The sequence below is a fragment of the Acanthochromis polyacanthus genome, chromosome 10, assembly GCF_021347895.1.
Source record: "Acanthochromis polyacanthus isolate Apoly-LR-REF ecotype Palm Island chromosome 10, KAUST_Apoly_ChrSc, whole genome shotgun sequence".
Taxonomy (NCBI): domain Eukaryota; kingdom Metazoa; phylum Chordata; class Actinopteri; family Pomacentridae; genus Acanthochromis; species Acanthochromis polyacanthus.
The window spans coordinates 22,248,774-22,752,588 of record NC_067122.1 but is presented as its reverse complement, the minus strand read 5'-3'; the positions used below and the strand labels follow the sequence as shown (position 1 = coordinate 22,752,588).

Below are 503,815 nucleotides of genomic sequence, written 5' to 3'. Positions count from 1 at the left end.
CCGTGCCTGATTCACTATCCACAGTCACTCTTTCTTCTATCAGGCTCGTCCTTATCAGGTATTCTACATATCTGAGCAGTAAAATGATCTAAACTCGCCCTCGTGAACTTGGCTGAGCTTTTTCAACTCTGACTGAACTCAGACGGTAGATTTCAAGCAAACTCTTGGAACTCCCAGAGCAGTTTTTATGCACAGCACTTTCGAGAAGGCAGATCTCTGTGTTTCTCATCACCTTGGAGAATAAAACATCAGCATCAATGAAAAGCGTGTACGATTTACTGACTGTGAAGCGCCTTTATGATCCTCCGAGGTCTGTTAGGTTTAAATTAGGTGGCGGTGCGAGGTGTGCTACGCAGTCCTGATGTACACAGACCACTGATTTTTAAACATGCACCAAGAAAACTTTGGTTCTCTCACTTTTTCCTCATTTTCTTTAAATCTGTGGTTATTGAACGTGCTATAAGACATTAAAGAGTTTTTATTTCTCCAATGACAACTAAACTAAAGTATACAAGTTTATGAGCGATGATGGTGTGGTGGTAATTAGAAGCCAACCTTTGCGTGTTCATGTATTTGACCCACTTTTACTGTATTGGTTTAATTAATTTGACTTTTTTTTATCTTCTGCACAACATTTGATTGTTCTTTATTATTCCATGGATGTCTGTTTCCTTCTATAGCAAGCATTTTCAAGCTCAAATGAAGCTCTCCCCTCCAGGCTCTTGTGTCTGAGGGCAGCACTCAGGAGAATTGGTGGTTTTATGTTCTTTGGTAAGCAAATCTGCAGCCCTGAGTTAACATGCACCTGCAGAATAAAGACACCATTTGTACAGGTTTGCGGGGATCTCACACTGGCTCACATTTTTCCAGAAGAAGCATTTCAATAAGTCAGATCACACTCCAGCCCTGTGAGTCACATAATCTCATACAGATGAATGATTATAGAGCAAAAAATAAATAAAAAGAATCCCACATACAGTGAGTAAGTAGCTCTATATGTCAGGGATGAGGCACACGATGCCAGTCAGTAATTAACGAGGACGTCATGAGGCTGGCGAGTCACAACAAACACCACAAGGCATTATGATTTTGTCAGCCGTCACAGATTTCTCTGTCCTGTTTATTCAGAGATTGTTCTCCCGTTAACATGTGTGGGTGTATTAGGACATCGTGGACAATGTTATTAATCAGTCAGCAGCACTACTGTAGAACTGATCTTTGTGAGGGAATTTGTTTTCTGGATCGGCCCAAAAACATTTCTGGAGGTTAGATTTTTCAAGGCCATCTCTCAGTTGACTGTTGCAGTATTGTTTTCTGACATAAAATTATGTTTAAACCACCTTAGAATTCCCTAGAATTTGATGAGAATGCATGAAATCATGAAACTCACTAATAGAGATGAACAGAAGTGATCGATTCCAGCACAAAATCACTTAAATGTCAAAATATTCAGTGTTGAATCACCTCTCAGTCGAGTATTTCCTCTTATGAACAATCAAACATAAATACGCAAAAGAGATTACACCGAAAATACAGGCTCCAAAGTAGAAACTCAGTGAAACAAGTGTGAGAATGACTCGTGAACGCCAGAGCTTTCTCAGTCTTGGGTTTATGAGCCGTGTCTATCTGCATGTCTGCATCATGGCTCCACATGAAAAAGAACTGCCAAAGGAACTGAAAGATTCAGAGCTGTAAAATGACACCACAGATAGTTCGCTATTTGGGCAATCTAGCTCTGAAAAACAAACAGGCTACTGCTTCAGACTTGGCCCAGGGGTTATCAATGGAAATCAGAGTTTCTGTGAGAGCTCAGTGAGAAGGACACCAGCCTCTAAATAAAAACCTGCTAGTAGCTCAGCGCTAAACTACAAGATGAAACTTTACTAAAGAGCATGAAAAGTAGCCTGACGAATACTGGGGGCACATTATTTGCTCAGAGCAGACCAAGATAAACTTCTTTGGCTCAGATGTGGTCCAGCATTTGTGTGCACTTGGCCAGGTCTATCACGGTGAATTCTTGGTCCCGACAGTGAAGCACAGAGATGGAAATGGGATGATAAGCAGCTGGATGAGTGCAAAAGGTGCTGGGAGATTACATTTGTAGGTGGCACCATGAAAATCTGTGGATATACCAAAATACTGACTGACAAGATGACTTTCAATGTGCAGAAAACTATCAAAAGAAGCCTATTCAGGAGTGATAACACTCCAAAGATAATGCCAAACTGAGCAGAGAGGTTCTAAAGAAGAAAAAAGTGAAGAGTATGACGTGGTAGAGTGTGCTGGGGTGGGGCAACACAACTCCTCACAAGAGCAGCTAAAAATTAGTCTCTGAAGAATGGTGGAATATTTGTCCAGAAATCTGTGCAACACTTTTCTCCACCATGCCGAAGGTAATTAGATCAAGAATAAAGGTGGACAAAGGCATGGAAAAATAAAACACCTGAATATTATTAATGATGTGTTGCAATCAGTTCCTTTTGATGGCCAGTGTTTCTACTGTAAGTTTAAACTCATATTTATTTTTATTTTAGATAAGCGCAAATACCTATAAGTAAACCAAAAAGTTGTGCAGTTAATGTAATGTGTTAGAACTGTGAGTCATTTGACATTTAAGTGATACTATTCACTTTGTTAGATAAACAGACACAAACATTGGTGTTATGTTGCCATGCCATGCTATCTTTTAGATTGTAAGTGTAGTGCAGGTTTCTAAGACTGGGAACATTTAAATAATGTTAGACACATCTTGTAGTTGTAGTTTTTAAATAACAACAGCTGACCTCAACCCTGCTGTTGTCTTCATTTTCAGGCACCAAAAAAATTTGTTTCCTTGTCTGAAAAAAAATCCAAAAATTCTGCAAAAAAAATCCCCCAAATTTCTGAAAATTTGCAAAACTTCAGGAAGAAAATTCCAATAATTCCTTTAAGGTTTCCCTTGAAAGTTTTATTTTTTTAAAAAAACAACAAAATTTGGCAAGAAAATTCTTGTAAATATTTTCAGAAAATTAGTAAAAATCTTCCAAAAAATCCTGAAAATATCAAAAGTGATTAAATATATATCAGTAAAACTAATATTTTCTTTAACCACATTCACATGAAACAAGAAACTTTTTAACATTTAGTTTATTCCACCACAAAATGGTCAAAGATTTCTCAAAAATTCTGAGTATGTGGTCATCAGAAGTTTCACTGTGAAAATATTATTTTTTCCCACATTTTCAAACTTTAAAATGGGCCAATTTTGACTTGCAGGACAACACCAGGGTTAATTTATGAGAACAGACACGCTGTTAACAAGTCAATATGTATTGTTTTGTGGTTAATATCCCCTCTTATAGAGCTGTGGAGGACTAGTCAGGGTCGTTTCACTGACCTCACTGTGCCCTTGCTTCTCTCGGGTTGCCTCTCCTGCTGCTGATCTTCCCGACTGTCAAACTGCCCCTGGCCAAGGGCACTGCGTACCGGGCCGGCCGCGCGTTCCTGCCAGGCCCCGCTGAGCTCTGGAGCCCCTCCAAGAGACGCACAAGCAGGAGGTTCGTGGGAAGCTCCTCCACCGTCCAGGCCGGGACAGGAGCACGACACTCGGGAGTGCAGCTGGGAGTTGGCCGTCCTGCCTCTGCAAACAGGACGCGCAGAAAGTGTGCTGGCAGGGCAGCACCTTGGCTGAGGCATCCAGCTGCTCCATACACAGAGGACATTCCAGCAAGGCCATGAGAACCAACTCCTCCATTTTAGAAGGGCCACGGCTCTTTGGAACTAGAGCTTCTGGTTCACGTGAGACACTGTAATCCACCATCCTGAGAGAGAGAGGAGCGGAAAGTCGGTTCAGTCAGAAAGGCTACAGTGACAGAGTTGCAACACTGAGCAAAGTCCTTCACCGGGCTACAACAACCAATAAGGCTCCATGTAACGTGAAGAGTGTGATGAAGGTGGAACGAAACACAACTCGGTAGTAAAGAGTTTACTACACGCTGCTTACTTGGCGCTTCTTACAGGTGTCATGTCGGCTCACCTGCACAGGTAAGACAGCAACAGGAGGGGGGAAACCCCAGGAAGACGAATTTTCCGCTAAATTTATCTGAATAACAAAGAATACTGAGATATTTAGTACTTACACGTGTGTGTTTCTGCTGCCACTGTGATATCCCAAAAACTCCTTTTAGGAAATGCGTAACTTCTTCGCCTCCGTCGCCATGACGCAGTGCGCACGGAGGAACCGGACCGTACAGGACGCAGGAGCTTCACGTGAGCTGTGCCAATGTTTGTGACGACATGAATGAAGACTCACCTGTTGAAAACGAGACTTTAAACAAACTGGGAGCGGGTCCGAGCCACAGCCAGGCTCATCCATCAGGAGCTGTATCGGATTTCAGTGTCGTGTCAGTTTAACCCTTAACAGCTCTTGCTTTCACAACAGCTTAATGACAGAAAAAAAAAACATCACATTAGTAAAATAGATCTACAAATGTTTCCTTCTTGGACAAACTCTTTCCCAATTCCTTTAAATTCTTGATATTATGGATTAATTTAAAAAGTTTGGGGTGTTTTTCTTTAAGTCTTGAAATAGATTCTGCTCCATAATTCAGTCTAAAAATATTTTAGGTGCCTTATTTATTTAGTTAAATGTTTAATATAGAGTATCTTCACCTTTATTGTTTTAAAAAGTGCAGGAAACTGTAAAAATAGCAGAAGCAGCATTCACAGCACTGTCATGTGTCTCCCTCTGCTGGTGCATTCAATGACCGGTTCAGCAGCTTTTATTTCTCCATCGCCTGCAAGTGTCAGCACATTAAACCAACTGGAAACAAGAGGGCGAAAGAAATCAGACATATACTCTACCAGAACCCCATTTTGCCCCATTTCCCCCCTAAGAATATTGCAAAGCTGTCAGAGATGAGTCCAACCCGCTGGTTTTTCATCCATCAGTTTAATTGTTTGGATTTCCCTGGCACAGTCGAAAAGCCCAAATCCCATCACAAGTTAAATAAATCCATACTGGCTCTGTACCGAAAGTTCAGGACATCAGCTTGAATTTTTTAAACAAACATGAATCTTTCATTTCTTCTTCACGTCAGCAGAACTCGGGAATTCTAAAATGTACATATGGCTTTTACAGAGAGGCAACACACAGAGACAGAGAGAGGAAGGGAGATTAATGACTTATTTACATTTCATATCAGTGTTGATTCAGGGCCTTCCTCTCAAGCCTTTCTCGCTAAAAAAAAGAGAAAAAAACTGACCTGATTTTATTGTTTAAATGGGTTTTTCTGGACTGAACTTAACATCCTGATGACTGTAATGCTTCCATCTTGAGCGATGGATCTTCTGTCGTGCTTTCAAAGGAGAAGTGTTGCTGTTTAGAGAAAGACGTCGGTCATCTGGCCTCCACTGCTGGAGCCTCGTATGTTGTGGGATGAGGGCTCGTGATGCTTCTGATATATAGTCTTGTGATGGAGAGGGAAGGTGTCCCCAGGGATACCTCCAACTGGATGTGCTGTCTCTCACAATCTCATGCTACAAAGTTCTGTATATAGAGGAGTGCCTTCCTCCAGCTTTCATGTTTTAAAAACCGTCTTCCTCAGTGAGTGCTGCTAACTCATTGAATGTGATCTGTCTCAGCGTTGCCTTTACTCTCCCCTTTTTTTGGACTCCTGTTCTCTGCCCCCTGTGTGTGTTTGATCATTAACTGTGTATATGTGCACGTGTGCTTCAGAGTGGATGGGTGTTCAGCAGTTTCATTTGAACAGGTGTCATCAGAATGTTAATCCGTGCAACAGTTTGGTGAGGATAGCCGCAAATCGACAGCACTTTAGGTGCGTCGAAGTCACATAATTAACTTCTCCTTTCAGAGGGAACTAATCCTCCACCCAAACTTAGCCACTGTCAGAGTTGCTGCGGTTCCCAGGTGCTGATTAGGTGACTCATTTTCCTTGTTTTGCTTCCCTTTTTTTTTTTTAGAGATGTATCGACCAGTTTCCATAGAAGTTCTCTCACAGAATAAATATGTGAGGTGTGTGTTTGGAGGAGAAACACAGCGTTCCAGTCAAACAGGCTCAACCAGAATATCTGCAGGTTTTTTGGACTTGTGCTTCTGTGTATGTGTAGACACCTCTCTCATTGTCTGACAGACAAAGTGCAACTGACAGCAGAGTGATACGTTCATGTCCTGCAGCGTGTTGTCACTTCAGGTCAACTGACTCAGTCTTGATGGCCTGAAAGCCTGGGAATTTAATTTAAAACTGAAAATGTATGCAGAGCAGCAGGCTGCCCTCAACCAGATGGTTTTTTTTTTCAAGCCCCCATCCAGAAAGCAACTTTTCCACCTACAGTTTGTTCTGCTGGTCCTCCTCTGCCAGCAGATTGAATCCTATAAATATTTTATATTTAATAAATAAATGAAACAACCTCTTTTCTTACTTCTGGGTAGGGCGCTAAGTTGCTCTGCTACCTACGTATGCAGGAGCTTATTACCGCAGCTCTGGCATCGTCTCAGTCGTTGCCTAAATGAGGTTCGGCTCAGGGACATTTTCATTTATTTTTCAAATGTGCATCAAGTGCATCCATTCAGCCGGTAACAACAGAAACTGTTTTTTAAAGAATAGGTGCTCCTGTTTCAGTTTGGAGCCTGTATTGAGGTGTGTTTTTTCCTACACCATTTCATGAATTAAATATTTGGTAACAGTGTCTCAGTATTTCTTTAGGAAAACAATAAATATGCTATTTATGTGAATAGCTGCATTGCTTGTCTGGCCTCCCAGCAGATACCACAGCAGCATCACAGCCCATCATGTCATTAACAACCTCCTCTGACTGCTCTCTCAGTCGGCCATGTCCCTTCATACATTACTCACACGGGACACGGGCTATTTACAGATATCTTACTTGTCAGGCTGCAGGCAGTGCATCAGCAGCACTCTGGATCATGTGACTCTACGCTGCACCTCACCTTTGTGTTTTTTCTAACTCTAAAAACACAACCTGAGGGAAGTGGCGGTAGAGAGGAGGGACTTGAGCTTCAAGCCAATGACAGCTCAAACACCTGAGCCAGTCTGAAGTTGAAACCTTCCTGTTGCAGAAATGATGAAGTTTTTCAGTGTGCGAACGCTCCAGCAGCTGTTTGAGCTGGAGATGTGCACGAGGGAAACTAAAAATAGGACGCACACACCTCTAAGCCAGCTGCCTCTTTGCTGCCTTTGGGACTGACTTTGCGTCTCCCCTCTCTCTTTCAGTCCTCTTGCTCTCCTCCTTCTCTCTGAGTAGCTGTTGTTACTTCGCTCTCTCCATTTTCCTACTTTTGTCAGTCCCTGAATCAGGCTTGTGTGTCTGGCCAGTCCTGTGCTGGCATGAAAGACCTGAAACAGGACACTGCCTCCCCTCACTGTGGTCCATTATACAACCTATGAGAAACTAGAACACTGTGGCTCAGTACTGAAAATGTGAAGTCTCTGTCCCATGAGTCTTGGATCCAATTATCTGGGAAGCAAAAAGAAAGTTTATAACCATCCCAAATACAGAAGATCCTCTGTTAAAAAATTATATTAATATCTGATAATGTGTGCGTGAAAAGGGATCGTAGAAAATGCCAAATATATTTGTGCTCCAAGTCTGGCTGGACATCAAGCACGCCTTGGTGCAGTTGGAGCTGCATCTTTATACTCTTTTGCTATTTAATAATGGAAAAGCTTCTTTCCACCAGACACACTTTTCATCTGACATCTGACAGTGGTCATTTTGGCATTTTCATGCATAATGTGTTCCGTGTAAAAGAAAAACGCTGGCGAAACACTTTTCTAAATTGTCAGCAAATTTCCAGGAAAAGCAATACTGGGTGAGCGGCTGAGTTTCCTCCCCTGTTGTCCAAAACTACTCAGTGCTGCGGCACCACTGAGCTGCAGACACGTTTCTTTGGACAATATTTCCAAGAAAAATCATCAATGTTAAACAATTCTTGCAAACTCCCTCATTGTATTAATTTCCAATCATTTTAAAATCTTGCCTTCTACAACGTATAATTTTTTTCATCATGAATTTATCTGCTGGGCATTTTTTTTTGACCAACTGTTAAAAAAACAAAAATGCACATTCAAATTTATATCTCAGTTTACAATGCGATAAAACAGAAAACACAGATTTTTTTAAACAATCTTCTTCTTAACACTCTACTATGTGTATATCTGACAGAAATGGTCACTTAAAGTCTGATTTTTGCACTCAAAACACAAAAATAGCATCTAAAATAGGATTTTTGTTTTAATCTAAGCAACCCTACAGTTTGGGTACAGCTAAAATAATTAAACAATTGTAAGCTGACACCTAATAAGTTAAGCAGAATTTTAGAAACCAATGTATTAATCAATTAGTGGAAAAAGTAATCAGCAGATTATTTGTCATAAATAAAATTCTTAATAGTTGCAGTCGGATACAAAGTGAACTCCACTTCAACTAACGAAGTTAGTTAAATGCATGTCCATGATCATGCCTACACACACTGACTTAAGCAACATTTACAATGCAAGACTTACTTGTACTTTCACAGTGTGGTGTTATAAAATAAAAGCAGAAAATCGCCACATTATAAAGGGGAAATGGATTATATTTGACATTTTGTTGCTATATTTAAAGATAAATTGATTATCTTAATAGTGGATGGGTGTTTTTGATTTATCCTACTACTTTCTGTAATACACAAAAGATCCTGGTTAGCGCAAAAACAACAAAAAATGCATACATAGTTGGACAAGTTTGGCAAACTAAAACTTCTCCTCGTTGCTGCACATCCTCCCAAACCCTCACTACATACAGGTCAGACTGAATCCTGCACTGACTGTTAGAACTGCATAGAAACTGTGCAGAATTGTCCACCGTACATGTGATTTAGTGGAATATTTTGTATGCTGTGAGGTGCATCACATGGTTCTCAACAAATGTGCCTTTTATATTCATCCAGGCAGAATAATGTCTCCTGAGAACTGAAGTGCTCACTTGTGTTTGGAAATAAAATGAAAAGTGCATTTGCAAAAAAAAATAAAAAATTATTTTAGTTTTGATTTATTTTCCCAAAGCATGTTCACTCTTGGGAATATCAATCAAACTAGTGTTAACTGATTCATTTTAAAGATGGCTTTTATCTGTGTGTGTTTTTTGCAGACAAAATCTTCAAATAAATATTGGTGACGTGTTTTTAAAGATTTACATTTTCAAATTGAACAAATGGCTTTAAGCCGAAACAGGATAGGGAAGTTGGAGAGCACTGGTTGGTTTTTCTCTAGAAATATACATGAATATACATATATAGAATAATACCAGCCTTATCCTTTAAGTCGACGCCAAAAGGCTTTTAGGCTTTCATTCTGCAGAGCATCAGTTCAAAGGTGAAGCAGCACAACAGAGCGAGATTTCACTCCTTTCCATGATGGGGGGGTCAAGTTGGTCTGTATGCATGTATGTTCAACAGCCTATGAATAAGAAACGAAGTAGCCTCTGTTTACCATCCCCCAAGACTCCTGTGAACAGGAAAATTCTCTTTCACCAAGTAAACCCAGTAACATGATTATTATGGCCTGCCGTGTGTGTGCGGATGATGAAAGTAATTCACATCTGAAATGACTGGCTGAGTTTCTTTCACTCATCTCCTGTGGAACAAACCCCCTCAATCACACCCTTTGATGTGCCTTTGTGTGTGTCTAATTCCCATTCAGTAGGCAGATACATGTGTCACACTGTTTGCTTCGTATCAATTTTGGAGACAGACTCGGAGCGTTGAAAATAGGTTATGCAACCTCTTCCTTTCTCTCTCCGCCTCATCGTTATTCATGCACATTCATTACCAACGAGCATCTGCGATGCAGCGCTCAAATTAAACTGTTGTTCAGGAAAGGACCTGTTGGGCCAATCTGGGAAGGACAAATGGCAAAAATGAAGGTTAAAGACGGAAGAAAGATGTGAAAATCCACGTTAAGATGCTCTGTCGGTCAAGTCTCACTATCCTGGGACATTCCTGGTGGACGCAGTGATGAAAAGTGTGTCAGTGGTGATTAAGGTGACACTGAATGCCATCTAGAGGCCAGATCACAGCTCCTGTTAAACCATGGATATGATTTGTGTGGTGGACAAAACCGAGAAATGTCACCAGTCCCTCGGAGGGGTTTATGCATTTGCTCAAGGCTCCGACACACACACACACACACACACACACACACACACACACACACACACACACACACACACACACACAATACACAACATACAACACACAGCGCACTGGCAGAACAGAGTGTTGTCATTCTATTTTTCTGTCTCGTTTTGAATGATTTCCACCATGTTTTAGCAACAGATCTGAACGGTCGTCCACCACATGACTAAATCATGGATTCACCCTGTGTGTGCTGCAGGAGTGTTTCCTTCATCATCCCACATGTAAACCTTGTCTCTGTTTCCTTGAGGAGCTCTGATCCTGCCTGGTCAGGTCTGTAGCCTCCTTAATCTAAAGTTAATCACAGAGCAGGCCTGTCCCTGACTCGTGGCCGGCGCCCAAACCGTGGATTTATCACACACACGCTCCCATGGCAGCTCAGTATCCCCCATCGCCTGCACCCTTCCCTGAACTCACTCATCTTCCCTCCACTTTCACCTTGGCTTCACTTTCTCAAAGTAGACTTCCTGCGTCTTAAAGGGGAAAAAAACGACCATCCAGATGTCGACTTTTCACCCAGAAAAAAAAATCAGATTTGAGGCAAATGATAGACAGCGGCGTAGTGCAGATTTAATCAGCGTTACTTTTGAGGCTAAGCCGTGGTTCAGCTGTGTAAGAAGCTTGTAGGTTATAAAACCACACGAGTAAGCTCTTTGATTGTGGACTGCGATAGACCGCGGGCCGTCTTCGTGTGGGTGACTAATTAACAGCATCCTAATTTGGAAATCAGTCATTCTTTGGTGTAGGAGCAGGCTGTGATTTAACGCCACAATCAAAATCAAACCCAATTACCCCGGCTTTCAGGGTCTGCGGGATTATTTTTGAGTTTGTTGCCATGGCGATCAAGTTCATCCCATAGTGGCATTTTGCAGAGTGGAGTGAAGGATTAGATGGTGATGTCAGACATCTGTGTCAAATCCTTCCCCGGCTCATTTCAGCCTTTCGTCATGTTCTTGGGTGACAGATGACAGTCTGACACTTGAACAGGGAGTCACCCAGTTTTAAGCTCTTCTTAAAGCTACACTTCCGGTTCCCGTCTCCTGCCTTCCTAACTCCCTCCCTCCCTTCCTCGTCCCCTGAGGTAATATGGCCTTTGAGGTAAATACCATTTGTTTTGTGGCTTTCCTGTGATGGCTGAATAATGGCTTGAAGTGTGGGGCTAAATGAGAGTCTGAGGCCGGGGATGGGAGTAATCTCTCCTTTCTTTCTGAGCGGTGACACGGGCCAATAGAGATTAATGAGGGTGCAAGGGTCTTAACACTTTCACTGCAACAAGAGAAGCAGCATCTGCTCGGATTTGTGTTGTTTACACTTCTGCACTCCCCAACGGCCATTTACTGCTCCTACAGAGTTGCGCTATATTACCATCAACAAAAGTCTGGAGAGGCCTCTATAGCCAAGACTTCAGAAACACTCAGATCAAGAGTTCAAGTTTTCCTCTTTAGTTTTACAGCCATGTCTCCAGAGAAACTCTGGATCAGACACCAAAGTATATTCCTCAGTTATTGTTGGCTTATATTGTCTGGTCTTTTTATTGCACAATTGGCTAAACTTCTAGGAAGAAAGTTTAGGTGGGGAAAAACAGAATCGTGTCTGTCTTGTTGACTTTAGAATATCCATTACCTGGAAAAAATCAGCGTAGAAATAAGTTGTGTTCATTCAACCAAGAAAAGACAAATAAAGAGTACATAATCTCATTGTCCTTTGTGTTAGCTAAGGCCAATAAAAGTCTGTTACAACAGACAACCCTGTACTCTCCATATTTATCATTTAGAAGCATATATGAAAATAAACTATTCAGAACAAATTACAGCAGCAGTTATAAGTCCATTTTAGTGTTTCTTAATGTAGAGTATTTGTGATATTTTTATGACTACACTGTGTTTTATTATATTATCATTTATGATCATTTTACATCACCCTCCTTTTATAGGTGACAAGAAAGATTCCTAACAAATGCTCTGATTACAGCACAAAACAGCCTGAACTCACCAAAGTGCTTTACATATTAAAAGGGGTACAACAACAGAAATATGTGCAAAAAGCAAGACAAAGACTTGTAAAAATCAATTTGTAAAAAACAAAACAAACAAAATAATCTAAAACACTAAAAACAAGGCAAAACAGGATGAAAACTTGTTAAGTAAAGACCTAAAATAAAATGGAGCACTGAAAGATTAAGATCATCAAGAGCAACCGAAAGCATGCACGTCTCGAGAGTTACCTTAAAAATACCGACAAGGAGGAAGATTTCATTTGATTTGGGGCTCCTACTGCAGAGGCGTGACCTCCTTTACCCACCAGCCTCTGTCGTGGAACAATTGAAAGCAGCTGTTCTGAGGATCTAGGAGGCCTTAAGGCGGAGGTTCATCTGCTTACAACTACATTATGGTGAGATTCACACTAGTAAAGTATGCAGATGTGATCCTCCTGCATGACGGGAAGCAGAAACAGAGGCTTTTTCCTCATCAAACACCACTTCAAAAAAAAGGAAGCATCCATTGATCTTAGAAAGCTGCAGTCCTCTAAACACTACATTCATCAGCAGGCAGCCGATACAACTTGTTACAAATTCCAAGTGCCCTGGCATTGTGCTGAAGCCTAAATAGGCCCTGTGGACTGACCAGATAAGCACCAAGACACAACAAAGAATGGACTTTTTAAGGAAATTATTATCCTTTAATGTCCAGAGGAAAAGGCCTCAGATTTATTACTGTCTGCTGGTTTGTCAATGCAACTGAGGCAATGAAAAAGAAGGTTAGAAGAACTGTAAAAGTGGCCTTTAATCTTTTAGGGATTATAAGAGTGGAACATACTTACAGAGACAGAGTGATAAATAAAGTAAACGACCTCGCAGGTGACAGCAGGAACTTGTCCTTGTTGCTATTTCACCCACAATGTTGCCCCCTTGACTGACTAAAACTGAATTATACTGAACAAAAATATACATACAGCATGATATACATCATTAAATACCATCCATCCTTTTAAAAATGGGGTAATATGTATTGTTCCAGTACATACTATTTCTACAACAGACCGAACAGCATGAAGCAAGCGAATACAAACTATGTTGGAACTTACACTGGGCAGATCAGTAGTGAGGTCATAAAGCAGATATCACAAGTCAGTGGTGGCGATGTTTGATGGGTGACAAGTCTGTAGAGCTTCAGCAGAAGGGCGGAGCACTTTCTGGTGATATGAGGATGGTTGTTTTGATAAAACATTACGTGACGGCAACAAATCACAAATTTTACCATGGCTGTAAGGATTTCATCTTTGGCGCTGAGATCATCGTGGATAAAATTCAGACGTGCCACTTGTTCATGGCATATCTACCTCCACATCATCAGTCTTTCACCTCCATGGGCAACTATGTTCCACACTGACGTCTGAATTAAACGCAACATCTGCCATCTGCTCTGTACAGCTGAAAATAAGATTCAACGGTTAAAGGTGCGTCCTCCATTTTCCTGGGTGTCCAGCAAACATGAATGGTCACCAACTGGAGCTGATAATGCTGCCCTTCTGCCACTGGCTCAAGACCTCGCAAACCAGCTTTCCTCAGGAGATTCTTCACAGTTTCAGTAGATAGTCACGAGCTGTGGACTTCGACAACTTCATATGTGCTCTCTGTAGCTGATCGCAAACGACTTTACAGATGGACGAGCCGGGTGTGATGTCAGAGACAATTTTTCTAAGATGACAAACGGTGGCGATATGGACATCCAAGTGCCTGGTTCTGCTCCTAACGGTCAAACAGCACCCAACATGCCAACAGCCTGTTCCCATCTTTGTCTTGTCATCTGTGACAGCTTGTCATTTGAATAAAGCTGCATTTCACGGTGGACTTTTACATAGTCACTGGTCAAAGGAGTGTCTTTGTCAGTCCAAGAAGAAGAGCATTTGCATGCTGTAGAAGTTATCATTTTTTCCTCAAGCTATTAAGTTTGATATGTGACACATAGACCAAAAAAAATAGGGTGTCCTGCTGACACTTATATGGGTGATTTGTTTGTTGTGATGAAATGTCATGTGAGTAGCTTTGTATCACGACATTTATATAGATATGTTCAAAAAGGGCGACTTAAAAATAAGTTGTGCCAAAATATTTTAATGTAAGAAGAGTCTGCAGTCGTGCTAACCGCTCAGCTACTGTAGCTGAAGCTGACACTAATGTCATTTGCTCTGTAGGTATTTAGTCATAAACTGAGAAATTCTGACCTGATGATGTTAGTTAATGAAATGAAGAGTTCATTTGCAAAAACAGATAACTCCGTTTTGATAAATTTTCAGAAAACTTTTTTTTTATTGTTTACTTGAGATAATATCAATCAAACTGAAGTTGAGTGGATTTGACTCAGTAGAAAAATACATGACAAAATAGAGATAAAATAAATTATACGTGTTATTATTATTATTATTATTATTATCTCAAGTAAACAATCAAAAATGAGTTTTCTGAAAACTGAGTTACCTGTTTATGCACATGAACTCTTCAAATTCACAAATTATTTTATTAATCTACAAAAAACCATTAACCAGATGGTAAATGTTGTTAGAGAGTACATTCTCTGTAAAATGTGACATCTGTTTAGTTGGATGTTATTTGTTCTGACCCCACATGCAACAAGCTTGGCCAAAAGTCCTCTGTTTGCAATATAATTTCAGAAATCTTCCTTTTTATCCCACTGTTGTTGAGCTCTGCGCCGCATCATTACTATCCGTTTTCATTGTTGTTATTGCCAAGTGCTTTAGTTCAGCCCTTCGCTGAAAACACTCCAATATTCATGTGCAGGATGTGTTCCCTGAATTTCATATTTTCAGGTTTCAGATGCTTTTAAGTAATCTGTTTGGATATGTTTAGTGCGCTGTTGATAATCACAGAGCAACGGTAGCAGGTCAACTGATGTGGACGCAACATGCCCACCATCTGTGTGCAACATTTAATCTCTGGAAGGATTAATCTGGCGCTCCATGGCAAATATGCACGTTTTCTTACATGCATAATGTACTCAGTTTTGCCAAAACAGTGCATAATAATAGCCTTTGTCAAAATAAAAAACACTCCAGTCCTGCATATGAAGGTGACAATGAGATAATTATTCCTCCAGAGATTTAATGAGCGTAGCTGGGAAATGAGTGTATTTAGCTTTAATACATTGCTATTGTTGTGTCCTTTAAAGGCAACAGATTACCGCTGAAAACAGGCTGGATTACACTCAAAGAATCTTCTACATGATTGTCGCCTACCAGCTATGATGAATGATTTGCTTCAGTATGAATCTCTACATTTCAATTGCAGGGAATTCTGTAAAAAAAAAAAAAGAAAAAAAGAAGAAGTAAAAAATCCTTCCAACCATATTTTTCCTTTTGGTCTATCAGTTAGACGCTCCCACAAGTCATGTGAAGGATTTGTTTTAATTAAACCTGCTCCTGCTCCATCGCCTCGGAGTCAAATTGAATGCTCAAATTTAATACCGAGATTATTTTCCTTATACAGTAATAGCTTTGTAATGTATTCAGAGAAGGGCTTCTCCCAAGGCGCTCGTTAAAAGGCATGAAAGAAATTAACAGCCAACAGAGTCTTTATCTCGCTCATACACTAAAACGGGCTACACATAAGGAAAAGTGCTCTGAAGCTATTTGAGGATGTTTTATAAAGCAACGACACCTCAAGGTATGGTTCGGGCATGCAATTCTAATTGCACAGCAGCGGGAAAATGTTGGAGGAATTAAGACACTGTTCCCCTACTGATTATTTAACAGGCCGACCCATTAGCTGAGCACAGCATATTTTGACCGTATACGAAATCTGTGAAATCTTTGCTGCTGTTTCATAACATCGTGACAACACTCATCATAAAAGTCAAAGTACAAAAACTTCTTGACATAATTTAATAATCCCGAACAGACTGTATATAAGGTGAGTAAGTCCTTGTCCATCCTCCCATAACATCATAACTGTTTACCTGTCCTGCTGTATTCATTGTCTGATATCACCCCTCGCAGACGATCAGTGATTATTTTCTGGATTTATGATACGGTGTCCCACAGTATTTTATCCCCTGCAATAGACTCTGCACTCTTCCTTTGATTTATAATAGCCTCTGCCCTGCACTGTGGTACAGTATGCTTCTTTACGCTGTGCTATAGCAGCGCTGATCAGTAGCCCTTGGAGGTGATTTATGAGCAATGGGATTTCCGGTCAGAACAGCTTAATTGAGCCTGTATATTCTGCAGAGCAGTCCTTGAGAAAGGGATAAGGTAATGAGGGGGAAAATGACGAGTGGAAGACACTTTGGCTGTAAATCAGCCTCCTTACATCTGCCAAGAGGAAACGTTTAAAAAAAAAACACTAAGTACACCTGCACCAACGCCGTGAAGCTTCAAGTTCACTTGAATGACCTCCTGACAAGTCAATGGAGTGGCTTTTTGATTGCACCCTCATTTTTCTTCCCTCTCGTCACCCACTGGTGGACTCTTTGTCCCAGGAGGGAGCCCATGAGCCTGAGCATGCAGGCAGCTGCCTCCATCGTTGCTCCTCTACTCTTCACTCAGGACCCTTCGATATTCTGCCTCATTAGGAGCTTTGCACCTGGATTCAGAACCTTGTTTTGCGCAGTGCACGAGGATGAATGGATCCCACAGGGAGCTGGAGGAATACTGAAGACTATGTGTGGAGCTGTACAGAAAGTACAGGTAGCGGCTGTAATGCTGACAGTGGGAGTCTGAGGAGGTGAATGATTGTGTGTTTGCTGCTGTGCCTTGGTGCTGGCGCCAGAGCAGAGAGCTGAGGGAGGAGATCGGGCGCCGAAGAAGTGCAAAAGTAGACTCACAGTGGACTCAATGCCTGCTGAGGTCAGCACTATTGACTGACACCTGTCACTGCAGGATACTGTGTTTGTGAGTGTGAGTGTGGCCTGACAGAAGACATTTAAAGTGTCAGAAATGCAATAAATCCAGCCATGTTGGTTTTATTTTCATAAACATTGCATTTCTAATATTTGCCCACAGTCATATAGGTGGTAGACAGAATATTGGAGATAGCTTTAAAAAGAAACAAGCCTCCAAAATGTCCCTAAATTGGAATCAACACCTTTTAATTTCAATAAATTAACTGAAAATAAACTAAAAATATAACCTTCATTAAGACTATAAATAGGGGTAGCTAAGTGTGCTAAATAACTGACAGCAGTGCTTGACCTTGAGGCTTTCAAAACTCTATTTTTTTATTGCCAAAATGAGATTGCATGTGTTGAGATGTGTCAGACAAAGTTTCAGTTGTGTCTGACTGTCCAGCATTTTCACATTCACCTGCACTATAAAGACGAGAAACCTGTAAAGAAAGGGAAAATCTGGCAGAAACTGTAAAAGTTGTTAAAGTCGCAGCAAATATTGATATTTTTAGCTGGCATAAATACAGTAAAACTGCATAATTTTGCAGAAATACATTGAAAATTTAAGAATTGCTCTTTGTATTTGCATGTACTCCATTTGTCCGGTATTTGATGTTCACATTGTCAACATGTAAATGAAGCCCCCTTTTTCTGTGATTTTACAAGATATCTTAATTTAACAATTACAAATAAAGGTAGGTATGTGTTAAATAACAATATTTTTTGCTAATTTAAAAATGGGAAGAAACCGTGTAATTTTACAGTCAAACATTGCAAAAAAAAAAAAGAATGACTTGTAAAAGTATTGATTTTTGACATGGACATTATGTAAGTTTACTAAACAAGATAAATTGGTGGAATGTCAGTAAATTGTTTTTAAAATGTCACAGTTACAGTTTTAAAAAACTTTGCAGATGTTTTACTTTTACTTGCTCAGCTTCTGAGATTTCCCATTCTGAGACTTTGGGCATTGTTTCCATAGAAATAAAAGGATTGGATTTTTGTTTGCAGTGCGCCAAAAATCAAACATTCACATCTTCTTTTCAGAAGCTCCTTATCTGAATAATCTCCGCAGGACAAAGAAACCAGCTCACAGAGGAGTCTGAGGCTAAGTCTGGGTTTGCTTTTTTTTGGAGAGATGTGGTTGCAGCAGGCATTTAAAATATATGAAAGATATCTCAAAACCTGTGCAAATAACAAGCCTCTCCTATTAATGTGGCTGTCTCTCTGCAAAGTTTGAAGTTGATCTTAATATGATTATGATAAATTAAGTGTCTAAAAGTCAAAGCTATGGAAGGGAATTAGCAGAAAAGTAATGTGTGGAATAGTATTTTACGTGTTGATAAAGAAGAGATGGGAGTGAGGTAAAAGCAGAAGGAACCGTGAAAGGCTTTGCAGTTTTTTCCTCCTGTTTACCCACTAACACACACACACTAGTGGCAATAGAGCTGCTGTGCAAGCTGCTCGTCTATATTCGGATTCACTTGGGGCCCGGTGTCCTGCCCAAGGGCACTTTGGGACAAAAAGACTTGGGGATTGAACCGACAATCTTGTACCTAACAGACAACATGCACATGAGTCACAGCCGCTCACGAGGCCATGGGGAGGAGTACAGATCTAATCTGAATGTTTGTCCCTCCTTGTAAGCCTCTTTTGTCAGTGTGTGTGTTCGGGTCTTCCTCTGTCTGTGTTTCCATTCCAGCTGGGCAGTCCCACCATTCAGGGTTTTTGCTCCCAATTTTCTGCCAGGGTTACGGTGGTGACATTCAACATCATTTTGTCATTTTTCTGCTAGGTTCATTTGTAATTTGTTCCATTGGTATTTCTACGCATTGGACTTGGCAGAATCAGGCCAGAGTAAGACCCCAAATGTACTCTAAAGCTGTGAATTGGCTCCTATTTCTCCAACTACGTCCCCACAGGCTCCCCATGAATGTGTACACAGTATGTAGGTTTAGTGTAATCACAGCTTGAAAGGAAAAACTGACCCTGCGAACAGACATTTTTTTAAAAACTATGAAATATAGATTTCTTATCACGTAATTAAGCTCATGATACTGCTGAGAAAGCCAGGGCCCAGAGTGGTGATGCCAGAATGTAAATGCTTTTCTGTGATTAAGTTGTCTTCCCGTTTTAAAAAAAAAAAAATTCACAAATGTATCTCCTGGGCAAACCGCTTTTGAGCAGCTGCAAGATTTCCAGCAAGCCAGAAGCATTTGCACATGATCATTATCTGGCTTTTTCTCATGAAAATTCAAAGTGCGCTGTGGCATAATCCTGGGAATACCTTCCTCTGCCATGGCGATGAAGACATATGCAAATAACAAAGACGTGAACCTCAGGAGAAAGATCTTAAGTATATCCCAGTCATTTCCACTCACTTCCCCGGCGTTCATCAAACTCTGAGATGTCAGTCATCTAAAATTAGATGAGTGAGCACAAAAACATGTTTTTCTTGGGTATTTTTGGAAACGTGTTGCACGCAGCAAGACCTCCTCCAGTAAGCGTTTGGGGGTTTTTTTTTCAGAGGAAAGAGATACGTTGCATAAGTCATCTTTCTATTCCAGATGTCGGGCCTGTCACAAATTACCCTTCACCTGCTTTGTTGCACAGATCCAGACATCTTCAATGCTGCAACAATAACATCAGTTATCAACTCGGATTTGGAACATAAAGGAAAAATGAATTACAGTCTCTTCCAAACCTCGTCTAATGCTGTGCCTAATCCTTACAGCCACTGGATGAAAAATGAAATCCCGTTTGCCTGGTTTTACATCATGCTTCTATTATTTCATGTGTGAATAACAGTCTTTTCTGGCCTCCTAATATCTGATAATCTGGGTAATTCTCCCACTCCTGAATCCACATGGGCTTTGCAGTAATTTTCGAACACAAGGGCTGTAATCACGCTGTCAGACCTGTCTCGTGCTAAAAGAAAGCCGCTGTTCGTGATGCAAAGACTGCAGGCAACCCTCTCAGATAACTGAGGGCAGTTATAGATGGCAGAGATGTTTTTTGATTGAAGATTTATTGCTACTTTGCATCCTTGAGGAGGATGTTGGTTATCGACTGTCCATAAAGACTAGAAGGCCTTGGCCAGGATCTGAGGCTATTGATTTGGAAGGGAAGTGAAGCCGTAACTGTTTGTGTTCAGGTGGTTCCGTGGGAGAGGCCAGCAAGGTCATCTAGGCCAGGCCAGGTCAAGCTGCACCGTGATGCTGTGCACATTTGATATGCAAAAAAGATTAATCGATTTTCCATCGAGGTATTAGGATTCAGATTGTTCGAGGTGAAATGTCATCCAAAGCGGATCTGGTTTTCAAAGACGGGGGAAAGGAGCATTGGATTTCGAACTGAGACATTTCATGCTGTGTTGCTGCTGAATGGTGGCTGAGAGGTACAGAAATGTGTAAAGGAGAGGAAGAACAGCTACCATATCCCGAACAAATTCATTATGTCACAGTCTCCTTCCATTTTAAGCTATTTCACTCTTTGCTGGGGTATTAAGAATCTAATGTGATTTTTTATGAGTTTCCAAAAGCCTATTCACATCCAAACCCATATCTCTTTTTAGTTAAATAGCAGCTAAATGGAGTTACAAAGAGCACTGAGAATTTTACTGACATATGGTTGTAGGCTGATGGTCTTTTTGACCAGGATTATAGGTTTTAGATTGCATTTATGCCTTAGCTGGCAGCAGTAGAAGAGCTGGAGGGCTTTTAATCTATTGTCGCATGCATTTTTGTGTGTAGAGCAAAATCACCAAGTCCTAACAAAGCTTTTTCCTTGGAGCCTGTGCTGGAGGACACTCAGTGCCCCAGGAGAGAAGCAGGTCTTCATCTATTATCACATGCACTGTTTTTTGGGGTTGCAGTGATACAGTCCCTGAGCTTCGCTCCTCACGGATGCGATGTGGGGACACTGCAGAAGGCTGGTCGCTAAAAATAGTGTTTCTCTATGCTATATGGTTCTCTTCCCCTTTCCCTGAGATCCTCTCAAGAGGATGAGGCACACATTAAAATGTCAACAAGAAGGGATCTATTTCACTTCCTAAATGAAGCCAGTTTTGTGAGGAGTGGACCAGTGATGGTGTCACAGAAGGCAATGTGGTTTGTTTCCATCTGGTCAGGCTTCCGTGAAAAATGAGTATGACATCTCTGACTGGAGAAGGATGGGAATATGTTACTGTGACAAGTAAAGAGCTTGTTGTCCTGTGAGTATAACAGACATGGAAATATAGCAACCTTGGATAAGCAAGACAGAGGTTGTAGAATTCTGTTTTCTTTCTGCTTTTAAACAAGTTTGCAGTATAAAAGTAAGGAATCTAAAGGCATATAGCCAAGTGCATGATAAAAAAAGAAAAGAAAAAAATGAATTAACAAGAATATTTGGGTTGAACCTAAATCATTAAGTGAACTAGAAACAGCTGTGGGAATAAGTCTGACTGCAGAGCTGCCATGCTGTAAAGATGAAGTTGCTGAAAAAGACATGGTTTTGTTGTTACAGTTTTTAAAAAATCATGCACCCTGGAAAAGCAAAGCATAGTGACAAGCAGCAGAAAAAGACACGCCTCAAGCTGATTTTCCCTCACAATCCGAAGAAAAAAGACAGTAGACCCTGGACATTTGAGCTGAACTTAAAAATATTTGGATCTGGGCTGAAAAGTTTTACAAGGATACAGGCTACATTAAAAGCAAGGTGAAGTATCTTGGAGGTTTGGAGCTACATTTCTGCAAACAAGGTTGAGGATTTGGTAAGAATTGGTGGTTTTATCAGTGCAGAGGAGCACATGTACACTCTGATCCATCATTTCATACCCTAAGGGAATCATCTGACTCATTCTGCAGCGGACAAACATACAGTCAGAATCATAAACAACCAACCTCAATGACAAAAAGTATAAGGAGTTATGAAACAGATGGGAAGGCCTCCACTGAGGTCGGATGTCAACATCATAGTCAGTCTGTGATTACATAAGTACACATGAAACACTGAAACAGTTCTCTAAGATGCTTGACACAACTTAACTGACAACCAAATTCTGCAGAAAACTAAATATGTTTTTTTAACAAAACACTACAAATGATGGTGTCCAGCGAACAACATACGGCCTCGCTTTGGAAGCATTACTTGGTTATAGCCGGCCATGCTAATATATGTGTGTAGAGGCAGAAACATGCACAAATAGAAAATGAATTGGATTCTTTTATATTTCAATTTGAGTTGCCTAACTTAAACTATTGTAAAAAAAATAAAATAAAATAAAAAATCTAATTTGCATCTCATATTTTGAATGTGAATTTGTCACATTGAAAATGAATTCCAATCAACTTGAATTTCTTGAGTAATTCAAGTTGAGAAACTTAAATTTGAAATCTGAGATTCAAACTTAGATTTTGATTACAAGTATTAAGGTTGACCAATTCCAAATCAAGTATAAATGATTCAGATTCAGCTTCTCGTTGCACAAATTCATGCCTAAAGAAAACCCCCGCCTGGAGAGTATTCCTGTCACTACAGCTCCATGTACACACTACCATCAAATGCCACATTTATTCCAGACATGAAACTCAAAAATTTCCAACCTTCAGGCCTAAACAATCCAAGCTGGAGCTCAAAATGTGGAATTCAGGCTGCTGTTATACACAGCTACTTCACTGAGAGCCCAAAGTAACTGAAAATGAATGAAAATAGTCCATGAATGACACGTTTAAGGTGATATAATCACTTATAATGCCTAAAAGCACAGTGTGATGGCTGCACTTACAGCCATCCCAACCATGAATATTGGTAAACTCAGTACCAGCTTTAGGTTGAAACACATATTGTACATACAAAAACACATAAACAACAACACACTCACAATTTAGTCTTTTAGAAGTACTTATGTTCTGTTTGCAGTGAACATATTTAATTTCTGTATGTTGAGCATTGTTTTAACTTGTACTAATCTTTGTTCTACCTGTTTTGGGATATCTGGTCTTCAGTAGCCGTGGATATCTGGATGGCTTTTGGCAAAAGATGTCGAAGTGGAGCAGCAGGCTTTTATACCAGAGCTGCTAATCAGACCACACCAACTGCTGCCACTTCAAAGGGGGGGCAGGTTTATTTGATTCCAATATTACTTTATTCATTTGATTCGTGTTGTACAATTAGGTATGTTTTGTGTTTATCTGTTACTATTCTTTTGATAAAGTAGCTCAATTGTACTATTTTATGCTCCATGTTGTTATTTTAGGTTTAGGTGTTGCAGGTTTCCCCTATTGTTCGTAACCGGTGTGATCAGCCAGTATGTGCATCCTCTGTAGTTCAGCGGCTTTCAGGTCTGTTAAGAGTTTGTTTGTTTGATGCAAATGGTTTACTGTGTTCATTTAGCTTCTTTTATGGGCCTAAATTTGGTGTTTTTGGTTTGTGCAGCTTCATTTTGAAATTTTTTGGCTGAAAATTTAAACCCCTTTGAGTCCTCATGCTTTGCAGCTCGGTCCTTCAGTCAAAGTAAGTAATGAACTAATTACATAAATAGAATAACATCAGAATCTTTTGTAAATGTTGGAAGCCTGTTGCAATGGAGAGCTATTATGGAGCACTATTACTCAGTGCTGTTGTAAATATTCTGTCTGCCATAAGAAGACCTTCTTGCTGTCAGCCATGTTGTTTGTTTACATTTGGTGTAGTTTAACAAAGACATTTTAGGCTGATCTACAGTATTAAGCAGTTCTTAAATGGGCTCTGAAGTGAGTTTAAAAGACATATTGGCATTTTTTAAGCCTAACACATTAAGCACCGTGCTCTTGGGTTAACTAGATCCTGTTTCCAGGGCAACACCCCTTTACACAGCTGTAAAGTTTCTTTACCAACAAAGAAACTGTCCCGCTAAAGAGGCTGTTAAATTAAAACCTGATGATTTCATTTGAAAAAAAGTCTTATTTTACCCAGAACCAATAGCAAGTTATTCCTACTAAAAATAGTCAACATCGACTGGTCGAGCACCCAGACCAGGCCGAACCCTCACTGCAGCAGGCTGGTTTCTGATTCCAGTCCAGGTCCACTGGTGCTTGTCATCCTCACTCTTCTCACCTCCCGTCTTGTCTTCCTTCTGCTGTCCTTATAGTAAAGACAAAAAAGCTTAAAAAATATTATTTTAAGAAAAGACTGTCATCTAAGCCATAGTCAGAGTTTATTTTGTGAAATGAGCTTCTGAAGACTCAATCTGAAGCCACAGATGCTGCAAGAAACTGGAAATTCTTATCACCTGACCTGCCAATTTTAGCATAAAGGGAAGTCTAAGAAAGCTATTAGTTGGAGTTTGAAATTTTCAGCTTAGAAATTTCTACCTAGCTTGAACGGAACAAAGCTTGAAATTTCTCTCGTACCTAACTATGGTTGCCAAACAGTTGAAAAAGAGGAATTCCAAATGTCACAAAAAGGTCCACTGTGATTACATAGAATTCTAACCCATTTATTGACTTTTTTTGCACACTTACAATCAAGGATTAGATCAATATCCATTGTCATTATATACTCTACCTACACAACATCATCTATCCAACACATAATGACAACATTAGACAAAAAGTTTCACAATGGCAAACAGATCTAGGCAGTGCTTTCCTCGTCAGTCTCAGTCATGATGCATCATTTTTACCCATCACACGAAACGGTGAGTCAAAACTTTGTTTGATATTGCATAAGTATGCTAAGGGTGAAATGACATGCAGTGCCGTTATCGAAGCGTACTATAAGTATACGTGTTATCAGTGAAGTATAGTGATAATTCTTTGCTATCTCACAGTACCTTCTGGGTACATCCGTTTAAAAAACAGCTATTGTGGGCAATTGCACGTACAGTATGTGATTGGTCGATGAACTGAAATGATGTTGCCCCTGAGGTTGCTATGTTGTTGTTAGTTATGTTGTAGCCTTTTCCCGTGTCTCGAGTTCTCTGAGGCGAGAACGGGGGGAGTGTGACGTAAGCCCCGACAGGAGTAACCTGATTTACACATGTGCATATGACACACAACACTGTGCATACACTTTACAAGTCAATGACTCACACTGCCTTTTACTGTGTGTGCTTCACTAGTCATCCTGGCAGAAAAGTGGCCATACTTATTTTCTATATTCTAGTACAGTGTGTGTCTTAGGGTGCAGTGTATTGCCTATGCAGTTTAATACTCTTCCTTGGTGGTGGCTTGATACTGCAGTACCGTCTGTCTCTCGTCCTTTTGTGTCTCTTCTTCTTCGTATTTAGAGACGGTACTTTCTCAGAAGCTCCGATTGCCACATGTACTTCCTCTCTGGAAAGTGATCGGGAATCCTAATGCGCCGGAAGTCCTGGATGCATTTCTCCAGCTCCTGCTCTGGAGTCATCTTCTCCTTGTTCCCTTTCCTCTTTGCGGCCTCTCGGTCCCGGACGCCGAAGGTTCTCACGCGGAGCATGTCAGTTTTGCGGCGCATCTCTGCCTGCTGCAGCATGTGAACCGGTCCTTTGGGCATGGGCCGGTCCAGCGTCTGGATCTTGGACTGTCGGCTCACGGGGCCACAGATCACCGTCCCATGAGGGGAGCTGGCCTCCGAGTGGGTCTCGGAGCAGGAAGTGGAGAGGTCGTTGAAGGAAGTGCCGCTCTCTCCCTCGCGCTCACTTTTGTGGCTCTTGCAGCAGCAGTCGCAGTGAGAGGACGACCACCGAGAAGGCCCACCTACAAGAAAAACAACCCACAAATGCAAATGTCAATTGTTTTGACCGCATGGAGTAAATTCTCTGTCGCAGCAAGGCCCGCCTCCATGCAGAAAACCTCTAATGTCCCAGCTAGTTTTATAGAGACAGATTCCAGCGCTAATCAAAAGAAGCAGTTGTAGTGATGAAGCAAATGCTGACAAATGCCTATACAGCAGTTTCAATGTCATGCAGATATCTTCAAATGAATATCACATGGGTGTGTGCGGGTATTTAGTGGGGTAAAGCATGTAAGAACATGCAAGTTATTGGGTCTGACATTTAATTGGTGAATTTCAAAGAGCTGGTGGGCTGTGCGCATTGCTTCCTCTGATAAGGAGAACCCCAGAGCTCAGTGCAGCTCAGTACAGCTCCCTGAAAGACCTTTCCCATTTCCCAAGGCAAAGCTTGTCTCGGCACCAAAGCAATCTGGTTTGCCGTCGCAGTTTCTTATTAGAACCGTAACCTGGCTGCCAAGAAGGTGGTGTATTATTTTTGTGCTTTTAGATCACTCAGTCAAATAAATTGGGGGATCTGATTTATACCTTTGGGTATATAAAAAGCAGATAAAGATGGAACATCCTGGTTTGGCGAGGGAGTTGGGGTAGTGGATAGTGGAGTGAATTCCTCCAGAACCTTTCCCGATCTCCTGTCATGAAGTTGAGATGAGCAGGTTTTAGTAGTCTTTGTCTTTCCTCTTGTACCGTCTCCTTGTCTCATCTCACTTCCTCCTACACAGCTAATTATGGACTGGAGATACTGTACAGTGCTGCCCGCTGGCTTGTGAAGCGATCGAGTAAAGACACTAAACGCTGTCTTTCATTTCCAAAAATAACTGAACTGCGGTCCCATTTAGATCTGCTAATAGGTAGAAATGTGCAGCATTGAGAGCTGCTGTGTGTAAACAACAGTGCATGAGAAATAAACTCATGGTCACAGACTCTACAAACCTCTTAATGGCTTTTCTCCACTGTGATGATTTAGACTCAATAGCAGTGATATCTCAGAGGGAGCAATAATTTGCCCATTGCCTCCTTCCAGTGCATGCACCAATTTAAACTGAGCAGAGTTCAAGGGGGATTTTAACCTCTCTGCGCAGACTGTAATAATGACCTTATCTCTGGTGCGATGATTGCATTGAGCTGATAGTGAGAGAGTCGCTAACAGCTTTTTAATGGCTAATCCATGAGTAAAGAGGCCAATCAGCACACCAATTTCCCCCCGCAGAAAATGAATCTCGCTGAATCCCGCAGACGAGCAGCACCAACGAAATGGATGCAGGCGCTTTAGCGAGGAGGATCAAGAGGAGGAGGCTGAGCATTGTTTCTAAATGGATGGATGCTGTAGTCCAGAGGGGCAACCGTTTTAGGAAACCGGCCAACACCCAATAATAGCAACATAAAAATTTCAGGCCATGTAGGAGAATGAACTGCATTAAAGCCATTGACAGGCTGAAAAGCACCTGGGCTTTCACGGTGTTTGCTACAGCAGTCCATCTTAATGGAGCACGGAAGTTGCCATGTAGGATATAAATGGTATAAATGTGTCAAGGCTCGCTGTCGCCTTCAGGACAGAGACAGGAAGCGACTAAGAGCCTTGTCAGGAAACACAGTCATTCTCAGGCACATTTAAACAAGTGAGTGGGCATGATACACTTTGGTATCTTTTCAGGGAAGCCATTGATTGCAATGTGTTTTTCTCAGATCTATACAGCCTGTCTAAGAGATCATATTCCAACCACATTAAAAGACTAGAGCCGGTCCTCAGACTGGACTCGGGCTGTGTCTGCACTTCTCATAAATAACACAAAGAGAGGGAGTCGAGTTCTGCACAGAGGCATGCCAGCGTGCCACACAGGGCATCCTCCAACTCCTCTCCACCTCTAATGAAAGCTGGGGTGTTTGTCCTCATGCCTGGGAGAATTCGGCTTTATGGAGATTCAGCTGCCTGCATTTTAGATAAAAATAACAAGTTTTGAAGGTTGTAAATGGCAGGAAAGTAGGACATGATTTGGATCGAAGGCAGAGTTCTCTGATAGACTCGGATTCAAAATGTCAGTGGGTTTCTTGCCAGACATTAGCGGCTGTTTTATTTTAATTATTATTATTTTTTAATATCTGTGCTCCCAAACTGACTCATCAAAGGTGTCTGATGCTTTAACGGAGATTCGGTCCTGTAATCTGAGAGAGGCTCTGCACAGTTGAGAGGCAAAGAAATAAATAGAGCAACAAGAAAGACTCATCACTCGGCAATTTCATGTTATTGCTGCACATAACCAGGAGGCCATAACACAGTTTATTTCAAAGTCAGACTTGAATGACCCAAAGCTGTCTCCTTCACAAATCTGAGTCTCAGCAGGGCAAGTGAACTGTGCCCTCAATCTGAACGAATAAAAATACGTTTTGAAGACAAAAGCAGCATTTTCACATTCAAGCAGCCTGACTCAGAGCAAAAACACTTAACTTGTGAATTCCTGAAAACAAACATGTCTGCTCTGTTCACTTTCATTACTGTCTGCTGTTTGCCCAAACACAGCAAAACCCTGCGAGACTGAGCTGTATGAATTATGTTGAAGTGCTTCAGCTGCTGCATGGCTCTGCTACAACAACATTTTCCGGGCAAGAATATGGTTTGGTGGAAAAGAGCTTTATGCATGGAGAGCAATTTGGTTTAGCAGGTTCAATATGCTCCAAGTCAGCCGGTGAAGCTCATATGTGTGCAGACACACTCTTACATTCTCCAGCTCCCGTATCCGGTTACACTAATATTTTTTTTATTCTCTCACTGCCTCAGGAGGACTGTAGTTTACATGCATGTTAGCTCCCAAATTAGGCCAGTGTGTCCTTGCAGCAGCAAAAAAAGGCTTGTCTTGCAAAGGCAGTGACCGTCCTTACAGAGCGAGGCAAATCCATTTCACCAATCTAGTCTTATTTGCTGCAAAAGTATCACTTCAGCAGTTTGTGTCCGGCCACAGCCAAGCTCCGCCAGGTATAATAGTGTCTCTAATATCTGCATACATTTGAATTTGCCAATATTAATTACCTCCAGCCGGCCGGCCTCCTCTCCAGAAAATCAGCAGCAGTGATTAGAAGGAGCTGGTGACAAATAAGTCAGGGTAGCTCATGGACTCCCAACAAGCGTTACATGACCTAATTCAAGGACACAGAGCATGTCTTATGGACTGCACTGCCCCACATTATCTGCTCTCCACAAGGAAAGTGACAGCTCCACTGGCTGATTGTTAATGACAAGCGGGTGTCGCGTCCTCCAGAGTCAGAGGGTGGCTGTCTGCTGAGTGTCTCCCTGACAGGGAGATGAACAAGCAACGCAGGCACATTGAAACGTCTATATCAGCCTCTCCCTGTGGGCCCGTCCCCTGACCCAGAGCCACACCCTTCCTCTGATGAGGCAGCGTGAGGATGTCCCAAGTATTGCAGAGATCTTGTCATCGCCTAAATGATGCCTCGAGAGACCTGAGGAAAGAAAAGTGGCAACTCTGGTCCCTCGCCCTGTCAGGTTGGTTTTGCTCAAAAAGTGACGGCTAGAAAAGTGCGTGTAATCCAGAGCATCAGATCCTCTTTGAATTCTCACAGACAAACTTCATCAATTCACCTACAGAACAGTAATTTACAAAGGTCTCATCCTGCATGCCAACACAGGGGATCCCCCCTCAGAACACACTCAGCCCTGCCCATAATGTGAAGAGTTTCACATTCAAGTAGGTATTAAATGTCTCTGGAGGGATCATTAAGGTGTCAGATGGAAGGAGAGCTGTTCTACCTGTTTTCCAGCAGCTTCACTGTCTAGAATCAGGGGCAGAAATAATTGGCGGAGTTTAAAAGACGGCTGAACAGTTTCATCAACTAGGACCTATGTTTATCTTTTTCTTTTATTGTTTTGTTTTATTTTTTAAGGAACATACAAGGATTTAATTGTTTTAGTTTCTATTTTTTTTAACCTGCAGGCTCTATTTTTTCAATAAAGTTGTTTTTGTTTTTAAAAAAAAACATTATCATTTGTGAGCTGCAGTCATGCAGATTTTGGAAAATGAAACCCCAGAACTTAATAAGCAGACAGTGTGAGACATGTAGTGTGAGTTAGTAACTACAGAAAATGATAAACGTAGCTAATAACTAAGCTTGTAGTCAACTCTGATGAAAGAAAGGCGGCTAAAATGTTAATTGTAGCATTTTAAGTAACTTCCTCAAAGTTAATCTTTTTTCTGTAGTGAATTTAAGTGAAGCCAATGGCCTGGAAATATTTTTTTTATATACGTATATAATTAGTCATAATTTGGACATTTTCCCAGTATCTTTCACAGAGTAAATCACTTTAAAAAAATTCTGTTGTTCTATGTATGTTTTTTGACATGATAGACATAGTCAGAATTTTTCTTCTTTTTCTAAAATTTATTGACATTTTCAGTCATGAATTCTGATCTTATATCTATAATTTTTAGGTAATAAGTCATAATTGTGATTTTTTTTTTCCATTATTTTGACTTTTTGTTCTAATCTGAACATAGGTCATATCTTGACTTTATTTTTTAGAATTTGTACATAATAAGTCACACTTTGACATTTTTCTTTAAAATCTGTCATAATTTCGACTATTCATCACATAGCTTTTAGTTAATGTTTGATAACTTTGACTATTTATCTAAAAATCTTTGACTTTTGAATCTCACACTCACACTTTTAAAAGGAACATATAGTAGGATTTAATTATATTTTGTTTTGATATATTTTATGACATATGATTCTGTTTAAATATAGTTGCTTCAGATGGATAATTGATCAAATTCCATTTTCAGTTGTATGTTTTTGTCAAAAATTCATCATAATTTGTAAGTCCTGCATATTGCTGGAAAATTAAACCCTGAAATTTAAAAAGCAGGCTCACATGTAGGATGAGATAGTAATTATTAGTCTTAACCATTAACTAAACATGCAACCAACTACAAAAAGAGATGACAAATGTTGAATATGACATCTATTTTAAGAAACATTCTGAAAGTTAGTCTTTTTTCTGTCATGAAATAAAATGAAACCAATGGCTGCCTGGAAATCAATACAAAAGCTTGTAGTAGTAACATTTTGAGAACATGTAGCAGTGGCCGGGTCATGCTGCTTTCAAAAAAATATATGATTGCTTTCAAAAACTACATTTTTCCTTTTGCATTAGCAGCTTTTCAATAAACTCAAATTCACTCCCAAGGTGGAGCAGATTGTCTACTTGAACTGATTTAGTGCACAAGTTTCTGCGGCCGTTGGAACGAGGGGGAAAAAATGGCTCAAGCACATACACTTCGCCTTACTTCTGACCATTTTTCTGCCCAGGTGATCTTTAAAGCCTGTATGAGTTATTCATGGGAACACCATTCATCTCTTGTAGGCATTGCCAATCCATCCAGACTCCAACCAGGCTCTGTGGGAGCTCAGGGACGGCCCAATCTCTGCCTCCATTACACCCAAGCAATTGATTACTTTCCCCCGTCTCTCCCTGCCGCTTTGTGGCCATTGTTCAGGAGCCATTATAGCCACACATCATCTCATTTCCAGCCCAAATGAAGACTGCACAGTCATATTAACAGAGCACACCTGGCAACTATAATCATTCTCCATCTTTACTGTACACGTCTCCCATTTTGACTTGACACCGGCTCATTCAGAGTGGGAAAAGGTGAAAGTGTTTCTGATGTCGGCAGCTCCAGCGTTCGATGGTAATTTGCTCTGCCGCTGTGATGTGGAAGCAGGAAAGTCGAAGTGGGTTATGATTTTGTTCCAAGATGACAGCCAGTTTTCATCTATGAATTGAGTTGAAGTTGTACCATATGATTCATAGTTTCAAGCCGTCTTTAAATTAGTTTGCAAATCATCTCACAGTGGATGGCTAGAGACGAGGAAATATTTTGGGATCACAGATTGCTTTTTAATTAGCCGACACTCTCCTCTTTCCCCAGAGATAATTGGTAATAAGGAGCCGGGTACCAAACACCGGCTGGGAGGTTAGAGTCCTTAATCACTACAGCAATGATGTTGTCACTGCTCATCAGAAAACCAAACAACCTGCATTTCTGCGGGTCAAATCATTCACTTAAAAATGCTGTCTGTGCTTGTTTTACATTAAAACTTTGTGATATTACAATTAAAATGGGCTCATTAGAGTAAAGATTTTCACACATCAAGTCAAAATTCTCCATCTGTACAGTGTAGAATTTAGCTATTATCACACATTTAGGTTCATATTTTAAAGAACAATTTTGACACAGGAAGTCATAATTCTAAATTCTGTTATCTAATCATTTCTACTCTCTATTCAACCATTTTGACCTTTTTCTTAGAATTTTGTCATAGAAAATGATATTGTTTTTACATGGGAAGTTGAATTTTTTTTCAGCATTTTTTTGACATACTCCGCTGCAATAATGTAATCTTTTGTCTTCTGATTTTGACATAATGAGCTATAATTTAGACTTTTTAAAGTTTTTTTTTTTACTTTTTTCTTAAATTGTTGTCATTGTCAGTCATAAATTTGACTTTATTTCTGACAGTTTTAGATAGTAAGTCATAATTGTGTTATTAGTCTAATAATTTCCACTTAGTAAATCAGAATTTTGACTTTTTATACTAATCTCAACATGGTAGGTCATATTTTGGCCTTATTTCTTACTATTTTTACATAGTAAGTCATCATTTTGATATTTTTCCTTTTATTTTTACTAGTAAGTCTTATTTATCGACCATTTCATATTATTGACATTTTATCTAATACGCTGGACTTTAGAATCTCACACTAACAATTGGACTTCCAATTTCAAATGTTTTGCTTTTTATCCCAATAATTTTAGCAGTGCTGCCTCAACAGTTAGGGCTACTGTTTAGAAGGTTGGTTGTTCAAATTCCAGCACTGTCTCCTGATGTTCTGGATTTTCCTTCTTTTTTTCCAGTAATGTCTTATCAATATTTTATATAATGCAAGACAAAAAGCAGAAACATGTATTTTAGAAAAACAAAAACCTAAATAGACTGGGATCAGCATTGAACAAGGTGATCCAGAGAACATAGAGCTGCCCATCAGTCCACATCAAACCTTCCCCATGTTTCATACAGCAGCGAGCTACAGGCCCTAAACTGGACCGACTGAACTAATCTCAGTCCTGTTTCCTCTAATATGTGCTTGTTGTCTGTACTGATGTATTTCTCTCTTATTCAGTTGTTTACTCAAGAGGTGAACAAGTCGCACTTGATTAAATGTGAATAATTCATCATGGCCATTAAAGCTCTTGTTCATGATGAATGCTCGGACACTGTGGCCTTCTGAGGGGAATGACCTTTTTCTGCAACTATCATTTGTTTTCGTCTGCAGAGGAACCAACAGCAAATCTTCTACTGAGAGTACAGTGTGTTAACATGATGCTAACGCAGATGAATCCATGAAGGAAACATGATCAATCTCTGCTGTGGGCATTTTGGAAACAGGAGACGCTGACAGTCAAGGGAGGTGTAGAAAATAACGGAGAGCAACGTGGATGATGCTCAAGGAACTGACAGGCTGGGAGGAAGTCTCCGAGTTTGTGTACTGCAGTGGATTGCTCTTTTTGCACTCTCAACAAATGCAGCCTCCCTCCTGCCATTATCCGTATGAGCCTGTGGTTGGATGGGGATTGGGAAAAAAAACACAGTGCAATGTTTCCCTGAAAGCAACAAACAACCGTAAAGCACATCTGTTTCATGTCCCCCCCCTCCAAAGCTGCACTTGTCTACATGCATCCTTAGTTCAGGACTACCTGCCCAAGGCCAGCCATTGTCCCACATTCAGAGTCAGGTTACAGTATTAGTTTTGAAAGTGGATGTGGGCCGCTGTGCTGCTGTGAAGCAAAGGCCTCTCACGCCTATCTACCTTTGATGTGTCTATCCATCATCCTGACTAGGCCTCTGTCTGCTTATGCTTGCGATGTATGTGTGTTTTCCTTTCACCCTCACCTTGTCTGCTCTGTGTCTAATGAAAACCCAGTCTCTCCCTCTGCTTCCATGTCTTTCCACCCAAAAATTTTTTTTTCTCTCACTCGCTCTCTCTCCTCTCCGCTGCCTCGGACTCAATGAACTTTCCTGTCTGATCCTCACTTTAATCTATTTTTGCGCCGGCTCCCTCTCGCTTCTTTCTGCCTCAGTTCTTTCTCCCCATGGCCAGGTCTCATGCAACTTTTACTCCCTCATCCCTCCTGCTCAGACGCTCTCTCCTCCATCTGCTTGCCTCCCCTTTTCCTTCTCTTCCCTTCAGCTTGCTTCCTTAAACTCCCCCTTCTCTCTTTTCCTCTCCTCTCTGTGCTCTTCTTAGTCACTCTGCAGCCTCTTCCCTTTCATGCTGCAGTTTCTTCCTCGAGTCTCTTCCCGCCTTCCCATCCTCCTCCTCATGCTGTCCCATGACTTAGTCCTGGGGCAGTGTCTGTTAATGGGGAAGGGGGTGAACACCTACACCATATGCTCTGCTCCAGAACCTTGAGTGACACTGGAATGTGTAGCTGGATGTTATTTCAGGTCAAGGCAGACCCCTCTGTAATAATTAGCCTGCATTAGCACTATTGGTGAATCATTAGCAAACCATATGTCAAGTCCTCCTCAGTCCAGCCTCCTGCACCTCCAACCTTGACCCACCAACTGCGTTTTCTTCCGCTCCTCTAAAGGGAGCCATTTAGAATAATGAACAAAGTGCTTTTTAATTGGCCATATGGCCCAGCTCCTCCCTCTGTAAAGGAATGAGCCGTATTTGCAGCTAATTAAGTCATTTTCTGACGAACCAACTTTTGTCTCCGAGTAAGAAGCAAAGCTGATTACAGACAGCACAGCAGCAGCATTCATGTGTGTTTTTTCTTCTTTTTGCTGCCCACTGGTGCTATATTATTCATAACCCAGCGGCTGGCAGAATCTGAGCACTAAGCCGTGTTTACGCATGACGCATGTGTACTTGAAGCGTAGCAGCATTGTGACTCAACTCCCCTGAGGCCCGTAGGCAAGTTTGCCTCTTATCTGGGACCCAAAGCACAAGTTTGGAGTCAGCCACTGCAAGGGATGCAAAGATTTAGGAAGGATAATGCTGCAACCCGACCATGCCTCCTGGTGGTTTCAGCAAACATACGCTGTTTTTACGCATCATTTGTATATTTATGGTAGCAAATTAGATGTTTTTTTTCTTTTTTCTTTTTCTTTTTTTTTTTTTTGGGGGGGGGGTATGAACTTTTGTCGTTTAATAAAACAAGAAGTTGTGATGGACATTGTACTATTTGGTATCACTGATATGATGAGCCCCTAAGGTAAAAAGGAGGGGCACTTGGTTCTTTTTTCTCTTTTTCGTTAGTTTTTTAGTTTAAATTTGTTGCTGTTTGTGTTTTATTTAGCTATTGCTTGCATTATTGTTACTCCTGGAGCTCATGAAGCTTCCAGTTCATCTCACATCACTTCTAAGAAAGCAGAGTAGGAACAAATCTTCACTCACGGTAGAAGATGTACTGTGCGTAATTGGACCAGACCCTGTCATCCGCGTAATGACCGATGGAGGACGCAGTCAGGGACGAGTTGCAGGCTACAATGTGAAAGCCGCTCTCTGACAGCATGTCAAAAGCTCTCTCCAGGTGCCTGAACTTGAGGTAAAACCTGCAAGTGTACCGGTCCGATGGTCTGTCCATGTCCCTGTTCTCATTCAGGGCGTCTCCAAAAACCTCCTTCGCCAAACTAATTCTGCTGCTGATGAAGATTCTAGGTAACTTTTTGGCCTTGGAATCAGTTTGACTTTCTCTGCCTCTCGCGGCGCAAACGCCTTTGAAAGCGACCGTGATGTAGCCGTAACCCCTGTCAAAGGAGTGAGAGGGATAAAACCTCTGGTCGCTGCCTTGAGATACGTCGTCGAAATCACTGTAGTACAAGTCGTCTGGGAAGAGTTTTGACTCCTCGGAGGACAAAAGTTTGGCCAAATCTGGCAGCTGGAAGTATTCCGCCTCTCTTTTCAACCTTCCCCTCTCGGGAAAGTGATCAGGGAGGACAACTTGCTTGTCTCTAAGGTAATCCAATACATACCGAAACAGAAAGCCATCTCTGTCAATAAAATAGCGTCCTCTGAAGTCCCGGGACAAGTCATTCGAAGACCCCTTCTTGTTAGAGAACAGCTTCCCAAGTAAGGAATTTGGGAAGCTTGTCAAGGTGGCAAGACGAGTGTAATACACCTGCCCACCCACGTTTAGCTCAAGAACATCCGATGGAGGGTTTTGTACTGAGCCTTGTTCTTTTGCAGGTTGCGTTTTGCAGTTTTCGCTCAATGCCATCGTTTTTATTTTTTCTTCAGATCTTGGATGAAATCCGAGTCTCGATCACGGAGCGCAAAGAAGTTCAGGGTGTGGGGTGTAGCTGCATGGTGCTGATGCACTCAGACCCAAAGCACAGGCTTGATTCAAGCTGCAGTCCTCCCATCCAGTGTCTCATGACAAAACAAATCCCAAGGTGCGTCTACAGTATATCCTTTAACCCCATGCGTAAATGTGCCTGGCCACGGTGCATCCTTTTTTGCACGGAATCGATTATCATAACCAGCATTATGTTACACACATCACTGCGATGGGTCGTCAGTGGGACTTCAAAGAAATAAAATCCTCACTTCACTTTGAAATCCCGTCCACCATTAAACAAAGTAAAAGCATTTCTACACAAGTTTTCTGTGGGAAGATTCACCCCGTTGCGCCCGGCTCCTAGTTCAGCCACAGAAGTCCGAGATAAACTAAAAAATGTGCCAGCATCTCATCATCCCGCTACTGAGCGTCGCTCCCGACTGCTGGGATGCTGAAACATGCTCCGAGGCGGCTCTCAGAGAGGAGGATGGAAGCGGTCCTCCTGTGCGCATCCATCTCTCCAAACTGCTGAGTGCGGAAACGGCTGGATCGGCAGAAGGTTTGAGATAATGTTGCTCCAAGCTGTGCAAGAGAGAGAGAGAGAGAGAGAAGAAAAATCGTCCCGTGAAGTAGGCTAATGTCTTACATCATCTTAAAGGAAAATGACAATTTCAGCCGATCGACATAAAGAGGACTGATGGGGTTGGGGAGGAGGAGGGTGCATCTGTGCAGTTTTTCATGAAATTCTGATCCGGCCACGGGCGATGTGCAGCTGGCGATGAGGATTCAGGTCTAATGCAGTTTTAACATCCCAGCGTGGCGGATTTTAATCCCTTCTTCTGAGTCTTCACTGAGGCTTTCGCATTTACATTTAACGCTTTTAGCTGACGCGCTTATCCCGAGAGACTGGTGATGGGTTAGGTGCCAGTGTCTTGCTGTAAAAACTCATCGACTGTGACAACTAGAGCGGGAGAGCTGGTGGTCTGAGATCCCACTCTTAACTCCCGTATTTCTATCCAACATCACACTGAAAAAGAAATCAATAAACTAAACAAACAACAAAAAAATAGCACTCTTGCATGTGAGCCTTCTGGCACCGGTGTCACTTCTTTCACACAGAACAATCTGACTGGACCTGAAAACTGATCTGTTCATCATCGATTTGACAGACTGGATTCTTGTTTCAGCACCGCGGACAGATCTCGGCTCAAATCACTGCTGCTCAGTGCTCCATCCACTCTGATGTAGAGCTATATCACTAAACAATGCATTTGTTAATAACTCCTATTTGTTCTGTGCTAATTGAATGTAATGCAGCAAAATGAGTGCAATTTTATGGCGGAAAAACTCACGGATCGTCATCACTGAGTCATTTTATTCTGGATTATAGTGGCAGAGGGGGCAGGGCTTTGGGACTTGTGTATTATTGCTCAGGGCTGCACTGTGAATTTGTCACAGAGTCATCAGTATAGACTACAGCAAAGTAGTGTAGGGCGGAAAATCCAGTTTGGATGAAGTGAGATGGCTGAAATTTAAGGACTGACAGTGCATGTCATCATCTGTATGTGCAGCTTTATGTAGGTCACAAGCTATAGGTGACCAACAGGGGATGACTGTGGGCTCCAAATCAAATCAAGCGTTGAAATGTTCATGGTCTGCTGAATCTGAGAGGCTGCTTTATACTCATAGACCGTGTTTGTTTGGCATGTGCAGAAGTATCAGGTCCCCTCTGCATGGATACCACCTGTCCGTGTTTCAGACTGTTTTGTTTGCTTTTCAGCTTGTTTGTGTGTGTTTTTTGAAGCCGTGCTGTAATAAATCAGAAGCTTTTATTGCTGCAGTGCTGAGAGAAGGCGTTGATGATGGGAGAGCACCCTTGACTCGTGGTTTTGAAGAGGCAGCGGTCACGCTTTACCCTGTTAATTCAGAGTATATTGTGCTGGAGAGGGGTTGCTAAGCAGCCGCAGGGGACTGAGTGGGATTCAAACAGTGGGGATTTAGAGCTACAGTGAGCATACTGATCTCTTTTTCTGTGATGTGAGGCTTTTGCTGCTTACGTTGTAAATGATATAATGTTTTGTGGATTGTGTGACCTTAACATTGACACCTTCGTGGAGAAAGTGTAACACCGTGACACGTAGTTTGCATGGCTGTTGTTTTTACCTCACAGATGAATGTGTGGCGTTGGAATTGAACAGCAGTAAGACTTGGAGCTTATTCTCTGGAAGTTATTTGTTTTGCATTGACTCTCTGTAAACTTATTTCTTATTCATGTCACTCATCCTCCCATTAGAGTCAATTTCCCTGCGTCCTGTCTTCACTTTATTTCCTGTTCATGCACAACTCCCAGGTTAGATTCTATCATTTGGAAGGGGTTGAATTTCATGCAACTTCAGCATGAATAATGTAAGACAATATAGCTCCCAGCTGAGCGTGAAGTAAGAAATGTATGTGTAACATTAAATTGTCGACTGCGGCTTTTGCTGCCTCTTGCATTATAATCCACAGTGTGACTTTGGTAAAGATATTAAAATATTCTGAGGCAGGTCAGCGTACACTACATGAACAAACTATGAATCTTTTAAACAGGAAATGGCTTTGAATTAATTTTGAAATCTCAACCAACTGACAAGAAGTTCTGGCCTACACTGCTCTTGTGGTGTGGAAGTCTGTAACTGAATGTAATTTACCGTTGAGCAGCCTTGAAAGTGAAAAATAATACCAGTCCAAACCTCCCTGCAGTTATTTTCCCTATACACATACAGCCTGCCTTCCCCTGTTTCCTCTTCTCCCACTCACTTTTCATCCACTCATGTTTCCAGATAAAAGAGGCACAAGTGCGAACTGCCATGTTTTGTGAGACAAAATGTATTTTGCAGTGGTCTGCTGAAAAAGTGAGATTGCTGTAGTTTTTCATGTAAATTAAGTCACTTCTACATTGTTGTCCTTGAACAAAGACCTTTTTTTCTCCACTTTTAACTACTTTTAAGAATAAGCTTTTAGGCTACTTCTCTTCCTGTTTTTAAGGTGAAAGCCACCCGTTAATTGCAGCCTTTCTGTTAATAATTTTCCAGTTTTAATTCATTGTTTATTGATGGAGGTCTTTTTGTGACATTGGCATTGAACATGATCTTGAGTGCACCAAGCAGACAAACAGTTGTATCTCAAAATATTGGTTATTGATTCATAGGATTAAAAGATTTTTTTTATTGTCATATGCAGCAATAATTATGTTTTGTGTGCTCACTGTGTCCCTGGTACTGTCATTAACCTACTTACAGAACCATTTTAAGTGTAACTGATCAGCATTGAAATCTCAAACACTTTGCCCAATCTAATGTCAGATATAACTTATTTTAGGTCATGGATTAGCAGTTTACACAAGTTTAGAATGATTTACGTTAAATACCAGGAGGAAGCTTGGGTTCTACAAGAACATTCATTGTAAACTGATATTGCAGTGAGTTGCAATGCATGTTATTGCATGTTGTTTACACCAACACACCAATCAAGTCTGGTGTTGCATCATGCCTGAGTCTGCATAAGAATAAGCACTGTGACTTCAAATGTTCTTGCAGCCACGTTTACTCCTAAAAATGACCAGAAACAGAATAATATGTATAATAAAATATCTGTATGCTAACCCCATTATCCCTTTCTTTACTGCAACATCACAATAATGACGTTTTGTCCCTGGCAATGCTTCAGAGCTTATAATTTTATGTAAAGGGATCTTTATTTGCTGATCTATATTCTAATAGAAGCTAAAAGCCAAATTAGTTTCCACTGTCCAGCCTACGGATTATAATAATATTGTGACTTCTTAAAGGTAAATCTACAGAACTATTCCCACAACTCAATCAAATGCATGGTTGCAAGATACAACAAAGAATATTTACCATGAAAAAGCATTTGCAGACATTGTTTTGATGGGCTGACTTGACAGTGATGTTAGGAAGGGCATCAGCTTCATTTCTTTTTATACACACGTGGACAAAATTGTTGGTACCCCTCAGTTAAAGAAGGAAAAACCCACAATTCTCACTGAAATCACTTGAAACTCACAAAAGTAACAATAAATAAAAATTTATTGAAAATTAAATAATCAAAAACAGCCATTACTTTTGAATTGTTGATTAACATAATTATTTAAAAAAACAAACTAATGAAACAGGCCTGGACAAAAATGATGGTACCTCTATAAAAGATTGAAAACTATTTGACCAGAGTGACATGATTAACTCAGGTGTGTCATTTAATTGACATCACAGGTGTTTCCAAACTCATAATCAGTCAGTCTGCCTATTTAAAGGGAGACAAGTAGTCACCCTGCTGTTTGGTGAAAAGGTGTGTACCACACTGAACATGGACAACAGAAAGCGAAGGAGAGAATTGTCCCAGGACATCCGAAAAAAAATTATAGACAAACATCTTAAAGGTAAAGGCTATAAGACCATCTCTAAACAGCTTGAAGTTCCTGTGACAACAGTGGCTCATATTATTCAGAAGTTCAAGACCCACGGGACAGTAGCCAACCTCCCTGGACGTGGCCGCAAGAGGAAAATTGATGACAAATTGAAGAGACGGATCGTTCGAATTGTATCCAAAGAGCCCAGAGCAACCTCCAAAGAAATTAAAGGTGAAGGCTGCTTTGCTGCATCTGGCACAGGGTGTCTTGAAAGTGTGCAAGGTACGATGAAATCTGAAGACTATCAAGGCATTCTGGAGAGAAATGTGCTGCCTAGTGTCAGAAAGCTTGGTCTCAGTCGCAGGTCATGGGTCTTCCAACAGGACAACGATCCAAAACACACAGCCAAAAACACCCAAGAATGGCTGAGAGAAAAGCGTTGGACTATTCTAAAGTGGCCTTCTATGAGCCCAGATCTGAATCCCATTGAACATATGTGGAAGGAGCTGAAACATGCCATTTGGAGAAGACACCCATCAAACCTGAGACAACTGGAGCTGTTTGCTCATGAGGAGTGGGCCAAAATACCTGTTGACAGCTGCAGAACGCTCATTGACAAATACAGAAATCGTTTAATTGCAGTGATTGCCTCAAAAGGTTGTGCAACAAAATATTAAGTTATGGGTACCATCATTTTTGTCCAGCCCTATTTCATTAGTTTGTTTTTTTAAATAATTATGTTAATCAACAAAAGTGATGGCTGATTTTGATTATTTAATTTTCAATAAATTTTTATTTATTGTTACTTTTGTGAGTTTCAAGTGATTTCAGTGAGAATTGTGGGTTTTTCCTTCTTTAACTGAGGGGTACCAACAATTTTGTCCACGTGTGTATGTAATTTAAACCAACATTTCTTTGTTAGTTGATTTAAAACAAATTCTATCATTCTATCTTTACATGCCTGGATAATCTCAAACACTTAACACGGATAATAAATGCTACCTTTGATTGGAAAGGAAAAGCTAATTTTGTGGTTGACATAATTTCATTAGATGTCATCATTACTTGAGACTTTTTTGGCTTGTTTTTTTTTCACCAATATATTATTTTTAGATTGCACTGTCTATTCATCATTTCTCCCCCCGTCCTCTGCCGCTGATGTCAGTTTGTCTAATGTCCTTTAACAGCTGCAAGACAGCAGAACGACACTCTGCATGAACAATGTAAGAGGAGACAGATGCTGACACAACGTTTGTCCATTGCTATAAAGAACCTGTTCCCTGGATTGCGACACTTCTGCCATAGTTAGATAGCACATTAAAGATTACGAAGAAAAAGTAAACATACAAGTTATTTTGTTGCCATCTTTGCTATGTAGTTTATATCATTTCATTTTTACTGGGAGTTTTTTGGCCTTGAGGTTTAAGTGAGAGTTGTTTTTTGTTTTTTTGTTTTTTTTGTTTGTTTTTTAAATTTGAGACTGCATAAAAAATATCAGAAACAATGTTGTTACTAGTCACTGTGAAAAGCAGTCCACTTACCATATAAAAAATAATTTCTTTTTAAGCAAGAAAAACAATGACATCATGTAAACACACTGGTATTTAAAGAGTTAAAATCCTGATAAGGAATTAATGTCTAGTAGTTAAGATTGTGACTGATGTATGGAAGAAAATACTGAAAAACTATAATAATACATAACATTTTTATGGAATGTTTTCTGAACAAGGACATGTTCATCCTTAAGATCATAAATGTGAGTGTTGCTTATTTTTATTTGTTTATTTATTTATTTATTTTAATGTTGCACAAAAATAATACTGCATGACAATCAACGTGGTTGCTAATTATTACTAGAAAAGCACTCAGAGAGTGCAGACCTCCGCCAAGGATAGAGAGGAAAACAGGACCCATGCAGTAAAGGATCATGAGCTGGAATCAAACCTGCGTCTCTGACACAGTTGTGTTTACGAATCACCTTCTTCACCAGTTGAGCTATCTGGACACCTTACTCCAATTTGTTGGACGATATACTAACCTAAGATGTGTTTGTCATATTTTGGACCACATCCTAAAACATACTTTAGCACTGAGCGGCGACTTAAGGCAGGAATGACGAAGGATCTTACAGTTAGCACACCATACTTTATTGTCTCTACCACAATAAGCACTTCAGAACTCACAACGTACCGGCTCGCAGGCCAACGTGACTCCTCCCGTAACCTCTCTGAGCTACGGTACACATGAAAACAACAAACACACAAACGAACTCAGAACACAGAACTGAACTAACTAAATGCAACCAGTAATTAAAGAACGTCTGGAACAAACAAACAACCCTGTAAAACAATTCCCAAAGAACACATAATTCCCCCATGATGCCTAGCTGCCCCCCTACCCGGAACACAGTCACAGCAGCCCCCGCGGCTGCTACAATACTAATAAAAAATTCAAAATGATCCAGGATCCTTTCCGGATTGCCACCAAATTTAAATCAGCTCTTCCTCTTACCATAGTCTACATCCCCTGAAAATTTCATGTGAATCTGCCCAGCTGTTTTTGAGTTATCTTGCTAACAGACAGACGGACGGACGGACGGACGGACGGACGGACAGACGGACGGACAGACAGACGGACACACAAACGCCGGGTGTCACATAACCTCCTTGGCGGAGGTAAATATAAGATCACCAAAAAACTAACAAAAAATGTACCACTTATTTGATGTAAATAATTATTTTTTTTAGTTTTTTGTGTATTTTGTTGCTAATTACCTAATTGCTAATTACCCTTGATAGTGGTATTTTAAAAATCCACATGTAAGAATGAAAATGCTTAATTTTGTAAATATTTTCTTTTTGACATCATTGACATCATGTAATAAAACAGTTAAAGAGGTTAAATTCTCAAAATTATTTATTTTTTTCTGGTTATGATCAGGACTGTTGTTGGGTCAATGATGTACCTCAGTGAAAGTGAAAATAGTAATAAAATGGAAGACTATCTGGGAATTGTTTTTATCATAAACATTTCTGTCCTTAAGATCCCAAATGTGTGTGTGCGTGTGTGTGTGTTGCTGTTGTTGTTGTTGTTGTTGTGACAACAGTACATGGTGCAAAAAATAATAATGCATTTTAGTCAATGCAGTTGCTAATCACTGACATTGATTGAGGTGCATTACTCATTGTTTCATTATTATTATTATTATTATTATTAATAATAATAATAATAATAATAGCAAAACATTTTCCACTTTGTCTGTGTAAAATAATATTTATATTTATCATTGATAATAATGCATCTGAATCAATGCAGTTTCTAATCACAGACATTGATTAAAATGCATTATTCATCATTGTATTATTATTATTATTATTATTATTATTAGTAGTAGTAGTAGTAGTAGTATAAATAATAATAATAACAATAAAACTTATTCTATGTAAAACAAGTCATTTAATTTTTTACATTTAGTTTTTCTTCATAAAAACGGTACTGACATAAAGTAAACTCACTGCCATTCAAAGGGTTAAATTCCTTAAAGGAGTGCAGATTTATTACACATCAGGGCTGATGTTGGGGTAGAAATCTCAGTGAATGTGGAAAATGATATCTATATATACTGTTTATGCACGTTGCATTTTTTTCTCGTCTGTGTAACTTTTACAAATTAACGCCAAAGGGTTAATAATCCTGAATATTTCGCTGTAAATCCTCAGACTGATGGAGGTTTGTGTAGACCGCCACAGACAGGTGCAGTTCCCCGGCGCGACCAGCAGCGGGCAGGGCTGCATGTTGCAAACAGGTCAGCCACGGGGCTGTCATGCTCGGTTCTCCATTTTGTATGTTTTACCTGGAGGTTAGCGCCTACTTTCCTAATGGCTAGCCACAAATCCACATAGCTTAGCCACGTTAGCATTTTACTTGACGTGTTTAACAGCTAGACCGAACCGGGACACTGACAACGGATCAGACGCGCTCGGTTCGCCGTGTTTTGTCGTTTTTAGTCGTCATGTAGCCTCGATCCGACGTCTGAGGAGTAACCGAGTCAGTCAGCGTGTTGTGAACTGCCACTTTCAACCATAACAATGTTGACAGACGACCTGTGGACACTTATCAGCAGCCAGTCATTTCAAGGGTAAATATGACACTTTATTGGCATTCGAGTCGATGCATATTTTGTCTGTGGACGGTAAACTTGCACATTTAATGCTAAATGTGCAGTTATAAGGGCTACGTTAGCAGGCTGGCTAACGTTAGTGTCAACGACATTCGAGTGAAATGTAGGGACGTAGCCACTCTAATTGTTAGCCACATTGCTACCTAGCATGCTAACTGTTAGCACCAAGCTAACGTCAGCATATTTCAGACTTCTGCAACTTTGTTGGACTCTGTGTGTAACATGTGGTCGGACCTATGTTATTTGTTTGATTAAATTATAACGTGTAAAATCTGGATACGGCTGTTCGTGCATTCCTGTGGACACTTTGTTAACTGGAGGACCTACCGTAGTTGGCTTGCTACCTTCAGCTTTGCTAACTATCAAGCGCGCTCAGGGGGGCATGCTAGGCAACTTTCTCCAGTCTTATGTTGACTAAACTATAGCTACCTGGTCTTTGCATGAGCGCAACTCGAAACCACCGTAAAGCTTATATCACATTATAGCAGTACTAGCTTTTCTGCACATTTTATGATCCCTTTCAGTGTTTTAACGTGTTTTCTCTGCACTATGTAAACGATCTCTTTCTCTTTTCCCCAAAAAATAACAAGATGGACAAAGGTGGAGTGAAGAAGATAGCTTACAGAAGAGATGAACATTTAAGCAAACTGGTCTACACTGAAAGCCCAGAGGAGGGAGGTCTGTTGAAAGTGGCTCCTCGCAGTGCCATGTCCATCACCTCTGCCACCTCTGTCGTCCTTCCATCCAGCTCATTGATGCAGCCAGGACAGGTGCCCAACGGCCTCAGCAACAGCCCCCTTCCAGAGGAACTCACCTCCACCTCTGTCACTGCAGGCTCCCTGTTAGACGGCCCAGAGACCAGGGGCCTGACCAAAGATCAGAGGTTGCAGCAGCAGCAGTTACTTCAGACACAGATTTCCACCACTTTTGGGCGTCAAAACTTGGCAGACAATTTGCCCCAGTTGGAGGCCAGTATAGCGGACATTACCCAATCCTCCATGGATTCACTTATTGGAGGATCAGATCCCAACTTCTTCCATATGAAAACAGAGGATTTCTCCATGGATAAAGGAGACCAGGACCCCATTGACCTTGATCATCCCTTTGGGATTGGGAAAGATGTGGACGTGAACCAGAAGTTGTTCAGTGACAACGCTCTGGACCTGCTTCAAGACTTTGACCTCACTGGGTCCCCCTCAGATTTTTATGTAGGGGATGATGCCTTTCTGTCCACTCTGACAGATGATTCTTTGCTTGGGGATGTTAGCTCAGAGAGGGACATGAAGCCTGCAGTGGTTGAGAGCACTAACACCACTCTGGCAGTCACTGTTGCCCTCAATGGCAGCAACATGACAAATCCAGATCAGTCCAGCTCCTGCATATCCACGACTGCTTCCTTAACCTCCCCAACCACTTTGTCTACTTTGGTAAAAAAAGAAAAAGATGCCAGCTTCATTCAGCTCTGTACCCCAGGTGTGATTAAACAGGAGAAGACGTCTGCAGGCCACAGTTACTGCCAAATGAGCGGCTCGTCCTCTGCAGACATGCCTGGCACTAACTCCATCTCCATCTGTGGGGTCAGTACTTCAGGAGGACAGAGTTACCACTTTGGAGTCAGCGCCAGAAACAACGAAGCTCAGCAGCAGAAGGATCAAAAGCCAGTAACCAGCCTGTATCTCCCATTAACGACCATCGGTGGGGCCTGGAACAGAGGCCAAGGTGTTGGGGACAACTTGACGATGCACAGGGCTAGTGAGGCTTTCTCAAGCTCTCCGTCCTTCCCCTCCACCTTTGCCAGGTAAGGCATGGTCAGCTGTTTGATCTGACTCTTCATTAGTCTCACTAACTTAAACTTACATTTTGATTTGTTCATCTCACCTTATTTTATCCTCAAATGTCCAATATTCTTTGGTCACCGACTAGATGTGTTACTGTTAGCACAGCAAATCTGTGGCCTCCAGAATACTTGTCGCAAGCCTGGTCATGAGCTTCTTGACCACAAATACTCAATTTCAGTTATTCAATTTTTAATAATTTATCAATTTGATCACAAGCCAAATGTTCATTAATTTCACTTTTATACCTGATTTTTAATCAGCCATTGCAAACTAGATACTTTATATCTGTTATAAGATGAATAAATGTTTAAGAGTTCTCTCAGTCAAGTTAGATGCAGTGTTTTTGTCACAGTTGTCCCCTTGAAGTAGTGGATAATAGACATAGAAGGGGAGACTATAATTTGTCATTGTGTAAATCCAATGAAACTTGTGTGGAACTTCTAGCAATCAGCAGCAGTTACATAATTAATACCTGACAAGTTTCACAAGTCACTCTGTGCAAGCAAAACCTTCAACATGAATGTGATCCTGTGCAATCCTGAAATGAACGTGACTCAGGACCACTTATAAAACAAAAGCTGCAGTAGTCCAATACAAAATATTTGTTGGTAATGTTGCTAATTTTAATCTCAGTTTTCTATTATAAACATTGCAGAAGTAGTTTCTGAGCATAGCAGTTCTCTTGAATCAGTTCTTACGTATTTTTATCTCTTTAGTGACTAAATGTCTTTCTTGTCTTGCATGAAATCAACAGAGGAATACTGTTGTGGCAGCAATGTTTGCACTGTTTTGCACTACTTCGACAGCTTCTGTTGATTCTAGCATACGCAATACTGACTGTTGAATTCATTTTTTAATTCACCTGCATTCAGAGAAGTAGTTCACCTGAGAAATATCAACCCTAAGAGGTCTGGCTGACGGATGTTCGGTTAAGGGGTAGTTATAAATTAAAGCTGTTGGCTGCTGAGTGTTTGTTTACGCAGCTTTATTGTACACCTGCTTCTAACCTTGCGTGTTAGGAAACGGTTTCGGTGTAGTAACTGAGGTCACTTTGATATCTACTATAATCTGAGCGCAGTAAACAAAGGACCAGAAAAAGAAATGGGGTCAGTCTATTTCAACAATGCTCACCTTCTGCTTTGAACACGTTACTGTCATTTGACAGAATTATTAATCGGCACTGAGAATAATTAACAGCTTACACTCTGCTCTTTTTGTTGTTGCACACCTTAGGCAGACTGTTATCTGGTTTCACTGTGGCAATTTGGGATAACCGGTCTGACAGAGGTGATTATCAATTGTTGGTTTTGGTCCAAGATTTTCCACTTTATGATTTACCCACAAACAGCTACTCACATCTAGTATCACCAGATAAAATGCAGGCACGAAACTGCGCACGTAATGGAAAAGATCAGGATGGAAAGACTCAACAAAGTAAAAGATAGACTTTACAATGTCTAAAACAGAGGAAGATGTTTATAAGCACCCAACCTGGGGTGACAGAGCCTTCTCCATAACTGCCCCTACCCCAACACATCAAAACCCACCTGTTCAGAAATGCTTTTAGTGCGTAATACAAATTTATTTTTACGATGTGTTTTATGACTTGTTCTATGATGTTGCTCTGTTTTATTGTTTGCTGATTTTATAATGTAGCTATGTACATTGTCTTTGAGTATTTTGAAAAGTGATATTCAAATATCTAAACACTTCCACTGAATTGTTTTTATGACTGCGTTTAATTAATGCTACGTAGACTGCATTGAGTATGGCTAAAAGTGCATGAAATTGCAGAAATGTGTAAATGAAAGGTCTGAGATGTGATGGTAGAAAAATGAATTAGCTTCTTATCAATGAAAAAAAGGTTTCTTTCCATTTCTCTTCACTTCTGGTTAAAAAGCTGGTCAGTTCACACTGTTGGAACACAGAACATAGGTTCTATAAAAAGAAAAAAACATTCTTATATAATCGAAAGAACATTTTGTGAGATGTTTGCCTATGAGGTGCAGTATTTTGGCCTGCTTGTGTGAATCTGTAGGAATGGTGATTCTCACAGTTGATGTATGAGGAGGTGGACGTTTTATATGTTTTGATAAGCAGGAACAAAAACTGCTCCTTGCAGGTTTGGTTTGCGGTGGTGGTTACCATAGCAATTAAGCCCGATTTAAAATAAAGCCATCGTCCTGGCAAAAATTCCTGGGTTAACCCCTTGCACAATTAACCCTCTAATCCTGCTTTGTGAGATGGGCTCATGCACTCCACAGGACATGGCTGCAACACAAGCAATAAGCGCTGAGATCTGGAGAAAGGATGTGCTGTTTTAAAGCCTGGGGAATTCCACTTTTATCCAAGTCAGGCAGTTGATCTTTTTTCTCCCCGACTGCACAAGCCTATGCATTAATTTGTGTGTTCACGGCACATTGCACTGCTGCTGCATGAACAACAGTTTGCCGTTCTCAGATTTTTTTATCCTAGAATCTTTTACTTTCCAGTTTACCAGAGTGTTGTCTCTGCTGGGCCACTCAGTGGGGGTTCATGAGGTTTGTTTTTTGGCATGTCTTCCAGCTGCGCTATACCATAAATAAACCTGAGATCGGAGCTGTCTGCACTTGAAGCAGATGCGTCCCCGGGAAGCGGCGGAGACCGTCCATTCAACAATAGAGATGAATGAAACGGGCCCGTAGTCAAAGTTAAATATCTTTTGGGATAAGTGGGAAAGGCTGTTGTTCTATTGGTCAATCTTGTTCTGTGCATTCTGAGTTTTAGCTTCTGCTGTCATTTGCTACCGGTAAGCTCCCATTCCAGGGAGTGAGAGTATTGAGCTACAGTGTTTGCATTGCACATGGCCCCACAAAGTGTCTTTTGTACAGTTATTACTTTCTGCCCTGTAGGATTTTACGGGTTCAGCTGTGAATGTGGCTTTGGGACCCAGTCATTAATAGTGGTGTGACAGAATCAACTGTCTTGGAGGCTTTCTTGTTTGTCTCTCATTTACATTCACGCCTGTCTGATTCTGTATCTGACAGGGAGTGATCGGCTCAGAGATTGGCATGCACAAATGCGTCATTTCAGCCAAAGCACCGACGTGTATTGCTTGTGCAAATAATGCTCGGTACCATCTTCACACATGTCTAACGGTTGTCCGATTGCTTGGGAAGCAAGGAACAGATGGGTAGAAACATGAGATACACCTCATCTTCATTTCACATGAGGGTCTAATCCCCCGGCCTTTGTGTTCTGTAGAGGTGTGTGTGTTTAAGCATAAGATTATGTCTGTCCATGTGGTGTGAGGTCAAATTATTTTGTGGGAGTGTGTGGCTGTTTGGTCGCTGGCTTACCGGTGTGTAAGCTGAGCATTTCACTGTGCATGTCTACCTAACGAGTGGGCGTTTGTTTTTGTCTGGTGCTTGTTCGCCTCAACCTGTGACATTTAGTGGCTTGAAATTAGCTTAGCGCCAGGCTCCAGTGGTTCAGTGCTGTCAGGCAGCTTGCATCAGGTCGAGATCTTCTCACGCAATGCTGCTGCTGCTGCTTCCTGCTAGATGTGTGGCTCAGAGGACCTCGCATTGGCTCTAAGGAGCTGACCCTGCAATAACCACAAAAGTCGCTGCTTTTCCTCTGCTCCGTGCACAGCTTCTAGCATTAGTCCAATGTACGAGTACTGATAATACCCTTTCATACCCTTTCTGTTAATTTTATGCATCGCTGTTTCACAATTAGACTCAATTTTTTTTGTTCTGACTCATAAAGAGCCTCCTCACACCTAATGAAGAATGCATCACCTTCAGAAATCCTCGGCTTTGTTTCTATTTGGGAAACACACACACCCTCATTGTGTGACAACTGGTTTGACCGTGTGAAATGAACTGATTATTACCGAGTTGCCCTGAAAGAAAAACCTACGTTAGATTGAGGAAAAATGCGGAAACACCATTCCTTTGGTAGATAATACTGAATGCTGTGATTCTGCCCAGTCTTAAACCTCTGGCACTCAAAACCCACTAGCAGATGTGAAACACATGTAATCTTTCACAAATTAACCACAGAACTCCAGAGCCAAAAAGTGAAAGATTTTTTACTACCTGACAATCCTTAAAGTACCCATCTCAAATCTAAGCATAAAATTACAATGTTTAATCAGAATTACTTTTTGCTACATGTCTCATTTAAAAAATATACAATAGTTGCAATTTCTGTGATGGTAAATAATCCAAGAAATACAAGTTCTTTTCCATTTTTTTGCATAATTTATGGCATCGTAACTAGGGATGGGAATTTCGACTAATTTCCGAACCGACTAATCGCTAATTTTATTGGCGACTAGTCAATATTGGCGCCCGGTCGGGGTGGGGGGGCACACTAGCGTTTAACTGACTAGTAAAATACTAAATGTTTAATAAATGAGTCGGCGGTTAAACAATTAAACGACTAGTCCGCACATCCCTAATCGTAACTATGCCATGCTGCAGAATAAGGCACTTTTGAATTCCCTCTACTTGTAACTATGGTTGTGCTTTTTCCATAGAGGTGCAGGACTTTATTGCAGTTAAAAATTACCCTGGGGGGAAAAAAAACAGCCAAAAATGCTTAGAAAGTGCCTACTGTTTCCAGGATTTAACGGTGAGGCAGCTCATCAGTGCTGAAGTTAAGCTTCTACTCGACTTTGGTTAACGAAAAGGCTTACACAAGCCAAATACACGGTTCTGGTGCCCAAAATCGTCACAGCCAGTCTCAGACTAGTCGACTAGTCCAAACTCAAATTTCTGTTTCATCGACGGGAACATTTGTCAGTCATCATTAGTTTTTAGTGGGTTTTGACTTGTGGCTCTTAAAATTCTAAATGTTGTGGATCACATGAACTTTAAGTCTGCTATTTACGATGCACACAGCAAGTTTCTGGAATTTCTTGACGGCTTTTTGAATCAATTGTGTGTTTACTGGAGGAATGCTATTTGCAGGAGTAGTAAAACTGGCTCACTGAACAGAGCAGTTCTCACATGCAAACAAAGTGGTGTTGTGCAGCTTCAGCCTCTAGTTTTTCCTTTATGTGCATATTTGAGTAATGTATGATTCAGGATTTCCACACACATAAGGAGCATTTATTCAGCCTTTCCCTCAAGTAATGTCAGTGGAGATGGATTCATGACTTTAGATCAGATTTTTGGTTCATGCAACAGATATAACTTCTTTACAAAGTCAAGTCAACTATTTTCATACTTAATATTTTGTTTAAGTCACTTTTCAGGAAATAATACCAAACTTTGCTCAGTTTAGCCTTCTTACATGTGAGACTTAGCTTCATTCCTTTCTTGCATGATAGCAAACGGAATATTTTCAAGCTTTTTTATTGTTGGTCGGACAGAACTAGCGATTCAAGTGTCTGCCCATGGCCTTTACAATGGACTGAGATGGGACAGTTCTCAAATATTCACTGACTGATTGATAATGCCTGAGCACAGTTTAGCAGTTAACGCTGACCTGAGCCTGCTGTGCAGCCAGGATTGCGCTGAATGAATGTGCCTGGGCAAGAGCACATCCGACAGTGATCTCACCAAGGTGGTAAAACTCCAGAGAATTTCACATGTGGCAATACTGAGTCTGCTTTGGAAACTGTCTATGACTCACTGCTGAACAAATCTCTGAGAGAAAACCGTCTCAAAACGGACTCTCATCCAACCCAGTAAAATGTTAAAGCAGTTTTCTTACTTCTTCTCCGTCATAGCTTTCATTATCTCCTCATTAAGTTCCCTCAGATCATACGTAAGATAAACAATAGGCATATTTTAGAGGCAAACTTACACAACTGTCTTTGCTATCATCTCAGGCGGTACTCTGTAACACCTTGTTGGTATGGTTTGTGCCCCTGTGGGGGTGTTTGGCAGCTGCAGATGCTTGCAGCACATTGTAGAAATCTGTTGAACATGTGAGTGTCCTGATGACTAACTGAGCTTAATAGTGGAGCTGGGTGTTTACCAGGTAATAATTCTGTCTCAGTTCAGAGCACGGAGACTGAATAGCCCTTGCAGTGAGTGATAGGCCCTCATTGTAGGGCTTTAACTAAAGACAGACTGTAGATTCAAGTGATGCTGGTGGAGCAAAAATGGTGTCTATCACAGCTGTCAGATGTATCAGCTGTGATTTGGTGCCTGGTTTGATACATGAGTAGTTTATGGTCTGTAGTACATTTATATATAGCTGTATATATTTATACACAGCTTATATTCAGCATCTTAATATTCTCATCTCTCTCTATGCTCGGCGTTTAGACAATAGTCTTCAGTCGGTGCTCAGACTTGCTCTGACACACCCCTCACCTCGCTCGACTGTCCTTTCTCTGGCTCACTCGCTGTCTGTCTGTCTCTCTCTCTTTGTCTGTCCCTTGTTTTTGCTTCCTGCAACCAAGGCCAGAGACCTTGACTGTCAGCAGAAGCTATCAGCTGCTGTAAATCACCTTTTATGACTCCACATGTGTGTGTGTGTGTGATGTCTGTGTTAGATTTGTGTATTATGCATGAGTGTGGAGGTGTGCGCATGTGTGTGCATGTGGGTGTGTCATGAGCGCTGTGGCAGGCAGGAAGGCGGACCACAGAGCAATGCCGTGAAGCGCTCACTCTTCTGACCTACTTTCTCTCCTGCCTCCCCACATCTGGCGCCGAGTGAATGCACCAGATCAAATGCCTGCCATTCCAGTCGCTTTAATGTTATTACTGCATTCCCCTGTAACCGCAGTTTTGCTTTTTCTATATTTTTTTTGTTGTGTTTTCACACTGAGCAGGCTTATAGGAATTTCCCATATTGAGGCTAAGAGGATATCTCTAAGTTTGTGTTGTTTGTGCTCTTGTTACTTCTCTGCACAGTTGCTGAGTCAGCAGAGTCAAACTTTGGGAGTGGGTTCCTCCCACATCTAGCAGTATCCAGCTAAAGGTATTACGGTTATGCACACAGTAGCAGGAGCCAGCCTCCAATTCATTTTACAGGCCAGGAAGCCACCTCCCACCTACACACAGTAGCGAACGGCTCCTATTATGGAAACTAATATGGAAACTCAAGTCCTTTGGGGCTGTTTTTCTTTCGCTCAGTCATGACTTAGGCTTAGTTTCCTCTTCTGGTGTTTGAAGCCAAGTAGTACTTACTGCTTTGGGCTACAAAATATCACTGAAATTGAAAAAGGTTTGTCAGTGTAGCATGAAGGAAGACACAATGGCTCTTTACAGACAATGGCACTGCTGAGGAACCATCCAAAGTATCACATGTTTCTCTCTAATGGCCCTTATAATGAACCTACGCAGTGGCCATAAAAACACTTGATGTTGATGCAAGACTGCACCAAAGGGTGGTCTGTCTCCATTGTGTTAGTTTGCTGTGACAGTGTGGCTCATGAGTAGAGATGTTACACAAATGTAATGTGTCTATAAAAGCATACTGGTATAATTGGAGAGCACACAAGGCAGATATTTTTAGAGAAGGCCTGCCCAGTAAAACCCAGTCTGTCCACTCCCTCATAGAGCGTGTCTTGTTGTTCTGCGTGTGAGAATGATTCAGAGCGTGCAGACCAGTTCTCCTTTCTATTTTGGTGGCTCTTACCTCGGGGAAGGAGCACTTCCTTATACTCTTCTCCTGCTCTTCTCCTCACGCTCACAAATTTTTGATGAAGATCAGCAGATGTCTGCAGATAAACTGCATCAGTATTTGTGATTACAATCGCAGGAACAAAAGAAATTTCAGTCGGATGTCTCATTTGCAATGGTTGGCTCCAATGTAGGTCAAGTAGGTCATTATGGGCTAATGTGTGGAATAAAGGCACAAGCACAAAACCATCTGTCACCTTACAAGAACAATAGCTGGGCATTGTACGAAAAATGGCTTTAACGGCTGCTCATCTGAACTGACAAAGACAAAAGTGGGTTCTGTGGAGTAGGGGCCTGCCCAGCCACTCACAGCGCTCACGGATGAAAGGGGATTATGAATTGTTAAGCAGGGCACTGGGACACCGGCATTATTGTGTGTGAGTGACATGGGCTGCCTCATTAAAACCCGGGCTGATTGATCACACACCCAGAGACTTAAGTTGTTAACTTTCTCCGTGATGCTCTTGTTAAAGTCGAGGCCCATCTTGGGGTGTCTCTGCCTTTGTGCTGCGGTGGAACTCTGACCGATAGTAAACTCAGAGGGAATGCGAGAACTTCCTGTTGATAGCGAGCACTCACTTCAACAGATGGTTTCAGAAAGAGGAAACCACATTGCTGTGCAGTTCTGAGTGGTTTGTGTCTGACAATCCACAAAAACAGATTTGTAGCTCGTCTTATGCCGTATCCAAATATCATCAGCTGGTTCCTGATTGAATTTCTTTGCACCGGACAGCGGTGACTTCATTTCAGGCTTGTTGTTGTTGGAAACATATAGTAGCTGCAGTAATTGGATTTAAACCAGTAGTCTAAATGCTTCTAGTAAAGCTGTCCTGCTGACACCTTTTCAGTGGGCCAGTGAAGGACAAGCTAGTTACCCCTCCACACCCTCTTACATCATCACCATCACTTGGAACTAATTATCCTTCTCCGCCCACCCTTATGGTCACCACGCCCTCCCTTTGGGGCTCGATGGGCTTTTGAATGGGTGTGTACATGCATGCAGTAATGTGCAAGGAAAAAAGCTTTAGACACTTAGGTTCTTTTGATTGTTATCCATAATCAAGTACAATCAGGAGCACATTCGATTGGTCCCAAATTCATTCTGTGACTCAAATCCTAAATATAGTCTTGGTCATTGCGAACTATCTTCGGTGAGTAGAACGTGTCCAACCACAGATGGTATAGGTAACAATTTGAATGTTAACTCAACAGTGAAGAACACACTCATGCATAAATTACATGAGTAAAATGAATAAGGATAAAGGAATTATCATATTACAAGAAAGAGAAGTATAATCTACAGCCGTGTGGACAGTGGCCAAAGCAAGCCTGTCACAGTGCACTGAGGTTAAAGTTTCAATTGGCTGGCCAAGACTAGGTGTCACCAGAACCCCACACCGGCCTTCATGCATCCCCTAAAATAAAGTCTGTTAGCAATAAAGCCGGTCAGTCAGGGGAGGTCAGTGGGCACAGATAGATGTGATGAAGCTCTAAGGCCACCCGGACTCGGAGTAGCGCACCTCATCCAACCGGGAGAGAAACAGGGACCAGCACACTCCATTATCAAGGGATATGATGGGCTGTATATGAGCGAAAGATGGAGCATGCTTTGGGTTTGTTCATGCAACTGTCCTTTACATTATCATGATGCCCTTCCATCGCCGTTTGCATTTGATACATTGACATTTTCTTACTTCTACTTAATGAGGCACATATTGCAATAGTTTTATCATATACAGTGGGTACGGAAAGTATTCAGACCCCTTGAACTTTTCAACCTTTCGCCACATTTCAGACTTCAAACATAAAGCTATAAAATTTTAATTTTTTGTCAAGAATCAACAACAAGTGGGACACAATCGTGAAGTGGAACAAAATTTATTGGATATTTTAAACTTTAACAAATAAAAACCTGAAAAGTGGGGCGTGCAATATTATTCGACCCCCTTGCATTAATACTTTGTAGCGCCACCTTTTGCTGCAATTACAGCTGCAAGTCGCTTGGGGTATGTCTCTATCAGTTTTGCACATCGAGAGACTGAAATTCTTGCCCATTCTTCCTTGCAAAACAGCTCGAGCTCAGTGAGGTTGGATGGAGAGCGTTTGTGAACAGCAGTCTTCAGCTCTGCCCACAGATTCTCCATTGGATTCAGGTCTGGACTTTGACTTGGCCATTCTAACACCTGGATACGTTTATTTGTGAACCATTCCATTGTAGATTTGGCTTTATGTTTTGGATCATTGTCCTGTTGGAAGATAAATCTCCGTCCCAGTCTCAGGTCTTTTGCAGACTCCAACAGGTTTTCTTCCAGAATGGTCCTGTATTTGGCTCCATTCATCTTCCCATCAATTTTAACCATCTTCCCTGTCCCTGCTGAAGAAAAGCAGGCCCAAACCATGAGGCTGCCACCACCATGTTTGACAGTGGGGATGGTGTGTTCAGGGTGATGAGCTGTGTTGCTTTTACGCCAAACATATCGTTTTGCATTGTGGCCAAAAAGTTCCATTTTGGTTTCATCTGACCAGAGCACCTTCTTCCACATGTTTGGTGTGTCTCCCAGGTGGCTTGTGGCAAACTTCAAACCAGACTTTTTATGGATATCTTTGAGAAATGGCTTTCTTCTTGCCACTCTTCCATAAAGGCCAGATTTGTGCAGTGTACGACTGATTGTTGTCCTATGGACAGACTCTCCCACCTCAGCTGTAGATCTCTGCAGTTCATCCAGAGGGATCATGGGCCTCTTGGCTGCATCTCTGATCAGTCTTCTCCTTGTTGGAGGTGAAAGTTTAGAGGGACGGCCGGGTCTTGGTAGATTTGCAGTGGTCTGATACTCCTTCCATTTCAATATGATTGCTTGCACAGTGCTCCTTGAGATGTTTAAAGCTTGGGAAATCTTTTTGTATCCAAATCCGGCTTTAAACTTTTCCACAACAGTATCTCGGATCTGCCTGGTGTGTTCCTTGGTCTTCATGATGCTCTCTGCACTTTAAACAGAACCCTGAGACTATCACAGAGCAGGTGCATTTATACGGAGACTTGATTACACACAGGTGGATTCTATTTGTCATCATCAGTCATTTAGGACAACATTGGATCATTGAGAGATCCTCACTGAACTTCTGGAGTGAGTTTGCTGCACTAAAAGTAAAGGGGTCGAATAATATTGCACACCCCACTTTTCAGTTTTTTATTTGTTAAAAAAGTATAAAATATCCAATAAATTTCATTCCACTTCACAATTGTGTCCCACTTGTTGTTGATTCTTGACAAAAAAATTAAAATTTTATATCTTTATGTTTGAAGCCTGAAATGTGGCGAAAGGTTGAAAAATTCAAGGGGGCCGAATACTTTCACAAGGCACTGTATGTACACGTCTCTCTACATATACCTAATGCTGCATTGAGCAGACATCAATGATGGTAGCTGATGATGTATTTCAGACACCTTCATTCAGGCCACCTGATCAGTTTCCAGTCTTGTCCTATCTGATCCACATCCATCCTGAAGCTTTCTCTGCTCATTCTGACATCCTGCCAGTTTTTCTTTTAAATGCACTAGTTAAGCTGTATACCATAAAACAAGTTTTAAATACAATATTGACTTATCAGCATAAAACCGTCTACTGTGCAATACGGACTATTCTAATGTGCAATATCACACTGACCATGCACTTTTATTCTTTTTAACTGTTTTAACTTATCCTTTTTTGTGATTTTTATTACATGTATCTTGCACTGATGGAGATGCTCTAAATCTCATTGTACTTGTGTATAGTGACAATAAATGGCATTCTATTCTATTCTATTCTATTCTAAAAAGCTGCTAAAAACAGTTGTGAAATTCGAACAGGAAGCATGTTGGAAAACGGTGGCTTCTTTGCACACCCAGTAGACACGAGGAACAACATTAATATTTATTTGGAGGCATTTTTTTCTAAATCTTGACCCTCCTCTTGGTATTTTTTTTTGTCATCTTTGCTTGGTGAGGGAAATAAATGTATCTTTAGCTCCACTATGTTGGTCGAGGGCAGGGAGCACACAGTGGGTTTTTAGAGCTGTTTTACTGAGAACGGCTACCAGCTGCAGATGAGTGATGAGTGTGGAGAGAATGAAGCAATTTATGAAGTACAGAAAAGTTCTGAAACACTTTGTAGTTGAACAACAGACTTGAGTATAGGTTCTCAGTTAGACTATCCCTGTTAGCCACTTCTTTCACGTTTCATATGAAGATTTGATTCATTGTCAATGTAAAAATATTGATTAGTTTGTCTTAACATGTGTATAGCAAAACTAGTTTTTGACGTCTGAATTGCCAAGAGAAGAAATAAGAGAGCACCTGTTTGTCTTTACGTGCACAGAATCAAAATACAGGCATGTCGTTTAGTGTTACCTAACGCCCTTCATACAATCACATTTTAAAAACACTTTTTATTGATGGTTTCCTCTATGAAACTTGGTTTACGATTTCATAATGAATGATGCAGATAAAGTACCAAAGATGATGCTGTTGGGTTTGTTGGATTTTGGTATTAATCTTGTATTTGCTGATTCTACTTCTATGAATGACTGAATGATGCCATTTCTGTATGTGCAAGTGATATACTTGCATAGGTTGTTTTTTTTAGTAAGAATGATGAATTAAATTTTCAAGTCTAAAAGAAAGTCTTTGATTTCCACTGCAGCTATAACTAGTGATAAAATTAATCTTTTTGCACAGATTGCCCTCTTCGCACAGTCATAAATAAAAAAAAAATGGCTGAGTCTTTAAGATACATCTAGACTGACTGAATAATGTTGTTTTTAAAAACTTCACATCTCAGCAGAGTGTTCTGTTTTTTTGGTTTGTTTTTTTACAGATATCCATCAGATTTATTAGAAACAGTTAGAATAGTTGCTGTGTGTTCTCAAGTAAGTCTGCCTCAGATTTCACCTTTCACCGTGGACCAGGAAGGAGGTGTTTTGTGAGCACCCCAGGTTGCAGCATCCACATTTCCCAACCAAAACAAGACGGGGGGCTAAATGTTCTGTAAGCTATAGGAAGCAATGTGGTAAAACACACTCAGGAAATGAATGCTCACAAACTACCACCCAGTGCTACTGAATATCCATAATGGACAGACTTATCGACCACAGCGTGTTTGCAGTGGAGTGCAGAAAGCTCTCAGCCCCGTCACAGATAGACAGCATGCTGATGTTTTATCTTCTTTTGTCCGGCTGCTGAACGTGTCAGGACTTGTTGCTTTGATGTTTAAGTCAGGTTTTCCCCATCATGTGACCTTCGCTGACTGTAGGGACCTGGCCTGCTTTCATGCTAATGTCCTCTTGTTGTAGGAGTATAAGGGCGTTAGTCTGTATTAACAGTTCACAGTGGTTCCTATCAAATATATCCGTTTGTTTTTTTTGCGGTGGCAGATGTGTCCAGACGTGGACAGACCGACACAGTTATTGCATGTCTCGGCCTTAATATCCTCTCCGAGTGGGCGTTGTTGTTGTTGTTGTTGCTGCTGTGGCCACTAGGTTACAAAGGGGGTGTAGACCTTTGACGCATGGATGCAGCAAAGCCTGACGTCCTCTAGTGGCAGCTGTGAGAGAGTGCATTTCTGTCCGGTGTTGACTGGGTCTGGAAACGTTTGTGGTTCAATCAAAGGAAGAAGGGCTGTTTCATGACAACCACTGGGTTTAGGAAGTGACCACAGATCCTGAGATAATTTAGGCCTTTAAAGCCCAAATGAGCACAATGAGACTCACTATTCTTCGCCCATGGTTTTGAAACTGAAACCTAAGTTGAGGAAAATGCGCACAAAGAACACATTCAATCTGTATGTATGTACGTGGAGTGTACTTGTGCAGTTAATTTATTTATTTAAAGGTTGAATGCCAAAGTGTAAATATGAACTGCATCTGAACCCTTAAAAACTCAGAGGCTGCTTTTAGGAACACGGCTAAGCTGTCAAAAAGGAATCCTGTAGAAATACACTGTTAACCTTGATATGAATTTGACTAAAATGCCTTCGCACCGGAGTGATAATATGAAGTGACGCTTTTGTCATACAGTAGGATTTTGGTTGTGTCAGTGCATCATGTTTTGTAAAGCATCTTTCATAAAGTGTTGCATTTTATGCTCTTTTTCCACCTTCTCCCTCCAGTTCTACCTCCAGACAAGATGGGGGCATTGCTGCATCCTCGGCACAGGGGAAGAGCGGGGGTCATAAAATCTGTCTGGTTTGCTCGGACGAGGCTTCAGGCTGCCACTATGGCGTTCTCACCTGTGGCAGCTGCAAGGTCTTCTTCAAGAGAGCAGTGGAAGGTGCAAAACCATTTTTATCAAAGTTGGTTCAAACACTGGAGTCATTATGATTTTATTTTAAACCCATGATCAAAGTATGTGACTGTATCTCGTTAGATTTTCCCTCTGCAATGTTTGGCCGAGCAATAACAGTAAATAACAGACAAATCTTTCACATCTGTGTGCCTCAGGGCAGCATAATTATCTGTGTGCCGGGAGGAACGATTGCATAATAGACAAGATCAGGAGGAAGAACTGCCCAGCTTGCCGCTTCCGCAAGTGTCTGATGGCAGGCATGAACCTGGAAGGTACATATTAACCGCACTGATTATCCAAAACGGGGAAGCCTTGACTTGTGTTAATTGCTCCTTCCTCCTGTTTGCCTTTTCTCTCTGTGTGACTAAACTCTTCCCCGCATGTTCATTCCCGTTTTCTCTTTTGAAGCTCGCAAAACCAAGAAGTTGAATCGCTTAAAAGGCGCCAACATGAGCAACCCGCCCGAGGTGACACCTTCTCCGCCGATCGAGGCTCGTTCCCTCGTGCCCAAGTGTATGCCTCAGCTTGTCCCGACAATGCTGTCCCTGCTGAAGGCCATCGAGCCAGACACCATCTACGCCGGCTACGACAGCACCCTGCCCGATACCTCCACCCGCCTCATGACCACCCTCAACAGGCTGGGTGGCCGGCAGGTCATCTCTGCTGTCAAGTGGGCCAAGGCTCTGCCAGGTTTGTGGCGGGAAGTGTAAATGATCAGGTTAAGTTTATACTGGTTAATATTTTAACAGAAAACGTGATGCATTGAGGTGAATCTGCAGCAACTACAATTTTTTGTCGATTTATACCTCTCGAAATGTAAATTTCAGTATTTAAATGTAGAATTTGATTTAAATTTTGCCCCCTACAAGTATGTGCTTTGAAGCATCATTCTAACATCTCAGATTCTACTCAGATTGTTCGAGTTGAGTGTTTATTTATCCACTTGACAGCATGTTGTGCGCTCGTTGTGAGAGATGAGGTGAAACCTGAGATGAAGTGAATGCTCTTTGTTGTCGACTGAACCTTTACCTACAATGGACGTGGCCTTGTGGGTAATCTGTGTGTTGTGTAGATCCAGCGTGGTGGGAAATAAGTGACTCTTGTGTGTAAGGAAGCAATGTTGCCACCACATAGCTTCAGCCACGGTTAAGTGCAGTGCAACCGGGGCAATTACCGGTAGGTTAATTGTCGGCCATTAAGTGTTGATGCAGGCTGAAGATTTCAGCTTTCTAAATGTTCTTCAGTGTTTCTGGTGTCTACACCTTATCACTGGAGAGCAGATCCAGATCCACTTATTTATTTTTATTAATATACAGCTGATTTAAAGTGAAATTTAAAAAAATAGGCTTAAAGAGCTTCATTTAAATAGAAATATACGTATGGCTTATTATTCTGACAAATCCATGTGGTCGCCCAGAATTTCATGTCCACAAAACATAAAAAAGAAAGTCATCATAGTAAAATTCCAAATACGATCCGATGGCCACATTCTCATTCAGGTACATCCCTTTCCTGTTTTTATTGTTTTGCATTTCAGGTTTTTTGTGACACCACCTACCAGCCTAAATGCAGCTGTCATGTGCAGTTACATTTTATTTTGACAGAAGCTCTCGTCCTGTGTTGGTGCAGTGAAAAACCGGTGTCTTGTCTGCTTTGATTTGTGTAAACTGACACTGCATCTGGATCTGCTCCACCTGGCACAAAGCTGACACATGGGCACATTCAGCAGACAAGAGTTCAGTAGGACAAAAAAAATAGTTTCAAATGGGTCAAATGTAGTTGTATCAATCAGATTCTGATTTTACCAAATACATTTTAAATTGCCTCTACACACATTACGACTGTATTAGCAGCTCTTTTAAGCATTTCCACGTCCCTTCTTTTAGGATTCAGGAACCTGCACCTTGATGACCAGATGACTCTGCTGCAGTGCTCCTGGCTCTTCCTCATGTCTTTTGGTCTGGGATGGAGGTCTTACCAACAGTGCAATGGCAACATGCTGTGCTTCGCGCCAGACCTTGTCATCAATGAGTATGTATTGTATTAAGTCTGATCCTTCTCGTTTGACTTGATACCAAAAGCAGGACTAGACTATCATTTCTGAATTAAGTCGACTCCACTTTATCCAAGTGATGTGATCTTTCCCAGTCTTTGATATTTTTTACGTCTTTTTGAAGTCCATAAGTGCAGCTTTTTGCTCTCTGCCGTGCACCGTATCTCCCAAGAATCAAACTGTGTCTGTCAGCTGTCGTCAGTAATCAGTGTTTCATCCTTCTTATAGACCCGATGACTCCGCTCTGAGTGCAGTGAGCCGTCAGCACAGCTACCACACTCAGGGCTGTAATAGGCCTTTGGTGTTTTTTTCCATTTTTTATTTATAATCAGAAGCTGAAAGCTAACGAGATCATAATTAACACCTGATGAGTTTATGTTCTCGATTTGTCAATCATCCTCCAAACAAAATGCAGCTACAGCCTATGTTTTGTCAGATTGGTTTTTTTTTTTGCGTTTAATCACAGCAGACAGTTTGCCATTGCCATTTTTGGTGGTTTAATCAAAATATACTTCATTAATCCCAAAGGAAATTGAGGTATCCAGAATCCTTGAGTATTGGTCAAGAATCTTGTCCTTGAGGTGACACTGAATTCTGAAGGAATGATTTTAAGCAGGATCCACAACTTTACATCCACAGATATATCACAGAGAGTTGCTTCATTGCCAAAGCTGAGACTACACAAGCGTACGTACATGTTTTTTGAGCTGTTTCTGTCTGAACATACAGGGAGCGGATGAAGCTGCCCTACATGGCCGACCAGTGCGAGCAGATGCTGAAGATTTCTAACGAGTTTGTCCGGCTGCAGGTTTCCCACGACGAGTACCTGTGCATGAAGGTCCTTCTTCTGCTCAGCACAGGTCAGACGTTTTACAGACTCCTTCCTCTGTTGCATGCTCAAGGCAGGCCTGTGTTAATGGGATCATTGCAAAAGCCATTATTCCAATCCAATACTGTCTACAGTTGCTATAATGTTGATGTTAATGGATGTACAGGGCGATACATCACATCGCAGCACTTGGCCAACTGATTGACTGGCATGCAGCTATCATAAATATGAAGTCGATTACCGATTGAATACAGAAGTGGATGACACCTGAATCATGTTTTCTCATAACTGCAATCTATTACACAAGAATTAAAAATGCCAACTGGGACTTAAAAGTTAGATTCAGTCAAACAGCTTACAGATTACATCGCTGCCTTCAGTGTGCTGGTTTTGTTTTTTGCTGTGTTTTTTGGTTTTTATCCTAAAGCTGGTAGTGTTGTGTGTAAAATGTGAAATATTGGCACCCAATATTCGAGCGCGTCCTCCTCATGTCAGTCTCAGATGTTAATGTTGACTTTCTCCTCTCCCGCAGTGCCAAAGGACGGCCTGAAGAGCCAGGCGGTGTTCGATGAGATTCGGATGTCGTACATCAAGGAGCTGGGCAAAGCCATCGTGAAGCGCGAGGAGAACTCCAGCCAGAACTGGCAGCGTTTTTACCAGCTCACAAAGCTGCTGGACTCCATGCATGAGGTACAGAGACCCTTTCTGTTTCATCAGCAGTACAGGTTGTCGCTGGCAGCTTTCTCAGTGAATCCTTAAACAGTGACCTGCTGTCTGTGATTAATCTGATTAGTTTTAGTTTAACCCTCTAAACCTGCTGCTGTTTGACAGGCGGTAATCTTTTATAAAATAGGAAACATTACACCATTTAGCAGAGCTAGAATCTATAAAAACAGATACACTTGATGGATTTTGAGCTCTCCAATGGTCCGTGAACTACTCATTTGTGGTAAATTTAACTAAATTTAGCTCAAAATCATTCCATCAAAATACCTTATTCTACATTTCCCATGTTATGATCTGATCCATAAGGGCCACAACAAAAGGAGAGACACACCAAGTATAACAAGTAAAGATTGTTTTTATGAACTTAAATTAAAGCCAGACAGTATGGGGTTGTGAGAATCAGTAGAGGCTATGGTATATGTGGTTTATGCTCACAAAACCAACAGAAAACTGGAGCCACTCTCAGGATGTCCTCAGGGGTCAAAAAATCTGTTTGCACCAAACAGATTCTGTGAAGCATTTTGTGCTGCCAGTGCAGCTCAGAAACCTTATTTAGTTGTCCCTTAGAGGGCTAAAACGATTCCTCGAGGTATCCGAGTAATTTGATTACTAAAATTCCTCGAGGCAGAATTCTCTGAATCGAGGCTTTGTTTAATCCACTACATACTAGACCTCGGGTCACTAAACGGCATACCAAGTCTGGACCCAGACTTCATCTTATACAGACCTGGATCTATGATCAGTAAATCATGAGGGGATGTTAAATTTGACAGGATGCTTCTATTTTAACCAGTGCAGCTTCTCTCGTGTTTACAGCATTTAGCAGATCAGAGGCTCAACTACAAAGACAGTTTGACATAGTCAGACTTTCTTTGTGTGAGTTGACTCGACAAAAACTAAAACCTCAGAGTTAACGGGTATGAAGTCTGTTTTCAGCTTTCTTTGTTAACTCAGACTTTCTGCTTCAAACTCGTGACACAAACAGGATAATTTAACGCAACATTTGACTCATTTTCAAAATGAAGCCATCAGAAGCAGGTTGTTTTTAATGGAGGACAGTGAAGAATGAAACATTTATGACTGTTAAAAGCTACGACTGGAAATTATGTATGACAGGAATGCAGTCAGAAAACTGTTTAACATGTGTTAATGTATTTATTTTGCCGGTCAGTGCAGCTAATTGTTTCTAACAGACAGCTGCACAATTCATATATTCAAACGTGATGTTGTATTGAGGTGCATGTAGGTCTGATACTGCCTTATAGTGAAGGAAATCTCTTTAATTTGTGACCAAATCAAAGTGAAACTAGTGTTACTGATTGAACATTCTCTGTAAAAAAAAATACTAAAACTGATCAACTTTCTTATTTGTGTTCTATCAGCTGCAGTACCAGTAGTTTAAACGGACCAAACATAAAAACAGATTTATGTGATTTCTGCATCACCAGCTCAATACATGCAGGTTCCCATGGCTTTAGAGTTTTAGTTGAATACACCTGTACTATACTGTATATGTACGATACACTCAGATGTCTGCCCGTGTTCTGCCAGGACGGTTATTTCTGTTGCACGATGCATTTACTTCTGCTTTTGATGCTGTAACACGCATGCAAAGCGTGGAATCTTAATACTCGATTTATCGCCAAAACAATGGATAAAATACTTATATACTAATATGATTGATAGCTGCAGCCATAGTTACTTAAAAGACAAAAATTATCATCAACATTGCAAAGTCCTCAGTGTTAGCATTTGTACATCTAATTGACTTGAATTACTCTCTGGATCCCATACTGCTTGTAGCTTTTCTTTGCTCCTGTCACATTTTCTCTCACTGTGGACTCATTTTTCACTGCAGTATCAAGTCCTGCTCCTCTGTTGAAACGGCACAAGAATGACTTGAACTAGAACTTAGAAGAGTCTCATGTGCAGCGAGGTTGTAGTGCCATAAGAAACAGAAAAAAGGAAGACAAAATTTTATAAGAATTGGAAAAAAAAAGACTGGAATGAGCTGCCACAGGTGTTACTAATCCAATGAGAAAATGTTGGTTCTACATACTATAGACATTTTGCTGTTTACGTTTTTAATCTGTTTCCTTTCTGGACTCCTCTCTGTTCAAACAGCCTGCAGTTCAGCTGGAAAGTTCCAAACTTTTTGTCACAGTTCCAGTTGAGTCAATAACCTGCTTGGTGCAAACAGTTTATTTTTGACAAAATTTAAAAGTAGAGGTCGGACGAAGTGATTTTATCCTCATCTTGGATCTGGTCGTTTTTCCCAGTGAGATTGAACATTACACATGATTAGTTTGTGATTGTCGGAAAGCTCAAAATCCCGTCATTCTCTCTGCTAAGAGGCTGCTCAAATCTGCCGGTGGGTTTTCAGGTTCAGAGGGTTAAGTGGTGGTTCCGGTTGAAAGCTGTGTGTAATTTCTTCTGAGATGTTTCCTGTTAATTATCTGCTAATCCACTCTCCCTCTCGTGTGTCTGCAGCTGGTCGGGGGACTGCTCAGCTTCTGCTTCTACACCTTTGTGAATAAATCTCTGAGCGTGGAGTTCCCGGAGATGCTGGCGGAGATCATCAGCAACCAGTTACCAAAATTCAAGGCCGGAAGCGTGAAACCTCTCCTCTTCCACCAGAGATGACTGATCCCCCCCGTAACGGACACAATGCCTTAAAAATCCCACCACGCCACCTCACCTTCCCAGCCCAACTCACCCAGCCACCCCCTTAGAAGAAGAGCGACGATGAAAAGGACTGAGGATCCGAGGCGAGGAGTGAATGATGTTTTTGGGAGCGAGTGTGCAACTTGGCTCACTGCTCTGTAGGAATAGAGCAGAGATGTTTGTGTAGATCCCAGACAGCGAGCACAAGACGTTTTGTTTTGTTGAACGGTCTTAGATGTAGTGAGTAACAAAGAGTAGGAAACGTCTGGAAGAGAAGAGATAGTCAGAAAGAGGAACAGGCTAACATCAATGTCGTCTCAGGTTTCTTACCTTCGAATTCAGAACGATATCTAAAATGGATAGAACAAATATCTATGTACAAGTTCTGATAGTATTTTCTACATTTTCAAATTATAACAGTTTATACAATTTTCCAGGTCGCTATTGCCTGAGGAGGTAACAAAGCTTAATACCATGCTCTTAAGTAGGCTTCTAGACTGTAAGCTTCACTTTTAGTTTTTATAGGAGGTTATAACTAAATGTTTCAGTCACACGGGGGGGGGGGGTCTGTTTTCTAGTTATTTGAAAAACATATTTCGTTGCTTTGATGGAGTAACTTTTGACGTAAAAACAATTCTGTGGAACTGTCAACCGACGTCCACCATTCAAAGGACAGTTTCTCCCACAAGCCACCTCTTCCAGGTTTACACACGTCTATTATAAAAGGGAAAAAAAACGTGCCTTTTTTGCTTCAAATATCATCTTAGCCATTTTCTTCCTTCCGTACTTTACCCTGTCACGGTCTACCTTCTTCATATGTTGATTGTACTTTTTATAATACATGCAGTTGCAAGTTTTCCTTTTTTGAAACGGCCGTGTTTATCTTCAGAAGCAGCGGCTCAGTCCATCCTTCATGTGTAGAAAAGATTCTTATTGCTACAAAACAATATTCAAGGACTACTTCCTTTCATGTGATCTCCTGCACACAAGCCCTTAAGTGCGATTTGAGCACTTTGTACTCTGCTAAAGGCTTTAAAAGACTGTGAAGAAAGGCTGTTATACTGTACCAGTCTTTACTGTATGACTGTAGATGGAAGTTAGAACTTTTTCTATTAGGAAATAGCCCATTTTTTGCTGTCATTTTTAGCACCCCACTCCTGCCCCAGTAGTCTGGTAGTGGAATGTGATGGATACCTAAGTGAGAGGACGTATTTTGTTGTTTGCGAGATGGTCATTTTTAATTAATCGGGAAAACTAATTTCTATGTTTTTAATATGGCTCAAACTGGTTGGAAAATTACCGTCCTTCACATTTAAAAGTCTTTTACAGTCTGTGGTAAAAATGCAGCCGTGATTCTGCTACTTATGATCCTTCTTCCACAGTATTTCCTTGCTCTTAAAAAGCATCTGCTTCAGATAACTTCTTTGTTTTTATTGAAGGTTTAGGTATTGTTGTATTGCTATGTCTGTTAAAGGAATAGTTGAACATTTTGGGAAATACTGTGCCTCAGTTTTCTTTTGAAAATTCTGATATTTGGGGTCGGCCAGTCATGGTGCTGATATCAACACCAATTACTAGATGCTTGCAATCAATTTGTATTTGTAATTAGAAACGAAATCTGGGAGTCCAAAATCAGAATAGTACAAACTGTACTGTAAAACTGCCTGTATTTACGTTTTATATACGTTTAACCTAAAGACGACCTTTTGACATCCACCTGTCGGTGTTGGCAGTGCAGAGAGGGAATCAGTTTTTTTTAAAAATCCCTTGAACAATACATTAAATGATACCAATAATTTAGAAAAATGCTAAACATCAGGTGTGATAACTGGCCGTACCAATAATCGGTTGACCCCTGATTGATGCCACTGTCAGATCTGTACCCTTCATGTTGGGCAGTGTGGCTTATCTTACCTCAGCTTGAAGACTGGAAGGAGCTCGGTTCTGTTGAAAGAAAATTAAATCCATCTACCAGCTCAGTAGCCCGTAGAAGCTACAGTTCAGCCTCTTTCAATATACCGGACTATTTTATGACCAGCGCTAGTTGTCACACAACCAGTGGAGGCTTCGAGCATGTAACTTCGCCCAGCCAAAAAATAGTCCGCCACAAAACCCTGCTGAATGTCGCAGAAGATTTTCTTGCACAGTAACGTGTGCTGTTGAGCTGTGGAGGTGCCAGTCAGCAGATTTTATCTTCAAATAGCGAGCTCAGTCTTCATGCTAAAGCTAAGCTAACCAGCTGCAGCTTCATGTTTGTCGTACAGACCCAGGTGGTATGGATTTCTACATCTTGCAAGAGTATTTGCCCAAATGTTCACGTGTTCCTCTTAAAGTCAACAGTTTGTATGATAGAAAGCTTGTGTATACGGCACTTTGGTATCATGCGTTGGCAGATTGATTACCCTGTAAACCTCCCACAGCTGCTGATACCCTCTGACCCCCTCCTGCTGAGCTCCTTCAATGCCCTGTTGGCTATTTGCCCTGATGTCTGTGTGTCTTTAGTACATTTGCACGTCTGTTTGATTGTCTGTTCGTAGTCGAGCCCCAGCGTTTGAAAGCACTTATCGCTCACCTTCTAGAGTCCCGTCACAGTGGAAGTGAAGCATTGCTGCCTGGGGAAGCAGGCAAAATGGATCCTTTATTCTCTGGGAACTATGTCAGTGCCAAACTCCTGTTTTGTCTGTTTTCGGTGATGCTGAAAGTTGGTCAGTATTTGTGTGAAAAGAGGAAACAAATCCACGCAGCGAAGCTTATGAATTAGTGTGTTGATTGGAGGGAAACGTCCTGAATCATGTTGAGTTTGAGCCCACCGGATTGATGTGGTTCTTGAGTGATAACCGAGCTTTATTCATAACACAAAGGCCTTGTGTAATCGCACACATTAATGCAGGTCTGTCTCTGTCTGTGTGGAGTAAACAGGAATTTGAAATGCATTGCAACATTTTCATCAGTTGAGATCGTCGCCCAATGTGTGTGTTTGTGTTTAAAGCGTCAACTAATCCAGGTTTTTATATGAATGTGACACGTATTTCATTTAACTTCAAAGAAAAGTTATTGACAGATAAAGGGTTAGCGAACTGTCACTTATAAATAATTGGATATGTATGTGAAGTGAGCATCTGCAAAGTGCTCAGTGATAAACTTGATACGAGAAATGGTGCAATTCTGTCCCAACAAGAACAAAAGCACTTATTATGAATTTTAAACTGCTCCTGTGCTCAGGTTGTTTTTGATTCACACAGTATGTAGCTGTCCACGTTTAGTTCTGACAAAGAGAACCAAAAACTGTTTGGATTTCCCCATGTGTCTACTTCTGTGTTTTATGGGGTTTACTTGTGCGGGATAAAAAGCAAAAGAGAAAAAAAAAAAGCTAAGTTGATACATCAGCAAAGTTTGAAGCATCTGCTGCCACCGACGTCTTGAGTCTCATACAACACACTCGTTATTTTTCTTTGAAATTTATTCAAAATTGGGGAAAACCATCCTCATTATCTGCAGAGGGGTTACTCGTGGGTTACTTTCACATTCAGTGTATCCAAATCTCTGCTGCTGCTGCTGCTTATTTAGAAAGATATCTCTATATATATAACTATATACATGAAATCGCACACTTGCCTCTTCTTGCTCAAAAATGTATCCTGTTTACCTTCTTGTACATTTTTGAGGAGGACAAATGAATATGCAATAGAAACACAGATAATCTATCACCATCACATAACATTTATGTGCTTACTTCTCTTACGTATTTCTTTTTTTTTCTGATATAAGCTATTTGCATACAGGAGATTCACGTATAACTTTACCTCTGCAGGCCAGACTTTTCAGGATATTCAGGAAACGGTAACCGGTCCACCCAGACTGCACAAAAAAAAAAAAACCTATTTGATGTTTGACAACAAGGTGACCAAAGCAGATACACACAGATTCAGCATTATGTCAGCGTCAGCTAAGGAGCTCCTATATGAGAAATGTACAGTTCATTTTTTTAAAACACATTTTTTGTGTGTATTTTCTTTTCTTATTTCTTTCCGACAGATTTTTTACTCTAACGTGACGGCTTTGGTCAAATTGTGTAATACTGTGAATAGGATAGGAGTCGGTCTTTTTCACACACAAACTGTTTGTGAAAGTAATCAACCAGCTTGAATCTAAAAATATTTGCACTACCCAAATATTGTTTGAAAATCTGTTTTGTATAAAACATATGCAGACATTTACTTTTGAGAATTATCAAGGGCGGATCATGTTTCACTGGTATATGCTTTCTCTAAGAAGCTTTTGTTTCGCTTAAAAACAAGTTTAATATGTACATATAATCCATTGTAAAGAAAATGTGGTGTATTTGTCTCCGAATAATAGTTCTTCAGTACCTACCCTCTGTATTATTTCTCCTCTGTTGTGTGACTCCTGTTGATCTTTTTCTGCATTGATTAAAGGTCGAACTGTACGTCTTTGTGTGGTGCTTCTCCGGACAACCAGCGCTGATGTTTGATTTGATTTTAGCTCCATGAAGCTGACCAATGGAGAGCAAGCATGTACATGAAATAAATACACATTTCTATTCTGACACCTGGTTTATTAAAGGGAAACTTTGTTTTTTTTTTTTTTTCGACCAGGGGTCTGTTTCCATATGTAATTTCATACATGTGAGTGATGGAGAAATGAATTTTCGACATAGCTCCAGTATTTAGCCAGGCAGTCAGCTCAGCTAGCAGCTCAGCTAGCGAAAAGTATGGGGCAACTTGCCCCCCCCCCCGCATCAAAGTCCACCCTCACGTGCTTTTTTCCCCACACTGACCGGCTCAGATAGTCTCAATGAGTGTCCCACAACATACTGGAGATGAGAAGTGAACAAAAACCTCCACATTACCTGGCGATCGCTCTTTGTTGTGGTCTATATCCAAATCTCAGGACACTAGAAAGCAAATTTTGGAACGAGATTTGCATTCTAGCGTCCTGAGGGGAAAAAAAGCACGTTAGGGCGGACTTTGACGCGAGTGGGGGGGGGGGCAAGTTGCCCCATACTTTTCGCTAGCTGAGCTGCTAGCTGAGCTGCTAAGCTGCCTGCCTGGCTAAATACTGGAGCTATGTCGAAAATTCATTTCTCCATCACTCACATGTATGAAATTACATATGAAAACAGACCCCAGGTTAAAAAACGAAGTTCCCCTTTAACTATTCAAATCCAACCAGTGTTCATGACTTGAATATTGGCTGAATGCAGCAGCTCTGCTCATTCAAAAACAACAAACCTTAGAAATATGAGAAGTTTAGATTTATTTATTTTTATTAGTTTCACATTTTATTGTTATGAAACAAGTAGGTCTTTGTTTCAGATATGCTTGAGAGGAGTGATGCTCAAGTCGGACTGCTGAGCAAAGTCTCCTCCAGAACATCCCAAAGATTCTCAGTGGGGCTGAGGTCTGGACTCTGAGGAGGTCAATCCATGAGTGAAAATGACGTCTCATGCTCCCTGATCCACTCATTCACAGTGTGAGCCCCACGAATCCTGGCATCGTCATCTTGGAACATGTCCATGCCAACAGAAAAGGAAACACTCCACTGATGTCATTCAGTATATTCAGGTAGTCAGCTGCCCTCATTCTTTGGGAACATAACGTTGCTGAACCTGACCAACCCCAGATCATAACTCTAACCCCCACAGACTTGTAGGCACTCGTCATGAGTTCATCACTTCATCTGCCTCTATTTCCTTGATGCCCCTATCACTTTGGAACAGGGTAAATCTGAACTCATCAGACCACATTTCTTCCTCAAAGATGATGCTTCACCACTATTCTTCGGGTTTTAATAATGTGTTGGACAGTTCTGAACCTGATTTTGTTTCAGAAATCTCCTTAGTTGTTTTCTTTGCTCGATGCAGGCCAATAATTTGGCCCTTCTGAGACAGATCAACGTCCTTTCCAGAGGATATGTCTTCCAACGTGGTTGTTAAAGAAATGAGAAGCTCCTCACTGCATCAGCTACGGTTAAATACGTTGTTGCAGCTGAAATGTATTCATCACTGCAGTAATTATGGTGGTGACTTTTTTGAACAGGCAATACATAATGTCAGCTCTAAATCACACGACACACAATGGACCTCCCTTACGACAATCACTCATCAGGTACTTAAAATGCAGTCCAGAGATCTCTCCCTGGTAAGTGTCCTCAACAGTAAGTCAGTGCTCAGCTAGCACTCTCAACTTTTACCACCCTGACTATCCAACTAGGTCTTCATTAAGTCAACAAAAAAGCCTTGAAAAAGCAACCACATCATTCCTTTTTCAGCTGGTGTGTCTGAGAAACACAGAAGAGTTTTGTCCAAACACTAAATACATTTTTGTTCATGATGGTATACTATTAACTAGCATAAACAAAGATCAACACTAACTGACTCTTTTTGGGGCAAATCCTAACTATTTTTAAATAACGATGTTTCCAAACAGTGGAAGGCGCTTCAGTAATTCACCTGTGGAAACCATCTGTGGAAAGAATAATGATAAAGAAAGTCCCACCCTGCAAGTTGACAGGATTGATTCCTGAAGTTTATTAAGTATGAAAACATGGAAGTCTGAAACTATGTGACTGTTATCAGTTCACTGCAGCTTCAAAGTGGAAAAGATCAGCCATGCTGTAGACTGTTCTACCCATGAGGGCTTTCTACGTTAAAAAAAACCCAAAAACTATTGGACATGTTAAAGTAAAAAAAAAAAACAGCAACAACTTGATTTTTATCATATAGGAATCAATGAATTGACCTCACAGATCTGAGGGATTTTTGCAGTTTTTTTTGACAAGTTAAATGAGTGTTTTGTAATATGATAAGTAAATAAACATTATAAGCCAACAACTACAAATGACAAGAAGCAGTCTAATGTTATATAAGTACCTTGTCAACACACTATGGAAGATTTATTAACTCTTCAGGGCTTTATATATATATATATATATATATATATATATATATACACTGACAGTCATTAATTCCACTCCTTGTAAACACTTAATTCCGAATCAAAAAGTTAATTCTGAATAAACTTAATTCCGAATAAACTACCTGGTTTATTCAGATGTTAATTCCGAAAAGACTAATTCCTGTGTACGTTCTATTCATGTATACAGTTAATTCCGCTTTAGTTATTTCTGGTCATTCTGCGCATGCTTGGTTCCTCACATAGCGATGCCGTAGCGACGTACACGTTTCGCGACCTTACTGATGCAACAGAAGTAGTACGCCATTGTTGAGTTGCTGTTTCAAAACGACAATAAAAAGCAAAGCGAAAAACGTGCTTTTTAGTTGTTCCTTCATTTTGTTGGGGAAAAGAAATGCTGCGGCAAATGGAGTTTGTTTTCTTGCGGTAAACAGGGATACGTCACGTCTACTCCCTGTCCAATCAGAATCCTTTCCAACGCCCAAGCATTAAAGCGGAATTAAGGAAAGGGAATAAACGTGCGGTCCATGTAAACCTTAATATGGAATTAATATTTCCATGGAAACACGAACCACAAAACTTTAATTCCAAATGACTTAGTTCCGAATTAATAATTCCAAATTAAAATATTTCATGTAATTGTGGCCAATGTGAAGTATGGTGGTGGCAGTATTATAATATGAAGCATGGTGGTGGCAATATTATAATGTTAAGCATGGTGGTGGCAGTATTATAATGTTAAGCATGGTGGTGGCAGTATTATAATGTGAAGCATGATGGTGGCAGTATTATAATGTTAAGCATGGTGGTGGCAGTATTATAATGTTAAGCATGGTGGTGGCAGTATTATAATGTGAAGCATGATGGTGGCAGTATTATAAAGTTGAAGCATGGTGGTGGCAGTATTATAATGTGAAGCATGGTGGTGGCAGTATTATAATGTGAAGCATGATGGTGGCAATATTATAATGTTAAGCATGATGGTGGCAGTATTATAAAGTTGAAGCATGGTGGTGGCAGTATTATAATGTTAAGCATGGTGGTGGCAGTATTATAATGTGAAGCATGGTGGTGGCAGTATTATAAAGCTGAAGCATGGTGGTGGCAGTATAATGTGAAGCATGGTGGTGGCAGTATTATAATGTGAAGCATGGTGGTGGCAGTATTATAATGTGAAGCATGGTGGTGGCAGTATTATAATGTGAAGCATGGTGGTGGCAGTATTATAATGTGAAGCATGGTGGTGGCAGTATTATAAAGCTGAAGCATGGTGGTGGCAGTATTATAATGTGAAGCATGGTGGTGGCAGTATTATAATGTGAAGCATGGTGGTGGCGGTATTATAATGTGAAGCATGGTGGTGGCAGTATTATAATGTGAAGCATGGTGGTGGCGGTATTATAATGTGAAGCATGGTGGTGGCAGTATCATAATGTTAAGCATGGTGGTGGCACGATCAGTATCATGGTGTGGAGATGCTTTTTGGCAGTGGGACCTGAATCCTTGAAAAGGCAAAGGGCCAAATAAATGCAGCAAACTCTGGAGAAATCCTGGAGGACAACCTGACTGACGCAGTCTGCAAGAGAACTGCAACTTTGGAGAAAGTTTGTTTTTCTAACAACACAGGTCTAAATCTAATGGGGAGACTTGAAAAGGACTCTTTACTGGGAACCTCAATGAAACAAGTTAGCAAAGAAATTTAGGGTGAAATTGCAGTATCCAGATGTCAATGGCTGACTGAGACCTATCCACACAGGCTGGATGCAATGATTGTCATTAAAGGTGGCAAATACTGACTTTAAAGGGGTAAATACTTATGCAACCACATATTCATATTTTTAAATAAATGAATTTGTAGCGATCTGTTTTCATTTTGATATTAAAGAGTCTTTTTTTGTAAATCCATGTCAAAAAACCATGATTGACCATGATTAAATGTTGAAAAGCTTCCAGGAGTGGGTTAATATTTCCCATCGGCACTGTATATGATGTAAATAGGGGTAAAAATCAAACACTACAATGGCAGTTCGTAACAGTTGCCTCAGGGGCTGTGAAATCATTATGAGGAGAAGAAGATGCACGTTGTACTAGAAAACTCGACAACGTGCAGATGATCAGGTAAATACATTTGTATGTAACCATATTAAACCCTTATGCATCCTCTCACAAAAAGTGTCATACGCAGTACTATGGGACAAAAATGTCCAAGTCAAAAACTGTAATAACATTATTATATAATAATATCATTTTCCTCTTACATAGTTAGATTTTTAAACCATCAGTCCAGATAATAAAAGTTTTGATTGAACTGATCATTTTCAGAGTATAAACATTTTCTTCATTACCTTTAATTCCCAGTTCATTTACATTAAATCACTATTGTTTATTGTGAAAAAATAAAATAAACTGAGTTTTACCCATCCATCCATTGATTCATCTATACACCGCTGTATCCTCACGAGGGGCGAAGGCAGGGGACACCCTGGACAGGTCACCAGTCTGTCGCAGGGCTACATATACAGACAGACAATCACACTCACATTCACACCTACGGGCAATTTAGAGTAACCAATTAACCTCAGCATATTTTTGGACTGTGGGAGGAAGCTGGAGTGCCCGGAGAAAACCCACGCATGCACAGGGAGAACATGCAAACTCCATGTAGAAAGATCCCAGGCCCACCCCGGGACATGAACCAGGGATCTTCTTGCTGCAAGGCGAAAGTGCTAACCACTACTTCACTGAGCAGTCCTTTTGCCCAAACACTTAATGCTAAAGGAAATATTTAAAACTAATGCAGTCTTGGATGTATTAGTGATGAGTAACAATGATTGATTTTGACAATGATTTTGTTTCCATCATTATTTATTTGTGGATAATTTGTGTGAAATGAAAAACTCACACTCAGTCATGTGTGCATGACATGACTAGTAAAAAAAACCTTCTGATTAATGTTGACCGTAATAAGTCATTATTTATGATACTTAATGTGCTTAATTTCTTTCTGTTTCCTGGCAACTAAAGTTTAATTTTTTTCTCTTCTGGGGCTGGTCAGAGACTCCCTCCCTACTGTCAGTGAAGAACATCACAGCTGTGTGCCTCAGCAGCAGCTGGCCAAGAAGTGCCACACACTGGGACCAGATGAACTACAGAGGATAGCTACAGAGGTGAGATCAAAGCTGAGGCTCTGGTAACTTAGTATCCTACGATATGTCTGTGACTGTTGTCCTTCCTGTTGTTATTCCTTTCTATAAATATGTGGATGTCGTCTCTCCCTGAAGTTGATGAGTGGTGACCTGAACAATCAAAACTTTTCTCACCACTCATCAGGACACACAGCTTCATAAATAAATCTAATATCAAGTGGCAGCGGTTCCTCCTGGCCTTACCAATCTGAACAACATGGCTCCATATAGCGCTGATAAACCTGCTGGACAAACTGCCACATGTAGATAGCAGGGCGTTTATGAAACACAGAATTCAACTGCACAACAGCTGCTAGTGCATACACATATGTCAGCAACAATAATTGATTATCTGTGTTGAATTAACACTGGTATTCAAGGCTGAATCTGTTATTTTCCTCTGTAAAATAACATGTTAGAAAGCTGCTAAATTAAAGAGGGACATGAGGCTGTCCACAACCATATTCCCAAACCTCCAATTTCTCCAATAAAGTATATGCTATTCTGTTGGAGATAAACATTTTCCAAATAAAATTCAATAATATGGACATGACCTGAGTGTGTTGTATGGTCTTTTACAGTGTTATAATCATAGTAAGCTGTTATGTGAACAATTGGACAAGACACTTTTATGTCGGTTCTGTGTGATATAATGTGTGTCTTTCTTTATAGGTTTGTGACACAATCCTGGGCCATGCAAAAGAGAGGTTTGCCTTCACCAAACACCTAACCAGTGCTACACTGCTTCAAGGAGACAGATTCCAGGAGTATGACAGTCAGTTCCCTGAAGCAGCGCTCAGCACCACCATGGAGGCCTATGGTGAAATGCTGCCTCACTCTGTGGACAAAGACCGAATCCATGGACCTCTTCTGGAGTTGGCTGTAGAGCATGTCCACATGAGGCATGATGCAGTGTTAAAGCTCCAGGAAGAAGCAGAAGGTAGCATCCTCCAGGAGTCTCACAAAACCTCCAGCTTCACGGACAGTGGTAGGATCAAAGTCACCTGAGTCCCTGATGGTTTGAAGCACTGAAGGAGGTCGTCTTTGTGCTCAAACACAGTGTTGACAGCACGGCTGTGGAAGTTCCACCTTACTGTGCTTGCTCTTGGAAGGCTGTGTGCCACCACTCTGTCAAGCACACTGGTTCTCTTGGGGGATCTTGAAAAAAATCCTGAGAATCCAGCTAGGTCAGAGAAGAACTGACCAACTTTTGGGATACGGGATGTCACCTGCTGCATGATAATGTTGAGCTGGTGAGCATAGCAGTGGACATAGTGTGCATTTGCATACACATCGCTCACTTTCTTCTGCATACCACCTGTGGCTCCTCTCATGACACTCGCACCATCATAGGCCTGGGAGATGAGCTTGCTATTCTGGTCATCAGGGAGAATGAGGCTCAGCCTCTCCAAAAGTGCTGTGGCAATGGACTCAGCTGTGGCAGATTGGAGAGGTATAAACTCAGAAAATCTCTCCTGCACTTCATTCATTTTGTCGATGGAGCGGATCACAAGAACAAGCTGACACTGGGTGGAGATGTCCATTGTTTCATCAGCCTGGATGGATATGAAGTCCGCACACTGAACTTCCTCAATAATGGACTCTCTCAAAACTGCCAGCATGCAGTCAAGGAGTTCATTCTGCACTGTTTGAGAGACAGCAGGTCCCATTTGTGGCACTGGCAGCTAGCAGTGACACTTTTTGTGGCACCGCCGGATGCCACAGTTAATATGCCACTGTTTAGGCGAGATGCCACTGCCGCAGCGGCATTTCCAGTGGCCTCTGGAGATGCCAACAGAGATGCCATGGTTAATGCCACTGTTTAGGGAACATGCCACGGTTAATGCCAGTATTTTTACCGCTGTTTGGGCGACATGCCACAGTTTATTCCCGCTGTCTGAGGGAGATGCCACGGTTAATGCCACAGTTTGGGAGAGATGCACGGTTAATGCCAGTACCAGTACTTATACCGCTGTTTGGGGAAATGCCACGATTCATGCCACGGTGCATTGGGATCTTAAAGTAATTTTTTCTTTAACCAGCACTCCAGCAACTCTGCTATGAATGGCGATCAGCGTTTAGCCCCCTCCCTCGTCTCCATGCTGTTCTGAAGAATTCTCATCAGAGCCTCGCACAGAAATAAAGTTGTGCAATTAAAAGCAGATGAAATTTAAACTGATTAAATTGAAAGTAAATATTAGTTACTATTAAAATTTAAATACAATACAGAATACTAAAAAGTAAATGAGTAAATACAGTAATAAACGACAAAATATAAGGTGTGTGTATCATATTTTTCATGAACAACTCAACCATTTTAATCCTGAGGGAAATGTAAGTGTTCAGCAGCTTACATACGACATAAAGTAACAAGAAAAGATAAGGCAGGTTAGTAACATTGACAGTAAAGGTTAGTATATAAACTATTGTAATTTAAGATCAATAGGGTGCTAAGTGAAATTTAAAAATTCAGTATACAGTATATACTTTTGTCAAACATTTGGGCAATATTCTGTTTGAAACATGGAACAGCGAAGACAAAAAACTATTGACTATACTTTTGGCAGCCAGTAAGAAATCTGTTATGAGAAAATGGTTGAGAGTAGAACGACCCACCATGGATGACTGGATTGATGTTGTGTATGAAATATATGTCATGGAAAAAATATCTTACTCTCTTAAGGTTGAAAAAGAAAAGTTTTATAGAATCTGGTCCAAATGGACTGGGTACGTAAAACCAATCAGATCTGAATTTACTTGAATAAGCTTTTGTTTTGTACAAACCTGTCGACTGTCCTTTTATGTATATTTGGATATTTCGAAATGGTGCGCTCCCTAACTTTGTTTTGTTTGTTTTTTAAAGTTTTTTTGTTTGTTTTGTTTGTTTTGTTTTCTAATTTTTCTTTAAGAAAATAAGGGTTAGTCCGAGGAAAAACAAAAAACTAGAAAGGCTGTAGGGAAAATTCCTGTGAACGGTATATTTTCAATTATTTTTTCTCTTTTCTTCTATCGGTTCTTGAACATCTAAGTCTGTAAGATGTATTTGATGGAAACTTGCCGTTCTAAATAAAAAGATAATTTAAAAAAAAACATTTGGGCATATTTTCTCATTGAAATGAATGAGAAAATGTGTCCAAACCTTTGACTGGTAGTGTACAGGAGACAGAGTTTACTTGAAGTCATCAATCAGCTCAGATTAAATGTGTTGGACTGCAGAGAAAACAAAATGCACAAGAAGAGCACTCAAAGAGCACAGTAGTCCTCAGTCTTTGTGTTAATTCTGACAGATGAAATCTTTAATTTAAAAAAATGACCTTGCGCTGAGCACAGGCGTGGGTTATGCATGTGTACATTATATATGGATACCAACTCACGTGACTTAAATATGTCGCAGGTGGTGGGAATTGATTGGACTTGAAAAACACCCCCACAATTTATTTAATTGTTCCTTCTATCATTTCCGATGGGTAAGTACTGATAAGTCCGCAGCGTCAGATTGCAATCATGTGATCGTCAGCAGGCAGAACGCAATGTTCATGTTGTCACAGTTACAGTGATGCTATCTTGCAATGGGATATCCTGAAGAAATCTGTGGATCCGGACTATAAGCCGCATCACTGCCAAAATGTAATGAGGTGGTCCTTGTGTCATTTTCTTACCTTGCCTGAAAATTTCATCCAAATCCGTTATTCTGTTTTTCAGTAATGTTGCTAACACAGACGGAGTCACATATGCCTTGTATGATTTCCGATAGGTAAGTCCCGGTAAGCCCGCAGTGGTAGATTTGTAGTAGGGTTGCAATCATGTGATCATCAGCAGGCAGCTGATGCTGTGTTCACTTGTTGTCATAGTTACAGTGATGCTGTGTCGCTATCTGGCAGTGATTCAGAAATATTTAACAAATCCTTGGATCCAGACTGTAAGCTGTGTTACCCGCTAAATCTAATCAGCTGGTCCTTGTGTCATTTCTGACCTTTCCTGAAAATTTCATCCAAAGGCAATATTCCGTTTCTGAGTAATATTGTGCACAGACAGATGGATTCACAGAGAAATGTATACTCATGGTCACATAACACTGCCTCGTTCCTTGGCGTAGCAATAAAATAAACTTATGCAAAAACATGCATTTTGTTTTTTGCAATAACTCCGCTCACTTTGTCTTGAATACATGACCGGAGCCTTCTGGTAGTTATTTTAAATCAAGGGTGAAACAGCATCAGGAGCCCATTAGATTCATTTATGTGTCTGCTATCTCATTCAAAGCAAACTGCATCACAAACAAATACATTTTCATTAACATAGAGAAAAAAGCTACCTGAAGGTTAAACCCAGACACTCCTCTAAAATGTAGTTATGCTGTTCCTTGAATGTGGCAGTGAGGAAATCTTTTTCTGAAATCCTCAAATTCAAAGCAGTGTTTCTACAAGTCATACTCTAAGAACTACGCAGTAACCTTCTCCCAAATTCAAGTCAAATATTTCTCTTTTTAACCTTGGATGTGTGTTGCAAACAGATGACAACATAAAGCTACGATCGACTCTAACTGGTGGCCTGGCATCATCACGTGAAACATTGCTGCTGCAGTGGTCATCCCTGTGCATGCAGGGTATAGACAGGAAAAACATTGTCCACATGATCACGCTACCCTAGATAAAGCATAAATGACATCTTTGTGTCACTTTGTGCTGCAACAAGGGCAAGGGCAAGCTGAGAACTGAACTGTCGCTCGTCTTCAGCAACACAGAGTTCAGGAATTGCAATGGTGCTGTGGCTCTGTACCAGCTCTTCATGAGCAACAATCTTCAGGACACCTTCTCAGAGACTGTGTCTCTCCTGAAGATCCTCATCACGACTCCAATGACGACAGCTGAATCTGAGAGGTGCTTCTCAACGCTAAAAAGAATCAAGACCTTCCTCAGGGACACGATGTCGCAGGATTGTCTTAATGCACTGGCCATGCTCTCTATGGAAAAGAAACTTGTCAGGGAGACCCCAGATTTTAACCATAGAGTCATTGAGAAATGTGCATGTGTCAAAGGCAGAAGAGCAAAGCTTGCATACAAAAAATAACACAGATGTAGAGGTGCTGACTTTAATCTCTAAAATGTGAGGATTTACTTTTTTGTCATTTAATAATGTAAATAGAAATGTTAGTTGACACCAGTGGCACTTTAGACTGAAAGCCTGTTGATTTTCATATGTTCTGAAATCTGAGGAATTACTGTTTTTCTTTATTTTCATTGTAAATATTTAATGTTAGTTGACAGAAGCACTTTGGGCTCAAAGCCTAAGATAAGATAAGATAGGTTTTATTTGTCACATGCACAGTTATAGTATAATGCCTAATGGTTTCAGTATTTTTTTTCAGGCAAAGTGACAAATTTTTATTGCTTTGATCTTAAATATGCAGATTTGCTGTTTTCTCATTGTCATGTAAGGTTGTTAATGTAAAAGTTAGCTCACAGAAGCACTGTCTGCTTTAAGCCTTATAGTTAGGGTTTGTTTTAACAAAGTGTTCAATGTTTGTTGGTTTCACAGGTATGGATTTGTTTTTGTTTATACGAGTATGTAAATATAAATATGTTGTTCCATAGATTTTGCTGGACAGAAGAAGCACTTGGCACTCTTTGAAGCTGGAAAAATGAATTGTTTCTTTTGTTTTACTTTTGAAGTAAAAAATAGATTTGCATATTTATACATTCTTAATTTGTTTAATTATAATAAAGGAGATTTTAAGGGTTTGTGTGTACCAATTACACCTTATCTGGAGCAAATCATATCAAACTGGGGAGATAAATTCAGATTCACTAGCTGGTAACATTTACATGCATTTAATGCGAAGGAGCAAAGCAAGAAGAAAAAGAAGAACTGCTTCCAACGCATCTTGTCTTGGATGAAGAAGACGTTCTGCTGCTGCTGTGTGTCCGATGTGATGGACTGAGCAGCACCAGTGGCCTGCATTCACATTTCAGTTTCACAGGTCTGACCTCAGTATTCTTCGCTGGGTTTATTGTTCTCTTGTGTTTTCGATCTGTTTTCTGTCTAATATCCTGCTCTCTCTCTCCTTTACCCTCACTCCAAAAGGTGGAGGCAGATGACCGCCCTCTCAGAGCCTGGTTCTGCCGGAGGTTTCTTCCCATTTCAAGTGAGTTGTTCCTCCCAAGTGTCGCCAAGTGCTTGCTCTAAATGGAATCCAAAGGATTCGTTGGGATTCTGTCTGTAGTTAATTTTTAATGGACTAGTCCTCATTTTATCATGTAAAGTGACTTGAGACATCTGTTATGAACTGACAGTATGTAAATTAGGACAGTAGTTTTAAATATTATGTACTTAAATAGTGCAAAGCACAAAATAGATCAAAAGAATAATTATATATATATATATATATATATATATATATATATATATATATATATAATATTTTTTTATTAAAATATGCAAGTATGTTATTTGTAAATATAATATGCAGGCTATACAATACCCAGTTTGTGTATTGTGTATACATAAAGTCAGACAGACAGATGAAGGCTTACTCCAAATAACATAACTTACTTGCTAACATAGAATTCAATTCAATTCAAAAAGCTAAAATGATTTATTAATAATAATAATAATAATAATAATACTCCATTTTATTTGTAATACACTTTTCATTTAAGCAAAATCTGAAAGTGCTACATTAAAGATATAAAAGGATTTTTAAAAAGTAATAAAAAGAACAATAAAAATACTTAAATTTAAAACACATGGACCAAAAAATCAAAAAATAATTCAAAGGGAAATGACACATGCTTGTCTTTAGCATAGATAGTGCGAAAGTATATTCGAAAACACTTTGTCTCAAGTCAACTTTTAAAATGTTGATTACATGGCAGATATGACCTATTTATTTTCTGATTTTTACCACGTATTCCAGCAGATGATTGGCCGTGATGAAGAGACGTCAGATTGTACAGAACGGTGTTATGGAGCGGACATTATGGAACTGCGGTTCCTGGCCTCCCCTACCTTGAAGTGTTTGTTGTTCTCTTGTGCTTTCTCTGTCTTTTTTCTATCTACTGTCCTGCTCTCTCTCTCCTTTACCCTCACCCCAACCGTTCGAGGCAGATGGACGCCCTGTCTGAGCCTGGTTCTGCCGGAGGGTTCTTCCTAAAAAAGGGAGTTTTACCTCCCCACTGTTGCCAAGTGCTTGCTCAGACGGGGAATCCAAAGGAAATTATGGATTTGTTGGGTTTCTCTCTATAATTTTGTCTTTACTTTTCTCATTGAACTGTTTTGAGATGGCACATTTGAACTGGTAAATAAAATGTATTGAAACTGAATTGAAAGCTTCACCCAAAAAGTGTCTGGATTTTGGTCGCATGGTTGTTGCTCACAACTGGCCTGAGTCAGTCATGGCTTCTCAGGTACCATGCAGAGCAGAGAATCTTTTGGGGTTTTTAAAAAAAAAAAGTTCATCATTATTTTTGGTGAATTTTTGAATCTGACATTTTAAATAAAGTGACTACAATGAAATCTAAACATTTTAAGCTTATTTTCAATATTTTTTCTCAATGTAACCACACAAAACTGATGGTATTTATTACAAACAGTCGAAAAGCTGAACCATTCTTTCCATTTTTACAGTTTGTGGCTCTAAAAAAAACATTTGTATTTTGGAGATTTTTTCAAAGAAAGCATGCCTTTTAAGCGCAGTAGTGTTAAGAGGGTTAGAAGTGGCAAACATGTCTCATTGCAATGAGTGATAAAGTTATTTTTCCTGCACTCCGCAACTTACAAGTCTCCAAACTATCAATCCAAACTATTTGTAATCCTTTACATTGGATATCTCCTTTCACAGATACAAAATCACAAAGTCCTTTACAACTATAATAAAACAAAAATAATGTAATAATAAAATATAATGATTATTACCACCAGACCTTGTTCTCTAATATCATTAAAATAAATTCCATTTCGAAAATAGAAGACGAATAAGTTATTATTAGCAAACTTTATAATGTGTTTTACTAATATGCAACATATTTTAACATACTATTATGTTATTTTAACACTAATAATAACATATTTTAACTATAAGCTTCTGTCAATGTTCGCCTGAAATTTCTACTGAAGATGTACGGAAAGTAAATTGAATGCTGTTCTTGAACTGTTTGGAGTACAGGCATGGTTGGGGTCTCCTTTGAAAGCTGACAACCTGAATTTTCCACCCAGTGCAGTCAGAATTACTCTAGGTGCTACTGGCACAGAGTATTTTATGTTGGAACACACTGAATTAGGATGACTTTTATTCTCGCCTAAATTTTTTCCCTAATAAAACACCTGAAAATAAGTGTGGCAGCACTGTGACAGCCTGAAAACACAAAAAGGCAACAGCCTGGGGTCTTACATAGTTCAGGTCAAAATTTCAGAGCAATACTACAAGAAATGAGTGTTTCACACATGTATTTGTACTGCTATGGCCAGGCGCTGTCAATTTTGGACACCCTCTGTACATCCTCTGCACACCCTGGGCAAAAATGGTATATGTTCGTTTTTCAGCCCGTTTTCACATTATTTTCACTCCAAAAACTCAGAAAGAACTCAAAAAAGGCACTTCAGAGCAGCTCCAGTGTGGATCAGACAGAGAGACTGGGAGGGAGAGACAGAAAGGCTCCAGCTGCAGCCGGAGCTGAGGTGTGAAATGTCACACAACCCTGCTGGCAGAGGCTCTATTTATATCCTGGTATTCAGCAGGCTCATTGGCTACCAGCCCTTTCAGTGAAACGTTTCCTCCGACATGATTTGCTCAGAATTTACTGACGAAACGAGGTAGGTCCAGATCGGTCAGTCTCGGCTACGGTTGGCCGTTTAGGGCTCGGAGGCAGGCCAGAGTCACTTGATTGGTTGAAACGCGGTGTAAACATAAAGGAAAGACTTCAGTCGCCATTTTGAGTGCAAGACCGCATGGATCTCTGTACGCTGAATAAAAATATGGACATAAATACAGTGAATATGAAACACGCAGCGCCGCCATGCGCCGCCATGCGCCGCCATGCACCGCGTGTGCGCGCACAGAGCCTAGCTATTAGTGGATTATTTACTTATTTCAAGACATGTTTTGGACAAAATATTATACTTGCTGGTATTGTATTTTCAACATAATTTTTATTTTGAAGCCCGAAACTGGATTTTCTTCATATGAATCATTTGTTTAGCATATTGGCATACAGAAACAAAAATCCAAAGTTTCAAGAATGATTTCAAAATAAAGAATTTCACAAAAGAAAACGGCACCTGCCAAACACAAAGTCACAACAGTCAATACCGAGTATGGCCTCCATTTGCTTCGATGCAGGCAGCAATCCGTCGGCGCATGCTTTGGACCAGGCTTCTGATTGTGGGTTGGGAACAGCCCATACGCCTGGATACATCACTGTAGCTCAAACCGGCCTCCACCATACCCAGTGCCCGGAGACGTTGTTCATGTGACAGACGCGGCATGATGCTGTTCACTGGACTAACAATGGTGGCCTTTTATGGGCCTTTATATAGGCCTTCAAAACCCATTCTCAAATTGTGCAGATACTCACTGAGTATTGCTTGGTGTGTATTTGGTTCACTTTTGCAAAGTGACCAACCCATGTGCAATGAATCATGACAAAATGACAACTCATCATTATCTCAACTACCAGGGCACTAGATCATCAGTAAATCCACAATGAATCATTACAACCCCCCTACAAGTAGAATTCTGCGTACATTTCTACCTCAAAGTTTCTATTGACTGTCAGTATATATATAAACTGTGACACTTATTAATCACGAATATTCAATTTTCATGATTGTTTACATTGTAGATTCCCACTGAAGGCATCAAACCTGTGAAAGAACACATATGGAATTATGCAGTAAACAAAAAAGTGTGAAATAAGTCAAAATATGCTTTATATTTTAGTTTATATTTTAGTCTCTTTGAAGTAGCCACGCTTTGCTGTGATTACTCCTTTGCACACTCTTGGCATCCTCTCACTGAGCTTCATGAGGAAGTCACCTGAAGTGGTTTTCACTTAGCAGGTGTGCCTTTTCAAGGTTAATTTGTGGAATTTCTTGGCTTCTTAATGGGGTTGGTATCATCAGTTGTGTTGTGCAGAAGTCAGGTTGGTACAAAGTTGACATCCTTATTTGACAGCTGTTAGAATCCATATTATGTCAAGAACCAATCAGCTAAGTAAAGAGAAACAACAGTCCATCATTACTTTAAGAACTGAAGGTCAGCCAGTCTGGAAAATTGCAAAAACTTTGACTTTATCCCCAAGTGCAGTCGCAAAAACCATCAAGCGCTACAACGAAACTGACTCACATGAGGACCGCCCCAGGAAAGTTTCTGAAGTTTTGGTGCCTTCAGTGAGAATCTACAATGTGAACAGTCATGAAAATACAGAAAAACTATTAAATGAGAAGGTGTGTCCAAACTTTTGACTGGTAGTATAACTGTCATTTAGACATTGGGAAGAAGTGTCAAACACTTATTTCTTGCATTCTGGTGAATTTTTATGCACCAAATTGTTCCTTTTCTGCATCAGTTTATGCTATAAATATCTTAAATTATGTGAAATGAAACAATACTAAACTCTGCTGCCAAGTGACAGTTCAAAATACAATGAAACATAATGCAGTGAAGCTCTCAGGCATTCTGCAGCACCTTTAAATATTAATTCTGCTGTGCATCAGGTTGTGTTATTTAATGTTATCCCTGCCGAGTCAACACACACAACTCAGATCTTCTGCTTCTGCCTCATATTTTAAGAGATACAGTACCAGTCAAAAGTTTGGACACACCTACTCATTCAGTGGTTTTTTTATTTCAGTAATTTGTAGATTAATACTGAATACATATAAACTATGAAAGAACACATATGGAATGATGTGGTAAACAAAAAAATGTTAAACAAATCCAAACGTGTTTTAGATTTTAGATCATTAAAAGTAGCCCCCCCCTCCCCTTTTTTTTTTCTTGCTTTGATGACAGCTTTGCAGACTCTTGGCCTTCTGTCAATCAGCTTCATTGAATGAGAAGGTGTGTCCAAACCTTTTACTGGTAGTGTACACACCTCCTGAAATCTAATCCAAAGAATCAGCTACTGAAGCTTTTAGTCATTATAGTGAGCTGAAGGTGGATGGAACAAAGTTTAGTAATTTTCTTGTGTCAAGTATTTTGGCCATTTAGTTCATAATCAGCACTGTTGTGGCTGCACATATAAATGCGTGCATTTAAAAATGATTTAACCCAAACCTCACCTGCAAAATTCTACATGTACATCTGTAAACTCTTAACCAACAGGCCAAGTTGTGTCCTAGTTGCACCTGCTGTTGTTTTCCTCCTCACCAATGAACTGATTATTTTTAAAAAATTAGCAAATAAAAAAGAACATTGTAAATTTGTAAAACTATATTTAAAATAATTTCTCGACCGTAACAAGTTGTTTCGATCATGAAGTAAAATACTGCTCATTGTTCTTTTGTCATTTTGTGTCTCTTTTACAAAATATTTCGTCTTGTTTTTGCTGTTTATTTCCTTTTGTCTGACATTTGTTGCTTGTCTCACGTTTTTGTCGCTTAGTTTCTCACTTTTGTCATTTTGTATCTCTTTTATTGTAATATTTTGTCTTGTTTTGCTGACTTTTTTTCTGACTTTTGTCATTTTGATCATAAAATAAAATACTACACTGTTCAGTTCCAGATCACTAAATGTTTTGTGCTTTTGTAGACATTTTGTGATCTGTAAGTTGTAATGTGTAAATGATAAACTGAGGCATAATATTTTTGGAATCGAACTTAATTTTCTTCAGAAATTTCAAGGTGTTTATAATGTTTAGTAACAAAAAAGCAATTCCTAAAACGTGAACATTTTCAGAACGTACTTTTTTTGCACTAAAACAAATGACAAAACTGGTTCTTTATAGGTTATTATGCTATGATTTAACTGGTCCGGCCCACTTCAGATTAAACTGGGCTGTATGTGGCCCCTGAACTAAAGTGAGCTGTTCCACATCACCACCGCTGGAGGTGAAGGCCAGGACTCGGGGACGCGCATCCAGCTGCCTGTGTGGTCTCTTCGCGCGGTCACGGCCACTTAAACAATCCTCTGATTGCTGCAGGGGACACGCACGAGCTCCACTGGGAAATAACCCCATCTGCAACAACAATCCACCTGCTGGTCACTGAGCGGAGCTTCCTGGTGCAGGATGGCGGATGGAGAGATGTTCGCACTGCAGCAGCAGACTGCGGGCTGCGGCCTGCTGCTGCCGGACTACCGCCGGCTGACGCGGCTCTACTGCATGAATGGCGGACACCACCTCCAGATCCTCCCCGATGGGACGGTGCAGGGCCAGAGGGACGACGGGGACGCTCACAGTAAGACATGCTACCCGCAGGCCAGGCCTGCTGTGTGTGCAGCTAGCAGACAACTTGTGTCTGGAACAGATCTATCAGACTGAATGTGTTTACTGAAGCTGTCTGTGTGAGGAAAGCATGCAGAGGCTTGTTTAAATTAGTTTTAAAAAGAAGTTCATCAGCAGGACACGTTATATTGAACAGTTTTCAGTCTGTGGTGCAGAGATTTGGTTTAAGTTGAGGCCTTTCTGCTCTTTAGAACTGGTACAGGCATCATAAAAATATGGGCCATCTCATGAAAGGTTCTGCTATAAACATGTCAGCCCAAGGATGAGCTGTCCTCTGTCCCCTGCAGCTCGTTTTCTCTTTATGACTTAACTTTGTGTTCCACTGCAGGAGGATTTTTTATTTTATCCAACAGCAAACAAAATGTAACAAATCCATTTACTTATACACAGTTTAATGCACTGACATTTAGTGTTTTGTGCCGCTTTAGAGTGGCGGATCTTCTGTGGCGACACGGGGGGGTCAGTGCCCCCCCCATGATCTGATTGGCCACCCCCAAAAAAATTTTGGTTGGAAATTTACATTACTGACACTCCGATTTCCGACTGCACCTGAATGCACCAATGACGTTAGTTTGATCTTTTGATTGTATTTCGTTTGGATTTGAAGAAGCTTTGAAGACGTTTCCTGATGCCAGAGGAGAAGACCAGCAGCTTTGTACCTTTGCGGTAAGAAGACTAAGGCCGTTTCTCAGTACGTAACTGTCCGTACTTGCGTTCTCACGTACTCGTGAAACATCATCATGGAGACTACATCGGACCGGACTAGTGTGCATAGATATGAATCAGTAGATAGATATATATATCTATGGCTGCAGCTCCAAGTGAACAGGAGGATTTTATTAGAGGAAGTCAGACACAGTCACTCAGAGAAACATTAGAGCTCACACTGAAACGGAGCTACAGCTCTGTGTCTTGGACAGGATTTATTTTCAAAGCTAAATGCGTTACGGTAATAATCTGTGCCAGAACAGACCTCATTAGCACTTCCGCTAGGTCGGCTAACTTCCGGTCACTCCATGGATGCTGTTGTCGGTGTCACTACCCGATCCGTCCCGGAAACCTGATTTGTACTGCGCATGTGCGCAAATTACGTCACTTCCGCTACTCCCGAAAAAAAAAAGAATTTTTTGTCAATTACTTAATGATTCAAGAATTATAGGGTTAAGCTAGTAGTAGGAACCTTTAGTAGTAAAACTGGGCGCCATCCTCCTCACTACAGCGATCTGCTTCTGTCAGAGGAATCACTCCGTTAAACTGCGGCCAAGTGAGCCGCTGGGCGTTGCGCGGCTATTCTGCGTAATACCGTAATGTTATCACAGGTGCTGGGCAGCCAGGCTGACAGACGTCCGCTGCAAATACATGCTGTTATTCAGATTTTGACTTTCAATATCTTCAAATCCTGAGGCGGTGACAAAGATCTCTCACTATGGCCTTGTCAGGGGTCATCCCAGCTAGCACCTGCACAGTATCACCTGATTTTACTGTAAAATTTTAGAGAAAATTAATGTCAAAGTATGCTGAAATTTCAATCGTCCGGCTGGCCAACGGCAGATGGGCTGGCCCGTATGAGAGAGGTTCTGCTTAAGGTTTCTCCCTGTTAAAAAGGAGTTTTTCATTGCCACTGTCGTCTGAGGGCTTCCTCTGGGGGTTTCAGGCCATATGGGTTTGTAAAGCGTCTTGAAACATTTTAATTATAATTGGTACTATATAAATAAATTTAAATTGAACTGAACTGAATTGAGAATCAGCCATTATGCATCAACACAACTGAAATTTCAGCATACTTTGACATTAATTTTCTCTAAAATTTTACAGTAAAATCAGGTGATACTGTGCAGGTGCTAGCTGGGATGACCCCTGACAAGGCCATAGTGAGAGATCTTTGTCACCGCCTCAGGATTTGAAGATATTGAAAGTCAAAATCTGAATAACAGCATGTATTTGCAGCGGACGTCTGTCAGCCTGGCTGCTCAGCACCTGTGATAACATTACGGTATTACGCAGAATAGCCGCGCAACGCCCAGCGGCTCACTTGGCCGCAGTTTAACGGAGTGATTCCTCTGACAGAAGCAGATCGCTGTAGTGAGGAGGATGGCGCCCAGTTTCACTACTAAAGGTTCCTACTACTAGCTTAACCCTATAATTCTTGAATCATTAAGTAATTGACAGAAAATTCAAATTTTTTCGGGTTAAAGGTTAAAATGCTGTAAAATGCATGGAAAAACGAGTAGCGGAAGTGACATACTTTTCGCACATGCGCAGTACAAATCGGGTTTCCGGGACGGATCGGGTAGCGACAGTCGGTAATGTAGCCAGAATATGGATAAATTTTTTGTTTAGGCTTGACAAAGACGAGAACAAAAATATTCAGAGCAAGTGGAGCAGCTAGCTAACGCTTATTACAGTTTGTTTACATTTTCAAAGTCCCGTTTTTGAAATCATGTAATTTTCCCGTAAAACAAATCACGCTTTTTATTTTGTAAAAGAAACCTGGAAACGTTGTTTAGCCGTAATTCCGCTAACTTGACTGAACGTGGGCGGCAGTTCCCGATATTTAAACATCAATATGATGTATAAATGCAGATGGACTTCATATATTTCACGATGCAGACATTTTTATTGATGTCCAGTATATTTTGTAGACAGACATGTTTGATAGAAATATTAGAAATGAATATCTGTTTCCTCATAATAATTGAGTTAAAACTTGTGACCATGAGTCTTGATTTCACATTTAGATCATCCATCTGAGTTCTTCTCGGACCTTCATCTGTGGGTTCTTTAGAAATCCTGAACAAACTTTGATTCTTTTCACTGAACAGTAAAGTTTGTGGAGATCAGAAGGTAACATTAGTTTGCTCGATGCCTTCAACTAGTAGACTTTATCTGGAAAACAGTTTTCTGAAATGAGTTCTTAGTAAATCTGTCCACAATTAAACCAAGAACACAGAAAGAGGAAATGTTTGAAGAAACAACTTGTTTCATTTCAGACCAGAAGAGGATTTAAGGCCTTTATCTGTTTTTGCTCTTTTTGATCATTTTATTGTCTCTTATGTTTAATTTGATCTTCTAAAGTCTAACTGGTGTCTTTTCAAATGTTTTGTCTTCAGTTTGATTCTTCTTAAATGTTTAGTTTTGCTCTTTTCTCACCTTTTATTCTTTTCTGATTTCTGATGTCTGATTTGATTTTCAAATGTTTTGTCTTTTTAATGTTTGTTGTTTTTTCAAATGTTTTATCAGCTTGTTTGAAAAATTTCCTTTTCTTTCCCAATGTTTAATTTTTCGATTAAATTCTTTAAGGTTTTTCTTTTTAAATGCTTTACCATCTTTGAATGCTTAATTTTCTTTTTACATGTTTTATTATATTTTCTGTTTAATATAACTTCCTAAAGTTTTGTCTTTAAGATTTAATTTTCTAATTAAATGTTTAATTTTTAATTAAATGTTTTGTCTTCTTAAAGGTTTAATAATCTAATTAAATGTTTTGTATTTTTTAAATGTTTAAAATTCTTGTTTAATTGTCCAAAATATTTAATCTTTAATGTTTAATATTTTCATTTAAAAATGTTTAGTTTCATAATTACATGTTTTGTATCTTTTGTTTAATTATCTAATTAAATATTTTGTCTGTTTAATATAATTTAATTGTATTTAATGTTTCTTTCTTTTGAAAAGATTAATTGTAATACATTTTTTTTCCTTTGATTTAATTACTTTTTTAATGTAGTTTATTTCTTTAATCTTTTTTTCTGTCAAGATTTTAACCCCAACCAAAAAATGAAACAAACCCTTAAATTAAAATAGTTTATCAATTCAACTTTATTTGTTTAGCACCTTTCACACAGATGACAAAACTACACAAGCAAAGAGAAAAAAAACTATGATTAAAACTCAAACACATTTTACAAAAAGATTTAACATGGTCATAAAATCTGTTGTGTAGAGGGGATGGAGGGAGTTTATTGAAGTCTTCTTGGGCTCACACAGTAAATCATTTAAAATAGAAACTTGATATTCAGTCTGAGGAAACTGGAAACTGCAGAACCAACAATATCTCCTGTTTTCTCCTTTAACGAGTCGACTGGAGTTGTGTTTTCAGACCAAAGAACTACAGACTCTTCACAACCTGCTCAAACTCTTGGTACAGGACCTCACCACTCAGGTCAAGAAGGTTTCCTTTCATTTCTACTCTGAAGCTCACCTTCTCCTGCTCAAACTGCTGACAAATGTTTCTGCTGCGCTAAAGTCTGGTCTCCAGAACTTCCTAAAAACTCTCAAAGTCTCTTCTGCTGCAGGTTGCTTTGTAGAACCTTTACAGAAAACCTCACTAAACCACATGGAGGGACCTCAAGATAGTCGTCCAAATGAAACAGTACAAAAACCAAGCTAGCACAACCCGGATGCTGAAGTCTCCTGCAGCCTACCAGAGAACCTCTTTAAACAGAATCAGGACAGAAACTCTTACCTTCTGGACAACCAACATTGGTTCACAAACAAGAATACAGAATGTGTCTGACCAAAAACCTCTGAAGACCCACTACAGCCAAGATAAAGACACAACTCAGCTGCACCAACTCCACTAATCACTGCACACATTAGCACCATGTGCTAACTGTGGCTAAAGAACCACATTTATCAAGACAACTATCCAGTACAAAGCACTAAAACACACCAAGAAACACATTAAAGATGATTTTACTCCTGGAAGCTGCAAGTCAACGTCTAAAGAACAAACTAAAGCAACAGAGCCAAACCTGGTTCAGTGAAGAGAAGCAGAGGAAATGTTTGACTTAAAGCAGGAAGACACTGAGCTGCTCAGGTGTTCCTGATAACACCAAGCAGCCACCAGCCAATAGGAACACAGCTTACTGGAAGTCCAGAGGGCTGGCTTAGTGAAGGTAAATTTAGTTTAAAGTTGAAGCAGAAAGTTAACAAAGAAAGTTAAAAACCACCTCCTGATACCTGAAATCTCTGAGTTTTCACACATAGAATGCCTGAACATGTCAAACTGGTTCCATAGTAGAACCATCATTGTAAAAACGTCCTAGTATGGTGTGTTGCTCAAAAAACATTACAACCGGCTGTCTAGGGTCGCAGAGGAACGACACAAAAACAGGACAAACACTGGTTTCCAGGAGGTTAGGAGGCTATTTATTTGAAAGAGTAAGTTTACAACAACACAACATGTGAGCAGAAAAATCACAAAGTCTGTCTTTAGTTCAGCTGAAAATATTAGTTTTTGTCTTTTTATTGACCAAACTTTTCAGGAAGTAGATGAAGAATAACTAAAGCTCTCATGTAGAAGTCCAACTTATTTTGGATCCTAATGGAGAGTTTAATCTTAGAGTTTGTAAAGCTGTTGAGTTTTTAGAGTCACATGGATTGTTTTGACATTTAATAGCCGAGTCCTGAAATAAAATTACAGTCGTGGATTTCTGCCATTTAGTCTGTTGTTTATAATAATATATCAGTCAGAGGGACCAATCCAGAATGCTTCCTTTAACTATGTTTTGCTGCTAGTTTACTTTTACAGTCTTTCATGTAAGATTGTAATCAAGTATTGGTATTTTTACTTAAAGTCTTTCTCAGGTAAGAAAAAACAATAATATTCGAGTTTTTTTCTTTTAAAATAATCACCTGGTGCTTTAAAATGGCTGAGATCTGACTGGATTGCCTCTTCAATACCATGCATTTCTATAAACCTGTTTCTCACTCACTGTAGCTCAAACACACCAGCTCACACACTGTTGCGTTCAAACACCATGAAACTGTTCTAAAGTACACAAAGGCAAGTTGTAATATCGGAGTAAATCCAAATATGGAAACAAATCCTGAAGAATGAAACAGGAAGTACTACGCTGCAAAGATGACAGGATTGGTTTCGTTAGTTTGTTTCACATGAAACCCTGGAAGACTGAATCTGTGCTTTTGAGACTCACTGATAAACAGCATTTTAAAGTGGAAATGTTACGTTATTCAACATGAAAAAAAAAACGCCATATGGATATGCAAATAAAAAACTTGATTTTCACTGCAGGAGTCTTCAATTTCCAGTAAACAGGGAGTTCTTCTGCCAATACATCTGTCCCTTTTATTTCTTAAAAATTGAATAGTTTGTACTTGTTTGCTAACCTTGCCAGCAAGTTGATTTCTCACAATATTTGTGAGTTCACAAATCTCTCAAGAAACCATCTTGCTCCGCTCCCGCCTTAACTTTTCGTACAGCACCAAGTTGGTTCGGGCCAATCACGCAGCAGTATTCGTGTGTGGCATGGGATAATGGGCGGGATATCCGGGTGTGACGACGACACCAAGCGCCAGTAGATCAAAACAAACATGGCAACGGAGGACAACGATCATGTAGATGCTGCTATTAAGTCAGTTTTAGCTGAATCTCCTATCGCTTCTTTGAAGAAAGAACAACGAGAGGCGCTTTGCGCATTTCTGGATGGTAAAGATGTTTGTGCTTTTTTACCTAAGGGTTTTGGTAAGAGTTTAATCAACCAATTGGCTCCGCTCGTTGTGAAGATCCCGCGATTGGCTAAAAACAAACCTGTCAGAGGCGGGACATACTGTTGCATTGTCCAATCCGTGCCTCTTTCCTCCGAACGGATTTACATGGAGCGGTCCCAGATTGATATTGTGGAGTACTATCAAGTACTACACAATTATTAATCTGGCTATTGCCAGGTTACTTGTTTGCATGTGGATAGAATAAAAGACAGCAAATTAATGTGTCTGATCAAAAGACATTTTCATTAGTTTCTACACAGTCTTTCACCTCAGCTACCTGTTTCTAAAATCATACAACTGACAGTAATCTCCCATTTGTGTTTTTTAGGTTTAACTTGATGTTTTTCTCCTTTCAGTTGTTTTGAAGCTCAAAGCTGTGAACATCGGCGTTGTGGTCATCCAGGGAACAGAAGCAGGACGATATCTGGCCATGAATGATGAAGGGCGTTTGTACGGCTCAGTGAGTATCTGATGGATTCTAGATTAGCCTCAATGATACGGCTATATGTAAATTTGTCAATACATAATTGAGGGACTTTTGAAGTCCATGGGATATATCTTGCATACATTTTTATTAAAAGTAAAAAAAAAAACCTAATGTTTTTATAATCATTATGATCATGTCTTTACAAATTCCATAATTATTTATTATGGAAACAATCACTAAAATATGAACTAAATAACCGTCCAAATTTAATAACAACCACCCTCTAATTAGCTAAACAATAATAAAATGAGTTTATTCAAAAATAGTTTGGATTGTGTTTGTTTATTAAGCTGAGATAATCATGACGGATATTTCTTTTCTGGCAATATGTCAAATTTCATATGGAAAATAACAAATGGTATCTGTGTCCAACAAATCACTTTCAGCTAAGATACCCATTGCAAAAACACCTGTAAAGGAAGTGTGTTAATTCCAGATCACATGACCTGCTCCACATGATGTCATTTCCTCCTGAAGAAAAGACTGGCAAGAGTGCAGGGCTTTCTTAGTTATTTCATATAAAGTAGTGTGTGAGTCAAGTGTGGATTTATCACATGTCAGCAGGTTTACTACAATATCTTTATAAATAACTTAAATATTACTCAGTTGTATATTTAATATTTACAAGAATCTTTCTGTAAAAATGCCATATGTTTGGTTATAGGCAGCCATGTTGATTTCAGGCCTGAAAACAGCAAAAATGTCAACAATGATACCTATCAACTATATATTGACCCAATTATACCATTGATGATGTCTGTTATAAATACTTAAACTGCTGTGCATGCATCTTTAAACCTTTAATCTCCCTTTTGGTGCCTGTTTTGTGTTTGCCTCACAGCCCACAGTAACGGATGAATGCTACTTCCTGGAGAAACTGGAGGAGAATCACTACAACACATATCAGCCGCAGAAATATCAGGACCAGAACTGGTACGTAGGTCTGAAAAAGAATGGAAAACCTAAACTGGGTCCAAGGACCCACATTGGACAGAAGGCCATCTTCTTTATCCCCAGACAGCTGGAATGAAGACCAACAAAGTTATACCTCGACCGAAGGGGACTGGACGCTGCTCATGGATGACTTTGTGAACATACATCAGTCAAAATAATGAACGAGACCAGAAGTGGAATGAAAATGAGGTGAAGGCTTGAAACTTAGTCATGGCAACAACAGGAGGTGAAGCCGCAGCCTGTTTAGCTCTGATGTGTGACCAGCTGCTGTTCAGCCCCCACACTGATCTGTGTCTTAATAAAAACGCATCAGAGCTAAAACACAGCAGCCTTCATCTTCCACTAGTACAGCATCCCATTTTATTTTGCAGCAGGTCTTCAGATCGCACAGAATCAACAGAGCAACCGCACAGAAAAATCGCTGTAAATGTCGTCCAATATATGCTACAGAGCCAGCTGTATTGGGTAATTCAGAAACTGTGTCGTCACATCATTTGTCCAGCAGAGCGGTGTGACGCAAATCTGACACAACCAGGCTTTCTTTCTTTCTTTGCTTAGCCGGCTTTACAAAACCTTAAACCCATCAGAGATAGTCGATATCACAATGGTGGTTATAAACTTTCTTTGATACCTGGGTTTTCTTCACCAGTCCGTATAAAAACGCATTGTTTGACTCTTCTTGTGCATAAAATAGACCAATGGTATCTTCAGTCAAGAGGAAAAGATGTTACAACGGAAAGCAACAAGGAAATGAAAATAAAAATGACTGCAAATGAGAGGTAGAAAACTGTTCATAATCTAAGATATTTATTTCACCACTCAGTTTGCTCTTAATGCCTGCTGCTTGTTTCTGAAGTAACAGCTACACATTCAGGCTGTTAAACTTCATACATTTAAATGTGATACTCAAGACGGATATCGCTTTAGTTTATAGCCGAATCAAAGTCCAATTAATGTTACAGGTTGAATGCTTTTTGTGATAATAGAATATAGAAAATAGAATAGTCAGTTTGAACTGGGAAGGAAATCAGCACCAAACATAACAAGAATGTCCTTCCATTTTCTTCACGATCAGTGGGATGCTAATAATAATAATGTATACATGTACACTGACAGTCAATAGAAACTTTGAGACCATATTTTTCAACATAATTTTTATTTTGAAGCCCGAAACTGGATTTTCTTCATATGAATCATTTGTTTAGCATATTGGCATACAGAAACAAAAATCTAAAGTTTCAAGAATGATTTCAAAATAAAAGAATTTCACAAAAGAAAACGGCACCTTCCAAACACAAAGTCACAACAGTCAATACCGAGTATGGCCTCCATTTGCTTCGATGCAGGCAGCAATCCGTGGGCGCATGCTTTGGACCAGGCTTCTGATTGTGGGTTGGGAACAGCCCATACGCCTGGCTACATCACTGTAGCTCAAACCGGCCTCCACCATACCCAGTGCCCGGAGACGTTGTTCATGTGATAGACGCGGCATGATGCTGTTCACTGGACTAACAATGGTGGCCTTTTTTGGGCCTTTATATAGGCCTTCAAAACCCATTCTCAAATTGTGCAGATACTGAGTATTGCTTGGTGTGTATTTGGTTCACTTTTGCAAAGTGTCCAACCCATGTGCAATGAATCATGACAAAATGACAACTCATCATTATCTCAACTACCAGGGCACTAGATCATCAGTAAATCCACAATGAATAATTACAACCCCCCTACAAGTAGAATTCTGCGTACATTTCTACCTCAAAGTTTCTATTGACTGTCAGTATAGATTCCCATGGCGACACACAGTTTGTCTGATGTACCTGCACAGCTTCCTTCAGTGGTATTGCTAACTTACAGTGCCACAAGCTTACAGATAAAACTTTCGCTTTGCTAAGAGTCCATCTCTTGTGGAGAATTGTCAGAAAACAAATTGGTAAGAGGTCGGTGCTTCCTACAGTCAATTTAAGTCTGAACTGTTCAGGATCAGTTACCATGGTGATCTAGCAGGCTAAACAAAAGCCACCTTTATGATTAAAAATCCTGGTTATAGGCTCAAAAAAACCACACTAACTTATTAATTGTGCTTTGTATTGCACTACTCTGCTCTTATTTCATTGTTATACATGTAGCAGAGCTTAGCAGACATTGGTGTGGAGTCAAGCTGTGTCTTCGTGGTGAGTTATCGACAAGTTCATCAAATATGCTGCTTGAAAGTTAATAAACAAAGCCCGTCATTTTTCCTTCTCAATGTAACTCTAAAATCTTCATCAGCCCCAAATATTAAGCTCTGTGGGGCTCCAGTTTTAATAGGGAGTGTTAATTTTACTCATTTAATCTGAATTTGTTGTTCACAGGGAATTCAAAATAATATTTTTTTAATGCCACTGAATTGTTTTTTTTTAAGTTATCCAAAGTGTACATTCCTTTAAAAACTGCAAATTAAAGGCAAGTTAGAGGTATAAAGAAGTAACTTGTTGCTTATGTGGTTATGGATCCAGAAACAGTTGCTTATCAAAGTCATTTGAATGAAAAATAACACATTTAACTCCCTGAATATCTTGCTGGCTTGATGAAGGTCATGTGCTGCGAGTCTCATTTAATGAAAAATTTTTGTAATCTATGTTTTCCGCTTACGATATAATGCCTCAACAGATTAGAAATGTATGCACCGACCTCTTCAAAATGCTGCTGTCAGAGTGCAAAGTTTTAACAAATACGATTGTTTCCAACAGTTACACCTTGTTGCCACAAGGGGCCGCCTTTGTGCAAAACGAAGCTACAAAAGCATTTTTCTGCTGCAGACTCGTGCATTGCATTTTAATGTCTATAACCCCCTGTGTCAGTATATTCCTAATCTGCAAACTGTACTCTTTATAACCATTACTGATTGTGAGTAGCTGAATGTAGTACTTGTGATGCGGCCTGTCTTAACAGCATAATGTAAATATCAGCAGCACTAGTCAACAATCCAGACGACCCAAAAGACGCATTGAAAGTGACATTTATTGAACACTAAACATTTTCTGTACAATTTCATAACAACAAAACCCCAAAAGGCTGCAGCTCTACATCACATAGAAATAAGCATAATTGGTCTGTAATCAAAGCCATGGCGGAAATATGAAGTTAACTGATGATTCAATTTGCTATTAATATGAAACAAACATCCTGCTCCACTTTGTTGTTTTATGTGTCTGTGACTGAATATAATGATGGAACATCCTCTGGGTTTTACTGGTTATGTTTCTAAAAGTGCACCTGCATACAACAATCTTTGATAGAACTGATACCAGCAAGATAGCTAACGTCTTACACAGGATGAAGAATTTCTTACAAAAAAAAAAAACACTTTCCAGATTAATTAAATCTTAAGGCAAAAACCCACCTGGAAGAGGAATCTAAGTTATTTTTATGCTCTTAGATAATGTGATCCAAATGTCAGACTGAGCTCATTAACAGCTGCAGTCCAGACAGCCAACACGCTCTTCTATATTCACACAGCTTCTCTAATGACAGTGAATGGGATGTCGAGTGACTCCCTGAGGAGTCGCAGAGGTCACACGGTTACATCTATGAATGAAAGTCTTAAATTAAGGACGTGGAACACAAAATGCTCATACACCCATAAAACATCGTGACTTGATCTGATTTGACTTATCATCAGAGTCCTCTGCCGTCACTGTCCAAACATTCTGCGTCGTCTTGCTGTCAACAGAGCAGCTCTGGGGTTTGTCACTTGACATTTGTGGTCATCCAGTTTCTGGCTGTGGCTTGTTTAAAAATGCTTCTAAGACCATATCTGTAACTTGAATTCTGCTTCCACGCTGGATAGTTTCACCTGATTTAACGTGCAAGAAAACATCTGACAGGCCAAATCGTTACCTCTGACACATGGATGTAATTTAGATGTGTTCCACCGACACTGTGCTTGAATTACAAGCATGTTTTACTATGAAAATGCCCTTAATGAGTAATAACTGAGAAGCTGCAGACTACACTGCCCCCTCCTGGCTACAGGAAAAACTGGCAACACCTCTTAAAGCCAACAGGTGAGTGAAACACAGTATGTGGGAATGCAGATATTAGCATTTTGCTGATGAAAGCTTGCTTCTTTTTAAGTAAGCAGTATCTAAAAACAGCCTAATAGAACCATGAAGTGAGACTAGTGCAGATTACAAAGTGTGCTGCATGCTATGGCAAGTCTACAGAGTGTTGTACTAAAGTTGGCTTCGAGTGTCACCAACATCAAACTCTCCCTATTTATTGACTTTAAGGGCAGATGCATGCTCATATGCTACCATCAAATGATATAAGGCATTACTAATCCATACAGACAGATGTAAATAGCACTTAACATTCGCCACTAATGAGTACACTGAGGGACTATTACTGTTAACTTTTAATTCCATTAATAAAGTTTCAAAACAAAATAAAACAAGTGATATAGTTCCTGAATATTTTATTGTCTTGAGTCGTCGTCATCGTCTAGAACTTGTCGATTTCTGGTCAAGTGTCTTCAATTTTAAACTCTTCATCTTCTTCATGTCCTTTTCGTCCTCATCCTGAGTTCAGATGTACAGATCACATTTAGAAATGTCTTCAGGTGTAACTCCAAAGTGCCACTTATTTACCTATTAGGTTATTAGAGTATTGTGTGTAGACGTAGTAGACATGGACGTTTACTTGATGCTTACAGTGGATTCCACTGGAGTCGCTCACAGAATTACTGATACTCGCTGAAATATTTTTCCTGCAGTATTTTTATCAGCACTTTTAGTATAAAAGGACAAAAACACTAACAAATCAATCAGTTTGCTTGTTTAGTCTCACAAAGGCTCAAGTTTCTTATCAGGGCCTTGTGACATCATTTTAATATTATGCTGTTTAACCGCCCAGGCAACAGCTGGCAGAAGCTGCTCTGTGGTATGTAGCGGTGGGCAGGTGCCACATGAAGCAGCAGGTTTTATGACTGTAGATTTAGGTCAGCATGAGCAGCTGATATCTGAGCTAAATATTCAGATGCTACAGCAAAGTGTAACGTTCAACCAATCAGTAATCAGTCTAACACAGACTCAAAGAGTGAGTGACGAGTGATGATGACCTGGACTGTTTTATTGAGAACAGAATACGCCCTAAGCGATGCACTTTGAACAGTTCAGTTCTACTGTTGTCTGAATCTCATCTCTAGTTGTAACTAGAGTGCTTTCTGTATGCAGTGTGGCATGTATAATATAACTTTAAACTTACCTCTAATAAATGAAGAGTACCCTCGTTCGTGGAAGAGTGGCATAAGTGGGATCAGCCAATTTGCGCACTCTGGAGTAGTTAACAAATCCTCTGATGAACAGCATGAAGCCTGGAGTTCACAGAAATAACACATAAACAAATTAACATTACATAAAAGAAAACAATTAGTGGAATGCAACTGTGGGAAATGACAGGAAATGTTACTTTATCTCGAACACGTCTCTCACTCACCCAGAGCCAGGAAGACCCACCACAACCAGTACTGCCCGTCAAAGTAACCAGGGAAGTAGGTAGAAAACTGCAGAAACACCAGAAGTAACGGCTGTAAGGAGCTGCTTAATGAAAGTATAAGACATAATCCTACAAAGTTTTTTGAATTCCTCCTGCTGAACAAAACCACAGTAACTCAGTGGATGAACTGGTTATTCCACATATCCGGTAAGCAGCTCTCACCCTGACGATGAGAACCCATTTGATGAGAGACAGGCCGAAGCCAGAGATGGCGCCGTATCGCCCGGCGGCTGATGTGGTCAAACAGAACGACAAGAAGAAGCCAATCCAGTTGAAGAGGAATGCCACTGGTGACAGAGAGAGAGCCATTCATAAAACAAAGTAAACAAACACTGGTTCTTTTAGAGTTATCACACTGACTGGCACACATTCTCCTTCTCCTTCAGCTCTTGCTAAACTGAATGAGTGCAACTTCTCCATTTTTGTGACAGGACTCATTCATATAAGTTCACTCTTAGGGCATCTTAGGGCACAAGCCAACTGTTTCTTACTGAAGAAAGTGAGCATGAAGATGCCGTCATTTCCTATTCGCAGCTGATCCACATCTTCAAAGTCATCTCTGGCCACAAAGTCTTCCTCCTGTAAGAAACATGCACATCAATAACTTGTTTTCTTCAGGTCTATTTTAATGTTTTGTGTAAGATAAAACTCAAAGCCATCAGAAATGAGTGCAGAAGAAGAAGTACCGTGACTCTTCCGGTGACCAGGGGGATGGCAGCTTCTGCTTTGCTTCTCTCAGCTTCATCATAGGAGGGCAAAGTGGTGGCAACATTGTAGGATGGAGGGTTGGGGAATCTTCCTCCATCTTCTTTGTACTCAAAGAAAGCTGAGAATGTAACAAAAAAAAAAATTATGATGCATTTTTGAACAGAGGTCTGCTAAAATCAACTCCTCTAACTGTAAGAAATGCAGCACAGGTGACATTCTGCAAACACGTCATTGATTTAATGAACTTTAAAGCCAAAAAAGACCCATTTTTATTGTTGAAAACTATAGCAAAGCTATTTTAAATTTTAAATTCAATATTCAATGCCCAAACATCAAAAACTCAATAATATTTTAATTAAAATCTGCCCCAGACTTAGATGTTCCCACCTTTTCTGTACCCTTACTGCAGTGTGGTTCGGCTTTCTGCTCAAACATCATTAACTGTCATCACCCTGATGTAGGGTCAATCATCTGAAAATAAAACCCATTCCCAAAAGACTCTGTCCTTTTGTGGAATTTCTTTTGCAGGTTTTTGACACGAGAATGTTGTCCTCCAAACCACGATCCCTCTGTAGCCTCGATTCAAACTGTCTGTGAACTGAATTGTTTCTGGTAATTCTCGTTTGTTCGTTGCTGCTGTTTCTCACTAGTTTTTCATGATTTTGCTCACAGTTGGGCAAGTCTGCCTGAGGAGTCATAAGTGTCACAAGGACGAACAGAGAGCAAACATGCTATCCTCGCCTTTTTTTCTGAGCTCAATTCAATGAGCAAGTGTATGAGCTACAAGCTCAACTGTGTGACAATCAGATGCTCAGGCCTTCTAGCAACTTTTCCCAGAAATATTTTGCTTACAGTTGTGCTAAATTTAATTTAGTATGACTCAATACCATTTTATCTAAATAAAGCAAACTTCCACAAGATTAACTATCCAAATACTTCTGGGGCCACTGTAAACTGAAAGTGAATTTACACTAACAAGCAGACAGGGTCATAGATGGCAAAAAGCCTATCTATTAAAAAAAGACAAGTAAACATTTAGGTTTCAAGTATGAAAACAAATTTTATCGAAAGAATGTTAACAGCAAAACAGAAAGTCAGCCACTTTTGAATCATTTACTAGCTGACTGCTGACAGACCAAAAAAATCTTCTTTCACTTCTTCAAAAGAGAAAAGCAGCAGCCAAGAACTAGAAAACCCACAGCAGGGCCGGGGTGAGCTACAACAGGAAGAAAACCATTAGAGGTATACGCGTCCATTACTGTTTATGTTCTCCCTACACAAGCAGAGAACTTCATGTGGGTCGCTTGGCTGGGATCCAGGAACCCTCCTTTGAATTGTTCAAACACTAACAGCAATGAAACAGATCAATGGACTCGTCCAGCAAGAGCTAAAGGCTGCACCCACTTATGCAACACACTGACCTATGCCCTCTTTAAGAAGTGAGACTAGAAACATGAGAGCTTTCTTACACACTCTGGCTGCTCTGCTCTACAACATCCATTCTAACAGTTTGGGATGAATTAAAAACTACAGATAATAAGTCATGTAGTTAAAGTACACTTGAATTATGGGATCTGTGTTTCACTTCATTTTGGTTTTAGATTTCAGTGGGAAACATGGCATTTTCTTTAGCTTTTTACTTTTCAGACTAAAAACACAAGATGCACGTAGAAGATCTGAGCTACTATTTAAAGTCCAAACTGAATGGCAAAATATAACGCTGTCAGAACGGCTTTAACATTAAAATACTCTGTACAGGTCCAGGTAGGGAAAACGAAGGAAGTGACTTCTTCTCAAATGCAACACACAGCTGTCCGATACTTTGCAAAAAACAATACGACATCGTGAAAGGAAATGTTGTTCTGAGTAGCTACTTTGTTTAATTTCTACACTCTTAATACTTTTAGATGCAGGATTTTCACTTTTACTGAAGAATCAGTATGTAGTGGCACTAACACTTGAATTTAAATGACTAAAAACTGAGTCAACTGACAGTGTGTGACAAAGCTGTTCAGCTTCCTCACCTGCATTTGCTGCAGCAATGCTACTGTAGGGAGGTGGTGCGTCCTGGGCAGGGCCCTCTTGGGAAGGCTGAGCTGGCTCCTCTTCATTCACCAGCTTCAGAAATGTAAAGAAAATACAAAACAACATGGGTCGCACACAGATTACACCATTTTGGAAAACGTGCTGGACATGACGCATAAAATTCTGAAAAATGAATGGTGTGGAATTTGGGAACAGGAACAATACTGCCATCACTTACGGTTAATCTACAAAATTATATTACCTACGCTTTCAGATAGCAGATATTTATAGCATGGTAGCCAGGGGAGATTTCTAGTAGTATGACCTTTGTACTATTATACATCTGCACCTTAATAAACATGCTGCTGCAAAAATACTGACAAGAAGAGACAGCACATTACTCCAATCCTCAGGCCACTGAACTCGCTTCTAGTTTAAAATGGAATTACATTTTAGTCTCTAATTGTTGTTTATAAGTCTCTGAATGGCCCGTTACAAAATATATGAGATAAGTCTGCTGGTCGGACTGTAAGATCTGCAGGGACTGTTCATTTAGTGATGTCCAGAGGAACTTACATTTACCCCAACGGTAGTCATTTTAAACATAACATAAATACAGTTTATTTTTTCTTCCACTGCTTATAATTATTCAGTTTTGTTTTATAAAGTCTGGTCTAAACTGCCTACACTTTAATCTACATAATTCTCTTTTTTTCTATCTCATTGTAAACGTCATCTTATACATGTTTTTATTTCATTATCTATTGTCATGCAGTTTTTAGTATTCTGTAAAATATTTGACCATTACATGTATTTTAACTTGTGTGTACTGTCTTTTTGATATTATTAACTTAATTATTATATCCTGCTGCATTGCTGCATTGTATGTTACACCTTTGCCCCTAAATCACTTTTAAGAGGGCACAGGGCCATTACAAACAGTTATGTAACTCGTTTCAAAGGATAGCTTTATGGCAACACTGGATCCACATTCATAAATATGAGAACAATCTTCTTATCAGGCACAACACAGACATGAAAACCAGTTATGAACTATGTAAATACGTCCTCATGTGTGTTTCTTAACCAACAAGCCCTAAACTGTACACTTACGATTTCACACATGATCTGCATGTCAATTTATGACGGGAGCTAAGCAGGCTGCACCTGTCTATATTGCTCCTCCCTGGTCTCAGGAGTTTAAGTTATTAACGAGGAGGACTGGTCATTGATCCTGCACGGTCAGGCAGCATGACAGCGACTGTATTCTCAAGCCAGTTAAGACTAGCTAACATTAACCTAACTAGCTGCTAAACGACAACGGCTAACACAAGCTTCAGGTTAACTGGAACAAATGTGTGGTTGTATATGTAAAAGTTTGAAGAATTCGCTCTGGCTCGCTCTTTATATATCTATCGACACGTCGGTCTCGCCCGTAAAACAAATGTCGGTTGAGCTCGTTGTTTTGTTCCCGGTGGCAGCTGATGTTGACTGTTAGCCGACAGCTAGCCGATAGCTACGTTTTTAGCGTGCCAGCAACCTGTTACCTACCTCCTGATATCTGACGTTGCTGTTTTGTTCTGCCATTGTGGAAGAAGAGCGAAGTGTCTGAAACGTCCTCTTCCCACTTCAGCCGTGAAAATGTCAAATCTTAAAGGTATTTCGCCGACGAAGTAGCAAATGTACAGCTGCCTCCTAGTCGGCCATCTCCTTCCTTCTCCCCCTCCTGGTCCGGAACACACAGCGTTTCTGCTGCTGCCTTCAGGTGCCGTTTGAAACTAGAAAACTCAACTTGTTCGAACTGGGAAAAGCGAACACAGTTTACAATCTATGCTATCCGAGTAAATACGGAAAAAGTAAAAATGACACTTGGTTAAATAGACTAGTTGCAAGCGAAAGCCTCGCAATGAAAACAAGATTTATATATATATATATATATATATATATATATTAAAAATAGGAGCAATATATTGGCAACATCCACATTATGTATCAATAGTAAACATTCTAAAGAATCCCTCTTCCAAATTATTATTATATATATTACATAACTATTAATGTGCAAATACTGTATTGATTTTGACTGTTTGGCCAAGTTCATCAGACATTTTAGAAGTAATATCTATAAGAGTAAATTAAAAATAGCCTGCAGCAAAAATATAAGAAGCAGTACATTTATAAAACTCTGCGAAGTACCTCAAAATTTGTGTCATTCTAATTTAAATACAGCCAATGGCTTGTGCACAGTACCTAAGCAAATGTACTTCCTTGCACAATTCTGAAACCTTCCAAGGAGCACCTAAATGCAACATGAGTTGTTCCATGTTGTCATGTGATTAACAATACAGGCTGAAAACCACAGCACTGACACAAAACAGACGATATGTACAAATCAAGCTCACTTTATTACAAAGAACAAATGAGAATGACAGCTGTGTGAACAATCAGTTGAAAACTTGACAGTCTGCTCTAGATCCGCACTAATTATGTCTATGAAGATGAGTTGTGGTAACTCCAAGCACTGCTTGATCTCCACCAAAGGAAAAAGACAATCATTGGAGTGTAAACTCTTTTTAGAAAATGCCTTGAGAATCCATATAGCTTGTAAAAGATCCCCTCAGTTCTTCTTAGGCTCCTGTGGAAGGGACTCTACCAGCTTGTTGTGCACATGCATCATCCCTGTGGAAAGAAGACTCAGCATGTTTTCAGTGATTCATTTTGCAAATGTTTTTCCTTAATGTCTGTGTAGATTCTCAGTTATTCAGGTCGTGGAAATCCTAAGAGTTTCAGCAGAATGCAGCTGGACTTTTCTTTATTTGGTTCTTGAAAAGAACCAAATAAAGGTTCTTGAAAAGAACCAAATAGGAGGTTTCTTCAGTTCAGTTCAATCTCAAAACTGAAGAAATCTCTTCAATAAAAAGGTGAAACATCTTCAGTAACCAAAAAGAGAAGTCCAGCTACAGTCTACTGAAGGATTTTTTTCCTAATGCAAGTTGGTCTGCAATTTATGATGACAGAAATATATCTAGTTCATCCTTGGTAAGCACAGTAACTATGTATGTTGCTTTGTGATTTATTTTTTCTCACCTTTGAAGTACTTCACAGTTTTGACCCGCAGCTCCAGGGTGGCATCTTCATCACAAACAAAAACCGTCTGCCGGTGCTGCTGGAATGCAGACACTGTCCACATGTGATTCACACCTTCCTCTATAGCTTTGTACAAAGCAAAGGCCTTATGCGCTCCAGTGATGAGAATCATGACCTGAGAAGAAATTGAAGATGTGACCTGTGGCCTGTGTGATGGAGCAACTTGCTGTTAGTGTTTATTTGCTGTATCAGAAAGATGAAAAGATCCCTGAGCAATGTGCTGTTCTGCATTTCAGCACAATCTGGTCGGAAAGTAACTGTTCCTTACATGTGGTACATTTGTGCTTTTGCAGAAACACAAAGCAACAGAAGCAAAACACAAGCAACAGGACACCAGGCTCAAACCTCTTTTGCATCCATGACAGTTCCCACTCCCACAGTCAGCGCCATGGTGGGAACCTTGGAGAGATCTCCATCAAAGAATCGGGCGTTGGCCATGATCGTGTCCTTTGCCAGGGTCTTAACTCTCGTCCTTGAAACCAGGCTGGAACCAGGCTCATTAAAGGCAATGTGGCCATCAGGTCCGATACCTGAAACGGCGCAGGAGGAGCGGTTTAGTTACATTATTGATTCGATCAGGACGGCATCATCAATAAACACCAGAGCAACACAGAGCACAGATCTGAAATGTGTAGTAACTGTGTCACTGGTTACAGTATTTTCACTCAAAGCCCTGTGACCTCCTGACCTCCCACAAACAGCTCAATCCCCCCGGCAGCTGTTATCTTTTCCTCAAAGGCTTCACATTCTGCTTGCAGGTCGGCTGCGTTGCCATCGAGAATGTGGGCGTTTTCTGCTTTTATGTCTATGTGCTTGAAGAAGTTGTTCCACATGAAGGAGTGGTAGCTCTCAGGGTGATCTCTGGGAAGGCCTGTCAAGGAGACGATGGCAGTTACTTCTGCAAAATCACAGCTTTAAAAGAATCCTCGGATGTGTTGAGATAAAGACCGATTAAGACTTACCAACATATTCATCCATGTTGAAAGTCTTCACATACTGGAAGGAGATTTCTCCATTCTTGTAGTATTCAATCAGTTTCTTGTAGCAACCTAAAGGAGTGCTTCCTGAAGACAAAGAAACTTCAAATCAACACAGTGAAAACTAAGTGCTCATTTATTCAGGAACAGTACTTCTGCTCTGTTTTGTGACATTACTCTACTTTTACACTATAATCTGTTAAACTCAGGACTCTTTGCAACATAAAGTTTGAATGCAGAACACATAATGTCATAAAACCTAAAACTCTGGTGTTTATGTACTTTAAAACTCCCAACCTGCAGGGAGACATGAGACAAACTAAATAGGTTTTACAGATATGAGCTTGTTTTTTGTGTTTTACTTTGTGTAGAACAATCTAGTCCAGATTTATCCCATCTATATATTGTAGTTTTAGCTCCAACGTGGTCTAAATGTGAAAATAAGAAGTGAAATCTTCCTTCTGCTGCATGTTTGCAAATATAAAAATGGTTTCAAATATCATAAATTGTGTTTTAAACAGTCTTTAGCCTCTGTACTCCAGATCTGACCAGTCCATTGATTGTGATTTTAGATCACGACCTGCGTTAATGTGGTCCAAGGACTGCAATTTCCCCTTTTTTAGCATTTTTGCAAACAGAATTTTGGAAACTTTTGTCCCCAGAGCCTGTGTTTAAAGAGTCTTTAGTCTCTTGGGGAGAATCTCATGCAGCTGTGACCCATTAAAGTACAGTGGTTTCTAGATTTGGACCTGCTGTAATTTGGTGTGCATGTGAAAAAATGCACTGGAATCTTCACTTTTTTGTTTTTTTACATGTTCACTAATGTAATGAAAGTTTCACAAATCGGAGAATATCTTTTTAAGACTATTAAGTCCTTGTACGAAAATGTAGTCGAGATCTGAACAGTTTATATGCAGTCATTTTAGCTTTAGGGTTTAGCTTTAGGGTTTTGTAGGACAGACAGGTCCAGATCTGACTGGTCCAAATGCAGTGGTTTGGATTTGGACTTGGTCTAATATGGTCAAGATTTGAAAAAAAGAGAGTGCAATCTCCTTCCTTTTTTTGTTGGTTGTTTTTAATGTGGCAACCATATAATGTCAATAAATCTTAATGTCTGGTACATACTGTTCAAAAGTTTGGGGTCACTTGCAAATGTCTTTATTTTTGAAAGAAAAGCAGTTTTTGTCAACAAAGACAACAATGAATGAATCATAAATACAGTCTAGACATTGTTAATGTGGTAAATGGCTATTCTAGCTGGAAGTGGCTGATTTTTATAGAATATCTCCATAGGGGTACAGAGGAACATTTCCAGCAACCATCACTCCTGTGTTCTAATGCTACATTAAGTCAGCTAATGGTGTTGAAAGGCTGATTAATGATGAGGAAACTCTTGTGCAATTATGTTAGCAGATGAATAAAAGTGCGAGTTCTCATGTGAAAACCTGAAATTGCCGTGGTGACCCCAAACTTTTGAACGGTAGTGTACTCTTTAAACTCCCAATCTGCATGAAGAAACGAGACACTAGCTTATTTTTGTACTTTTGGTGAAATGGTAATAATCCTCTTAGTAATATTTATACAGAAATTCACATTTGTCTATTAAAGGATTAAAAAGTTTTCCATTAAGGGATTACTCAACACTTTTCCTGACACTGAATCAGCAGATGTGGGAGGAGACATGTGACTAGAGCGAATTCACTGAAATGTGAATAAAGATGGATTATTGCTGCTTTCCTCTTACCTGTGGGGAGTCCCAGGGTGAAATATCTGCTGGGTCCAGGTCTGAACAATAAAATCTTGTTTCTGATGTACTTTGCAGCCCACTCGCTCGCCTGGTCGTAGTCGTTGAGGATGATCAGCTTCATGGTGCTGCAGGAAGACAGAAAGAGACACGGTTCGCTCGTCTCAGTGAGTTCAGCCTGCAGGTAATCGGCATATAAGCACACCTAAACCAGACTTTAGACTCATCAAGATAACTAGATCACCCAGAAACAGGAAAAGAGAAGCGCTGTCAGAAGACAAGCTGAAGAAAACACTCACAGTTTAAACAGACACCGCACAGCTTGAGCACTACTGTGTGTTGCTTTCCTGAAAAGAAAACACACAAAAAGTACTTAATGCAGACAGCTTTTAGTCGGAACAGACAGGATCTGGACGGATCATGTGACTTCTGTAGGATCCAAACAGCGAGGGAGGCTGAAGTTAGACTCAGATTGAGCGATTAAGGGGGAAGTTGAGGGAAGCTGAAGTTGCAGCACTAAGTGGCAGATTCTCTGTGTTTTATAACATTTTAATGGTCTGAAACCGTTTCAAACCTTAGGGGTAAACCATTAGTGCTGTCTAACCCCACTTTCATATTTGAAATTTTTCTTCTGATTTGTGAAGATGCAAAAATGGAGATTTCACAGCTGTTTTTCTTACACATCGGGAACACATTAAAGCAGGTCTGTAGACTAGCCAAAGCTGGTCTAGATTATGCCAGAAAGAATAAATAGTCTTTCAAAAGATAGTGTGCACAATGACAATCTGTTTCAATGTAGGTATGAAAAAGCAGTGGAATGTAATTCTTTTGTATTTTCACAAATACAATAAAGGCTTCATAAATCTAAGACTAAGACTGACTTTATTAATCCCCGGAGGGAAATTAAGTTGTTACAGCAGCATGGATAGTCAATAAAGGGGTAAACAATAAGACAACATGGAATACTATAATATAAATAGGAAGAAAGGTTTTTAAAATGAAACTGGGTTTCATAGGACTGATTAGAGACAACGATGAATCAACCTACAGGGTCAAGGATCTGCGGCGATGGTGTCGCCATAACAACCTGAATCTCAACACCGGAAAAAACCAAGGAGATGATCATGGACTTCAGGAGATCAAAGCAAACGCAGAGGGTAGAGAGCACATCTCTGTGGACTTCACATGGTCCACCCACATCTCACACCAGGTGTGGAGGGCGGGGGCCTAACAGAGACTGTACTTCCTCAGGAAGCTGCGTGAGGCTCATCACCCCCAAAAACTGCTCACAAACATCTATCGCTCCACCACTAAGAGCCTACTGACCTACTGCTGTACTGTGTGGTTTAGCTGCTGCATTGCAGAGGACAGGAAGGACCTGCAACCAGTGGTGAGAGCAGCAGAGTGGGTGACTGGGACCACACTACCTCCCCTCAGAGACATTTACAGTGGCAGACTTCAGAGGAAAGCCAGGGGAATCACCAGAGACCCCTCACACCCAGGACACTCTCTGTTCTCCTCCCACCCCTCAGGTAGACGTTACAGGACGCTTAGAGTCAAATCCAGCAGACTCAAACAGCTTTTATCTTCAAGCTGTCAAATGTCTGCTCCTTCCCCCCTGAATGATCATATCACATGCCTACAAGTGCAATGTTTATGCTAAATTATAATATTTATCAATCAAAAACAAACTTTATAGAGCACTTTTTCTACAGTTAAAAATGCAACACAAAGTGCTTTACAACATTTAAAACCCATCCCTCCCTCCCTCCATATATGTACATATTTGTGGTTTTATATTGTTCATATCTGTGGTCCATATTTGCTCTTTTGTATATATTTTGGTTATATGTATTTTAAACTGTGTTTATTATTGCTTTATATAATTTAGATTTTATTGCTGCTAATACATAGAGTGCCAAACTGATCTTCATTGGGGTTTTTTTTTTTGTAACGGTGACAATAAAAACCTGTTCTATTCTATTTTATTACATAGTAGGGTAGGGTATGAAGTGAAGGTAAAATAAAATGAAATGAAAAATATATTAAATAGAATATAGAAAACAATCAACAGAATATACAAGAGTGATACACAAATGTGCAAATGAGAATGTGCTTAAATGTGCAAATTACACAAAAAATGAATGATGTTTGGAATGTAAAATGTCCAGTATGTAAAGTAGTTTCATCAGCAGTGATGGAGATCTGAGACTGTGTTTTAAAGAATCTATAGTTGGGATTTGATCTGTCTACATGTAGCAGTTTTAGATCTGGACCAGGTCTAAATGTTCTACATGTGAATTTTGCATTGTAATTTGTATTTTCACAAATGTAACAAAGGTTTTTCCAAATCAGAGACTCTGATTAGTTAAGATTTGATCAGTCTACATATAGTGGTTTTAAAACAGTAGCTGGTCTAATAAATGTAAACTTCTATTTTGCATTTTCACAAACAGTAAAAATGTCCAACAAATCAGCAGAGACTGCTTTTGTAGAGCAGTCTAGTCCAAATTTGTCCAGTGGGTGTGAGGCGATTTTAGATCGGGTCCTGGTGGAATGTGATCCACACAGGAAAAAGAAAGAAAGAAAAAAAACCCAATGATATCTTTGTATTTTGCATTTTCACAGCAATAAGTCTTTACCTCCTGTAGGACAACAAAGTTCAAACTCAACCAGTATAAATAAATTTTTAGCTCTGGGTCTGGTCTTTAAGGTCTATATAAGAAAAAGAAATAACAGTAAAGTCTCCTTTTTTGTATTTCCACAACCATAAGAAATGTTTTAACAATCGATTATGTTTTAAACAATCTTTAGTCTTTCAGGTAAAACCTAATCCAGATTTAACCACTCTATTTTGGCTGTAGAGGTCTAGTCCTGGTCGGTCCAGATGTGAAGGAAAACGATGCACTTTGCAACATTTTCAAAAATAGAATCAAGGTTTCACAATTTCAGGATGGGTTTCAAATAACGTTGTGGATTTACCGAAGATGTCAGAGGCAGCATGTAACTGTGGGGGAAAAGGAGACTCCCGTTGTTTTTCCACTCGTTTCCCTTAACTTTTGCTCTTCACTGTGAATCAGAAGCTAACTTCAGCGTCGTGCTCACCGCGGAGATGACGTTCACCCATAAAGCTAACTAGCATTAGCTCTGAAGCTAACAAGCATTAGCTCTAAAGCTAACTAGCATTAGCTCTAAAGCTAACTAGCATTAGCTCTGATGCTAACTAAGTGGTTTTTTTGACTGGAGGACTGAAGGCACGAAACGTAGCTGCGCCCTTAAGGCGTATTTAAATAATGAAGAACGCCTTGTTGGATGGCTTACAGCTTTCGGCCGTGTGTCTTTGTACAAACAAGTTTGAACGTTTTTAGAGGCTTCTTTCCCATAAACTCCGCGCTTCTAGCCTCGGGTTGCTAGGCGACAGCAAAGGAGCACATTTTCAGTAAACAGTCCTGGATGGTAACCGGAGGGGTGGTTTGGATATGGAAACGTTGTGGACTTAGCCTAGTTCAGCCTTTAGATCTAAACCTGATCATTGCAGCATTTTCAGGTTCTTTCAGAGTACATTATTGTAAAACAATTAAGAAGAGTGAGACACTGGCAAGTTAATGTTATCCCACATTCTTCATGTGTTTAGCCCATAGGAATAGCAGAAATAACTGTGGAATTAGACTAATTTATGATTTATAGAGCTATAATCACGTGAAGGTGTGCCTTGCAAATACTAGTTTCCATCTATGTTATTTAACTGTAATGTTGGTACCCTTCTGTAAGTGCTGGTTCAGGAAAAAGGTTCACAGATAAAGTCACATAACACCCAAATTAAATAAGTAATACTCACACCAAATCTGCTGTCTCTGTACCTTACAAAAAATCTGTCCACAGCTTAATGATAGCTTTACCTAACTACAGCAACTTACAGTAAGGCAACAGAATGTGTGTAACTTTATGCTATGTTCTGATAATGAGGTTGTGTTCTGCTTGTATGCCTCAATACACACAATAATGTCACTGCTGCATGTATCCTGTTGTGAGACTGTGAAATGGAAAAAAATCCCAGTCATAAAACCTTGACCTTACAGAGATCTGTTTATGCATTTTCGATATGCATAAACAGATCAGATAAACAGTACAATATCTTTTATATGCGAGTATAGGTTGGAATGACAGATGAATAGTTTCAGCGCGAGTCATAAAAGGGATGTAGCCTTAGATGTCCAGGACTGTAACTCGTCTTTTACAAGCTCATCCATAATTTTACTTACCCGTATATTCAGTGATAAGATCTACTTTATTCATCCTAGAAGAAATTATTATTCACATGTAACTTAAGTCATTTATCAAAGACTTAATATGAGTCATTCAAACTTACTAGACACAAGGCCTGTAGTCAAGATTTTAAAACATGGGGGGAATTAAGTCCGAATGATCTGAACCATAACCAAAGTCAGATGTTTATTACATCAGTTATGTGTACTACTTTGTATTGTACAGCATTTTATTCTGTTAAATGAATGACAGGGTCCTCTTTATGGCTGTTCCTAGGATCACAAGTCTGAATTTCACTTGACACGTATAATTATTTACCCATGTCCTTAAACTTTCTGTCCAAAAGTAGTATTTGTCTGTTTGTATTGGTTAATTTGTCATTCTATCAAACCCCTTAAATTCCCATAGGTGCGACAGATGAAATGGAAGTCTAGTAAGAGTTTGCGGATGAGGTTTGGGATCAAAACAAAACATCACTGAACAGCCACTTTGACAACATCCCAGGCAGGTTTTTCAGGCAAACAAAATCTGGTACCCATTACAAAATGTTGAGAACCCTAACTGCAATTTCTATGGTCACTGAGAAAGAAAGATTGCATGCACAGAATTTTCAGTCAAATATGATGTGAAAAACACTTAAAAGGTTTGCTTTGTATGCACAGTTTCATGACACCATGCTTGTGTCAGTGTGAGGACATGATTGGCTGGTTGTTTCCTCATTATTCTTGCTTATTCAGCACATTCTGTAGAACTAGACAATTGGCTTTCTTGGAGGAAGGGGAGGAATGTGTCATACAACCGCTATCTATAGCGTTATGCAACTCTCCTATGAATTTCCGTTCAGCATTCTTTGAGTGGCGAGTCTCTGCTTTAGAACATCTGTGTCCAGAACCTAAGATATTGGCTTCAGATTCATGATGACATCTTTGTTGTGAGGGAGTGTCTATAAAACAGGTAAAATGTTGAAATAAACTGTGGAGTCCACATGGACATCAGCTGAACTTTGGTAGAAACTCAAAGCATCTCCTCAGAAAAGCAAATTTTATGCAGAATTTGCAAGAGTTACCCAAAACCGTGACCTCCCAGACTTGAGTATTTGGTTCTGTGGGCCACAAATGGAACTGGTGGGCAAACAAGAACTGAACCGGTTCTCTGTCAGACAAAAATAAACTCCCATTATTGGTAGCTGCTGCACTGCCAGGCCAAAGTAATAAAGATGGCCCAAGTGAATTTCAATAACTTTATTAAAACCATATTGTGACACAGACCAGAACACTTACAGAGCACACAACAGAAATAAATACCATCATGTGTACAGCGCTCATTGTCAAACAGAATTATTGCAGCTGGCTTTTGATTTATGTCATCCAGAAAGAGAGAGGGCATGCTATGTCATCAGACAGAGATACCACCAGGAGCTGGGCTCAGGGTGCTAAACACCCTGCCTGCTTTTAGACTGTGTAGTGCAGTTCCTGAAACACTTCACCGGCTCTGTTAAACAGCCAGGCTGCATCTCAATCTGAAACAATCAGCTCCCATTCAGCTTTGCTTCAGGGGGCGTGAGGCTGCTTTAATCAAGGTCCATTTCAGGCTTGCTTTCTGTGGTTTCTGAGGTGGGATTGCCTGTGCTCTCGGTGCCCTTGTCTGCAGTTTCTTCCTGGGGTTTGTCCTGTCCGTTGACAGGCCCGTTCTGCTCTGCAGGCGTGTCCTCTTTGGGAAGCTCCACCTTGGGCTTGGGCTTGGTCACGATGGGGTTGCAAGCAGAGAACAGCTCCTGGAAGTTTATAAAAAGAATAAAGAATGAAATACTTGGTATGGTTGCATGAAGTTTTTAAATTCGGAATTATTAATTTGGAATTAACTTGTTCGGAATTAAAGTTTTGTGCTTCGCATTTACATGGAAATATTAATTCCAAATTAAGGTTGACAAGGACCGCACATTTATTCCTCTTTCTTAATTACCCTGCAACGCTTGGATGTTAGAAAGGATTCTGATTGGACAGGGAGTGGACGTGATGTATCCCTGTTTACTGGAAGAAAACAACTCCATTTGCCGTGGCACTTCTTTTCCCCAACAACATGGCGGAACAACTAATAAGCACGCTTTTCGCTTTGCTTTTTATTGTCGTTTTGAAACAGCAACTCGACAACGGCGTACTACTTCTGTTGTACCAGTAAGGTCGCAGAACATGTATGTCGCTACATCATCACTACGTGAGGAGCCAAGCATGCGCCGAATGACCGGATTTAACTAAAGCGGAAATAACTGTATACATGAATAGAGCGCACACAGGAATTAGTTTATTTGGAATTAACATCAGAATAAACCAGGTAGTCTATTCAGAATTAACTTTTTAATTCGGAATTAAGTGTTTACATGGGCATTTTAAAGCGGAATTAACTTTAATTCCGAATTAAAGAGGAATTAAAGGTCTCATGTAAGCGTACCGAGTGACTTGTTCCAAAGAAATACTGACCTTGCCCACTAAATAATTACAGTACAGACAGCACTGATGCAAAGAACACTATAGAATGTGAAGAATCACAGCCATCACATTCATATTAACTCATTACTTCATGTAGACCAACCTCTGAGGGAATTATTCGACTATTTCAATTCCTGCAAACATATCTGCCTTGACACTTCAGAAATCTCGTATACTGCTTGTGCACCTGAAGCTAGTTTATCGTTATTATTTGATAAAATATGTGATATTTATAGCTGATTTCACAGCAGCTGTCCAATTACATTCCAGTTTAACAGCAGTAACAGAATGTATTCACCAGCCACATGCAGCGGACTTCTAAAAACCTCCATTTTAAACTTCCTGCATTCGAGTTCACCTACACATTCTTACCCTTGTTTTTGCTTGAATGTCTTTGACCTTGACGGAGGGATCCACAGTCAGGCTCTGCTTGCTCTGCTGGTTCATGCTGCTGTTCATCCACATCATTGCATCGCTGGCCAGTTTGTCCACTTTTGTGACGTCTGCCTCATCTAGATGGTCATACTGCTCCTCCTGCAAATGAAAGTGAATCGCAGACGCAGTGTTACCATTTACTGCAACGACAGGAATCATCTCGATCAGTGCTATTCTGATGCAAAGTTCTGAGAAAACATTTTACCTTCATTTTATAGGCTTCAACAAATTTCATGTACTGCTGGATTTGCTTTCCCAGCTCCTCAAACACTTTAGGTCTCTCCTCAGCTTCTGCATACCTCTCCTGGATGGGCTGGCCAAGTTTCTGTAGAGCACAAAGCACATGTCAGTGAAACAGATCAAATGAGCAACGAATCAAAATGACGAGATAAAATTGCACGGCCGCTATTTACCTTTAACTCTGCCAGTTTGTCAATGTACACCTGTTTGGGTTGGTCCTCTCCATCTTCATACAGCCAGTTTTCAGTGTCCTCCAGCTTTAATGACAAAGCATCTCGGTCCTACAAGCAGAGGAATAATTTAACATGTGAATTAACATTGAATTTGCTGTGCAGTGATGAGAAGTTTTCTTTTCAAGACGAGTCAGAAGTGACTGTTCACTCACAGATTCACTGACAAACTTCTCCAGCATCCCGTGTAGTTTGTCCCTCATGTCGTACACGTACTCCTCTACGTTGTTCTTGGCGTCATTCCTCTCTTTCTCCAGCTTGTCCTGCATGATCATCTTACCCTGAGGAGAGTCCAAACGGCAGTTGTCAGTGCCGAATAAGACGGCAATCTGAGGGCAGGATTTATCGTGTTTAAATATATTCACCTCATTTTCTACAAAAAGGTTGAGCATGTCGTCCGCTAGCTGCCACTGTGGACTGTTCTCGATCGGAAGCTCCAGCACTTTTGTTTTGACTTTGGGCTTTTTGGCTTGTGGGGGCTGGTCGGACTTCTTCTCGCTTTTGCCCTCTTCTGTGTTGGTCTGAAAAGGTCAGAGAAGATTCAAAGTATCACGGACGCATAAATATCTACTTCAAGGCTTCTCAAAGTCCACATACACGTCGGTTTGCAAGTCCATCTAGACCCAGCTGTATCCAGCTTTATGAATGTTATGAAGGGTAATGTTTTCCATTTTCAGACACATTTTCTATTGATGTTGAATACACAGTGGAGCTGTAGATGAGGGTGGTTTTATTATGGCTTATTTCTCCATTATTGACATTGTTGTCATGGCAACATTAACAGCTTCACAGTGCTGCTGCTGCTGCTGGGTTCATGCAATAAAGTTACACCAGAGAATTTGCTATGAGCTCCTAAGTTGCAGATACAGAATGTCTTCTCTTGTCCAGTATGCAATTTGTACAACTAGCGTAAATGGAAAAATGTGTCAGAGTGGGCTACACTGGTGTCAGTTTTGCAGCAGTTCAGTTAAGAGATACGAAGCTTATGGTGAAATCGGGGGCCGCACTGATGCAGCTGATTACAAACCAACAGTCCTCTTTGTTCTGCTGGACTCAAATGTATTCTGACTGTCTTGAACTTCAATATAAGTTTATTTGAAATTACCAGTAAGAGCTGACGTCTAATCTCGGATAAAGATAAGTTTGAGAACCTCTGATTTACTTAATCTGATGCGTTTTCTCTGCATCAAACAGATTTTGGTCATACACAAAATTTTCCTTCCAGATGCAATTAGGCGCCAAGTCACTTCTTTGTGAGGCAGTAATTGGTTGTGTTAATTGGTTGTTGTGTTTCCACTGTCTGTCTTAAATCACATACATAAGGATAAAGACACACATTGAAAGTTTTGCGAATATAGATGTTATTGTGGAGTATTTTGTTGAACTATTAACTGCATATTTTATACAAAAAGACTGAAGAGGGTTTTTGTCATATGTACACAAACCAGTCAGTTACACTGTACAATGAAATTCTTACTTTGTTGATACTCCTTAACCAAATAGACACAATCTGAGAAAACTAACAATTCTCAATAAACACACCTCAGCTGACAGCAGCAGTGCATTATTGTAAACCTTGCTGATTATGGCAGTGACAAAGGGGCTCCAGAATGCATTTTGCACTGCAGTAAAAACTTCTACAGTCACAAACATAAAGGTAGCAGCAGTAATTGAAAATGTAATGAGCATCGTACCTCCATCTCTTCATTCTCACGTGGTGCCTTCTCCTCCGTCTCTTTCTGAGCATCTCCCTGAGCCTGCTGCTCATCCTGATCAGTCTGCATCTTGCTCTGTAGAGGTCCAAAACAAAATCAGACATGTTTAAAGCCTCAAAGGGAAGCACAAACAGGAACATGGTTCTATTGCGGCTGAAGTACCTCTCCGTCTTTTTCAGTGGCCTGTTCTGTTTCCATGGGTTCCTCTGTCTCATCAGACTTCTGCACTTCAACCAGGGAGGCGCTGGACACGCTGAAGATACCGTGAATGTTCACCCGCACCTTAACCTTCACCTTGGAGCTCTCTCCAGATGCCTGCGGAACGACCTTCTGGATCAGAAACTGACCTGAAAGAAAACAGTAATAAACATCAAGAAGGAAAAACAGCTCGGCTGTACCTTCTGATGTTAATATTAGCACTTTAAGTCAGTAAGAGGTCAGTGAAAGAAAGAGAGAGAGAACACTGGCAGGCAAACCAAAACATAACAGGATGCTAAACTCGCTGTGTTTTTTGGACACGTAAGCAACACATTATGGACTTCTTTCTACCTGCTGGGGGTTTGTTTCTTACCAATAGTGGGATCAGGGTAAGGCAGCTCATTAGGGCAATTGTAGTAGGCCTCCAAAGAGAAAGGCTCTTTCCGGTAGAAGGTCAGCACTTTGGAGAAAGGTGCTGCATGGTTCTTAGGGAATACCTCACAATCACTGCAACATAACATTTGAATTCCATTAAATAATAACGACTTAAGACGGTGGAAAAGAAAGCAAACAAAAGGCTTCTCCTTTTTACCTCAGACCTTCCTCTGCAGCAGAGTGCCACTTCAGAGAGATGGGATATGGAACGACATCTGTGATGGAGAATTCACGGACTTTGAAGGCAGGAGACAGTATAGCACACTGTGGAGAAATAAACATTGTTTTAATTAAAGCTGCAGTGACAACTTTTAAAAAGACTAATTAAAAAAAAAAATCTATCTCCAGGTGTAAACAGATGCTAAAAATTATAGCAAAAGATTAGCAGGATACACCAAAGAAGGGACAAGCTGCTACATGTGGGCTTCCTCTTAATGATCCAGCTACGACATGTCAACATAATAAAGACATTTTAATCTAAGGAGTGCCCTGGTTTGGAGAGGTTTTTTTCTCTCTTTTTTTTTTGTCCACAATGCTTTCCCTAAGCAACATTTAGCTCGATATCTTTATACTGGAAAGCATATTAGTTTTTTTTAATACGTTAAAGTTGTCAGTGGTGAACAAGTGCTCATTTCCTGGTAAACCATGAGAGGAGTGGAAACCAATTTTAAAGCCAAATTGTGATATACCTGCAGAGCACATCCTCTTGCCACAGCTTCATCAGCATTCAGTGTGGTGCTCAGTTCCTTCCCGAAGAATTTGCTGATTCTCTCTTTGACGGCTGGGATCCTGGAAGCTCCACCGACTATCTCAACTGCATAGATGTCTTCCTTTTTCAGTTCTTATTGGGGGGAAAAAAGACACTCGGTCACTACGGCACACAGTGTAAGCCCGTTATGTTCCTGGATTACGCCAACAGCAAAGAAAGGAACAGAAATTACAATAAATAAACTCACTGGCATGTTCCAACAGACTCTGCAGAGGGGGCTCTACTCGGGCCAAAATATCCACACACATCTCCTCAAAGTGGCCCCTTGTGCAAGAGGACAATCAAACATGAGTTGAGCTTTAAATGGGAATGCAAAAATAGCACGCAGCAGATATGAAAGATGAGCACAAAATGCAGCATCTTATTTCTTGTTGGTCTACCTGTTCAGCTTTCCAGAGACATCGACGTCATTCATGAAGCACTCGATGTTAAGCGGCAGGTCAGACGAGTTGGCACTCATCAGCTTTTTCAGTTTTTCACACTCCTGGTAGAGCCTGACCAGAGCCCTGGGCTTTGACTTGACATCCAGCTTGTACTTCTTGCCAAATTCCTCACAGAAATACTTGACCAGTACCTCATCAAAATCCTTTCCGCCCAACTCTGGGTCACAGGCTGTAGCAAGGACCTGAGCAGAAGCGAGAAGAGGTCAGCAGATAGTTGTGGGAACGAAGCCAAGCCACTGATCTTGTTAAAGCATGTGTAGCGTGAAGATCTGATCCACTCACCTTAAGTTTGCCTTTATTAAAGGCACACACTGACGTCTGGTATCCGGAATGACCCAGGTCCACAAACACCACATTCCTGGCCTTTTCCTCAGGAGCAGGGAGATCCTGTTTGTAGATTCCATACGCCAATGCAACTGGAGGAAAAATGATAAATTATTAATCAAGTACAGGATGAAATCAATTTTAAACATGCAGTTTATGACTAATGTTAGTCTGAGCAGAGCCATTATAATAATCAGTAATGTGTGCTTCCTCGTACAGACCTGCAGTTGTCTCATTCATAAGCCTCAGGCAGTTCAGTCCAGCAATCTGAGCAGCATCTACCACAGATCTCCTCTCAGCATCAGTGTAGTAGCAGGGAACCTGGACACAACAAGAGAGCATTTGAAATGGATTTTTTAGGGACAATTATCGTGACTGACTAGAACTCTAGTGAGCTCAAAGGTAGGTGGAACCACACTGCTGATTAGAGCTGCACTGATGCGTATCTACTCATCTTTATTAGCGCATAAACATCGAATGATAATTGGAAGAAAACAGTGGCCCTTGTTAAAGATGAGATATCGCACGGTGAACTAGATATCAATATGATTAGTGCCATGGTCTAGCAACTCCAGAGGTTGGACTCAAACTTAACATTTATTCATGTTAATCATCTCTTCGTAATCAATTATCTACAGAGTCGGCCAAAAATATTGTATAGACATATTTTTGCAAGCTTGTCTTTTCCTGATGTGTGCATATATCCTTTTGGCTGACTCTGTATACGTTTGCTAATTTGTGGAGAAACAAAATGCTCATTTCGGGTTTAATCTGACCACTGCTCACAGTGTGGCGACATGCGCAGGTGTTACACGAGTAGGACTCAGGCCTGGATGAGGAATGTGGTTCCAGTCTGAAGAAGCTCCTTTGTCAACATAAAGAATACTGATTTAGAGTTTCTGATATTATCAAAAGAATTCCATTGGTTAAACTTGCTGAAGCATTCGAAACAAAATGAAACCAAAAAACTGTTTTGTGCTCACTGTCATACTATAAGTATGCTTTCTTTACTTCTCCGAGATGTTGGACAAACTCTGCTTTTCTTCCTGTTGCAAAATGTTGAATCACGCATTATAAAGTCAAATGTGACATCATGTTAATTTCATTCAATCATGACTTCAAAAAAAAAATCAAGGTCAAAGACTGAACTGTCCAGCTCAACATATTTTGTCGAATTATATAGATAACCTATTTGCAATTTCCGATTCACAACTGAAAGTCGTGTATTCCTGCGAGGACAAAATCAATTCAGTGTATTTTATGTTTACATTCAGTGATTCTCTGCCGTTTCTCTCAGACTTTCCGTGTTATTTTCTTAACTTGTTGGAGGAGCTGTCGATTTAGGACAGCTTTAATGAGGCAGCATAAATGGAAACACCAGTCTGGGTGGAGCAGGGGAGTGTAGGCGCTCAAGGACGCCATACTTACAGACACCACACAGTCGGCCACTGGCTTCTTCAGTGCGTTCTCTGCCGTCTCCTTCAGCTTGGTCAGCAGCATGGCAGTCACCTGTTCAATGCTGAACACCTTCTCCTCCTCCATGTACATCACCTTCAGTCACAGTCACATCATCACAAAAGGATGGTTATTGTGTTGTTGGAGATGGCCTCTAGCATTCCAGCTCAAAATTAGCAGGAGTGAATGACACTAGTTCTCATTAAACATAACTTATCTGAACTATGTCTAAGTCTGTCAATGACTAAATGTAAACATAATGTAATCTGATCGATAATTGAAATAATAAATCATGTATAGTTTGACTTGTTTGTGTCATGTACTGTCTATAGCTAACATCTCCCCAGTTGATTACTCCTTTCACTTCCACTGTACTATCAGACCTGCATTTTGAACTTTATCTGAGCTCAGCTTGTGATGACACAGACATTTCACAACTCTACGCAGCACACGTGCCATGTCACAGGTGCAATAAAGAGCTGTTCTTCTGCATGATTTTAGCCACTGTCAGGTCTGATGAATGAATGAACAATACATTCTTGTAATTTTTTTTCTAGTATGCTATTTTCATAGAGTAACAGATTTAAGCAGCCTCTTTTTGTTATTTCTACTGTGATGAGTCACTAAGACGCTGAACTAGTCTGTGTTTTAAACCCTTCATATGCCCAACGCTTTTACAGCACCTGATGATGGTTTTGCTTTTTTAACAGGCTGTTAATTGCTAAGAACAGCCACATTGGAACAATTTATGGAAACCACTAGTATTACAGATCACTGAGAGCGAGAGCAGAGTGAAATTCTAATTAATTATGCAGTACATGCAGTGTCTCCGTCTGTGAAAAGATTACTAAACATAACATTTCAATTTAACGGCAAGTGCTCTTCTCTTACCTTGATGCCTGTTGTTCCTGTAGGCATTTGTGCAATATCATAGACCAGGCTGTTTTTGAGGCACTGCACATAGGGATCTGAAAATGCCCTGCCATGAAACCTCTTGAACCCTTGGACTGTGTTCTTGCAGTTTGTGACAACCTATTTATCAGAGAAAAAGAAAGATACGCTGTTAAAAGCATGCACGCCCATGCAAAATGGGAATTTACGACTTGTTCTATAGACCGTGCACTATGGAAACACTGATCCAATTATACTTCTTTTTGGTTCTAACAAAGAAAAGTCCAGTTGCTTTTTCCTGAAGATCTAGGAATTGCCAGGACCCGAATCACCGACAATCTACACAGACTGATGAAACACAGATTCCTCTTTAGTCAGGTTCATTAGTGATCATCAGCTCCTCAGGAAAACCTACCTGGCTTTTTGCAGCTGCACCAATTGACCGATTCCGGGGTCCAAAAGAAACACATGCTCTAGAGACAGAAAACATAGGTCAGTTCTCTCATCACAGCTGGTTTTCTACTGTTGTGTAGCTTTGTACGGGCTAATCAAACCTATAAAACTTGCTAAGTTACCATGGTGAAGACCATTTAACATGCTAGAAACCTTAATATGTGTAAATATATATTTTATGTTCTCTTTTTGGTGTTTTTTGGTGACTAAGGGTGTGAACATTAAGCACAATGGACTGATCAAGCCGTTTTGACAGCCAGGATCCGGCCTCCTCCCATCATGCGCCCATTCATGCCCGCAGTAAAACATCCATCACCTGACCGGGCAGGTCGGTAAACGGTTTCTTGGCTATCTCGACGGTATCATTACTAAAAGACACCATAAGACGTCTCTCGTGTTGAGAAAAGGCACGGGCATTTTTGTATATCCAATAATTTCAAGACAGCTAGCGTTAGCTTTAGCACTCACATGCTGTTTCCTGTTGTGAAATCAGCTAGCATGCTAACTAGCAACGCTAGCTTCGCTGTGTATCATGATGAACAAAGGTGGACTCGTTTCCGCTGTGTGTCCGCTACCGGCGCAGACACAACAGCGAAAATCACACATTATAAAGCGACCAATCGGACTTACGGTGTACATCGATCGCTGTATTCGTTGGCGACAGTTTCGATCCCTCCGGCTCTGGCTACCGCTACATAGCAGTTCATAAAGCCGACGTCGAAACCTACGACTGACATCCTCGCTGGCTAAACTCAACAGCGTGGAGTTACAAGGAAGAACAGAAATACGGTTCAGTGCTAAAAAGTGACAGCAGCAGCAGCTAGGGAGGCTTCCAGTCAGCGGACGGTGATCCACCCTTGTTCTTGTTCCATGAAGCTGAGCAGCAGCATGCGGTGCGCCGGCAGATGCGTGAGAGCCTTCAGGAATTTTCTCTCCGTCCGCCGACCAATAGCATCCGACTGCGGAACCGCTAGAGCCGCTTATCCTGCACCACCTACTGGCCACAGTCATCGTTACACCGGCACGTATATAATATCTAATGAAAGGGTCTAATAAGGATAAAAAAAAATAGATATATTAAAGGTATAGTAAGGACAGTGATGTACAAGGCAGGATGAATTTATATGTGGATATACAATAATAGAAACAATATCAGACCACCCTTGTTTTCTTCAATTTCTTGTTCATTTTAATGCCTGGTAAAACTAAAGGTAATTTTTTTGGACAAATATAATGACAACAAAAATAGCTCATAAGAGTTTAATTTAAGAGCTGATATCTAGACATTTTCCTTGGTTTTCTTGATAATAACTAAAATCATTTTAGTTCTTCCATCAATAGCTATGGCATTGTACCTCCAAAAACAGCTTTTATTCATTCCATGTTTTTTTTTAATCTGTTTTAGTCACATGATCCACACAGGAGTTAGTACTTTATCATATAACTATTGTTTTTGAGGACTGCAGCCATGCGCCTTGGCATGCTCTCCACCGGCTTCTCACGTTGTTCTTCTGTCACAGCAGCCCATTCCTGTTGCACAAATTCAAACAAATTTGCTTTGTTTTTGGGCTTGTGGTTCTCCATTTTGCATTTGATGATTTTCCACAGGTCTTCAGTTGGATTTAGATCTGGTGATTGAGCAGCCAAGACATGGTTCCAATGTTCTGGTTCTCCATCCAGGCTTTAACTGATCTTGCCCTGTGGTAATGGGCATTGTCTTGTTGGAAAATCCAGTCATTGGAGGCAGGAAAGAGTTTTCCAGCTGATGGAAGAAGACCGTTTTCAAGAGTAGCCCTGTACGTGACCTGGTTCATTCGCCCTTCGCCCTTTACTGTAGGGAGGGGCAAGACAGTCTGGTTTGTAGGTTTCTCCAGGCTTCCTACTAACCAGTAAGTTGGCTGGAGTGGGCATCACCTGAAAATTGGATCCATCACTGAGATCCCCAGCAAAGAGTAACCAGGCTTTCCTCTGCCTTTCATTGTTTAAGGGCTTCTTCCTGTCCTGTGTGACTTCAGACCAGCTTCAAGAGGTTGGTTTCCAACTGTCCTTGCTAAACAAGTCACATTTGTCCACAGTGTTCACTCATTTTTAAGGTCCCTGGAGGTCTGACGACGATTCCTGACACAAGAACGGATGAGTGACGGTCATCTCGTGGGGTAGAAAGACGTTTCCTGCAGAGACCAGCTATCACTTTGGTAGTACCATGTTGGGCTTGTTTTTTCTTAGTGAACTGTCTTGAAAATCTTCAGTTTTTTTGTTACCTGTCTCTCACTCATGCCAATTTCCTGCAGTGTCAAGATGGCTGCCTTTGTGGCTTCACATAATTCTTTTCTTTTAGGCATTATGTGAGAGCTGACATCGGAGTTGTGCTACGGCTTGAATGTAAGCAGGAAACCACTCTAGGCCTTCACATGTGCAGTGCTGCTGATGACATGAAACATCCTCTTGTATACTCTGGGAAAACAATTGAGCCTAAACATGTTAAATAGGACAAAGTATAATCAGCTGCACTTTTGTCATGTTCATTGTTTCTTCAGGTCATATATATTAAGTGGTACCAGGCAATGCAATGAACAAGAAATTGAAGTAAACAAAAATGGTCTAATAATTTTGTCTATGACTGTATGCTACTGCTTTTCTACTAAATACTAGTTATGTGCCATTTTGCAGTTTTTAGAGCAATATTTTGCACAAAAAATGCTTCGGATTAATAAATTCTCTTACAAATGATTCAAGCAATTCAATATTTTTTGTTGCTTAACAAATAAACCCAGCATTGAATTTGGATTCTAAACTCTCAGTTGTCAAATCAGTGTTGCAGTTTTACAAGGTACAGTTTGCAACCCAAAGCCGGTAGATTGTTCGCTCTGGGATGGAGGCGAGTTGCTGCCTCAAGTGTAGATGTGATGGGACAATAAAGCGTGAGATGGGCAGATTGGTGCAGGGTCAAGAGTCATGTAGGTTTTGTACAGGACTGTTGTGTTGCTGGGACAAGGGACATCTGGAATGACCTGCTGCCACCACAACCTGATCCCAGATAGGCGGAAGAAAATGAATGATTTGACACCCAAATTCAATCAACACTGGCCCAACCAAGAAGAGATGGCTCAATAAAATCAAGCAGGTCCAATGTCACATAAATATTTTCATCTTTATTGGTTAAACAGACAGCGTTGGAATTAAGAACAGAGGACAAATTTTAGAAAGATGGCAGCAGTTTATTCTTCGTTCTCGTAGTCAGCAGGATTCTTCCTCTTGCCCTGCTGATGGACGCTGTTGCCCCAGCTGTAGGTCAAGTACATGAGGGTCATTGCTGCAAAAACAAAGATCAAAAAGGAAAATTAGCACCATTCTGAAATGAATGTAGCTCCACATTGCTGTCCAATAAAGGCATCGAGTAAAACCTTTAAAATAGTTAAATATGACAATTCATATTTGTAAAGATCCTGAAAAAAAAAATCAGTAACAGGTTTTGTAACTTAAAATACACATTTTTTTCTACTACATTCAACTACAGACAGCAAAGAATACCAAACTCAATGTAACAAGAAAATATTGTATGTGTTATGGTAACTTACTCAGCATAAATTCAGCCCCAAAAATAAGCCATTTCTTACAGGAAACTTATAAAGTCGGGTTTTATTAACAGTCTTTTGAAGCTTAGTAAAAAAAAAGGTTGTAGCAGTACTAGGCATATAACACATCTTTCTGCCACCCATGGTGACTTGTTATATAAACCCCAACAGAAGCTGGAGTCAAACCAGGTAACAGACCTAGTAGGTTATTGGGAACCAATCCAACTTGACCCAAGTGGCAGGTGAAGCTAAATTACACGAAGCATTAGAGCCTGAGATCTAAAGGCAGCAGGCTCAAACCATGCACACATATCACATGTTCTCTGACAACTTCATGATGATAATAATAGATTATAGTTGGCATCTAGACTTTGTGTAAATGACTTCTGTAACTACATAATATTTTATTTTATCAGCTCCAAATGTAAAAAATAGCAACAATGAATGGAAAAGCAAAAACTCACGGGGTGCAACTTTGAAGAAAGACGCTGTGACCCTTCTCCACACATTGGGGATTCCCTTGGAGAAATAGTTGGGGAAAGCCCTCTGTTCAAAGGGGGACAGACTGTATGTGATCACATGCCTGACCTTGGCCAAGTTTCCAAAGTGACGTCCCATATTCACCAGAGAGCTGATCTGAAAACACAACACGATCACACAGGGGTTATGATTTGGAATAATGCAAAAATTCAAAATCAAATACTATGAAAATGTATCAAATGGCACACAAGCACATATATCTCTGTACATCTTTGTAGAAAGAGGAAAAATCTTCACATTGTATTAGTTTCCAGTAAGTAATAGGTAAGAAAACACTGTCATGCATGTGATCATTTTAAATTATACCACTCAATTCCTCGATGAACTGTATGGACTATTACTGAATAGGAGGTAAAATAATAATAATTTCCATTTGCTCAGGCTGTTTTTATAAATAACTGACCAGCAGCTGCAATATTGCCATAAAAACAAAGTAATAGACATGATAAAAGCCTCTAGTGAGACATTTAATTTCAGCTGTGATTTTTAGGGTTAGTTGATAAATATTGCACAATCATGTCACCATATGTTGCATTAAACTGTATAACTTCCTGTCTTGTTCTAAATCTGTGCAGTTAGTGTAACAAATACAGTAGGGCAACACAAAGTAACCGAAGTATTATGCTTTTTACAACAGTTTCCCAGCTAAAAAATTAACATGTGCAATGGTATTAAACACGTAATAACGTTAAAACGGCTTTCCACCGATAATCAGGAAAGCAATAAATAAATAAATAAAATACTAAGGTGTCAAATTATATATGTGATTGCAAGTGATGAAACAATAACGTTGTCAAAGTAAGACAGGCTGGGCTCGTTAGCCGTGCTAAATGTTAGCATCAACTAGCTCCAGGAGGCGAAGTGCTAAAGTACAAACAGACCTTGAAACGTTAGCGTGACACATTAACATGGAGATTTGACCGAAACAGACCCAAAGTAGCTCAGGCCTTCTCTGAACACACATTAAGATCTGACATATATCGACAATAAAACCCAGCAAAAGCGAAAAACACAGCGATAAATTCGTGACATTGAGGCTCACCGTTCTGCTTCTCCACAGTCTTTCCTGACGCAGTTCCCGTGTCCGTCCTCTTTATTCGGGCGCCGGCTGTCTGCTCGCACTGGGGACGGTAGCGCCACCTGACGGACCGGAGGACTTCCAAACTGAAGACTGAGGGAAGTCAAGCCCTTTTTCTGGGTCAAGAACTCAACTTCAGGTCCTCAGATATTCTTGGAGCCATTTCAGGAACTTGTTTGAATGTTCCAGTGACCAGTTATGGTCACTGGAACATTCACAACCTCACTACTTGTCATTTGAGAAGTCAGCAGCATAGTAAAATAATTTTGCCACAATTGCTTTTGGATTTGCATGTCTGATCATTTCAATTGTCCTCAATAAGGTCCACCAAGTTCACCCAGCCCGAGAGTGAGACAACATCCAAAACCCTGCATCGGGAACCTCATTAACTGTGCATCGCAGATGTTTTGTTACCGATTTCTTTTCCACGATTCCACTCTTAATCTGTTACTTCCATTATAGTGTGTAATCAACTGCTTCATGATGTCAGTTCTGTTGTAGAGATGCCATGCATTGAAACAAATAGTTTAGTAAATACTATCCTGCATTTATATTTTTGTTCATTACAGTTAAAATTGGGGTTACTTACCCATGTAATTGTTCATGTACAAACATAGATAACTGTACTTGTAGTGGAGCATTTTTCTGCAGCATAAGTAATGTTACTTTTAATGCTTTGGGCAAATTTTGCTGATGATACCGACATAAATTACTTTCAATAGGGCACCATTGAATGCAAGACTTTGTAGTGGAGTATTTTTACAGTCTGGCATTATACACCTACATATATAGAGAATCTGAATACTACTTCTACCACTGGTGGTATTTAGTTTCAACGTGCCCCTGACTGTCCAGTAATCAGCAAAACACAATCAAAGATCAGTATCAGAAACATGTAGAAGAAGCTTGAGTTATGAAAATCATATTTTCTAGTACTGTATCAGATAACTCTGAACTAGTCTCATCAGTGGTCTCCCTCACACAATCTTAAAGTACAGTCAGCACATACTGTAAAGTGCATTTAGGAGGGCCAAGTGCACTTGACACTCTTGACAGCACAAAAGCTATAACAATAAAAATCTGTTTGTGCACCATTTCAGACAAGGACAACATTTATGCATGCTACTTTTAATTTTCCAACTTTTCTCAGAATGTCTAGATATTTTCGTTCTTCTCAATATTAGCTGAGCACAGACACACAGTGAATTCATTCAATTTGCATAAATAGACATGACATGCACATTCAACCAGTACAAATACATAAGCATGCGGTTGGTTCACATGTATGCAGTCACTCAGTGACCAGACGTAATAAATACACACTGAAACCTTGACAATTTTCATTCTGGACATTATAGAGACAGCTGCCATTCAGACAGCTGTCTGTAATCCCCAGGAATAAAACAATATGTAAAAGGTTTGATACCAGTTTGTGTCTGCTTTTTCCATTTTTTGTTGTCCAGAACAGGGTGAAATTTGGCAATTGTGTTAAAGAATGACAGACAACCCACACAAAATAAGTTAACAAAAAATGAACTTAAAATAAATACATCACACATTTTTTCCTTCAAGTGTGTTATATTCACTACCATATATGCAAACAGTAAGCTGCACAACAGGGTACATTTGCATCTTTTTTCATGCCTTAACAAAAAGTAAATAAATGTCACGCATCTACCTTATGTCATGTTAAAATACTTTAAGTAAACACACCTGCTCCAGATCAAACTTCTTTCATGCACTTAATAAATTCATGAAATCACTGAGCCTGGTCAAAATATTTGATTCTTGGAAATAGTTCAGCTGTAATGACTGATGAGGAGGTTATCTGTGACGTTCTATTCAGCCTGTAGACAAGAAAGAAAAACAAAAGACCTATGTTGGTAGCCAGCTTAGCGACACGTGCACCTGGTGGCAACCATGTCTTCAAACTCCTTGTAGACGTAGGAGCCGTCCTCTTCGAAGATCATGACACTGAGGGGGCTGTAGTGGGAGGGAACACACGAGGGCCGGGGCACGGAGGAGTCCAGCTTCTCGTAGATGATGTTTTGCACCATGGTGTGGACAGGCGACCCGTAGATGAAGCCCATCGTCCTAGGGCAGATGCCTCTGCAATATCTGGGGTTGTACTTTGGTGGAAAAACAATCCAGTGATCCAGTTTGAGCTGACTGAATCGTACCCTGAAATCATACAAGGCACAGTCACCTGTTGGGAATTCAGAGCTCGGAAGCAGCTCAGGCAGGTGGATGTCCAGGCTTTTATCACCTCGTTTGCTCTTTGGGGCTTCCCTCTTCCATCTCCTCTTGCGCCTCTGTTCTGGTTTAAAAACCATCTGCTTCTGAAATGTATTCGATGCAGTGGGTGGCCTTTGACCTGCTTTGGTGTTCTCCAGTAACCTCTGGTGGTCGATTTTACTGGTGTCACTGAGGTAAAGAAGCAGAGGAGGGGACCTCAGGATGAACTCCAGTGGGCTTCTGTGCCCGTCGGCCCTGGCCCTTTGCTCGTGTGGGCAAGTGATGTTGATGAGCAGGTGGATATTCTTCTTCTGGAACTTCAACAGAGGCTGAAGGAAGGTGGTGACATCGATTTCCACCCAGCTTCTCCACCTCCCCCCGTCAGCACTGGCCGTGAAGTTCACTGCGCGGTGGATGCCGGGACACAGCTGGCACTGGTTCCACTGCTCCTGCTCCTTGATACTCAGGTAACACACAGAGCTGACAGGTGTCGAGTGGGCGTGGTTGAAATTGTAGAGCAGGGCCGACTTTAGAAGCTGCTCTTTTCTTCTTACTTGATCAAGGCTGTAGGACAATTCCTGCATAAAACTTTCTGAGGGAAAACACAAGCCAGAGTGACACCATTACATGTTGGTCTCAGAAAAGAAGATGTCCACAGGCTCATACTTACACTAAATTTTAATTGGCCAGAGAAAACGTGAACATTGTAGACATATTCATTTAAGTAAATGATGTCACAGGTGCCTTTATGTGACTTGTACTGGGAGACAAGTATAAACATTCATGTTGATGAATTTAGTGAATTTAAGTATATCAGCTCCCTTCAAAGACTATCATTTAAAAAGTAATAATAATAATAATAATAATAATAATAACATGAGATGTACTCGTTTGTGTTTCTTGAATCATGTCTTTTTAGAATGACCTAAATGACTTGGAAAAGGTGCTACCATGACAAATGATAGAGAATTCCTCAATAGGAGTCAATAGTTGTTTTTTAAATAAAATGACTGACTTAACAAGCATGTTCATTTTATTTCCATATAGTAATATGAACTATTAGATTTTTCTTAAGTCATAATTCACGAACCTAACTGCTAAAAATGTCACCCCTGACACCAGTTAGCATCAGAGCTGAAGAATATAATAAGCTGTATTTATAAATGACTTTTCTTAGCAATGTTTAAGTACTGAACAAAAAAATCAAATAAAATCAGACTGGGCAGCAGTGGAATAGTGGTTAGCACTTTCGCCTAGCAGCAAGAAGATCCCTGGATAGCGTCCCGGCTTTCCCGGGATCTTTCTGCATGGAGTTTGCATGTTCTCCCTGTGCATGCGTGGGTTTCCTCCGGGCACACCAGCTTCCTCCCACAGTCCAACAATATGCTGAGGTTAATTGATTACTATAAATTGCCCGTAGGTGTGAATGCGAGTGTGATTGTCTGTCTGTATATGTAGCCCTGTGACAGACTGGCGACCTGTCCAGGGTGTCCCCTGCCTTCGCCCAAGTCAGCTGGTATAGGCTCCATTTGTTTCAGACAGAAACTATATGGCACAATATATTTCCTCAACAAATATTGCCAAGTTGCCAGAACCACTCCACACGGTAAATGAGGGTCTTGAGGTACCTGGGATCCCAGAGCAGTTTGTAATCTGGTTCATTTTGAAAAAGTGACTTAAAACCTTTCTTCACAATGTTTGGTCACTGTAGTTGTATCATGGTCATTCCTTGTCAATTCAGCAAAGCTTACTTTACCATCTCAGAATCTGTTTAAACTTTGCTGGAATGATCTTTGGCACCTGAAACTGACATCTGCTCTCTATTTTTTTTGTGTGATGAAATTCCATCATTTCCATACTTTTTTTGCCTAAGAGAAATTTTCAGTAAATCTCTCACGTTTTAAGGACTTGGTCGGTTGAATGGAGAGAATCCAGCAAATACTGGCAATCAAGACTCATCTTTCTGCTTAAGAGCTCTCACATTCAGGATTTGTTCATAAATTGCAAAGAAAGTAGATTTTACTCTCCATTCATCAAAAACTTATGAACATGTCTTGAAAATGTGAAAACTCCAGGACATACTTCGAGATATATGGACATCTGAAAGTGGCATCTTATTTAATTTCAAATTCGCAGATGATTTACTGAAAGTTTCCATTGGGCGAAATATTATAAAAATGTTGGAATTTCAGCTTTTAAAAAGGCAGATGTCCGTTTCAGACGCCAGAGATCATTCCTACAAAGTTTTAAGCGATACTGAGGTGGTCACGCTACTGACCTCCTCTAATCGGAAAACGATCGTCTTATCTGCTTTTTCATTGGACTGTAACCTCAAGCATCCGACCCTAAGCAAGTATTTTTGAGTGTCATATATTTTCAGTCCCAGTTTTAATAATTTAACTGGTGCTGGAGTCTCAGTACTGTGAACATTACACTGTGTGCACTCCAGCAAGCGGAGAACGTTCCCACAACACTCGTTAACATTACAAGTTCTAACAATGTTAATCTAATGTTAAGAAGGTTTAACCAAGAAATATGGTTTCCTTGTCTGAAAAAAAACAAAAATTTAGAAAAAAAACCCCCAAATTTCTGAAAATTTGATTAAGTTTCCCTTAAAAAAAAATTTAATTTAAAAAAATTCCCCAAATTTGGCAAGAATATTCTTGTAAATATTTTCAAAAAGTGAGTAAAAATCTTCCCCAAAAATCCTACAAATATCTAAAGTAATTACATACACACATATATATATATATATATATATATACATACATACATACATACACGTAAAACTTCCAATATTTTCTTTAAGAACACCATGACTGAATGGGTGTGAAATACCATTAAAACTTAAGAAAAACAGGATGCATGTTTAACATTTGGAAGTGGATGTCCGTGTGTGTGTCCGTGTGTGTGTGTGTGTGTGTGTGTGTGTCCGTGTGTGTGTGTGTGTGTGTACGTCTGGATGCAGGTCTGAGCAACTTTACATGTGTATGATTTTGGGCAACATAAAATGAAGACATCAGTTTTGATGCCTTTGTCAGGAAAATATCATGAGCGCATTGATGTACTTTTTAACATAGGAGGCTACATAATTGATCACATAAACAACTGGAAAAAATATGAGCTTGTGGATACTTTTATCGATTCATTCTTTTTCGATGAGCGGCCTTGAAGCAGTTTCTGTGCGGCACAAAGTACAGGTAGATGTTGCTAGATGGTTGCATCCGGGGGGGGGGGGGGGGGGGGGGGGGGCTCTGACTATCACCATAATTTGGCATGTGGTCAACCATGTCAAACTGCACTTCAAATGAAAAAAAAAATTATCAGGGTTTAGCTATGGCATGCTCACAGATACTCCATAACTTCGCATGTGACACTAAATAATGAAATGTTGACCATCATCACCCAAATTACCCATTTATAAAAAAATCCTGGACTTAAAAGCCATTAAATATATTCAGAATAATTTAGATTCTTAGTGATCCAGACCCTTAAATGTCATTTCCATTCCAGTGGATGCAGGGTCTGAACTAACTTACTGAAAACTTTGCAGAACTTTGATCAGAAGATAAGTAGTTCTAGCTGGCTGTCAGCTGCTTTGCTCACCGTCATTACTCTGTGCAGGACACTCGTCATGGGGCTTGATCAGTCGGACGGTGTTGTAGAGTTTATTCCCGTCCACGCTCCTCTGCACCCGGGATGGCTTCTTGTACACCTCGGTCAGATATTTCATGTACCTGTGCTCGGGCTTCATTTTCTTCTTGAGGCCCGGGTTCCACCTGGAACCTCCGTGTTCCGACAGGGCTTTGAGCAGCGGGGAGAAGATGTTGCCGTACGGGTAGGTGAGGTCCCCCAGGGCGGGCAGCGCATTGGAGGCGGACGGAGAGGAAGTGACCAGCGGGCAGCTGCAGGCGACCAGCAGCAGCAGCATCACAGTGCGGAAGAAGCGAAGGGCGGCTGACATGAGCATTTGTTTTTCCATCGTAAACAACGAAACCGGTCAGAACTCAGAGAGACTCTCTGCCGAGAGCTCGAGGTCAACGGCACCACGCACGTGCCGCCGCTGATCAGCACGCGCAGGTGTTAGCAATCAGCCCCATCAGTCATTTCCCTGTTGGAAGAAGAGACTTTATATGAGATGAGACCAGCACCTCCAGGCTGCTGCTCAATGTGGAGCACTGTGACTGAACTGAACGATCCTGTAAGTCACCCAGTTTATTATCGAACTGTCAAATACTTGGTAGCATGCACTGAAAAACTGAAAACTAGCAGTTCCACGTTATTTAAAAGGATTTATTGTGTGTCACAGTCTTTCTGAATTTCCAAGCATTTTTACTATTAACCTGCTCCACTTAACCTATGTTTTGTCTTTTCATGTAGTGATTTTGATTTATTCAACAACAAATTCAATTCAGTTCAATTCAATTCAATTCAAATAACTTTATTTTTCCGATAGGAACTTCATTTGTGCCAGAGTATCTTGTGTGTGAGTTGTACATGCAAAAACAAAAAAAAAATTGTATACATAATAAACACAAGCAGCATGGTATACACACAAGACATCCAACATACCATAGATAGTAGATAAGAAGACTGATGAAAAAATATATAAAAAACTTACATGTTATCCTTACAAAAAGTGAAATACTAAATATATAAATAATTAAAAAGATTTTTTTTAAAAATAGTGGACATTTTTATAGATTTTTTATTTATTTTTTACTGTAGCTGTGTGTTGAAACAGCTTTAAATGTTGCTGACAAAATCAGTTTAGATTTCACAAATATTAGTTTGATGCAATTACTAATATTAGGTCAACCCATTAGCGATATCAAAAATAATTTTTGAAACTTAGGTTTCTCTAAAACTATGCATTAGAAGTTTTATCTTTTTTCTTTGCTGAAGTTACAGACTGCATGCAGTATAAAACCTGCTTTCATAGGCAAATAAAAATATTAATTAAAAAAACATAAACAAATTTTTTCTGCAACTTCCACCAGATTATTGTTCTACATGTCCTCAACTACCCCAGTGATAAATTTCAACTAATTTCTCTGTAGCATTTTGAAGTAATCAGGTGCTGAAGTTATAGACCACATGCAGTACAATACCTGCTTTCATGGACAAATTAAAATATTAATTAAAAAACTTAAACAAATTGTTTTCTGTGACTTCCACCAGGTTATTGTTTTACATGTCCTCAACTACCTCTGTGCTGATTTTCAACTTGTTTCACTGTAGCATTTTTGGAATAAACTGTGCTGAATATTATCCGCAGTATACAGTATAAAACCTGCTTTCATTGGCAATGTAAAAAAAAAAAAAATTCACATTATTTTTTACATACTCCACCAGATTCTTGTTAAATGTCCTCAACTACCTCTGTTGTAGTTTTCAACTCATTTCACTGTAGCATTTTGAAGTAAACTGTGTTTGAAGTTATCCACAGTATAAGACCTGCTTTCATGGGCAAATTAAAATATTAATTAAAAAACATAAACAAATTGTTTTCTGCAACCTCCACCAGATTCTTGTTCTGCATGTCCTCAACTACCTCTGTGGTGATTTTCAACTCATTTCACTGTAGCATTTTAGAGTAATTTGTTGCTGAAGTTATAGACCGCATACCGGATACCAGAAACCACTATTCGGGCCAGCCCTATATTCATAGTAGGTTAACAGCAGGATGTTTGAGAAATAAAACTTACCAGGATCAGGACTGGTGGTCTGCATGGCAGACTCGTAGTGCATCAACTCCAGCTCGGCTGTGTCGTTCAGGGCCCTGGTTGGAATCACGGTATGCAGCTGGTCAAAGTGGGGGCTGTTTTTGGCCGACCACTGCTGCGTCCCCTGGAGCCGATGCATAGTTAGTGAAAACACAAAGAACTGGTGTCAAGTCAGACACTGGCTCCGAATTTGCACTGGAACCAGCCGGCTCGAAAAGCGTTTTGTTTATGTGAAAACTGTGCCTCTTGTTAAGCACTGCTTGAATGTCTTTATATTTTAGGCAGATTTCAAAATAAAACTCAGTTAAACTGTCGTAGGGGTGGGTGTCCTCTCCATACTGCCAAAAAGATAAGTATATAAACCTACAGTTTTGCGAGATCTCACGAGATCCCTAGAAACTTTTGCGAGAATTCGCTGGCACATGGGCCAGACCAGATATTGGTACCACCTCAGGTGACCAAACCAAAGTGGTACTAAAATGTACATTGGGTGTGATAGAGTGAGACACTCTGGAGTACTGGGTGAGAGCTCCTTTAAAGATGGGGGCTCCGGTCAGAGAGCAGGAGGCAGAGAGATACTCCAAGATGACTTTAATGATGAAGAAGGCTGGACATTACAGGTGAAAGTGGTATACGCTGGCAGGAGACATTGGCAGGTAGGCATATAGGAGTTTACGTGTGTATGTGTGTGGTTCTAGTGTGTGTGGTTCTAAGGAAACAGAAATGAAATTTACATTATTATTATTTTCTCAATAAACTTTCATACATACATTTGTGTCATTTATATTTATCCAAAATTATTTATCAAACGATTAAATAAAAGTTATAACATAACTTAGCCTTTGGAGCATGGTTTTAATGGCTAATACACTGAATATGCATTCAAACCCGGGTTGGCAAATAGGAACAATATTGTGGTCAATGGAGACATCTCGTGGCGGAAAAGTGCAACTACAGCGTCTGACGGACGTGCAAACTTGCCGTGACCATTGCGGACATTTACATTAATCTTCATCACAATAAACACAGATGACCAACATAAACATTCAGATGTAATATGGTAGCTACCAGGCCACATAGCATTTGACCAATACGAACAGTACTTTACATGGAACAAAGCAAAAACTCACGTTTGGGCAGGAACGCACACAACTGGCATTTAACACAATGCACCCCTGAACCATGTGATGGAAAAAGCATGGTAATACAGGAAGTGATGTCATCATATTTCTTAAACCAAATAACAAGCACTAAGTGCATAAGTGTAATGGGAAAACATAGACTTTCTTACACAGCCGCCCCTAAATTTAAGCATTAAATTTACACTTTATATAGGAAAGTCTACACATGACTGTATTAGGTGTCTTCCTCATCTTCCCAGGCTGGGAGCTTAATGAGTCCAGCAACAGGTCGAAGATACGTCTGACCTTTGATCTTCACTTCTGCTGTTCTGACCCGACCGTCTGCACTTGGGCAGGTCTTGACAACCCTACCGATTGGCCACTGGGCCCGAGGTAGTTGAGGGTCAACCACCATCACGACTTGTCCAGTAGTAAGATTGTCGGCGTCCCTTTGCCCTTTCGGTCGCTTCTGTAGGTCTGGTAGATGGTGACGAATAAAGTTGGTCCAGAAGTGATCAGCTAAGATTTGGCTGTGTCGCCACCTTCTTCTTCCAAGTAGATCACTGAATGCGCAGATAGCTTGGGGGAGCGAAGCATCCCGACAACCCATCAGCAGTAAGTTTGGAGTGACCGGGTCAGGGTCCGCCATGTCGGAGGAGATGTAGCCAAGGGGCTTTGAATTGAGAATGCCCTCTACTTCTATCAGTACGATCTGTAAAACTGTTTCGCTGAAAGTTTGGTTCCCCAGCACCACCTGTAGAGCTGCTTTAACAGACTTTATCTCTCTCTTCCAAGTGCCGCCGAAATGCGGTGAACTTGGAGGGTTGAACCGGAACTCAATCTTCTGATCAGCCAGACGCTCTTTGAGGGGGCTTCTAGAGATGTAAAGGCTGCATGTAGTTCGGCTGCTCCACCACGAAAGTTGGTCCCTCTATCGGATAGGATCTTGTAATGCTTCCCGCGGCGTGCAATGAAACGGCGCAATGCCATCAAAATGCGTCGGTGTCTAGATTCTCCAATAGGTCGAGATGGGCACAGCTTGTTGTCATGCATTTAAATATTATCCCCCATCGCTTCTCTGTACGTCGACCCACTTTGATGTTGTAGGGGCCGAAACAGTCCACTCCTGTTGACCAAAACGGTGGTTTGTACAGCCGGAGACGTGCAGGGGGTAAATCTGCCATCTGAGGGATCACAGGGCTAGCTCGCCACCGCTGACACCCAGTACAGCTGTACTGGTGCTTCTTTACTGACTCTCGGCCTTGCAGGATCCAATATCTCCTCCTTATTTCCCCAAACACTCGTTCAGAGCCAGAATGCAAGAGTTTGTGGTCATAGTCTTTGATTAGGAGGTTTGTCACGTGGTGTTTTGGATCCAGGATTATGGGGTGAATAGCATCTGGATCTAGGGTTTCTGCTCTCCGGAGTCGTCCTCCCACTCTTATAAGTCCAACAACAGAGTCATATTCAGGGGCAAGTGTCATTAGGCGACTATGTTTGGCCACCGGCTTGCCAGCAGCGAGAGCTTGCACCTCTTCTGGGAAACTATCGCTTTGAGCTTGTTTCAGGACATGCAGCTCTGCAGCAAGAGCATCTGCTGCTGTCATAACGGAAGTTTGATCTGTGGCCGCCCCGTGCAGGAACTGGTGAGTGGCCTTGATGAGCTCATCCCAGCTGTCGATGTCGGTGATGGGCAAAGTGCTCAGATTACTATGTTGACGTTCCCACAGAAGACAGTCTTTCGTAACTCTATCTCGTCTTCGTCTTGGCCGTCGATTCACAAAGTTTGCCAGGTATCTGGGTGCTGGAGAAGAAACTGGGGGCCTTGACTCCAACGGTTTGTGTGAGTTAGCTCAAGAAGGCTCTTGCATGGGTGAGGTCATCGGCTGGGTTATCTGCGGTGCTAACGTACCTCCAACTTACGGCTTCGGTTAGGTCTTGTATTTCTGCAATCCTCGTGCCGACAAAGACCTTATAGCGGCATGAGTCCGACTTGAGCCATGTCAGAATTGTTGTTGAATCAGTCCATAGCGTTACCTGACTGGGAAGAAGAGACAGCTCTGTCTCCATGACTTTGGCCAATTGTGGTCCAGCAAGAGCTGCACATAGCTCGAGGCGAGGCATGGAGATCTGTTTACGTGGGCTGACCCGGGACCTTGCCATCACGAATGACACATGGGTGTTACCGTGGTGATCCTGCAGTCATAGATATCCCACCGCACCATAGGCCCGTTCAGAGGCGTCACAAAACACGTGAGCCTCCCTTTTGAGTCCATCTGTTTCTACACTTGGTGGCACATAACCTCATGGTATCTCCACTTGTGGGAGGTCCACCAATTCGGCTTCCCACTGTTTCCATCTGTCCAGTAGGGCCTTTGGTTGGATCTGCTCATCCCAACCTACTCCTGCCTTCCAGAGGTCTTGAACGAGGATTTTGGCTCATGTGGAGTATGGAATGAGCTATCCCAGTGGGTCGTACTGTGATGCCATCACTTTGTAAACATTCCTTAGTGTAGGTGATGAGTACTCCACAGGGCGAAGTCTGTATCCGAGGCGATCGGTGAGGCAGTTCCAACAAAGACCCAGAGCTGGCTCCTCCGGGTCTTGGTGGTGTTGAGAAAGCCACAATTCCGTGCTGGCAGCTCGAGCCTCCGCAGGAAGGTGCTCTATAACTGATGGGACGTTACTAGCCCATTGCCTTATCTCAAACCCTCCCATAGCCAATAAGTGGCGCATTCGGTCGATGAGGTTCTTGGCTTTGTCTGGGCAGGTCAAACTCTGCAAACAGTTGTCGACGTAGAAGGCCTTCTCTACGGAAGTGAGGATGTCCTCGTTGCCTTGATGGTTATCCTTTACATGCCTCTGGAGGGCGTACGTGGCGCAACACAGGCTACACGTAGTTCCGAATGGCAGAACTTGCATTCGTACACATTTGGCTCCTTGTCCCTCTTCATGGCTCTCCAAAGAAAGCGGAGTAGGGGTTTATACTCTGGGAGCAGGCGAATTTGGTGAAACATCGGCTTGATGTCACCACTAATGGCTACAGAGTGTTCTCTAAACCGCAGGAGGACACGTAGCAGCGAAGATCCCAGAATCGGGCCTGGCAAAAGCTGGCTGTTAAGGATTTGTCCGTCGTATTGGTACGAACAGTTAAAGACGATCCTGGGTTTTCCGTTGTGGTAGACCACATGATGTGGCAGATACCACGACTATTGGGAAGAATCTACTGTCTCAGGAGAAAGGCGTTTGACATAGCCTGCTGCCTCCAGTTTGTTCACTTCTTGACAGTAAACTTCAGCTTGTTTAGCATCTTTTGCTAACCGTCTTTTGGTGCTATGTAGCTGAGGTAGCAGTGCTGGTTTGGGAGATGAAGAATAGGGCTGTCTTTGCGACGGAGTAGAGGGGTTGCGTATCTCGTCACTCCGTCTACCTGTACCTTAGTAGTACGATATTCTAGTAGCTCAAGGGCCTGCTGGTCTTCCTTAGAGTGTGTAGCCTTTTTCACATTGACATACAGAAAGATGTAAATTTTCCACAGTCTTTCCACGTGTTGGAGAAGGTCAGAGGTCGGGGAGGTGGTGAAGAGACACTGTTGCTCCTTAGCAGGAAGATGAGCTATTGTAGCTGGACCTTGAAGTGCCCATCCAAGGGAGGTACAGACAGCGAAGGGGCTCCCAGGAGGACCAGATCGTACCGGCTGTGTAGGAACAAGCAGATGGACGAAGTCAGAGCCAATCAGCACCAGTGGATGCACTTTGTCTATTGACGGGAATGATAACCCCTGCAGGTGTGGGTACTTCTGCACAAGTGCTCTTATTGGATAACTGTGTTCTGAGAGGCCCAGTTCCTCGGCGGTGAAGGCGTGATGAATTTTATATCTCGTTCCAGGGTTCTGCGCTGGTGAGATTTCGAAAGAGACAGAAGCTCCTCGCAGGTGGATCACATAGTGGCGAACAGTTCGTAGTGACATTGTCTCTGGCTCCTTTTCCAGATGAAGGTGTTGAACCGCTGGAGGGAGGATGATAGTCCGCTCAGAGCCATCATCTAGTACAGCGAAAGCATCAAGTGAAAGCTCTGCATTGTGCAGCTGAATCTGTACTATCTTTAGCATAACCTTCTGAGGACGATTAGGGCAGTCGATGTAGACGGTGTCTGGAGTAGTGCTGACCATCAAAACCTTCCTGGGTTCTTGCTGACAAACTGCTTGCAGCACTGTGAGGTGTTGCTGCTTACAGACTTTGCAAGGCTTCTTCAGGGTGCATGCTTCAGGTGTATGATTTCTGCCACAGACCAGCAGCCTTTGTCTTTAATCCACTCTATTATTTGAGTGGTGGACAGGGTCTTGAATGCAGGGCACAGACTGAGATAATGGTCTCGCGTGTTACAGGGACAGTAAGCCTTTATCTTGAGCTTTGGGTTAGAAGTAGATGGGCTGGAGCTGGAAGATGGAGGTGACACTTTATTAGCTTGACTATCTGCGTTGTAGTACACGATGGATGAGTGTCCTGGCACCTTCTTGCCTTTCTTAACCTGCCTAGTCTGGTCATGAAACATGTCAGCAGCTCAGCTGGATATACGCTTGGCTTGTGATTTAACCAGCAGCCATGCGGAGAAGTCAGGCAGGGTGTATGTTAGGTCAGTTCCAGTTCGCAGTATGCCATGGCTCAGACTATATTCAACGAACCCGTCTCTGTAACTAGCTGGTAACTTGCTCAGTAGTCTATCTACGTGACAGCCACACCGTAGTTCGTAACCATTTTCACCTTCTAGTGACCGAAGCATGCCTACTAGTGCATGAACTGACAGAGCAAAGTTATCAAAGGCTTCTGGGTCCCCTGCCTTTATTGGTGGTAAGTTCAAGATGGCGCCAAGCTCAATCTGAACGAGCTGGCGGGGCTGTCCATACGTGTCCTGAAGAGCTTGAAGAGCAGTAGTATATGGCTGGGGGTCATACATACACACGTGGACAAAATTGTTGGTACCCCTCAGTTAAAGAAGGAAAAACCCACAATTCTCACTGAAATCACTTGAAACTCACAAAAGTAACAATAAATAAAAATTTATTGAAAATTAAATAATCAAAATCAGCCATCACTTTTGAATTGTTGATTAACATAATTATTTAAAAAAACAAACTAATGAAATAGGGCTGGACAAAAATGATGGTACCCATAACTTAATATTTTGTTGCACAACCTTTTGAGGCAATCACTGCAATTAAACGATTTCTGTATTTGTCAATGAGCGTTCTGCAGCTGTCAACAGGTATTTTGGCCCACTCCTCATGAGCAAACAGCTCCAGTTGTCTCAGGTTTGATGGGTGTCTTCTCCAAATGGCATGTTTCAGCTCCTTCCACATATGTTCAATGGGATTCAGATCTGGGCTCATAGAAGGCCACTTTAGAATAGTCCAACGCTTTTCTCTCAGCCATTCTTGGGTGTTTTTGGCTGTGTGTTTTGGATCGTTGTCCTGTTGGAAGACCCATGACCTGCGACTGAGACCAAGCTTTCTGACACTAGGCAGCACATTTCTCTCCAGAATGCCTTGATAGTCTTCAGATTTCATCGTACCTTGCACACTTTCAAGACACCCTGTGCCAGATGCAGCAAAGCAGCCCCAAAACATTACTGAGCCTCCTCCATGTTTCACCGTAGGGACAGTGTTCTTTTCTTCGTATGCTTGGTTTTTGAGTCTATGAACATAGAGTTGATGTGCCTTACCAAAAAGCTCCAGTTTGGTCTCATCTGTCCAAAGGACATTCTCCCAGAAGCTTTGTGGCTTGTCAACATGCATTTTTGCAAATTCCAGTCTGGCTTTTTTATGAGTTTTTTTCAGCAGTGGTGTCCTCCTTGGTCGTCTCCCATGAAGTCCACTTTGGCTCAAACAACGACGAATGGTGCGATCTGACACTGATGTACCTTGGCCTTGGAGTTCACCTTTAATTTCTTTGGAGGTCGCTCTGGGCTCTTTGGATACAATTCCAACGATCCGTCTCTTCAATTTGTCATCAATTTTCCTCTTGCGGCCACGTCCAGGGAGGTTGGCTACTGTCCCGTGGGTCTTGAACTTCTGAATAATATGAGCCACTGTTGTCACAGGAACTTCAAGCTGTTTAGAGATGGTCTTATAGCCTTTACCTTTAAGATGTTTGTCTATCATTTTTTTTCGGATGTCCTGGGACAATTCTCTCCTTCGCTTTCTGTTGTCCATGTTCAGTGTGGTACACACCTTTTCACCAAACAGCAGGGTGACTACTTGTCTCCCTTTAAATAGGCAGACTGACTGATTATGAGTTTGGAAACACCTGTGATGTCAATTAAATGACACACCTGAGTTAATCATGTCACTCTGGTCAAATAGTTTTCAATCTTTTATAGAGGTACCATCATTTTTGTCCAGGCCTGTTTCATTAGTTTGTTTTTTTTAAATAATTATGTTAATCAACAATTCAAAAGTAATGGCTGTTTTTGATTATTTAATTTTCAATAAATTTTTATTTATTGTTACTTTTGTGAGTTTCAAGTGATTTCAGTGAGAATTGTGGGTTTTTCCTTCTTTAACTGAGGGGTACCAACAATTTTGTCCACGTGTGTATAGGCTTGTGCTAATGTGTGAGCACTAGGTAGTTGAAGGTGCTCCAAAAGCACTTGGTATTTGAACTGCTCAGTGAGGTGTGCATGACCGTTGAGCAGATTATCCAGAGCCATTTTGAGTAGTGCGAAATCAGACTCCTTTCCACTGCAAAACTGAGGTAAAGCAGTGCACTATCCGGAGCAGGAAAGGTGAACGGTGTATTCATTTGGAGTCCTGTTGATCTTCGGATCCCAGTGTTTGCTCTACATTCATTCAGCAGCGGCGGGCCACCATTCCTAAATCCTAGCCGTCGCTCCTTCAAATTTCTTTCTTTTTTATTGTCGCAAATACACCACCGCCGCACGTCTCCGCCTTCACAGCACTACATTTACAGATTACTGCAAACTCAAAGTTAATTTGTTGTGATTATATTCAATATTTTAAAACTTTTTGTAAACTCAAGCACCTTTAGCATCTCGAAAAGTGGTCTATAATGGGATGGATACACCGGCTTGAAGTGCTGCGGTGATCAGAAAACTATTTGTTGTACAATTTCCAAATAACCACGTTTTTATCCAAGCTGCCATCAGGAAGATTTTTAAAAGAAACTTTCTGCTCAACACACTCAGAATGTTCTCGTCTTCAATCACTGTTCACCAAACTTTGTTGTGCGCTGACAGTGCATCCTGTGAATCTTCCTCACAGCAGGAAAACAGACTTTAGGTTCATTAGCGCTACCTACCTGGCTGGAGTGTTCATCAGTGTTATCGGTGTGCCAGAAATTTGGGAACCGAGAAAGGTGCGGTTAAATACATTATTTTTTTAATGCATTCAAAATTAACAAGGGCATAGAGGTAAAAAAGTGATATATGCAGTGTTGTCATCATTTTAAATGCCAAAAGGTTTTTGGTTTTCTTTTCTGTGGGAAACGGGTCGAAATGGCTCTTTGAGTCGTAAAGGTTGCCGACCCCTGGTCTAGACTGAGACTGCTGAAGCCTCCATTTTTCTCCACAGGCATGGACTGTTTCGGGCCCTTCACAGTGAAGGTTGGGCATTGCCACGAGAAATGGTGGGGCATATTGTTTAAGTGTCTGACGACGCGTGCAGTACACATAGAGGTTCTGTCTAGTCTGGACACAGACTCCTTTCTAATGGCCCTCCGTCGCTTCATTGCACGAAGAGGCAAGCCAGCTGAGCTTCTGTCTGACCAGGGTACTAATTTCAAAGGAGGGGAAAGAGAGCTTCAGGAAGCCTTCCAGGTCTTGCATCCCACACTCTGATCTCATCTGGCTCAGCATCAGATTGAGTTTCAGTTCAACCCCCCCAGCGCACCGCACTTTGGAAGTGTCTGGGAGAGAGAGGTTAGATCGGTGAAAGCTGCATTATATGATTATTTAGAGAGGCTCTGGACCTGCAGGTTGGTGGAAGACAGCAGAGAGGGGAGAACAGAAACATTATCCCCTCAGGCTTTACTCAATACATTTTTACTGTGCATGTGTACATGTGTGTTATGAACTGTTATACTATGCTGCTGCCATTTTATGCAGTGTTATCGTGGTAGAAACATACTGTGGTATTCTCATAGAAATCATTGAAGTCAACTAAAATTTCCATACAATCCACTGTCAAAAAAATAAGAGTGCATTCTATGTCAATCATTTTGTTCTGTACACTTAAGACTCAAAACATAACTTAACATTGTAAAATTACTTCATGCCTCAAAACAGCCACAAAAAAATATTCACCTTAAAACTTTCAAATATATAAACTCTTTATTTGATATTTGTGAGGTTGTACATATCAAATATTTGAAGTTTTATATATCACAAAATATCTATGGCTGAAAGAACATCGAGCAAGAAATGTCCACAAGTTCACTCTGAAACTGTTCCAATTTTGAACCCCGTGTAGTAAGCTGAACACACGTTTTACTGACAAACTATAACAGACAATTTTCCAAGAAACTTTTAATTTGAGAAAATTTAAGTAAACTTTTAGGTACAAATCTAACCACAAAATGATATCAGTTTAAATACAGCATATCCTTTTCTGTGAGGATTCTGCCCCAGTCTCCCTTTTGTTGTTTTATTCCTTTGGCTCCCTCTGTCTGCTGCACCCTGCCTACTGTGTTCTGTCAGCTGATGCAATCAAGCTCAACTCATTTCACCTGGTCCCCTGCCTTGCTATTTAAGCACTGCCTTTCCCCTCAGTTCTTCGCTGGCTCATTGTTATACACACACACACACACACACACACACACACACACACACACACACACACACACACACACACACATGTTTGTACTTCTATCTTAGTGAGGACATCCATAGGCGTAATGCATTTCCTAGAGCCTTACCCTAACCTTAACCATCACAACTGATTGCCTAAGCTTAATCCTTACCCTAACCCTAACCAAACCTCAATTCATACCTGTTCTCTAAAAACAAGTCTTCACCCTCAAACATGGCTGTTTCAAAGTGAGGACCGGTCAAAATGTCCTCACTTTGTAAAAATGTCCTCATTTTGATAGTTAAATGCAGAAAATGGTACTCACCATGTAGCAAGTACAAGAACACACACACACACACACACACACACACACACACACACACACACACACACACACACACACACACACACACACATGTTTGTACTTCTATCTTAGTGAGGACATCCATAGGCATAATGCATTTCCTAGAGCCTTACCCTAACCTTAACCATCACAACTGATTGCCTAAACTTAATCCTTACCCTAACCCTAACCAAACCTCAATTCATACACACACACACACACACACACACACACACACACACACACACACACACACACACACACACACACACACACACACACACACGCTGTTTCGGTCGTCGCTCTCCTGCTTTCACTACTCTCTGGATTACTTCAGTTTTTGGACTTCTCCGCTTCCCTCCCCTTTGTGGATTATCCCTCTGGACTCAGTAGTTTGTTTGGACCTCAGCTTGTTCTTTTGCTTTAGTCACTTGTTCCCTCATGTGTGAGTATCCCTCTGTAGCACTGTTGTTTCCTGCCGTTTAGTTTCCCTTTTGCCACTTCAGTCCCGTTTTCAGTTTGTAGTTTTGTTTGATTAATAAACCTTATTTATTATTATACCCAGCTGCCTGTCTGTTTGTGCCTGCGCTTGGGTTCTCCACCCCCAGTTCCTAACATTTTCACATCATCAAAATATAATCATCCCTGAAGAGGAGCAAAAATTTAAAGTCTTGTATCATAAATCTGAAGGATATACTATCTCTGTGACTGCACAGAATTTTATGAAGGTAACACTACTCGAGGGATACAAGTCATAGCCTTAAGGAATGTTTAATTAATGCATAATTCACGATGAATTACTAATGCACTAATAAAGACAGACAATTCATGTTGCTCACAGTTAACAGGTTATAAAGCCATTATGACTTTGTTATTAATTCACACTTAATAGATCCTAAATTGAGGATTATTAATTCACAGGTACTTCATATGTTAATTGATATTTTACAACATCAGCTTGATTTCCTTAGTATAAAGGTTTATGGACAACATCTGAATCTTTATGGCATTAGGCCTAATAGAATTTGTTGGACACCTGATGGTATTATTTTGTTAGAAAATAAATGTTCTTTACACTCAAGGCTTAGGGTTGAGACTGCTGGGCTTAAAAATGTCTGATCATATCATAATCCACCTACTGTGTTGCAAATCTCTCCAAAAATACAATCAGATCTATTCTCTCTGAAGTTTTAATGGAAATTAAGGTATTGCCCGTCAACTTTTATACTAAAAAAAAAAAATCCTGCTATTCTATTCTTTTTAACCAATTTTTATGTATAAATTTTTATGATTTAGAACAACATAACAACAACATAAATCATACAGACAAACGCAACAATAAATGCCCAGGTCCCAGAGTTCATGTAGTTAATTACCATTTCACATTCTGCAATACCATTGGCTAAATATTTGCACCATTTTTCCCAACGCCTTTCACCTCGTTCTTTTTGTAATCTTATTGAATATGTCATCTGTTCCATGAAATGCAACTGTTTAACAATGTCTACAAATAAAACAACATTGGGGCATCTTTTCTGAAGCCATAGATTTGTGATGGCCTTCTTACTGGCAACCAATAAAATCTTTAGAAGGTATACGTCCTCTCTGCTGAGTCCATCAGGGATGAGTCCAAGGTATAGGGATACAAAAGATGTGCTGATACTAAAGCCCAAGAAATCCTGCTAATCTTGTCAAATATCAGTCAACATATGAAGTAACTGGACTAATAGTCCTTGAATGATGATCTACTAAGTGTGAACAAATCACATTAAGTTTGGCAACAGGAATCGTTCATCCTTCATTAGTGCATTCATTATGAATTATGCATTATTTAAATATTGCTTAAAGAAATAGTTCACTTTAAAAGAGAATTTATTCATTATCTACTCACCCTCATGCTGACAAGAAGTCCAGAGTAGTTTTTTTAAACACACAAAACACTAAGCTTTCAGGATTTTTCCAAAACAATGCAGGTCTGTAGAGGAGGGGAGTGTTTTATTATGTTTTATTGCTGATCTGTATATACTTCCATTGTTTTGGAAAAAAATCCTGAACACTGTTTTGCTCTATAACTCCAGTGTTTTGTGGATTAAAAAACTACATCAGACTTCTTATCAGCATGAGGGTGGGTAGGCAATGACTGAATTTAACTTTAAAGTGAATTATTCCTTTAAGTGTATGAACTGTTTACCTCCAGTTAACTGTTGGCATTTTAAGACATTCCTGCAACTAGCAAGTTTACCTCGACATCATTAAAGTACGACACCAGTGCAGTAAAGCTGAACCCGTACAAATAATACCAGACATCGTATCCAGTAAAAATACATACATTTTGTAAAACTTTAGGAAATTTAACTCTAACAACAAAATACCTGCAGTGTATAGTATACCACCCAGGGTACCTTTTATCATATCATCCCTCAGCATCACTGGAAGGTCCACTCATGGTCAGCACGGTCTGAGATGAGAGTGAGATTATTAAATACAGCATTTAAAATTGATAAACACACAACTTCATGTATTAGGTGTGACATGAGTGCCATCCAGTGGACTTCACTCTGTCTGGCAGATGTTCTCCCTACCTTAACCTGGTTCTGCTGGAGACTTATTCGTGTTAAAAGGGAGTTGTTCTTTTCCTCATTTGCCAATGTGACTAAGGAAAAATAAAATGACATTAAAAATGATATAGAATATAACAAAAAAGCAAAATATTACACATACAAATAAAGCCTGCTCATAGGAAATCTTTGGACTTGTGTTTTCATGCATGTTTTTGTAGATTCATAACTTTCACCAAAAATTCAGAACACTGTGGACCTCAGCATTAATACACATTTGTACTTAATCCCATTTTTGTAAGGTTTTAATACTTAATGTTTACTCAAAAACAAGGTCTTAACCTCAACATTTAAACTTGTTTGGTTAATTCCCAATTCTTCCTTGAACGCTCTTTGGCACAAACGCTTTTGTTTTAAATATTCAGTATTTTTAAAAAACGGTGACTTCAGTAAATAAAACTCCCTCAGAGCAGTGATGCGTTCAGTGCCAGGCTGTTGTAATGTCGCCCTCCAGCACAGAGGGGGTGTTGCCTCCAAGTAGCCATATTGAGAGGAGCAAGTCCCTGCGTAATGTGGAGAGCAGGTCTGGCTGAACGCAGATAAATCCTGCGCACAGAGACTTGTGACGATGGCGGCCAGTGAGGTGGATGTTTTCGCAGTGAGTACGATGGTCCAACCGTCTGCGGGCTTCGGAGGAATAGAAACGGGAATTATTAAGGGCGGCAGGCGATCATTCAGGTGTATGTCGGAGCAAGGTGATGGTGATGTGTGGAGAATGCAGCAGGAGGGCTGCGCTCATGAGAAAGAAAGCCTTGTTGTGTGTGTAATGAATCGGGATGAGAGCGAGCGCAAAAAAATTCATCGTCGGTTCTGGTGAGTCAGTCTTTGGAGACATGGAGGATAAAAAAAAATGCACTTCAGCATCCAGCATGAAACAGCACGGAGCCTGCGCATCAACACTTTCCTGTTTACCGCGTCAGCACCTCTGACAGGTGTCCTGAGTCCACAGAGGAGAGTCTGAATGAAACACAGGACAGCAGGCAGCGATGACTGAGTTAAGAGGATAAACCTAAGTGGTAGCTTCGTCTTGGTTGTAAGTAGTGGCTGTAGTGGCTCCTCAACCTTCAGCTTTGCTCAGCGAGAATTCGAGCGCGTGTCAACCAAGCGTGCAATTTGTGGCGATGTGTTCATTAAAAATCCATCCCAGCTTCACAGCACATGTGCCCAGCTTCCTGTGTACAGGTTGCATTGTGACGCTTTGTTAAATTAATGTGTGTTTGTCTAACTGAGAAAGGGAGTTGTGGGTACCAAGGCAGCCAGCAGCTTGGATATCCTCCCACACTGTGAAATAACATCCAGATAAAGAGGTCTTTGTGTGTGTGTGTGTGTGTGTGTGTGTGTGTGTGTGTGTGTATGTGTATGTGTATGTGTGTGTGTGTGTGTGTGTGTAAGAGCGGTAGAAACGGATGATTGTTGTATTAAACACATCCTGGTCCTCATGTTGAGGCTTTTACAAGATGCCAGGGTCCCAGGGTGAATCCGGTAAAGGAGGAACAACCTCACAGCATGAGGGTTTCTCATGGTTGCCAGGGCAACATGCAATCTAAACTGAACAAAAAATGTAAACGAACTGTGCAATATATTATTGAATTCTATCCATTCTTTTTAGTGTAGGAGAGTAAGTATTTGTTGTTCCAATGCATGGTATCGTACAACATCATGAAACACTCAATACTGGAAATGGGATTTGGGTAGATTGAGAGTGGTCTCAGAGACCAGAAATCTCAAGCCAGCAATGAATGTGTCCACCATTTGCATAGTGTAGAGTTATGAGGTTGTCGATACTTCTTGTTGAATGTTGTCCCAAAGGACTTGGTGAAGCTGACAGACATTTTTGGTTACAGGATCATGTCCATTCAGAGTATCACAGGTTACAAAGTGACCACATTGAAGGACTGGAACATTTTTAGGTGCTAGAAGGTCAGAGCATATTCTGGCAACATGACGACATGTTGTTTCACTGAAATATGAAATTATGGCCGTTAGTAGACCAGATAACCATGGGTGTTAAGATTTCACCTCAGTGTTGGTGGGAATCAAGATTGCCATCAAAATGTTCTTGACTCATCCCAGACCATCACTCTTCATCCTTGCGTGGATCACTTTCTGTACAACACTGACATCTGCATCGTGTTCCACAGTACGACGCCAAGCACAATGTCTGCCGTTTTCTCTGTGCAGCAGAAAATGAGATTCATCAGTGGGAAAGGACCAGCCTCCATCTTGCTAGTGTCCAACCAACATGAGTGGTTGCCAACTGGAGACCATTGCGAGGCCACTCTGCTGCTCAGTAAAGGCTTTGATGTGGATGACGAGATCACAAACCAGCTTTCCTCAGAAGATTCTTAACAGTTTAAGGGTTACAATTTTACCAATAGGCTCTGTAGCTGACTGCAAACGATTTCACCAATGTGACGATCGTGGGCTCAGGTGGTAAAATGTGGTTTGTGATCATGTGGCAGATTTTCTGACATACCATGCTGTTTGATTTCTCAGATCACAAAGAGTGAGGTTGTGGACATTCAAGTGCCTTGTTCTGGCCCTAAGTAGCATGCCAGTATTCAGTATGCCAGCAACACGTTCTCATCTTTCTTTCGTCATCTGTGACATTTGAAGAAAGCTGCATTTTGAGGTGGCCTTTTAGAGTCACTAGTTGAGTGTCTGTGTGCTGGCCACACTATCTGATCATCGTCATTTGGAGCCACACCTGACTAGGATGTTGATGTTTCAGTCTACAAACATGAAAAAGTTGACATAAATCAGCTAATCAATGCTAGGCCACAGAAAAAATAACCATTTTGTTTCACAAATTAACTGCTAAATCATTTGTCTAGCATAAAGTTGCAATCTTTCAAATAAGTAACTAACAGACTAATCAATAATGAAAATAGCCAGCATTTAGCTGAAGCTCTACTGAACTGTACTATTTGCAGTGCTACAGTTAACAAACAATTACTGTTGTACTCAGCACTCATCCAAAAACTCCATAATACAGACTTGCAGGATGTAATATGACATGAGTGGTGCATAATTCAAGTGATTCTCTCGCGTGTCTGTACTGGAGGAATTTGGCTGGTGATATTCAGGCGGAACCTTTTTATAGATCGGACTATTCAGGGTGGTAAGTGGAAGAGAGAGACATGACCTCATTTGCAAATAATGCTTCAAAGTTTGAACGCTGAAAGTAGAGATGGACGTTTTTGACCTCATCATCGGATATTTCCTGGTATCAGGTGACTATGTGACATATTTTGAAAAGCAACTCATTCTTGACGCTGCCTGTTTCCACACGCTTTAGAACGAAGAAAAGCGAAACCTGGAGCTCGGAGGCCATGTGGGGTTCGACAGTCTTCCAGACCAGCTGGTCAGCAAATCGGTTGCACAGGGATTCTGCTTCAACATCCTCTGTGTGGGTATGTCTGAAGTTACTTTTATGATCATAATATGGATTCATTTGGAGGGTAGAGCATTAATACATCATTGCGTCTTTCAGCTTTCTGTGCCATTGTCTCGTTTTTCAAGGTGAGACAGGGATTGGCAAGTCAACGCTGATGAACACTCTTTTCAACACGACATTTGAAAACGAGGAAGCCAGCCACTATGAGCATGAGGTCCAGCTGCGTCCACAAACGTATGATCTGCAGGAGAGCAACGTCAACCTCAAGCTGACCATCGTACATACCGTAGGGTTCGGAGATCAGATCAACAAAGAAGAAAGGTACAGATTGTTGGCGTGACTTTTAGTTGGACTAAATGACATCCAGACTGGAAACGTAGAACAAACTGTCTGGCACGAAGGAAGAAACATTTAGAAGACATCTAGAAATTTCTCTTGGTGAGCTCAGTGCCAGCTATTAATCATTTCCCCCTTTCTCGCTCTTGTACTTTGGCCAACACACTTTCTGATTTTGGAACTGAGAATAAGCTCTGCCCTGTTGTTGGCATGTGAACTGTGAGGGAAGAAAGGGAATAAGGGGATGACTGGTAGAGCAAATGCAGCCTCAATACCCATTTGAGTGCTGCAACAGCAGGAAGCATAAAACTCTAGCATTCTTGGCTGCAAGACTACAGAGTTTGTAACCAGGACATTAACATGTCTCTCACACAACAAGGAAAGCAATGTCAAGTTTAGATTTCATGCAAGTACGGTTAAAATAAAGATGCTTATATTTGTCAACTGTTTTTTCTGTGCAGCTACAAACCCATTCTGGAGTATATCGATGCCCAATTTGAAAACTATCTTGAAGAGGAGCTGAAAATAAAGCGTTCCCTATTTAACTACCATGACACAAGAATCCACATCTGCCTCTATTTCATCGCCCCCACCGGACATTCCCTGAAGTCCATCGATCTCGTCACGATGAAGAAACTGGACAGCAAGGTGACAAGACGTTCAAAGGGCTCTGCGTGTTTTCAGCAGTTCTAGTTTCTGGTTCCTCATTGTGTCACTCGTATCGTTGTTTTCCATTCAGGTGAACATCATCCCGGTTATTGCCAAGGCGGACACCGTATCCAGGAGTGAGCTGGACAAATTAAAGATCAAGGTGATGAGTGAGCTGGTCAGCAATGGAGTGCAGATTTACCAGTTTCCTACTGAGGATGAGGCTGTTGCAGAGATCAACTCTTCCATGAACGTGAGTCACAGAAACACAGAAACACACATACATGATAAATTACATGTGCACTATGTATTTTGCATGTAATGCTTGTTATCACATGTACTAATTTAACCTAAATCAGTCTTATTGTTATGCTTTTGACAAATGTAGCATTGAAATTTGTAATATGATGATCCTGGATTTGACAACAGCATATTTTGAACCATATTTTAATAATCTCAGTCCTGTGTGTTCCAGACTCATCTTCCATTTGCTGTGGTTGGAAGCATAGAAGATGTTAAAGTAGGAAATAAGATGGTGAAAGCAAGGCTGTACCCCTGGGGATCCGTGCAGGGTGAGTCTGCTGAATTGATTTGACAAGCATCACAAAAGTCCCCCAAACAGTGGAGCTGTTTAGTCAGATGCCTGCTGCCTAAACTATTATTAGTTTTTCGGTAGTCTGACTCACCAGATGGAGACTGTGAGTATAAGCTTGCCATTGGCCGAATATCTCACGCGGCGCTCTCCTTCCCTTCTGCTACAACAACAAACCTCCGAGCGAACAACCTACATGCCGAAAATGGCAAGTTGTGAGGAAGATTTGGGTCGTGCAATAAGGCCGGCCTGCTTGGTTCTTAAAGTGAATGGTCGTATATATGTTCAAAGAATATGTTTGCAATATTTGCCGTGTATCATGGACAGGTTTGCAAGAAACTTTTTCATGTTCCCCCTTGAAATGATTTTGCAGCAGCCTGGCCACAGCGCCAACAAGACAGTTGTTATCGCTGAAAGAACTACAAACAAGCCAAAGCACTGTTTTCCCCAAATGCAGAATGATAATGAGATGCAGTTAGACCATTCTCCAGAACTATGGAGGTAGTAGCTCTGGCTGGGCGAGACTTCTTTTTCAGTCAACATAATGTCATGATTCTCTGGTTTTATGAGCACAGTAAGCACAGATGTATCATTTCAGATTTTTTGAGTGCAAAAGCAAGAAGGTTAAAGGACTTCTATTTTTTCCCAGTGGAGAATGAAAACCATTGTGATTTCGTGAAGCTGAGGGAAATGCTGCTGCGTGTGAACATGGAGGATCTCCGGGAGCAAACACACGCTCGGCACTATGAGCTGTACCGTCGCTGCAAGCTGGAAGAGATGGGCTTCAAGGACACGGGCCCTGACAGCCAGTCGTTCAGGTGAAATTAGGGATAGCGTTGATGTGATGCATCTGGGCAATGTATTTCAGCTAAACTTTATTCATAAACAGCACATTAAAATCCATGTTTTTACGATATGCTGAGGTGTAAGTAAATCAGTGCCATCTGAAAATAATTCAGATTCTATTAGATTTACCCTGAAATGCTAATTTCATCCAGGTCTGTGTCCATAAAGAAAACACTACTAGCTGATTTCCGTCACACTCAGGGAAATGTCAATGCTTTAACCAACCACATAAATCTATTGTGACCTCCCACTACACCTTAATTCTTACACAACTGTAATAGTACATTAATTTAAACCTGTGCAAAGTGCAAACAACTTTATCAGCTATCATCAGCGACATATCCAAGACCAAAGTGTCCCCTGGACATGCATTGACACATCTGTCTCATTGCCATATAAGTAGGAGGACGATAGGAAATGTGATGAGGTAGAAAAGGGGAAATATTTAATGTGGATAAAGGAGATATTCATCATGTGCTAAAAAAAAGTGAAAATAGTGAGTTAAATAAACTAATAAAAGAAATAACAGTAACTAGTTAAGGATAAATGGAAGAGTAACACAAACATATAAATATATTAATTTACTGAAGAAAAATGTTTGTTTTTTACTTTCCACTTTAGCGTAAAGGAAACGTGTATTTTATCATTTAACTAACATCATATGTAGTTGATTTATTTGATTATCATTTATTTAGACCTTTCATACATTCCTCCAGAGATTATCCACTCCAGTCCTTAGTGTTGAAAAGTTGTGTTCATGAAATTAGCTTAATTTGATCCATTAAATGGAGCCTAGGACTGAGTTAAACCAGATGTTTATAAATTTGTTTGTCCTGCTTAGCTAATTTGTTTGTTAGGTAAAATCAGTAACACAGCTCAATCAAAACATTTTGTACTTTGGACATATTATTTTATTTCATCATATATAATTTTAAATCTTTCCATAATATATAAAATATAAATAGCATTTTTTGTGGCCTGTATCCATCACCTGTGTTGACTATATATATTATTACCATTATAACTCAGTGGGTCAACTAAGTTAATTATAAAGTTACACGCAGGTGGTGCAAATAACTCCTGCATGCTAATCATGTCAATTTAGGTCAGTAAAGTCATCTTAATTTCATCTTTACCTTGATGTTCAGCCTTCAGGAGACGTACGAAGCCAAGAGGAAGGAGTTCCTTGTTGAACTTCAGCGCAAAGAGGAAGAAATGAGACAGATGTTTGTTAACAAAGTCAAGGAGACAGAAGCAGAGCTGAAGGAGAAGGAGAAGGAGGTGAGAATTTACATCATCATAAAAGGACTTCTTATTGATAATACCTGGTATGTCTCACTTTGCACCCTGTCTCATCATCATTTCTAGCTTCATGAGAGGTTTGAGCAGCTCAAGCGGATGCACCAGGAAGAAAAGAAGAATCTGGAAGAGAAAAGACGAGAACTGGAAGAGGAGATGAACGCCTTCAACAGAAGAAAGGTTGCAGCTGAGACACTGATGGGACAAGCGCTTCAAGGCTGCTCACAGCAGCCGTTCAAGAAAGACAAGGACAAGAAGAAGTAAGTACTGCGGTTGTCAGCACAAACGGTAACGCCACCAAACAGTAACAACACTAAGACCTCTAATACTATTCAAGCAGAATCTTTTAAATGTCACACATACATTATTTTCACAAAGGACAAGCATTATCTAAGCCAGCTTATGTGGAGCTGATTGGAAGGGGGAGTCTCAGAATGTGATTAATGACACAGTGTTATCTTCCCAGAAGCCATGTTGGCTCAGAAACTGATACTAGGACAGATTCAGACTGACACCGTGTGCCCAGACACCGTAGGACGGGTCACAGCTTGCATGACACAGCCTGATGCTTATGTCTCTGCAGGCTGACCTGCCAGACTGTATCTCAGGCAGGGGCACTTCTGTTTACATTCGACTGGTCTCATCGATGCTCACACCATGTGCAACACAGATGATACTCAGACATCCCACGTAGAACTGTAATCATTGTTGCAGGTGGAAACATTATCTGTCAGGTTGAATTATGTATGCTCAGAGCTCGCACACACAGTTTGAAGTGAAGATTAGCCTTGAAAATCCATAATCACAAAGCTGTCATAGTGATTGGCAAAACAGAAGCAAATATGTTGTTTCTTCAGAAAATGTCACTATTAATAGTAGCTTGTCCTGGCTTTAACATCCTACTATGTGGGTGAAAATGTTAAAGACTGCCACAGGCATTAAGCCAGCATAATGCCACACATGGCTGGACATGTGGTTTCAACAGGTTTCTGTGTATGTTTTGATGCTTTTACTTATTATTTAAAACATACTTTAGGAAAAATCAGTAAATTAGTTTTGCATATTAAAAAATACAAGAAAAGCTGCATACACAAATACATACATACAAGCTAATTAATAAGATAATGTACATTTTTATACTTTGTCCCAGTGAAGGAAGTGAGTAAGCTAGAACTTTATAGAGCCCATATAATGCACAGTTGCAGGGTTTTTAAATTGAGAATGAGAATATGTTCAGGCTTTTATTGATTGTGCTTTTTTACCCTCATATTGTAAATTGCTGCAGCACAGCTAACATTGTAGTCATAGCAGAAGCAACTGTAGTGAGGCACTAATAGAGGACTGAAGGAAGGATTTATTGTGTTTTTGGCAATTGTGTTACATGGTGGCATGAATAAGCAAAAGAAGTAAATCCTGTACTCTAACTGAGACATTACAGGCAGGTATGGTGCAGGGGTTTCTGCAGGAAACGATAACTCCTTCTGTCGTAGGGTTTGTGTTTTGTTTGCAGACCATTTACATACGCAAAAAGCGGCTCTATAACAAACTTAACTAAAGTTAAAAGCATTATATGGGCTCTTTAAAGTAAGTTTTTGTTCAGACTTGCTTTCAAATGATCGGCTGGTTTAATTTCTCTGTTTTGATTGTGTCCAAAACTGCAAACTGAAGTGTTCATAAGTGGAGATTTGTCTGAAATTCACTGCTGCAGTAAAAAAAAAAGGCAGCTTAAGTAATGTAGTGATAGAAAACATTGATTTTTATGTGGAAGTTGTGGACTCATGGTCAGTTTGTTATGATCTAAAGACTGTGTCGGTTTCGACTGTTGAGTGATCACACGAACAAATGTCTCTATAAATATACTTTTATGGTTTAAATCTGATGAAGATAAATTGATTTCAATGAGGGTTTTTTTTAAACAGATTTGATATGAATGTTGAAATGTCAAAGAAAGAATTTGAGCTGCCATTCTGACTACTTAAATGAAAAAACTAGATAGTTGCTTAAAGAAGTTAGTCTAAACACTGCTGCATGCCAGTTTCATTCACTTATTATTTTCATTTGCACCATGCCTCATGTCCTTCATTTTTCCCTTTTGCCATATGTTGTCTTATTTCTTTTCCCCTTTCAGTTGATTTATGGATCAAACATCCAGGGAAACCAGGAATGTGTCTGCCGTCAGCATGGGAAAAAGAGACTGTCATGTCTGATATTTCGTACTGACACTGTATGTGTGGACTGACTGTGCACGTATGTGAGCGTGAACAATGTGACGGCTATGAGCCACTGTGTACTTATGGATCAAAAAGGTAGCTTTGCTCAGTGTATTTAATTTGTCCCTAATGCTGACTGTGCTCGACACATAACAACAGCTCCATGGACTGTTTTCATTATCACGCAGCTTGTGTTGTTTTATGTTCTTGCCATGAATCTGTGTTCATCTCATGTAGTACATTTAAGTTTCTGGTTCTCAGTGAAACACTAACAGGACTTAATAGAAGTCAGTTACTGACTGAACTGATGGTTGTGTTATATATTAACATGCAGTAAGCACTTGTGTGTATTTATACTTGCAGTTATTCACAAACAGTGTTTAATGTATATACAGATATTAAGAATTGTTTTTTTGTTATTTTGAGCTAAGATAACTTAATAGTGTAAACGCTATTCTATACAAAGTTATAAAGAACATAATTAAATATAATTTCAGTGAGTGTGGAAGTAAGCAAATATTTTGCTCTCAGTTACATTTAAATAAAGATATGGAAAAAAGAAATAGAGCATCAGTTCATCTGTCACCTGAAGTTATCCTCCTTTGATTTCATCAATGTTCTGGACTTTCATCACATCGGCCATTTGTAAGATTCAAACCATTTCATGTTGTCTTCATGGCGCATACAGTCACATCTGATACTTAGGATGAATTAACAATGGTGCTCTTTAAAGCCACTATCTGTTTAAATACAGCTTCAGTTTTGTTTTTGCCTTCAGTCAGTGGCAGCAGACAGGACACATGGCAAAATGCTTATTAAGCTTTTATCAACATTTGCACTAAATGTTTAATATTTCATGTGTTGCTGAGGTTTGTCTAATGACCCTAATGACTGCTGCTTGTTTAAGATAAATGACACGGTTTCTCTTTCCTTTTCATAGCTTCTTTAGTCTTCCATCTGCGTGCTCCTTAACCTCAGGAAGGAATTTGAATTAGAAGACTTTCTACCACATCAAACGATCACAGACTAACAATCAAGTTTATTATTTTTTACAATGTTAAATACAAATTTTATAGAAATGAAACGTCCTTGGAAGTGAGTCAGCCTGAAGTCTTCCATGTCTACTAAACTTTGTCCTTCAAGCTTTTAAACAGCGCTCTGTAGCATGGTCTCTGCATGGCTCCTAAACCTCATTCCCACAAATATTAAAAGCTTTCCATTGCCAAAATATATGTTTTTGTACTAATTGTGCTATCTTGTGTCATCTGCCATACTCTGCTTGTAATTTCTGACTGATGACGATTTACACTGTGAAATATATGACATGATGTTGCTGTTTAAGGTTGTAATGATTGTGAATCATATTGTGATTTAGAAGCACTTTAACTTAATAATAGTAAAAATATTATATTTAATCATATCTATAATCATAAAGAGTGCCCTGTCATACTAACATGCCAGCCCTTATGTTGTGTCTAAAAGATATAGATAGAAGTATTTCATTGATTAACTGCAAAAAACTATATATTCTGTTGTTACACAAAATACTCTAGTGTAAGAATTCAGGATTAAATCTTTTAATGTCAGTAGATCTATATGGTAGGTCTGTGTGGGCCTGCTTGCAGATTTGTAATTCCTAATGTAATAAAGAGTTGCTTTATTGAAAACGTGTGTTGTTCTCTCCACAACTGCACTTTTAGACAAAAAAGACCAAAGAAGCTGACAGAGGACTGTTCATGGTGAGCTGCAGGTTCATCTTTCTTCTAGATTGTTCCAGAAATCTGCCAGTAGGCCTCAGTGTACAAAGAAGAGACAGCATTGTGTGCGAAAACATGAACCATGAAAACGCTTTTTTACATTAATTTTTATTGACAGCCTGCACACTTTAATGCAAACTGTAGAAAAAGTTCTGTTTTTTTTTTTTTGCTGTGATTTATCCCTCTTAAAATGTTATACATCTTTACATGGCTTATGCTTTAGTGAATGCTATTTTGATTATTAAAGCAACTGCGTCAGCTGACATTATATAAATCGTGGTATTTATAGATGATTTGTTATTGTTGAAAATAATTTTAGCCGAATATAATTCGTCTACATACCATAATAAGAAAAAGCAGTAGTTCTATTTTCGGACATGTTCCGCCTTCTGATTTTGATTGGTCCTTCTACTTATTTGGGGCGGGACTTATACGTGAATGTCTGCATATGTAACCAATTGGAATGCAGAATCGTGAACGTCACTGGTCGAGGGCCAATGGGAGCTCAGCTTGTTGGACATGGGCTTGGTTTTATGTCTGTTTTAATACCTAAACTGTCCTTTTCCCCATCGCCTTACGCCAAGGGTAGGGGGTGTGCATAGGCAGAAATTAACCTATGCTTAAAACTTTCTTTAGCGAAAGTTCATACTTAAACCTTTTTGTGTTTTAAACCTCATTTCACTTGCTTATTTCAAGCTTGTGGAGGCTTTCTTCAACTGCATTTTTATTTCGTAATATCAAAGGCAGCGTAACTATCCAAGGTAAGTAAACCAATATTTTCTCCATATCACATAAACATAACTTAGATATATGTTTGACTAATAGTATTCGTGGTTCAAACACCGTAGAAACACTTTTTCTGTATCTGTAAGCCAGCATAAAAAATAAAATACAAGCCTTCGAAAATGATTTCAGCTAGCATTAGCGGTTTAGCTAGCCATTGCCTCTTTAACGGATGATTAATGTGTCATTTTATCTTTCACCTTCACGAACTAACGGAGTTTAATTCACGCGATGATGCAGAGTTGTGTGTCGTAGTTCAAGCGACAGTTTTGCAGTTTAAACTGTGTTGGCTTCCTTGGACTTGTTGTCACTGGGCTCTGCGTTAGCTTTCCGTCGGTATGTGTTGCAGGGACATGTCCAGACATGACGCAGGTCCTGCTCCCAGTCATCAGGCCTGCTGCTTTGATTACAGCTAACACATAAAGCTCTGCCCAGACTAGAGAAATGTCACTAACACTGCGCGATTCATGCATTTTAATAACCTCAACGTGTTAAATAATATTAGTATAAACTGAGACACTTTGTTTGACATGTCCCTGTGTTGTAGCAGCTCCTGTTTAGTCCAGTTGATCCTGGGTCAGTGACAGCTGGTAGAGGACGGCTTGTGACTGGATAACTTTACAAATTTGGAGGCGTCCTTTCATCTCAGAAACTCCTGAGCAAGACACAACCAAATCCTGAACTAGCCTCAATAATAATCTACATTTATTCTTTATTCTGACTTCTTTATGCATTTGCATTTTAAACATTTTAACAAAGAACCAACCGATATTTGTCTGTTGTCGCAGATTCAATGGTTGTTTTTACCTGCCTAGCTACCATCTACAACATTTTTTTTACACACATTTACTTTAGTCATAGCAATCACACCCAAAGCTTTGGAAAGAATTGTTAGACCCCCTGGTGTTTTCTTTAAAGGTCTGCACAACAGGCCTTGAACACTGATAACTTTGTGTGAATGTTATTGTAGTGGTTAAATGATTACAGCATCTCCTCAAAGACATGACAGAAGTTTTAAAGTTATTCAATACATGCAGTAAAGGATGATTTTGAAGAATTCACACTTGGTAGCTGTGAACATTTACACATTTTTGTGCTTGAGATATATAGATAAAGTGAACAGATAATCCACACAAAATTATCATTCAACAATGACTACAAGAAGAGACTTGTGAGATGGTGAGAAGACAGCCATCTTTCTGCTTCATGTAAAAGAAATAAAGAAAGGCAGCCATTGCAGACTGGTTTGAAATTGGATTTTGCCCCTCACTTGTATTTACTAAAATCCTGATGACTGGACTTGTCATAATTAGGTCAAGGGCAATTTTTCAAAAGTAGTGTAGTAACTATTTTCAAGGCTTTTGTAGTTGTGTAGGGTAAGGTATTGAGGTTATTGCTTCATCTCAAACATATGTAGAAATGGCAAGTTTAAACTAGAGATTAGAGTCTAAACAGTTGTGTTTTGAGTGATTTTTGTCAGTAATATTCAGCTCGATTTTTCCTGTTTGCAAAGATGATTGATGCGGTGGCAGGACCCAGAGCACAGCCCTTTGCAGTTCAGCTGAAGGCCCTGACAGATCTGGAGGGCCGATACCAACCAAAGCTGAGCGGCTTGAGGCTTATAGAGAGCGCCCAGGACAACGGCCTCAGGATGACAACCAGACTGAGAGAGCTGGAGGTGAAGGACCTGCTCTCCCTGACCAGGTTCTTTGGCTTCAGCTCAGAGACCTTCTCACTGGCCATCAGCTTGCTGGATCGATTCCTCTCCGTAATGAAGGTTTGTAGATGCACCAGTGCCTTTCATGCACATCTTCTTGACAGCCTCATTAAGTCATGAGATTTACTCCGTCACTTTCCTCGTCTCTGACAGATCCAGCCGAAGCACCTGTCCTGCGTGGGCCTTTGCTGCTTCTACATTGCTGTGAAGTCCTCGGAAGAGGAGAAGAACGTGCCTCTGGCCAATGACCTAATCCGCATCAGTCAGAATCGCTTCACTGTGTCTGACATGATGAGGATGGAGAAGATCATAATGGAGAAGCTCTACTGGAAGGTGAAGGCCCCCACAGCCCTCCGCTTTCTCCGCCTCTTTCACAGCCACATCCAGGAGCAGCTCGACGCTGAGAGGTAAGGACAGACGGTCACATTAACCTGCGGGGCTAAACCATGACTCAACAAGATTATATTTACTCTGCTAAAATGTGTCTTCTCATATTTGGCTTGAAAGATAAAACTAACCAGAAACATTTTGCTGCTAACAGGCATAGTATTACTTGAAATCATGTGGATTCTTAGACATTGACGGTGAAAATGAAAATCCCTCTTTTCAAAAATTACCAGTATTACTGTGGTTGTTGCATTTCAAAGTATATAAAAGTATATGTGTGTGCATTTTGTGGTCACTAAGTTGACTGAAGCAGATAGATTTCTGAATATAGTGAGCTGTGCCTCCAATGGATTCTACATATGCTGTTGCAGTTTTGACACTAAAAGCATTTCGTTTTCGCAGCAAGAAGATACTGAGCCTTGAGAGACTGGAGGCACAGCTGAAAGCCTGTCACTGCTCATTTGTCTTCTCCAAAATAAAGGTAGGTCAAAATAACTTGTCTCCTAAAACTTTAAATGCTGCTAGTTCAGATATAAAGTAGGGCATCTGTGCTTTCTCATTTTAAAACTGTTTCTATAATTTAGAGGTGTGTTTTCTTAAACAGGCATAATATTTGCAGCATTTTGGGAATAATGAAGTCTACTTTTGTGTTTTTTGCAGCCATCTCTACTCGGCATGGCTCTCCTGTGCTTTGAGGCTCAGGAGGAACATGACCCTGAGCATGTTGACAGCATATCCGAGGCCCTGAAAAGTCTGCAGCAGCAGCTGAGTGTAAGTCATAATTTTAAATATGTCCTGTACTTAGTAATTAGAAAGAATTTCAATGATTGCTTCATTTTAGTATTTGTGGAAATTTGCATACAATGAGGAGCTAATAATTGGAGCATGCATGTTTGTGACTGATTGATAATCCTCCTTGGTGTGTTAGCACAACGATCTGATTGTGTATCTGTTCTCTGCAGATCAAAGATGGGGACCTGGTCTGTGTGCGGGAGTTAGTTGGAAAATGCTTGGCTGAATACGCCACTACCAAGTGCTCCAAGCCTAACTGTCAGAGACTTCGCTGGACTATTTCGGGAAGAACTGCACGTCAGCTGAAGCACAGCTACTACAAGATCGCTCACCTTCCCACCATACCTGAGTCAGCTTGTTAAAACTGGGGTGTACAAATGGGTGACCTTAACTGCTGAGAAAGATAACGACTGTCCCCATGGTTACATCCTTGTTCTCTGACTGAGATGTCACTGTTGGGTGATTTGCTCACAGTATGGTCACCCACTTCCAGCTCCGCTTATTTTCCTTACAGATCTTCATCTGTGATGATGGATTTCTTTAAGGAAAAGTTAAAAAGTCACCATTTTTCAGTTTGTCATCATACATTAATCAGACACTGTATTTTCTGTCTCAGTGACAAAAAGTTTCACCTACTGCCATCCTGCCAAGTTTTACTTTCCTGGTTGAGTTGCTTGCACAGGTGTATAGTATGTTCTTGTTTAAATCCGTACCAAGGTGTTTGGTATTTCCTGGAACGGGTTGCTGGTTTTAAGCTAATAAGTATAGAACCACCTAGGTCCTCAGTCCACCATGTGGAAGAGGAGGGAGAAGGATTTTGTGAACAGCAAAAAAGGAACCAAGAAATCGGGCCCAAAATCCTTAACTCCCACCCTAGGTTGCTAAACTGTCCTGAATGCACACTCCTACCCAAGGTGATTTTTTTTTTTTCTTTGATGTGGCGAGGGAGCCCTGGTTTGCACCAGAAAGTGACGCTAGTGACGATCCTGTCATGTATGGCTAACCACTGTTTGAGCTGAAATATCAGCGGTTACAGATGAGATGTTTTCACCAATTCTTCATTTGTGGACACAAGAGTGAAGCACCACAACTATTGATTGATTTCAGTTGTCAGTTATGCAGAGAACACTAAATAAATGTTCATTGCAGTGGAAATGTGGATTGGATATTGCATTTTCTTTGCCAGTTTCCCTGTCTAGTAGTTTTCTTTTAGTAACAACAAATAAATGTGTTCTCAAATTCAAAATGGCTGATTGAATACACCATCTGATTAACCTATGTTCGTGTACCTTTCAATAAAACTTTATTGAAAAGCTATTGCTGTGTGCATTGTCATTATTGAAAGACAACACATTTAACAGGCTTTTTGTAAACAGTTCCCACTAACATCCTCCAGTAAAACGAGCCTTGCAACTTGCCAAAACGGTTAAGCAAGGTCAGTTCATCACAGCAGAGACAACCAAAAGAAAAAAAGGGGGCTGCTGTGGAAAGTCTCTAGTCAAAGTCTTAAGAGTACAGCCAATATTTGAGTTCTTTAGAAGGTAGATTTTCTTGGACTTCTCATCGCGGATGACCTCATAAAGCCACTGTTCCTCTGCAGGCCGTAGATGAAAGGCAGACATGACACCTCCAGCATGTACTGATTTTCACTTCATGGCGTCGGTCACTTCTGTAGGCTGGAAAAGTCCGGACCACCACCAGCAAAATTCCCAGAGATCTCTGCGCCGCTGAAGTCGAATCCGGGATTCTAACAAAGAGGAGTGCAATTATTCAAAAGCAGTTGTTGCAGGAGGAGGGAAATTTTGGGATTATTTTGCTAATTCACACTTAAAGCTTCAGTGGTACTATTTGGGGATGTCAAGAGGATAAATTCACACTTGAGTTTTCAAAGCAATGCTTAAGTGAACAAAAAAAAAAAGCGGGTTTCTCCTGCCAGGGAATGTATAGCTGCAACAGCATTTTTATCTGCTGTTACAACTTCCTAAGATGATGAAATAATGGTTTTAGTAACCCAAATGACTGAGTAACATTTAATATAAAAAATTAAAAGCCATGAACAAGAAAAAGCTTTTGCCTGACTGAAAAAGGCTGCAGACTATCTTAACCCTCCTGTTGTGATCATTTACAGGCACCAAAACATATTATTTCCTTGTCTGAAAAATTCTGCAAAAAAAATTCCCCAAATTTCTGAAAATTTGCAAAACCTTCGGAAATATTACAGTTTGTTAAGGATCGGATATTCGAGTCCAGCCTTAGTTGTAATATTATTTTCTGTCTACTGAGCCTGTGCAATTTGGAGGGAAGTGAAATACAGTGTATCTTGTCACTGGACTGCACAGTTCAAGCATACAAATGTTACCTTACTGCAGGTAGAACATCCTCTGCTGTGCATCATTACTTACCATGGTGATCTAGCAGGTTAGTCACCTTAGTGACACTAAAAACTCTGGCTTTAAGCTCAACATACCAGGCTAATCCACTAATCTCACTTCATAGTACACCCCTCTGCAGTCCTGATGACTGAAAACCTTTATTCACAGCTTGATGACAGCTATAATTACAAATCTGATGAATTCCTACAATGAGAAAAGATGCTGAGTATCTCGTGATGGATTTTCTACATTTATACCAGAGAAGGATTTCTCATAATATGAAAAATGAGTTGTGGTTAATGGTTTATAACTAAAATAATTAGTCAGTAATATATTAACTAAAGTCATTAGTTACAGCTTATGAGCCCTTTGTAAAGAACTGTGAGGGTTCCTGATTAGAAACTGGTATCTACTGGACTCACAAAGTTGCAGTGATGTGGCCATGTGCAGAGGAAATGTACGAGAACACACAGTCACTGGTGTGCAGCTTATAATACAGTCTTGGCAGCATAAAGTATATTTGATGCCGCTTCAGGTGGCATTGAATCAAACCAACCTCTCGCTGAAACCTCTCCAGAGTGAGCTTCCTCTGCATCTGGTCCTGAACCCAGGCATTCGCACAGTATTCCCCCTCCAGCAGGGAGGTCCAGCAGTTCCCTGCCTCTCTGTTGGTCTTCATGAGAATGATCCGGATGAGACATTTATCCTCTGAGGAGAAAATCAGCAAAACAGAACAGACATGAGTTTTGCACATTGAAGTAAAGTCTGAGCGCGAGTCTTAGAGGTGTGCAGCCTACCCAGGGTCCATGTAGCCTCATCAGACACGGTTGTGCCAAACAGCTTTCCCTGACAGAATGTAAAAAGAAAAGTTAATATTTAATCATGTGTATTGGTTTTTAGACACTTGATTAATAGCAAGAAGAAATTAGTTCAACAGAACGTTCAATAGTTTGACTTAAATGTTCTAGACATAAAACACCATTAAAGCACATAACAAAAAACAAAAGTTTGTGTGAAAGTGAGGTCTTTCTTTATCCTTATTTATTTTTTTAGTGGGTAAATGTATTTATTTGTGTGCGTTTATCATTGCTGTGTTGACACTGGAATAATATCTATTATCTATGCACCGTGATAAAAAGGTTGATTATATTCAAAGTTAGGTGAGCTAATTCAAGTTTTTTCCTTTTGTTTTTGCTTGTTTTGTTTTGACCAATGGGTTCCTACATCAACTCAAATTAAATACAGCAGCATGATCCATTTCTCAACTCTGGCCAAAGCCCAGATTTTGTATGTGTGCACACAGCAGTGGAATGTGTCGTGACATTATGATTTAAGGAACGGCTGACTGTTACAAAATTATAATAATGTTATGATTAAATGCTCTTCATGATTTAAAACTACTGCATAACTGTGTGACTGTGAACTCATGTAACCCAAATTACTCAGTAAATTTCCATGATCAACTTTGACCGGGAAAACATAATAAGTTGGTTCTGCAAGCAGCCGGTTGAAGCTAGCTGCTCAGAAACTGTTCCAGCCACTAAGAAACAAACGACCAGAAACTCATGGTAACGTCACCTGTTTATGTGCCTGCTTAAAAGCTAAATTGTTTCTTTAAATTGTCGGTCACTTGTCCAGGCTGTGCTCTGTTCATGTGGTTCTTTGCCACAAGTAAAACTTAGCTTTGACTTGGCCACATCTGCAGCCCAACTCAGTCAGGATGGCTGTGATTTACATGCCCTTTGCTGTCGTGTGTTTAATGTAAACATGTAACTCTTGCTTTGAAACTATAAGTTGAGTTACTTGTCTTGTTTTCTGTAGCCTCTCAGTGGTGGTTACTAGTATCTCAGAGTCTACATGTGTTTTGAGGCACTCGTTCATTTACTTATTCACTAACACTTATTTGTAAGTTACTTTTGGCACAGGGGTATTGTTATTGTGTCTTTAAGATTTTCTAAGGAGTTTAGCTGTTTTCACTTGTTATTTCGTCGCAGTAAGTTTTACAACTCTGCTAGCCCTTGTTTGGTTTTATTTGGGCCTTTGATTTAGCATTACTCACCAGCTCACTTTTCTTTGCAGTGTTCTCACCTTCTCTTTAGTTAATTATGTTGCTTAGCAATAAATTGCTTTACTTAGCCAAAAACATTTGGGTTGTTTTCTTTTGCTTCCTTCTTGGTTGATGTCCCAGCTCACCATAGAGAGCTGGGTTTTAACACATATAGGGTTTAAAGTCTGTTTTTAAAAAAAAATCCAAACAAACCAAAAAACCCAAAACACCGAGTCTGAATCACGAGGACCTACATGCAAACAGACGGGTTTTCTGCCACATTATGCCTGTTGGTCATTTTAGTCACTGAGTGAGATAGTCAGATTTCATTAATCACATTTTTTATTTACTGCTACCTAAAGGCAGAGCAAACTTTCTTTTTTTTAAATTAAGGGTGCTGATTCAAATCGGACCTCTATTCTCTGTCAGTAAAACACTGTACTACCTGGTGGACTCACTTCATTGGCTTACCTTGAACACCTCCTTCCCTTTGACGTGCAGCTCGATGTCTCTGGTCCCTAAATGGCATTTGACCTCTTTAGCGGAGGTCCCGTGGGGGACATTGACTTCGATGAAGACCTCCTCCATGGTCTGGTACCAGGAGCCCCAGGGGGTTTTGCAGGGGACGACGCCGCTCTTCTCCTCGAAGTGCACCGACATGCTGCGGCTCCACACCGGCTCCCAGGTCGGCTAACGTCTGCTAACTCAAGCTAGCAAGGAACTTATGCTAACAGCTATGCCAGCAGTTTGCTCGGTGTTTTACCTTTACTGCTGTTGATGTGCTGCCACCTTAACAGAACTGTTATTGAGAGTATTTTCAATTCATAACGTGTCGCTACTTGTTAGTTTTATTATTCTTTCGCTGTGTTTTTGCCCCAAACTACTACTTCTTAGTCTGTATTCTTCTTCTTCCGTTGGTTTCCCTGAATGTCGGTTTGACTGCAGCGCCATCTGCTGCCTGTCCGGTGGAACAACAACAACGACACCTGCTCTGAAACGCATGGTACAGTGTGTTAATTGCTCTTTATTATTGCTGTATTTTCATGTGTTGCAATGCATCTTTATTTTTCTTAAGCTATTTTAATTTAGCACCACTAAATAAATCCACTGTTTGTCTAAAAGTGGAGTGGATTTGCTAATCTGTTAATTAGATTACTGCTCCAGCCTCAGTGCCTTCTGTCTTCTTTCGCACACCTACTAGTCACTTTAACGACACATGAAAAGCACTCTTGCTCTATTCGTTCCTCTACTCCTTTCACTTGCTGTTTAATATGGTATGCATTACTGGGGAAGTTGACTGATAAGTTGCTGCCAAGGATGTCCATCCACTCGTTAGCTTTGGTTGCTTTTATATGCTGGATAAGGTGAGTCTTCTCTCTGTATTTTAACATGAATCAGAGTGCAGTGATCCTGACATTTTAATGTTTTTTGGTTTTTCCCCTTAGTCTAGGTAATGTTTGGGGAAATGAAAAGATATTCTCGGACAACATCACTCGCATTTTGGACAGACTGTTGGATGGTTATGACAACCGACTACGACCTGGTTCTGGAGGTAATTCAGACTTTAAATCCTTGAAAGACTTCCCTATTTAAGATACATTAGGGACACTGTGCTGCTCTATTTTCACGATATACCCTCTTAATTACTGTTTCAGGTGGTGTTACAGAGGTGAAAACAGACATCTTTGTCACAAGCTTTGGACCTGTTTCAGACATGGAGATGGTATGATCTGTCTTCTGCAAGGACATGTATATGTGCTGACTGTGAGGGATAATAGTGCTTCAGTGACGAGCCTTATGGGCAATCTGCCATGAGACCGTCTAATGAGCGTTAATCTGTTTGACCAACCTTATAACTCCGTTATTGATGGCCTCTAAATCAATATGACAACATGTCAGACAGAGCGAATGGCTGAATGGATTGATTAATGATTATCTGGGATGAGTGGCATCCATCATTGCCTCGTCATCTCTCCTCACCTTTCACTCCAATTTTGAAATGTCTCTCCAGTGTTTTGCATGCTGCTGAATGAGTGGACAAAGGTCTAAATTTAAACGCCAGCTTTGCAGAGTGTTTGTCTTTGCATCCACTTATACGCTATGTTCATGCATCAGGAGTACACCATGGACATGTTCTTCCGTCAGATGTGGGTTGACGAGCGGCTGAAATTTGAGGGTCCCACTGAAATCCTCCGGCTGAATAACCGCATGGTGGACAAGATCTGGACGCCAGATACTTTCTTCAGAAACTCCAGGAAGTCTATTTCCCATAACATGACCACACCCAACAAGCTCTTCCGCATTATGCAGAACGGCACTGTCCTCTACACCATGAGGTGATCTTAGAAAGTGTTGCTTAGTTGAGAGGATGTTTTTCTAGTTCCTCTTTTAAATAAATATCTGGGAGTGATCCATGTGTGTCCTCTGGCTGTCAGGCTGACCATCAGTGGAGAGTGTCCAATGAGGCTGATGGATTTCCCGATGGACGGCCACTCCTGTCCTCTCAGGTTTGGAAGCTGTGAGTATGGCAAAATGACATCCAGATCTATAAATGTGACTGACTTTTAAACAGTTTGAGAGTTTTCTTAAACGATTTTCCATTTCAGATGCGTACACCAGCAGTGAAATTATGTTCACCTGGAGGAAGGGGCCCATAGACTCCGTCGACTGTCCCAAAGAGTCCATGAGTCTTTTGCAGTACGATCTTGTGGGACAGAGTTTGTCCAGTGAGATCATAAAGTCAAACACAGGTAATGTTCACTTTTAGAGGGATACAGTTATGCAGAAATTTAAAACTGACAAGCAGATGAATTTTTGAGCAGAAAGAGGTGGGATGAGTATCCTCGGACTCTGCACTCGTGTCCATTACTCCCCTGCAGCAGGCTGATATAAAAGCAAAGACTTCCTTGAGCAGCTATCTAAGATGCTTAAGTGGTCAGGCCTAATGCGAATGGTGTGCCTTAAAAAAGAACTACAAGGTTTAAAGCCCAGTGGATGCACTGGCAGAGAGGAGGAAGGACGGAGTAGTGTGTGTGCATGTTCTCTTTTGAGCAGAAGAAAGAGAAGTGCTTCCCTGCTGTGAGCCCAGCACATCCCTGGAACAGAGAGGATGAGGCACATTTGGGGAACACAGAGCGAGAGAGGGAACATCTGTATGTGTGTGTGCATGATTCAGCATGTTTTTGGTCTGTGAGCGTCTGCATGCATGTGTTAGGCAGAGCAGGGCAGTGTTACGCAGAGTGGCACTGCGAGCTCTCCTCCAGCCCCCACCTCACTGGCTTCTTCCTCCTCTGCTTGATTTTATCCCAATTTCAAATGTCTGCTGTGCTCCTTCCCTCCTCCTCTTTTTTTGTCCCGCTCTCTTCCTTCCTCTCCTCTTCGCTCTCACATCTTACCTCACTGTCAGCAGGCTACTCCAGTCCTCAAAGCATCAATGTATCTATACTGTTCTATCAGCAGCTATTCTATTTCAAGGGCATGCAAGGGCATCCACTCTGTGTTATCCTGCGCCGTCCCTCGGGGGGTTGCTCTCTTCATACATGGTGTTTATCTTGCAGGTCACTACTCTGTGCAGGTGGTCCATTTCCACCTCCAGAGGAAGCTGGGATACTACCTCATACAGACCTACATCCCTCTTATAATGGTTGTTGTGCTGTCACAAGTCTCTTTTTGGATCAACAAAGAGTCTGTTCCTGCACGCACAGTTGCTGGTTTGTTCCTCTTCCCAGCACCAATTAATGTGCACTAATCAGTTTGATATTATTCTATCTGTGTGTGTGATTCGTACACTCCTGGCTCTCCCTCAGGTATCACCACAGTGCTGACCATGACCACCTTGAGCATCAGCGCCAGGCAGTCTCTGCCCAAAGTAGCCTACGCCACCGCCATGGATTGGTTCATCGCCGTGTGCTTTGCCTTCGTGGCGTCCGCTCTAATTGAATTTGCGGCGGTTAACTACTTCGCCACCTTGCAGGCCAACCGTCTGAAGAGGCAGAAAGCCAGACAGGACAAGCTTGAGGTGTTGGCCACTGGCAGCGATGATGAGGACACAGTTTCGGTAAGCAGGTTTGATTATGAAAGCATCATAGCGTTTGGCATCATTGGGCAAAACGTGACAAACCTACAGAATTATCTAAACTACAGATTTACCTGATTACATTCAATTCTAATTTTAAGTTTCTGCAAAATGTTATATATTACAAATTACCGTGACTGTTTTAAATGTTTAGTTTGAAAAGCTGCAATACTATGATTAAATTAAATGGCTAATTCAAAAATTTATTTTAAGACCCAACAAAATATAACATGGAAAACCCAATAAATCAAAAGCTTTTTTATGAGCTGCTCCTTGCAGAACACACCTAAATCAATGAGATGATGATGTTGAGTTGCATTGTGGGTAATGTCACTACACTGTGACAAGGAAGGAGAGTCCATTACTAATTATTATTATTATTATTGTTATGAGTGTGCTGCATTGATTTTGACACTTTTTAATCAGTTTATCATAAGTCTGTTACAAGAGAGCAATGCTGAATCTGCCATGTATTCTTTATTACGTACAAATGAAGCTAATTATTTAGGTGTTAGTCCTATTTTTGCAAAACAAAGACAAAGCAAAAGATATATTTTAAAGGTTAGAGAGATAATCCGGAATACATTCCTGCAACATATTTGATTTAGACGCTGTAAAAAAATTGCTGACCGTAATTAGAATGTTTTGGAAAATTTACTGTTATTTTCCTGTTTTTCCCTTTTAGTTAAATTACAGTAAAAGGTAATATTACAGAAAAAATAGTAAAAAATAGTAAATTACATGAATGCTAATGGCAATAAACATTGTTCTTTTATGTTTGAAAATTGCACAGATTTTACGGTATTTTAATCTGCGAAAATGTCATTGTTATGTTAAAGATTTTCTCTCTTTTATTAAGTTGTAGAACCACATAAAAAAAATCTGTATTTTTACGAACAGTAATTTGTTCTGTTACAATGTGTGACTGTAAAATTGTGCTGCTTTACTTTAAGTCTGCTAAATATGTCATTATTTTATAGACATTTGCCATTATTTTCCCAATTTCTTGCAATTTTTGAACATTATTTTTATTCCACTATTTTTAATACATTTGTTCTGATATTCTTGCTGCCAAATTTTTTAAAAGTTTTTTTTATTTTTTTGGAATGCATGAGAGTAAGACCAAACAATACATACAAATAAGCTATGGCTAGCTATAAAAAAAAAAAAAAACCACAAGAAGAATCTTTGAATTAAAGTAAAATGAAAACATCTAAAATCTACATGTTTTTCTATTAACCTGACTGCTGTAGCAGTTCCAGGAGCTCTTGGATTCAATAGATGGACTACATGCATCTGTGGTGCCAGATATGAGTTCATAGAATAGGTGATGTCTTAAACTTTAAATGAAAACGACCTGCTCAGAAACACCATCATTTCAACGCTTTAAATGCATTTAAATAGCTAGCAGTGAAAAACAGAGGAATGGCATCTCTTAGGTGCTGCAGAGAGTTTGATGCAGTGACGAAATCATGCCACAGATCGACCTTTTTCTATGCATTTCCAAGTAGTCGCCCTGCCTCCTTCGTTCTCCTCATTCAGGGCACAGCACACATTAAATAGTAATACGTGCCGTTGTAGTGCTCTCATCTCTAGCTATATGCTTTATGCTAATACAGTAAGCCACCACAGCGTCCTCCTGGGATCCGTCTCACGTGTGGAGCTCATGGTTAGATGCTTTAAAAATAGCTTCAGTGTGAGAACAGAGAACAACTCCAGCTCTCCTTCCTGTATAATCTCCTAACCATCCTATGGGCATCCAGCAAACTACCCGCTGCGTTGTGCAGAGATGCTGCCATACCATTGAGAGAAGGCTCCTGTGGGAACAAACACGACTTGCAGCCTTTTATGCATGACACAAGAATGTTAAAATGATCATATAAGAGGTTGCAGGGCAGAACCTCCCCTATGAAAGCACACTCTAACCCCACCCTCACCTCTTCCTCCCTCCCTTCCAGCAGTCGGACAGCAACCCTCGGGAAAGCCTGAAGAAGAGAAACCACTCGGTGTGCCGCAGTGAGCCTGGAGAGGCTCCCGCTCTGCCCATCTTCCTCCAGCAGGGCTCAGCTTTTCCTCCAGTCCCACAGCTGGCCGGCACCAGCCCCATTGATGCATACGCTCGCATCCTGTTCCCCTTGGCCTTCGGCCTGTTCAACCTCACCTACTGGTACAGCTACCTGGTCAAAGACACCATGGAGAAGGCCAGGTAAACATCCCATACTTTAGTAAGTTGGTACACCTGTCTCTAACTGTCTGGTATCAGGGTAAAATCCATGTACTTAAAGAAGATACTGTATCTTCTTTACTATCAAGAAATCTTACAAAAATTGTTCATTTCTACAAATATGGTCTCTCAGCTTCAGATTTGTGAGCTACAGAGCTTTATTGTTGTCCAGATGCTATTACGAATGTCATTAAGTCACACTGCTAAAGACTACAGAGTCCAGCTGGAAAATTCTGGGTGTTTTTTGTGCAGCAGTGAGGTGAGCCAAAGGATTGTTGCTTGTTGTCTGAACATGAAATTTGTTAACCGTGAGAAAAATCAAGAGCAGTTGTTCTTCTACTGTAGGATCTGGAGGTTACGATTAGCTTATCCGCAGATGAATTTTACAACTCCACAAACTCAACCGAAGAATATTCTTTCCGTAGCGGGACTCACCGGCTGTGGATTGCTGGTATGAGTCTGATAATTGGCTGCACATTTCTCCTCCCCTTTTACCCATCTACCAAAATTCACATCACTACATTGGATACATAGTAATATAAAGTGATACGATTATCCTGTATGAATCCCATAGCGGGGAAATTTGCATTATTACAGCAGCAAAAGGGGAACATTTCATAAATATCAGTACAAAAATAAAAATACACAAAAAATACATGCAAGTACTAGTTCAGATACATATCAATGTGAAACGACAGTAACAACTCACCACACTGAAAATGTTAAGCTTTGCAAAAGATTTGGATTGTTCAATAAGGCAGGCCTGCTTTTTTTTTCTCTAGTGAATTAGCCATTTTAATGGCAGTGCTCACCTCCCTACACGCCTCCAAACAATTCCCCCGTTGTTTTGAGGGAATACAACAGCTGTGATTGGTTTAAAGGAGTTCAAACGAGCAGGGCATTTTTCCTCTGTGCAGTCGGACAATTCTGTGCCAAACTACACAATAGACAATTAAAGATGAATTTGATTACTAGCATTATTTATTTCTGTAGATATCGTGATATATTGCAATATTGTGATTTTTTTTTTGAGAATCATGCAGTGAAAATCTGTTTTTTATTATTTAAAGGTCCAATTTGCTCAAAATGTCCATATCAAATTTTTTTAAAAGAAGCAAAAATATATACAATTTTTTGGGTATATTTTAGTGCAGACACTCTTAGTCATGTGTGACAAGGCAGCAGATCCAGAAAGCCTTTCATGAAACATAGTAAAAGAAAATGGCTGAGGCAGACTTGGAAAGAATCCAGAATTCTTACAGATGAGGCAAAAAAGGACACAAAAAAAGTGTGACAATGGACGAAGAATGTATATGCATACTTACTTTGTATCTCAAAGAGCCACAATCCGTGTCTCACTTGGCTCTTATGATAGCTTCAATGGAACAATAACTACCCACAGTTTTTTGTCAAAGACTTTTATCTCGGCAGTAAAGACATCAATAATTTCTAATGCTGAAACAGCCGCGGGAGTTGGAGGCGAAAAAAAAAGAAAAGAGGAGAATGATGTTTGGTGGTGTTGTTGCTGCATTGACGCCAGCACTGTGGCTTTTATCACCATCATAGATTTACAATACAAAAAGAGGCCTGGTTAATTTGAGAAGGAAATAAATGCATCCAGCGCCTTTATGCGAGGTTTACCTGGGGGGCTGGTGGAACCCAGTCGCTTTATGACGGCACTGTCTCTCCGTGGGGAAACAAACCAGAGCTCACTTTGTACGTTAACCACACGAAGAAGAAGAAGCGACTATTCACTTCCCCGCTTATAAGTGAGCCACTTATAAAACACAAAGCTCCATGTCCAAGAAGCAATAGGAGAGATCCAGCGCAAAAAAGACAGAGAGAGAGGCAGAGACGGGGGAGAGAGAGATCTGTTATGTAACGCTGGGGAGTGCAAATCTGCTCATCATGCTTCTCATGTTCCTGTCAGAGAATTTTTATGGTTGTTTTGTTTATAACGTTCTGCAGAATAGTGAGAGAGACAAGATGGAGAGCATGACAACAGCTGCATCACACATCTATTGCCTTTTATATTTCCCTCACTTCATAAGGAGACGCAGAGGAGGATGGGGGAGCACAGTAACAGTTTAGGCTGTGCAGTATGCTGCAGAGAGAGCATCTCTGAATGTGGAAGCAGAGAGGCTTCTCTAAGCTCCGCTCACATTTCTGGCTTCTGCTCTTGCAGGGACGTGGATGTTGAAAACTGAGAAGACCTGGTAAAGGGCACGTGCTGCCTGAGAGACCTTCAGCATCCAGCCGGCCTCACCTCACCCTCCTCCCTCTGCAAACAAGCTCTCAGCATTCGCTCTGCTCTCATCTGACAGAGGAAATGAATCAGAAACTCATTTATTCTGCTGCTGCACATCCATTCATTTCACAGGCTGTGACCACTGCCCACTTGTGTTGTGATCAGTAGCTGAAGAGCTGCCCTTCACGGGCTTCAATCACTTTAAACCCCGCCACGTTCACACGACAAACTTCTCACAGACCGCCACACACATACAGTATGCATGACGCTCAGATGCACAAACCAAGAAACACATCAAAAAGATGCGGATGATATAATCTATGATGGCTGTAACTGGTGGTGATGCAACAGTGAACCAATGCTTTCAGAAGCCTGCCCTCTACAGAAGCACGGCTCCCACTACAACAAGATCAAAGACAGTTTAGAGGAGGCTCGCATCCCTCCTCGCAGCTTCTAAAAAATGCACTCAAACCTGAGAAAATGAATTGTGGGAATGTGTTTTTCCAGCCCACCTTTCTGCTCTGGTGCTCCCTCTGCATTTTCAGATGTGCTGCAGGTCCTGTGGAAACATTGCAGGGAAGAGTTGGATGTGATCCCCATGGGTTTAGATGGCTTGTGTTGTCTATTTTTGTGTGGTTGGGGCATAATTGTTTAGGGGGTGACATGTTTGTGTATAAACCTGTAAGAAATGAAGTGCTGTATCCACTCAGAAAAGAAAAAAAAAACCTGCAGAACTTGCTGATAACTTAATTTCAACCTCACAGTGCATCCAGTAATTTGACCTTGTCAGGATGTAGACAAACTCATAAACCTAAAGAATAAAAACCTCAGAATGAACATCGATGCTGCGTTTTTCACTCCTGGCACAAATGCTTGTTTCTTCATTACGCACATTCACTTGTCCCTTTAATATTTTTCTCTGCAATGGAAACTGCTCATCCACCATCATCAGTCTCCACTCTTTGATCTTGGGCTGGCTGCACGCATGCGCCCCTCATTGGCTCCTCTGCACTGTCTGGAGTAAGTTGGATGTGCGCTCTCCTCACTCGCATCCAGAAACCACCTCAAAAACTGTTGCGATGGGGAGGATCAGGAAAAACCACTTTGGGATTTTGACTTTTTCCTTACTAGTGACTTTCGTCTGGGCTCAAAGGTAAACGTCGTTTGCGTGTTTTTCCCCCTTCTTCTCCATCCTCCGTCTTGCAATGCCATGTATATCCTCTGTTAAAGCGTGCCTGGCGTGTCATATTAACAAGCTATTTTGCATTACACCACCTTTTTTTCTTCCACAGCGTCAAGGATATCAAAGATCCGAGCAATATGCCTCTGGTAAAAGAAACAGTGGACAGGCTGATGAAAGGATACGACATTCGGTTGAGGCCAGATTTCGGAGGTAACGAGCAAAAAAAAAAAAAAAAAAGGAAAAATTGAAAACGGAATGTCATGTTTTCACGCCCCTGCTGACGCGCGATACATGTGTAATGAATCGCAAAATCTGCTTTAATTTACATAATCATCCCTTCTCAGTCAAATAGGCCTTTCCAATTAGGGCTAAGAGAAATGATGTGCATGTTTCATCCGGTGAGAGGCTTTTAACGTGATCGATACCGCTCATCAATGTTTGATTAGTCCGCTAAATAAATGAAATTAGCGTCATTTGGGCTCATCTGTGTGTCAAACATGTAGGTTGGCGCTCTTGGTGATGCACAAGTGGGGATCTGAGAGGGAGCCGGAGCTCAGCGTCACGAATTTTGGTTCAATTTACATGATGAGGAGGGAAAAAAAATACTTCATGTGTCCCGTTTTAACGCCTCCTCTCCTTCACAGGTGCGCCGGTGGCCGTGGGGATGAATATAGACATAGCCAGCATAGACATGGTCTCTGAAGTCAATATGGTAGGTGGATCTTTATTATCATTATCATTACCGCGCTAAATGTGGCCCGATTGTACTTGGCACTGATGCGCCTTTTTTTTTTTTTTTTTTTTTTTAATTTGTATTACCTCTGAAGTGGGCTACTTTATCACGGGTGTGAATCTTGTTGGGGAGAGAGAGAGAAAAAAATGTCAAGGCTCCCAAACACCATCATCGCCATCCTCTTCTCAGTCTCCGCATTTGCAGCTCTGGTGTGTTGCTGCATTTGAATTCAAAACACACACTCACTGGCGCACTCGGACGTACAGCCCCGGCTGCGCGCACGGAGAGCTGCTTGCTTGCTTGCCTGCGTGTGTGTGTGTGTGTGTGTGTGTGTGTGTGTGTGTGTGTGTGTGTGTGTGTGTGTGTGTGTGTGCTTGCTTCACGTTGTCAAGCCTCCGTGGTGTAATTTTGTTGACACACACACACACTAACCCTCCTTGCAGTTACCTTCATAATGAACCAAAAAAGCATCCTCTCTCCTCCCAAACAGGCATCATTTTTGCTCCTTTCTCTTCAAAAAAAAAAAAAAAATCCTAATTCAGCGACCAATCACATCATCACAGTCTACGTAAATGATCTTCTCCCTGCTTGTCAGATGACGTAAGCATTTTTAAATAATATTATTGCTATTAATACACGTCTGGTCGCACAGAAAATGGGTCTGAGCTCTGGTGCGCAAAGATGAGCTTGATGCGCGACTTGGAGAGGACAGGACAGGGGGAAAAGTTCAGCAGCCCATGCAAGAGCACCACCTATTGATCCGTGTGACTGACAGACAGATAGAGGGACAGATAGCCTGACCGCAGCCCACATCACACTGATCAGACTTCAGCACATTAGGTACACTCTGTTTCTTGTGTAGAATGAGTGTTTTTCTTTGCTGGTGAGATGATATTTTTGGTGCATTCAGGGAAATGTGAAGATCAGCGTTCCCTAAGTGTGAGAAAAGAGCATTTACAAAGCAGCCTCTCCATGGAGCAACATAATAGAAATGTTATATAAGAGCACGAAAAACAAGTTTGCCACTAGGAATGGAAGCGGATGTGTTTTCGATTATTAAGTGAGTTGGTTTATTTTAACGATCTTGTTTGGTTAATCTTGCTGGATTTTGATCTGAGAGCTTGTCATGCTACCTGTTTGTCTCTTTTTAAAGCTGAACGAGTGCAGCAGCTTGCGTGAGTTTGCTTTTTGTTGAGGAAAAAGACACTGAATGGTCAGAGAGCTTTGATGGAAATGATTTTTTTTGGTGGACGACGCTGCCAGAACGGAAGTGCCTTGGGGGTCCTTGGAGATTTGAAATAGAAACCCCTCACCGGCTTTTGTCTCTCTCTTTTCTCTCTTTCTTTCTCGCTCTCTCCTCCATCCTTCCCTCCCACCACTTTGACTGGATCCCTGGCTGTGACTCTGGGCTCAGCAGCCATGTAATCCACCTCTGCCTTGCTCCAAAGGGTTATCTTACTTAAGAACTAGGCATCTATGCAAGCATTCATCTGGAAAAAAACACTGCTTCGTACATCCGTGTGTGTGTGTGTGTGTGTCTGCAACAAAACACAAAACCGTGCACAAACAGTGAATGGCGACTGACGTCATGCAGCTCCCTGTGGCTATGGGAGAGCATTCATCTCTCTCATTTCTCAGAAAAGCTCTCGCTGCCAGATCTGCACAGGCGTCCCTCTGACACGACAGACAAATTTAGACAAAAGTTTGAAAAAAAAAAAAAAGACCAAAAAAATCACCCAGTCCTCATGGACTTGAGTTTCACACGTTGTTGTTACCTTGTGAAAAATCCTCCCTGTGACTTACATAACAGGTTGGAATCTCCTCCTCCTCCTCTTCTCTTCATGTCCAGCTCTCTTTGGTGCAATAGAAGATAACAGCGGTTGACGAGATTGATCTCAGAGAAATCGATAATATCACCGTGCACCATGATCACGAGGATGGAGTCGGTGACCGGTACTTGGTGCAGGGCCACTTTGATCTGCCTCATCAGGGGCAGCTGCTTTTAAGATTAAAGTGCTGAGAGGGAAAACAACACAGAGAGGCGAGGATGAAACTGGTGAGGATCAGGGTGGGAGAGAGGTGAAGGTTACTGTGATCGGATCCAACATCTCCTCTAATGATATCTGCATAGTGAGGGAAAGTTACTGCAGATCTGGAGTCTGTTTTAACCCCTCAAGAGGGTTTTACTTCTCACCACTGAGAGGCCTTTAAAGCTGAAAAATCATCTTGTTCCACACTTTCACATATATGTTCTTTATTAGCTTCATCTGAAGCAAAATAGCAAAATCCAAGACTTTATTTTTTGTAGGGAAACCATCCCATCTAATGGAAATGCTCTACTTTTACCCAATATTCAGCATTACCCATTTATTGTTTACAAAAACCTTTGACATGTCTGCAATAACTTAGGTTAAACCGTAACTTTGGACAGGACAGTATTTGTCTATAAAACATGAGTTTGTAATAACTTTAGTGCCATGTTTGGGATTAAAATGAAAGCTCTAATTTTGTAACAATTAATTTCTCAATTACTCAATTTGTTTTTTGATCTGTAAAAAGTGAGAAAATGATAAGAAATGTCAATCAGCGCCTCCAAAAGCCCAATCTGACACCTTAGAATGTCTTGTTTTGTCCACAGTCCGAATATATTCAGTTTATTGTCATAGAAAAGAAAAAAAAAAGAGAAAATATTCACATTGGAGAAATTTTTTTGATTTTTTTTTCTTATAAAAATTCTAATTAATTGATTCATAGTCCTAATAGTTGATGATTAACTTAAAACTTAACAATTGATCGATTAATTGGTGCAGCTGTAGTGACATTATCCAAAAAAAACTTGAATAAATAGAACCAAAAATATTAAGTTTGCTCTTTCAAGCAGCTGAAAATGTCCCAATATGAGAATCTGTAGCTGGTGATTTGCCTTATTGATCCAAGAGGGGATATTGCTTATGTTACACTTGCTCCCATTTAAAGTCTTAGAAATATAAGCAGTGTAAAAAAATATATATAGAGATAAACATAAGTTGAAAAATATGTCCTAAAAATACAAGCATAAGTAGAGGTGTAATAAAGTATAAAATGTGCATTGCTCTAAGAAATAAAAATGTAAGCATACAGTGTTATAAAGAATTGGCTATTGCAATTGCACTGATTTACTAGGGTAAAAAAGAAAAATGAAGAGATGTTGGGCTTTAAATGTTCTGGAAGCTTGAGGCTGATCTCAGAGAAGAAAATGTTCTTGTGGCATTTTAGTCAGAGCAAAGCAGGAAATTCTATTAAAAGCCTTTATTTAGTTGGTGTTTTGGTTAAAATGTAAGATGGTTTGGATCTTTTAGGGTCTCGATCAGAGCAGGATCGTAAATATAAAGAAAATTCTGGTTGTTTTTATTCCTATAAGGAGCTTATTCTTTTTGATAGTCAGCAGCTAAATCCCAGGATGGCTACAAATGAACACAGCACATGAACCTGAAGGGAAATGGAGGAATTTGGAGTGGAAAGAATACGAGTGGATCTGAAGTCAGTGTTTGTGTGCAGGCCTGCCGTCGTGGCGGTGTGCAGGACTGGGTTGTAGACAGCTGCTCGCTCCTCTAATTAAAGATAAAAATGCCTCTGGTGGAGAATGAACTCTGCGTTTTGGTCGGGGCTGATTGAAGCCATTGTGGCGTTTTTGTTCTTCGCCAACATGAAGGGCATGATGGCTGTTGAAGTGGCGTTTGAGTACGTGGTAGGATTTGTAGTTCTGTTCCTTCTCTCTGCGTGTAATGCTCATGTAACAGGCCTCGGTTCACATGTGTACATGCCACGGTGGAGTCTTTTTGTGTGTGTGTGTGTGTGTGTATTCTTCTGTGATCCACAACATCAGCCCGCTGAGGCTCAAAGGTCAGCCATGTTGTCGGGCAATAAAATGTGCAGGTCAGTCGGCACCGTGGTCGCAGCCTCGCCTGCATGACATTACAAATGTGCTATTTTGAGAGGGAAGTGTCCTCCGAGTGCGAGGTGTGACCACACATCCTCGCTGGGTGGGCTGTGCTGACTCACTGGGGTTAGTGCAGAATATGGCATAGATATGATATCATGGCTGAGACCCCCACTCTGTCTGTCTGTGTGTCTGTCTGTGTTTCTGTGTGTTTGTCTGTCTGTCTGTCTGTCTGTCTGTCCGCTGAGTGCCGACATCTCGCTCCGTCACTCATCTCCCTCACTTAGCAGCTGAAGTTTCATTTGCATAATGCTGTTTGTTTTTGCTGAAATCACAGATCCAGGAACCAAACCCCGGTTACGGTGCATTAAAAAGTGTTCTGCACACAGTCGGTGCAGCTGATTAAATACAAGTCGAGTCTGTTGTCTCAGCAATGCATCAGTGCTGCATAATAATGTCTTCAGCATGCAATCCATATGTCGGGTAGCTGCAATGTGCACTGCGTGGCAGGAATAAGCAGGAGAGTAAATGAGTATTTCCACTCCTCGTCTTTTCTTCTCCTGGCTCGTTAATTACATGTAAAATACCTGAGGTTGGTGGTTGTTAAGAAGCACTGCCTGTACTATAATACTGCTCTCTGAATGTTAATTAGCTGGCTGTGAATTAAAAGATTTAAACAAACCAGCTGTGGTGGCTTCTGGGATGGAGGAATTAGTGGGGCGTGAGCGTTCCCTTTATTAAGATCATTATCCCGACAAGCGCTGGTTTCTTTACATGAGTAAGGGGATCTGGCCGTCGGATAACGGCGGCCGATGACCAGAGGGGGAGGAGACGCCGGCCTCCACGTTACAGTACGACCGACGCTGCTCCATGTGTCTGTGAATTAGCAACCATTTTGATCTTGTTTGTCCAAACTGATCCTGTTCCATTTTATTTTCAGCTTGTGGAAAATAAGCTTGTGTTATTTTTACTCAGTGTTGCCATGACAACACAGCCTTTTTTCAGTGGATCTAGGGAAGTCAAGGAAAAGCAAATAAGGACGCTTCTTTCTTTTCTTTTTTTTCTAGGTACTTTTTCAAGGTTTTTAACACTTATTATCCAGATGAAGGTTGTTCTGTCTTTAAAGATGCCAGAATATTTTTTTTTTTGCGTGTGTGTTTGTTTTTGCATTTTGCTATTATTTCCCTTTTCTAGCAGTTGCTGATGTTACTAGGAATTTCCCAGAATGTTAATGATGGTGTCTGATATAGGGAGGCAACTGCAAGAGCATCTTTCATTTATTTAATTAGCATTTAATCTGTAAAATGCTAGAAAACAGTAAAAAATTTGCTTTTTTGTCCAACCAGCATTATGATGCCTCAAATGTTCTACTTTTTTACTAAAAAAAATAGAGCTAAAACAGCCAATAGTCACTTTTGAGAAACTGCATTCAGCAAATTTTTTGAAATTTTGACGTAAACAATAACTTGATTATCACTGCTGCTGAATATGTTCTGTCAGTCAACTAATTTCTACATGGAAACACTAATCAAAGCTAAAAGCATGCACATTTCTATATAGACTTGTAACGTCTGAACACAAGAAAGATTTTGTTCTGTCGTTCATCCATTGCAGCTTTGCTTCTGTCTCCTCTGTTTGCTCTGCTGAGCTTTCTAAAAAGCTTAAGACGAGAATGCAGGTTGTCCAGAACAATGTCATTAGTTATGCTGAGTAACAGATTAATATGGTCAGCAGTATAATTACAGCACAAGAACAACACTTAATCCTGCAGCTTTCTTACATGCATGCATGCTGGGCTCTCTGCTTAATGTTTAGTCCACGGACGCTGTGCTAAACTGAAGATAAAACCACTTCAGGGAGACCATGAGCTTTTAAAAACAGAAATACACAACAACTGGAAGTAAAGGAAGGATTTTAATACATCCAACTTTACAGTGTTCACAGGAAAATGTGCTGAAAGTGTGCATATCCTAAATATTAGGCATTAGAATTCAAATAGCAAAATGTTTTGATAGCACAATTGTAAAATGAGTGAGAATTTTCTTCCAGTGCAGCTTCTTAAAATGGATCAATGAGGTTTAAAATAATTAAATAGAATTCCTGCTTTTTATATTAGCTGCTTTGTCATTTGCTCTACACTTACCCTTGCAGAGTTTCCCTGCAGGAGAAAACTTATGCCAAGTTCAAACTGGTCATAATCTTCTTTCATTATGGCCAGTAGAGGGAACTAAAAAAGACAGTGCATCTTAAAACAGGGCGTAAGTTATGCAGCTCCATTAAAAGCCTTCAATGTGCTGATGACTCCTTTAATGATTCTGTCAGGCACTTTCTCCGCTGAAGCTAAGTAGCTGAAAATGACCCGTTGGAAAGGGAGCCATAAAGGCGGCCATGTTGTTGTCACTTCCTTCGGGACGTGCTCGACTCATTCAGGAAGCACCGACTCTGCGCTTGACCCCGAATATTTAATACGAAGCCCAGGAACACAGACAGCACAAAAACACGAATACACTCAGCGGATCAGTGTTCAGTGTTCGAGGAGCAAACAGACAAGAGGCTGAGACGTCTGCAGACGAGCTCGTTATTGCCCAGATGTCGAAATGTCTCCTCGTAGCAGACTTTGTTATTTTCAGCAGATTCCTCCCTGCTCCTCCTGCAGCGCTCGGCAGCAGGACGCAGCACATGAAGGTGTTAGCAATACGGAGGATGTCTGTCCGATGCTGTAAAGCTGCAGAGAGACGAGGGAAAAGCACTCGTTGCCGTTTTTTCCCCACTGCTGCACCTGTAATAGCAAGAATCATTATTATAACACATTTTAATGATGCAACAAAACCGAAATAACCACATGCTGGTCTTGTTATGGCAAAGTATTGAAGCATTTCATCGATGTATACCTGTAAATATCATATACAGAGATGTTTAGACAGAAATTCATTCCAAAAAAATCGAATTTGTTTTGTTTGCCACCACAGAAATAACCACAAGCCAGCGTTGCTTCGGAAAACAATGAAATTATTTATTTATTTATTCATAGAAATATCATATACACAGATGTTCAGACAGAAATCTGTTTAAAAAATGAAATTCCTGTTGTTTGTGTGTAAAGGTTTCTAGGATATTTTGATTTTGCTTCTCAGAAAGTCATTCACAAGCTAAAAACATCTCAACATTATGATGTTGCTCGTGTTTGGGGTCAGTTAGACCCCAGAGAAGCCAACCTCCCGGTTAGTTCTCACAAAAACAAAGAAATACTAATAAGCTTTTTGGGGATTTGGGAGTGCTGCATAAAAACTACAATTAGCACCAATTACAGTTTTGATGCACTGTATTTAATCATGTTTTACAGCTGAGACCAGCACTGGTTTGTAGCTACATAATATGTTTGCTTTTATTGTTTTAATTAGAAATGCACATGTACTATTTACGGATGTGTCTTTTCATCGACATAAAAGACAGCCAGATATAAATAGACATGTGATGGAATCTTGAAAAAAATGCAGAATGTCAGCTGTTTCTTTCGATCTATATTTACAAAGCAGGCGGTATGTATTGCGTTAAGCTCGTCCATGTGCAGCTCCCTCCCATGCCGCTTGCGACAGCTGATGTAGTTGTAATGGAGGACTTGTAACAACCATAGTCTGTCAGATTTCCCCTGGAAACACAAATGCACTTCTTGTCACTCTGTCAGGTTCTTAATGGGGTTTGTTAGCCCAGAAACATATCTGCTGTGAGGCACTGTCACTGAGCACCCAGCCTTGATGTTTTTGAAGTTAGCCGGGCCTTGTTTGTATCTTTATCCCGTTTATATATTCAGTGCTGTCATGCTTTTTTTTTTTTTAAATAAAAAAAAATGTTGGTGCTCTCCACAAGATGTCTCCCTCACTGATGCTCACTGCTCTGTCTGTGTGATGTTAATGGAGTTTCTGAGAAGCGTTTGTGACAAGGAGAGTGAAGGTCGCTTTGGAGACCAGCGCTCCAGTGTGGGACGGTCTGACTCTCAGCGATCTGCAGCTGCTTTTTTTGGACGCTGTAAGCTGCAAATCCTCCTCACCTGCCTCCTGTGGCGTTTTTACTTTCCACTTATGTGTGAAGGAAGAGGCTCAGCTCTTAGCACATTGCATTATTAAACGTCTTGTTTATCGCTCAGAAATTATTCTCAGCTCAGGAGAGAAAAAAAATCAAGGAAGATGCATATGGGATTCTGACGTTTATATTCAGGCTCCATCTAGTCCTGCAGAAGCTCGTGGTGACAGACAATGTTTTGCTAATTACCAATTAACCTCCCATGCCTGTCTTTGGACTGTGCACCCACAAAAACCCACACAGGCACAAGGAAAACATGTAAACTCCAATTAGAAAGATCACAACCGAGCCGAAGATTTAAACCCAGAACTTCGTAGCTGTGACTGCTAAGGGAATTTTTGACTCATTTCTGCTGTGTTTGCACAAAAACACCTACTTTTCTGCACTGCACATGTGGAGCAAAACAAAACATAATGTAACCCGCTGCAGTTGACGGAGCAGATTTGGGTTCCTTTGAACAATAACTCCTAACTGTACAGAAAAGGAGGGCAGGCAGCTGTAGTTTGTGTCCCTCTCTGAGCTCAAGCGATGTCCGATTCCAGGTAAACAGCACCATCTGTGAGGCCGTAATTATGCTGCCATTTTAGCAGCGCAGCCAGGAGGCAGCATGCAGGCAGGCCCAGGTGTTACTCTGTGCAGATCTATACTGTTAAAGCCCCGAACGTGCACAGCCAGGCACTGCACACGTGCAAACACAAAAATGACGGCAGACATCTTGGATCTAAGCTAACTTAGCAAGAGACGCGTTTCAAAATGTTTTCCTACAATGAGAAGTTTAAATGTCTACTGCAAATCTGTAAACCTTTTAGTGTCAAACATCTCATCACAGGAATATTCCCCAAAAAGACTGATGCATTACATAGATGCAGAAACTGAATCTGTGCGTTTTGGACAAACATTAGTGATTCAAATTAGAATTTTCTGTCCATTTTTGAGCATCTACCATCACAAGGGTTTATTTTTGGATGCAGCCTGTTTTCAAATCCTGCTATTGCATAAATCGTCAGTCTTTTAATCAATTAGCCGACTGATGGAAAATCAATCACCAAACCATTTTAATTAATCGAGCCAGTGAGTCATCCATTAAGCAGACGTGAAAATTTTGCAGTTTCCAGCAGATCAAATGTGAGAATTTGCTGCTTTTCTCTTTCATATTCTTGCAAATGCTTTAAATAGCTTTTCAAAGTCTGAATTTCTGGGCATGTTAAAGACTGCACAGTTAGTTGAGTAACCTGTAAATTAAGAGACATGAACACAAACATAGAATTCCTAAATGTGTGTATGGCGCACGCTCGTGACCTTGTTGTTTTATCCACCAAAATGTCAGAGGATGTTTCACTCTGAAGAAGGCACCATGTTAACCCTCATGTCGTCCTGCAGGTCAAACTGACCCGTTTTAAAGTTTGAAAATGTTGAAAAAAATATAAATGTCTTCACAGTGAAACTTCTGATGTCCGCATTTTCAACATTTTTGGGAAATTTTTGAACATTTTTTGGTGGAAAAAAAAGAAATGCTAAAAATGTTTCTTTAAGAGCATTCAGAAAAAAATCAAAAAAAAAAAATCAACCAAAATACAGCGAAATTCGCTGGATTTTGGTTGATTTTTTTTCTGAATGCTCTTAAAGAAAATATTAGAAGTTTTACTGATACATATGTAATCACTTCAGATATTTTTAGGATTTTTTTGGAAGATTTTAAAAACAAAATATTTACAAGACTTTTCTTGCCAAATTTGGGGGATTTTTTTTTTAAAAAATAAAACTTTCAAGGAATTATTGGAATTTTTTTTCCTGAAGGTTTTTGCAAATTTTCAGAATTTTGTGGAATTTTTTTGCTGAATTGTTGGAGTTTTTTTTTTTAGACAAGGAAACAATATTTTTTGGTGACCGAAAATGAGGACAACAGGAGGGTTAAGGGATCGTTGCTGTTCAAACCGTCACCGCAAGATTCTAGCTCATATAATTTTGCTGCGCTTTTCTAATTTTGCCACAGAGAAGTTTACAGTATTTTCCTCTACGGCGATTCTAGCTGGGATTTTTTCCTTGCTCCTTCATCGATATGGCAAAGGATGGTGCTAAAGGCGTATTGCAGGAGATGCTGCCTCAGCGGGTGATGCACACGAGGCCTGCAGGCAGCAGCTAACGATCCCAAAGGTGATAGAGATATCCGATCGACAGGCTGATAATGAGACAGAGAGGGAGCGAGTGTGAGAGGGGGGTTCAGTGGGAACTCTTGTAAAACAGAACAAGGATGCAGCTGTCCTCGCTTGACTTTTTGTTCCTAAAAAAAAAATTAAAAAATCAACATGGCAGAAGCTTGTGTATTTTTAGATGCCCTTTTTACGCAATATTTTGGTTGCGCACACCGCATGCAATGAATGATTAAGAGTTTTCCGGGTGAAAGTGGCAATTGCTTTGCAGAGTCACGCCAATACGTGACAATGGAGGAGGGGGGAGACAAAAAAAAAAGGCTGGGAAACATAGAAACACAGTGATAAGTAACGATGATGGCTGCTTGGAGTAAAAGCTCAAGGGCCTTGTTTCACGGACCGTATTTTTAAATTTGTTTTCCCACTCGCTGATTGCACTGCAATACACTGTAACCAAGCAGATCCGACTGCAGTGCTGTGTTTCACTGTGGCTGTGTGGGTGTGAGTCTTTTTTTAAAGCATGAGAAGCAGAGAAATGAGACAGGGAGAAGGAGAGGAGGAGGTACAGTTTACTGCCACATCTCTGAGCATGTGTAAAAGCAAACTGTACAGTATAAATACAGGTCTCTACCCCCACCTCACTAAGGCTAAATCTGGAAAATTCTCCTCAATCTCGGTTGTTCTGATTGTTCACTATGCAAAAGCGGGCGGTAAAAGAGGCAGGGAGGGAGCCCCAGCTGCAGAAATGTGCTGTGCAGTTTGCATTAGCGAGAGTATTGTCTCTGTAAAGCAGAAAGTGTCTTCATTCGTTCAAGTGGAAGCGGATATTTTTAGCGCGAGACAATAGTCAGCCAGCTGAGAAAGTTCCCCTCTGGTTATGGTCTCAAAATTAAGTGAGGATAGTTGAATATTAACCCCCGCAACCCCGACCATCATGGCCCCTAGTACAGGCTGTGGCCTTTCAGACCACTGCCGACCTTTTGGCTGCCCTTCTCACTATGCAGAGTCCATACAACGCGCTGTGACGGATCATGTTCAGATGATGAGCGTGAGACGATATGCTGTTGGTGCCTGATGATGGTGCCCAGCTGAGATGGAAAAAAAACAGATTCCTGCTCACCTGAGAGATGTAGCTGATGGATTTGACAACTTGTTTTTTGACCTATTAATATTAGAACATCGTTGATCCTCTGTGTAACATTAAAGTTCCACATTAACTGTATCCCCCTCTGTCCTGCAGGACTACACCTTGACAATGTACTTCCAACAAGCGTGGCGGGACAAGCGTCTGTCCTACTCTGAGATCTCCTATAACCTGACTCTGGATAACCGAGTGGCCGACCAGCTGTGGGTCCCCGACACCTACTTCCTCAACGACAAGAAGTCCTTCGTTCATGGTGTCACGGTGAAGAACAGAATGATCCGTCTGCACCCTGACGGGACGGTGCTTTATGGACTCAGGTAAGCCTTTTACAGCTGCCCTTCCTGTCACAACGTAATCAGAGGATTGATCATGACGCATAATGGAGTAGTATGATTGTATCAGGTGCACTGTATCTGACTGAGCCTTTGTAATGAGTTAAAACTGTGGCGGCTCTTAATTTTGTGTCTTTAAGCGATTGTTCTAATTGGTAATGGGGAAACAGTACTCAACAAATGAACTTCTCAGGTAGTACTGGGAACAGAGCAACATGTTACCAAGAAACATGAGTGGTCAGATGACGGTGAACCTTAGAGGTTAGTCAAACTTTCTGAAAGAGAGAATGAAAGCAAAACTTCTGTTTCAACTTCTGTTTGCAGCGCAGAAGTTACACTTTCATGTGCATTGAGAGATTGTTATGGAGACATCCGTGTGTTTGCATTGCGTTTAAAAAGAAGATGACGCTGCTTTGTTTGTTTCGCACCTTCAAGCAACAAAGCAGTTCAAAGTTTTTGACGCAAGAAAGACATTTAGACAAATTATGGAAGGTACACGGAGTGAAACAGATGATGAGACAGAAGACAGGGGACTAAAAATAGGATTTTTGCAGGCAGTAAGAGGTTTTTGAGAAAAAATAATGAACATTTATCAGTTATTTTTATTCTGAAGTACTATTAAAGACCTGATAATAATGAGGGAGATGAACTGATTTTGAAAGACATTGTCAAACTTGTTGGAGAGGCAGGTGACCTGTGAGTGTGAGGAGTCATGAAGAAGATTTTCTTGATGATAAAATGCTCAGAACTAGTTGTTCAGGTAATCTGACTGCACTGTTGACTTGTTTACAACCGCTGTGTTTGCCTGACTTCTCTTCTTGTCACCAAAATGATGCTGCTGTGTTTCTAGACATCAGCTGTCATCAAAACTATGGTCAAAACTATGAAAATACAGTCCAGGTTTGTAAACAGGCAGAATTGTACTAACTGGCTGTGCATAGAAGGAGCTATAGGGCTTAATATTGTAGCATTTTATATCCCTTGATGATCAACAATGTCAATAATTGATTGGCCATGATCAATAATGAAGCAGGGTGGTACAAACAGTCAAACCGAGTGTGATTGCGTACAGTGGTTCAGCCCATCTGCACGACGTCTCTTTGTGGTGCTGGACTGTGATGCCTCTGAGGATGCTGGCATCCATAATTGATAGCTCATAATCAATAATGTAGCAGTTCAATACAAACACTGGAACTGTATTTGCACTGATGCATTTGACTACACAGGCTAAACCCGACCCGTCCATCACTGCGCTGCTGCCTCCTCTGATCTGTCACCCCCTTTTCATGACTCTGTGTGTGTGTGTGTGAGATTAGTGTGTGTGTTTAAACGCTGAGGTTATTGTTGCTAATTCAAGATGTTGCAGTGTTCAGTCATTCTCTCTCTGGACCGAGATGCCCTTCTTGCGCAAAGACTGCTTAAAAAATTTAAGTATCTGCACTGCACCAGATTATTCATCGCTACATTTTGTTTCAACGGCCGAGAAAATGTAATTTATAACACTCTCACTCAATTATATAAGCCTAACACATATTTTTGCACAACAGCCAAAAAGCAATGGAGGCTCGTGGAGTTGTAAAAAGTGTTGTAAAATTTGAGGGGTGCGTGCAGCAGAGAGTTGTGGTTGTTACCTCAGATACGCTGTCCTTGTCAGTGCCGGTGCCTCCCGGCTCCTCCATTATTTGGTTCGTGGGTTTGGTCCAGGTTTTATTTGATGCTAGCAAGTCCAGACACAAGCTGCTGTCAGAGTCAGCCCGGCCAGATGCCTGTGCGCTCTGAGCACACTGACACATACCTGTAGAGACGGGCCGGCTGGTTGCAGCAGCAGGGCTTCAGTGGATGTGGAGGAGATGGCTGACTGAGAGGAGACGGAGAGTCTTCAGGATGGATGTGAGCACACACCCTGTCAGAGCGTCTTAGTTTACGTCTGGCTCCTTCTCTGCTCAGCTGTGAATTCATCATGAGCAAAAAGTAGAAGGAAATTAAGCACAAATTAAGCCGCGGAGTTGTGTTACATAATTTAATTATTTCAAATAGTTATTACTGATGCGTTAACATGTACACTTTATTGGAGTATTTGCTCAAGATCCTGCTATTTTTAACTACGTTACACAATGCAGTTTGATCAATAACAACGCCTCTTGTTTTCTAAACTTACTGTAGGTAAGAAAAGATTTTTAAAAAAGTAATTTGTAAAATAACTCATTTAACTGCCTAAATGTAACGAAGAAAAAATGTCATATTTACCTATGAGCTATAGTGAAGTAGAAAGTACAAATTAACGTCAAATATAAACACATCAAATACTTCAAAAGTGTCCTAACATCAGTACATGTAGTGAGTTACTCTTTACTATGGTAGTTTAATCTATAATAATGCAGCATTTTTAAAATAAATTGCTGTCATGTTTTGCATGTAAAACCTGAATTTTTAAAGTAACTCCAGATGTCAAATAAATGTAGTGGAGTAAATATTGCAGTATTTCCTTTGTGACATCATTCACAAATTTTAACTATTCAAGATCTCATAATTGAAATAAAGTACAACACTTGAGTATTGTCTGGAGTTGTCACATCACACGTTTGAAGCATTAAAATATCTCAACTTAAGCCTCCTGTTGTCTTCATTTACAGGCACCAAAAAATATTGTTTATTGTTTGAAAAAAAAGTCCAAAAATTCTGCAAAAAAAATTCTTCAAATTTCTGAAAATTTGCAAATACTTCAGGAAGAAAATTACAATAATTCCTGAAAAGTTTCTCTGATAAAATTTCTTTTAAGAAGTCCTCTAAATTTGGCAAAAAAATTCTTGTAAATATTTTTTTAAAATTTGTCAAAATCTTCCCAAAAAAACTCCTATGTATCTATCTGTCTCTCTGTCTGTCTGTCTGTCTGTCTATCTATGTATCTATCTGTCTTTCTGTCCGTCTGTCTGTCTGTCTGTCTGTCTGTCTGTCTGTCTATCTATCGTCTGTCTGTCTCTCTGTCTCTCTGTCTGTCTGTCTGTCTCTCTGTCTGTCTCTGTCTTTCTGTCTGTCTGTCTGTCTGTCTGTCTGTCTGTCTGTCTGTCTATCTATCTATGTATCTATCTGTCTTTCTGTCTGTCTGTCTGTCTGTCTGTCTCTCTGTCTCTCTGTCTCTCTGTCTCTCTCTCTGTCTGTCTATCTGTCTGTCTGTCTGTCTGTCTATCTATCGTCTGTCTGTCTCTCTGTCTCTCTGTCTGTCTATCCATCTCCTGTATCCATCTACTGAGTCCATCTATCTATAAAACTTAGAATATTTTCTTTAAGAACATTCACAAAAAAAGCCACCAAAATCCAGCAAATTGCGTTGGATTTTTTTACGATTTTTTTTTTAATTTCTTTGTTTCCACTAAAAAATGTTGAAAAATTTCCCAAAAATGTTGAATATGTGAACATCAGAGTTTCACTGTGAAAAAAAAAAAATTCCCTCACATTTTCAAACTTTAAAACGGGTCAATTTGACCCACAGGACAACACAAGGGCTAAAATAGTCACTTTTGCACTTTTATGTCTAAATAAATGGATTTGTAAAGAAAAAAAATATCAAAATTAGCTTGCTCCTCGGGTGGATTTAGACAGCTTGTGCAATATCTTGAGTGGCTCTGGAGAAATGACTGTACTTAAAGCTGAACGGATCCGTGACGTCACCCATAAGTTTCCTAAGCGGCAGTTTTGAAGCTCACTGTGGTGTCTCCAGCTGTTGCCACCTCGGCAGTGGTCGTCCAGATTTCTGACTAATCCAAAAATGAACAAAGGGATGAAGCGTAACATATAACTCCACCTAATACACAGTCATCATGAGCTGAAAATGAGCTGAAGAGACCAAAGCTTGTTCTTGTACCAGAGTGTAAACTTTTTTATTTCTGCTGTAAAGCTGGACATTTTAAAACATAGTGCTCTGTGGCGACTAACTCATTTTTGGAGTCAGTCTCAAGTGGCCATTTGAGGAACTGCAGTTTTTGGTATTTCTGCATAGACTTCATTTTTCAGCCCTGGAGGTTGCAGCTCTTTGCGACCTTTGCAAAGTCTGAGCAACCTCGATGAGACTTCACATTTTTACAAACCAAAAGCTCTCAGCTTGGAAAAAAAAAGGCATTTACAAACTTAAAGATGCTGATGAGTTGCATTGTGGGAAATGTAGTGACTCAATATATAATTGCAGGACTTTTTGTATCATAGTTGACATTTTTGCTGTCGAGCGTAAAATCAACGTGGTCGCTTATAACCAAACATATGGCATTTTTACAGAAAGATTCTTCTAAATATTATATATACAACTGAGTAAAATTGAAACTGAAAGTTATTTATAAAGATATTGTAGTAAACCTGTTGACATGCGATAAATCCACACTTGATTCACACACTACTTTATATTAAATAACTAAGAAAGCCTTGGAGTCTTTACAGTCTTTTCTTCAGGGAATGAAACAGGAGGAAATGACATCATGTGGAGCAGGTCATGTGATCTGGAATTAACACACTTCCTTGAGAGGTTTTTGTAACGGGGAACATAGCTGAAAGTGATTTCTCGGACACAGATACAATTTGTTATTTTCCATATAAAATTTGATATATTGCCAAAAAAAGAAAAATCTGTCATGATTATTTCAACTTAATAAAAAGAACAATCACAATATTTTTAATTACCTCATTTTATTATTGTTCAGCTAATTAGAAGGTGGTTGTTATTAAATTTGGACATTATTTAGTTGACATTTTAGCGATATCCAGTCATTTTTATTCATAAGTGATTGTTTCCATAATAAATAATTCTGAAATTTGTAAAGAAATTATCCTAATTAACAGAAAAAAAAACAGTTATTGTTTTTACTTTTAATAAAAATGGATGCAAGATAATCCCATGGACTTCAAAGTCTCTCAGTTATTTATAGTCCCTAGTCAGGATATCTCAGCTTCTGTTGCTGCAATTGTGATGATTCTTTTTAAAATCTGTATCTTCTGATCTGTCCAATTTTCAGTAGGTGTAATATGAAATCACTGCTTTTAATGCCAGACAAGAAGTGGAACTGCTCTGCAGCGTATTTAGCTATGAGCTAAATTTTTAGAATTGAACTGACAAATTAATTAAATCCAAATGGATTATACAGTTACTAATATATTCTCATTAGTTCCAACTATGCACAAAGTAAACACTTTGCAAAAACTCAACCAATCACTCTCAACAATAAGCAATTATACAGCAACACATGTTTAAAATAAACCCATCTGCACCGTTTCGTCACTGTTTTCCTTTGTTTAAACTTCTGTTAAATATGTCATGCTACGCAATATCATGTTGTCTTGCTAAATCCTTGCATAATGAGCGGCAAAAGTAAACACATTACTGGCCTCAGAGGTGAACGTGGATTTGTGCTGAACTAACTGAAATTAGCTAACACTGTACCTGGGGAACTCCACTAGATTAGCCTGTTGTTTGGTTTGCAGGAGGCATTAGATGCTTGTGTGTGTGTGTGCGAGATCTGTGTCTGCGGGTGGGCGTGCGAGAGTGGGTGAGTGTTATTTTGGGGTGCATGAAGAGGAGGAAGGGTGAGGGTGTTGTTTACTCCTTATTCTCTGGATATATAGTGCATCCCAATCCTGCCAAATCCTGGTCTTCAATTACCAGGAGGAGCAGAAAATTACAACAGTGCTCCCAACTGTCACTTTAGAGCTCGGTTCGACTCTCGGGGAGAAGCAGTCTGATCTAATTACCCAGCCTCTGAAAAGGCTCAGCCAATAACACAGATACCGCCCAGGCTGCGAGAAAAGAGGAAAAAAAAGAAGGCAAGAAAACACACAGACATGCACACACAGCAGCAAAACACAAACTCCACTTAGCTTCTCATTTTATGCAGGAAAAAAACAATCTGAGTCCTGATGCATGTCGCTCCGAATTCACCAAGAGAGAGACGGAGAAAAGAGGCAGTGCCAAAGAGAAAGAAAGAGACGTGAAGGTCAGACTTCATTCAAAATGGTGAAATTATTAAGATTCTCCCTCCCTCCCTTCACCCTCCATCCCCTCTCTCTGTGAATATTGTAACTCCTTTTGTGAGAGGACACATCCTTCTGCTATGGAGGCTGACGTCGTCTTTTGTCAGGGCGAGGAGTGTTCCACTGCTCAGAAGATGAGCTGCCATAGCCAGGAGGAGAAAGCCGCCGTCCTCTTCTATCAATACCGGCTGTGGGATCACCTTCAAAGATATTGATATCCCTCTGAAGTTACTGATCAGCCAGGATAGTTTGTATGCTGCATGTGTTTGGATGTGCCTTTATTTTGAAATGAAGAAGCCTCTCTTTTGATTGGCCAGGCTTTGGCACACATAGAAGCCTTTCTTGTTGTGACTGCAGACATTTTATTTTCAAATCTGGCAACAATGCCTGAGCAGGGAGAGAGGATCTTCCTTCAGCTCGACATGGGCTCTCTATCCAAAATGGAGGAAGCTTCTCCATCTTAATTTAACTTCTGAAATCATAATGTCATTACGGTGGCTGTGTAATAAAATGTCAGTTTAATTAAAGGCTGCACAGGTTTGCAATGTGTGAAAAAAGAAAAAAAAATCTCTCCCCCTCTGTGTTCAGGCTCTGCTGTGATGCTCCCTCGAAATGAGATTCTGTCTGGGAATTCGTGGTGGTTGTGTTATGTCCGTAAACAAGGTCATTTGGAATAAAGGTGCATAGCCTGCCTTAGGGGGGCCCACACTCACAGAGGGAGAGAGAGAGCTGAACTGTGCGGGAACATGCACACACAAAAAAAACAACCTTTTTTAGAACTCCGTGTCCTATTAGCTCCGACGCAGAGCAAATGTAGCGTGTTTGAATCGGCGTGATCTGCTAGAGCGTGGCCTCTCCGCCGGCAGGTTGGGATGAGAGAGAGGGACCGACCCTGATGTTGATGAAGAGCAAACAAGCCTGTGCTTCATGATCACTGCTGCTGCTGCTGCTGCTGCTGCTGCTGCTGCTGCTGCAGAGGTCCACGGCAGACTCTCGCTGCAGTGGAGATGACGAAGAGGAGGAGGAGGAGGAGGAGGAGAGGCAGAGACGGGGAGGGAATCCTGCAGAGAAAACCCTCATCCTTTTCTCCTCCTCGCTCATTATTAGCCTTTTATTAATTGTTAGCATTGGGTGCCGGACATGCTAGCCCGGCCGGGGGATGCAGATGCAGCTCTTGATCTGTGAGTCTCAGATGAAAAAGCTTTGAGACTTCTGCTGATGATGATGTAGGTGGGCTATAAATAGGCTGTTATTTTTACCCCTGCCATTTTGGCCTCATTTCTGCTTTTCCCCTGTGCTCCCTCTGTGCCACCAGGATGATTTAGTGGTGGCGATGGTAATGATGGTGACTGATGAGTGATGCCTGGTGAGCGCAACATCCCAGTAAGTTGTGACCATAAAAGGGGTAAACTAGGACAGAAATGAGTCTCCTGTGTTAATCCCCCAGTGCACCATGGCCCTGCTAACTGGCTCTTACATAAGAGAGCAAGAAAAAGGAGGTAGAGAGAGAGACGGAGTGCGAGAGAAAGGCTGCGAGTCTCTGCATCTCGAAAAAATGAAATCCCAAACTTGCCAGGCGAGGCCCAGGAGGGGCCGCACGTCTTATGTAGGAAGATTTCAGATCAACTTTTGCTCTTAATTATTTAGAACAAAGCACTCTTCGAGATTGTAGATATGATGAAGTTAACAGAGGGAGGATATTGTGATTTCGTTTTTACTGCCACAGTGTCCCTCTGGTCTGTGGGACAACGGTTTGTTCTTATTTGCTAAGCAGGGAAGAGAAATGTTTCTAAAAAGGGGGAAACTCAAAGAAAAAAAACTGCCTTGGCTTGAAAATGGGCACAACACATTCCCATAGAAATTTATTTATGAGCCTTGAATTAATTAGTGTTTTTGCTGTATATATATTTCAAAAAACCTCTTGGACTCTATTACAACACAACCATCAGACAATAGAAACTCCTCCACTGTCTCAGATTCTTTAGACCTTCCTTTTAATATCTATGGATGTAATATTGATATTTATATATATGATATGATGATGTTAATTATTCAGTGTCAAAAATACACTCGTGCTCGACTGTTTTATTATTTATTTGATGAAAACAGATTCAAATAGATTTTTGGAAAACTGGCTATACAGTAGATAGATAGATATTTGTCAGTCCTGCATTCATAAAACACTGTGGTAAAATATTTGATCCGTATTGCCCTTTTTGCCAAGGTGTTTTTTTTGGTTGTATTTATGTGTTAAAACAAATGAAAAAAAATGTTCTGCATACAAGACAGAATAATACCATGTATAGATAAACAAGCAAACAAATAAATAAATATTATTTCATGGTATTTTATTCATATTGTATTATTTATAATCATCTAAAATAAATTTTTATGGTATTAATACAGTAACATTATGTCATTCTTTAATGTAAATTTTTAGCTGTTAGCTTTGATAATTTAACACAAGTGTAATGGTGTCTGCTGGTTGGCCAAGTGTTTGTGCTCAGAGGCTGTTTTCATTGTTGTGTATGAATGAATGGACCACAAAAGCAATAAATTGACAAAGTGACAGTAACCAGCTCTGACAAGGGAAACCCGCGGTTACGCCAAATGCTTCAACCTATACTGGGAATTCTCCCACAGGCTGCTATTATTATTAATGGTTGCATGATGCTATCATGTTTTATATCAATCAGTGTGTGTGTGTGTGTGTGTGTGTGTGTGTGTGTGTGTGTGTGTGTGTGTGTGTGTGTGTCTGTGTCTGTGTCTGTGTCTGTGTCTGTGTCTGTGTCTGTGTCTGTGTCTGTGTCTGTGTGTGTGTGTGTGTGTGTGTGTGTGTGTGTTGGGGGGTGGGGTTTGTCTTACAAGTCGAGGATCCGACATTTAGTCCTGTAGTTAAACTGCGTGTCCACTTGCTCTCAGACGGCCTCGGGGGTTTGGCTCAGCCGGGTGCCAGCCCGTCTCAGCCCTGGCCAACTTGTCATGTGTAACAGGAAGTGCGTCGCTCTGAGTGAACCTGTCTGACGCGACTGGCCCACACTCACTGCTCTTTATTACAGGGTTGCGTGACCAGATGTTGAACCCTGCTCGCTTTTATCTCTTCATGGGATAAAAATAAAAGGAGCACAGTATCCCGGTTCCATAGCACACGCTGTACTAGCTGTTTGCAGTAATTTTAATAGTATGCTGCTCCTGTGATTAGTATTCAAGAGATAAATGCACTTAACCACTTTGTAAATGATGCAATGCAGGCACTGCGTGTTTATGCAGTGTTTTCTCCAGATATTTATTTACCGGTATGTCTTTCCTTATGGAGGTAGATATTTATCTAATATCTAATGAGCAAGTCCATTTTTGTTTTGGGGAGCCGAATAAATCAGCAGCACACTTACAAGAAATGAAGATCTTGCATGATCCATGTACTTTTGTGTGCTTTGCTGTGCATAACTTTTCAAGTGGAAACACACAACTTGCTTATGATTAGCTTGCAGTTTGGACTTAAGACAAAGCACAAGTGTTCACAAGCTATGTGTGCTGCCAACCTGAACTCAAACAGTGCCACAGTTCAGGTCTTAGAGGATCTGTAGATGCTTGTTGACATCTGGAGTTCTCTTCGGTAAACAAGCTGCTACATGTGAGAACCCTGTGTGCTTATGGCAATAAAAGCAACCCAACATTTATACAGACAATAAAACTGATCTAACTGCAAAACGACACTAAGGATACAACGGTGAATTACCAAAATCCCGCCATGTATAAGAGCCTCAAAATGTAAAACAGAAAGAACAAGTAAAGCACTCAGAGAGCGCAGCACTCCGCCAAGGCCGTTCATTCCTCCGTATGGCATTGTCAGAAATTTTTTTCACAAACTAACATCGAAGTCACTGATTGATTTGTTGCTCCATTTTTTTTAATCTGCTTGAAACAAACGGCATGTGTAGTAAAGTGATTTTGATGTTTTCTAGTGATTTTAAGCTTAGATTTGCTTTAATTTTCCGATGACATGGCGTATCACAGATGATTAGGTCAAGGGCCTTTGGAAAGTTAATAAAAGTCTTAAAAAATCTCACAGTTCTGTCTTTTTTATGAATTCCTGGCTCTGACAAATGGTGTCATTTTGGCGACTTTAAAAAAAAAAAGATAAACTGCCTTTCTGAACCAACTGTCAGGTTTTGGGATTCGGAAAGCTGATCTTGATGCACCAACCTGATGGCATTTTCCATTCGAACTTCTTATTTTTGGACGAATGCTCCTTAGTTGAACAGGTTCCTGCTGGGATGTGTACATCGTACTCTGCGCTGAAGGTCAAATGAAATGAGCCGGGCTGCTCATAGCCGCTCTGTGATGAATCCTATATTTTATCATCCCACTCTGTGTGTCTAGGATCACCACAACTGCTGCCTGCATGATGGACCTGCGCCGCTACCCTCTGGATGAGCAAAACTGCACCCTGGAGATTGAAAGCTGTAAGTACCGTTGTCCCTGACAACCAGCTCCCACACCCACACGCAGACGCACACTCGAACGTATCCCACGTACACATGCAGCTCTGAGATCCTGTTTGAAAACAGTCTGCCGGCCCAGTGGCACCAAGGTAGAGGGAAGCTTGATAAGACTGGATGTAAAATGCTGAGGAAGGCTGATGAGATATCAAGAGATGCGCATCGAGAAGAGGAACATCACTAATGGCTCAGTGACTGATAACATCCAGCCTAATTAATTCAACTCCAACTGCAGTGGCTTCCCAAGGCGTGGAGGAGCCTGATTAAGTCCAGTGTTTCAGGGGTGTGCTGATAGTGGATGTTGTGTGCCGCTTTCTCCCGAAACTGCCTCCATGTTTGCACAGTACAAAGAGCTCATTTCACATGGAGTTTGTAATTGTACGTGATCCAGTGCTCTCGAGTCGAGGGAGCGAGGGAGGGTGGAAGAACATGAGAGAGAAAGACGACGTCCTCTGCGTGTTTTATCTGGGTCCCCGGAGAAAAGGATTATGGGGCTGGGATGTGGTGTAGGGCTCAGTCTTTCCGGGTTTGATCACACCATTGCCAGCAGTGTTAAGCAGCACAAAAACAGCTCGGGTCAGAACCGCCCCTCGCTGCTCCTCTCCCATTATGCTCGCCATCTCTCTCCCCATCACTCTCTCTTTCCGTTTCTCATCTCCTTTCTTTGCACAGTCTCATCCTCTTCTTTTTTTTCCTCCCAGCCTTTTTATCTCTCTCTCCATCACTCATATGCTCTTTTTTTTTCTCCTCCTCTCTCAAGCAGCCCAATACAAAATGCACACACAGTCTCTCACACAGCTCCAGTTTTGATCACCCGGCAGTATCTGCTCTCATATGGATTAACTGGCAACGGTTTTAACGCTGGAATCGCTTCATGCCAGAGCATGCTATTTTATTCAGACTAATGAGCCCAGAGAACTCTCACTTCCCTTGATAAACTTGATGCATTTTTAACAGACACACGTCTTAAAACCCCAGAACCCCCGATACATCAGCGGCTCGCCACTGCAGCTCAGGCCACTGGTCTCACATGCCGGGCTGCACTTAGCAATAATTGATTTCCACCCCTCTAATGCCAAAGATCTATTACACAAATGCAAACACACGCCGACATATGTATGCATATCCTGCTGCATCGTTTCTGTTCGTGCCTTCTTCTGGGACTGACATGACGGCCCAGGATGAGTGCAGTGATGTAACACGCTGACGTCTTTCCAAAAACCCACACAGACGATGATCCGGAAGTAATGGAGCTACAAACTGACCGACTGGTTATGTGCAGACCAGGAACTTTTCCCTTACAGTCCTGACTGATCAAAACTAGACTGAGCTGCACACACACTGGAGAACCTTCCATATCTGCTCCTGCACAGATTCAACCTCGACCCCTTTATGTTCTACAGCTGCATTTAGCTTCACTGTTTTTTTTTGTTGTTGTTGTTGTTGTTGCAACAATTTAAAAAGTGACTCGTCAACCAAAAACAAATGATGCTACTTGCAAAAAAAAAAAAAATAGCCAAATGAAAAGCATTTATTCTGTAGGGGCTGGTTCTTTACATCTTTATGTGGTTCTTTAAAGCACTAAAGGTTCCTCATTTCTGTTGGAGGTATTTGGTTTGGTGGCAGGTAAAACCATTAAATTAAAACTGCAGCTAAGTATTATTTTTGTCACGGATTAATAATTTGCTCAGTGAAACATCAGAAAACAGCCACAAAATGCTCATCACAGTTTCCAAAATCCCAAGTTGGCATCTTGTAATATGTGTTTCCAAAATATTAGCTATATTCCAAACAGGGGGATCCAAAATGTGAAAAACAAAACAAATGCTAGCTTAAAAATGAATAAAATGATTATGAAGTCCCTTTGTAAAAATAGAAGACGGTGGGTGCACAAATGAACTATTTTGAAAATGGCCCCTTTGAGGACCCATTTTAGCTAAATTGCTCTTATTTATTTGTTTTAGGGTTGTTTTGGGATTTGGCATTTGTTTTATTGTAAAGCAACTTTGTTTTCGAAAGGTGCAATACAGATAAAGTTATTATTGTTTATGGTGCCTAAAGGAACCATTTTTTGGTGGGTTTTTTTAGGCAACTTTGGGGGCTCTTTAAAGGTTATTTGTGCAACTAAATATAGTTCTTCTATGGAATCACTGCAACGAACCGGTTCCAGTTGGCACCCACATTTTTCCAAGTGCAGAAAAAACAAGTTCATTCTTCTGTGTCAAAGAGCTCTTTGCGAACATTGCACTGGTTCCTTCATTACCATGAACACACACTGGTGTTTATTTTGAGTCACTGCCACAACCTCCGTCTTGCTGCTGCTGCTTTGGAGACTCACTAGAGCACCAAATGTCTAATAATCCCTATTTGAAACCTCAACAAATTCAGAATTTATTCCTGCTTTAGCTATGTTGGCCATGAGCTCCAAGGCGCAGCTTTTTAGGAGTTTATTTACATGATCATAAAACTACATATTTGTGCCTCATTACCTTTAACTTCAGAGCTGGAAAATGTACATCCTCAGAGCAGCACCAGAGACAGAAGCTCTGGCAGATTTTGACACATCACCGTAAGAAAAGTACAGGCATGAATAATAAAATGAATAATGGCTTCTCAGTTTTAGAGCCCGGGTTTTGTGCTGCAAGTTCCTGCAGAAGGAAGCCAGTGCTGATATTATTAGTAACACCTGTGCTTCTCCTACTATGACAAATCAAAATGTCTGCTGTGAAAAAGGCCTGTGGGGGAAGCTGGCTGCCTGTCCAGCCAATAACAACCCAACATGAGTGCCATGACTAACTTCACCTTGAATGTCAGCGCCATAGCAACAAAGAATTTTGTGTTAATTTTTAAAAATCAAAGCCTCAGAGTTTAATTATTCATCACGTCTGAATAGGTCACTGCTACTATTTTGAGTGTGCGGCAGACAAAGTAGAAGTCAGAGCAGGAAGATGGCTGCTCCCCGTTTGCCTGCGACGCTGCTCATGTCAGAGGCAGACAGGCTGCAGCGCTGCAGCCAGCTCACTGCCGCTGCACTGGTTTCCATCAACAAACACACAAAGTTCCTGATACTGAAATGGCTCACAGTGGAAATAAGCCCCTGTTGTGAACGCAGTGAGGTGTAAATGTATTTCTGCAACACCTGAAGTTCATTATGTATGCAGCTATGCAGAAATGAGCTTTCTTCTTTACACTGAAATGCTTCAGGGAAATTTCAAACCTCTGTACTCTTCAGCGACTCACAAGTCATAATTTTTTTTTTAATGTATCGCTTTTTCGAGGGGCAAGGCTTCATATTATTGCCAACAATCCTCCAAAGCATGCAACCTCATTTTATTTTAGTTTCCTTCTTGCAGTTACAGCCATACTTCAAGTTGATGTAAGTAGGTTATGAAAAGAAACCTGCTTGAGACAGCAATCCATCACAGTGAATGTGGAGCTACATTTTTTATTACTTGTTTGTGTTGGTGCAGAAGGAGGGCAGAGACCTTTTCTAAAACTGAAGGATGCTCCAAGATTTTCAAGTTTGTTAAGCAGTTTTGCATTTAGCTCCCGGTAAGCACTTGAACACACCATCAAAAGATATTTTTTTAAATGCATTATCACGTTTCACATTATCATGGAGCTTCAATTTTAAGGTACAAATATGATATTTAACTGACTGGGAGGCCTTTAATGTGCATATTCACCGGTTTTTAGCGCTTTATGTACTTTATTAAAGGATTTATTGTCACGTGCAGCAAATAAATAAGTTATCACTGCAGAATTCTAGCTCACTGTGTCTCTACCTTGTGCTGTGATTAACCTATTTACAGATTCACTTACATCTACTGACACACGCTGAGTTAGACAAGTGGGTCATTCCAGGTGAACTGACCAGATATTCCTTGGGGGTGTTGCTGCACCATTTTCAAATTAGCCCTAAATTTGCATGCCATTAGATAGTCACAAAAGTACTTTCTATGCAAAATTGTAGGCCTGTAGCTCAAATAGTTTCTGAGTTGTGGGGGTCTGAAATTTTCAGAATTTGGGCTACAGAAAGCCTCGCCAGCGTTTTCTGCATCTTTAAGTGGTTATTTCTCAGCCTCTAGACATACCAGAGAGCTGTGAGTTGGTAAACAAGGCCTCTGCATGTAGCTAGTGCCCCACAAACATTCTCAGGTGTTTCCCTACACTCTGCAGGCCATGGGGGCTTGTTAAAAATGCTAAAAAATTAAGAGATACCTACTCACGAGTGGGGTTTGGGACCTTAAAAGTACTAGAAATACTGCACAGAAGTGTTCTAACACCCCTGGGTTCCATTCTATACAAACCTGTGTGATAACTTAGCAAACTGGAGCTTTCTAGGTACCTCAGTTTGGAAAATATGAGCTCCCAAAGTTGGATGAGATTTTTAATTGGCTATTTTTGGTGGCAAAAATCTCAGTGTGGGACAGGTACCAGAGACCCCAAATTTTTCTACAAGACAGTTCCATCTGTCGTCTATCACTGTACAAAAAAGCAGCAGGGTTATATTTGTAGTTACTGAGATATTCTTACTCAAAATGGCACGGGTAATGTCAAAATCATTTTTTGCTTTTCAGTACTTTAAACTGGGATACAAGTATTAGTAGTCATTCCAATGGTAGTATTATGTATGTTTTGTTCTTTTTGAAATGTTAGTTGTTAAAGGTGACTACCTTCAAAAAGTGGAATGGTATACCTAAGTTATAACTTAGGTATAGGTTCTTTTGCTTGAAACATGACATTGTACAATTAAATTTAACATGTTTAATCCCACTGCCCTGATAAAATTCAACATTATTGTTGTTATTTTTTAAATTAATCAACCATAAACTACTACAGAGCTCCCTGAATTCAAGTTAGTACATGTAATTTGTATGTGTATGTTATAATTACATGTATGCATTGCAAATGGGTGTCAACATGTCATTACACTTTTTGAAGGTATTCACCTTTAACAACTAACATTTCAAAAAGAACAAAACATACATAATACTACCATTGGAATGACTACTGATACTTGTATCCCAGTTTAAAGTACTGAAAAGCAAAAAATGATTTTGACATTACCCGTGCCATTTTGAGTAAGAATATCTCAGTAACTACAAATATAACCCTGCTGCTTTTTTGTACAGTGATAGAAGACAGATAGAACTGTCTTGTAGAAAAATTTGGGGTCTCTGGTACCTGTCCCACACTGAGATTTTTGCCACCAAAAACAGCCAATTAAAAATCTCGTCCAACTTTGGGAGCTCATATTTTCCAAACTGAGGTATCTAGAAAGCTCCGGTTTGCTAAGTTATCACACACGTTTGTGTAGAATGGAACCCAGGGGTGTTAGAACACTTCTGTGCAGTATTTCTAGTACTTTTAAGGTCCCAAACCCCACTCGTGAGGAGGCATCTCTTAATTTTTAGCATTTTTAGCAAGCCCCCATGGCCTGCAGAGTGTAGGGAAACACCTGAGGATGTTTGTGGGGCACTAGCTACATGCAGAGGCCTTGTTTACCAACTCACAGCTCTCTGGTATGTCTAGAGGCTGAGAAATAACCACTTAAAGATGCAAAAAACGCTGGCGAGGCTTTTTATAGACCAAATTCTGAAAATTTCAGACCCCCACAACTCAGAAACTATTTGAGCTACAGGCCTACAATTTTACATAGAAAGTACTTTTGTGACTATCTAATGGCATGCAAATTTAGGGCTAATTTGAAAATGGTGCAGCAACCACCATCTGGTGAAACCACACGGAATGACCCAAGTATTAAATATACAAGGAACAGTGCAATCTAAAAAAAAAAGGAGTATGTGCAATAATTATGTTGCAAAAGATCAAGACTTGCATATGAAGCTTGAATGGGCAGTATGTTTTGGTATCACTGGGCAAAAATTAATTAATAATACCAAATTAAGTGGACATATTGAAACTAAAGGAGTGTAAAAAGGAAACCAGACTTCTGCACATCCACTTGGTTTTGTTTTTCAGCTTTATAACATGTAGCTGATATCAGGGCACTTTGGACAATCTCAGTCACTTTCACCCAAATGGAGTGAGGGAGTGTAAACAAATGAAGTCCCCAGCTGGTTAAAACAATGACTTTCCGTTCAGGAGAGAGAAAATGAATGTTGACATTTTACATAACTACTTTTGTGCTGTTTTTTTCCCATTTATTTGCTTGTGCTTATCTGACGGAGTTGGCTTCGGACAAAGAGAGCGGAGGGAACTGCTGCAGGAGGAGGGCTGTTGTTGCAAATAGTTGGGGTTTTTTTTGTTTTTTTTTTTACCTTTTTTGATTTTCTGCCTACTGCAGCTTTAAAGTCAGGTTTCAACACCTCTTTGAAATGTAAATATTTATTTTTGACTTTGACCTCTTTAAGCAGAAAACATGGTTGAATAGTCTAGAGGCCTGAAAAGCTTCAAGTATGTAGATTTTTGACCCCTCAGATGGAACCTGGGTTGCTGCAATTACTGACATTTACCATTACTGTATGTTGCAATGACGTATTATAGACCTTTAATGGATGAAGATAATGTTTTTGTTTGCTCTGGCTTTCCTCTGCAGATGGATACACCACAGATGATATCGAGTTTTACTGGCGAGGTGGAGACGGTGCAGTGTCCGGTGTCGACAGAATAGAGCTGCCACAGTTCTCTATTGTCGACTACAAACTCATCTCCAAGAACGTGGTCTTCTCCACAGGTACACAACAGACAACCAAGTCTTTTATCTGCATGGGCCTTTCCATTAACCCTCCTGTTGTCCTCATTTACAGGCACCAAAAAATATTCTTTGTCTGAAAAATATTCAAAAAATCAGCAAAAAATTCCCCAAATTTCTGAAAATTTGCAAAACCTTCAGGAAGAAAATTCCAATAATTCCCTTAAATGTTCCCTTAGTTTTATTTTCTTTTTAAATCCCCCAAATTTGGCAAGAAAATTCTTGCAAAACCTTTCCAAAAAATGAGTAAAAATCTTCCAGAAAAATCCTAAAAGTATCTATAATGATTACATATATATCAGTAAAACCTCTATTATTTTCTTTCAGAACATTCACCAAAAAATAACCAAAATCCAGCAAATTTCACTGGATTTTGGTTAATTTTTTGTGAATGTTCATAAGAAACATTTTTAACATTTTTTTCCCACCAAAATATGTTGAAAATGTGGACATCAGAAATTTCGCTGTGGAAATATTTTTTTCCTCCCTCATTTATAAACTTTAAAATGGGTCAATTATGACCCGCAGGACAATATGAGGGTTAAGAATATTTATTTAAATATATTTTACCATTACAATTCAGCAAACAGTCTAATGTATTAGAGACATATAAGGCAGGCTCCCTAGTGTCAAGAAAAATTTCGTTGGCATCATTGAGGAAATTCTATTTCTATCCCACTTCCTTTGTCCCTGCGCCTCCTTCAGGTGCCTACCCCCGCCTGTCCCTCAGCTTCAAACTGAAGAGGAACATTGGTTACTTCATCCTGCAGACATACATGCCTTCCATCCTGATTACCATCCTCTCCTGGGTCTCCTTCTGGATCAACTACGATGCATCGGCTGCCAGAGTGGCCCTGGGTAGGATCAGCTCGCCTCTGCTCAACAGTGACCCTGAGAAATAACCCAAAGCCAAATGATAACAGAGCATGAAAGGAGCCATTTGACACACAGCCTTTTACATTTGCTTTAGATCTATGCATTGCTGTGTCTATAATGAGCTGGATGTTTTGACTTTTTATTTTCCCAGCATTTACTTTTTTTTCTTTTCTCATTAGCTCTAAGCATGTGTGTGATAGCAGAGTGTGATAGGCTGCCTGGCTCAATGTCTGTTGTTCAGAGATGACTATATGCATGACTCATGCAGAGCGAGAAGCGCTGCAGCTCGACCTTGAAGCGTGCTGTCTTTCTCTCTGCCTGTCTGTCTATCGGAGGCTCTTGCTGGCCGGAGATCCCAGCTCATCACAGTCAGATTGAAGCCAAATTACAGCCGAAACAAAAGGTGGCAACGTCTCCTTAAACGCACCTTAAACATTTTTACACACAGTGTCAAACTAGCAGCAGAAGGGGGATGGCTTTGAGCTGTGTCGCTCTCGTCACACACCATTTGCTTTTCCGAGGTGGGACGCAAGCAGGTTGGAGCCCCAGACGGTGCGTTCAGAGGGTAACGTAATTTAAAGATGTGCCTGCCCTCAGCGTCCTGCAGAACGTGCAGGGAGAGAGTGCAGCCAGTGAGAGGCGAGGCTCTGCGCTACAGTGACACTGCTGGCTGCTGGGTTATTTATAATACGTGTGAATCTGACCAAATGCAGATTGTGCAGGCAGATGACTAATGTATCAAACACAATGCGAGCATGTAAATGTAGAAAACAGGTGAATCGTGCTGTGACTAATAGCAGATGTTTACAGTAGCAATGTGATGCTTTTCAAATGGCCTGCAGTTTGTTCTGTGTCCTTTTGGATACATGATCGGTTATCTTTCTATGTTATAAAACACTCGTACTTGCAGTCTCAGGAGGTTTGGACAGATTGTTTTAACTATATGTTCTCACATTCTTTCTGGCTTTTCTATTTGCTATAAATATATATTATATAATGTACGTGATATGCATGAATGCTTACGTTGCTTTGAAGATGAGCACCTGCTCTCTGCTACTTTGATGTAGAGAATATTCCAATCTAAGACCATTTAGGTTTTCTTTTATAGCAGACAGAGTTTTCTCAGCAGGTAGCAGCTTCACGTATAGTAGAACATGCCATTTCAAATGATTTTGGAATCACTGGAGCACAGTGGTGCTTTGGGCTAAATGCTAATACAGTGAAATCAATAAATGGCCAAATATAACGTCTTCATCACCGTAGTTTAGCACGATAGCACTGTAACTCTTAAGTACAGCTATGCATGATGGGAATGGAAATAGTTTTTTGAACACGGTAGGATTCATCCTGAGGGGAGCACGAATGTTTGGAGCAAAGTTTTAGTTCAGTCCGACCAAAAGTTGAGACATTTCATTCAAACTCACAAATGCCAACCTGCTCGTGATACAAGAGGACAAGTCACAACATCTGCAAAGTTAAAAGTGTTCATCCCCGAGGAGAGTAAACTTTCAAAATTTTCCATCTAACAACCGTTGAGATGCTTCAGTCTGGATGAAAGTGGTAGACACTGCAAACCTTGCTTTTAATTGAATTTGTGTAAATTTAACATCCACTTTTTTGCAGCACAGATGATGGTAAAAAAAACAAAAATGTGTCACAGCGTCTAAAAGTCTCTAAACGTGTGACTCCGCTGATCTCCAGGGATCACTACGGTGCTGACCATGACCACCATCAACACCCACTTGCGAGAGACGCTCCCTAAGATCCCCTACGTCAAGGCTATTGACATGTACCTGATGGGCTGCTTTGTGTTTGTGTTCCTGGCCCTGCTGGAGTACGCCTTCGTCAACTACATCTTCTTCGGTCAGGGCCCCCAGCGGCAGAAGAAGGCGGCTGAGAAAGCAGCCACGGCCAATAACGAGAAGCTGAGACCCGACCCCAACAAGGTGCGTGTGCAGGGGTGAAAACGTCCTCTTGAGATATCTGTGCTGTCTGTTAATGTGTGTGTTTGTTTCTGTGGAAGCAAATGACTTCTTCTCCTCTCAAGGTCAATGTGATGCTGTGATCAACGCTTGATGTCCTTTACCAGCACTCTTTACTCCTGCTCTAGCTCTCCATTTTCTCACTGGTGTAGCCTTGTGTATCAACTTGATTATTCAGACTAGGATCTGAAAGAGTGAATGCAGAAGCAATGACTGGCTTATACTTTATCTCCATATTTCTGTGTCTCCCAAAGGGCAAGGCGCCTCGGAAAAATCACTGGCTGCGGTGCCAAAGCCTTCTCTTTAAATTTTATTCAGCTGCTAAAGTTAGCAAGAACAACAGCAACGTAAACAGAAAAAATAAAACACCCTTTCCTTCTGAGTGTGGCAAGCTACGATTTCCCCCTAAGTAACAGTGCTGATTTTGTATGCTTGCAGTGGCTGGTGGGAAATGTAGTTCAGAGAGATGATGCTCTGTATGCCAGAATGAAACAGAGGGAAATTGACGCATATGACTCGATGTGGGATCCCATCTTTGTGGACGATGCCGCATTAGGACTAGGCGAGCAAAGAAATAAGGTACTGGAGGTTTTGAAAGTCAAAACTAACAATGTCATCAATCTGAATCAATCCAGATCAGAGGAAAATGCTGTAGTTTTTGTGCATTTCTTTGATTTTTATAGAGTTTTAAGGCAACCTTGATCATCACTCCCACCATTGTGTTTTTCCCTCTCTTGGTTTGCTCTTCATGCATTTTCCTGACAAACATGGCTCAGCAGTTTGATTTCTGCAGGCATTAATTTAATCTTAACTTGGGCTGTACATCTGAATTAATGGGAAATGGCAAATATGGCAAGAGAAAAAGAAAACATCAGTAGCTTCTCCTAAGATAATATCATCCAGATACAAATATTGCACAATCTTTGAGGCAATTGAATAATCTCTTAAAACAAAGTGAAGCAACTGGGGAAAAAAAAAGAATCGTCAGATAAGAGAAATAAATCATTTGCAGTTTGATGAGTAGTACCAACTAAGTGACTTCGATTCAAAGTGAGTTACACAAAAACAACAAAATGCATCAAGCTGACATTTGCAGCAGGACGGGATTGGATTATAGGGATGTTTTCCTCAGAAGTCAGGCTATGGATGAAGAAATGTTGATCCGAATTCACTTCCCACAACGTCCTTCCTGACCTGCCCCGAACCTTTTAGCCTCTCCTCCATCTTTGCAAAGTCCTTACTATTTCTCTCAACCTTCTCCTGTCACATTTTGTTTCCTTTGCTTTCTCTTTTTTATTCAGTTTGTCTTGTGAATCGGCAGAATTTTAACCACACTCTGGTTGAAATTCTGAGATGACAATGAAGATTTCTCCATGAGAATTAGTTTGTGGAGTGCGTTGTGCTCTTCCAGGAATGTTACCTCATAGTCTTGTGGTCGTATTATCACTCAGATATTGATTGACAAGATGATCAATGATATATTTAGTGCTTTTAAAGTGCTTAAAATTTTTTCTTCACTGTAAGTAACACAGTTTTTTGACTCATTTGCATTACCCATTCTAGCACCTCATCAGTATTTTTACACAGTGAATTTGCTTACTGATCATCATAGCTATGCTTGTTTTGACTAAAAAAACGCTCTCAGATTTCCCCTTGGCAGTAACTTCTCATGGCTCCACCTGTTTTTGCACCTTCACACAGATGACCCCCGACGACAACATCCTGTTCAGCACCCTGGAGATGAAAAATGAGATGGGTGGTGCTGGGGATCTGTCCCGGGGACTGGGAGCGCCCGGAGACCCCCGCAACACTATGCTGGCCTATGATAGCTCGACACTGCAGTACCGCAGAGCAGCCATGGCCCGCCAGAACTATGGCCACAGCGCCTTGGAGCGCCACGCCCAGAAGAAGTCGCGCCTACGGAGACGGGCCTCCCAGCTCAAGGTGAACATCCCAGACCTGTCCGACGTGAACTCTATTGACAAGTGGTCCAGGATGATCTTCCCCACTGTCTTCTCCTTCTTCAACGTGGTCTACTGGCTCTACTACGTCCATTAAACCCGGCGGAGTCCGGCCGCCAGCTCGTGGCAGGCATGTAAAGGAAAAAGGGGGTGGGGGTGGGGGGGAGGGCAGAGAGAGCGAGGGGGGGGGGGCGCAGGGGAGATGAGTGGAATCAAGAAAGAGAGATGAGGTGAGATGAGATGAATTAGAGGATGAACAGTGCACCAACTTTTTTTAGCTGGTTCGTTATAGGAAAAGTGAGGAGAATGCAAAGACTTTTAGATGGACTGCAGCAGCACCCAACACTTCAGTCAGCAGTGACTCTTTTAGGATTTTGGGAAACACCTTAAAGCGACTGACAAGCACTCGAAAAAAGAAGAGTTTTAAAGAGACAGAAATGGTGCCTGTTCCAGAATTTCAATATATCACTAATATTTGTCATTCGTAGCTTACTCTCTGTGGATCAAATATTTATGCTTGTGTTTGCATATACTTTAAGGATTTCTTTTGTTTAGTATCTATTTACTTCGTAGCCGAGCTGTCTGCATCCAGGAAAGCTTTATAAATGATTTTAAAGGAGTCATCCTTGATAGTCTATTTTCCTATAATTACTGTATATCAAAAACATCCTTTAAAAGCATGCTTATGTTTGATTTCATTTGCATCTCAGCCATGATGATGACGGAGCGCAAAGCATTTTAGTTCTTACTAGTTGAGGTTATTCTGTCAGCTAAAGTTTGCAGCTTTGGCGTGGCTCGGCTCAGCTGGGTGGAAGGTTTGAGCGTCGCTGGATGACAGCGGGTGGACAGCAGGGGGCGCTCTCCTCTCTGGATGTCCTGTGGGATTTTAATGGTGCCAATGCTAAACAGAAGAAGAAAAAAAAAAGCTTCCTCAGTTTGTTAAAGGTCCCACATTATGTTGTGAAGGAGCAGAACTATGGACACTGACGCTTTGGCCAAGTTTATGTTTTTGCTTTTTCGCTGTGCTGACAGAATCAAGTCCATTTCACCACGTGTATTTATTTATTTACTTCTTTATTTATTTTGCTTAAAGAGAACATTCGACTCCGTGCTTTCTGCCGTCGCGTGGAGGAGCTTCAGAGGCGGAGAATGGCTTTAACACGACTTAAGCTGGTGTAAGAACTTTTCTGATGAGCTGAGTTTCGTTGCGACCAGAGTTGCTGCATAAATATGGCAATCCACAATCATCATTATCAGTAGAATTGAATGATAGAAGTATGATGCGTTCCATTGTGATTAGGTTTCTGTTTTGAAAAACTGTAGATAAACATAAATCATGTTTAAAGAAAAAGAGATGATTCATTTTTATAAATCAATACTCACATTATTGTGTAAATATTATGGATTTATTCTATTTAAATGGGTCTTTGTTGTTGTTTTTCCAGTTGAATTACAGATCAAATGTTCCATTCAGTCAAAAAAAAAAAGAAAAAAGAAAAAAGAATAGAGCAATTTAACTGAGGAAAAAATGAAAACACAATTCACAACTTTGCTGACTCTGTACTTTTGGGACTTTTCTCTCTCTCTTTTTTTTCTTTTTAATGGACTCTAAAAAGCATCTACTTGCTGAAACTAAAGCACTTCCAGACACCAGTGACTCTTGGGTCAATGTTTTGCTCTCCAGAAACGACTTAACAAGGACCCCACTATCCAGGCATTGAAGTCAGGCATATTTTGTATAAAGTTTCTGTAAATTCCAATTGTAATATTTCATAATGACTGTAAATATCTTGTGTAATGATTGTCAGCAATTATGAAGATGTATCTAAATTCAATTAAAACTCAATTCAGTCTATCACTTCAATAACAGAGTACATGGGTGGCCGTTTAATGTGTCCCGAGTGAATGCGAGGCTGATTGCTGGCTGTCGGGCTCATGGCTGATTGAGTGTCTGAATGAGCGAGTGAACAACTAAACCCGACACAGCGGATGAGTAGGCGAGCGAGAGAGGCGAATGTTCGGGGTGAACAGGGAGATGCGAGCGCTGCAGCTGGGGACTATTGGCTGCATAATGGATGGAGAGGCAGAGGAGCTGGAGCGAGAGGCTGCGGTGGTGGCCTGGGCTGAGTGTGATGGGTTCGGCTGGGGTTGGAGCAGGAGCTGAGCTCGACCCCGGCCTCGGGGGACATTAACGCAGAGAGCCATAGATATGGAGGCACTCTGTGGACCCAACTGCGGCCCTCTGGCTGCAGGGGCTGGAGCGCCTGCTACAAAAAAAAGAAAGGCAGGAAGAGAAAGGAAATAAAGGCCAAGAAAGAGAGCATGTCCATCCGAGCAGCCATCCATGCCTCGACCTCTAACTGCATCCTCCCTTCAAGTCAGCAAACCGACTCACATTCTGCTCTGCACTCGCTTCCTGACCTGACCACTTAAAAGGAGGCTGGTGAATATTTGATGGTGCAAAACCCTGAATATTTAATATTTTAAAAGGGATTTTGTTCTATCGGGGACTAATGTGCAGCTAATGTTTGATTTTTTAGAACTTAGAAAACCAAAAGAACACAATGAGGAAATACCCGACGATGAATTAGAAATAAAGGAAGGTTGGATTTCGAGTTTGGCTTAAATACACAGAAAACCTTAAATGTTCACTGGCAGGCTTTTCAACAATGAACATACAACAGAGAGAGAGAGAGAGAGACTGCTCATGTTTGAGTGTTTTAGAGCTGGAGTTTGTTTTAGAACAGAATCATGCTCCGGGTAGGGCTGTGCGTGTGAGGAAATGTGTTAATGTGATGCTTCTGGGAGTAAAAACTATCTAAAAAAGCATAATAGCTGTAAAAAGTGATGTAACGTGACACGAAACCTTGTTCCTGGTTCCTCCATGCATTGGTAAAAATCAGCTCTACACCACTGTTGCCCCGCACTATAACAGATGTATTATCTCACTACAGTAGACAGATGGTTTGTGCTAAATTAGCCCTCTCTCTCTCTCTCTCTCTCCTTTCCTTTTTCTCTTTTCAAAAGGGCATTAGTGTCGACATGTAAGAAAGAGGGGGTGGGGGAGGCAGATGCTTTCTGCTTTGCAGTGTTTCCATGTCACTGGCGTAATTAGTAACGCACAGACCTCTGCTCTTTGGAATCATGCGTAGTATGCTGCAGTCCGAAGAATGCGCTTTGTTTTTCTATGTGTGTGTGTGTTTGTGTGTGTGTGTGTTGTGTGGACTCACAGCTGCGCCACTGTGAAGTCAGTGTGGCAGCCAAGCCAAACCCAGCCAGAGCCGACTGGGACGGGTGAGAGGGTGAGTCTGCCACACTCGCATCACGCCACTCCCCTGCTGCACTCCTACTTGATGGAAAAACACGCTGAGCTACCAGGGAGAGGTGCCGTCTATTTACAGACAAAGGAGAACATAATTAAAAACTCTGATTTATAATAAATCACCTGCAAGATGCGTGGAGTTTTTAAAAATCCAAAGTGAAGTTCCATCTGTCTCTAGGCGCTTTACAACATAAACCTTCACTCCTGTTACTATAAATAAGCTTGAAATTAAATTTAAGCACAGTAAATGACTGACCCGATGCGAATCAGACCTCTTCAAACAGGTTTGGCAGCTTGCTCTGGAAAAGACAACATATGTCAACATGAGGAAGTGGAAAGCATCCTACATGCATGCCATCTGTGCAAGAAGCTGCTTTGTTGTAGTCCATCAAACGTAAGAGTCTCACACACACATGCACGCGAGCAGATTTGTTCACCCCACTTCTGCCTGATCGACGAGATCGACTCTCAACACGCGAAGCTGAAAGCTTTACAAGCGTCTGTCCTCCTGAAGTGGTGACGAGAATTATTCCAGCTGTCAAAGCGTCTGACCTCTGACCTTTCTGAGGAAACAACTGCACAGCTGAGAACCACATCTCCATGTAAAGCACCAATAAAGAGCCTTATTATTTTATGTGTTATTATGAGGAACAGCTGAGTTCGCGGTTTGTTTATAACAGTGTGACCTGCATTCTCCATCTGTACACTCCTGTATCTGGTATGTGAGCTCTCTCTGTTCATGCAGACTCTTCATGTATGTTTGCCCCCAGCAGTCTGCTCAGAGCTGTGTTGTCAGTTCACATCTCTTTATGACCCACGACACCAATTTTCTGCTCTGCCACTATCAGATTGTCAGCTCATTTGTGGGTTTTATTTTGTATATGCTGTCATAGTGTTTATTGTTTTTTGGTGAAACTGACTAAACCACGCAGGTATCAGCAGGCCCGGGGTGGCTAATAGGGAGAACCGGGACAGTTCCCGGTGAGCCGGTCTGGTTTTTGGGCTGCGAGAGCCGCTGTTCAGTCATGGCACTGGGGTGGTCATTATGCTGCTACCGCTGTTCCTGGACCGCCTCCACTGGCAGCTTTTTTGCTTTGCAGACGCACCGTGACGTAACACGTCCGTGCACGCGAGGTGTTTGAAACATATGGTTTGAAAGATGGAAGACAGGAAGAGCAAGAATTAAAAAGAGGAAAGCTCTGGAAACAGACGCAGCCGAATGTGCAGTAATTGGGAACTTTTTCACTAAAGCTCGCAGTTTGAAATGACAAATGAGTTCGAAGAAACGGATACGGACTTTGTTGAACTTTGCAAACCACCGTTCAAGTTAATTATCAAATCAATTAATTGTGTGTCATTATGACATAAAACATAACGTTATATAATTTAAATAATTGTATGATGCGACCACATAACTGGGAAACTTTGTCCTGTAGCCCCTCAGAGTCAGAAGAAAGATCCAGCACCAAGCAGCAGCCAAGAGCCACAAGTCCAGAGTGGGAGGTAGGATTGTTCATTGAGTGAATATTATTAGAATGAATATAATGAAGAGTCTGGTGTAGAGCTACTCTATATGAGAAGTGCCCTGAGATGTGAGATGATTCTGCTCTACATTCATGAAACTGACCTGACGGCTTTGTGAAAAGTGGAGATTTGTGCTGAGAATTTTGACCACTTTAAAAATGTGATTTAGTGTCAGAGGCAGAGCCAATAGTGATGAGGGGAATAATGCTGTCAGTATGGAAGGAACAGGTGAGCTGTTGGAACAGAGTGAACAAGCAAGCATTAGTTCCAATACTTTCTATGCCCAAACGATAGTAGTGATCCATTTTATTTTTTATCATTAAAAGACAGTAAATACACAAAACCCATAATTGAAAGGGAATAGGATGAGATAAAAACATTTACTTTCATTAATGATGTCCAGTTTTAATAAAGTTCATGCTGTTTTTATGAAATGATGAAAATGAATAAATGGTATTTCTGTGATCTGTGTTTGATTTCTGCCTTTTCTCCTGTCATCCAGATGTTCAGAGGGAGCTGATGCCACATCTGGTCCAGCTGATGGAAGGTCTTGAAGTTCTCTGACTAAAGATGGTCCTCTGACTGGATTTAAGGTTCAGATGCTCAGGAACAAACTCCACCAATGAGCCAACAGGGAAGCTTTAGATTTGTTAAATGTCGCTATGAAGGTATCGCTGTTTTTCTTTGTGATTGCAACGTGCTCCAACTGAAACTTGAACTAGAACTTAGAAGTAGAACCTTCCATCTGACAGGCTTTAGTTGCATTAATAACCTCAAAACATTTTCATTTTTATTCCAGTCTTGGTTGGAAATAGAATCTCTGCATTGATTCAGGTAAAAACTGAACTTCACAGCATGTTGGAGCAAAACAACCAGATGAAAAGTGTGATGGTGTTGGGTTGTCAGACTGTAATGTTGAATCTCAAATCAGCTTTTCTATCTCAGTTCATTCTGACATTCAGCTCTGAATCAACAGCAGATCTAGTTGATGGTGATCCATGCTGTGGAAGTCTCACATCTCCTCATTTAATGGAGCTGCTTTGCACTTTCTACACTGTTTATTCACCAACACTTTATTTAATAAAAGTCTCATCTAGTTTTTATGAGGAATGTGATGTTTTAATTTCTCTGTGAATAACTGTAGTCTAATGGAACAGCTGGAACTGTAACATCTGTCCTGATGTATTGATCAGAATACTTATGGTCAGAAGTCATCCCTGAAGTTTTACATTCAAGTCTTTACTTTTGTTGTGAACTTTGGTGAGAAGCAGAAACTTCTGCGTTGCCATGGATACATGAGTGTTAAATTCTGTCTATGTTTCATTTTGGGAACTGCAGTCCAGCAGATGAGTTTTTTACTGACAGCCAGCATTCAGTCTGAGATGTTAAGAATAAATAAATGTTCATAATGTGGAAATTAACAGATTTTATTTTTATTTATTGCTACAGCCAGAATGTGGAGGAATTTAGTCTCACAATCATAGACAAGAAATATTATCTGAAAGTCGTGTTATTGTTGTTTATCAGCACAATACAAAAAGATTCATGTTAGAAATATTCCAGTTAAGACTCTAGAACATCATGATTTCTGTGAATTTACCTCAATAATATGCATGTTCAGGTTAAGATTGTGCAGTGATATTTATTATGCAAGTTTAGCTGATGAAAGTTTATGACTCTGCACTACAATATTTTTTATTATTTAAATTGACATCATTATTATAATATTTAGGGTCAGACCCTACAGTATTGAGATTAAGAAATCAAATATTCTGTAAAATGTAAATACAGTGAACTAATTTGAATATGTTTAAGTGAGACTCTACAATATTATTTAACTCATATCTATCTAAATCAAAATTTTAATCATTTTTACTCCAAACATTTACTGGACTGATTTAAATACTAAAATCACTCCTTTCTAATCCTCTGCTGTACGTTCAAACCTGAGGCCTGAAATAGAAACACACAAGTATCTGATTGAAGGAACTTCTGCACAGTCCTGATTCCAGAAAATGATGAGAGAATTATAGACAAACTTTAACAAAAGCTGCCTGAGAGTTTACAGGTTTTTATGTTAGATTTCTTCAGCAATTCAATGAGAGTTATCAGCAAAAATCAAGAGTCCATTTGAACTTCATTTCCTAAAACATCCAGATTGGAAGCTCATATCTTTGGCAGCTGTAGTTTCTGCTCCTTCAAAGTTCACAACACAATGAATTAATTCCTGAAACACTGTCAGTGCTGGAGAGCGTTTGTGATGCTGAAGCAGTGACCAGTTTTTCTGTTTCTTCTCTGGAGATGCACAATGAGGGACGTCTGCAGCGACTGAGAAAGAGTCTCACCACATTCTGACACCAGGAAAAACACCTTATTGAAGACGACAATGAGGAAAACTATCAGACAGCAGACGGCATGCATTCAAGGTGAGCTCTGAACATCTGATCTGGAACAGGAATTCAGTAACAGCAGCATGAGCTTCATTTCAGTCTGTAGCTGCTGAATTCATGGATGAATCATCTGCCACTAGAGAGGAAGACCATCAAACAGCCACGTCAGCTGATGGAGGTCCAAGAGTCTCACCAAACAAACAACATACAGAGTGAAGACCTCTAACCTGATTGGACGGCCTCCTATTCAGCCACATGTATGAACAAATGCCTCTAAGTTGATTTGTTTTTTTTTTAAATAAGTCTCGTTTGAGTCCTAATCTATGCCTGTGTGTTTGCTTCTTTACACCACTGTTAACAGTTTAGGCTGTTAGATTGTTCCAGATACGACAAGTACAAGATACTTCAGCGCTGTTCTACCATGAGCCTGACAGGAAGAACTCCAACAGCTGCTAAATGTTCCTGTGGTCCCCTCAAGGCTACAGGAGGAGTCCTACGAGGACGAGCGGTCCACCTGATGCCGGCCAGTCGCTGCGGTTCAAAGTCGACACCGACTACGTGGACTTCTACTGGACCACATGGAGGCCTTCAAACCAGACAAACAAGTTCACTGACTCCCCGACTCATGGGTCTGAGGATGCTGCCAAGCCTCGGCCCAACCGGGTGCCTGTCTGTGGGTGTTTGAATGCTGAGAGGTTTGTGGATGCATGTGAACGTGTCTGTGTTGAAACAGCAGCTTTTGACTCAGTAACGCTGGTAAAAACCAAGAGCTCCTTTATTTGTGACTTCCACTAAAAAAACTGATGAAAATAATAGTTTAAATATTCCTTTAGACAACCCTTTTAGATCTACATTTCCTTTACACTAACTTCTTGGTATATGTACAAGTATTTTGGGTGGATTATACCAATAAAGGGGAACTTCGGTTTTTTTCAACCTGGGGTCTGTTTTCATATGTCATTTCATACATGTGAGTGATGGAGAAATGAATTTTCGACATAGCTCCAGTATTTAGCCAGGCAGGCAGCTTCGTAGCTCAGCTAGCGAAAAGTAAGTTGCAACTTGCCCCCCCGCATCAAAGTCCGCCCTAACGTGCTTTTATTCCCACACTGACCGGCTCGGATAGTCTCAACGAGTGTCCCACAACATACTACAGATGAGAAGTGAACGAAAACCTCCACATTATCTGGCGATCGCTCTTTGTTGTGGTCTGTATCCAAATCTCGGGACGCTAGAAAGCAAATCTCGTTCCGAAATTGCGCGATAGCTCACGCCAAAACACCGGTGGGGGAAACAGCTGTTTCCCCCACTGGTGTTTTGACATTGTTTAATGACTGATTCACATGTTGTAGTACATATTCCTGCAGTGTAGATTGGAAAAATAACCTCCCAGAATATGTCCAAAGTAATGATGAACACTACAGTTATTATATTAAAATTGCACCACAGATAAGATGGATAATAAAATCCACTCCTCGCTAAAGTGACTACAGGCCTTTCTGTCTTTCAGTGCTTGGAAAATAAATATGACAGAGGAAATCTTTCCAGGGATACTTTAAAATGAACCTCTGCTGTTGATGCTGACACTGACGTCTGTCTTCATCTCAGGTGTGTCATGTTCACTGTGAGGATCTTCTGAGTGAAGCCAACAGAAGGAAAACCTCATCTGATTGTGAAGAAGGAGACTGAATGGACGACATCCTCAGTGAACCACTTCCTGTTTAGCTTTAAAGACCCACCGAGGAAGATTTTAGCTGAAATGTAGCGTTGCTTTGGCAACGCTACATTTCCCGTGAGCCTCAGCGTGCACTGTCGCAAACCGTCGTAAACGAGCGAGCGAGCCTCAGGAAAGCCGGTGGAGTTGAAATCATTGTTGAACAATGGCCACCGACGAGGTAACGTATATCTAACAAAGAGGTTATACACTAATAACGTTTTGACAGTCTATATTGTCTGGAATTTTGCATAGTTCATACATTTATCCGTGAAATTTAATGCAACCAACTCTCCGCTCTGCTACTGCTAAAAACAACTAGCTCCGCTCTGCTACGCTTCGTCAGCGAACGCGCACCGTATTTGCTGTAAATCGCTCCGTCTCTCACAGGAAATTCTAGACGAGTCAACAAAAAATTAATAAAATACCAATATTTACAAAACCAAAATGATTCATGAATCGAAAATGGGGGCATTAATAAGCGTAAATAACGAAGATTCATCCACATTAATATGAGACTTTGTTACGAGCCTAAAAATCTTCCTCGGTGGGTCTTTAACTTACAGAAGGACAGACCAACTGTTTCAGCAGTTTAACATTCTCTGTTCAGCAGACAGGTGTTCTGCTTTGGAGTGTGACGATGTCATCGGTGATGTGTTGAAGTACAGACAGTTAAATCTGAGCTGTCGGTCAGTATTTCAAACATCAAGTCTGACCCAGCTGCTCTAAAGCACGCTGTGGGTGAAAAGGAAACTTCAGTCTCCACATCACCGACGACATCGTCACACTCCAAAGCAGAGCACCTGTCTGCTGAACAGAGAATAATAAACTGCTGAGACAGTTGGTCTGTCCTTCTGTAAGTTAAAGCTAAACAGGAAGTGGTTCACTGAGGATGTCATGACAATGTTGGGAGCAAAATTAAAATCAGCTGAGTCACTGAAGCACTCGCACTGACGTTTATGGGTGTAATTAGTTGGCTTCCCCTAACTGATCCAGCGCAAGGAATGTAAACACACCTGTCAATGCAAGGGGCGGACTCAGAAGAGGTGTGCTGTCACTTGTTTCAACACACAGGCCTCACACATTCATGAAGAAACACTAAAAGGAGGAGCATGGGCCAGAGGAGAGGCTCTTTAACCCGAAGGAGCGGTGAGTTTTGAGTGGATGGAAAACAAAAGTTAGTGAGAAGAGGAAAGGCAAAAAGCAGAGCCATGACGTGGAGGAGCCCCCTGGCCCTGATGAGGGACGCTCTGCGAGGTCAGAGGGCCCGGGACAAGGAGCTCCGCAACCTGGTGTCCAACCTGCCTTATGAGGGACTGGATAAAGCGAAGCAACCCAACCGCCACTTCCCATCAAACGCCATCAAAACCACCAAATACACTCTCCTCTTGTTCATCCCCATGAACCTCTTTGAGCAGTTCCACCGTCTGGCCAACATCTACTTCGTGGGGTTGGCTATTCTGAACTTTATCCCGGTGGTGAACGCCTTCCAGCCTGAAGTAGCCCTGATCCCCATCTGTGTCATCTTGTCCCTGACGGCCATGAAGGACGCCTGGGAGGACTTCAGGAGGTACCAGTCGGACAGGAAGCTCAACAACACGCCGTGTCTCATCTACAGCAGGTAACTGACCGGAGACACAGCGCTGTGGTGTTCATGCATGATGTGGCAAAGTGGAAATCTGTCACGGTTAACGGCACCTCCACATATATGTTTGTGATTCTTATCTTCCTGCTGTGTGTAGATCTGTGCGATTGTGTGCTACGCCTGCCTCCGTGTGTGTGTGTGTGTGTGTTTTTCCTCCTCTGTGTTTCAGCGCCCCGTGGGAATTTTTGACTTAGAAATAGAAAATGTGTGGGAGATTATTCCTCTTTTAAAGAGCCTCACAACAATATGTCTCACCATCACATTGTGCACATTTGATGAAATCCTCATCTGGGGTGTTGCGTCAGCAGAGACAGTGAGGTTAGCGGTTATCTATTTTTGAATCGCTGGTGAAAAATAAATTATTTACAAAGGAGGATAAACACTGTCATTTTTCAACCTGTTTACTGCAGTGATTTCGGAGTACAGTGGGTTGAGGAGGAGGAGGGTTTCCTGTGGATATGATGTGAGGCTGGAAACACCTCCTCTGATGATGAAGCCTCATTCTCTAGAAGGGTTTATCATTAACCAGCCTGCCTTCACATTTCCCAAGAAGAGTCAGCAGGCATCAGATGGAGGAAAAGCTTGCATCGTGTGTGTGTTTATGTGTGTGTGTGGTGGGTGCAGGTGGCCTGAAGTGTGGACTCCAGACGCAGCATTTCAAACACTTCAGAGAACATGCAGGTCCCTGTGGGCCTGTTAGCGGACACAAGTCGCCGCTGCTTCACACAATCACATGTACAGTCATGGTGAGCAAGTTCTCATGGGCCTCTTATGGCTCGCTGGGTGGGAGATGATGAAGCCTCATTTTGGGCTTGTAAAGATTAGAGAGCAATCGATTGAGTGGGATTTCTTTGAAGTGTTTTCCAAAGAAGCTCAAGAATAAATTTTCGGCTTCTACACGCTTCCCCTCCTTCTCTATCTAGGTGAAGTTTATCTACTCAGCTGTCTGTGATGTGCCTTATCTTTAGGGTCATCTTCCATATCTCGTCTCGACGTGAAACACTTGTCAATCCGCCTGCGTTCAAACATGCCAAACACGAAACACGCCGGATTTTAATCACATTGTCTGAATGCCAAGTCGTGTTCCTGTACTTGTAAACATGTATTGTTGTACTATCTGCTCACTTAAAACAAAGTCGGCACCTCACAGGCGGATCCTGTCCGCTGCTTTGAAGAGTTCGTGTAACTGAATCTGTGTCTAAATGGGGGTCATATCACATCTTTTATCAGTTAAACACTGATTTAAGTGAAGTGTCTCTGTATCTCTGAAGAATACCTGTAAAATACTACATATTACGAGGCATTATCACAAAGACACACCAGAGCATTGAAATGTTCTTTTTATTACTTTAAGGATTAAAACTCTTCACTTTGATGACTGTGAGTCTTAAGGCAGAAATTCAACCTTTTTTGGGATATGATTCAACCTTTTTTGGCCTGTCAGTGAAAAAAAATCACCTGGCAGCATCTTTAAAATTCTTTAATAGACATGCTTGATTAAGTGTACAACAACCAAGTCCTAACAATGACAGGCTGCCATTTTAAGGGGGGTTATGTAGCTGAGTATTGTCATGTTTGGGCAGAACAGAGATGGAGTGGCATCAGTCCTCTCTTCAAAGCAAATTAGCTTAATTTATAGTCCCAAATTGTTGAGCTCATCTTTTATAACATGATGAATGGAAGTTTAAAGGCCTTCTGATTACGTCTGGAGGGTAAACGCCTCCATGCAATGTCAAAATAAACCTTTGAGAAATCGACCTCCCATAACTGAAGTTATGTAGCCTGACGTAGAGACAACGTACATCCCATAATGCTCTCCAGACATGAGAGGAAATATTGCTGCAACCTGATGAGAATAATCTCAACACAACATGCTAAAAATACATAATCCTCCCCTCCTGGCTTTGTTTGGAGCGAGGTGTGGTGTTCTGCAGCAGCTACCCGATCAGGTCCTACATGCAGGGCGGCATACCTGCAGCTCTGTGTCACTGCAGGTGAACCAGCCTGACGTGCAGATTAGCACCATAATGCATGAGGCTGTGTGGGAACAGCCACACTTCATAATGCGCAGCAGGGCGGCTTTCTCTAAACATCCTGACTAAAAGTTTCCTCGTTCTGAAACACACAAAACACATCTGGGCCGCTCTCCAAAAACAACAGCATTGATTTTTCTTTTCTTTTTTTTTAGTTGGCCTGTGCTGTTTATTGCCCAACCTAAGCAGGTGCTCTGACTTTTTTTAAATCCACGACAAGTAAATCAATATCTCATTTGATTGCATAAACATGGACAAAATATGGCCATGATGCCAATAACCCAGCTAATAAATGCGAGTAAAATCAATCGAACAGCCACCTGAGGATTTGTGTGCCTTCAGAGCAGGGATGTCAAACATGAGGCCTGCGAGCCAGAATCAGCCCCCTAGAGGGTCCAATCTGGCCTCTGGGACGACTTTGTGAAATGTAAAAGTAACAAAGAAGGCATCAACTGCAATTTCCACATTTTTTAAACTATACATTTAGAATAACTTCAAGAGCATGACAAATTGTTTCAGTGATAAAATAGAATACTATATTGTTCGTTGTTGTTTTGTCATTTTGTGTCTCATTTTTGTAATATTTTGTCTTGTTTTTGTTGATTTTTGTCTTTTTTGTCTGACTTTTGTCATTTTGTGCTTCCTTTTTGTCTCACTTGTGCTTTTTTCTCTCATTTTTGTCAGTTTGTGTTTCATTTTTGTAATATTTTGTCTTTATTTTGTTGTTTTTTCTCTTTTTGTCTAACTTTTGTCGTTTGTCTCACGTTAATGTCATTTCATGTTTCCTTGTTGTCTCGTTTGTGTTTTCTGCCTTTTTTTTGTCACTTTGTGTTTTGCTTTATTTATTGTTCCGAGCATCATTTTGTTGTTTTGTGTTTTTCATCTTTCCTGTGTATTCTGTCCATTTTTGTCGTTTCGTTCCCCCTTTTTTTGCCTCATTTTTTGTCTTGTTTGTCATTTATGTAATTTTTTTGCTTCATTTTTGTGATTTGTCAATTTTTTGTCACTTTGTATTTTTTTATCTAATTATTTCTTTTTTACTTTATTATGTCATTTTTTGTCATTCTTTCTCATTTTTGTCATTTTGTGTCTTTTTTGTAATATTTTGCCTTGTTTTTTTGTCTTTTTTTCATCTTGCTTTTGTCATTTTGATCATAAAGTAAAACACTACATTGTTCACTTCCAGATACCTGTGACTAAATGTTTTGCGTCTTTGTAGATAAACTGCAATCTGTATGTTGTAATGTGTAAACGGCAAACTGAGTCATAATGTTGTTAAATTGAATTTATTTTTCTTAAGAAATTTCAGGTTTTTAACTGTTTTGTTAAAAGATAGCATTTTTGCACTAAAACAAAGGTATGCTCTGATTTTACTGGTCCGGTCCATTTGAGATCAAACTGGGCTGATGGTAGCCTCTGAACTAAGATGAGTTTTACATCCCTGCTGTAGACAATCGTCTGTAATGATGGCTGGTGTCTGATTTAGGAAGGAGAAGCAGTTTATGGAGAGACGTTGGAAGGATGTGCGGGTGGGAGATTTTGTGAAGGTGGTTTGCAATGAGATCGTCCCTGCAGATCTGCTTCTTCTCCACACATCAGACCCAAACAGTGTGTGCCACATAGAAACAGCCAACCTGGATGGAGAGACCAACCTGAAGCAGAGGACGGTGGTTTCTGGGTTCCTGGTGAGGAAAATAAACTACTTTTCTGTTTTATTTGTTCTTTCCTCACAGCTTTAAGTCTCCATTGCTCCCCCTCTTCCTACTCCTTGTGATTGAAATTTAATGTACTTCAGCAGAACAACTTTGACGTGTCCTTACAGAAACTGCAAGTCATTATTCCAAAGTGAGCCATGACAGACAGACAAAAACAATGTACCTGCTGGTTTACATACCTTCAATGCATTTATTTCCTGTGTGCAGAAATCATTAAGTCATTCTCGAAGCACAGGTTTAGCCGCATTTGGAAAGTTTCCACTTTTACCGGAACGACCTTTTGTCTCCTTTCATTTCCTAGAATTCTGCATTCGAACCCGAAAGCTTCACTGGCGTCGTGGTGTGCGAGAAGCCCAACAACAACCTGAATCATTTCAAGTGTTATGTGTGAGTATCAAATACACAGATCACATGGATTCCCCAAACTATCAGAGCAGCATGGCTAAACTAATTCCAACCCACTTGCTGGACTTTCTGATGCTACCAGAGGCATTACTGGGGCTGTAATAGACTAAAATCGATTTCCTCAGGCACCACCGCTCTTACAGATGGTCTGCCCATGCTGTCCAGCTATGGCCATAGAGCAGAACACAATTGCTAATGGGGAATATATAAGCGCTAATGAATATCTAACAAGATCTGACAGTACAAAGGAGGTTTCTCACTTTCTCCTGCTGCAGAGAGAAACCTGATAAGGAGAGGGCAGGCGCTGGGATCGAGAGTCTGCTGCTGAGAGGCTGCACAGTGAGAAACACAGACCATGCTGTTGGCTTTGTGGTTTATGCAGGTATAGTCTTCATCTGCTCAGCTGGTTCACTACTTTCATCCTCGATTCTTGAAATACTGAGGTCATAGCTGCACATTTGTTGTCTCACTATCAATCAAACTCTATCAAATTACCAGTTACTAAGTCTAAAATCACATTATTTGACTTTTTCTGCACATGTAGTCCCTAGTTGTTCCCTTCATGTGGTTTGCTGTCAGGTAACTAATTATGATGGAGAATTTCACTTTATTTAAAGGGTTCGTTTGGAGCAACAGTTTTTTCCTTTTTGATTTATTCTCATAAATCATGCTTTTTGTTGCTTGTTAAAAATATGCACTCCATGGGAAATCAATCAATCTAATGTCTGTGCATTTCCATAATATCTCTCTCATTTTTTATATTTTATCTCATTTTTTTTAAACCTAAAACTTGCAGCATGCAAAGTTTACATATGAACATGATGACATTAATCAATTCACTCATTCTTTTTTAAATGCAGTGCTACATGGTTTTCAAGTAACTGACAAAAAATCAGCACAAAAAAATAATTTAGAGACTAATGCACACCAGATTAGTTAAATATTATCAAGTACAACATTGGGAAAGAAGATAATAAAAGATAAATAATTCATAATATAATCAATAAAAGGTTTAGCAGATATGATGTTTGCCACTTGCTTGATTTCATCCTAGTTTAAAGCTGCTGTCCGGAGTTTGAATCGCAGCGTCTCCCAGAACACTGTTGGTCCCTCCCTCTGATTTCGCCCCTTTATTTGTGCACGCGCGCAGTACATGAGAGGAGTGCCCGGAGTGCTGCAGCATCTCGCCTGTTTTGCTGTTTTCCACTCTTCTACATTTAGTACATTTAGTAAATAATAAAGGAATTACGTTAGAATGCTGTATTGAGTCTAACTTGTCCTAATACCAAAATAACATGAATCTGTTAGGACGAACTAGTAAAGTTTCAATATGTGATTACACTCGTGTATCCCTCTCAATGACGTTGTTTATCAAACTTAGTGCATTTACGCATGTATATGTGTTACATTGTTTATTTATTTCTATCTAGAGTTCAGAATTGAATGACTCCTCTGACGAAGAGTATGTCCCAGACGCCCCAACATCTTCCTCCAGAGGTCGGGCATCTAAACGAAGCCGTCAGGCGGGCTATGGAGGCCGTGGTCGGGGAGCGATGCGAGCACCCCGAGCCAAAAAACGTCCTGCAGTCTCTTGGCCTGACAAGCCGTGGGATTGGTAACTTTTCTGGAAGTTGCTGAGCCCTGATGCTCTCTCCTCCACAAGCAAAACAAATGTGCGCACGGTTGCGTAGTGCGTAGCTCGCCCACCTCTGCATGGGCTTGCTTGCTGTGCGCATAACCGTTGATTGACAGCATGACAAAGCTGAAGCTCGAACTTGATTGGTCGGCAGCAACCGGCGCTTTTTGGAATAACATGGGGGTCTATGAGAGGAAGGCGGAGCTCAGGAATAAATTTTCATATCGCGTTATTCTAACTTTATATTATAGTATCGAACTAGACTAACACATTTAAGCTTTGTTAAAAAATGATACATAGATTGAAAACAAACGGAAACTCCGGACAGCAGCTTTAACATGTTGGTTTTAATAAATCAGTTCTAAACACAGAGTATCTCTGAAATGGGGTTGGTTCTGCAATCCAATAGTTTTTTCTAGATGTTTTATAAAAGAAAAAGTGAAAAAATGGATAAAAATACACAACCGTGCTCCTCTTAAAACCATAATAAACCACTAAAACACTTGACCTCAGTATCAGTATGTTTTTGTACTTTCATTTACTGACCCAGAGTGAACACATGTTTTATTGATTTCCTTTGGTGTTCACTGACCAATGAAGTGTCTCAATCAACACTTTCTCCTCCAACCTTTAAGGGCATGAAACCAAGTCCATGCTCAACAACAACGGGTCTAGATACAAGCGCAGCAAACTGGAGCGGAAGCTGAACATAGACGTCATCTTCTGCGTCATTCTGCTCTTCGCCATGTGTCTTGTCGGAGCACTAGGTCAGTAATGAATTACATCACATAATCTTACAACCACTACGCAGACTGATTCATGATTAGTACATTTAGATTTACGAGGGCACATTAAGTTTCCAATAAAAAAAAAAAAAGACTCATTTTGGCCACAGGCCCAGACACATAACTGAGAGAAGAGGGAGGAGACAGGCGAAGGTGTGGTGCCAAAAATAGCTTTGGTCTCTTCTCGACAGTCAGTGTGATTAATCCTGCTGTCCTCATACATGCAGGTCACTTCTTATGGCTGCAGGCGCTGCCCGGCATCCCTCCTTACCTGGTCCCCGACAGCAGCGGTCACCTGGACGGTCCCAGTCTGTCTAGTTTCTACACGTTCTTCACCATGATCATCCTGCTGCAGGTGGAGCCGCCTGACTGTCTGACAGAAAGTTGGGAGAGTGTTTTTATTCATTTTGAAGTCATTAAACTAATCTTCTCTCCTCCTGTCTGCTTTCCTCTCGGGGTTACCTTTCACCTTTCCCCCTCGTTTCCTCTTCTTCATTCTCTGTTTTTATCAACATCTGTACTTAACTCATCTTTACATTTGCCCTGCACTTCTGCTATCTCCTGTAACTACATCATTTTCGTTGCTTTCTTCTCTGTTGTTTATGCCCTTTTCTTTTGTCCTTCATCTCACTTCTCTCCACTTGACATATTTACTTTCCTATTCTTCTGCGTTCCTTAACCAATGTGTCTCTCTTTTTCATTCCAACACTGCTCTTCTTGTCTCTCCTTTTTCATCTGCTTTTCCTTTCCTTCCTCTATTCTCTTTTCCTCTACTCTCCTCCCCAGATCCTGATTCCCATCTCTCTCTACGTGTCCGTTGAGTTGGTCAAGATCGGTCAGATCTTCTTCATCACTAATGACACTGACCTGTTCGATGAGGAAACCGATAGCCGCATGCAGTGTAAAGCTCTGAACATCACAGAGGACCTGGGACAGATAGAATACATCTTCTCCGACAAGACTGGAACCCTCACCGAGAACAAGATGGTGTTTCGGCGATGCTCCATCATGGGCACTGAGTATCCACACAAAGAGAACGGTAAACCTCTACAGTGACACACAGAAAGCCCTACTTTAATGTTACTTACAACATTGTACATAAAATTGTGAGTAGCTGTAAAATAATAGAACTACATCACAGAAAATGATGACATTTTACAGACTGGGAATACAATAATAATGAATAATTGTGTAATGATTAGTCCACATATTGACCACTGTCTTCATGATGTTCTTGATTAACTCTGAATCAGGCACAGAGCAGCACAAAACTAGTAACCACTCATTAATCGCTCATTACCTGATCATTAGTCACCATTTTTTTGTGACTCACCTACATCCACCAAGCAAAATGACACCTCGCACTGAGTAGTTATTAAGCAGTCTCTCATTACTTCATGATTAGCTAACCATTACGGCTCCTTTTAGTGCTCCCTCAAGTAAAGTGTTACATTAATAGTTCTGGACTACAGTATATTCACTCAGGAGTGTACTGCCAGCTCTGTGATCAGTGTTGCTCCAGGAATTACGATGTGAGTCCGTTTGCCAGTTTATAACTTCAATGAAAGTAAATTACACATAAAAAGAAGTTGATGTTCATTGTGGCACACTCCCAGAAGTTAGCACAGAATGGAGTCTTACTTTAGTCATTAGCGAGGCATAATTTTACCAATAACGGGGCACATTTTCCATTTCTCTGATGCTTCATTTCATTACAAGAAAGCTGAAAAATACACTCATGGTTCACTTCAGTGGTCCAGACATTCCACTTAAGTGCTGCAACACACTGACATACTTACATTGGTGTATTAACGTGGCAGCTTCTGTTTGTAACATTGATGTGATTGTAGATTTAGCTCAATTGAAGGCTGATTTATTTACGTTAACTCCTGATCAACTGTATTTTTTGTCAAATGAGTTGTGACAGTTTAAGAATAGTCAGTTTTATTTTCCTTTTTGTTGAGGTGTCATAGAGCTTTAAATTAATGCATAACATATTTTCATTCAGAGGTGTTTATTACCGGTTCGCTTTGTACGAACTTCCTAGCTGGTATTGCAGGTGCAACTTATTTCCAGTTATGCTGAGTTGTTGTTGGAGCTTTATCTGACTCAGACATAAATTGAACAGAAAGATATTTGCTGAACATGAAAAACTAACAGTTTAGATGAACTAAATTAAAATTTCAGCCTCTCTGTAGGACCTCAATGCAACAAAAGTCAGTATACATTTTATTTTTAGGACAGAATCCGTCCATGATGGGGAGGATACCAGATTTTAGGAGGGATTTTCTACCGTTCTTTAGAGACTATTGTTTTTCAGCTACTATTTGCTAGAGGGGTTGTGTTTGTCTACCTTTCTCTCTAAAATACTTCAAAGGTGTTCTCTGGATTCAAGTCAGATGACATATTTGGCCAGCTCATTGTTTTCATTTTCTTCTTTCGACACTCTTGTGTGCCTTAGGGCAGATGAGTACATTGCTGGGATATTATTCTTGTGCCAGGTTTCTGCAGTCATCTTGTTAGCCAGTATTTTGGTATCTCCATAGACATTTATGGTGCCATCCATAAATGTAATTTCTCCAACACCTTTTGCACTCATGGAGTCCCCAATCATCACACTCCTACTTCTGTGCTTCACTGTCGGCACTATGGATTCACTGTGGGAGTCCTGGCCAGGCTGATGTAAAACTTGCTGGACCACATCTGAGCCAAACAAGTTTATCTTTGCCTCATCTCACCAAAGAATGTGCTTCGAATATTCAACAGACTTCTTTTCATGTTCTTTAACAAAGTCTTATGTGACGTTTTTATGCTAAACATCAATCTGGGGTGTTTGTCTTGGTTGTCACCCATAGATCACACCATCTCAGCTCTCACAGAAGCTTTGATTTCCACTGATAACCCCAGGGGCTGCACAGTGGGGTAGTGGTTAGCACTTTCGCCTTGCAGCAAGAAGATCCCTGGATCAAGTCCCGGGGTGGGCCTGGGATCTTTCTGCATGGTGTTTGCATGTTCTCCCTGTGCATGAGTGGGTTTTCTCCGGGTACTCTGGCTTCCTCCCACAGCTGAGGTTAATTGGTTACTCTAAATTGCCCTTAGATGTGAATGTGAGTGTGATTGTTTGTCTGTATATGTAGCCCTGCGCCAGACTGGTGACCTGTCCAGGGTGTCCCCTGCCTTCGCCCGAGTCAGCTGGGATAGGCTCCAGCAGAAACAACAACAACAGAAATAAAATAAAACAGAGACAACTATTGTTGGAAATGAACCCTTCACTTGATCTGATGCAGGATACAGTCAATATATGTGTCAATGTGTTTCTTGGGATTTGCAGCCATCCGCCTAGCTGTCCTTGGTGAACCAGAGTCAGAGGAGGAGGTCATCTTCAACCAGCGTCCACAATCCCTGCAGACTGGTTGGTCCCTGGATGCTGAGGACACAACCCCCCGAGACACCACACAGCGCCGTGGCAGTCGACACAGGAGCAAGGTCGCGGGAATTGCTCAGAGCGATGTGGCCTTCAGCAGTCCACTGGTATGATAATTGCTCAGTCGAGAAGAAAAGGAAGATATATATTTATTTATTTTGCCTATCTTAATATTATAATCACACGGGAGCCTAAATAAATGGTGACAGTGACTTTAGGTAATGAACTGGAATAAAGCTGCAGTAAAGATTTTGAACTATAGATATAGACTGAGCTGTAGTTTATTGTCATCCAATCCTTACATGACAGGGCAACATTAAACAAAATTACACTGCATGGCTCAAGGTAGTATAAATAAGACTATATACCCTCCTATAAAACAACAAGGTGCTAAGATTTTTTTTAAGTGTCTTAAAACACTGCAGCAATAAATACAAAAAGACTTCTAAAAAGAATAAAAGAATAGTGTATTGCTTAGGGAAGAGTGCCCATACACAGGTAAATCACTTCTCATAAGCTGTGTTGGTTGGTGTTTAAGGGATAAAGACCAGCAGATGTGAGGCATGAGTGCAATCAGACAATTAGCTGAGAGTCCATCTGTGTCAGGTAACATCTCACATATGCAGCCGACAGTGACAGTCAGATAAAACCACTTTGGCAACCATTTAGTCACACTTTCTAACTGTTTATGCTCTAAACTACAGCTTGTTCAGAGTCAGTGAGTACTAAAATTTATTACAACTCGGAAAAGAATAAGATACATCCAAGACCGATTAGCCACTCTCTGTTTTTACCTTTGAATCATTTTAAATAAGGATGTCCTTCCTCACCACATCTGAATCCACACTTGGAAGACTTCAAACTGCCATTTGTTTACCCAAATCTGACCCATCCTTGTGTCAAAAGGCCTCATGGTCCCAGTCCCTGCTGCAGATGGCCGAGCTGCTAGGTGTCAGTGATGAGCACATCCATTTTGGCTCAAAGTTGCCCCTGTGTCTGTGACGGGACATATGGTCATGCTGAGCACCATTTGGCACAGACCACCGATGTCACATAAACTGTAAACGTGCGCTATAGATTAGTCACCGTCGTCTTGATATACAGTACAGTATCTCCGTGCCTATTTTTGTCCCTGGGGCAGAGAGCAGAGGCCAGGAGATGCAGGCTGAGACAGAAAAAAAGTCTTGTGTTTATTCCAGAAAGGCAGCCAGAGCCCATCTTTAGCGTTCTTCATGCTGCGTCTCCAACAGAGCATAATGTTTGTATGAATGAAACCTTCCTCCCTTCCCTCTGTCCTTCTGTCCTTACTGTAATCCCTCCTCGCACACAGGCAAACAAAACTGGACGAAAAGTTTGAAATCTATAAAACTTTCTGCAAATCCCCCACAAGTCAAATGCGAGCAGGAAACAATTTATCAACACAAGCGTTTTAATTAACAAACTGATTAACTTTTACTCCAACAGGAAACTGAGGTGATTCCAGACAAGAAGCTGCTTCAGCAGATTAGCAGGGCAGAGAGCAGCAGCGGCAGCAGGAAGACAGATCCCTACCTGGACTTTTTTCTGGCTCTTGCCATTTGCAACACAGTGGTGGTTTCCATGGCAACAGCTCAGAGACGGAGGGTGAGCGTTTTGCTGTGGATGGGAAGTGGAGATGGAGGGCACAGTCAGGAGAGAAAAGATGGAGGAAAGATTTGTCCTATTAAAATTTCCAGCATCCTGCAACTTTGAACATGTAAAACTGACTGCCCGAAAACATTTTGCAGAATCTGTTAATGCTATTAGTCATTATCTTATGATTTCTATTCCTCTGCCAGCCTGCTGAATGCCTATTTAAGCTGCAAGACTACAGAGAAATCCATGTAATTAAATCAGCAACAGACACAGCAGAAAAGTTTAAATTCTCCTCAGGTATTCAGAAGTTGCATCTGCTAATTTCCCTTCATCCTTAAACCCCCAGTTTTAAAGATTCTGGGTCTTCATTAAATTTGCCACAGAATTAAAAGAGACTTGCGGGAGCAGTTAGGGCATTTGCTGCTCCCGACTGTCATTTTAAGGTCTGGCAGATGGGACAAATCTGTGTGTTTTGCCCCCTTGAGTTTGTAATTTAGGGTAAATGCACAAAAAAGAAACAGAGTGGAAATACATGGCAAAGTTGTATCACCATATGTGTGATGAGATAAAATGTCCTAATGTACCAAATTCCTTCTTTGTTTTCACTTTTTCAGGTGAGTGTGTCTCCACGCTCCTGCCACGGCACTAATCTGCTGGAAAGGTTGTCCAGTCTGGTGAAAAACTCCAGCTCTTCATGCCTTTCCTGCTGCAAGCGCAAGCCCAAGAGGAACCGTACCTTTTCAGATAGCTCAGTTGTAGAGGAGGACCATTTTCAACCCTCTGTTAAGAAGGAGAGGAATGGAGGCAGCTATGCGCTCCAGACATGCTCCCTCCATGCTGCATCCGAGAGCAACAAGCCTGTGGCAACCTCAGATAATCTGAGGTATGAGGCAGAGAGTCCAGATGAGGCCGCCTTGGTTTACGCAGCTAAGGCATATGGCTTCATTCTGCTGGCCCGCACCCCTGACAGTGTGACGGTGAGGTTGCCGTCTGGGGAGGACTTGGTGTTCAAGGTGCTGGACACCTTGGCCTTTGACTCCAACAGGAAGAGAATGTCTGTTTTGGTGCAACACCCAATCACCAAAGAGTATGTGCTGTACACTAAAGGAGCAGACTACGCCATCATGGAGCTGCTTGGTACACCTTATGCAGGTATGTGGAGGTGAAAGTACAGTGAAAGTACATTTAGACTACATTTATTGGTCACTTCATAATTCTGATCGTAACTATATGAATATCTGTATTATATCACCTCCAGAGGCTCTCAGTGGTAAACAGAAGAATACAGCAGCTGATACTCAGCATCACCTTGACTGCTATGCCAAGGAAGGGCTCCGAACATTGTGTGTTACAAAGAAGGTAGAACATCTGATGTGCTGTTATTTGTCAGCGTTTCATTTCCTCATTTGACAAGAACTCATTTTCACCTTGTTCCTGCATATGTTGCAGGTTGTGAGCGCGAAAGTGTATGAAAGCTGGTTGGTGGACAGACAGAGAGCGCTGGCTGCTATAGATAACAGAGAGGAGCTCATCATGGACACTGCAGTGCAGCTGGAGACAAACCTGTCTTTGCTAGGTAACACACATCCTTCACAACACTTAGAGCAAAGGTGGGCAAACTTTATGTCTCAGGGGCCATATTGACTTTTGAAATTCGACAGACAGGCCAGACCAGCATCAGATGGTTTGAGATTGTGCAAACTAATATAAATCACATGTTAAAGACAATACTGACAAAGTAAAGAATACTCACTTTCTGTTTCAGTGGGAACAGTGTTGTTGGTCACCCTTTTCTGCCAGTGCAACAAAGTCTGGTGTCAGTTTGGTTGTGGCAATTCTCAGGATTGATCTGAGGTGTTCATCAGTTAACTGGGATCTGGGCTGTGCTTTGTTGATGGTCATCACGCTAAACGTCTGCTCACACATGTAGGTAGATCCAAACAACACCAGCATCCTCTGTGCCATCTTCTGAATGTTTGGAAACTTGGCTTCACTTAGTGAAGCGTAAAACTCATTCAGTTTAGGGGAGCTGAACTTCTCCTTTAAGACCGAGTCACTTTGAAGATCGATCAGTTCCAACTGCAACTCCTGAGGTGCTGTTTCTGGGTCTTGTGACAAAGGACATGATACCAGCTGAAGTGTCTTGTCAATTTTTTCAAAATCAGAGAACTGACGGCAGAATTCTCCATGTAGGTCTTCTAGTGATTCCTTATATTTCATCACATGTTGACTGGCCTCTGTCAGTGTCACCAGTGTAGGGAAATGAGCGAAGGATTTTTTGACATTTGTTTTTAGAATAAAGTCAGTTTGGCTTTGAAGGCTGTCACATTTGTGTACATTTCGTGCACAAATTGACCTTTCCCTTGCAGCTTCACGTTCAGCTCATTCATGTGTGTCAGTATGTCCACGGCAAAAGCAAAATCACAGCCAGTCTCTGACGCGCAGATCAGGAAAATCATCGGTTTTCCGATTAACTCCAAAAATGAGCTAATCTCACCTTTGAGCTCCCACACTCCCTGACATACTTTCCCCAAACTTAACCAGCAGACATGAGAGTGGTAAAGCAAGTCCTTGTGATCAGCATCAGTTTCTTCTAGAAACTTCATGAACTTACAATGCTGAAACCCTCTCACTGTGTAAAGTCGATGAATGGCTTCACGACATGATCAAGATGCAAAACAGACTTGCAGAGCGCTTCCTGGTGGATTATGCATTGTAAGAAAATCACATCCAGCTCAGGGTTTTCCTCCTTCACCTTATCCTGGATTCTGTTCAGCAGTCCGACGTTTTTTCCTGTCGAGTTTGATGAGTTTCCACCACGGCAGCTTCATCCTCTGGATGACTCCAGACATTCTGTCCTACAGTCCTCTCCACGTGTTTTCCCCTTCATGGATTCCATTGTCAAAAATTCCTCCGTTGTCTCAAAATGTTCATTAATCCCTCCAATAAAAATTAAAATCTGAACAGTGTGTTTTATGTCATTGTTTTCGTCTAGTGCTAATGAATATAGCTTAAAGGACTCCGCTTTTTTGTTCAGTGAGCTGGCTAAGTTTTCGTCGATTAGTTCAACACTGTAACTAACTGTCCTGCTGATAAACTATTTTTTTCAAATTTGTTTTTGCTCTCTGGGCACAGGAGATCTGCTGTCTCTACCATGCATTCTTTCAAAAACTTCCCTTCGGAGAAAGGCTTGCTAGTCTTTGCTATTTTGAATGCTAGCAAATAGCTTACCTTCGTGCTTGACTCTTGAATCGTAGTTTGCAGAAAAACGTATTTTGCTGAGTGTGTAAACTGGCTGCCAGCCTCGCTGACTGGTTGCTTAGCGTAGTTAGCATGCTTCGTGGAAAAGTGCCGGCTGACATTGTATTCTTTAAAAAAACGCAACCGTTTCATTGCAAAAAAGACATACAGCCTTTGAATGGACTTCAGCGAAAAAGTATTTAGTAGTCCACTCCTGAAACACTCAACACTCACCGTGGACTTTTCTTTTCTTTGGTCCATTCATTGTTACGGCAGGGCAACGTAGAAGAAGAGAAAATAAACCAACAAAGGTCACTTGTGTCTGGAGCACGCCATCTATTGGGGACAACAGAAACGTCGGTACTGCAGGGGAAGGCCAAATGAATGTGGTCTTTACTGTAATTTCGTCAATTCTAATATTGACAAAATTATTTCGTGGGCCAGATTGAAAAGCCTAGCGGGTCGTATGTGGCCTGGGGTTTGCCTATGTCTGACTTAGAGTATGTCTGTGTGGTTAGATCAGTGTGTGAATGAGGCCTGTCTGTGGCTGTGTGTCCTGCTGCAGGGGCAACAGGCATCGAGGACCGACTCCAGGAGAATGTCCCCGACACCATCATGGCTCTGAGGGAGGCTGGGATCCAGGTGTGGGTTCTGACTGGTGACAAACCAGAAACAGCTGTCAACATTGGCTATGCCTGCAGGCTACTGGAAGAGGAGGACCTGGTGATTAACATGAGCTGCAGAAGCAAGGTGAGCGGAGCGCTGTGTGCCTCACTGTAGGTTGGCCATTTGACTCAGAGCTGCTTATATTCACTGCCTTTTTGTGCAAAATGATAGAATTAGTGTCAGGAAATCAAACAATGAAAGGAAATGGTCAAGTACGTCTTTGCCAGGGGTTCAGTGGGAAACCTGGGTCTACTCTCAGGTCTTTATGGTAAACGTGTAGTCAGAACTAGCAGCAAAGTTCATGGTTTCAAGTCTGCTGCTGGTTGTATCATAACATTTACTGCATAGATGCAAGACTATAGAGCTATAAAGAAAAAAAGCCAGTCCTGATTTGACAGAATTTGTCAAAATAAAATTAAATATCATCTGCATAAAGCAATATAAAATTTGAATGAGGTGTGGTTCACAGTCCTGTGATTGCCAAATAACTTATGCTATATAGGTCAAGAGATAAATCAAATATTAAGAGGGAAGGAGGGAGGGTAACTTTGATAAGAAGATTTACCCTTATATCAAATTTAATGATGGGACTTTTACTGCCAAATTACTTTCCAACTCAAATTACAGGATCATACTTTTGCTTTTTAAAAGAATGCATCATTCAAAAATGATTTCGTGGTTGTCAAATATATACCCTAATATTTGAACAATACAGTAGGACATACCTGGAGCTTTAGTATCTAACGAGTATCAAACCGTCTATTGAACGCTGGCCTTTTTAAACAGATTAAGATTGAGACTGTAATTTTTATCTCACATATCATATACAGCTTGTTTCAGAGGGCAGCACTGACCTTTTTAATGGTCACCCGTGACCAGCTGTGTGTTTTCCGAGCAGCAGCTTCAGGAGGTCTCGCCTGTGAGGTTGTCTTCCTCCAATTTAAAAGACTGAACCTTTTTGACCACTTTTACATTTTAGCTAAAGGTCAAACCCTCACATTTCCATCGGAGAAAGATAAGGTGTCTTGGTGGGCCCTGCTTCTCTGAGGTCATTAAAGATCTGGTAGCACAGGAATGAACCCTTCATAACAACCTCACCATGTCTAATCATCCTCAGCCTCAAATGGACCAAAATTACCTGTCGGCTCTAACGGATACACAAGGAACTTTCTGAAACAAAGGGGCTGCAGTTCTCAGATGGAGTAGTCACTGATGATGAATGGAGTTAGATACTCCCAACACAATAACTAATGCTTTCATATCTAATTACAGTCTAATATTCAACCCTCAGAGGAAATACCCTTCCTCTCATAATCCAGAGTGGAGGCATATTAGTAATGAACTATTTTTTATCACCGTAACTCGATGACCACCTGAGAGATGCACTCCCACAACCATCATCCTACAAAGCCTAATGAAATTTAGCTAGTATTTGATAGATGGAGTGAAACTAGGGTACAGCCTTTTTTTTCCTATTTTATCATGTCAGTTTCCTTTTCGCTAAGAGACCGGAGTTATTTACGCATAACAATGACGAGCCTGGCCGGGACAGAGCCTTGTAACTGCTCACACACAGATATCATGAATGTAACCAACAGCATTGTAATGTTGTTTATTTTACCAGCACATACTCTAATCTGTACCCTGATGCGGGGCTATTTCTATTTATTTGCTCCATGTGTTTTTTCAGTTGATTGTTCAGTTAGTTGTTTGTTTTAAAAATGTCTGAAAATTAGTGAAAATTGTCCATAACAGTTTAGAAAACTTAAAATGACATCTTCAGAGTGTTTATTTTGGTTCAAAAACTGCTCATAGACATTGAGTTTGCCATCACACAAGACAAAGAAAAGCAGGAAATCTTCATTTTTAAGAGGCTAGCATGAGCAAACTGAAGCATTACTGTTTAAAAAATGACTTAAATCATCAATTAACTTTTCCACAACCACCACTTTCAGCTCATACTTGAACATTTTTATCAAACGGATAATATTAATGCTTCTCCTGGTTCTCCAGCTTCCCCCCACAGTCCAAAAATATGCTGAGGTTTATTGGGAATTCTAAATTGTCCATAGGTGTAAATGCTAGTGTGATTGTTTGGCCTGTCCAGGGTGTCCTCTGCCTTCACCCTAAGTCAGCTGGGATAGACTCCAGCCCTTCTGCAACCCTAATGAGCGCTAAGCAGTTTATAGATAATGGATGGATGGGGTATAACAATGCCATCAGCTAAATAAGCAGCTGTGGGTTTTCAGATCACGTGCACATCCATCCTGGACTGCACCCTGGAGGAGGTGAGGAGATACGGCGAAGATCCTCGTAACGTGGACACCCGCCCAGACATCTCTCTGGTGATTGATGGACGAACCCTGACCATGGCTCTGTCGCCAGACCTGCAGGAGCGCTTTGTGGATCTGGCCAAGCGCTGCCGCTCTGTGCTCTGCTGCAGAGTCACACCTTTACAGAAGAGCAGAGTGGTGAAGGTGATCAGGGAGAAACTCAAGGTCATGACACTCGCTGTGGGTAAGAAAGAAACTTAGATTTGGTATTACATCACATTGTATTCTAAAAGAACAGTTTTTTCTTTCACTTTTTCTTCACTCCGTCACTTTGCATTCATGTGCAGTTTGTTCAACATAAAACACTTTCACAACAAAATACTTGTATAGAAACAGTAAGTTTTAAGAAAGTGTGAAGTGACTGAAGTCTGATATATAAAATACATTAACAGTAAATAACTAATAAATAAATCAACAACTTTATAATACAGAGGTTTAATTAAATTAAATGTTTCATCACATTTAACTTCCAAGTACTAGTAATTTTAGTCCACTTTTATCAAAATTGACCATTGTTGTGTAGAACTGGTTCTGTGTTTCTCAGAAGCAATAAAAGAAAAGTAAAGTAGTTCCAAAATCCCTTCAAGACTATTGTATACTTAATCTGTTGGGAAAATATAGGCTGTGTTGTCTTACATTTGCATGACAAAGTCCTGTTCTTGTAAAATTAAATAAAATGTTACTGAAAGTAACAGATTTTCTGTAATAGCTATATATCAAATGTGACAGTGTAAAAAAAAAAAGTTCCTATCTAGTGATGAACGTTCTGCAACTTTGTTCGCTCTAATCCCTCTCATAACATCATATTTGGCAACAGCAGTCTTGTGTTTTCAGTGAAAAAACTCTAAAAACCCACCGCTTGTTCAGCAGAAAGATGTAGTTAGCAACTAGCTGGGAACAAAGTGGAGCATTCATCACTGAATGAGCCAGATATTTATCTCAGATTGAGGTGGAGACCCAAATGGAGCTAAAAGGTGGTGAATATTGTCAATAAATGTCATAGAGAAAATATAGCCATGTATCGAATTTGCAATGAATTCCCAAATATATATATATGCTGCAATAGCAGTAAAAATGCTGTGAGTCTTTTTCAAGGCTCTATACAGTTATATATTTATATAAATATTCCCTCTGTGTTTTCAGGTGACGGTGCAAATGACGTCAACATGATCCAAGCAGCTGATATTGGCATTGGGATATCTGGTCAGGAGGGGATGCAGGTTGGTATTCACCTGTTTTAGCTTCAAAGATGTGTTTTCTTCTACAGTTATCACTGCTCCAAACATATTCTGAGTTGTCTTTGTCATTGCAAGGCGGTCATGGCCAGCGATTTTGCCATATCTCGCTTCAGACACCTGAAAAAACTTCTCCTGGTCCACGGACACTGGTGCTACACTCGACTGGCCAACATGATAATTTATTTCTTCTACAAGAACGTGGTGAGTGTTTCAGCTGCATTAGAAAGCTCTGTTGTCTAAATTGACCTTCTGCACTGATTTCTCATGTAATCAGCTGTGGTTTAACACGTTTCTCAGGCTTATGTCAACCTGCTGTTCTGGTATCAGTTCTTCTGTGGATTCTCCGGCACGGCCATGATCGACTACTGGCTGATGATTTTCTTCAACCTTTTCTTCACCTCTGCACCTCCCGTCATGTTTGGGATCATGGACAAAGACGTTTCTGCAGAGCTGCTGCTGGGAGTACCTGAGCTGTACAGGACTGGACAGGGTGCAGGGGTCAGTGATACTCAGAAACAACAGCGCAACTCTTTGTTTAAACAGGGAAAATCTAGTCAGTAGCTGTATGTTAACAGAGCTGGCTGAGCTGGAATAATCTTTATATATTTAAACTTGTGGCTGTGTTCTTAGGCATACACATTTTCAACGTTCTGGGTTTCCATCCTTGATGCCTTCTATCAGAGCCTGGTGTGCTTCTTTATTCCATATTTGGTAAGAAACACATTAAACTAATCCCTCTGCTATTACTCTTTATTGGTCAGTTACTAGTTAACTCTATTTTTGCCTTCAATTTGACAACATACTTCATTTGTCCTCAGGCTTACCAGGATTCAGACATTGATATTTTTACCTTTGGAACTCCTCTGAACACAGTTTCTTTATTTACCATCCTGCTGCATCTGTCAATAGAGATCAAAGCCTGGGTGAGTACTGAACAGATAGACGTCTACTTCTAGATACAATCATATAGCTTCAATGAGTCAAAACTCTTGAGTAGTGTCAGGTAGTGTGTATAATTACTGCACATAATAATGGACCTAGACAAAATCGGTTTTGTATGAACTCTCCTGTTGTCCTCATTTACGGGCACCAAAAATATTTTTTCCTTGTCTGAAAAAAATCCAAAAATTCCGCAAAAAAAAAATCCCCACACTTCTGAAAATTTGCAAAAACCTTCAGGAAGAAAATTCCAATAATTCCTTAAAAGTTCCCCTTAAAAGTTTTATTTAAAAAAAAAATCTCCCAAATTTGGATAGAAAATTCTTATAAATATTTTCAAAAACTGAGTAAAAATCTTTCAAAAAAAAATCCTAAAAGTATCGAAAGTGATTACATATATATCAGTAAAACTTCTAATATTTTCTCAAAGAACATTCACAAAAAATCAACGAAAATCCAGAAAATTTCACTGAATTTAGGTTCATTTTGTTCTTAAGTAACACTTTTAACATTTCTTTTTTTTCCACCAAAAAATGGTCAAAGATTTCCCAAAAATGTTGAAAATGTGGACATCAGAAGTTTCACGGGGAAAATATTTTTTTCCCCCCACATTTTCAAACTTTAAAACAGGTCAGTTTTGACTCACAAGGCAACACAAGGGTCAAACTATTACCAGGAATCTTGTTCTACTAACAGGACTGTTACCAGCTTGTTTTGTTGTCTGTGACTGTCTTGTAGACGGTGGTCCACTGGGTGATTATGCTGGGCAGTGTGGCGTTGTACTTCGTTGTGACGCTCGCTTACAGCGCCATCTGCGTCACCTGTAACCCTCCATCCAACCCGTACTGGATCCTCCAGAGCCAGATGGCCGACCCCATGTTCTACCTTGTCTGCCTCATCTCCACAGTGGTGGCTCTGCTGCCCAGGTACCATCAGTGCTCTCCTCCTGGTGTCTGTCAAGCTTTAAACCCGGCGGGGGCAGAACTTTAATGTGTTACAACAGAGTCTCTTTATTGAGTACTTTCTAATATAGTGATTCTCATGTCTCTGTAGATCTTACAAGCTTCATAATGTGGCCTTCCCTCCTTATTTCTTTCATTTTCTTGCTATTTATATCTCAAGTTATATGAACCGTATATATGTATATATATATATATACTGCCGCATGTAAAAAAAACAGGAAGGAAATGTCAACAAATTTTGCTTTGATGTCTATAAAAAAGTGAAAACAAAACAACAGATACTGGAGAAAAGTTTTTATTAGATAGTGTACTGAACTGCACTGGGAAAAGTAAGACTGAAAATGAGCAGCCTACAGAGCTATGCGGTGAATTTACACTCAGTCAGGATATTAAATTTTAAATGTGCTCCAAACCTGTTTTTCTTCATAAGACAACCTACGAGAGAGCAGAACCTGTCTGCAACTGATGATTGTTTTTCTTAATCAGTTTGCTGTTTTGCATTTAAAAGGTCAGAAAATATATATTAAAAGCCTAATGTCTAAAAATAGATTTGCACTAATACAAAATGACGACAACAAGCAATGACTTTTTGTCATGTTTCCTGAAAAGTGATGCAAACAGATAATTAACCATCAAAATAGGTTCGGATAAAGACTAGAAAGTTAAAGTAGTCTTTAGAGTTATAACTTGAAGAATCATGAATGGCAGAGATCTTCCTGTTTCTTCTTCATTTCTACTGTATACTTTCTGTTTGAGTTTTCTAGTGCAGTAGTTTCCAACAATAAGCCAGAGAGCTCTCAAGATTTATAAAGGAATCAGATGATGTGACTTCTCTCTGATGTTACCCTTTATTTTGGACTCCAAAAATGCTTTAAAAAAATCTGAGATGGGAAATCACCTCTGCACTGAGGCAGCTAATAACCTGTGATGAGGGCCACAAGTAGATGCACCTTCCTAGTCGACTTTCCACGTGTTTGAACATCTTCAGTCTGGTTATTATTTTATTTGGCAGATCTTTAACACCTATGAAACTGTGTGCTACACATATGCTCTGGTCTGATTTGTAATTAGCTAATGTTAATTGAGAAGGTCAGGAGCGACTGCACCACAGCTCGGTCTTCATCTCTGCTGCTGATGCATCTGAAAGTGCTGATATTTAGAGAGAATGCTCTGATTTACATCAAAGAGACGCATATTTTTCTCTGGCCTACTTTCTCACCACTGCACACTCTCCCCCAGGTACACATTTCACGTGATGAGGAACTCTATCGCCCCCTCCCCGATCGTACAAGCGAGGCATCTGGACCGACTGGACCCCTCGGAGAGAGAACAATGGATCAAGGAGTGGAGGAGCTTCAGAGGCGGAGGCCAAGTCAAACGCTCCAGGCTGTCAACCCCACCCTCTCCCAGCCTGGGGACCCCTGCAGACCTTTTTCCAGAGTCTCCCACCACCGCTGAGATCATCGGGGATGATTTCACACTGAATGTCATCAGTGAAAACTATCAGAGGCCGGTGCACACATAAGAAATGGAAGCAACTTGATGGATAAAAGAGTACTGTGATTATTTATTAGAAAAAAATGTAAATATGTGAACTGACTCATGAGAGGATGTATCCCAGGACAGAGTAATGTTTCATTTTGGAAAGGAAGTCAGAGAGAAATGCTCTTCCTCTATGACTGGAGTCTGTTTCGCAATAAACTACTCACAGGCCCTCTTCTCCTTCCTCTCCTCATAACAAAGTAACACATAAGCCTGTTACTTTCCTGATGGGTTTTCAGCACACAGTGGTAACCCAATTAGTCATGCCACCCACCCCTCCAAAAAGTGGCACTTTTCCAGGACAAAATGCTTAGCTGGTTTAATATATTCCTCTCACCTAGATACCCTAACAGGCACACAGGCAAAAACGTGTGGTTTACAGATTGTCTATTTAATTTCCCTGCATTATTTGCCTTTTTTCTGGGCTGGCCTGTGAGTAGTTTTTGTGTATGTTGTGTATATCTGTAAAAAAAAAAAATCGATGGAAATACATTTTATTTTCCACTAGTGTGTGTTTGTGTGTGTCAAGCTTTCAGATGGAGCGTCTACATCAAACAAGCAAAAAGGTAAATTTAGAAGAATCACAAGAAAAGGCTTCTGAGCTATAAAGTCTGGTGCTTTTATATGGAAATGGAGTGTGCACAAGCGAATCCACTTGTAAAAAGGGCTGAGTTATCATTGGCATACTTCATTATACAGTAGCAGCTTTGCTTATATAACCTCCCACTGCCTCCAGTTAGATCACTGCTGCCCTCTAGAGCTGAAAATGAAGAGCTGCAGAAAGGTCAAATGGGACAAAGTCAGGAAAACAAGCGAGCAGCTTTCAGACTACACTGTATTTGAGCCTGAAAGACACACAACATTAAAGTCATGTAAACACCTTCACTTTTTATTAAGAATCAAACACAGCATAAGAAGAAGAAGTAGCAGTTGCAAATAATCACATTTCTTCCATACCTGAGCTAGCTTGTTACTGCTGCACATCAATTAAAAAAACATGTAAACATACCGGATAAATGACTGACAGTGAATTGACAAATTAACAAAAACAATGCAAATCTTTACAGCTGTATTAGTTCATCATATGGTACAGTGTGGCACTGGATACTGTGGGCCTGTAATGTTAAATGTGCTATTTTGCACAAAATAAAATTGTATGACAAAGTAAAAATACATCACAGTAAAAATTACATAATAAAATATAATATAAAAACTGTAGACCTGGACTCTTTAAAAGAATGGTTTCACTATTCCTAACTACAGCTGATGTTCATTGTAACACAAGACTGATTTTTGTTATATAGATTTGCTTTGTCTTAATCTTGAGGATAAATGTAGACATCATCTCCAATGCATCAGCAATGTATTCTCATCAAATGTCACCAAACGACTACAAGATTTTTTTTTTTAAATCAGCATTTAAAAAGGAAAGTTAAAGCCACCAGGCAGACAAAATCAGTGCATGTCTCAGTAGAAGAACAAAACCACAACATCTAAAGATTAATTCAATCCATTACACTGAATAACTGATGTTCAAACAATTAAAAACCAACTCAAAATGCTGCACTTCGAGGTGTATCTTTAATAAACACAAATATCCGTTCTGTTTTACTAAGAGGAGTGACTCAACCAGAACAATCTGATCTGTATCGGTTGCACTAAGTTCTCTTAGCTTGAGCCTGAGCAATGTGCATGCTGGGAAAAGCACCAACTCAAGCAAGAGTAGTTGTTTTTGAGACTATTCCGAAGAATACAGGGAGAGAAACAACATTTGATGAAGTAACCATAAGCAACCAGCAGATGGCAGATCCACATCTTTAGTGGGTTGAGGGTTACTGCAGCTCATCATTTCCAGTCTGAAAGAAAGAAAGAAACACCAGCATCCAAAAATTCACATCACAACATTAGTGCATAGAACGAAGATGATAGATGGAAATAGATAAACCAGTCTGTCAAAATCTTCTTACGTCAATCTGACTGCAGGTATAATTACAGGAGACAGCATCAGAAACTTCCCATCTTCTCAAAAGTGGACCAAGAACATCAGGTGAAACTTTAACCAGAGTTAAAGTCGGCCTTGTTCTCAGTCAGAGTTCATCAGACTCAAGTATTTCATCAACGGCCCTCCATTCTGACTTCATGTCCACCTACCAGGTGGGCATCATATCAGGGAACCACATGCGGCCAAGGTGCTTGGACACCTCACTGTGGATCTGCTCCATGTTGTAGCTGCTGTCTGGGATCAGCACCTCCTCCATGATGGACAACTGAGTCAGCCTGCCGCCACACATCTTCACAAACTCCACAAAGCCGCTGCAGGTCACCTCGCACTCGCCCAGCCCGATGGCCGTCAGGCTTTTGCAGCGCTCTGCGATGCGGATCAGCTCCTCGTCCAGGGGCTCCAGGCCGTTGGCGCACACGACCAGCTCCACCAGGCGAGGGCAGTTCAGCCCGATGCGACCCAGCATCTCCTTGCTGACCGCCCGGCCAAAGTACAGATGGGTGACCGGGGTCTCCTCACAGAAGAAGGGCTCGAATTCCTCCTCATACAGGAAGAAGTACATGACGATGTTGACCTTAGGTGAGTGTCGGACCAACGCCTCCCAGCTGCTCCTCTTGATGGTGTGAAAGTGCGTCTGTCCGGGGTTCTCGCTCACCACATCGATGCGCAGGTGCTCCAAGTGGACGTGCTTTTCAGTCGACAGGGCGAGGAGGAGCTCATCGCTCAGGAGATGGTAGTTCAACGCCAGCTCCCTGAGGCCGTGGCACTGGTCTGCCACGCACAAGATACCTGAAGGAACAGAGAAGAACATCTGAACTACTGGTTACAGAAAAAGCAAAGAATCAGCACAATGGTGAATGCAATGTTGGACAGATGGTCGCACCACCATGTTGATCCAGTGAAACGTCTCAACAAGCATTGGACAGACTGAAGAAGACGAATGCTCAGCAATGATTTCTCCTCTATGTGTTCACAGTAAATAGAGCTGATCAAGCCACAGTCCACCTGATCATGTAAGAACTGCTCAGATTTTCAAAACCTTTAAGTCTCTGCTACAAACCCACCATTTCCCTTTGGCATTTAATCCAAATAGAGCGTAACACCCCGACTTCATCTTATATTTTCATGATTTTATTGTGTAGTTAATCAGATTTGTCTTTAAGTCATTCCATTTTACTGCATCTTATTGGTGGCTATTTTTCAATTGCACAGCACATGTTTTCTTTTTTTTTAAACAATTACACGCTATATACATTTGACAAACAGTTTATTCCTCCTTCCACTTCACATTTACAGCATTTGTTGCAGTATCATCATGTCAAAGTGACACTGTATGAACAAATGATGGCATTTCCCATCAGCCTCAGCTGGACCTCATGTTTAGTGATAATTAAATTCGCCATGTTAACACTTTAAGCTGAGATTAATAAAGATGGTAAACATCTACCTGTTAACTATAATGTAAGTGTCTTACATTCGTAAAGGGCTCAAAGTACCACTGACTTAGAAAAACATCTGCAGCAATGTTGGCTGCTTGTAAGTCTGCCAACATTGCTGCAGATGTTTTTTAGCATTTTATTTTTTAAGACTTATTGGAGTTACATGTGTTGTGAGTAGAAACAAAGCAAAGTAAAATGGATCATCCTGGTGATTTGCAGGGATTTAACATGCTGGCAATGTATTTTTAACAGCAATCAAATGATGTTATTTTTTTCCCTTACCAATTATTAGGAATCGACAGGACTGAGGACAATATTCAGAACTAAAAAATCTTTGTGTCAAACATTTAAATAACACAAATTCTGTTAAAATGCCTTTTTTTAGATTTATGTTTCACCTAAGTTTAATTGATCAGATTTTAAGAACAATTGCTGCTCTATCTTACAGCTTTATATTCATGAAATCTTAGCCTGATATATTAAATATTTTCTGAGATTTAAAAAGAAATGCTTAGAAATTGAACACGGACCCACTTTCACCTCATTTTTTTAAACATTGAAATTTGAGGCTATGTTTAGATGACAATATGTGAAGAACTAATGAAGTTAAAATCCAAAAAGTTTTCACAGGTATTTCTCATTATGCTTTGATTCAGAATCTGAAAAAGTGGACAAAAATGTACAGTGTCATTAAATGCCTTTGAGTACATATTAGCAAAGAAGTTGAAGATGCATACATCAGACGATAACTGCTTGTTACAGTAAGACAAAAGCAAAACATATAGCATACTTTTTAACATGAAACATTTGTCCACAAAAATGACAAGACAGTTATTTCAGTTAACCTTTTATAACTGATTCAGCGGATATGACAAATTGTACCACAAAAGCTAAAATATTGCTCGATAGAATAACTACTCTCTGTAAGTATTTGATATAACAATTTAAATTTTATAGCATTTAAAATATCCGTAGTTTATGATTAAAAAAAGTTTAAAGTAAATCAGAGATGTTCAAGCAGAAGAAGAAATTGATTTTAGTGGAAATATCCATTTATCTTTCAGTGTTGATAGGCAATAAGCAGCGATGGCTGTAACCAATCAGATGGATTACATTATCAGAACTAAGTTAAAACAAATCAGATTCAGTCAGACACTGATTTGTAAAGACTTCCTCTCCTTTCATTTCCTGTACGTTTTCTGAGAAAGCAGAACCAGGAAAATTAATCTGAGGAGTGCTGACCTGCCGGGGAGACATGAGGACAGCTGCTCATCTTCAGCAACTTAAGGGTGTCGCTGTTGTTGGCAACCAGCACCTTCAGGGACGGATCGTCCACAGGAGTGTCATCAATCTTGATAGAGGACAGAGACTTGGAGTTGACAAACACCACCGTCAGCGCAGACACAAAGTGGGCCTGGGGAGGAACAAACAAAGGGGATTAAACTAGGACTTCGTATGATTGTTATTTTGGATGAGCGAGTTGAAAACAGCATATATGTGATGTGCACATGAAGCACAGGCTGTCTCTTACCTGGGATACGTCCATGAAGCTGGGCCGTGCTGTGGAAATCAGCCCCAGGGTCTTAATGGTACAGTTCACCAGCTGGGAGAGAATGTCACAGGCCGCCTCTGCAGATTCTGTGCAGCTGTCCACCTGATTTACCAGCAGTGATTCACCATTTTGTGAAAAAAAAAAGATGAAAACACACATATAAATGAGGGGTGGAAAGACGGAGGTGTAAGAATCCTCTCAGCCTAGTAGGCCGACTAATGCCAAGACAGCTGATGTGTCATGATCGATTGTGCAGCAGATGGTTCGGATTAGGGAGAGCGCATATTGTTTTTGAGACAGCTGTGTTGTGAAAATGGAGGAGGAGGAGGTGAAAGAGGAGGTGAGTGACAGCAGGGGAGGCTCTTACTTTGAAGCTGACGTACTGCAGGTGTTGGGCGTGCTTCTTGATGATCTGCTGAATGAGGTCAGGGTGAGTGGAGCGCAGGTAAGATGTGGCCGGCTGATTGAGCTCAAACTCAAATCTCCTCCATAGGTCAGGGGTGTGAAAGACGTCATTCCAGCACCGGCAGACTGACGAGGCTCTGGCCCGGTCCACCAGGGACAGATGCTGGAAGATCTGCAGGACGACGTGGTGCGGCAGATTACCCCAGTCCTGCCCCGGGGTCAGAGAGAATCTGGACGCCACCCGCTTCTGTCTCTTAACCTTCTCCTCATGGGAGGGGAAGGCCTGGCAGATGGATTTGAGACCTGTTTTTCCTTGCTTCATTCTGAAGCAAATCAGTCCCCTGTGGCATCATGAGAAGTAGGAGTAGTTGAAACAATACTGCAACAGCTGCATGTGTGCAGAAACACGTCTGCAGTATCTTATTTTATCTAATTGATATCTTTTAGTTTTCAGAGTGATATCACACTGGAGTGAAAAAATGGCACTGTGCGTTGAAGAATCAACATCTCTGGAAGTCTGTTGTTAATCCCCATTTAACCAATCCATCATCTATACACTGCTTAATCTTCATTAGGGTCACAGGGGGCTGGAGTCCAGCTGACTTAGGGCAACACCTTGGACAGGTCACTAGTGTAACGCAGGACAAATCACACTCGCATTCACACTGACAATTTAGAGTTACCAATTAACCTCAGCATGTTTTTGGACTGTGAGAGGAAGCCGCAGTACTTGGAGAAAACCCACGCATGCACAAGGAGAACATGCAAACTCCATGCAGAAAGATCCCAGAAGGCAGGAACGTGAACCCGCGATCTTCTAGTTGCAAGCTAAAAGTCTTAATGACCAAGACACTGTGCAGCCCTCCATTTAACCCCTATATATGAAACTGCATGAACTTCATATAGCTTACTGAAAAATGATCATTTTAGATGTTCATTAAAACACTGGTTTGTACTGATTCTGAATAGTAGCAATTATTTGGATCCATCTAATAATAAACCCATTTGTTCCAGATTGGCATTTACAAATCTTAAATATGCAAATCCCATTTTTTATTTACAAACCAAAATGCACAGAAATGTAAGTATGTTAAAAAGGCTTTGATAATTCTGAGTAGCTTGCAGACAGTTTCAAAATCAATCCTCCACTCAATCCTCCGATCCTCCAGTGCAATAAATTCTTCTCTTTATCAAATCTCTACGTTGATTATTGCACAAGGTCTGCTCTCTGTATTCTCTGGTTGTTGAACAGGATTCAAAACTAGTTTTTAAGATAAGAGCAGCTGCTCATCTTAAGCTGAGGGATCAATAAGCGTTGCAGAATGAGGTAAAGTGGAGAAACAATGATGGTAAATGTGTCTAGAAAATATGGCTGATGCTGAAATGTATACATTTTCCTGAAATGTGCCACCAGTCAGCAGAAGCATATTTTCTCCCAGGTTGTGCATGCAGTAATTTAACCACCATTTTAAGACCTCTTTTCCATACAACAGCAGGTTTACTGATATTTTTCACAGCATTGCAGTGTAAACCTGAATGCTAGCTGATGTTCCTTTTTACTAAACAGTGATCACTAGCTTCTGTTTATCTATTCTAAGTAAAAGTACTGAAACCACAGTCTAGCAATTTCCTGTTAAAAGAAAAAGTCATGCATTTGAATTTAAAGTTAAGTAAAAGTGCATAAATATCAGCATCACAATATACTTAGAGTACAAAAAGCAATAGTTGATGCAGAATGGCATATTTCAGAATAATTTTATATTTATATATTATATTATATTGATCACAATTAATCTATAATGAGAGTGAGGAAGGGTAGTTGAATTTCCTCTAATCCATAACATGATCAGTGTCTGTTTGTTTATCCTATTACAATATGAAACTATATCTGCAAAGCAACTTAAGTTATCAAATAACTGTTAGTGAATTGCAGTGGAGTAGAATCATAAAGTAGCATAAAGCAGAAATTCTCAAAGTAGTTGAGAAAATGTACTTTTAAAAATTACTTTTCCTTAACAAAAGCTGTTCTGAGACTACCTACCATAAATACTGAGCATGTGAAGGCAGCTCACACTGACATGGCTCGAGCCTAAAAATAACAATTTACAACTGAGTTGGGAGCTTAATTAGTTATTAAAATCATTCACATTATCCCTATGCCATTAGTATTTACTGTGTTGTTGTCATATATTGTGTTGTTATTATTGTATATTGGCTGCTACAGGTTGAACTACATCACCTGTGGCTGCAGGTGAACACATTTACAGAAACCTAAAGTCTTTGTCAAACCCAGCTGTCCACTTCACTGCACTATTCCAACCCCTGAAGGTGCTTTCCTCTCCCGCATTTCCCAGCCGATCTTCTCTGACACCTGAGCTGCAAATGAAACACATGATACTTGAAAACACAAAAAGGAAACCGCACGTTACTTACAGTAGCTTCAGAAGCAGCACTTTCCTACGGATTGTGTGCCTTGCAGATGGAGGAGGCAGCGTTCACTCGGAGCCATGGCTGGAGATGACTGGAGAAATGCTGGCTGCTGCTGATATAGGACAGCAGGAGCAGCTCCCATAATAAGCTCTGTGCGTTTTAGCGACAGCTTGACGGGCGCAGCCGAGCAGCCGGTACACGTGAGCGGAGGAAAACATGGATCTGCTCTGCTGCTGCTCACCAGCATCATGCATGCAGGAAAACACATGAATAGATCCGGATCAGCAGGGGGAGCCTCCGTGTGTGCACTCATTAATAGTAATTTACCTTCACTTCACTGATTTATTTACACCACTGATCGTGTGTGTGGTCACTCTGCCTGCGTGTGTATGTGTGTGTGTTGTTGTTGTTGTCCTGATCCACGAGCAAAGAGCACGAGATACTATGGGCACGCGCACCCAGGAAAGTAGGTCAGTGTGTCAAAGTGTGTGTTAGTGTGATCTTGTGAAATGGTCATTTAAAAATCACACATGAACACACACACACACACACACACACACACACACACACACACACACACACACACACACACACACACACACATCTTTTTTACATTAACTTATTTTATCAGAAGGTTACAGATTGCTCTCACAAGCACAGACTAAATTTATTATGCTGAATACGGTAAGCTTACACTTTTGAGAAAATTTATAGTAATGAAAAAACATTCTTATGGCTGGACTTCTATGAAATCGCACAATATTTGGCTCTCAGGTGGTTCTTTGAGATTAGTTCTAGAGCAACAGATCTTATCATTGCAATATTTCACATCGATTCAAAATGATCTGAAAGACGAACTTGGACAAACATAGCTTTTATATATTGATAACAAGGCTGAGATCATCAGACTCACACTGGGGTGGTACGATGTCTCATTATTATAATTTTTATACAGCCAGGTTCTATATAACAAAATAATTTTTAGTCTCTCAGTCAAACAATTTACTTAGGCAGGAAATACAGCCATGTAGAAGTAAATGAGAACTCAAAGCAAATCAGTTTATTAATGTAATCCTCAGCTGATTAAAACTTGGAGTGGTTCCTCAAATTATGCTTTTTTATTTGTTGATACAGTTTTTATGCTAAGTACACTTTAACTTACAGAAGATAATGTTTGACACTTATTGCTACTCACTAGTAGACAGATGTCATTACGTTCACCCAGCCTTTTGTTTCCTGGTCTATGGCCACTCCAGAACTGATAGGCTGCTCGTCAGGTTCACTAAGATGTCCAAGATTCAGTGAATGCAACCACTGTGTCCCAGTGCAAGTTAGAGAGGCATCAAATGACAAAGCAGCCAGTTCACAGAGCTCTTTATAGAGTCTGTATAAGAGTGTCATCAACATCAAGAATTAAACCGAAATAATACATACTTTAACAACTCAGAATGTTTTATTTCTATACATTTGCACATACAAAACATGCATTTTTACATTGCCAATACATTCCACAATGGCAGTAGTAGAAAAGCTTTACATTGCTTCAAAACTGTTGTGCAGCATCTGCAGTGACAGGTATTGGTTACTTCATTAATTCTTTCTGCCCACTGAAGACATGACTATTGTTTGCGCTTCTATTGATGCTTGCCGAATGTTTTGTTGATGAATGTCTTTAATTGTGTCTGGTGCATGCTGTGCACACTGACTTGGAGAACCACTGGAGGAGAAAATCTGCCAAAACTTAGCTGCATAATTATGCAATGTACAGACTTTTGGCTTCTGTGATAGACTGTTGTGTTATTTCAACCCCTCCATTAACAATCACAGTATAACAGGATAGTTATACTTTTTTTTCTTATCTGTGTGATCATGGTCTATATCACTCTGATTGCAGAATGACAGCACGTATCTCATACAGATTCCTTATCACACTTTTTATTGATTTATAATGTCAACAGTTGCTCTTTTATTGACCTGCCAGCCCTGATGTTGTCTTTGTCTGTTTTCCAGTTAGAGAACTTCCTAGGCTAGACATAGAGGTGTTATTGAGTTAAACAGCAGCTTCCATCACGTTGACCAGACCTGAGATCTCATTGGTCATCCTTATGGGCATTCCAGAGCTGATAGGCAGCTGGTCAAGTTCACTGAAATTCTGATGTCCAAGATTCAGTGAATGCAACCACTGTGTCCCAGGGCAAGTTAAAGAGGAAAAGTCACAGAGCACCATATGTGTTGACTTTTGCTTCATTCACACAAACTGAATGTATTATAAATATTTACTGCAATAAAGACACAAAGTCTCTGAACAAGTCAGAATAATGAGACTCACCAATGCTGAATGTAATTTAGATTTTTACAAACCAGCAAAAAGAGCTGTTTGCAGGAGTCTTTCCTCTGAGTTTATTACATATCTGTTGATTTTTTTCCGAATGTTCTTAAAGAAAATATTAACTTTTACTGATTATATGTGTAATCCCTTTAGGTATTTTTAGGATTTTTTTTTTGGAAGATTTGTATTCATTTTTTGACAAATATTTACTATTTTAATTATTTATTTATTTTTATTTTTCTTTCTTGCCAAATTTGAGAATTTTTTTAAAAATAAAACTTTAAGGGAAACTTTTAAGGAATTTTCTTCCTGAAGATTTTGCAAATTTTTTAGAAATTTGAGGATTTTTTTGCTGAATTTTTTGATTTTTTTTTCAGACAAGGGAACAATATTCTTTGGTGCCGTAAATGAGGACAACAGGAGAGCTAATTACACAATAAATAGTTGTTAATATCAATATTGTAACACTCCTATGTGATATCAATTTCAGTGTTCAGCTAGCAGTGCCTTTAAAAAAAATAAATCCTAACACTACAACTGAGTTGCTGCTCATCGTCTATCAGTCAGGCCTTCTATGGGACGTACAAACCAATGTTCTATAAAAATGTCTAAAATGATAAAATATCAGACATATTCAGTAAGCTATATTGGATTTATTCTGTTTCATATATGAGGATTAAAGGAGAGTTACAAGCAGAATTCCAGAGATGTTTATCCTAAAGCACACAGTTACAGTTTTTATTTGCAGTGTGATATCACTCTGTAAATAAAATCTCAACATACAGAGAAGAGAAAATAAAAGTACTGCACATGTAATGTTGTTGCAGTATTGTTTTAACAATTCCGACTTCTCATGGTACCACGGGGGACTGAAAATGGCTCTCAAGTCGCTGCTGGCTGACATATAGCCCTAATAAACTGCATTTCCGTTACTATGCCATAACTGTTCTGTTGTCTTTCAACAAAAATGAAAGTGTTACAAATGAGAACAGCTTTATTGTGAATTTGACCGTGTTAAAATGCAACAAGCAGTAAATGCATACAGCAAAGGAGAAGCACACAGCACAATGAGTCACATTTGAACACAGCAACCGGTCATTGTTTATTGGTTTAAAATTGGTCTTAAAGCTTCCACTGCCTCTGAATGGTGCTCAGCATTACAATTTTCCACAGAGGTCTGGTCTATCACATACAATCAAAAGTAATAATAAAAGTAATCCACTGGGTCTTCAGTTCCTCTGATTCTGAGGAAAACTCTTGTGTTTGTTCTTGGAGCAAACAGCAAAACATCTGATGACATGTTAGAGTTAACAGAAGCTTCTCTAGAGAGCAAACAAACGTGGACTGAGAAGCAGCCGCTCACTGTGAGTGGTGAGGGGGTAGGAGTATGCCAAGTTTCAGTTTGATGACTATTGATCCTAGCAGCTCAGTAAAATTGTCACTGCCTTGTCGATCTGGGAGACTTTTTAGGCATGGGATGGCTTGAGAAAGGACAAAAGTAAATGTCTTTATATCTTACCAGCTTTTACTTTCTACCCCCAAGGTTAGAAGGGCCACAAAACACAATAAAAATGGATTTGCACTATATGGGGCCTTTAACTCATATTGACACAGTTGCCAGCATCTATCCTACAACAGCTTAATGAGATTCTTGAAATTTAGTTATGTCTGTTGGTTTTATTGTGTCACCCAGAGGTGGCCCCATCTGATCAAGTGAATAAGGAAACAATTAAGGAGACGAGGCCTCTCAAAATAAATCTATTTAATTAGCCCCGAGCTTTGTCTGCTAGGCTCATCTTTCTCTTTAAACTGTGTCTGCTTCAAAAAATATATCAGAAACTATGCCTAATGTGCAAATTATAATATAATAATATCCAAGCACTCCTTATATAACAGATAGTTACTAGTTTAGGATAATAGCTGTAGTAAATATAGCCTTTACGGGCAATCCAGGGTAAAAATACCCAATTATTACCATCGCTTCCCCGTACGGAGCTCCGCCTCCAGACACTGACGCACCAGCCCGTCAGTCACCTCGGCATGAGGAGAAGCAGCAAAACTGCTCCACATAGCTGCGTTTTGTGATAACAGTGGGCTAAAACTCTCCGTTCAACACTCTCCGCTGTGCCACACGTTCAGCACGATGCCAGGACGTGTCCGTTCACTGGACCCCAACGTAGGATGAGGAGAAGATGCTAGCTAGCTGGCTAGCTTCTTTTAGCCACAGTGACAGCTAGCTTCGGTAGCCTGTAGCTAACTGGTTTCTCCCGTTCAACAGTCCAGGTAAGATTTGTGTTTTTCTTCTCTCGCTAACTTTTCCGACAGCCGTGATTTTAACTGAATATTTTTTTTCTCGACGTGTAATTGGTTGTTTCTTGTTGACACCTTAGCTGGCTTTAGGTAAAATATACATCGTTTTGTGAGTTTAGCGATAAGCAAACGGCCGCTAACAGTTACAGTTTCTGCGGTAGCATGAAGTTTAAGTTATTAATTAGCCTAGTCAAGCTAACTATCTGGTAGCTGGCTTAACCTGAGCTAAGCTAAATACACGAGTATTAACAACTCAACTGTCATAAAACACTAAACTAACGTTACAAAATGTATATAGTGAAGTTTTCCTGTACTTAAATATATCTGTTAGATAACCGTATCACCCTGGAGAAGGATTAAAAAAACACCTTAATGTTTGGATTGTTAACGTAATAGTGACTGAACTGCATTTGTCGTGTCTGACATTTCATTTGTCCCTCGGTGTTTCTAGTCGAAACCCAGTTCTTTCTGGTTGTATACCAGGTCTTTTGTGACATTCCTGTGTCTCAGATGAAACTGTTGTCGGATCTGAGGAGTGTTTGATCCATTATTTATTATTATGTTTATAGTTACAACCAAAACAGCTATTAAGATTGATATTGAGGTCTTAGGTGGCCTTGTGTTGGTGTGGCAAGTGTTACTCAAAGCCCAGGATAGACTGACAAAGATCATATTTCAGCTGAGCTGGCCCCTTGCCACGATTTTTAAAGACAACAATGTACCTTACAATCTTCTTGAAACTGTATATTATCTGTCAGTTCAGTATTGTAATGGATGGATGGCATCAAGTTTTAATCTTGATAACTGCAGTTTGAAATTATCCCATGCAACCAAAAAAATATTCATCTTTCTCAGTTGTTAAGAATTTCTTACATTCTTATACAAAGACGCCTTGTTTGCTTCCCGTTTTTTTTTTTTGGCAAGTCACTGTGCAGAAGTGCAAGTAGTGGTTACAGTTTACATTCATTTGTTCAGTTTGATGCCTATGTGCAACTCCAAGTTTGCTTTGTCCTGTCTTTCTTTGTAGCAGCTTATGTGATATCAGATATGCCAGTTTGACCCTTAATATAGAAATGGTAATAGAAATTGTATTAATTCCTTTTGAAAAGGGTGGGGCATTCTGTTTTCTTTTTTGAAATGTATTTCAGGAGGCAGCTTTTTTAGTGAAACGCTTTCTCACAGCTATTGAGTCCCACAATTCCGTAATAAATATTATAAAGGTTTTTTTAACAGGCTCATGTGTATTACAAATGTATATCATGTGTTGTTTTTTTATTTTTTCTGACCATGATATGCTTAAACAACCAGTTTTTGGTCTTGAGGGAAGAACTTACGTGTGTCTTTGACCACTTGCTCCTGTGATCTTTTCCCTCTGTGTTCTTGTTTTAAAGCTAAAGACTTGCAGCTGTATGTTTGACAAAAGGTTTTATTCTTCTTTTGTGCTTTTAGGCAAAGCAATCATGACACAGACAGTCAACCTGTGTTCAGTGTCCCTTGGGGTGGAGGGTATGACATGTGGCTCTTGTGTCCAGTCCATAGAGCAGCGGATCGGGTCCCTACGTGGAGTGATGCATATTAAGGTAAATGACTATAAAATTAATTATAAACTTACTGCCATGCAACAATAAGTTTTTCAAGAAATGTTGAAGTGCACTTCTTAAAATCTGCTGACTTAGACCTTCTTGCACGGCACTTCCAGGTTAAATGTAAGATTTGATATTCCCACAGATGTTGTAACAATGCAGTCTGTATTTCACAATATAATTATAGGATGCTGTGGACAAGGCACATATGTACACATTATTATATTAACTAAAAGTTTCCACCCACTTCAGGTTTTAATAAATGCCCAAGTCTTACTCCCTCGGGACTTGCTGGTCCGATTTACAGCTAAGTAACATCAATCTACCCATGAGAGACGACTTAATTGCAATGGTTGTGGTCTGCTGTTTTGTTTATTGTGTGTTTACCCCTCAGGCTGAGGTTAAATGAGAAAATAATGCAATAGTGTGTTCCAGATAGTGCTCTGCCCTTTGCAGGACTGTGACAGCAGGTCGATATATGCTCTGTACCCAAAGGAAACGTCATTGTATCGTAAGCGAATTTAGTGTCTGGATTGTTTTATGTTGATACAGACATGATCTTCAAGTAGTGAATTGATTTTTCATGGTAGAAGTCATTGTCCTCTCATTCGCAGAAAGAAAAGGTTAATCCAACAAGCAGTCAGCCGCACTCACTGCTAAACCCCCACTGTGGTTTATAACTTATGGCTAAGTCAGGTGATCCTTCACTGTGTCACATGTTTCTTTCTTGCTGAAGGAGGAAAGCTGAGGGTCATCATTCTGACGAAACATGCTGAAATCTTACCCAAGCCACTGACTCATTTTACCCTTTTTTGTAATAAAGGTTCATTGATAAGACGGCAGATTCACAGTATAAAAGTAAAATGGCATTAGATAGAAACAGGAGTGGATATGATCACATAAAGCAAGGATGTCCTTCCTTTGTAAATGATCTAAAAACACTTTGAACTGACAACACAGTAAGTTATAGTAACATACTGAACCCACCCTTTTTGGTATAAGCTAGTAAACCAGTTTTTAGGAAAGAGAAAGATATCTACAGCATCTTTATTTTTAATTTATGTAATTATTAGTAGAATAATAAACTCAGCTTAGATATAACTGTTGACGGATGAACTTATTCATCCTATCTGATTTTTGTTCTTCACGTTTTATTAACATGCTCTGTGTTACAGTCAAATTTTAAACCATAACTTGACATTTATTTTATAGGTGTCATTAGAGAAGAAGAATGCTACTGTCATATTTGACCACAGCCAACAAAGCCCAGAGTCTCTGTCAGAGGCCATCGAGGACATGGGCTTTGAGTCAAGCGTACCAGAGGGCACTGAAGCCACACCCATTTCTATAGATACCCAGCTGATCTCCACCTCAGGCCTGACACCTGCCGCCCAACAAGAAGCTTTGGAGAAGCTATCACAAATTCAGGGAGTCCTGGATGTCAGAGAGCACCTGCCCCAGATGGGTCTTGCTGTCACCTTTGTTCCCTCACTGATTTCCACACAGCAGCTGACTGAAGTGGTGCCCAGTGTAACACCTCTGGAGGTCCCTGCTCCCAGAAGCCCTATACATAAAGGCCTAAGCCTCCCACCATCCCCCACCATGGGAGGTGGGGTGGCATTCTTGAAGTTGCGTGTTGAAGGAATGACGTGTCACTCCTGCACTACCACCATTGAAGGGAAGATCGGAAAACTGAAAGGGATTGAAAAGATCAAAGGTGATATCCTCGTCCTTTTCGCAACTTAAGGGATATATGACTTCACTGTCTGAGTTAGGAGAGATGTTGTAACACAGCTGCTGCTTTCCATGTCTTTTATATACCACAGGTGTCATGTCATTGTCTATCAGTCAGGCTCTCTGTAGCTTCACTACTGAGAAGTGCTTAGTCGGATTTGACTATGACTCATGAAATCTGTCCACTGGTATTGTTGGAAGGAGTGACAAGTAGACAGATAGGATTATGTTTGCTGAGTGCAGAACTGCCATTGTGTTTAAAGTGCCTGTGTGTGCAGACAGCTGTATGCTGTGTATTCTAGATACATGATTTGGTCAGACATTTTTTGCTGGTACTGGAAGGCATATGTCAAAGACATGGAGCCAGAAGCTGATCTTGCAGTTTTGTCTTGTTCACATTCCACATTAAACCTGCCTAAAACTATACAACAATCCTTGATGTTTGGGTTGATCAGAACCAACAGTCTCTTTATAACAGACTCCAAATTGAAATTTATAATATTTCATTATTTCAGCCAGCATGAATTTCTTACTGAGGTTGTACTAGAGTTTTGCAGCCCTGAGTGCTTCGTGCTAAAGCTCTTCAGGATCCTAAACTAACAAACTTGTATGGCACAACTGAATGCTTAAGTTGTACAAATTTTATGAATGTTCTAATAGTGAATTAGAAGTTGTATTTTATGTGCCTGATTGCTTGCTAACATCAGTGTCTGCTATTCATACACAGTCACTTCCTGTTCTTGTGAAATAGTCTTTGTTTGACTTTGTGTTTGTATTTTAACTTTACCCGTGTTTTTTATCTTTCACAGTTGTTTTACAATCTCAGGAAGCTACAATCGTGTATTTGCCTTACCTCATTACTGTCCAAACCATCATCGATCAGATTGCTGTGGCGGGCTTCAATGCCTTTGTCAAGTCAAAGCCACGCCCTCTGCAGCTGTCTCCCGGTGAAGTCGAACGTTTTGTTGATTCCCAAAAACCAACAATTTCCTCACCATCAGAAACATCAGAGGAGACAGAAATCTTCATCGACACAACACTTGCCATGCTCAAGGTGAAAGGCATGCACTGCCGTTCCTGTGTGGTCAATATTCAAGACAATATCTCAATGCTGCCTGGTGTTTCCTCTGTGGAGGTCTCCCTGGAGAACGAGAAGGCCTCCATCTGCTATGATCCTCTCAAGGTCACAGTGACTCAGCTGCAGCAAGCAATTGAGGCACTGCCTCCAGGAAACTTTAAGACTCAACCCTGGGGCGCCTCTGAACCTCTCAGCCCTGTATCCACATTGCCTACGCCTGCCTCATCATCATCGCAACCTACAAGAGCAACCCAGGCCAAACCTGCTGCCTCCCAGCCTTGTTTTATCCAGCCTCTGGCATCTGTAGTTCATATTCACATTGAGGGCATGACATGCAACTCCTGTGTCCAGTCCATTGAAGGCATGATCTCCCAAAGGAAAGGTGTGACGTCAGCCCAGGTCTCTCTGGCTGATCATCAGGGGATCTTTGAGTATGATCCCCTCCTGACCACACCAGAGGAGCTGAGGGAGGCCATAGAGGACATGGGCTTCGATGCCTTCCTTCCAGGTAAGGGGATGGATTGTGTGGTCTTGAGGTCAGTTGATGTTTTCTGCCTCCACATGGTCAGACCAATGCGGCCTTTGAGAACTTATGCACACATGATTCTATTAATACAACAATAGGCACTCGTTGATCTGCTAAGCCAGGGGTCGGCACCCCGCGGCTCCAGAGCCGCATGCGGCACTTTCGTCCCTCTGTTGCGGCTCCCTGTAGCTTTGGAAAATGAATAATCAGCAGGCTATTTAATTAAAATTTCTTTTATTTTAGTTTGTTAGTTTTAAAAATTTAATTCTAAATTTGAAGATTATTGTGATCTTGTAACATCAAAATAAAACGTCTTAATTTTTGTCTGTCAATATGCGTCCCAGCCGTCAATCTCCGACACTCGCCGGCCTGCGTGTTGTTATGAGTGTGTGTGGCTCTATTATGAGAGAAGGAGAGAGAGCAGCGTGTGTGTGTGTGTGTGTGTGTGTGTGTGTGTGTGTGTGTGTGTGTGTGTGTGTGTGTGTGTGTGTGTGTGTGTGTGTGTGTGTGTGTGTGTGTGTGTGTGTGTGTGTGTGTGTGTGTGTGTGTGTGTGTGTGTGTGTGTGTGTGTGTGTGTGTGTGTGTGTGTGTGTGAGGGAGAGCGAGATGTCCGAGCGACCCTGAATGCAGCGCTAGTGAGGAAGATGACAGTCGGTTCGGGGTGTAAGAGAGAAGAGGTGTGTAGCTGCTGGGTTAGCGCAACTGTATGGTTCAGCCGCTGTTAATTCGCAATAAAGGCTGCAGTATTCTTCAATAAGGCCGGGCTCCTGTGTCTTTGCCTTCTACGACTGCTGAGGAAGTGAAGGGGGTTAACCCCGAAGTAACAACAATAACTTCGGCCCTGGAGAACTGTCCTCCCCTGGGCCTCCTGACCACGGTCGGGAGAGCTGAGCAGGAAAGGTGAACAGTGTATTCATTTGGAGTCCTGTTGATCTTCGGATCCCAGTGTTTGCTCTACATTCATTCAGCAGCGGCGGGCCACCATTCCTAAATCCTAGCTGTCGCTCCTTCAAATTTCTTTCTTTTTTATTGGCGCAAATACACCACCGCCGCACGTCTCCGCCTTCACAGCAGATTCCTGCACAAGAATATTTCATTTATATTTATCTGTCTATTACATTTACAGACTACTGCAAACTCAAAGTTCATTTGTCGCGATAATATTCAATATTTTAAAGCTTTTTGTGAACTCAAGCACCTTTAGCATCTCGAAAAGTGGTCTATTATGGGATGGATACACCGGCTTGAAGTGCTGCGGTGATCAGAAAACTAGTTGTTACACAATTTCCAAATAACCACGTTTTTATCCAAGCTGCCATCAGGAAGATTTTTAAAAGAAACTTTCTGCTCAACACACTCAGAGTGTTCTCGTCTTCAATCACTGTTCACCAAACTTTGTTGTGCGCTGACAGTGCATCCTGTGAATCTTCCTCACAGCTGGAAAACAGACTTTAGGTTCATTAGCGCTACCTACCTGGCTGGAGTGTTCATCAGTGTTATCGATGTGCCAGAAATTTGGGAACTGAGAAAGGTGCGGTTAAATACTTTATTTTTTTTAATGCATTATTTTTTTTATTAATTAATTAGTCAAAATTAACAAGGGCGCAGAGGTAAAAAGCGATATATGCAGTGTTGTCTTCATTTTAAATGCCTAAAGGTTTTTGCGGCTCTCTGTGTTTTCTTTTCTGTGGGAAACGGGTCGAAATGGCTCTTTGAGTGTTAAAGGTTGCCGACCCCTGTGCTAAGCAGTCACATTTCTCATCACACTGACATGAATAAACACACAGGGCTCCTGTGGACATTTCTAAACGGCTGGCTGTGACTTTGGACTTCTTACAGCATATAGCAGCTCCTTACAGATTACACTGTCGCATCCTGTCAGTGATTGTTGTTGAGGTGTGTCGTGCACAGTGGACAAACATAGCACAGGCTTTGTGGAGAATTTTGAACTTTTGTTGCGTTTGGGTACCATTAATTAAAAAGCATGTACAAGTCTTATGTCTTAAACACCTCCAACAACTTCCTCAGTTACAGCTCTTTTAAAGTAGTAGTATGTACATATAAAACCATAAAAGTGTTGATGATAGAGGGTGCACAGCTTCTCCTGATAAGATGCTTTTGTTTTAAGCATCATTTGTTTTCCCAGTTCACATTTAGTCTGCGGCCTTGTGGACGATACATGTGGTCAGATTTTAGGCTGTGTGGATGTAGACCCTTGCAAACTTAGGTAGCTTACAAACATGAATTGGCCTTTATAGTCAACTACTTAGTATAATGGATATAACAGTTTTGTCTAGTGACTTGTTTAGAAAATTGCTAGATTAGATATTCTAAAGTTAAACTGTGGTATCTGTAGATTTACCTACAAATTTATGCTTTCCTTTAATACTTACAATTTCTTATAAGCAGAGACCAACTCTCTGCTGCCTGCGTCAGATCCCATTATGGCAAAATCTTCAAGTACGCCACCAATCAAAAGTAAAGAGCTGGATAATGACCTAGTCAAGGAAGCCACCCAGGGACGCAGCAGCGGTGAGGTGCACTCTAAATGCTACATCCAGATTGGAGGGATGACCTGTGCTTCTTGTGTGTCAAACATTGAGCGGAACCTCAAGAATGAACCTGGTGGGTAAATTTTGTAATTTTATTCCAACACTTTCGGTCGTATCTCATTGCTTTTGTTAGCAGCTAAAGAGAAAATCTAAAATGTTGCGCAGGTATCAACTCTGTTCTGGTGGCACTGATGGCCAGTAAAGCAGAGGTCCGTTATAATCCCGACGTCATCGACCCTATGAAGATAGCTGAGTGTGTGAGAGAGCTGGGCTTCACCGCCTCCGTTATGGAAGACTATGAAGGTTCAGATGGAAACCTGGAACTAGTGGTGAGTCAGTGTGATGCTGCATTGAATTTTTGTTGTTGTATTAAGAAAGCAAGATGTGTTCAGCAGTAGTTTATTTCCACTATATAAAAGCCATAAATATACATTTCTGTAACTACCTATAAAGAATATATAAGCTTGCATTTAGCAGATGAAGGTTATCATCTACTGAGTTACTCACTCCAGACCTTCATGACTATGTTTCTGCTTCTTTATCTACTTCACTGCTTCTTCACCTTCTTTCAGGTCAGGGGAATGACGTGTGCCTCTTGTGTTCACAAAATCGAATCGAGCCTTATGAGAGAAAAGGGGATTATATATGCCTCAGTTGCCTTGGCAACCAACAAAGCACACATAAAGTACGACTCAGAAATTATAGGGCCACGAGACATCATCAAGCTGATCGAGGTACCGCTACTGCTTCTGTTATTTGTGCTCGAATCTGTGAAGTCATTTCATATATCTGAAGTGCTTAATCACAAAGACTTGAGGACTGATCTGCAGTTTGACTCTTGTTTGTAGAACCTCGGGTTTGAAGCGTCTTTGGTGAAGAGGGACCGTACTGCCAGTCACCTGGACCACAGCAAGGAGATTCGACAGTGAGTAGCATTTTTTCTATATTCTCTAATCCACATCTTCAGTTCTAACTCTGTTCATGTGTTATGTATGTTTCCATATTTAACTGGGGGTTGAAGGTACTTAAATGGTGACTCAACAATTTGTCTGATTTTTCTCAGAAAAAGCTTCTGTTTTTAGGTCTGACTAAAAACACTTGTAAAGAGTTGGGATTGCCTCCACATTACTTAGTCAACTCTGTTATTGTAGCAACCACTTTTTCTAGAATGTAGTACTGCTTTGACCATTTGTGCTCTTCTTTAACACTATAAAAGTTGGACTCTAGTTAGACTAATGTTTTGAAACATGAAGATATATTTGGCCATGTGGGACACTGATAGCGCTTTATATAGTGGTATATCTGAAGGGCTGCCATGATCATCAAATTTTAGTTATCAATTATTTGTCATAAAGTAATTTTGATTTAGGATTTAACCCTTTAAGCTTCAGTCAATTCCAGCCGTTTTCAGTACAAAAAATCGCTAATATTCTATTTTTAAATAAAAAAATTATGAAAAATACGGGGAATATTGGACGCGCATCGGGAGGTGCATTTCCTTGAAAACGACCGATTCGGGGATTTTATACCGACTTCAGGACATGTTTTGGACAAAATAGTTTACTGGCTTGTGTCATCTGATGTAAAAGGTTGGATTATGGCCGTTTTTTGTGGAATCTTTTTTTTGTGTGTAATAATAAACCCGGAAATGTGAGTCGCGCTGTGTGCGTTGAAGCCGTGTATAGAGAACGGATGGATGAATATTTGTTTTTGTCGGACAAATGTGTTTTTCTCACCCGCTGTGGTAATCGCATCTGAAAGTGGTTTATACCGGCGGATTCATGAGAATCTAAGCTTTCCATCGGTGTATAGTGTTTGTATAATCGCGTTTGCACCCGTCGGACATTCTTGAAATTCCTATGCAAATTAGTAGGTGTACCGCCGGCGGTACACTGAAGCTAAAAGGGTTAATTGCTTTTTTATATTCAAGTTATGTATTTATTAGTCTAAGATTAGCGAAACTGGCACCAACGACTTTTAGATGCTATCCCGACAATTTGCCCCCATGAATTTATAAGAATCTCATTTTTCGCTTTATTTTAAACCAAAATTTTGCCTTAGCGATGCTGTAAGTTTTGACATTGGAAAATAAAGACAACAAAACAGAGATTGAAATATGATATTTCTTTGCTTCACCCAGTTGTGTACAGGTGAATGGAAACAAGACTATTCTTTATTCAAAATGATTGTAGGAATTTAGATAATTGTTACGGGCTTAAATGTGTAGATTTGTTCAGTCATGTATATGTACTAGTTGTGGCTTAATACTTTATTGCTTTCCTCCTCAGTAAGGAGAATTAAACACTGTATGATAAATGAAATTAATCTATCACTGACACACAAATGTCTTCACTCTCTAAGATGGAGGAAATCTTTCTTCGTAAGCTTGATTTTCTGCGTGCCTGTGATGGGAATGATGATGTACATGATTATCATGGACCACCAGATGAATGTTTCACATCAGCACAACTCAACAACAGAGGACCTCAACCATTACCACTCTACCATGTTCCTGGAGAGACAGCTGCTCCCAGGCCTCTCCATCATGAACCTCCTCTCCTTCCTCTTCTGTGTACCTGTTCAGGTAAATCACCAGGATTAACTGCACTCCCAGAAAGACGATAGGGAAATTTTAGTAGCACGTTTGTAGATTGAAAAGAATGGATGTTTGTGGTCTGGTGAATGCAAGCTTTTCTGTTTTCCCTCTCCTCAGTTTATTGGAGGTCGCTACTTCTACATTCAAGCCTACAAAGCAGTGAAACACAAGTCTGCCAACATGGATGTTCTGATAGTTCTGGCCACCTCCATAGCTTTCAGCTACTCACTGGTCGTCCTAGTAGTGGCCATGGCAGAGAAGGCAAAAATCAACCCCATCACGTTCTTCGACACGCCGCCTATGCTGTTTGTCTTCATCTCTCTGGGACGGTGGCTGGAACAAATAGCCAAGGTTCAGCTCATTGCGTTTATTGACGTCTATAACGTTTCGAGTAACTTTTTAGAAATCTACCACCTTCATAGTATGCGCTAGTCACCATTAAATTATTTTTTCTGCTGCCTTCCAGAGCAAGACCTCCGAGGCTTTGTCCAAACTGATGTCTTTACAAGCTACTGAGGCCACAGTCGTCACTCTCGGCAGTGATAAATCTATTCTCAGGTATTTTTTCTCTCTATATTCAATTCATTTACAAGAAACTTTCATGTCTTCGGTTGGTTTTGAATGCAGCTTATCTAAATGATTGCAGTTAAAATGTCAGATAAAAGATACAACATAACCAAAGCTGCAAAGAGAAAGTAATGCAAGCATACACAAAGTCTCAGCAAAATATCTCGATATGGTAATTTAATGTTTTTTCAGGATTGCAAGCCTAGTTTGTCTATTTTATGCAAAATGACACTGGTCTTTATTTAACAAGTAATAATTATAGTACCAGTAATATTTACACTGTTTTCTGTTCATGTGTGTTCCAGTGAGGAGCAGGTGGATGTTGAACTGGTGCAGAGGGGCGATGTGGTGAAAGTTGTTCCTGGAGGGAAGTTTCCAGTCGATGGGAGGGTCATCGAAGGACATTCCATGGCCGACGAGTCTCTCATCACAGGTCGACTACATTGACTGAACTAAATATCTCCTCAGTGTTGTTTATTGACTTGATATAAGTGTTGACAATATGCTAAAAAACCTGTTCAGATGACACTATGTAGCAATAATAATACATAATACTTATGCAGTGACATTTTACATAGTTTGCAAGAACGCAAAAGTTAACTCATCAAATGGAGAAACGATCATATAGATAGTGATTAAAAACTGTGGGCAGTGTTTGAAAGATGCATCTTTATGGATTTCTTGAAGATGGAGAATGGGGAGAATTCACTGATGCTTTTGGGGAGTGACTTTCAGAGGGTGGGAGCAGAGATGGAGAAAGATTCAGAGCAGAGGGTTTGAGTGGTTTGCCGGTGAAGGAGTTGAGTCAGGTAGTTGGGAGCCAGCTTGTGGAGAGCTTTGCAGGCGATGAAAAGGATTTTGAACTGGATTTGCTGAGGGAGGAGGAGCCAGTGGATGAACTCGCAGTGGTTCTCTACATAGCAGGGGCGAGAGTCTGCACATGTTGAACACCTGCTGTGATATGTACCAGCAAAAGACACATCAGAAGCAATAAAAAACTGTTTGATAGTTTCCCTTAAATACTGCACAGTGCCATGAAAATACATAACAAAATGCAAAGTTTGGTTACATGAACAAACCCCACGTGTCCCCCCCCTCTGACTCAGTGGCTCTCCCTCCATCATGCTTCCCTTTGCCTCATGTGCCTCCGTCTGTGCCTGCAGTCTCCTCATGGTGGAGGCTGCAGCTGGCAGGAACATTGTGGTGGAAAAAAAAACCACCCACACCCTTGTGCCTCCCACCACTTTTATGTGAGCAGCACACGCCCAGCAGTCTGCTCCCACAGCTGATGAATTACGTTCAGTGTGTATGGAGGCCGGTGCAGTAAAAGGTCTCAGTCTGGTGACACCTGGTCCAGCCACTCCAACCTGAACCTTGATTTGCTGTGGTGGCTTCACCCTGGTTGGCCTCCTGTGCACCCAATGTTTACAGATCACTTTTTTATTGCACACATTTTGTAACATTTTTTTGCTAATAATAGTTTGTTCGTTGCCTCTTATTGATGTTGTGGTCATCTTATCTGAAAGTTGATTTTACTTGGTTTCTTCATTTAATGTGTATCAAGGTGAGATCATTCTTTTGTCTTCTACTTTTTAATTTGTATTTGTGTCTTTTTAAAATATTTTTCTTTTGTTCTTTACTAGAATTAAAAATTAGGCCATTAAAAGTTACCAGAAATGATCAATATCAACTGACGTGAAACAATATATCGTGATAAGATGCAGCTAAATCACTCCACCCTACCTGTAACCCAGATGACTGATATCGTAAATACTAAAGTTAAACTCTTTGTGCTATAGTTTTGTGCATGTTGTTTTTCATTTTTCTTTAGTTTCATGTGTCTTGTATTGTCTTCCACAGTATCAATGTTGACACAGTTAACCACAACAGTTATTAACCTTCACTTTTTGTATTGTTAGTATCTGTTTTCATCCACAACAAAATTATAGAATGTCAAAACATGAGTTCCAAATAGTAAACAGTTTTTAGTAATTATTTCAGCTTTGTCTTCCTCTAAGGCAGCAGTCCTTTCTCCCGATGACCTGCTCCTGTTTCTTACCACCTTGCCCCGCTGTTTTTCTGATCAGCTGTTGCTTTGTTGACTCCAGGGGAGGCCATGCCTGTGACAAAGAAGCCCGGGAGCTCAGTGATTGCAGGCTCCATTAACCAGAACGGCTCTCTGCTCATCAGTGCCACACATGTTGGCATGGACACCACACTGTCTCAGATTGTCAAGCTAGTGGAGGAGGCTCAGACTTCAAAGGTGAATTGTGTTGTTTGGACTGTGTCTGACAGCGTTGAGGGTAAAACTCAACAAGAGTTACATTTTTCACATTTTATTTTTCAGGCTCCCATCCAGCAGTATGCTGATAAAATCAGTGGCTACTTTGTACCTTTCATTGTTGGCATATCTGTTCTCACACTGGTTGCCTGGATTGTCATTGGGTTTTTGGACTTCTCTCTGGTGGAGATGTACTTTCCTGTGAGTTCTTTTCCATCTTAATGTCGTCTATGAAGTATATCATGGAATTACTACCATTAGTCTCTATTGCTAATTTAAATATTGCAGACCACTAAATATCCCTGCTTTGTCATAACATCTGGTATTGTTGCTTTTTGCTGTTATTTACCAACATTATTTTCTTCACTCAAGGTTAAAGTATTTGTTAGTAGCTGGGGAGAAACGCTAACAGTTCTGTTCATTGCCTACAGGGTTATGACAAAAGCATTTCCAAAGCCGAGGCAGTGATTCGCTTCGCTTTCCAGGCCTCCATAACAGTGTTATGCATCGCCTGTCCCTGTTCCCTTGGCTTGGCAACCCCGACAGCTGTCATGGTGGGCACAGGGGTCGGAGCCCAAAATGGCATCCTCATAAAGGGAGGGGAGCCACTCGAGATGGCACATAAGGTGTGTTAATGATGATGTTCTGTCACCCCTGTAGAGTGAGCCAATTATCTACAGACCTGCTGTCAGTTGAAACACATTGTGAATGTTCTGGTGCCTTCGGTTACACAACTACATTAGTCAAGATGTTAAACACGATTAAAACATATAAATTCAGCCTGATCGTCTGTGGTTTGAGATTTTTCTAATGTTTTCTTTTGTGTGCAGGTCCAGTCGGTGGTGTTTGACAAGACAGGGACCATCACTTACGGCGCTCCGAAGGTTATCCAAGTCAAGATAGTTGTGGAAGGGAATAGGATGCCTCGCTCTCGACTGCTGGCTATTGTGGGCACAGCTGAGAACAACAGTGAACACCCTCTGGGGTCAGCTATCACCAAATACTGTAAACAGGTTGGTATTTATAGCCGATTCAACACCTGACAATTTGCTTTGGTGAAATTTCAAATGACCGGTCCTTTACATGACTTAAATTTGTACAATGTTATAAATCGATCGCTGTTTGCGTGCAGGAGCTTGGCACAGAGTCTCTTGGCACATGCACAGATTTCCAGGCAGTGCCAGGCTGCGGCGTCCGATGTCAAGTCAGCAACACAGAGTCTCTGCTGAAACAGGCGGACAGTGACAGCGAGGACAACAACCAGCGCAACAGTGTCCTCGTCCAGATCAGTGACACCAGGACGTCCACCAGCTCGCACCCGCTCATCATGGACCCACAGCCGCTGAGTATGTTGACAATTTCAGCTCTAACACCTTGTTGTGGTTACAGCAGGGTTTCTGCAGGGCATTAAAAAGCATTAATAGCCATTACGTTGATTTTGTGAAACTTAAGGCCTTAAATGGCATTACAAATCATTCAATTTGATTCTCAGTGGCATAAAAAATTCTTTCTGCAGTTTTAAAGAAAAATATTTGACAATAATAATATATAATTATAGACTACGATTCGTCAGATATGTGCATCTGTGTGAACACGCTGAAGCATTGCAATAATTGTTGCGCCTGGTCGGGTATAATTGCCAAAAGCTGGATGTTTTTAAAGTGGCCGGCAGGCTGGAGCAGGTGGAGGAGAGCTGGGAAATGCAAAATTTAGCAATTCTAGGGAATGACTATAGCCTGTGAGTGATCAAGGGTGGTTTCTGGATTCAAAAATGGTGAGATGTAGGGACAGATTTCATATAAAAATCATCTTTACAAAAAAACCCTGTAATTTGTTGAGTTCACTGTGGTGGCATTAACATTTTCACAGTACAGCAATAAAACGGTATTAAAAAGCATTAAATTTGACTGGCTGATTTCTGCAGAAACCATGTACAGTAAAGTTGTCTTTCACTCACTCGTGTTTTCTTGCCGTTGTGTGCAGGCCTGGTCCAGACAGCCACCTACACCGTCCTGATCGGCAATCGAGAGTGGATGAGGAGGAACTGCCTCCAGGTCAGACCTGACATTGATGAAGCTATGATGGAGCATGAGCGCAGAGGACGCACCGCTGTTTTAGTAGCTGTAGACAGTGAGTAGTCATTTTTATATGATATTTACCTTTTAAAGTTGCATGTGGAAAACGCTCTCTGCAATGTAAAAAATGTGTTTGTCCACAGACCTGCTGTGTGCGATGATAGCCATAGCAGACACAGTGAAACCAGAAGCCGAGCTGGCAGTGCATACGCTGACCAACATGGGTCTGGAAGTGGTCCTGATGACCGGAGACAACAGCAAAACAGCTCGAGCTATCGCTGCTCAGGTATGGAAAGTGGTTAAAGAAAGACCCGATGATGTTATTTGTGTGTTTTTGTCACTAGATATTGATATCATGATGCTAGTTTGAAAGTGATAATCTGTCCTTTTACACAAACTATAACTCATAATTTAAACCAAACTGGTTGTGGTAAAGGAAATATTAGCCATGTTGATAAAACATCACAATGTAGCCAAGACGCTTTGCTTAGGTTTAGTTTCATACTTTGGAAAGCCGATAAATGAATGCTGAATCCGTCATGATTTGTGTGTTTCTGTGCCTTTTCCAAAAGGTTGGCATCAGGAAGGTGTTTGCTGAGGTTCTTCCCTCCCACAAGGTGGCCAAAGTGGAGCAGCTGCAGCAAGAAGGAAAAAGAGTGGCCATGGTGGGTGACGGTGTCAACGACTCGCCTGCTCTGGCCATGGCTGACGTGGGCATCGCCATAGGAACGGGGACAGATGTGGCTATAGAGGCTGCTGATGTGGTGCTGATCAGGGTGAGAATTACGGCTTGTGGGATTTTTAACGTCATTTCATGCATTGGCGCTTTGTTTCTTAATGTGAAAATACCAACCATGACACTTGTGCCCTGCAGCTTGTCTGAATCACTGCATCCCAGTATGCTAATGATACCCTGACATGCTGACTGTTGATACAGGAGAATCAAATGTAGGCGATTCTTCAATGTGGCACATTTGCACCCCATTATATTTATTCACTGTGCTACGAATAGTCACATATTTTGTCTGACTTTGTTGTAATGTGCAACAAGACGTTAATGTCTTCAGGTTTACGGCCACAGATTTCAAATATTGCAAATCCTGAACAAAGAAGATGCTGCAGTATCTCGGCTGGCATGTGGTTTAAAGTCCTTTTCCAGTTTGTCACTAATCATAAATGATCTGATATTGCTGCCCTTCTTATTTAGCCTCTCTTGTTGTCTGGTGTGCAGAACGACCTGCTGGACGTGGTGGGCAGCATCGATCTCTCTAAAAAGACAGTCAAGAGGATCAGGATCAACTTTGTCTTTGCTCTTATCTACAACCTGGTTGGAATTCCTATTGCTGCTGGTAGTTACAGCACCATTTCAGCGTTTACTTGATATTACATCACCATAGTGACAGCAGTGGCTCAGATCATTTTGAGCGCAGCAGCAATGTGATTGTGGTCTGTTCACAGGTGTGTTCCTTCCTATTGGACTGGTGTTACAGCCGTGGATGGGCTCTGCTGCGATGGCGCTTTCATCTGTCTCCGTGGTTTTGTCCTCCCTTCTACTCAAATGGTAATGAGATGTTTAATGTTTTGTCGATTCCTTTTGTGCGCTTTGTTTTTCTCTCTTCTGAGCATATTCATATCAAACCTTTATTCCTACTCTTTCTGTTTGTCTTTGTGTAGTTACACTAAGCCCACTGCTGAGAAGCTGGAGGCCAGACTGGGTAGTAGCAGGCGGCAGGGCAGCCTGTCCGACGTCAGCGTCCACATCGGCATGGGCGAGCTGCGTCGTCCCTCCCCCAAACTCAGCCTTCTGGACCGCATTGTAAACTACAGCAGAGCCTCGATCAACTCCCTGCGCTCCGACAAGCACTCACTCAACAGCTTGGTGCTCAGTGAGCCCGACAAACACTCACTGCTGGTGGGGGAGGCGCTGTGTGAGGAGGAGTTTTGCTGAATATGTGGAGCTCAGATGGCCGGCAAAGACTTTTGTTTGCTGAAGTCGACAGTAACTGCATTTATTCAAGGCTAGGCCACACTGAGCTGAAAGGGTTACATTGAATAACGGCCCATCCATCTGCTGTAGGTGCCCCCAGGGCAGCACTGTTTACTTGATGAAGGCTTGTATGCCCCGTGTTTTCTTTTAGCTCAACCAGCTGATCGCATGCACTTCAGAGTATGCTGAGGTGATTTTGTTGAGGTCACTGCTCTTGGAGACACAAAGGCTTCAGCCCTTTGATCCTCTGACGCCGTCTGTTCAGGGGCATGAAGCTTCTTCAGAGCGCTGAGGCAGGTGTCCACATCCAGGAAGCAGAGTTATGATCTTCTCTGCCACTGTGGTCATTTGCTCTTACAATCTCTACCATCTATCCAAAGACTTCTACACAGTGGTGCCACTTGTAAGAGTGACCACCACAGTTATCTTTTATCACATTTTCCTTAACTGGAAAATTATAACACTGTTGTATAATTCTATTCCACACTATTTATATCATCATTATTTATCTATTTTTTTCATTATATCCTTGGTGACAAATGAAGTTGTTGAATCCAAATGCCAATATTTGTTTTTAATCTCCCAAAATGTTTAATTACTGAGCAAAATTAAGCTTAAGAAGTCAATCTAAGAAGCCTTGTACAGAGCTGCAAACCGATTGTTGTGCAAACACTAGTGGAGTGAGTGTGTGTGTCAGTGTTACCCAAGTGCCAACTGAAGTGCCGCCTTGGCAAAGTCCAACACATTCCAAAGATAGCAGTGTACAGAAGTTATCTTGGACTTAATGTGCACTAAGTGTGAACAGAGATAAATGAGGTCATAGATCGACTATATACTGGTTTTATAGTTGTGTGAAGTCTCTGCGCCTTCGGTCAATGATACAAGATGTCTGTCAAAGAATGTGAACATTATTTATAATTCAGCAGAAGCTGTTACATAGATGGCATTGTGCTTGGATTCCTGTGTTTGCCTGTTGCTTCGAAAAGGCCAAACTTCAAAAGCATTTACGTCCTGCTTGTCATTGCAGTAGGTAAATGTGGAGTTACTGTTCCTCAGATTTGTTTTTTATAAGATTCTCACTGTAGCACTTGATTAAAGACACATGTTGAAAGCCAGGGGAGCAGACTAAACATGCTGCATCCCAGCAGGTCCACCAAACAAGTTACTGAGAAGCTAATGCTGATAAGTCCAGTAGGTTGCTTCACAAAATCCCGTTGAAGTTAAAGTGAGATCGCAGCAGTTATATTTTGCAATCGTAGACGGGCTTTTAAGCTGTCCTGCTTTATTTTTTCTTCTATAGCTTCTCTATTTTTATGCGCATTGTCAAATCAGCTGAAAAATTCCTACAATCCAGCTATTCCTTAAACTTTTGTGTCACAATCTCTCTTGTACTTCTTTTAGCTGATGAAACGGGGCATCAGTTTGTCCTGCCGCCTTCCCATGATGCACTATGTTCTGTAGCAGTTCTGCAATGCTTTGTTGAGACGTCCATCGGGCTTCAGATGTGTGTGCAGTCATATTACGCAAGTCCATTTGTGCTATCTTCTGTAGTTCTTCTGAACATTGTGTGCCTTGGAATAAAATGCTTTTGTAACCTCGCTTTGCTGTGTCTGCGTTGCACCAGAAGATGGCGCTGTGGAGTTACGATTCACAAACACCAGCTGCAAGATTTTTGTCAAGTTTATTTCATCCAGTTAGTCTAAACATTACATCAACCCAGTGTACTACAAAACAATCAAGTGCCATTTTTTTCACCCTTAGTATTTTAAAAATAATATTTCAATTAACACAAGCTATAAATGACTTTTTCCTCTTGAGTTGATTTGTGTCGCTTTGGCTGTGGTGACATTTGATTTGGTAGACTGAAGCTTGTGAAGGTGTTATTTATTAGGGAGGTAATTTTGGAAAATTTCGTTAAAATATTAACGAGGACTTAGCCGTCACTACACGAAGGGCAGGATCATCTTCTCTCTGCTGATCAAGGATGTACAGAACATCAGTGTGGTCCGGAAACGGAAACAGGCTTAACAAGTGTTTAAAATGTGCAGCATTTGAAGTCCATAACAACATTGTGCTTTTCTAGACTAACACACCGTCAACAGCTGGAATTGGAAAGTGCTACATTCAGTGACCTTGAACACTAGAAGAACAGATTTCACGTCATATCAGCTAGGAACAGCTCCAACTCCACCACGTCTCTGGAAACACCGACAGTCTAAAAGAAAGTTACTTACACAGCAATATATGTAAGGAGATTACAGCGTGTTAAACATTAAACACCTTACAAAAATTACACAGCGTGATCAGAAAAGGATGCAATAAAATGTTCACAAGCATTTGATGTGTTTCGATTTAAGATGTAAACCTGTGCATTGAATGGAATGAATGATTTAAATACACCGCGGTTTCCTAAAAATACATTTAAAATCATTTTTAAATGTCAAAATGAGGATCGGCTGGTCAAAGGTTTAAATACTTCTTGCGGCTTCAAGTCCTTCTTTTTTCTCTCTCGTCCCTGATTTTAAAATGTCCAGCGATAACTCGGGTATGTTGCTATACAGATGTGAAGTTACAGCAGCTGTTTATGTGGACACAAAGATGATCGTTTAATGAACAGCAGAATGAAGAAGGTGGCTGGATTAATGCAATCTGGCCCAAACGAGAGTTTAACCCTCCTGCTGTCCTCATTTACGGACACCAAAAAATATTGTTTCCTTGTCTGAAAAAATCCAAAAATTCTCCAAATTTCTGAACATTTGCAAAACCTTCAGGAAGAAAATTCAAATAATTCCTGAAAAGTTTTATTTAAAAAAAAATGTTGTAAATATTGAGTAAAATGAGTAAACATCTTCCAAAAAAAAAATACTAAAAGTATCAAAAGCGATTACATATTTATCAGTAAACTTTTATTTTCTTTAAGAACATTCACAAAAAAAATCAACCAAAATCCAGCGAAATTCGCTGGATTTTGGTTGATTTTTTTGTGAATGTTCTTAAAGAAACATTTTTAACATTTCTTTTTTTCCCCACCAGCCTTTAATGCTCATTTTCCCAAAAACTTTGCAAATGTGGACATCAGAAGTTTCACTGTGAAAATACGTATTGTTTCTCCACATTTTCAAACTAAAATGGGTCAATTTTGACCTGCAGGACAACACAAGGATTAACTGTGTCCAAGGACATTTTGTCATCTGAATACTGGCTGCAAACGGACAGAGTTGTGAGATCAGACTGCACCTGCTTCATCAGCTCACTGGACTTTATTGCTGTGATAGCATGTGTGCTGATCCTCTCTCGTGTTATCGGTGACACATAACGAAACAAAAAGCAGGAGGTTGTTGCAAAAGATTTCTTTTCCACGTTCCTGAGATCAGACTGCACCTGCTTTATCAGCTCACTGGACTTTATTGCTGTGATAGCATGTGTGCTGATCCTCTCTGGTGTTATCAGTGACACATAATGAAACTAAAAGCAGGAGGTTGTTGCAAAAGATTTCTTTTCCACATTCCTTAAACTCACCAAAGCAGGTCGATTTCATGCAGCCATTAGTCAGATGAATCCTTCAGTGTAGCATCATAACTACTGCTATCTTCAAATCTACCACGCCACATGTATATATAAAAGTACTATCACAGCTTTTAAACAACTTCCGTGTGGATTTGAAATGTGCCACTCTGTAATGAAGCCGGTGTAAGGCATGGATGAGTCGTTGAATTTGTGCAGATTCGGCCTTATGGAGGAGAGAACATCGTGGAAACCTTTCGTTTTTTTCTGACTGCAGTCTATGTTACTAAAAAATAACTATTCAGAGCCCACGGTCAAACCCCGTGACGCTCGCGTGAGGACTGGTTTGTTCATGCGTGTCTGGCAAGCAGAATAAATAGTGTGATAAACATAGATTATTATTATTAAGACATCAAATAGCACCGTGTTGGCCCGTCAACGGCTGCCACCGTCACATTTTATAGGTTGGATCCCTGGAGAACTGTTTCATGATTAGATGTCAAGAGGCCTCGAAGCTTATTTAACCCTCCTGTTGTCCTCATTTACGGGCACCGGAAAATATTGTTCACTTGTCTGACAAAAATCCCAAAATTCAGCAAAAAAAATTCTGAAAATTTGCGAAATCTTTAGGAAGAAAATTCCAATAATTCCTTAAACGTTTCCCTTAAAGTTTAATTTAGAAAAATCCCCCAAATGTGGCAAGAAAATTCTTGTAAATATTTTCAAAAAATAAGTAAAAATCTTCAAAAAAAATTCTAAAAATATCTAACATGACTACATATTTATCAGTAAAACTTCTAATATGTTCTTTATGAACATTCACACAAAAAAATTAACCAAAATCCAATGAATTTCGGTTGATTTTTTTTTGAGAAACATTTTTAACATTTCTTTTTTTTCCAATTGCCCCTGGGGACAAATAAAGTTTTCTGAATCTGAAACCCAAAAAATGCTCCAAGATTTCCCAAAAATGTTGAACATGTGGGCATCAGAAGTTTCACTGTGAAAGTAATCCCCCCCCCCCCACATTTTCAAACTTTAAAGCGGGCCAATTCTGACCCGCAGGACAACACGAGGGTTAATGTTACTCATCTGGCAAACTGAACTGAATTTACGAGGCAAATCTGTCTTTGAGACAAATGTAGGAGGTTGTAATCGTTGATAGAGGTCTAAAAATGTGTGAGATTTGGAGTGAGCTATATTATAATCAGATCTGATTCTGACTGGTTAAAATGCAGGTAGGAAATGAACTACCTGCCCACCTTATGTAGGAGGGTATGACAGCGTTTTTATGGCGACGTATGATCAACAAGTCACCCATTTAAGAAATACTGCACAGAAATAATGTCCACTTTAAAACAATCTTACACGGGCCACTGTACATCTGTCATGATAAACACTGAACTTTTCATCCGGCCCAGTCGGACAAAAACCTTCTCTAGCAGTTTCAATAAAATCAACAATCACATCGACAAAAGCAAACATCTCGGTACAAAGAGACTGACTGAGAGAGGGAGTCCTCGGTCGTCCGTCTGAATGCTGGAAATGAGGAGACAAAAACTTAACTTTGGCACACTGAATGAGGAGAGCTGGCAGAGAGGTGAGGACCGAGCCTGCAGCCGTGTTATGGCAGTGTTTGGATGAGGGGGGGGGGGTGCAACACTCATAGCCCTTTGTTGAAGTAGACCCTCTCCACTCCCGGGTGGTTGGCCCGGATCTTCTCCTGCAGCTCCGGCTCCAGGCGGCTGACTGACATGGAGCTGGATCAGAGGGAGGGATGCAGGGTTAACGGGTCACACGCTTCCACTGATTACGCAACTCGTCAGGCAGAAAAGAATCCTGCACACTCTGCATTTACCCAGAGCAGGACTACGAACACGATCAGTGGGTTAGTGAGGAGTTTTCCGTATCATGAAGGTGGCTCTTTAACCCTCCTGTTGTCCTCATTTACGGGCACCAAATAAACGTGTTTCCTTGTCTGACAAAAATTCTGCGCAAAAAATTCCCCAAATTTTTGAAAACTTGCAAAACCTTCAGGAAGAAAATTCCAATAATTCCTTAAAAGTTTCCCCAAAAAGTTTTGTTTTAAAAAATCTCCCAAATTTGAAAGAAGATTCTTGTAAATATTTTCAAAAAATGAGTAAAAATCTTCCCCAAAAAATCCTAAATATATCTAAAGTGATTACACATATGTCAGTAAAGCTTCTAATATTTGCTTTAAGAACATTTAGAAAAAAATCAACCTGATTTTGTAAAATCCTGCATTATGGGGCAGTGTCAGACCTAAATGCACTTCAAGACAATATCGTGTAAATACATGAAGCTTAAAGTTTAACTGTTCTGATGTGCAGCTGGTAGTTAGAAATAAGTCTCTGGATGATTGGTTCAACAAACGTATCAAAACATTAACAGTTTTCTACCAGCATTCCTGTCTTGCAGCACTTTTAATGTCATCACCGTAACTATTTCCAGATGTCCTCCAATAAAACAGCGTGCTAACTGAAGCAGCGGCACATGATCGCTTCATTTTGTGCCAAAGAAGAGTCACACGACTCCTTAAACGTCCATTTTAAATGAAGGTGCGGAGAGTTTGAAGCACAAAGCCTGAATAAACAGAGAGTTGATAACCACCTTCATGATATTTGTTAACTCTGACTTACACAGAAAGCCCGGCTCTGTCAAACTTGCTTCATAGCACAGCCCTCTGCTTCTGTGGCTACGACACACTATTTACTGTTATCTCAAGTTTAAAAGAGTCACCCACCTCTTCTGAGGGAACAACGCGCAGCACAGTGGAGTGGCAAACACCAGGCTGAAAGAGAAACACACATCTGTGAGACATGCATGAAAACCTGTCGACTGAATCCTGTCATCAAATCAGAAATACTGTAGAGGTCCAACCAATGCTGCCTAAAAACACTAAACAACCCGTCTACCACCTCATTCTCTCCGCCTGGACAGCTACGACCCACAGCGACTCGGCTTAATGATGCAGCAGCAGCAGGACTCCACTTTTCTCCAGAATTCAGTTTATGATTCTCCTACTGTTAAATCTCTGCATGGTCTGGCTACATCTCACAGCTTCAACTGTTTTTCCTGCACCTCAAACCCTCAGATCACAGAATGTTTTGCTGATACACATTCCACAGTCCAGGCCTAAAACAAAGGAGGAGCATGCTGTCGCTGTTTGACTCCCTTTTAAAGCAGAACAGCTGGCTCAGCTCAAAAAGCTTTAAAAAGAAAACACCTGTACAGTCAAGCATTTGTATATTATTTTATAGCTCTATTTAAGTCTCTGTTTTTATGTTTTACTGCCTACCAAGCTTTTATGGTCTTATTTTGGTGTTCCATTGACACTTTTTAATGTTTTATATCTAAAGCACCTTGTAACTCAAATCTTGAAAGGTGCTATAGACATGCATTTCTTCTTCTTCTTCAGTCACTGTCATTTGTCAAAAAGAGACTTGCTGGACATAAACAAGGATAAATACAATTGTATACTAATATAATGCGCAGTTTTGTTTTATTGGGGGGGGGGGGGGGGGGGGGGTCCACTCCTCTGCAATGGCTGTGCGAAGTTGCTGGATATTGGCAGGAAATGGTACACGCTGGCGTTGTGCTGTGTGATAAGACTGCACCTTTCAGAGTGGCCTTTTATTGTGGGCAGTCTAAGGCACACCTGTGCACTAATCATGGTGTCTAATCAGCGTCTTGATATGGCACACCTGTGAGGTGGGATGGATTATCTCAGCAAAGGAGAAGTGCTCACTATCACAGATTTAGACAGATTTGTGAACAATATTTGAGAGAATATTGTGTATGTGCACAACGTTTTAGATCTGTGAGTTCATCTCATAAAAAATGGGAGCAAAAACAAAAGTGTTGCGTTTATATTTTGTTGAGTGTATAAATAGGAACCAATCTTTGGCCGGGCAGGTGTTCTGCCCGGAAGGAAAAAACAGTTTTGACCGCCGGAGAAACCGCTGAAAGACAGGTGCATTGTTTGTTTTGAGATGAAAGCTGTTTGACTGCAATTGTTGGAACCAATAAACCGCAGATTATTGGAACTGCAAGCATGGGTCTCGGCTCTCTTCATCAGAAGCGGTCAAGTTTGTCGGCGTGTACTCACTTTTAAATCCTGGTGAAGCACCTCAGGGGCTTCAAGCATTGGCTGAGCCTCTATATTTAAGTCAAAACTGTTTGGTGAAACGCTGGACTTTTGAAAGAAAGTGCGCTCATGTTTGACGAGCGAAAAGGAAACTTGGAGCCATATGTGGAGCAGGCTGTGAGCTTAAGCAGGCTGGGTAGCTACACCTGTCTGCTCACCTGCTGGAGAGGAGAGAGCCAGCGGAGCTGAGTGAGGGGCCAGTCGCGTGGGTGTTTCGTTTACTGGCGTGGACAGCTCAGAGGACGCCGAGGGATTTCGTTCGTATGGAGCAGCATTCTAAAGGATAAGGTATGAGCAGCGCTACCATAGATCTAAATGGCCATAAAAGTCTGTGTGCACATATAATAGCGTAAATCCAATGCACTGGTTGATGAAGAGGATGAACAAAACACAACGTTACGTCATTGTTTTGATGTAATTGACTCTGTCAGTCTGTTTAAATGGAAGAGCGCTTTGCGGACAAGCCTTTTGGTGTGGGTGTGTCCACAGATGGTAAACTGGACACAGTGGCCAGCTGTAGTGACACACAACAGACTAAAAGAGTGAGCAAACTCTCTGCTGAAGCTCTTGCGCAAAAGTTAGAGAGATTGCAACATGACAGATAAACAAAGCTGCTCATTTAAGAGAAAATGTACAATATTTCATGCAAAAATGCAAAGGGTCAGATGTACAAAATGGTCTTGAGGACTTCATTAAGCTATGTGGTGAAATAAGGTCCATTCATGGTTTTGTTTTGGGTTTGTTGCCACAAGATAAGATGATGTTCAATTATGAGTTTATTGTCAACACAAAGGGCTAACCTCTCTAAAGTCTGTAACCATCCCACGACTGGAGCTGACAGCTGCTATGTTAGCAATCGGAGTGGATGTCATGTTGAAGGCAGAGCTGCAACTTGAGCTCAGTCAGTCTGTGTTCTGGACTGATAGTACTTCAGTGCTGAAGTATATCAATAATGAGGATAAATGTTTCCACACGTTTGTAGCAAACAGGGTTTCAGCCATAAGAAAAGTTTTAAGCCCTTTCCAATGGAGGCACATTGGCTCCAAAGAAAATCCGGCTGATGTTGCATCAAAAGGAATCAGGGCCTCTGGCTGTCTCCAACATTCAAGCTGGTTTAAAGGGCCTAGTTTTCTGTGGCAGCCAGAGGACTGGCCAACTAACTATGGTTGTGACATCACCCTGGATTGTGATGATCCAGATGTCAAATGAGACACCTTGGTTAATGTTGTTGATGCTCCACTTAATGCCATTGACCATCTCCTGACTTACTTTTCAGATTGGAAGAGACTTAAAGTGTCAGTAGCGTGGTTTCTCAGGCTGAAAGCAGTTTTGTTGGAACTCCGTCATTGGAGACGGGATGGGAAAGCCTCTAACAATGCACAAGTGGATCTGATGGAAAGACCAAGGGCAGCAGTCACACTGAGGAGCACCATCTTAACTCAAAGGATCTCTATTGGGTGTCTATTGTTTGTTAATGTCAGCAGCAAAGATTTGGTGTTGAAATTTCTTCCTTGTCATTTGGAAAAGGAACAGTTAAAAGGCAGAGTTCCATTTACAAACTGGACCCCATTTGGGAAGATGGACTCTTGAGAGTTGGAGGGAGATTGAGCAAAGGAGCAATGCTGTTAGAAGAAAAACATCCACTTATTCTCTCTAAAGATCAACACATATCAAAGCTGATTATAAAGCATTATCATCAACTCTTGGGTCACAGTGGTCGAAACCATACGCTGTCTGCACTGAGGAGGAAATAATGGATAAGCAGTGCTACTTCAGCTGTGAGGAAGGTTATAGCTGAGTGCACCTTTTGCAGACGTTTCAATGGAATACTGAGGTGGCAAAAATGGCAGACCTTCCAAGGGAGAGAGTTGTCCCAGATCTACCTCCATTCACTAATGTTGGTGTAGATTATTTTGGGCCAGTCGAAATTACAAGGGGTAGAGCAGCCTACAAGCGGTATGGCATGATATTCACCTGCTTGGCAAGCAGAACCATTCATTTGGAGGTGGCAAACTCACTGGGGACTGACAGTCTAAATGCCCTCCGTCGGTTCATCAGTAGAAGAGGTCACGTTTGTCACATCAAATCAGACAATGGGACCAACTTTGTTGGAGCAGAGAGAAAACTGAGGGAAACCCCTGCTGAAGGTGCCCTGATTCCATTTGATGTGAATGGAGTTTTAATCCACCAGCAGGATCCCATCATGATGACATCTGGGAGTGCATGATATGCATGGTAAAGTGTGTTTTGAACTCAGTTTTGCGCCAGCAAATGTTGGATGATGATGATGATGGGCTTAACACAGTGATGTGTGAAGTGGAAGCCATACTTAATGACCGTCCCTTAACCAAACTTTCTGATGATCCAAATGATTTAGAACCTCTCACACCGAACCATTTGCTTCTGCTGAAAGGAAAGCCAGCTTTGCCACTGGACTCTTTGAACCTTCAGATATGTATGTGAAGCGTCACTGGAGACAAGTGCAATACATGTCTGATCTGTTTTGGAAGAGATGGGTCAGAGTACCTCCCACTGTTGCAAGAGAGACAGAGATGGAATCGGAAAAAAAGAAGTCTTGTTGTTGGTGATGCCGTTGTCATTATAGATGCCTCAGCTCCGCATGGTTCCTGTCCTCTTGGCAAAGTTCTGGAGGGTTTTTCCTGACTAAGGGGGTTCTGGTGCGTTCTGTTAAGCTACAGACCAAAACTAATACTGCTGAAAGACCTGTAACTAAACTTTGTTTATTGCATGAGGTATAGATGAAAATGGATAATGTGGTGTACCTGTATTGAAGTTTTTGCATTTGGCTCCTTTTGTAATGTATTTGAATTATGTCTATTCGCCAGTAACAATTAGGGGCTGGTGTGTCGGAGCCAATGAGGTCATTATTATAAATAGAAACCAATCTTTGGTGTTCTGCTAGGTGTTCTGCCCAGAAGGAAAAAAACAGTTTTGACCGCCGGAGAAGACGCTGAAAGGCCGGTATCTGTGAATTGTTTGTTTTGAGATAAAAGCTGCTGGACTGCAATTGTTGGAACCAATAAACTGCAGATTATTGGAACTGCAAGCACGAGTCTCGGCTCTCTTCATCAGAAGCTGTAAAGTTTGTCAGCGCGTACTAACTTTTAAATCCTGATGAAGCACCTCAGGGGCTTCAAGCTTTGGCTTAGCCTCTACATCTACAAACAAGACAGTAAAAGAGTAAAACACCACATTGAAAATCTAAATTTGGGCTATGAGCTTTCTACATTAAGAGCTGCCAATTCTGGAACACGCTACCAACTACAATCAAATTACTTAGACATAAAATCTTTCACAATAAAGATTTAAATACTGGCTAAAATCAATTCAGAGCTGTAGCCTTTTCTTTAAGCAAATTGTCGCTGTATTTCCTTGTGCTTCCATGCCTGTAGAGTACTGTAGTTTTATAAAAGAGTAAGCTGTATGTTTCAAATGCACTCTGTATATAAAAGCCAAAGTCTGGACAAGAGTTGGTGCAGTTTCATGGTAAACTGCATAATCCATATGAATGATGTAGATTCAAACAAAGCTGTTCATTGAATAGTTGTTCAGATATATTTGACCAAACCAACAGAGAAACACAAACTGTTCGACTAAGTACTACTTCTGGGACTGCCAGTGATTGAAATGCTTCATAAATCTTCATGATATCAAAGCAAAAGCCACATTAAGGTCCAGTTTTGCCCACAAACATGTGGCCTAAAACAACTAAAGTGGCATGCCTTTATCTACAAAGTAAATGCAAAATCTCTGGTGACCAGTTTCATTCCGACCAGCGAGCATCACAGCAGCCCTACTGTTGTGTAATTGGCAGGACGTGCTGCTGATCACGGTCATGTCACTGACCCTGAAGCACAGGAATGTTTTAAATGATTTCATACGAGGTCATGGGAGGCAAATCAGAGCAGGAAGCATGTGGGACGATATGTGAATAATTTTTCAAGGGAAGAAAAGACAGGATGCCTTGAGCAGAAAATAACCCAAATTAACAAAAAAGAACGATTGCCACTAAGTGCGCTGAAAGAACCTCACAACTTTATCCAGTGACTAACAAACCTTAAAAGCACATTTCTTCACCTTCACTTGAAAAGCAGCATTTAAAATAGTGTGAATTCTTATCATTACTTTGAAATCATCATCGTGGTTTGAAGAAATCGGGTTGAAATTTCAAAGCACACGACGGCTTATCAGGTGCACCATCAGTGACGACTCACCAGAATCCCACCAGGCCCACTTGAATAGGTGCACTCATCCATGGGAACTTCTGAAAAGACCAGGCAAGAAAAAAACGAATGAGGGGCACAAAAGCAGTAGTGAATTCCCCTACTAGAGTGGCCTCATGTCGTCAGGGCTTTTCATTCCTCTGATGTGCGATCACTAAAAAGGAGCCACGTAGTTCCCACCGTTTAGCTTCATGGTAATCATTTGCAAAAAAAAAGAAAAAAAGAAAAATGCATTTTTCAGTTTGTGTCTTAAAGCAGGAAGCTAATTCAGAAATACACCTACCTTCAGAAAGGCCTTCTTCTCCAAATGGTTCATTAAAAATGGTGGGATAGCTGAATAAAAAAATGCATGAATAAAATATGACGGTACAACGCATTTTAGCTAAAACTGTAAACAATGAAACAAAGTTGGTGGTTTTAGACTTGATTTTCTTTAAATTAAATGATGGCATCTGTTGCCAGAGAGGGACAACAAATCTCACAGTCTAATTAAACCGACAGTACAAAGATGTTCCTACCCATTCCTGGAGAAGCCATGAGGATCCTAGAGACCACAACCTGAGAGATTGCCTGCTGTGCAGCTTTTGTCGACTCTCCTAACCTGTTGTCATTTTCATCTGTTATGGGAATACCATGCTGAAGTTCTCTGAGGGATGAGAAGAAAAGCAAGTTAAACTAAAAAATGCATGTCTTTTACAGCAGCTGTGTGACTGAAGAATGTCTGGGAGTTCTGGTGGCTTTAATGCACTGAAAAGATTGAGAGCTGCTAAACTACTTTCTAGAAAGGAGCTGGATGATATTAAATAAACTGTTAAAAAAAGGAGCTGGGATGTCATTTGAAGTGGACCAGGTTTGAGAAAATTAAGCATCAACTGAGAGCTAACACAGTAATATATGAACATAAGTTTAAGTAAAAATAAGCTGAGATGAGGTAATGGAAAAAGAACAAAGTAAGGTGATAAAGAGAGAAGCAATGATGTGTGGAAGCGAGGAGGTTTATGTTATTTATCTTCAGCACTGCAGATGACTGCTAGCCTAGCCGCGCCAGACCCATGTTCTGAAGACACAAGGGTCTAGGCATGCTGGACAGGGAGGGAGGCGGGCTAAAAGGTTGTCTATCAAATCACTCTGCAGCAACTGGGTAGGTATGCAACCAATCAGCGCAACGAATAGGCTCCTAGAGCGCCGGAAATCAGAGGATGTGGTAGTTCGGTGAAGCCTTATTTATACAGTCAATGGGTGAAGCTCAAGTATATTACAGACATGTTAACAGAAAGATTATTCAGAGTCGGTGCTAATGGAGCTCAACGACTGTTGTCGTTTTTGTTGTCGACCCTGGCAGAGAATTAAATTCATTGCCGTGAGTTGTCTTGCGCGGCTAGGCTAGTTGTTTCCGGTTGTTTCTGTCAGAATCGTCGCGCCTCTGTCGTCACTTAGTTACGGCCGCCTTCTGACTCTACACTTCATGGTGATTCGTCCGGCCAGTTTTAGGAGCATCCAGCCTGGAGCCTTATGGAGGGTAACTAGACCCACCCTGGCAGAGAATTAAATTCGTTGCCGTGGGTTGTCTAGCGTGGCTAGGCTAGATGACTGCTGTTATGACTTCTCATTCATTTTAAATGACTCCTGCAAACGGTCTAACTTGCAAAATTACCTTTATTTCCAAAACAAATGTCATGTTACCAGGTTCATTTACAAATGTGACCAGCCGGTTGTGTTCATTCATATGTCTGCATTCGTGCGGCATCTATTCTGTATTTTGTGTGATTTCATAATTGTAATTGCGGGTTCATCTACATATATAAGCTGTACATTTATAAGAATGTGGTTTTGGGGTTTTAAGTCCTCACATCGAAGTATTTTCTTTATTCAATGTCAACAATACATTTATGATTTTTACTTTCTATATGATATTAAAAGCTGTCATCAGGTGCAATGACATTTATTAATTAATTCCACTCCCTACTTAAGAGGAGTTGTCTTTGTACCAAAGCAGTTGTCTTGATGAAGGCCAAGCAATGAAGCACAATAAATAAATGTTTTTTTGGAAGTTTGGAAATCTGAAAATGCTGCCCATCTCCTTAGCTCCTGTCTCAGTAAAATAGATGCATGAAGAGTTCCTTTGTTCCAAATCGCAGACTTTTAATTTATTATTTACTATTACTGGACACAGTACTGATGTAGACCCAGAGATCGTCCTATGTTTTTCCAATATGACAGAACATAAATCTAGAATCAAACAACTTTTGGAATAAATTCATAATGAACTGCTAATAAATAAAGCCTGCAAAAAAAGATAAAGAAGCATGCATTTTTGTGAGTAACCTTACTACACACATGCTCAATGCTTGTGTACTAAATGTACGTGTAATATGCGGTCGTGTGTTACTCCCTCCATCCTCCCCATGTGTCTATATGTGCACATCAGTCGTAAATGAAACCTCAAAAAGCGAAAAGTTTGGAAGTATAGGCGTCTTAACAGCAGAGAACTGAGAGAAAGTTCTTAACAGCCATAAATCTGCAACTCAGGCAGAAATGATGAGTCATATCACTGAAATTTTTTCCCCCATGAGCATTGAAAGACTGAGCGAGCTGTGCCATGAGAAGTCGCCTTCAGCTGAGCCATGCTGGTACAGTACAGCAGGAAAAAGCTGAGATTGTTCAATAAAACATTATATTTACTATAACTTCCCAACAAAAAAAGCTTTGGGCCAGTTTGCATGTGGAAAACTTTAACTGTGAAGCAGCAACGGCATGAAATGTTCAGAGAGCAGCTCAGCGTGGCTGTCCTCTGCAGTGGAATCACTAAATGAGAGAGTTGTAGAGCTCTCTTGTTGCTTTGAAGCAGAAATGAAGAAAAAAAAACTCTCAAATCCTATTATTTAAACAGCTACAACGTGTGAAGAGGACATTGTGAGATATATATATTTTTTGTTGTACAAGCAGTCAGAGATGTGGGTGGGAGTGAAATTTTTAAATAGCAGAACAGCAAAGGAGAATCCCAGCACATGTGAGCAGAGTATCAGACACCAAATGAACTTGAAAACAAAATTTAAAAAGCGCAGAAGTGATCATTTAAAAGCATGAGCACAAGTATACCAAGATTTAATAGATTACAGCCCGATCTCACGAGGATTCGTGAAACTGTCACGTAAGTTTTAGTTTCGGTTTCGTGCGCACCAACACGATTTCGTCATGTTTTTCGTGCCGCTCACCACGAAATGCGCACCAATGTATTTTAAACGGCGGACTTTTCGTGCCACTCAGAACGTATTTCAAAAGAATGTGTATATTATATTTTTAATGTAAAACCGTGGCGAATCCAACGCTATATTTTGCATGACATCGTCCCTAACCATAACCCTAACCATAACCTAACCATAACCTAACCATAACCCGGTGGTACACTTACCAATTTGCATAGGAATTTCAAGAATGTCCGGCGGCCGGCGGCCGCAAACGCGATCACACAAGCAGTATACGCCGATGGACAGCTTAGATCGTCATGAATCCGCCGGTATAAACCACTTTCAGATGTGATTACCACAGCGAAAAACATTTCGTGGTGAGCGGCACGAAAAACATGACGAAATCGTGTTGGTGCGCACGAAACCGAAACTAAAACTTACGTGACAGTTTCACGAATCCCCGTGAGACCGGGTTGCAAAGACGTGGTCATTTTAAAGTTAAACTGACATCTGCAGCTGAAAACTGACTTAATCTGACCTTCACTGAACCTTTTCATAGGAATGAATTAATAGTTGGTTCCAGGTGTCGTTTCATAATTCTGTCACGTACACTAAAGATCAACCCAGCTGTGTGTGAAAGTAAGTGCCGCATGCCCTGCTTACCTTTGTCTCATCAGCGGGATGTTGATACAGTTAGCAGCAGCTACAGCAGCAAATGGAACAAACCGTCCAATCAGAGGTGAAACATGCTACAGGAGGAGAGAGGAGGCATAAAAACAGGAGGGAAGAAATTAATCGGTACGCTCTGCTGCAAAACAGTAAAACCATCTTAACTGAGCAGACCAGTGGAAGCCTGCAGTTGCTGCCCGTTACACTTTGGCTGTTGGACACAAAAGAAGCTCCACAGCACAAAGTTGATTTCAAAGCTGGCATGACAACACGCTGACTGCTGAGCATGACCCTGTAAGTAACATGGTTCCTCTATGACAAAGAGACTATTATTGCGTGGCTAGCTTCATGTCAGCACACCCATGCAGTCGAGGTCAATACATTAAAATGAGATGTAGAATGGGGTTAGATGAACTGATACCTTTGTTAGTGCATTTAGTCCTAGAGCGGTGGCAACTGCCCCTGTGGTGGCAGACACATAAGCTGTGCCAAGCTGACTGCAAACAAGAGAGTCACCGGTCACATCACACAAAAATAAACTGTCCAGGCAAGAACTGTTGAATTAAAGGGTTAATGTGTGCCTGTGTTGGTGGCAGAGCGTTTGCCTCTTACTTGACTGTGATTGGAGCGTCGCCACTCCTGTTGGTATAATTTACTATTGCGTTAAACGACTGATTGATCCACTGCCAGAGCACCACAGCCGGAGTCGTCCTATAAGATTGACAAGAAAAAGTCATAAACAAGGAGAGTGGAAGCCACAGAACAAAATTATGTCTTCAAAGCCTGACTGTACAACTGAAGGTTAGATTTTTTTTTTAGTCAGAATGTCAGTTTTAATGCAACAGAACTAAAAAGACTTAATGATAAAGCATTCAGCCCACTGAGGTTTGAAAGGCATGTTGTCTTTTAAAACACTGACACAATTACACCATTTATCAGAGCCAAAGAAAGCAACAACAGATCTTCTACTTTCTGATGGTCAAGAAAAATATGAGTAAAATAATGATTTTATATCATAATCACTTTATTCAACATCTCAATTAAGAACTTACCAAAAAAATCTACCATGTGCTCTAACCAGATTCTTCAAAATAATGAAAAATAACAAATCTGTGCTCCTCACTACAACTGTGACAAAAAAAACTGCTAATTTGCAGACTGCTGACACAAAGCAGAAAGTCAAAAATGGAAACCAACTGAAAATGTAAAAAAATAAAACACCTATAGTATGCTGAGCCTCCATTTTTTCCCCAGTGATGGCTACACACTTTGAAAAATGTTGTGCATGTTATTTGCAAGTTTGGTAAATTTATACAAACTAAACGATCAAAGAAATGTAATTTCTGCGTCTTCCTTTTTGTTATTTATGTAATTATAATTATAGAAAACTGCAACAAAGGCATTTTCTTTCTTCTTCTAGCCGTTCTTGTGTTGCTTCCATCCAGGTGCAGGGCTTTATATTGCAGGTAAAATTTAGCCTACAGTGCTTAAAAAAGGAACAGAGTTTTACAGGATTAAATATATTTGTTTAAAAAAATATGGAGTACTAGATTGAAAAACACTTTTCCTTGCCAGATGTCACTCTTCAGTAATAACAGATTATTATAATACACATTCTGGCTTGTCATAATAAGAAAAGCAAATGTTTTACTAATAGCATTTGCAACAGCTCCATTCTATTCATGTGTCCCAGTAAGCTATGACAGCGACAGTGAGCCAGCATGCACAATACCAGCACAACAGCCTGAAACTGAAGCAGTCTGCTGTGAAAGGCTGTAGGAACAGCAGGAAGGTTCTAATAGCTGCTGTCTGTGTTCAGTGTGAGCTTGGGCGTCACAGACACATTCACAGTGTGATAATTAAACTGATACAAGTTCGTACTTGTAAAACGTCATCATGCAGCCGGTGATCGTCATGTTCATTGGAACCTGCGCTGACATGCGGCCGATCAGGATCATCTTCTCTCCGGTATCGGGATGGAAAGCTGAGTCAAAAACATATTTGGCTCGCCACAGTTCATCCTCCGTCAGTCCCGGAGAAACGACACCTTGCCTGCAAGACAGAAAACGTGACACGTGGAGCAAGCTTCACATTTAATAAAAGCACCGCATGTAGTGGTAGTCACTGGTTTACCTGTAATCAGTGATGATTTTGTGTGCATGTGCTAGTTGTTCGTTGGTGAGCAGGACGTTCCTGGGATCTGTGACAGTGAAGAAATGTTTGGCCCGACCTACGAATGTGCTCTGGTCCCACCGGGGCTCCTTGATGTTTATGGAAGTGGATAGCTCTGCTGCCATGTTTATCTGGGAGAGAAAATGTCACAATAATCATGTCAGATCTAAGTATTTTCAGTCACCTTGCACTGGATTGAATACATGGAGTCAGTCTGAGACACAAGTTCCCCACACTCGAAGTTAGAATAACTGACTTGCATTCAGCAGATACTGACTGATGCTCGTCCAGGAGTTCAGCGCTCTGCTCCAGCACCCACCCAAACGGCTACATCCATTCAGTCCTGATTTCTTTCACAGACACAAGTCAGTGAATAACAAAGCTCTTTTCTCCACGGCCATGCTGCTAATTCAGCATAATGTTGCTATGGCGATGGCCGGCCCGACACAAGGGTTGTGAAGCGCTAAATTGCAAAGCCCCTATTATGGGCACACACCAAACCCCAAACTGTGTCTGAAAAGCAGTTCTTGGAAGGTGACAAAGCTCTCTGCATGTTTACACTGTGAATGGCTACAGAGCTGAAGAACTATTTTTCTTATTAACAAACCAGCCGAGCAAAGTGCAGAAGACAGCGTAATATGTGGCTGTGGTAAACACTGGTGATTTCATTCAATTCTAGCATATTTATTTGCTTGGTCTGCTGCTATGTATTGACTGGATGCATGCTTTAGATCCGTTTTCTCTTTTGCTCTTCTGCTATCATAGTTTGACCTTTCCCCCCCAATCTACCCACACGTTTTACCTTAGCTATGTTGTTCACATCTTCATATGTTTTAATCTTGGTCATTTTCTCCATGCATTTGGTATTATATGGTATTAACTTCTTCCTCTCTGTATCTCTCTGCAGGTATTTCTGGTTCTGCACCGATCTTAGCTTCTTTCTACTATTCTGTTCTTGCCACCCTTTAACTCCCTCCAGCTGGTCGAGGCAGACAGCTACCCTCACTGAGCCTGGTTCTAAAAGAGGTCTCATCTCAATAAAAGGGAGTCAATCCTCTCCACTGTCACAAATATGCATGCTCATAGAGAATCATTGGAAATCTTTGGATTCATTTGGTTGCCCATGTATGCTGTTGTTGTGTCTAAACTTTAATTTTAAATCAGTAAAGTAGGCACTTATCATTAATGTTTAATTTAGTGAAGTAAAACCTTGTTTTTATCTAATTTTGTGGGGTTTAACTGTAATGTTTAACTATCTTTGGTAAATTCACATCATATACAACACTGGAGGGTCTTAGCATTCATTTTTAAATTTAAATAAATTTCAGTCTTATTTTTCTATTGGAACCAGTTCACAAGCCATCTCGAGGCAATCTACATTCTATGGTCAAGACCTAGCAATATTACATAACAGACAGAAACCCACTGTTTACCTCTGAGTATGTATTTGAGCACACTGTAGAGAAAAAGCTCCCCTTTAACAGAAACAAATATTCCATCCAAACTTTGTGCATGTATTATCCAACAGTCTGGAACCAGATCGCGCTGGCTGGCACTATGAAGCACAGCAGCGCTGAGGATGTGCATGCAGCATTGTTCCCAGTGTGTGGGTCCCTGTAACCCAGACTGATCTGGTTTTTAACCATTTGTTCCTTGCTCCAGATAGATTGTGGCTGCTGCTGCTGCTGCTGCTGCTGCGGGGACATGCGGCTACATACCTGAAACTGCACCGAAGATGGCTGCTGGATTGATGGGCGAAACCTTGGTGGGGGGAAAAAAACTCTTCTTTTCTTCACTGGCGGCTGTGAAGTAGCTGCACAATCGGCGTGCGGTCTCTTTAAACTGAATTAAACTCAATGGGGTTCTCACGAGATAGCAACACAAACACCCTCCTTCTCTGGGCTCTTCCAATAAGTCAGAGGGCGAGTTGCACAGAGGTTGAAGGGCACTTTTCACAGCCACCACCCCTGTCGATAGCACCCATATCGGGGCAAAATCTCCAATAAATGAGTCTGAACTTTGGACTGACCCGGCCTTTGATCTGTCAAACCTTGGCTGCGTCTCCCCTCACTCTCAGCCAATCAACGGCGGCCTGCGTGGCTACACATTAACCTGCAATTCATAACAACTCCCCTCAATCAAAGACTAAAACTACACGCAGCATTTTGATGGCGGCACACATTTTAACCATTCAGCCTGACATCCATCCATCACACGCTGCTTCCCTCTCTCGTGTGTGATCGCAGGGTAAACAACCTCTGTGAATGGACACGGTGTATTGTCCAACCCGACTTGGACCAGTCAAATCTGGACTGTAACTGGTGGTGTTTGTGCAGCTGATTACATAAATGAATGGGGGAAAAAACCCTTTAACCACGGAATGAAAATCTAAACATTGTGATTTCAAATCGACTAAAAGCATCTGTCCAGCCCCGACAATTTATCCAGCTGTGCGCCCCAGATTCAACTAGTATCAGCCTGCCACATCCACACATGCAGCAGGCTTCTCCAGGAGCCCAACTGTCTGCACACTGTTCCCCCGATTTCACACCCCAAAGCCGGTCTCTGATGTGGATCAGCTTAGGAGATATTAAATAAACACATGTCCAGGTTACTCACTGCACTGTGGGCTCCGGCGGTCCGCAAGAGGTGTCCCTGAAAGGCTGCAGCCAGCTAATTTTTCATGCAGCAGCGTCAGCACAGCCAGAGAGCGCACATCCCCCAGTGTCAGGAGCCTCACCGAGAGAGTAAAAGTCCTGCCAAGACTCGCACTGCTAAAAACACAGCCTTACAATCACAGACGAGCGTTGGAAAAATGCGTTACGAGCATGCACAGGAACGCACCGTTCCGCTTTTGAAGCGGTAAAATCTCAAGTTGACACGTACAGTGAGAAAATACGCCTCGGTTCACTTGCTCCTTTAAGTCATGCCTTTATTTTCTGCAGCCAACATCCTTCAGTGCTCGGTGCATTGTCGCGAACTTGATTTACAGCCAGTAAATCATTAATATCTGGTAAAACTTTGCAGGATTTCCACACACGCGACTCTGTGCACAAGAAACACACATTTACAGGCATTTACCAGCATCTTGTGAGAACGTACATGTCCCTGAAAAGTCATCAAGCATCCTTTGGTTCACATCATGAAGTAGGCAAATAAGAAAAATAAATACACAAGTAAATGAGCTATGAAGTTAAAATGGCTTGGAATGCCACACTGCAAACCAACACTTTTGTTGTTTCTCTCTTTGAAAAGACAAATTAGAATATTAAATGGAATAAATAAATAAACAGAAATAGTTCCCTGTGCACAGTAAGGCTGGTTGCCACTGTGCTGTCTGCTATCAGCACATCAGGGTGTCCATCTAGTGGTGATCAGTGAGAGCTGTGGGGAATAATACCACAAACTGGTCCTACGGGAAGCAAATGACGAAGCAACTTCAGTCTTTATTTTGTACAGCTGTGTCTGCAAAACATTGAGTTATTTCTTTTACATCTGATGTCATTTTGAACAGTATTGCCTACTTGAATGAATTACATCAACTCCCATAAGAGACGGCAGAAGAAAGGGCTACTTCCACTACAAGGGGGTATAAAAAGAACATCGTCTGTCAGTGCCATGTGATAAAAATCAAATACAAAAGTGCAAAGAGGACATTTCTGACGTTGAACCCCCATCACCTCACAAAATAAATAACAGTGGCGCTTCAGTTACAAAAAAGAAGAGTTCACGTTTTATTTACTGCAACTTTTGCTCTGAGGCCATGCCAAGTGAAAGATGCAGCTTATATACTGAATATGGCAACACACTGTGGTCATCATTAACACCCTAATACAAAGATTACTAACATTTAGTCATTATTCTCAGCATTAGTTCATTGCCTGACAAACCAGCAGGTATTACAACAGTATAGTTCATAGTAGAGCAATCGTTTTTAGCAGTTAAAACATCATGCACAGAGAGAAAAAAGTTGAAAAGGACGGTGGTGTTTAGCTAGATGTGACAGTTTCCATTTTATGTGATTATGGCACACAATTTTGAAGGCTTGAATGCTTGTTTTCTGGAGCCTCTGTGCAGCCTGTTACCATTCTCACCAGTGATCTTTACAGGAAATAGTCGGGCGTACGCCGCGTCACATGGGGCTCTCCTCTGCGTGGTGCAGGGTCAAACTGTAGGCTGAGAAAACAAAGAGAAGGACCCCTCGTCAGCTCACATTTAGGATAATTATCACGTATTACCAAATTATGATAAGTATTTTTAAAGAAAGTGTCAGGAGGGATAGTAAAAATAATTATAAATATAAATAGATAAAACTTTACTTACAAGGAGTATTTCAATGTGTCATCAAGTTCCATGATTGCTGCCTGGTTTCCACAACGATAACAGTAGTTTGGTGCACTGAAAATTGTCACTACATTGCGGTCGTGGCACCAATTATAGCCCTGCATCAAGAGATTTGTTGCATGTTACCAACTTTAAAGTCACAATATATCAAAGGTACAGCTGCAGCTTTGCCAAGGAGAAAACAGAATTACTTTCAGCAAGTAAACAAAGTCATGAGTACCTCCATCACCAGCTGGTGGGCTCTTGAAACCAAAGTTAGGCCGTTTGCATGGTTGAAAGTCTCAGAAATGTCCTGTCCGAATGTGTAACCAGCACCACGGGGAGAGATGCCCCAGCCACCACGGTCATCTGGGTCTGACCATAACAAGTCACACATTGGACCCTAAAACATGGAGGAAACATCAGTGTGGTTTAGTTTAGTGTATAGTGCATCAAAGTGCCAGTTTTATTCAACATGACAAAGTTAGAGTTTCAGCATACTGTACAATAGCTACAGGCTTCATGATGAATTTTTTATTAATATGCCTGTTTGGAAGAATTAACTAGATGTACAGTTGTTGAAAACAACCCAGCATCTACACAGATCACAGCAAAGCATTTTACCTGAATATTCCCTAAAATTAATCTCTAAATATCCATATAAGTGATGAGAGTATTTCAAATGAGAAACAGTCAAATATGTAATTATTATGAATTTATGCTGACTGTGTGCACCTCATGAGGAACCTCCTGCAAGCGATCCAGCGCTCTGATGTGTTCCAGTGTGTCTATTGAAGGTGATAATCCTCCATGGAGGCAGAAAATCTAAAAAAGAAAAAGTAGGAGAAAATAAATGACAAACAAATGTGAGTCCCTCACTCTGTGTTTTATTGTGTTTGATTATGACACATCTGAGGACACAGACTTACCTGGTTATCTACCAGTGCAGTAAGGGGCAGATAGTCGAAAAGGTCTGTGAAGTACTTCCAAACGTTTGCATTTCCATATTTCCTTAAGCACTCGTCATAAAAACCGTACACTTGTGTGATCTGTCTGCTCTCATGGTTCCCTCTGAGAATTGTGATTCGTTCTCGGAACCTTACCTACAAAGAAAAACACATTTATACAGAAAATGCAGTCATAATCCTTCTGTCCAAAGTCAGTCGTTATTTTATCATTGCATTGCATAGATTTCAAAATCTTTCTCCTCACCCACAAAGCCCTCCATCACCAGACCTCCCAACCTCACAGACCTGCTCCAGCCCCACACCGCCTCACTCCCACAAACTCAGATCTTCCATGGCTCACCTCCTAGCTCCACAACCCAGAGTCAACCACCGAACCTGGGGGACAGAGCTTTCTCTGTCGCTGCTCCCACCCTTTGGAACTCTCTCCCACTACACATGCGAGACTGCTCAGACCTCTACACATTTAAAACTTTTAGAAAAACTCACCTTTTTAAGATCGTGTAAACAGTTTTGTGCTTTTAAACCTGCTCTTGATTACTTTTGTTTTTGTCTCCTGCCTGTAAAGTGTCTTTCACTGTCCAGAAAAGCGCTATACAAATCAAATGTATCATTATTATCAGTGGTGGAAAGGTGTAATTTTTTATACCTTCAGAGAAACCAGGAGTGTGACTGTCTCCACAGAGTAGTAGCCTCTGTCAACATAGTCTCCCATGAAGAGGTAGTTAGTGTCTGGAGACCTCCCCCCAATCTTAAACAGCTCCATGAGGTCATGAAACTGTCCATGGACATCTCCGCAGACCGTCACTGGACACCTCACCTCTTGTACATTGGACTCTTTTGTCAAAATCTCCTTGGCCTGGAGCAGAGAACCAAGAAAACACAAGAAGATGCTGGTTAACAGGTTCAGCACAATGTGGTGCAGAGTGGGAGTGCACAGTGGGCAGGCACTGTAAACAAATCTTAGTCAGGGCAAACACTTTTCATATTATGCAGCATACAGCAGCAGATCATCGTAGAGTTTGCTGTGGTTGTGTCAGTCCTCTCCTGTGGTGTAGAGGTACCATCAGTGGGCGTAGCTTGGGAAAACATATTTGCAGGCGTCCCCCCTCCATCTTCTTGACGAGTGTTTTCCCTCAGAAATGTACTGCATGCAGCTGCAGTCAAATGGTGTGCTCCAATGCGAGGCCACATGTAATATCTAAGCAATGTGCCTTCTGCTCAGGATGTGTTAGCATGAAACGTTCAGCTAGCTTGTAGGATGCTAATGTATGGTACTGAACAACTCGTCTGCGCAAGCCTTACCTTTTCGCATAGGACTTTGACCTGATTCTCGGAGAGCTGCTTGCACTCATTCAGCTGTTCAATCCATCCGTCCAACTCCTTGGTAAAAGACTTGTCGTCCATGCCTGCTTTGCTGTCAGCAAGCGAGCCGAGGAGCTTCTAAATCTAATACCTCAGGGAGACCTCTGGCTATTTCGTTGCGTTTCGGTGTCCCGGCTACGATGCGTCCAAGCGAGCTCAGTGGCCACAAGCACCGAGTGTGTGTGCGTGTGTATGCGTGTGTGTGCTGTCAGGGAAAACCAATGCGCCAGCTGCTCTGCTTCCCTGCAGTTTGGTGGCGACAAAAGTGTTTAGTTCACGAGGCAGAAAATGTTGTGGAGGTACTAACAAGGTCACTCAGGTAGCCGTTAGCATCTCACAGACTAGCTCATCAACAAATCATATTTAACACTACGTCATCGCATCCTCAGCGGGCATATCAAGCTATTTATTTTTTATGTTAAGTTAATTTTATTTCTGGTAGTAAAGTATTGCTGGATTTTAGTGTTTATTTTTGTTTGCTAGCTCTGTTATATTTTCTGCCTGAACGTTATTTAAAAGTTGAACCGGCTGACCTGCCACCTGCTGGACGAAACCGATGGGAACAGGACCCAAACTGTTACAGGTTAGCTAGATGCTCAGTAGCTCAGTAACATCTCACTTGACGGTCACCAGCCACAGGTGGTAACAGTAATTAAAATAAAATTCAACTTAAATCATTTGTGACAGGCGACATAGGGTCTGAAAGTTGCGCATAAAAGACAGTAAGTGATGCCTTGTGTTGTGTTTTGTGTAGTTTCTGACCGACCACATTGTGTACTGGTCATTTATTCACATTTTTAAACGAACAAGTGAAAACCACTTTAGTCTTGTAAAATTCAAAAGAAGTTATTTTATTACATTTTTGTTTTTATATATGTATTTTTGACCACATTTTTGAAAATACATGAAAATACCAATAAAATTTTGCATTTGTAATGTAAAGACAAACAAAAACAGCTAACTCTGAACAGCCAGGAAAATGTTATGGCATTTCCTTTAAGGAAAAGCATTTCCTTAAAAGAAAATGTATATTTTTTTAAATACATTGTTAATACAACAAATAAAAACATAACTGGCAGATGTGAAAATACATAACCCCAGAAAAGCTTAATAAATACAACAGAGCTATACCAGACATGTAAATGTGGGATGTAAAAAAGCACATTTGACCATTTGGCAGTGTACTGGTCAGACATAAGAGAGCACTTTCAGGACATTCTGTCCATACAAATAGTACTACACCCAAAGCTCTTCTTACTGGGCATGTACCCAGCCACCTTTAGAAGAAGACGACACTTTTTCTTTCTTTCTTAAATACATATGCCGTAAAGGGAAAGCAATCACTCTTTCAAAACATCTGGGCCCCCTTCATGGCCTATCTGAAGCGAATAGATTTAGCACGGATGGTGGAAACACCTACAGGAATATGAGTGGCCCTTTGCAGTGTCCAAACTGGTCAAACAGCCACCCAGCATTTGCATACTGACCTGGGATATACCTGCATCCCAAATTATATGTCCAAATTTTATTGAATTAAATGTCCTCATTTACCTTTTCCTTTAAAAAAAAAGAATTATATAGTTTTTGGGGTCATTGGACCTGGGTTGTTAAGTGTATTGTCCTAAGTGTTCATTGCTGGATGTACATATGCATTTGTTTATTTATTTTTGTTAAAATCAATATGATAATGTTTGGGGGAAATAATTGTATATACATTCCAAAATTTATCTTAATTTCACAAATGCTTTATTTTTATTCCAGAGATATTTCATTCAAATCTAATTTCTAAAATGAGGCCCACCTGTTTGTTAAATGAGAGATGTACTATTGCAGAGGTTTTAATACCTAAATGATTAGCAAATGTGTTTTATCAGTGTACAATATCTGTAAGCATTGATAGTTTGTCAAAATACAGTATCTATCTATCTATCTATCTATCTATCTATCTATCTATCTATCTATCTATCTATCCAGATAATTTCATTGTTTCTTTGATTTTTGTAAATGTCCTTTATTTAACACAAACAAAAAATTTAACATAAATAAAACAAAACAAAAAATAAAATTAAAAAATGCCACAACTACACAAAAAGAATTCATTCACGTATGCCAGTCTCTGAGTCTCAAATACACAACCAAAAAATGTTAACTAATAGTAGACACATAAACTGAGGATCTTTCATTTGAGTGTGCATTTAAATGCTAATCAGCACTGTCAAAATAGTGTACCCTAACTGAAAGATGATATTCTTTAACTCACAGAGGTGATTACAATAATACGTAGCATTAATACATTTAGGATGATGGTAATGTCTTTTTTTTCTAAACTCAGTCTCCCAAGATAATACCTATTCGATTGAGCTACTAGAGGTATGATCGTTAAAAAAAAATACAGCACTTCGTTTTAGCAGGTTTTTGATAGTTTTTATAACTTGGAAGATAATATTTTGAACTTTAAAACACCTTCAAAATAAAAAAAAACAACAACTACGGTCTATTTAAGGCATGCCTCTGTCAGAATGCGCCGCACCGGAAAAACTACATTACCCACAGCTGGGCGCCTTCCGTTCAAATACACATGCGCAGTCCGTTGTTCTACTCTGGACAGCTGTAGGAGAAAATGGCAGCATTCATGCTAGGACAGCAGGTAAGACATTCAATTGTATTTTCGGATTTTAATCGTTGTGTAATAAACATAATCGAGATTTCTATAGTTTAAGCTCCTATGTTAAATATTTTATTCGTTCTGGTGAACGAATAACGAATTAAATGTGTTTTAAATTCACACGAGGCATTGCACTTGAATGACTGCTAACGGGTTAGCCTACTAGCTAGCTGTCTTTAACGTTAATGGTACAAAGCGTGCTAGAAGTTCACCAGCTCAGTTTTTGTGTCTCTTTTTTAAAGCCGTGCATCTTTTCTTTTCTAGGCCCGCCAGTTGAGCACGTCTGTGATCAGACCTGCAGCAAAACTGGTTAAGGTAAATACATTCAGATTGCGCAGAGCACAGTCGTTCATCAACGGATTGTATCAGGATTAGCGGATATTTCGTTCAATGCATTTATTTAATATCTTTGCATGTCCTTCTAGCCTCCAATCCAGGTGTATGGAGTCGAGGGCCGATATGCCACCGCTCTGTTCTCAGCTGCCAGTAAGCAGAACAAACTGGACCAAGTGGAGCAGGAGTTAGGGAAAGTGTCTGTAAGTCAAAAAGCAACACACTGAATTTCAGGGTTACTGGTCAACTCACTGCCCAGAAAAGTCACTCTCCATATGCTTAGGTTACTTACCTATAACTAGCTGAAATCCATGGATGATATCCTTTTACACTGACAGCTGAAATACCCTAAACCTAACCCTAACCAGGGAGTGAGTTGACCAGGTACCGAATTTCAGTTCAATGATGTACATGTCAGTGGTTAATATCAGTTGTGTTTTAATCAATATTTCATGTCAAGGTGTGATGGATAATGTTGTTTTGTATTTCAATGACATCATAAGATATCTCAATGTGTATATCTGAAAATTGAAGTGCTGGTATAAGAATTGGATCAGTGCCAAATTATGATAATCAAACTGCTTATCACCTACCCTATGTTTCTTCTAGTATATACATTTAATTGGTGTTTGTTGTGTGCCATCTTGTTTTTCCAGGCGCTGATTAAAGACCCCAAGATTTCCAGTGTTGTGATGAATCCTCATGTAAAGCGTAACCTCAAACAGAAGGCTTTCAACGACGCTCTTGCAAAGGCTAAGGTTTCACCCATCACTGTCAACCTCATCAGTGAGTGATTTTCAGAATTGCTAAGTGACCCCACTGCTGCTATGTGTTTGACCTCTATGTTAGCATGGTGTTGTCTTAATAATAGCTAAGCAGGCCATAGTAGGTTCTACAAATGTATGTGTAGTTTGTGCATGTCATGGTTCAAACTAAATATGACATTTATCAACACGGTGAATAATACGATAATAAGACAATAGTCCACGTGCACACACCAAAGCTAGTACTACAAACAGAGCAATGTGAGACACAAGTTTTACATGCTTCTGTTTTCTCCATTTTGCTTCTATAAAATAGTATGCAAGTTGGGAATTGACCAACATGGGTTTTTTCCAGAGCCAATACCAATTATTAGTAAGTAGGAAAACTCGTATCTGACATTTGAAATTGTTATACAGCAAACTACAAAATCTTGGTGTTAAAATTTGGAATAGGGCAAACTCTCGGCTTAGCTATTATTAATGACTTGTCAGATGGCACTGCATTATTATATTGTGTGGGAAATTGTTCGTAAGAAGCAGAGAAAAAAATAAAAATCTGAAAATGCTAAATATTGGATCTGATAATTGGACAAACGATAACTGTTCAGCCCCTAATGCAACCTATTCGCATTTTACAATCTTCGTAACTTTCAAAAGTAGAATGCAGCTGTGTCGGAAACAAACAAAAACATAAAATGTTTTGAAATTTCTGCCTAAATGTATTAACTTTGGCTCCCTTGCCTCGAACAGGTATATTTATTTAATTTTTTTTTTTTTTTGGTTGATGCCAAATTGAGCAGACTTGGTAGAACAGTAAACACAAAACCATTTCTGTTGCTACAGATAGCAGTCACAGTCTAAATAAAAATGAATAAACATCTTATTGCAGTCTAATTCAGAAAATTCAATTTTTTCCTAATTTGTCTTTCTTGGCTAAAGAGATATGGATTCTTACACAGTGTGACTACAATAGCATTATACAGCTGCTTTGTACATTTTGTTTTGTCCTGTTACATTTGAAAATGACTTTTCAACTGGCCAGTTGTAAACTTTGCGCTGCTTTTCCGACAAACCGTATGGTTTGGTCAGCATTGGAAAGCTGGATTAGTATTGATACCAAGAAAAATAAATGTTGGAGTGTTTGTGTCACTATTTGCCATTTAACTGAAAAGACAATATATAGTAGAACTGGAGTAAATCAGATATTATCTGTTGACTTTGAACTGATTTAACACAAAAGAAATCACAGTTTTCCTGTCATTACTATCAGTTGATAATGTAACGAACCAAAACAATGTTGCTCAAATCTTACTCAAACATATGTGTTTTTTGTTTCATCAGATGTTTTGGCTGACAACGGTCGTCTCACTCTCACTGGTGACGTTATCACTGCTTTTAGCAAGATGATGAGTGCACACCGTGGAGAAGTCATCTGCTCTGTCACTACTGCTCAGGTATAAAATGGGTGGACATGAGAAACATATTCCAACACTTCAAAACTGGCCACCTCATATAAGCAGCCCCTATTACTATATATATCAATAAAGTTAATAATTGCAGGATTTATGCTGTTGTTGTAGTGTACAGTCACCCAATGAATGTTTGTCTGTTTCAGCCGTTGGATGAAGCAAACCTTGCTGACCTGAAAGTAGCTCTGAAGGGCTTTCTTCAGAAGGGTGAAACTATCAAGCTGGAAACAAAGGTACAGTTGTAATACATGATCCCAAAAACCTAAAAATCACCATTCTACAGTTGAACTTTATTTTAAACTTATTCTGGTATCTATTATGGTAAATCGCATTAATGTAATGATTTTTTTTTTACTCTTCTGTCATTTCAAATTGTCTCCTCTTCACAGTCTGATCCTTCAATCCTGGGTGGCATGATCGTCAGTATCGGAGACAAGTATGTGGACATGTCCACCAAAACAAAGATCCAGAAGCTGACCAAGCTCATCAAGGAAACTTAAGTCCTGTGGACTTAATTTTGAAAAGACAACCATCGGGCTTATAAATGTATATTGCTACCTGCTCCAGCACTGTGGTTGCTCCATAAATCCAGTGTTTGTGCTCACATTCATATAGATGTTAATAAAAACTACAAAAATTGGAGAATGAGTTTTGTTGTCTTTTATGGTTTGTGCGATACTCACATTTGTATGCATATATTTCCTAATGGTGGTCAGTAAAAACGCAAAATAGACCCATTAGCTTGCCATCATAGTCAGTGGTTGATAGATTACAGTAACAAAAGGTTCTAGATGATTTGTAGTTGCTGCAGTATTTTCAGTTTGGAGATGTTCCACTGTAATCAGAGGCCTACGCTTTCTCATCGGGCTACTTCTTTGTTTCATATGATTTTAATGTTGCTGAACCTCATTGCGTCACATGGCTCTGCTTTACGTTTCCTGGAAGCTTTTTGTGCGCATGCGTGTTAGGCGTTCGCTGTTTTATTAATTTTTTTCCGGGCGAAAATGGCTGCCACTCTCATCTAAACCTCTGCGTGAAGGATTAACTGTGGAAGAAATAGGCAGCAGAAATCACAGCCCCGCTTCCAGACAGCAGTAACAGGCGGCAGTGCGCAGTTTGTGCTGCGCCTTCACAAAGATGTTGTTGCTGCCAGAGAAGGGAAATGGATACGATTCGACATTAACCCTTCCCAGTCCAGCTTCCAACAACAAATGAGGTACGAACTGTTCATTTTACGTTCTTAAAATAGTGGAGCATTGGTCGGCAGTTGGCATTTAGATTTATTTTTGCGCGTGTCGTGTTATTTGCATATTATAAATGTATTCCAACCCGCTTGTTTTGTTATGACTTGTGTTTTATGTTGCAACGCTAAAAGGCCTGTTTTATCCACAAAAAGTAAGCTCCTAAAACTGCCTCTTTAGGTGTATGTTTACCAGTTTACTCTTTGCATTTCTCTCTAATATTTGTATTCCTCTGCACCCCAACAGAAAATGATGCATCAAGTGACCGGCAGCAGCAGTGACTATTGTATGAGTGGACTGGCAGAGGACTGCCATCCTGCCAGCCACTTTGATTTATGTAGCACACAATCCCACAAATTCTACCCCTCTTCAACAAACCCTGGGTTGCAGCTGTCCCTTGCCGGCCTTGCCCCTTTGCCACAGGGAATGCACAAAGCCATGGCGTGTCAATTGCAGGATGCCCAGACTGACTTCCAGCCACAGACGGTGAGAATTAGGGGCAGTGAGGCTCTGGGACCCGAGGGCTCAAAGAAAAAGAAGGGCATAGTGAAATCAGGGCGGAGAGGAAGGCCGTCAGGGACCACAAAGTCAGCTGGGTACCGGACGAGTACCGGACGTCCTCTTGGGACTACTAGAGCTGCTGGTTTCAAAACCAGCCCGGGCAGGCCCCTAGGAACCACCAAAGCAGCAGGATACAAGGTGAGCCCCGGCAGGCCCCCAGGCAGCATCAAGAGTCTCTCTCGGCTCAAGAAACTAGAGTTCGGTTTTGACGGCAACAAGAAACTTGACTTTAGCAACTGCAGTGTTCCCAAAAAACTGGACTTCACTAACTGTGATGTTCCCCCTTTTCCGTACACCATGATGGAGAAAAGGGAGCTCTGTGAGCCCGGTGGCAAAGTGGATGAAAGCAGTGAATAGCTCTGCAGAGGACTCCCCGGTGTTGGAAAAGCATTTGGCTGCATGAGCAAGAGGATGCAGAGGAACACATTTCTGACATGTTGGCAGAAAGAACTTCTTTTTTCTATTTAGAATGGCCCCGTCTGACTTTTCACTGTACAGTGTTTGTCATCATCCTCTCATAATAAACGACTGAATTAAAAGGATGGTTTGGCAGAGATGCATGCTTAGAAATGAATCATACCAATCAGTATAGGCAACAAAAAAAGTATTTATCAGTTTGTAGTTCACACCTCACTGGAGAGTTCTCTTTATTCCCTCACAGCAGTTTGTTCCTCTGATTTGTGACATGCTGTCTCACTTTGCTCGAACATTTCTGCGGCCCAGGTCTTGTGACATTTTCTACACTCATTAACAATCAATCAATTCAATTTCTTCCTAAGCATAAAAATGTAAATGTGTGGTTGTCCTTCATGTGTTGTCTAATATGTGTTTTATTTTAGTGATGTAATCCAGTGTCATATCTAAAATGGGAACATTTCAATCCATTTTTTTATTAGCTCGAACTGTTAAAACTCAATGCATATTATCCTTTTGGACACAATATTTGTTATTTCTGAACTGTGTAAATATAGTTTTGATCATGTAACAGCCTGTTTTCATCCCCAAACTTGATAAGCACTTCCAGTTTTACATGTATGTTGTTATGCTGATCGTTAGAGGAAAAAATGACTTCATAAAATGCTTTGTGGAATATGTAATAACTGCTAATGTTCTGTATGTGAAACCAAAATAAAAGAGAAAATGTCTTTTTCACACAGTTGTTTTCTGTCTAACCGAAAAGCATGTACTTCTCCCTGCGGACACCAGAGGGCTTGTGTCCCCGGACAATAATTATCATCTTGTAATAATACCTTTATTTACACCTAGTTAAATTAAGGTGTGCTGACATTTAAAGCCCTGCATTTGGATGTGTTATTACACACAGGTGCTTTATAGAACCACTGGTTTAAAAGACAGCAGAGGCGTGTTTTAATGCAAACGCTGTGGAGCTGATCTCACAGGGCGCATGGACAAGTTACCTCTCGGTCTTATGTGGTGTTTCTACAAAATCACGCACCATAAACCGTGCGAGAAATGAACCGCCTGCAGATCTGAGCCAACAATCCTGTCATATGTTTAAAAAACACTGCACAGAGAGGTAAGCTCCTCTGCTGTCAGCTCGGCGTGGACGTGGATGGTCTTTGTTTGGTCTTTAAGAGCTGGCCCACTGCAGCGAGCCTATTGTGCGTAAAGTTTGCGCGTCTCTGGATGCGTTTCACTTTGATTTACACATAATCCACGGTGTTAAATGAGGACAAGCTGGGAGACGACCGCGGGGAATCGTGGCAAACCTCGGTTTTACGCACGCTCACAGCCTCCCTGACTCACCCCGTCTTTATCTTATTTCCTGAGCGCCTAGCGGCCTGTTTCCTCATGTCAGAGCAGTGCGCAGAGCAGAGGCAACATGGCGCACGGAGTTTGGTTCAGGCGGAAAGGCCGTGTGGTTATTAGCGCACTGCAATCGCCTCTTTTTTGTCGATCTCCCTGCTGCTGCACACAGGCATACAGGCCTGGGTCAATCAGTGGAGTTAAACAATGGGGCAGATGCGCACAACTGGGCCGAGTGTCCAAAAATCTGTCCGTTCATAAGTGATTTAAGCTGATATTATATACCAGTCACTGTTATAAACTTCACCTGGATGCGATGCACAATCACGTGCACGTACCTGTGTGTTTTTGAGTGCGTGCGTGTACGTCTGTGTGTGTGTGTGTGTTCGTGTTCGTAGGGTGAGTGTCACGGCCCTCTGCAGACGGGGGTTGGGTAGCAGTGCCGATTGGTTGCTGCTCACCAACACAGTCAGTCTGGGCTTGTTTTAACACAACCGGGGGCACTTCGACAGCAGGCAAAAATCATGTAGTAAATAAGCCGCTGTGGCTGTTAGGGGACCGGTTATGGCACTCTGAATTTCGCCGCTGTAAGATGTTGCAGCGTAAAGGGGATTTTCTTGTTATTTTGTATCTAGTGTGACAGTTTTTTTTTTCTTCAGAGGGCCGCCGCTGATGAGGCGATGAAGTGCCGAGAATGAGAGCTGTGCCTTGGCCTACTACTAGTGTTGCTGCAGCTGGGATTGTGGAGATCTGCTCTCACAAACCGAGAAAACACTCGCTTTGTGCCACATTCTCAAAGATCCGCTGTTGGTTTCACGGTGACCGACCTCCAAATGGTGAGTTTTTCACGTTTTTCCACGTGTTGGTGGTGTGTGGTGAACTTGGTGCCGATCAGCTCTGTTTTTTGTGTGAGTTAATAGTAGCTTCCTATGTCGGTGTGCGGCTGTAGCTTGTTTGTGTGAGCCACTCAGTGTTTCTGTGATGGCTCAGAGTCACCACCTCTACTACAGCCTCAGCGCTCCTCCATTGACTGTACGAGTCAGCGATCGCCATGACCGCGATCAGCAGACAAAGCGGCGCTATTTTCTAATAATTTGTGAATGAAATATGTGGACGGTTGTGTTTTGGTTGTTTTGTCTTGCGCCGTCCGACTGGCCTCTGGAATGGAGGCCATGCAATGTCGGCTTATTGCTCTGTGTGTGTGTGTGTGCGCACAGTCCATGGCTGGTGTGCTCTTTTCACAGGTTTCTGTCTGGATTTTGTTTACGAAATGTATCAGTGTCAGCATGCTTTCTGGTCTTATACAGTAGGCTACACACACCTCAGTAACACCCACAGACTGTATTTAAACTTCAGTGGCACATTTCCCTTATCTGACCCTGCCTCTTTTTATTTGACAGGCTAAAGGCATGACAACATGAATCAGTCTTACAGACCGGGTCTTAAGGTTGGCTCAGTGTTTGGCTCAAGCCAGCCAGAGCTGAGGCCCCGCAATGGCCTTGTGAGCACTTCCTATGGCAACCAGTGTGGCATTGTCAAAGCGAGGATTAGACCAGTCATCGGCCACGCAGTTGCCATCTTCCAGCCTCAAACAACCTGCTTTGCTGGGGTACAATCAGCCGACCGGTCTCACGGCTACAACGCGCTGAGGAGGGCCGCAGGACAGCAAACCTGACCCAGAGAGGACCTCTATCCTCACACACCTGCACTGTGCAAGCCCAATCAGTGATGATGATGACGAGTTGAGGCACCAACGGTCCAGGTGCCTTCTTCTCCAAGCAACGAGGACTTGGAGCCTTTTGAGACTCTTCAGGACGTGAGCAGGAATGGCTTCTCCCCTCACGGCTCTGACAGCTTTGAGCACTGTTTCCCATCCAGAATGGTTACTGCATTTTGAGTCCACACTGTTTGACAGCAGTGACATAAAGGAGGAGGAGGATGGAGAGCACGAATGGCAGCGAGGAGCTCGTGTCTTTTCACCGCTCCCCTAAACACAGCCATGACCGAACTGAGGGCAAGGCCACGTGCAACTCAGGGGTGGACAAAAGAACATACAAGCCTACAGTCTTTAATTAATGTCCAAACTATATCTGAACTCAACCCCACACTAAGCCCAGTGCACTGCCAGAAATCACTATGAGAGATGGGTGGAGCTTGGCGAGGAATCTGACAGCGATGGTGAACTTACCTCTCCAGTTGACCCTGGACTTATCTCACCAGCTGGCACCAACTCTAATGTGAGTCCAAATCACCTGGAATACTTAGAACTACTGTATAAACAAGTCACATAAATTTATTCTGTTATGTATTTCTTGATTTGAAAGCTTTTTTTTTTTAATCACCTATAACTACACGTAGCTTTGTTTAAAGTTGTACACTGTGTGCCATCCTCATTACACTTTAAATGATGTTTCAGATATAGAAACAGATAACAGTTTACATTCAGTGCCAATGCAGCACATGATACAATGCCCTAACAGCATTTGTAACTCCATAGAGGATCTTCCCTATTAATCTGTTATTACTCAGAATGTCAGCAGTAAACAGTATCACTGTTTTCAGAATCAGATGTTAAAGCATTGTCATTGTGCTAACCAGTCCAACAGCCCAAAGAAAAAGCCTCTTCCTGCAGTGAAATACCTGGACGGTGACTTGGTGTGGGCAAAATTTAACAGACGGCCCTGGTGGCCCTGCCAAGTCACCTGCGACCAAGACCAGGGGATTCACACTAAGATGAAAGGTGAGGTTTCGTGTCAATTTAAAATCAAATTATTTACCACAACTTAACCTTTACCTGACAGGTAGTACCAACCAGATGAATTCTTATGGGAGTATGTCAGTTAATGAATGTGCTTTGGTTTCAGTTCCAAGTCCCCGTCCTTGTCGCGTGTATTACCTGGAGACATTTGGGGAGATCAGAGAATGTGCCTGGGTCCCAGGGAGTGCCATTCTTCCATTTGAGGGAGGCCATCAGTTTAAAGACCTACCTGTGCTTAGACGGAGAGGGAAGCAAAAGGAGAAGGACTACAAGTACACGGTAAATTCATGAAGTGATTTTATAAAATCTTATATTTACTTACCATGAACATTATTCTGAATGTTAGTTCTACTCTTGGCAGATACCCAAAAGTTTGCTGACTGCGTGGAAAGTCAGCGTGGCAGAAGCTGAGTATCTGCTCCCAGGTCGACAAAGGAATAGTGAAAGCGTACTTTCAGTTTCCATTAAGGGAGAGGAGCGTATACCCAGCCCACACCCGACTGAAAAGCCACAGGAGGTGGCCTCTGTCCCTGTGGACCTCATTCGACCTTTATCACCCTATACGGCTCCCAACGGAAATGAGCACCATCTCATTAAAAACTCTACAGTTCAAGCCAGTAAGAGTAAAGCTTGCAAGAAGAAAAAAATGTTTATCAGACATATTTGGTCATATAGTTGGTGGATCAAAGGAATCATCTGCTGTCACAAACGTAACGGGCCCGTTTCATCCAACAACGCGTGCACTGAAAGAAGAGCCGAAGGACTCACCTTATGCTGACCTGGATTCAGTCCCAATGCTGCATCGTCCTAAACGCACAGCAACGGCTCTGATAGGAGGACATGACAGATTGGTCAGGGAAGAACAGGGTTCAGCAAAAGCTAAGAAGTGTAATGAAAAAGCCAAGCAATGCACGGATTCATGCGATTCCTCTAGCATTACAAAATAAAATGACTTCTAAAAGTACAAACTCTGAGCAGAGTTTGGTAGCTGTGTGAATCTGTCGTAACAGTTCAAGTGAAACGCACTCAGTGGATCTTCCTGCCAGCAGCCGTCTAATGACGAGGGCTCTAAAAGCAGAGGAGGAGACGATCTCAAAGATGCACTGGCTGCAAGCCAAATCCTCAGCCGAAGCCTCCTTGGATAATAATAATACACCTACTCTTACTCCATCAAAACTGAAATGTCTCCAAACTGGGAATCCCTCAGCAATGCATCACCCACTGTAAAACGAAGCTCTCCAAAAGACGTGCAAGGAAGCTGGACAAGAAACTCATTCGTAATGGCTCATTGATTAAGTCAAAGTGTGTGGGCTCAAGTGAACCCACTTCACCACCTGTTAAGATTAAAACAGAAAATGTTGTCCCAGATGCATCAACCACTTCCCCATCCCTGTCTCTCTCTCCATTGGAAACTTTTCAGGACATCAAGGAAATAACATTTCAATCTCTTGTGAAGGAGGACAGCAGTGATGGTGAGGTGACTGCGTTTCAGCCTGATTCCAATTATAAATTCAGTACTTTTCTGATGCTCCTGAAAGACATGCATGACACCAGGGAAAAAGAAGGCAAACCCCTGATCGTGGCACCATCGCCTGTGCTAATCAAGGAGGAACCTCTGGTGATCCCTACTTTCCACACAAAGTGACCCACTGAAGGGTTCTGGTGGTGGTTTAACTCATGGGATCAAATTAGAAAACGGCCAATTCAGGAAAATCCACAATACCCACAAATACAGCTTTGAAAAGCAAGGTTAGGAGTAAAGCAATCATGAAAACCGACAACTTCTATTGTGAAGACTTTCCTGTTCACTCTCAGACTGGAAGCTCAGATAAGCAGAGAAGAAAACAAAGACTGCCGCCAAACTGAAACTTAGCATACCTGGCCTGTCTTCAGACCTGGCTGACATGGCCTACGGCAGGGAGTTTGTCAGTGGCCACGCTGACTTGGCAGATCCTGGATCTGATTCTCACATCGCTGCCAGTCCGTCCACAGCTACCTCGATAAGAACTCAGAATCCACAGTGGCTCCAAAGAAGCGCTGGCAGGTGGTTGAGGAGGCTGCTGAGAAGAAGGGTGAAGGTGTGAGCGAGGTGTCTGGTGAGATGAGGGGGTCGTACGCCATGAGGGGCGTCGCCAGATCTGGATGGAGGAGTTGAGAAGCACACAGAGAATGACTCACATTTGTCAGATACAAGCAGCACAGCTGGTAAGATGCAAACAGCTGAAGTTAAGTTTGTCTGGCGAGATGAGAAAATGAGTAAGAAAGTGACATGTTCGTTATTTATTCTTGCACAGGACACTCAGAGAACAAACGACTCCGGAAGCCAACTAAAAGGCTCCTGAGTCGACTGAGGAGTATGAACAAATATTTGCCCCAAAAAAAGAGACAAAGAAAACACACTTCAGAATCTTTCAAAGTGGTAAGAAGTTTAAGTTTTCCTACAGCATAAATTAAAAATACACATATTGTTTTTTTTACTTGGAAACTCTATGCTCAAATTGTTTTTTTTTTTAAACATGCTGCGACATCTATATATGCCTAAACATTGTTATGTGTCCTGGTGGTGGAACATGTCTTCAGATCCTTACTTGTAAAAGTACAGATACAAGCAACGTAAAAGTCGCCCATTACAAGTAAAAGTACTGCATTGTTAATCTTAACTATATAACTAGAAACCAAATGGTAGTGAACCTTCAGTGTGTCAGGAGAATGTTCCTGTTGTAGCTGCTGCAGGTGGAGCTAGTTAGAGCTACTTTTCATCCAATTTTATATATAGACAACAAATATATCTGAGGGGTCATAAATGAATAATAATAAAAAAAAACTTAAGTTCTGAGCACGAATCTGGTTTTGATTTTTGGAATTTTTCGCTACTCTGTGAAATTTTTTGTTGAGATCTTGGATCATTTGATATTTCTTCAAAGTAAACATGTAAAAAGTTTAAAACAAAGTTTGAAAGAAGAAAGAAAGTCGCTGTTTGGTAGTGCTGTTAACAACTCAAGGGCATATGAAATGTGAGCCAATCTTTTGCAAAACGCCATCCTTTAAAAATATGTTGTTGGTGCAAATACTCGAGGAAAACTACTTGAAAAAATTAGAGCTGAACAATAAACGATTCTGGATTGAAATCACAATTTGAAACAAGTCCACAACACAAAGGCTGCAGTTTAGGATGTACATTATGCAGCATGACTGCCCCAGGAGTTGAACAGTCATGTCAACAGTTTTACAAATTCATCACGTTCTCCTTGTTGACAGTTACGCTTTTCATGGTATAGCATGTGGTAATGCTCCATCACGTATATTAAATTCATGGAACATTGAACTGAAGCTTGACTTAAATGAAAAAAAACAAGAAAACATAAAATTAATAAAATTCTTTTGCAAATCAATAGAAATTTCCACCTCTGTCAGACCAGTTGCAATTTAATATTTTCCCCAAATCATACAGCCCTACTCAAAATGGAACTTACTTGTTTGAGTAAATATACTTAGCTACTTTCCACCACAGCAGCCTGCAGCAAATAATGCGTTTCCAGGGAACCTTTAGGATCATTATGCACATACTGTGTATATTTTAAATGCATGCCTGGTACATCCCACTACATCCACCTATCAGTGCAGCACGTTGTAGTTACACGTACCTGCTTGTAAACGACCACATGTTATTACCACAACACAGCAAAACACACCCCAAGTGTTTAATTGGAAACTTGATATTTAACGTTCTCAAACCCTGCTTTCATTTCATGTAAACGTGCAGCACACTTCAGGGATGGCAGCACTCCACGATCTCAACACCTCGGCAGGGACTGTTACCTCAACCCCGTCACCTGCAGAGTCCACCGAGGCTCCAGCAGCACTGAGTCCATCCCAGGATGAGCCTTCTCCTGTAGCACCATCAGCATCTCCACTCCCAACTCAACCCTCCTTCGACACAGAGACAGCAGAAGAAAACTATCTACCTCCTGAGTCTGGTACATAATCCTGAGCACTTACCTTAATCATGCATTTCATTCGTTGTCACTGAAATGTTATCTGTCTGATTTGATGAATTGTTTTTACCTTAGATGCGGAATTATCGAGCTTAGAAAGAAAGAGGCCGAGAAAGCTGTCACACAAGGTGCTGGAATGTACCATAGAAGAAGTGTCTGCTGCTCCTGCTAAGAAGAAAGTACGGTGACACTGAGGGATCAAAGATGGTGATCCAGTGTGCGTTCTGTATTAGCACTGAAAATCTTATTCTCACAATCATTTCATTGTTTGTCCTCCAGGAGCAAAAGCGGTACAGTGGAATTACATCAGAGGTGAAGGTGTTGGTCAAGAAAACCCAGGTAGTACAAAAGCACAACATCAAAAAATCCTGTCTCTGTATGATGCTAAAATTCTGTCTAACCTTCCTAAACGCGACACAATCTCATATCGGACAGCTCGGATCTCTGAGGAAAGAGAAGCTTCCCACCAGCACATCGCCTGCCCCTGCTGCTGCCACCTCCAAACCCTCAGAAAGCAGGTCTCCCAGCCCTCAAAGACCTAAGACCCCCAAGCAGGAGGCGGAGATGGAACCCTGCAGCACTGAGGAGAAGCAAAATGTACACACTGGAACACTAACGCCCAAACCCGAGGTGCGCATGTTGTTTACGTCATCGGTCATCGGTCAGAAAAGAAAATATTCCATTTGCTTGCGTCCATGAGATCCTATACTTGAGTAACAGCAGATGACATTAATCTTTGTAGGTGCTGCCGGTTGGTCTGAATGACGGCCTTTCTTCTCAAGTGGACGTAAAAGGGAAAATAGGAGCTGCATCTTTGAAGGAGAACGTCTGTCAGGTGAGACAGTCGATCAGAAAGTGTGTGGCTTTGCTTGCTTTAGGTAAATTGTTAACGTGTCTCTTACTGTGTGTGTTTGTGCAGGTGTGTGAGAGGACGGGAGACCTGCTGGTGTGTGAGGGCCACTGTTACGGAGCCTTTCACCCGCAGTGTATCGGCCTGTCAGCGGCTCCCAAGGGGAAGTTCTTCTGTCGTGAATGTAACACTGGTGGGTGCAGCTCGTGTTAGACAGAGGGCTCAAAGCAGTCTGATCTTAAAGTGAAGGCCCTGACACAGATAAGTGGAAAAAAAACTTCAAATCTGTGCTTGTATTTTGTGTCCCTCTCAGGTGTGCACGCATGCTTTGCGTGCAAGAAGTCTGGCAGCGGGGTGAAGCGCTGCATAATACCGCTGTGTGGGAAGTCCTACCACACCGACTGCATTTTAGCCTTCTCAGCCACCCAGCCCCATAACAAAGGCTTCCGCTGCTCCCTCCATGTGTGTCTGTCCTGTCACATCTCCAACCCTCTAAACCTCTGCAGCTCTAAAGGTAAGTTCCACTGCTTCATAATATGAAAACTGGGACGTATTGGAAATGACACGCAGAGTTTACATTTCATGTCTTCTTAGCTTCATGTATTTGCTGCTATATTGACCTGAGGACTGTCCAGGCTTTTGCAACAAAGTGTTCTTCAAGCAAAAGCACTCATATTTCTTAGAACTTTAAAATTGTGCTGTATATATGCTTCTGTGTTTACTTGGCCAAGAGAGTGTACTGTAGCCTTAGCTGCAGTCATGAACCAAAGTTTACACACACTTGTATACTCCTATAACTCTTATGATGGAATGTTTAAAGCATGCATATTTGTCACAAAATATATAATAAATCTATGAATTGAAATCATTGAAAACACAAATGCCCTATATATATGCGTGTGTGTGTTTTACATGTGCATGAATATTTTTGTTCGGAAGTGTACATTTCACCTGTTTATGTGCAGTGTCGCAGTAGCTTCATGTCTTTGTATCCGTGTGACAGCAGCATTTTGAAAGTTGCAGGTTCTGGGATTTGGATACCGTCATTGTTTATTTTATTTTTTGTTGGTTGGATAAGTATTCAAAGCCTCACTTCAATTTCTGTTTCATATGTGGAGATAATCAGGGTTTATGTAGATATTTAGCTTTCTATTATTATTACTGAAGCAGAGGCAGCTACTTAACGTAGTGACTGTGCTCAGTAACTCTGGCATCTTTGCTCCTGTGTTGTTAGACTGAAGGCCAGTAGCCTGAGATGTTGTCTTGGATTGTGCAAATTTGTTTTGGCTCCATTAAAAACTGATTGAACATCATTTTGGCATAGTCTCATCTGACAATGTGTTAAGCTTGACTTATTTATGGAACGGCTTTCTTGTGCTTTGTGTGACCATCTCTTCTAATAGTCAGATTAAGTTGAGTCTATTTCAGTCAGTCAAAGTGTAAGGGATACCACATTTGGAGTGAATGTGTGTGTGTTTAACCGTCTGAGCCTCAAAAATGGTTTGAAAGGCATGTTATCATTAAAGCAAAAGAGCCAAAATTCCACCATTGATCAGAGCAAAAAAAAATCTGTGAAACTATTACAATTGTCCAGTCTTCAAGTTTCTGACGGTTCCTGAACTAATTATGTGTGACTACTGGTTCTGTCTCCAAATGTAAGCTTTCAACCCTGATCATTTATCAAAATTACTTCATTCTAATGGCTCATTTAAAAATTCTCCAAAAATACAACATTTACCCAACCCAGACTCTGTGAAACAAATAAAAATCCTCTGCTTTTGTTGAACAAGTTTACAGTCCTCAGGTAACAGTCCAGGTGTGCATGGTTTAAACCGTCTTTCCTCCTTTGTGTGTGTGTTGTAGGTCGGTTGGCCCGATGTGTGCGCTGTCCTGTGGCCTATCATGCCAACGATAACTGCATGGCAGCAGGCAGCTTGGTGCTGGCGAACAACAGTTTCCTGTGTCCAAACCACTTCACTCCACGCAAGGGCTGCAAGAACCACGAACACATCAACGTTAGCTGGTGCTTTGTCTGCTCTGAAGGTGAGCCTGGCCTAGTTTCAATGTGATACTAAGATAACATACATATTTCATCATGAGCTCAGGTCTGAAACTCTTAAACACCTGGGGATTGAAGAAACTAATGCACCTGTTGACACACTGTCTTCATGTTTCAAATGGAGTGGCTGCTTTGGAAAATGAATTGTGCTGCATTCTTCAAGACAGCGTAATGTGTTCTGAATTAATTTTATGCTCCATTTTATTTTTCCAAATGCTCCCACTGGGCAAATTTAGCTATAAATACAACTGTTCCTTGCCACTGGCATGCTGTTTTTACTCACAAATCTGCCTCTGAGACCCAGCAGCTATTAGGACAAGGTCATCCTCAAGGAGTGTCAGAACCTGTCTGCTAAAACTACATGTTTAAAATGGAATGCTATTATCACTGACAGTGATGATGAGTATTGGTACAGCTGAAGTCATTTGAATTCACTGAAGTATCTTATTGAGTCTTCATTTCACTGCTTTGTGTCATTTAGTGATGTTAGTGAGAAGTCAGCTAGTGGATCCTGAATACTGATTACAGTGTTGATAATAAATCAATCATTTGGTATGAATTTACTGGTTTTGTCTCATAAATTAATACATATGCTTGTTAGTCTCCATTTCTTTTCTTGTGGAGTCAGTTGTGGTGGGTATTTGTCATCACTGTTAGCATTTTACAGACCAAATAAGACTATTCAATAAACTAACCGTAACAAAACTTGCGTATTGTGATTTTACAGGGGGCAGTCTGCTGTGCTGTGAAGCCTGTCCTGCTGCTTTCCATCGGGAATGTTTGAACATGGAGATGCCTCAGGGTAGCTGGTTCTGCAACGACTGCAAAGCTGGAAAGAAGCCTCGTATTAAAGACATACTGTGGGTCAAATGGGGGCGCTATAGGTAAGGTCACAGCATTGTCTTTTCTTTTATATATTAAACAGAGGCCGCCTTAAACTATGACAAATGCTGCTGGGTCAAAAATAGATGTACACCAATGCAAGTATTTGGTTGAATGTCCCTGGACCATTTTCACTTTAACTAGCCTCTTTTTTTAGCTGTCCACAAACTTCTGATAAGCTTCAAGCTGTATCTCTGACTGAGCATCATACTACCACCTCCATGCTTGATGGTAGTTTGGGTGTTATTGGGGTTAAAGGTCACTTTCTCTCCTCCAAACATATTTTTAGTCATTGTGGCCAAATAGCTGTTCATCTGAACTTTGATCCAGGAAGCTTTTTCTTTGTCCATGTGATCAGCAGCAAACTCCAGTCGAACCTTAAGATGCTGGTTCTGGAGACAGACCTTCCTTCTTGCAACACACTTGATGTGAACACTGACACCCGAGCTCCAGTGGCTTCAAATTCTCTGCAGACCAGTTTTTTTTTGGTGATTTTTGGTTAACTCTTGACCATACTGACCAGTTGTCTCTCGGCAACAGGTGATAGCTTATGTTTTCTTCCTGATTGTGGCAGTAACACAACTGTAAAAGGTATTTTATTCTTTTAGGGTGCTTTCACGCATACGCCTTTTGGTCCACTTAAAGCGGACTGGAGTCCGCAACACCAGCAAGTACGGTTCGTTTGGGCTGGTGTGAAAGCAGACCAGATGATTTTGGTGCGGACTAAAGAACCGGACCGAGACCACCTTCGAGAGGTGGTCTCGGTCCGCTTCTATGTGAACTCCAGTTCGGTTCGCTCCTGGTGAGAACACAAACCTGTCTCCATTCGGACCGGCTTGATGGCGCAGCAGACTTTTTGGTCTACGGGAGCTTCCGTAGCAACCTGCACGGGGAATTTTGGGATAACGATAACGTCTTGCAATGCATCTTCTCCGTGCCAAAAACGACTGTGCAATGTTCTCGTACCGAATGTGAGCTTCATGCTGGAACAACAGCAGTATTTGAGCTTGCTGCATAAAGCAATGATACGAATATATGGCAACAAGAACGAACAGGAGAGCATAGTTCATTGTTTACGAATAAACCTTCCGGGATTTTTCCCTCTTCACATGCTGCGCCAATCAGCGTTCACCTACGTCATCTAAAACACCTTATTTTTGTGAACAGCGCCGCCACACGACTGGGGGGAGATATAACATTCATCGTAGTTGTTTCAACTGTGAAAACACTGGTGTGAATGCGAACTGAACCAGTTGAAAATAGCAACATTGTAACAACTTTTGGGTCCAAACGAACCACTCTAACGGACTAACAGGTGTGAAAGCACCCTTAAACAGTTGTTTGCACAGATGATTTTGGGACCTGTAGATGCTTTGAAATGGCTCCAAGTGACTTTTCTGACTTGTTTAAGTCACTGATTTTATTTCTCAGATCTTGTTGAGATCCCCTTGTAATCTTTGCGACTGAGACCGATAAATGTAGTCCATTTAAACTGGCTTAGAGGACTCACCAGCTGTAGTCACTAATGAGATGAATTTTCTAAATCACCAAACTTCCACTTCAAGTTGCTGTATGTATATTTTGATCCAGCAGATTTTGTCATATTTCCAAAAGAACTATAATAAATTTATGAAAGAACCAAAACGCATGATTACAGAGGTGATGTGTTTCAGTAACTCCATCATAGAAAAGTAAGAATTATAGGAATCAAGACTGCCATTATGGTCTTTGCAAGTGTATGTAAAGCTTTGTTTACAACTCTATGTGCATTTGTGAACCTGCTCTAACTGTTTAGGTGGTGGCCTGCTGAAGTGTGTCTGACCAAAGATGTCCCAAATAACATCTTAAGGATGAAACACGAGGTGGGAGAGTTCCCAGTGCAATTCTTTGGCTCCAAAGATTTTGTGTGGACATACCAGGCTAGAGTCTTCCCCTACATGGAGGGTGACACTCACAACATAGAAAAAATGGGCAAGGGTGCAGATGCAGTGTACAAAAAGGGTATGTGCTTCATTTTTTTCCCAGCTGGTCTTTTATGCTTCTTGTTTTGATTCTTGTTGCGCTTTTAATAGCCTCAGTAAGATTCATGTCTGTCTTTATAGCCCTGACTGAAGCAGCAGAGCGGTTCAGGGAGCTTCAGGCAGAAAAAGAAATGAAGCAGCTTCAGGAGGACAGAAAAAATGACAAGAAACCTCCCCCATACAGGCACATTAGGGTACGCTGTGTCACCTGATGTGGAGTACTTTTTGTACTAATCTACTCTGATGTGACACCAGCTTGCTGAGACATACTGTAAAATCATGGTCCTGTCTCTGTTTCTCAGGTGAACCGGCCTATTGGGAAGGTGCAGATTGTCACGGCGGACTTGTCAGAGATCCCCCGCTGTAACTGTAAGGCCTCTGATGAGAACCCGTGTGGCATCGACTCAGAGTGCATTAATCGCATGCTGATGTACGAGTGCCACCCTCAGGTGTGTGCTGCAGGGGAGCGATGTCAGAACCAGGCTTTCACAAAGCGGCAGTACACACCTGTGGAGATTTTCAGGACATTGTCCCGAGGGTGGGGTTTACGTGGAGTGTCAGACATCAAGAAGGTCAGTTGGAAATAAATCAAACTGAAGATTTTACTTACTCCCTGAACCAATTTTCCTTTTACAGAAGCGGGCTGTTCGAGTTGTAAATGGAAGTGGGTACCGGGCCCATACAAATCCAATATTTATACAATTACAAACATTAAATTCTAATGAATTGGTAGAATATGACCTCCTCAAAACTATGTATGAAGCTCACCAAAAATGTTACCAGACAACATACTAAATACATTCAAAAACAGAGAAAGTAGATACAAATTAAGAGGGACTTAAGTTTTTACAACATCAGACTTTAGAACAAAATTAGAGGAAAGAAGAATCTCAATCCAAGGAGTCAGTCTGTGGAACAATCTAGATCAGGGGTGTCAAACTCAGTTCCTGGAGGGCCACTATCCTGCATGTTTGAGATGTTTCCCTCTTCCAACACACCTGATTCAAATGATCAGCTTATCGTCAAGCTCAGCAGAAGCCTGATAACGAGCCTGATCATTTGAATCAGGTGTGTTGGAAGAGGGAAACATCTAAAACATGCAGGATAGTGGCCCTCCAGGAACGGAGTTCGACACCCCTGATCTAAATGATAAAATTAAAACTTCCAAGTTCATTTTTAAGAAAAGTCTAAAAGCTTCACTACTAAAAAATATGACACTGCTATGTAGCAGGAAATTTGCTTTATGTTTTCCTGAATCTCTTGAAAGACGGCAACAGCGGAACTTGACAATGACTTGTCAATGATTTTATGTTGATGGGTGCAGATTTTATAAGTTTTGAACTTCCTTCTGCCACCTTTTCCTTCAAATATGTTTTGTTGCATATGTATTTATTTTGTATTTGTTTTTGTTGAACGAAATAAGCGATTAATTCTAATTTCCTATTTCTGTTTTTAATTTTTCTTTAAACTCTGATGCTTCTCAGGGGGCTTTTGTGAGCGAGTATGTGGGAGAGGTGATAGATGAAGAAGAATGTCGAGCCAGGATCAGACACGCTCAGGAGAATGACATCTGTAACTTCTACATGCTTACACTGGACAAGGTCAGACACTCATAAACACAGTCTGGATATAGCACGACTCAGCAGCACACTCATTCATAGTGCAAACCAGATGATTGGTGCAAAGCAGCTTATCTTTTTTTTTTTGTTTTTTTTGAAACGCCAGGACCGGATCATTGATGCTGGGCCTAAAGGGAACCAGGCTCGCTTCATGAACCACAGTTGCCAGCCAAACTGTGAAACTCAAAAGTGGACTGTGAACGGAGACACCAGAGTGGGGCTGTTTGCTTTACAAGACATCCCAAAAGGTTTGAGGGACAAGCTGTATCTCATTTCTGTGTAAACAATGTGTAGGAATGGGAATGCATATTATTTTATTTATTTACTCCTGTGAACCTCTACGACTGTACTTTAGGTGTGGAGCTGACTTTCAACTACAACCTGGAATGTCTTGGCAACGGGAAGACAGCCTGTAAATGTGGAGCATCCAACTGTAGCGGTTTCCTGGGTGTTCGACCAAAGGTAAAATTTGATATTTAACCCTTGTGTTGTCCTGCCGGTGAAAATGGACTCATTTCAAAGTTTGAAAATATGGAGAAAAAAATATTTTCACAGTGAAACTTCTGATGTCCACATTTTCAACATTTTTGGGAAATCTTTGAACATTTTTTGGTTTAAGAACATTCACAAAAAAATCAACCAAAATCCAGTGAATTTTGCTGGATTTTGGTTGATTTTTTTTGTGAATGTTCTTAAAGAAAATATTAGAAGTTTTACTGATATATATGTAATTATTTTAGATATTTTTAGGATTTTTTTGGAAATTTTTTACTAATTTTTAAAAAATATTTACAGGATTTTTTTGCCAAATTTGGGGGATTTTTTCTTAAGAAAACTTTTAAGGGATTATTATTATTTGAATTTTCTTCCTAAAGTTTTTTGCAAATTTTCAGAAATTTGGGGAATTTTTTTGCAGAGTTTTTGGATTTTTTTCCGACAAAGAAACAATATTTTTTGGTGCCCATAAATGAGGACAACAGGAGGGTTAATCAGTTGATGCTCTGACTAGCCTAGGGTTTCTCAAAGTGTGGGGCATGTCAGGGGGAGGCCCGAGTGACTGGGAGGAAAAGGTCCGTCTACACGGAGCTAATTAGCTGAACCATTGTTTTATCGTCGGCTGTTTTTCGTGGCACACAACGATACTCAAGCTGCGCTGTCACGGTAACCGTCCCCACATTCCTTCTGCTCTGCCCACAGTGATTAGCTGTCAGTAATTGCAGAGAAAGGAGAAATGATTAATTGGGATGAAAAGGAAAATTGAAGACGAGACAAACAAGATAGAATCTCCTGAAAAAAGTCAAGAAGATTTGATGAGATTTATCTTGCTCTTGACTCCACAGTGAATGTGGTGGGAGATGAGGACAGACCCCTGTGTGTTTTATGTCAGAAAACTCTCGCAGCAGTCAGTATGAGACCAAACAAATTACGAAGAGACGCTGAGACGTTACATCTCAGCCACGTCAAGAAGCCGCTTGACTTCTTTCAGAGAAAACTTGATGAATACCGTGCGCAAGAACGTCTTGTGGCAAAAGCTGCATCAGTGAACAGCAAAGCACAAATAGCACTGCTCTTGATGTGGTGTCAACAACGACTGATGAGACAACTGCTGCAAAATTGTTCTTTGGCCAAATATCTGTGATCCCCTTTTCTTCTTTCTCTTTCCTGTGCAGTGTGAGTTTTCACTGGGTACTCTGAACATGCTGAGGTTAATTGGTGTCTCTAAATTGTCCATAGTGTGAATGGGAGTGAGTTTGCTTGTTTGTCTCTCGGTGTGGCTCAGCAATAGAGTGCTGATCTGTCCACAGTGTCTCCTGCTTTCACCCTAAATCAGCTGGGATAGACTCCAGCACCCCATGACCCTACAGAGGACTAAGCGGTGTATAGATAATGGATGGATGTGTTATATGGCTGTATTTGGTGCATGTAAAAGGTCCACAAACTTACAAGGTTTCCACCCGAGTGATTTATTCCCTCCTACATAAATCACTGCTCCTTACCTGCCTGAAACACCTTATTTGAAGTCCAGGCTTTTCTTTTGTTGCTTCCACTGTGTAACACATTTGCATAGCGCCTGACTAGTGACTAGTTCTGCATGCCCTCAAGCAAATACAAGCAGCCTGCCAGTTATTTCCTCACTAGAGCTACTTCTGTTTGGGTTATGTGTCTCAGGCTGTACTGAAAGATGTAAAGTTACAGTAGCCGACCAGTGTTTTCGGTCAGCTGACCAATCAGAGCAGGCTGGAATTTTTAAGGTAACGGACTTTTCAGAAAGGTGAAAAAAGGTGTTGCAGCAGTGTACAGTGTGACATACATTAAAGCATGTAAACCTATCCTAGTGGACCCTACAATATTAAACATTATTAACCTGAGCATAATATGGGCTCTTTAAAAGAAGAGCTGCCTCATAATCATCCCATTCTTTGTCCTTGTTTAGAACCAGCCACCAGCTGAGAAAATGAAACTGAAGGAAGGAAAAAGGAAGGTACCCATGAAGAAGAAGACCAAGCAAGAAGTGACTAAGGAGAGGGAAGATGAGTGCTTCAGCTGTGGCGATGGAGGGCAGATAGTGTCCTGTAAGAAGCCAGGCTGTCCGAAGGTCTACCATGCTGACTGTCTAAACCTGGCCAAGAGGCCTGCAGGCAAGTAGAGCTGGAGGGTTGTTTCTGTTTGTGAGAGGAAGGCTTTAAAAACACACCATAAACCGATGAAGATTCAGTCAAAACTTTTGTGTAGCCAGCCTCAAATTTACATAGTTTATCATCCTCAAGTGCACATAACAATAGTCACAACATCACCGGCAGCTATATTAGATGATGAATACATTATAATGACGCTGTTTTTTTCCCCATCCATTTAACATTTAGGGTTAATGAACACATAGAATAAAGTGCTTATTTCAGGAAGTGATAGTTGTTGAAACACTTTGTGAAGTTGAATGAAATCATCAGACTTTGATAAGCGAGATATTCGGCCGTTTAGATGTTGTTTTTTGGTTGAACATAGATGACATTGTACTAAACAGCAACATTTTAGTAAACAAAACATTTCCTTTTTTAAATCATGTCATTTCTAGTGACATATCTCTTCAAACACACAGCCTCAGGAATAACTGCCTTGAGTTTTTTATGATCCTATTACCCTGGCTTTTTTTTAGGAGATATAGTTAAGCAAAACTAAATCATTTTTGTCAACCTGCTGTTAGTGGGAACTTTTCCTATATGTATGTTTTTACATGAAGTAAGATACATACTGACTGCACTGATCTTTCTCTCCAGGCCGATGGGAGTGTCCATGGCACCAGTGTGACATCTGTGGTAAAGAGGCAGCTTCTTTCTGTGAGATGTGCCCCAGCTCGTACTGTAAGGAGCATAGAGAAGGTATGCTCTTCATCTCCAAGCTGGACGGCAAGTTGTCCTGCAGCGAACACGACCCCTGTGGGCCCGACCCCCTGGAGCCGGGGGAGATCCGTGAATACATGCCCAACGTGGCCTCTGTGAGGCCCGGGGCCATGGGTCTGTCTATGGCTCCCTCAATGCTCCCAGACTCCAGAAGATCCTCCTCCTCCTCTGCTGCTTCTCCCGTCTCCTCCTCTGCTGGCCAGACTGCACCATCCAGGCCTGAGCCTCCTCCTCCTCGTCTCTACATCAACACAAAGACTGCTACCTCGAGCTTCATCCCCTTCAGCAGGTCTTACCTCGCAGACGGAACTGAGGGGAAAGCTTTCTCCACGACTTCCTCCTCCAAGGATGAGAGAGAGGACGGAGAGGTGGAGGACGGGGAGGTGTGTGGGTTAGACATGGAGGAGGTGGAGGATGACGATGATGATGATGAAGATGATGATGAAGAAGACGACGACGACGATGACGAGGAGGAAATAGAGGAGGAGGAGAATGAAGTGGACGAGATGGAGATAGTGGAAGATGAGGAGGATGAACGACTGTACAGAGGCAACCATCTGGAGGACGACGATGAGGAGGATGAAGAGGAGGAGCAGGGAGGTGGTGTCTATGACACGTGGGGGGTGGATGAAGATGCTGATGATGGGGAGGGGGAGGTGGAGGACGTTGAGGAGTGGGGAAGAGTGGAGGATGATAAGTGAGTCAGTCCATCCATTCATTCATTCATTAATCCTCACCAAAAAACTCTCAGTAGACTTTCAGAGAACTTCCAGAGTTTAATATTTTGGTACCTACTTGAATGCAACACTGCCTTCACCTTGGTACAACATTGCCTTCTCATCTCCAGACTGCTGGACTGACAGTGGGGATGTGTGCTGGTGCTGAGGCTCAGTGGCTGATTCACTCAGTCTCTTTATACTTCTGTCAATATGTTCATTTGTGTCTGGTGCTGTTATGTTCTGCTGTTTGTTTCTCTTAATATGGTTTGTATTTTTTGGCCTTTTTGTAAAAAAAAAAAAAAAAAAAAAAGGAATATAAGAAAAAGGTGAGAAGTCACACCTGATCAAACTGTCACCATGAGGGCATCTTCCATTGTTGTTACTGTCTTAACTTTGTCTTTCTCATTACAGGAGTTATCAAAATAGAGTTCTCACTGGTCCGTGTTACAGTTAGGCACAGCTTGGTGCTTGTGAGGAATGCAAAAATAAACCCACTGGAGTCATCAAGGCTGTAGATGATTCTTCTCACGACACAACGGTCTCAGTTCTTATTATTAAGTTGAAATTGTTCACTGTTTTTCCCACCGAACAGGAAGGTCAGCGTTTAAGATTCTAGCCACAGTAGACACAAAAATGACACCAAACATTCCACAACCTTCCACAGATATGGCTAACATTGGTTTTACAATATAATACTGTTATTCCAACAACTAAATAAGTGAAGAAAACCTTTGACTGCACTAACTATTCAGTGTTTGATTCACTTAGTCAGATCTGTCATGACAAACATCTTTTTTCCATTCCAGTCATTGATAAAACTCAAAAAAACTCAACTGTGTGTAAGACAGTTACATATGAAGTCGTTGTTTGTATACATACATTGTCGCTTCCTTTAAAAAGTGCAAATTTATGAAGTTCCCGCCTCTATCTCCATACACTCCCCTTCATTTGCCATCACTGGAGACTCTGCTCAAACACTGTGAACCTGCTCTGTGCTGCACAATGAAAACTCGTTGAGTATTTCAGCCATACATGTTGGGAATGAAGAATAATGATACAGAAAGTTTCACCCGGCAATTTGACACGATTGTTTCCTTATCTTTGTTATATATATAAAACCTTGGAAGTCTGAATCTGTGTTTTTGAGACTGTCATCAGTACATTGAGTTTTAGTGGTGGAAATGCTCAGCCATGGCACTGACAACTTATTTCTTTAATCATGTATCTTCTTCCATATAAAAAACACCATATGGACATATTGGCATTTCAATTTTTACTGGAGGGGGTATTAAATTAATGACAAAGATCCTATTTTATTAGCTTCTTGCAAAAAATAAATAATTCCCAACTAACTACAGCTGTCAGGTAAGTGATGTAGAGAGCTGAAGTAAAAGTAGAAATTTGCTTGAAAATTCTCAGTACAAGTATGTTAGATAAGTACTTGAGTAAATGCACATAGATGCATTCCACTGCTGGTAAATAGATGGGTGTTGGAAACAGTTTACAGCTGTGTCCAATAAATGCTGCTCTGAAGCATGAAAGCCGTGACCTATCTGTCATGGCAAGACTTTGAACAACCAGAGTACCACTGTTCAGACACAACATTAAGATCACCTGCCTAATATTGTGTTGATCTCCTTTATGCTCCTCTTGGGATGTCCTTTGGCAACAGGATGGTGGCAGTGAATTCTGTGGGTTGCAGGGCGGGACCTACCTAGGTCAGGCTTATCCTGGTACATCCCACAGATGCTCAGTAAGATTTGGATCTGGGGAGTGAGGAACCCGTGTGAACAGTTTAGCTCGGTTGTTTTCTCCTTGGGTCACTCCTGAGCAGTTTTTGTGATGTGTCTGGGGGCATTATCCTGCTAAGGGTGGCAACTGGCATCACGGGCTGATGATGCCATGGGGAGTTGGGGGGTTCCTTGACCTGCAATGTTTAGGTGGGCGGTACATGTTTAACATCCACATAAATGTCAGGACTTTAGGTTTCCCAGCAGAATGTTGCATTTTAACAAGATCAATGTTATTCACTTCACCTGTCAGTGGTCAGAATGTTGTGGCTGATCAGTGTATACTAGATATACCCTTACGAGCAAAGTTAAACTATGGATGTTTGGCTTCTATGTCGGCACCAGAGAGTCACCTTAAGAAGCTGGATGTAGAGTAAGGACAAGGACTATAAGTGTGCAGTGGAACATTTAAGCCTCTCCAGTAGCTGCCATGCAAGTTGAAATGGAGGAACTCCAGATAAGGAGAGTGAAGCTTATACTGGTATTCTGGATTAATCTGCAGGGGCACCGTATCTCACATTTTACAAAGACCATCCTGCAGGACAGATGGGAGCACAATGACACCCGTTTTAAAAGCTTAGGCTTATGTAACATACAGTGCGGTCCAACAGTCTCATCTTCAGCTATTCCACCTAGGGTATTTATGATGCCATTCATGCATTGAAATGTGGCATCCAATGAGAGGTTTGCAATAAATTACACTTAGCAATGCTATGGAGATAAGTTCATGCTACTTACAGTTTTCTCAAACCCCCCCGAGACTGGACATACAGGAGCTGCAGTCTTCATGCTACAATGTGACACAGTTACGAAGAAAATAACATCCTATCATCTATCAACATTTTCAGTTCAGCTTGCAGCTATTTTGATAGTGTTAAAATGACTAGAAAACAACAAAAGTAGTGCACTAAATTGCATCTGATTGCTGAGCAGCACTTACAAATCTGAGAAATCACAGTCAAGATCATCTTTTTGAAATTCATCAGTTAAAATGCAGACTGTACAATAAGTGTCTGATGGTGGGCTTTGTTTGCGTTCCTGTGCATTTAGGAGTAGAAGGAAATCAGGTTGTTGGTTGAGGTTGTCAATAAAATTCTGCTTCAGTAAAGCTAAGGGGGAAAACCAGTGATTAAAAGATAAAGGGAAAAAGTATTTAGGGTAGGGGTTATGATGAGAAAAGGAAGGAACTTACATCAACATTATAGAAAACTAAGCTACATATCACTACAGGGAATCTGTTCTGAAATGCATCATGGGAAATATAGATTCCCTTAATTATGTACCTGAGGGAAACAGAATTAATAGAGAATTAGTAGAATTTAGTTGTTTTTAGTCTTTTTTTTTCCATTTTAAAATGTATTTTCTCTCTTTTTCTCTGTCAATGTGTTGTTCTACCCTCCAGTCCGGCAGGGGGCGATAATACATTTTAAGCTGGCTTGCCAATTAAACCACAAGACGAAGAAGAAGACGGAAGTGACGTACTGCAGTTTGTGTAAAATGGCGATGGTCGTGTTTCAGTCAAAACACAACTGACGAGTGTTTAAAGGAGCAAGAAACAGCGTAAACTAACGCTTCGAAGAAGGAAATATTAACTGCAGTTTTATTTGTTGGGTCTAATCAAGGTAACTAAGTTAACTCAGTCAATAGGTGATATTTAGTTTTACGGTTAAGTCACTTGCTGGTCAACAGCGAGGTTAGCTGACGTTAGAGTGACGATACTTTGTGTCTCAATTTTTATATCTGTTATGAAATGAATTTACAGCTTATAGGCCGTGTGTAAGACGATAGAAAAAAATAATTCTGGAGATATTTATCTCAGATAAACATCCCAGTGAACACGGACGTTCCTTAAACGGTCTCTGGTGGGTTCTGTGTTCGCAACAAACTGCGACGTGCTTGTAAAATCCTACAAAAACAAAGCCTTTACTGTTATGTGTTTTACCCACGGTGGTAATGATTCATGAACACGGTGTGTTTGTGGTGCCAGGTCCAGTCATGACGGAGCAGGCCACCGCCGCCAGCACGGAGGGGATCGTGGGCCTGGATGAGCCCAAGAAGTTGACGAGGGAGGACTGGAGGAAGAAGAAGGAGTTGGAGGAGCAGAGGAAGCTGGGAAATGCTCCAGCTGAGGTGGACGAGGAGGGAAAGTAAGTGTGTGTGTCTGAGCACAAAGTGTGTCCTTTCAGGCAGCTAAAGAAACGCTCCAGCTTAGTATTCTGCATTTTCGTAGCTAGACACAGGTCTGTCTGTCATAGGCAGGGATCCAGACCTCAACCAGCACAGGCAGTCCTTGCGTTAGCCGTAGTGGTAGAAATTATATATATTTTTTTATTTTTCTCCATGGCTACAATTCTACAATTTAATTCAGCAGAAGCTTGTATCCAAAGTGACCTACAGCTGAGAATGACTCTGTCAGTCTTTTCCTGTCTGATGCATAGAACAAGCTATTTAGCTGTGGTGTCTTCCTCAACCAAAACTGAAGGTAGAGGAGACAGAGTAATAGAAATCCAAGTCAGATACACCTGATGATCAGAGTGTAGGTAGGAAGATATTGAACCTCTGAGCTGCACTGAATAGCAATGGCTAGCTCAGTGGCAGGGCTGCAAAATTAAATAGTCATTAATCACAATCATGATTGAAGCTTCTAACCCCTATACAACGATCGACTGTGGTGTTTACATTTAGAGATGTGCTCCGCTCATAAAAGGCACAACACACTTATTTGAGCTGTTTTACAGCTCGTAGAAAACAGCTCATGTACATGAAATCACTCGTCTTGAACAAATCTGAGAGCAGCACACTTTACTCACTCTTTTCAGGCTAATTTTTCCTCACATGACTGTCAGCGCAGACCACAGCCACTTTCTAACCAGCTAACAGCCTGCAAATAAGCAAATTTGTATTTGTATGTTTTTGTTTTTGTATTTTTAGATTTAATTTTTGTGAAGTAAATGATTAAAGAAATTCTGTTTCCAGAAATGTTCCTGTATTTTTCATGGAATTTACTTAAAATTCTATAACAATGTTTAGCGGATTTTTCCATTATTTTTTCTGAAATTTTCCTGAAAATTTTGCAGACATTTTATGGAAATTTTGCCGAAATTTATTGCAATTGTCCTGCAATTTATCAGAAATTTTATCGGAATTGTTCATGAATTTCCCATAAATGCTATTGCAATTTTTGGATAATTTTCTGGAAGTTTTTATGTATGTTCCAGCAATTTTCTGGATATTTTCCATGACTTTATGTGAATTTTCTTGCAATTTTATGGAAATTTTCTGTCTATTTTTCAGAAATGTCTGGCAATTTTATGAAAATTTTACTGCAATTTCCCCACAATTTTATGGGCATTTTCAGGAAATTTGATGGGAGTTTTCCAGACTTTTTGTGGGAGATTTTCAGGAATTTTACAGGAGGTTTCCAGCAACTTTCATTAGAATTTTCCAGCAACTAATCATATTTATTCCAAAACATGTGCTGTTCTGTCATAATATAATCTTTAGTGTTCGTACTATTCATGATGTTTTTCAGATACCTCATGACCCATTTATTATTCAGTAGGGAGCAGATAATAGCTTTCTTTATCACAGAGAGAAAATATGTCAACCAGAGCCTCGTGTGGTTTCTTAAAGTGATGTATTCAAGAGAAAGATGAGAAGTCTGATAATACAGTATTTACATTGCCTTTGGTGATCAGAGACGTTGCTAAATGGTTCAGTGGGTCATCACAAACCAGTGAGTCTCCAGTTAGTGGTTCACAGATGAATAAAAAGCTTTTTTTGATGGAGACACAAACCTATGAAATCACAGTCAAATATATTAATCATACATATCCTGGTCTGAATCCAGAACAGTCTGCTCTCCCAGCTGCTGTTTGATCAAGTAAGAAAACCACAGGTTTAATTAAATCGTTAAAAGAACAGTACAACATTATGAGATCTGGAAAACATCACTTATTTGAGAGTTATAATTCTGATACCGCTCACATGTTTGCTATTTGGAAATGAACTGAAACACAAAAGTCTCCTTTATTTCTAACGCTCCGGGTTATCATGATAAAATGTTTAGTTGAAGCAACAGTATTATAAATAATTGATCAGTTTAAATGTACTATGATTGAGAACAGAAGAAATAAGTTTAACTGTAGAACTGTTTGTCATTTTCACAGAGAGACAGCAGCTATTCCATTCATTGTAAACCATTGTCTTTTTCTTTTCTCCAGAGACATAAACCCTCACATCCCACAGTATATTTCATCAGTGCCGTGGTACATTGACCCTTCAAAAAGGCCCACGCTAAAGCATCAGAGACCACAGACTGAAAGTGAAAAGCAGTACTCAGCCATTGGAGAATGGTACAAGAGAGGCGTGCAAGAGGCAAGGATGAAGCAACTAGTAAGGTTTGTTTGGTCAAGAAAAAAATCAACATAAAATTTAAAATCTTTATTTTGTGTCTTCACACAGAATGCCGTTCCCACTAAATTCCGCAAGGGCGCCTGTGAAAACTGCGGTGCCATGACACACAAGAAGAAGGACTGCTTGGAGGTAAAACAGATAAAACAGTCTGCAGTCACCTGCTGGAGGACATTCATGTTCACTCTTTTCCTAATACTATCCACTGTACATTAAAGCAATGCTATATATGTTGTAAATAATGTTAACACCTCACCTTCGTCACATCAGAGACCCCGAAAAGTTGGAGCGAAGTTCACAGGAACAGGCATAGCTCCAGACGAGCATGCTCAGGTCCAGCTGTCGTTGGACTACGATGGGAAACGTGATCGGTGGAATGGGTACGACCCCGAGGAACACCAGCGCATTGTTGAGGAGTACGCCAAAGTAGATCTGGTAAGCAGTGCAGTGAAAAATATTCTTATTTGAAAGAAAAACAAAACTAATTTTTGTGGACAACTCTGTCACTTTGAAAGCTCATTCTTGCATGACGCTTCAAATAATCTGAATAAACACTACTAGATTATTGACAAACTTAATCAATCTACCAATCAAATGTTGATCTGGAATACTTAAACAAATTACAATATTATTTAAAAGACTCAACGGATGCTGATTTATTTTACACCCTTGAAGACTGTACAGACTACTAGAGCTTACTGCAGGAGCTCATTTTCTGAGCCGTAGGTGCTGGGATGTGTTCCCTTTACTGTCTTGCTGTGTAACAGCAACATCAATGTTAAAACATTGTGTTTTGTCTGCGTTATCGACTTTCAGCGTGCAACATGACCGATTTCTTATGTTTTATTTCTCAGGCCAAAAGGACTCTGAAGGCACAAAAACTCCAGGATGAGCTGGCCTCAGGAAAACTGGACCAGACTGTAAGTGTAATATCGAAATGATACTCATGGATTGCATTACTGTCTAATTTTAGAGGCAAACGTCACACCAAAATGTATTTCTGTGTTTGCAGGAGCGGGAACACGACAGTGAGGATGAGGATGAAGACAAATATGCAGATGACATCGACATGCCTGGTCAGAACTTTGACTCCAAGAGACGAATCACCGTCAGAAATCTGCGTATCAGAGAAGACACGGCTAAAGTAAGAGGCACAGGAACTAATAATGGACAGATTATTCACTTTTTCTACCTGGCAACACCTTTGACCAATCGTACTTGAAGCACTTTTTGCACTTACTGCAGGTTTTTCCTTATGTCTGAATTCTTGCTTGTGTTGTACGTCGCTTTGGACAAAAGCGTCTGCTAAATGAAATTGTAGAATTGTAGACCTCTGGTGATGTTTGCTGAATAAAATGAACACAGAGGTGACATTTAGTTTCCTCTAACGCCCACTGCTAAAGAAGTTGTTGCTTTTAGTGTGAGGTGAGAACTGTTTTGAAGTTAGATGCTCAATAATCTGGTCTTTTATCTGTTTCTCACAGTACTTGAGGAATCTGGATCCAAATTCAGCGTACTATGATCCCAAGACTCGAGCTATGAGGGAGAACCCTTACTCCAACACTGGCATGAACCCTGACGAGTATGCTGCTGTTACTGTACTTCTTCACTACTCTACTACGTTTCTTACACGGACTTACACTGCAGTCATTTTTGATCCGTTGTGTCTTGCAGAGTTGGGTACGCTGGAGACAACTTTGCTCGCTACTCTGGGGACACGATCACCATGGCTCAAACACAGTGTAAGTCACTAACACGCTCTCCTCTCTGGAGCACCTCGCTGCCTCCGCTTTCAGTTTTGGAGATTGCATTTTGCTGATAAATATGCGTGTGTTATTGCTAATGTAATGGTCATTGGTCTAATGTTGACTGAGCTTATAAGCCTGTTGATGCTGTTAAAATATTGAACCTCTTGTGTTTACGCTGTTGAATGTTGTGGCTCATCGGCTACATTTATCTGAAAGCTACAGCGATCTCTTAAATAAATTAAAGCCTGCTTACAACAGCAGTTACAACCTTTGTTGTTTAAACTGTATCCTGTCATATTTTAAAACAGTAACTGAGTTTGGCTGCCTGACAGTTTCCTCCTTGTTAAAATTTGTGAACATTACCGAATTCAAGCTTTAACTTGTCTACTTTTGTGATATAGCGTGGTAGATATGAGACGGTAAAAGCAGATTGATAGGACCAGAAAATTAGATTCACTCTAACAGGAATGCTGCATATCTGTGCACTGTCCCCTGCAGTAATTTTCATTGCCTTGTGACAGTGTTTGCCTGGGAGGCTTATGAGAGAGGCTCTGAGGTGCATCTGCAGGCCGACCCCACCAAGCTGGAGCTGCTCCACAAGTCTTTCAAGGTCAAGAAGGAAGACTTTAAAGAAAAACAGAGGGAGAGCATCTTAGAGAAGGTATGCACTTGGCTCATATGACTGTTTAAAACAAACAAACAAAACCAAAATCACCTCTGGAAAATGGTAAGCCTGGAGAAATGAAGAAACCCAGATAGTTTTGTCAAAGTGGAAATATGTATGTACTTCTCCAGACCTCAGCCCCATTCAGAATCTTTGGGATGTGCTGGACAAGACTTTGCACAGCGATCTGACTCTCACATCATCACTATAAGATCTTGGTAGAAAATGAATGCATCTCTGTACAGAAATAAATGCTGTGACACTGCAGAAGCTTATTGACACGATGCCACAGTGAATGTATGTCCTTCTCAGAGCAAAAGGCGCTCCAACTAAATATTGGAGCGTGTGACTTTTTTGTACAGGCAGTGTGTTTTAGCAACAGGATAAGGCTCCTACTGTTTACTCTTGTTGATCAGCAACAGTCACATATTGTTGGATCATAAATCTTCCGAATATTGACCTGTGCTCTATAGTTGTCAAAGCTCTAAGTTAGCGTAGAAGAACTATTTCAGAATAACGATGTCACCATGTTTCTGTTACGACTTCATCTTCAGCCTAGAAAAGCCAAACCTGCGGTGTGTATCCTCCAGTGTTTATACCGAGTGCTGACTTTACTGACGGTATTCCTGCTTTTGTGTGTCACTGTCAGTATGGAGGTCAAGAGCACTTGGATGCACCGCCGAGGGAGTTACTGTTGGCCCAAACAGAGGACTATGTGGAGTACTCCCGTCACGGCGCTGTACTGAAAGGACTTGAAAAAGCTGTTGCCCGGTCCAAGTACGAAGAGGATGTCCTAATCAACAATCACACTGTAAGAGCAGCAGAGGAGTAACTCACATTAATGTCTTTATTCACAGTGGATTTGAGACGTTTCTTGTTTTTAGTGTATTTGGGGCTCCTACTGGAAAGACGGTTTCTGGGGGTACAAGTGTTGTCACTCCATGGTCAAACAGAGTTACTGCACAGGAGAGGCTGGAATTGGAGTGGTGAGTACATGCACTGGCACTGTTTACAGGTTCTGTTTCTTGCACACAGGGTATCAGTTTTTGGAATGTCAGCTTTGTAACTTGCAGATTAAAACAAAACATTTTTATCTTCAATGTCCCCCAGAACAATACAGACTGTGTTCCCTTTGAAGAGGGACTAACTGAGCCGCAGGAGGAAGAACAGCCCAAGTCTCTGCTGGAAGTGAGTGACACTGGATAGATTTAACAATGCAGAAGTTAGTGATAATGAACATATGGGAGTTCATCTACACTGGGAAAATGCCCCTCTAAGAACAAGAAAAAAAACTTATTTCAAGGAACTTGTACCTTGAAATAAGTGAAAAAAATCTGCCAATAGAACAAATGGAAAAATGTCTTGGTAAGATTTCTTGAAATAAGATATGATATTTAAAATATTGAGATCTTAAAATTAGCTGGGAAAACTTACTTTAAGCTATGTTTTACCAGGATTGTCAAGCTTAGGTGTCTTAAAATAGAAATGCTTTAAAAGCAGTTTTTCATTTAAAAATAGATTTTTGCTTTCATGTAACCTCCTAATTTGAGATGTATTAACCCTCCTGTTGTCTTCATTTACGGGCACCAAAAAATATTGTTTCCTTGTCTGAAAAAAATCCTAAAAAATCAGCAAAAAAATTCCCAAATTTCTGAAAATTTGCAAAACCTTCAGGAAGAAAACTCCAATAATTCCTTAAAAGTTTCCCTTAAAGTTTTATTTTAAAAAAATCCCCCAAGTTTGACAAGAAAATTCTTGTAAATATTTTCAAAAAAGGAGTAAAAATCTTCAAAAAAAATCCTACAAATATCTAAAATGATTCCATATATATCAGTAAAACTTCTAATATTTTCTTTAGAACGTTCACAAAAAAATCGTTGATTTTGGTTTTGTTGATTTTGTTGTGAATGTTCCTAAGAAACATTTTTAACATTTCTTTTTTTCCAGAAATGTTGAGAATGTGGACATCAGAAGTTTCACTGTGAAAATATTTTTTCCCTGCATTTTCAAACTTAAAAGTGGGTCAGTATGACCCGCGGGACGACACCAGGGTTAAACTTATTTTGAGTTTTCTTGTAGAATTCAACTCAAAACAAGATAATTTCAAGATTGTTTGACTGAACAAGATATTTAAGATGCACTGTCTTTAAACAAGTCCTTCTATATTGCTGAAATGTCACTTGTTAAGTGAATTTATCTTAAATCAAGTGGGATGGCGCATTTTGATTAAAAATAAGACAAACAGACTTGCTAAGACTTTGAGTTTTTGCAGTGTATTGTTAGTAAGAAATGTAGATCTAATTGTGAGTTCATTTTGTCACTATCTGTAATCGCTAGATGCATCAAGATAAGATGAAAGAAAAGAAGAAGAAGAAAAAGAAGAACAGAAAACACAAGAAACGCGGCTCTGATAGCAGTGACTCAGAAGATGAAGAGAAGAAGAAGGAGAAGCTGAAGAAGGTGAACATTTTGGCGTTTTTAAATGCCTCAACGTGGAGCAGTTGTCTGCAGTTTGCTCAGTTTCTCTGTTATTGACCTCCCACCCGTTTCTTCCTGTGCAGGCTCTGGAAGCAGAGGACAGGCGGGTGAAGCACGTAGAAGCAATAATGCAGCTGGAAGAGAGGAAGAGGCCTTACAACAGTCTGCAGGAAGTAAAGGCGCCTACAGAGGAGGAGATGGAGGCCTTCCGCATGAAGCGCAGCCGGCCAGATGATCCTATGGCTTCCTTCCTGGGACAGTGAACTCTTCTTTCTCTCTCCTGACTCCCCTAATCCCCCCCACGAACTCTTCCAGAGCAGCAGCTCGGTATAAAATAACTTCTCAGATTCATAAAACTCAAATTCAATCTGCTAAACTTAGAGCAGTGCTGCTCTTTGGTTATAAATACCAGAAAAGCAGCACGGAGTATTTAGTAAGTTCATTATGCTCGCTTTGTATATGTAAAACTGCAGGTCAACAGACTATAGGAAACAAAGGAAGTGTGCTTTTGTTTGTTTATACTCAATTCCAAAGGGTTAAAATACTGAACATTTTCTCTGGTGTCCATTTTACACACATTTCAGTCAAATAAGAAGATGCCGGCAGGCTGTGCAGTAATTTGAGGAGCACAACTACTTTTTGTTAGATTATTAAATATTTTTATTAAAACCATGTTTGAATTCATTGTGTTGTGTAAAAAGGCCTTGTCTTACAACTATGCTTTTGTTTTTCAATAATGCACATTGCTTAACATCACTAAGTCTGTAAAAAGTCCAATTTTTCACAGGTTTATTTGTTAGAATTATGTTTGTGCTTTTTCCAAAAAATAAGAAAAAGGTCAGTTGACGTAGGAGTTTTATCTACTCATCTAACATTGAATTGCCTGTGCAAATATGCAAACATATTTAAAACATCTACCTGATGGGCAGAACACTAGTGTGAGCTGTATATTGGACTATGATTGTGTTCCAAGCAAGTTCTGGTGCCACATAATCATCTCATACATTTTGTAAGATTTAAATTTAGACATAGGCACTGAGAAAGTTTTACTTCCCCAGCAGATAAATGTGAAAACATCACTCAGTGTCAAACTCTATCTAGTGAAGCTCAAACATCAGAGTCAAGTGACGATAAGCAAAACATTTGTGAGTGTTTAAATCAAGTATTTTATCAGCCAAAACCACGTAGTACTTGTCTCACACTGAAAATAAAAGTTCAAGTCTGTTGTGGAGGTCACTTGCTTTTAATACCACATTTTATCACAGTTTAAATATTATTAGATGTGAAGGGATTGTAAGATCTTTTTGTTCCTGTGTCTTTTAAATAGACAACAGCAAAACAACAAAAACCAGTTGTTAAATACTTATTCACATCGTTGCAGTTAAATATGAAACCAGCAGACTGTTGAACATGAGCCTCCTCTAACAGCTGCAACTGTTTTATTGCTCTCAGTTCTTGGCTCTTCATCAGTGACAAACATGCACTTATAGCAATATTCATAATTCATTTCATACAGTGCTCAAGGCCACCTTTCTGTTGATTCTGCAGAGAATATTATTAAAAATGTGCAGTGTGTTAAAAAGTACACGGCTCATCTGCCTTTCCAACACATCTGTAAACTAATATTTTCTCACAGTGAGAGCTCGTGAACAAGTGATGCGTCACTGCTTCAGCTGTTCAACTCTGTTGCACTGAATTTAATGACATCATGGTGAAAGTATGTTTTGGCAGAGCTCTTGCATAAATAGGGCGGATGTTACGGACTACGACTCTCTGGGCTGCATATTTCTCTGCAGTGCTCCTCTTGGAGAATGCTATCTCACCCGTTCACTGGGAAATCATGTAGGAAAGTTTGCGTGCTCTCATGCAGAAAAGGGGCTCGGACAGAGCTGAAAAATGCCCACAGGTCATAATTCCTCAACTGGTGAGTTGTTTCTCTGTGTTTTTAAAATGGCTGATACACTGCCTTTGTAAAACATGCCGTAAGCTGCATCCTTTCGTTTTCTTTAACCGGTATATTGTAGACAAATTAGCATGAAACCGATCACAGCTTTTAGATAAATACTGACATGTTTCTTCATGTGATGGTTTGCATGCACTCTACCACCACTTTTCACTTCCGTCTCTGAAAGATTCAAGCTTTTTTTGTTAGCAGACCATTACATCATCTGTTCATGACTGGCATGCAGTCCCCAAATCAAATTTAATGTCATAAACAGTTGCTTTTCTTGTTGTGACCCCACAGTGGCCATCATGCTCCAGATGTGTGTGATGCTTTGTTTGCTGTCAGTGGTCGTCTCACAGTCAACAAATTCCTCATCCAAAAAAGGTCGTAATATCACCATCCACTCCTCCCAGCTGGTCTGCAGCCTCCCGGGCCCTGCAGGGCCTGCGGGGATCCCTGGAGCCCCTGGATCACAGGGGGCCATGGGCCCCATGGGGCCCCCAGGGACGGATGGCCCTGATGGGAAGGATGGAGAGAAAGGAGAAAAAGGAGACAGAGGTAATTGTCTTTAATGATCTATTTAGGGTCATGGAGGGTCTGTATTAGGCTGTATATCTGTGACCCTTCCTTTGCCTGTTTGCTGGGATAGGCTCCAGCCCATCCATGCAGTGTATCGATAATGGATGGATATCTGTGATGGATCTTGACAGCAATTTTATGCAGCATTACCTCTCCAACATCAGAAATGAAATAAATGTAATTAAAAATGTTCAGATTTTGAGGAAACTAGAATTACAGATTTATGGTTGTGTGTCTCCACTAATCAGCCAAGTGACAGTTCACATTCATGTTTGTCCAGACTCGCAGTGTCTGTAGTTAAAAAGTTAACTTAGGGAAACAAAAACAGTGAGACTGGTTGTGTGTGGCTGATAAAGCTGAATCTGATCAAACACAGAGTTCTGCCCATGACAGTAAGCAATGTTTCCAGTATTGATGTTGCTCCAGACAAGCTACAAATTCTAATATGTGGATGTTTCACACACATCTTTAACCCAGCAGTCTCGAGGATCTACACAATTAGCCTACCAGTTTCAACATGTTCATCTATGATTTATGTCACTAATGCTGAATTCGACCACATCCTCCCTTCAGTTCCTGAGTTACAGTATTTAATAATGACAGCCAGGGAAGTGTTTTTGCAGAACTTCATGATGTCACAATGACGTTTTTAGATATAAAATGTCAAAATCAGACGTTAAAGAAGTAAATACAAGTCATGCAGCAAAAATATTTAAAAAAAAAAAAACTTCAGATATCAGTGTTTGTTTTTAAACTGTACTGCAAAAGTAAAGTATTGAGTAACCCCTTAAACAGATATCACAGCTTTCAGACTTTCTGTGCAGCCCTCCAGCGATCTTTCTACTCTTTCATCCATCCATCCTCTATGCATTAGGGTCACAGGGGGCTGGAGCCTATCCCAACTGACTCAGGAAAAGGCAGGGGACACCCTGGACAGGTCGCCAGTCTGTCTCAGGGCTACATATACAGACAAACAATCACTCTCACATTCACACCTACGGGCAATTTAGAGTAACCAATTAACCTCAGCAGTGGGAGGAAGCCGGAGTACCCGGAGAAAACCCACGCATGCACAGGGAGAACATGCAAACTCCATGCAGAAAGATCCCGGGAAAGCCGGGATACAAACCGGGGATCTTCTCGTTGCAAGGTGAAAGTGCTAACCACTACTCCACTGTGCAGCCCCATCTTTCTATCTTTCTACTCTTGATTGAGAAATTTTCACCTTTCTTTGTCAAGGCATTTTTCTGTAGATCATTTCATTATATTATGAGTTCAGGAATATTTTTAGGATCTCTCTACATATCTTCAGTGATATTTAGTTCAGGGCGAAGAGAGGGCCCCTCCTGCAGCACTCGGCTTACATTTCTTGTAGTAGTTTCTGATGGAGTTTGTGGTCTGATTTGAGTCACTGTCCTGTTGTAGAAACAAACCATTTTCAGTCTGACGCACTGCATGATGTTTGTAGTGGAATCTATTCTTCCCTCTATCTGTGCAGCATTTCTTGTGCCACACAACACCAAACCAGGATATTTGCCTGTGTGTTTGCTAGTTAACAAGGTGTTCTTTTCATCAAAGCGCTGTTTTATCCTTCAGTGTTTTTGAGCTTCCAGATCTTGTCTTGACATTCACAGTTTACAGTCATTTCTTGATGACATTTCATACAGTGAAAACTGCAAGCTCAGAGTGCTTTGATATCTTTTAATAGCACCCCTCCTCCCGTGCGTCGTGGGCATCAATTATCTTCATTTTCAGATCCTCAGTCAGTCGCTTAGAGGAGCCTGTGGTTGTCGAGTGTCATCACAGGGTCTGAAGAGGCAGACAGTTTATCAGGGTCTGCGGTTATCATCAGCTGAGTGCTGATGACAAATTAAAGCAAGTTATGGAGCGTTTTATAAGCAAACCTTTGCAAATAACTTGAATGACAAATGCTATAATTTCAGATTTTGTTTTTGACTTTGTTTTCTAAATAAAAAATGTCAAAATGTGCATTAACAGTTAGACTGTTAAAAAAAGGTTTAAAGAAAGTTTATTTTGGAAGTGTTTGCTGCACAGTATTTACATTGAATTTTTTCATTTCAAAAATCTGCAAAATACAGAATCTACCCATTTTTTCATGATACTGTATCTATACGCTTATTACTCTAGTCTACTCTTAGTCTATCTGGATTTAGTCTATCTGTCGCCATTTGCTCATAAAACTTGAAACAGGGTCGACCCTTATGTCAGTTTATGTCGGTATTACACTGTGAGCTGTAAAGGTAATTTGGGGTATAATCCTCTTACAGTTTTTGATTACTTGTGTACAGCAGACGCATACGGCATTGTCGTCCTGTCATCATTTTATGTCTGCTGTCAGGTGATCCAGGGAGACCCGGGAACTCAGGAAAGCCAGGTGTGAAAGGTCGTGAAGGGTTCATAGGAAAGGCTGGACCTCGGGGGCTGAAGGGGCTGCGAGGAGCACCAGGAGTGGCTGGAAAACGAGGACAAAAAGGAGAGCTGGGTGACATGGGCCAGCAAGGAGCTCCTGGCGGCTGCAACTGTGGCAGTACAGCCCGATCTGCCTTCTCTGTGGCTGTGACAAAGAGCTATCCTAAAGAGCGAATGCCCATCCGCTTCAGCCGGATCCTGCTGAATGAGGGGAACCACTACAATACCAGCAGTGGGAAGTTCGTCTGTGCTATCCCAGGGGTCTATTACTTCACCTACGATATCACACTGGCCAATAAGCACCTGGCCATCGGGCTGGTGCACAATGGACAGTACAAGATCAAGACATTTGATGCCAACACAGGGAACCATGATGTGGCATCTGGTTCTACGGTTCTCCAGCTGCACCAGTCAGATCAAGTCTGGCTGCAGATCTTCTACTCTGAGCAGAATGGACTCTTCTTCGACCCTTTCTGGACAGACAGCACTTTTACTGGCTTTCTTATCTACGCTGACCAGGACTTTCTCAATGAGGCTGATAAAAAAGCAAATGCTCAGGCAGACAGTTAATGCTGCAGTCCTGAAAAAAAACTTGTTTTGTTTCTTTCACTGATTTTAATTCACACTAAAATGAGAGCTCCCTTCGACTTCAGGCAATTTCAGATATTTAACAAGTTCTGACAGCAGGGGGAGCACAAGAACAGAAACTAAATGCTGGAAAGTCACTCAAAAGGGCTTCAATATTGAATAAATGTATTTTCACAAAATATTTTAAACACTGACCCCAAAAGCAGCTTTCTTAATTTCATTTCTTTGTGTTTTTAATGATGTCACAGGAGGTGGTCTTATGTGATGCACAACACAATTTGAGCTAAAATCAATGCACTAATGTGATGTTACTTTTACTGATGCAAACATTATCGCATTACTTAATCAGAGTCTCTCTATAGGTGACAGATTTGACTCGATTCTTGTACGTTTTCAGTGCATTTTAAATTCACCATCACTTTATTCAGTAGAATTCAAGGCAATAGGAGGCTGAGGAAAGAAAGGACAATCACAGCTGCAAACCGTCTCCTGTGCTGTTCTGTTAATGTGTATGGATCTTGTGTATTTTTCACTTTCAGTCTCTGTTTTATACTACCTCATTGCCTCATCTCAAACTAATTTTTTTTTTCTTGGCAGAGTTCGTACTCAACTGTGTCTGTGAACTTAATGGTCAATAACATTACACATGGAGCTAATTAATCAGACTTAATCTACAGCAGTAGTGGAAGAACTATTCCTTTTTTTTGCTTTAATTAAACTCACACTTTAAGCATTGCAATATTTTATTACAAGTAAAAGTCCTGGAGGTGGAGGTCATTTCAGCTGTTTAATTCATATTTTGTAAGTTTGGCTTTTATTTGGTTTGTCACATCTATAAAGTAACGAGAAACTGAGACGCTCAAATTTATTTGGTTGAGTAAAAAAATGCAAGAGTTCCTTCTAATATGTGGGAAAATAAAGGATGAAGTGACATAAAGCAATGATCTCAAAAATGTACTCCCGTGCTCAAAACTTCTACAAAGTTTAAAGGAAAAATCTGTCCTTGGTGGAACTGCCAACAAATTAACAGCATGTGAAATACAATAAAAGGTCAAATGACAAAAAACATGGAAAATGTTGGTATTGTCTAAAGCAGGGGTGTTAAAACTCAAAAACACAGTGGGCCAAAATGTAAAAATTGGACGAAATCGCAGCCCAACATTGATATTTATTAAAAAAATCTTCCTCTAAATATAACAATGAACCTTTTCATTTGGACCCAAACAAGTTTTGCTTAAACACTGAATATGGAACAAGCAAAGCGTAATACTATACAACAGCGGTCCCCAACCTTTCTTGCGCCACGGACCGGTTTAATGTCAGACACTATATTCACAGACTGGCTTTTAAGGTGTGGCGGATAAATACAACAATATAAAATGATACCACCGGCTAGGGTTGTCACAGTCAGGGAAGAACCTAAACAGAGAGCACATGGTCGAGGCCGAGGAAGGGTTCAACATTTTTATTTGAGGGAAGGGGTGAGGGAGTGCGAGGGAGGTCAGGAGGGGTTCTTGGAGGGTGAGGTGAGGTCAAGATCAGGGAAGGGGGACGGAGCTAGGGACGGGTGAACAGAGAGGTGTCCGGTCGGGGAAGGCCAGCCAGGGAGGCCCAGAGGTCCATCCAGGAAGGCCCGGAGATCTGGTTAGGGAGATTCAGAGGTCCGGCCAAGGGGGTCCGGCGGTCCAGCCAAGGGGGGTCCAGTCAGGGGTCAAGCTTCCAGTCCGGGAAGTCTGGTCAGGGAGGGCCGGAGGTCCGGCCAGGGGAGGCCAGATGGGAGACACGAAGCAGGAGGGAGCCATGGTGGGGAACCAGACAGGGACACGGTGCAGGAGGGGTCCAAGGTGGGCAGCAAGGGTGGAAGCACGAAGCAGGAGGGAGCCGAGGTGGAGAACCAGAGTGGGTTGCAGTCCGGCTGGCAGGGCAGGAGGGAAACCAGGCAGCTGGGTCTTCTAGGTGAAGAGAAAAGAGAGGACAGTGTTGTCTTTCAAAACACACAGAGATAATCAGCATGACTGGAGACAAACTGGCAGGGTGTGGAAGGTTCAGCCGGTCTTTATTGTTGGTGTGGAGTAATCAGGAACGAGCCACAGCTGTGCGGATCCGGGGAGGCTGCTGATTACCGAGTGCATGCAGCCATGCGGCCGCGCTCCACCCGGTGCAGCGCTGGGGAGAGAGAGAGGGAAGGAGAGAGAGGAGAAGAAAGAGAGACAGGAGCAGGAGTGAGGGAGAGAGGAGAAAGAGGAGCACAGAGGGAGAAACAGGGGGGAGACAGATAGGATAGGGGTATTTGGGATGCCAGATGGGGAGAACGAGGTTGAGGAGGGAGCTCTGACAAGGGTGACCATACGTCCTCTTTTGGCGGACATGTCCTCTTTTGAGACGCTGTGCGGCCTGTCCGGCCGGCGTTTATAAAGTCCTTCAAATGTCTGGGTTTTTGATCTTGCCTAGCTTGAGCGCGTCACAGACCAGTGTATTTATCATTCACGTTGAATGGTTCCTTTGGAAACACGCTCTGAGAGGCGGAGTTTGAGCCGAACCCCGGAACGTGTATTCATTCATTCACAAATCAGTACAGAGGCGCCGCTATCTTGAAACGGGGCCAGTGGAGGCAGCGGTGCATAGACATCTATGGGGGCAAGAGGTACTGCTGAATCTCAAAGTGGAATTATTCGCTGAATTTTGAACCGATTGCCAAACTGTTTGATTTTTTAGAAACGTCACACGTGTAGCTACTATACAAGCTGCTCGGATATTTTTTACAATGCTGGTTTTGCCACTCAACACTTAAGCTACACACTATCTCCCTCTGACTCCAGCATAGTTATTTAAAGATGCCGGACTTCTGTTCAGCCTATGTATGCTCTAATGAGCGCTGTAAGGAAACAAGAGCTCGTGGGATTACTTTTCACATGTAAGATGTATGTAAGGAATAATATATTGTTAGCAGGTTGTCATAGCTACAGTGAAATAAACGCCAACAAGACGAATAGAACCCCATCAGCTCCGTGTCTGGCGTCTACCCATGATCTAACCAGCTCTCTACATCATCCTGTGTATTACACAGCTGATTACCGGTGAAATAACTAATCTGAGACTAATCTGTTATGAATCTAGCATTCCTAGCAACAGCCTGTTACAAAGAAAAAAACAGACTTACTGCAGTAATTGGTGGGTTAGAATACAGCATCTGATAGATCTAATAATAGCCCTGATTTATGATGGAATTATTTTTGTTGTAGACAATTCTTTATTTCTGGCTACTTTTCTCACATGTTTAAGCTTTCCCAAAGAACGTGATTTATACACGTGATATAATAGTAATAATAACAGTAAGAATAATAATAACGATAAAAATAATAGTAATAATAGCAGTAATAATAGTAAGAATAATTGATGTAATATTAATAGTAATAATAATAATAATTATTATTATTATTATTCACAGTAGTAATAATAGCAGTATCTATCTATCTATCTATCTATCTAGCATGTCTGGCGTTTGTTACAAGCAAACTCTGTCAAAATTGCTTGAGAATTGAGCGATTTATGACAACTTTAATTGTATAAGCACATCATTCCTCTATGGAAGTAATGCATTGTAGGAGCGAGTGGCCCCGATCCAAGATGGCCACTCTGAAGGCACGCCCATAGACATATATACGTAGGCTGAATCCCAAACCGCCCCCTACACACTATCCCTACACACTACCCCTCTGTTTGCGCGTTCCCGCGGAGGGTCCTCCATATTAAGGGTCGTCCCAAACTGCGTAGTGCAGAGGGGGAGTGGACTGTTCAGCCCTTAAATAGCGAGTCTGCATCGATGCTCACTCTCGACAATTTTTTCAGGAAGTGCAACGTCGAAATGGAGGAGGAAACAACATATCGATGTAAGTTCCACATGCGTCCTTTATTTCTCCCACACCTTTTTCACACTGACAGAGCATCACAAAAAGAGTGGTGAAAAAAGATAAAACAAAAGAAACAAATCTTCTTCTCTGCTGACGTTTGATTTAATTGTGCACCCCCTGACACCTTAAAATTTGAACACAACTGACAGAATTCATTTATTCATTCATTTGTTGGATTTGAAATGCCAGATAATAGGATTGGAAAACATGTGGGATGACTTCAAATTATTTGAAGCAGAATGTAGCCCCCTACATCATTGCCTGCAACCTGTGCCACAGCACTAAAGCCATGCACAGTAGGCGTCTTTGTGTTACCATGGCGATGACGTCTTCCGTTTTCCGGTGAGGCGACAGGGTGTCCCATTCCTGACGATCATATTTATACCCTCCCCCTTCAACTGAAGTGCCCTCCACAGCTGCGAGTGTGACTTCTTTTGGAGTGACACTCGGTAGTGTAGGGGGAGTGTGTAGGGGGCGGTTTGGGATTCAGCCGTAGACGCCTCATTGACTGCGGCTGTCCACTCGAGCGGCGTACCTGCAGCGCCGCCATCTTGGATCGGGGCCACTCGCTCCTACAATGCATTACTTACATAGAGGAATGATGTGCTTATACAATTAAAGTTGTCATAAATCGCTCAATTCTCAAGCAATTTTGACGGGGTTTGCTTGTAACAAACGCCAGACACGCTAGATAGATAGATAGTGTTAGAGTTGAATTTGTAAATACATTTATCATAATCGAGCCTTAGAGCATTAACTGTGTGTGCATAGTATTACATGACTATTTTTATAGAATACCACTCACTCACTTCTACCTGCACATATCTCTCCCTCTCTCTCTCATCTAGTCTCCACATCCCAGTATATTTCCACTCTTTCAGCTTAGCACACCCCCTTGTGTAGCTATTTCTTATCTTATGCCATGTCTTCATTTCTGCTCGTGTATAAAATAAACCTTGTATGGGAGCAGTCCTTGTAGCTCGCACTAATGTGTCTTGTTACACTGTGCTGTGTTACCCTTGCAAGTAAAAGTTACAGTCTCCGTGTCTTTCTGGTTCGGTGAATATCTTCTTATGTTATGTGGGAGCTCTCAGCGGAGCTTCTCTCTGACATATAACTTGGTCCTTCGAGCCGGATCCGAGGATTCCTTCCCGACGTCGAGGAGAGCCGACACCGAAGTCTGTCGACAGCGATGGTCGCCAAGCAGTGAGATCTGAAAATCCTGGAACGTGAATTCGTGGTCAGGTCGGTGAAAGGAAAAGCGGTCCCTTGGCGCTGGGTGTGAATCCAATGATCCAATCCAGGAAGTGACACCGATCAGAACCACGGGTGAGAAAGAGATTCCACTAGCATGATAAAAGAGATTCCGCTGGCAAGGTGTACACAGGTGTGAATGTGAAGTGATAAAATAGATTCTGCCGGCATGACAAAATAGATTCCGCCGTGATGGCATGATAAAATAGATTCCGTCGGCAAGGTGTACACAGTGTGAATGTGAAGAGTGATTGGGAAATTCAAGCACATTATAAGGTCTAGAGTACCTTGCTGAATTTCTGGTTTATTATTTTCCTTGTTGTTGACGACGTACTGGTGACAAGGGGATTAAGGGCGAGCTAGACTCATAAAAACTAACACCGCTGCAGCTTATCTGCAGTAGAAGGATGTGTTAGTGTCCTCCCATTGTCTCATGCCAGAGAACTCAACAACAAGCAGCTATGGGACAAAAACACAGTGTATTAGAAGGCGATGAGAAGTTTATGGAAGGATATGTGGAAGAATCAGGAAAAATAAGTCAAAAAAGATGGAGAAAGAAACATAATTTCTCAGGCAAATTAGATGAGAGAGACATCTTAGAACTCCAAACTAAACTAAAAACTGAAATCCTTCAGATAAAGAGTGGAAAAAAAAAAGAAGTGCAGAAAGGATGCCAATACACCTGGGAACCTAAGGAGCTGTTCGAGGGAGACCGAAGTCTGTGCACAGCCCCCTGGAACTAAGTTCGGGGATGAAAGCCCTCCGTGGTTGAATTCCACGTCGGCCGATTAAAACCCTGTCCGGGTTCCGCGGGGTTCCAGGTTGACGGCATCCGAACAAAGCACTTTAGGAAAGTAAAGTCCTGAGCTAAGAGAAGCCAAAAACTTACAGTAGGAAAGTGAAGTCCTGAGCTAGGGAAAGCTGAAAACTTACAAAATGTGTGCATGTGTAAAACTGTGAGTGTGAAAGGACTGGTCAGTGATTGAAGCAGCGGACAGCCTGAAACCTATCGGTGTGAACATACGGCTGTTGTCAGTTGAAGTAAATCACTGAGTGTGAACAGTCATTAAGATTAGGAGGACTTTGTGAAAACTCTAAAACAACCTTTAGTCCTGATATCAAAACTGGACTAGCTAATAGAGCTGGCCGAGAAGCTTGTTTTCCAAGGACTGAATTTTGGCTTATGACGCATTGTTTTTCACAAATTCTCAATAAAATAATTTTGAAAAACACCACAAATTCTAAACAAAAATAATTTTGAGCAAAACAAAACAAAAATGGGAAATAATCAGGAAAAAAATTCACTATAAGGCGATGTAAAATAAGCAGAACAGAACAGAAGCATCCAGATTTGATACAATTCTTGTCAGATTGGGAAAAGAAATATGAATTTAATAGCAAATTAATAGTAGGAGGCTGCACAGAGCTATTTAAAGAATTAACTGCAAAACAACAAACTGATAAAAGAAATCAAAAGAAACTGAAAAACAGCTTCATTATGCAGAAATATGGCTGAAAGAAGCACAAAGAAAAAAAAAGAAATACAGCAACAAATAAAAAAAGCTGATGCCTGTGCAGCCAGAGCAGAAGGTGATAAGATAGTGTACAAAAACACAAAGACAACAACAACGATGGCCTGGTGCATCAGAGGCCGAAGGCGCCGCGGCAGCTGAAGCACCAGATAAATGGCCCCCCCACCCCATAACAAGGGTGACAGATCACGAACCCAAGGACTGAATTTACACACTTACACTGTAAATATAACCAAAAAGGAACAGAAAGAGAAGACAGGACAGCTAGCGTCTTCTATCAAAATGATCACAATCACAACTGTGAGGTGTGAGAGAATAGACAAAGGATTTATCATTTCTTCAGTGTTGCATGAAGAAATGCTCTTCTGTGTTGCAGAGATGAAACATTGTCTCCGTTCAGTAGGGGGTTAACCTCCGAGATCAATTCTAAACTGTATTACCATTCATTTAGCACAACATTGTCTCCATGCAGTAAAAATTAGACCAGCTTCTACATTGAATGCTAGCTGCAATAACTTGATAATGTAACTCTTATTATGTGTTGGTAGCTTCAGATTTAAAACCTAGATGTGAGTTTGTCTTTTGACACAGTTGCACTTACTATAAAAGTATGGTTTTAGTAACTAAGAATGATGTTATTGTGTTAATAAAAAACTTTCCCACAAAAAAGCAGACAAGAAGCATGAATTGAATTCAGAATATCTGCACCATATGTGCTTCTCTTTTTTCTTACCTGTAATTTGACATATAACTTGGTAATAACTTGACATAACTTTGTCATATGCAAGCATGATCACAGAAATTACTTTGTGGTCCGATTTGCTTTGTAACATTGATTATAGAAACCTGCGATGGAGTCAGTGAAATAGGAATCTAATTTTCAGTTGTTCATATGTTTAGAGATTTGGGATTTTTCAATGACGAGCTTTTATGAGGTGTGTGAGGTAATTGTTCCTGTGAGACCAAGACTGTATTCTTGCTGTTAGTTCGTACCACAATGAGAAGTCGGTGCTTAAAATGGTTTACTTTCAGCTGCTTTTGCTTCAAGGTTCTTTTTATCTCTGGAGTGCAGCTCAGCCTGGTCCATTTCAAACACTTCACTCTGTATGCAGTATTAAGACCACAGGAACAATTTTCACACAGTTCAACAGATCAAGCTAAAATGAAATTTCATGTTGATAAAGCATAGATGTGATAAAGTATAAATGTATTACTATATAAAGATATTAATATATGGATGTGATTGCATATTTCTTAACAGACGGAAAAAGGAAACAAACTCTGTTCCATGACAGTGCAGACCTGAAAACCAGAGTAATAGAGCTAAACACCCGAATTACTACAACTTTTGCGGTTCATGAAACAGCCTCTTGGGTGGTGTGTAAAAACCACACCCTCCACACATTTGGATGAAAAAGAAACCTGATCATTAATTTGTTTGTCTATAGAGGATTACCCAGAATTTAAAGGAAAAAAACCTGCCCAGTGATCTCTGGTCCAACAGCCCTACAGATGTAGGACTGATAAAACATTTTCCACCTGTTGAAGTACAAGCAGCCACTCCATATCGACCACAGATTCCTCACTATCCTCTGAAACAAGCAGCGATAGAAGGTATAAGACCTGTTGTTGCAGATATGGAAAAATCAGGGATTATTGTGAAAACGAAAAAGTGCGTTTCTAATACACCCATTTTCCCTGTTTAAAAAGCACATACAGGAAAATGGAGGATGGTACAGGACATGAGAGCAGTGAATGATGCTGTACAGGAAACTACGCCTGATGTTCCAAACCCAAATACATTATTAAATGAAGTGACCCCAGATAAAAAGTGGTTTTCAGTTATAGATTTAAGTAATACTTTCTTCTCTACACTACTACACCCTACCTCACAAGACTGGTTCGGGTTTGCCTTTAAAGGTGCACAGTGCACCTATATACCATTACCACAAGGCTTTACAGAAAGCCCCCATGTATACACTCAGGATCTCAGGTGCTCAATGGCAAAATTTCAAATTCCAGAACACAGCCAAATTTTGTTGTATGTTGATGACATTCTTGTGACTGCAGACACGTAACGCAAGAACACTGTAAATAGACTACGATGGCAGTGTTACGACACTTACATGGAACAGGTCATAAGGTTTCACTAAACTAACTTCAGTTATGGGCAGAAAATGTTTTACAAGATGTTGTTAACTGATCTTCACATTTTTTTGATCATGATAAACAGGAGGGAATGTTAGAGTTGAATTTGTAAATACATTTATCATAATCGAGCCTTAGAGCATTAACTGTGTGTGCATAGTATTTTACATGACTATTTTTATAGAATACCACTCACTCACTTCTACCTGCACATATCTCTCCCTCTCTCTCTCATCTAGTCTCCACATCCCAGTATATTTCCACTCTTTCAGCTTAGCACACCCCCTTGTGTAACTCGAGCTATTTCTTATCTTATGCCATGTCTTCATTTCTGCTCGTGTATAAAATAAACCTTGTATGGGAGCAGTCCTTGTAGCTCGCACTAATGTGTCCTGTTACACTGCGCTGTGGTACCCTTGCAAGTAAAAGTTACAGTCTCCGTGTCTTTCTGGTTCGGTGAATATCTTCTTATGTTATGTGGGAGCTCTCAGCGGAGCTTCTCTCTGACAGATAGACAGACAGATATAAATAGAAAAAAAATACAAACAGAAAACGTTCAGATGTGCTCAGGTTTTTATTAACTTTACATTTACAGCTTTACATTGCATTGGAGTACAATTATTATTTTTGTATTATTGTACTACTACTGTATTACTGTTATTGCTATTCATATAATTATCATTATATTCCTATAATATTGTATGATTATTGTTTATTATTTTTTATATTACAGTTACTGGTATTATTATTATGATTATTATTATTACTTCTATTATTATTATTATTATTATTATTATTATAATTACTCTTACTATTATTACTGCTATTACTACTACTACTATTACTATTATCATTATTATTATTATTACTACTACTACTATTACTATTACTATTATCATTATTATTATTATTACTACTACTACTATTACTATTATATCAATTATTATTATTCTTACTATTATTACTGCTATTATTACTATTATTTTTTATCGTTATTATTATTCTTACTGTTATTATTACTACTACTATTACTATTATATCACGTGTATAAATCACGTTCTTTGGGAAAGCTTAAACATGTGAGAAAAGTAGCCAGAGATAAAGAATTGTCTACAACAAAAATAATTCCATCATAAATCAGGGCTATTATTAGATCTATCAGATGCTGTATTCTAACCCACCAGTTACTGCAGTAAGTCTGTTTTTTTCTTTGTAACAGGCTGTTGCTAGGAACGCTAGATTCATAACATCGAATTTTAAATAAAAATGGTCTCAGATTAGTTATTTCACCGGTAATCAGCTGTGTAATACACAGGATGATGTAGAGAGCTGGTTAGATCATGGGTAGAAGCCAGACACGGAGCTGATGGGGTTCTATCCGTCTTGTTGGCGTTTATTTCACTGTAGCTATGACAACCTGCTAACAATATATTATTCCTTACATACATCTTACATGTGAAAAGTAATCCCACGAGCTCTTGTTTCCTTACAGCGCTCATTAGAGCATCCATAGGCTGAACAGAAGTCCGGCATCTTTAAATAACTATGCTGGAGTCAGAGGGAGATAGTGTGTAGCTTAAGTGTTGAGTGGCAAAACCAGCATTGTAAAAAAAATGTCCGAGCAGCTTGTATAGTAGCTACACGTGTGACGTTTCTAAAAAATCAAACAGTTTGGCAATCGGTTCAAAATTCAGCGAATAATTCCACTTTGAGATTCAGCAGTACGTCTTGCCTCCATAGATGTCTATGCACCGCTGCCTCCACTGGCCCCGTTTTAAGATGGTGGCACTGAAGGCACGTCTCTCGACAGCCTATGAGGCGTCTATGTATATATGTCTATGGTTAGAATAACTTAAAACTCCTATTACTCCCATGAGCCAGCGGTAGATTTCAAAAAGTCTTGCCGAGATAAGGCTGCTCTCGGCGGCTACTGTGAGGCTGAGCCGTCTATCCTGGACGCTCACATCTCCGAAACAGTAGGAGTAGATTTTTAATCGGGCTTTATCTTGATAAATTGACCACAGATTTGACGTTTATACAACTCTCTCGCCTATTTCGATGCCGCTGGTCGGCACGCAATGCATCATGGGTTATCTGGTCGCCCCAAGTCCGAGATGCTTGACGCGTCAAAACACAGGATATTCTGGGATTTGTTGTAGTAGCACTACATGCAAAACGTGAATTTGTGCTAGAAACGGGTGAAGACGGACTGCGAGTTGCTGCCGAGCCGCTTCCACTAATCACAGTCCGTCCGTTTCGAGGTCTTTCCCGGCATCTGGTAGGTCCACACTCATAACCTCTGGACATTTTCACCCACAGCTTCGTGAACTCTCTTTAACCAGTGCACGGTTTGATGTCTTTCTTTGTGTGGGAGCTAGGGACAGTTCAATGAGAACTAAAGACTTTTAGCTCACAGACTGATCAGCTCGCGCAATAAAGCCTCTTTGAGATTTAACCCTGTAAAGCCGTTTGCATCATGTATGATACATGAGCTTCTGAGACCTCTCCCCCTGTAGGCGATGTGCCGAGTACGTCTATCTGCTTTCGTTTACGAAACAATTGATCCCCTGCCGGTAATTTTCAGATTTTTATTATTGTGTAGATAAATTATAATATAACATATAAGTTAATGTTTCCAACCTCAAAAGTTGCACATTTTCATAAATAACGTTGATATATTCGTCACACGAGCTAATGGATATGCTGTTAGCTCCAGCAACCACAAACCAATGAGAGCTCTTGTTACTACTTCGTGGACTTCAGTTGGCCAATCAGCTTCCTCGTACTTCTGGTAAAGCCATAAGACAACATTAACACAACTGGTTAAGGGATGAGAGCAAACGAAGGAAAAGGTAAGATATTATATTATTACTCTATTGTCATGTGGAAACTTTTGATTATTATGAGAAATTGATGCAATGGGTGCAAACGAAGCATATTGACAGCACATTGTAATGCGGAAATTTATGTTAATGTTTAATGAAACGTAACGTCGCTGCAGGTAAGCATGTCACCAGTCACAACAGCTGCAGTTGTTTAAGCTAACAAGCGGCAGTAACTAGATGTCCAACACGTTAGATTTCCCGATCTGATCAGCTTTGCTATTGATACATATTTAATTAGTTTCTATTTTTTTTAGATGAAGTTTGTAATTTTGTTAGAGCTTCAGTTGTTGTGCATCAGTGACTAGGATATACAAGCGTAGGTTGAACTGACACCAGAAAAAAAATTAACTTGAACAAGATGAACTTTATACAAAAAAGTGCTATGAAAGCCACAAATTTGGCATAAGCATGCCCATGAAGCTTGCTCTCTTTTTTTCTCTTCTTATGTTTCATGTCCTGCAGAATTGGAGCAGTCAATACATGCACACATGTCTGTGCATGGTAGCTGGTGCTGTTTGCATGTGCATCTCCCCTGCACACATTTTAGTGCTTTGCACTGGCAACACTGGAGGCAGTGTCCATCTTAAGGTCTTGTTATGTTGGTGACCAGGGCATTTTTGGAGTCACTTTACACTTGGTCTCTATGACCTCTTTCAGTAGCATGGCTGAATGGTACAGGTGTCTGTCTGTGGAGAAGTCAGAGACTGTCACTACACAACCAGGTATAATGGTGAAATGCAGGTAAGCAAGGTGTGTAACATCAACTTAACTATAATTATAAGGACAATATAGATTAAGAAATGTCAAACCAACCTATGCTTGCAGGGTCATTCTTGTGCAGATGGCCTAAATGACTGAGTTCCATGCCATCCTCCTCTGAGTCACTGCTGTCTGATGAAGGCTGTGCAGGTTCATCCTGGATGACCTCTTCAGCAGTTAGGTCCTCTACATAGACAAAGTCATTTCTGGCTGCTTCAAGGAATTTAAGACATGGATGGGACTTAGGAAGCCTTGATATTAAGCTAAATGCTTTGTAAGTCGAAATGTCCAGTCCTTCCTTATCTCTAACAGTTTCCTTAAAGAGGTCATTTAGCCGTGAAAGCCTCAACACTTCACGGTTTGCCAGTAGGTGCTCTTTCACCACTGTCTCACAGAAATGTCTGTAGCCTGCCTGATACGGATTTGCCTCTTCAGAAACCTCTCTCTTTGTTCCTCTCAGGTATCGTGTGTAATTTGCAAAGCAACTGTGGTGATACATGGCCTCTGACGCAACAAGATCTCTTCCACGGATTTGAAGCAACAGGTGTTCATCCTTCTTCCCCTCAGCAGCACGAAGGAGTTGATCTGCTGTGGTAAACAAAGTTTATACTCAGGTAAATATATATATTTTTTATTTACATTTTTGATTAAACAACACACACACACAAATAACAAGAAAAACAAATTAAAATCAATTCACACAAATCAGCCAAGCAACAGCAAAAACAACAACAAAAAAGGGGGTTGAAACAAAAATACACAAACAGATCAGTACAAATACTACATACAACAAAAAATGACAAAGATAAAACAACAAAGATGTCAGGGAGCAGCAAATTAGCTGTCAAAGCACACATTCATCAGATGGTGTGCATTAAATCATAATTTCTTTCTTTTATCTATGTAAATAGGAGTAAAAAGATAAAAAGAAATTAAAAACAAAGCAAGAAGGTAAGAGATGCTAATTGTAATGTCTTTCTTAAATATATTCCTGAACATATGACCACAAATTTCCAAGTTTCCCATCAGGGGGACAGCTCCTGCTCCATCGTTACCAGATCAGCAAAATCATTAAGCCATGAATCTAGACAAAAGCATCCTGGCTTTCTTACTTTCCAGTTCATCAAATTTTTCTTTTAACAGCAAGAAATGCCAGTGACAAAAGGTGTTTATACTCAGGTAAATACTATCAGTAAATATTAGTACTTAGTCATTTGTCTTTCTTTAGTATTTACCTGAGTATATAATAAAGTATTCAGAAAGACAAATGACTAATTCATAAAATAAAAAAGGAAATTGTCATAAATAGGGAATATAGCTGATATTTTTATCAGGCATATTGCTTGACATAAAAAAGGTCACATAAAGATAAACCCTGTTTACCTGCTGTAAATATTAGACACAGAGAGTTTTTACTTAACCCTCTTTCTGTTGTGCCAGATGTTGATATATCTGTTCTCCTTGCATAGCAGGCATGCAACAGGCAGGAGGTGTGGAGCCCTTTTGGGTTGTTCTGGGCCACTTGAAGAGGGCAGAACCCGAACCTTGGATGCAGCACCATCACTGGTATCTGGCAGCGGTTCTTCTGAACATTGTAATGGCACTAAAATGTAAGTTACAGGTGATCAATAAATGGAAATGATTTAAATTAACATTGTTTCTAACATTTGTAAATAAATAAAAAACATACTTCTGATGGTGTGGAGAGTTTTATTTTGCTGTGGTGGTGCACTACAATCAAGTACATGTAAAAGAAATGTGATCATTGCATCACTGTGATCTTGTCTGATTAATTTTCAATTTTGGCTGTTCCATTCTTTTTTTAGTATGTTCACAGATAACTGTAAGTCATGTTGTCAAAACTGTATTGGCTTGCAATGAGTTAGTATGTCTCATCTTCAACATATTTGGTCATCATACTTGCAGATAATGGATTTGATACAAACCTTCATTTTCTTGGGCTGACTTGGCTTGCTTACAGTTTGCTCTTCAGATGTGGTCTTTGTTTGTGAAGGCACTGTAGCATTCTCTGGTATCCCACATTGCTCGGCACGTCAGGGACATCTTCATTTCTGATATTAAATGTTGAAAATGCTTTTTCAACAATAAGCGTTTCTGCAGTGTTGAGGGTAACCCATTGTTTGGCACAACAGACAAATCTCTCCCAGCTTTCTGCGAAAAAGGTGTTACTGCAGACTTTGTGTCACAGACTAAATGCATGCAGCACTTCATCTTCCCACATACTGCCAAACACGTGGGGGGGTCACAGTGTAAGATGCTCTTCTGGGGGTACAGTATGTGTGTAAGTGTGTGTGTGCGGAACTACAGTGCAGAGGTCAAGTGAGAGGACAGACCAAGGAACGGACCACAGCAGTAGAGACCATGGTAGAGACTTATCCATCATTGAAAATAGCCAAAACAATCTAGTACATAGTTTTATTCTTGTAATTCAATTATGCCCATAGTTACACCTCAATGCTGTGGGATATAAATAACACAGAGACAATTTAACAGACAATCTATGTTTAATTTGGACATTCTGGTATTTAAAAACTGCTTTAAATATTGTTCATTTGACACTGTAATAGTGGCAGCTGTGGTGAATTGGAAAGATAATGTAGTGTGAAATATGACAAAGCACGTCAAAGAACGTTGGATATTTAACGCCAGGAGAAAACAATAGCGTTGATTTTTGCCGTGCAAGTGTACCATAACACTGTTAGGAAATAATGATTAGGACCATGTAGTCTAGCTTGTAAGCTCATTCGGAGGAAAAACGTATTCCGTTTATTTTAAGTCTTTCCGAAGCCGGCGTTAGCATATTTTGCCGCAGCTTCTTCCTGGTTGTCATGGAGATGACGTAAGGAGCCCTCTTCGTTTGCCTGCTCAAAATGAAAAGTTATTGCTTGCTCTCTTTCATTAATGTTCCCGAACTGAAGTTGAAAACAAGTACTGATATACTTAGAATAATTTTATCTGTCTGCTGTGAAAAATATTCCTCCTTACGCGGCGGGGATCAATGAATAACATGTTTTTTTGGCTTCGGCCCATAGTCTACTGTGGCTTATCATTCTGGCAGCTGAAGTCGTGCTTTGCCCCTTTTCAAAATGGCTACTCCCATGAAATCGTCCATGCACCTTTTTCAAGAAAATCATTGCTAATTTTCAAAAAGTAAAAGTAAAAATAACATTTAAATTGTTACTCCGTTTTTAAAATAAGTATTTTCTGCATTGGCATTGAAAGAATGCATATTTACAAAGTAATTCATTGTCTATATTTCAGTTAAACGATGTTAAAATGTCTATCATATGGGAGACGCCAGTGTTTACAAACAGTGACGTCACAAAGTCACGTGATTACCGCGCTGGTTGGCAAGAGGCACCAGAGGAACAATGGCTGACGATAACAATGCGAACTATCCTTCCGTGAAATTGTCCGATTATGCTCAATCCTTATCACCTGAGGCCCGACAAAGATACGCGAGTAAGCTGAGATATCAGAGAAACAGTAAAACCTTGCCAGATCCCTACAATTTGAAGACTGGGTGGGTTGACGATCTTTCATTGTGGCCGGACATTTCCTTCACCGACATTTATTTTTACTTGATTGACACCCCTGGGCAGTTCACCCACCCAAAAATATAAAATTATGAATTAAAAATAATATATCTTCTGTTAATCTTCAACAAGATGTCAAAGAAACGTCAAGAAGTTGCTGTATTTTTTGTCTGTAGTATGGCTTCTATGTAACAGTAACAGACCCACAGCATTGGTCATCGAAAATAGGACAATTCTAAAAAAACGATCGCTAGACGCATACAGAAACAAATATGAGGCTGCTGGCTTAAGGAGATGTTATTGAATATGTTTCATTCGACTTTAGTATACTTTCGTCGCCTAAAAAGCGATCGGTAACACATGACAACACTGAACCAAACCGAAAGTGTAGAGATCGCTTCATGCGAAGGATGCGACACTAAATTAATATCTTTTGGTAAATAAGCTCAATGTTGGACATACTAAACATGCTACACTGTTGAATAGTTTACCTGAAGAAAAGTGGGAGCCACAAACACGATCTCTGCTGCTTACTGCGGTCCAATTTTTCCTGTTGATGGCCTGAAGCCACCGCCATCTTCTCTCTCCTGACATCGGTATTCGGTGAAATTTCAAGCCTGATCCCTTCTCAAAACGCTTCGTACAACCAACAACTACACACGATATTACCATTGTGGTATATACATGTGCAATTTCATTCATGAAAAGCGATAATTTTACGTATTTGTTTCAAACCTGATACCGTTCTTGTAGCAAGCTGTTATGTTACTGCTGGTTCTTGCCAACCAGCAGTGGTCTTGTACCATGTGACCATAACAAATGACGACACGCTGGCATCTCCCATATGATACTCCAGGATTATAACATTATACCTATGAAAATACAAACACATACTATTTTAATTACTTAATTAACTTAATGAATGAAATGCCATCTTGAAATGCATTTTGAGTATTTGTACAATAACAATTCCTCTGAAATCGCCTAATGTATCATATATGATACAAAAAATATATCATAAGCAAAATAATATGGCAATTTTTTTGGGGGGAGGCTGGGCGATTTTCCAAAACATTAGAATTTTCTGGCTATTTTTTTTAATGCGTCAGGCTTTACAGGGTTAAAGCCTCTTTGAGATTTAATCTACAATGATAATTTTCTCAGTGAACTGAGATGGCACTCTTAATTTACCTACAAAAGGGCTTCATTGAGGGTCACTGAGCAGGAAAATGCATACACTAACTTCCAGCATTACCAGTTTTCGAGCAGTATTCCTCTCCTGGATCACCTGCAGTGCAATTTTTATGTTCTCTTTATTCTCTTTTTCCGAGTCTGTTTTCTGTGTAAGTTGATTTGTATCAGTTTTAGGTGAACTTGAAAAGAGCTAAAAGTCAACTGTTGAGTTGAAATCTGTCCTCTGTGTTGGCTGATGAACATATAGGACACTGTGACACTTGCATATAGAGTGGTATCCTAATTAAGATGTGTTTGGTGTCACAGGTGATTGGCAGGAGGAGGAGAGTCTGACAGAGGAGCAGAGGAACGTTGTCAGCCATTTTGTCTGAGTTCAACACCGGAGGAAAAATGGATTCTTCACAAGAAGTGAGAAACATATCACCATAGTATGATCATTGTTAATTTATGATTTGGAATGTCTAAAGCTGTCTAAAGGGGGGATGGGTGGCGGCGAATATTCAGATCTCAAAATTAATATCTGGATACCACCGTCATGACCGAATATTCGGATATTCGGGTCCAGCCCTAGCCACTCGGTATCCGTACATAATGTAGACATGCACAACACAGTCCTGTGCTCAGCCCAAGTTAATTTTTTTATTAAAAATTTCATCCGTTGGAAATGATACGACTGAGCAGCCTTGGCGAAGTACTGAGTTCTCTGAGGGCTTTTTTTGTTTCATAATTGCATTTAAATCACTGCGTCTGTTTGTGTCTTTGTCTGTTGCTACAGAAACATGAAAACAGCAATGGAGTGAGACATCAGAAATCTGCGGAGGAAAGCAATGGTTCCCCAACAACAACAAACAGAGATGAATCACTCAGTTGTGAGCAATGCGGCAAGACTTTTATCACAGCAAGAAAGCTAAGACATCACCAACGTATTCACTTTGTGGACAGACCATTCAGCTGTGATCAGTGTGGGAAGACTTTTATTTACAAGAGTGATTTAGCAAAGCATCAACTCAGTCACAGTGGAGTTAGAGCATTCAGCTGTGATCAGTGTGGGAAGACTTTTATTTACAAGCATGCTTTAACAAGACATCAACTCATTAACCATGGAGTTACACAATTCAGGTGTGATCAGTGTGGGAAGAAGTTTATTAAGAAGGGTGATTTAACCACCCATCAACTCAGTCACAGTGAAGTTAGACCATTCGGCTGTGATCAGTGTGGGAAGACATTTACTCAAAAGAGTAATTTAACAACCCATCAACTCATTCACAGTGAAGTTAGACCATTCGGCTGTGATCAGTGTGGGAAGACTTTTACTCACAAGAGTAATTTAACAACCCATCAACGCATTCACAGTGGAGTTAGACCATTCAGCTGTGATCAGTGTGGGAAGACATTTACTCAAAAGAGTAAGTTAACAAGCCATCAACTCATTCACAGTGGAGTTAGACCATTCAGCTGTGATCAATGTGGGAAGACATTTACTCAAAAGAGTAAGTTAACAACCCATCAACGCATTCACAGTGGAGTTAGACCATTCAGCTGTGATCAATGTGGGAAGACATTTACTCAAAAGTGTAAGTTAACAACCCATCAACTCATTCACGGTGGAGTTAGACCATTCAGCTGTGATCAGTGTGGGAAGACATTTACTCAGAAGTGTTATTTAACAAGACATCAACTCATTCACAGTGGAGTTAGAGCATTCAGTTGTGATCAGTGTGGGGAGACTTTTAATCACAAGGGTAATTTGAGAATCCATCAACTCATTCACAGTGGAGTTAGAGCTTTCAGCTGTGATCAGTGTGGGAAGACTTTTACTCAAAGGCGTGATTTAACAAACCATCAACTCATTCACAGTGGAGTTAGATCTTTCAGCTGTGATCAGTGTGGGAAGACTTTTACTCAAAAGAGTACATTAAGAAAACACCAAGTCATACACAGCGGAGGTGAACCATTCAACTGTGATCAGTGTGTGAAAACCGTGACTGGACATGAACAGTTATTGATCCATCCATGCCCCCATTCTGGTAGACAGCTGTACCGCTGCGACTACTGTGAAAAAACTTACAAGCACCAACAGAGCCTAAAATATCACCAACGCATCCACACTGGACATGATGCGTGCGTATGTGATCACTGTGACAAACTATTTGTAAACTTCTCACAGTTAAAAGCTCATGCAGTTACCCACACCAGGGTTAAACCCTACCACTGTGACCAGAAGGCTAAAGGCTTCAACAACACTGGAATCGCTCACCAACGTGACCATGCTGGGGACAGACCCTACAGATGTGACGAGTGTATTAAGACTTTTATAACTTTGGGTTCCCTGAAACAACACAGATCAAAGAGCCACACCAGAAAGAAAGCAATCAATCAACGTCACAGTAAGGTATGTGAAGGTTGTCTCAGCAACAGTGTACACACTATTGTGCATTGGACATTTTGGATATTGTTGTGAAATTTAATGCAGTTTTCAACAACTGTGGGCAGTCTAGACACAGAAATCTGGTCCAGGTTAATCTGGGAATGTAGGTAAGATTGTGAATTCTGACGTGATCAGCATCAGCATAAACTCGTTCTCACCACATAATGTTGAAGAGACATCACATCAGTGTTGAGTACTCTACTGGGATGTTGGATATTTCGTGAATATGAACCCAGCTTAACTTATCAGTTGCTTTCTGGCCTCATGTCAGTGAGCCTCATGCAAATCTCTGTCACAGCGCTCCTTTATTAGCTAAGGTTCCACAATGCTCTGTGCTTTCCAACACAGAACAGTCTTGAAGGTCTGGCAAGAAACTCCACCCTGTGGTTCCACTAGGTAGTGCAGCTCATCTACAATAGCTGATGTGTGCATTATGGAGGGACATGTTATCAGCAGATGCTAAGTATTTCATGACTCACCTTGGATCGTGAACCAAAAGTGCTTTATCGAGGCATCCCTAGTTTAAACCCCTGCAGCCATTTTCTTTCTATATGATTGTTAATCTTTCTGGAAGCTCAGACAACTGAATGTTAAATTACAACAGGTCAGAGTGTCTTCAGATGTCAGTTGTGGTGCTCTGTATTTCAGGCAAGGCAGCAGCTCTGCAATGCTGCAGGAAACCTTGACTTACACTGTGTTTGTGTTGTTGTTGTTTTTTTCCCCAAGCAGGGCGGCACAGATATGCACACTGGCCACAAAGTGAATGCCTGCCAAGAAGATTGCCCAATGCCGGGTTCAGTACAAGTTCCTGAAGTCGTCCACAAACTTAAAGTCCTTGAGATCAGGCTCCACAGAATTCAGGTGTAAACTCTTGTTTCGTTTCTTGGTTCATGTTGCACATGATTACCTCCGCCAGGAGGTTATGCAATCACCAGAGTTTGTCTGTTTGTCTGTCTGTTAACAGCATAACTCAAAAAGTCATGGATGGATTTTCACCAAATTTTTACAGAATGTCCGGAAGAGTAAAAGTAACAATCGATTAGATTTTGGAGGTGATCCGGATCACCGTCTGGATGCAGGATTGTTTTTGAAGGACTATGTACAATTGAGAGATGACCGCCAGGATCCGGATCCGGATCACCTCCAAAATCCAATCACCTCCAAAATCTAATCGATTGTTACTTTTGCTCTTCCGGACATTCTGTAAAAAATTGGTGAAAATCCGTCCATGACTTTTTGAGTTATGCTGTTAACAGACAAACAGACAGACAGATGGCCTGGCGGAGGTCTGCGCTCTCCGAGTGCTTTTCTAGTTGATCATGTTTTAATCAGCTCTCTGTTTCTATTTTATGATGAAGTTTTCTTAATATCTATTACAAACAGACAGTCCCTCCAGGAATTCGCCGTGTTACGATCGCACGAATTCACGCAAAATCAATCAATCTCCGCAAATTTTGTGTGGCCTTGCAATTTTGTCCAATCACTGCAATTTTCCTGCAATTTTGGCCCGTCTCCCATGAATTCCACCAATCATAGCGGCTCCCAGTGCAAACGTAATGCACGTATGTGACCGAATTCACTTCCTTGTTTATGGTTTGAAGATGCAGATAAGTGTGACACTAATGTCTCTCATTTACCAACAAAACTTACGGCTGAAGACCATGATAAACAATTAGTTCTCTGATGTTCTTCACCAAAGCGGAGCTAAGCTGTATTACACCTGTGCAATATTGTGGTGATATACAAAAAAAAGAGAAAAAAATCATCGATTGATACACTTTTTTTTAAAAACACGAAACATATTTGAATGGCTGAAATGATCAGACAACAGACCAGACAAATCACCATGATGGAAACTGTTGCATCCAGATCCGTTAGAGCACTGAAAGAACGAAGGTGAGTTAGATTATTTATTCCACCAAAGAACACGGCGGCGTATGTGACAATCGGCGTGTGTGAATCCTTCCTCTGTTATCAACGTTACTCGAAAACAGACTAAAGAATTTGAATGAAATTTTCAGGGTCGGTCAGAAATGACACAAGGACCAAGTGATTAGACTTCAGCAGTGATACAGCTTAAAGTTTGGATCAACAGATTTGTTAAAGATGTCCCATGGAGGTAGTGGCACAGTGTCTGATAGCAGCACGGTAACCATGGCAACAAGTGAACGCTACCTCAGCGGCCTGCTGACGATCACATGATTGTGATCCTACAACAAATCTACCACTGTGGACGTATCAGAAATGACACAAGGAATAACTGATTAAATTATGGGGGTATTTCTGAGTCCCATCAATTCCCATCGCCCGCTACATATTTAGGTCACGCGATTCGGTATGTACACATGCAGAAGGAGGACTGTGCTCTCTCAGTGCTGTTCTTGTTACTTGACATGACAAGCTGCGAGCGTGTGTGTGTGAACACGTGTGTGCCAGGATGTGAAATTAACTTTGTAAGCCACTGACAGATATGTCCAAATATGATTCATTCAATAGTAAATGATCATTTTGTGCCACATATCTACCAGCCAATTCATGTTAAACCAGTATCTGGCTCCCGCAATTTCATCACAACAAATAAGCTTAAAACATCGCAACTTTTATCACAATTTTTTAGAAAAGCTGCCACGAATTCAGGCATTTTGGGCCACAATAATCACAAAGAACACCCGCGAAATCCTGGAGGGACTGTGCAAAGTAAAAATAAAGGATCAGCAAGTACAGTGCCTGTAAAGCGTATTCACCCCACTTAGAAGTTTTTTTCCCTGTTATGCTTTTAATCCAGTAAAGAATGAGTGACCAAGGAAGAAAGAACTGAGAGAGGTCACCAAGACACCTAATACTCCTCTGAAGGAGTTCCAAGCTTCAGCAGCTGACATGGGAGAGACTGTTGATACAACAGCTGTTGTCTGTTTTTCACCAGTCAAAGCTTTATGGAAGACAAAGTGAAAGACTTTGTTGAGAAAAGTTCTTATATCTGGACTAGTGTTCAGCAGAAGACGTGTGGAGACTGCAGTCAACTGAAGAAGGTTCTTTGGTCTGACTTTTTCTTTTTACTTTGGTGCACTGCTGTAGGGAGCAGGCTGAAAATCCATGTTTGAGCTTCAACACCATGAACTTACTTTGTTTTTTAAAAAATGAAATTGTAGTTTATGCACTGTTAAGTCTTTTGTTGTTCGATTATTTTAAATGCTCATCCATTACATTTTCCTTTGCTTGCTTCATTTAAATCCACATCCACTGGTTCTTTAGCATAAAGTTTTAGCACAGTATATCAAATGGTCTAGCAAACAACCAAATGAACAACAGACCAATCAACCAAACAAACAAATCAAGCAAGCAACCAACGAAAACAAGCCAACAGACCAAGCAAACAACCAACCAATCAAACAACAGACCAACCAACCAGTCAACCAACTGACTGACCAACCAACCAAACAAAAAAAAAACAGAACAAGCACACAACCAACTAACCAAACAGCAGATCAACCAACCAGTCAACCAAATGACTGATGAACCGTCCGTCCCACTGACCAACCAAACAAAACAAATAAACAGATCAAGGAAACAACCATTCAACCAAACAACAGACCAACCAATCAACCAACTGACCGACCAACCAACAGACCAAACAAACAAGCAAACAACAGATCAAGCAACCAACAAAACAAAAAACAGGGCACACAAATAACCAGTAATTTGTTGTATTCGTTAATACAAATTTATGATAATCAACTCTGAACCCTTCACATTCATCTTGGATGAAATGTAGTAAAATAGTTAAAAGTCCTTCTCTCAACCACCTGCAATGACAAAACTGATATATACAGTAATATGCCAGACCCAGGGGCTGTTTTTTTATTTATTTTTTTGATCCTAGAACTTCATTTTGCTTATAACCTCTGTACTTTTACTTCAGTGTAATTTACGTTTTTACTGCTGCTTTTACTTCAATAAAAGGATCAGACTACTTCTTCCATCACTGTGTGTTGGTGTGTTTTTTTCAAAACCTATCTAGAAATGAATAAATCAAAAACAATATCAACATATGACATGTTTTGCTGAAACACTGAATATGGAACAAGCAAAACTTAATACTATACAATATACAGTCTACGACATAAAGATAAGAACAGGTATAAATTTAAATATAGAATATCATATTTTCAATTTTTTTTTAGTCCTTTCACTACTAAAAATGTCTTTTTTCTGAGTCTTTATAGTTCTTTATATTTCCCTTGAGAGCTAAATTTGATTACATATAATTAAAAATGGCGACTTTATTTTTATTACTATTATAATTTTAGTTTTTTTAAAATAAATTACTAATAACGTACTTCGATCTTCGTGTTTGTTTGCTTATTAGTGAAATTAAATTTTCCATCTAGAAGAATCACAGCTTTCTCTTCTTCGGACAAGGTTTGTCCTAGCCTAGCCGCGCTAGACAACCCACGGCAACGAATTTAATTCTCTGCCAGGGTGGGTCTAGTTACCCTCCATAAGGCTCGAGGCTGGATTCTCCTAAAACCATAGACTGTATATATAGTGGACGTAGCATCTGGCTCCAGAATTGAAGCCAACCTGGAAGTGTCAAAAACTTGCAATATCCCGCTGTCCGCTAGGGTTGGCTCCAAAAAGCTTTTTCTCCATAGACCCCAATGCATTTTTGGAAAAAATAAAATTTGATAGACTGATTTTCTACAGCTCAGGATTTTTTTCCCGTTAGTTTTCATGGTCAAAATGAGAGATCAGGTGGCCGATCTTAAAATAAATCAATACTGAATTTTAAATAAATCGTTAAAGTTGGCGGAGCCAGGGGGCGTGGCTATACTTGATGGACAGCAACAGAAGCCTCTGCGGTAAAACGGGGGCGGGATAAGAGAGTCCTCAGCCAATCCTGCCCCTAGTTGCTCTCCAGTCCAGTCTGTTTGATGACGCTTTTTACGTCACTGGCTCCAAAAAATCCAAAACAGCAACCAGGAAGTAGCAAAATCCGGGCTTCATTTTCTCGCCGTTGAAACCAACGGGTGATGTCACGGTTAGTTTACGCCTGCCTAAAACTGGCCGGACCAATCACCATGAAGTGTAGAGTCAGACGGCGGGCGTAACGAAGTGACGACAGAGGCGTGACAATTCTGACAGAAACAACCGGTGCACAATAAACAGTTATCTTTCGACTCGGCTTTGGCCACAGCCCTTAAAGATTTGAAGCTAAAATTCAACTTGAAAAATAAACAAAGGACGGCATTTAAGTGTTTCATTGAGAAGAAAGACGTATTTGGACTTATGCCGACGGGATATGGCAAATCCTTAATATACCAGTTGGCTCCGCTGGTTGGGAAGCTAATGGGACTTAGCCACAATCCGCCGGTGCTCTCGGAACTACGTCAGCCTATTCGTTGCGTTGATTGGTTGTATACCTACCCAACTGCTGCAGAGGGATTTGATAAACAACCTTTTAGCCCGCCTCCCTCCCTGTCGAGCTTCCCTAGACCCTTGTGCCATCAGAAACATGGGTCTAGCATGGCTAGGCTAGGTTTGTCCTCTTCCCATGGCAAAAATTTATTGTAAAAATGAAAATGGAAAAAATATCTTTTGTAAAGCAGTAAAACTAATGTTTTATTTTTGGTCTTATCTATTTGTCGCCATTTTTAATTATATTTGATTAAGTTAAGCCCTTTAAACCAGCACAGGGGTCCCGGCCATTTCTTGTTCGCTTTCATAGATACACCGAAAAGGAGCGAGTGCTGCTATGGGCGAAGAAAACACGGAGCATCTCATACCAGGGCCATCCCATAAGGTTCTTTGAGGATTTCAGTGCCTCACTCGCCAAAAAACGGGCATCATTCAACAAAGTGAAGTCTCTCCTTTATGAGGATGGGATACGCTTCGGTCTGATCTACCCTACGCGGTTACGGGTCACTGTTAAAGGCATTAGAGGAGATTTAATTTCCTACGACTTTGAACGTAGCATGCGCATGCGCACATACAACCTCTCCCTCACCCCCCTCTAACCTCCCCCCTCTTAAAGGGGAACTTCGTTTTTTTTCAACCTGGGGTCTGTTTTCATATGTCATTTCATACATGTGAGTGATGGAGAAATGAATTTTCGACATAACTCCAGCATTTAGCCAGGCAGGCAGCTTAGCAGCTCAGCTAGCAGCTCGGCTCGCGAAAAGTATGGGGCAGCTGGCCCCCACGCGTCAAAGTCCGCTCTAACGTGCTTTTGCCCCACACTGACCGGCTCAGATAGCCTCAAGGAGTGTCTTACAACATACCACAGATGAGAAGTGAACAAAAACCTCCACATTACCTGGCGATCGCTCTTTGTTGTGGTCTGTATCCAAATCTCAGGACGCTAGATAGCAAATCTTGTTCCGAAATCGCTCGAGCTATCCTTTTTTTCTTTTCTTCTTTATTTTCTCTTGTAATTTAGGTAGTGTCTACAGATACGGACCCGTACCCGCCGCCTGTGGCCTACGGATACGGCACTTTCCCTTATCATAAATATTAATGAGACGTACATGAATATTAATGAGCTGGCTGATGAACGCGCTTTGTGATTGGCTGGTAATCTGACGTACATAAATATTAATGAGCCGGTTTGGTAATCCGAGTGATGAAGGCGCTTCCGTGATTCGAGGTGAATCTGCGTGTGGAGCCTGTCATGTCAGTCATCTGCTGTTCTCTTTTCTATCATGCATAATGTCTTATAAATATCATTATCTGACTTTTTCACGGACAGCGATTTGGGGGTTGAAATCAGCACTACTATTAAAAATAGCAAAACTTTTTATTCACGTGACCCTGTTCTAATAAAGCACAAACAGCAAACAAAACAAATGGCGGAACTAACAGCCAGCAAACTACAAGTATTTTTTTTTACCTTCAAAAGTAGCAACAGACTATATTACATATTAACAACCTAAACAAAACCCTGACGTATTTTCTACGTCTGTCAACACAGACACTGCACGTCAGTCACTTTAATGTTAGCGGACTCTGTTGAATGGCTAATTTACATCACCACAAACAAATCTCACAATATCACAGTAAATCGAGTTTGTGGTTTTTTTTAATTCATGCCGAATTAAAGAGCTGCTCCTCACCATTCACGAGTGTTTGTTTCATATTCGACATTCTTAACTTTATCTTGTAAATTAGCGTCCGAAATTAAATGGGAACATTTGCAATGGAGTTCGTCAGCCGCTTCCACCACTGAACGCGGTAAACTAATGAATAGGAACTGGACTTCAAACAATTTAGACACGGCGTCTAAAAGCGTAAAAACTGCAATGTCTAAAGTGTGAGAGGAGACGGTGTATTTTTGGTTAAATTATACAATGTTCACTGTCAGAGTCATTCATATAAACTGCCTGTAATATGCAGCAAATAGTAGTTAACTGGTGCCAGCTCTTCAGTGACCTTAACGGTCCGTACCTCTAGTACAGATGCTACGGGTACGGGTCCGTACCTCTAGTACAGATGCTACAGGTACGGGTCCGTACCTGTAGCATCAACCTTTAATTTATGTCAGACAGAAATGATTGTGCTCTTAAACATTTGGCCAAAGAATCTCTATAAGCAGCACCCTTTTTTTTTGAAGTGTGGAAAACTATTGCACTAAGGTTTATATGCTGTCTAATGGTAAATATCCAAGGTGTACAATTTTTCACAGTTGAACAGGAAGCGGATTCCAGCTATTATTTGGTTGTAAAGCAGTAATTCCTGCATGCTCATCAATGTTAATGGTGAGGTTTGGACAAATATCTAAGGATTGTTTGAATCTGAAGGTGTCATTAAGACATCTGTTCTTGTTGTGTTTGGGACATTTTTTTTTCTTTTTGTCTGTCTTTGTTAGAGGAGTATTCCTTTCCTTTTGCTTATGTTTGCTTTGTGTGTGTTGTGGATGTTTTGCCTCTCGTTACTGATTTGGCACCATCTTACCAGAGCACTTAATAGGCTGATATTCTGGTACTGATTCTATGACTGACATAAATCAGAGAGATATGCTACAGACTATCAGGTTCACGAGCTGGAATGTCAGGGGTCTTGGCAGTCCTATTAAAAGGACAAGAGTACTTTCGCATCTCAAGAATTTGAAAACAGACATTGCGTTCCTCCAAGAAACCTATCTCCGTTTATGTGATCACACCAGATTATGAAAACCCTGGGTTGGAAAGATTTTTCACTCTAGTTTTAATAAGCCGTTCAAGAGGTACAGCTATTTTTTTTTACATAAGCGAGTCCAGTTTTCATCAGAACAGGTTATAGTGGACCCCCATGGACATTATATCATTGTCGTTGGTATGCTGTTTCAAACTCCTGTCATTATGGTTTGTGTTTATGCCCCCAACTGGGACTGTCCCAATTTTGTGACCTCACTGTTCTCTTCCATTCCATGCTTAAATACTCATTATCTTATCTTTGGAGGCGATCTTAATTTATCTGTTTATCCTACGCTTGACAGGTCAGATTCAAGAAAATCAGTTAAATCCAAAGCAGCTGAAAGTTTGTCTGTGGTTACAGATCAGGTTGGCAGTGTGGATGCATGGCGTTTTTACCACCCAACAACAAAAGAATTTTCATTTTATTCCCAGGTTCATCAAACATATTCTCGAATTGACTAATTTTTCTTGATAAGATTTTATTACCGTCAATGAAGCAGTGTGAATACTTGGCTATAGTTATTTCAGATCATGCTCCCCTTTTATTAGATTTGGGACTACTTCCTAAAACCAAAAGACACTCAAATTGGAGATTAGACACAGGATTATTATCATCTGGCAAATTTTGTGAATTTGTCTCTGAAAAAATTACACACTTTATTGAAAATAACAAGTCTGACTCTACATCCCCCTCTCTCCTTTGGGAGACCTTCAAGGCGGTAATACGTGGAGAGATTATTTCATTTAATGCCAGGGTACGAAAGGAGGAAACACAAAGACAGCTAGAACTGATGGAAGCAATTCTTTAGATTGACAGACAGTGCCCTACTTCAGTTAATCCCACTCTTCGGATGGAGAGACTCAAACTACAGACTGAATTTGACCTTATTTCCACAAATAGGCAGAGTTTCTTTTAAAGACGTGCAAAGGGCACTTATGAATACGGAAACAAAGCCAGTCAGTTGCTAGCAAGGCAACTAAAACATCAATCCTCTTCCCAGTTCATTGCACAAATCCGTAAAAATCCTCAATCTGTAAGACCCATTTGAGATAAACAATATTTTTTCTTCATATTACTCCGATTTATATAAATCGGAAGCCCCATCTGATACCACCTCAATGAACAAATTCTTAGATAACTTAGTCTTCCCTGTAGTTGATACTAATCTTAAAAATGCTCTGGATGCTCCACTCTGCTTGGAAGAGGTTAAAGCCAGTATTAAATTATTGCAGAACGGCAAAGCTCCAGGCCCAGACGGCTTCACATCTGAATTTTACAAAAAATTTTCTGACCAACTCGCCCCCTTGCTATTGGATATGTTTAATGATTCCTTGGAACACAATACCCTCCCTCCAACCTTAACACAAGCATCAATTTCACTCATTCCAAAGAAAAATAAAGACCTGGAAGATTGCAACAGCTGGAGACCTGTTAGTCTACCTAACTCAATACAGTCCAACTTTTTTCCTTTATCACGCTGCTGCCATCAAGGATGTCCGCTATCACCATTATTGTTTGCCATTGCGATTGAGCCACTTTCCATTGCCTTAGGAGTTCACCACATTTTACCGGTATCTATAGGAATGGGTTTGAGCACAGAGTATCACTCTATGCTGATGACCTCTTACTTTAGGTCTCAAGCCCCAGCATTTGCATAGACAAGATTTTGAACATCTTCAAGACATTTGGTTCCTTTTCTGGATATAAATTGAATATTAACAAAAGTGAATGCTTCCCTCTTAATAATGCAGCAAAATTGATTCCAGCTCAAACACTGTCATTTCGATTAGCCCCCGCTAGTTTCCAGTATTTAGGCATTAATATATTGAATAGTCTTCCTTTATTGTATAAATATAACCTAGCGAAACTGGTTAAAAAGGTTAAATCAGATTTACTACGCTGCAATACCCTTCCATTGTCACTTTGTCTTACCCAAATTTCTATTTCTTTTTCAGTGCTTACCTATATACCTACCCAAAGCATTTTTTAAAAAATTTGATAAGGTTATTTCACATTTCATTTGGGCTGGAAAAACTCCAAGGATAAAATACTCCATTTTACAAAGAACCAAAGAAGAGGGTGGACTTGCTCTACCAGATTTCAGGGCTTACTACTGGTCAGCCAATATCCAAAAGGTTTATAGCTGGTATAACTCCTCCAATACAGACTGGTGTCAGATGGAAGCCTACTCATGCAAATCCATCTCTTTACCAGCTTTAATATGTGCCCCTATAAATGGACATCCTACTAAATTCTCCTCCAATCCAAACGTCCTGTCTACTATAAAAATCCTAAAACAGTTTAAACGGCACTTTAAAATCACGTACCTTTCCCCACTAATGCCCATCTATGATAACCATCTATTCCTACCCCTACACTAGACACAACTTACAACCTGTGGAAGGAGAAAGGGCTGATTAATTTTGAGCAACTTTTTGATAAGGACATTTTTATCTCCTTTGATAGCTTCCAAACTAAATTTGCCCTTCCACGAACACATTTGTTTAGATATTTTCAAACCAGAGATTTTGTTCGCTGTAATTTCCCCAATTTCCCCCACAAACCCCCTCGCACTCTCATTGATACAATTCTTTCTCTTCCCACAGCACGTGGATTCATTTCAACTGTGGTAAAATTAATCATGTCATCATTATCATCCCCACTGGCAACCAGGAAAACATGGGAAAGGGAGCTGGGCAGTGTCTTGTCAGACGAATGGTGGCAGAGGGCCATTGACAGGGTTAACTCCACTTCATCCTGTGCCAATCTGACAGTAATTCAGTTTAAAGTCCTACACAGGATACACTTTTCCAAAGCTAGACTTAAAAAACTCTTTAATACAAGTGATATTTGCGACAGATGTCATCTGTCACCAGCAAGTCATACACACGTTTTTTCCTGCCCGAGACTAAGCTCATTCTGATCATCTTTCTACAACATTGTCTCAAAAGTTTTAAACAAACCTGTGCTTCTGAGCCCTTTAACCTCCATCTTTGGAGTGTCTGAAGAATTCACACACTTTACGAACAGGGAAAACAACCTTATTGCTTTCGCATCTTTAGTAGCCCGCAGACGTATTTTACTCCACTGGAAGGATAAGAACCCTCCTCCCCCAAACTCTTGGCTAAAAGATCTGTTGTCTTTCCTACATCTAGAAAAAATTAAGTACTGTATCAGGGGATGCTCTGACAAGTTTTATAAAACTTGGAATCCCATTTTTAACTTATGTAATTCCACCTCTTCCTTAGATGATTGAGATAGATGGATTTACTCAAGGTAAATTGATGTAATTCCTAATTAATTGTTTTTTTGTTTGTTTTTTTCTTTATTATTCAGTCAGGATGCTGAAGTAGTCCAGTGATTAAGGAGGCGAGACACAACATACACAATTTATTATCAATCTTTGTTTGTGTTCTGTTAAACATTTTGAATCTCCTCTAAAAGTTCCTTTGTAATTTTATTTTACATTTCTGGTTGTCTTGTTTAATGTTCATCCCTCCTGTTCTTTTCTTTAGGGGGGAGAGAGAGTTGTATTTTTATATAATCATTACTTGTTTTTGATTGCCTTTGCTTTGAAATGTAAATGTGGCTCTCTAGTTCGGGGGGAGGGAGGGTTGTTGATGTTAAAAAAGGAAAGAAAAAGGGTGAATTGTATTATAACTGATTGGACATATAACTTGTCTTGACAACCCAATAAAGAAATTTATGGAAAAAAGTTAAGCCCTTAAAGCAAATATAAAGAACAATAAAGACTAGAACGAAAAAATACATATTTTTAGTAGTGAAAGGACTAAAAAAAAACAAAATTTGAAAATATATGATATTCTGTATTTTAATTTTTATCTGTTCTTATTATTACAGTCCACGACTGAGTAAAACATTAACAATATAAAGTCATGAACAGTTACTTTAACTTCTTTCAAACTTTTGAAATTGTTTCTTGAAACAATAATTTTAAAAAAAACACTGTGAGGCCAAAGTTTGACCGTTAGAATAACATAAAACTTCTAATATCCCCATTTAACCGCTACAGAACCATCAGAGCCAGCAGTAGATTTCAAAAAGTCTTCCCGAGATATGGCTGCTTTCGGCAGCTACAGTGAGGTTGAGCCATCAATCCTAGACGCTCACATCTCCGAAACAGTAGGAGCACATTTTAAATCAGGCTTTATCTTGATGAATTGGCCACAGATTTGACGTTTATAAAACTACTGTCTCGCCTATTTCGCTGCCGCTTGCAAAATAAGCCCTTGCTCTATGTTTTATCCTGATGTATTAATTTCCTTTATCTGTTCTTTTTTTTAAACTATTTTTTTTTACTTTACTTTAATTTTGTTTCATTACCAAATGCCATTGAGATTGTGTTCCACAACGTTCTTTTACACAATTTATCAAGAAAAGGGGAAAAAATATAAATAAAAATATTTCGCTGCCGCTGGTCGGCACGCAATGCATCATGGGTTATCTGGCCGCCCCAAGTCCGATTGGACTTGTCCTGATGACGCGCCAAAACACACAGCATTCTGGGATTTGTAGTAGTAGCACTACATGCGCTATATAATACAGACGTGAATTTGTGCTGGAAACGGGTGAAGACGGACTGCGAGTTGCTGCCGAGCCGCTTCCACTAATCACAGTTCGTCCGTTTTGAGGTCTTCTCCGGCATCTGGTAGGTCCACACTCACAACCTCTGGACATTTTCACCCACAGCTTCGTGAACTCTCTTCAACCAGTGCACGGTTTGTTGTCTTTCTTTGTGTGGGAGCTGAGGACAGTTCAATGAGAACTAAAGACTTTCAGCTCACAGACTGATCAGCTCCCTTTACATTAAAGCCTCTTTGAGATTTAACCCTGTAAAGCCGTTTTCATCATATATGATACATGAGCTTCTGAGACCGCTATCTCATCATCATGATAAGTCGTTTCCTTAAAAAGGTTTTGTAAACAACTTGATACATGTTTTCTCCCCCCTTGTGGATTATCATTCCACTACTGGCAGCTGAAGTCGTGCTTTGCCCCTTTTCAAAATGGCTACTCTCATGAAATCGTCCATGCACGTTTTTCAGGAAAATCATTGCTAATTTTCAAAAAGTAAAAGTAAAAATAACATCTGAATTATTACTCATTTTTTAAAATGAGTATTTTCTGCATTGAAAGAATGCATATTTACAAAGTAATTCATTGTATTTCAGTTAAACGATGTTAAAATGTCTGTATCATGTATGATACTCCAGGATTATAACGTACTTTTTTCCTGAATTGTCATATACCATTTTTATAATGTAGTCTACATTTATACCTATGAAAATACAAACACATAATATTTTAATTACTTAATTAACTTAATGAATGAAATGCCATCTTGAAATGCATTTTGAGTATTTGTACAATAACAATTCCTCTGAAGTCATGATCGCTATACTATATTGACGAATTTTTAGATGTCAAAAAGACTAGAGGAAGAAGAGCAAAAAGAAAGTACACTGAAAATGTCATCAAGGAGATACTGGATGGAAACATAAGTGACATGGAGCAGTTAGCAGAAGATGAGGATGAAGAGGAGATAGAGCTGGTTCTATGCATGTACATGCATATAGGATTAGTACATATGTTCAGTTTAAGAACCTACTGGGAGATGGAGACAAAGCTTCCTGAAGTTTGTTGTTTTGTTCTTTGATTTAATTTGATCTATTATTACATTTTTTTGTTATGAAGTGTGTCAACCGCTCAATGCTATTAGTAGACTGGAGAAAATGGAATTTATGATACAAAAAATATATTGTAAACAAAATGATATGGCAATTTTTTTGGAGGGGGAATTTTGCTAAAAGGAGTGATAAACATGTCAATTACGAAAAAATAGAATTTTCTGGCGATTTTTTTTTTTTTAATGGGTCAGGCTTTACAGGGTTAAAGCCTCTTTGAGATTTAATCTACAATGATAATTTTCTCAGTGAACTGAGCTTGCACTCTTAATTTACCTTCAAAAGTGTAGTGTAATTTGTTTTAGTCTATTTGAACTTCAACATTATCTTCAGAGTGTTTTTATAGTGTTTATTGGAAGCAGTCAGAGCAGAGGTGGGTAGTGTTTGGTTTTATTATTTTTTTCAAGGCACTGCTAGCCGAAGACAGAGATATGGATTCAGGCGTTAACCCCAGCTGTACACACACACACTGTGGGGTACCACCAGTAGCTGCATCCCATCACTGCTAATAAAGGGGAAGAAATGCGGGAAGTCTTAGAAAGGAGGGTTCTTTTCACAGGGTGTGGCTCTTGTGGATTGATGAATCGTGTGTGAAGAGACATGGACATACCTGTACACCAACCATAGGGAGAACTGAGTCTAAACCATGGGTCGTCTCTACCTTCTAGACATTCCCATTTCATCCTTTGAATTATATGTAGCAGGACATGCTTGGTCTTTTGGGATTCCAGAGGAGATGCTGAGTCGGATAAGAGACCTTTCCCCTTTGGATGTTGTTGAAGGATGTTGTTGAAAACAAAATCAAAGTGTCATCTTGAACATTTTCCAGAACTAGAAACTCTCCTTTCCCAGGAAAAGGGCTCCATTAAATGTCAGCGGAGTGAATTACAGCAGGACATCTGTGACTTTTTTCCCCTACACCATCCACAGTTTTCTAGGGAAATCTGTAATATATGTTTCTTTCCAGAGGTGTCCTGGCTAAATAAAAGGCCAGACAACGCCTCTCATTATGCTCTTACTCTTATGCCTTTGTCTCCTGCTCTTCCCTTTTCAACTTCTTCACAGAACGCATCACTTTCGGCCACTTTAACCTTTTTCCGTTCTTAGACACGTGTCATTTTTTCTTACTTATCCTCTGACGTTTCTTTGTTTCAGCGTTCTTCTTTTTGCTAGTTATCCTTTCATTTTTGTGGACATTGCGGACAAGCAATAATTGGAATCAGTTTTTTTTCTAAATTCCACTGCGGCGGCTCTCCAGGCAACATCCATTTTACTACTTGGCTAACACCGGCTAAAACTGGAACGAGAGCCACCTTTAATCAAGTGATGTTTGTTTCAAAAGCTTTATGTTGTGTTTCTTGTGCCTTAATGTGTCATTTTTTAACGATGTTATTTTTGCTATTTTTTATTTTATTATTTGGAAATACCAGAATTTGCATATTATTTTACATTTTTTTCTGTCTGATCACATCATTTCTAAAAAATGAATTGAACATTACAATCAAACAGTTACTCAGTACTTGAGTAGTCTTTTCACCAAATACTTTTTTTTACTCTTACTCGAGTAACTTTTTGGATGACTACTTTTTATTTCTACTTGAGTGCTATTATTTTGACGTAACTTTACTCTTACTTGAGTACAATTTTTGGCTATTCTACCCACCTCTGTAAGCAGTTAATGCGTCTCCTGCAGCTCTGATGGCTGAACTAGGAAACAGACTAATGTGTGAGCAGGTATGTTGATCTGGAAGGGAGAGTTTGGAGCGTCATGACGGTTGGTAGATCACCATGGTAACAGATGGTGCACAGCTAGATCACTGTGAGCTGTGTGCTAGTTATCCCATTGAATGAAGCCATGCAGTTACCGTGTCACACACTGAGTTGTGTTGCCATGGGAACCTACATGCATTCAGTTGGTGATGCAGAGAAACCATCAGTATGTTTTTATCCTTTTTCCTGATTTGCTTTCCAGTCTGTTTACACTGCTTGTACTGCCGTTGATGGAACACAGATTAGAAAATGGATTATTCTGTTGGTATTTATCTCAGAGAATAATTAGTCAGTAACATTAATTCCACTTTGATTCGTCCCAAGAAAGATGAGAGATTTCCAGGTCTCCTTCATTGCTCTTGTACAATATCACATGTATATAAATGAAGTTTAAAGTTACAGAGCTCTGATGTACAGCAGTCACATTAGAAATAAGTGCTTCATTGAGGGTCACTGAGCAGGAAAATACATACACTAACTTCCAGCATTACCAGTTTTCTAGCAGCATTCATGTCTTGAATCACCTGCAGTGCAATTTTTATGTTCTCTTTATTCTCTTTTTCCGAGTCTGTTTTCTGTGCAAGTTGATTTGTATCAGTTTTAGGTGAACTTGAAAAGAGCTAAAAGTCAACTGTTGAGTTGAAATCTGTCCTCTGTGTTGGCTGATGAACATATAGGACACTGTGACACTTGCATATAGAGTGGTATCCTAATTAAGATGTGTTTGGTGTCACAGGTGATTGGCAGGAGGAGGAGAGTCTGACAGAGGAGCAGAGGAACGTTGTCAGCCATTTTGTCTGAGTTCAACACCGGAGGAAAAATGGATTCTTCACAAGAAGTGAGAAACATATCACCATAGTATGATCATCGTTAATTTATGATTTGGAATGTCTAAAGTTGTCTAAAGGGGGGATGGGTGGCGGCGAATATTCGGATCTCAAAATTAATATCCGGATACCACCGTCATGACCGAATATTCGGATATTCGGGTCCAGCCCGAGCGACTCGGTATCCGTACATAATGTAGACATGCACAACACAGTCCTGTGCTCAGCCCAAGCTAAATTTTTTATTAAAAATTTCATCCGTTGGAAATGATACGACTGAGCAGCCTTGACGATGTACTGAGTTCTCTGAGGGCTTTTTTTGTTTCATAATTGCAGTTAACCAATTAAAGCCGGGCACGCATTACCGCTGCTGGCAAGCATGCTTCATTGTGCAGCAGCGACCAGAAAAGTTCAATACAAAGTTACGAGGCAGCGCAGCAACACGATCTGTACCCGGAAACAGGATCAGTTATGCATATGCGCGAGTTTGATGCATTTCATTGTCAAGAAACAGCTGATTAGCGCAAAGAAGAAAAAAAAGACCTATACGCTTTCCCGGCGTCAATGATAGAACTGCACAACAGCGCTCCCGGGTTTAATGATAGAACTGCACAACAGCGCTACTGCGGTAATGTGTTCCCGGCTTAAAGGGATAGTTCGGGATTTTTGACATGAATCTGTATGACATCCCCATCAGCAGTGTTGTTCATTCACACAGACTTACTGCTGACAGCATCCAGTGAGCAGAGATCCTGTCCGGTTTTGGTCCAGATGAAGGTAGTCCGGCAAGTTTGCTGGGGTCACGAAAATAAAGCGTTTTCTTCTCAAACCAATATGTGTTCAAAAGAGTGATATATTTGCATTACAAAACCGTTGTCCACGAAAAAGTCAGACCTCGTAAACGCTTGGCACTATTTTCTCTCCCTTCATATCACTCCGCACTGCCTCCAGCGAGAAGCCGCGCAGGTTTCACTTTGTTTACTGCTCGTAAAGTTAACAACAACATGTTTGACTACGACAGCGATGATGAATATATTGACTTCAGCATTCAGCCAAGGTGTATGAGGCAATAATAAGTTTGCTGATTTTCTCATTTTATTCTTATGTTATTTACAGTAAATATAATTTTTGCTGTAACTTTTGAATCTTAAGTTTACATATTGGTTTAATAGTTATTTCAGAGTAATGCTAATTGAATATGGTTATTTGTTTATCTTTTGGACTGGAACAGACTGTTCACTTTATGTTTAATTTTTGGTGGTACTGCAGCTTTAAGAGCCTGCAGCTTGGCTCACTAGAACTTGAGATTATGCTGAGCAACGCCAGGTTAGCAGTGGAGACACACGGTTTTCTTACCGTGTCCCGTTCTGTGTTGTTTTGAAAGCCTTTTTTGTGGATTAATCAGCAATACAACGTAAATAAATACATTCTTGTTTTTTCATCATAACCTGGACTTGGACTGGATTGTTCAATACAACTGGGATTGGACATGAGTAAACCAGAGATAACTGTTAACTAGCATTAGCCAGTACACAAGGGGATATCTTTATGAACCCGAATATTCACCTTATTCAAGAAGTGAGGCAGGGCGGCGCCATTTTTGAGATCGACTTCCGGTTGACCGTCTTCGCACTACAACAACATCGAGTCCTCTCGCTACTGTAGCTACTTTTAACTGTTCTTTTAAGTGATTTTAACATGTTTGGCATCAATTGCGCACAACTGGGGAACGATGAAGCTTTCTCTCTCTCAGAATTGTTTAGAGCACGGAAAGGTTAGATCTGAATGCTGCGGACCAGCTCATGGCTATGTAAACACACAGCTTGCATCGGTCACTGTCAGCGCAGCTACAGCGATTCTGCCAAAGTTCAGTTTCCACTAAAGACCTAGCCGTGCCATCAGTGAGGTAAAAAGATACTCTCTGCTATTTTGAAATGTTGTTATGACTGCGGTTTGGTCAGAATCAGTTTTTTGTTGCTCCAGGGAATTAGCATTAGCTTGTGACAGGGCTAATAACACAGTAAACCGCAGTAGCTGTTTCAGAAATGACAATAACAACCTACGTTTGCACAACCACATCGTATATACATGAATCAAATAAAGTTTTATTCAAATCAACATACCTTCCATAATATCGCAGCAGCATGACTGCAGGACCGTCCCAACCCAGCGATACAGGAGCATCCCGTGGTCTCCACCGCTTCATCAGCTGTCACCAACACCCACCATGTGTGAGGAGGTATTAGCCTGACTCGGGCTGACATTAGCTTTAAGAAATGTATATTCCCGTTCTTGATGTAACAGAACAGCGCCGACTTTACCACTGTGCAAATGTTGATAGGCTTCAGTGCTCTTATAATTCCTCATAGCCGAGCGATCAACGCCAAGAGACAACACGAAATAGTTAAAAATATCGCCATACATGACTTGTGGCCACTTTTTCATGTCATCCTCCCACTCTGTAATAAGTCGCGGATGAGGCAGACTTGATCCATTTCTGTTTTTTAAAGAGGTTTTCGTTTCTTCCCACATCACTTTCTCAGTTGTAAACACCGCCCTGACCGAGTTACCGGAAGGGCTACTCAAAACAGGAAGTCCCACCCGTTAGAAAATGGGCGGAGCTGAATAAAGTGAATACTGAAGCCGAAATTCACCAGATTGAGTTAGAACGGGCAGAGAGAGAGAGAGAGAGAGGGGGTGGAAACGCTTTATTTTCGTGACCCCAGCAAACTTGCCGGACTACCTTTGTCTGGACCAAAACCGGACAGGATCTCTGCTCACTGGACGCTGTCGGCAGTAAGTCTGTGTGAATGAACAACACTGCTGACGGGGATGCAGGGTTCTCGCCAGGATTTTTTTTCAGCGTAACGGCAGGTCCTCCTGCACACGCGCGCGCGCGCAATAGACGGGAACGTGCATGCGCAATAGACGGGAACGGGTCAATCGACAGGAAAGTACGGCTGAGGTGGGGAGACATAAATTAACCTAGATAGGCACCTAGTTGATAAAAACAAACGCACATGGCGTTATCTGTCAAAATAACAGCGCAGCGGCCCTAATCACAGTGTTAACCCTTCCTGTTCGGCCCCCGACCGTGGTCAGGAAGCCCGGGGTTAACCCCCTTCACTTCTCTCTCCCTCGCTCTCCCCCTCCCTCCCTTCCCTCCCACACACACATGCTGCTCTCTCTCCCACTCTTATGACGGAGCCACACACTAATAACAACTGCGTAATCTTTGAAATGCGCTGGCGTAGCGGCCCTAATCACAGCGTAATCTTTTAAACTGAGCGTAACGGGCCGTTAGACAGTGTAACGGGCCGTTATGACAGCGTAATGGGCCGTTACGCTGAAATGCGCTGGCGAGAACCCTGGGATGCCATACAGATTCATGTCAAAAATCCCGAACTATCCCTTTAACTCTTTAAGCTTCAGTCAATTCCAGCCGTTTTCAGTACAAAAAATCGCTAATATTCTATTTTTGAATTAAAAAAATTACGAAAAATACAGGGAATATTGGACGCACATCGCGAGGTGCATTTCCTTGAAAACGACCGATTCGTGGATTTTATACCGACTTCAGGACATGTTTTGGACAAAATAGTTTACTGGCTTGTGTTGTCTGGATGTAAAAGGTTGGATTATGGCCGTTTTTTGTGGAATCTTTTTTTTGTGTGTAATAATGAACCCGGAAATGTGAGTCGCGCTGTGTGCGTTGAAGCCGTGTATAGAGAACGGATGGATGAATATTTGTTTTTGTTGGACAAATGTGTTTTTCTCACCCGCTGTGGTAATCACATCTGAAAATGGTTTTTACCGGCGGATTCATGAGAATCTAAGCTTTCCATCGGCGTATAGTGTTTGTATAATCGTGTTTGCAGCCGTCGGACATTCTTGAAATTCCTATGCAAATTAGTAGGTGTACCGCCGGTGGTACACCTACGACGCACTGAAGCGTAAAGGGTTAAATGGGTTAAATCACTGTGTCTGTTTGTGTCTTTGTCTGTTGCTACAGCAACATGAAAACAGCAATGGAGTGAGACATCAGAAATCTGCGGAGGAAAGCAACGGTTCCCCAACAACACCAAACAGAGTTGAATCACTCAGTTGTGAGCAATGCGGCAAGACTTTTATCACAGCAAGAAAGCTAAGAAATCACCAACGTATTCACATTGTGGACAAACCATTCAGCTGTGATCAGTGTGGGAAGACTTTTCTGTACAAGAGTTATTTAACAGAGCATCAATTCATTCATAGTGGAATTAGACCATTCAGCTGTGATCAGTGTGGGAAGACTTTTCCGTCCAAGAGTCGTTTAACAAAACATCAACTCATTCATAGTGGAGTTAGACCATTCAGCTGTGATCAGTGTGGGAAGACTTTTATTTACCAGTATCCATTAACAATACATCAACTCATGTACCATGGAGTTGCACCATTCAGCTGTGATCAGTGTGGGAAGAATTTTATTCAGAAGGGTGATTTAACCACCCATCAACTCATTCACCATGGAGTTGCACCATTCAGCTGTGATCAGTGTGGGAAGACTTTTATTGACAAGAGTCGTTTAACAAGGCATCAACTCATTCACAGTGGAGTTAGACCATTCAGGTGTGATCAGTGTGGGAAGACATTTACTTACAAGGGTAATTTAACACAGCATCAATTCATTCATAGTGGAGTTAGGCCATTCAGGTGTGATCAGTGTGGGAAGACATTTCCTGACAAGAGTTATTTCACAAAGCATCAGCTCATTCACAGTGGAGTTAGACCATTCAGTTGTGATCAGTGTGGGAAGACATTTACTACCAAGAGTAGGTTAGCACAACACCAAATCATCCACAGTGGAGCTAGACCATTCAGGTGTGATCAATGTGGGAGGACTTTTAATTCCAAGGGTACTCTAAAAACTCATCAACTCATTCACAGTGGAGTTAGACCATTCAGCTGTGATCAGTGTGGGAAGACATTTACTCACAAGAGGACTTTAACAAACCATCAACTCATTCACAGTGGAGTTAGACCATTCAGCTGTGATCAGTGTGGGAAGACATTTACTCAAAAGAGTAAGTTAATAAGCCATCAACTCATTCACAGTGGAGTTAGACCATTCAGTTGTGATCAGTGTGGGAAGACATTTACTACCAAGCGTAGTTTAGCACAACACCAAATCATCCACAGCGGAGGTGAACCATTCAACTGTGATCAGTGTGTGAAAACTGTTACTGGACATGAACAATTATTGAGCCATCCATGCCCCCATTCTGGTAGACAGCTGTACCGCTGCGACTACTGTGAAAAAACTTACAAGCACCAACAGACCCTAAAATATCACCAACGCATCCACACTTTAAATGATGTGTGCGTATGTGATCACTGTGACAAACTATTTGGAAACTTCTCACAGTTGAAAGCTCATGCAGTTACCCACACCAGGGTTAAACCCTACCACCGTGACCAGAAGGCTAAAGGCTTCAACAACACTGGAGTCGCTCACCAACGTGACCATGCTGGGGACAGACCCTACAGATGTGATGAGTGTATTAAGACTTTTATAACTTTGGGTTCCCTGAAACAACACAGATCAAAGATCCACACCAGAAAGAAAGCAATCAATCAACGTCACAGTAAGGTATGTAAAGGTTGTCTCAGCAACAGTGTACACACTATTGTGCATTGGACATTTTGGATATTGTTGTGAATTTAGTGTGATGCTGTTTTGAACAACTGTGGCCAGTCTAGACACAGAAATCTGGTCCAGGTCAATCTGGGGATGTAGATAAGATTGTGAATTCTGACATGATCAGCATCAGCACAAACTCGTTCTCACCACATAATGTTGAAGAGACATCACATCAGTGTTGAGTACTCTACTGGGATGTTGGATATTTAGTGAATTTAAACCCAGCTTAACTTATCAGTTGCTTTCTGGCCTCATGTCAGTGAGCCTCATGCAAGTCTCTGTCACAGCGCTCCTTTATTAGCTAAGGTTCCGCAATGCTCTGTGCTTTCCAACACAGAACAGTCTTGAGCCTAGATATGAAGAGTAGATACGCCAGCCCATTGTAGCTGCCGGTTAATCGATGCGCCTTCGTGGCAGCCATCTTGAAGGGGGCAAAGTTCCCATCCAAAGCAATGCATGTACGTTGAAAATATATCATAATTTGCTCATTTCGCAAACAATTTTCGTGTGGTTTACTTTATTGTCAACGTCAAAACATGTATTATTAATAGAAAATGTGTGATCTGAAACAAAAAACACTGAAAAAGGCTTTCTACAAATGTAACCTGCAATTTTAGTTATCATATTCTTTAGGTCCAGAGGCCAGGGACTCTTTTCAGTTTAGCCATTACATATATAAATGTAAATGCCTGGATACATAGAAAATGTTTTGGGATCAAAAGATGTAATTGTAAATGTAATCTATTTATTTATTTATTTATTTCTTATTAAGATTAATTTATTATTATTTATTTATATGTAAATATATACATATATTGACTGTCATTCGGTATCAGGACGAAATCCTTGGACCCATTGTCAGACCCTACATTGGTGCAGTGGTCCTGGATTCCTTCTGGTGCAGGACAGTGGCCAGTCTTATGTGGTAAGAGAATTCATACAGTTCCTGGAGGATGAAGGAACTGATACCATTAGCTGGCCCCCATGCTCAACTGACCTGAATCCAATAGAACACCTTTGGAACATTATGTTTTGTTCCATCCAACACCATCAGGTTGCTCCTCAGACTGTCCAGGAGCTCAGTGATGCCCTGGTCCAGTTCTGGGTGGAGATACCCCAGGACACCATCTGTCGTCTCATTCAGAGCTTGTCCCGGCATCGTCAGTAATGCATACAAGCACATGGAGGCCATACAAACTACAAAATACCATTTTGAGTTGCTGCCAACGAATTTCAGCAAGATGGACTAGCCTGCCACATCAGTTTTTCACTTTGATTTTGGGGTGTCTTGAATTTAGCCCTCCTGGGGGTTGATAATTTTCATTCCCATCAAACAATGTGATAAGCAATGATAGCATGAATAGCATTCTGAACAGGATAAACAAGGAGGATAAATTGGGTTACATTCTGGGAGATTTTAATGTTAAACTCCTAAATTTTGAAACTCATATTCCAACCAAAGAGTTTTTAATTGTACTTCAGGCAAATTACTTTTTCCAGCAATCTCTAAACCAACCAGAATAACAAAAAAAATCTGCAACTCTTATTGACAATATTCTAATCAATTCATTTAAGTTTGAAACAAATTCTGGTTTAATATTTACAGATATAGCAGATCATTTACCAGTGTTTCATATAGTAAATTTCGACTGTAATTTTAAGGAAATAAATAAAGCTCCATTAAACATTAGAAATTTTAGTAAATCTAACAAGTCAAAATTTCAAAAAATGTTACAGGAAATCTCGTTTGGTGAAGTATACAAAGAAAATAATCCAGATCTTGCATACAATGTTTTTATGAAATTGTTTAATGAATGTTTTACAAAATGTTTTCCAATATTATCTTGCATCAATGCAAAGAGGAAAAAAACACCTTGGTTTACTTCTGGACTGAAAAAATCTTCAGTAACAAAAAATAAGTTGTATAAAAAGTATCTTTCATCACCAACTCCATTAAATCTAGCAACTTATAAGTCATATAAAACCAGGTTTGTTCACCTGCTTAGATCTGCTAAGAAAAATTATTACAGTGACCAATTTAGTAAATCTACAAATAATATCAAAAACACATGGCAAATTATCAGTGAATTATTACAAAGAAAAAAGGCAGCAACAAAGTTTCCTTCCTCATTTGTGGATGGTGACTCTGTTCTGACTGATCCATATGAGATTGCTTGTCATTTTAATAATTACTTTTCAAATGTTGGTTCATGTTTAGCTGATAAGATTAAAGATAGTAATGTTAGTCCACTTGATTATATTATTAACTCTTTTTCATCTATAGACTGTTTCGACCCTCCCGATACTAATGAAGTTACTGAGATAATTTTGGAGTTAAAAAATTCTGCTCCAGGGCATGATGGCATCAGTGCCTCTTTAATTAAAGATGTCGTGACTCCAATATGTAAACCATTGGCTCACATATGTGGTTTGTCAATGACAACGGGCATTGTCCCCCAAGATTTAAAATTAGCAAAGGTGCTCCCACTTTTCAAATCTGGTGATTCTCGTTTATTTTCCAGTTAGAGACCTATATCAATTTTACCCTGTTTTTCAAAGGTTTTAGAAAAATTGGTTTATAAAAGATTGCTAAAACATTTGAATGTACATAATATTATTTATCAATATCAGTATGGATTTAGAAAGAATTATTCCACCTACATGGCACTTGTTGAGTTAACTGATAGAATATATAGAGCCATAAATAATAATGAATTTTCAGTCGGAGTATTCTTAGATCTTTCAAAAGCATTTGACACTGTGCATCATGATATTCTATTGAATAAACTGTACAAATATGGTTTTCATGGAAATATTCATCAATGGTTATATAATTATATAAAAAATAGAAAACAGTATGTTTCAATGGATGGTTATGATTCAAATGCAAATAGTATGTAATATGGTGTTCCTCAAGGATCCATTTTAGGGCCGTTACTTTTTTTGGTTTATTTTAGCGATCTAGCAAAGGTAACTAATTCTACTGTCCCGATTCTATTTGCAGACAATACCAATTTACTAATCTCTGCTAAAGATCTAACCACTCTTACTAGTAAATTAAATGAAGATTTATTGAAGTATTCTGTATGGTTCCAAGCTAACAAGTTGTCTTTAAATGTTAAAAAATGTAGTTTTATGGTGTTTGCAGGGTATAAGAAATATAATTCTGAGAGAATCAAAGTATGTATTAATAATGATCAAATTGTCAAAGTTTCATCAGTTCGTTTTTTTAGGCATACAGCTTGATGATAAACTCCAATGGAGAAACCAGATTGATATTGTTAGTAATAAAGTTGCAAAATCTCTTGGGATATTAAGGAAAATTCGAAATTATGTTAATAATTGTGTAATGTTAACTTTATATTATTCTTTAATTTATCCTTATCTTTCGTACTGTAATATCGTCTGGGGAAGTACTTTTCCAAGTTACCTTGAAAAAATCTTATTGCTACAAAAGACTTTTTTTCGTTTAGCAACATACTCTAATTATGATGCACCAAGTGCCCCTCTTTTCTGGAAATTAAAATTGTTAAATATTTTTGACATCAATATTTATCAAATTTGTACTTTTGTGCAAATGATTAATCAAGGTAAATCTCCCCCTTGTTTTTGTAAATATTTTGTTAAGAAATGCCAAGTTCATTCCTATAACACAAGACAAGTATCAACTTTGCATCTTCCCAAATTTATGAAAAATAAAAAGGTACAATTTTCTTTTGGATATCCAGGAGCTAAATTATGGAATGAATATGGAGGTTACTTCTCTTCAGGTAGTTATAAGATTCTAAAAAAACAATTACAACTAAAATTCAAACCATAATAATTAATATTGTGTTATGGGTTGTGAAATGGCCAATCTTCTGTTTTATTTTGTTAATTTACCTAATAATATAGATTTGACTGGCTTATTCTTCTATGTCTCTGAATGAGCTTTGTATGTAGTTAAATGTATTTTATTGTTAGGGGTGTGGCCTAATGCATAAGCCCGAATGGGTTTCTGTCACACTCCATCATATTGTTTTTATTCATGCATTTGTATTTCACAGAAGCGGTCAACTTCTGTGCTCTTTTTTTATGTGAAATAAAATGAAATGAAATGAAATGTGGCATCTTTCCATGCCTAACACATCATCCAGTCCATATCAATGTAAATATCCAGTTTGTTTTTCCCCACATTGAACTAATGATGTGTTTTCAAAGTGTTCCTTTAATTTTTTTGAGCAGTGTATATGAGTTAGGCTTTATAACTACTATTGATAGTACTGGTGGTATGAATAGTAATGTGACTACTAGTAGTAGTAGTGGTAATACACCAAGTACTGCTGCTGAAACTGTCTCTGCTACTACAACTTGTAGTACTATTACAAATGCTGACACTACTTCTACTACTATAACGGCTATTTATTCTACTACTGCTGCTTGAATTTTTGGTATTACTATTACTACTGCGTGTACTTTTAGTATTACTACTACTGCTTGTACAACTATACTACAGCGACTAATAATCGTCTGGTGTTTGATTGTCCAGCTGTGAGCTTGCGTTAGTGTTTTGCTAGCGGCTAACTGGTTAGCTCTCATAGACTCTGAACAAGATTTAACAATGAAAAAAGAACCACAAACTATTCTTACCTATGGAAAATTATTCCAAGTTTCCTTGTCTCCAACGTTCGCCTTCGTGTGCAATTAAATGCAGCGCAATGATCCGGCATTGTTCGTTTTTTTGTTTTCGCCCCATACAGTCCAATGGAAAAAGCTGAAATTTTGACCCGACAAGCCTTGTGTCTCCGTAGGCACGCCGCTTTGAGGGGCGTGTTGTATTTACTCTTCATATCTATGGTCTTGAGGGTTTGGCAAGAAACTCCACCCTGTGGTTCCACTAGGTAGTGCAGCTCATCTGCAATAGCTGATGTGTGCATTATGGAGGGACACGTTATAAGCAGATACTAACTATTTCATGACTCACCTTGGATCGTGAGCCAAAAGCGCTTTATCGAGGCATCTCTATTTTAAACCCCTGCAGCCATTTTCTTTCTATATGATTGTTAATCTTTCTGGAAGCTCAGACAACTGAATGTTAAATTACAACAGGTCAGAGTGTCTTCAGATGTCTGTAGTAGTGCTTTGTATTTCAGGCAAGGCCGCAGCTCTTCAGTGCTGCAGGAAACCTTGACTTACACTGTTTGTGTTTTTCCCCCCAAGCAGGGCGGCACAGATATGCACACTAGCCACAAAGTGAATGCCTGCCAAGAAGATCAGAGATCAGGCTCCACAGAATTCAGGTGTAAACTCTTGTTTTGTTTCTTGGTTCATGTTGCACATGATTGATCATGTTTTAATCATCTCTGTTTCTATTTTCTGATGAAATTTCCTTAATTTCTACCACAAACAGTCCCTCCAGGAATTTGCGATGTTACGATTGCACGAATTCACGCAAAATCAACCAATCTCTGCAAATTTTGTGCGGCCTTGCAATTTTGTCCAATTACCGCAACTTTCCCACAATTTTGGCCCGCCTCCCATGAGTTCCACCAATCATAGCAGCTCCCAGCGCAAAGGTAACGCACGGACGTCACCAAATTCATTTCCTTGTTTATGGTTTGAAGATGCAGACATGTGCGGTACTAATGTCTCTCATTTACCAACAAAACTTACAGCTGAAGACCATGATAGACAATTAGTTCTCTGATGTTCTTCACCAAAGCGGAGCTAAACTGTTTTACACCCGTGCAATATTGTGGTGGAATACAAAAAGAAGAAAAAAATCATCGATTGATACACTTTTTTTTAAACACGAAACATATTTGAATGGCTGAAATGATCAGACAACAGACCAGACAAATCACCATGATGGAAACTGTTGCATCCAGATCCGTTAGAGCACTGAAAGAATGAAGGTGAGTTAGATTATTTATTCCACCAAAGAACACGGCGGAGTTATGTGACAATCGGCGTGTGTGAATCCTTCCTCTGTTATCAACGTTACTCAAAAACAGACTAAAGGATTTGAATGAAATTTTCCGGGTCGTTCAGAAATGACACAAGGACCAAGTGATTAGATTTCGGCAGTGATACAGCTTAAAGTTTGGATCAACGGATTTGTTAAGGATGTCCCATTGAGGTAGTGGCACGGCGTCTGATAGCAGCACAGTAACCATGGCAACAAGTGAACGCTACCTCATCGGCCTGTTGACGATCACATGATTGTGATCCTACTACAAATCTATCTCTGTGGACGTATCGGAAATTACACAAGGAACAACTGAATAAATTGTTGGGGCGTTTCTGAATCCCATCAATTCCCGTCGTCCATTACATATTTAGGTCACGCGAATGGGTATGTACAGTGCCTATTGTAAGTATTCACCCCCTTTGATGTTTTACCCTTTTATTGCTTTCATAAATCAATCATGGTCAATAAAATTTAGCTTTTTTAAGAAAAAAATATTGGAAAAAACTTTAATGTTAAAGTGAAAACAGATTTCTATAAAGTAATGTTAATGAAAGAAATTGTTTGCATAATTATTCACCCCCTTCATGTCAGTATTTAGTAGATGCACCTTTGGCTGCAATCACAGCAGTGAGTCTGTGTGGATAGGTCTCAATCAGTCTTGCACATCTGCCCACTGCAATTTTGCTCCATTCTTCTTTGCAAAATTGCTCAAGCTCTGTCAGGTTGCGCGGGTATCGGGCATGAACAGCCCTTTTCAAGTCCAGCCACAAATTCTCTATAGGATTGAGGTCTAGGCTTTGACTCGGCCACTCCAGAACATTTACCTGGTTCTTTTTTAACCATTCCTGTGTCGCTTTTGCAGTATGTTTTGGATCACTGTCTTGCTGAAGAATAAATCTTCTCCGAAGACGTAGTTCTCTTGCAGACTGAAAAAGATTGTCCCCCAGGATTTCAGTGTATTTTGCAGCATTCATTCTGTCCTCTATCTTTACAAGCCTTCCAGGTCCAGTTGCTGAGAAACATCCCCACAACATGATGCTGCCACCACCATGCTTCACAGTGGGGATGGTGTGTTTTTGGTGATGTGCAGTGTTTGGTTTCCGCCAAACATGACGTCTTGTCTGATGGCCAAAAAGCTCAATTTTGGTCTCATCAGACCAAAGAATCTTCTTCCACTTGACCATGGAGTCTTCCACGTGCTTTTTGGCAAACTCTAGTCGAGATCTAATATGACTTTTCTTCAACAGTGGCTTTCTCATTGCCACTCTCCCATAAAGCTTTGACCGGTGAAGAACCCGGGCAGCAGTTGCTACATGCACAGTCTCTCCCATCTCAGCAGCTGAAGCTTGTAACTCCTTCAGAGTAGTTGTAGGGGTCTTGGTGGCTTCTCTCACTAGTCTCCTACTTGCACGGTCACTCAGTTTACGAGGGTGGCCTGATCTAGGCAGATTCACACAAGTGCCATATTCCTTCCATTTCTTGATAATTGATTTCACTGAACTCCGGGGGATGTTCAGTGCCTTGGAAATTTTTTTGTAACCATCCCCTGAATTGTACTTCTCAATAACCCTTTCCCTGAGTTGCTTAGAGTGTTCTTCTGTCTTCATGGTGTAATGGTTCGCCAGGAATACTGATCAACCACTCTCTGGACCCTTCAGACACAGGTGTTTTACAACTCAATCACTTGAAACACACCCACACCACTCAGGTGATCTTCATTTCACTAATTGTGAGACTATTGGCAACAATTTGATGGACCTCTATTGAATTAGACCATTAAATTAAAAAGGGGGTGAATAATTATGCAAACAATTATTTTTATTTGTATAATTTTCTTTCGTTAATATTACTTTATAGAAATCTGTTTTCACTTTGGCATTAAATAGTTTTTTCCAATAAATTTTTGTGTTAAGAGAGTCAAATTTTATTGACCATGATTGATTTATGAAAGCAATAAAAGGGAAAACCATCAAAGGGGGTGAATACTTATGATAGGCACTGTACACATGCAGAACACACACCTGCGTTCAGCACAAGGTAATGGACAGTCTCCGTGGAGGACTGTGCTCTCTCAGTGCTGTTCTTGTTACTTGACATGACAAGCCGCGAGCGTGTGTGTGTGAACACGTGTGTGCCAGGATATGAAATTAACTTTTTATGCCACTGACAGATATGTCCAAATATGATTCATTCAATAGTAAATGATCATTTTGTGCCGCATATCTACCAGCCAATTCATGTTAAACCAGTATCTGGCTCCTGCAATTTCATCACAACAAATAAGCTTAAAACATCGCAACTTTTATCACAATTTTTTAGAAAAGCTGCCATGAATTCAGGCATTTTGGGCCACAATAATCACAAAGAACACCCGCGAAATCCTGGAGGGACTGTGCAAAGTAAAAATAAAGGATCAGCAAGTACAGTGCCTGTAAAGCGTATTCACCCCACTTAGAAGTTTTTCCCCTGTTATGCTTTTAATCCAGTAAAGAATGAGTGACCAAGGAAGAAAGAAGTGAGGAGAGAGGAGAGAGTTTTTGAAACAAACCTGTTTTGAACATCATGTGGAGAGATCGGAGTGTTGTAGGGCACCATATAATCTACATCCTCCGCCCAAAGATGAGGAGCACATACGGCTGTGGCTGAAAGCGCTAAACTTTAAGTGTCCACCGAAGCGCCCTTATGTATGTTCGTTTCGTTTTGTGGACAGAGAGCCGACAGAGGAGCACCCTTACCCCGAGAAATGGCTCGGCGATGATGCTCCAGTAAAGAAGCTACGGCAGGCTTTGAAGAGGTTGTCAGATCGGGGTGAGGGAGATATTGTTTTGCCTGACGTAAAGTTCCTATGATCCATGCTGTGATTACATTTAATGATCAGTTATGAATAATTAACTGAAACAATTTCTAAAATTACATTTTAAATTTTATTAAGATGGTGGTTTTGAACACTGTGATCAGTCTTAATGTAGCTTACATTATTTCTGGATACTTGTAAGACTTAAAGTTTGCAACGTATGTCAGTCTCAGTATTTTTAATTCTTGCTAGTCTGTACTGCTTGTCATTATGGTGAACCTTAGCAACACTCACATGACCCGTGGATGTTCTGGTTGAAGCTGAATTCCTAATAAAAAAACATTTTCATTGTGTTTTTTGTAACTTAGCTATGACAGTCACCGTCAAGGATGCAGAGGAGAAGGATGACCACATTCACATGCCTCCTCGTTGTGATGTGGAAACTCAGTGGGAGGGTCTGTCTGTCTCTGAACACAGCTATGCTGCAAGATCGTCACTCCATCTGAAGCCTCATACGCCGACTAAAAACCTTTAAAATCCTTTGTCAAACATTTCCTATCACCCTTACTCCCAAAGCTGAAAAAATTTTAAGAATTTGTGCAGCCCTGTACAACCTTAGAAGTGACATCATTTCTGATGTAGAGGAAGAATGAGGACATAAGTTTTGCCACTAAGATGATCAGATGTTACCTGTACCTAAGTTCAGTTTTATAGATAAATAGTTACTACTTTTTTATAGGTTGGTTATTCAGAATCTTTACGATATATAGAATAATCTTACCTGTTTGTAAATAGTCATTTTTATTAATCTTTGCAGTGAAGAATGATTTTACCTGTTTGCAAATAGTTATCTGTATAAACCTTTAGAATATGAAACGTTCTTACCCATTTGTGAATTTTAATTGTCATAAATCTTTACAATTGTAATAAATCTTACAATATCTGACCTGTTTGTAAATTGTTTTTTATTAACAAATGTTATAAATGTGTTTATGTTACAAATACTTATTTTTAAAACACTTACTGCTGAAATGACTGAGTGTGGCCTTAAGTGTAGACATCAACACAGAATTTGGTTTAAAAAAGTAATAGAATTTATTTCTGAAGTGAAAGATTGAGATAAAGGAAAAAGTGCATTTTTGTAGGAAGAAAAGAGTTTATGCAGGATGCTGGCTGGATTGAAGCAGAGGCGGGTTTGGCAAGCAGGCAGGCAGACAGACAGAAAGGTATGCAGTGTTCCTAGGGCAGAGGGAAAAAAGGTTGAGTGTCAGAATACATAAATAAGAAAGCAATGTTGTCTAAAAAAACAAGGAACCTGGGAACAAGACTAACTTGAACAAGAAATCGGTACTCAATGGTGAAAAGCTGGGATTGACCCACTAGAAATTACATGTGCTAAGAAATAGCTGTTGTGCACAGAGAATATGAGCTGAAAGAAGGCAGGTAAGGTAGGACAGAAAGCATACATTAATCATTGAACATAAAGAACAGTAGCGCATGTTTTTAGCTCTTTTAAGCCAAAAAACCCACACATATTACACAACTTGCATTTACTGAAACAGATCATGAATTTAACTCATAACTAATCTCACTATTTTTGACTTTTACACTATTATTACACTATACTCCAGTTACGTCAATACTGTCATGTGACATGTGTCATATGAGATCTCCGGCCACTTTCTCATGTCATCAACCCACACTGACATGGTCGATGGATGAGGGAACGCAAGACCATCCGTTCTCCTAATAAAATTTGCAGTTTGTTCCCATTTTACAGCCCCTGATGTCGCATCTGTTGACATTTTGATGCTTTAACTCTGCGGAGCCAGCTGGCCGGAAGTGAGAAGACAAAATGCTGAACTACAAAGAATTAAAAGTGGGCGGGGCGAAATAAGGTAAATACTTTGGTGCACTGCTGTAGGGAGCAGGCTGAAAATCCATGTTTGAGCTTCTACACCATGAACTTACTTTGTTTTTTAAAAAATGAAATTGTAGTTTATGCACTGTTAAGGGTTTTGTTGTTGGATTGTTTTAAATGCTCATTCATTACATTTTCCTTTGCTTGCTTCATTTAAATCCACATCCACTGGTTCTTTAGCATAAAGTTTTAGCACAGTATATCAAATGGTCTAGCAAACAACCAAATGAACAACAGACCAATAAACCAAACAAACAAATCAAGCAACCAACCAACGAAAACAAGCCAACAGACAGAGCAAACAACCAACTAACCAAACAACAGACCAGACCAACCAATCAACCAACAGACCAACCAAGTCAACCAACTGACTGACCAAACAAACAAAACAAACAAACAGATCAAGGAAACAAGAGTTAGAGCTTTCAGCTGTGATCAGTGTGGGAAGACTTTTACTCAAAGGCGTGATTTAACAAACCATCAACTCATTCACAGTGGAGTTAGATCTTTCAGCTGTGATCAGTGTGGGAAGACTTTTACTCAAAAGAGTACGTTAAGAAAACACCAAGTCATACACAGCGGAGGTGAACCATTCAACTGTGATCAGTGTGTGAAAACCGTGACTGGACATGAACAGTTATTGATCCATCCATGCCCCCATTCTGGTAGACAGCTGTACCGCTGTGACTACTGTGAAAAAACTTACAAGCACCAACAGAGCCTAAAATATCACCAACGCATCCACACTGGACATGATGCGTGCGTATGTGATCACTGTGACAAACTATTTGTAAACTTCTCACAGTTAAAAGCTCATGCAGTTACTCATACCAGGGTTAAACCCTACCACCGTGACCAGAAGGCTAAAGGCTTCAACAACACTGGAGTCGCTCACCAACGTGACCATGCTGGGGACAGACCCTACAGATGTGATGAGTGTATTAAGACTTTTACAACTTTGGGTTCCCTGAAACAACACAGATCAAAGAGTCACACCAGAAAGAAAGCAATCAATCAACGTCACAGTAAGGTATGTGAAGGTTGTCTCAGCAACAGTGTACACACTATTGTGCATTGGACATTTTGGATATTGTTGTGAAATTTAATGCAGTTTTCAACAACTGTGGGCAGTCTAGACACAGAAATCTGGTCCAGGTTAATCTGGGAATGTAGGTAAGATTGTGAATTCTGACGTGATCAGCATCAGCATAAACTCGTTCTCACCACATAATGTTGAAGAGACATCACATCAGTGTTGAGTACTCTACTGGGACGTTGGATATTTAGTGAATATGAACCCAGCTTAACTTATCAGTTGCTTTCTGGCCTCATGTCAGTGAGCCTCATGCAAATCTCTGTCACAGCGCTCCTTTATTAGCTAAGGTTCCACAATGCTCTGTGCTTTCCAACACAGAACAGTCTTGAAGGTCTGGCAAGAAACTCCACCCTGTGGTTCCACTAGGTAGTGCAGCTCATCTACAATAGCTGATGTGTGCATTATGGAGGGACATGTTATCAGCAGATGCTAAGTATTTCATGACTCACCTTGGATCGTGAACCAAAAGTGCTTTATCGAGGCATCCCTAGTTTAAACCCCTGCAGCCATTTTCTTTCTATATGATTGTTAATCTTTCTGGAAGCTCAGACAACTGAATGTTAAATTACAACAGGTCAGAGTGTCTTCAGATGTCAGTTGTGGTGCTCTGTATTTCAGGCAAGGCAGCAGCTCTGCAATGCTGCAGGAAACCTTGACTTACACTGTGTTTGTGTTGTTGTTGTTTTTTTTCCCCAAGCAGGGCGGCACAGATATGCACACTGGCCACAAAGTGAATGCCTGCCAAGAAGATTGCCCAATGCCGGGTTCAGTACAAGTTCCTGAAGTCGTCCACAAACTTAAAGTCCTTGAGATCAGGCTCCACAGAATTCAGGTGTAAACTCTTGTTTCGTTTCTTGGTTCATGTTGCACATGATTACCTCCGCCAGGAGGTTATGCAATCACCAGAGTTTGTCTGTTTGTCTGTCTGTTAACAGCATAACTCAAAAAGTCATGGATGGATTTTCACCAAATTTTTACAGAATGTCCGGAAGAGTAAAAGTAACAATCGATTAGATTTTGGAGGTGATCCGGATCACCATCTGGATGCAGTGTTCGTGTGTTTTTTCAAAATGTATCTAGAAATGAATAAATCAAAAACAATATCAACATATAACAAGTTTTGCTGAAACACTGAATATGGAACAAGCAAAGCTTAATACTATACAATATACAGTCTGCTACATATAAGAACAGGTATACATTTAAATATAGAATATCATATATTTTCAAATTTTGTTTTTTGAGTCCTTTCACTACTAAAAATATGTATTTTTTCTGAGTCTTTATAGTTCTTTATATTTCCCTTGAAAGCTAAATTTGATTACATATAATTAGAAATGGCGACTTTATTTTTTATCACTATTATAATTTCATTTTTTATTTAATAAATTAATAATAACACACTTTTGTTTATTTGTTTATTATTAGGATCCCCATTAGCTGTACTCTTAGGTCAGCTAATCTTCCTGGGGTCCTGTTTAAAAACAGCATTTTAAATACAATACAATTCATACATATGTCAAAGTTACAAAAATAAAATTAAAAACCATATATATATACACACACAAACAATGTTAAAAGTTCATCCTGTGACTTACAAGCTTCAAAGTTTATCCAAAGCAATTCGCCATCCTTGCGCAATTAACAAATTAATTCTAACATCTGTAGTAAACCACTCACTTAAATAGTAACAGATTTTAGTTCATTTTACAGTATATAGTACCGTAAATTTTGCTTAAGTTGCTCATATATAAATTTTAGATTTTCATACTTTAATATTTTCCATGTAGCCATCATAAAAGCAGCTTTTGTCCTGTGTTCCACCTTTAACCAGTTGAGTTGGGCGTGCATAGAGTTCACATTAGTTCTGTATGGACAACGCAGAGCTAATCGTGCTGCCCTGTTCTGCAATAATTGAAATTTATAAAGACTATCCTTATTAGCGCTAGCCCAGATTAACTGGCAGTTGTCCAGTTGTGAGAGCATTAAACGCTTTATAATTTTAGCAAATTTGATGTAATGTAATTTTTACACCTTCTCACGACTGCCAAAGCCTTGCCCATTTTTTTCACCATAACTTCAATCTGTGTGGACCAAGTCAATTTATTATCAATATGAACCCCTAGCAACTTTGCTGCTGTCACTTCCTCTATTAATGTATTGTTTATAAAGAGTGTCAAGCTGTGTTTTGACTTTAGCTAATGACTGGAACCAATTGTTATGCTTTTGGTCTTGCCCACGTTAAGAACCAGTCTGTTGTCTGTTATCCAATTTTCTACGGCATTTAATTCTTTACTGAGTATAGTATTAAGTTCGATTGATGAAGAGGCAGATGCATACATTGTAGTATCGTCAGCATACATCACCAATTTTGCCTGTTTTGTAGCCAATGGCAGGTCATTTGTAAAAATAGAATAAATTAAAGGGCCTAAGCAGCTTCCTTGCGGAATTCCGCATTCTACGGCTAAACAGTCTGACAGGCTTCCATTAAAGAAAACCCTTTGTCTTCTTTCTGTTAAGTAGCTCCTAACCCAGGCAACTGCAGTTGGAGAAAACCCATAACATTTCAACTTATTAAGCAGAAGGTCGTGGTCGATCATGTCGAACGCTGCAGTGAAGTCTAATAGAACTGCACTGCACATCTTCGTATTGTCTAGTGCCTTGTACCAGTCTTCTGTCATCTGTATTAGAGCAGAACAAGTTGAATGTCCTTTCCTATATGCGTGCTGCGAGTTTGTAATTAAATTATTATCATGTTTGCTTATTTGTTAAGTGGAATTAAATTTTCCATCTTCCATAGTTAATTAATCCTGACCAGACCGGTTTTATAAAAAATAGGACACCCTGCACTAATATGAGGGCCCTGCTTAATTTAATTCAGCATACAAATCGTAACAATCAAAAAGGCCTAATTATCTCTCTAGACGCAGAGAAGGCCTTCGACCGTGTCGAATGGCCTTACCTGTTTGCAGTTTTGAATAGATTCCTATTGGGTACAAATTTTATACAGCTTGTGAAATTGCTTTACCATTCTCCCAGAGCGAGTGTATTGGTAAATGGTGTTAAATCATCTGAGTTTCCTCTGGGTCAGTCAACCCGACAGGGTGATCCCATTTCTCCTTTAATCTTTGCATTGGCAATAGAGCCGCTAGCTGAAGTTATCAGATCTCATAAAAATATTTATGGACTTGAAATGAACAATCGAAACTTTAAGATTGCACTCTATGCAGATGATATATTGTTGTTTGTTTCTAACCCAGAAATGTCAATTCCTAAATAGATGACAACAATGGAAACCTTTTCATCTTTTTCTGGCTATAAAATCAACTTTGGTAAATCAGTTGCACTTCCCCTTGGTTATGGCAAAGATCCTCCAACTTTAACTAACTTTCCATTCTCTTGGTCTACCTCGGGATTTAACTATTTGGGGATTGATGTCTCTCCATGTGTTGAGACAACATTGAAACATAATTTTTAATTATTTATTGAAATATAAGTGTTTGTAAGAAAGTTAAAGATGACCTTACAAGGTGGAAAGATCTACCAATTTCGTGGATGGGGAGAATTAATTTGTTGAAAATGAATGTCTTTCTCAGAATTCTATACCCCTTGCAAATGTTGCCTATATATTTATCTAAGAAGAGGGTTAAAGAAATTGAAAAAGAGTTTTCTACATTTATCTGGAAAGGTAAAAGAGCTAGGTTAAAGATGGTTCTATTGCATCTAGCAAAAGACAGTGGGGGAGTGGCTCTTCCGGACATCAGGATGTACAACTGGGCCTGTCGTGGTCGGACTATTTGAGAGTGGATACAGACTTACTTAAATGAAGAGACTGATCCTATTGAATCCGGAGCTTGTGCCCCATTTAAGCTTTTCGGGGAAATCACATCTAAGAAAATTTCACCTGAAGTGCATCGTAATCCCATTCTGTTTAATATTGTGAGAAGTTGGCGAGATATGTCTTTACATGTAGGACAGAAAGATTGCTTTTCACTTTTGTTCCCCCTGTTAAACAACCGCCAAACCGTTTGTTTAGTGTCTTACAATGAAAATGACTGGCATAAATCTATCCAGGATATTCAGTCTGTGTTTGTGAGTAACAAATACAGAGAAATGCAATTCAAAATTTTTCACAGGCAGTATAGAACACCCTACATTTTAAATAAAATGAATCCCTCCTGGTCCTCTTCTTGTTTGAAATGTAAGCAGGCACTGGGTACATACATTCACTGTTTTTGGTCTTGTCCTAAAATATCCACATTTTGGTCTCGTTTTGCTAAAGAGATAAGTGCAATTTTGAAAATTAAACTTTGTAAAGATCCTGGTCAGTTTCTTCTGGGACTGCCCTCAAAAAACGTTTGTCCAACTCCCAAATTAATGAAAAAACTTCTGGCATTGGCTAGAAAGTGCATCTTAAATAAATGGATTATGGAAAAAACCCCAACAGTTACAGATTGGTAGAATGAGATTTATCGAGTTATGCCAATGGAAAGAATTGAACCAAGATTTGTTCACTGATGTGTGGCAGCCCCTTCTTGACCATTTGCCTGGAAATGTAAGAAACACAGTGATGAAAGATTCGGGTATAACAGCATAAAATTGTGGATTGTTGCACTCACTCTGCCCACTGTATGGAAATAGTAGAATTTCAATGGTACTCTTTTATTTATTTATGTTTCTAAGTTGTAATATCTTTGTATAGCCTGCTCTGTGTGTTTTTTTGTGTTTTTTTTCTGTGTTTTTTATGGTTGTATGTTTTGTATACTTTTATTTTGTTTTTGAAAACTAAATAAAATCTTATTAAAAAAAAAAAAATTCCATCTTGAAGAATCAGAGCTTTCTCTTCTTCGGACAAGGTTTGTCCTCTTCCCATGGCAAAAATTTATTGTAAAATTGAAAATAGAAAAAATATCTTTTGTAAAGCAGTAAAACTAATGTTTTATTTTTGGTCTTATCTATTTGTCGCAATTTTTTAATTATATTTGATTAAATTAAGCCCTAAAAGCAAATATAAAGAACAATAAAGACTAGAACGAAAAAATACATATTTTTAGTAGTGAAAAGACTCAGAAACAAAACTTGAAAATATATGATATTCTATATTTTAATATATATCTGTTCTTATTATTACAGTCAGCGACCGAGTAAAACATTAACAATATAAAGTCATGAACAGTAACTTTAACTTCTTTCAAACTGATTTTCTCGAAACAATATAAAAAAAATACTTTGAGGCCAAAGTTTGACCATTAGAATAACGTAAAATTACTAATATCCTCATTTAACCGCTACAGAACCATCGGAGCCAGCAGTAGATTTCAAAAAGTCTTGCCGAGATATGGCTGCTCACGGCGGCTACAGTGAGGCTGAGCCGTCTATCCTGGACGCTCACATCTCTCAAACAGTAGGAGCACATTTTTAACCAGGCTTTATCTTGATAAATTGACCACAGATTTGATGTTTATACAACTACTGTCTCGCCTATTTCGCTGCCGCTTGCAAAATAAGCCCTCGCTCTATTTTTTACCCTGATGTATTAATTTCCTTAATCTGTTCTTTTTTAAATCCTTTTTTTTTAAACTTTACTTTAATTCTGTTTCATTACCACATGCCATTGAGATTGTGTTGCACAAAGTTCTGTTAACAATTTATCAATAAAGGGGAAAACATAAATATAAATATTTCGCGGGGGCCTTCCAAGATGGCCGAGTGAGTAAACACTTACTGCCGAGCTCTGCATGTGGTAGTTTGACAACGGTAAACCTACGATATCAACTCAGGTATTTCTAAAGGTTTTTCAGTGCTTGATTGGAAGATAGTCTGGATCTGACGGGTCAAGTGGCGATATGTCGAACCGTGACAATAAGAGACCAGGCAGCTCCAGGACGAAGCTACCGCTAGCAGCTAATGCTAACCACGTGGCTGCATCGGTAAACCCGCTCGTCGACAACTGCCATGATTATACGGCTGTTTCACTAACTCTCCCGACTATGGAGGATTCGATGGAGGAATTTCCACTTCTACCCGTCTCACCCAGTCAGTCTCCGGCACCGAAAAAAGCGATGCACTCCAAGGCGGAAAACGTGGATGTTGTTGATACTCTGTCACAGCTAATAAATAAGAGAATGGATGACCTCACGCTGCAGATTGCAGGTATCAAAAAAACTGTCGACTTTGCTTGCGAAGAGATAAAACATGTGAAAGGCAGAGTGAGCGCTTTGAAACAGAAAATCTCCAAAGGAGAGGAGCGCATGGACACAAACCAGCAAAGGATCATTGACCTCGAACGATATTCCAGACGGTGGAACCTCAGGCTCTTTGGGGTTAAAGAGGCGGTTAATGAGGATATACGGAAGGTAACAGTTGAGATCTGCCAGGCTGTGCTGCCTGAGTTTAAGAATCGTCTTCGTGATACTATTGACACCATGCACCGTGTAGGTCCAAAGCGCCCCAACGTCTCCAGACCGAGACCTGTTCTCATCCAGTTCATCTCCCGTATGACCAGAGACACCCTGTGGAAAGCAGCGACGATATCTTCTTACCTAAAGGGGAACCGTGACCTGAAGTTTGCGGAGGATCTCTCCAAAGAAGACAGAGAACGCAGGAACAAACTGTGGCCTATCATCGAGAAGGCTCGCAACGACAATAAAAAAGCCTACTACGTCAGATGCAGAGGATGTGTTGAAGGGGTAGAAGTTTTTCCGTGATCTGGACAAAGAAAACTGAAATATACTTGGGTTTTACAGCCGGGTTTGTTTGGCCAGTTTTTCACGTTGGATTTCTGTTCTAGTATTGTTGGAAAAATAATGTTTATACTTTACCAAAAAGAAAAAGCACTGTACTTCATACTATAATGGTGTTCTCCTTATGTTTTTCTATCTGCACCTTATTTTTATACTCAGGCACCTGAGTTGTACTCAATTACTGTGTGTGTGTATATATATATTTTTTTACCGATTTATATTTGAAAACAAATGCTATGCTCGGTCCCTTACTGAGGGTCGTTACTGGTTAAGCAATTAATACATTTTACTTCTAATTGTTCAACTTTGTTTTTTGCTTATACTGTTGTTCTCTATTATTTTCCTTAATGCCAGGGGGTTAAGACAAAATTGTAAACGTAAAGTCTTATTTTTGTTTGCTAAAAAATTTAAAAGTGATTTTTCTTTTTTTCAAGAAAGCCATTCTGTATCTGCTGATGTGAACTTCTGGAAGTCCCAGCGGGGTAACGATGCATGCTATTCGCGTGGTTCGGAGAGGTCTGCTGGGGTCACAACCCTCAAAGGTAATTTTGGTGGCACGGTCTTACATTCAGATTGCGACTCTTTAGGACATTATATTTGTCTCGTCGTTGAATATAATCACTCCATTCTTGTAATTGTGAATTTATACGGGTATAATACCATGCCTGAAAATGATAATTTAATTCATTCTTTAGACGCTAGGATTACTTTTGGCTTTCTAAATACCCCAATTCAATTTTGCTAATAGGAGGAGATTTTAATATTGTGTTAAATGGCACCGTGGATAGATGGCCCCCGACACAAAATCTTAGGTCTAATTTGACAATGGAAGCATTTATGGATAAATTTAATGTGACAGATATTTGGAGAGAGAAGTTCCCTGATGAAATTCCGTTTACCTGGAGTAACCGTTCCGGTTCGAGAAAATCACGTATTGATTACTGGTTGATTTCAAACAGCCTGTCCAAGGATAGTATTGCGGTCAATATCCTTACGACACCTCTTACTGACCACAGAGCAATATACATTAATTTGCAACTTTTTCCAACTGATAAAATTAATAGATCGTCGTATTGGAAATTAAATAGCTCACTTTTGAAACATACTGTTGTAAAACACGAAATTATGCAACTAATAGAGCATTTTAAAGACAAGGCAAATAATGAGAAGTCCTATAGTGCAAATTGGGAACTTTTTAAATTTGAGACGGGCTAATTTTTGAGACAGTACGGAGCTAAAATAGGTAAGTTAAAGGCAGCAGCAGAAGAAAAACTAATTATGGAAATCTCTGCAATATATCAGTTACCATCAAATACAGTCTTGGAGGAGGATAAATTACAAATTAGATCCTTCCAACTTCAACTTGATGAGATGTACCGCCAAAAAGCTAAAGGAGCCTTTGTTCATTCAAAGAAAAAATGGATAGAGGAAGGAGAGCAGAATTCTGCTTACTTTTTCCGCTTAGAGAAGCACAGATCTAAAACAAATATGATCCATCAGCTGAATGTAAACGGTACCATCACCGATGATGCCAAAATTATTTCTCAATTTTGCTGTAAGTTCTACTCAAAACTATATGAATCAAATTATAATACAAATGTTGCTACACAATTTATTAATTCTGTGGACAATACAAAAATAATAAAAAATTCAGACAAACTTTATTGTGACAGCCCATTTACTGAAGCTGAGGTATTGAAATCTATTGATCTCCTTAAAAACAACAAGTCTCCAGGCTCAGATGGTTTAGTGGCAGAATTCTATTAATCATTTGCTTCCCAGTTGGCTCCTTTTTTTGCTACAGGTTTATAATGAAAGTATTGAAAGGGGAACTCTTCCTTCAAGCCTTACTCAAGGGATTATTACCTTAATTCCCAAGCCTAAAAAGGACTTACTTGCCATAGATAACTGGAGACCGCTAAGCCTCTTAAATAATGATTATAAAATAATAGCTTTGTTGCTAGCTAGAAGACTTAAAGATGTTTTGGTAGATATTCTTGATGAGACACAGGATTTATGGCAAACAGACACATCTCCAATAACATTAGGTTGGTCTTAGATATTTTAGACTACTCAGACCTAATAGCTGATGACTCGTTTATCCTTTTCCTAGACTTCTACAAAGCCTTTGACTCGATTGAACACAAATTTATATTTCTTTCTCTCAAAAAATTTGGTTTTGGTGACATTTTTTGCAACGCTATCAAGGCTCTGTACTGCAACGCGAATAGCTCTATTAGGATGAAAACTGGCACGACATCTAGATTTTGTCTTCATCGAGGAGTACGCCAGGGCTGTCCAATAAGCCCATATCTGTTTTTACTTTGCACGCAGATTTTTGCTTCTTATATTTCTGACAGCCCTTTGAGGGGAATTACTGTAGACAGAGAAATTGTCATCAGTCAGTTGTCAGATGACACCACTGTATTTCTTAAAGATGCCAATCAGGTGCCAATCGCATTACAGGCTATTGATAAATTTTCTAAAGCTTCTGGGTTAGTTTTAAATTTAAACAAATGTCAATTATTGCCTGTCAAAAATGGTAATGATAAAGTATTTGTAATATAACTGTCCACCGTGAAGTCACTTATTGAGGTGTAGTTATTTGTAAAGATCAGAAACATAGAATTATCTCAAGCTTTCCTCCAATTATCAAAAAAACACAGTCCAAGTTGAATCAGTGGTTGCAAAGGGATTTGAGTCTCAGGGGAAGAGTGCTGCTTTCAAAAGCAGAAGGCTTATCTCAATTAACCTATGCAGCAACTTCTCTACATGTGGACAACAAAACTTGTAAGGATATTGATCGGATGCTTTTTAACTTCCTGTGGAAAAATAAGACACACTATATTAAGAAAAGTGCAGTGATGAACGATTATGAACATGGAGGACTTAATGTTCTGGATTTCACTACTCTAAATAATACATTCAAAATTAATTGGGCTAAACATTTCCTTAAAAACCCTGTCTCCATTTGGAACTTTATTCCTCATTATATTTTTTCCAGGTTTGGTGGTTTGGATTTTATTTTGGGTTGTGACTACGACATAAATAAACTTCCTGAAAAGCTCTCATTGTTTCACAAACAGATTATTTTAGCATGGTCCCTTATATACAAGCATATCTTCTCACCTCATACATATTTAATCTGGAATAATAAGAATATATTATATAAAAATAAATCTTTATTTTTTTCCGATTGGGTAGAGAAACAAATATTTTCAGTTATTCAGTTATTTAACAATAATGGTCAACTTATGTCGTACTCTGAGTTTTTACAAACATATAAATTTCCAGCAACACCCAAAGAATACGCCACACTATTTGATGCAATACCTTCAGGCGTAATAATGCTATTCAGAGGTGTTCAATCAAATGCATCTCTTTTGGATTCTGTTTATCTTCCTGTTCCATTAGATACACATGTAGGGAAAATTTGCCGGACAGATTATAGGAATAGCAATAAGAATATTTGTGCATTATTTCAAAAAGAAACTGTATCTGTTCCTCATGTGGTATCTTACTGGAATTCTTTTATTAATGACATCATTTGGAAAGAAGTGTGGACAATCCCAAACAAATTTTTTGTAACGAATAAGGTTAAAGAAGTTTCATATAAAATCCTTCACAAATATTATTGTGCAAGCCATTACATGACAAAATTCAAAAAGGACATTACTGTGGACTGTTGTTTCTGTGGGAGCCATCCTGAGACTGTGCAGCACCTCTTCTGGACCTGCTCACACTCTACGAGGTTCTGGAAGGACTTTTGTAGATTTGTCACTGAGAAACTCTACAAGGATTTCACTTTAAAGTGGGAAAATATTGTATTTCCTTTTTAGGCAACAAAGAAAAAGAGATGTATATTTTATTTTTGAATTTGTTGCTCATTCTAGCAAAATTTTATTTTCATAAATGCAAGTTTAGTAATTGTAAACCAAACTTTACTTGTTTTTATACTGATATTCACCATTACTTGAAGATGATTAGCGACTCTAGAAAAAAAGGCTCTAAAAACTGTTTTGTATTTACTAGGTATAGACTTTTTGAATGTGTGTGACCTAAATTTTGTAGTCCCTGGTCGTGTGTTTATTGAAGTCGATATTGTTTGGATACCCCCTGGCATATTCTAATGCTCGTACTTTAGTCTTTATTTTATTTTTTAAATTTAATTTATTTTATTATATTATTTAATTTTATTTATTTATTTTCTTTTCTCTCTTATTGTTCAGGTACTTAGGCTCAATTATTGCTGTTGATTATGCGGTGTTTTGAATATGTACCTTTGTCTGTATTATTGATGTTATTATTCGTTTTGAATAAAGAGTTGGAAGGAAAAAAATATTTCGCTTCCGCTGGTCGGCACGCAATGCATCATGGGTTATCTGGCCTCCCCAAGCCCATTGGTTTTCTCCTGATGACGCGCCAAAACACACAGCATTCTGGGATTTGTAGTAGCAGCACTACATGCGCTATATAATACAGACGTGAATTTGTGCTGGAAACGGGTGAAGACGGACTGCGAGTTGCTGCCGAGCCGCTTCCACTAATCACAGTCCGTCCGTTTTGAGGTCTTCTCCGGCATCTGGTAGGTCCACACTCACAACCTCTGGACATTTTCACCCACAGCTTCGTGAACTCTCTTCAACCAGTGCACGGTTTGATGTCTTTCTTTGTGTGGGAGCTAGGGACAGTTCAATGAGAACTAAAGACTTTCAGCTCACAGACTGATCAGCTCCCTTTACATTAAAGCCTCTTTGAGATTTAATCTACAATGATAATTTTCTCAGTGAACTGAGCTTGCACTCTTAATTTACCTTCAAAAGTGTAGTGTAATTTGTTTTAGTCTATTTGAACTTCAACATTATCTTCATAGTGTTTTTATAGTGTTTATCGGAAGCAGTCAGAGGTGGGTAGTGTTTGGTTTTATTATTTTTTTCAAGGCACTGTTAGCCGAAGACAGAGGTTTTGCTGTGCCTCACAGTATATTCCAATTCCCATATAAAGTAACAGCAAGCTGCACTGACACTGCCATGTAAGGTGGGAAACCATAACATTCCTTCTCTGAGGTACCACCAGTAGCTGCATCCCATCACTGCTAACAAAGGGGAAGAAATGCGGGAAGTCTTAGAAAGGAGGGTTCTTTTCACAGGGTGTGGCTCTTGTGGATTGATGAATCGTGTGTGAAGAGACATGGACATACCTGTACACCAACCATAGGGAGAACTGAGTCTAAACCATGGGTTGTCTCTACCTTCTAGACATTCCCATTTCATCATTTGAATTATATGTAGCAGGACATGCTTGGTCTTTTGGGATTCCAGAGGAGATGCTGAGTCGGATAAGAGACCTTTCCCCTTTGGATGTTGTTGAAAACAAAATCAAAGTGTCATCTTGAACATTTTCCAGAACTAGAAACTCTTCTTTCCCAGGAAAAAGGCTCCATTAAATGTCAGCGGAGTGAATTACAGCAGGACATCTGTGACTTTTTTCCCCTACACCATCCACAGTTTTCTAGGGAAGCCTGTAATATGTATTTCTTTTACTGCAAAGGGCATTCAGACCTCCTGGGGAGAGCTGGAGCTTCTCCCAAAACATTAACACCTTGGAAGAACCACTTGAAGGACAATGACTCTCACTTCTGCTGTGAATGTTTTCTTTTGATCAACAACTTTATCCAGGCCTAACCCCCTCTCTCTCAGGAATGCCATTTGCTCCTCTGCAGAGGGGGAGGACATCTGATAAGAACTGGTCGTAAAACGTTTATGACCCACATGGAAAGCCTGAGTTGAGAGTGTCACAGTTTTACCTGGAAACATAAATGAACCAAAATGAGTATTTCCCATATGTATTTTGTATGTTCATGTTTATCAAAGTAACTGTAAGGTGTTAATCTACCAAATATCACAATTTCCTGTTTGTAGATGATCTGGAGACTGAATTAATGATTTTATTGAAATAATCAAATTTCTTGCATGGACCCACAGTGCCCCCTGCCGACGTTGGAGGACACAACAATGTCGGAATGAATTTTATTATTAACCTCTGAATTTATTTCCTATTAAGTGTGTAAAATGGGAAACTAGCATTATGCAGAGCATACACATAAAGTGTAACACATATCCTCACTATGGCACATGTTTTTTTTTAGTATTTATAACACATTGCACACATAATTTGAATAAATTAGATAACTCACGTATTTGTTAGTTTATATAATCATGATTGTGTTCACTTTTGGTTGATGGGATTATGGCGAGAAATAAAGAAATCGCGTTTGCGCGTTTAATATGTGTTTTAGTTGGTTTTGATAAACATCTCCCCTTTCTCCTGAAGACAAAGGGAGAGTAATCAGATTACTAAATATCGCGCAAAAGTTCCTTCCTCCGCCCAGAGGTGTACTGGCCAGATAAAAGGCCGGGTAATGCCTCTCATCACACTCTTACTCTTATGCCTTTGTCTCGTGCTCTTCCCTTTTCAACTTCTTCACAGAACGCATCACTTTTGGCCACTTTAACCTTTTTCCGCTCTTAGACGTGTCATTTTTTCTTACTTATCCTCTGAAGTTTCTTTGTTTCAGCGTTCTTCTTTTTGCTAGTTATCCTTTCATTTTTGTGAGCCAGAGTAGGCATTTTTGCTCATTTTCAATACAAGCTGAGCTCACAATTTTAATCTGTTTTGCGGACAAGCAAAAATTGGAATAATTTTTTTTTCTAAATTCCACTGCGGCGGCTCTCCAGGCAACATCTATTTTACTACTTGGCTAACACCGGCTAAAACTGGAACGAGAGCCACCTTTAATCAAGTGATGTTTGTTTCAAAAGCTTTATGTTGTGTTTCTTGTGCCTTAACTTGTCATTTTTTAACGATGTTATTTTTGCTATTTTTTATTTTATTATTTGGAAATACCAGAATTTGCATATTATTTTACATTTTTTTTCTGTCTGATCACATCATTTCTAAAAAATAAATTGAACATTACAATCAAACAGTTACTCAGTACTTGAGTAGTCTTTTCACCAAATACTTTTTTTTACTCTTACTTGAGTAACTTTTTGGATGATTACTTTTTATTTCTACTCGAGGGATATTATTTTGACGTAACTTTACTCTTACTTGAGTACAATTTTTGGCTATTCTACCCACCTCTGTAAGCAGTTAATGCGTCTCCTGCTGCTCTGACGGCTGAACTAGGAAACAGACTAATGTGTGAGCAGGTATGTTGATCTGGAAGGGAGAGTTTGGAGCGTCATGACGGTTGGTAGATCACCATGGTAACAGATGGTGCACAGCTAGATCACTGTGAGCTGTGTGCTAGTTATCCCATTGAATGAAGCCATGCAGTTACCGTGTCACACACTGAGTTGTGTTGCCATGGGAACCTACATGCATTCAGTTGGTGATGCAGAGAAACCATCAGTATGTTTTTATCCTTTTTCCTGATTTGCTTTCCAGTCTGTTTACACTGCTTGTACTGCCGTTGATGGAACACAGATTAGAAAATTGATTATTCTGTTGGTATTTATCTCAGAGAATATTTAATCAGTAACATTAATTCCACTTTGATTCGTCCCAAGAAAGATGAGAGATTTCCAGGTGTCCTTCATTGCTCTTGTACAATATCACATGTATATAAATGAAGTTTAAAGTTACAGAGCTCTGATGTACAGCAGTCACAGTGTGTAAGCTTTGTCAAAATCTCTGGTGGCCCGTACAGGAAATACGGGCCACCAACTCCTGCCAAATCTAAATTTCTGGTAGTCCGGACAAAAAACTGGTGGCCCGTACTTCGCATTGTTTACATAAAATAAAAAAATAAATATAACTTCTCAGGAAGTCAATTTCTTTTAATGAACTCTTCTCTTACAACCTGCTTACCATTAGAAACGAAATAATCAGTCTCTCATTACAAAAAAAAATCAGTCTCTATTCATCTTTACAATCACAACTTAGTTGAACTAGATGTCCATCTACATCAACTCATCAACATCTTCAAATTGTGCCAGTCTCTTGAGCCCAGCAACTGCTAAACCTCCACACGGACCCCGCTGAATCTCAAACCTGCGCACAGTGTTGCCAACTCCTCAGGAAGGAAAGTCGCTAGAAGTTGCTAAATGACATCATCGCCTAATTTGCATATTTCTCAGTTTGCATGTAATTGTAATCAACGTTGTAGGAGAGAGGAATAACGTTGTGGAAGAGACCAAAAAGTGAGTATAAAACACCCAATATATGTTTTTGTACTAGAGGCTAAATGCTGTGGTTTATTTTAGTATGACAGAGAAGTTCATTTATATCCCGCTCCGTAAGTCTGGATGGGATCTGTAGTGACTTTGCACATGCGCGATTCATCTGCCGTCTGGCCGCGGAGTGATGTGTCCTCTAATCCAGGGCTCCAGACTAACTTTTTTTCCTAGGAGCACAGTGGCCCCTAACTTAAAATTTTAGGAGCGCAACCAGAAAATTTAGGGGCGCACACCAAAATCGACTTGCAAAGTAAATATTCACATTTCCTCTCATTTTCACTGTATTACTGATAAATACTTGCATAGTAAATGCGGAAACTATGTTTTCAATTAACATTTCACTGTGCAGTACTTGACAAAACATAACAAGAAAAGCACTCAGAAAGTGCAGTACTCCACCAAGGCTGCTCAGTTGATGTATAATTTCCGACGGATGAAATCTCTAATAAAAAAGACCTTGTGCTGAGTACAGGCATGTCGTATGCATGTGCACGTTATGTATGTAGGAATACTGCAAAGGCCCTGGAATTCCTGAGCTGATCAAAACTCAGATAAGCCGTCCCTCTCCAGCACTGACCAACACCCATCTCTATAGGAAGACTGAGACATTTGTATTTCTGTAGGTTTTCATTCACAGAAGGATGGAGCTCCTGTGAACATTTAAACCCCTGGAATAACTTTTTCTTTTTAAAAGACAATGACTTTCAATTATATACTATGGATGTTTGTTTAATGAACTTTCATGCTAAAATCCCTTTTCAGCTTCAGGAGACCCTCAGCCGGAGACGTCTCTGCATTCCACAGATCAGATAACAAGTCGTAAAACTTTATGACTGAAGGCTGGAACAGGGAGAGACACTCTCTTTAACTGAAGAAATTAAACATCTTCAAAGTTCATATTTCTGAGATTTATTTTGTTCTTTCCTGATTACCAAAGTTATAGTGAGATTATGTTGTACATCATATCCAAAAATGACCTTTATATCTTTTACAAAAGCCTAGATATCAAAATGCCTGGTTAATTGATCTCTCCCACAGGATTTTGGACTGAATTCCAGTATTAACCTCTGAATTTCCTCTCTATTTAGGTTGAATGATGACCATTGTATTTACTTATCACCAAATGTCTGACTTGTTAACATATTCTCACTGTGATATATATTTTAATATCATAAACATATAGTTATGAATGAAATGATTCACATCATATGAACATATGTATTAATCTACACGTTTCACTTTCACACAACTGAAATATGGTGGAGAGATAGACAGATCGCGTTTTAGTCGTTTAATATCCCAATGTTTTAATTCCTTCTGGAGTAGTTTTCCATCTCTCTCCATCTCTCCTCTTTGAGACAAAGGAAGGGGTCATGTTACCACCCAGAGATTCACGCCGAACCTTCCCTCCGCCTTGGGGTCCTCCCATGGCCTCTTTGGCCTGATATAAGCCTAAGCAGCCCCCACCTTCACTCTCTTACCCGTTCTTCTCTTCTTCATCTGGCCCTGAGAGGCCAACCAAAGTCTCTCTCATTTTCTTTGATCTAAAGCGCGTTTTTACCTATCTTTTGAAGTTCCTTCATTATCAAAGTTTAATTATTTTATCCTTTCATTTTTGTAACTTAATTTAGACCTTTTGCTCAATTTTAAGCCAACTTTACTCGTTTTAATCTGAAGAACAGATTCAGAACCAGCATTTATTTTTCTTAATTTTGACAGTTTTTCATCAAATATCCGTTTTTCTTGGCTAAGACTGAGAGCCATCTTTTTTTTTTTAAATCAAGCGGCATTAAACCCGGCGCCATTCAGCTGTGACCTCCGTAGACCTATTGGACCAGGTCCATTTGCACAGAATCGATCAACCCGCGGCAGGACATCCAAGCATGGCAATAACAACGACACACCGCTCCAAACCTGCAAGTCCAGACCGTTGTGCTGCTTCTCTGAAGGCCCGCAAGTCCCAGCCCCATGACGGTTCACTTCAAAATCCAGCTGAGTTTGCTCTGATTCCATTCTATGGGTGATGTACTAACCGCTTGATCAATTAATTCATTTAATCAATTTATTCTTTTACAAATCATTAGAATTCTTAATCCAAATTACCGGTTACCTCGTCAGGTTAGCTCTGGCTAATCTTCACCATATTTCCGTCTCTCTCACACACACTTCCACATCTCTCACACATGCACACACCACACACACACTCTCACATTCCACACATGCATGCGCGCACACACACACACCATATCTACATTGTATATAGTTCACTTGTCATTACTTTCATAGAATAGTTAATAAATACTTCATTTTAGACCAAATTACAGATTGAGTGTTTCTTTGTGTAGAATGTGGTCAATTTAACCGAGAATTCAAGACTTTTTCATATGAGATTGATCAAAATTTTTATGAATATTAATAATTTTATTAATGTTAATTAATAAATGTCCTAGCAATTAGAACGCTAGGTGGTGCCCCAATTATTGATAACGAGAGCTATAAATCATAATGTAGAATCCCTTACATGTATTTATACCAAATCACGTGTAAATTACTCTTATAAATGTATGTTATCAGTTCATCAATTTTGGCAAGCCTTTGTTTTGCTAATGCTAAAATAACCGTTCCTTTCAGGCTTTTATTTTGAAGACGTATTTTTAATGCTACGGGCTCTATTTTGTGACCATTCCAGCAGCACAGGAAGTATTTCTCTAAGGAGAGGTTTCTTGACATGACGAAGACGCTGCCGAAAAGTCCGAAAATTCACGTAAAGACGAAAGAAAACGGTTCCATGCTGTTGTTGTCTAGCAAAGGAGGTGTCTAAACTTAAAAGCAGCTGGAATGGAGACATATGGCAAGCCGTTTTAACATTTAATGCCCAGACTGGATATTCACTACAGATATCTGTAATGCAGTTCTTCCTAGTTGAAAAGAATGTTAGAGATATCAACAACTCTATGTCTCCTATCCGTAATTATCATTTCAGATATCCACAAATGCATTCTTCCTAGGAGAAATGACGTCACTTTTGCCATTCATGTGTATGGGTTACTTCATTGCGCCTATCCGTAATTCAGTTGTAGATATCCGCAATATGAGTTACGGATATCTGCAACTGAATTACGGATATCCGTAATTCAGTTGCAGATATCTACAACTGAATTACGGACAGTTAAAATTCCAATTCCAGATATCTTCAACCCCTCCTCAATTACAGATATCTACATGCTCCTTTATGGATATCCATAACTCAGTTTTGACTAGGCAGAATTCATTGTAGATATACGCCTCGTCAAAATGACGTAGATATCTCAAATGGGAATTACGGATAAGCAAAGCTTGATTGGAGATATCTAAAATTACGTTAGAGATATCTTTAATGAATTTTGATAGAGATATCTAAAACTGGAGATATCTGTAATTACAATTCTGCCTAGGCGAAATGTAATTAAAGATATCTTGAATGACAGTTTTGACTAGACTAAATGACGTTGCAGATATCTGTAATGTCGTGCTATTAGTCCTCCCACTTTCAGGCGGAAAGCGGTGAAATGCGTGATTTGAACTTTTGATGCCTTTTTCGCCAACTTTTTTTTTTTGTCTGTCACGGCCATGGCCTCCCGGCTGGACAACGTTTCCCTTTTTGACAGACTTTTCAGTACAACTACCTGTGCTCAACAGGAACTGGCAGCAAGAGACACAGATAATATTGTGGATGCAACGAGACGGCTATTTCGCCGTCAACCCCAACTCCTTCGGAGTAAGTGTTGCTAGCATAGGCTACATACCACCGAACTAGCAAAGTAGCAAAAGCGCGGCTAAATTCATTTAATTTTTGTGGCTATAATTGATTCAGTCAATAGCAATCAAAGTTCCTGATCTCTTCTCTCTGCTCTCTCCCTCAGGTCTCTGTTTCTGCGGTTGACTAGGTGCTGCATCTAGCGTCTTAAAGGGACAGTAACATGCGTTCTATGAGTTGCTGGTTTACTGTGTGGGTTACTTTCACATCTATATAAATGTCTTTTAATTGTGTACAAACTGCCCTTTGCACCACTGTATGGTGCACACTGTCACTATGCACATCTTCAATGTATCGGAAATGTAAGTTTTGTGTTTCTATTTTGCTTTATATTGTACTCTATATCTTCATGTAGTTTAAAATTTGCATGCCTCTTTACCATACTCCCCTTTTTGAGCTACTGTAAATACCAATTTCTCTTGGAGATCAATAAAGTATCAACCTGATCGACAGGTTTGATTGATCTATGTATCATGTCTTGTTTTCATTTTTACCTTTACCTAACACTGCAATCTCCCCATGGGATGAGCGTGGTTGTGGTGTGAATCATGTGGGCCTGCGTGCCTGTAACAGGGCTAATGAATGGTTGGACGCTCATCCCATTCGGCCGCATATGGATAAATAAACAAAATTATTATTATTATTATTATTGCCTTTTTATTGTGATAGTTACAGTGAAGAGTGACAGGAAAAGGGGAGAAGACATGCAGAAAAGGGCCGCATGCAGGAATCGAACCCAAGCCACTGCGTTGGATCAACACGGTCTCACGGGGATTCGTGAAACTGTTACGTAAATTTTTTGTTTCTTTTTCGTGCGCACCAACACGATTTCGTCATGTTTTTCGTGCCGCTCACCACGAAATGTTTTTCGTGTTGCTCACAACGAAACCCGCTGTGGTAATCACAGCTGAAAGTGGTTTATACCAGCGGATTCATGACGATCTAAGCTGTCCATCGGCGTATACTGCTTGTGTGATCGCGTTTGCGGCCGCCGGCCGCCGGACATTCTTGAAATTCCTATGCAAATTGGGGAAAAAAAAAAAAAAAAAAAAAAAAAAAAAAAAAGGTAAGTGTACCACCGGGTTATGGTTATGGTTAGGGTTATGGTTAGGGACGATGTCATGCAAAATATAGCGTTGGATTCGCCATGGTTTTACATTAAAAATATAATACACACATTCGTTTGAAATACGTTCTGGGTGGCACGAAAAGTCCGCCGTTTAAAATACATTGGTGCGCATTTCGTGGTGAGCGGCACGAAAAACATGACGAAATCGTGTTGGTGCGCACGAAACCGAAACTAAAACTTACGTGACAGTTTCACGAATCCTCGTGAGATCGGGCTGGTTGGATACAGCCCCTGCACATGGATCGCCTGATTAACCCATTGAGCTATACGTGGTGCTATCAAGTGCTCCGTAAACAAAATTATTTAATAAATACCAGCGCACCGACCCAGATGTGGACTGGTCCTTCGGTCAAACGACCGAATTAAATAACGTTCAATCTGCCTCTGCCTAAAATAGTGCAACGTCATTCCAATGACTCATAGTGACGTTTAAGATATCTTTAACTTACATTTCGCCTAGTGGAAACTGAATTACGGATATCTGTAATTTTCATTTAGGATATGTGACGCGTTTCATGACGTTTCAGTTACGTCATTAGAGATATCCGTAATTCTGTTTCGACTAGGCGAAACTGAGATTTAGATATTTCTATCTGTCCTTTCGGATAGTCAAAATTACGTTATGGATATCTTTAATGAAAATTCCGGATATCCAAAATTCATTAACGCCTAGTCAGAATAGAGTTGTGGATATCCGCAGTCTTAGTTCCGGATAGTGCAATCTAAGCATTAAATGTTAAAACGGCTTGCCATAGAGACAAGAAAGGAGCCTTCAGCCTACGTAAATGAAGGCTTTGTGAAACAGCATGAACTTCACCGTTATTCGCCCCCCGCTCTCACTCTCGCTCGCCTTCTTCTTCTTTGGTGTTCGTCTCCTTTCTTCTTCTTTTGGAGTTAATGTCGGTTGGTAAACCAGCTCATTTGCGCATTACTGTCTACTGGGCTGAAGTGTGGAGCACCTTTATTTACTTGTAAAATGCTTGTCGCCCGGCTGGGCGATGAGAAATGTATAAATTGTATGTGTTTATCGCCCGGGCATCGTTCTGGTCGCTTCGGGCGACTTGGCGACCGCTAACCTTACACACTGCAGTCACATTAGAAATTAGTGGCTTCATTGAGGGTCACTGAGCAGGAAAATGCATACACTAACGTCCAGCATTACCAGTTTTCTAGCAGTATTCCTGTCTTGAATCACGTGCAGTGCAATTTTTATGTTCTCTTTATTCTCTTTTTCCGAGTCTGTTTTCTGTGCAAGTTGATTTGTATCAGTTTTAGGTGAACTTGAAAAGAGCTAAAAGTCAACTGTTGAGTTGAAATCTGTCCTCTGTGTTGGCTGATGAACATATAGGACACTGTGACACTTGCATATAGAGTGGTATCCTAATTAAGATGTGCTTTGTGTCACAGGTGATTGGCAGGAGGAGGAGAGTCTGACAGAGGAGCAGAGGAACGTTGTCAGCCATTTTGTCTGAGCTCACCGCTGGAGGAAAAATGGATTCTTCACAAAAAGTGAGAAACATATCACCATAGTATGACCATCGTTAATTTATGATTTGGAATGTCTAAAGCTGTCTAAAGTGGGGGATGAGTGGCGGCGAATATTCAGATCTCAAAATTAATATCCGGATACCACCGTCACGACCAAATATTCGGATATTAGGGTCCAGTTCAAGCGACTCGGTATCCGTACATAATGTAGACATGCACAACACAGTCCTGTGCTCAGCCCAAGTTAATTTTTTATTAAAAATTTCATCCGTTGGAAATGATACGACTGAGCAGCCTTGACGATGTACTGAGTTCTCTGAGGGCTTTTTTTGTTTCATAATTGCATTTAAATCACTGCGTCTGTTTGTGTCTTTGTCTGTTGCTACAGAAACATGAAAACAGCAATGGAGTGAGACATCAGAAATTTGCGGAGGAAAGCAATGGTTCCCCAACAACAACAAACAGAGATGAATCACTCAGTTGTGAGCAATGTGGCAAGACTTTTATCACAGCAAGAAAGCTAAGAATTCACCAACGTATTCACATTGTGGACAGACCATTCAGCTGTGATCAGTGTGGGAAGACTTTTATTTATAAGAGTCATTTAACCACCCATCAACTCAGTCACAGTGGAGTTAGAGCATTCAGCTGTGATCAGTGTGGGAAGACTTTTATTTACAAGAGTCATTTAACCACCCATCAACTCAGTCACAGTGGAGTTAGACCATTCAGCTGTGATCAGTGTGGGAAAACATTTACTCACAAGACTACATTAGCAACCCATCAACTCATTCACAGTGGAGTTAGACCATTCAGCTGTGATCAGTGTGGGAAGACTTTTATTTACAAGAGTGATTTAGCAAAGCATCAACTCAGTCACAGAGGAGTTAGACCATTCAGCTGTGATCAGTGTGGGAAGACTTTTATTTACAAGGGTAATTTAACCACCCATCAACTCAGTCACAGTGGAGTTAGCCCATTCAGCTGTGATCAATGTGGGAAAACATTTACTCACAAGACTACATTAACAGCCCATCAACTCATTCACAGTGGAGTTAGCCCATTCAGCTGTGATCAGTGTGGGAAAACATTTACTCAAAAGAGTCATTTAACAAGCCATCAACTCATTCATAATGGAGTTAGACCATTCGGCTGTGATCAGTGTGGGAAAACATTTACTCAAAAGAGTCATTTAACAAGCCATCAACTCATTCATAATGGAGTTAGACCATTCGGCTGTGATCAGTGTGGGAAAACATTTACTCAAAAGAGTCATTTAACAAGCCATCAACTCATTCATAATGGAGTTAGACCATTCGGCTGTGATCAGTGTGGGAAGACATTTGCTCACAAGGGTCATTTGAATTACCATCTAATCAGTCACAGTGGAGTTAGACCATTCAGCTGTGATCAGTGTGGGAAGACTTATATTAGGAAGGGTGATTTAACAACCCATCAACTCATTCACAGTGGAGTTAGACCATTCAGTTGTGATCAGTGTGGGAAGACTTTTCTTTTGAAGAGATGTTTAACAAGCCATCAACTCATTCACAGTGAAGTTAAACCATTCATCTGTGATCAGTGTGGGAAGACATTTAATCACAAGAACACATTGACAACCCATCAGCTCATTCACAGTGGAGTTAGACCATTCAGCTGTGATCAGTGTGGGGAGGCTTTTCCTTCCAAGAGTATTCTAAAATTCCATCAGCTCATTCACAGTGGAGTTAGACCATTCAGCTGTGATCAGTGTGGGAGGGATTTTAATTCAAAGGGTAATCTAAAAACCCATCAGCTCATTCACAGTGGAGTTAGACCATTCAGCTGTGATCAGTGTGGGAAGACATTTACTCACAAGAGGACTTTAACAAACCATCAACTCATTCACAGTGGAGTTAGACCATTCAGCTGTGATCAGTGTGGGAAGACATTTACTACCAAGAGTAGTTTAGCACAACACCAAATCATCCACAGCGGAGGTGAACCATTCAACTGTGATCAGTGTGTGAAAACTGTTACTGGACATGAACAGTTATTGATCCATCCATGCCCCCATTCTGGTAGACAGCTGTACCGCTGTGACTACTGTGAAAAAACTTTCAAGCGCCAACAGAGCCTAAAATTTCACCAACGCATCCACACTTTACATGATGTGTGCGTATGTGATCACTGTGACAAACTATTTGTAAACTTCTCACAGTTAAAAGCTCATGCAGTTACTCATACCAGGGTTAAACCCTACCACCGTGACCAGAAGGCTAAAGGCTTCAACAACACTGGAGTCGCTCACCAACGTGACCATGCTGGGGACAGACCCTACAGATGTGACGAGTGTATTAAGACTTTTACAACTTTGGGTTCCCTGAAACAACACAGATCAAAGATCCACACCAGAAAGAAAGCAATCAATCAACGTCACAGTAAGGTATGTAAAGGTTGTCTCAGCAACAGTGTACACACTATTGTGCATTGGACATTTTGGATATTGTTGTGAATTTAGTGTGATGCTGTTTTGAACAACTGTGGCCAGTCTAGACACAGAAATCTGGTCCAGGTCAATCTGGGATTGTGGGTAAGATTGTGAATTCTGACGTGATCAGCATCAGCACAAACTCGTTCTCACCACATAATGTTGAAGAGACATCACATCAGTGTTGAGTACTCTACTGGGATGTTGGATATTTAGTGAATATGAACCCAGCTTAACTTATCAGTTGCTTTTTGGCCTCATGTCAGTGAGCCTCATGCAAATCTCTGTCACAGCGCTCCTTTATTAGCTAAGGTTCCACAATGCTCTGTGCTTTCCAACACAGAGCAGTCTTGAGGGTCTGGCAAGAAACTCCACCCTGTGGTTCCACTAGGTAGTGCAGCTCATTTACAATAGCTGATGTGTGCATTATGGAGGGACATGTTATCATCAGATGCTAAGTATTTCATGACTCACCTTGGATCGTGAACCAAAAGTGCTTTATCGAGGCATCCCTAGTTTAAACCCCTGCAGCCATTTTCTTTCTATATGATTGTTAATCTTTCTGGAAGCTCAGACAACTGAATGTTAAATTACAACAGGTCAGAGTGTCTTCAGATGTCAGTTGTGGTGCTCTGTATTTCAGGCAAGGCAGCAGCTCTTCAATGCTGCAGGAAACCTTGACTTACACTGTGTTTGTGTTGTTGTTGTTATTTTTTCCCCAAGCAGGGCGGCACAGATATGCACACTGGCCACAAAGTGAATGCCTGCCAAGAAGATTGCCCAATGCCGGGTTCAGTACAAGTTCCTGAAGTCGTCCACAAACTTAAAGTCCTTGAGATCAGGCTCCACAGAATTCAGGTGTAAACTCTTGTTTTGTTTCTTGGTTCATGTTGCACATGATTACCTCCGCCAGGAGGTTATGCAATCATCGGAGTTTGTCTGTTTGTCTGTTTGTCTGTTAACAGCATAACTCAAAAAGTCATGGACGGATTTTCACCAAATTTTTACAGAATGTCCGGAAGAGCAAAAGTAACAATCGATTAGATTTTGGAGGTGATCCGGATCACTGTCTGGATCCAGGATTTTTTTGAAGGACTATGTACAATTGAGAGATGACCGCCAGGCCATCTCTCAATGAGTGATCCTGATCACCTCCAAAATCCAATCACCTCCAAAATCTAATCGATTGTTACTTTTGCTCTTCCGGACATTCTGTAAAAAATTGGTGAAAATCCGTCCATGACTTTTTGAGTTATGCTGTTAACAGACAAACAGACAGACAGATGGCCTGGCGGAGGTCTGCGCTCTCCGAGTGCTCTTCTAGTTGATCATGTTTTAATCAGCTCTCTGTTTCTATTTTCTGATGAAGTTTTCTTAATATCTATTACAAACAGACAGTCCCTCCAGGAATTCGCCATGTTACGATCGCACGAATTCACGCAAAATCAATCAATCTCCGCAAATTTTGTGTGGCCTTGCAATTTTGTCCAATCTCTGCAATTTTCCCGCAATTTTGGCCCGTCTCCCATGAATTCCACCAATCATAGCAGCTCCCAGTGCAAACGTAATGCACGTATGTGACCGAATTCACTTCCTTGTTTATGGTTTGAAGATGCAGATATGTGCGATACTAATGTCTCTCATTTACCAACAAAACTTATGGCTGAAGACCATGATAAACAATTAGTTCTGTGATGTTCTTCACCAAAGCGGAGCTAAGCTGTATTACACCCGTGCAATATTGTGGTGATATACAAAAAAAAGAGAAAAAAATCATCGATTGATACACTTTTTTTAAAAAACACGAAACATATTTGAATGGCTGAAATGATCAGACAACAGACCAGACAAATCACCATGATGGAAACTGTTGCATCCAGATCCGTTAGAGCACTGAAAGAATGAAGGTGAGTTAGATTATTTATTCCACCAAAGAACACGGCGGCGTATGTGACAATTGGCATGTGTGAATCCTTCCTCTGTTATTAACGTTACTCGAAAACAGACTAAAGAATTTGAATGAAATTTTCAGGGTCGGTCAGAAATGACACAAGGACCAAGTGATTAGACTTCGGCAGTGATACAGCTTAAAGTTTGGATCAACAGATTTGTTAAAGATGCCCCATGGAGGTAGTGGCACAGTGTCTGATAGCAGCACGGTAACCATGGCAACAAGTGAACGCTACCTCAGCGGCCTGCTGACGATCACATGATTGTGATCCTACAACAAATCTACCACTGTGGACGTATCGGAAATGACACAAGGAATAACTGATTAAATTATGGGGGTATTTCTGAGTCCCATCAATTCCCATCGCCCGCTACATATTTAGGTCACGCGATTCGGTATGTACACATGCAGAAGGAGGACTGTGCTCTCTCAGTGCTGTTCTTGTTACTTGACATGACAAGCCGCGAGCGTGTGTGTGTGAACACGTGTGTGCCAGGATGTGAACCACTGACAGATATGTCCAAATATGATTCATTCAATAGTAAATGATCATTTTGTGCCGCATATCTACCAGCCAATTCATGTTAAACCAGTATCTGGCTCCCGCAATTTCATCACAACAAATAAGCTTAAAACATTTTTATCACTAACTTTTATCACAATTTTTTAGAAAAGCTGCCACAAATTCAGGCATTTTGGGCCACAATAATCACAAAGAAGGCCCGCGAAATCCTGGAGGGACTGTGCAAAGTAAAAATAAAGGATCAGCAAGTACAGTGCCTGTAAAGCGTATTCACCCCACTTAGAAGTTTTTTCCCTGTTATGCTTTTAATCCAGTAAAGAATGAGTGACCAAGGAAGAAAGAAGTGAGAGAGGTCACCAAGACACCTAATACTCCTCTGAAGGATTTCCAAGCTTCAGCAGCTGACATGGGAGAGACTGTTGATACAACAGCTGTTGTCTGTTTTTCACCAGTCAAAGCTTTATGGAAGACAAAGTGAAAGACTTTGTTGAGAAAAGTTCTTATATCTGGACTAGTGTTCAGCAGAAGACGTGTGGAGACTGAAGTCAACTGAAAGGTTCTTTGGTCTGACTTTTTCTTTTTACTTTGGTGCACTGCTGTAGGGAGCAGGCTGAAAATCCATGTTTGAGCTTCAACACCATAAACTTACTTTGTTTTTAAAAAAAATGAAATTGTAGTTTATGCACTGTTAAGTGTTTTGTTGTTTGATTGTTTTAAATGCTCATTCATTACATTTTCCTTTGGTTGCTTCATTTAAATCCACATCCACTGGTTCTTTAGCATAAAGTTTTAGCACAGTATATCAAATGGTCTAGCAAACAACCAAACGAACAACAGATCAACCAAACAAACAAATCAAGCAAGCGAGCAACCAACAAAAACAAGCCAACAGACCAAGCAAACAACCAACCAATCAACCAACAGACTGACCAAACAAAAAAAACCAGAACAAGCACACAACCAACTAACCAAACAGCAGACCAAACAACCAGTCAACCAAATGACTGACCAACTGACCGATGGACCAACTGAACAAAACAAACAGATCAAGCAAACAACCAACTATCCAAACAACTGACCAACCAACCAAACAACAGACTGACCGACCAAACAAAGCAAACTACCAGATCAAGCAAACAACCAGCCCACCAAAACAAGCCAACGGACCAGGCAAACAACAGACCAGCCAGCCAATCAACCGACTGACGAACCGTCCGACCAACCAACCAAACAAAACAAACAAACAAACAGATCAAGGAAACAACCAACCAAACAACAGACCAACCAATCAACCAACTGACCGACCAACCAACAGACCAAACAAACAAGCAAACAACAGGGCAAAAAAAATAAGCTGTAATTTGTTAAACTAATACAAATTCATGATAATCAACTCTGAACCCTTCACATTCATCTTGGATGAAATGTAGTAAAATAGTTAAAAGTCCTTCTCTCGACCACCTGCAATGGCAAAACTGATATATACAGTAATATGCCAGACCCAGGGGCTGTTTTTTTAATTTATTTTTTTGATCCTAGAACTTCATTTTGCTTATAACTTCTGTACTTTTACTTCAGTGTAATTTACGTTTTTCCTGCTGCTTTTACTTCAATAAAAGGATCAGACCACTTCTTCCATCACTGTGTGTTGGTGTGTTTTTTCAAAATGTATGTAGAAATGAATAAATGAAAAACAATATCAGCATTAAACCACAGACAGTCATTGGTCTTTTTCTTTGTTACCTGTTGGTGTGTGAGTTGTTGTCTATGTACGTGGCCCAAGCCTTGTCGTCCTTCCTTCAGCACGTCGGCCCAGGTGATGCCCAACGCTGGGTCAGGGTGGTTATCATAGCGATGGACGGTCATCTCCCAGTAATGGACACCTCTGGAGAAGGCGGATTTCCCCATGACCACCTGGTTGTCGTAGCTGTTGCAGGTCACCGTCAGGTTGTCGTTGGAGAAGATGATGTGAGCGGAGGCTGGGTCCAAGGTGAATAAGGCAGCTGTACACAGGAGGAGGTTAGTACACACCGTTGTTTAGTATGAATACACATTCACACCAGGACCTGATGCAGTCACGATAACTTTAGAAATATATGATACTGGAGGTTAAAAGTTCAATAAGGTGGAGTTACACTGTAAAAAAAATCTAAATGGAAAGAGTAGCAGTACTCTGAAAATAAGAGTCAGTATCACTTGATAATATGAATAAGATTAAATATCCTTATCTTAACACTGTGTGACTTAACTTATGCTGTGTAAAGCTTAATAATTTCTATATTATCACATCTGTGTCAGTCTGTAAATCTTAACAGGTGCCTGTTTGGAACAGCAGAAGGGGTTAGAAAAATAAATTATTAATCTGAAAAATCTACCTGATTTGCTCTTTTAAATACATATTTATCATATCTTATAAGTAAAATATAGTAATTATCATGACAGTTCATTGCACTGTAAAAAAATGTTAAAAATCAAGCAGTAAGAGTGCCAGAAAAGATAAGTTTTTAAAAAAACTGTGAAATATAGTAACATTTAAAAAACAATTAATTACAGTAAAAATAGTGCATTTTTGTGTTCAAACATTTGAATAAATACAAGTAAAAAAGATTGAGAGAATGACAAAAAATATATATTTTATTTTTCATTACTTAAAATATATAATTTTTAACAACAGATATTAGGAAAATAATACATTTTGCTGACTTACATTTTAAAATAAACTATGAACAAATATAAAGACTAGAACAGAAACAAACATGTTTAGTAGTGAAAAGACTCAGAAACAAAACTTGAAAATATGATATTCTATATTTCAGTTTGTATCTGTTCTTATGATTACAGTCAGCAACTGAGTAAAACATTAACAATATAATGTTATGAACAGTGACTTTAGCTTCTTTCAAGCTGATTTTTCTCGAAACAATAAAAACAATACACTGTGAGACCAAAATGTGACCGTTAGAATAACATAAAATGACTAATATCCATAGATATAGAGTCTACGCTAGTATCCCATTTTAACTAGTATAGGACTGTCAGAGCCAGCGCCAGATTTCAAAAAGTCTTGCTGAGATAAGGCTGCTCTCGGTGGCTACAGTGAGGCTTACATCTCCGAAACAGTAGGAGTAAATGTTTGATTAGACTTTATCTTGTTAAATTGACCACAGATTGGGATATTGGCTCTTTGGCTGCCCCAAGTCCACTCAAGTCTGGTCTGATGCATTCTCTATAATGTGGGCAGAGCGAGAACACTTCCGGGTATTTCATCCGGGCTGTTTCTCAATATGCGTATTTGTCCGTACTTGCGTTCTCGCATACTCGTGAAATGTCATCAGTCGGAGACCGAGTACTGATCCATTTCAAAGAACGCATCTGCCCCAGAGTGGAAGTAATGCCCAGATGTGTTCTTGCTCCACCCACATTATGGAGACTGTATCGGACCAGACTTGTGTGGACTTGGGGCGGCCAGATAACCCATAATGCATTTCACGCCGACCAGAGGGGAATAGTACTGTGCGATACTGCAAAATTTGGTATCGATCCGATATCAAGTAGATACAGGGCCAGTATCGCTGATACCGATACTCCAGATGCCCCACCTCCAGCACCGGTTATTGTCTTTGATAATAAAGTGTGACAGACATTGTCAGTTCATTGCACCCACCTAGTCCCTCCTGGTTGCAGGTGAAACACCCCACGAGCTGAAGATTTGCGTATTGACAGACATTTACCGATGTTCCCTGAACGCCTCACAGTGCAGATTGTGGTAGATGCTGCTCAATGGCTGGGTCAGCAAAAATGACTTTAAAAAGATTGAGAATTTGAGATAAAGTGTCCTTATTTCAGATTAGTCCAAGATGAAAGCAATTGATTTTATCCACGTGTTGTTTTCTATCTTCTTCTTTTCCTTTCGGCTTTTCCCTTCAGGGGTCGCCACAGCGAATCAATTGCCTCCATCTAACCCTGTCTGCTGCATCCTCTTCTCTCACACCACCTACGAGCAGTGAAAAACAGCACACATAAGTATGCTATGTCTTTTAAGAGCGGAGTGCATTTTTCAATTTTTAATTAGTTAGAAGCTAAAAATCATGATTGTGACTAATGGTTATTTAATTTTGTAGCCCTTCTTCAGCACTAGTCTTTGTAATTGTCTCTGGTTCAGTATCTTCCTGCCTGCAGTCTGACCATCAGCTGTGTCTCAGTCGGACTTCTCTCTCTTTGTCTCCTCTTTCCTCAGTGTTGGTTGAGGAACGTACAACAGCTAAACAGCTCATTTTACACATCAGGCAGGAACAGACTGACAGAGCCACGGAAGGTATTAAAGATATACTTTCCACCACTATCATAAATGATGTAGCTGAGCCTGCTTGCTTGTTTGTCTGGTGCCACTGAGTCATGTGACGGTCAACATCCAATCACTTGAGGAGGATTAGCTGCTGCTCCCCAGATGGAGGACCTCTGACAGGTCATCTGTGTGTTGAAGCCGCATCAGTGCAGACACACAAGACAGAAACTGAAACTAAAGTATCGATATTGTTGCACTGGTGTCATTCAATATCGATGCCAACGCTGGTATTGATGTTATTGACAGTTGGATCGATCCGCCCACCTGACAGGCAGAAGAAGAGCTCACCTATATTCAGGTTTTGAGCAAAGTAGTTGACATGAAATATTCTCTCATTAATCAGTGATGATGTTCAGTGTCTACAGAAGTCCTAGTGATCACATTAAGGTGTAGTGATGTTTGTATATCTGTCAGACTTTAAACCTCTGGATGTTGGACAAACAGCAGGTATGTATGTAAACTAATGTATTTTAGTAATGTTAATAAAACCGTCAACCTTCCATCCTGTGTATGAGGTGTCCTCATGAAGGTTTAATATTTTTTCAGCAGTTTCTGAAAAGTTTTTTGTGGATCCACTGATAGAACTGAGAATGAGACGGTTTAGTTCATCACAAACTACAGCTGTCAATAAATCAACGGCTGTAAAACATTTAAAAAATGATGACCATCTTACAAACCTGAATATATATATATATATATATACAGTAACTGTTTTAATATTAAACGTGAACATGCAAGGCTGTGTTATCATATGTGTTCTATTTCATTGTTTTTCACAGTAAAAATAACCGGAGCAGATGAATCGAGTGACATCAAGTAAGCAAGTGTACTTTAGCCTCGATGTGTTCTTGCAAGTCCGTACTTGGGAGTCTGACTTGCAAGTCTATTCTCGCCAAGTACACAGTCTCTGGCTGATGACGTTTCACAAGTATGCCAGAACACAAGTATGGACCACAGACAGTACAGTCTATGATACAGACAAGTACTCATATTGAGAAATGGCTGGTTATGCACTGCGCCATAACCTCACCTGGGCTATCCTGCTGTCTGCTTGTCTTGTCTCCTGCCAGCTCCTGAATTCCTTGTTTCTGCCCACCTTGCTCATTTAGTTTAGTTCCCTTGGGTCTTGTGAGTACAATGTTTGCTTGCTTAGTTTAGTTTTACTGTTTGGGTCTTTTATTTGGATTTCCGTGTTGGTCTTGGTTTGGGTTTTTGTACATTTTTGTATTTGGTTTTGTTTCTCCCTCAGTTTAGTCTCCAAACTGTTTTCAGTGGTAGTTTAGGTTTTTTAATAAAGCCTTTTATTTTCCTCTTCTCTCCCCATTTCTGTGTCAGCGCCTGGGTTCTCTGCTCATTCAATTAGTGGTAATTGGACTGGTAATTGAGCTGGAGTGACCACATTAAGAAATGTTAAAATGTCTATTGTGCACTTGCTCACACATGACTCTCTTTTTAGGTGTGTTTGTTAGTCTGTAATTAGGATAAATGTGAGTAATACTGAGAAGGGTGAAATTGAGTAGTGATCCTTTGCCTCCAGCTGGTGGTGGTTTGACAGAAGTTCAGGGAGAGGTAAAACTTTCAAATTTCTTTGTCTCCAACTAGTGAAGATACCAAGTATTATAAGTTAAGATTTATTTACCCCCATCTAGTGGGAATATCCAAGTATTACAAGTTAAAGCCAGTTGTCTCCATCCCGAGGAGGATGCATAGGTATTGAATAAACAAGAAATTGTCTCCATCTAGTGGGGAAACATTGGTATTTAGTGTTGGCTCCATCTAGTGAGTCATAAGAAGGACTATATGGCGCCACAACAGAGTGTTGATGCCCATAGTGCAAAATGTAACCAGGATTGCAAATTATAGATGTGAAAGTTTAAAAAAAAAAGAAATTATTATAGCATTGATAATAATAAATAAAATTATGTTGTTTGGGGATGCATCATTAATAATAAACAAAATCACATTGTATTTGGCTGCACAGTGACGTAGTGGTTAGCACTTTCGCCTTGCAGCAAGAAGATCCCTGGATGGAGTTTGCATGTTCTCCCTGTGCATGCGTGGGTTTTCTCCGGATACTCCGGCTTCCTCCCACAGTCCAAAAATATGCTGAGGTTAATTGGTTATTCTAAATTGCCTGTAGGTGTGAATGTGAGTGTGATTGTTTGTCTGTATATGTAGCCCTGAGACAGACTGGCGACCTGTCCAGGGTGTCCCCTGCCTTCGTTCGAGTCAGCTGGGATAGGCTCCAGCACCCCCCGCGACCCTAATGAGGATAAAGCGGTGTATAGAGAATGGATGGATGGATGGATGGACATTACATTTGCTGTTGAGAGATGCTTCATTTACAACATGGAGTGCGAGAGGAGCTGGATTTACGTTTTGAAGACTGATTTATATGAATGACAATACATCAGCCAAAACAACTGAAGACAGAAGAGACAGCAACTTGGAAAAAATCCTGACACCAGCAGAATTTAACTTGTCAAGTGTGACACTGAACCATACCAGAGTTGACAGAGGTGGTGTTCCCCTCTCCTATTGCACCTACCCCAAAAATGGACGGCGATCCTGAGTTAACAGAGGGTAAAGAAGAGGGGGAAAGACAAAGGGTGTTGACAGAGACAGTTGCATGCAAAGAGGAATGACAGAGGACGTTGCTAGAAATGGCCCTGGTATGGTTTTCTAATCATCAATTAGTCTTCCAACATGATTAGCTAACACGATGTAGCATAAGAACACAGGAGTTATGGTTGCTGGAAATGGACCTCTGTATATGTAGATATATTCCATTAAAAATCAACCGTTTCCACCTAGAATACTCATTTACCACATAACAATTTCTAGACTGGTTTTCTGATTAATATAATGTTGTCGTCATTGAAAAAAGATTGCTTTTCTTGAAAAAATAAAGACATTTCTAAGTGATCCCAAACTTTTGAACAGTAATGTAGAATAAACAAATAAATAAATATTTTTTTTTAAAAATGATTGAACTATTGGTTGTTTTCAAGTTCAAAAATATGTTCTGCATTTCACAGTAACCACACAAGTCGTGGGAAAATGCAACATGAAATTTGCCACATGTAGTTTTCTTTGGATCCCACTGAGGTTAACATGACTGGTGGGCTAGCCAGTGGCTAAACAGGGCTCCTGCAGCAGGGTCTCCATGTATCCCAATATCAAGTTGCACAAGTGGAGGTGGTTTTTGCACCCTGAACTCTGTGTTGCACATGGTACAGCGTCCACCAGGGGAGGCCTGCAGGTATACCTGGGATGAGGAGAGGCACATACAGATTAACGAGCCTCAGGAGACCTGCGTAGAAACCATGGAGAGACAACTGAGTGTGAAGAGGCTCCACTATCAAGAGATATGTTGAGCTCTTTATGAGACAGGAATGGAAGACTCCTGGGAATTGATAATGCAATCAGACTTTGTGTTTTCATTATGAGCTCCCATGGCGGTTTGCATCTGATGCATGCAAGTGAAACTATCAAACATTTTATTGAACCGTTGACTTATTGCCATTTATCGTCTATGACCGGTAGATATCACTATTATTTTATTGTCTAGGGTTTTTCTCACAGCTTGTCCTTTCTATAACAACATGTCTGCACTGTGCCTTGTGTCGGAAACTGACATTAGAATCTGAAAGACAAGTGAGGAGAAGATCTGTGCATAGTTTCCACTCCAGTGGTTTGTGACTGGAGGTGGTGCAGATGTTCAAGGATGGATGGATGTAGGAGTCTCTTTTCAGCCTGTGGTGAGCCTCAGCATTTGCTTTCTTCCAGCAGACATTTATAGAATGAATCACTCAATACTTCAGCAAAAAATGTCTGTCTTAACAAGTGCTGCTCATCCTGTAGTCGGCCTTCACACCAACTCATAGCCTCATCTGAAACTAAAATGGTGTTTCTTGTGAGAGTTCGAACTCAACTGTGTCTGTGAAACTGATGGTCAATCACATTACACATGGAGCTAAAAAATGAGACTTAGTCTACAGCAGTGGTGGAAGAAGTATTCCCTTTTTTTGCTTTAATTAAACTCACAATTTAAGCATTGTAATATTTCATTACAAGTAAAAGTCCTGGAGGGGGAGGTAATTTCAGCTGTTTAATTCATCATATTTTCAAAATCCGTCATTGGTTTAGGTTGTCGCGTCTATAAAGTAACTAGCAACCGAGATGCTCAAATTTATTTGGTTGAGTAAAAAATGCAAAAGTTCCCTCTGAAATGTTGGATATAAAGGAAAAAGTGACATAAAGCATCGATCTCAAAACTGTACTTAAGTGCTCAAAACTTCTAATAAGTTTAAAGCAAAATCCTTGTTTCGTTGTATAATTGCATAGCCATGAAGTCAAGTAAAGATAAGACTGGATAAGATAAGATAAGAATACATCCCTGTATAATATCACCAAAACATCAAATGATCTAAAATGGTTTACAATTCACCATCTAGTAATAATTCAGTGTTCAACAGAATGGTATTTGGTTTTGTACAGACTGTGGGAGTGCAGTAGAAGACAGTAGGAACTTTATGCAACAGATGTCAAGACATTTTTCATTACTGAGATTTAAATCCTGCATTTTTTTAACACTATATTTCTACCTATATTTTTGATGGCAGACTCGATCTTCTTGGCCTGGAGGCTATCAGTGTTGCACATATTTATGGAAAGATGTTCTGCTGTTCTTCAGAGACTGCATTTTTATCAGCTGCTTTTTGCTGGAGGGGGTTTTCTTGCTCTGCCTTTCTTTTTGAAGTACCCCAAAGGTATTCTATTGGATTCAACTCAGGTGACATACTTGGCCAGGTTACAGTTTTTGGCAGTGTGCTTTGGATCGTTATCATGTGGAAATATTCCTCTACTGCCAAGACTTTGCAGACTGGGACTTATCTTGTCGGCCAGTATTTTAGTTTATCCACAGGCATTTATGGTGCTTTCTATAAACATCTGCATGGCAGCACCTTCTGCTCTCATGCAGCCCCATATCATACTATTGTGCTCCACTGTTGGGACTATGCACTCACTGTTGTTGTCCTGGTTTGGTTCACACCAAACACGCTCAAATCCATCTGGGCTAAACTTTTCTTTTCTTTTCTTTTCTTTTCTTTTCTTTTCTTTTCTTTTCTTTTCTTTTCTTTTCTTTTCTTTTCTTTTGCAAAGTTAGACTTCTGTTTTTATATCAAGCAGCAAGCAAAGGTGTTTTTCTTGAACACCATCCATTGAGGTTGGAATTATGTCCTTTCTATTGTCTCATCTCTCACAGAAACTTTGATTTTAAAATGTCTGAAGCACTTCCCTTTTTGTTTCAGTCTGTGGTATTGTTTTAGGTGGACAGACACTGTGGAGCTGAATAGGGATGCTCTGACTCATTCCATATCTCCTCGTAACAGCTGCCAACTGTGTTTCAGCTGATTTTTTAGTTGTTGGTAAACTTTTCCATCTTAGTGAAGTGTCAGAATTAAAAACATCCGTTTCTCTGACAATTCTTTTCCATATAGAGCTATGATGTGGAGACATAGGCATAAATGGCCCATTGGTCCAAAACTTAGAAACTTATGGTGTTCTCCCAATTAGGCCATTTGCAAAATATAGGTATTCTTAGTTTTGTTTCAGTGATGACAGATTTTATAACTTGAGTGTCTCTAATCACAGATGTATTCACATTTGTTGCATTGAATTCCTACTTGTTCCACATTTTAACCCCGCAAACAGAAAGACACTGTCTCTTTTTAGCTTTGTCAGCATACATTTCTTTAAATTAAGTTCCCCTCTCAAATAATAACCCCCCTCTCTATCATGAAACAGTTTTTGAACTTCACTCGGTAGTTCATTTTTCCTTGCCTTACACACAATTATTACAGTTTTATATTGAACTAAATTAAAAAAAATCATTTCTTGTGATTTTAAAAACAGTTCATTTGTATGTTCTTTATATCCAGCATTGTGAATAATTCTTACTGCTTTTTTCTGAAGTATAAACAAAGGTTGTAAATTTGTCTGGTAAGTGTTACCCCATACTTCTAAACAATAATTTAGATATGGCATTACCAATGCAGAGTATAATATGTACATTGCTCTATATCTCAAAAAATGGCTGTCCACCAACGTTCACCATCCAACCTGACAGAACTGGAGAGGATCTGCAAGGAAGAATGGCAGAGGATCCCCAAATCCAGGAGTGAAAAACTTGTTGCGTCATTCCCAAGAAGACTCATGGCTGTACTAGCTGAAAAGGGTGCTTCTACTCAATACTGAGCACAGGGTCTGAATACTTATGACCATGTGATATTTCAGTTTTTCTTTTTTAATAAATTTGCAAAAATTTCTACATTTCTGTTTTTTTTTCCTGTCAAGATGGGGTGCTGAGTGTACATTAATGAGAAATAAAATGAACTTTTTTGATTTTGGCAAATGGCTGCAATGACACAGAGTGAAATATTTCAAGGGGTCTGAATACTTTCTGTACCCATTGTATATATATATATATATATATATATATATATATATATATATATATATATATATATATATATATATATATATATATATATATATATATATAATTTAATAGGATATATTGTATTGGTTGTAATAACATAAAGCTTTTCACATTTTTATATAAGCAAAAGAATAGATCAGAATTAGAAGTTTCACGTTATCAAAATAAATTATATATTGTAACAATAAAAGTTTCATGTTATAACATGATAACCTTGTATGTTGTCCTAGCATCAAAAAAAACTTTCGCGTTATAACGTCAAACTGTTCCATGTTTCATGTACACTTCCGTACTTTAAGAAATGAATAAAAGTAGACAAAACTACTATAATATAATATAATATAATATAATATAATATAATATAATATAATATAATATAATATAATATAATATAATATAATATAATATAATATAATATAATATAATATAATATAATATAATCTGGTGAAGCGTGGCGGTTTGTAGTTCTCAGACTGACCCCTGTAGGACTACAACTCCCAGGCTGCAGGAGGGACCGCACGTCGAGCGCACGAGCCTCGCTCCTCAGCAGCAGCTGGTGCAGCTGAAGAGGCTACTTTGTTACAGCGGAGCCGCCGGAGAGAAAACGGCTGAACGGAGTCTCCCGGAAAAGTGTGAACAGTTGAGGGAAAACGGCGCAACCGAAGGCCGGTCGGCGAAATTTGGTGGTGGCAGTAGCTTTATGACCTCTCCGGCGGATTTCAAACGTGTGTTTTCACCGTCAAAAGCAGCTCTTTCTCAAAGTTGAGCCCAAGAGGAGTTCTCTCATTCAGGATGTCGGACTGAGACAAAGGGGTCTGGGGGGCATTCCCGTCGGAGCGGTGAGTGGCACATTTAGCAAACACGCAGATGAAAAGTTCACCATCTTGCTGCCTTGTACGAGGCATGAGCCGAGTTTGCGTCGAGGCGTCTAGTTTAGTATGTGAGCTGTTTTTGTTTCCAAACGAGGCCAGTGTTTGTGAGCTCGGTGGCCAGTTAACTTGTGTAGCCTCACTGTGTTTGGCCGCTGTCTCGTGGTGCACAGCATTTTCACTGATAGCCAAAGTGTGGGATTGCTTAGTGTTTAGTCGTTGCGGTGAACAAGCACGTCTAAAATGAGCTTTCTGAAAAGCTGGTGTGATTAATTTGACCTACGGCGTGGTCCAGTGGACATTTAACTGAGCCATTTAAATTGCAGAGCAGAGAAAATGGCCTATGCGGATATATAGACCTCTGCTGTGAGATTAGCAAGGTGCCCAGAACTTTATTAAAACCGATGCATATGTACATCACCATGTCTTTGTTTTTGGTACAGACTCAATTATGTAGTAGAATAAACCGTAAAAGATATCTTAATGAGAAAATTTGACTGAAGATTTTCTAGTTTTCTCAACACTCAGCCTCCTCTGTAAGTGTCTGAACTTTGTCTCGTTTTGCATCCGTCTGTCTCAGCGGCCAAAACTTGATTCTTGAAGCCTCCTCTGAATGGGAAAGATGGAGAGGGAGTTGCAATGGTGGAAAGGACAGCTAGCTGCAGATATCCATCAGTCCCTCCGCATCAAGGTGAGTGGATGCTGTCAAAGACTGCTCCAGTTTAACAGGAGGCTGTTATTATGTTGTCAATATGAGCCAAATCTGTGTGGACTGCAAGAAAACTTTGAATATGCATGACGCTCAATCATTTATTTTACGAGCATTTCTCTCTGAAAATAGCTGTGTGCTGTGATTAAATATTATGACTGAAACATACAGCTGTCTATATAAAATAACTGTTTAAGTACTTTTTTTTTTTTTTTTTACAAAAAATGCGAAAAACTTCCCTTTTCAAGCTCCTCATATGAGAATATTTTCAGTTTTTGTTGTGATTCCCTTTGTGGTAAATGGGATATTTTTGGGGAGTTTCTCAAATGTTCAAAAGTCACATTGGGAAGTTTAGTATTAATTTGTCATTTTAAAGACAAAACAATTCATATTATTAATACTGCTACTAATAGTCTTTATTTATAAAGCACTTTTTCAAATCTAAATTACAAATTGCTTTGAAAGCACCAAAATAAAACAGATCGATCATAGAAACAGACAGATAAAATCACTATGTGGTGTATAAAACTGATACAGATTTAGAAAAGGTAAAAATATTATTGTCGGAAATAAAACGTAAATAAAATCAAGAATTGCTCTCTTATTATAAGTATGTTTTAAGAAGACAAGAGATCACTGACTGACTCCTCTAGAATACAATTGCAATGGTAAGAGATTTTCCCTACTTTCTGACATTTTACTGTCTCTATGACTGCTTTTAATACAGTGCAGATATCCTGGTAAGGAAGACAAGAGCTGTGTTGATATTCGACAGCAGCATCTTCACAAATGAAAAGTTGGGAGGAAAATATAATTGCACGGTCCTGTTGTCTACTTAAACATGATCTGAATTAGATTACATGGAGGAGTTAAGGCTCATTAATTGAGAATGTCTTAATTAACCTCGAAGCGTGATCATATTTCTTCCCATGTGTCACTTTAATGGAGACGTCTGTCACTTGACTGGCGTTTTCAAGCCGAGACTCTCCTGCCATCATCACGCTGACGGAGATGAAACACAGATCGAGTTTTGAATATCAGGTGTCTTAATGTGCCGCGGATTGAAGCTGCATAGAATGAAGACTATCGTGTACGAGATTGTGAATTAGATGTTTGAGAGTCATATAATGAGTCACTTACTTACACACTGTTTGGTTCGGTTTACTCATGCTGGGACGATCTGACTCAGAGCGAGCTGTCAATTAGACTGAAATCTGTACGCGGGCCTGGAAACTAAACAACACACCCACGCTTTTCTCATATACTATAATGAAAGAGAGAGAGAGATACTGTCAGTCTAATGCTAGGTTTGGTTGCACTGTATCAGCATTTTTAGTGAGGTCTCAAGCAGCAGTCTCATATGTTGAATACAATGTCCCTTTTGTTGGTGGTGCAGAGTTACAATAGAGAAATATCTGATTCATGTGGTGAATGGAGGAATGCTCTTTATTTGAAGTGACACATTAGACTTAATCACTTATTTGAGGCAACATGCTGTATATGTGTGTTAAACCTGTCTGTGTTTTTTACCTAGTCAGTCAGACTGTGCTAATCTGGGTTTTCCCCATTACCTTTCGATAATGTAACTCCTGATGTATAAAGATACTGAAAGAGTTTGGGCCTTTTCACAAGAAGACAATCGTTTAATACGTGATATTTTGTTAGTACTCATAGTGACAGCAGTCTATAAATTTTCAGTGTCACACATCTTGTGTGCTCTCAAATGGAAATATACTACAGTTTATTACAGACAATTGGGATAGCAGGTCATCTTAAGTTTATTTGTTTTGCTTCTTTCAAGATGTCACTTAACTAAAAAAAATAATTAGGTAAAAAAGAGAGTAAGAGAAAAGGTCATGATTAATATAAAATAGAAGTCAATGGGTTGAACTCGATGAGAGAAATTGCTACATGATATGAATAATTAGTCCCAAATTAAATGTAGTAGATGGCTCTGACAAAAAGAAAAGTCTTGATTTGAGTTGAAAGAAGCCTACAGGTTTCAGGGTGTTTGCTACATGAAGAAGCTGCCTTCATAATTAAATGATTTATTTATGTAATTTTCAGTTAAAATGCCCAACATGTGCTTTTTCCTGCTTCTCAGATTTGAAAATGTGCTGCTTTTCATGATTGTAAACTGATAAAGTTTGGATTTTCTTCTGTTAGACAAAAAAAAATAACAAGAATGCTGTTTGATTTGCCCTTCCCGTCCTATTTCTGTTGACTAAACTGTTTATGTTAAAAATAGACTGGCAAGCCAGATCGATTTTAGAGTAATCTAACAGTTGGTTACAGGATTGTCAGTGCTGTTGAAAGACTTGGTGATGAGCGGTGGTTGTTTGATGTTTAAACAAACGGGTAATCGGAAAGTGCAGTAAATTTGTGGTGGAAAAAGAATGCTGAAACAAGGATCAGAGCTGTGTGTAAAAAAAAAAAAAAAAAAAGGCCTTCACACAGTGTTCAGATTTCCTGCATGGCGCCTGCTCCCCCACAGCCTCATCCAGCCTTAATGACGTTTGCTGCAGTGATAATGCCCTGATGTGGGAGATAGCGGCGGTGTGTAGCATGTGGCAAATTATCAGACATGCAAATCAGTAGGCAGCTGTGGAATCCTTAATTATGGTGCAGATCCCCCACAAAGGCACCTCTCCACCCCACACAAACCAACCCCCCTCCTAGAGCCCCCCCAGACTCCAGCAGCCTTCTACCCCCTTCACATCTACCCCCATTCTCCTGCTGCCCTTGTACTCCCAGACAGACAGATGGACCAGAGGCAGAGGCAATGGGAGGAGAGCAGAGTTTGGGGAGGATTGGGTGATGTGGTAGGTCATGGCACTGGGGGTGGTGCTGCTATAAGTTGATTTGGAAGGGATAGGGGGCACTGTTTATTTTTGGATTCCATTGAAGTGTCAGTCTGAGCATCATTGTTTTTTTTAGTTGCGTACAAAATAAATGCAACAGTTCATGTAGCCACGACTGTGTCAGTAGTTTTGACTTCATTGTAAACTGTGTTTTGTAAAGTATAGACGGTGGCGTATATTTCACTGAGTTTGTTTTGAAACACAGGAAGGCTGCAACTAACTGTTAATTTCATTATTGATCAATCTGTCAATTATTTCCTTGATTGATTGTCAATTTTTTTGTTTAGCCTGAGCAACGGTCTCAACCCCCAAATTTATAATTGACTATAATGGAAGAACAAGGAAAAAAACTGGAGAACCTTGAGGCACCAAATGTTTGATATTTTTACTTTCGATGCAATCAATTATCTAAGTAGTTGAAAATTTTTTTTATTAATCAGTGTGAATCCTGAAATAACTTATGGCCTGTTTGGGCTAGTCTAAGGGATATCCCTAGACAGTCTTGACATGATGTGGATGTTTTCTGTATTTTTCCTTTATTTTAAGGACTGCTTGCTGACCCTAAGGGGATTAATCTACTAACCCTCAATCTCTTATTAAATCCAAAAGCTCTTGCAGACTTACAGAGCAAGAAACATTTTTGAAAACAAAAATATTTTCTATAAGCGGCTTAAGTGCAGAGAAAATAACTGTTTTGCAAGCCTCTGCGTGCACTTCTACATGTCTTTTGTTTCTTACTCTAAGGCAGATTGTGAAACTGGAACCTTCTGCTCTCTGCTGTTCTGATTGGGAAGATACCCAAGGCTGATTCAATGCTAATGCCCCCGAGTGTCTTCCTTCCACTTTGAAACACATGCAGCTAATTGAACATGAATAGGAGATGTGCTAGGGGTGAAACCTAATCCTATCTGCTCCTCAGCCGCCACTGGAGAGAGGCGCTCCCTCCCTAAACCACGTAGACACACACAGCGCACACAAACCCTCAGCCCATTGTTCAGAGACCCCTGCACTGACCCAAATTAGCTCCAGTTCTCTGCAGCAGTGGTGAATTAAATGGAATTGAAATGAGGCTGAATCATAATCAAGAACTTTCTGTATTAAATTGAGTTTTATTTTTGATAGGGCTATTTTCTACCCACGGCAGCTCTCCTGACAGCAGTTAAAAACCCAGCCACAGGAGACATGCATCACTATTATTATGCATATGCTTTACAACCCCCCACGCTTCTTCATCTCTGCCTCCTGCCCACCCTGCTCCTCTCACCCCCCGTCGTTTACTTGCCCCCTCATTCTTCTTCTTTTTCCCTCTCCAGGAGCTGAAGTTACCGGTCTACCGGGCCCACTCTCCGCAGATTGGCATGCGGCGGTACTTTGCTGACTTGTTGGCAAGCCTGAGCAATCGCTACCAGCTCTGTCCAACAGCACGTCACCTGGCCGTCTACCTGCTGGACTTGTTCATGGACCACTATGATGTCGCTGTTAAGCAGCTCTATGTCATTGCGCTGTCCTGTCTGCTGCTAGCTAGTAAGTCCAGAAACATCCTTCCAGCTTGTTTTCTAAAGCTATCTTCATATTTGTTTAAGTACTTTTCTGCTTTGCATTAACATTTTCTTACTCAAATCCATCATATTATGAGTATTAATGAATTAACACTCACAATAATTTTCATTTTGAGTGCTATATGCTTAAGTGTACGTTACATCTAGCAAAGCAGAACCTTTACTAAGATTAGGGTTTGTGTTTTCATCTTGAAAAGTGTTGCATTTTTACTTTGTCCTTTCTGCTGTTAACTAGTACATTCAGACACATCCTTACAGCTTCTTTTTTAAATCCATCTGCATGGTTGTTTTAAGTTTTGAAGACTGTTTTGCTTTGCAGGAACATTTACTTACTCTTACTTTTCATGTTTACATTAATACTCATAATAATTAACATTTGGGGTGCTGGTTATGTTTTCATCTTAAATGATTACATTTTTACTTAACATGTAGCTACACCGAAGCTCCACAGTTAATCTGCTGAGCTAAAAGAGACATAGTGACTGTGGTTTATGCACACATGGCTTAAGGTGAAACACTTCCTGCAACAAGGCTAATTTGAGTTACTCAAGAGATGATGATGGTTTTTTTCCCCTCCCAGCTCTGCATTTCTAACTGATCTGAACTGTGTTGACGGTTAACTGATAACGGAAAAGTTGCCTTAAAAATAAACAAGGTTTCCAGTGTGGTAGGATGACTGTGCCATTGTTTTGGGACAGATGGTTGGGGATTATGCTCAAGTCTGCAGAACTTTATCCATGTCTTTGATCCTGGCTGTAATATGATCTCAGGGGCTGCTTCTGTTAGTCAATTTGAGATGAGCTAGCGTAGCTCCTTCCTAGGTCAGTATGTCCTCTCATGAAAGGTACATTCTTTTTAATTTCTTTGCTCTTGCTTTTCTCTTTTACTGAAAAACATGCGCTTAATTGCAGAGGGCAGCCCATCCACAAGCTCCTTAAAAATCCATTTGTTGCCTTTAGGCATTAAATATCTAATGGCCTGTATTTTAGCATAGTAACCCAGATATTTGTTGTTTTTCTTCTAGAGAGGAAATGCGTATAAACACCAAAACCCACAATGATTTGATCCTACTACTTTTAACATATCTTATTCCTCTGTGCTGTAGTGCTACCTTTGTTGTCCAAAACTTTCTAGAAATGAATCGGTGTGCACAGATGCAAGGATTATTCTTGAGGTTGAAGTTGCATTCCCTCTCGAGCTATCTGTAATTCTGTAGAAGTGAGTAAAGTTGTGGTTTGGTTTGATGAGTTACTCTGAAAGTGTTTCTTTGTGTTTCGTGTAAAGCAGGTGTGTTATTCATCCTCTCCCTGTTGATGCATGGTGTGGGTTTTGTGTTAGTTATTAGTGTCTCTGTGTCTGTCTGGTAATTAACAGACTGTGAGGTTTTCTGTACATTAACACAGCCCTTGGCATCATGGGTAATTAGACTAATGATGCTGTCAAAGTAAGAGTCTGGAACAGGGCCTGCTCACTTGGGAAGGCTCAGTGTGTGCCTATGCACAGTCGCGTACAGGCCATCTTTGCAATCAGACAAGTCTCTGTGGTGAGATAAATTTGAATACGAGACTTGAAAGAGATTTTATTTAAAAGCAATCTCATGAGAATCCGAGAATAGCTTTAAGAGTTTGCTCATTTAGTGAGATAAGTACTATCGGGCCAACCTGGACAAAAGGTTTTCTTTTAATCTGTAACAGATTAATGCGATTTTTGTATTTTTTTAATCAAAGCTTTTGATTGTGGCTTTCAGTTAGTGAGGCTCTCTCCTCTCTGTTCTTCTGCTTCTGACTCCTCTAGGACTCAAGGGATTCTCTATCATGATTGATGAAGGCTTGAAAGGGCGTTTGATTCAAAGTTGTCTTGGGTTTTCATCTGTCCTGAGGTGCTTTGGAATCTGGCCTAGTTATTGAACAACCTCTCCAGGTCTCACTGCATGTCTTTGACAGGCACACACATTGTCTTTCTTTAAACTTTTCTGGCTTCCGCACTCAGTTAATTAATCGGTACTTCTTTTGTGCCTCTCAGCAGTCACTACTTAATCCTGTTACTCCATTGTATGTGTGTTTTTGTGGTGCTTGTCTGTGCATGTGGTTGTTCATGGATGAGCTCCTCCTTATTGGTAGCAGTAAGGTTGTGTTCAGTTCTTCAAACCCATTGAGGCTGAGTGTTATTGACACCTATCCCAGCTATCAGATTTATTTAGACACCTCACTTCACTCTTGAGGGACAATCAATCAGGAAAACCAAAATTAGCATTTGAAATTCAGTTCACATCCCCTGACTTCAGTTTCTATTGTGTTGCATTCCATGAAGTCCTGCAGTGATTACATCAATCTTCATGGCAGGTTTAAGTCCCCTAAGTCAAAGCTCTGCATACTACAGCTATTTATCATAAATTGAATCATGGATGTGTCTCTGCTGTTGTCTTGATCTATTTTGCAATGTCTCTATGGCAGGTTATTGCTAAAGCTGGATTTCATACTGTTCTTTCAGTGAATCTGATTCAGTGAAGGGTCTCCAACAACAAACAAAAGAGCATCCAATGAAACGACTGAGCACAGGAAGCTCAGTCGTGTCAACTACACAGTGCACTTGCATAGGCTATGGAGCCCCGGGGTGGGGAAGAGCTGTGTGCCGAGGGGCACCTGCCATATGCTCTCGAGTCAGCCCTCAAACAAAAGCCAGTCAATGCAAGCAGGACAGCCAGCCATCCAGCCAGCCCCTTCCCAGAGAGGGGGAGGGGAGCACACTCTCAGGGGTGGAGGTTGATGTGTGTGCGGGCGTGTGTTTGTGTGTGTAGGGTAGAGATTTCCCGTAAGCTAACGTCACTAGAAGAGGACATGGTTGCTGTGGCAACCTTACACTAAACCTATGGATTCTTTTCTTGGGATCACCTAATTAAGATCCACATTGAAGTCTAATCTATTATAGAGTTTACAATTGAAAGAGCACCACTGTTACTGCCACATAACCATTTATCCAGCTAGGTTCCAGTGGTGTCCTTTTACCTTTTTGCTGCCGGCTCTATTTCCTCCTTGTTCTTTCACCTTGTCAGGGTCAGGAAAAGCGAGCCAGTCCTGGGACAGGGCGGTCAGTAAAAGCAGCCCCACATCCCTGGGGGGTTGGGAAATGAGTGGAGCAGTACTTCAAAGACAGGTTGGCTGCTGATGTTAAACAGGATAGAAAGGGAGGGAGAGGTGGTGGCCTGCAAAATGGGACATGTTAGAACTGAACCACCCAGCAGGGTACCCCCAAATGTAGATTAGTAGGAAGCCCACTTCCCCTTTTATCCCAGTCTTAGAGGTTTGACAGTAATTCTGAAGGAACTGTTCTCATGCGGGGTTCTCACAATTAAAGAAATTATGCAGAATTGTATAGATGCGTGTGGAAATGTTAATATTATTCATTATTCTGAGATGCAATCAAAGCACCAGTTCACATTTTTGCTTAAGATCTGTTTTGTGATAATTGCCAGTACAAATTTCCACATTTAGCCACATTCTGTGTTTTTCCTGAACCCTTGTTTGCCTACATGCACCCTGTGTCACCACCCAAACAGCAAGGTGCTTCACACCCTCATTCAGTGGGGAACCCCCCCCCCCCCCCCCCCCCCCCCCTGCACACACACACACACACTCACACACTAACACAAATATATATATACACAGGGCTGAGGTTTCTATGGTTGTCCCTGGTCACCCAAGCATTCAGCATCAGGGGTCAAGGGTTGGGCCAGACCTACATTGTGAGAGTTACCAGGACCAGGGGTGGCAACACACAGATTCCGTGATGGAGCTGTGACCAATTTCCCTGCTGTCAATGAAAGATGAACCAACAAATAAGAGTTTAAAGAGCAAAGAAAATTCCTTCATGGGTGTCAAGTCAAAGAGAAAAGCAGGAAAGAATGAGTATACGAATGAAGGTTCCTTAAAAGGTGTTATTTTCTTAATCTAAGTCTTTATTTAAGGTAGTTATAAACTTTAACCCATAAGAACCCAGACCCATTTTTCCTTAAAGGACTTAATGAGTTAAGGTCAGACATAAAACTTTACAGGAAGAGACTGTGGCATTCAAAGTGTTGACACTGGTGTCACCGTGGCTATGGGTAAAATGATAGTAATAACAAATCCTGTTGGGAAATACATTGACATTTATGCAGTCTTGTTAATGGATTCATTTTTGACTTTGTCCAGTGTTATCATCTTGAACCATTTTTTTCCCTGTTGTACTTTAACTTCCACAACATGTACTCTACCAAAGGGCCTTCTGAATTTTTTCAAGAAAAAATGTCTCTGGTCCTACTTATCCCAGTTCCTCAGGATCAGCTATTTCACTGACCAGTAAATGTATTTTAATGAAATACCACATTCAGTTATACTTCCTTCAGAGAAATTACAGAAATTATGTGAAATGTATCAAAAGAACTTTGCATACCATTTCCCCAAAGCACAGTTAATTTCTGGCACTTCCAAAAAACGATGTGTGCTGTCTACACCTAATGATATTACACATCATACAGATGGTCAGAAACCATCTTTCTGACATCTGTTTATTTGTAAAAAATGATCTGTTCTGTGTAGGATCTAAGAGTCTCAGGAAGTATCCTACACCATGATGTGCATTTATATTTATGTGCTGATGTTGGTGTTGTAGTTTGTATGGTTTGTCAGGCTACCTATGCCACAGATTCAATGTAGAGGAATAAATACTTAGCTTAAGTTTCTTAAACTGACAGCCCAACACTGATACCCAGTGACTGGTCACTGTGCAGAGGTGAGACGGAAGCAAAGCACTGTACTCATTGTTTAGCTCCCTTTTCTTGATGTGATGTCCAATTTGAGACAACCTGACACCCATTTTTACCCTTTCAAAGTGCTTATGGGTTTTTTTTTTTTTGGGGGGGGGGTTAGCAGCTTTTTCTTCCTTTTGGACAGTGAAAATGTCTGCAAATGGAGAATTGATTTTGGTCACCTTAAATTTTCTCTAGATGAGCTTTTTATTTTGACTGCTGATCAAAATAGACTGTAGGTACATGGTGTTGGTGAACTGAAAAACAGAAACAGAGGTCTGTGTTTTTTGTGAGAATGCAGCTCTTAGGTTTCCTATCTGCCCCTATCACTCTAAATCGCTCTTCACCTCCACCGCCGCCTCCTCCCCAAACCACACACCTGGTAGGTGGCCTTGCGTCCTGGTTTTACCTCTCGCTAACCCTTGACCTCTAGACCCTGCCTGTTTACTCAACCTTTTTGTCATCATCACTGTCACCTGTAGGTAATAGGTGTCTCGTACATGCTGTGTGTGGAAAAGTAGTAAATGTAGATGAAAAGAAAGGACTTTTTTTTTTTAAACTTCTCAACTGTGTTTCTTCTCCATTTGCCGACGTAAGATAGGATCATTGCACTGTCTGCATTCCAGGTAGGCTGAACTCACAGGAGAGGAATGCAGCATCGCTTTCAGGCTGCATTCACACGGATGACAGTAAAGAAGCACAAGGAGCTGATGGTGTTGGCATGTTGCAACAAGGATTCAGTGAGGAAATGAAATACACATCACAAAGTTCAGGCTTTTCAAAATTTGAGTTGCATACTTGTCAGGCAAATGGTAAAAGAGCACAATGTTGATTTATTCACACTTGTATGTAAACCTTTATGAAATTAGCTGGCCAGGGCTGTACGTTGCAGGATGGTGCTGGATATTCAAAATAAGCACTGTTTAAAAGCCAGTGTTAATGTGTCTATAATGTGTACTGAGAGCCAGCCAGTCAGCAGAGCATTTATACTTGAAGACCATTTGGGTAATTAAAAGCGAAAATGTCAAAAAGTAATTGGGTTTAACTTCTTAAATGTAAAAAGTTATTACTTGTCTTAGTCTTCATTACAGTTTGCTGGATACATGTTGGTTTTGATTGTTGGCTTTATTAAATAATCTGCAAAGTCATCTTGGGTTCTAAGAAGAAGAAAATTGTTTTTATTATCCCACTGTTTTCTGACATTATTGAACCCAATTGATCAAACAAGAAAATAATCAGCAGATTGACTTATAATAGTCATGAAAAGTAGCAGTCAAAACAAGATATCAGTTGATATCTGACACTAATGAGTTGTGTTGCAAAAAATAGAGAACAAGTGTCAGCCTCAGACTTCGTCCACACTAATTACTCCGGCAATTTAGCATTATTTCAGAAATCATCCTGAAAACACATATCACTTAGCTAGTCACATACACTAGGCATGCATGTGCTGGTATAAACTGGAAGCTGGTTGGTTGTAGAAAGAATTTGCTTGAGTAGTAGCTTGCCTCCTGCTCATGCAGACAGTTAGCCTAGCCACGCTAGACAACCCACGGCAACAAATTTAATTCTCTGCCAGGGTGGGTCTTGTTACCCTCCATAAGGCTTGTTGGATGCTCCTAAAACTGTCCGGACAAATCACCATGAAGTGTAGAGTCAGAAGGTGGGCGTAACTAAGTGACGACAGAGGCACCACGATTCTGACAGAAACATCTGGCTCACAATAAACCGTTATCTTTCGACTCGGCTTTGGCCACAGCCCTTAAAGATTTGAAGCTAAAATTCAACTTGAAAGATAAACAAAGGACGGCATTGAAGTGTTTCATTGAGAAGAAAGACGTATTTGGACTTATGCCGACGGGATATGGCAAATCCTTAATATACCAGTTGGCTCCGCTGGTTGGGAAGCTAATGGGACTTAGCCACAATCCGGCGCTCTAGGAACTACGTCAGCCTATTCGTTGCGCTGATTGGTTGTATACCTACCCAATTGCTGCAGAGTGATTTGAAAGACAACCTTTTAGCCCGCCTCCCTCCCTGTCGAGCGTTCCTAGACCCTTGTGTCTTAAGAGCTGGGTCTAGCGCGGCTAGGCTAGCAGACAGTAGTTACATGAAAAAAATCCAAAATGCACAGTGGCTAGCATAGACAACAATGTCAGCAATACCTGTAACTGGTTGTCCTTGTTGAGTTTACGACTGGTAGTTAAGGCTTGTGTCCTTTTCTTCTGGAAAAGCGTCATGTGATAGTGGAGTGATGAATCAGGGGGAACACACATTGATTGATAAGACCCAGTCTGAAAAGAAATGTGAGTGTGTGCATCATTATTTCCAAAAGTCCCTATTTCTACCTGCCCAGACTAAGATGCAATTAATAAAATTCGATCTTCAGCAATTCCAAAAGTCTCACTTTTAAGACATCTGCATAGTATGGATGGTAGATATAAACGTAGGAAAAATGATGCCTTTTAAAACAAGATGTGTACCTGAAATGTGGATGTAGGGTCACTTATCTGTTTGTTCATTGCTGCATAGGATCCACCTACTGTGGCCACTGTTTTATCACACAGGGTGGATTATGCACAGGAGTCGGTTCTTTTTACAGAAACTGAAACCAAATCGTGGCTGAAACTCATACTGTACTTGTGTAGGTTTCTCTGACATTGCTTTAGTTTTTGTTTTTCAAGCCTTTGGGTGTTCCATGTTTCTCATGTGCCTGGTCACCTGCAGTTGTAAATCAGAGGAGTAATCACAGAGCACAATGAGGAGATTGACTGGTTCTGTGTCTCTTAAGATCAAAGGGGCTGGGGCTGTGTGGAGATTGGGGGCATTGGTGGCTTTTTATGGCTGCGTCTGTGTGGACATAGCAGTCTAGCAGCAGACAGAGCACTGATACAGAGGATATGAGGTTGAGAGAATGGGGCAAGTGTGGACTGGGCCATGGAACGAGTCCTGCTGGCTACAAACAGCCTTGTTTCATTGTGCTTCCTGTTCTGCTGGAGAGACGCCATTACTGCCTCTTTGCTAATTACTCCCTCACCCCCACCCACCGGGATGTTGGACTGCAGATCCTGATCCCTCTCTCTTCCTCTTTCCTGCACGGCTTAATGGTGGGTCGCAACATCAGTGATAAAACTTGAACCGTGTAGGAAGACAGCCTGCTTCACTAGACATAAAGAGGTAAATGAGGTCCATCAAATGCAGTGACAATAGCTATGGCATGTTAGACAGCTGTTTTCTAGAGTGCTCACTTTTAAGTCAATAAAGCACCCATTATGACTGTTTGGTTGCCATGGTTTTAGATTAAAAGATTTACCCCAACAGAAGGTTGTTGTTGTTGTTGTTGTTGTTCCCAGCTTGATGCATATTTTTACCAAGCCAATACATACACTTTTAAATCCTAACATGGGGATATTCTGTAATCTTTATCAGCAGGCAGCAGAATGTACTGCATGTGTGTGTTTGGTTGTATATTTGTACGGGTTGTTAAGGCCCAAGTTTGCTAGTGCAAATGTGTTTCTGTGAGCAGTTTGAGAAGTAATTATTTACAGTTTAGAGTCATACTAACTGTACGTTTCATAAATGTGGTGAAATGAAGAATAGCTCTGGGTAGAACTCGTCAAGTACGCACAACTCAAGTTAGAAAAATCTGCCTGACAAAAATGTTGTCAAACTTGGCTTATTGCAAACATATCTGGTGTTTTTCTATGACTGATGGTTTTGTATATAACAAAAATCTCGGTACAGAAAGGCCAAACAAATACTTAATACTGTTTAGAAACTGTTGCAATTTCATTGTTTGTCCACAAGACGGTAAATTAAAAAATGTCCCAATGACTACATATGAGGTTAAGTGCATATTGAAGATAATTCTTGAATTTGCTCCATATATGTTGAATATTATAATGTAGTAAGGAACAGCTACAAGGGCATTTAGTCACTTTTAGACTTCCAGTGTTTTTAAAAAATGATAAATTCTGTTGTGAAGCCATACATCATTATGGCTGTTTTACAGTAGAATCATTTGTTCTCTGCTTTCACACCAGCATCTTTTTTTAGTGTCCACAGGAAGAGTTAGTTTCTGACAAACACGCTAGTAAAAAAAAAAAAAAAAAATCAGCTTACGACTACATTATGTTTTAATAAACCGCTTATAAAATCTCTCTATATGTCTGATTAATTCTAAATAGGGGGATTTTCAAGTGTAATCTTGCATAAAAAATACAATTATATGTGTGTATGTCCTTTTTGTATTCTCAAAAATTCATATCAGCCTCAAAAAATGCGTTTAAAGGTTGAGTCAAGATTTTGGGAGCTAGTCTCCACTAAAAACTGTGTGTAGTTCATGGCACACTGGCTTGAGAGGAAAGCCAGTATTGGAGTAACCTGACACCTCCTTGCCCTTATTCTTAATGTTTGAGAGGAGGCCTGCTGGACCCTTGGATTAAAGGCAGAAACACCCCTTTCATTGGTCGCATGGCCCCCCGAGGCCTCGGGGCTGTTGCTATGGAAGGGAGGACGTCTTGGGATGGGGAGGGGGCTCTCCATAATGACATTGCTCAAATATCTGAAAGGATCTGGGGTGAGACATAGGGACGGGAATATTGGAGATCGAGCCGAGTGAGTTTTTCATAGAAAGCGTTTGGCTTTTATAATCCACTCTAAGTGCTGCACTCTCTGCAAGCCTATAGTGATGCCTCTCTAAGCTTATTAGTGTAATAGCTTAGCTTTATGGCCAGATGTTCAAAAGTAGTCAACTTAATTGCAAATGCTTAGTAGGCACTTGTTAGGTTTGTGGAAGCTGGAATAAGCTGCTATAAACCTGCTGCATATGATTGTAATCATTGTAAAGACAGAAAGAAAGCAATTAATATACATTCTTTTGCAAAAATTAATCATCACCACTGCATGTCAAGTTGAAACTTGATTTCTAAACCTTTTAACTAGAATTCATTCTCATTTGAATTTATTGTCAGATTCAGGTATTATGAGCACTCAAACAAATGAGTCTCATCATTTACTTCTCTAACTTACTTATATGTTCACATTATTGTCAGTAAGCACAATTTGGAGCCTTCCAAGGGTCACAGAATATTTTGGTTTGCATTAGTTAGCATTAACTTTTGCATTCTATGCCTTACATTCCTTCTGATCTATGCAAACGGTTTGTTTGTTAGTCCAATCCAGGTCTAATGCAGTTTAAGGAAACATTCTGAAGATACTATTTAAAGAAGAGTTGTTGTGAGACCAGTGCATTTATTACTGGCAGTGAGCGTATTGTAAACCATATTTTGACAATGAATCTGTTGGAACTGATCATTTTAAGGATCACAGAATCTGTTTTTTAATCCATGAATTCAAGTCTATAAATCAGAAACAGACGTAATAACCTCCCACAGCAAAGGGGGACAGTATGTTGTTTTTGCCTCAAAAACAGTCTTTAGTTTTTCATTTTTAAAGTCAGTAAATGGTAAGAGGAATACATCACATTTTCTTTGATAACTGATCAGAGTGACAGTTTGTCAAAATTGCTGTTGAATGAATTTGTTGCTTTAATTTGAGTTTGAATTATGAATTGATCGTTTTAGCCTTGCAAGGAATACATTACGTGGGATGATGTGTTTTTGAATCATAGCTTAAATTTTTTAGCGATAAAATCAAGAATAAAACATATTTCCTGCAGGCAAACACTTTAGGTCCCCCAAGACACATTCAGTATCCGAAAGTCCAAAATTCTTTTGTGCTGCTGTCAGATTATTTTCATCATAGACTTGTAACCTTGTGCAGTGCAGAGGAAGCATTGGAAAATGTATATGTAAACTATTATAGGAGCTTTAATGTCTATTTTATGCAAAAAGAAATGTTTCTAAACTGCAAATGAATGTTGAATACATTTCATCTTTATGGCTCTGAAGTATGTAGATGATGAAATCTAACTTCACTACATCTGTTTCTTTCTTTCCAGGTAAATTTGAAGAGAAGGAGGACCGGGTTCCCAAACTGGAGCAGCTGAACTCTCTGGGCTTTATGTGCAGCCTTAACCTAGTTCTCAACAAGAGGGATCTGATTAAAATGGAGCTTCTGCTACTGGAGACCTTTGGCTGGAATCTGTGCATGCCCACACCTGCCCACTTTATTGACTACTACCTCCATGCCTCGGTGCAGGAGGGCGACCTCTACAATGGCTGGCCTCTGTCCTCCCTCTCCAAGACCAAGGCTTTCATGGACAAATACACTCACTACTTCCTGGAGGTTTCATTGCAGGGTGAGTTTTAGAGGGAGAGTGATGAACTGGACTTCACTCTTTGTCCCACATACTTTTGACATGAACTGATCCATGGATTGTGCACAGTTAATCAAAGAATTAATCAAACCGTTTTCTTCTTGTAGACCACGCCTTCCTCAGTTTCAGACCATCCCAGGTTGCTGCTGCCTGTGTGGCTGCATCGCGCATTTGCCTTCAAATTTCCCCAAGCTGGACTACTGCTCTGCATCTGCTAACAGGCTACACCTGGGACCACCTCACCCAGTGCATTGAACTCATGTTGCTGTAAGAGACACACCAACAAACACACAACAGTACAGAAAAAAATGCATAGAAATAGAAAGCAAGGCTCGCAGAGTGGCCTCTTACAGTGCAATGGATACCCAAGATAAACAAAATAAGGCCTCCATCTTTACACACTTTATTTGCCATGTTTTTAATTTTAAGGTGCTGCTTGTTTAAACTAGTGAAGGCTTGTGTGTGTGTGTAGCTGTGTGATCTGGTGAAATCTGTCCATCTGATAATCATAGCTCATGTCCTCAGAGCTGTGTAATTTAAGAACAATAATTACCTGTAAGTTGCAGATTTCTTACTAAGTAGTTTTCGGTTTGTTCAAGTATAACATGCAACAACTAATTGTGTGGGAGTTACTGATCCCTACTCCTGTTACCGGTTTTATCTGAGCAGCAGTCTTTGTATTTTTTTTTTTTTTAATCTTTTACACAGGAATTCACCCACTTTACTCTCTGCCCTCAGAACTATTGTGATCATAGTTGTAATTCACCAACCAATTGCCTACACATTTTCCTACTAAGTTCATCTTTTTGTTATATTACCCACTGAGAATGTGTGTCTTCTCCTTTCACAGTGCTCACGACAACGATGTGAAGGAGGCCAATAAAGCTAAATCCACCCCTCCTCACCGGCCCTCCTCTCTGCAGTCCCAGCCCTCTCACCTCTCTCCTGTGTCGGCCATCCAGAGACCAGCCTCCTCCACCTCCTCCTCCACCTCCTCCACACCACAGCTGCTTTTCCAGCCAGATGGCTTCCCACACCTTTCCCAGCATTCCCCATCCCTCTCCCAGCTCCAAGCCTTAGCTGACTCCCAGGCATTGAGCTCTGTGGTGAACATGTCTCAGGACTTCCTCCAGAGCCACAGGATGGGTCTGCTAACTGGGGCTCCCTCTATGACTCCTGGGGGTGCGTTCCCCTCCTACCCGAGCCTAACATCGGGTCTGCAGCCAGGGGCACGTGCATTGCCACTCCAGGGCCCCATTTCTGTGCAGATGGCCCTCGCTGGAGAACCACGACACTGTTTGAGCATGGCCTACAGCGGGGGGTACCTGGGGGCTCATCACACGTTCACAGCTGGGTGCTTTGACAGGTGACGCCAGGAGACGGAGAGGGAACACAGAACCCTACGAGAGTCCACTGCTATGCTTCCGTCCCAACTCCCTACCCCCAAACATCCTCTTCCGGACCTCCTCTCTCTCTCCGTCGGCACTGCAACACCTTCAGCTTGTCCAGCTCCCCCGTCCCTTTCGCAGAGACGCCTCAAACGCAAGCAGAGGGCCAAAGGCAAGACAGACCCAGTGGAAGTCATCACACTGACGTGACAAATGCTCCACTGCCTCATATGAAATGTTGAGGCGCTGCAAAAATGTTACTGCCATATTCTAAACTGGATTTATAAATCTGTGTTATTATGAGACTGTCATCACTGTGAATGAGATGAAAGCAGCGGTGTGATCTCACACCCACCTCATTCAGTGCCTGTTCTCAGTTGTGTGATAGCTGAGCCAATTTTAGAAGTGCACAGAACACAAAGTATCTGTGATGAGCGTGTCTTGCTGCTTGACGTGTTTTTTTTTTTTTTTCTTTTTCCCATTTTGTAATCCCAAAAATTGAACACATTTTATAGAGGAAAATTTGGCTGGTATTGTTTGTTGTGCCACCATTTGAGAGACACATAGAAGACAAAATAGAGGCTTGTCGCTGACTTGGCACGGCATTAAAAAGGCTGTATACATCAGTAGACTATTTGGCCGTGTCTCCTGAATGTCAGCGAACGTCGAGCTGAAGGGCTTCTCTGGGAAATCCTCACAACATACGACCTCAGAGGGGACGAAGAATTCTTTGTTTCATGCACAGCAGGTGAAGTCCACAGCTCAAACAGGCCTGCAATATTTTGGTTCTTCTTTTATGTTCTCCTCTTTCCTCATCTTTCTCTCCCATCTCCAAAGTGGAGCCTTGTGGCAGAGCCTTCACACATGCAAGTGAAAGCGTGGCTCTCTTACAGCTGCAGGCTTTGTCATACTAAAGTTTTAATTTCTCCCGAACCGCTCAAAGAAGTGAACACAAACTGATGTGACTGGACCAGCATGGTGAAGGAGACATGGACGTTGGTTGTGTATTGTACATATGAAATGCTGCTGCCTTCTTATGAACTTTTGGTTCTGTGTCTATGTTAATGACTCCAATGTTTACATGAACCACTAAGTATCAGGGACTTTAACAAGATTACTTGAATATGATGCCATTGAAACATGCCATAGCTTTTATTTATGATGACTCATTTTTATCATGTTCTTGATTTTTTTTTTGTTTGTTTTTAATTCATTTTGTTTGATGTAGTGTAGATGTATATGCCAGCTTAGAAGCCACCATTGATTAATTTTAGTTTTCTTTGTACCCGTTCGTAGAAACTGTATATTCAGGCTCAGGTTTTAAGGCTGAAGCTAGCAGTCTTTCCTTCATTATTCTGTGCTATTGTGCTTTAAAGTGGATGCTGATTCAGTATCTGTGGGGGCTGCAACATTCCCCTTCTTCATCACTGGACCATACCCTGTGTACAGCTCAGTAAATGAGTGCATGAAGCAGTCTATTTGCTGCAGAGTGGAACAAACCCTCGGTCACTGGCTTCACCCACAAACATCTGCAGCCAGTCCTTGGTAATTGCTTCCCAGATTTCTAAAGCTGCAATCCCCAATCTTCCACTTCCTGTTTAAGTATAAACACATCCAGATTCCCAGTGCCGGTCAAACTGGTTACCACGGCGGTACCTTAACGGCACGGACCCCAGGTTTTAGGGTGTTTTGTTGACTGCATTCTGACTGAATTCTGACTGAAATTAACCATTATCTGTTGGTTATTTTCTCAACTGATTGTCCATGACATATCTAAAAGTAAACCATTTAGGAATTAACAAGTTTTATGCTGCCAACAGTGGAAAACACAATAATATTGTGTTTTTATATCTTTGCTGTATATGAAAAAAGCAGGCTGGAATGAGAAATCATTTAGCATTCTTGCTGGAAATATTAAACAGGTAATTTAAAGAAAATGCAAACCAATGAATCTACTAATCGTTCCAGCTTTAGAGTGAATTGAAGACGACTTCTTTTCAGTCTTGTGGAGAATTGTTAGCTTGTTCTGGAAGACATTGAATAACTTAGATATTTAAGTTAGTTTCTTAAACTTTAAATTGCCAGTGGTTTAAATGTTTCACTCTACATTTAAGCCCGCTGCTGTTTGCTGTGGACTCTGGACATCCTCTCATGTTTGTGCCTCATCCTAAGTTCAGAGACATGTACAGACATTTGTCAGATAACACTACATAAAGCCTTCTAAAACTGCAGCTCTCAAGATTAATATAATTGCCAATCACTAAATCTTTAACTGACATGTGTTTGCTTTCCCACCACTGAAAAGTACACATTAATGCTGTTCAGTGATATGAACCATGATGCTATGCCTTTTTTTTTTTGTATAGTTTTGTTATATTTTCTACATTCCGTTTGTTTTCATTATACTTTAGGTAAATCTCTTTGTAATTCTCCCAATTGATGCTGTTGGTGTGAATTAGTTCTTTTTTTTTTTTTTTTAGAGTTCAGTTTGCTCTTTTTTCCTCAGAATTTACGAGCAGCTTGTCATTGAGGTGTCAAAGGTGCAATATGTTGTTTTTCTGTTGAAACTGACCAGCCATCACTGTCTCGTGTATACCACTGGTTCATCTTTTGTAACTTATTTTGGATAATTGTGTGATTTGACTTGCCGTAGCTTGATCCCCTGTAGAGGGCGGTGGGCTCTGAGCACAATTAATATGTTGCATATTGCAGCCACATGCTTTGAGTGATAGATATTACTGAATGCTTTTTTGTCTTTTAGCTAGAGTTTTGCCACGCGTTTTTCTCTCCCGTGAAAGGTGCTGATGTCACTCACACCAAACAAACACTTGTCTTATGTGATGGTAACAAAATGACACCACAAACTTCCAATTTATATTTTTATATTCTTTTGTAACAATCTGTAGTCTTGGATTATGTGACACGGAATGATAAGAAAAAAAGATCTGTTATCATAAAGTGCCATGAAAAAATAAACACAAGTGAGCTGAGTTTCTGAGGGTTGTGGGTTTTTTTCTTCTTAAAGGAGTGTGACTGAAGTGCCTGCAGCATGTTGGGGAATAATGGTTTGCTCCAGTTGGTTTAGATGGAAGACAATAAAATAGCTCCAGTGGATTTTACACTCAGACATCCAGCTGGGGCCCCATGTTGTCAATGAAACACACCATTCTTTAAAACTACTAAATTAAACTAAAGCCAGAGGTGGCACGCAATTAAGAACATTTATTTAGGGTTTGTTGTGCTTCAATTTTCTTTTGCTTTTCTTCACTACATATACAGTCATGGAAAACATGATCAGACCACCCTTGTTTTCATCAATTTCTTGTTAATTTTAATGCCTGCTACAACGAGAGATTCATTTGTTTGGACAAATATAATAGCAAAAACAGTTCATAAGAGTTTAATTTAAGAGCTGATATCTAGACATTTTCCTTGGTTTTCTTGATAACCAAAATCATTTTAGTTCTCACATCAATAGCTATGGCATTGTAACTCCAAAAACATCTTTTATTCATTCCATGTTTTATTTTCTGTCTGTTTTAGTCACATGATCCACACAGGAGTTTGTACTTTATTATATAACTATTGTTTTTGGTGACTGCAGCATGCGCCTTGGCATGCTCTCCACCAGCTTCTCACATTGTTCTGTTTTTGGGCTTGTGGTTCTCCATTTTGCATTTGATGATTTTCCACAGGTCTTCTATTGGATTTAGATCTGCTGATTGAGCAGGCCAAGACATGGTTCCAATGTTCTGGTTCTCCATCCAGGCTTTAACTGTCCTTGCTGTGTGGTAATGGGCATTGTCTTGTTGGAAAATCCAGTTATTGGAGGAAAGAGTTTTCCAGCTGATGGAAGAAGATTGTTTTCAAGAGTAGTCCTGTACATGACCTGGCTCATTCGCTCTTCTCACATTGCATTTTCCCTGTTCCATCCATACTGAAACAACTCGTCACTGATCCACTCCCATGTTTTACTGTAGGAGCAGACAGTCTGGTTTGTAGGTTCCTCCAGGCTTCCTACTAACCAGTAAGTTGGCTGGAATGAGCATCAATTGGAAATTGGATCCATCACTGAAGAGAACCTTCGTCCAATCATCAACAGTCCAATCCTTGTGATCCCAGCAAAGAGTAACCAGGCTTTCCTCTGTCTTTCATTGTTTAAGGGCTTCTTCCTGTCCTGTGTGACTTCAGACCAGATTTAAGAAGTCGGTTTCCAACTGTCCTTGCCGAACAAATCACATTTCTCCACAGTGCCCACTCATTTCTGAGGTGCCTGGGGGTATGACGACGATTCCTGACACAAGAACGGATGAGTGACGGTCATCTCGTGGGGTAGAAAGACGTTTCCTGCAGCGACCAGCTAACACTTTGGTAGTACCATGTTGGCCATTTTTTTTCTTAGTGTAATGAACAGCTGTCTTGAAGATCTTCAGGTTTTTCGCTGCCTGTCTCTCACTCATACCAATTTCCAGCAGTGTCAAGATGGCTGCCTTTGTGGCTTCACACAATTCTTTTCTTTTAGGCATTATGTGAGAGCTGACAACTGCTGACTTGTGCTACGGCTTGAATGAAAGCAGGAAACCACTCTAGGCCTTTACATGTGCAGTGCTGCTGATGACATGAAATGGCCTCTTATATACTATGGGAATACAGTTAAGCTGAAGCATGTCAAATAGGACATAAAGTACTATCTAATCAGCTGCTTTTTTGCTTGTGTTCATTGTTTTCTACAGGTAATGTACCTTTAGTGGTACCAGGCATTAAAATGAACAAGAAATTGAAGAAAACAAAGAGGGTCTAATAATTGTTTCCATGACTGTACAGTATATAAGAAAAATACTGTCTTCTTTAATCCAAATTTATCTGACCATTAAATCTCCATATTTCATGACAGGATCAGGATTAAACTGCTCAACAGTATGGAAAAGTGTATTTTCCCTGGTGATACAGGAGGCTTATTTGTTACTCTGTTTGTTATCTGAGTGAAGAATGCACACATGTTTTCCACCACTGACTACATCCCACTTTGTGTTTTGGTCAGACCTAAAACAAATAATTTAATCTGCAATGCCCACGGTTCTAACCATGGGTGGAATAGCAAATCCGAACACAGTACTGTTCATCAGACCGCTGACAAAGTTGTTACTCAACATTTAAGAGACAAGTTCGGCCTTTCATCTGCTCTGGAACGCTGCCTCCTCTGCTCAGAGCTTTCTATGTTATTTGGCATTTTGACATATAGAAACCTATTCAGTGATGGAGCTCTCTGTCACACACAACACATTATGCTCCTGTACAATGACTGCAAACTGATCGCCCTCCTCATGTCGGACACAGAATAGTCTTAGAAACTGCTGAGCCTTAGCTTTGTTCCCTCCCAACCCAGTAGAATATTTATGTTATTACGGAAATGAGGGAATGTGGAGCATAATCATGTATAAATGTCATATCAGCACTAATCAGCAATTTAAATAAGAAAATACTGGAAAATACACAATGAGACTGAGGGGAATTTTTTTCGCTCAGTGGACCGTCTTCATGGATCATTTTCAGCGTCTCCTGTTGACTTTTGTATGCAGAGCTGAGAAAAAATATCGCCGGCGTCTTTTAAATGTGTCCTCGAGGAAAAATTTGGGGAAATGGTTGAGTGTGGGTTGCAGGGAGGGCGGCTCACAATGCAACATTTAATCGGCATTATTGCTGAGCTCAAGCTTTCATTTAGACTTGCTAATTACTTTTAACACACGGCTCCAATTTCTGTTTGTGTGCAAATAATCAGCGATAGGATGAAAGCCTGAAAGCAGCTTTATGACTTCTTTTTGTGTTTATTAGAGGGGATATGTGTCAGAAATGTTGTTTAAAGACCTTCATTATTTCAATTTAGTAATTTATATTAAAATAGCTACACAGTGAACATACAGCGCCCTCCATAATTATTGGCACCCCTGGTTAAGATGTGTTCTTTAGCTTCTAATAAATTCTGTTTTTTTCCAAATAATATAGGACCACAATGAAAAAAAGAGGAAAATCCAGCCTTTAATTCAAGTGCATTTATTCAGTGGGGGAAAAAATCACACATTAAGAAATAATTCTTTTACATCAACTCACGTGTGCCACAATTATTAGCAACCTGACTAACTTTGTACAACCCCCTTTTGCCAACAAAACAGCACCTAATCTTCTCCTATAATACATTTTTTTCTATAATTTTCAGTGTGAGAGCATGCTTCTGCAATAAAAATTGAAATTATTTTAAGGCTTTCAACACATCTTAACCAGTCTGCCATTAATTATGGAGGGCGCTGTAGTTGTGTTGGATCTGCATCTCCATCCTTCATAAAGTTCAGCTTGAGTTTTGGCTCATGTTTGCACCCTTTGTCCAGTTTTCTACAACTTTGTGGTAGAGATAAAGTTGTGTGACTGTTTTATGGTGACTACAACATTAGTGAATCAATGCTTTTTTAATCCTCATCATCTAAACTGTTATTTTTCTGTGATTTATTTGCGTGTCGGGCACCTTTCTGGTGGCCAATTGATATGGATTTACAAGATACTTGACATAAACCTGAATAGCCACATGACAAATCATAACATTTAGTTTGGCCAATTGGAAAAGGAGTAAATTTTCCAAGTATTAGATTTACAAAACAAAAATCTCCAGCGATGCACACACTGTCTTTTGTCTCAGCTGTCAGGTATCTTCTTTAAAACTTGCCAAAACTAAAGTCAGCTCAACATATCAGCCTCAGAAAACCAACACACATTTTCAATCGGATCTTACCAAGCAAACATTTTCTGAAATCCCCACACAAAGGGCAGTGGAATACAGAATGAAATTCATCCTAAGCCCCACCAATGTCACAAGAAGCACCCACAAATGCAGCAGCAGTGACTTTGTATCTGCTTATCTCAGCTGCCAGTGCCAGTGGATCTTTACCAAGTTTTGTTTTATTCTATGAAATGACGCTGCGAGTTACTCCTGCAAATGGAAAACACTGTGCTGACCCCTCTTGACCAAGAATAATTGCGTGAATGATGTTTTTTTGTGTCAGTTTTTCTTCTGGCAGCTGAACCAGGCTTTTCCGCAGCCTCACCATTTCACCTTTCTGCGTTTCAAGACTTGGCTTCCATCCCATATTTCCTCCAAAAGCTCTCTTAGCAGTAAATTTAGCTCAAGAAAGAGCCTCATTGGCTTGATGCTGGATTATTGTGGAGGTCATCATCCAAACAGTGTTATTTGACTCACCACAGACCCTGTAGGGCTCTTTCAGCTGATCCTGCAGTTACTTTAAATCCTCATATGAATGGACTTGACAGTGAACAGCGTCTGTTGCTGTTCAATACATGTTTTTTGTCCTGTCTCCTTATTTGTGTGTCAAAGAACCATTTTTGTTTTGTGTATTTTTTATTCAGCTCAATAAATCACATGCTTGATCACTACACAAATACAGACTGAAATCTATAAAGGAATTTCATTAAAATTGATTGCCTCTTGCAAAAACTGTGTCTCTTCATACAGTGACTTGTTCAACGCCCCTCCAGTGTTTTATAGAGGGATGAGGGCGCCTCTCAGTGGTGACAATAGAGAAAAGCAGCTCTGGTCAGTTCAGAGAGAGTTTAAAGCACAAAGGTTCACTTCATGTTCATTTTAGCACAAAAATTACAAAAGAAATGTCGAAAAAAAATCACATTAAACATTGAGCAGATGTAAATTAGATGGCACATTTTCAAGCTGAGGGTGAACCCAGTGGTGTACATCTGAATCACAGGATGTTTCCGATTCCATAGTTTGAATTTTTAAAAAAAAAATAATAGACACAGACTTGTGTTCCTTTGCTATTTGAGGAAATCCTGATTTAGACATATATATAAGATCTAAATAAATTTTTTACAGCAGACAAAGAAGAATCATATTTTTTCACATTTTATTCTTCAAAAAACAGCACAGTAAGAAAGGAAATGTTAAAGATTTCTCTGTCTTAATAGGATATCTTACTATGATATTGATTGTGTCTTTGGAAACCAAATAAATCCTCACAGAAGATGTTTTGATATGTCACAGCAGGAATAACAGATTTTTTTCCCATCTCAAATCACAGTGTTTTCTAGAACAATTTCTGCTCAACCATCTCTGATTATTTGTCTGAATTACTTTTTTTTGCATAAAATATAGATATTTCTAAAGACATTTATGAAATTCTGCCTACATATAACCAACAAAAATGTGCTCTTCTACCAGCTTTCAGTTCATTTATTCACACTTTGAAATTTCAGATTATGTTTGAATGACAACATCTCAGGAACTAATAAGAAATATTAATTCACATGGATCAATTATCAAATTAAATATATTCGACCATCTGTTCATTTTGCTTTCCCAGAAGACATTTGGTTTAATTTGGTTTGTTTGCAAATTAAAGAACAAGACAGAGCAGTGATATGAAGAACTGAGCCTAAAAAAAACACCTTTTTTTGTTGTCCGTATTAATATTACATCGTGTTTAGCCAGAATTTAGGAGACTGGCCTTTTAAATTTCAGCAGGAATGTTTTTATAGACACCAGTTCAAGGACAGGCTGCAATGCATGATGGTCTGAGTCTATTGGTACAACTTCTGTACACTACATTTTGGTGTGCAATGTGATGATTTCATGACAAGTTGGGAATTTGAAAACCACTTTGAAATGGCCTTCATAGGGAATATTTGGGATAATGCATGTACACAAGACACAGAAAGAGGAGTGTTGCATATTATAGCTTGAAAAACTCTGCTGCATGCATTTTAAAGTACGTTTATTCAGTGTGAAAGTCTATATTAAGACATTTCATCATGGCAGCTCTATTCAGTGATACAAAGTTTGTGTGGCGGCATCTTGGTGAACAGCTATGAAATTTCATCAGTTTTCCTTCATTTATTTCCCTCCTCTTCCTCCTGTGCAGCAGGTATAAGGCTTGTAGCCAAATGGAAAAAGAAAACAGACAGAATATCCCTTTTTTCCCTTGCTGGACAGGAAGGAAGTGAGGTGATAAAGCAGAGACACCTGGTGGCTGATGGCTGCTACCAAAGACAACATGGAGGACAACAGGAAGTGAAATGAGAGCTAAGAAAAAGGAGATTTCAGGAGGGCCAGTCCAACTTCTCGTCATGTTTGCTTCAAACTGTGATGAACGAAAGCAAATGTAGTGGATTTAAAACCCAGAACCGGCTGAAAGTGTGAAAGTTTCCTGGTCCACAAGAACCTGCAACTTTGAGGATGCACCTCTTCAACCTGCTCGGACTGCTGCTTCTTGGATGTCGATGCCTTTGCAGGAACCGGGTTCAGGTAAGTCTCTTTTTCTTTCAGAATCTCAAGGTTTCTTCCCTTTTCTCTTGCCTCAGTTCAGAATTACCCTTCATGCCATGCAAGCCTTTCCTTCCCTCCTTCACTCTTCAAAATCTCAGTGAACTGAACCTAATTGAACCGATCATTTCAACTGACATTATTTGGATGTTTTTTCTTAATCTCCTGGTGATTTTTCTGTTAAGGAATTTGAATTATTTTCCCCTGTTGCTGACCTTGAATTTGTTGATATTGTTTTATTGGGCGTTTACATCTGAGCTGTTTTTGTGATTGATTATGATTTGAGTCGTATTTAAACGGATTTAATGAATGAGATTGAATTGATGGCAATGTTTCTTTTATGTCTTGTGTGGTTTTGTAGTGAAGAAGTTAAGCTGTCTGGGCTATGCCTCTAATTTGATTTGGAAAATATCTGTGTCTGGTGTCCAAATCCTCTTGAGTATTTGTGAAACCTCTACACTACATGATCAGGTGTTTTGAGCTTTCTGTAGATGTGATGATGAAACTGTGAGTTAGTCTGTCACCTTCTGTGTGTGTTTCAGTTGTAGTTGTCTTTGGCATTGTGATAGTTTGGCTGTCGGTCCAGCTTCTTGGATTTTGAGCATTTTTGTATGTTTGATTTCCCACTTTAGAGGTTTTGGTGGACATGTAGCTTTGTGGGGACACATCTGGTATCTTCAGTGTCCGTGTAGTGAAAGTGACCTGCAGAGTAGCATGAATGCTTGTTACTATGATGGTGAGTGGCAGCTTCTCTCAGCACTGAGCTGTGAGAAATCTTCTGTGATGGAACCTGCTTTAAAAAGTCATTCTTTGTTTCCAGTTCATAGATCTGCTCTCCAGATACAATTATACTACAGTGAATTTAAATGTGCAAATCCTCTTAGGTAACAAAAAAAAGTATACATAAAGTTTGCTACCTTTACTTTATTCTCAGAAAACTTCCTCTGAATTCTGCACTGAAGAACATCCATTTGGTATCATCGTTTGATGCACAAGATAATAAGAAATATGGTATTGATGAAATACGGAAACTTTTAATTTAGGACTTAACAGTGCTTGAAGCTGATGGGGTTCCTGTTCCTTTTGCTGAATAATCTATATGTGGTACGTTTGCACAGATTACAGGATAACTTAGGTGTTCTAACCATTCTTGGGTTCTTTTCATTGGATGTGATTTCCAACTTTATGTTGTATCAGAAAATTGTGTGATCTGATTTATCTGAATGGGATCAATGTGATGTTCTTTTTCCCTGTTTTTATGTACTTGAAGAGGAGTAAATTCAGCAGTTTACCTCATGTTAAACTGAACAGACAGTGCTGTTGTGTTTTTATTGCTGTGACAAATTAATCTAATGCAGTGTGTGTCACTGACTGTTTTATTCAACTTAAGCTGCACTGTTAAAACCTTGAGGGTGGCTTAAATGTAAGGAATACTCTTCTAAATATAACAAGTGCTGTAAAGAGTACATTGCACAGCAGTCATTTTTACATTATATATATGAATTATATATATTTTAAGTGTTCCTCCAAACACTGGTAATGAGTTAATATTTAAATGAACTCGGTTTTAGTGTTACCTACTCTATATCAGATTAGAACTTTAACACCTGAGGAGTTGCAACCCGGTCTCACAAGGATTCGTGAAACTGTCACGTAAATTAATCTATGGTTACGTGCACACCAACACGATTTCTCATGTTTTACGTGTTGCTCACAACGAAATTAATGGGGAAAAAAGAGTTCAAGATCAACTCAAAAAAAAAATTATTTTCACTCAACTCTGGAGTCTATGGTCAGACATGTACAATAGAATTAGGTTGTTTTTGACTCAGAGAGTTTATTCCAAAAGCCAAAATTTGCTGTGTATAACAGATCAACAGTAACACTCTTGAAGCCTTTTGCTCTCAGTCTAAAAATAGAGGAAACAAACAAAAAATAATTATGACAGTGAAATAGTTTTGCTCATTTCTTGTGCATAATCCAGTGGAGTCCGTGATTTTGCAGTATGAAACGCTTTTTAAAGTTTTTGTTTGTTTGTTTTTACATCAGTGTGACTTCAACTTTTAGCACATTGAATTACTTTATGCATTTTTTTTCTCTGATATTGATTTAAAAAACTGTCTTTTCTGAATAAAACAATGACTTATTAGTAAATCTGATATATGTAACAGCTTATGACCACCAACCAAAAGCTAACTAAAATTTTGACCCTTAATAATTTTGTTTTGTTCATACTAAATATATGCTCCCGTCAAAACAACACAAGTGAATATCTAACCCATAAAAACACATAAAAACTGTATTTTCTACTCATTTGAGATTTTAAAAAAGATGGTCAAAGGATGTCATGTAAAATCCCAGGATGATCCTCTCATTTGTCTCAAAAATCATGAAGACAAAGTTCGTACATTAAAAGTAAAGGAAAACCTCATCATGACTTTGGAAAAGAAGCTGCATTTAGGCATTTGTTTTTATTGGAACAAACATTAACACTGTCAAAACGGTTTCATTTCTGTGTAAATACAGTTCATGTTGTAGTTTTGCCACGTCTGTGAAGTTTAACAAAATTCAGTCCTTTAAAGCCAAGAGACGTTCCTCTTGCTGCTCAGCGTAGATGATCCCATTGCTTCTGTACCTGGAGCTCTTTATTGTCATGATTTACCTCCTGTAGCCTCTTTGAAGCTGAAGCATGTCGAGTCTCGTAGCGTTAGATCCTCTTGTTGATTCTTTTGAAGGTCACGCCCTTCTCTCCTGGAGTTACACAAGTCTGGACAACACAGTGTGAGAAAAAGAGAAGTAAAGACTGAGCAAAGTTTCAGAAACGGGAACTTATATTCAAGTTATTGGAGTCATACAGACATGATTTGTCTCTATTACTTGAACATGAAAGTGAAAAAATGGAAATTACAACCAGTAATTATGCTCCTTTTTTTTTTTTTTTTTTTTGCTAATTTCAAAAATAAAACCTGCTAAAATTTCTGTTTGGTCAGTATCTGTCAAACTGTTGTTCATAACCAGCAATGTTACATTATTCAGAATATTCAATCAGTTCAGCTTTTTACTTTTTCCATGTGCCACAAAAACTAAGACAAATGTAAGGACATGTAAATAAGTGGTTGCTTCTCTTACCATTACTAGCTTGTCATCACTGATCTCTGCTGTGAAATGGTACTGAGGAAACTGTATGGAGATCTTTCCACCTTCCATAGTTACAGGTGCCTGTAGGTCACAAGGATAAAAGGTCACAGACGGCTAAGAAAATGGGGCAGATTTGCTGGCAATTGATCATTTTCCTTTCATAAACTCACCTTGAACTTGGAGCCCGTCATTGTCACCAGCTCACACTCCTGACCCACTGTGAACTTGTTCGACCAGGTCCAGTTGGGGATGGTTTGCGTCCAGGTGAAGTTGTTTCCATCCTGAGCCACCTCTGTCACCACTTTATGGTCTGTCTTGGCACTGAGAAGCCCTGTGACAAAGAGGGGGAAGTTCCAAATAAAGAAAGTTAAAGTTCAAATCAAAAGCGACTCATATTAATCCACATGCTGCAGCTCATGTATAAATAAATACCAATCACTTCCAGAAACTCCACGTAGTTCTCCTGACTCTCGAGCTCATATTTCCCAGCGAACGCCATGATGCTGAAAGAGAAGTGAAAAAATACGGCAGGAATTTATGAGTCAAGGAAGGAGTGGCCTGTTCCAGATACTCTCCTCTGTATTTGCTCCCATGTGTCACCACCGCATGACTGAAAAATGTCAGTGGTTTTCCAAGACATAATTGTCACATTGTTTTACACCGCAAAATAAAGCATGTTCCCGCTCCTGTCAGCTTCAGGTTTTTCCAGCGCTTCTGCGAGGTGATGACACTTGGTCTGCAGGTTTGAGCATGTGTAGAGAAGTGAAATGTACACAACATGCTACTAGTATCCTTTAAATGCAATTCATGGAAGTGTTTTCAACCATTTTTAACATTCATGCCTTCAGGGCTTCACATGACAACATAACTTTGTTGAGCTGAAGTCAGCAGCTGCTTTTTGTTTCTTGTCGAGAGCCGCCTGAAGAACTGCAATAAAACTAATAACGGAGACCAAAACAACCCTCAAAAACATCTTTACCACCATAACCATGCACACAATGAGCATAACTGTGGGCTGTAATTATGGTTGAACAATTGGTATGTGAACAGTTTGTCAGAGCTTGACTGACAAAGATTGTTTGCGCTGCACACTGTCAGAAAACAATGAAAAAACTGTCCAAATATCCACATCTTTTTTGATTTTTTTTTGACACTAAAAACTGAGGCTAAAAATAAAAAAAAAAGCTAATCAGTCATTTAATCAGGACTTTCTTCAAATCTGTGCTCCATGTTGCTTCCTTTCACCTCGCTCTGCCGCGACTGCCTCATCGTTTGATGTAAATTGAAACGTGTGAATAGTGAAGGAGAAATATCGGAAATGTGTGAATACAGGTGTGAGATAAAAGATAGCTGGATTATCTGAGGCCTCGACCTTTTCGTTTCAGGTGGAATGTGTGAGAGAAATTGAATGCATGCCTGTGAAAATATGGCGCTATTACTTCTCTGCCACTCTGCGACCTGCAGCTCTGATTTACCTCCTGACGTCCCTTATGCATTCCACTGTTGTTTACAGAAAGTGGATGAAAAGAGGGTTTCTGGAGGACAGTCTGTCTCTCTGAGTGCTCGATGGAAACCAATCAGATGGCTGCAAATTCGTTTGAGCAGATGAAGACGTGTGTTTGCTGCTGAGGCTGTCAGGCAAACACAGAGACAGCTCAAAATGTCTTTGCATATTTTGGAAATGCGTATTGTTTTTTGAGATTATTCCGGTTCATAGTAGGCATGTAAGGGTCGACTGCACACGACTGTAAACATGATCAGCCCACATACAGTAAAGACAGCGAGTCTGGGTGTCCTTGTTTGACAGAAATGTCAATTTCATGCATTTTTCTGTTACGTCTGACCATTTGATAACCAGAAATGTGCATTAAGTTTGAGCACATGAAGCTACAATAACAAATCTGGTTAAAAAATGTAGTCTTATCTTATCTGTTCTTTTCTTATCTTATCATTTTGGTGGTGGTGATTTTTCTTTGGTTGTGACTCAAACTTTCAAGGATGCATCAAAAAATGTGCAACGATAGGCCTGATATTTTTTTAAATATTTATAACACAGTTTTGTCTTTAAGGACTGTTGTCTTAAGGTGAGTTTTGATGCTTTTGTATGGCTCCATGTGTTAATATGTGACCTATAGGTGTTGGTAGTAGGTGTTTATTGTTACCGTTGGATAGTTGCAGGCTAACTGTTTGCTCTCTCTGCTCAGATAAATCTTCGTGAACAGACTAAAAAGCCATAAATGTGTCCAGGCGGTTTAAAAATCTATTGTTTTTTTAATGTCAGGAGTGGTTTGTGCTCATAAATTGTGTGGTGTTCTGCATGGATATGGTTCAACTTATCTGATGTAATTGGTTTACAGCGTATTTTCTAATTCAATATGAAATTTAATTGATTCACTCTGGGACTTTTTCTTTGTTTGTTTATTCAGTAAATGCTCAGCAATTTCCCATGGCTGTTTCTCAGTTGATTTTAAAAACAATCATTTCAAAGAAAGAAGGTATTTATTTATTTGATATGATAAATATTACTGTTTGTTTACTATCTGGCCTCTGGCTTTCAGTCATTTTGCAAAAGTCGGCCCCGGGCAAAATAAAGCTGAGTATTTCTGGTTTAAAGTGCTGTTTTTTCCCCCCTTATTCCAGTTCAGGCACTGTGTAGCTCTGACTTTGTAAGATATTGTTCTTTTATGGAAGTCTCACATAAAGCAAACAGTTTGACTTTGATGAGAAATCAGTATTTTGCAGCTCCAGCTACCATTTTCCTGCTCTGTCTACAGACTTTGCTTCTTTATGTACAGCATAATAAGACCATATATTAATGTGGCCATTTTAGTATATGTAGTTTATAGATTATAGGTTGGGTTTTGCATTCCTTTTGTGTCTATAAAGAGTTTGTGGCTTGAATGTCCGTCACCTAAGTCCTACATCCAGTGTCTCTTCCTCTCTTCTGTCTTCAGTCAAAGGCCTCTGTTTTGAAGGTCTAGTGTGCTGATATATATACTGAAGCTTAATATAATGTCAAACAGTAGATGTATAGTAACAAATGAATGTTGTATAGGTACAGATTATAACTATAAAGCAGCAAAGAAGCAGAATGGATCATTTAAAGGCCCATAGCTAACTTCTACTTTGTGTTATTTGACACAAAATAGTCAAATATTTTTGTTAGGATGTTCTATTTCCCCTAAACTGTGATTTTTGTCTGCAGAACAAAGTCCTGCATAGCAAAAGTGAGTGGTGGTTGGATGTAGATCAGTGTTAATGGAATACAGTGGTGCAGACATTGTAATGTAACATTCTAGCTGGAAAAAAATAGGCTATATTCCTGATTTTGCAGAAGAAACCATGAAAGAAGATTCTTAGTTTTAGTATGCTGTCAGGTGTAAGGTCTATGTAAATGCTACTTAAGGTTTGCAAGGTTTAGAGATGGAGTTTACATGTGTTTAGCCTCCACTGCAGTCTTAAAATATTAGCCTGGTCATGTCATCAGGGTCATCGCAGCTTTGAAATGAGAATATAAATGGGTTTGTTAGAGTTAAACTTTTATTAGAGACTGGAAGTCTGAGTATCTTGACCTCTGCTGCACTGATTTTGATCAGTCTTTAAAACAAAACAACCTCTCTAACAAAGCATACAAAAACATAAGAATGAACTCATCCCTCCCTATAGTAAACAGGCTAATACATGGTAATCATTTTTGAAATCAAGGTAACATTTTTTGCGTTTGCTTACCAAAGTTTGACCAAATCCAAACCTGCTCTTAATGGCCACAGTCAAACGTGGTTACAAATACGCATCTGAAGTTCTTGCAAAAGGAATAGAGGAATGAATTCAGACAAACGTTGCCATATCCAGAGATCTGCCGGACGCCGTAGCCCCTCAGAGGATGCACTGCTTTCACACGGAAGAAAGGAAACCTGCAAAACAGGAAGACCGCTGTGATGAAACCCAGCCTTCCTGCAGACAGGATCATCCACTTGGGACCCGACTCACCCATCACAGTCAGTCTTCTTGGCTCAGATTCATCTGAAGCTTCCTGGTGAGCTGCTCGACTGCATGGATGCATCGCTCTTGTCTCTGGGCAGCCATGAAATTTTTCCCACAGGCAAACAGCATGAGACCAGTGTGACTGAAGAAGCGTGGAGGGGCAGAAGGGACATGAAACATAAGACTGAGCATCCTGCTGCATGCTGCTGCTCAACACAGCAGGATGCGGAGATGACCAAAGACAGAATACAGCTGAGCAGCAGCCACACGGCCACACATCTGGGAGACATTTTGACAGTGTACTGCAGGGGGCTGCACATTATCACGCTGTAAAAAACGATTTTATTCTAGCAGCTTGGCCGCATAAAAACCCCAGTAAATTCACGGGAAGCAACATCTCATAGAAATACAATAATTTTCTACTTTTAAAATACGACTTCAACCTTCATTTAACATTAGATTAAGCATATTTGTTGGCTTTTTAATGCTATGTATAAGTTAAACTCCAGAATTTTGCATTTTTTTCAAAGCTGAGAAAATTTTGAGACTGTAGTTGAGGCTAAACACGTCAACACCGTCAGCTTCTAGTACTTAGAGATATTGTGCACTGATGAAAACGCATAAATTCAATGTTTTTTCCTGTGTAATTTATACAAGATATTTAATATTTAACAATTAATGTCAAATAGCCTGAATTCTGTCTATTTTTAGAAATATATTTTCAGTATTAGATGTGACGTTAACAGTTTCATCCATAAATAACAAATATTAAATAAAATGATATTTTTAAAATTAAAGTAAATTTGTGAATGTATTTAAAGTCCGTTTATGTATAATGTAACATAAAGTTTTCTCTAAAAAAACCTACAAAAAATCAAATGTTATGGTTATTTAGCTACAGGTTGTTTTACATTAGACTTGTAAACTCGGTCTGCTTTTTGTATGATTATTAATATTTTGTGTATTTCAAGAACACAGAAAAATAATGTGAAATTGATGTTTTTTTACAGTATACTAGTACATTTTAAAAAAAAATCAATATTGGAAAAAATTTCAGATTTTTCATCAGTTGTTTAAAAAAGTGAACATTAAATATGTTCTACAGTCATTACATGTAAAGTAAAATGTCTTAAGCATTTTTCTATTTTCATTTAGTTAATTATGGCCTACAGCTGAAACTTTTTAAAAACTTATCTCTAAATATTTGGATATTTCATTTTGAATTTGAGTGAATTACCTTTTAAACAGCACAAATAGTGAGTATCTCTTAGTCTGGTTGATGGACATGAACCAGAATTACTGGGAAGACTTCTGACTTGGACGCTGTTCAGCAGATTATCATTTACACCGTCCACAGAGGGACACTGCTGAAAAGGCTGGTTGTTGACAGAATGGTGTTTCAAAACGTGTTAATGGAAAATTCACTGGAAGGGAAAAGTGTGATAGAAAGCTGCATGACCACAGCCTTGCAAGGATTGCAAAGAAATGCTGACTGAAGAACATGCGAGAGTTTTACCAGGACTGAGGCTGATGCCGGTGACTTCTTCAGGAGGAAGCTGAAACTGTCGCATTCCAAATGTAAAGTCTATCCTGAACACCCAACAACGTCAGAACTCTCTGACCTGGACTAAGCAGAAAAAGAACCGGACTGTTGCTTTGAGGTCCAGAGTCCACTTCTCAGATGACAGTAAATTTTGTGTTTCATTTGGAAATCAACATCCTAGAATCTGGAGGAGTAGAGAGACGCACAATCCAAGATGTTTGAACTCCAGTGTGAAGTTTGTGCAGTCTGATGATTTTTGGTGTCATGTCATTTGCTAGTGTTGGTCCACTGAGTTTTAGATCAAGTTCTAAGTCAATGCAGCGTCTTCCGGGAGGTCTTGGAGCTCTTCATTCTTCCATTTGCAGACAAGCTTTATAAAAATACTGATTTCTTTTTCCAGCAGTACTTAACTGCTAACAGTACCAAAAATACTACCACATGCCACATTGCTGACCATGATATTATTGTGCTTGATTGGGCAACTCACTCACCTGACCTGAACCCCAAAGCATCCCATATTGTTTGTCAAGAGAAATATGAAAAATGCCCAAATGTACAGATGAGCTGAAGGCTGCTATTTAGGCAAGTTGGCTTTCTAAAACTCCTCAGCAGTGCCATAGGTTGGTCATCTCCATGATAAAGGAGCCCCCAAAAGGTATTGAGTGTATAAATGATCAGGCTTCTTAAAAGGTGGACATTTCTGTATTATAAATCCTTTTCTGATTGCTTTTAAGAAATCTGAGATAATGGAATTCCAACTTTCATGCGCTATAAGCCACGATCATGAGATTTAAGCATGAAAAGGCTTGAAATTTTTAAATTTAAAAAACACAGCACATGTCAAAATTTTGGATTTAAATGACAAAACCCAAGAAGTTCTTCAAGATAATTCTTTTTTTTTTTTTTAGATGGACTAGAATGTCTGGTGTCAAAAAAGGCATCACCAGCAGTGCAACCAGGAAGGCAAGAGAATCTGGAGTGCCATCAGGTCTCACTGTTTAACTGAAACCTGATTGTTTCTCCACCACATGTCCTCTCTCTTGTATCTGTTTGTCCATGTCTCTACTTATGTCCAGTCCATTGGTTCATTATCAAAACAAAGCCCTGCAGGAGTAAATGATTTAGTGGCATGTACCAGGAGGCAGCGAGCCATGAAGCAGAACAGGTATGTACCGGTAGAGGTGCTATGACTTAGCTGTGATCAAAGGGACATGTCTATACAGCCAATAAACCGTGTTTTTGTATCTGCTCATTAGAAATGTTCCACTAAATACCAAACATCTACTCTTTACCTCAGACACTCGAATCTGCCCGTTCCTTCACTAAGGACGTAACAAACATCATCCATTACTGGTATTTCAATCACTAGATTGATCCATGGTATTATATAAGAGAGCAAATTCTTTTCAAATGGGGAAACAAAGATTAAGAGTTTGCCTTCAAGCAGCATTAGAGCAACATTGTAGTTTTATTTCTCCATCACATTTCTAGAAACATACAAACAAGATGATATCTGATTGTGCGCACAGCAGATAAAACAGGTTATACTTTATTTTCACAATACACCATGAAGACACCAAGTGACTGCAACAGAAAGGTGATCATTTGTCATATCACACTTTTTTTTTTTATACGTGTCAGGTTCTTTGTCACGTTCAGGCTTTTTACAAGGCAGACGTGGAGTTTTTCAACTGGAAAGGGTGAAGGGGAGAATGTTTTGAAAGGGGGTCTTGTTTGAAATGAGGCCCCTTTTCCTTCACGTTTGTCTTTAGATCAATCAAATGCATGCACATGTTTCTTTCCACTGTTTTAACTGTCCTGAACTCATTACTGTCCATTGGAAGAAAGCCTTCCTGTCTATGTCAGCCACAGATGCAGTAATGTAGAACACAATATCTGTGATACAGCAGCATAGTCAACATATCTTCACCTCACATTGAGCACTGACAACAATGAGTCCACTGACTGATGAGTGATCATGGGACCATGTACAGTGAGAGCTGTGAATCCTGCATCCACACTCTGTTTGTGACTGTAATCCTGAACCAGTAAGTCACAGCTTAGTAAGACATCGCAGTCACACCTTGTCATCAGGCACGATGCTGTCTTTGTTAGACCCTCCCTTGTCTTTGTTCCTCCCAAAGGAGAAAGAGAAAACGCCTCCAGTGGCCTCCTCAAGGGATCTCCCTCCTTTCAGAACTACCTGCTGGCAGTCTGCAGGGCTGCCGGGCAGCAGGTTTGGTGTGGAGGGAGTCGGAGTGGAGGCTCCCCAGATGTATAATGTTTCCCCCTCCGGGCAAGGCGGCAGACCCTTGCTCAGGTAGCTGGGGCTCGGACTGGCCGAGGACGGCAGGGTGCGCTGGCTTCCGTTCATGCAGCTGGAGGTGTGATCTGTGGAGCTTTTGCGTGAGTTGACAGAGGAGCTGAAGTTAGAGGACCGGTAGTTGTAGGCTTTCCAGCCGGGACGTTTGCGCTGGTGACACTGGCACCGTAGGATGCGGATGAAGGCTAGCTTGAACTCGCGGTTGTAGCAGGGGTAGATGATGGGGTTCAGGCAGCTGTTGAAGTAGCCAAGCCAGAAGATGACTTTAAAGAGGAGATCTGGTGGGCGCAGGTTCACATTAAAAGACCCTGAAGACAGCAGAACAGATGCACATCAAAATTACATTCACTCTAGTGGCCAGTAGATCTGTGCAGAAATGTGAGCTTTACTCCTTAACCATTTAAGCTGCAGTCAATTCCAGCCGTTTTCAGTACAAAAAATCGCTAATATTCTATTTTTAAATAAAAAAAAAATACGAAAAATACGGGGAATATTGGACGCGCATCGGGAGGTGCATTTCCTTGAAAATGACCGATTCGGGGATTTTATACCGACTTCAGGACATGTTTTGGACAAAATAGTTTACTGGCTTGTGTCATTTGGATGTAGAAGGTTGGATTATGACTGTTTTTTGGGGAATCTTTTTTTTGTGTGTGTAATAATGAACCCGGAAATGTGAGTCGCGCTGTGTGCGTTGAAGCCGTGTATAGAGAACGGATGGATGAATATTCGTTTTTGTCGGACAAATGTGTTTTTCTCACCCGCTGTAGTAATCGCATCTGAAAATGGTTTATACCGGCGGATTCATGAGAATCTAAGCTTTCCATCGGCGTATAGTGTTTGTATAATCGTGTTTGCAGCTGTCGGACATTCTTGAAATTCCTATGCAAATTAGTAGGTGTACCGCCGGCGGTACACTGAAGCTAAAAGACCCCGGAAACTGTGTTGTGATGGTTTTGAGATTATTTGTAATGAAACACTTTTGTCTTGACCATTTTCTCTGTGCTTTTTAACTAGTCTGATGTGTGCTAAGATGGAAATTTGATTCCAATTTTTTTTTAAATCACAATGAGAGGACAATTGTGTTGTTGTTTAAGTTGCCAATTGAAACTGATCAAACCACAGTCTTTGTGAACCTCTAAATAAATAATACTTCACAATATTCTATATTATATTTTTTCTCAAACTTTGATGGTGTCTTATTTATAAATGAATAAAGAAATGCACCCATCTCCACAAATACAGTAAAGTTGTGACGCCAATATACTTTAAAGGAATTTGTCATGCTGGGAAATAAACTTGTTTACTTTTTAATCACAAATGGGACAAGAAAATCAACTTTTAAGTCAAGTGCTACATGTGGATTTAGGGCTGATCAGTTTGTCCGTCCAATAAAGGTAAAAATACACAGACTAGCACTTCTAAAATCCTTTATGCTAAATCGAATTTGTTAAATTGGAGAACTTGCATTTTTAAAGATAGCTGTGCCTTAACATTTTTTTTTCAAAATTATTTTTTAGACGTGCCTGATTCTACTTCCTCCCGTTTTCTGTTTCTATGCTAAGCTAAGCTAATAACCGCCCAAAACCACCCCAAATTTAAGGTTTGTATTGTGGAACATGAGGCTGGGATTTATTGAGGCAGTAAAGAGTTATTAGCCTTTAGTGACCCGATGAATATAGCTGACTGATGCTGTTGAACATAAGTTACACCCAGCTAATCGGGTATATATCAGTATATCAGATCCCTGCTCATGATACACATTTATCCTCTGTGATAATGCAAGCTCCGCTGTTCCCAGTAGGTGGCAGCATTGACCAGGAGCAACATGAGGGTTTGCTGTCCAGACTTTACTTGAGAATAGTCAATTCTAATCTTATCTATCATTAAAGAAAGACCTTGTATTTTAGAAAGTCCTCCGTAAACAGCTAATGTGCTTCCTTTCAAAAAAAAAAAAAACCAAAAAACATGCAGCCACTCTGCAGTTCATTTGGAGCTCTCACACAAGTACACAGAGAAAGTGGGATGACCCTGAATCCCCTTTAAGATCAATACGCTGTGGGAGAAATGTGCCGCTTTGAGAGGGAAAAAAAGGAGACATTTTAGCTGAGCAGAACTGGCGGCTTGTTCCAGGAGAGGTTACAACAACGCAACAGGCTTTCTCTTTTTTCATACATGCAGATTGTGTTGAGGGGCGTTGTGCTCTGTGCAGATTATTTTTACAGGTACACAGTTGAAAGTGTGTTGAAATTAGAGATAACCCAAATGATGGAAACAGCAAAATTCAAAAGATTCCAAAGTAGATTTGATAAGGAGTGAGTCTGGTCTCATTTAATCTGCATGAATCTATTCTTGTGGTGCTTTCAGTCCTGCTGTGTGATAATATCTTACAAGCTAATGAGGTGAGTGAGGAAAGCCTGAGGACAAAAACAAGGAATTAATAAGCACAAACAAAGACACTGTGTTTTTTGTGTGGGCAGATGTGAGTAAACTGTGTTTCTTTACACCGACCCACGCTCTTAAATTAATATCACATTCCTGGAGAGGCTGAGGATGCACTATGATCTCAGGCTTTCAAGTGTGAAATTACCTCTGGTAGGATATGACCGGCAGACGGAGGCATGTCACTTTACTTCTTCATGAATATCAGATCAACAGCTTTGACAATTACTTTAAGTGCTACAAGGTACATAATACATCGCATACTCAAAGAGTGAATTTATGCAGAATAAAGAGAGTCTAGTCCACTGTTTCAGTTTAATGCTGCAAAAAATGTGCGACTATGAAATGGTGCAGGTCTATTTTTGCATTCAAGATCGCACACACACACACACACACAAAAACAATGCTGTGGTCAATTTGTTCTCCCTGATGAGAGTGATTGTTAGACAATATGAGGAAATGTCACTTTCAACTTTCATTCAACTCAGTGGCTCCAAGCATTGCAAGCTGTTTGTCTGTCTGTGTGCATTTGTGTGGGTTTGGTGTGTGTAAATGTGTGTGTGTGTGTGTGAGTGAGAGAGAGAGAGAGAATGCTGTCTGAATGTCCCTTGGCCTCCTGAACTGCCAATGAATAGGTCTCTTCTAAGCGGCTGGTATTTTCACTTGCTATTTTCCCTTCTGGACTGCCACTTAAATGTGATTACATGACTATGTGAGTAACGAGTGTGGTTGGAATACAAAGCTGGGTGAGGCGGACACAAAAACCTGTACATTCCTTCATTTTTCTCTCCATTATTAGTCAGATTTTCTGCCTCGTAGCGGCTTTCAAATGATAACTATATGACCATATTAACTACCTGCATCACAAGTCAGAATAAATATCGTAAGAAACAGTCTGAGCTTTGCATTGCAACAGCTCTAAATATCAAATGTTTGTATTTTTTTTTGAATTCTAGATACTCTATAACACATCCAAGTAAAAGTATTTTTTCTTCATTTATAGGCTGTGTGTTCCTGGCATATAAAGATCCCAAATGTCCTGATAATTTCTTATTTTTTATCAGTTTGTTAAAGCAGCAACCAATATTTCTGAGCTCTGCTATAAGACATGACGTGCTTTTGCCCCATTTTCTGTTAAAGAAACAATTATTGTCTTAATTAATCATTTACCAACAGTGAAAAAAGCCCATTTAAATCCATTTGTTTGTTGGAGCCAAAACTATAAAGTTCTTTCTTTACAATCATATAAAATAGGGGGAAAATGCTGCAGAATCTCAATTAGAAAAGCTAGAATCAGAGGATATTTAGCATCATTGCATGAAACTTAACTTTCAGTGGCTGACTGACTGGTTAATTAACTGACTGACATCTTCAGCTTTACTTTCTGTCGTAGCAAATGATGGTTTTACATACAAAACTGCTGGTGGTCTTTTCTTGGTGTAGAGCTGAACTCACTGGCTTGTGGTTCAGTCAGGAGTAGGAGGGCTTTGAGAAAAAACAAAAAAGTATCTCAAATAGAGTGTAACAGCGGAGTCTGCACAAGCAAACACAGTTATGAGGTTGTGTCCATATGGGTCCATAAACACCTAGAGGCTCCTACAAAGAGCTACAGGTGAGACCCTGCCCTCAAGTTCCTGTGTCTTCTTTCTACGTGAGCTCAGGATAAAAGTGTCGGAAACACTAGTTGACAGTGGAGCTTCCAGTGTCCAGATTTGGCTCGTGTTTGTGTGTTTATGTTCTGTGTGAACACGGTCCATTTTTGTCCTTTTACAAGTGTTTATGTTGAAAGCTTATAGTATAAACGGCAGAGGATGCGAGAGGCTCAGCTGCAAGACAATGGTACAACCGTGGGAGGGTGGTGGTCCGTGTTCTCGTCCCGTCTATTAAGAGAAATGTTTGCACCTCCTTCCTGAGGACAGCCACGCACACGTACCACTATGAAACACAGGAACATCTTAACAAAACAAGGCATCCTGTTATTCTCAGTAATTGGAAGAAACCGTGCCTATTCCATGCCATGTAGAGCGCACACGCAATCTGCTCTCCCAAACCTCTCACATCCTGTTTTATAACACACCAATAAATGTGATTAATATGTCTTGATCTGAAAGGACAGCAGTGTTATTGCCCTCTCACATTGCTTTCAATAAAACCATAGCATGGAGCCATTTTTAGCAAATTGACTTGACATCCCAGAGACCCTCGGCTTCACCCCGACTGCCCGGTCTCCCCTCCAGCTCAGCTCTGCCACCTCCCTTCTTCCTCATCGCTTCGACACGTAGCACTCTCATTATTTTTCCTTTTCAAATCCATTTCAATTACCCCTGGAGCGCAGGGGCTGGCCAGCGCAATGAAGCAAAAAAGAGAGAAAGCAGTATGAACTTTACACAGAACACAAAGATAACGGTAGTTCTTCCGAAAATACACGCACAAGGAAACAATAGTTAGCACCTCAAAGAGTCGGTTTCTCTCACATTTGGGCACGCTGCTTGCTAAATGTGAGGCCTTCACAGGACATTAGTGCCTGCGCTGGGTGTTAAAGAGCTGCGGGAAAATGTGTGCAATGAAAGAACGTGTGAAGCCCACTGAGGACGAATAATTTCTCTTTGGCCGAGTTGGGAGATGAGGACATGAGAAAAAGCTCAGTGAAACACCTAAACGGAGTTATTCTTCATGTTTCCCTTAAACGCATCCTAAAAATCAAATCAGACATTTTCCGATGTGTTATGAAAATGTCAAATTTTGATATATTAATTTATCTCTATGTAGAACTGAAAAGACTTGTTGATTAACTGATTAGTTGATGGGAAGGACATTAGTTAGCGATCATTTCTATTACACATTAATGTTTCTAGTCATTTTTTAAGCAATATAATCAATATTCATCTTAAGCAACCTAATTTATAGTTTATACGTTTAGCATTTCAGTGGGAATATATGAACAAAGTCAGCTATTTTTTGGTATATTTTATTATAGCTAAACATTTTTTACTTGTGTTTTTGTTTAATCAAGTGAATTAAATCAAGAAGCATCATCACCATGTTGCAAAAAAATAGTTTTGTAGTCGACCAAAGAAAATCTTGGTTGATTGAAATTGTAGCTAGTCTTCAAGCAATCGATTGGTTCAAAGGGGAAAAAATAAACTGCACGTCATCTCTAGAAAAACTAAAACTCCCTGCTAGCCCTATTAGCCCAAATGAATCAGAAATAAATACAAAAGCCAATAATCTCTTGTGTATTGAATCATTTCAGCCTGCCTATTTTGTAACAATGAGCAGACCTCTTGCTGATATTCATATGATTTTCTAGCCTAGCCGCGCTAGACAACCCACGGCAATGAATTTAATTCTCTGCCAGGGTGGGTCTAGTTACCCTCCATAAGGCTCGAGGTTGGATGCTCCTAAAACTGGCCGGACGAATCACCATGAAGTGTAGAGTCAGAAGGCGGGCGTAACTAAGTGACGACAGAGGCGTGACGATTCTGACAGAAACAACCATCGCACAATAAACGGTTATCTTCTGACTCGACTTTGGCCACAGCCCTTAAAGATTTGAAACTAAAATTCAACTTGAAAGATAAACAAAGGACGGCACTGAAGTGTTTCATTGAGAAGAAAGACGTATTTGGACTTATGCCGACGGGATATGGCAAATCCTTAATATACCAGTTGGCTCAGCTGGTAGGGAAGCTAATGGGACTTAGTCACAATCTGGCGCTCTAGGAACTACGTCAGCCTATTCGTTGCGCTGATGGGTTGTATACCTACCCAACTGCTGCAGAGTGATTTGAAAGACAACCTTTTAGCCCGCTTCCCTCCCTGTCGAGCGTGCCTAGACCTTTGTGTCTTAAGAGCTGGGTCTAGCGCGGCTAGACTAATGATTTTCTATATCTACTGGTGATCCCAACACAAGAACTAACACGGTAAAGTGCGCTACTGTTTTTAGATGATCTGCTTTGTTGGTTGTTGAGCTTTGATTTACTAACTGCTTTTTGCAAACTAGACTTTTAAGCCAGGTTTAGGTCTGCTTTAACAAAATATGCCACACAAAAGACCTTTTTGACGTGAAGTCGACTCTGAGTGAATGTTCAGCCAATACAAACATTAAATAAGTTAAATCTAGTAGTCCTCACTAAGTTGGGTGAGTTCAAAGCCGTTCCTCACAGGTAGCTGCTCCTCAGAGTGCGAAAAGGAACTAGACAAGCCCTCAGTAGATGGCAGAACCACGCCATCTACTGGCTGCCACTCTGCAGCCCCTACCGTCACACATGTAGCTTTTAGTGACCCCTGTGACCTTGACCTTGATCTGCTGACCTCTAACTCCACAACTGAGCAGGGGACCTTAGACCGATCTTCAGTGCCAAGTTTGATTATTCTGACTTCAGCACTTGCAGAGATATCTGACCGGACATACACACACACACACATACATACTTAGCCAGCCAGCCAGCCAGATACCGAAGCGAATGCAGTAACCCCGCTGATGTACACGTCAGGCGTGGTTAATGATTTAACCCTGGAAGGCTCTTGATGAAGCACTTTTCTCCTCATGAAAGTAACACCAGCGAATGTCCAGAGAATAGGAATTCTGTCAGATGTGTGCATATCTGCCATTTAATCGACTAGTTGATCTGTGACTACAGTGCCACAAAAAACATTTTTGTGCACAAAAGCCAAGAAACGCCATAAATCAACCTTACCAAAACTCACTTTAGAATAGAAACCATCAATAACCCTGACGGCAGACAACTTTAATGTTTCATATTACGTAGACCTCCTTGTGGGACATGTGAAGTTTGAGCAATTAGTGTCGATGAAAAGACATTATTTTATTTTAAAAGTACGGCTACACGCTAAAATGTATGAGCTGCTTTAACTGACTGAAAGGTTGGACTTTGACTCAATTTCTGCACCAAATATTGCTGTGTATTCAAATTGTTATTGTGTCATTTTGTTCGTAATATGATACAGGAATGTGCTGTAAAATAACTTCAAATTCACTGACTGCACGCTGAGTGACAAACCAGCCAGTTTTAACAGTGCTCAGTGAGTGTGTGTGAAATTTTGTGCTGCTTTTAATCCAAGAAAACTGGCCTGGAGGAACACTAATTTAAAAATCCTGATGTAGTGTTTATAACCCTGAGGTCTGTATACTTTACTTTGCTCCAAGTCAAAAGCGTAAAAGGAGACGGGATGCTTTTAAAACCTGAAAAGGAATGACTCCAACCGTGGGAACGCTAGGTGCCTGCTTGCCATTTAAGTACAAAAACAAAAACAAGGTATTTTCAGACTTTTGAATCTGAGATCAGTTGTGAAGATGAGGGCCCTCGAGTTTCTTTGAGCTGCACACGGTCTACGATTGAGATGCCGGCGCTTTCATCTTTGTGGGCTTGTAATTGTTTAAAAAATCTGCAGTGATTGAAGTGAGAGAAGCGTCTGCAACCACACAGACACAATCACTGAGGACAAGCATGGACATACATGTACATAAACACATAGAAACCATCCAACCAGAGCCCCCACATGCTTCACATATCAGTGACAGAAGGCCGAGGAAAGTGCAGGATAATAACAAGTGTGAAACAGGAAATCCCGCTCCGTGGGTGGAAGCTAATGAACACTCAGGGAGTAACGCGAGGAGGGCGCTGCTGTCCTCTCAGCCTCCTAGTATTTTAAGTTCAGATGTAAGTCACACCACACACAAACTTAAACTGAAAAACAACACCTCCTACAAGTCCCCTTTTGAAAGCTGAACAGGCACAGTGTCAGTGCCCTGCTATGACAGTGGCTGTTTCGTAGCTGGTAGAACTTTTGGCATCAAATGAAATCAAGCCGCATGGTGCTTTGTAACGGTGCATCAGTATGCTACACCAGACACTGTAAAGACAAGCATAGCCTTGAAAGGGGGGTTTCTTGGCAGTTTGTTCTGTAGTGTTACGTAAAGAGGCCCTTCCTTAAGTCCAAACTACAATTCCACTCTTTGAAGCCTCTGAGAAATCTTGGGAAATTACATGGGGTATGTACTTCTGGTATCTCACTGAAAACGCCTTGAGGTAAAATAGTCCCTGCTGTGTGACACGGAGCAGTGATTTTAGCCTCAGGTTGTGATGTGTGTGTGTGTCCATGTGAGGATGTGATGAGCTGCAGCTCCAAGCCAGGGGCATAAACACACTCCAATATGACCCTGATAAAAGAATACACACACACACACACACATGCACATGCTGATACAAAAACACGCATGCATCCAAACCTACAACATCCTAAGGGATTCATTGATCTACAATTCACCCTGCTGAATGTTCAGACAGCCTTTTTGACCAACAACTAAATAAAAAAATGAATCCTGCCACAGCGGGAATTTCTCCACAGTATATTGCTGAATTTCCCTTGCATTTTCTTTAACACATCCAGGACGGTGGGGTGTTTAATGCTTGGCAGTGTCAGATTCATCAGGGAGGCTCCAGTGGCCCCTGAAATAACAGAGCAGAGCAGAGGGAGGCCACCTACTCTTCACTTGGCACACAGAAGGAGTGTACTTATTTTTCATGGTGCACCAACATGGTAAAAATAACACTAATAACAACTGAACAGAGAATTCCTCCTTGAAATCACTTATTAGGGCCCTGAATTCAGACGCTATAATGTCCTTGCCACCTATGAAGGTCTATGCGACAAACTGTGATATAATCTAAGTTAACTGCATGATCAGACAATGAGGTCAGAGACATAATATGACTAGATCCACTCCTGCTGCGTCCAATATTGAATGTTGCAATGAAACATGAGTGTAAGTCTTTATGTCAGCAATGTATAATGACATTTGCAGTAAATCAAAGTTTTTCTCACAGGTTAGGTGGCAGTAAATTCTGCCCAGGAGACTCCCATAGTGTCACATGTACGGTTTAGACTATAGAAGCTCTCCAGGAGCCTTTGCAGGCATTTAAAGGACCTCAGTATAATTTCTGCAGGTCTCATTAACTAACTGAATATAATAAAGTTTTAAATTGGAGTGGGCTATGAAGAGAAACAGGGGAAGTGGTGCATTTTTGTTTGAATGAAGTCACCCACTGTACATACCTATGGGTAAGGCGAGGAAGAAGGGCAGCCAGCAGAGGGTAAACATGCCGACCACAACTCCCAAAGTTTTAGCTGCTTTCTTCTCCCGGGAGAATTTCAGAAGTTTCACCGTCAGAGAACTTCTCGCCTGGTGCGCTCGGCCCTTGCCTGCGCCAGAACTGCCGGAATCCTCGTTGACCTGAGACCCCTTGTGGATCCTGAGGGTCAGCTCGCTGGAGTTCATCCTCTCACGCATCACACCTGCCTCCAGGTTCTTAGTGGTCCGTTTGGCGACGATGTACACGCGGCAGTACATGACCAGAATAACAACGAGCGGGATGTAGAAGGAGCCGAGGGAGGAGAAGAGCGCGTAAAAGGGCTCCTCGGTGATGGGACACTCCTTGTCGTCCGGCGACGGCGGCTGCTTCCACCCGAACAGAGGTCCGATGGAGATGACCACCGACAACACCCAGACCCCCAGCATGGCCAGCAGAGCCCGCTTCTCCGTCACGATCCCCGGGTACTGCAGCGGGTGGCTAACTCCGATGTAGCGGTCGATGGATATTACGCACAGGCTCATGATGGACGCGGTGCAGCACAGCACGTCCACCGCCGCCCAGATGTCACAGAAGATCCTGCCGAACACCCAGTAGTCTAGGATCTCCAGAGTGGCGGACACCGGCAGCACCGTGGTGCCCAGCAGCAGGTCGGCGATGGCCAGGTTGATGATGAAGTAGTTGGTCGGTGTCCGCAGGTGCCTGTTGCACACCACGGAGAGAATGACGAGGATGTTGCCCGCGATGGCAAACACGATGAAAGCCCCCAGAACCAAGCCGAGCGGGATGGCTCTGGTGAGGTCCAGCTCAGTGTGGTTCGTCCCTGAGCTGTTGGTGAAGTTGCCCTGGGAAGACGCCAGTTCCGAGGAACCATTTTTCCATAAGTTTGTGACATTGTCAGTGCTCAGACTCATTTTGACTCACCAAGTCCTCCATAGCAGGCTTCAGATCACTTGTAACCGCAACTCAAGAAAGCGCTGAACCGAACCCAAACTGCCGAACCGGCCTTATGTCCGCATGGTTGAACTGCGCGTTTGCAAGTTGGTGTCCAAATCAGAGTTGATGTTTTTGATCAGACAAACCTGTTCATCGTGCAGCCGCTCCGTCCCCATGCATCTCCCTCTGCCTCCACTCTCCTGAAGGCTCAGTGGAGTAGTGAGGGGTGCAGCAGTCACCTCCTGCCTCCTCTCCTCCACGCGCAGCTCTGCCATGCACTGACCAACCATACCTAAACACCAGCCTATGAGGTGCGCATGACGCACAGCATGCGTTTTGACTTCCCAGGAAACGCATGGAATGTTTTTGCATGATTTTTACGCAACTTTGCAGAACGCAGGGGGGGATTGCGCGTTTTGGGAGAAACACTTCGTTGGTGCCTTGTATTTGTTTTTCTTCGCAGGGGGAGGGCTCTTGGCCGGACAATTACAAGTTCTGTGCCCCAGCCACCATAACCTTATTCCAGTTATTTCCTTGTTTGCCAGTCTGCAACATGCGTCAAAACCACTGGAGAGTAAGAAAAAACATAATATAGAATCAAGCATTGCTGAGCCACAAGTCTAATTAACCCTGAAAATAAGATGAAGATGTCCAGGCAGTCAGCTTTAAAGGTTAAGCCTGAAAGGTCAACTTGATTAAAAGTAGATAACAAACCACATACAATCCTCTCATTTCTCCTGAATCAGATTCCTATTTTGGTCAAATGTAGGAGTTCCTCAAAGTAATCTCATTTTGGATTTGAGCTCAGATAGCCAGAAGCGACTGATTAAATGGGTCCCGGTCGGACACAAGCACATTCCTAAAACTGAGATTATTCTTCTTCAAGAGCTTTTTAATACATCTGATGCAACACTGATGGAAGACCACTGAGTTTGTAGGTGTTCTCTGAAAACCTGACAGAGACTTAAGCCCCAGCCTTTACGATCAAATGCTCAGCAGAGGGTTTCTGCACTTCAGAAACTTTAAAGCAGATGATTCATTTGTTTATTGGAAACATGATGTTCACTTAATCCTCACTGTTTCTTTGCTTTTTTCCAAGGAAGCTTCCTGGCTTTATGTTGTCCTTTATGAGAACTTGCTGATGTCTGAGGATGATTTACTTCAAATCAGCTTTTTTGTGTGTGTGTTCACTGACAGGATGAACTCTCTGCTGTTCATGTAAAAGTATGAAACCTTTCCATAAAAGAAATCTTGTAATGGTGTGCAGAGCTGGAGAAACACATTCTCCACAAATTCTGTTGAAAAATGTGTTGTTTTGAAGATGCATTTCATTATGGTTGATGATGTAACTAATAGAAGTGGCATTACCATAAAACTGAACATTAACGGGTTCTTCGCAACTGTAAAATTGCGGCTTCCACCTCTTGCATATTCAGAAGACTTAACAGCATCCATCTCCTTAGAAAGTCAAAGAAAAACCTAACAAAGAGCAAACGGGGGAAGTAGAAGCGTTTAATGGGTTTATAGGACACAGTTCCAAAGAGCAAAATTGCTTTTCAGTCAAAAAAGGTCACAGTGACATTTATTTTCTCTGTTCTAAGGAGAAATGGTTGGCTCATGTCATGATCAAATTTTGAAATAAATTAGACAAAAAAGTCTCTGAAAAGGGATAGAAAGTGTGAATTTTAGCACACTTCTCTGTATGTTTCCTTCTTGTTTTCATTTAATTTTTGTAGTGCAGTTTGTATTGATGTACTCTTCTTAAAATGTTTTTTTTCCCCTCAGGATTTGAACACCAAGAAGCGTCTGCATCTTTTTTGTTATGACTGCAAGCTTGCATCATTTTCAGAGAATCAGGTTGGTTGAGTCAGTGACATCATTTAAACTGCTTCTTATAGCACACTTTGATCGGAGAATCATACTTGTTTTATTTCATTCCTTTCCAACTGTCTTTCTCTTCTTTCAGTTTACTATTTCTACATTGTTGCTTTTCTTATCTCACTGTATTCATCTGTCTCTTAAATCCTGATTATTTCATGCTGCTTTGTGAAGCATTGATTTTGAAAAGGGCTCTATAAATAAAGATTATTATTATTTATTAACAGTGAGAAAAGTCGGTCATCCGCATGGAGCTGCTAACAGAAGACGGCGTTCATTCTCCAGCACATTTTTGCTGACTAGTTAAACAACTTTGGTCTCATCTTTCTTTGAAGGTCAGCAAAAGCCTCTTAAAAGTGAACATCTGAGTGAAGTGAATCACTCTAGCCAAACAAATGAAAGGATAGGATTCATGTAGGTGCCTTTTCTGTTCTCTGAGGCTCAGTAAGACCCTCAAATCAAGACATTCCTAATTTTTCACAGTGAGGGGCTGTATTCTTTCAGAGAGCGTCAGGAATTAAGACGTTCACTCAGTCTCTCAGTCCTTCAGCAGGCACCAGAGTGCTCGGTTATTTACGAGCATCCTTCTTTTAAAGACGAATCACCTGGAATTATCTCAGTTCATATCTACGACTGGAACTTTAGTGCCGGGATAAAGTGCGCTTCACTGCCCATTTCACTTGATTGAATACGGCGAGCTTTCAAATAACATAAAAGCTGCTGCTACTGCTCAGTGCGCTGCCAAGTGCTCAGAGTGAGAGGAAAGTTTTTCTTTTTGCTGGAAATTTAACTTCAGCAGGAGCATCCTCCATCTTCCCGTGTGCGTCTGTGGTGGGGATTTGCCTTAAGTTCAAGAGGATCAACATTTCTCCCTGGCAGGAACAAAATATATCAATCTTGAACCGCATTCCTTTAAGACATGAAACTATTTGATTTCTTTTTAAAGACGTGGCTTCTGGTGCTGTGCAGCAATTTTTCATCATTTTAATCAATTTAACATTAATCAAACTTAAGGAAGAGGTTTTGTCGAGACCGTAGATAAAGACATTCCCACGTTTGGAGGATTTTGTTTTGTAATGTCAAAGATGAATGCCTCCTTATTTTGTTTCTGTAAGTTATTTTTGGGATTGCGTGTCAAGCATAAGTCTTGTGTGTCCTGACGTGTCCCATCATGGCATCAAACAATAGCTCATTTAACTTCTGGCCAGTGTCCAGATGCTCTGTATGAAAGTATCAGGTTTTATCCATCTTAGTTTAAGAATTTCCCTGCTGTGGAGGATTAACAGGTGAAAGGTCAGAGTCTGGCTATAACCTTGTGCTGCTCAAACCGATGGGAAGTGATTATAGTGAAGCTCAGCCTATTGACACCATGTGTTCTGTATTATGCACTTTAGTAGGTGAAACAATGTTTTTGATCATTACAGGAGCAGTGCAGTGACCTAAAAATGTCCTGTTGTGTCACCAGGATGTCAGAGGATCCTTTGGGTGCTGTGGGTTGTAGAATGGGTTTGCTGTCCCATCCTACTGATCTAGTTCTTGCGAGGTCTGAAACAGTGTTTAGATTGGTGTTATGTGACAAAATAACAACCACATGAATGCCAGGATGTTTTTATAGCAGAACACTGTAGCAAGATACTCAACATGTCTCCCGTTTCAGTTTAGCTCTCTTTGTCATGTGTCATGGTGAGCGTGTTGGTCATGCTTTTCATTCACGTTGCATTGCTAAAGTTGTGCGAACTATAGCTTAAATTTCTCCCTGTTTGTTTATGTAACAACATCGCTGTAGTTATGCCAACCTTGCATACCGTTAGCTCGCAGCTTAAAAGCCAGTAAGCAACTGCAGAAATAATGTAAATGTACAACATATTTGAGAGTTCAGAACGATTGTTCATCACTACGTCAGCAGCGTTTTGAGACGCATTTAAGGAGGAGTGATGTGAACGCAGAGGGGAGGAGATTTATTCAGTTCAAATGATGAACATTACTGTCTGTCTTCAGCAACCGTTATGACGTCTCTCTTAGTTTTACTTTGTCAGAAAATACTACAACACAGTGATGCAGGCTGCAACAGCAACTCACTGCGTGTTGTTATGGAGTAACATTAGTGTCGGACTTTTTGTGACCATTATATATTTAAAATGTGACTGTGTCAAAGACGACATGTTTTGACATCTGAGAAAAACCGTCTCTGGTTTTCATTTTGGTTCATATAAGTCCTGACTTCATGGCAAAGATAATAATGGATTAGAGAAAATGTGATTTAACATGAAAGGGCAGCAGAGGTCTGTGTAAGTAATGTTTTACCAGTAACTTGACTCATTATGTTGCTTATACAGCATATATACGTATAAAACTCTAATATGCAGCAACAAGAAGTACAAGATAAGATGTGTTTCATAGCTCATTGATAGATTGACTCTTTTTTAAGGTTATGTATTTTCCCAGAGATTCAATGTTTTGTTGCATGTTTTTGTACTTGAAAATTCCTCTCTGTTGTAAAGTTAAACAAATAAAGGACAAAGTATTGTAAAAGAGTAAAATGTTCTGCCTGTAATTCATATCTTTGTTGTTGTAAGCGTTTAGAGACCAACAAAGAAATGTTTTTGTTTATTATATATTTTTAAATTAATTGGCTGATTAATTGTTTATCAGAATTTTTTTCTGCCACATATTGGAATCGGCCTTAAAAATCTCCATATCGGTCAGGCTCTTATAAACAGGACGTTGGCCCTCTTGGTGGGAAATTTGAATGCAAAAAAAACCCCAAGACGGAACAGTCGACTGACATACAGTAACATGCCACTCTGCAGGACGGAGTTTTCTTTTCATTGAAGCACTTCCAGCTTAAAGTACCACATGAATGCGAAGTGTTAGTCAGGGATTCTAACATGAACTTTTAAAGGCGTTTAAAACACACCTAAGTGCATATATACTCCCTTCTTTCTTCAGTCTGTTTGCGCGTGCAAAATGAAACGCAATTATAGATTAAAAAGCAACTATTTTTAAATGTAATTAATCTAAATTAATCCACAGCGCCCTGTGATTAGTCCGATTAACTATTTGAATCATTTGACAGCACTATCAATGCTTTGAAAAGTAGTTGTGTTTCTGTAATTTCTGTATTATAAGAGGGTGACTTTTTATCGGATTGAGTGCAGAGAATTACATTTTTGACATTCTTTTCTGTGGAACTGGACATGAACAGAGAGCTGCTGAGCTACATGGCAAATTATTAGAAAGAAGTCTGCGTTTATGTAACAAAGTTGTTTTTTATTTTAGGGAAAAACTCCTTGTATACTTGCTTTTATCCCGTCGATAGATGCCAGCTGGCAGTGAAGCCCACACAGACTCAATCTATAGCAGCCCACCTGGATGAGTGGGCTTCAGTGGTTTGTCGTGTCGTCTCTCCCGCACCATATATGGCTGATATTGTGTAATGTGCAGAGACCCAGAAAATACTTTTTGTTGTATAACAGTTTTTTTTTTTTTGGGTACTAGTAATGTGATTTTGGAAAAATAGACTCAAGGAGCCAAGATACAAAGATAGAGGATGTGATTAACTCTTCCAGATCTGTTGCCGTTTTCTCCAAACAAATGTCTTTCCGAGAACTTCTGTCCACCAAAGCAATGATCAACAGAATACTTTCCATCATGATGTGTCACACTGACAGGAAGTTTTATTTCAACACATTTAGACTCATGTCTGTAAAAATACCTTCTATGAATACCCCTGCAGTTATTTTAGGGAACACATTTTTCTTCAGCAATCTTAAAAATAAGCTTTTGCTCACTCCCTGTATCACTGTTAATAAAATGCTATAAAAATACATACTTAGTGACACAGGTTTCATGAGTAAATTTACAGAATTGTAATTTTCATCTGTGTGTAGCTTCAGCTTGAAAACAAAAATCCTGAACACCAGAGAGTCTCGAAAGTGAAAGTGTGTCACTTATCACGAGCATTGTCTAGCTTCTGGTTGTCAAGGTCTCGTAATAATAAGATCTGGCAGTTTTTAATTCATATTGTATCTAGCGCTGAGTAGAAAGAGCATGCAGGGGAGAAAATGAGAAAAGCACAAAGGAAAAGAATCAACAAAACAGATTAATTAGCACACTCAGTAGGCATCATACTAATGTCTGTCTCCTTAAATCACCGGGGCCAAAGTGATCCATCAGACTGAGCTGCTGGTTGAGGAAAATATCCTCCACTTGGATGACTGTGGTTCATTTAATGAAACATGACATACCTTATTTGGATGTCTACAGGCTTTGCTGTGGTTGGTATTCGCTACTAATGAACATATAAGACCGTGGAAGTGAAAATGCTTCTGTTATGAAAAGCAACGACCCTTGCAGTTGAACTAATCAATACTTTAGGAGCAAATGATGAAATGTATTGTGAAAACGGTTTCCTGCTGTGAAGTTCTGAAGTTCCCCTCTGTTTTATGATGTTTTTGAGTATTTTTCAGCTCATTATTTTGGTCCCACAGCTGATACCTTCCATTTACTGGGGAAAAAAAGCTTTTCATATGTATCAGAATGAGAAATAATATTCTCTTTTAACACCTCGACTCCTTCAGAAAAACAAGGATGTCCCGTCTGGCTTTCATCAAAGCAGCAGAGGATTTGGTGCTCGGCTGATAGATATGACCGGAAGAAACACCTGGTGGCACATTTCCCAGGAACCACAACAGACACCAATCAACCATAAAACTAAAACCAATGATGGGTGAAGTGAGTGAAATGGATCATCTTGCTTGAAAACGTTGGATCCTTCTGTTAATGTGGCTGTTACAAGGAGATATACCACCCACCTACAGTGCTGGAAAAAAGTTTTCGAACGCGCTTACAATTTTATACAATCTCAAATGTTATCATGAAATATTTGTGGAAAAATCTTTTTTGTGTTTCAAATGATGACTGCATTAGACGGATACAAAAAAATACAAATGATATTTTTTATCGTTTAAAACAAAAACTAAAAACACTAAATTCTTGACAGTTTCAGTGTGTCAGTTCTCAACATTGTCGATATCAAAATGAAATAACAGAGAATGTGTTCAAAATTGAGCAAAAAATGAATAAACCATCACATCATTAAATTAATATTTAGTAGTCCTGTCATTAACAAGCAGTAGAGCTCTCCTCCTGGCTGACATGTTCCCCACGAGCCTTTCTAACTGTCGATGGCTACTCTTGTCTCATTCTTCTAGAATTACTGCTTTTAATTCTTATACGTTTTTGGTTTACACTTTGAAACAGACTTTTTGATAATCCACCACAGATTTTCAGTGGAGCTCAAGACCGAGCACTGAGCTGCGCACTCTAAGACCTCGGTACTGATATTATTCCTGCAGTTCTACTGGACCTGGATGTGTTCAAGGGGCATTTTCTTGCTGAAACATCCAGTTTTTGACCTCGACAGAACAGAGCACGTGCAGAAGTGAGCATATGGGTTTGGAGAATGGCCCAATACTCGGAAGAGTTCAATGTGAGATGACCAACACCAGCAGCACTCATGCATCCCCAAACCATGACACTGCCTCCACCATGCTTTGACAGTAGGTACTGTAAATGCTGGAGATAATGCTTCACCTGGCCTTCTACATACCCTCACATTAGTAGGAGGAAAATAAAGCTGGAAACTGAACTCATTTGATCACAGAATCTTCTTCCGATTCCTGGCTGTCCAGTTCTTGTGTGTTTGGGCTCAATGACGCCGGGCTAACCTCCGTCTCTCCTTGATCGGGAGCTTCTTGATCGCCTTGTGGGACCTTAAGTCGTGATCTAGAAGTTGGCCATGTACAGTGTGGGTGGAACACTGGACACCAGTTTGGTTTGGTCATTGCTGCTGAAGCTCCTGTGATGTTACTTGGCGATTTTCACTGCAGATCAGGATGTGGTCATTTCTTGCTGAAGAAACCCTTGGACGCCCAGATCTTGTTCTCAGATCTTGTTTTTCTTCCAAGCTGTTGGTTCATCTGTATTTCTGTAGAGTGTATCCAAGTGCTGAAGGACAGCATCTTCATGTCCTGGCTATCTGGTGGCAACTTTACTCTTCCTGGCTGGAGATCTGTATCTTCAGACGTGTTTGCTGCATTAGGTTCCCTGTTTTATCCATTTTTGTCTCTGAAGAACTTTCACATGTGCCGGCTTTACATAGACATGAAGGACGACACCAAAAACTGTGCCTTTTAATAAAAAGCATGACCTTCATTAGTGGATCACTGGTACCAAAATTGGTGAATCAATCAATCTTAAGTTTTTCATGACTTTTTTAGGATTTGTTTAGTATTTCGGCTGGGACTGGACTTAAAGAAATTGCGCTTGAAGACCTTAGAGTGATTTTTAATGCAATAGTTCACAAATGCATGGGGTGTCTGAAAACTTTTTTCCACCATTGTAAATGTTGTTGCAGATCCAGCAAACCACCTTTGACAGCAGCCTCCTCCAGTAAGACATTGTGTTCCACCAAACTTCCCAAAAGAAACTCAAGGAACAGAACAAAGAGTCCAGCCTCCTAGCTCTATAGACACCAGTCTGATTATGCCAGAACAAGCCAGATCCACAGATACCCCTCCCTGCAACACCCAAATAATCCACTGCCACTGGTTCTGTGTTCATTCCCTGAGGAGTCAGAGCCGTTCTGACAGTAGTAGGCTGGTGGTTTTAATGCTGTGGCAGATTACTGTAGAAGCCAGGCTGAGGCCAGCAGAAACTGTGTTAGTATTTTTGTTTCCTTGGAAACAGACATCTGGGGCTGCTGCTGAATGCTTCTCATTCGAGATAACATGACATATTTTGGACAAGAAATCTACATATCTGTCCAAGTCCCCTATGATTGTCACTTGAAATAGGAAACAACTTAAACTGTCCTTTGGAACTTTGCTGGGACTTAATGTGACAGACAGTGAAGGATAATAATGCAACAACGCTGAAAACTATTTAAAAAAAGCATGACCATTCACCAAATCAGCCTCAATTTCTTGTGTTCTTTTGCATTAAGCAAAAAAGTTTAACAACCTTAAATGATGTTTTCTCCAACTAGCAGCTGCAAAATGGATTCCTTCTAACAGTCCATTGCATTGGACAGTTTACTGCAATGCTAAACTGCAGTGGAAGAAACCCAGAGTTTTTCAGCTGAAATGAAGAGGAGATGAAAAGCAACCATTTCCTCCTGCTCCCAATAAATCAGACTGCTGATATTAGTGGTTTGCTAATGTTTCATGAATGCAGCTCTACTCATACAGCTTTGCAAATGCTTTCTGCTGCAAATGGAAATACCTGCAGAGACGGTGGATATTATGTACGCAGCCGTGACGAGCTACAGTATAATTTAATGGGCTTTACAATGTGTGCATTGCACATCGCCTTCCCAGCTCCCCTATCCATGTCATATTGGAATTTATCTGAACAGCATCCAGACAATTTTCTTACATTTTGTACTCCTTATCCAATTTCTGGGTCCCATCAGCTGCATCACAGTGGAGTTAAAGGCTGCAGGAAAAGGATTAAAGATAAAAAATGATTTGGTTTTAAACACCAGAGTGAGATTATCGTCTTTTCAGCAATATTTTTTTTTCATAATGATGAATTGTTTTCAGGGAAACAGTAAGCAAACTGAATGTACGTTCAACTAAATGTTTTTAACATTAACTGCTCTGAACCACAGAGGGAGGTGTAGCTTCTGTGCACGTCAGCCTTCGTCATTTTCCTTTACCAATGTAATAGTCATTATATGGAATATGTATATCTGTGTCTGGTGCAGTTTGTCCAAATATTACAAGTGGTTTCGGTCTATTGTTACACTGATTACCCTCTAATGTGAACGTCCTCTGCAAATACAATGCTTATGCGTGGCAATAAATTTTAAAACCGACTCTAGCAGAACTGTTGACACAATAACGTTTATCTGTCTGATCAGATTGCTTCATTATTTTTTTCTTAATGTGAATTGGACAACTTTAAGCTATTTGAAAATGACTCTGGTTCTTGTGGATCTTGGATTGGAGCCGTACAATAATTTAACCCTGGTGGTTACATCACAGCTTTGAGACAGCTCAGCAGCAAGCATCAGTCAGCAAAGATTAATGAAAAGAGGCTAAAATGGATTTCATAAGTACTTTTAAGCTGCCTGTATGTAAGGAGAGACCAAACAGTTTTGGCTGCACAAAGGAGCAGATGAATGGCTTTTCTGTTGCTTGTAAAGAGGCCGGTGCATGATTGAGTTTATCTGGTAGACGACGCCTTGAAACACTATCTTTTAGCTCAGCCTCTCATTCACTTTGTCTGCGCCCACCTCTCTATGCATCTGTCTTTCTCTCTTGGCATTACTGGTCATCCAGGATAAGCTATCATACCTGTCTACACAGTTACAATTGCCACCTATACCTTATACACACCATGCAACAGAGCATTTATTGCTACACGTCGATATGACATCCATCCAGCTGGAAATGAACAGCTGGCAAAGAGATGATTTCCACCCTCAGTGGCAAAACTGCAGCACTAGCATTTTCTAAAGCACTATTTATATTTGAAAAAAATGGAATCAGGAACGGTGAAGGTAGGAACAAATCACTTAAATTTGATAAAGCCCTAGTATAGTTTCTGGCTGACACCAACAAAAAGTGCTCATTGCTGCAAAAGCAGTGTGTTAGCACAAGTTGTTTGACAAAGCCAGAAACAGGACCAGGGCAAAAGGCTGTGTGTTTGACGCTGATGGACCGGACTGTACTTGGGTTGCTGGAAGGTGCGTTCATCAGAGGAATTTTTTTGGCTGATGGTGCTTAAGGCTGGAGGTGGCCTGGCAGGAGCCCAGACTATACATACAGAGTGCTGCTGAGTGGACACTTTGGCAGTGCGGTGAGCCCCAACCATTAGATGATTGCCTCTGAGGTTTTGTGAGAAGGGTAAGACTTGTTATGCCTTCAAAGTTTCCTCTGCAGGATCATGATGATGAGGTCTTTAATCCACCACAACGTCTTTGGGACCTTATGAAACTGACATCTGCATGTTTTCTGGACAAAATTCCAGTGATCCTTTGCTGTGGTCTCAGATGAGAGATGCCTTCAGGTGATTGGTTTATGGCATGTAAATGAAATTGCATCTTATTCCCCCATAAAAGAGGTTTCTGGTCTGGAAATATGAGATTTCACCTCCACTGACAAGTCATTAGCTCTGCAAAGACATGGTAATTGGCTCTATTAAACTGTGTGTTACTGCCAACCTCAGGCCCTCCATCATCTAAAAAAATATATATCGTAGTAATTTTCTCAACAAAAAGCCTCCGAGTTGCACATCATCATTGCATTTGAGTACCAGCACTGTAAAAGTGTGTGACTAGCACTTCAAGCTTGAGGGGGGATGTCTTGCCAAAAATTTCAAAAGAGTGTGTATAGGTTTTGTGTGCATCTTTGCATCATTATAATTAAAGACTGTCACTTCTGAACAGGTTGTGATTAAAGAGTGTGTAGAATGTAAATGTAAGCCTGTGAATGTGCAGTGGACTTTTTTGTCTAAGGAACTTTGTGGAACAAATGGAGCTGACAAGCAAAAACTGACATGAGAATAAGAAGCAATCAGACAAATTATAGTGTTTCAGGTTTCTTTGTTCCTCTTTTTCTGACACCAAATCTTTAACTGATGCGATTAGAATCAAAGTTATAACAAATCTGGATCTTTACTGTGACAAATACAGTGAAATTCAACACTGGGGCTTAAATCCGGCCTCAGCCTGTGTCTCAGCCAATCAAGGGAAGCAACAGGGCAAGAAGTGAAGCTTTTGGGAATCGATTTGTGAATGATAAGCACATCTCTGTATGTGAATCAATGTTGTGTTGCAAACAAAATCTAGACTTGGCTCTGAGCTGTCAGAGTGAAATGAATTACTGTCAGTAAAAGCAACTCATTTACAATTATGCACTCACAATATTTCAAGGAGCGGTTTATGTTGTCCAGCTTGTCATGTTTAGATGAGTTAGTACGACTAAACATGAGGTTGGGAGATGCAGAGAAAGGCAAAGACAAACAGTAAGAAAGGATGTAAAGGTAAAAGGAAGTCACGGTTCAACACATATGTTGTCTTGATGTTACAGTCAAAACACGATATAGAAAATATTTAACTATTTTTTAGTTTATTTTTTGATTAAGCACTAGTTTACCAAACAGACTATGGCTGTGTTTTATGTGTATTCTCCCAAATAATTAAATTAATAACATAAATATCCATTAAGGTGCATCATTTAGAAAATAAAGTGCACTTGAACTGTACTGCACTGCATCTGACAGCAGATGTTGAAGTTAATAAGTTGTGAACAACTGTAGCTTGTGTTTGTTTATACTGGGATGCTATGAGTCTCTGAAATGTAGATAAGAAGGAACTTCTGTAACGAGGCTCAATTGCTTTCAGCATGTGCTTAAAACCTGTGAAATCGATACCAGAGTACGGTGCTATAAAACACCGAGGGTGTTTATTGCCTGAATTGCTCACAGAGGCTGCTTAAATGCCGCGGGGCGCTTTCTGTGCACTGTACTCTTTTTTCATTTACCGCTGACATTCACATTTAGGGGATGCCATCTTAAGTCAGTGAACCATACCTGATCATAAATGAACAATGCCGACATACGTTGGTAAAAAGAAACAGCAGCGCTTGCACTTCCTGAGAATACTCTGGAAAAACAACTTAAAGAGTGAACTGCTGCTGGACTTTTATTGAGCTGCTATTTAAAGCATCCTGACTGATGGCATCACAGTGGGATTCGCTGGGTGCACAGCCTCAGACAAAAAAAAACCCCAACATCAAGACTGCACAAAAAAATCACCGGCCTCCCCCTGGCCTCCCGAGATGACATCGCCAGCTCACACTATCAGAGCTGCACACATCACCAAAGACACCACACACCCTACTCACCACTTGTTTAAACTGTTACCATCAGGCAGATGCTATGGGTCTCCAAAAACACGCACATCCCGATTTAGTGCCAGTTTCTTCCCCATAGCAGTTTGCACTTTAAATTCCCTCTCACATTAACTGTGCAATAACCTGCTTTTAGCCAGCTAGCCTTCGTCTTTGATACATTTGTTTAAGGATGTTTCTGTCAGTGCTGTGTGTGTGTGTGTGTGTGTTTTGTTGTGGTACCGTATGGAGTTTCACTTTCAATTTCATTGCATGCTTTTACTTAGAGCCTATCTATCAGTCTATCCGTCCGTCTGTCCCTACCTACTTACCGACCAACTGACCAATCCACCCGTCTTTGTTAGTCGTCAGCAGACCTTAATGACAAAAAAAGCTGTCTGGTCGGCCTGCATTTGCCTGAACTACAAAGCTGCACTGTGCACATATAGTCTTTTGTTAAAGCTGCTAGGGCAAATGCAGATCTTCAAATTTAGTTCTACAAACAAAATAGTTGTGGACCGTTTGTGGATCATTTGGGTCCTGTAGGTTGCAAGGTGGAACCTCCATGGATCTGACTTGTTCTGGTGCATCCCACAGATGCTTGATTCTATCAGGGTTTGGGGAGTTTGAAACCAAGTCACTGACTTGAGCTCTTGGTTATGTTCCTCAAGCCAGGCCTCAACTGTTTTTGCATTGAGACAGGGTGTATTATCCTGCTGGTGTCAGGGAACTGATCATTGCATAATATGAAAATTAGGAGTGGAAACTATTCTCATGGCTCTAAGAATGACAAAGCCCGTTAATCAGTTAGTCCAACACAGACTGAAAAATCTTAAATACGCTTGGATGGTTTGCCATGAAACATTGTAAAGGCAGTCATCGTCCCAAGAGGATTAATCACAGTGACTCCTCTTTCCATCTGAAATTTCATATAGTGTCCTCACCAATCAAAGCTTTCAACATGTCCATTTATTTGGACAAATGCCTTTATAACTGAGGGCATTCTTATCCTTTGTGTTTTTATAGTAAGAGCTCATAAGCAAATGTCATCACAATAAAATAATCATTTTCGTTGTGAGATGTTTGCATGCTGCTGTTGGTCTCTAGTGTTAAGAAGCAGATGAGTGTGCAGCCTCTTAGAGCTACAAGCACATGGCTGTAAACTTCCCGACACTTTCAGTTTCATAACACATCACTGAACGAATCCCCGTGAGACCGTGTTGGAATAGTAGGGACACACAAAGACATTGACACATCATTAATTCCGGCTGATAAAGGCTTCACAATGAAAAGTAATAAATTTTCCCACTTAATGTGTACCTTTTAAAAAGCATTGCATTTTCCATGTCTGCTATTTCCATTTCTGCTATAACTGTTAACTCCACTGCAGGGGAGACTTAAGACGCTTAATGACTGGAAAAACTGGGATCAAATGAATTTGAATCCAGTATTGTGCATTCATGTATAATATTGTTAAATTGTTGGACTTTGATAATCAGAATGAAAAAATGCACTTTTTCTTCAATGTCAGATGACATGTTTTTCTCGTCTCTCTTAGGATATTTGTTGTGATTTGGAATGTACTAGATGTACTACAAACTGAGCCAAAACATTTAGTCATCTGTCTTCTCTAATGTTTCTCATGGATTTGGCTAAACTTGGGCTATTGCCTGTTTTTGGATTTGATAACAGTCTTTTAACAATTTATTGACATGTTTTCTAATTGATTTGTTTCCTAACGTGTTATTCTGTTTCATGTGACTGATGATGAGTCTTAGCCATGGGCAGTTACACATTATTCATCCATTATGAAGAGCGGTGTGAATTATCCATGCAGATAGTTTGGCAATGTTCTTCATATCGACCTTTCATTAACAGCTATTTTACCCAGGAGGAAAAGTCCAAATTTCTGCTCCACCAAGTTTTGTGACATTCACAAAAAGCACAAAAATGGTCATGAACTGGCAGAGTAGACAGTTTTTACACATCACATCAGCTGCTGTGACATGTTTCTTGTTTAACCAAGAGAATAGATCCATTTCTGTTTGTCGAGTCAAAGATACACAAAGCTGAGGTCACATCACCTCAGCTCCGAAGCCTTAAAGACAGCCTATTGAGTTTGGGTGAAGTGATGGTGAGTCTGACAGCGTCAATGGCCGCGGTTTCTCAGAATCTGCTGTGAAAGCCAGTAAACAGCCACAGCAAACGAATGCAACAACTGCTTCTCTGGACACAGGCAATGACCTACTGGAGCTGTCTGTTCAATTCGATTTTGTTCATGGAATAGAAGGAACATGTCGTCCTCTCTCAGGTCCAGGTTCATTGTGCTCATCACACAGTTTTCTGTTCTTGTGACCCTTTTTTTTTTTGAGCTGTGAAAAGTCTGATAATTGGAAACTTTTGTGTATATTTAATATGGATACATACACGAAGCAGGTACAACATTAAAACCATCGACTGGTCAAGACTATAAAACTGATTAACTGATTACATTGTTCTGCTGTTTAACCTTGAGTCCAGCATTCATGTGGATGTTACTTTGAAACATACCAAGCTCATCCATGTCAGTGTCCCTCCGTTGCTCCAGTAGCCTCCCCCAGGATCACACACAGCCCTGCCACACCACAGAAACTTCTCAGTACACTGCAAACAGCCTAAACTGCTGGCTCGGCTTCCTAATTCACCAGATCTCACTCTGATCGAGCATCTGAAGGATGTGGCGGAACAAGGCTGATCCGCAAAGGCCCCACCCTGCCACCCACAGGATGCAAAGGACCTGCTGCCGACGTGCCGGTGCCAAAAACCTCCAGGACAGTCCCAGAGCAGCTCGGTTCATGGCCCGACAGGTGGTTTTAATGCTGTGGGCGATCTGTGAACATTAAAATTAAATTGTGGAATCTGTAGAGGGTCTTTCCTGTAAAGAAAACATATATGGATTTTTTTTGGGTACAGGAAGAGACTTTTTCTGGATCTGTTTGGTTAGCCTGGACATATTGAAAAGGGTCTTTGAAAGCAGCAAGAACTTTCTGCTGATAAGACCATAACCCGAACTCACCGAGGTCAAAGCAGGACCCCTGTTGAGAAAGAAAAGCTGTCCATGTGTAAAACAGTTTTTTTCCTCATGACAACACTAGGAAAAACGAATTCCCTGCTGCCTTTATTGTATTTAAAAACTATCTCCAACACAGCTGTGGTTTAGTTGGTATGTGCTTGAGTTGAAGGTCATTAACCTCGTAGCAGTTTTCCATCACAACTGAAGAAGCATGAACAAAGTGCATGAGCTCCATCTTAGCAGCAGGATGTTGAATTAGTGACTGCCGATGGAGTAATACAACCATTTATTCTTGAAAAAATGTGTTGCATTTTTAAACTTTAAATTGTGTCTGCTCTATAAACTGGATGAGAAGTTTTCTGTGTTAATTGTTTACACATAATCACCAATAATTGCAGAAACAAGCTGTGATTGCAGCATTGGCATATCATCACCTTCTAAATGAAAGAAAACCATCCAGCAGAAACAGAGCAACATCAGCAGTCACACGGAGTACTGTCCCTGACCACATTTCAAATATAAGTCGATTACTTACTCTCCTTTAGCTCCACTTTGCGCTTCACCAGCCCTTGAAAGAATAATTGGCTCTTTAGCTGTCAAATGATCCACTTTATCCACCAGCTAGTCCCTAAAGGTGTCTGTCTGTTGTTTGGTGAGGAGCAGGTAGTGTTTGAGAGTTTTTTCTGTGTTCTACTGTGTCCAAAAATGACTCTACTGAAGCTACTACAGGACACAAACAATAAATAAATACAACAATGAAGTAAACGTCTATATATGTAGCCCTGCGACAGACTGGCGTCCTGTCCAGGGTGTCCCCTGCCTTCGCCTGAGTCAGCTGGGATAAGATAGGCTCCAGGCCCCCCCGCAACCCTAGTGAGGATAAAGCGGTGTATAGAGAATGGATGGATGGATGAACAATGAAGTAAACAATAAAGTTGCATGCCAGACATCTAAAACAAAAAGAAAAGAAAAAGCCCAGTTGGGCTGAAGTGAGCTGGTCATCTAATAATAATTTAGGTGGATTTGCTAGAGATTCTTTCTTTCATAATGCTCCAAAATACTTTTTTTCCCCTTATTTTGCATTGAAATTCATCTCTGTAAAGGAGGTGGTGAGTGCAAGGGTAACTTGGCCCACAGTTAGAATGACCACAATTCACAACGATTATAAGAATGGGACCCGGGTGGGGCTGCACAGTGGAATAGTGGTTAGCACTTTCACCTCGCAGCAAGAAGATCCCTGGTTCAAATCCCAGCCTGGGCCTGGGATCTTTCTGCATGGAGTTTGCATGTTCTCCCTGTGCATGTGTGGGTTTTCTCCGGGCACTCCGGCTTCCTCCCACAGAGACTGTGGGAGGAAGCCGGAGTGCCCGGCTTAACCTCAGTATGCTGAGGTTAATTGGTTACTCTAAATTGCCCGTAGGTGTGAATGTGAGTATGATTGTTTGTCTGTATATGTAGCCCTGCGACAGACTGGTGACCTGTCCAGGGTGTCCCCTGCCTTCGCCCGAGTCAGCTGGGATAGGCTCCAGCACCCCACACGACCCTAACGACAGTAAAGCGGTGTATAGAGAATGGATGGATGGGACCCGGGTTTAAAAACACTAAAATATTGCTTTAATGGATTATATGTAGTGGTGGAAGAATCATTCAGATCCTTTATTCATATAATATTTTAAGTATTAACAACAAAAAGGTACCTGAAGTAATAAAGTCAAAGTTCTACTTTGGTCTTATGATGTGTTCATTTATCTGACATCACTAGATTATCAACAGTGAAGCATCAGTGCATCAGCAGCAACTTATTGAAGCTGCTGCAGGTAATTTGAACCACTTTATATTTTATT

General features: G+C 40.4%; 27 protein-coding genes and 4 long non-coding RNA genes across 88 annotated transcripts; 17 read left to right on the top strand and 14 right to left on the bottom strand.

The window, feature by feature from the left end:
- Positions 1–24,537: 24,537 nt before the first annotated feature.
- On the bottom strand, positions 24,538–37,567 carry LOC110966911 (BTB/POZ domain-containing protein KCTD16-like). Its single transcript, XM_022216412.2, has 2 exons — positions 35,306–37,567; positions 24,538–25,793 (listed from the first exon to the last, which is right to left on the bottom strand). The coding sequence occupies exons 1-2, from the start codon at positions 36,126–36,128 to the stop codon at positions 25,342–25,344; spliced, it is 1,275 nt and encodes a 424-aa protein (XP_022072104.1). The 5' UTR covers positions 36,129–37,567; the 3' UTR covers positions 24,538–25,341.
- Positions 37,568–44,386: 6,819 nt separating this feature from the next.
- On the top strand, positions 44,387–71,283 carry nr3c1 (nuclear receptor subfamily 3, group C, member 1 (glucocorticoid receptor)). The gene is made up of 9 exons (XM_022216406.2): positions 44,387–44,734; positions 45,367–46,574; positions 60,389–60,549; positions 60,720–60,836; positions 60,973–61,254; positions 62,451–62,595; positions 63,347–63,477; positions 63,979–64,136; positions 66,663–71,283. Exons 2-9 carry the CDS (start codon positions 45,367–45,369, stop codon positions 66,813–66,815), a joined length of 2,355 nt encoding a protein of 784 aa, XP_022072098.1. The 5' UTR covers positions 44,387–44,734; the 3' UTR covers positions 66,816–71,283.
- Positions 71,284–76,242: 4,959 nt separating this feature from the next.
- Positions 76,243–84,278, top strand: LOC127535915 (uncharacterized). The gene is made up of 3 exons (XR_007944847.1): positions 76,243–76,938; positions 77,629–83,101; positions 83,873–84,278. It is a non-coding gene; the product is annotated as an uncharacterized LOC127535915 (long non-coding RNA).
- Positions 84,279–88,985: 4,707 nt separating this feature from the next.
- fgf1a (fibroblast growth factor 1a) lies at positions 88,986–100,730 on the top strand. Its single transcript, XM_022216415.2, has 3 exons — positions 88,986–89,352; positions 96,269–96,372; positions 97,241–100,730. Exons 1-3 carry the CDS (start codon positions 89,184–89,186, stop codon positions 97,427–97,429), a joined length of 462 nt encoding a protein of 153 aa, XP_022072107.1. The 5' UTR covers positions 88,986–89,183; the 3' UTR covers positions 97,430–100,730.
- Positions 100,336–107,372, bottom strand: LOC110966888 (NEDD4 family-interacting protein 1-like). The gene is made up of 8 exons (XM_022216380.2): positions 107,173–107,372; positions 105,621–105,714; positions 103,575–103,714; positions 103,380–103,467; positions 103,051–103,175; positions 102,829–102,895; positions 102,598–102,706; positions 100,336–101,912 (listed from the first exon to the last, which is right to left on the bottom strand). The coding sequence occupies exons 1-7, from the start codon at positions 107,206–107,208 to the stop codon at positions 102,600–102,602; spliced, it is 657 nt and encodes a 218-aa protein (XP_022072072.1). The 5' UTR covers positions 107,209–107,372; the 3' UTR covers positions 100,336–101,912; positions 102,598–102,599.
- Positions 107,373–108,007: 635 nt separating this feature from the next.
- On the bottom strand, positions 108,008–111,955 carry gnpda1 (glucosamine-6-phosphate deaminase 1). The gene is made up of 7 exons (XM_022216413.2): positions 111,789–111,955; positions 111,490–111,617; positions 109,731–109,832; positions 109,457–109,639; positions 109,114–109,298; positions 108,709–108,883; positions 108,008–108,300 (listed from the first exon to the last, which is right to left on the bottom strand). The coding sequence occupies exons 2-7, from the start codon at positions 111,611–111,613 to the stop codon at positions 108,239–108,241; spliced, it is 831 nt and encodes a 276-aa protein (XP_022072105.1). The 5' UTR covers positions 111,614–111,617; positions 111,789–111,955; the 3' UTR covers positions 108,008–108,238.
- A 5,026-nt stretch (positions 111,956–116,981) lies between these two features.
- On the bottom strand, positions 116,982–126,801 carry hspa4b (heat shock protein 4b). Its single transcript, XM_022216381.2, has 19 exons — positions 126,460–126,801; positions 125,792–125,849; positions 125,377–125,517; positions 124,459–124,581; positions 123,252–123,351; positions 122,989–123,122; positions 122,644–122,888; positions 122,451–122,527; positions 122,184–122,335; positions 121,652–121,758; positions 121,433–121,566; positions 121,024–121,208; positions 120,841–120,936; positions 119,512–119,667; positions 119,302–119,427; positions 119,090–119,197; positions 118,882–119,001; positions 118,614–118,775; positions 116,982–117,529 (listed from the first exon to the last, which is right to left on the bottom strand). Exons 1-19 carry the CDS (start codon positions 126,564–126,566, stop codon positions 117,326–117,328), a joined length of 2,535 nt encoding a protein of 844 aa, XP_022072073.1. The 5' UTR covers positions 126,567–126,801; the 3' UTR covers positions 116,982–117,325.
- Positions 126,802–128,961: 2,160 nt separating this feature from the next.
- On the bottom strand, positions 128,962–131,098 carry LOC110966890 (cytochrome b-c1 complex subunit 8). Its single transcript, XM_022216382.2, has 3 exons — positions 130,987–131,098; positions 129,869–130,040; positions 128,962–129,142 (listed from the first exon to the last, which is right to left on the bottom strand). The coding sequence occupies exons 2-3, from the start codon at positions 130,020–130,022 to the stop codon at positions 129,048–129,050; spliced, it is 249 nt and encodes an 82-aa protein (XP_022072074.1). The 5' UTR covers positions 130,023–130,040; positions 130,987–131,098; the 3' UTR covers positions 128,962–129,047.
- Positions 131,099–132,146: 1,048 nt separating this feature from the next.
- Positions 132,147–137,255, bottom strand: gdf9 (growth differentiation factor 9). Its single transcript, XM_022216414.2, has 2 exons — positions 136,864–137,255; positions 132,147–133,849 (listed from the first exon to the last, which is right to left on the bottom strand). Exons 1-2 carry the CDS (start codon positions 137,237–137,239, stop codon positions 132,915–132,917), a joined length of 1,311 nt encoding a protein of 436 aa, XP_022072106.2. The 5' UTR covers positions 137,240–137,255; the 3' UTR covers positions 132,147–132,914.
- Positions 137,256–148,424: 11,169 nt separating this feature from the next.
- LOC110966899 (uncharacterized) lies at positions 148,425–152,201 on the bottom strand. The gene is made up of 2 exons (XR_002596769.2): positions 151,833–152,201; positions 148,425–151,708 (listed from the first exon to the last, which is right to left on the bottom strand). It is a non-coding gene; the product is annotated as an uncharacterized LOC110966899 (long non-coding RNA).
- Positions 152,202–152,342: 141 nt separating this feature from the next.
- On the top strand, positions 152,343–162,863 carry LOC110966895 (septin-8-A-like). Of its 4 annotated transcripts, none has more exons than XM_022216392.2 (10): positions 152,343–152,466; positions 155,167–155,281; positions 155,391–155,586; positions 156,063–156,249; positions 156,341–156,502; positions 156,725–156,821; positions 157,491–157,659; positions 158,836–158,968; positions 159,056–159,246; positions 162,137–162,863. In XM_022216392.2, exons 1-10 carry the CDS (start codon positions 152,437–152,439, stop codon positions 162,189–162,191), a joined length of 1,335 nt encoding a protein of 444 aa, XP_022072084.1. In that variant the 5' UTR covers positions 152,343–152,436; the 3' UTR covers positions 162,192–162,863. The 4 variants fall into 4 exon arrangements, with proteins under 4 accessions (XP_022072084.1, XP_022072086.1, XP_022072085.2 ...); XM_022216394.2 differs by lacking the exon at positions 152,343–152,466 and adding an exon at positions 152,528–152,546; XM_022216393.2 differs by lacking the exons at positions 152,343–152,466; positions 162,137–162,863 and adding an exon at positions 161,115–162,130.
- A 630-nt stretch (positions 162,864–163,493) lies between these two features.
- ccng1 (cyclin G1) lies at positions 163,494–167,949 on the top strand. The gene is made up of 6 exons (XM_022216395.2): positions 163,494–163,714; positions 165,250–165,513; positions 165,607–165,860; positions 166,243–166,321; positions 166,501–166,611; positions 166,803–167,949. Exons 2-6 carry the CDS (start codon positions 165,250–165,252, stop codon positions 166,992–166,994), a joined length of 900 nt encoding a protein of 299 aa, XP_022072087.1. The 5' UTR covers positions 163,494–163,714; the 3' UTR covers positions 166,995–167,949.
- nudcd2 (NudC domain containing 2) lies at positions 167,913–171,711 on the bottom strand. Its single transcript, XM_022216398.2, has 4 exons — positions 171,523–171,711; positions 169,802–169,850; positions 169,561–169,712; positions 167,913–168,379 (listed from the first exon to the last, which is right to left on the bottom strand). The coding sequence occupies exons 1-4, from the start codon at positions 171,709–171,711 to the stop codon at positions 168,296–168,298; spliced, it is 474 nt and encodes a 157-aa protein (XP_022072090.1). The 3' UTR covers positions 167,913–168,295.
- gabra6a (gamma-aminobutyric acid type A receptor subunit alpha6a) lies at positions 171,594–180,435 on the top strand. Of its 3 annotated transcripts, none has more exons than XM_051954898.1 (11): positions 171,594–171,736; positions 171,997–172,054; positions 172,497–172,603; positions 172,707–172,774; positions 173,167–173,387; positions 173,487–173,569; positions 173,658–173,801; positions 174,609–174,761; positions 174,858–175,108; positions 177,085–177,332; positions 179,536–180,435. In XM_051954898.1, the coding sequence occupies exons 4-11, from the start codon at positions 172,766–172,768 to the stop codon at positions 179,555–179,557; spliced, it is 1,131 nt and encodes a 376-aa protein (XP_051810858.1). In that variant the 5' UTR covers positions 171,594–171,736; positions 171,997–172,054; positions 172,497–172,603; positions 172,707–172,765; the 3' UTR covers positions 179,558–180,435. The 3 variants fall into 3 exon arrangements, with proteins under 3 accessions (XP_051810858.1, XP_022072088.2, XP_051810859.1); XM_022216396.2 differs by having other exon boundaries at positions 171,946–172,054; XM_051954899.1 differs by lacking the exon at positions 174,609–174,761 and having other exon boundaries at positions 171,946–172,054.
- A 139-nt stretch (positions 180,436–180,574) lies between these two features.
- gabrb2a (gamma-aminobutyric acid type A receptor subunit beta2a) lies at positions 180,575–215,343 on the top strand. Of its 2 annotated transcripts, XM_022216390.2 has the most exons (10): positions 180,576–180,751; positions 180,891–180,991; positions 181,426–181,493; positions 192,904–193,124; positions 203,535–203,617; positions 210,216–210,353; positions 211,077–211,229; positions 212,949–213,193; positions 213,668–213,808; positions 214,931–215,343. In XM_022216390.2, the coding sequence occupies exons 1-10, from the start codon at positions 180,678–180,680 to the stop codon at positions 215,285–215,287; spliced, it is 1,581 nt and encodes a 526-aa protein (XP_022072082.1). In that variant the 5' UTR covers positions 180,576–180,677; the 3' UTR covers positions 215,288–215,343. The 2 variants fall into 2 exon arrangements, with proteins under 2 accessions (XP_022072083.1, XP_022072082.1); XM_022216391.2 differs by lacking the exon at positions 213,668–213,808 and having other exon boundaries at positions 180,575–180,751.
- LOC127535905 (uncharacterized) lies at positions 187,329–197,709 on the bottom strand. Its single transcript, XR_007944786.1, has 2 exons — positions 194,771–197,709; positions 187,329–188,212 (listed from the first exon to the last, which is right to left on the bottom strand). It is a non-coding gene; the product is annotated as an uncharacterized LOC127535905 (long non-coding RNA).
- Positions 215,344–218,520: 3,177 nt separating the features above from the next.
- atp10b (ATPase phospholipid transporting 10B) lies at positions 218,521–248,827 on the top strand. 2 transcript variants are annotated; one of them, XM_051954895.1, is made up of 27 exons: positions 218,521–219,838; positions 219,949–220,015; positions 220,539–222,462; positions 222,567–222,683; positions 222,788–223,121; positions 224,035–224,321; positions 225,215–225,761; positions 229,305–229,503; positions 229,835–229,920; positions 230,214–230,320; positions 232,210–232,341; positions 232,587–232,714; positions 233,146–233,398; positions 235,691–235,890; positions 237,248–237,406; positions 238,012–238,549; positions 238,656–238,756; positions 238,847–238,973; positions 241,203–241,387; positions 243,553–243,820; positions 244,780–244,856; positions 244,950–245,075; positions 245,172–245,372; positions 245,505–245,585; positions 245,693–245,797; positions 246,552–246,739; positions 248,015–248,827. In XM_051954895.1, the coding sequence occupies exons 7-27, from the start codon at positions 225,352–225,354 to the stop codon at positions 248,298–248,300; spliced, it is 3,957 nt and encodes a 1,318-aa protein (XP_051810855.1). In that variant the 5' UTR covers positions 218,521–219,838; positions 219,949–220,015; positions 220,539–222,462; positions 222,567–222,683; positions 222,788–223,121; positions 224,035–224,321; positions 225,215–225,351; the 3' UTR covers positions 248,301–248,827. The 2 variants fall into 2 exon arrangements, with proteins under 2 accessions (XP_051810855.1, XP_022072103.1); XM_022216411.2 differs by lacking the exons at positions 218,521–219,838; positions 219,949–220,015; positions 220,539–222,462; ... (1 more) ...; positions 222,788–223,121; positions 224,035–224,321 and having other exon boundaries at positions 224,992–225,761.
- Positions 248,828–249,185: 358 nt separating this feature from the next.
- fbxl3l (F-box and leucine-rich repeat protein 3, like) lies at positions 249,186–256,523 on the bottom strand. Its single transcript, XM_022216410.2, has 5 exons — positions 256,149–256,523; positions 253,678–254,056; positions 253,290–253,412; positions 253,001–253,172; positions 249,186–251,108 (listed from the first exon to the last, which is right to left on the bottom strand). The coding sequence occupies exons 2-5, from the start codon at positions 254,035–254,037 to the stop codon at positions 250,465–250,467; spliced, it is 1,299 nt and encodes a 432-aa protein (XP_022072102.1). The 5' UTR covers positions 254,038–254,056; positions 256,149–256,523; the 3' UTR covers positions 249,186–250,464.
- A 3,948-nt stretch (positions 256,524–260,471) lies between these two features.
- atp7a (ATPase copper transporting alpha) lies at positions 260,472–279,361 on the top strand. Of its 2 annotated transcripts, none has more exons than XM_022216409.2 (23): positions 260,472–260,757; positions 262,234–262,364; positions 263,580–264,084; positions 264,911–265,687; positions 268,115–268,330; positions 268,423–268,586; positions 268,830–268,991; positions 269,106–269,182; positions 270,619–270,841; positions 270,971–271,204; positions 271,320–271,411; positions 271,726–271,853; positions 273,529–273,683; positions 273,768–273,902; positions 274,133–274,327; positions 274,532–274,714; positions 274,834–275,047; positions 275,685–275,831; positions 275,920–276,062; positions 276,349–276,552; positions 277,008–277,125; positions 277,235–277,337; positions 277,451–279,361. In XM_022216409.2, the coding sequence occupies exons 2-23, from the start codon at positions 262,245–262,247 to the stop codon at positions 277,722–277,724; spliced, it is 4,569 nt and encodes a 1,522-aa protein (XP_022072101.2). In that variant the 5' UTR covers positions 260,472–260,757; positions 262,234–262,244; the 3' UTR covers positions 277,725–279,361. The 2 variants fall into 2 exon arrangements, with proteins under 2 accessions (XP_022072101.2, XP_022072099.2); XM_022216407.2 differs by having other exon boundaries at positions 268,112–268,330.
- A 64-nt stretch (positions 279,362–279,425) lies between these two features.
- On the bottom strand, positions 279,426–299,013 carry sfxn1 (sideroflexin 1). 3 transcript variants are annotated; one of them, XM_022216375.2, is made up of 11 exons: positions 298,328–299,013; positions 295,670–295,839; positions 295,418–295,588; positions 294,149–294,247; positions 293,958–294,033; positions 293,531–293,616; positions 290,198–290,325; positions 289,963–290,012; positions 289,671–289,720; positions 284,032–284,079; positions 279,426–283,027 (listed from the first exon to the last, which is right to left on the bottom strand). In XM_022216375.2, the coding sequence occupies exons 2-11, from the start codon at positions 295,831–295,833 to the stop codon at positions 282,931–282,933; spliced, it is 969 nt and encodes a 322-aa protein (XP_022072067.1). In that variant the 5' UTR covers positions 295,834–295,839; positions 298,328–299,013; the 3' UTR covers positions 279,426–282,930. The 3 variants fall into 3 exon arrangements, with proteins under 3 accessions (XP_022072067.1, XP_022072069.1, XP_051810222.1); XM_022216377.2 differs by lacking the exon at positions 298,328–299,013 and adding an exon at positions 297,427–298,303; XM_051954262.1 differs by lacking the exon at positions 298,328–299,013 and adding an exon at positions 297,142–297,394.
- A 121-nt stretch (positions 299,014–299,134) lies between these two features.
- On the bottom strand, positions 299,135–302,738 carry LOC110966887 (serine/threonine-protein phosphatase 2A catalytic subunit alpha isoform-like). The gene is made up of 7 exons (XM_022216379.2): positions 302,302–302,738; positions 301,646–301,855; positions 300,961–301,134; positions 300,767–300,856; positions 300,273–300,434; positions 300,032–300,150; positions 299,135–299,884 (listed from the first exon to the last, which is right to left on the bottom strand). The coding sequence occupies exons 1-7, from the start codon at positions 302,401–302,403 to the stop codon at positions 299,812–299,814; spliced, it is 930 nt and encodes a 309-aa protein (XP_022072071.1). The 5' UTR covers positions 302,404–302,738; the 3' UTR covers positions 299,135–299,811.
- A 2,179-nt stretch (positions 302,739–304,917) lies between these two features.
- On the top strand, positions 304,918–308,237 carry atp5po (ATP synthase peripheral stalk subunit OSCP). Its single transcript, XM_022216400.2, has 7 exons — positions 304,918–305,008; positions 305,291–305,341; positions 305,452–305,562; positions 306,016–306,145; positions 307,465–307,577; positions 307,739–307,825; positions 307,982–308,237. Exons 1-7 carry the CDS (start codon positions 304,982–304,984, stop codon positions 308,090–308,092), a joined length of 630 nt encoding a protein of 209 aa, XP_022072092.1. The 5' UTR covers positions 304,918–304,981; the 3' UTR covers positions 308,093–308,237.
- Positions 308,238–308,561: 324 nt separating this feature from the next.
- Positions 308,562–310,546, top strand: si:ch1073-44g3.1 (uncharacterized protein LOC797133 homolog). The gene is made up of 2 exons (XM_022216399.2): positions 308,562–308,808; positions 309,080–310,546. Exon 2 carries the CDS (start codon positions 309,083–309,085, stop codon positions 309,749–309,751), a length of 669 nt encoding a protein of 222 aa, XP_022072091.1. The 5' UTR covers positions 308,562–308,808; positions 309,080–309,082; the 3' UTR covers positions 309,752–310,546.
- Positions 310,547–314,697: 4,151 nt separating this feature from the next.
- On the top strand, positions 314,698–329,998 carry LOC110966903 (histone-lysine N-methyltransferase, H3 lysine-36 specific-like). The gene is made up of 19 exons (XM_051954495.1): positions 314,698–316,124; positions 316,214–316,338; positions 317,683–317,896; positions 317,990–318,093; positions 318,194–318,253; positions 318,350–318,544; positions 318,657–318,749; positions 318,834–318,957; positions 319,078–319,278; positions 320,628–320,807; positions 321,551–321,707; positions 323,501–323,706; positions 323,808–323,920; positions 324,029–324,298; positions 325,211–325,327; positions 325,452–325,593; positions 325,701–325,807; positions 327,780–327,984; positions 328,621–329,998. The coding sequence occupies exons 2-19, from the start codon at positions 316,276–316,278 to the stop codon at positions 329,442–329,444; spliced, it is 3,375 nt and encodes a 1,124-aa protein (XP_051810455.1). The 5' UTR covers positions 314,698–316,124; positions 316,214–316,275; the 3' UTR covers positions 329,445–329,998.
- Positions 329,999–332,716: 2,718 nt separating this feature from the next.
- Positions 332,717–341,227, top strand: slu7 (SLU7 homolog, splicing factor). The gene is made up of 15 exons (XM_022216403.2): positions 332,717–332,874; positions 333,240–333,399; positions 335,476–335,629; positions 335,717–335,797; positions 335,936–336,100; positions 336,520–336,585; positions 336,678–336,809; positions 337,150–337,247; positions 337,340–337,407; positions 337,935–338,074; positions 338,727–338,888; positions 338,962–339,063; positions 339,188–339,265; positions 340,415–340,537; positions 340,639–341,227. Exons 2-15 carry the CDS (start codon positions 333,248–333,250, stop codon positions 340,816–340,818), a joined length of 1,701 nt encoding a protein of 566 aa, XP_022072095.1. The 5' UTR covers positions 332,717–332,874; positions 333,240–333,247; the 3' UTR covers positions 340,819–341,227.
- A 134-nt stretch (positions 341,228–341,361) lies between these two features.
- c1qtnf2 (C1q and TNF related 2) lies at positions 341,362–347,892 on the top strand. The gene is made up of 3 exons (XM_022216405.2): positions 341,362–342,479; positions 342,801–343,058; positions 345,439–347,892. The coding sequence occupies exons 1-3, from the start codon at positions 342,452–342,454 to the stop codon at positions 346,077–346,079; spliced, it is 927 nt and encodes a 308-aa protein (XP_022072097.1). The 5' UTR covers positions 341,362–342,451; the 3' UTR covers positions 346,080–347,892.
- A 3,133-nt stretch (positions 347,893–351,025) lies between these two features.
- LOC110969424 (zinc finger protein OZF-like) lies at positions 351,026–427,658 on the top strand. 48 transcript variants are annotated; one of them, XR_007944894.1, is made up of 9 exons: positions 357,234–357,794; positions 358,485–358,568; positions 359,047–359,200; positions 360,059–360,196; positions 363,644–363,745; positions 364,113–365,729; positions 393,119–393,195; positions 396,353–396,674; positions 397,029–397,606. XR_007944894.1 is itself a non-coding variant. In XM_051955004.1 (9 exons), the coding sequence occupies exons 5-9, from the start codon at positions 382,230–382,232 to the stop codon at positions 397,193–397,195; spliced, it is 1,977 nt and encodes a 658-aa protein (XP_051810964.1). In that variant the 5' UTR covers positions 357,280–357,794; positions 358,485–358,568; positions 359,047–359,200; positions 360,059–360,196; positions 382,146–382,229; the 3' UTR covers positions 397,196–397,606. The 48 variants fall into 48 exon arrangements, 37 of the variants coding, with proteins under 37 accessions (XP_051810952.1, XP_051810963.1, XP_051810951.1 ...); XR_007944892.1 differs by having other exon boundaries at positions 393,116–393,195; XR_007944889.1 differs by lacking the exon at positions 393,119–393,195 and adding an exon at positions 366,492–366,626 and having other exon boundaries at positions 357,237–357,794.
- A 9,762-nt stretch (positions 427,659–437,420) lies between these two features.
- On the top strand, positions 437,421–458,312 carry ccnjl (cyclin J-like). Its single transcript, XM_022219511.2, has 6 exons — positions 437,421–437,709; positions 438,320–438,430; positions 442,623–442,833; positions 453,617–453,916; positions 454,042–454,201; positions 454,785–458,312. Exons 2-6 carry the CDS (start codon positions 438,353–438,355, stop codon positions 455,302–455,304), a joined length of 1,269 nt encoding a protein of 422 aa, XP_022075203.1. The 5' UTR covers positions 437,421–437,709; positions 438,320–438,352; the 3' UTR covers positions 455,305–458,312.
- Positions 458,313–467,114: 8,802 nt separating this feature from the next.
- On the bottom strand, positions 467,115–472,081 carry LOC110969426 (gastrotropin-like). Its single transcript, XM_051954625.1, has 6 exons — positions 471,791–472,081; positions 471,530–471,714; positions 468,233–468,303; positions 467,971–468,131; positions 467,792–467,881; positions 467,115–467,429 (listed from the first exon to the last, which is right to left on the bottom strand). Exons 3-6 carry the CDS (start codon positions 468,297–468,299, stop codon positions 467,370–467,372), a joined length of 378 nt encoding a protein of 125 aa, XP_051810585.1. The 5' UTR covers positions 468,300–468,303; positions 471,530–471,714; positions 471,791–472,081; the 3' UTR covers positions 467,115–467,369.
- Positions 472,082–474,776: 2,695 nt separating this feature from the next.
- Positions 474,777–486,549, bottom strand: LOC110969423 (alpha-1A adrenergic receptor-like). Its single transcript, XM_022219509.2, has 2 exons — positions 485,173–486,549; positions 474,777–475,958 (listed from the first exon to the last, which is right to left on the bottom strand). Exons 1-2 carry the CDS (start codon positions 486,119–486,121, stop codon positions 475,405–475,407), a joined length of 1,503 nt encoding a protein of 500 aa, XP_022075201.2. The 5' UTR covers positions 486,122–486,549; the 3' UTR covers positions 474,777–475,404.
- A 35-nt stretch (positions 486,550–486,584) lies between these two features.
- LOC127535794 (uncharacterized) lies at positions 486,585–490,553 on the top strand. Its single transcript, XR_007944678.1, has 2 exons — positions 486,585–488,000; positions 488,249–490,553. It is a non-coding gene; the product is annotated as an uncharacterized LOC127535794 (long non-coding RNA).
- Positions 490,554–503,815: the final 13,262 nt, after the last annotated feature.

Excerpts from the sequence above, each read along its gene's own strand:
- LOC110966911 (XM_022216412.2), bottom strand. The coding sequence starts at position 36,128 with ATGGCATTGAGCGAAAACTGCAAAACGCAACCTGCAAAAGAACAAGGC. Across the intron at positions 25,794-35,305 it reads CGCACAGTACATCTTCTACC|GTGGGCCTTCTCGGTGGTCG; the intron begins GTGAGTGAAGAT and ends TTTTTCTTGTAG.
- nr3c1 (XM_022216406.2), top strand. The coding sequence starts at position 45,367 with ATGGACAAAGGTGGAGTGAAGAAGATAGCTTACAGAAGAGATGAACAT. Across the intron at positions 60,837-60,972 it reads GGCAGGCATGAACCTGGAAG|CTCGCAAAACCAAGAAGTTG; the intron begins GTACATATTAAC and ends TCTCTTTTGAAG. Across the intron at positions 62,596-63,346 it reads CCAGACCTTGTCATCAATGA|GGAGCGGATGAAGCTGCCCT; the intron begins GTATGTATTGTA and ends CTGAACATACAG.
- fgf1a (XM_022216415.2), top strand. The coding sequence starts at position 89,184 with ATGGCGGATGGAGAGATGTTCGCACTGCAGCAGCAGACTGCGGGCTGC. Across the intron at positions 89,353-96,268 it reads GGACGACGGGGACGCTCACA|TTGTTTTGAAGCTCAAAGCT; the intron begins GTAAGACATGCT and ends TTCTCCTTTCAG. Across the intron at positions 96,373-97,240 it reads AAGGGCGTTTGTACGGCTCA|CCCACAGTAACGGATGAATG; the intron begins GTGAGTATCTGA and ends TTTGCCTCACAG.
- LOC110966888 (XM_022216380.2), bottom strand. The coding sequence starts at position 107,208 with ATGGCAGAACAAAACAGCAACGTCAGATATCAGGAG. Across the intron at positions 103,715-105,620 it reads CATTGCTGCAGCAAATGCAG|CTTTCTTTGAGTACAAAGAA; the intron begins GTGAGGAAGCTG and ends TTACATTCTCAG. Across the intron at positions 103,176-103,379 it reads CTTCATGCTCACTTTCTTCA|TGGCATTCCTCTTCAACTGG; the intron begins GTAAGAAACAGT and ends CTCTGTCACCAG.
- gnpda1 (XM_022216413.2), bottom strand. The coding sequence starts at position 111,613 with ATGAAGCTGATCATCCTCAACGACTACGACCAGGCGAGCGAGTGGGCT. Across the intron at positions 109,299-109,456 it reads GATTGAGCTGTTTGTGGGAG|GTATCGGACCTGATGGCCAC; the intron begins GTCAGGAGGTCA and ends GCGCCGTTTCAG. Across the intron at positions 108,301-108,708 it reads AACTGTGAAGTACTTCAAAG|GGATGATGCATGTGCACAAC; the intron begins GTGAGAAAAAAT and ends TTCTTTCCACAG.
- hspa4b (XM_022216381.2), bottom strand. The coding sequence starts at position 126,566 with ATGTCAGTCGTAGGTTTCGACGTCGGCTTTATGAACTGCTATGTAGCG. Across the intron at positions 124,582-125,376 it reads CAGGAACAACAGGCATCAAG|GTGATGTACATGGAGGAGGA; the intron begins GTAAGAGAAGAG and ends CTGTGACTGAAG. Across the intron at positions 119,198-119,301 it reads AGAAGTTTGTCAGTGAATCT|GACCGAGATGCTTTGTCATT; the intron begins GTGAGTGAACAG and ends CTCTGCTTGTAG.
- LOC110966890 (XM_022216382.2), bottom strand. The coding sequence starts at position 130,022 with ATGGGACGTCACTTTGGAAACTTGGCCAAGGTCAGGCATGTGATCACA. Across the intron at positions 129,143-129,868 it reads TTTCTTCAAAGTTGCACCCC|CAATGACCCTCATGTACTTG; the intron begins GTGAGTTTTTGC and ends TTGTTTTTGCAG.
- gdf9 (XM_022216414.2), bottom strand. The coding sequence starts at position 137,239 with ATGGAAAAACAAATGCTCATGTCAGCCGCCCTTCGCTTCTTCCGCACT. Across the intron at positions 133,850-136,863 it reads TCCTGCACAGAGTAATGACG|AAAGTTTTATGCAGGAATTG; the intron begins GTGAGCAAAGCA and ends GTTTTCCCTCAG.
- LOC110966895 (XM_022216392.2), top strand. The coding sequence starts at position 152,437 with ATGGCGGCCAGTGAGGTGGATGTTTTCGCA. Across the intron at positions 155,587-156,062 it reads CAGATCAACAAAGAAGAAAG|CTACAAACCCATTCTGGAGT; the intron begins GTACAGATTGTT and ends TTTTCTGTGCAG. Across the intron at positions 159,247-162,136 it reads AAAGACAAGGACAAGAAGAA|CTTCTTTAGTCTTCCATCTG; the intron begins GTAAGTACTGCG and ends TCCTTTTCATAG.
- ccng1 (XM_022216395.2), top strand. The coding sequence starts at position 165,250 with ATGATTGATGCGGTGGCAGGACCCAGAGCACAGCCCTTTGCAGTTCAG. Across the intron at positions 165,861-166,242 it reads GAGCAGCTCGACGCTGAGAG|CAAGAAGATACTGAGCCTTG; the intron begins GTAAGGACAGAC and ends TCGTTTTCGCAG. Across the intron at positions 166,322-166,500 it reads TTGTCTTCTCCAAAATAAAG|CCATCTCTACTCGGCATGGC; the intron begins GTAGGTCAAAAT and ends TGTTTTTTGCAG.
- nudcd2 (XM_022216398.2), bottom strand. The coding sequence starts at position 171,711 with ATGTCGGTGCACTTCGAGGAGAAGAGCGGCGTCGTCCCCTGCAAAACC. Across the intron at positions 169,851-171,522 it reads AAGGGAAGGAGGTGTTCAAG|GGAAAGCTGTTTGGCACAAC; the intron begins GTAAGCCAATGA and ends ACATTCTGTCAG. Across the intron at positions 168,380-169,560 it reads TGGAGAGGTTTCAGCGAGAG|AATCCCGGATTCGACTTCAG; the intron begins GTTGGTTTGATT and ends CCTCTTTGTTAG.
- gabra6a (XM_051954898.1), top strand. Across the intron at positions 173,802-174,608 it reads GATCATAAAGTCAAACACAG|GTCACTACTCTGTGCAGGTG; the intron begins GTAATGTTCACT and ends TTTATCTTGCAG. Across the intron at positions 174,762-174,857 it reads TCCTGCACGCACAGTTGCTG|GTATCACCACAGTGCTGACC; the intron begins GTTTGTTCCTCT and ends GCTCTCCCTCAG.
- gabrb2a (XM_022216390.2), top strand. The coding sequence starts at position 180,678 with ATGGGGAGGATCAGGAAAAACCACTTTGGGATTTTGACTTTTTCCTTA. Across the intron at positions 203,618-210,215 it reads CACCCTGGAGATTGAAAGCT|ATGGATACACCACAGATGAT; the intron begins GTAAGTACCGTT and ends TTTCCTCTGCAG. Across the intron at positions 213,194-213,667 it reads TGAGACCCGACCCCAACAAG|TGGCTGGTGGGAAATGTAGT; the intron begins GTGCGTGTGCAG and ends GTATGCTTGCAG.
- atp10b (XM_051954895.1), top strand. The coding sequence starts at position 225,352 with ATGACGTGGAGGAGCCCCCTGGCCCTGATGAGGGACGCTCTGCGAGGT. Across the intron at positions 245,076-245,171 it reads ATTTCTTCTACAAGAACGTG|GCTTATGTCAACCTGCTGTT; the intron begins GTGAGTGTTTCA and ends CACGTTTCTCAG. Across the intron at positions 245,798-246,551 it reads CAATAGAGATCAAAGCCTGG|ACGGTGGTCCACTGGGTGAT; the intron begins GTGAGTACTGAA and ends ACTGTCTTGTAG.
- fbxl3l (XM_022216410.2), bottom strand. The coding sequence starts at position 254,037 with ATGAAGCAAGGAAAAACAGGTCTCAAATCCATCTGCCAGGCCTTCCCC. Across the intron at positions 253,413-253,677 it reads TGCAGTACGTCAGCTTCAAA|GTGGACAGCTGCACAGAATC; the intron begins GTAAGAGCCTCC and ends CTGGTAAATCAG. Across the intron at positions 253,173-253,289 it reads GCTTCATGGACGTATCCCAG|GCCCACTTTGTGTCTGCGCT; the intron begins GTAAGAGACAGC and ends GTTCCTCCCCAG.
- atp7a (XM_022216407.2), top strand. The coding sequence starts at position 262,245 with ATGACACAGACAGTCAACCTGTGTTCAGTGTCCCTTGGGGTGGAGGGT. Across the intron at positions 265,688-268,111 it reads CTTCGATGCCTTCCTTCCAG|CAGAGACCAACTCTCTGCTG; the intron begins GTAAGGGGATGG and ends ATTTCTTATAAG. Across the intron at positions 277,126-277,234 it reads TGGAATTCCTATTGCTGCTG|GTGTGTTCCTTCCTATTGGA; the intron begins GTAGTTACAGCA and ends GTCTGTTCACAG.
- sfxn1 (XM_051954262.1), bottom strand. The coding sequence starts at position 297,222 with ATGCACAAAGTTTGGATGGAATATTTGTTTCTGTTAAAGGGGAGCTTT. Across the intron at positions 290,013-290,197 it reads CATGGCTTCTCCAGGAATGG|CTATCCCACCATTTTTAATG; the intron begins GTAGGAACATCT and ends TTTTTTATTCAG. Across the intron at positions 283,028-284,031 it reads GCGTTGTTCCCTCAGAAGAG|CTCCATGTCAGTCAGCCGCC; the intron begins GTGGGTGACTCT and ends CCTCTGATCCAG.
- LOC110966887 (XM_022216379.2), bottom strand. The coding sequence starts at position 302,403 with ATGGACGACAAGTCTTTTACCAAGGAGTTGGACGGATGGATTGAACAG. Across the intron at positions 301,856-302,301 it reads TCAAAGTCCTATGCGAAAAG|GCCAAGGAGATTTTGACAAA; the intron begins GTAAGGCTTGCG and ends TCTCTGCTCCAG. Across the intron at positions 300,435-300,766 it reads TGCAGGAGGTTCCTCATGAG|GGTCCAATGTGTGACTTGTT; the intron begins GTGCACACAGTC and ends TCCATGTTTTAG.
- atp5po (XM_022216400.2), top strand. The coding sequence starts at position 304,982 with ATGGCAGCATTCATGCTAGGACAGCAG. Across the intron at positions 305,563-306,015 it reads AGGAGTTAGGGAAAGTGTCT|GCGCTGATTAAAGACCCCAA; the intron begins GTAAGTCAAAAA and ends TTGTTTTTCCAG. Across the intron at positions 307,826-307,981 it reads CTATCAAGCTGGAAACAAAG|TCTGATCCTTCAATCCTGGG; the intron begins GTACAGTTGTAA and ends TCCTCTTCACAG.
- si:ch1073-44g3.1 (XM_022216399.2), top strand. The coding sequence starts at position 309,083 with ATGATGCATCAAGTGACCGGCAGCAGCAGTGACTATTGTATGAGTGGA.
- LOC110966903 (XM_051954495.1), top strand. The coding sequence starts at position 316,276 with ATGAACAAATATTTGCCCCAAAAAAAGAGACAAAGAAAACACACTTCA. Across the intron at positions 318,545-318,656 it reads CACTAACGCCCAAACCCGAG|GTGCTGCCGGTTGGTCTGAA; the intron begins GTGCGCATGTTG and ends TAATCTTTGTAG. Across the intron at positions 324,299-325,210 it reads GAGTGTCAGACATCAAGAAG|GGGGCTTTTGTGAGCGAGTA; the intron begins GTCAGTTGGAAA and ends GATGCTTCTCAG.
- slu7 (XM_022216403.2), top strand. The coding sequence starts at position 333,248 with ATGACGGAGCAGGCCACCGCCGCCAGCACGGAGGGGATCGTGGGCCTG. Across the intron at positions 333,400-335,475 it reads GAGGTGGACGAGGAGGGAAA|AGACATAAACCCTCACATCC; the intron begins GTAAGTGTGTGT and ends TCTTTTCTCCAG. Across the intron at positions 335,798-335,935 it reads AGAAGAAGGACTGCTTGGAG|AGACCCCGAAAAGTTGGAGC; the intron begins GTAAAACAGATA and ends TCGTCACATCAG.
- c1qtnf2 (XM_022216405.2), top strand. The coding sequence starts at position 342,452 with ATGCCCACAGGTCATAATTCCTCAACTG. Across the intron at positions 342,480-342,800 it reads AGGTCATAATTCCTCAACTG|TGGCCATCATGCTCCAGATG; the intron begins GTGAGTTGTTTC and ends GTGACCCCACAG. Across the intron at positions 343,059-345,438 it reads AGGAGAAAAAGGAGACAGAG|GTGATCCAGGGAGACCCGGG; the intron begins GTAATTGTCTTT and ends GTCTGCTGTCAG.
- LOC110969424 (XM_051954992.1), top strand. Across the intron at positions 423,502-424,269 it reads TCAATCAACGTCACAGTAAG|CAGGGCGGCACAGATATGCA; the intron begins GTATGTAAAGGT and ends TTTTTCCCCAAG.
- ccnjl (XM_022219511.2), top strand. The coding sequence starts at position 438,353 with ATGGGAAAGATGGAGAGGGAGTTGCAATGGTGGAAAGGACAGCTAGCT. Across the intron at positions 442,834-453,616 it reads GTCCTGTCTGCTGCTAGCTA|GTAAATTTGAAGAGAAGGAG; the intron begins GTAAGTCCAGAA and ends CTTTCTTTCCAG. Across the intron at positions 454,202-454,784 it reads TGCATTGAACTCATGTTGCT|TGCTCACGACAACGATGTGA; the intron begins GTAAGAGACACA and ends CTCCTTTCACAG.
- LOC110969426 (XM_051954625.1), bottom strand. The coding sequence starts at position 468,299 with ATGGCGTTCGCTGGGAAATATGAGCTCGAGAGTCAGGAGAACTACGTG. Across the intron at positions 467,882-467,970 it reads TGACGGGCTCCAAGTTCAAG|GCACCTGTAACTATGGAAGG; the intron begins GTGAGTTTATGA and ends TGTGACCTACAG. Across the intron at positions 467,430-467,791 it reads GTGATGACAAGCTAGTAATG|ACTTGTGTAACTCCAGGAGA; the intron begins GTAAGAGAAGCA and ends TGTGTTGTCCAG.
- LOC110969423 (XM_022219509.2), bottom strand. The coding sequence starts at position 486,121 with ATGAGTCTGAGCACTGACAATGTCACAAACTTATGGAAAAATGGTTCC. Across the intron at positions 475,959-485,172 it reads CTTCCTCGCCTTACCCATAG|GGTCTTTTAATGTGAACCTG; the intron begins GTATGTACAGTG and ends TGCTGTCTTCAG.